At 42.5% G+C, this 576,716-nt stretch overlaps 3 protein-coding genes across 9 annotated transcripts in view; 2 read left to right on the forward strand and 1 right to left on the reverse strand.

The window, feature by feature from the left end:
- Positions 1–40,369, reverse strand: part of CCN6 (cellular communication network factor 6) — a 47,533-nt gene extending 7,164 nt beyond the window's left edge. The window contains exons 1-5 of one of the 3 annotated variants that reach the window (XR_013276720.1): positions 40,214–40,369; positions 30,222–30,510; positions 20,272–20,514; positions 7,828–7,891; positions 3,903–4,096 (exon numbers count right to left, since the gene is read on the reverse strand). Coding sequence is in view for 2 of the 3 variants with exons in the window: in XM_077487097.1 (XP_077343223.1) it covers positions 3,903–4,096; positions 20,272–20,514; positions 30,222–30,510; positions 40,214–40,258 (771 nt within the window). In the remaining variant the exon portion in view is untranslated. The remainder of the gene's footprint in view (positions 1–3,902; positions 4,097–7,827; positions 7,892–20,271; positions 20,515–30,221; positions 30,511–40,213) is intronic. The other 2 variants (XM_077487097.1, XM_077487098.1) reach the window with 2 other exon arrangements.
- Positions 40,370–191,758: 151,389 nt separating this feature from the next.
- FYN (FYN proto-oncogene, Src family tyrosine kinase) lies at positions 191,759–461,419 on the forward strand. 5 transcript variants are annotated; one of them, XM_077487102.1, is made up of 15 exons: positions 191,763–192,269; positions 261,138–261,254; positions 329,530–329,596; positions 339,867–339,917; positions 388,389–388,646; positions 393,419–393,515; positions 413,538–413,636; positions 416,295–416,398; positions 420,103–420,252; positions 428,136–428,300; positions 435,282–435,461; positions 446,475–446,551; positions 448,766–448,919; positions 457,899–458,030; positions 459,537–461,419. In XM_077487102.1, exons 5-15 carry the CDS (start codon positions 388,400–388,402, stop codon positions 459,743–459,745), a joined length of 1,614 nt encoding a protein of 537 aa, XP_077343228.1. In that variant the 5' UTR covers positions 191,763–192,269; positions 261,138–261,254; positions 329,530–329,596; positions 339,867–339,917; positions 388,389–388,399; the 3' UTR covers positions 459,746–461,419. The 5 variants fall into 5 exon arrangements, with proteins under 5 accessions (XP_077343229.1, XP_077343228.1, XP_077343226.1 ...); XM_077487100.1 differs by lacking the exon at positions 339,867–339,917 and adding an exon at positions 197,390–197,470 and having other exon boundaries at positions 191,764–192,269; XM_077487103.1 differs by lacking the exons at positions 339,867–339,917; positions 428,136–428,300 and adding an exon at positions 428,564–428,719 and having other exon boundaries at positions 191,759–192,269.
- A 21,436-nt stretch (positions 461,420–482,855) lies between these two features.
- On the forward strand, positions 482,856–516,191 carry TRAF3IP2 (TRAF3 interacting protein 2). The gene is made up of 9 exons (XM_077487104.1): positions 482,856–482,981; positions 489,361–489,640; positions 493,323–493,410; positions 495,801–495,958; positions 501,749–501,837; positions 506,798–506,866; positions 507,015–507,128; positions 510,216–510,290; positions 514,064–516,191. Exons 2-9 carry the CDS (start codon positions 489,367–489,369, stop codon positions 514,232–514,234), a joined length of 1,038 nt encoding a protein of 345 aa, XP_077343230.1. The 5' UTR covers positions 482,856–482,981; positions 489,361–489,366; the 3' UTR covers positions 514,235–516,191.
- The last annotated feature ends 60,525 nt before the right edge of the window (positions 516,192–576,716 follow it).

Consider the following 576,716-nt stretch of genomic DNA (forward strand, 5'->3'; position numbering starts at 1 on the left):
GAAAAAGTGGCATTTGGGAACCTGAAGGGGGCAGAGTCTACCAACTGAAAAGGCAGCAGTTGAAGTGCTAGCAATTTAGCCAAGCCAGCATTCAACCGCTGGGCATGTGGATGGCTGGGAGTGAACTTCTTTTGACGGTGCAGCAGCTAAGGCAGGGAAATTTGCCTGGTACATTTGGACGTCGGAGTACCGATAGCAGATTGCCTGCAAGTACCTGGCTGTGACACACCTAATTCTACATCTTCATTCTTCTCAGGGCAGGTTTCAGAGAGGACTGAAAATATAATGGTGTTGGAGATCCCAGCTGATGAGGAGCAAGGAGAGGTCCGCTTTGTTCTTTGGTCTGGGTCTTTAAGGTACGCTTGCCAACGAACTGCATGGTAGATCGACAGATGTCTGGTCAAGCATGTGGTGCCCAAGTGGCTGATGTTTTGGCCACATGAGATACGCTTGAGACATATGTTGCAAATAGCAGCGGTGCGATCTGATGCACTCGTCTCAAAAAGGGCCCTCACCAAAGAACGTTTGGAATAACGCGCAGAGGCAGCGTCCTGCATATGCGGAGCTCTGCGGTGTGATGCAGTCGGTGTACTGCCCTTAAGCTGGCCCCTGGAGGGCATCTTGCCTCATTGGAGATGTGCCTCCTCCTCCTCTCTCCTATCAGGCACCCACATGGAGTCAGTGACCTCATCATCCCCCCCCTCCTCATCACTGGAGCAAACCTGGCAGTATTCTGCAGCTGGGGGAACATGACTGCCAGATTGCTGTCCCACTCATCCCCTCTCTCTGGGCTCATGTTACTCCCTTCCTCTAGCTCGGTATCATCATCAGAGCCTTCAAAATGCTGGGCATCCTCATGGAGCATGTACTCAACACTGTGCTCAAACAGTTCGCGGGACTCATCAGGAGGACATGGTGGGGGTAGGGAAAGAGTGACTAATGCCATTGAGCCGAGGGAAGAGGCCGCGTTGGCAGCTGCTTTACCAGTACCCTGAGCCTGGGTGAGAGAGGAAGAGGGGGATGAGGACAGCTTGGTCATCCACTCTACCAAGTCTTCGACATATTGAGGCTCAACACATACAGCTGCCGAAAATAAGGGCAAGCGTGTCCCATGGCCACGTGCTGATGAGGATGCACTGTGTCCACGACCAGCACTGTTGCCTCTAGACACAGAGCCTGCTTGCCCTCTTTTATTGGCTTGTGACTGTCTGCCTGTCCTTGTTTGCCTTCCAGACATACTAATGGCCTGCAGGGAGATGTAGCTGCAAAAAGCTGGGACATATATACTGATATGCTGCAGCTAGCAGAATCAACTGTTTGTCTGTAGTATTATTAGTATTAGAACACCAGCAATTGGGGTAGCTTTATGTGCACACTGTGCAGATGACACAGTACACTGACTGTAATTACTGCAGATGCCTGAGATATAGGATCAGGAGAATACCAGCAATTGGGATAGCTTAAGGTGCACACTGTGCAGATGGCACAATACACCAACTGTAATTGCTACAGCTGCCTGCGGATGGGATCAGCAGAACACCAGAAATTGTGGTAGCTTTAGGTGCACACTGTGCAGATGACACAATAAAGCGACTGTAATTACTACAGCTGCCTATGGTATAGGATCAGCAGAACACCAGCCATTGGGGTAGCTTTATGTGCACACTATGCAGATGACACAATACACTGACTGTAATTACTGCAGCTGCCTGCGGTATAGGATCAGCAGAACACCAGCAATTGGGGTAGCTTTATGTGCACACTGTGCAGATGACACAATACACCCACTGTAATTACTGCAGATGCCTGCGGTATAGGATCAGCAGAATACTAGCAATTGGGGTAGCTTTAAGTGCACACTGTGCAGATGACACAGTACACCGACTGTAATTACTGCAGCTGCCTGCGGTATAGGATCAGCAGAACACCAGCAATTGGGGTAGCTTTAGGTGCACACTGTGCAGATGGCACAATACACGACTGTAATTGTTGAAGCTGCCTGCGGTATAGGATCAGCAGAACACCAGCAATTGGGGTAGCTTTAGGTGTACACTGTGCAGGTGGCACAGTACACTGACTGTAATTGCTGCAGCTGCCTGTGGTATAGGAGCAGAAGAACACCAGCAGCTGGGGTAGCTTTAGGTCTACACTGTGCAGGTGGCACAATACACCGACTGTAATTGCTGCAGCTGCCTGCCTGTGGTATAGGAGTAGCAGAACACCAGCAATTGGGGTAGCTTTAGGTGTACACTGTGCAGGTGGCACAGTACACTGACTGTAATTGCTGCAGCTGCCTGTGGTATAGGAGCAGCAGAACACCAGCAATTGGGGTAGCTTTAGGTGTACACTGTGAAGATGGCACAATACACCGACTGTATTTGTAACAGCTTCAAATAAAATGAAATCACACTGTCTCTTCGTCTATCTCTTTCCGTCGCCGCAACACACTGCGCAGGTGGCCTTATATAGTTTTTTGTAAATTTTTGTAAATTATATAGTGTGGGGCATGTACTAAACCCCCTGAGCCATAATTGCCCAAAGCCACCCTGGCTTTGGCCAATTACAGCTCGCTAGACAGACGCCGCTGTGATTGGCCAAGCATGCGGGTCATTGTATCAGCCAGCAATGCACTGTGATGCTGCAGTGAATTATGGGCTGTGATGCGCCACTCGAATTTGGTGTGAACGGCCCATAATATTCAGAATTCGAGAACGGACGAACAGCCGATGTTCGAGTCGAACATGGGTTCGCCTCGAACATGAAGCTCATCTCTATCTAACAATAACTTCTCTAATTTGCTCCTTTTTTGGTCTGTTAAATATACCAAGGAATGGTAGTGGTAAAAAAAAAAGCAATTGCGTGTTTAACCAATCTTGTTTTTTGTACAATTCATCTTTAAGGGGGTGTGGCAGAGGGTGCGTCCTATGCCTGCATACATTTGCTGATAGGTGTCCCTCAGTCCCACCTCAAAAAGTTGGGAGGTATGCATAATATAGGGCTAATTTAATCAGAATCCAAGCAAATTGAAAACATGTATTTTATGTTTTCAGAAGAGATTTGAGAAATTATAAGAAGCCAATCCAAGTAAAGGGTGAATGTAGAAATTCCATACAGACTGGGTCCTGGTGAGAAGTGAACCTAGCAGCCAAGTGGTGCATAACACGCTTTGAGTTCTGGAATATCTATTATGGTATAACCAGGGCTTTTTTTCAGCAGGAACTAGGGGGAACTCAGTTCCACCAGCTCTGGCTCAGGTCTTCTGCTCCCTGCTTACCACTACTACTACTTGGCAACACTGAAGTCCAGCTTCTGCATTAACAAGTGATAGCTTATCTCCCAGTAGCTCCCACAGCTCAGATCTCCTGTGCAGATCCCACTGAGTGCCAGACAGGGACATGGGAGATACAGAACGGGTGCCCAGGGTTCAGTGCAGTCATGGGCAGGAAAGGGTGCGTGGTAGGTTGCATCCTCTGTGGTCTCCATTTTTTCCCTGGTGACCAGTTGTTGATGCTCCTACTGCATAATCTCCCTTGCAAGTGACTGTAGTATAGTATAGTATGCTGGGAGGTATTACAGCCGGATATGTGTTTCAGCTTAATAATATTGCAACAACGATAAGATATATGACAGATGGTGGAGCTTTTAAGGAGGGGGTAGAAAATGAGGGCAGTGGAGGGAGGGAGTTGTATGCAGAGGGAAGAGCTACTATTTGATGCCATTTGGCAGGTATGTGAGTGTGGCGGGCATGGTTGAGTTCTTGCACCTATTCTCTGAGAAAAAAAGCCCTGGGTATAACTAACAAATCTCCACAAATGTATTCCAATGGTTTGAATTTAAAATACCTATTACATAGTTAAAAAATGTACATTGACGACCTAAAAAGGAAATTCATACATGCTTACCTTTATAGCACTAAGCAGAGTACTATTGCAGGGTCGTAGGTAGCACAGTCTTTTTTCTTTTGTCATTTCACATTTTCTGTTTTCATTGGTAACCCTGATCGAGATCCCCATGCCACATGTTTTGGAACATAGACTCCATTGAGTTGCTTGGACAAGGCATTTCTTTTTCCAAACAAGTGGTAAAATCTTGTACACTGAAACAAAGCATAGCATATTTAAAGTGATTTTTCAAAAAAACTGACATTTCAGGTTATGGGTGGACAGCAATGGGCTGAATCACCCACTTCTTATATACAGTGGGGATCGAAAGTTTGGGCACCCGAGATAAAAATGTGTATTAATGTGCATAACGAAGCCAAGGAAAGATGGAAAACTCTCCAAATGGCATCAAATTACAGATTAGACATTCTTATAATATGTTAAAAAAGTTAGATTTTATTTCCATCATTTACACTTTCAAAATTACAGAAAACAAAAAAATGGCGTCTGCAAAAGTTTGGGCACCCTTCAGAATTTATAGCATGCACTGCCCCCTTTGCAAAGCTGAGACCTGCCAGTGTCATGGATTGTTCTTAATCATCGTCTGGGAAGACCAGGTGATGTCAATATCAAAGGTTTTAAATGGCCAGACTCATCTGACCTTGCCCCAACAATCAGCACCATGGGTTCTTCTAAGCAGTTGTCTAGAAAACTGAAACTGAAAATAGTTGACACTCACAAAGCTGGAGAAGGCTATAAGAAGATAGTAAAGCGTTTTCAGATGTCAATATCCTCTGTTCGGAATGTAATTAAGAAATGGCAGTCATCAGGAACAGTGGAAGTTAAAGCAAGATCTGGAAGACCAAGAAAAATATCAGACAGAACAGCTCGCAGGATTGTGAGAAAAGCAATTCAAAACCCACTTTTGACTGCACGATCCCTCCAGAAAGATCTGGCAGACACTGGAGTTGTGGTACACTATTCCACTATAAAGAGATACTTTTACAAATATGGTCTTCATAGAAGAGTCATCAGAAGAAAACCTCTTCTATGTCCTCACCACAAAAATCAGCGTTTGAACTTTGCAAACGAACACATAGACAAGCCTGAGGCATTTTGGAAACAAGTTCTGTGGACCAATGAGGGTAAAATAGAACTTATTGGCCGGAATGAGCAAAGGTACGTTTGGAGAAGAAAGGGCACAGAATTTAATGAAAAGAACCTCTGTCCAACTGTTAAGCATGGGGGTGGATAAATCATGCTTTGGGGTTGTATTGCAGCCAGTGGCACAGGGAACATTTCACGAGTAGAAGGAAAAATGGATTCAATAAAATTTCAACAAATTTTGGATGCTAACTTGATGCCATCTATGAAAAAACTGGAATTAAAGAGAGGATGGCTTCTACAAATGGATAATGATCCTAAACACACCTCAAAATCCACGGGGGATTACATCAAGAGGCGTAAACTGAAGGTTTTGCCATGGCCTTCACAATCTCCTGACCTCAACATTATTGAAAATCTATGGATAGACCTTAAAAGAGCAGTGCTTGACAGACAGCCCAGAAATCTCAAAGAACTGGAACACTTTCTTAAGGAAGAATGGGCAAAGATACCTCAAACAAGAATTGAAAGACTCTTGGCTGGCTACAAAAAGCGTTTACAAACTGTGATACTTGCCAAAGGGGGCAGTACAACTCTGCAGGGTGCCCAAACTTTTGCAGACGCTATTTTTTTGTTTTCTGTCATTTTGAAAGTGTAAATGATGGAAATAAAATCTAACTTTTTTGACATATTATAAGAATGTCTAATCTGTAATTTGAAGCCATTTGGAGATTTTTCCATCTTTCCTTGGCTTCGTTATGCACATTAATACACATTTTTACCTGGGGTGCCCAAACTTTCGATCCCCACTGCAGCTCTTCACTCCAAGTGACAGCTTCCCCTGCATTCCTGGGTGTTTACCCACCCACCATAGGTTTTATTTCTCAAGATTTAGTAGGGTGACTTCATCTTCATGATTTCCTTGTAGTTCCTTGTTTAGAGCACATTGAAAGACTGGAACTCTTGGGCTGAGTCTCAAAGAGGTGCAACAAGCTGGCATGTAATTCAACCTAGTGGAATCTACCAAAAGCCCAAATACAGAACAAAGAGAAGAGCTTTGTATGCATCTATGTTCTTACTTGCAATATATAGACTTTTCAGTGTTTTAAAGCCAGAGGTTAAGGAAATTGCAGCCAGGCAACTAGCAGTGTCATAAGGACAACAATCATATTTTCTTATTACATGTTTTATTTTAAACAGTATATACAAAAAAATGTACCAAAATTTTTATTATTTTTATACATTTATATGGTGGAGAAATTGGAGGTCTCTTTCACGCATTTCTGATGCGTTGCATTGCATTAGTGCACGCACATTCTTGCTTGATATTTTATACCAGCATATACTGCATCTTCCACAAGGTATGCCATGATCATCGGCTAAAGTAGGAAGCTTTCCAATCATATGTGTACATTTATTTATATGAGAAATACAGCAGTTAAAGTGGGACTAAATTCCACAAGATGCCTCCACCTTCCAGCAACAGTTACATCCACTGTTACAAATAAAATATAAAGTGATCTTGCGTAGTTATAAAAATCACTCAAAACATTAAATATGATCCACTGAGGTATAGATAAAGTGCAACAATTAAAAGTACAATGTAATAATATCTCCACAAAGAGATGTAAACAATGAATGAGAGGAAAAATATATAAACAAATGCAAACAATGAATGAGAAAAAAAATATATATATATTTTTCCTCATTAATTGTTTAGAGCTAAACAATGAATATAGAGCTGACTATAGAGCTAGTAAAGCCACATCATGCATCTATAAGGGCCAAGAAACCTGAAACATCTGTATGCAAATTGGTAATATTGGTTCTGTAATATTTTGGCAATATCTGTTTTATACATCATCAGGTCTTGATGCACACATGGCTAAAATAGGGTAAAAAGAAATGATTTACATGACTCTGCCCACCTACCCATAAGCAGAGACTGATCTCTTTGTTTTTAGATTTTGCGCTGGAAGTAAGGATGTGTAAATACCTTCTGTTATAAGAAAACAGTGCTTTGAATTAATGCTGATTACCAACTAACCATGGTAATCTTCAATTTTATGTCACAGATCATTTGTTCCTGCCCATTGTTTTTTTATCAGGACTGCGATATTGTGAGGAATCCTGTTTATAACATGGTTTTGACACTCTGTATAGGTTATTTGCCAGGGTGGCCATAAACATTCTAATTCTGCTCCTGGTGTACCACCCTGATGCAGCAATCTAACTCGAATTAGACCATGGAAGGTTACAAAATTTGTTTTTCTTTTGTTTACAAACTTTTTATTGAAAAGAGTGTTTTACCCCAAATTAGTTTTTCTAGCATTTGGAAGCACGCATTATCGCACACACTGTTTTCCAATGTATTCAACTAATAAGTGAATAAGTACTTTTACAATGTGTGTACTACTCCATCCAGTTAGCCCAAGATACTATGCAGTAGATTCCAAAGTAATCAGCAACATAAAGATGTCTCTGCACTGGTGGCTATTGATGAGCCTGCCTATAGCCATCGTCAGTCACTGCTTGCTTCGTTTCCTATCACAGTATACAGTATATCCTCACTTTTATAACTTTATTTTTACAAAGAAAGATATAAGGATAGCTGTACAGAGATTAAGCTTGGATTAATGTTTCAAAGATCTCTGAAAAGTTATTACCTATAATACTTATGAAAGAATACCTTGCGATTCAAAAGTCCTCTTTGTTTAATTTGTTAATAAAAGCATCTACTCTCACCTTGTCTGCATTAGTACTCCGTAAAGCATTAAGGTAGCCTTTCAACATTGCCCATCCTTAACATTGTTCATTAATACGACCAAATCTATACGTATACCTGAAAGGTAGACATTGGTTTAATGCTGTCAGATGAGGAAGCAGGTTAGAAGCCCAGAACTTATCTGCAATACATAAGAGCATGTTAAAATGTTAGTTTGAATATTAAATTGTTTATCTCATGCTATCATACAAAGATTCAAAGCAAAGCTGATAAGTGCCAAGGAATGAGATAACTTTTACCTACGCAAGCTGTGTTATATTATCAATTTATATATTGTCAATATACACCTCGGGTTATTTGTTTTTAGTTTTGTTTTTGCTAGGGAGATTTTCCTCTACTTCCTGTCTTAAAGACACAGCAGAAGTAAGAGGACATTTTCACAAAGGGAGGGGAAATTTCTTACACAGTTGTCATCAAAATATATGTCCTCGTCAATTCCCTTTTCCTCTCTCTTTCTCTCTCTCTCATGACAACTCTAATGCCCTGTACACACGGTCGGACTTTCTGGCGGAAAATGTGCGATCGGATCGTGTTGTTGGAAAATCCGATCGTGTGTGGGCTCCATCTGACTTTTTCCGTCGGAATTTCCGACACACAAAGTTTGAGAGCAGAATCTAAAATCCGATCATTTAAATTCCGATCGTGTGTAGACAATTCCGATGGACAAAGTGCCACGCATGCTCAGAATAAATTATGAGACGAAAGCTATTGGCTACTGGCCTCTTTATCGTCCCGTCATACGTGTTCTACGTCACCTCGTTCTGAATGATCAGATTTTCAGACAACTTTGTGCGACCGTGTGTATGCAAGACAAGTTTGGGCCAAAATCTGTTGGAAAAAATCTGACGGATTTTGTCGTCGGAATGTCTGACTGTGTGTACAGGGCATAAAACTTTCATTTCCTCTCACTTTCTGTTCAATGACAATAGTCACCAGAAATAGAGGGGTGAATTTCTCCAATGGGGACACAGCCAGCAATAAAAACCTGGCAAATGGTTTAAGCCTTCCCACTCCCTCCCAAGTTTTGCCTTACATGTAACCCTAACCTAAATTAACCCTAAAATTTAAAGTGTTACTAAACCCAGGACCCTACATTCACTATATCTGGTCTCCCACAGTACACAGAACATGGGAATGCAATTATTTTAGTTAATATAAACTGCTAAATACTTTTTTCATCAGCAGCTAGAGCAGTTTTGTGACTTGTATCAGTGTCTGGTTAAAGCTTGTAGGAGGAGTTTTTATTTTCCCCTGGTTGTCCTACAAGGCTGCAGGACCTCTGACCCTCTGTCTGGACAGTGCTGATTGGCCCTGTACTGATCACTTGCACTCTCCAACGAAACAGAAAACTCTCTAGCAATACGCAACAAACTGAGCATGTGCAGCTTGTCCCCTAATGCTCTATTCTATCAGGAGAGGAACTGGAGTGAGTGCAAGAAGAGAAGGATCAGATTGACAGGATAACACACCCTTAATACACGATGCAGAGGATTAACGCCTTAGGTTCCACAGTGAGTATAACAAGCATGCTTTACTGCATATACAGACTGATTTTTACTGTTGTGGGTTTAGTAACACTTTAACCCAATCCTAAAAATCAACCCCTAACTTAAATTTAATCACAACCCCCTAAATGTAACTCACAACCCTTATCGAACAATTAACACTACATTATTTCCTAAAAGATGTACAGGCATGCCCCACTTTTAAGTACACAATGGGGTTTATTTACTAAAGCTGGAAAGTGTAAAATCATGCTCACTTCTGCACAGAAACCAATGAGCTTCCAGGTCTTATTATCAAAGCTTAATTGAACAAGCTGGGGTTAGACGCTCATTGGTTTCCATGCAGAAGTGAGCCTGATTTTGCACTTTCCAGCTTTAGTAAATAAACCCCATTGTGTACTTAAAAGTGGGGTATGCCTGTACAGATGTACTTATTAGTGAAATCACGGATATTTGACGGCAAACAAGTCTCAGTAGTACAAAACACTGGTTCAGCAGCAGCAGTTGACTGCTTGTACTCTCATCTCTCATATATGTGCCCTTTAGAATCCATTTCATTTACCTTTGGATATGTACTATTTTGTAATATTAAGTTGTAAAATATGCAATAAGTAGCCATTGCATTAGTTAGAAAAACTTAGATTACGTCTCTTACAGTTCATCTGTATAAAATACTAAACAAATCCAAATGAATGTTACAAATCCAAATTAATGTTAAAGATATTTGTTTACAATTGCAGAGCAGTCACTACTCTAATCAGTTTTTTTCCAAGGTCCAATTAGGACCGCAAGAGATCTTCATCTTTAAGCCGAACGATAGGCTCCTCCAAACTGTCTTTTATAGTTCTACACCAATAGCACATTGCATTTTTTAATTTCAAAATGGTAAAAAATGTATCCTCCTTACCAGAATTTGCCCCTAATAAATTGCCCCTGTTCCTTTGTAGCCCCTGTCAGGTTTGACTAAAGGAACTGGAAGAAATAGCCCTGAGCTTAGGAGAGATATCTCCAAGAAATCAATGTGGCATTTTACCTTGCAGCCAATGCCTGTGAGTGGCAATGAGGGCAGTGAAAGGGGCAATATAAGGGAATCAGAAAATGTCCCTTGTACTCTATTACTTCAAGCTCTGCTGTCACCAACATGTTTGGGAGATGGTTCACTCCATGTCTTGCTCATACTGGTAGACAAACAAAAATTTGGGGGGCACACCCCAAAAGATGCATTAGAGATGTTGCAGCCATAAGACCATAAAACAGAACAAAATATTACAGCGCACATATACAAAAAATACCATTTAACTCCTGTAAGGCTATTTAAAACACCTGAACATTTTCAAAAAACATGGGGATTTGATCACAACATATGGCTATATGGTGCTTAAGCCCACTTACTGTGACAAAGTACCCCATTATTAGTGGGTCCTACGCTATCCATAGAATGGAAGATCCTGCTTTGTCGCAGTAAGTGGGCTTAAGCACACATATGGTGTGACCAAATACCCGTATTTTTTTGAAAATGTCTAGGTGTTTTAAATAGCCTTGCAGGTGTTAAATGTCATTTTTTGCATGTATGCGCTGTAATAGTTTGTTCTATTTTATGGTCTTATGTCTGCAACATTTCTAATGCATCTTTTAGGGTGTGTTTGTATATTCTATGGATTCTGACCAAATCCTTTTTGGCTGGAGCACCCCACTCCCTCATCATTGCCTCTCAGTGTCCACCTGTGTTATAGGAGGAGTACTTTAGTTCTTCCCTATAGAGGAGTGTAGATCTCCCATGGTTCAGAGAAGCAGAATAGTCCATTATATGAATAGCGTAGGACCCACTGATAATGGGTACTTTGTCACAGTAAGTGGGCTTAACCTCCCTGGCGGTACCATTATTTCGGATTTTAGGTGCTAAAAGCGGTACCATTATTTTGCATGAAAATTTGGCGTTTTATATTGTAGTCCTGCAATTCTTAGGAATAACTCTCTTAAATCTGTCCAAACCAGAGTCTAGCAGACATCCCAGGTATGATAAAGTTTGAAAAATTAAATCATAAATTATAATATAATAAATAATTATAAATAATTGTACCAAATAATAATATAACAATAATAAAAATTATTCAATAATGTAATCTAATCAAAAACACTGAAATTTGCCGAGTTGCAGAATTGTCACTGTCATTACTTTTCAGTATTTGATGACGGATCTCCCCACAAATCGCTATCGCTCAATTCTGCGAGTCATTCTAATTTATTATCGCTGTTTTCTAGCTGGTCTAAAATCATTTTTGATGTAAAAGGACAGTTTTGGTTGCTATGGACAATCTCCAGTTTCCAGGCATAAAGAACAGTTTTTACAATATAAAACTGCATGCAGGACACTGGGCAGACCACTAGGGACAACGGGGATGTGAAATATTTACATACAGCAATGTAATCTGTAAGATTACATTATACTGTATGTATACTGTTTATTTCACTTTTTGAATTTGGCGCCGATCTCCGTGCCCGTGCGTCGCAACGCTCGCAGGGCACGGAGATCGCCGATGTGATAGATCGAGCGAGGCACGGCTCGCTCGTACAGCGAGGAGACATCGCTGGATTCGAAGGAGAAGGTAAGGAAACCTCCTCCTGGATCCAGCGACACTGTCCCGAGTCTGACTCGGGGATACCGCTTTTGGTATGAAAAATCCACCCCGAGTCAGACTCGGGAATACCGTCAGGGGGGTTAAGCACCATATAGCCATATGGTGCGAGTAAATCCCCATATTTTTTGAAAATGTTCAGGTGTTTTAAATAGCTTTGCAGGAGTTAAATGTAATTTTTAACATGTGTGCGCTGTAATATTTTGCTCATACTGGTAGGATACATTATCCTGGGGGCAGTCCTCACACTGGTCAGTTAGCATGGAAAAATAATGCTGGGAGGGTTACCCTGGGCTAAATAGACCATTGACTTAGACGCCTTTCATACTGGAGGCATTTTTCAGGTGCTTTAGTGCTAAAAATACTGCCTGTAAAGTGCCTGAAAAAGTCTCATCTGCAGTCCCAGTGTGAAAGCCCAAGTGCTTTCACACTGGGGCGCTGCGCTGGCAGGACGCTAAAAAAAGTCCTGCAAACAGCATCTTTGGGGAGCTTTAGGAGCGGTGTATACACCTCTCCTAAAGCGCCCTTGCCCATTGAAATCAATGGGCAGTGCTGCCGAAGCTATCTTCAGAATGTATTATTTTCTAAAAAAAAAAGGTTTTCACTAAGAGCCCTAACACCGAGAGCGCAGCCGCATTAGTGGCAAAGCACCACTATTTTTAACAGCCTTTTTTGGCCACTAGCGGGGGCGTGTTTAATCCCCGCTAGTGGCCGATGAAGGGGTTAATAGCACCCACAAAGCACCTCGGCAGCGGCTCTTTACGAGCTTTATTAACCCCTTCATCGGCCCCTAGCGGGGGTTAAACGCGCCCTACTAGCCCCTGAAAAACGCTACTAAAAATAGTGGCGCTTTACCACTAATGCGGCCACGCTCTTGGTATGAAAGGGCTCTTGGTGAACACCTTTTTTTTTTTAGAAAATAATACATTCTGAAGATAACACACAATTTACACTCCATTGGTGCATCAGATTTACTAACAATTCCTACCTATTATTCCCTGGACCTCACCATTAACACACAGTTTTCAGCCTTTTCTCATATCTCACTGTTAGATTTTTTTTTTATCTTTCCCCTTGCATGTCATTTATTAAAGCATGTAACTCTTTATAAAAGCCAGTGTTTGCCAGATATTTCCTAGTGTGGCTTATCTTTTCTCAAGTTTCCCCTGCCAGTTGGATATTTATTGCCAATACCTGCTTATGACATTTTTTTTTTTTTTTTTTTTTTACAAATGATCCAAATTTTTTTTATACAACTAAAATACTACCTTAGGTTAGTTTTTGTATCTGAATCAAATTAATTCATATGATTTCTCACTAGAATAATATACTGATATAATGAATTAATTTAGACGGAAATGTCCCCCTGGATCTGCCCCCTGTAGCACGTGACTAGCTGTGACTAGTTGTGAATGACTTAATCACATCTCTTTGATCAAGCCCATATTGGTTGGAACATTAGAGAAGGGTGGTCCTTAGGTAGGGATGCAGTGTGATTTGTCTGGCTTTAATAAAGTTGGATATGATCTGTCATCTTCAGTGTGCAACTTCCTGCTTCGTTGTGAACCTGAAAAGCCTTCTATCAGTTACAGAAGAAAAATGTTGCATCACTTTCTTTTTGTTATTGAAGGAAGCAGCACTTTTCTTTTTTACATGGAATAGCTTAAAAATGAATACTGTAATTGCTCTATATGATAGCATATCTCCATAAAGGGATTGCTTTAGATTTGCATCACCCGGTCTCTATATTGGTGGACAGGTAAGTATGTGAGTATTACATTAGTGGCAGGAAAAGCATTAATGAAGTAGCATTTGTGTGTGTGTGTGTGTGTGTGTGTGTGTGTGTGTGTGTGTGTGTATGTATATATATATATATATATATAAAGATACCGTGCTATCTTAATAATGTGAACAATGCATATGTAATGATGAGTATATAATAGTGAAATAAAGTGCTATAGTGCCTAAAGAAAATACACTAATAATACATCTTGTGAATCAAAACAACATGATTAGATGATAAAGTCCATTTCAAACATAATTAAAATTATATCATGATAATCCAAATATGAAATGGATAAATGAAGTGACTAATGGTGAAGTAAGGTGCTATAGTGATATAATACACTGACAGTGAATCTCATGAATCAGTGCAACATGATTAAACCATAAAGTCTATTTCAAATAATTGATTCTTGTTATGGTGATCCAAATGTGTTCACATGTCCACACACTGGTGCTCCCCCTATGTGAATCTGCTCACCTCAGAGCATGTGACCTCACAATTAAGTTCAGTCAAAACGCACATGTGAACCACCTCAGGGTCCTGTGAATACTGTGGGATCCTGGGCTGCCCAATAGCACTGTCTCCACATACATATAGGATATATAAAAAGGCTGGAAAGTGTGATACCGTTTACTATATAAAGTTGTCCTCTGGACCATAACCCCTCTATTTTATGAGATATTGCAGCTGGTTTCTCCTTCTCCTGCATTTGAGAATGGCTTCAACCTCATATTCCTCATCACCATTGATTAACACTGGTTCGGGTGGACCCGACCCTCTGTTAGGGAAGGGGTCCTGTATCTCAGGTTTCCAGGTGATACGTGGAATACTGGGTGGATTCTAAGTGATTCCAGCAAGGACAGTTCATGCAATACCTTGTTCAATCTTCGTTTTACCAGAAAAGAACCTATGAGCTTGGGCGCCAGCTTCTTTGATGGGCATGCCAGCCTGAAGTTTGCTGTGGATAGCCATACTCGATCTCCTGTTTGAAGATTCAGCTTCCCTCTCCTCTTTTTGTCGAATGCCTGCTTGTTATCCATCTGTGCCTTTAGCACTGATTCCTGTAGGATCTTGTTGTTGTAGCTGAGGAACTCCATTGTATTCTGTACTGCTGGGACTGAGGAAAATCAGATAGAAAAGATACATGGAAACCATAGTTTGCAAAAAATGGGAACGGCCCTGTGGCGGAATGTCTAGCATTAATGTATGCATACACCCAATCGTTTTGTACAAACAATGTAAAACACCGGATGTACTGCTCCAGGGTCTGATTTGCTCTCTCTGTCTGTTAGTTTGGGGGTGGTATGGGGGGTGGTATGCAGAGGATAAGGATAGCTCAATCTTCATTGACCTCACATAATGCTCTCCAAAACCATGAGGTGAACTGCACCCCTCGGTCAGATACAATGTTCACTGCACCCTCATGCAATCTCACAATCTCCTTAATAAAGACTCTGGCCATCTCCAAGGCAGATGGGGTATTCTTCAATGGTAGGAAGTGGGCCATCTTTGATAGTCTATCTACTGCCACAAAGATTGCCCTGCATTCCTCTGATGGTGGGAGCTCTACGATAAAGTCTATTGCAATAATTTTTCATGGTCTATCGGGGACATGTAATGGTTTCAGTAACCCCCAAACTCAGCTCCTTGCGGTCTTGCTTCGGATACAGATAGGGCAGGAAGAACCCCTCTAGGTCTGGCCACCAGAAGGTATGACGTACCAAGTTTATTATTTTTGTGATGCTGAAATGGCCTGCCAGTGGCTGATCGTGAAGAAACTTTAGCACTTGTACCCGGGCCTGGTCTGGTACGAAAATCGAACTCTGCCGCCATTGTAACCCATTTCAGGCTACCAAGGTTACCCCGGGGGGACTACTGATATTACTGAAGGCCTGTTTAATCTGTGACAGTAGATCAGGTTGTGATAGCAGAAAGTTACCGGTGGGTAAAATGGTATATGATACGGCTGGTTCCCCTTGGTTCATCGTACATCCTCGACAATGCGTCTGGTTTAACGTTCTTGGATCCGGGTCTATAAGTGATATAAAAGGTAAATCTTGTGAAGAACAGCGCCTCAGCTATCGGGCAAATCGTAGGTATTCTAGGTTTTTGTAATCTGTGTAGATCAGTATGGGGTGTGCTACGCCCTTGAGTAGGTATCTCCATTTTTCTAATGCCGCCTTAATGGCGAGTAATTCTCGGTCACCCACATAATAATTTCTCTGCTGGGGAGAGTCGGTGGGAGAAGAAGGCTATGGGGTGCATCAGGTCTTTTAATCCTTGGTGTTGTGACACCACTGGGCCTATTGCTGACTCTGAGGTGTCTACCTCCAAGATGTAGGGTAGTGCTGGGTTAGGGTGGCTTAAAATCGGGGCAGAAGTGAACAATTCGCAGGTGCGATTTGGTTAACTGGTTGATGGGGATTATAATAGCTGAAAACCCCTATATGAACTCCTGTAGAAGTTGGCGAATCCTATGAATCGCTGCACCCCATTCTTGTCAGTGGGTGCCGGCCAATCCAGGATGGCAGAAACTTTTTGGGGGTCCATTTTAATTCTGGCTAGAGAGATAATCAACCCCAAAAATGTAATGCTCTGGCACTCAAACTCACATTTCTCAATTTTGGCATAGAGTCTGTGTTAACGAAGTCGGAGAGGACACTCTTGAAAGGTCCTCAGTGGGCGTTCAGGGATAAGGAAAAGATTAGGATACCATCCAGATAAACAATGACAAAGATATCTAGAAAGTTCCGTAAAACATTGTTGATGAAGTATTGGAAGGTGGCTGGCAAATTGCATAGGCCAAAGGGCATTACCAAATATTCATAGTGGCCAAACCTGGTCTTCCACTCATCCCCTTCTCTGATGAGGACCAAGTTGTATGCTCCTCTGAGGTCCAGTTTGGTGTAGATGGTTGCTGTTCTCAGTTTTTGGAATAGCTCAGACATCAAGGGAAGAGGGTAGCGGTTCTTAACCGTGATCTTATTCAGTTCCCTGTAATCGACACATGGCCTTAAGGATTGGTCCTTCTTGGTCACAAAAAAAAATTCCAGCCCCTGTGGGGAATGTGGACAGGGGGGATAAATCCCTTCTTGAGATTCTCGTTGATGTACTCCCTTAATGCTCCTTGTTCCTTCTCAGACAGGGGGAAGATGCGCCCAAAGGGAATCTCAGCCTCAGAGAGTAACTCGATAGGGCAGTCATATGGTCAATTAGGAGGCAGTGTGTCTGCATCCTGTTTACTGAAAACATCCTGGTATTCCTCTTAAGCCTTGGGTACAGGCTGACTTGTGGCTTGTCTCTGGGTCTGAATCCATAGTAAGCTGGTTTCGGTCTCGGAGGCCCTCGGGAGGCAGTGTTCCTAGCAGTAATGGGACTGAAACTTGACCAGAGCTCCAATCAATCTGAGGGTTATGGGCTTGGAGCCAGGGAAGGCCCAGAATGATGGGGAATAGTGGAGACGAGATCACATCCAGGCTTAGGAGTTCTTTATGCTGAGCTGGTGTAGTCTGCATCCTGTTTACTGAAAACATCCTGGTATTCCTCATAAGCCTTGGGTACAGGCTGAATTGTGGCTTGTCTCTGGGTCTGAATCCATAATAAGCTGGTTTCAGTCTCGGAAGCCCTAGGGAGGCAGTGTTCCTAGCAGTAATGGGACTGAAACTTGACCAGAGCTCCAATCAATCTGAGGGTTATGGGCTTGGAGTCAGGGAAGGCCCAGAATGATGGGGAATAGTGGAGACGAGATCACATCCAGGCTTAGGAGTTCTTTATGCTGAGTTGGTGTAGTCACAGAGAGGGGCCAGGTCTCCTGGGTGACTGGATCCGTCGGCCAAGTATACTGAAAAACCCTGTGTCTTGGATCGTAGTGGGAAGCGCTGTTGAGTAGCTAAGGTCAGGTCGATGAAGCAGCTGCATGCCCCCGAATCAATAATGGCGTTGACCCATAGCCAGACAGGAAGTGAGAGGAAATCCCTGCAAATTAAGGTAATTTTCTGGCAGGTGTTCTAATCTCTCTCCACTCTATCCAAAACAACAAAAAAAATTTTGTCTTTAGTTATACTTTAACACCCACAGAATTTGTTTGATAATTTACTGTCTATAAATCTGTGTATCTTCTAAATGATGTCTAAATTCATAAACGACAAAATATATATGAAGTCATGATTATAGCAAGGAATTCCTACCCTTTACCCTGAATAAAAGACTTACTGTTAACATTAACCTATAAAACAGAAGATTGTTTGAAATATTAACTCTCAGCCCGCAGGAAATATGTTCTTATAACCAATCAGAATATATAATTTTAAGCTGGTTTTCACTTGCGGTCAGGGGCGGTTGAGGCACAGTTTTACCGTGACCCGGCCAACTACCTCAAAATAACGCAGCAACCAGATGAAGTTGTATAATGCTTTGCTTCACTACTGCAGCTGCAAAAATTCTATATCTGTGCTAGCTGTACCGCTGCCAAGTGAATGAGGCTGATCCGCAACCCCGAGCCAAATTCTAGGCTCACAGTCCAGTACTCCCAATAAAAAAAAACTGTTCAGGTATATAAAAAAAAAAAAAAAACAGGCATGTAGGAGGTGACAGTATTGCCTGATCCACATGATCGCTTGTCCAAAGCAGATTAAAATTAGCCCTTTAAATTTTGTACTAGAGTGCAGTTGCAAGCTGTTTAATTACTATGGGCGTCAAGAAATGTTTTTGTTAGCTCACTGTTCATACATAAATCCCTTTAGCGATTCATCATTGTTTTGCTGATGATAATTACAACAAAAATTCCGCCAATACTAGTGAAAGTATTGTTTAGCTGAAAATGGTATGTGCCTAAACAAAGCAATGCCATTATTATATGAATGACAATAATTTGGCACTGACACACAATGTGCTAAATTATTGGTTTTAAAAAACCTGCAGTGAGATTTCTGCACTTAATGTAAGTGATGCGACAAAACGGATTCGGAACAGCCTGTGAGTCATCTTCAAATATAACATGCATCTGTGAGCCATAGTATAGATGAAAACACACAGCTAAAGCTATTACCACTTACATTACACAGTGACAGCTACTGATTAAGGTCAATGATCTAGATATCATACACAAGATACATCTCATATAATTGGATTACAAATGCTAAAAGTGGATTTAGTCAATCTTTATCAGCATATTCATTCAGAAAAAAATTTTTTGCTCCCCATGCACAGAATATACAATGAATCCTGATAAGGTAAAGTGCTGACAATTAAAAGACAAAATGCCTTAAAATAATGATCCCTACATTTACTGGAACATGTATTACAATTACAAGGCTTTAAGGCTGGATTCACGCTGCCGCACAGAGCAGCTCACAGTGGGGGGTCCACTGCCTCCCCATTCACCATTTCAGGTCTGATTTTAGCCCGCATTTTTGCCTGAATTTGGACCTCAAACGGACCAGATGACGCACAGGACTCCTGTGCAAATCGCAACAGATCCACTCAGGAGATGTGTGAACTGGCTACATAGAGAGCCGGTCTTGCGAAACCCACATCCAATTCGCAATAGTGTGAGCCCTGCCTAAAGGAAGCCTGTATGAAGGAAAATACATAGGTTGCCACTATTGATCTCACGTTCTCAAAAAATGCTAGTTACCTGAATGTCATACTAATGTCAACACTGGCCATAGATGAATCAAAACTCAGCTAGTTCAGCAGGGGCCAAATTTTGTTCCATTTGTGGCAGTCCCTGTCTGTCAGAAATTGATTGTTAGAGCAACTTCTGTCTAACTTGAATCTTGGAAAACTTTTGTAGCTCAGCTGTTGCGGCTGCTGTCCATCTATAGCCAACCTACAGCGGAAGTAAACCCATCCATAAAACCATTTCATTTCCAGCACATACCGGAAATGTAACACTCCCATTGGTTGTGCTCTCAGCCAAACTATCAAACCATCCAATGGCTGGAGTCATAGCTGATTACATGTGCACTATCATGGCATTTGTAGTTTAAACAGACACAAAGATGGCAGCTTCCTTGGCTGAAAACGATAGGGGGGATACTTACACTTTAAGGCCTCAATACTTTCTGAGTCACAGACCCTAGAACTCTACAAAAATAAGGTGTTGACTTCACTTGAAAAACTCTTGTATTATACATTGGAAGCCACAGACAGTCAGACAACTATAATTTTCACAAGATATACCTACAAATATCCTTCAGTGTTTGTTTCCTTTGAACAACTCAAAGTTGACATTTCCACTATTAATCTCTGATGCTTTGCAAATGCCTTACATGCTGTGAAATTTATTACAGTATTACCAATGTCTACATACAAAAAGCGTCCACTGTAAAATCCGCAAAAACTTGACAAACTATTAATCACTTGGTAACCTAACATGTAACGTGTTGCTTACATGCTGCAAATATCTGGCTCAATATCACTAAACAAACTTACAATGACATCTGTCAGTGCTGCAAACTATGATAAAATATTATTGTGGACTAAAACGAAATTTATTTAAAATCAACAGGTTTGGTTGACCTGTATAAAGATGCCTTACAGCAAACAAAGAAAGCTAGGTAATGCTGTATACCTGGTATAAGTTTGTTTTCTGTCATAGCTGCGTTCTTCTCTAGAGCACAGTTCGATAAGTCAGCCTTTTTTTTTGTGACGTCTGTAGACTCTGTGCATTGACTTCCATCTTGTTTGGAATTAAGCAGTGGAGAGCATCCAATTGTATCACCTATACAAAGACAGGTGTAAAAGGGACTTGGCTGAAATGATTGTCCATTCTGATAAAGCACACCGTTGAGTTCACATCCAACAGCATACAAATCTGTAAGTTCAAGGACAGAAAATATCAGGTACATGTATACTGTGCGCTACTTAATAATAATTTCTTTGTTATAAGTTTGAATGTTCCATAGGCCATATTTTTCAGAAAAGGGGCATAATGTTAAGCCATGTAAATAGGTATGTATCTATATACCATTCTATTACTGGTCAGCAACATATTATGTTTGGCAGATGTTCACTTGCCATCTTTCTGTTACAATCGTTTTTTATTAAATGTTTTCTGAAGAAAAAGGAGGAACAAAACAGAGCAAACAATCCTTGCATAGCTCTGTACATACAACAAAGTAGATACACAAAAAGGAGAACATAGAGGGAACATGACAAATGAGATGAACCATCTATGAGGTACCATATATTTGCATACAAATAGGAAGATCAAACATGTAATGCAGTGGTCCTCAAACTCAGGCCCCAAGTACCCCCAACAGGCCATATTTTGGGCATTTCTCTTAGCTAAAATAAAAGCCCTTGTGCAAGATGTTGGGGGTACTTGGGGACTGAGGTTGTGAACCACTGATGTAATGGATAGCTACTGTACATAGTATAGACCAATAACACCATATTAAATAGAAGAAAGCCATTGTGAAAGACAGCTTATCAGATCTGCCTTCGACAGTGTCTTTCAACCTTATTTCAGTCAATGCACCCTTTAAAATGATGGACAATCTCGAGTCACCCCATTCTAAAATGTAAAAAATGAAACTAATAATAATAGTTTTACATAATGCAGCAACATCCACACAGGCAGGAAACTCAACATTTGAACTGAATTTGTTCTTCCAAAGCAAATACCCCTTTGCACACTGGTACTGACTAGTATTCCAATGTTTCTCTTCTCCCTCAGTTTCCTATCCTCACGCAGCTTATGAGAGGGGAAGTAGAGGGGCAAACAAGGATATTGTGCATCCAACGTCTTACTTATCAATCAATGACATAATTGGTTGTTTCTGGAAGGTTGTAATAGTGTAGCTAAAAAGAAAACTTGATCCAAGCGCTGGCTTGTATACCAATTGTGGGCTATTTTTAGGCATTTTGCAAGGCACCTCTGAAGAGACCTAAAGGCACACTGGTTGAAAAAGACTGGCTTATGGTATACATGAGATCCATGAGGTCCAAAGCATCAATAATACATAAACTCTATGAAGTGGTCTGAAAATTGGTATAGCATTTAACTTGTGTTATAAGATATCAGAAGCGCTTCCCAATGTCAGACATCATCTTAATCATTTATTGGAGACAAAAATCCCCACAGCTAATAGTGTATGTAACATATGTAAGGAATGGGAAAGGAAAAAGGGAGAAAACAGAAACAGGACTGGAGAGGAAAGAAAGGAAGAGAAAAATAAGGAAAGAGAAAGATAGACGGTGAGTCCGTCCGAGGATCTTTCAACGGAGTCAGCTCCATATATCTGGAACCTGCAAATAGGCAGCCAGGGGGACCAGATTTTTCAAAGAGGGATTGTTTATCTCGCAAGACACTCACAATTTTTTTGCTTAACATGATCCATGTGGGTGTATGTTTCATTAAAGCTATATCTAGAACTGGACTTTTCCATGCAATCACAAATGCGATTTTGACTGCTAGGAACATAAAGTATATTAAGGTCTGTGTGTGTCTCGGGACATTTTTGACTGGTTTGTTCAGCAGGGTGATGCTTGCACCTTTAATAATATTCGCCATTGTGACTGAAAATATAAAGGAATGTACCCTCATCCAAAATTGACAAACTTTGGGGCAAGATCACATATGTGCAGAGATGTACCTGTCTGGCCACAACCCCTGAAGCAGAATGCCTGGAGACATTTTCCAAAGACGCCACCTACCATCTTTTTACCCTGTATCTAACGGATATGATGCACCTTGTTATTGTCCTGTGTACTACTTGTAATCAATAAACATAAGTTTACCAAAAAAATTATAAGGCGTCCCCATGCCTTTTACACGCACATATCGTGTATGGCTGATTCTCCTCTTGATTATGTCATGCTAAACATGTTTTAACAAAAAAAGACACAGTTAAAGGGTAAGGAAACTTTCAATGTGCTGTTTCTCTTTTGCCCTCGCTCCACTGAGTTTTAGCTGTGGAGGTCTGTCTCAATGTTTACATCCTTTGAGATATCTTCTTCATCCTAATGTCTGCACATGTTTAAGAGGGGTACATAGACTTCTTTGAGAGACAAATTGACATTGACTTTAATCCATATCTTGGCTCCATACAATTTAATGGGGTTCAGCTGCTCATGTGTGGGGCTGGGCCAAAAGGATGTTAGTACTGTGTCAGGCCTCAAAAGTATAGACTAAGTAATTTAGCATAATTAGTAATTTTGCATGATGGTTTTACAGAAATTACCACAAGTACTAATTTATACAAAAGTCAGATGCTGAAAAAATGTTATTCACATAAAATTACTGTGTAAATGTGATACACTGTATATACAAATCGATTACCTTTGTATGCTTATAATGCTAAGATCATCGCAATACGGCCCTGCAAAGATCTCTGCGCCAATCTATTTGAAAGCCCTGCGCTTTAGGTGTGTGAGTGATGCATGTGATGTACACAATCTCCTTGGCCCAGTCTTAAGCCATATAATGTTGCTTGTCTGAAATCTGGTGAGACTTTAGAACCTAATCTGTTTGCAGACTGAGGCCCCACAAATACGAATGTTTAGATCTGCACTGCTACTTGGGTAAATGCAAGGACTATCTGAAATTTAGCTGCATTATTAACTCTAGTTTGGAAAAATCTTACAGTTGAACATTATCTCCTTAAAACTGTGCACCTTGTGAGTGTACACAACGCTCCCAGTGATTTTTCCATTCTCCATTGCATCCCTAAAAGTTTTCAAGTGGGATGGCGATCAAAACCTCTTTGGATGTTATCCACACTACCACTACCTTGTTCATGTTCAAATCCTGAGTCCTGATTTCATTAACAATTGTCTTGGTAATTCCTGTTTCCTCTGCAATCATTCTGATTCTGAGTTGTCAGTCAAAAAGGGAACAGAATGTAGATAGAGAGAGGTCTGTTCTCAACTGTGACCGACAGCTCACTATCAGAATGATTGCAGAGGAAATGGGAATTACAGTGCCTTGCAAAAGTATTCACCCCCTTGGCATTTTTCGTGTTTTGTTTGTTGCCTCACAACCTGGAATTAACATGAATTGTTTGAGGATTTGCATAATTTAATTTACAGAACATGCCCACAACTTTCAAGATGTTTTTTTTTTTTATTACTGTGAAGCAAACAAGAAATAGAACAAAATAACAGAAAAAGTCAATGTGCAGAACTATTCAGCCCCCTAAAGTCAATACTTTGGAGAGCCAACTTTTGCGGCTATCACAGCTCCAAGTCACTTTGGATAAGTCTCTATGAGCTTGGCACATCTTACCATTGGGTTTTTTGCCCATTGCTCCTTGCTCTTTCAAGTTGAATGGTTTGCGCTTGTGAACAGCAATTGTTAAGTTCCAACACATTTACATGTTTCCCCTTAAAGCACTCAAGTGTTGCTTTAGAAGTGTGTTTGGGGTCATTGTCCTGCTGGAAGGTGAACCTCCACCCTAGCCTCAAATCACACACAGAGTGTTACAGGTTTTGCTCAAAAATATCCCTGTATTTAGCACCATCCATCTTTCCCTCAACTCTCACCAGTTTCCCAGTCCTGATTGCTAAAAAACATGGTGTTCTTTGGGTGATGTGATGTGTTGGGTTTGCACCAGACATAGCTTTTTCTTTAATGGCCAAAAAGTTCAAATTTAGTCTCATCAGACCAGAGAAACTTATTGCAAACGTGCCATTTTGTTTTTTGCTGAATGTAATGTCTTTCTTCTGGCCACTCTGCCATAAAGCCCAACTCTAGAGCGTACGGCTTATTGTCGTGCTATGTACAGATACTCCAGTCTCTGCTGTGGAACTTTGCAGCTCTTCCAGGATTAAATTAAATCTCTGTGCTACCTCTCTGATTAATGCCCTCCTTGCGCAGTCCTTGCGTTTTGGTGTGCGGCCGTCTCTTGGCAGGTTTGCTGTTGTGCCATGTTCTTTCCATTTGGTTATGATAGATTTGATGGTGCTCCTAGGGATCATCAAAGATTTGGATATATTTTTATAACCTAACCCTGACTTTTACTTCTCAACAACATTGTCCCTTACTTGTTTGGAGAGTTCCTTGGCAGTGTTTGGTTAGTGGTGCCTCTTGCTTAGGTTTTGCAGCCTCTGGGGCCTTTCAAAAAGATTAAACATAGGTGGACATAATTTCACTAATTATGTGACTTCTGAAGGTAATTGGTTGCACCACAGCTTTTTATGGGCTTCATAACAAAGGGGGTGAATACATACGCACATGCCACTCATAATTTTTTTATTTCTGAAAAATAATTATATGTACCGTATTTGCCGGCGTATAAGACGACTTTTTACACCGGATCTACACAGCCAAAAACCGGGGGTCATCTTATACGCCGGGTGCAGAGGTACGTGTGCTCTGTACCTGGTGAAAAACCCGCCGGGTGATCGACATGTCGCCGGGTGATCAGTAACGCTGTGCCACTCAGCCGCCGGGTGCTCACTAACACTGTGGTCTGTGTGCCGCTCAGCTGCCGGGTGATGCGGTGGCTGCTGAATCCATACACGGTGTGCGCCGCTCTGCCGCTCTGCCGCCGGGTGCTCGAGATGTCCAGTGTGCGCCGCTCAGCCAATCCTGGTGGGCGATGCACTCTGTTGCTGAATGCAAAGCCTGTTAAGCCTGCTCAGATTGGAGTACAGCCTCTGCCAATCCGAGTCAGGCTGATGATGTCACAGCCAATCCGAGCAGGCTTTGCATCCATCAACAGATTAGTAAAATGCATTGCCTGCCGTGATTGGCTCAGAGGTGCACACTGTATCCACACTGTATAAGTCTATATCTTTACCACAGAAACAAAATACCGGTATACCGGAATACTTTACTGTACTGTACTTTTCACATTTAAAAGCCCTTCTTTAAAAGATTTACCAGGGAGGAAGTAATGGATGCTGTTTCTCAGTGACAACAAGCAGTGACAAAGCATCATATAGGTATACTGTAACGTACCTACCGTACCTACTAACAAAGCATCATACTCAGTGACAACTTGACAAGCAGTAACAAAGCATCATATATCATACCCTACTGTACCTACCAACAAAGCATCATATACGGTACTGTACATACTGTACCTACTAACAAAGCATCATACGGTATATACCGTACTGTACCTACCATACTAACAAAGCATCATATTACCGTATACTGTGTGTACCTGGCGCTACTGTACCGGAATTACAAAGCATATACTGTGTCAATCTGGCGCTACTGTACGGTACATTACACTGTGAGTACCTGGTGCTACTGTACATACGGTAACAAAGCATCATAAACTGTGTGTACCGGTAGCCAACATCCTGTACTGCACATCCAGCTCCAGATCTTCCCTTCATAAAAAAGATTTATGGTGCTTTGGAGGAGAGTAATTGTTGCCACCTACCAATTGTGGGATCTCTGGGACTTGTAGTTCACCAGTTTCCTTTTTGATTTCATAAAATTAATACCGTAGTACCTGACAGATTACAATACCTAACAGATTTCAGATTCCCTGTTGTGTGAAATGGCTGATAGACAGGGCCCCAGCGTGGCTCCAGCAAGGAGAAGGAAACATGAAGCCAGTTTCAAGCTCAAGGTTGTAAACTTTGCCAAGGAAAATAATAACTGCGCTGCTGCAAGACAATATGGAGTAACGGAAAAGATGGTCCGAGACTGGAAAGCCAAGGAAGATGCATTAAAGAGTATGCCAAGGGCTAAGTGTGCATTAAGAAGAGGCACCCCACATTGGCCAGAACTCGAGAAGCATGTAGCAGACATGGTGCATGAGCATCGTCACAATGGTTTTGTAGTGACACGAAACAGCATACGGATTTTTTCACTTCAGTGGGCCAAATCTAACCCAGATCACAGCAAAAGATTTAAGGCCACTATATCCTGGTGTTCTAGGTTCTTGGAAAAGCATGATCTGGTACTGAGGCAAAAGACCAAAATTGCACAAAAATTACCTGCAGGTCTTGACGGCAAAGTAAGTAATTTCCATCGATATGTAATAGAACAGCGCAAAAAACATGGCTATGCGTTAAGTCAGATCGGAAATATGGATGAAACTCCTATGAATTTCGACATGGTTGGAAATAAAACAGTCAATTCAAAAGGTGCCAAAACTGTTTTAATTAAAACAACAGGACATGAGAAGTCCAGTTTTACTGTGGTACTAGCATGTACAGCTGATGGTGCCAAACTAAGACCCATGATTATTTTCAAAAGAAAAACAATGCCAAAAATCAAGTTCCCCGTTGGAGTTTTTGTGCATGTGAATGAAAAAGGCTGGATGGATGAAGAAGGGGTAAAGCTATGGCTTGAACATGTATGGAGTAGACGACCAGGTGGACTTCGTCGAGAACGTAGCCTACTGGTGTGGGATATGTTCAGGGCTCATTTAACTCCCAGCACAAAGGAAAGGCTTAAAAGAATAAACACTGATGCAGCGGTTATTCCTGGAGGATTGACATCTTTGGTACAGCCACTGGATGTGTGCCTAAACAAGCCATTTAAAGATCGTATTCGCGAACAGTGGAATGAGTGGATGGTTAGCGACGAAAAGTCATTCACAAAAGGAGGAAACATGCGTGCTCCACAGTTGGATGTTTTGTGCACCTTTGTCATAAAAGCCTGGAATGATATTGATGCAGAAAAAGTCATCAAGTCTTTCAAGAAGTGTGGCATATCAAATTCATTGGATGGTATGGAGGATGATGACTTGTGGCAAGATGAAGAGGAAGCCGAAGCTGAAGCCACACCATCTGATGTGGAATTGGATCCATATGATGATTGTCCTACAAATGTACCACAAGATGTCATTGATGAACTTTTGATGTCAGAGGATGAACATGAAGAGGATTTTGAAGGATTTTAAGTACCAGAAAGTCAACCATTTACATTAAAATTAGCGTGTTTTAATCAAATCTGATGTTAATTCTGATGTTTTTTTTTTTTATGTTTCTAATGGTTCATTTAAATGGCCGTGTTTAAATCAAATCTGATGTTAAGTCTGTTGTTTTTTTTTTGATGTTTCTGATGGTTTATTAAAATGACCGTGTTTAAATCAAATCTGATGTTAAGTCTGATGTTTTTTTTTTAATGGTGTTGCCTCGGAAGGGGGTAGTCTTATACGGCGAGTATAGCCCAAATCGTAAGTTTTCACTGGAAAAATAGGGGGGCGTCTTATACGCCCAGTCGTCTTATACGCCGGCAAATACGGTATATATTTTTATAATTTTACTTCACCAACTTAGACTATTGTGTTCTGATCCATCACATATAATTCAGATTAAAAAAATATTGAACTAAAGGCTGTAATGCAGGCATGTCCAAAGTCTGGCCCGCGGCCCGGTTTTGAACGGCCCGCCTGGTTATTTGGACATACATATCTTTTGTGGCCCCCGACGATCTCCCAGCGCCGGGGCCACAAAAGATATATATGCTTCGGAAGGTACAGGGAGGACAGGACCAAGCGCCGTACACAGGAGAATTTCCTGTTTACGGGCGGCCTCTGTAATAGGAAGTCCTTCTCCTGCACTGCCATTGGACGACTGTTCTGTCCATCAAAGGAGGCGGGACTTTCTATTAAAGAAGCCGCCGTGTAAACAGGAGATTCTCCTTTGGCGCTCGTCAGTGCATTCCTGGCAATGGTGCTGTGTTCCTGGCAATGGTGCTGTGTTCCTGGCAATGGTGCTGTGTTCCTGGCAATGGTGCTGCATTCCTGGCAATGGTGCTGCGTTCCTGGCAATGGTGAGTCATTCCTGGCAATGGTGCTGCATTCCTGGCAATGGTGAGGCATTTGGGGAGGCATTCCTGGCAATGGTGAGGCATTTGGGGAGGCATTCCTGGCAATGGTGCTGCGTCCCAGGCAATGATGCTGCGTCCCTGGCAATGGTGCTGCGTCCCTGGCAATGGTGCTGCGTCCCTGGCAATGGTGCTGCGTTCCTGGCAATGGTGAGTCATTCCTGGCAATGGTGCTGCATTCCTGGCAATGGTGAGGCATTTGGGGAGGCATTCCTGGCAATGGTGAGGCATTTGGGGAGGCATTCCTGGCAATGGTGTTGCATCCCAGGCAATGGTGCTGCGTCCCTGGCAATGGTGCTGCGTCCCTGGCAATGGTGCTGCGTCCCTGGCAATGGTGCTGCGTCCCTGGCAATGGTGAGTCATTCCTGGCAATGGTGCTGCATTCCTGGCCATGGTCCTGCATTCCTGGCAATGGTGAGGCATTTGGGGAGGCATTCCTGGCAATGGTGAGGCATTTGGGGAGGCATTCCTGGCAATGGTGCTGCGTCTCAGGCAATGGTGCTGCGTCCCTGGCAATGGTGCTGCGTCCCTGGCAATGGTGCTGCGTCCCTGGCAATGGTGCTGCATTCCTGGCTATGGTGGGGGAATTCCTGGCTATGGTGGGGGCATTCCTGGCTATGGTGGGGGCATTCCTGGCTATGGTGGGGGCATTCCTTGCTATGGTGGGGGCATTCCTTGCTATGGTGGGGGCATTCCTTGCTATGGGGGGCATTCCTGGCTATGGGGGGGGGCATTCCTGGCTATGGTGGGGGCATTCCTGGCTATGGTGGGGGCATTCCTGGCTATGGTGGGGCATTCCTGGCTATGGTGGGGCATTCCTTGCTATGGTGGGGGCATTCTTGGCTATGGTGAGTGCATTCCTGGCTGTGGTGGGTGTGTTCCTGGCAAAGGTGGGTCTGCAGATGTGCACTGATTAGTCTGCATTGGTGGGCACTGACCATTATTTTGCTTCACAGTTCTTTATTTAAACATTTTTTTTTCCTGAAACTTCCCTCTTAAAGTGAAGGTGTGTGTTATACGCCAATTAATACAGTATGTACAAATACGCCCAAGCTAATTTCTTCCCACACACAGCCACAAAGGCAAGAGAATTCTTGTTGGGCAGTGTATTAGAGCTCGAACGAACACACTTAGACCGAATTTTAACGATTCAAAGAATGTCAGGCAAAATGGTCGGCCCTCGCGCATGTTCACTTCATCAAATCCGGCCCTCTTTGAAAAAAGTTTGGACACCCCTGCTGTAATGTAACAAGATAGGTAAAAGGCCAAGGGGGGGGGGGGGGGGGGGGGGGTGAATACTTTTGCAAGGCACTGTACCAAATCAATTGTTCATGAAATCGTGACTCAGGATTTGAACATGAGAAAGGACACCATTTTGGTAGTGTGGATAACGTCCAAAGAGCCATTACGTGGGCTCTGAACACCATCCCACTTGAAGACTTCCAGGAATGCTATGAAGAATGGAAAAAATCACTGGGAGCATTGTTACCCTCACAAGATGGATACTTTAAAGGAGACAATGTTCAATTGTAAAATGTTTCAATAAAATCATTTTTACATCATTCTCTTAACTTTTTGGACATACCTCATATTTCTTTGTGTATTTTTTTTATTGTTTCTACATTGTTTAACAACATAAAGCTGTAAATCAAATGCATGAGTAAAATTCATAGCATGGTGGTCACTGATCAATAATACTTTACATTTGCAATTCATCAAATGATAAAAGAAAAACATTAACAAATCCCCCAATTCAGCCAACAATAAGAAAGCAAACTTACATTTGCAAATCCCAACTTCAAACTTTGGGGCATCAGCTGAGAAGTCACAGTACAGACCTCTGTGGTGATCACACACCTCTGCTTCGTTGCAACTTTCCCCCAGTTGTTTAGCACAGATCTTACAGCATCCACAACCATCCTTCACTAGGCTTGTTCCCATGGGGCATACACGTTTATTGGAGCATTTGCATGGCCAGTGACAAAACTCCTTTCGTTGGACATTCTCTGAGTCTGCTGCCTTGTTTGTTGCCATCAATGAGTTTGCTTGCTCTTCTGCCCTGCAAAGAAACTATAGCAATATGCACTTTAGAAGTATATGGCATTACTTTACCACTCAGTCTATCTTCCCAGGTTCCAAGTCACATGACCCTTTTCACTGATGCTAACATATTTGTGTGACTGTTAAAACATAAAAATGAACCCCCTTTTACTGCTGAAGCCTTACTTTTTTTTAAATGTTTAGGTGATGGGAAGGATTAGAACTGTTTGGTTGACAATGATTTTATCAGACAGGAAGTTCGGAAACATCTGCACAGGAACATAGGCAGAAATAAAAAGCTGACAGGGGTCCTAGACCTCCTCTATTCTACTAAAAAAAATGTTTGTCTGTGTTTCTGTCAGAAAGTTACCCCCATTTCCTGTTTAGTCAAACATTGTCAACAGGAAGTAAGGGTAAATCTTTCTAACGCAGCCCTAGATAGTTCTCAATCTTTTTTTTTTGCTCAATCCAAAACGAAGTAAAAAAATTTTGGGCTATACATACACCTTAAGAAAAATGACAGGTATATTTTAATATTTTATATTTTTATTTTCAACCAAAAATATCAAGAAAAAATGAAGTCCATTAAATGATAAAATAATAAACCAGCTTTCTGATATGTAGTACCCCTTAACCCAAGGTAGTATTGGAGGAAGCTCAGTGGGCTAGCATTTCACCTCAGGGTGGAATCCTTGACTCCTTGTGGGGGTGAAAGAAACTGGGTGTCAGTAACTTTAAGAAATTATTTATTTATTTATTTATTAAATACCCAATAAAATAAGGGAGAGGGGTTAGGCCAGACTGCCATTCTGTATTCACCAAACTGTAAAGAATCTTTAATGAAGTACTGATACACCTAGAATGAACCCCCAGAACTTCCTGCAATGTCTAGAGCTTCTACCCGGCACTTCCACTTCCTGATGAAATTTCACCCCTGGCACTCCATCCTGGGCTGAAACCTTCTTGCACATTTTCCCCTGCACACCAGGAAACTTGAGGCCCCGGGCCTGAGCACTTCTCGCAGAGCACACCCTCCCCAGGCAGCAGGCCTGGAAGGAAAAAAAAGACACAGATTTCAAAAGTAACCAATGTCTGTGTGGAGAAGTGCTGCACTCTCTGCGCTGCCTTAACGCAATACTCATACGCACGTGCCTCTGTTAGCCTCTAGGGGCACTAGAAAGCAATCCTCTCCATCCCCACAACTGCCCACAGGGGGGGAGCAAAGGTAAATTCCACTGAGCGCCAAACTTGTCTTTACTAATAATTTCAATAGACATGATGCTTCAATCAGTATCAACAAGCAAACGATCACAAGCTATTTTTCTAGTTAATAAGCACGTCATTATAATGTTTCCATTGATACAACAAGACAGCTATTCATTCTGGGATATATTTTAAAGCTGTGTAAAGCTGTGCAACCATATATTGTGAACATACAGTAACTGGACACAGTTTTGACATCTACTACTATTTCAGTACAGCCAAATGGACATGAAGTCTGTATATATGTACTTTTAAATATAATTAAAAGAAATGCAAAAAAACACACACCCTGTAAGGCAAAGGCATAATGAGCAAGTATGCATAGCATACTAGCTTTTTATGAATAGCTTACCTGAGAACGAAGCCACCAAAGCGGCCCTCCGTCTTCCTCTTCGCCGCTGCCATGTATCCTGGAGCGACTTCCAGGTCTCCCTGCTCCGGCGCTGTGATTCGCCGGAGCTGCGATGACGTCACTCCCACGCATGTGCACGGGAGCCGACACGAGCGGCATATCGCCGCGATCTGCGGCCTGCCCAGTGCGCCTGCACGCCGCTGTCTTTTTGTAAATATCTCCTAAACCGTATAGGTTTAGGAGATATTTCTTGGACCTACAGGTAAGCCTTAATCTAGGCTTACCTGTAGGTCAAAGTGGTTTGTAAGGGTTTACAACCACTTTAAAGTGTCAGGTAATGACACTGTGACAAATTTTCAGTACCTAATAAAGCATACCTGATACGATTTCTGAAATTTGTCACTTCAAATTTGCTTTAACTTAGGAGATAAACCATCAAGTAATGTCCATGATACTTTTTTTATTTGCAGTAACATTCAAACTTGAATACTGCTTGGAAACTTGAAAAAGGGGGTATACCCTGCAAGCTTGTCCTGAAAATTTGAATGTTGTGCAAATAAAATTTCACAGACATTAATCAATTGTTTTTATAGAAAGTGCACCAATACGGTTACAATAACCTTTGCGAAATCATGTGATATAATGGCAACTATTTTCAAGTAATAAAAATATGTTGAACATAAGAGAAATGGGCATTTTATACTCTATGCTGATAAAATAACGACAATAAATTTGTGCTAATAGACAGCAAACATTGCTTAAAGAGCACCGAATTGAATTAGTGAATATACTAAATGATAAATCTTACTTAAGAGCAACTCCACTTTTGTTGAGAAAAAAACATTCCCCTCGGGGTGATCAATGTACATTGCAGGGAGTTTAACAAACTTTTTTGCAAATTCCTGCCTTTTGTTATCCTGAAGAAATATTTGTTTGTCTCTGTCCATGTGCAAAAAGAATGTGAATGGGAGTGATTTTATAATTATCAATCAGCTGCTGCACTTGCAGGATTCTAATGAGACAAGTGTCAGGGCCTGCATCCCGTTGGACGTGATTTCCCTTTGGGAGTATCATACCAAAAAAATTATATTTTTGTAGTAGAGGATGCCCAAAATCTGACTTGCAGACTTTTGGGAAAATCAGTGAACACATCTGTGTACAGAACGCCTTCAAGTTGCCATGTTGCATTGCATTTTACAGAAAATTACAGTGCTGCAGATTGAGAAGGAAAGGTCATTTTTAATAACATTTAATTACAGTATGGCTTGTATAGTAATTATACTGTATATGCTATATTCTTTTTTTTTTTTTTCATTTACTCTTTTTTTCCCCTGAAAGTGGAGTTACCCTTTAAATCTTGGATAGTTCTACACATTGGAATCTTTATAAATACAGACCCATGTCACATTTTTCACCATTACCCATATGACAGCATGTTTTCAATTTTATACACAACCAAAGATTTAAGGAATTAGCCCAACAGGAAATACTTTACTGTCAAAAGCATGTGTAGATTCGAGTACATGCGTTAAAGTGATCCTTTTATTTAGAAAGTAAAGTAGGTAGCTGGAATGCTCTCATGAGCAAAGGAGAGGAGTGCAGCTCAGCAAGCACAAGCTTAACCACTTCATGACCACATGCAGCAGCAACAGCATCTGCTTGTCTGACATTAATGGGTAAAAACCTTGTGAGCTGCCACACTAAGCCTAAATGAACCGAAAATAAACACAGGAGATATGACTATAATCAGCTGCCCACACTTCCCCAGATGGTGATAATGCAATCTATATACAGTAAGTGCCCGTTCACACTACCGCGACTTGTCAGGCGACTTAGCCGCCTGACAAGTCGCGCTCCGTTCTGTACTATGGAACCGTTCTAATAGGAGCGACTCAAGTCGCTCTGACTTAGAAAAAGGTTCCTGTAGTATTTTCGGGGCGACTTCAGGCGACTTGCATTGACTTCTATACAGAAGTCATTTTGCAAGTCGCCGCTGAAGTCGTGTGCAGGTCGCGTCTGTGAGTCGCGCTGCAAGTCGCGTCGCCCCTGTGTGAACGGGCACTAACACGCTGTGCAGCATTGATAAATATGGAAACAATACTATATAAATATATGAATACAGTAAACACTGTATATAACATAAATGTCTAAAGCATAACAACATATAAACACTATAAATAAAGTGATTGGGCTCTGTGATATTGCACTCAGTCTTCAATGAGGTTATTAAACTAAACAACAGCAGTCCATCTATATGAAAATAAAGTGCTCGTGCTCTGTGATTTTCAATTAATCCTTGATGAGTTTTTAAACTAAACAGCAAAAGTCCATATTAACATCAACCATGTGATAATTGTGTCTTCATGCATTGTGCACACACAACCCCCACGGGTGTACCCTCACCTTAGGGGCTTAAATGGGTTGTCATTTTTTGCATTAAAGTGAAAAACCTCCTGTGGTGCTGCAGCCCCCCCGAGCCCCCATTTTACTTACCTGACCCTGATCCTTCGCCAGCCGGGAACGAGCAGACCAGCTCTAGCTGGTGTCTCATGTCCTGATTGGATAGATTGATAGCAGTGGTGTCAATCAAATCCAATGATGCGGCACCGGGGGGCAGAGCCAAGTCCTGCATTCTGTGAATGGACACAGATGCCGGACTCAGGAGCACGCCCACACGGGTGTCCACAGTAGGAGAGAGCTTCTCCAACATGGATACTCAATGTGGGGAGGAGCCAGGAACGCTACTGAGGGACCCCAGAAAAGGATGTTCGGGGCCACTCTGTGCAAAACAAACTGCACAGTGGAGGTAAGTATGACATGTTTGTTATTTAAAAAAAAAAACAATGGAGCTTTACAATCCCTTTAAAAAATAAGCCTGTAATTGATAGCAAAAGCCTGCAGAGATCCTCCTTTGCCTCATTTATCCTATGCAGGTTTATGGGACACTTGTATGGAACACAGGCCACCTGCTACTTCCTATAATAACCCAGCTCAGAGGTTACTATTTTCTCCTGGTATTCCCAGAGGAAGTCACGAGACTGTGCCGAAACTGGTAAGAGGAGCTTGATCGGCTGAGGAGAGAGGTACCAGGAAATGTTGCAGAGCTGAAATAGGACAGGTGTCTGCAGGACCGGACCACAGGTGACTCTATAACCCCTCAGCACTATAGCACTTTAAAAGGTGTTTTTTATTTATTTGAAATGTGAGTTGTATATATGTGGAGTTCTGTTTGCAATTAAACATTTTTAAATGTTATCACGCTATTGCATGCCTCTGTCATTTCCCACATGTGATGTATATGAGGAGAGTCTCTGAACATACCAGGAGAAAATAGTGACCTCTAAGCTGGGTTATTATCGTAGCAGGTAGCCTGTGTTCCATACAAATGTTCCATAAACCTGCATAGGATAAAGGAAGCAAAGGAGGATCTCTGCAGACTATTGCTATCAATTACAGGCTTATTTTTTAAGCCCCTAAGGTGAGGGTACACCCAGTGGGGGTTGTGTGTGCATAACGCATGAAGACACAATTATCACATGGTTGATGTTAATATGGACTTTTGCTGTTTAGTTTAAACACTCATTAAGGATTAATTGAAACTCACGGAGCATGAGCACTGTATTTTCATATATAAAGACTGTTTTTGTTTAGTTTAATATCCTCCTTGAGGACTGCGTGCAATATCACAGAGCACAAGCACTTTTTTTATAGCGTTTATATGCTATGCTTTAGGCATTTATGTTATATATAGTGTTTACTGGATTCATATATTTATATAGTATTGTTTCCATGTTTATCAGCGCTGCACAGTGTGTTATATAGATTGTGTGACATTAAGCTTCTCGAAACATTGATAGAAGAGCAAACACTGGCAAGTCCTAATCTGCTTCTACTCAAAACAGCTTTTCAGCAACAGGCTCCAATTCCAGGGATATATAACACATAATAACAGCACTGTAACCTTTTCTGATATCAGGATTTCAATATTTGGATGGATTAGAATGCTGGTGGCATTACATGCCAAGTCTTTAAAAAAAATGACAGTGAAAGAGGTGGGGACAAACAATAACACTGCCAACGGTGCTTACAACAGTCACTTTTTATCATGATGGATGAAATCTTCTACTTATAAATAGCCTGATCCCCATGTAGATGTGGAGAAAATATAAAAAAAACAGCATGTAAAAAAAAAAAAGAATTCATATAAATATTATATCATAATATGAATATTAACTGCCTCCTGCCTAGCGTATAGTCAAAAGATGGCTGAGCAGGAGCTCCTATCCTGGGTGGATGTCATAAGATGTCCTCCCAGGATCCCACCTTGTGCATGTCCCATGGGCTGCGCTGTGGCGTGATCTGTCACTCGCTGTGTTCACCAGACACAGCGGATGACAGATCAGTGTACCAGGTCTCTGCGGTACTATATGATCACTGTTATCAATCACAACAGATCACATGACAATTGTAAACATTAAATGGCTTCAGTTTATAGCCATTCATTGTGTACTATTGTATTGATCTTTGTGATTGGTCACAGTGATCACGTGGTACAGATAAAGCCAATCACAGCCCATCTGTACCATGCGATTAGCTGTGGCACAGCTAATGACAACAATATACACTGGATGATTGGATGTAATTCATAAAAATGGTTGCTTATAACACTGATCACCTCCCCAGTGTAGTACAGTGATACTATGATAATACTGTATTGCTCTGGTCACAGTATGTAAAACAAAATAATGTAAAAAAAAAAAAAAAAAAAGAAAAATGAAATTGTTCTAAAAAAATAAAAGAAATGTTAAAAATTGGAAAAAAAACATTTTTTTTTTAACATACTGTCACCAGTCAGTGTCCTTGATCACCACCACACTAGTTATATGATGACGCAGTTCTGTACTGCACTGGTGACAGTATGTAAGAAGAAAAAAAATGTAAAAAAAAAAGATATTTTTAATTTATTAATTTTCCAAAAAATTGTGACAAGAAATTACAACTTCAAAAAATTTGCCATGCCTTGTAAATACCTCGGACTGTCTTCTTTCCAAAAATTGAATCATTTTGGGGTATTTGCTCTGTCTTGGCATTTTCAGGACTTTTTGTGGACTCTATAACTTTCCTACAGACTAAATAACACTGATTTAGGGTTATCTTTACCAAAGAAATGTAGCACTATACATTTTGGCCTAAATTTATGAAGAAATGTTATAATAAAAAAACAAAGAAAAACATTTAAACAGTTTTTTTTTTCAAACTTCTCGTTCTTTTTTTGTTTATTTAGCAAAAAAAGTAAAAAGCCATTGGTGATTAAATACCATCAAAAGAAAGCACTAGTTGTGTTAAAAGAAATCTAAAAAACGTCATATTAGCTACAGTGTTGCAAGACCGCACAATTTTAATTCAAAATGTGACAGCACTGAAAGCTGAAAATTGGCCTGGTCAGGAAGGGGTAAAAGTGTCTGGTATTGAAACGTTTAAACATGTACAGATGTCAGAATATAATATATTTTGTCATGGTTGTCCGTTAATGACTGTAAATTTGTGTGTCCTTTATTTTGCTAAATCCTGCTCAAGATTACCTTTGAAAGCAGTTAGGCCGCGTACACACGCGGGGACTGTTCGCCCAACTTTGTCCGTCAAACAGTTTCGGCAAACAGTCCGCTCAAAATTAGCATGGACGGACATGGCCACACACGACGGACGAACAGTTTGCTGAAACCGTGCGCGATGACGTGAACGGCACGTACGACGGGACGAAAAATACGACGTCCTATACACTGCATTATAACTTTCGGCGTGAAAATCCTTTCTGAGCATGCGCGCAACTTTGTTTGACGAACAAGCCTACACACGAGCGGACTGTTCGCTGAAACAAGGTTTCAGCGGACAGTTTTTCGGAAATTCCGAAAAACCTTGTCCGTCAAACTGTCCGCTGAAACTGTCCGCTGAAAGCCCACACACGAGCGGACTGTCCGCCCAAACACTGTTCAGCGGACAAAGTTGGGCGAACAGTCCGCCCGTGTGTACGCGGCCTTAGTTTCCCTATGAACATTTAGGGCAAATATTAAAATATGGTAGTATTTCTACATATTACTTACAAATTATAATAATAATTATTATTATTAATATACAGGATTTATAGAGCACCAATATATTGCGCAGCTATTCACAAAATAAAGGGAGGCAGGAGAGTTAAAGTAGAAGTTAACTTCCATGCATGACTTTTACCTATAAGTAAGCCTATAATAAGGCTAAATGTAAGCATCTCCTAAATGTGCACCGTTAAAGAGGAAGTAAACCCTGATGGGTTTACTTCCTCTTTCATTCCCTGCAAAGGCAAAGCATAATGGACTACTATGCATCGCATAGTAGCCCATTATGTGTCACTTACCTGACACAGGAGCCAGCGAAGTCACCGCTGTCCCCTGTAGTCCGCCGCATCCATCTTTTCGTTGGGGTCTCGCAGCTCCGCCGCTGTCATTCAGCGGAGCCGCGATGACGTCACTCCCACGCATGCGCACGGGAGCCGACACGTTGTTGGAAATGCCGCGCTCAGTGTGCCTGCGCGCCGCTGTCTACGGCGCATGTGCCGTAGACAGCGGTGGCTGTCTTCGGGCAAATATCTCCTAAACCGTATAGGTTTAAGAGATATTTCTTGGACCTACAGGTAAGCCTTAATCTAGGCTTACCTGTAGGTCAAAGTGGTTTGTAAGGGTTTACAACCACTTTAAGGAGATATTTACTGTACATGCAGCCAGTGCCATCGCTGGCGCATGCGCTCTGAAGGAATGGCCACCATGTCGTTTCTTCAGAGCCCCATGCAGTGACCGGCGGCTCCCACACGCATGTGGGATTGACATAATCACGACTCCGGCCAGTCACGGAACCTGAGTCCAAGCAAGACGGGTGAAGATATAAGCGGCCTCCAGATTTGACATCTCGGTGCAGGAGGGCTTCGTTTTAAGGTACGTTTCACATAATATGCTAGTATGTGATGCATCCTAGCACATTATGCCTTTACCTTGCAGGGTAAAAAAAAAAATGTCCATCGGTTTACAACCACTTTACATACAAATCAATGTAAGATGGATAGTAGGGCCCTGCTTGCGAGAGTTTACAATGGAAATGATTCCATATTGTTAAAGGTGTCATACAAAACAAACACAATAAAATACAATATTATAATTTATACACTTGTATAAACATATAATTTCAAAGGAAATAAGGGCTCATGTTGACAGGTGCATTTGGAACACATTTCAAACACAGATCAGCAAAATTCCATTGATCTTAATGGAGCTCTATACATGACAGTTCAGAGGCTGAGTTTGACCTGCTTTGTGTTGTATTGTGTTCCTTTGGATGCGGTATGTCCTAATGAAGTGTGTTTGCACTGTAGGCAAAGTAGGTTAAAAGCAGCCTTTACTTTCCAAATAATGCTTTCTAAATCGGGATGCAGTTGCATGCATTTGAATAGAAAATGCAGCATTTGATGACACACGTTGACTTGAGTACTAACAATATTTGGGTGTTTTCTGACATTTTCAGTACATCCCAAAAGGGACAGAAATGTGAAGTTACATAACATTAAATATTTTTGGAATCTGAGTGTTTAACTTGCTTAACTAACACTCCAATGACATCTCTAACCCCCCCACCTAAAACAAAGTCCAACACATGGGATGTCTCTTTAGCATATATGCTTGAGAAACCTGCTACTACTTGCTATGTTTTCATGGTATGTCACTGCCAATATTATAATTTGATGTTTAGAGACTTGCAAACAAAGTCTAGTTTAAAAGATGTTTCCCTAACCCCATAACTATTTTAGAAAACGTAGCTCACACTTTGGGTGTTGTATTCAATGGTTAAGTAGTGAATTAGTTTAGGTTGGTGTGGAAACTGCTGTTAGATTCTTAAGAACGAGCTCCCACCTCAAACTATGTGATCTGAGCAAGTCTACAAGCCTGAAATGCAGTCTTTAAGATCGTCGTTTCAGAGCAGCGGCTTACGTTTTCTCCTACTATAGGCCTCTCCATATATTTTTTGGCAGCATAAACTCTGTAAAGTTAAACACAAAGCTAAAGAAAAATAAATGAATGCACCACAACTTACCTGCTGATAGTAAGTAGTGAAGAGAGTCAAAAGGAGCCACTGCATGTTTATGATGCCTGAAATCTAACTGAGAGATAGAAAGTGAGCGAAGCTGGATATGAGAAAGCACACAAAGCTCCCTTCTGTCGTCTGTGTTAGTCTTACCTTTCTCTATGCACACATACACTCACATACACAACCATCTGCGTCATGTACCCACAGGCTCGGGAGGCTCCACACTCAGCTCTTTACCTTACTCTGTTTTTCTGCTTTGCTGTGCCATGTGTATCCAAAGGATAAGAATTAAATCAACAAATAAACAAGCAGGCTACGGCAATACCAGCTACCTTAGAAGACTCAGGAGATGTTTGTGGTCTTTCCTGTACTGCATTTGGTTTAACGTTAATTTGATTGTATAAACTGACTTCTCATTATTTGCAGAATAGCTTGGAATTTAGAACTTCTATTGTTAAAATTGATCAAAGTAAACTCTCATCTGTTAGAAAGTTGGGATTTTATTTTAAAAGATTAAATTAATTAAAATGATTAAACAAATAAAATCAAAACAATATTTTAAGTATTTCCCTTACAATGGAAGATTAGCCAATTTGCATACCAGCACCTGACACTCCTTCCTTCCCCTGTATCACAGTTTTCATGGAGCTGGGAAATTCACCTCCTAAATCATATTGTCTATCTAGGCCATATTTGCTTCTGTGATGGTACTGTAAAGGTCCCATAAAACCCACTGTTTCCTTTACAGAGGAAAGTAGAAGACTAATCAAAATTTGATATAGCAACTCATCAAGCCTCCATAGTCAACTTCCTATGCTTGATTTTTTGTTTTGTTTTTTCACTTTAGGGTAACTCTTCAGCTTAGCGTGAGGTGGGGCAAAAAGAACCAAGAAGCACTCTATGCACTTTAATGTACATGTAGCAATGACCCCCTCAGGAGCTTATGGAAATTTTGGGTTCTACCACCATTTCCAGTGATCACCTACCCTGTAATTGGACCCCAACATGGACATTGAATCAACATGTCAATAGCCAATAATTGGTTTTATTAAAATACACATTGTAGACCCTACCCTTATTAAGTGGGTCTGGCAACAATAGGTAACAGTTTTCTAGCAGCATAATTGTTCAACAATGCAATGAGATGACTAGGACTATGGTTTGTTCTCTTTACCACCATTGAATAGCCCTGCCCTAAATGCACTAGGTGAGTAGAGAGCGACACTGCAAACATCAATAAAACAATAAATGCACCCAACATCCTTGATATGTAGCAAAAGGGGTGAGGCTAACTGTTGGGGTCTAACTAACCACTGGTCAGTGGCTAAATATGTACAAAGTCTGCTGGTAGTGAAGCCCTTTAAATTTAACAGTGGAACGCTCATTCTTCAAGTGAAGGTACTTGTAATCCACAAAGGCCAGGTTATCTTCTCAAAGTTTTTCTAATTAACTACAGGGATGGGTTGGTCTCTTTTAAGAGAGCTCTACCATAGGCAGTAGTGTCTCCAAACAAATGTAAGCAAAGTTTAAAACACAAACATGGTTACCCAAAGGCCACTCATCACTTCACTATTCAACAAAGGCTGGATACACTCCCTGAAGGCTGCTCCAACAGGCTGGATGAAGGCAGATGCAACGTAGGCCATACTACCTGGTTAGTTCTAGGCAGGTGAAAGGTAGGCCCCACTGTTACTGTGGCACAATGGTTAATGACTGGCTTTACACAAGGTTAGCCTGCTTGGTCAAAGGCTATTGTGCATTGCAGAAATGGGGCTCACTGGTCATCAGTGCAGACAAAACTCAGAATTTAACAGCAAACATGCTTTGAAAGCCCTTGAAATTCAACATGCTTGCTCCCTGTTAACTCCCCCATTTTGCTCTTTTTCCTGTGGATATCCCTGGTGCCAAGCGAGTTTCTACTTGTTGCCCAACTGTGCCCAGCTTTGGGTCCCTGGTTGCTAATGTTCCCTTCATTGCCAGACTGAACCTTCCTCCTGGCTTTCGCATTCTGAGATTCCCTGCCACCATCACTTTGTCCTTCTCCACTTCCCATGTGTCTGGGGATAAAGCCAGAGGCCACAGATTATGGGGATAGCTATGACATCAGTGGCAGTGGTGGTGGTGAGGATAGGGATGACATTAGTGGCAGCAGGTTATGGGGCTAGTGATGACATCAGGGGTGGTGGTAGTAGGATAGGGATGACATCAGTGGCATTGATGGGGATAGGGATGACATCTGTGGCGGTGGTGGGTATCGGGATGACATAATTGGTGGTGGTGGGGATAGGGATGACATCAGTGGCGGTGGGGATAGGGATGACATCAGTGGCGGTGGTGGGGATAGGGGTGACATCAGTGGCAGTGGTGGTGATGAGGATAGGGATGACATCAGTAGTGATGGGATATGGATGACATCAGTGGCAGTGGTGAGGATAGGGATGACATTTGTGGCAGGGGTGGGGATAGGGATGACATAAGTGGCAGTGGTGGGCATAGAGATGACATCAGTGGTGGTGGAGATAGGGATGAGATCAGTGGCAGCGGTGGTGGGAATAGGGATGACATCAGTGCAGTGGTGGTGGTGGGATAGGGATGACATTAGTTACAGTGGTGGGGATAGGCGTGACATCTGTGGTGGCGGTGGTGGGATATTGATGACATCAGTGGCAGTGGTGGGGATAGGGATAACATCTGTGGCAGCACTGGTGGTGGGGATAGGAATGACATCAGTGGTAGTGGTGGTGGTGGGATAGGGATGTCATCAGTGGTGGCAGTTGGGAGAGAGATGACATAAGAGGTGGTGGTGGGGAAAGGAATGACATCAGTGGGGGCAGTGGTTGTGGGGATAGGGCTTACATCAGTGGTGGTGGTGGAAATAGGGATGACATCAGTGGCGGTAGTGGGGATAGGGATTTCAACGCTGGTGGTAGTGGAGGCTGGAGGATAGGGATGACATCAGTGGTGTTGGTGGGGATGGGGATGACATCAGTGATGGGGATAGGGGTGACATCAGGGGCAGTGGTGTGGGGATAGAGATGGCGTCAGTTTTCTGCAACTGATGTCATCCCTATCCCCTCACTGTTGTCATTCCTATCCCTCCATCACCAATGATGTCATCCCTATCCCCCATTACCACTGCCTGAAGGGAGTTGGGGGAGGATGGAATCAGTCAGAGACAGCGGTGGTGGTGGGGGGTGGGATCAGTGATACTGGCACTCACCTGCTCTCAGTGTCAGTCAGTTCCCCCTTCTCCTTGCTCAGTGTGTCTCTGCCTCTCAGCAACCCTCATGTGCCTCCAGTGATGGCTCTCCTGACATGGGGTCTCCTCGCAGAGTGGAGAGCTCCTCCCCCTTCACTCTACTGGCCATTAGCTGCAACATGCCATCAGACGGAACCCCCCCACCACAGTGATAGAACGGGCGGGCAGGGACCCACCCAGTGGTGGAAATCTAGGGCCAGTTTGCAAGTGTGACCCTTGTACCCTGTGGACAATTGCACTCCTGGAATCACAGGAACTCTTTTGTTCTTTCTTTCTTCAGTCTCCTATACTTCCTGGCCAGTTAACATGGCATCCCTAGGAGCAGCCACGAACCAGTAGGCTAGGCTTGCTTGGCTTATGGGAAAAGAGACTGCTATAAGTTACACTACAGTAAGCTATATTCCTCCCTTAACACTCATATAGAGGCAACCAAAAAGGGACATTGGGTTTGATACAATTGGTTTGTTTGTGTGATACACAAGATACAATTTCTGGTATACTGTATAATCAGTCCAGACATTTAAAAAGTCTCACACGTGGTATTGCCATACCCAGAAGAAGTAGCAGAATGTGTTTTGATGTTATTATTCTCTTGCTGTGTATGAGAAATATCGTATTACGTTGACAGCTCTGTGTTAAAAAATGTATTTTTAGTTTCATTACGTATTTTCCAATACATGGCATAAAAATGTCTTCAAAAGACTCATTATGCTGTTTTTGAAAAAAAGTTTGGATGTTTCCACTGTCTTTAAACGTTCATTTGGCATTTTGGAGTGTGTAGGAGAACAGCCTACAGTATATGAATAGAGCTGTAGTACAATCTCCTTTCAAGCTATGATTAACTATATACTGCAAGGGCCTGCCTGATTGGATACAGAGTGATTGGATAGGTACTGTAGGTGTGCCCTCCTATTATACAGTTTTGGTAAAGGAGATTATACAGCGATTGCACAATCAGATTGTATAGTATATGGCCACCTTTACAGACCTAAAATTAACTAGTTGTGCTTTTGGTGCCAATAACAGAAGAAAACACATATTTTTCCACATGAAAAAATTAGTGTGTTTATACAAGAATAATAAGGCTCCATTCACATCTGTGTGCTTCCGAATGCATGGCAAACGGCACAGAAAATGCGTGCTTTGCCATGCGTTTCATAAACGATGCATCATGCTTGTGTTGTTATTACATGTTAAAGGCACCCAAGTGCGCAAAAGCACCAAAAACTGTGGTAACGCACCATGCTCCGCTCTAAAAAAGTTCTGGAGCTTCTCTGGGATGATTGTTGCATTAGGGCAGCCCATTGAAATGAATGGGCAGCCCTATGCTTGACTTGTAAAAATGCTCCAAAACACCCAAAACAAACGCATGCAGGAATGTGAGTTTTCACTACGTGGAGTTGTGAACGGGGACTGACAACTGAGTGACTCTGCCCACTCCCTCCTATTGTATTGTAGTGTATTGTTTTGTATTACTCTGTTATTTTAAGTCTCCAATATTTGTAATCATTTTCATCAAAAGCACTACAAAAAGAAGCCAGAAACACTTTTTGTACAACTATGGATCTCAATGTTCAAGTGATTCTGACTGTGCATGATAAATCACTAATTAAGAACCATTTACTATGATAAAGGCTAAAATATTAATAAATTGCTTGGTGCTTTGCTTTTTATTTGAAATGTCAAGACGAAAATATAAAATGAACCACTTAGGGTCATTACAATGTGTAAAAAAATAAAAAAAAATAAAAAGAAGTAAAAAAAAAAGTAAAAACACAACCAAAATGAATATACTCCGGTTATTATTATAATAAACATTTTCTTGTTAGTTTAATAGTTTTCTGAAAGTGTGCCCCAGCTCTGGTTAAAGTGTCTTTGTTATTAAATGTGCACCATGATATGCTTGCAGTTCCTTTTAATGCTGGATGTCATTTTTGGAGATGGATAGATTGGAAGAGTAAATACAATGCACATGTCAGCAAACCCCTAGGATCTGGGGGGGGGGGGGGATCAGAAAATAATATGCAATATAATGAGCAAGGGTCTATTGAGCAACGGGATATAGAGGGGTTGAAATAATAGGGGGAGCTGCGCTCAAACTAGACAGAAGAGAAGTTGCCTAAGTCCAATACAAAACCGAGTGGTGGCAATAAATTATAACTCAGTAATGAGTAATAATAGAATATTAAACTCTAATACGGAATTACAGTAAATGGTATGTTCACAAATGCAAGAAGCCTGGCAAACAAAATGGATGAACTATAACTTCTGGTAATTGAGGAGCACTTTGACTTTGTGGGAATATTGGAAACCTGGTTGAACAGTTCACACGACTGGGTTGCAAATATCAAGGGGTACACCCTATTTCAGAGGAACAGAATTGTATGTATGTGAGGAGTGATCTGAAAGTAAGTTTGAGAGAGGATAACACTAACAAGAACAGTGATGATTTCAGAGTCAATATGACTGGAGCTTGGTAACAGTGCTAAAAATAATAAATGGGAGTATGTTATAGGCCCCCTAACACAGAGGCGTAACTAGAACCTTCAGGGCCCTAGAGCAAGAAACCATAAAGGGCCCCCGACCTCCAACCTGGGCACTTCCCTCCGAGCCCAGAGACAGCGAATCCCTTTAACATATTATGCAGTGGATCCCCTTCCGGCAGCCATGGACCCTGCCATGGTGGTGGAATGTTAGGGTCCAGTCACACGTGGGACTTTTGCAACCCTGATAGTTTCACTAGTGGTGCCAGTGTGGACTGTGAATAGTGTCAGTCCGTAAACCAGTGAACAGTGGCAGTATGCCAGTGAACATGTTCAGAGCAGTGGATGTGGTCAGTAGGGCAGCGGAGGAGGAGGGCGGTGGAGGGCAGTATGGGGGGTCAATGGAACTGGAGGGGGCAGTATCAGGGGACAGTGTGACGGGGCCAGTGAAGCACAGTATGGGTGGACATTGTGAGGGGAAGGAGGTAGTGAAGGACAGTATGGGGGTGCATTGTGATGGGAGGGGGGTAGCGGAGGGCAGTATGGGGGGGCAGTGTAACCGGAGGGGGGCAGTATCAGGGGACAGTGTGATGGGGGCCAGTGGAGGACAGTGATGGGAGGGGGATAGTGGAGGGCAGTATGGGGATGCAATGTGAGGGGAGGAGGGAAGTGGAGGACAATATGGGGGGCAGTGTGATGGGGGGTAGTGGAGAACAGTATGGGGGGCAATGTGACAGGAGAGGGTAGTGAAGGACAGTATGGGGGGCAGTGTGACAGGAGGAAGGTATTGGAAGACAGTATGGGGGGCAGTGTGATGGGTGGGGGTAGTGAAGGACAGTATGGGGCAGTGTGATGGGAGGGGGCAGTGGAGGACAGTATGGCGGTCAGTGTGATGGGAGGGTGTAGTGGAGGACAGTATCGGGTGAGCAGTGTGATGGGAGGGGGTAATGGAGGACAGTATGGGGGGCAGTGTGATGGGAGGGGGTAGTGGAGGACAGTATGGGGGGGAGCCGTGGGGTAGTGGAGGGCAATATGGGGGGGCAGTGTGACAGGAGGAGGCTAGTAGTGGACAGTATGGATGGGGAGCAGAGTATTATGGGAGGGGGTAGTGGAGGACAGTATGGGGTGAGTGTGATGGGAGGGGGTTAGTGGAGGACAGTAGGAGAGGCAGTGTGACGGGAGGGGGATAGTGGAGTGCAGTATGGGTGGCAGTGTGACGGGAGGGGGGTAATGGAGGACAGTATGGGGGCAGTGTGACAGGGTATTGGAGGATAGTATGGGGGGCAGTGTGACGGGACGGGGTAGTGGAGGATAGTATGGGAGGAAGTGTGATGGGAGGGGGTATTGGAGGACAGTATGGGGGGGAGCAATGTTATGGGAGGGGGTAGTGGAGGAGAGTATGGGGGGGCAGTTTGACAGAAGGGGGCTAGTGGAGGACAGTATGGATGGAGAGCAGAGTGAAGGAGCCAGAGCTAGAGTTGGGGAATGGGGCTGGGTGGAGGAGCTGACGGTCCGGGGTATGGATGACTGCTTGCCTCCAAGCGGGACCTGGAATCGTGGGCAGGACCTGGAATCGGATCTGGGGACAGAGCTGGTGGTCCGAGATACGGATGACTGCTTGCCTTTTGCAAAATTGTGGATAGAGCTTGCACCAGGCTGGTGGGGCGACGGTAGATGAACCAATCTCCTACAGTTTCTCCTGGCTCCTGCAGGGCTTTGAGCAGCTGCAGGAGCAGAATTGGTTCCTCAATATGTGGCCCCACCAGCCCTCCTATCCAGGTGTAGATACATGTGACAGGGGAACTGCACAAACCCCCTGCAGCATGGGGCCAGGTCGCAATAGCAACTCTTCCGCCCCCTATAGTTATGCCCCTGCCCTAACATTAAGGGTGGGGAAAATTCTCAGCTCCTTTCACAGGTTGGGAAGCCAAACAATATTACTATTATGGGTGGTTTTAACTATCCTGATGCTGATTGGGATAATGCACATTCAATAAAGGCTTGCCATTTCTTAAACCTATTGCAGGACAATTTAATGGAACCAAAGGTGGAAGCCCCAACAAGGAATAATGCTCTGTTGGAGCTATTCATTTCAAACAGCATGGAGCTCATTATGAATGCCCAGGTTAAGCTGGCTGCACGTGGATAAAAAAAAATTGAAAATTTGTACAAAAATCAAAACATTCTTTCGATCCAACAGTTAATAGCCAATCATAGTATCAGAAATTTTCCTGTGAATTTCAAAATATTTCCAATTGTTTTCAATAATAACCACCTCCCTTCTGCTGTTTAGACAAATGACAGCGGGCGGGATCCCCTCTCATTCTGGACCAACGTCATATGATGACGCTCAGTCTTACGGCGATTGCGCGCAGAGGTGCGCAGCATGGTGATCGCAGGTGCTCTATGTCCCTGGGGCACGGTGTGACCTTGATCTCGGTAAAGAGCCAACCACGCGGCTCTTTACCTATGTGATTGGCTGTGTCCAACGACAGCCGATCATATGTAAACGCAGAACTGCCGGTAATCGGCTTTCCTCACCTCACATTGACAGGGTGCGAGGAGAGGAGAGCCGATCAGCGTCATCTCCTGACAGGGGAGATCTGTACAGAAAATCAGGGCACTGATTATCAGTGCAGCCCCAACATTGCCCAGCAGTGATGCCACTCTGTGTCCATCAGTGACACAAATCTGTGCCCATTGGTGATGCCAATTTGTGCCCATCAGTAAGGCCAATTGTTTGTAGAATTTTGAAAAAAAAAATGAATTTAAGCCATTTTGGATTATGACGGTAACATAACAAAATGTGGAAAACATGAAGCACAGTAAATACTTTCCTGGATGGACTGTATATACATAAAGAGTAAAGCCGCGTACACACGGGCGGACTGTATGGCCTACTTTGTCCGTCAAAACACATTTCAGCGGACAGTCCGCTCGTGTGTGGGCTTCAGCAGACTTTTTCAGCGTGCAGTCTGGCGTACTAAGTATTTCGGAATTTTCGAAATACTGTCCGTCATACTTTGGTTTCAGCGGACAATCCGCTCGTCGGTAGGCTAGTTCGACGGACTAAGAATGGCGCATGCTCAGAAAGGATTTACACGGCGAAAGGTTGCATTGCTGTGTATTGGACTTCCTATTTCTAGTCCCGTCGTACGTGCTGTACACGTCATTGTGCAAGCTTTCGACGGACTGTTTGTGCATCCGTGTGTGGTCAAGTCCGTTCATTCGAAAGTAGGACGGACTGTCCGTCGGATTGTATGACGGACTAAGTAGGCCATACAGTCCGCCCGTGTGTACGCGGCTTAAGGCTACTTTCACACTGAGGCTCTTTACAGGTGCTACAGCGCCAGCATAGTGCCTGAAAAGAGCCTCTCCTGTCTCTCCAGTGTGAAAGCCTGAGGGCTTTCACACTGGAGTGCTGCGCTTGCAGGATGGTAGAAAAAAGTCCTGCAAGCCGCATCTTTGCAGTGCTGTAGGAGCTTTGTATACAGCGCCCCTGCCCATTGAAAACAATGGGGCAGCGCTGCCAAACCACCAGCAAACCGGCGCTTTACGGGTGGGTTTTAACCCATTTTCAGCCACTAGGGGCATTAAAATGCCCCGCTAGTGACCAAATAGTGCCAATAAAACAAAGGTAAAGCAGCGCTAAAAATAGCGCCGCTTTACCGCCGACGTCTGCCCGTCCCAGTCTGAAGGTAGCCTAAGAGTTGGCAAAAGGGAGCCCTGCATGTGTTGTATCTGCAAGTGGTTCACAGGCTTGAGTCATACAACATGAAAGGGAAGTACATACGGATGAAAATGTTTGGAACTTTGCCAAAATGGCATTAAACCTAAAACTGTTGGAGATGGCTGGCCTTTATCATAATCTATGCCCAAAGTATAGAAACAACATGATCTCACCCCTTTGGCCTTCCCAGAAATATATTTAAATCAAGTCAAAGACAAAAATATATTTCTAAATTTATTGGGCAAGACCAAACATATCTCTTTTCATTCTATAATGGTTCCAGATGTGATATATTGGAGCCTGAAATGATAAATAATCTCCCACAGCAATGTACTTAGATGGTCTTGTCCAAGGTACGATCTTAAAGCTGCCAGCGGTAATCTGTATACTTACTGCATTTCATTTCTGCTGCTTTCCTACTAGACAAGAACCTGCATCATTTCCACTTGATCATGCTGCCTTAAAGAATAAATTACTTTGGAAGGGAAAAAATGGTACAGATGACACTAAATGAACCTTGAGTAGAATTTGGGAGCTGATGCAGAGGAAAGCATGTGTGTTAAAAATCCCTGCAGAGCCTCTATTGCATCACATCGCCATCAATCTGTGTATCATTTTTCCTCTAGGCTTCCTTTCATTATGAAAGTATGCTTCACTGTGATTCTATCTCAGAATGGCTTCTCTGCTTGATTACTCATGAAAGGATGTCTAAAAGAATAAGAGCCCTAGATTCTTCTTTTATTCTGTCAGCCATGTGATCCCAAGAAGAAAAGTGTAATTCTTCTCCTTTTTCTTCAAGGCAACCACATAATCAAATCTTTCACAACCTGTTATGATTCAATGACTTACTATCCTCATGGGCATCTGAAGATGGGTCGCTAATGAAATATACTCGGGAAGAATTATTCCACAAGATGTATTACCCGAATCAAACACATACACTGTTAATTTCTTTCACACACAGTAGTTTGTTCAAGAAATGAAATGATACAATGAAAACAATTTACAAAAGTCAACGTAAAAAACAACTTCAGACAATAAGTAAAATTGGTAAAGGAACTGTTCACGCTGTCCAGGAAACATAACTGTACTAAAGTAAGAATGTCTCTTCATTTGCCCTCAGTTTGAGCATTATAAAATCCATACTATGCCACTTTTTAACTGTACTGTAATACCTTGGATTACGTGCATAATTCGTTCCAGAAGAATGCTTGTAATCCAAAGCACTTGTATATCAAAGCGAGTTTACCCATAGGAAATAACGGAAACTCAGCTAATCCGTTCCACATCCACTGCTTGTCTATGCAGCACCGCATGTGGACAGAGGTGCAGGGGAGCCACTCGGAAACACTCAGAGAAGCTTGGAGACACATGGGAATGGACTGTTTCTGGGTGTCTGAGTAGTCTCTGAGCATCTCCGAGCTTCACTGGTGCCCCCCGCACCTCTGGCACTGAACCCCCAGTGGCTTGAATCCTGCTAGTCTTGTGAAACAACGCAAACTCAGTCAAGATATTTTATAAAAAAAATAGCTTGCATTGCAAAACGCTTGTAAACCGCTTTAATCACAATCCGATGTTCCACTGTATATGGCATTTATAAAGGGCCCATGTACACCTATGTGTTGTGGTGACAAGGATATTAATGCAATGAACTCCAAGCCTTTTCTGGCACTTTTTGTTGACAAGTAAAAATCAGTATTCTATGCTAGAAAATTACTTAGAACCCCCAAATTATATATATATATTTAGTAGAGACCCTAGAGAATAAAGTGGCTTTTATTGCGATTTTTTTATGTCACATGGGGGGTTATTTACTAAAGGAAAATCCACTTTGCACTGCAAGTGCACTTGAAAGTGAAGTAGATCCGAGGGGCACATGCAAGGAAAATAAAAAACAGCCTTTTAGCTTGCATGTGATTGGATGATAAAATCAGCAGAGCTTCCACTCATTTCAGATCTACCCCTTATATTTAGAGCAACTTCACTTCCAAGTACACTTTCCATGCACTTTCAAGTGCACTTGCAGTGCAAAGTGGATTTGCCTTTCGTAAATAACTCCCATGGTATTTTCGCAGCAGTTTTTCAAACGCAGTTTTTTAAAAATACACTTTAATGCAAAAAAAATCACAATATATAACCCAATTCTTTAATAAAATGTAAAATATGATGTTACGATGAGTAAATAGATACCTAACATGCCACGCTTTAAAATTGTTACCACTCGTGGAGAGGCAAAAAACGACAATATTTAAAAATCTCCATAGGCGACGATTTAAAAACTTTTACAGGTTACCAGTTTAGAGTTACAGAGGAGGTCTAGGGCTAGAATTATTGCTCTTGCTATAACGTTCCCAGCGACACCTCACATGCGTGGTGCAAACAACATTTACACCTACTTATGTGTTAGCTTCTGCGCGTGAGTATGGAGGGATGGGGGCGCTTTACATTTTTTGTTTTTATTATTTTTATTTATTTTATTTTTACACTGTTTTTTTAATCACTTTTATTCCTATCACAAGGAATGTTAACATCCCTTGTGATAGAAATAAGGGATTACATGTCCTCTTTATAGATAATATCAATATCAAATCTATCCTCTACCTTTGACAGCATCACATCAGAAAAAAAACATTGATCTTATGATTTCAAAAAAAAATTTTTTACTTCCACCCTAGACCATTTTTGTAAATTCCAGCTTCCCTATGTACTAATATACTATTAATGTTCCTCTGTTTCAGAAAAGGAAAAGCTTTGTGTCTTTTAGAATAGGTACTACCTCAGCCTCCATTCTCCTGTATAAAACTCCTCCATTACCCATTACTCATTTTGTACTTTACCTTTTTCTTGCATACAGCATTCATTGGCAGGGTGTGCAGGAGCTCAATAATCATATAACAGCCTATGTGGAGCAGAGCTGTAGTATTGAAAACAGGAGAAGTGTGTCCCTGGAAGTCTGTAAAGCTCTCTATACACTATACATTCTTATTGTATGTAGCACCCTGGATTTAAGGGAGGGTTGCTGCCCACAAATTTACTTGCCAGGAGTAGATATCCTGGTTGATTGTTAGAGATCCATTGATTTCTTCTTAAGTTTGGCCTTTCTACCACTAGGTGGCGGGGTACTTGGTGGTACTAGATATGAGAAGGGAAACCCAAAGTAAAGTTATGGGTATGCGGGCTATATTAGCTAATGGGCAGGGGTTTTCTTGAATCCCTTGGCCTGCTGGGAGAGCCTACATAGTCGGGTGGAATCAGGTGATTTATGTTCTGTTCCACCTGGGCGGCTGTCTGGGTGGACGTGTGTTGTATTTCCCCAGGTTACTGGGCTGGGTTGAAATTGCGGCTTGCAATCCAACTAAAAGTGACTGTTCTGTCGCCCGGAGAACTTGTCGTGGTCAGAGGTAGAGGGGAAGCTGTCGCCAGTAAGGGACAATTTCACCTTTTTACAAGGGTCCACAGTGAGCAACTGAAGCAAATACCGGAGCAATATTCTCACCAACCGGGGATGCTTGCAGAACAGCCTTGTGTCCTGGCCCTAAGCCTCTCTCCCCCAAAAAAGTTTAAGAGAAATAAACTTTCTTTTGCATTTAAGAAGTGTCTGGCGCCCAATAACTTTGACTACTCTGCACCCACCATGCCTCACAACCCACTACATACAGAAGGATGTCGGCTGGGACCTTGCTACTTGTACAATCTCCTTTAGATCTTCCATTAATATGTAGCGCAAGGGCCTGCCTGATTGGATACACAGTGATTGGATAGATAATTGTGTCCTCCTATTATATAGTTTTGGCAAATCTAAAGAAGATCATACAGAGATTGTATGGCCATCTTTATACATATATAAAGTGCGCTAAAAAAAAATGCCATAGTCCACTCTAGAAAAAAGTTTTGGAGCTTCTTTGGGGTATTTGTGGCACGTAGGGCAGCCCATTCAAATGAATTGGCTGCCCTATGCATTATGAGAAGAAACTCTTCAAAACACCCAGGGAAAAAAAAAACATGTGGGAACTCCCTCCTAAATACTTGTATAAAGATGGCCACAAACTATGCAATCTGATTGTACAATTACTGTACAATTTCCTTTAGGTTTAACAAAACTATGGAATATGAGGACACACCTGAGCAATCAATAAAATTGTTATATAATCAGGCAGGCCCTTGCACTGCTTAACTGATGGTAGATCTAAAAGAGATTGTACAGCCAGATTGTATGGTGTATGGTTACCTTAAGGGAAGAATTAGGAAAGTGGGTGCAAATAAAACAAAAGATGGTATAGTATTGAGGCAGGTATAGTCCACAGTGGTAATGCACACCTGTTCTGTGATGCACTAAAACAATGCATGATAGGATATGATCTACAGGAAGTGATGGAAGCAGAAAGCATTTTTTAAACTTTCAAACATGTGACGGGAAATGAACAGAGCAAATTTTGCCTGGAAAGGTAAACTTAGCCTTTAAATTGTCAAAAAATGTAAGATCCTTTAGGACTAGAATATAGGGTCTTGCTTTAAAGGAAATGTCTACTGAGTGAAATAGAGTGCCTTGCGAAAGTATTCACCCCCCTTGGCTTTTTACATATTTTGTTACCTTACAGCCCTTAGTCCAGTGTTTTTTTAATCTGAATTATATGTGATGGATCAGAACACAATAGTCTAAGTTGGTGAAGTAAAATTTGAAAAATATATACATAAAACTATTTTTCAGAAATAAAAAACTGATAATTGTCATGTGCATATGTATTCACCCCCTTTGTTATAAAGCCCATAAAAAGCTCTGGTGCAACCAATTAGCTTCAGAAGTCACATAGTTTCATAGTTTGTAAGGTTGAATAAAGACACCAGTCCATCCAGTTCAACCTGAGTGAGTGTCTACAATTGTCCCTATCCCTGTACATTGCACATTCACATCGTCCCCTACCCTCAAGGAGCCCACATTCCAAGGTCCCCATTCATATACTAGGGCCAATTTTGGAACAGAAGCCAATTAACCTACCTGCATGTATTTGGAGTGTGGGAGGAAACCGGAGTACCCGGAGGAAACCCACGCAAGCACAGGGAGAACATGCAAACTCCAGGCAGGTAGTGTCGTGGTTGGGATTCAAACCAGTGACCCTTCTTACTGCTAGGTGAGAGTGCTAACCACTACACCACTGTGCTGCCAAAATTAGTGAATTGATGTCCACCTGTGTGCAATCTAAGTGTCACATGATCTGTCATTACATATACACACCTTTTTGAAAGGCCTCAAAGGCTGCAACACCTAAGCAAGAGGCACCACTAACCAGACACTGCCATGAAGACCAAGGAACTCTTCAAACAAGTAAGGGACAATGTTGTTGAGGTTAGGTTATAAAAAAATATCCAAATCTTTGAGGATCCCTAGGAGTACCATCAAATCTATCATAACCAGATGGAAAGAACATGGCACAACAGCAAACCTGCCAAGAGACGGCCTCACACCAAAATTCATGGACCGGGCAAGGAGGGCATTAATCAGAGAGGCAGCACAGAGCCCTAAGGTAACCCTGGAGGAGCTGCAGAGACTGGAGTATCTGTACATAGGGCGACAATAAGCAGTACGCTCCATATAGTTTTATGGCATAGTGGCCAGAAGAAAGCTGTAAATGTCAGCAAAAAACAAAATGGCACATTTTGACTTTGTGAAAATGCACGTGGGAGACTCCCAAAATGTATGGAGGAAGGTGCTCTGGTCTGGTGAGACTAAAATTTAACTTTTTGGCCATCAAAGAAAACACTATGTCTGGCGCAAATCCAACACATCACATCGCCCAAAGAACACCATCCTAACAGTGAAACATGGTGGTGGCAGCATCATGCTGTTTTTCAGCAGTCAGGACTGGGAAACTGGTCAGAGTTGAGCGAAACATGGATGGTGCTAAATACAGGGATATTCTTGAGCAAAACCTATACCACTCTGTGTGTGATTTGAGGCTAGGATGGAGGTTTACCTTCCAGCAGGACATTGACCCCAAACACACTACTTAAGCAACTACTTAAGCAACTATATAAGGGGAAACATGTAAATGTGTTGGAATGGCCTAGTCAAAGCCCAGACCTCAATCCAATAGAAAATCTGTGGTCAGACTTAAAGATTGCTGTTCACAAGCGCAAACCATTAAACTTGAAGGAGCTGGAGCAGTTTTGCAAGGAGGAGTGGGCAAAGATCCCAGTGGTAAGATGTGGTAAGCTCATAGAGACTTATCCAAAGCGACTTGGAGCTGTGATAGCTGCAAAAGGTGGCTCTACGAAGTATTGACTTTAAGGGGGTGAATAGTTATCTGTTTTCTGTTATTTTGTCCTATTTGTTGTTTGCTTCACAATAAAAAAAAAAATCTTCAAAGTTGTGGGCATGTTCCGTAAATGAAATGATGCAAATCCTCAAACAATCCATGTTAATTCCAGGTTGTGAGGCAACAAAACACAAAAAAAAAAATGCCAAGGGGTGAATACTTTTGCAAGGCACTGTATGTAGGCTGGCCTTTTTCTAAAATGCTGGTTGTCTGGCTATCTCTTGACTCCACGCTTTCAGTCAATGACCAGTAGTAAGCATGCAACAGTCGAAGTCAGAGTAAAGTCAGAACTCCTGACATACAAACCTGTTTTAAAAATATTTAAACCTGTGGATCAGTATAAATTTACTTTTTAAGAATCTTTAAACTTTATCTCTATTCAAAGGGAGAAGGAGTAGAGTGGGGATGTTGTTGCCTTATCATCAAATTGTGTGTCTCAATTTCAGCTTCAGCTATCCAGCTCTGTAAACAGGACTTTTTTCAACAAAGTAGCTGATAGAAAAAAAAAAAAAAACACGTGCCTAAAGCTCCACCTATTGGCTGAAAAGGAGAACACAAATACTAATGTGTAAAATATTTCATATGCACCTGAGCAAAAAAAAAATATTATTTGAAGTGTACTGTCTAATCCTGACTATAACAGATAAAGAAAATATATTTAATATACAGTATAACAGATAAAGAAAATAAATTTAATATACAGTAATACTTTACGTGTCCTATTACAGAAGAGGTTAGCAGTAACAGCCCACATATTTCTACAGTAGGGTCCTTTAACAAGGAAGTGTTAAGACTCTCGCGCTATGAGACAACACAAGGTTTAATGACAAGACATGATTTAATTTTACAATATTGATCAGACATATTATGTAAGAGATGTACGTATTATTAGCAAGCATAGACTGCAGCGTGAAATGAAACCTCATCTGGAGAGGAGGTAGAACCTAGAACAATCTAATTCCACACTCAGATAATTAGAGCTGCAATTACAGCATAATGGAAGACATTTAAAGCATCACAAAAAGACTGACAGCTTTCATTTCATTGATTGTGGCTGGTTTTATCCTCGTGCCTGTACATTCTCTATATATCCAAGTGGATCATTGTTCTCCTTCTCATCCAAAAATACATTTGCTTTTGTGTTTGATATTTTTACATGTGCAGATAGAAGTAAACGTCTGTGTTATTTAACCACTTGCAGTTTGAAGCGATTTTGATGTTTTTCATATACATGTTAAAATTAGCATTTTTTAGCTAGAAAATTAGTTAGAACCACCAAACATTACATATTTGAAAGCAGAGGCCCTGTAGAATAAAATAGTGGTTATTGCAATTTTGTATGTTGATGATATTTGTGCAGCCATTTATAAAAAAAAAAAAAATTTCAAGAACAAACTATACTTAAGTTAAATGAATGCAATATAATACCCAATATATGGCAAAATATAAAAGATGGTGTTGCATCAAGTACGGTAAATAGATACCAAACGTCAAGATTTAAAATTGTGCACTCTTGTGAAATGGAAACAAACTACGATACTAAAAATTGTCCATAGGCAATGCTTTAAAAGCCTTTACAGGTTATCAGTTTAGAGTTAACCACTTCAATACAGGGCACTTTCGCCCCCTTCCTTCCCAGCCCAATTTTCAGCTTTCATCGCTCTAGCGCTTTCAGTGACAATTGCACGGTCATGCTACACTGTACCCAAATTACATTTTTATCATTTTGTTCGCACAAATAGAGCTTTATTTTGGTGGTATATATTCACGACTCCATTTTTAATTTTTTGCGATATAAGCGCAAAAAAAGCGGAAATTTGGAAAAAAAACTATATTTTCTTTTTTCTATATTAAAAGAAATCCAATAAAATCAAATTTTGTCATAAATTTAAGCCAAAATGTATTCTGCTACATGTTTTTGGTAAAAAAAATTCCGTTAAGTGTATAATAATTGGTTTGTGTGATCACGGACATATGTACGCAAATGATCATGTACATATGTGTGCAGGTGATCACGTACATATGTGTGCAGATAATCATTGGGACATGTGATTTTAGTGGGACATATGTGGGGGACATGTTTTTATTATTAGGGACATGTGTATTTATTATTTGGGGACATGTATGTTTTGGGGACATGTGTGGGGACATTATGTTTATACTGTGTGGTGTGTTTACACTGTGTGGTGATTTGTGTTTACACTAGACTGGTGATTAGTGAGTAAAAAGCTGTAAAAAACAGCTCATACTCACTGATCATCAGCCGGCTGCAGCGACCTGCTCTCCTCTCCTCAGCGATGACTTCTGTGTGAGGAGAGGAGGAGCCGATTGCCTAGCAACCGGCTGTTTGTTTACATCACATGACGGCCGTGATTGGACACGGCCGTCATGTGATCAGGAGGGCCAATCACAGAGCCCTCCGGCCGATCTGAGATGCGCCGTGTCTGGGTGGCACGGGCGCATCAGGACCGCGCCGCTGCGCGGGCACGCGCGCTCGCGATCCCGCTCCTTCTGATGGACGTTCCTGAACGTCCTATCAGAAGTAGATGGCTCCCACCCGGCCGTATATGTGCATTGGCCGGGTGGGAAGTGGTTAAACATGAGCTCTGGCACTTAAATTATTGCTCTCCCTGCAACTTTCACGGTGATACCTCATATGTGTGATAAAATCAAAACAAATGCGTGTCAGACCTACGTGCTGGTCTGCATTTGTGCATGAGCACAGGGAGACAGGAGCGTGTTAAAAAAAATATATATTAACCACTTAAGGCCCGGAAGAATTTGCCCCCTTGATGACCAGGCCATTTTTTGCGATACGGTACTGTGTCGATTTAACTGACAATTCCTCGGTCATGCGGTGTTGTGCTCAAACTAAATTTTTGTAAATTTTTTCCCACAAATAGAGCTTTCTTTTGATGGTATTTGATCACCTCTGAGCTTTTAGTTTTTTGTGCTATAAACAAAATAAGAGCAACAATTTTAAAAAAACCTAATATTTTTTACTTTTTACTATAATAAATATCCCCCAAAATATATAAAAAAAACAATTTTTTTCCTCAGTTTAGGCCGATATGTATTCTTTTACATACTTTTGGTAAAAAAAAATCTCAATAAGAGTATATTGATCTGTTTGCGCAAAAGTTATAGCGTCTACAAAATAGGGGATAGTTTTATGGCATTTTTATTATTATTTATTTTTACTAGTAATGGCAGCGATTTGCAATTTTAATTGGGACTGCAACATTATGGCGGACGCGTTGGACAGTTTTGACACATTTTCGGGACCATTGGCATTTATACAGTGATCATTGCTATAAAAATGCATACTGTATAAATGTAACTGGCAGGGAAGGAGTTAACACTAGGGGGCAATCAACGGGTTAATTGTGTTCCCTTGTGTGTGTTCTAACTGCAGGAGGGAGGGGACTGTGTAGGGGAGATGACAGATTGCTGTTCACGATCTGTCTCTTCTCCCCTCAGAGAACCGGAAACTGTGTGTTAACACACACAGATCCTGGTTCTCGGTGTGCCCCGAATGATCGCGGAAGCCCGCCGGTGATTGAGACCGCTGGGCACTCGCATTGGCTCCGCAGGCGAGCAGGGGGTGCTGCAAATATGGAAGTGACGTAACATGATGGCGATTCACCCAGACGAGGCATGTTGCCGCAGTACAACTGCGGAGGCTGGTCGGCAAGCGGTTAATATAGGGGGTCAACAATGCCAAGAGTTGGTGAAAGCAGGGGTCTGTCATCCAGAGATAATTCTGAAAATCATCCGGATTATTCTCCTGGAGCTCCTGCAGCAAAGGAATATGACATAATTGGTCACCATTAAGAAAGCAACCAATTTTTGGTCCAAGAAATCCTCCTCCTGTTCCTGGATTGGACTTGGGTCAAAGCAATAACTCCAAGGCCAATAATAAATAACACGTTATCTCCTCTGATTCCGCAACATGTCTGGTTGACGAACGGCTGTTCAGAAACAAACTGAAAAGCACGGAATGAAAAGGGTGAACTGAAAAGCGCTAAATGAAAAGCTTGAAATGAAAAGCGCAAATTAACATTCACCAAACTTCTACGTACGTACACGTAACTACGTTCGTGTTTGTTGGCCGACATTTCCTTGCCGTTTGTATGCATGAAAAAATCCAGACAAACGCCTTCAGACAAAAGTCCGAGGTTTTGTCTGTGGAAAATCCGATCATGTGTATGAGGCTTTAGTCTGAAGAGCAGATCGTGTGTCAGGCCCAACTCAGCAAAAATATCTTAAGATATCAAGAAAATAACTATTACAAAATTTACGTCAAAATTACAGTCTTATTTACTTTCTCTTATTCACTTTTAATTAATGCCATTAGTTTGTTTTTCTTTTTCTAGTTAATGTTTTTCCTTATTTGGGGTCAGGGCTGATGACAAGAGATGTATAAAATGTAGCTACTAAACATGAAGCCTGTCACTACAGTTGACCTTAACTGGTGTCAAAGATACCCAGTTTGACAAGGCGTGATGTTTATCAGACTTATGAGCAAAATGCATAACAAATCATTATTATACATATGTAATTTGTGCTTAAATTTTACAATCCTTCTTTAAAATGCACTGGAGTAAATTAATATTGCAATACATAGATTCTATCATACTAATTTGTATTGCTTGGGTAATTAGTGATTACAACTTAGAAAGTAATTCTCAGTGCAAAATTACTTTGTGATGAACTAGAATGCTGAACAGACAGAAGAAAGATCCCCATCAACAGCTAAGTATGAATATGCATGTCTAAAATTAAGAGGAATAGTCAAGGTGCAAGCAAATAATAATTAATGGCAGAAAAATTGGCACAGACCATTAAGATCATTAGGTTGATCATAGGCAAAAGACAATTAAAATGATTGTAAATTTAAGTAAATGTTGTGTATATTCTTTTGTTTCCCCTGATAAGTCATGACAAAGTGTATATTTATAGTCAAATCGAATTGTGTCTGCCATCTCCTACTATCTACGTTCACCTTAAAGCTAATATCAAGTTGGATGGTCTCATTGCACATCTTTCACCACAACACAAAATGCTCGTGGAGCTTACCGCATTCTTTAGTCTAATGCCCCATACACACGGTTGGACATTCTGACAACAAAATCTGTCAGATTTTACTGACGCATTTTGTCCTAAACTGGTGTTGCATACACACGGTCGGACAAAGTTGTCGGAAAATCCGATCGTTCGGAAAGTGATGACGTTCGTTTGTTACAATGGGACTACATTGAGGCTACTAGCCAATTGCTTTGGTCTCGTAATTTGATCTGAGCATGTGTGGCACTTTGTCCGATCGGAAATTCTCTACAAACGATCGGAAAAAGTCAGATCGGATTTTCTTGTCGGAAAATTTGAGATCCTGCTCTCAAATTTTTTCCGTCAGAATTTCCGACGGAAAAAGTCTGATAGAGCCCACACACGATCGTATTTTCCAACAATATAATCTGATCGGACCTTTTCCGTTGAAATTTACAGGCAAAGTAGTTATAGTGTGCTTTACTAACAAGTTAGGACATTCATAACTGAATGCTGAATGCAAGCTTCTATGTACATGATAACAGGAACTGGTGATAAATAAAAGGTATTATATGTAACAACCTTGAATAGTAATATCCATAGGCCAGATGTTTGAACACCAAATATCCCCCTCATACATTTTTTTCCTCAATATTCAAAAATACACAAGACAATAATGTAAACAATCATATCACAAAACAGATAACATCACATAATACTTGGTCCATACAGGAGGACCTCTGACTCTGGCAGATAGTATTTGGGCATCCATGTCTGCCCCCCGGTATAGTTCAATGTAGTCTTTGCTTCATTCTTACAATTCCTTGGTGACTCATGTGCAAGTTATAAAAGGTGCTCTCTCAAGGTCCCTGGTACTAGTAGGCGTGGAGATTCACAGGCAATATAGCTAATATACTGTAACTATTAAATAAGGGCAGCCCACGTCTAATCTTGTAGTAAGGCTTAAAACAAAGCTCATTTTATTTTCTGAGTTTGGCCATTTGCTTTGTAGAATTTCCCATATTTGTATCTGTACTGGGCATACATGACAAACTTGCTCTAGTAATATCTTAAAGCAGAGTTCCACCCAAAAGTGGAAGCTTCGCTTATCTGACTCCCCCCCCCCTTTCGGTGCCACATTTGGCACCTTTGGGGGGGAGTGGGTACCTGTTTTTGACAGGTACCCATCCCCACTTCCGAGAGATCTCGCCACTGCAAGATCATTTAGAAGTTTGGCCCGCTCCTCCATCCCCCCGCCGCCAAGCCATTCAAAAAGTGCAGCGCATTTTGCGCATGCGCTGTAGAGAACTGGCTGTGAAGCCGCAAGACAATGGCAGCAGCAGCAGCACCCGAGAGCTGATGAAAACAATGGAAACATCTGCTGGGTTCCAGACATCGCTGGATTCCAGGACAGGTAAGTATCCTAATATTAAAAGTCAGCAGCTACAGTATATATAGCTGCCGACTTTTAATGTTTTGCTGGGGTGGCGAAACTCTGCTTTGAGTTCTTGGGAAACAGCTTCTATCACAGAAAAGGGTAAGCATCCCAATTTCTGACACATTGGTTTTACATCTGATTGCATTTCAATTACCAAGTGGTCTTTTGTCATACCACCTATGGAAAAAAGAAGGGAGGGTGAGTGTCCTTGAGAATGGGGCACTTGGTCACTTTTTCCTTTGGTATTGTTCACATTTTATATTGCAGCTTGTGTAGTCTGAGATAGCTGAAGTCTTATTTTTTGTAAAGTGCTGGGCGAATTTTTGGCACTATATAAATCCTGTATTATTATTATTATAATAATCTGGAACGAGTATCAACATAAGGATTACGGAACTGTGCGTTTTGGAACAAAGACTGAATTAGCGCAGATTTGCGTGTCTCTCAGTTATCATGCCACTACAAGTAAAAAAGGAAAACAATGACCACCCTGGAAGTCAACCACTATAAGACAACTTCCAAAGAATTGAAACAAAAAGTGACATTATTTTTTCCAACCAAGCACATATAGGATATGACTGGAAGGGCCATTATCGCAAGTGAAAAACGGGTTTGAAGTATTTTAGCACTGGCTATTTAAGTGATACACGCCTGCAGGAACATTCATTGAAAAGACAATAAAAATTATTTTTCTTTAACAGCTAACAGGATAAAGTAATGCATTCTCTCAAATATAAATTAGCCACAACGCGTATTGTTTTTAGTAAATAAGATTGATTCAAATCTGTTGCAATTTCCATTTGTGTCTGTATTGTAGACAGTATTCGTTATTTTGTTCAAGGCAGTGTGTTTGTGGATTAGGTGGTGCCTTACTTTAATAGAAAAGAAGGAACATTAGACTAAAGCCAATTAGAGCTGCAAGAGACAATGACAACAGTTTACTCATTTAGTTCTAGAGTAGCTCACACAGTTACATTCTATTCCACCAGAGGGAACAATCACTCCATCTACATATTGCACTCACTGGAGTTCTACTAAATAATAAATACATAATGTAACAAGCATCCTAAATATCCCATATAGTATCACCAAGCCTGCTGCCTTCTTTACACATTGTCTGCTATTATAAAATATATTTTAAAAACATTGTTAGAATGTATAGTACCAAGGAATATTTTGGATCCATAAATAGATATCTAAATTAGCAAAGAAAAAAAGTAGTACATACACTCGTAAAATATTATAATTATGATATAGATATGGGAATTCATGAGGATGCTACTATCATGGTACTGAGGGGAGTTCTGATGATATAAAGTTCCCAGTGTGCCACATCCCACAGAAACAGGGAAAAGAAAAAAAAAACCCTAGGAGTGTGACTTCAAGGGCAATACCAAAAAAATCAATGATATAAATAAAAAATATAATTTATTGAAAAAATATGTCATAAACAAAAATACTCAACATGGTCATGAATAATAGAAGAGAATAATATACAGTCACTGTAGATAAAATATCCTGTACCATGTAGGGTACAGGGTATTATATAGACAGTAGTTGTATATTATTCTCTTCTAGTATTCATATTTTTTCAATAAATTATATTTTTTATTTATATCATTGATTTCTTTGGTAGGGCCCTTAAAGTCCCACTCCTAGGTTTTCTTTTATTATTCCTGTTTGGATTTTTTTATATATATCACTGATTTTATTTATATCATTGTTTTCTTTGGTAGTGCCCTTATGTCCCACTCCTAATGCCACGTACACATGATCGGAATTCTCATCGTAAAAAGCTCTGATGGTTATCCAGACGGAATTCCGCTCAAGCTGTCTTGCCTACACACGGTCACACCAAATTCCAATAGTTTAGAATGCGGTGACATACAACAAGTACGACGGGACTAGAAAAAGGAAGTTCAATAGCCAGTAGCCAATAGCTTCCGTCTCGTAGTTGAATCTGAGCATGCGTGATTTTTGGTATGTCGGAATTGCATGCACACGATCGGAATTTCCGAAAGTTTTTCCGTCTGGAAAATTGAGAACATGCTATCAATTTTTGGCTGGTGGAAATTCGGACAGCTAAATTCCAATGGAGCATACACACGGTCGCATTTTCCGATGAAAAGCTCTCATCTGGCTTTTTCTGGCTGGAATTCCGATCGGCATAGGGGTTTCTTTTTCTTTTTCCTATCATGGTACTGTTAGACAAAGCTCACTTGTTTAACATCATAAAAATGAGTAATGTGATAAAAAAAGTCAATCCCAACAGATGTTAACAGATGTTAAAAAGCCTTGACCAACCCAACTATACTCAGGCACATTAGGCCCTCTGACAAAATGCTTACTTAGCCAGATTTCTGGGATAAGATTGTACTTTCAAAATATTTATTAAAAATATAGATATTGATGAAAATAATAATAACTAAATGCAAAAGGAAACATTGTTATTACAGACAATCATATCTAATAACTTCCATTGCTAAAAAGCTATTATTTGTGGAAAACACTTTACAAATCCAATTTGCTTGTTATGCTTTCAGATGTAGATAAGCATTTTAGGTTATTTTAAGTAAGCATTTTTCAGCAAACTAAAAACCTACCTTGAATATGAAATGATACAAATTATAGATTCTTTGTTATTTTAAAGACATAATTGCAACTCATTTTCAAAAGAAATGTACAAATATTTTTATTCGTGCATATTTGCATATAAGTAGAATGGTGATGAGCCAGAGTTCTAAAATCCCATGTGGATTTATTACAGCCACTCATAAGACTTGCCATTAATGTCCACGTTAAAGGAGAACTCCAGATTCAGCCAAAAATAAAATATACATATGAATGACTATGCTACAATTATGTAGCAGTACTTGGCAGTAACACATATTGTGCCTGTTGAACTCTGCTCCATTCCTGTATATACAAATGAGCTATTCCATTAAACCTGACCATTGCAATAATTATTTGTCTGGTATGAGTCATGGCTTATCTTAGGGGAGATAAAGGATGGTTGTTATGTAGGTTCTGACAGCAGAGAATATTTAATATTTAATATATTTTCTTATTGATCGTATACTTTCCATATCAACGCCATAGTGGCTCAACATGAAAGTCATATCTGTAGGGCACCAAGTGATATAGCATGGCATCTGTCTTTGCATGAGTTTTACGTACCTGCAATGACATGCGGGGGAGATAAGGGAGCCACATGGAAAAAAGGATGCATGCCTGAATCTTAATGATTTTTAGAGCTATAAGAGACTATTTACAAAAAAAAAAAAAAAAAACCTGATGTGTGAATGTGTCAGGAAACTGTCACAAATAATACCTGTAATTTGTTTGATATGATTTTTTTTTCTATGATCAGCAGCTCCATCTAGTGAACATAATGCAGTATTTCACTGATTGAGGTATTTCAAGAAAATGCTGCACTATGCCCACCAGATGGAGCTGACATTTAAACATCTAAGAAAATATGAAGATTATTTGCGACAGTTGTGCAAATGCTTAATATTTGCAGGGAAAATAGTTTATAAATAGACCTCTAAGTATTTTAATGTGGGGTGGCAGGTTTTTTTCGCAGTGGCTAAATTTTGTTAAAAGGGGCAGCCTAGTGATAAATACCTCCCCTTGAATTCTCAAAGTCTTTATTGGTAGCAGACATACACAACAATACTACCAAATAGCAAGGGGAAATATCAGTCTGACTGTAACTGAAAACCTTGGGAAATAGCTATCGTCTACCCATCTACCAGGTAATTAATTCATGGGAGATTTCTCCCCCTGTTACTCCTCCCTTCCTTCAAACACATACAATTGGGTGGTGTTTAGGAAACAGTCAGCTTAGGGCAATATCTTTAAGTAATAGGATCACGGCTTCACTGTTATCATCCCTTATATGTCTAATGTCACCTTCACATGGATCAGAATAGATAACAAAATGCTTGTTTTCATATTTCAGTGGCATTGTTGTTTTTCAAGAGAATATCCACTGTTAAATCACACATATTATGTGCACATTACTCCTCGTATTTTGCTATCTCATAGATTTATTTTTGTTTCTCTTTCTTTTCTATTCATATTTTTCTGTATTGTCATGTTATTATTATAAAATGTACTTCCTGTTGCTGCAAACACTTATTTTTCAAAAACATCCTTGAATATGTTTCTCTGTTAAGTAGAAAGTATTTGAATTGTGAACAAATCATTAATGTTTTCTTCAGGGTCGTAGCTACAGATCTTAAAGCCACATGCCAAAATTTTTATAGGGCACCCCCAGGAACCTCCCTACTGTCATTGATCTTAACATAAAGGAATTGATTACTAAGGCTCAGTTCATACTGATGCGATGCGGGAAACACCCAGGAATCACTGCGTTTCCTGCATCGCATTGCACTGCATAGCAATCGCACTGTGTTCATGCAATCTGCTGCGGGAATCAATTACAAGTTAACGACATCCCAAAAGCAGGTCACAGAACACATTGTTCAATTAAGCTTCGACAAGAAAAACTGGAAGCTCATTGGTTTCTATGAAGAGCTTCACCAGATCAACTCCAACGTGTTCTAAATCAAGGACATGCAGCAGGTGAACTGTCAACATTACTAGGGATTAGAGCTGTAGTTAAAAGTGAGGGGACATCAGTGCAGAGAATAAACTTTTAAAGAGGAAGTAAAGTCCCATGCATAGTTTGTACCTATAGGTAAGCCTATAATAAGGCCTACCTATAGGTAATGTAAATGTCTCCTAAATGTACACCGCCTAGGAGATATTTACTATATATGCAGCGGATGATGTCATTGGTGCATGCGCTCTGAAGGAATGGCCACAAATGCTGTCCCTTTGGAATCCTGTGCCATTAATGACGGTTCCCCCGCTCCCCCGCTCATGCATATGAGAGACATCATCACAGCTCTGGACAGCCACATAGCCGGAGTACACTGACCCAGAAGGAAGACGAGTGAAGATGGACGACATTGCATCAGTGGAGGGCTTCATTTTTAGGTAAGTTTCACATAATGTGCAACGTATGTAATGCAATGCGATGTAGTATGCTTTGCAGGTCCAGAAAAAAACAAAAAACAACCAACCATTTACAACCGCTTTAACATTCATTTACCCACTAACTACTCATTAATATTTTTCAGTATCTCAGATAGCTTTGCCCTCCCACCGCCAAAACAAGCACATGCTAAAAAAGTGGTATAGTAGTCAGCACAAAGATAAAATAAAATAATAATAATGGCCATCACACTTTTTTGGGGTTTTTATAAATTATATAAGGATATTGTGCACAGTTGGCATACTGCTGTACTTCTTGAAGGCGTATACAGACCAGTCCTCCTGGGCTGAATGTTAACTATTTAGTGGAGCTACTGTCTTCATTCCAATGTACCCACTCTTTCTTTTATGCTGTATAGCCCTATTGGGCTTGTGGTATTCAAACTGTATGGAATGGCGTTTCTTGGTACACCCAGTTTTCTCATTTGTCATGTCACATGGTCAGTTTCAACAGCAACCTCTGTAATCCTTAGTGACATACTGCAGATTTTCTGTTGTTTGCCTCAAAATTGCTCCTTACGAATCCCCCTTCACCATAGTAGTTGTGTGGGCTGCTATGGTTAATGTTATGCCACTGTTTTTTCTTATTTCAGTTTTATTTCTAGTTTACAAGTCTATGTTTCCATTCTCATCTCTTTAACTTTCCTGTTTGGTTTCCTGTTCACATTAAATGCTGATGGTGTTTTCTGTTTCATGCGATACATCCTGCCCATTAATTTATCTCTTGCTGTTTTCTCGTTCTGATTGCTGGAATGCAAAAGCAAAGGTTTTTTTTTTTGCATTTATATCATTATCCTATTTTTGCCATTTATTCAACTTCAGGTCTGTTTACATAAGGGATCGCTGCTAATGTTCCGTAATCCTGTCAATGTTGTTTAAGGAAAACTATAACAAAAGGACAATAAAAAAATAACTTTCCCATTACATTAAAGTATATCTGAATATAAGAGAAAAAAGCACTCACATTGCCTCATCCGAGAATAGTTGTGGAAATACAAAAAAGTGGGATCCCAGAAGGTGACCCACGGTCAGACTTTAAAGGCACAGTAAACAATAAAGATATAAAAAAATAGTAATATATATTGAAACATAGATGTAAATATATACATGGTATGAAAAGGGACCTAGAAAAAAGATTTAAAAATCATATACATAAAGATGTATGATATATGATGTGAGCCCTAGTGCATCAATGCATTTCGCTGTTAAGCTTCTTCAGGACACATTCGGGATTTGTTGGTTGCAAGAAAAGAGGAAAAAAGGTCTTACTATCTAAAATAAAAATAAATCTATTCAGAATTATAATGACAATAACACACATTTATAAAAAGAAAAAACACTGTTCTGTCCAGATGAGAGATCATGGCATGTGCACGCATATCAAGACTAAGACGCATATCAAGACTCTTTTTCCAAGTAAAAGGAGACGAGGAAAGTGCATAAATATCTCTATAATATGGTATCTATAGGAACGGTCTGAAGCTAAGCATATCATTCAGACCAGGGTATGATGTAGTCTGTAGATTATACACCCACTGGGTCTCCCTTTGTAAGACCCTTTGGTGAAAGTTGCCCCCCGAGGGTCCTCATAGATGCAATCGAGGGCAGCAGCCCAGAAAACGTTGGGGTCATATTTATGTTTAATCTCCACATGGTGACCAATGGCCATGTTTATCAGGCCATTGGTGGCATAGTAGATATGATGCTTTATACTTTTCCAAAGGGGTCTAATCGTTTTGCCGATGTAGAATACTCCACATCGGCAAAAGATGATGTAAATGACTCCTTTGGTCAGACAGGATATTTGATGCTGCAGAGTGTGGGTCTGCCCATTCGGAAGGATAATGGAAGGTCCCTCCAAAAGTAAATGGCAGAAGTCACAATTCCCACAAAGAAAAAGACCAGGTTGATCCCGCTGTCTGTTTTGCAACCTCTGGTATTGGCTTCGTATGAGGTGATCCCTAATTGACCCAGGGCGCCTGTATGTTATTTCAGGTCGTGATCCAAAATATTTCGAGAGTATGGGGTTTGGCTAACAGAGTATGCCAATGTTTCTAAATGATGGAACGTATAACATAATGTTGCTCAGAGTACGTTGTAATAAGTCTAACTGTGTTGGATTCTCTTTTTGGTTCCTGAGAACAAAATCGCATGCCTTGGTCTGCCCTGGGGCTTTTTTTAAAGCTTTCTTAAGGCAGGTTCTGCTGTGTCCCCTGGCCAGTAAGCTTTCATAAAGCATATCAGCTTCATATTTAAAACTAGTATCATTGGAACAGTTTCTCCTGAGAGGCAAATACTTGCCAAAGGGAATACTCTGAACTAGTGCATTAGGATGTGCACTAGAAGCGTGTAGAATCGTATTCCCAGCAGTGGGTTTACGATACATTGAGCTGTTAATAGTACCATCACTGTCAATGTTGATGGTGACGTAAAGGTATACGATTCTGTTCTCACTGGACTCCATGGTAAATTTTAAGTTATAATTGTTCCTACTCAACATTCTCATAAATAGTTGTAATGTTTCCTTGGATCCAACCCATAATATCAGAATGTTGTCTATATAACGATACCACTGTAAGAAGTTCGAAAGGAGGTCCAAGTGGTCCTCATTTGTAAATAGGTCTCATTCCCACCCCCCCCCCCCAGGTAAAGGTTTGCATATGAAGGGGCACAGCACGTGCCCATAACGACACCCTGTACCTGGAGGAAGTGGGACTCGTCAAAAGAAAAAACATTTTTGGTGAGAATGTGAGACAAAAGTTGTAGTACAAATTGGTTAAGGCCAGACTATTTGGAGCCTCTTTCTCCCAGAAATCCAGAAACAGTTTCTATGCCTTGATTATGTTAAATTTACAAATATAGGGCCTCAATGTCAATAGTGACAAGGAGGCAACCTACAGGTACATTTAGGCCATCAAGATTTTAAAGAAGATCTGCCGTGTCCTTGATATATGAGGACAGTGTGGTTACGTGAGGGTGAAGGTACTCGTCTACAAATTTACTGGTGCGTTCGGTCTTCGAGCCAACACCTGAGACAATGGGCGTGCCTTTGGATTGTTATTATTGAGAGTTTTATATGTCTTCGGGGAGCGCATAAAAAGGTAGGTGTTCTGGGATAGGGGACCTGCATGCCCTCAAAGATCTCTTTGGTAATCAAGCCATCGGCATAGGCAGAGTGAATATTGTCATTGTGTTCTTGATTAATTTTAGCAATGATGTCTTCTAAAATTGGTTTATACCAGTATCTGTTTTTCAATATATCCCAGCATGTTTCTATATTGCAATTTGTCCATTACTACCACATTTCCACCCTTATTCGAGGGCTTGATCACCGAATGAAAATTATTTCTGAGATTGTCGAGTGCAATTCTATGTGCACGACTCAGGTTATGACTGCCCGTTTCCTGGAAATTGAAAGTTCAATTTCTTTTGTAGTCTGGGTAAGAAAAGTCCAGATATTAGAGTTTGTATGTAAAGATGGAAATTTAGTAGATTTTTACTTAACTGCAGTGCCTAATGTTTTTAATTCATTCTGATATTGTGCAGTAGGGATGAGCTTCGTGTTCGAGTCGAACATACGTTCGACTCGAACATCGGCTGTTCGCCCGTTCGGCGAATTCCGAGCGTTATGGGCCGTTCGCGCCAAATTCGTGTGGCGCTCATGGCCCACAATGCACTGCGTCATCGCAGTGCATTGCTGGCTCATGATTGGCCAAGCATGCACTGTGACCCCGCATGCTTGGCCAATCACAGCGCCAGCAGCGAGGAGAGCCATGATTGGCCACAGGCAGGATGCCTGTGGCCGATCATAGCTCAGGCTGTGTAGTACACGCCCCACACTATATAAGGCCGCCAGCGCGGCGGCCTTGTGTAGTGTGTTGGCGTCTGAAGCAGTTAGTGGGTGTTCTGTGTACCTTCAACACAGTACACACCGATCGTTATCGGCCGATTTTCGATCTTGCTCTTCTGTAGTGGTTGTTGTCTGTGTGCCCTGACCGCAGTATACACCGCTATATTCACCTCACCTATATAGCTAGTGATCTATCTTTTATAATAGAGCTTGCAGTCAGTAGTGTTAGAAGCTTGTGCGTGCTGTCTGCGTGCTCTGTACCCAGTACACACCGCTATATCCACCTACATAGCTCTTCTCTATTTGAGCCCACTTGCCATCTGCAGGAGTTATTGGAAGTTGTGTGTGCCTCCAGCACAGCACAGTATACATCTGTATATACCCCTTTATCTCTGGTGTTCTATAAAAAAGGCATCTGCAGGAGTTAGTGGGTGTTTTGTGCCTCCAGCACAATATACACCTGTATCTACCCTTTATTGCTGTTCTCTAATAGAGCCATCTGCAGGGCTTAGTGGGTGTTGTGTGACTCCATTGCAGTATACCCCTTTATCTCTGGTGTTCTATAATAAAGGCATCTGCAGGAGTTAGTGGGTGTTGTGTGCCTCCAGCACAATATACACTACCCAACTGCTGTTTTACCCAACTCCCTTCAGGCCATTACCATGTCTGGAAGGCCAGCAAGGAGAGGCAGACAGGCGCGAGCCGATAAAAGAAGGCAAGCAGGCTCTGTGTCTAGAGACAACAGTGCTGGTCGTGGACGCGGTGCATTGTCATTAGCACGTGGCCATGGGACACGCTTGTCCTTCTTTTCGGCAGCTGGACATGTTGAACCGCAACATGCCAACAACTTGGTAGAGTGGATTACCAAGCCCTCTTCATCCTCCTCATCCTCTCTCACCCAGTCTCAGGGTACTAGCAAAGCAGCTGCCAACGCATCGTCTTCCCTCCTCTCAATGTCATCATCAGTGACTCCTTCCCTAGACCCACCACGTCCTCCTGAGGAGTCTCCTGAACTCTTTGAGCACAGTGTTGGGCACATGCTCCAGGAGGATGCCCAGTGTTTTGTAGGCTCTGATGATGACACTCAGCTAGAGGAAGGCAGTAGCGTGAATGCAGAGAGGGGATGCTCAAGAAGGACAGCAATCTGGCAGTCATGTTCCACAAGCTGCAGCATATTGCCAGGTTTGCTACAGCGATGAAGAGGGAGGGGATGATGAGGGCACTGACTCCACGTGGGTGCCTGGTAGGAGAGAGGAGGAGGAGGAGGAGGCACATGTCCAACGAGGCAGGATGCCCTCTGGGGGCCAGCTTAGGGGCAGCACACCGACTGAATCACACCGCAGAGCTCCGCCTGTGCAGGGCGCTGCCTCTGCGCATTATTCTAAAAGTTCTTTGGTGTGGGCCTTTTTTGAGACGAGTGCATCAGATCGCACTGCTGCTATTTGCAACATATGTCTCAAGCGTATTTCGCGTGGCCAAAACATCAGCCGCTTGGGCACCACATGCTTGACCAGACATATTTTAACCTGCCATGCAGCTCGTTGGCAAGTGTACCTCAAAGACCCACACCAAAGAACAAAGCAGACCTCTCCTTGCTCCTCATCAGCTGGCATCTCCAACCCCACTAGACCTTCAGTCCTCTCTGAAACCTGCTCTGAGAGCAATGAAGGTGTAGAAGTGTAGAAATAGGTGTGTCACAGCCAAGTGCTTCCGGGCACTCTGCTAGCAGTACACCCTCGTCCGATTATAGCAGGCAAATGTCCCTGCCCCAGCTGCTGGATCGGCGAAAGAAGTTCACTCCCAGCCATCCACATGCCCAGCGGTTGAATGCTAGCTTGGCTAAATTGCTAGCACTTCAACTGCTGCCTTTTCAGTTGGTAGACTCGGCCCCCTTCCGTGAGTTTGTACAATGTGCGGTTCCCCAGTGGCAGGTCCCCAAACGCCACTTTTTCTCACGGAAGGCGATTCCGGCTCTCTACCGGCATGTGGAAGGCAATGTCCTTGCCTCGCTGGACAGGGCGGTCAGCGGTAAGGTGCATATTACTGCTGACTCATGGTCCAGCAGGCATGGACAGGGACGTTACCTGTCTTTCACGGCCCATTGGGTCACTCTTCTGGCAGCTGGGAAGGATGCAGGACAAGGTGCAGTAGTGTTGGAGGTTGTTCCGCCACCACGCCTCCAAAATGCTACTATTGGTTGTGACACACCTCTCTCTTCCACCCCCTCCTCTTCTTCTTCATCCATGGCCTCTTCCAGTGCTCTGTCCTCAGAACCATCAGTGCTCCGTAGGCGTTCCAGGGGCTACGCAAGTACGCAGGCAAAACGATGCCATGCCGTGCTTGCGCTGGTTTGTTTGGGAGACAGGAGCCACACTGGGGCGGATGTTTTGTCAGCTCTGCAGGGGCAGGCCGAGAGGTGGTTGACGCCACGCCAGCTTAAGCCAGGAATGGTGGTTTGTGACAATGGCACCAACCTCCTCTCCGCCCTCGGACAGGGACAACTGACCCATGTGCCCTGTGTAGCTCACGTCCTTAACCTGGTGGTGCAGCGGTTCTTGGGCAGGTACCCCGGCTTACAGGATGTCCTGAAGCAGGCCAGGAAAGTCTGTGTGCATTTCCGCCGATCATTTAATGCCTGTGCTCGGCTGGCTGAGCTCCAAAAGGAGTTGAACCTGCCCAAGAACCGCCTTATATGTGACATGCCCACCAGGTGGAACTCAACGTTGGCCATGCTGCAGCGGCTGCACACACAGCAGAGGGCCATCAATGAGTACCTGTGCGACTACGGCACCAGGACAGGGTCAGGGGAGCTCGGTTTTTTCTCACCACGCCAGTGGGGCATGATCAGGGATGCATGCACTGTGCTGTCACCGTTTGAGGAGGCCACAAGGATGGTAAGCAGCGACAGTGCATGCATCAGTGACACTGTACCTCTTGTCCACCTCTTGGAGCATACGCTGCGTGGAATAATGGACAGGGCACTTGAGGCAGAACAGAGGCAGGAAGAGGAGGACTTCCTTGCCTCTCAAGGCCCCCTTTATCTAGACAGTGTTCCTGCTGTGCCACCCATCACACAGGAAGAGGATGAGGAGGAGGAAGAGGAGGAGGAGGAGGATGATTGTGTCAGCATGGAGGTGGAGGCTGGCACTCAGCATCAGCAGCAGCAGTCTTGTAGGGATTATTTACAGTCCCAAGAAACACGTGGACTTGTACGTGGCTGGGAGGAGGTAGCTGCGGATCATGTTGCCCTTAGTGACCCAGAGGACTCCGGACCGAATGCCTCAGCTAACCTACGCTGCATGGCCTCCCTGATCCTGCAAAGCCTGCGGAAGGATCCTCGTATTCTTCAGATCAAGGAGAGGGACCATTACTGGCTGGCCACTCTCCTTGATCCACGGTACAAGGGTAAGGTTGCCGACCTTATCTTGCCATCGCAGAGGGAGCAGAGGATGAGACATCTCCGGGAGGCCTTACACAAAGGTCTGTGCAACACGTTCCCAGAGACTGGGAGGTTACAAACTCCTGGTCCTGGACAACGTGTTTCTGAGGCATCGGTCAGAAGGAGCGGTGGAGAAGGTGGCCGTTTGACTGATGCTTTCAGACAATTTTTTAGTCCGCAGCCCCAAGGTATGATCGGTTCCAGCACCCATCGCCAGCGTCTGATTTACATGGTGCAGGAATACCTAGGGGCAAGGTCAGACTTGGACACCTTTCCCACCGAAAATCCTCTGGCTTACTGGGTCTTGAGGATGGATCACTGGCCAGAGCTTGCACAGTATGCAATTGAGCTACTGGCCTGTCCGCATCCAGCGTTCTTTCGGAATGCACCTTCAGTGCTGCTGGTGGCTTTGTTACCGATCACAGGGTGCGCCTGTCCACCGAATCAGTTGATCGACTGACCTTCATCAAGAAGAATCAGTCTTGGATCACCCACAGCTACCAAGCACCTGAAGCTGATGTAACAGAATAATTTTTTTTGAAATATCACATCCCTTCAAGACTGCCTATGCTGATGCTGATGCTGAGTGACTGTCCTGTTATGTTGATTGTCTATCCTCTTCCTCCTCCGCTGATATGTTGGAAGAACATTTCTGGTTCTGGGTGATGCCATCAGCCCAATTTTTCTGCCCCTGTTTAACAGGGGCGTTTAATTACAATTTTTGATGCAATGCTTTGCAGCAGGGCTAATTCCTGCAATAAAACTAGAGTATATGGCAGAGGTTGCAGTGTGGTGGCACCAGCACCAGTGCCTAAGGCCCAATTTTTCTGCCCCTGTTTAACAGGGGCGTTTAAGTACAATTTTTGATGCAATGCTTTGCAGCAGGGCTAATTCCTGCAATAAAACTAGAGTATATGGGAGAGGTTGCAGTGTGGTGGCACCAGCACCAGTGCCTAAGGCCCAATTTTTCTGCCCCTGTTTAACAGGGGCGTTTAATTAAAATTTTTGATGCAATGCTTTGCAGCAGGGCTAATTCCTGCAATCAAACAAGAGTATATGGCAGAGGTTGCAGTGTGGTGGCACCAGCACCAGTGCCTAAGGCCCAATTTTTCTGCCCCTGTTTAACAGGGGCGTTTAATTAAAATTTTTGATGCAATGCTTTGCAGCAGGGCTAATTCCTGCAATCAAACAAGAGTATATGGCAGAGGTTGCAGTGTGGTGGCACCAGCACCAGTGCCTAAGGCCCAATTTTTCTGCCCCTGTTTAACAGGGACATGTAATTACAATTCTTGATATAATATTTCACAGGAGGGCCCATTCCTGTGCCCACCCAGAGTAACGGTGAGGACTTATAGTGTTGTGGCACCAGCACCACAACCACCAAAGGTCAATTTTTCTACCACTGTTCAACAATGGCACGTAATTACAATTCTTGATATAATCGTTCACAGCAGGGCGCTCCAGCGCCCACCAAGAATCACTTTCAGGGCTTACAATGTTGTGGCAACACCTTGTTCCGCCAGTTCTGCAGAGCATATAGGGCAGGCCCCTACTTTCAAACATCCAACTTACAAACATCTCCTACTTGCAAACGGAAGGAGACAACAGCAAGTGAGATGAAAAAAGATGGACGACAAAACAAATTATACAGGGGTGATAACCCTTCCCTATGTTTTCCAAAAAGCTTAAAAATAGTTTTTTTGACTGGAGCTACACTTTAAAAATGTACCAGTTGAAAATTACAAACAGATTCAACTTAACACAACAAACCTACACAGTCCCTGTCTTGTTTGCACCGCCTGTATACTGCTGTTCTGAGTATATAGGGCCTGGGGGCCACACGCATTTCCTTTTTTTAATATGGGTACGGGGTTCCCCTTAATATGCGTACAAGACCCAAAGGGGCTGGTAATGGGCAGGGAGGGCTACCCATGCCATTTTTCTCAATGATTTTCAACCATATTGCAGGAACCAGATATAACATTAAAACCGCAAGCAGTTTTCAATGATGTTATTTCAGTTTAATGTCATTTTGTGCAGGGACTGTTCTAAACACGGGAAACACGTGGCACTTCACAGGCATACTACAGACACCCCCCAGGCACCATATTTAAAGGAATATTTCACTTTTTTTTCACTTTAATCGTCATTAAAATCAGTGCTCCCGCCAAAACGGCAATTTTCAAAAACATTTTAGGCATTGACCCATGTCCCCTGGGGCAGGAGCCAGATCCCCAAACCCTTTTTAGGACAGTATCTTGCATATTAGCCGTTAAAATTAGCCCTTTTAATTTAGAACGTTCGAGTCCCATAGACTTCAATGGGGTTCTAAAGTTCGTACGAATTTGGGGTCCGTTCGAAAGTTCTGGTGCAAACCGAACCGGGGGGTGTTCGGCTCATCCCTATTGTGCAGACTGTACCCGAAAGCAAATAGCTTCTTTGGATTCAGACTCTTCTTCCTGTACTGAGTTGCTCTTGCTTTCCTCCAAAAGAAGGACCAAATTTTTTTAGAGCTCTGAATTCAGCAACCGTAAAATCCTTCCAAATCTCCTGGTCGGAGGAAATAGTCTGTTTTTCTCGTCTATCATTATCAAACATAAATTTGTATGTTAACTTTCTAGCAAATAAAGATCTTTGATAATGTCGAATGTATTTGGTATAGAGTCGGGACAGAAACTTAACCCTAGTTGTAATAATTCATTTTCCACTTTACTAAGGGAATAAGATGATAGATTGATAGCCTCCAATTTTAGGCCATCTGGGGCACACTCCCCTGTGGTTAATATAGGTACACCCATAGAGGAAGGAGGCGGGAAGGAATCAGTATCAGATTCGATAATACACTCTTTATTTTTAGTGCTAGGGAAGAAGTGATCAATACGTAATTTTTTATGGTGTTTTTTAACTGCTCCAGCCATAGCTGTGCTGGTTGGTCATGATGAAGCAAGAGATTGTGCGCAGTCAGCAATACTAGATTGAATGTCTGCTTCAATAGTAATTCCCTGCACACACGGTCTGACATTCCGACCACAAAATCTGTCTGATTTTTTCCGACAGATTTTGGCCGAGACTTGTGTTTCAACACAAGTTCGGACAAAGTTGTCGGAAAATCCGATCATTCAGAACGAGGTGACGTTCATTGCGTACAACGGGACTACATAGAGGCCAGTAGCCAATAGCTTTGGTCTTGTAATTTAATCTGAGCCTGCGTGGCGTAATTCTCTACAAACGATTGGAAAAAGTCCGATCGGATTTTGTTGTCTGAAAATTTTAGATCCAGCTCTCAAACTTTTTCCGTCGGGATTTCCAACGGAAAAAGTCCAATGAAGCCCACACACGATCGGATTTTCCGACAACGTAATCTTATCGGACCTTTTCCGTCTGAATTTCTGGCCCTGTGTACAGGGTATAAGAGTTGAGGATAGAAGTGGTAGGTGTGTCCGATAAAGCACACAGTGTAGTAGTGCCCAAAAACATAGAAATCCCGCTATTCACCCGGGAAGGTGAGGTCCTGTCGTTGTTGTTCCGAATGATTATTACCTGATGGTTGAATAGATTCATCAGTACCTGTCTGGTAACCATCACCAGTTTGTTGTTGTTTCCTTGAGTTGCGACTTCTTTGGCGTTCCCGATCGGAGACCCGCAAATTCTGTGAAACATGAGAGTTAGTGGAAGAATCTGAATCATTGGCTCTATTTTTTAATTTGTTAGAAACATTCCTCTGAGAGCCTGCATATTTACAACCCCCTTATTGGCCATTGTTAAGTGGCAAGTTGTATGCATACTTACCTGCGAAGGCCAATTTATCCCTGGACATTTTGTCCTTTTTTTTAACAAAAGATCCTTAGTAAAGGTTTGGATGTGTTCTTTGAGACGTGCATCAAAAGCTCTGAAATCAGGATTATTTAATATAGGAACATTTTCATCATATATTCGTTTAATTTCACAGTCCACTAATTTATGTTCCTGCATATAATAATACCATTAATTCCATAATTTTTTTTAGAAAATTCCTGGAGATTGCGTTCAATGGGTCTTGAGGTCAGGACCAAGTGTCCATATATTGGGAAAGACCTGTACTCTAAGTCCCTTGAGGTTCAAATCCTCAGCAATATATTATTCAAAATACCTGATGTGCCAGAACAAGCTGGCTTTACGTTAAAACATTTGTATGAGCTTCTGATATACAATCTCCATTTCCACATCTTTACCTTTGGTCACATAACAAGTTTGCTTAATGTCTAGTATAAAACCTTCCCAGTGGTTTCCTGTGAAGTCCGCCATTACGTAATAACGTTGTGGTAAGTGGCAAACAAATGACATTTTTAGAAAAATGATTCTTATGTGCCTGTAAAGCACATAACAAATGAAGTGAAATCAGTCTGAGAGATTAAGACATATTTCACGTAGAGTGCATAGACAATGAAAATGGTGTTTGCCACCCAAAAATATGAATATAAGAGAAAAAAAGCGCTCACATTGCCTCATCTGTGAATAGGAAATACAAAAAAGTGGGGTCCCAGAAGGTGACCCACGGTCAGACTTTAAAGGCACAGTAAACAATAAATATATAAAAAAATAGTAATATATATTGAAACATAGATGTAAATATATACATGGTATGAAAAGGGACATAGAAAAAAGGTTTAAAAATCAAATACATAAAGATGCATGATATATTATGTGAGCCCTAGTGTGTCAACGCATTCGCTGTTAAGCTTCTTCAGGACACATTCGGGATTCATTGGTTGCAAGAAAAGAGGAAAAAAGGTCTTACTATCAAAAATAAAAATAAATCTATTCATAATTAGAGTGACAATAACACACATTTATAAAAAGAAAAAAACACTATTCTGTCCAGATGAGAGATCATGGCATGTGCACGCATATCAAGACTAAGGCCGCGTACACACGGGCGGACTGTCTGTCCAACTTAGTCCGCTGAAACGTGTTTCAGCGGACAGTCCGCTCGTGTGTGGGCTTCAGCGGACTTTTTCAGCGGACAGTCTGGCGGACTAAGTCTTTCGGAATTTCCGTAATATTGTCCGTCCAACTTTGGTTTCAGCGGACAGTCCGCTCGCGAGTAGGCAAGTTGGACGGACTAAGTATGGCGCATGCTCAGAAAGGATTTACACGGCCGAAGGTTGCATTGCAGTGTATTGGACGTCGTATTTCTAGTCCCGTCGTACGTGCTGTACACGTCATCGCGCAAGCTTTCAACGGACTGTCTGTTCATCGTGTGTGGTCAAGTCCGTTCATTCAAAAGTAGGACGGACTGTCTGTCGGATTGTCTGACGGACTTAGTTGGCCAGACAGTCCGCCCGTGTGTACGCGGCCTAAGACAAAAATACCTTGCAGGAGAGTCAGCCTTGTTCAGCAAGTGGTCAAAGAAGGAAAAGTTTCCAATAAAGAAATGGTTGGCTCACAACAAGAGCAAATTGCAACACGAGGATTCATAGGAGCCAGCTAAAATCAATATAAAACCATAGCTTAGATTATATATGGCTAATATATGTTTCTCACAAGAAAAATTGTATATGGAGGTATCTACCAAAAAATATATACCTACTGGCTCATAAAGACGAGTATCCTAATGTAGTAACCTCAGTCAGGGGATAAGATATTAGATGGAGAGCAAAAAGCAGCCATATAAGGGTTGTATAAATAGGAATAGAGATATTCCTTCAATCCAGAGTAACCAAAATGGAGGCTTGGCTACACCCAAGTGAAGTGTTCAATAACGATCCAAGCCATATTGTTGTCATTCATAGAGTCTACAACGTGAACATCCAGCTATTGCATATATTGAAAAACCTCTATTATCATTCCAAAAATAAAAACTGGTAAAGTGCGGGTATAGAAAAAAATACACTTACTCATATTGTGACAATATAAAGATGATCCCTTGGGAGAGAGAGAGATGCTCTTCCTTTTGTTGAGGAGAGAAATAGCTAGTCTCAATGTGAGAGCACCACCATGTCGTGATGTCAGGATGGAAACGCCAATGCCAGAAGCAGAAGCCGCAGCACACGAGTGGTGCACAGTCTGGCCCAGAGGGAAGGGAGTGGCGCATATAGGTTGGTTGTTTGTAAAAATTTGCTTATACAACATTGTAGCTTCAGTTGCTTTTATCTCTGGATTTGTGCAGTGCAGAGAACCCCCCCCAACACAAACTCTCAATACAGACACCCCCTCAGTACAGACCTCCCCCCACTCTACAAGACCCTCAGGACAGAACAAATCCCTCCAGTGCAGATCCCCAAGTACAGACACCTCTACCTCCTTCTTCCCAATACAGATCTTCCTAAATGTATTCACCTGATCAGATGCAGCAGCAGTTCATAATGGAGGTCTATGAAGTCTATGACAAGATCAGGGAGGATGCTTTTTGTTCTTGTGCTACATGCCACTGTGGTGCAGCACTGTGCATCACATAAAAAATATTGTATAATTTTAAGCAGCCATGGAATACCCAGAGAGGTGGCACCCCACATCCCTCTAAGTGTACCACTGGCCTTCACACTGATTGGTAATTAGGCTGCACACCATAAGATTTTCTGCTGATTTTCTTCTGATTATTTCCTTCAGATTTACCAAAACCATATAATATGAGGCCAAACCTTAGGAGTTTCAATTTGTATGCAACCAGGCAGGCCCTTGCACTACATGGTTTTGGTAAATCTGAAGGAAAAAAATCAGCAGAAAATCCGATAGTGTGTATGGGGCTTAAGGATTCCTACATTAACCCATTCAGCTTTGTTCTATGCCATGTGGGATGTGGGACTGATAGGTAAAAGTCTATTTAAAGCTGAACTGTTGGTAAAATTAAAAGTAACTGTTATGCCAGCTACTAGGGATGAGCCGAACACCCCCCGGTTCGGATCGCACCAGAACTTTCGAACAGACCCCAAATTCGAACGAACTTTAGAACCCCATTGAAGTCTATGGGACTCGAACGTTCGAAATGAAAAGTGCTAATTTTAACGGCTAATATGCAAGATACTGTCCTAAAAAGGGTTTGGGGACCTGGCTCCTGCCCCAGGGGACATGGGTCAATGCCTAAAATGTTTTTCAAAATGGCCGTTTTGGCGGGAGCACTGATTTTAATGACGATTAAAGTGAAAAAAAAAAGTGAAATATTCCTTTAAATATGGTGCCTGGGGGGTGTCTGTAGTATGCCTGTGAAGTGCCACGTGTTTCCCGTGTTTAGAACAGTCCCTGCACAAAATGACATTAAACGAAAATAACACCATTTAAAACTGCTTGCGGTTTTAATGTTATATCTGGTTCCTGCAATATGGTTGAAAATCATTGAGAAAAATGGCATGGGTAGCCCTCCCTGCCCATTACCAGCCCCTTTAGGTCTTGTACGCATATTAAGGGGAACCCCGTACCCATATTAAAAAAAGGAAATGCGTGTGGTCCCCAGGCCCTATATACTCAGAACAGCAGTATACAGGCGGTGCAAACAAGACAGGGACTGTGTAGGTTTGTTGTGTTAAGTTGAATCTGTTTGTAATTTTCAACTGGTACATTTTTAAAGTGTAGCTCCAGTCAAAAAAACTATTTTTAAGCTTTTTGGAAAACATAGGGAAGGGTTATCACCCCTGTATAATTTTTTTTGTCGTCCATCTTTTTTCATCTCACTTGCTGTTGTCTCCTTCCGTTTGCAAGTAGGAGATGTTTGTAAATTGGATGTTTGAAAGTAGAGGCCTGCCCTATATGCTCTGCAGAAATGGCGGAACAAGGTGTTGGTTTTGCCACAACATTGTAAGCCCTCAAAGTGACTCTTGGTGGGCACTGGAGCGCCCTGCTGTGAACGAGTATATCAAGAATTGTAATTACATGTCATTGTTGAACAGTGGTAGAAAAATTTACCTTTGGTGGTTGTGGTGCTGGTGCCACAACACTATAAGTCCTCACCGTTACTCTGGGTGGGCACAGGAAGGGGCCCTCCTGTGAAATATTATATCAAGAATTGTAATTACATGTCCCTGTTAAACAGGGGCAGAAAAATTTGCCCTTAGGCACTGCTGCTGGTGCCACCACACTGCAAGCTCTCCCATATACTCTAGTTTTATTGCAGGAATTAGCCCTGCTGCAAAGCATTGCATCAAAAATTGTACTTAAACGCCCCTTTTAAACAGGGGCAGAAAAATTGGGCCTTAGGCACTGGTGCTGGTGCCACCACACTGCAACCTCTGCCATATACTCTAGTTTTATTGCAGGAATTAGCCCTGCTGCAAAGCATTGCATCAAAAATTGTAATTAAACGCCCCTGTTAAACAGGGGCAGAAAAATTGGGCCTTAGGCACTGGTGCTGGTGCCACCACACTGCAACCTCTGCCATATACTCTAGTTTTATTGCAGGAATTAGCCCTGCTGCAAAGCATTGCATCAAAAATTGTAATTAAACGCCCCTGTTAAACAGGGGCAGAAAAATTGGGCCTTAGGCACTGGTGCTGGTGCCACCACACTGCAACCTCTGCCATATACTCTAGTTTTATTGCAGGAATTAGCCCTGCTGCAAAGCATTGCATCAAAAATTGTAATTAAACGCCCCTGTTAAACAGGGGCAGAAAAATTGGGCCTTAGGCACTGGTGCTGGTGCCACCACACTGCAACCTCTGCCATATACTCTTGTTTGATTGAAGGAATTAGCCCTGCTGCAAAGCATTGCATCAAAAATTGTACTTAAACGCCCCTGTTAAACAGGGGCAGAAAAATTGGGCTGATGGCATCAACCAGAACCAGAAATGTTCTTCCAACATATCAGCGGAGGAGGAAGAGGATAGACAATCAACATAACAGGACAGTCACTCAGCATCAGCATAGGCAGTCTTGAAGGGATGTGATATTTCAAAAAAAATTATTCTGTTACATCAGCTTCAGGTGCTTGGTAGCTGTGGGTGATCCAAGACTGATTCATCTTGATGAAGGTCAGTCGATTAACTGATTCAGTGGACAGGCGCACCCTGTGATCGGTAACAAAGCCACCAGCAGCACTGAAGGTGCGTTCCGAAAGAACGCTGGATGCAGGACAGGCCAGTAGCTCAAGTGCATACTGTGCAAGCTCTGGCCAGTGATCCATCCTCAAGACCCAGTAAGCCAGAGAATTTTCGGTGGGAAAGGTGTCCAAGTCTGACCTTGCCCCTAGGTATTCCTGCACCATGTAAATCAGACGCTGGCGATGGGTGCTGGAACCGATCATACCTTGGGGCTGCGGACTAAAAAATTGTCTGAAAGCATCAGTCAGACGGCCACCTTCTCCACCGCTCCTTCTGACCGATGCCTCAGCAACACGTTGTCCAGGACCAGGAGTTTGTAACCTCCCAGTCTCTGGGAACGCGTTGCACAGACCTTTCTGAAAGGCCTCCCGGAGATGTCTCATCCTCTGCTCCCTCTGCAATGGCAAGATAAGGTCGGCAACCTTACCCTTGTACCATGGATCAAGGAGAGTGGCCAGCCAGTAATGGTCCCTCTCCTTGATCCGAAGAATACGAGGATCCTTCCGCAGGCTTTGCAGGATCAGGGAGGCCATGCAGCATAGGTTAGCTGAGGCATTCGGTCCGGAGTCCTCTGGGTCACTAAGGACAACATGATCCGCAGCTACCTCCTCCCAGCCACGTACAAGTCCACGTGTTTCTTGGGACTGTAAATCATCCCTACAAGACTGCTGCTGCTGCTGCTGATGCTGAGTGCCAGCCTCCACCTCCATGCTGACACAATCATCCTCCTCCTCCTCTTCCTCCTCCTCATCCTCTTCCTGTGTGATGGGTGGCACAGCAGGAACACTGTCTGGATAAAGGGGGCCTTGAGAGGCAAGGAAGTCCTCCTCTTCCTGCCTCTGTTCTGCCTCAAGTGCCCTGTCCATTATTCCACGCAGCGTATGCTCCAAGAGGTGGACAAGAGGTACAGTGTCACTGATGCATGCACTGTCACTGCTCACCATCCTTGTGGCCTCCTCAAACGGTGACAGGACAGTGCATGCATCCCTGATCATGCCTCACTGGCGTGGTGGGAAAAAACCAAGCTCCCCTGACCCTGTCCTGGTGCCGTAGTCGCACAGGTACTCATTGATGGCCCTCTGCTGCATGTGCAGCCGCTGCAGCATGGCCAATGTTGAGTTCCATCTTGCGGGCATGTCACATATAAGGCGGTTCTTGGGCAGGTTCAACTCCTTTTGGAGCTCAGCCAGCCGAGCACAGGCATTAAATGATCGGCGGAAATGCACACAGACTTTCCTGGCCTGCTTCAGGACATCCTGTAAGCCGGGGTACCTGCCCAAGAACCGCTGCACCACCAGGTTAAGGACGTGAGCTACACAGGGCACATGGGTCAGTTGTCCCTGTCGGAGGGCGGAGAGGAGGTTGGTGCCATTGTCACAAACCACCATTCCTGGCTTAAGCTGGCGTGGCGTCAACCACCTCTCGGCCTGCCCCTGCAGAGCTGACAAAACATCCGCCCCAGTGTGGCTCCTGTCCCCCAAACAAACCAGCGCAAGCACGGCATGGCATCGTTTTGCCTGCGTACTTGCGTAGCCCCTGGAACGCCTACGAAGCACCGCTGGTTCTGAGGACAGAGCACTGGAAGAGGCCATGGAGGAAGAAGAAGAGGAGGGGGTGGAGGAGAGAGGTGTGTCACAACCAATAGTAGCATTTTGGAGGCGTGGTGGCGGAACAACCTCCAACACTACTGCACCTTGTCCTGCATCCTTCCCAGCTGCCAGAAGAGTGACCCAATGGGCCGTGAAAGACAGGTAACGTCCTTGTCCATGCCTGCTGGACCATGAGTTACCGCTGACCGCCCTGTCCAGCGAGGCAAGGACATTGCCTTCCACATGCCGGTAGAGAGCCGGAATCGCCTTCCGTGAGAAAAAGTGGCGTTTGGGGACCTGCCACTGAGGAACCGCACCTTGTACAAACTCACGGAAGGGGGCCGAGTCTACCAACTGAAAAGGCAGCAGTTGAAGTGCTAGCAATTTAGCCAAGCTAGCATTCAACCGCTGGGCATGTGGATGGCTGGGAGTGAACTTCTTTCGCCGGTCCAGCAGCTGGGGCAGGGACATTTGCCTGCTATAATCGGACGTGGGTGTACCGCTAGCAGAGTTCCCGGAAGCACTTGGCTATGACACACCTAATTCTACACCTTCATTCCTCTCAGAGCAGGTTTCAGAGAGGACTGAAGGTCTAGTGGGGTTGGAGATGCCAGCTGATGAGGAGCAAGGAGAGGTCCGCTTTGTTCTTTGGTGTGGGTCTTTGAGGTACGCTTGCCAACGAGCTGCATGGCAGGTCAACATATGTCTGGTCAAGCATGTGGTGCCCAAGCGGCTGATGTTTTGGCCACGTGAGATACGCTTGAGACATATGTTGCAAATAGCAGCGGTGCGATCTGATGCACTCGTCTCAAAAAAAGGCCCACACCAAAGAACTTTTAGAATAACGCGCAGAGGCAGCGCTCTGCACAGGCGGAGCTCTGCGGTGTGATTCAGTCGGTGTGCTGCCCCTAAGCTGGCCCCCGGAGGGCATCCTGCCTCGTTGGACATGTGCCTCCTCCTCCTCTCTCCTTCCAGGCACCCACGTGGAGTCAGTGCCCTCATCATCCCCTCCCTCTTTATCGCTGTAGCAAACCTGGCAGTATGCTGCAGCTTGTGGAAAATGACTGCCAGATTGCTGTCCTTCTTGAGCATCCCCTCTCTCTGCGCTCATGCTACTGCCTTCCTCTAGCTGAGTGTCATCATCAGAGCCCACAAAACACTGGGCATCCTCCTGGAGCATGTACCCAACACTGTGCTCAAAGAGTTCAGGAGACTCCTCAGGAGGACATGGTGGGTCTAGGGAGGGAGTCACTGATGATGACATTGAGAGGAGGGAAGACGATGCGTTGGCAGCTGCTTTTCTAGTACCCTGAGACTGGGTGAGAGAGGATGAGGAGGATGAAGAGGGCTTGGTCATCCACTCTACCAAGTCGTTGGCATGTTGCGGTTCAACATGTCCAGCTGCCGAAAAGAAGGAGAAGCGTGTCCCATGGCCACGTGCTGATGACAATGCACCGCGTCCACGACCAGCACTGTTGTCTCTAGACACAGAGCCTGCTTGCCCTCTTTTATCGGCTCGCGCCTGTCTGCCTCTCCTTGCTGGCCTTCCAGACATGGTAATGGCCTGAAGGGAGTTGGGTAAAAAAGCAGTTGGGTAGTGTATATTGTGCTAGAGGCACACAACACCCACTAACTCCTGCAGATGCCTTTATTATAGAACACCAGAGATAAAGGGGTATATACAGATGTATACTGTGCTGTGCTGGAGGCACACACAACTTCCAATAACTCCTGCAGATGGCAAGTGGGCTCAAATAGAGAACAGCTAAGTAGGTGGATATAGCGGTATGTACTGGGTACAGAGCACGCAGACAGCACGCACTATCTCCTAACACTACTGACTGCAAGCTCTATTATAAAAGATAGATCACTAGCTATATAGGTGAGGTGAATATAGCGGTGTATACTGCGGTCAGGGCACGCAGACAATAACCACTACACAACAGCAAGATCGAAAATCGGCCGAAAACGATCAGTGTGTACTGTGTTGAAGGTACACAGAACACCCACTGTTTCAGACGCCAACACACTACACAAGGCCGCCGCGCTGGCGGCCTTATATAGTGTGGGGCGTGCACTACACAGCCTGAGCTATGATTGGCCACAGGCATCCTGCCTGTGGCCAATCATGGCTCTCCTTGCTGCTGGCGCTGCGATTGGCCAAGCATGCGGGGTCACAGTGCATGCTTGGCCAATCATGAGCCAGCAATGCACTGCGCCATCGCAGTGCATTGTGGGCCGTGAGCGACACACGAATTTGGCGCGAACGGACCAAAATGTTTGGACTTCGCCGAACGGACGAACAGCCAATGTTCGAGTCGAACCTATGTTCGACTCGAACACGAAGCTCATCCCTACCAGCTACACACGGGCAGAATGTTGGGCGATGTCGGCCAGTTAAAAAAAAATGTCCGACATTCAGCCTGTGTGTATGTTGGTCTGTCTGACAGAAGCCGGCGATTCAGCCGGCCTCTGTCAGATGTGCATTCTGGAAAACCAGCATCCTACCGTCTCTCGATCAGCGCTCTTAGCCAATGGCAGATAGTGTGTACCTGGCTTTAGAGTGGGGCTCCAACACTGCCACCCCACTGTAAAAGCTACATGTGTGTTTTTGTCTAGAAAGAATACACCCTGAAGCCGGTCCTTTTGGACACTCCATCGGTCGCAGGCACTAGTGCACTAGGCACTGAAGTCCACCTAATGAAGCTCTCTGTAATGGTGTGGCAATGATTAGGGATGAGCCGAACACCCCCCGGTTCGGTTCGCACCAGAACTTTCGAACGGACCCCGCGTTCGTAAGGAACGTTAGAACCCCATTGAAGTCTATGGGACTCGAACGTTCGAAATGGAAAGTGCTAATTTTAACGGCTGATATGCAAGATACTGTCCTAAAAAGGGTTTGGGGACCTGACTCCTGCCTCAGGGGACATGGGTCAATGCAATAAAAAGTTTTAAAAGCGGCCGTTTTGGCGGGAACACTGATTTTAATGACGATTAAAGTGAAAAAAAAAATGAAATATTCCTTTAAATATGGTGCCTGGGGGGTGTCTGTAGTATGCCTGTGAAGTGCCACGTGTTTCCCGTGTTTAGAACAGTCCCTGCACAAAATGACATTAAACGGAAATAACACCATTTAAAACTGCTTGCGGTTTTAATGTTATATCTGGTTCCTGCAATATGGTTGAAAATCATTCAGAAAAATGGCATGGGTAGCCCTCCCTGCCCATTACCAGCCTATTTGGGTCTTGTACGCATATTAAGGGGAACCCCGTACCCATATTAAAAAAAGGAAATGTGTGTGGCCCCCAGGCCCTATATACTCAGAACAGCAGTATACAGGTGGTGCAAACAAGACAGGGACTGTGTAGGTTTGTTGTGTTAAGTTGAATCTGTTTGTAATTTTCAACTGGTACATTTTTAAAGTGTAGCTCCAGTCAAAAAAACTATTTTTAAGCTTTTTGGAAAACATAGGGAAGGGTTATCACCCCTGTATAATTTGTTTTGTCGTCCATCTTTTTTCATCTCACTTGCTGTTGTCTCCTTCCGTTTGCAAGTAGGAGATGTTTGTAAATTGGATGTTTGAAAGTAGGGGCCTGCCCTATACGCTCTGCAGAAATGGCGGAACAAGGTGTTGGTTTTGCCACAACATTGTAAGCCCTCAAAGTGACTCTTGGTGGGCGCTGGAGCGCCCTGCTGTGAACGATTATATCAAGAATTGTAATTACATGCCATTGTTGAACAGGGGCAGAAAAATTGGGCCTTAGGCACTGGTGCCATCACACTGCAACCTCTGCCATATACTGTAGTTTTATTGCAGGAATTAGCCCTGCTGCAAAGCATTGCATCAAAAATTGTACTTAAACGCCCCTGTTAAACAGGGGCAGAAAAATTGGGCCTTAGGCACTGGTGCCATCACACTGCAACCTCTGCCATATACTGTAGTTTTATTGCAGGAATTAGCCCTGCTGCAAAGCATTGCATCAAAAATTGTACTTAAACGCCCCTGTTAAACAGGGGCAGAAAAATTGGGCCTTAGGCACTGGTGCCATCACACTGCAACCTCTGCCATATACTCTAGTTTTATTGCAGGAATTAGCCCTGCTGCAAAGCATTGCATCAAAAATTGTACTTAAATGCCCCTGTTAAACAGGGGCAGAAAAATTGGGCCTTAGGCACTGGTGCCATCACACTGCAACCTCTGCCATATACTGTAGTTTTATTGCAGGAATTAGCCCTGCTGCAAAGCATTGCATCAAAAATTGTACTTAAACGCCCCTGTTAAACAGGGGCAGAAAAATTGGGCCTTAGGCACTGGTGCCATCACACTGCAACCTCTGCCATATACTGTAGTTTTATTGCAGGAATTAGCCCTGCTGCAAAGCATTGCATCAAAAATTGTACTTAAACGCCCCTGTTAAACAGGGGCAGAAAAATTGGGCCTTAGGCACTGGTGCCATCACACTGCAACCTCTGCCATATACTCTAGTTTTATTGCAGGAATTAGCCCTGCTGCAAAGCATTGCATCAAAAATTGTACTTAAACGCCCCTGTTAAACAGGGGCAGAAAAATTGGGCCTTAGGCACTGGTGCCATCACACTGCAACCTCTGCCATATACTGTAGTTTTATTGCAGGAATTAGCCCTGCTGCAAAGCATTGCATCAAAAATTGTACTTAAACGCCCCTGTTAAACAGGGGCAGAAAAATTGGGCCTTAGGCACTGGTGCCATCACACTGCAACCTCTGCCATATACTCTAGTTTTATTGCAGGAATTAGCCCTGCTGCAAAGCATTGCATCAAAAATTGTACTTAAACGCCCCTGTTAAACAGGGGCAGAAAAATTGGGCCTTAGGCACTGGTGCCATCACACTGCAACCTCTGCCATATACTCTAGTTTTATTGCAGGAATTAGCCCTGCTGCAAAGCATTGCATCAAAAATTGTACTTAAACGCCCCTGTTAAACAGGGGCAGAAAAATTGGGCCTTAGGCACTGGTGCCATCACACTGCAACCTCTGCCATATACTCTAGTTTTATTGCAGGAATTAGCCCTGCTGCAAAGCATTGCATCAAAAATTGTACTTAAACGCCCCTGTTAAACAGGGGCAGAAAAATTGGGCATTAGGCACTGGTGCCATCACACTGCAACCTCTGCCATATACTCTAGTTTTATTGCAGGAATTAGCCCTGCTGCAAAGCATTGCATCAAAAATTGTACTTAAACGCCCCTGTTAAACAGGGGCAGAAAAATTGGGCCTTAGGCACTGGTGCCATCACACTGCAACCTCTGCCATATACTCTAGTTTTATTGCAGGAATTAGCCCTGCTGCAAAGCATTGCATCAAAAATTGTACTTAAACGCCCCTGTTAAACAGGGGCAGAAAAATTGGGCCTTAGGCACTGGTGCCATCACACTGCAACCTCTGCCATATACTCTAGTTTTATTGCAGGAATTAGCCCTGCTGCAAAGCATTGCATCAAAAATTGTACTTAAACGCCCCTGTTAAACAGGGGCAGAAAAATTGGGCATTAGGCACTGGTGCCATCACACTGCAACCTCTGCCATATACTCTAGTTTTATTGCAGGAATTAGCCCTGCTGCAAAGCATTGCATCAAAAATTGTACTTAAACGCCCCTGCTAAACAGGGGCAGAAAAATTGGGCTGCTGGCATCACCCAGAACCAAAAATGTTCTTCCAACATATCAGCGGAGGAGGAAGAGGATAGACAATCAACATAACAGGACAGTCACTCAGCATCAGCATAGGCAGTCTTGAAGGGATGTGGTATTTCAAAAAAAATTATTCGGTTACATCAGCTTCAGGTGCTTGGTAGCTGTGGGTGATCCAAGACTGATTCATCTTGATGAAGGTCAGTCGATCAACTGATTCGGTGGACAGGCGCACCCTGTGATCGGTAACAAAGCCACCAGCAGCACTGAAGGTGCGTTCCGAAAGAACGCTGGATGCAGGACAGGCCAGTAGCTCAATTGCATACTGTGCAAGCTCTGGCCAGTGATCCATCCTCAAGACCCAGTAAGCCAGAGGATTTTCAGTGGGAAAGGTGTCCAAGTCTGACCTTGCCCCTAGGTATTCCTGCACCATGTAAATTAGACGCTGGCGATGGGTGCTGGAACCAATCATACCTTGGGGCTGCGGACTAAAAAATTGTCTGAAAGCATCAGTCAGACGGCCACCTTCTCCACCGCTCCTTCTGACTGATGCCTCAGCAACACGTTGTCCAGGACCAGGAGTTTGTGACCTCCCAGTCTCTGGGAACGCGTTGCACAGAGCTTTCTGCAAGGCCTCCCGGAGATGTCTCATCCTCTGCTCCCTCTGCGATGGCAAGATAAGGTCGGCAACCTTACCCTTGTACCGTGGATCAAGGAGAGTGGCCAGCCAGTAATGGTCCCTCTCCTTGATCCGAAGAATACGAGGATCCTTCCGCAGGCTTTGCAGGATCAGGGAGGCCATGCAGCGTAGGTTAGCTGAGGCATTCGGTCCGGAGTCCTCTTGGTCACTAAGGACAACATGATCCGCAGCTACCTCCTCCCAGCCACGTACAAGTCCACGTGTTTCTTGGGACTGTAAATCATCCCTATAAGACTGCTGCTGCTGCTGCTGATGCTGAGTGCCAGCCTCCACCTCCATGCTGACACAATCATCCTCCTCCTCCTCTTCCTCCTCCTCACCCTCTTCCTGTGTGATGGGTGGCACAGCAGGAACACTGTCTGGATAAAGGGGGCCTTGAGAGGCAAGGAAGTCCTCCTCTTCCTGCCTCTGTTCTGCCTCAAGTGCCCTGTCCATTATTCCGCGCAGCGTATGCTCCAAGAGGTGGACAAGAGGTACAGTGTCACTGATGCATGCACTGTCACTGCTCACCATCCTTGTGGCCTCCTCAAACGGTGACAGGACAGTGCATGCATCCCTGATCATGCCCCACTGGCGTGGTGAGAAAAACCCAAGCTCCCCTGACCCTGTCCTGGTGCCGTAGTCGCACAGGTACTCATTGATGGCCCTCTGCTGCGTGTGCAGCCGCTGCAGCATGGCCAATGTTGAGTTCCATCTGGTGGGCATGTCACATATAAGGCGGTTCTTGGGCAGGTTCAACTCCTTTTGGAGCTCAGCCAGCCGAGCACAGGCATTAAATGATCGGCGGAAATGCACACAGACTCTCCTGGCCTGTTTCAGGACATCCTGTAAGCCGGGGTACCTGCCCAAGAACCGCTGCACCACCAGGTTAAGGACGTGAGCTACACAGGGCACATGGGTCAGTTGTCCCTGTCGGAGGGCGGAGAGGAGGTTGATGCCATTGTCGCAAACCACCATTCCTGGCTTAAGCTGGCGTGGCGTCAACCACCTCTCGGCCTGCCCCTGCAGAGCTGACAAAACATCCGCCCCAGTGTGGCTCCTGTCCCCCAAACAAACCAGCGCAAGCACGGCATGGCATAGTTTTGCCTGCGTACTTGCGTAGCCCCTGCAACGCCTACGGAGCACCGCTGGTTCTGAGGACAGTGCACTGGAAGAGGCCATGGAGGAAGACGAAGAGGAGGGGGTGGAGGAGAGAGGTGTGTCACAACCAATAGTAGCATTTTGGAGGCGTGGTGGCGGAACAACCTCCAACACTACTGCACCTTGTCCTGCATCCTTCCCAGCAGCCAGAAGAGTGACCCAATGGGCCGTGAAAGACAGGTAACGTCCCTGTCCATGCCTGCTGGACCATGAGTCAGCGGTAATATGCACCTTACCGCTGACCGCCCTGTCCAGCGAGGCAAGGACATTGCCTTCCACATGTCGGTAGAGAGCTGGAATCGCCTTCCGTGAGAAAAAGTGGCGTTTGGGGACCTGCCACTGAGGAACCGCACATTGTACAAACTCATGGAAGGGGGCCGAGTCTACCAACTGAAAAGGCAGCAGTTGAAGTGCTAGCAATTTAGCCAAGCTAGCATTCAACCGCTGGGCATGTGGATGGCTGGGAGTAAATTTCTTCCGCCGGTCCAGCAGCTGGGGCAGGGACATTTGCCTGCTATAATCGGACGTGGATGTACCACTAGCAGAGTTCCCGGAAGCACTTGGCTGTGACACACCTAATTCTACACCTTCATTCCTCTCAGAGCAGGTTTCAGAGAGGACTGAAGGTCTAGTGGGGTTGGAGATGCCAGCTGATGAGGAGCAAGGAGAAGTCCGCTTTGTTCTTTGGTGTGGGTCTTTGAGGTATGCTTGCCAACGAGCTGCATGGCAGGTCAACATATGTCTGGTCAAGCATGTGGTGCCCAAGCGGCTGATGTTTTGGCCACGTGAGATACGCTTGAGACATATGTTGCAAATAGCAGCGGTGCGATCTGATGCACTCGTCTCAAAAAAGGCCCACACCAAAGAACTTTTAGAATAACGCGCAGAGGAAGCGCTCTGCGCAGGCGGAGCTCTGCGGTGTGATTCAGTCGGTGTGCTGCCCCTAAGCTGGCCCCCGGAGGGCATCCTGCCTCGTTGGACATGTGCCTCCTCCTCCTCCCTCCTTCCAGGCACCCACGTGGAGTCAGTGCCCTCATCATCCCCTCCCTCTTCATCGCTGTAGCAAACCTGGCAGTATGCTGCAGCTTGTGGAACATGACTGCCAGATTGCTGTGCTTCTTGAGCATCCTCTCTCTCTGCGCTCACGCTACTGCCTTCCTCTAGCTGAGTGTCATCATCAGAGCCCACCAAACACTGGGCATCCTCCTGGAGCATGTACCCAACACTGTGCTCAAAGAGTTCAGGAGACTCCTCAGGAGGACGTGGTGGGTCTAGGGAAGGAGTCACTGATGATGACATTGAGAGGAGGGACGACGATGTGTTGGCAGCTGCTTTTCTACTACCCTGAGACTGGGTGAGAGAGGATGAGGAGGATGAAGAGGGCTTGGTCATCCACTCTACCAAGTCGTTGGCATGTTGCGGTTCAACATGTCCAGCTGCAGAAAAGAAGGACTAGCATGTCCCATGGCCACGTGCTGATGACAATGCACCGCGTCCACGACCAGCACTGTTGTCTCTAGACACAGAGCCTGCTTGCCCTCTTTTATCGGCTCGCGCCTGTCTGCCTCTCCTTGCTGGCCTTCCAGACATGGTAATGGCCTGAAGGGAGTTGGGTAAAACAGTAGTTGGGTAGTTTATATTGTGCTGGAGGCACACAACACCCACTAACTCCTGCAGATGCCTTTTTTTATAGAACAGCAGAGTTAAAGGGGTATATACAGATGTATACTGTGCTGTGCTGGAAGCACACACAACTTCCAATAACTCCTGCAGATGACAATCGGGCCCAAATAGAGAACAGCTATGTAGGTGGATTATAGCGGTATGTACTGGGTACAGAGCACGCACACAGCACGCACTATCTCCTGAGTGACACTACTGACTGCAAGCTCTATTGTTAAAGATGGACCACTAGCTATATAGGTGAGGTGAATATCACGGTGTATACTGCGGTCAGGGCACGCAGACAATAACCAGAAAACAGCAGAGTTAAAGGGGTATATACAGATGTATACTGTGCTGTGCTGGAAGCACACACAACTTCCTATAAATCCTGCAGATGACAATCGGGCCCAAATAGAGAACAGCTATGTAGGTGGATTATAGCGGTATGTACTGGGTACAGAGCACGCACACAGCACGCACTATCTCCTGAGTGACACTACTGACTGCAAGCTCTATTGTTAAAGATGGACCACTAGCTATATAGGTGAGGTGAATATCACGGTGTATACTGCGGTCAGGGCACGCAGACAATAACCAGAAAACAGCAGAGTTAAATTGGTATATACAGATGTATACTGTGCTGTGCTGGAAGCACAGACAACTTCCAATAACTCCTGCAGATGACAATCGGGCTCAAATAGAGAACAGCTATGTAGGTGTATATAGTGGTATGTACTGGGTACAGAGCACGCAGACAGCACGCACTAACACTACTGACTGCAAGCTCTATTATTAAAGCTAGATCACTAGCTATATAGGTGAGGTGAATATAGTGGTGTATACTGCGGTCAGGGCACAGACAGTAACCACTACACAAGAGCAAGATAGTAAATCAGCCAAAAACGATTGGTGTGTAACTGTGTTGATGGTACACAGAACACCCACTGCTTCAGACGCCAACACACTGCACGAGGCTGCCTTAATGGCGGCCTTATATAGTGTGGGGCGTGCACTACACAGCCTGAGCTATGATTGGCCACAGGCAGGATGCCTGTGGCCAACCATGGCTCTCCTCGCTGCTGGCGCTGCGATTGGCCAAGCATCGTGAGACAGCAATGCATTGCGCCATCGCAGTGCATTGTGGGCCACACAAATTTTGCCGCGAACGGCCCAAACGTTCGGAATTCGGCGAACGCCCGAACGACCGATGTTCGAGTCGAACATGCGTTCGACTCGAACACGAAGCTCATCCCTAGCAATGATGCTACACTGCTCCTGAATTACAAGCAAAGTTGTCACTTTTGCACAGTATGTTGTCTGTCTACACTACAGGGGGATGAAAAAATGATTGCAGGGGCTATAAGCAGTGTCACTGCTGATTCACATGCCTGTAGAAGATCATTCAGCATCTGCCCACACCTAATCTCGCCCTGTTGTGAGCTGCATTGTCTGGGAGGGATGTGTATGAGGAACAATTAAAGAAGGAGAATCTGGCTCAGTCAGGAAAGGTAAAGAAATCATTTTGTTTATCTAGCAAGGCTTATGTATTACATAGTAAAGAGATTTAGTTCTTGTTTAGACTGTTATACAGGAGCTTTAGTTAAACTTGAAGGCAACTGAAGTTTAATAGTTTCGATTGTTTTACAGTTTCAACTGTTGGTAGTAGCTTGTACTAATCTGTTTAGTTGTTTTTGCAGAGGTTTTGGTTGAAACTGCCTGAAATCTACTAAAGTAAGTAAGTAAAGTAAGTAAGTAAGAAAGTCATTATTATGGCTAGCATAATAATGACTTTCCTGCACCCTACCTAAAACACTCAGACATTTGACCTATCCTTTGACTCTAACCTTGACCCTAACACTCACCTAGATCAAACCCTGATTTAATGTATTTTTAGTATCAATTTATTTATTTTTTACACACAGGCTTTCTTTTACAGTTTCTTCTCTGGCTAAGAAAAAAAAGATACAATGTATCTTTTCCTCCACTCAGAAGGAGAAACAAAGTATGGTGCGAGGATTTACTGTGTCACCACTGTGATAGCAAATCATAGGCTATCACAATGATTGTGTGATCGTGGGTTGGTTTACCCAGGTCTCCATTGCTGGTATGATACCAGGATCTATGGATTCCAGTTTGGTCTTCGCAGTGGGAGCGCACTATGCAGCATGCTTCCAACACAAATGCTGGTGCACATATACAGCATCTCACAAAAGTAAGTACACTCCTCGCATTTTTGTGAAAATGTATTATATCTTTTCATGTAACAACACTGAAAAAATGACATTGTTACAATGTAAAGTAGTGTGTACAGCTTGTATAACAGTGTAAATTTGCTGTCCCCTCAAAATAACTCAACACACAGCCATTAATGTATAAACTGCTGGCAACAAAAGTGAGTACACCCCTAAGTGAAAATGTCCAAATTGGGCCCAATTAGCGATGCCCTGTGACTCGTTAGTGTTTCAAGGTCTCAAGTGTGAATGCGAAGCAGGTGTGTTAAATTTGGTGTTATCGCTCTCACTCTCTCATACTGGTCACTGAAAGTTCAACATGGTACCTCATGGCAAAGAACTCTCTGAGGATCTGAAAAAAAGAATTGTTGCTCTACATAAAGATGGCCTGGGCCAAGGATATGCAATTAGCGGACCTCCAGCTGTTGCAAAACTACAAGTTCCATCATGCCTCTGCCTCTGGATGATATGCTTGTGGCTGTGAGAGACTTGCTATGCCTCATGGGACTTAGCTGGAGATCTGCTAATTGCATATCCCTTGCCTTGGCTATAATAAGATTGCCAAGACCCTGAAACTGACCTGCAGCACAGTGACCAAGAATATACAGTGGTTTAACAGGACAGGTTCTACTCAGAGCAGGACTCGCCATGGTCGACCAAAGAAGTTGAGTGCACGTGCTCAGCGTCATATACAGAGGTTGTCTTTGGGAAATAGACATATAAGTGCTGCCAGCATTTCTGCAGAGGTTGAAGGGATTGAGGGTCAGCCTGTCAGTGCTCAGACCATACGCTACACACTGCATCAAATTGGTCTGCATGGCTGTCCTCCCAGAAGGAAGCCTCTTCTAAAAATGATGCACAAGAAAGCCCACAAACAGTTTGCTGAAGACAAGCAGACTAAGGACATGGAATACTGGAACCATGTCCTGTGGTCTGATGAGGCCAAGATAAACTTATTTGGTTCAGATGGTGTCAAGTGTGTGTGACGGCAACCAGGTGAGGAGTACAAAGACAAGTGTGTCTTGCCTACAGTCAAGCATGGTGGTGGGAGTGTCATGGTCTGGGGCTGCATGAGTGCTGCAGGAACCAGGGAGCTACTGTTCATTGAGGGAACCATGAATACCAACATGTACTGTGACATACTGAAGCAGTGCATGATCCCCTCCCTTCAGAGACTGGGCCACAGGGCAGAATTCCAGCATGATATCGACCCTGAACACACCTCCAAGATGACCACTGCCTTTCTAAAGAAGATGAGGGTAAAGGTGATGGACTGGCCAAGCATGTCTCCAGACCTAAACCCTATTGAGCATCTGTGGGGCATACCCAAACGGAAGGTGGAGAAGTGCAAGGTCTCTAACATCCACCAGCTCTGTGATGCCATCATGGAGGAGTGGAAGAGGACTCCAGTGGCAACCTGTGAAGCTCTGGTGAACTCCATTCCCAAGAGGGTTAAGGCAGTGCTGGGAAATAATGGTGGCCACACAAAATATTGACACTTTGGGACATTTTCACTTGGGGTATACTAACTTTTGACAGCGGTTTAGACATTAATGGCTGTGTGTTGAGTTATTTTGAAGGCACAGTAAATTTACACTGTTATACAAGCCATGCAATTACTACTTTATGTTGTAGCAAAGTGTAATTTCTTTAGTGCTGTCACATGAACAGACATAATAAAATATTTACAAAAAATGTGAGGGGTGTACTCACTTTTGTGCGATAATGTATGTAGCACCTTGGAAGAAGGCTCACTTATGCAATGCTCCATATATGTTTTATGCCAAAAGGTTAAATAACAAAAAGAGAGTTATGCTGACAGGTTTAAAGCCCAACAATAGAGCTCACCTACACTGCAAAGGTTAAATGCTTGTTATGTCTAGTTTAAGAAATAGTTATCTTTTTCCCTGCTCCAGCAGGTTCCCTCCAGAGGTGTGATTGGTCTCTTCCTTATGCTGCAGTTGCATGCTCACAAAAGTGGTTATTTTGTGAATGTTTTTACTGTCCTGGCACTCCAGAGTCTCCAAAAAGAAAGAGGTAGTCAGAAAACATGCAACAAAAAATGTGATCTTCAAAAAACTCATCATGCCTCTAATTAAATACGTCGGAGGTCTACCTTGTAAAATGTGAGCATTTTGTGAGTGTTTTTTCCTGTCCTGGCATTTCAGGGCATCAAGAAATGTAATAGGTAGTCAGGAAATCAGATTCAATGTATGTATGCTTCTTCAAATGTATGCCTCCTGAAAGCCTTTGTAGGCATTGCATTTTAGGCCCCTCTATGCCTCTAAGCAGCAAAAAGTCTCACAAATGTGGTTTCCGCATACCCAATAGGAGTGAAAGAATGAGGTTTTGAGGTATAATTGTAAGTACACCTATCCCCTTAGTGAGAAATAACTTACTTTCTACATTTTCCAAAAATTTGTGGCACAAAAATTCCAAATTCAAAAAACTTACAATGTTGCTTGTAGAGGAAGAAGATTTGGACAGCTGCACATCCTATTTAAAGCTTATTTATTGACAAAATCATCAATAAAAACAGGCACAATAGGCATATTGGCAGGGGGAAAAAGGTTGACGCATTTCACGCGATAATACATGCTTTGTCAAAGCTTTGTTGGTTAGCGTGTGAAAAGCATCAACCTTTTTTTTCCACTGCCAATATACCTATTATGCCAGTTTTTAATGATGATCTTCTCAATAAATAAGCTTTGATTTGCATAGTATTGGTGTGCAGCCATCCAAATCTTCCTCTACATGTATATCTGCAGCAGTGACAGGGAGTGCACCCCATACACAAGCTTGATTTTAGACACCATTATTGCCGGTTCACCTGGAGCAGTTGCTTTTAATACTATGGGGGTTATTTACAAAAGGTAAATCCACTTTGCACTATAATTGCAAACTATGAGTGCAAAGTGCACTTGAAATTGTACTTGGAAGTGCAGTCACTGTAAATCTGAGGGGCAGACCTGAAATAAGGGGACGCTCTACTGATTTTTATCATCCAATCATGTGCAAGCTAAAATTCTGTTTTTTATTTCCCTTGCATGTCCCCCTCGGATCTACAGCGACTGTACTTACAAGTGCACTTTAAGTGTAATTTCAAGTGCACTTTTCACTTGTAGTGCAAAGTGTATTTGCCTTTCTTAAAGCGGGGTTCCACCCTAAAGTGGAACCTCCGCTGATCGGAACCCTCCCCCCCTCTGGTGTCACAATTGGCACCTTTCAGGGGGGAGGGGGGTGGAGATACCTGTCAAAGACAGGTATTTACACCCACTTCCGGGCATAGACTCCCGTGGGAGTCTACGCCATTTCCTGTCCTGCCGCGCTGTCTGCTGGGACACACACGGGTCTCAGAGACAGCGCGGAGAATTCCTATTGCGCTGCGCGACTCGCGCATGCGCAGTAGGGAACCGGGAAGTGAAGCCGATTCGCTTCACTTCCTGATTCCCTCACCTAGAATGGTGACGGCAGCAGCCGAGAGCCGAGCGAATCGATCGGCCTCGGCTGCCGGCATCGCTGGAACCCGGGACAGGTGAGTGTCCATTTATTAAAAGTCAGCAGCTGTAGTATTTATAGCTGCTGGCTTTTAATATTTTTTTTTTAGGTGGAATCCCTTTTTAAATAACCCCCAATGTTTCTTACCAAATATCTGGGGCTGTCTACTTTCCAAAAATTGGTAATTTTGGAAATTTTTGTACTGTCCTGCCCTTTTAGGGCCTCACAAAACTAAGATTTTTTTTTTCAAAACTGTTGGTCTTTATGTAGCAAAAAATAAAAAGCTCCAGTGGTGATTAAATACCACCAAAACAAATCTTTTGCTGCATACACACGATCGGATTTTCCGACAACAAAACTGTGGATTTTTGTTTGAGGGATGTTGGCTCAAACTTGTCTTGCATACACACTGTCACACAAATGTTGGTCAAAAATTCAGAATGTGAGAACGCGGTGACGTACAACAGGTACAACAAGCAGAGAAAAAGGAAGTTCAATAGCCAGTGCGGCTTCTTCTGCTTGATTCAGAGCATGCGTGAACTTTTGTGCGACGGACTTGCGTACACATGATCAGACTTTCTGACAACAAGTTTTGTTGGCGGAAAATTTGAGAACCTGCTATTAAACATTTGTTGGCAGAATTCGATAGAGCATACACACAGTCGGACTTTCCGACAACAAGCTCACATTGAACATTTCCGGTCTGAAAATCCAACCGTGTGTACACAGCATTAGTCTGTCTTAACAAAATTATATAAAATGATTTGGGGACAATCAGTCAAAGTGTCACAATGATGTCATTCTCCATAAGTGGTTTTTGCCTGGAGATGCTGCTAACAATGTCTACATTAGAGGTGAATTAGAAGCAATATTATAGTCTGCCAATTGCCCACACAAGAAAAAAAGGTTGTGAGGGATTAGTGGTCATGTGACCAAAAAAAAACATCAATAAAACAAAGCTATTTATGGGCGATTTTTATGATGGGGTGACAGATCGATGAATAGGGTTTACCATGAAGGAATTACTAATATGCTTATCGGTGTAAACTAGCCTAATACAGAGGAATACAGATGTCAGAGATTATTTTACGTTTCTGGTTACATGATCTTATGTGCTAACTGGGGAAGAAAAGCTTTGGTGATCTTACAAAGATGCAAGCAGAAGACCATCACAGGCTATTGAACTTCATTTTTCTTGGCTCGTCGTACGTGTTGTACGTCACCGCGTTCTTGACGTTCAGAATTTCTGACCAACTTTGTGTGACCGTGTGTATGCAAGACAAGTTTGAGCCAACATCCGTCGGAACAACCCCATGGATTTTGTTGTCGGAATGTCCGATCGCGTGTACGCGGTAATACTGTTCCATGTAGACGCAAGGAAAAATATCTGTAGGAGGAATTTACATAATCATTTTGGACAAAGGCTCCATTATGAAACAGTGTTGCTTATTTTCTTGGTTCTGGACAGTAAAAAAAAAGACGATGGCTCATTTTAATAAGACCAGTTGTTCAGTCACAAGAGTTGTGCAGATGTAGAGAATACTGGAGTCACTATTTGCTGGTCAATGCTCTACAAAAATTAAGCAATTTAAATAATGTAAAATATGTCCTCTATACTGGGGAATCTGACAAGGCTCTGTATTGGAGATCATAAGTGATATCACTGAAGGCTATTCTGAATTGTTCTTCTATATACTTAGGACCATCTGACCAACAGAGGTCATGTGGTCTGCCTGAAAGAATTTCCACTTTAAACTGTAAAAGGAAGCTCAGTCAATGCACAATCATTCCGTGGAAACCTCATCTCATAAAGATTCCTCTCTCTGCAGTTAAAAATGTGTGATGTCAAATGTATTCTTTCATACCCATTCATGTGTGTATATTAATAAGCAAAAATGCATTTTACTTTGTGGCACAGTTTACAATTTTTAATATAATAAGAGGTTTCCTTTAGCCGAGTCTAAAGTTGCCTTCTATTTTGGTACAGGAAGGCAACAAATTAAAATAAGAAAATATTGCAAGTGGCTAAACTCAGAAAAACAAGGCATGTAAAGCCATGGAAGTCAAGATGGAGCATTATTACAATCCACTGAAAACAAGCTCATGAAACTCAGAAGTCCAATCTCATCTGGAAAAATGATTGAATTTTGTTTTTTTCTAAGAGTAAAGTTGTTCAATTAACAGCAGAGCCAAGCGGGTGACCTGACATTTCCTTGCTGCAGTTAAACAATTCAACTGCATCACCTCATTGGCACAGCCTGTGATTGGACAGTCAAAGAACAGACTGATAAGGTTGTCCTTCCTCTCTTCAACATATTTGTTTTCAGCGTATGTGCATTCAACAGACCCTTATTGATTCAGAGTACTCAATCTCCCTTTCCTAGAAGTCACGTGATTGCACAGCGGCGGTGTAGAAAGAGATATTTAGCTTTTTCATTTAAAAAACAAAACAAACATACATTATAGTTAAGGCTAGCATAATCTGGAGGAGACACGTGTATTTTTGCTGCATATTGCTGCTGAATAGTGGCGGGAGGGAGGAGAGCCACTCTCATGCTGACAGGTAGGGAGGGAGGGGGAGAGGATCACCACTCCGGCTCGGGGCTAATAATAGAATCGTGAATGCCCGAGACCCGGGGCTTTTTGGGGACCCACTCGGGACTCTATCCCCCCTCAGCCTCCCCCCCCCTCCCGATGCCACTGCTGCCCTTGTAAAATGGTAATGTGTCTATTGGTATCCCACAGTCTTACTAAAACAAAAGATATCATGCCTCCAATATCTAAGGCTACTTCTTACTTTACCCAACATTTACATTAAAAAATGCTATAAGGATCCTTCATACTAGGGTATAAAGTTTTATACAAGGGTGTCCTTGTACCTGTGCAATTTCAGGGCAACACTCAGATGTATTTTAGACATGTTCTCACAACCTTTTGTAATGTGTGATTAAGTAATGAAAACAGTCTGTTTTCATTTACACAATGTGTCTCATTTAAAATGATAAAATATTTACAACTCAGCATCTGTCAACAACACATATGGCATCAAAAGTACAATATACAGTATAGTCACTCATTTTATTTGAAACCTGAAATAAAAAAATAAAAAAAGAGGCATATTGTATGCGGGATCTTTTGCAGTACCAGGAAAAACAGATGTTTCTCTTTTCCTTCTTCTAAACATTGCAGGTGTTTCCCTTACAGGAACCCATGTGGTCCATCATCTCTCCCGTAACTACGTTTCAGCCACAGGCCAATAGCTTTGGAACAGGATCAAATATGAATGCTTGCGGTCTACAGACAAATTCAGAATAAATACATTTGGGTTTCTAAAAAACTCAAATAATATTCTCCTGCCACTTAAGGGAATCATTTAATAAAATATAGATATAAATAAATTAAGCAGCACTAATGATGAAACAAAAAATAAAAATAATACAGACTTTATATATAAAATAAAGCATACAAAGTGAAACATGCAGCAAATCAGTGCTTATATAGTGAGCTATTAGTCATAAAGACCCAGAAAATTCATAAAACCAAAAGTTCATCAATAATTAAACAAAAAACAGTCCATTCAAGTACAAGTGAAATTCAGTGTTCATCCAAAAAGTGCAGTTTTGCAATGGAGATAAGATGGAATCCACCACCAGATAAAGACAATTGACAATATGCCTCTTACCAGAAAAGGTGGACCATAAATTATAAGGGTCAAACTCACATGAATCACAACATTAAGGACCGGCATCCAGAGTGTTGACAACTGCTGCTCAGCAGCGGGTTGCAGCATAGCAGTAGGAGAAAAAATAATCTGCCATAGTGAAGCACGTTTATATTCTCACAATTTATTAAAATATATCCAAATGTCCATGTACATAAAAAAATTCCAGCAGGCTGATTGCCCACATTAGCAGAAAAGCCGTTCGCTGTAGATATACAGTATAAAAAGGTTCGAAGGAACCAAAATAGGGGAGCTATAGGAAGTGTGTCACACCCTATTAAAATGTTTTGCTGGATCCTAATGCTTGTCATACATGTGGCAATTTGATTGCGTGGTTGAACTTTCTATTTCCATTTTTTGTTGGTGTCTTTGATCAATTACAAGGAAATAAGACTGAAATTGTCACGTACGTTTTATTAGCAAGCCCGGATTGCGGAAAGAGGCCTCCCTTTACAACTCCCACTACCGGTTTCCTGGTAATGTAACAGGGAACACAGGAGTAAGGAGGGGTACAGGTGCCTGGCAGGATCAACAGATGAGAAGAATGGATAGTTGAAGTTCAGTGGAACAGGTAATCACAGCGGATGGATCAGCAGGTAATTTATAGCAAATGTGACAGTTCAGTAAAGCAGGAAACTTAAAGCAGGTAACACAGTTCAATGAAGCAGGTAACTTGCAGCAGATGAAGGCAGTGCAGAGAAGCAGGCAACTTGTAGCAGATGAATCAGTTCAATAAGACAGGTGACTTGCAGCAGATGAACAATGCAATATAAGCAGGTTACTTGCAGCAGATGAACAGTGATGAACTGGCAGCAGATGAACAGTTCTATATAAGCTGGTAACTTGTAGCAGATGAACAGTTCAATATAAGCAGGTACTTGCAGCAGATGACAGTGCAATATAAGCAGGTACTTGCAGCAGGTGAACAGTTCAATATAAGCAGGTTACTTGCAGCAGATAACACAGTTCAATAAAAGCAGGTTCACCTTAGCAGATGGATGGTCAAAGCAAGCCGGGTCAGATATCAGACTGAAAGCGAAGTACAAGGGAACAGGCAGGAGAATCGTCACAACAAGCCGGGGTCGGGTGCAGGCGGATAACAGATGGGTCACAGGCAGGCCGGGTCAATCAGGAACGAATGCTACGGATCAGGTCTCACAGGTATAACGCTGTAGAGCAGACAGCAGAGACCATTAGCAAGAGGCTAGTTTTTTTTTTTGTAAAATCTTTTTTTATTGAATTTTTAATGGCATACAAAATCGCCCACGCAGGGGCCAAACATTTCCCACACAGGGGTAATCTTCCAAATGTGGCAACAGGCCACAGAAAGGCACATTACATAACACATATCCTGCCTCTGATGCAGCAACCGACCACAACAGGGCAAAACAACACAAATCTAACCTTATCTATCTATACCCCACTGTGGGGAGAGGATATTTTAGGATAATTCGTGCTAAGTATTAAAATGACTGGATAAGGTGTCATAAGTGCAGGTGGGTCAGCCTATAACCGTACTACATCTATAACGATAAACTATGGGTCATTCACTACATCCGTTGCCGTAGTGTTATCATCCAACCAGCAGCTCCACACCTTCTCAAATTTCCGTGGGCAACCCCTGCTCAAGTAGGTGGCCCTATAGAGGGGTATGCAAGAGGCTAGTTTAAATAGGCCGTTTGGCGCCAACACGGACGCGCGACTGCGCACGTGCACCTGAACGCACACGCGCGTGCACGATCGCACGCACCCGCGGTGACGCCCACGATCATAAACCAGAAGACCTGGGGGTCAGTCTCTTCATGCGATTTTCATGACAGAAATTGCCCCGCTCAAATATGGCAGAAAAATCCAGTCACTTTCAAAGAGTTTGCAGTAATCTTTTTTTTTCAATTTGATCCGTCAAAAAAATTATATTCAAGCTGCTATTGCCCAGTTCCAACTTCTTAAGTAACTGAATTCTAGTGCTCAATTAACTTTATGGGTGGTAGACTGCTCCATTTCTCAAAATCACTTCCGTTTGCATTTCCCAGTGGCTCAAAAATAGTTGAAATTGCCTGAAGATTGCCATTGCTGGAATTATATCATTTGCAATTGCCCTCTTGTCAGACAATTGGTGGTGGCCCTTGAATATGCCACCCATTATCCGGAAATAATTCTTCGAATGCCCCGTACACACGGTCGGAATTTCTGACAGAAAAAGTCAGACGGGAGTTTTTTATCGTATATTCCGACCGTGTGTATGCCCCATCAGACTTTTTACGTTGAAAATTCTGACGGACTTAGGAAGAGAACATGTTCTATATTTTTCCGATGGAACAAATTCCTATCGGGAACCCCGCTAGTGGGGTGCTTTTAACCCCTGCTAGCAGTCAAAAAAGGGTTAAAAGTGCCAGAAAAACACTGCTGCCAAAGCACTTTGCAGGCACTTCGGCAGCGCTAGCCATTGATTTCAATGGCAGGGCATTTTAGGAGTGGTCCATTCTTTTGGTGGTATTTAATCACCACTGGATTTTTTTATTTTTTGCGCTATAAATCAAAAAAGACTGAAAATTCGATAAAAAATAAATAATTATTTCTTTCTGTTAAAATTTATTGCAGAGCATTGGCAGAGTATTGCACAGTGTTGCAGAGTATTGGCAGAGTATTGCACAGTATGGGTAGAGTACTGTCACTGAGCAGCGCTGTGGGCACTACACATCCAGCCCACAGCACTGCTGCAATCTCTCCCCCTCTCCCCTCGCACTGTACCGATCGGCACACAGAGGGGAGGGAGGAACCGGCGCCATGCTATGACGCTGGTTTGTTTACAAGTGATCGCTGCGTCATTTGACGGAGTGATCACGTGGTAAACGGCTGATACCAGCGGCTGTTTACCACGATCCATGATGCACCGGGTCTTCCGGACCTGGCGGTCACGGATGTTTGCGGGAGCGTGCGAGAGCGTGCAAGAGCAATATTCTGGGAGGACATCCATGGACACCCTCCCAGAAAAACACAACTGTGCTGTAGCCGTCTTTCGGCTATAGCCCAGTCAGCCAGTGGTTAAAGAGGTGTCAAACCCAAAAGCCAACCATTTATGATATTGCAGCTTATTAACACGTATGCCCTGTACACACCAAAGGGTTTATCGACAACAAAATCCATGTTTTTTTTTTCCTGACGGATGTTGGCTCAAATTTGTCTTGCATATACACGGTCACACAAATCTTGTCGGAAATTGGGAACGTCAAGAACGTGGTGCCATACAACATGTATGACGAGCCCAAGAAAATTGAAGTTCAATAGCCAGTGCGGCTCTTTTGCTTGATTCCGAGCAATGCCTAGAACTTTGTGCTTCAGAATTGTGTACACACGATTGGAATTTGCGACAACGGATTTTGTTGTTGGAAAATTTGAGATCCAGATCTCAAATTTTATGTGTCGGAAATTCTGATGAAAAATGTCCGATGGAGCCTAAACACGGTCGGAATTTCTGACAACAAGCTCCCATCAAACATGTTCCGTCATGTACGGGGCACTAGATGTGGTAGCTGTACTAGTTTTCTTTTTTAGGCATTCTTTTTTTTTTCATCTGGTGATCTAGACAGTAAGTCTGTTGTCAACGGGACAAGCTGTTCTGAAGATGTAGCAGTTAGGGGGGTGTGACAAATCATTTACTACTGACAGGCATAGCTCCCAACTGTCCCTGATTTGAAGCAATGTCCCTAATTTCTCCTCATTTGTCCCTCATTTTGGTCTGATCTATATAGATGTTTTTAAAATGCACATTTTTATCTATCAAAAAGTGTTTTCCAGCACTAAACCTTTCATCTGATTTCTAAATTGCTGTATTTGTAAATTCCAAAAGCCAATATAAAGGAATAGAAGTGGTAAAAAGGCACTTGTGGGTTTAACCAATCTTGTTTTGTTTTTGTACAATTCTCCTTTAAGGGGGCGTGGCAAGGGGTGTGCCTGCATACTTTTGCTGATAGGTGTCCCTCATTCCCATCTCAAAAAGTTGGGAGGTATGGACAGGGGTTCTTAGAGTGATCAGCTTTTAAGTATTTATGTAAAATATTTATCCCAAAAGGAAGAAAACGGCTGCTGTAACTACTTTAAAAAGTTTGTAGTTTGGCTTCAATTTGCTTAGTGTAACTAAATCCACTAGTCATTTAACACTCCCCTTCCCCCCAGAATAAAAACGTTGCTGTTCAAAGCTGTCTCTGTTGCTCCTTCATCAAATCTGTAGGCACTCTAATACAGGAAACAATGGGGGGGAGGGGGTGCAAGGGAGCACACAGAGGGACCCAGGCAGCAGAAAGAAGAGAAACAGGGACAGGAGTGGTGGCATATATTGGTACCGATCCCCTGTATTTCCCCTGTGGCATGTATCCTCCATGTCGGCAAGAGGGAGAGGAGGAGAAGCCTACTTTTAGCTGCTGCAGGAGGAAAATACAGATCGGTTCTACTAAATTCCATCCCTGTCCAGGTTCCGGGGGTCGGCAAGGAAGGATTGCAGTTTACCTGTCACCTGCCCACATTTGACAGGTAGAGTGCTAGGTAGAGTGGTAGATGGGTTGCCAACCCCAGGATTAGAGTGTGCCCAGGCACACCCCTTGCACACACCTATGTCAACAGGTGGAGTGAACAAAGTCTAAAAAAGAAAACGAATGCAGCCACCACATCTAATGATTGGTAAGCCGTAATGTATTACATTTTCGTTTGTTGATTAATGCTGCTGTGACTGTTGCCAGCCACTACTTTTGATCCTGTCTGTATATTTAAAACAGTTTCCAAGCCTGTACTCTTCTAAAAGAAAATATCAGTTACATTTGCCAAAACCTACTCTAGTTTCCTTTTAAGTGCAGCAGGACAGTGTGCAGTGGTGTGGATTTTCCAACCAAGTGAACTTTCTACATAGATGAACAAATACAAGTAATGTTCTGCTTATTTGCCTAAAGCTGATCAGAAGATCATTTTTAATGTTCTTTGAGTCTTTAATAACAAAACTGGTTGGCTAAATGGAACTATGTACATTTTTTATCTGTATTTTGTCTCTCCCTGGTCTAGGCTATACAACCACATTTTGGGATTCCTGCTGATTATCAAAGCCCTTAAAGAGGAAGTAAACTCTGAACGCCGAAGAATTGATGCTTTTGAACTATGGTGTTGCAGAAGACTCTTGAAAGACCCTTGGATGGCAAAAAGATCAAACCTGAAGGAAATCAACCCTGAATATTCACTGGAAGGACAGATCCTAAAGTTGAAACTCAAATACTTTGGCCACCTAATGGGAAGAGAGGACTCATTGGAAAAGACCCTGATGCTGGGAAACATAGAAGAAAAAAGGAGAAAAGGATGACAGAAAAAGATGGATAGATAACATCATCGAAACAATGAACATGAAGCTAAGCAAGCTTCAGGAGGCAGTGGAGGACAGAAAAGCCTGGTCACAAAGAGTCGGACATGACTAAATGACTGAACAACAGCAACCATGAAATACCACACTGTACATGACAGCTGTGGTAAAAAGAAAAATAATATTGTTCAAAAGAAAAATATGTCATAAAAGGTAGCATAGTAAAGCTCATGTACAGTGAAAATCTCTATATAGTTACATAATTTGCATTTAAAAACCATGGTATATAATAAGAATGGAGGCCTACCATAAATCAGATGAGTGGAATTGTAGACAATAGTGGCTAATCTGTGGCAAAAAGACAATATAAGAACCAGAGTCCCATTTATTATCAAAACAGGATTTGGTGTCATGAATTTTGTGCATAATTTTTTCCATTAGCACACCAATTATTTTTTTTATTAGGAGAACACTAGAAGAAGTTTATCTCATGCTGACCCTGGAGCCACTATTGTGGATGATTTGGACCAACCTCAACACTCCATAGCAATTCGGGTCACCATAAGGTCATAGCTTATGCAGGAAACCTTCATTTTCTGGTCTCCAATCCTGAGGTGACCCTCCTTAATCCAATGCCCCTTTATCAACACTATAAGACTCTCTCCAATTACTGGATACATTATTCCTAGTTGGAAGTCCTCAACATCTCTTTAGCAGCTGACCGAGATGCCAGACTGAAACAGGCTTTTCCTTTCTCCTGGGCTGATCATGGTCTTAAATATCTCAGATTATAATTTACTCCCCACTTGGATCAATTGTTTGAGGAAACCTTCTGTCCCCTCTCAGCTAGAAAACACATAGACCTTTAGAAGTGGAGGATGTCGAGTTTCACCTGGTTCAGGAGCTGTAATGCCTTCAAGATGACTATGTTTTCCCCAAGTGATAATGCTACAACTTAAATTTATCTGGCGGGGGGGGGGGATAAATAACCTTGGGTCTGAATTATGCTCTTATCTAAATTGAAAGGCGACATGAGCTTGTTGGACATCCTGGTAAACTTCAAAGCCCTTCATTTGACCTAAGTGATAAGTTGATGCATACAAGTACATTCTAAACTGCAGGTCATGATTGAACAGGAATACTCTCCAGTCCCATTGTCTTGTCTTTCCTGGCTCTCCTCATCACACCCAACTATTGTAGCCACACCTAGGTGATTTTCTCTACATTTGATTTCCCAGCCATCTCACCAAGCCCACCCCCCCTGCTCACTGTATTAAGAGACCTAAATTTCACATCTTGTAATACCAATAAGCAACTCGATCGTCTATTGGACAAATTGCATCTTCTACATTTGGAACTGTTCTTTCGTTGTCCCCCTCTGGCACACATTCAGCATTTCTTAGATCTGCTCATGGATACATGGTCAGCTTATCAGATTTACCACTTTCTAAAATCCAATTTTGCCAAATATGAGGTCTCGCGTGACCTTACTCCGTTTAAAGACATGTCTTAAATCCCCCATCTCTTGTTACAAATGTATAAACTGTTGGTGGCTCCTTCAAAAGGTTTTGCCCCCCTTACATCTCCTTTTTCCATAGGAAGAAGAAATTTTGCAATATGTAGTATCCTTGATCATACTTTTCCTGTTCTACTGCTTATCAGGATTTAATGTGCCCTGCTGATGCATGTCACTACATGGGTTGTCCTGGCCCTCAAATGGATTCTAACAACAGATTTTAACCTAGAAGTGTTATAGCTGGGCCTATTATTTCTAAATTCAATTAACCCCCTGCTGGCCTGGGTTCCCTCTCCTCCTGGCACACTCTCTGTCCACCCCCCCACCCCCCCTCTTTTTTTCCTTTATCACCTCCTTTCCTGCTTTTACTTACTCGTTATAAAAAAAAAAATTGATAGGCATGGGGTTCTGGTTTCCTGGCAAGCAGCCAGCGTGGGAGTCTTCTCTGTCTCTATGGAGGATGCCTCAGCGCCCTTCCGGATGCCATTGTGTATGTGGACGTTTACCTCACTGTCCACAGCCTCTAACTTAAATCCTGTCTATGTCACTAGAAGAAAGAAATATTTGCACCTGTTGGGGTGAAGACAGAGCAGAAATTAGTTTTTCTGCTATAGAGGCAACGAAGAAAAATCCCCTGTCACCTCCACAGATCTGCCTCCTCAACCTTACAGGTCCTGTCTCCCTACCCCAGGACTTTCCGAGAAAAAAAAAGGCTTAAAGTTATGTCACAGGTAACAATTGTGTGGATTTCTGCCGAATGCTATATTATTTTAACAAAATATATTGATTTATGTGCTGCACCTGGTAGAGGGAAAATTGGGTGAAAAAAGACCTTCAACCTATGTTTCAACTTGGACTAGAATAGGGAATGGTTAAAATCGCATCACTATTTGTTAATTAATTTAGTTGTTGATTTATTTATTTTATTTGCTGTCTGTGTACCTTTGAAATGACTTCTCCTCACTTCCTGTCACAAGACATAACAGGCAATTTCTTTGAAGTGAGAGGAAAACTCCCTTACACAGTTTCACAAGAACATATTTCCACAATGAAAGATTGCTCCTTAAAGTAAGGGCCGGTTCACACAGCGGGCGATGCGAGGCGACACGACTCGCCTCGCCTCGCTCCCGCAAGTCGCCCCCGTTCTGTACAATGGAACCGTTCTGAGAGGAGCGACTCGAGTCGCTCCGACTCAGAAAAAAGGTTCCTGTACTACTTCTGGGCGACTTCGGGGGCGACTTGCATTGACTTCTATACAGAAGTCCTCTGCAAGTCGCCGCTGAGCTCGCCGCAGGTCGCGGCGAGGCAAGTCGGAGACGCCTCGCCGCGCCTGCAGTGTGAACCGGCCCTAATTGTAAAGGTTAATTTTTTTTATTTTAAATAACAAACATGTTATACTTAACTGCTCTGTACAAGGGTGTTGCGCAGAGTGGCCCCGATCCTCCTTTTCTGGGGTCCCAGCAGCGTTTCTGGCTCCTCCTCTTCATTTGGATGCCCCCACGGAAAGCCGCATTCCATGGGGGCACCCGTGCGGGCATGCCCCCCGACATCATTGACACAGACAGCAGGACTCAGCCCAGCCCCCGTGTCACTGGATTTGATTGACAGCAGTGGGAATCAATGGCTCCTGCACTATGAATCTATCCAATGAGGACCCGAGACAGTGGCTGGAGCTGCTGGGCTCGTGCTTGTCGCTGGAACAATCAGGTTCTGGTAAGAAAAAGGGGGGTTCTGGGGGGCAGCTGCAGCACAGAAGGTTTTTCACCTTAATGCCTAGTGCATTAAGGTGAAAAACCATGAGACTTTACAACGCCTGTTTCCCTGACAACCAAAACCCTTTGTTTTTTCAAACTGGCCTGTGCTCTCAATGACAAGGAGCAAACATCACTATTTTTAACAAAAGAAAACTCATGCATGCTCCTTGTTTTGCTCACATCACAGAAAATGTCTTCAAGACCTAGGCAGGTGCTAAGGACAATTTGGCTAAAGCCATGAAACTAAAGCCCTGTACACACGAGCGGACTTTTCAACATCCAAAGTCCGACGGACTGATTCCGTCAGACTATTCGATCGTGTGTGGGCTGCAACGGACTTTTGACTCGCCAAAGTGTGAAGGACTTTAGAATATGGAACATGCTTCAAATTTTTCCGAAGGAACTCCGCCGGACCCGGTCCCTTCAAAAAATTTGCTCGTGTGTATGCTATTCCGACGGACTAAAACCGACGCTAGGGCAGCTATTGGCTACTGGCTATGAACTTCCTTATTCGAATCCAGTCGTACGTCATCACGTTCGAATCCGTCGGAGTTTAGTGTGATTGTGTGTGGCCAAGTCCGCTCAGCCGAAAAGTCAGTCAGAACTCTGTCGGAACTCCGGCAGAACTCCGGCAGAACTCCTTCGGAAGTCTGTCGGACATAAGTCCTCTCGTGTGTACGGGGCTTTACAGTTACCCAGGATACCCCCTTCTTATTTTAAACAAGCTCAGTCTCTCTTCACTCATTTTGTCTGGGCTCACAAAAAACCCAGCCTCCCCCGTACCCAATTATCTTTACCTAAACATTGTGGCAGTTTGGCGCCGCCTGATATCTGGAAATATTACCAGGCAATTCACCTAGGTAGAGTCATTAACTGAAACTGCTATTTTAACTCCAAACTCTGGGTGCAAATGGAATAGGCCCAAACGAACATTCCCCTGAAGAGTGCACTATGGTGCTATGATGCCCTACCCCAGGAGCTAAAATCCCCTCCACTAGCCGGGACTACACTCCTACTTAATTCCCAGGCTTCTCACCAGGCTTCACTCACGACGAGGGACTCACCCTTACTCCCAAACTTAGGGAACCCCCAATTTCTCCCTGGCCTCCAGCTGACTACTTTTGAAGAGTATTGCTCTGATACAGACCCTCTACCCCAAGTCCTCTCCAAAACATACTCTCTACTGAATACTCCCTCCGAACAGCCACATCTACCCTGCATAGCTAAATGGGAGACAGATCTAGGCCGTACTTTTAAACAAAACATTATCAGATTTTCCCTCAAATCATCGCTATGTACTAAAATACAGGAGACAAATTTCAAGGTGCTGATCAGGTGGTACTTCACACCGATTAGACTACATAAATACTACCCTACCACCTTAGAGCGTTGCTGGCGATGTACAGATACACCTGTATAAAAATTGGAGGTTCAGTCAGTGCAAAATCAATAAAACTTTAAATGCACAAGCAGCTAAATAAATAATAGTGCAGCGCTGATCTTACAAAAAGCAGACTAACATAGTCTTCATAACATATAATATAGAAAGTCTCCTTTAATCTAGAAAAAAAGGAATGGATGAAAAAGAAGAGTTGACAGAAACAATCTCCTCTGTGGTGGTAAGGGTGCTCAAAAATATTCAAATAGCGCGACTTATTCCATGATTCCACCACCAGCTAGCCAAATCACTCACCTCAGTTGCTAGACCCCTGAACTAACAGATGGGTCAAGCAGGCATTCACCAGTGACAGTGGTCATAAATGAAGGCTTGCGTAGGTAGATGGATAAGATAGGATGTCCTGCCACTTTACACAACTGCACGTTGTTACACTTAGTTTCCAACCATAGTACCATGAAATACAATAAGAGATATATAGTGCACACTGTGTGGCTAAAATCACTTTCTTTATTCTAAATGACAGGTACTCACATAAATAGCACTATAACCCCAGTGCTGGGATGAATGGTATATAGTCTTTACAGACATAGGTAAATAAGGTGGTTGCAATGATGTTCCAGGGTCCTCCTGCAAACGTATATCGTCCTAAACGGTACTTCCTCAGCGATAATAGAGGCCCGTGCGTCAAATTCTATATATAATACACCACCTATAAGATAAACCTGTGTAATTAGCCTCCTCTGGCAAATGCCACCCAATCAGCTAGGATCGCCTGGAGGTTACACAATCCCTTCCTGTTTACATCCGTCCATCGCTAGAGCGACCGCGATGTCAACGACGGCATGACGCCCAGTGTAAAGAGTTTGTTCTCACAGCCACAAAGAAAGTGTATCGGATCAAGGATTTGATAACCTGTTCTACATCAGGGGGTGGTGTGCATTATAGAGTGCGAATGTGGCCTCCAATATGCGGGGAGAACATCTAGACCTCTACATATAAGGATTGGAGAACATGTGAGTAACATTAAAAAGGGCCTTGTTACACACAATGTCTCCAAACATTTTAAATTGTTTCATGGCAGTAATCCTGCCAAATTAAAGTTTTGGGGGTTGAGAAGTGACCCAACATTAGAGGGGGGGTAATTATATTATACTATATTATAATAGTCCTTCTGGGTGGGAGTACCCACGGAGCTAAATGTCAAATTTGATTTAAATTGTTTATTTCTGATTGATAGAATTTTTTTCTTGAATTTTTTCTTGGATTATTTTATTTTGAATCCTTATTTTAATTTCATTGGACTATATATATTTTTATACATGTATTTTATATATACCGTATATACTCGAGTATAGGCCGACCCGAATATAAGCCGAGGCCCCCAATTTACCCCCAAAAAACTGGAAAACTTATTGACTCGTGTATAAGCCGAGGGTGAGACATGGCTGTCCATCCCTGTGTGTCCGTCCATCCCTGTGTGTGTGTCCGTCCATCCATCCCTGTGTGTGTGTCCATCCATCCATCCATCCATCCATCCCTGTGTGTGTGTCCGTCCATCCATGCCTGTGTGTGTGTCCATCCATCCATCCATCCATCCATCCCTGTGTGTGTGTCCGTCCATCCATCCCTGTGTGTGTATCCATCCATCCATCCATCCCTGTGTGTGTGTGTGTGTGTGTGTGTATTCATCCATCCATCCCTGTGTGTGTGTGTGTGTGTATCCATCCATCCATCCATCCATCCATCCATGTGTGTGTGTGTGTGTGTGTGTGTGTGTGTGTATCCATCCATCCATCCATCCATCCCTGTGTGTGTGTGTGTGTGTGTGTGTGTGTGTGTGTGTGTGTGTGTGTGTGTGTGTGTGTGTGTGTCCGTGCAGCCTTGTGTGTGTGTCCAGCCTACCTGTGTCCCAAGCCTCCGTCCCGAGCCGCCGTCGTCCCGTGCCTCCTCTGTCCCGTGCCTCCTCTGTCCCGTGCCTCCTCTGTCCCGTGCCTCCTCCGTCCCGTGCCTCCTCCGTCCCGTGTCGTGCCGATGGATCGCCGCTCCAGGATCGCCGCTCTTCTCGGCGGCCATTCTACAATTCAAAAGCCGCGCCTCCGTCCTCCGCCTGTGATAGGCGAAACACTCAATTTCCCAGCAGCCTGTGTTCCGCCTATCACGGACATCCTCTCATACTCGTCCGTAGTATGAGAATGAACGGATGTCCGTGATAGGCGGAACACTGACTGCTGGGAAATTCAGTGTTCCGCCTATCACAGGCGGAGGCGGAGAAGGAGGCGCGGCTTTTGAATTTTAATGTCCGCCGTCTGTCTGCTCGATACGCTGATCGAGCAGTCAGACAGCGGTGACTCGAGTATAAGCCGAGGGGGCACTTTCAGCCTCAAAAAAGAGGCTGAAAATCTCGGCTTATACTCGAGTATATACGGTATATATATATATATATTTATATATGCATATGGACTATATTTGGGTTCACATTAGTTGTACATTGTAGATTGGGATTATATTAATGAGGATTTTGAATGGCGATGTTACTGTTTGATATTGTTAAAAGGTGGTCGCAATGATGCCAGGTATTAATTAGTGAGAAATTTTTCCCTTTTATTTTCTCTATATTGAGATTATTAAAAATCTGATTTGATATGTATATAGGAGTAACCCTGCCGAAAAGCCCCTCTAAAGCGACCGTAAAGTGCTGCTAAAACTAGAAGCGCTTTACCACCGACGCCCCCGCGCCTCATTGTTAAAGTGTCTTAAGGGTCATTAGGGAACAACTTTGATGGACTCCCATAAGCCTAAATAAGTTACAGTTTTTTACAGGGTACATTTGTAGCAGGAGAACTCCACAAAACTACTGAGGTCATTATAAAGAGGTTACATTGTGTTGCTAGATTGTGTATTTATTTGTTTATTTTACATTACACTGAATACAAACAGGAAACATCCTTTTTATGATTTGTAATGGGCACAGTGAGTCCCTGAGCTGCAAATTTTGATAAGGATATTGTGCCAATGGGCATTTCACGACGCATAAGAAATCAAGAATAACTGAACATGATAAGGAAGTGTAATGTGTAAATATGATTCAGCAGGAATAGAAAACAATTTACTGAGGAATGACGAATACCTCAAAGTAACCGCAGGACACCTGGCATCAATTGGTGAAGAAAGTTTTTGTCCAGTACAGAGCAATAGATCTCTCCAAAGAAATCTTTATCATGTGCAGCTCGCCGCAATTGAAATGTTGCTCTGCATTGGTTTAATGTAATAGGCAGTTCTTTTAACAATGCTCACAAACATCATTCCTCAGAGGAATAAAACTAGCAGACTTTGCCTGCATGTTTAGAAGCATATTCTTTTGTTCATGAACTATGCGCAATCTCCTGGAAAACAGTGCAATTTGTTTTGATATTTTATTGCCATAAAATAATGTGGCTTTCGGTTGCAATGCTTATCACTAAAGCAATAAAAGTAAGAGCTTGACATTTGTGTGTCTATTTTCACCCAGTGATCCTGCCAGTGTCTCTGGGTGAAAATGGACACACAAATGTCAAGCTCCTACCTAGTTTTACCTTCTTGGGGAATGAGGTTGTTAAATGCAATGTCTAGTACAAAACCTATGCAGAAGAACATTTCATTTAAGCCTACATGTAGCTAACTCTTTGAGAGTTAAAATGGTATTAAACCCTCAAAAATGTAATATATTGCACCTTACCAACCCTTATAAGAATTGTATTGGCTAAAGGTTTTTGTTTACCTTAACCACTTGCTGTCCGCCCTATAACAGAAACATGGCGGCAAAGTGGTTTCAAAATCCTGACCGGACGTCATATGATGTGATCAGGATTTTGAGCCGCTGCGCGTCCCCGAGGGCGCGCATCGCGGCGATCGTTGTTGCGGTGTGTCAATCTGACACCCCGTAACTACGATCTCGGTAAAGAGTCTCTGACGGAGACTCTTTACTATGTGATCAGCCGTGTCCAATCACAGCTGATCACAGTGTAAATAGGAAGAGCCGGTGATCGGCTTTTCCTCACTCGCGTCTGTCAGACGCGAGTAGAGGAGAGCCGATCGTCTGCTCCTCTGACGGGGGGGGGGTCTGTGCTGATCGATTATCAGCACAGCCCCCCCCCCCCCCCCGAGGATGCCCACACTGGACCACCAGGGACGCCACCAGACCACCAGGGATGCCCAGCACAAGGTATGCCACCCTAGACCACCAGGGATTCCAGTCAGTGCCCACAATGGATGCCAATCAGTGCCCACAATGGGCATCACTGATTGGCATGCATTATTGTTTGGCACTGATTGGCATCCATTAGTAAAGTATAATACAATACAATGCCGCCTATCAGTGCCCATCTGTGTTGCCTATCAGTGTCCATCCGTGCCACCTATCAGTGCTCATCCATGCCCATCTGTGCCGCCTATCCATGCCCATCTGTGCTGCCTATCCATGCCCATCTGTACCGCCTATCCATGCCCATCTGTACTGCCTATCCATGCCCATCCGTGCCAGCTATCAGTGCCAATTTGTGCCCCCTGTCAGTGCCCATCCGTGTCACCCATCAGTGCCACCTATCAGTGCCCATCAGTGCCGCCTATCAGTGCCACATATCAGTGTCCATCAATGCCACCTCATCAGTGCCACTTCACTGGTGCCACCTCATCAGTGCCCATCAGTGCCGCCTTATCAGTGCCCATCAGTGTAGCCCCATCAGTGCCCATCAGTGAAGGAGATAACTTACTGATTTACAAAGTTTTGAAGCTGAAACAAAAAAAAACATATTTTTTTTTAAAAAAATTCTGTATTTTTTTATTTGTTCAGCAAAAAAAAAAACGTAGAGGTGATCAAATACCACCAAAAGAAAGCTCTATTTGTGGGAAAATAAATGATAAAAATGTAATTTGGGTACAGTATAGCATGACCGCGCAATTGTCATTCAAAGTGTGACAGCGCTGAAAGCTCAAAATTGGTCTGGGCAGGAAGGTGTTTAAGTGCCCAGTATTGAAGTGGTTAATGCATGCTCTGCATTAGGATAAACAACCTCCTAGGTGCAGGCCCCCAAATACTTGAACCCGATGTTGATCAAGCGCTGTGCCTGAGAGCAACAGTGCTGCTCTCTCTCTCTATCTCCTCACTGGACACAGTGAGATCAGTCCCTTGGCTCCTGTTGCTGTCAATCACATCCAGTGATGAGGAAGCAGAGTTGAGCCACACACAGTTCGAGCCAGTACTGAGAAGGGAGGAGGAGTCGGGGAGCAGGCAGAGGATCTCAGAAGAGACTTTACTATCACTCTAAATATGGTGGCTGCATTTGTTTTCTTTTTTCAGTCTTTTTTCTTTATTTTTGACCCTGTGATCCAAACAGGAACACATTTCTTGACTTAATGTGTCATCACTATGGAGGAGCAATAGGGACACCTTGTAACAGCAACATTGTCAACCAGTGATGGATTTATAAGTGGGGAAAAGGGGAAGTTGCCTCAGACCCCCCTGCTAGAGGGGGTCCCAGACTACCTTTATAAAAAAAAATGTAATAATTATAACATTTGTTTTATTATTAAAAAAAATAACTACAGTAAGTGTGTGGTTGTCAGGATACAGAAAAGTTAAGCCTGACTTTAAGGCAAAGACAAAGATGAGGGCTCCTGGCAAATGTTTTACATTTCAACTTCTCATGTTATTTTATTATTTGAGATGTTTTTTCGACAGACAAGTGGGCGGGTCAAGGAAAAAGTTAAAAAAATATTGGAAACTGACAGGCAACAGCCCCAACCCATCAGGTGAGAGTAAAGTTTATCACCAGCATCGATTTATCATGTACAAATACATGAGAGAGAGAAGCGTACTTCTCCGCTTGACCCTGATTGGGTCAAGGGGCGAATCCAACACCCCATGAAATAGGGTAAATGAAGGTTATTTATTTAAGAACAGATGCGGCTTATCATTTATTTCAGTTCACTTTTTTGATTTGTCATATCATTTCTATGTTGAGGGGACCCAGAATCTGAAGTGCCCCAGGCCTGCCAAGGTTTAAATCTGGCACATTTGTGAACCTGGGGAGAGGGTAGTGGTAAACTTGCCATAAAGTTCTTCCTTTGTTCAGCCTGCAGGCTGAAAGCTAACAGATTCCTTCCTCTACTATACAGTGTGAATGAATGACTCCTACACTGTGACTTTTGTATTTTAACAACCAGCCTGCCTGGCTGTCAAAGTACCCCAACAGTGTCTGCTTCTATTTGAATGCAGGCACTGTTCAACTGGCAATTTTCCACCTGGCTCGTTCAATTTTTCATTTGGAGGATGTTGGTGAAAAAGCCAATAAATAAATGTCAGGCAGTTCTTGAGGAGTTTGCAGTGTATGGCCAGCTTAGGATGCACTAGCAAATTTAAATGGACCAACAAATTCTAAACTCCTAACACTTTTTAAGCAGTTACAAACAGTTTCTTTTTTTTTTCTTTTTGAGATAAAGGTTTTACATAATTAAAAAAAACTGACCATTGTAAGCACCCCTGTCAGTTTTAAATGGTTCATCTCAACCTTCTAACTGTGACCTTTCCTTGACAGCTTGGTCTGCTAAAGGAAGCTGAAAAATAACAAACTTAGGCCCCTTTCACACCAGTCACACGCGGTCTCAGTTTTGATCATCAGGGGATCTGTCCGCTAATCCTCTGCTGATCAAAGCAGACAGGTCCAAATCTGCCAGTTTCTGCAGTGTGCACAGACATAGCCCACTCTGCTTTATGGGCCCCTTTCTGTTTACACCCAACTGCCCTCCAATCTGATCCGCTTAGATGGAGATCCCCTTCCGTTTTTGGATCTGGATCAGATTGGATGTAAGTGAGTGTAAATGGACATAAGTCCTTAGGGTTGTGTAAATGGTTTTTGTTTGCGTTTCAACTGCTATTCTACCAAAACAGTATACAGTATAGAAGCCCCAAATCCAAAACATTGAATGAATGAATGAATGAAATTCTTGTATAGCGCACAATGCGAACTGAATCGCCTCTAATTGACTGGGATATAAAAAATGGCTTCTTTATAAAAAAAAAAAAAAAAATGGCTTCTTTATAAACTGGCGTGTACTTGGTTACTTGGGAGATTGTTGAAGGGAGATTAGATATATTCTACTACTGTTTATAGCACTGCAAAATAACATGTTGATTATAACCAAAAAAATATTATCTTGGAACTATAATTAGATACAGATCTAATAGAACACTATAATTAGGTAAAGTAAACATCTAAAAATAAGTTGGTTTGTCACTTAGAATTTTTATGTGTGCAATAAGTTGTCGCGACAATATTTTGTGTGGTCAGTGACTCATTTTTTCATAGATTGTTCAATCTAAAAACTCTACCTAAGGTTTTTTTTTTTTTTAGTTTTAGATAAATTGAGCTATAATTAATTTCTCATCTGAGTCTAGAACTTAATTCTGAACCCAAAGAGAGTGCAGGAGCTTTGCTTCTAAAGTGGTTGTAAAGCCTAAACATTTTTTACCTTAATGCATTCTTTGCATTAGGGTAAACAATGTTTACATGTCAGCATCCCCCCTCCCCCCTTTTACTTACCTGAGCCCTCATTCAAACGAGCACCGTGCATGTCCGCAGCTCTTCTCTCCCCTCATATCCGGGTCTAATTGGTTTGCTGGGGCACCAGGAGCCATTGGCTCCCAGTGCTGTCAATCAAAGCCAGTGACGAGGGAGCAAGGAGTGGGGCCGAGTCTCGCTGTCTGGATCAATGGACGCATCAGCGGGGCTCGGTGCGAGCATGCATAAGCGCCCCAACGAGCTGCAGCTTCCCATGGGGGCACTGGACAGAGGGGAGAGACCAGGAGCACTGATAGGGGACCCGAAAAGAGAAGGTTTCTACCTTTACAGTCACTTTAAGTAAAAGTAAATTCTCTGATTTTCCTTATTAAGTGCATTCTCCATTTATGGAAACAAGGAGGTTCAGCTCACAGCCAAACAAAAAGTAATGTATAGATTTACAAGTTATGCATTAGACCTTTGGACACCACAATTTTGCAGATTTTATATATATATTTATGGTCAAAGCCCTATGGCCGATACGGATATGAACAAGTAGCCTCTTACCATAAGATTAACCACATGAAATGGACCTGAAGTGTGCCCTGGTCTGATGGTCGGTATACCAAAATAAGGGGGCATACCCTAGATTAGAAATTAATATATGTGAAGAGAAATGAATTTGAGAAATGCCCTGAAAAGGGGAAGGGAGGGTGGGTGCCGCGCACCGGAAACCGACAAAGACCACAGGCGAGCGGGCTGGTTAAATACCCTCCGGGCTCCTCCCATAAATTCAGGCCACCACACTGGCCTTCTTACTTATGGTCAAAGCCCTATGGCCGATACGGATATGAACAAGTAGCCTCTTACCATAAGATTAACCACATGAAATGGACCTGAAGTGTGCCCTGGTCTGATGGTCGGTATACCAAAATAAGGGGGCAAAACATTCAGGTAGGGGTGCAGTTTTATTAGTTTCAGCTTAATTAGTTGAGCAAGTTTGGTGAACGCTTGTGCCATTTCCACCCGAGGATTGGGAATGTACCGGGCGAGGTAGGCAGGGTCCCAACTGCTTAGCCTTTCAATGACGTGACTTGGGACCCACGCCAACATGCTGCCAAGGGTGCTCAAATACTAAGAGTGTCCACGGTATGGACCGGGGTCGAGGTGTAGGCTGTGTAGAAGAACCCCATGTGTTTGGGAAACTGGCAGGTACACAACTGTTGGCACGACAGCAATAGGGAACAAGAGTCTACGCGTTCCGGTAGGAGTGACAGTAGGTAGTCGAGTACGGTTACTTGATACCAAGCCCTGCTTCTCTATAGAAATGGACGTCCATCCTGGAGTCAGATTGCTGGGTTTTAGACACTGCAAGGAGGAGGATGAAATTAAGTTGGTAGCGAGCCAAGTAACGACTATGCAGAACATGGCCTGCGGGATTGCTGAAGGCCTGGAATGAACATACAATGGACATTAAACTGGTGCCACCGGGCTAACTGCAGCAGTCTGCGCAGGAAGGACACAACCGAGAGCGGTCCAGACCTGGCTTCAATGACAAGATGAGCCTCGGCCCAGTTGTCGGTGGTGAAAGCCACAGCCTGTCCTGTCCTGACATGACCCCAGATACGAGAGGCTGTCATGACCGGGTATAGCCTGAAGAGGGAGGAAGTCCAGGTAAACCGGGGTTTAGGAGTCTCCCTGATGCCATGGTCCTGTAAACCAGTGGTGGCCAAAAATTTCCGCGAAGCCTGTGTAGGCTGTGGCATCTGTCACTACCAGGGGCGACAGGGGCATCGTAGACGGTTTAAACACCGATACATCAATCCATGCAGTAAGGAACCTTCCGACATTGACAGGTCTGCTATTGCCACGGCATCTAAATTAAGGATCTAAGAAGGGTCCTGTGTCCGTGAGAGGAGGACTAGGAGGCGTGACATCAAGAACGATCCTGGGGAATGGCCCGTATTGCAGATTTGAACATTCGTCAGGTAGTGTCTGTGTAGAACCTGGCTGCCAGTGCTACCAACAATAAATTGGCTAGGCCATGGAAAACCACAAAGGGCCAGGTAGATGGCCGCTTGGATGACTAGACTGGGGAATATGCGAGGATTTCATGTCCCTAAAGATGGCAGTTGTGATGGGCGAGCGTTTTCCGTTGGCTATGGGTGATGCCTCTGGATGCCTTGAAGTGGGGATCTTGCTGTATAAGCCATAAAGACAGGTGGCTCTCCGGGCCCTGTAAGGATGAGAAATGCTGAGCGCTGGCTAGGTATAGCCTGAGCGTGTTACAGGAAGAAGCCAGTTGCGTGTGTCAACACGATCCAGGTGCTGGATGGAAGTTGAACTCAACTATCCTAAGGGAGAGACCGACAGACAGGAAACGGTGAGTGGCTTGTAAGAAAAGCCACAGGAGACAAGTGGCCAGCTAAGTGCTGCTGAAAACGACGTGTAGCCAGTTTGTGTGCCACTGAGAATGTGTGCTTGCAAAAGAATGATTGCAAGACGTTATGCTAAGTCGCGAGCCTTGGCACGATTGCAAAAGTAGTGTTTAAACGTGTGCTTGCGACAATTGCGTGGGAGTTTGTCACTGGAAATGTGTTCATAGTGACTGTGAGAAATTTGTGTTATCGCATGTGCTTTGCGAAGACTGCAGGAGTTGTGCTTGAACATGTGTTTGGGTGCGTGCTTGCAACGATTGCAAGATGTTATGCCAAGATGCGTGCTTGCAACGATTGCAAGATGTTATGCTAGGATGCGTGCCTGCAACGATTGCAAGGAGTTACACCAGGATGCGTGCTTGCCATGATTGCAAGATGTTATGCCAGGATGCGTGTGTGCAATGATTGCAAGAAGTTATGCCAGGATGCGTGCCTGCAATGATTTCAAGGAGTTATGCCAGGATGCGTGCCTGCAACGATTGCAAGAAGTTATGGTAAGATACATGGGTAGCCAGGTCGGAAAAGACAGAAGTCCATCCAGTCCTAACCACAAATCAAACAAATAAATATCGCACAACCCGACACACCCAATTCTACACCCACAGCTGATCCAGAGGAAGGCAAAAAACCCCAGCAGAGCATGGCCCAATTTGCTACAGCAGGGAAAAAATTCCTTCCTGATCCCCCGAGAGGCAATCGGATTTTCCCTGGATCAACTTTACCTATAAAATAAGTACCCCGTTACAATGTACATTTAGGAAGGTATCCAGGTTTTTCCCAAAGCAATCCATTGAGCCAGCCGGAACTGCCTGCTAGCAATGATTGCAACAAGTTTGTGCCTGGACATCTGCTCGCAATGATTGCAAGAGGTCTTATGCTCGAATGCGTGCTAGCAATGATTTGCCAGAGGTCTATGCCTGAATGTGTGCTTGCAATGATTGCAAGAAGTCTATGTTTGGATGCGTGCCTGCAACGATTGCAAGAAGTCTACGCTTGGATGCATGCTTGCAATGACTGCAAGAAGTCTACGCATGGATGCGTGTTTGCAATGATTGCAAGAAGTCTATTCTTGTATGCGTGCTTGCAACGACTGCCAGACTTCCATGCTTGAATGCGTGCTCGCAACGATTGCACGAAGATTATACTTGATGCGTGCTTGCAATGATTTGCAAGAAGTCTATGCTTGGATTCGTGCTTGCAACGATTGCAAAAGTCTACGCTTGTATGCGAACTTGCAACGACTGTACGACGTCCATGCCTGAATGCGTGCTCGCAACGGTTGCAAGAAGTCTACACTTGAATGCGAGCTTGCAACGCTTGCGAGAAGTCCAGGCCTGTATGCGTACCCGCACCAACTGCAAGACGTCCATGCTTGACTGCGTACTAGCAACGATTGCAAGAGGTCTATGCTAGGATGCGTGCTTGCAACGATTGCTAGAAGTCTATGCCTGGATGCGTGTTTTGCAACGATCGCAAGAAGTCTACGGTTGTGTGCGTCCATGCTTGGATGCGTGTATGCAAAGATTGCAAGAAGTCTATGCTTGAATGCGTGCTTGCAACGATTGCCAGAAGTCTGTGCCTGGGGATGTGTTTGCATGTCAGATGCGACCGACTCGAAACGGGGCACTGTATACTACGGTCCATTTAATGAAAAGCTGTTATGACAGAGGCATAAGCCGGTCATGCCGTGACTGTGACTGATGATGAACCAGACTCTGGAGCATGCACTGAAATGAGGCTAAAGCACTGGGGCACACCGTAACGAATCGGTGCATGTATGCAACTGGATTCGAAACGGAGCGCGGTACGTGGCGGTGAAATTTATTTGATTGCCATGACAGAGGCATGAGTCGGTCGTGCCGCTGTTGCGACTATCCGTTAATCATGCATGCTGTAAAGCAAGTACTGGAATGTGGCTGAAATACCTGGGGCGCCGGGACGAATCGGTGCGTCGTAGATGCGACTGGATTCGTATCGGACGTCCTACGTGACAGTGAAATTGATTTCCCATGACAGAGTCATGAATCAGAGAACCGAAACCTGCAACCAACAATGAATCCTGACTCTGGAGCATGTACTGAAATGAGGCCGTAACCAACTGGGGCACACCGAAACGAATCGGTGCATCACAGATGCGACTAGATTCGAATCGGAGCGCGGTAAGTGACAGTGAAATGAGTGACAAAAGTATGCCATGACAGAGGCCCGAATCGGTCGTGCCACGATTGCGACTGACAACGAACGGGACTCCGGAGCATGTACAGAAATGAGGCCGAAAATACCTGGGGCACGCCGGGACGAATTGGCGCATCGTAGACGCGACTGGATTCGTATCGGAACGTGATATGTGACAGTGAAATGATCCCATGACAGAGACCCGATTGCTTAGCAACGAGCGGGCTCTGGAGCATGTACCGAAATGAGGCCAACACAACTGGGACACGTCGATCGAACCTGTGCGTTTTCCTGAGAAATGCGACTGGTTTCGACTCGAACGTACTAGGTGACAGTGAAATGATTCCCATGCCAGAGACCCGATCGATTAGCCACGAGTGAGCTCTGGAGCATGTACCGAAATGAGGCCAACGTAACTGGGACACGTCGATCGAACCTGTGCGTTTTCTTGAGAAATGTGACTGGTTTCGACTCGAACGTACTAGGTGACAGTGAAATGATTCCCATGACAGAGACCCGATCGATTAGCCACGAACGAGCTCTGGAGCATGTACCGAAATGAGGCCAACGTAACTGGGACACGTCGATCGAACCTGTGCGTTCGAGAACTGCGACTGGTTTCGATTCGAACGTACTAGGTGACAGTGAAATGAATTCCCATGACAGAGACCCGATCGATTAGCCACGAAACGAGCTCTGGAGCATGTACTGAAATGTGGCCAAGCAGTTAGGGGCATACCGGAATGAATCTGCGCATTTAGCGGATGCGACTGGATTCGAATCGGAGCGCCGTGCGTAACAAAAATGAGTGAAATGATGAAATGACCTACGTGAGCCAGCCATGGCAGAGGTAGGAGTCGTTGTGCCGTGAGACGCGACTGGCAACGATTTTGACTGTGGAACACGGTAACGAGACTATAACAAGTACTAAAACAGTGCAATTTTTCCTACCAGCAATATCTACCGAAATGACGCCCGTGAAATGAAGGGCGTTGCGAAATTGGAGCGTATTGAGTGATAACAACCGGTATCATAACGAACGATTCGATATTTCAGGTTCTAACGACACTAAAAATAGTACAGGAAGGTCAATCGAGACCCTTACCTGTGGCAGTCGAGCTGGCGACATTGTACAGAGCCGGCGACGTTGTACAAACGAACGGGAAAGAAAACCACGAGAGAGACGTTTTGTCCGAATGGAAACTAAACACGAGCCGTCGGCCTAGTGACGTAGTGCCGCGCACCGGAAACCGACAAAGACCACAGGCGAGCGGGCTGGTTAAATACCCTCCGGGCTCCTCCCATAAATTCAGGCCACCACACTGGCCTTCTTACATATATATATATATATATATATATATATATATATATATATATATAGATATATACATATATATATATATACTGTATACTTTATGAATTATATATATATATATATATATATATATATATATTTTTTTTTTTTTTTTTTTGAGGAGATGCAACCCAGTATCACGGTCTCTATTGGCAGGTTATGCCTGATTTCAGATTACGCCTGACACCTGTGGGCTGGCTTCATAATCCTCCCAGGAGGAGAGATCAGGGCTCTGACTTGGAGACAGCTCCGCCCGTCAGACAGGAAGTCTGGCCTAGGAGGTCGGGAGGGTCCCAGTAGGAGATGACTCCAGGAGAAAGAGACAGATGCCTCCTATGTCTCTTGATCATTGCAGAGAGTCCCACCTGTGGTAAATTATGTAAATTGATTGGATATGATTTGTAAATGCACGCACCCCTCTATAAAAGGCCTCACAGCTGACAATAAAACACCATGAACTAGTGATTGCACTAATGACTTGAGTCACTGCATGGACAAGTCTAAAGTCATCAGGAAAGAAGAAAATCAGTTTCAGCTCCTGAGGGGGGAAATCATCCAAGCTATCAGTTCAGACATTCTGCTGGAGGGTGCGATCAACACAGTGGCTACAAAGTAACCATTTGTAATGTCACGCCTGATACAAGCCTTAGTTTGTAAGTGCAACTTTTTATATTGTTTTTAATTGGTTTGGTAATAAAGCTAACTGCAGTATGAACCTGTGTGCTCTCTCTCTCTCTTTTGTCCTATACTCACAGCTGACAATGAATACTGTATCAGAGAAAAAGCCATAAGGTCAAAAGAAACTGCCTGCAGAGCTCAGAGACAGAATTATTGCAAGGTACAGATCTGGGGAAGGCTACAAAAAACTCTGCTACACTCAGGGCTGGACTGGGACAAAAATGTGGCCCTGGACTTTATCCAGACCGGCCCAGGGCACAGCACATCAGGGTACAAGCACATCAGGGTACATGGGGTACCTCACATATCGGGGCACAGCACATCGTGGGAACAGGACACAGAACATCAGGGTACAGAGCCCAGCACATCAAGGTACAGCACACATCGGGGTACATTGCACATCAGGGCACAGCACATCATGGGAACAGGACACAGCACATCAGGGTACAGAGCCCAGTACATCAGGGCACAGCACATGAGGGTACATGGGGCACATAGGGTACATGAGGCACATGATGGTACATGGGGCACATCAGGGCACATCGGGGCACATTCAGGGTACATGGGGCACATCAGGCTACATGGAGCACATGGCACATCAGGGTACATGGGGTACATGGGACACATCAGGGAACATGGGCACATTCAGGGCACATTGGGCACATTCAGGGCACATCAGAACACATCTGGGCACATCAGGCACATTCCGGGAATATCTGGGCACATCGGGCACATTCAGGACACATCAGGCACAGCATCAGGGCACATTCAGGGCACAGCGTTTACTTGTTGTTTTCTTCAAATGCAGAGTAGTGCAGGAAGCGCCTGTCTGTAGTAAGTTTTCTCTCATGTCACGCATCGCTGCTCACTCCCCAGCAGCCCCTTCTCTCTTCGCATATATCCCAGATGATGTTGCAAGCAAATGGGGATAGACGAGAAGAGAGGAGGGGCCGCCGGGGAGAGAGCAGCGCTGCGTGACATAAGAGAAAACTTACTACCAGGCACTTCCTGCGCTACTCTGCATGCATCTCGATCTACCCGTCAGGTGCCAGCTGTCGGCGATTGATGGGTAAATCGTAAGACACCGCAGAAGCAAAAGGCAGCGGCTGAATCCAGCCCACTGATCCATGCGGCCCACCGGGAAACTCCCGATAGTCCCAATGGCCAGTTCATCCCTGGCTACACTGAAGGTTCCCAAGAGCGCAGTGGTCTCCATAATTCTCAAATGGATGAAGTTTGGCACAACCAGGACTCTTCCAAGACCTGGTCAGCCAGCCAAACTGAGCAATAGGGGAGAAGGGACTTAGTATGAGAGGTGACCAAGAACCATATGGTCACTCTGACTGAGCTCCAGAGATCCTGTGTGGCAATGGGACAAAGTTTCAGAAGAACAACCAACACTGCAACTTTCCACCAATCTGGGCTCTATGGCAGAGTGGCTAAACATATAAAACCCCTCTTGGAGTTTGCAAAAAATCACCTGAAGGACTCTCAGACCGTGATGGACAAGATTCTCTGGTCTGATGAAACCAAAATTGAACTGCTTGGCCTCAATTCTAATGTCTGGAGGAAACCCAATACCATCCCAGCAGTGAAGTATGGTGGTGGCAGCATCATGCTGTGGGGGGGATTTTCAGCAGCAGGGACAGGGAGACTAGTCAGGGTTGAGAGAAAGCTGAATGGAGCAATGAACTGAGCTATCCTCAATGAAAACTTGTTCCACCGCACTCAGGACCTCAGACTGGACTGAAGGTTCACCTTCCAACATGGCAATGCTCCTAAGCCTACAGCCAAGACAGCACAGGCGTGGCTTATGGACAACTCTATTAATGTCCTAGAATGGCCCAGCCAAAGCTCTGACTTGTACCCTATTGGACATCTCTGAAGAGACTTGAAATGACAGTCCACCGACTGTCCCCATCCAACCTGATTGAGCTTGAGAGGATTTGCAAAGAAGAATGGCAGAAAATCTCCCAATCAAAGCTTGTCATGTCAAACCCAAAAAGACTTGAGGCTATAATTGTTGTCAAAGGTGCTTCAACAAATTACTGAGTAAAGGGCCTGAATACTAAAGTACATGTGAAATTTCTGTTTTTTCTTTTTAATAAATTCAAAGACATTTCTAAAATTATGTTTTCACTTTGTCATTATGCGTACTGAGTGTAGATTCGTGAGAGAAAAAAAAGAATTTAAACAACTGGCTACAACATACCAAAATAGAAAAAAGTGAAAGGGGGGGTGAAGATGAATGCATTGTGTGGGATTATATGTATCTATCTATCTATCTATCTATATATATATATATATATATATATATATATATATATATATATATATGGTGTTTTTGGTGTTATCGCTCTCACTCTCTTATACTGGTCACTGGAAGTTCAACATGGCACCTTATGGCAAAGAACTCTCTGAGGATCTGAAAAAAAGAATTGTTGCTTTACATAAAGATGGCCTAGGCTATAAGAAGATTGCCAAGACCCTGAAACTGAGCTGCAGCATGGTGGCCAAGACCATACAGCGGTTTAACAGGACAGGTTCCACTCAGAACAGGCCTCACCATGGTCGACCAAAGAAGTTGAGTGCACATGCTCAGCGTCATATCCAGAGGTTGTCTTTGGGAAATAGATGTATAAGTGCTGCCTGAATTGCTGCAGAGGTTAAAGGGGTTGGGGGTCAGCCTGTCAGTGCTCAGACCATATACCACACACTGCATCTAATTAGTCTGCATGGCTGTCATCCCAGAAGGAAGCCTCTTCTAAAGATGATGCACAAGAAAGCCTGCAAAGAGTTTGCTGAAGACAGACAGACTAAGGACATGGATTACTGGAACTATGACCTGTGGTCTGATGAGACCAAGAAAAACATATTTGGTTCAGATGGTGTCAAGCATGTATGATGGCAATCGGATAAGGAGTACAAAGACAAGTGTAGCAAAATGATACCCCAGCTCCACTGCCAATATGATGATCTATGAACTGTGGACCGGTGCTCTAGCCAGAACGTTCAGGCCCCAAAATGCAATATGTGAATCAGAAAAGCGCTGGCGACTAGCATGCTCTTGAATAATGAATAATGCTTGCAATGCTTTGATGAAGGCTTCTTAGCCGAAACGCATCAGCGTAGCCTGTACCCGTGTATCCATGTAACCTTTTATTCAAGAGCATCCGAGTCGCCAGCCATTTTCTGATTCAAATACAAAGACAAGTGTGTCTTGCCTACAGTCAAGCCTGGTGGTTGGATTGTCATGGTCTGGGGCTGCATGAGAGCTGCCAGCACTGGATACCTACAGTTCATTGAGGGAACCATGAATGTCAGCCTGTATTGTGACATACTAAAGCAGAGCATGATCCCCTCCCTCCAGACACTGGGCTGCAGGGCAGTATTCCAACATGATAACGACCCCAAACACACCTCCAAAATGACCACTGCCTTGCTAAAGAAGCTGAGGGTAAAGGTGATGGACTGGCCAACCATGTCTCCAGACCTAAACCCTACTGAGCATCTGTGGGGCATCCTCAAATGGAAGGCAGAGGAGCACAAGGTCTCTAAAATCCACCAGCTCCGTGATGTCGTCATGGAGGAGTGGAAGAGGACTCCTGTGGCAACCTGTGAAGCTCTCGTAAACTCCATGCCCAAGAGGGTTAAGGCAGTGCTAGAAAATAATGGTGGCCTCACAAAATATTGACACTTTAGGCCAGGGCCATCTTTATTATTTATTGGACCCTGGGTAAAAAATTTATTGGGGCCCCCCTATGCAATTTCGTTCTCCACCCCAACATCTCAAAAAAAATAAAAATAAACACATACATAGACTTATCTAAAAAATATTGAAAAATGGAACATAAAGAACTGGTCCCAAAGGTAACAAGGCCCACTCCCTCTTGGCCCGCAAACTGGCTGAACGTTTACACTTGGCCTCACCTCATCAAGTTAACCACTTGACCACTGGGCACTTAAACACCCTTAATAACCAGACCAATTTTCAGCTTTCGGTGCTCTCAAATTTTGAATGACAATTACTCAGTCATGCAACACTGGACCTATATGAAATTTTTGGCCTTTTTTTCACACAAATGGAGCTTTCTTTTGGTGGTATTTAATCACCGCTGTTTTTTTTTTATTTTTTGTGCTATAAAAGAAAAAATACAGAAAATTCTGTAAAAAAATGAATTTTTCTTTGTTTCTGTTATAAAATTTAGCAGATTAGTAATTTTTTCTTCATAAATTTTGGCCAAAATTTATACTACTACATATCTTTGGTAAAAATAAGTACAAACTGGTGGATATTATTTGGTGTTTGTGAACGTTATAGAGTCAATATCTGAAAATTGATCACACCTGAAGTACTGACGGCCTATTTCAATTCTTGAGACCCTAACATGCCAGAAAAGTACAAATACCCCACAAATGACCCCTTTTTGGAAAGAAGACATTCCAAGGTATTTAGTAAGAGGCATGATGAGTTTTTTGAAGTTGTCATTTTTTCCCACAATTCTTTGCAAAATCAAGATTTTTTTTTACTTTTTTTTTTCTTCACAAAATTGTCATATTATCAGTTTATTTCTCACACACAGCATATGCATACCGCAAATTACACCCCAAAACACATTCTGCTATTACTCCCGAGTACGACGATACCACATGTGTGAGACTTTTACACAGTGTGGCCACATACAGAGGCCCAACATGCAGGGAGCGCCATCAGGTGTTCTGGAGCACCCAGGACAATTCTGACATTTCTCTCCTACATGTAAAAATCAGCATTTATTTGCTAGAAAATTACATAGAATCCCAAAACATTATATATGTTTTTTTAGCAAACACCCTGGAGAATACAATGGTGGTCGTGGCAACTTTTTATCTTGCACGGTATTTGCGCAGCAATTTTTCAAATGCTTTTTTTTAAAAAAAAAAAACAGTTTTGTGCTTAAAAAAAACAAAAAAACACAGTAAAGTTAGCCCAATTTTTGCATAATGTGAAAGATGAAGTTACGCTGAGTAAATAGATACCTAACACGCTCGTGGAATGGTGCCAAACGTCGCTACTTAAAAATCCCCATAGGCGACGAATTAAATCTTTTTTACTGGTTATATGTTTTGAGTTACAGAGGAGGTCTAGGGCTAGAATTATTGCTCTCGCTCTAACGTTCACAGCAATACCTCACATGTGTGGTTTGAACACCGTTTTCATATGTGGGCGGGACTTACGTATGCGTTCGCTTCTGCATGCGAGCACATGGGGACAGGGGCGCTTTAAAAAAAAATATATTTTTTTATTGTTAATTTTACTTTATTTATTTTAGTTTGACATTTTTTTCCCCAAAAATAAATTTTTTGATCACTTTTATTCCTATTACAAGGAATGTAAACATCCCTTGTAATAGGAATATGGCATGACAGGTCCTCTTTACAGTGAGATATGGGGTCAATAAGACCCCGCATCTCACCTCTAAGCTGGGAAGCCTGAAAAAAAAAAAAAAAGATACTGGCTTTGATCGTATTGGCGAGTCGGTAGAAGCACCGGAGGGCGGCGGGAGGGGGGGATGTCTGTGGCTGGGTATTGCAGGGTATCACCGACTATGGCTGGCTATGGCTGGGTATCTCCGAGTATGGCTGGGTATCTCCGAGTATGGCTGGGTATCTCAGAGTATGGCGTTGCAGAGTATTGCGTTGCAGAGCATTGCAGGGTATTGGCGGGTGTTGCAGAGCATTGCAGAGTGTTGCAGGGTATTGGCGGGTGTTGCAGAGCATTGCAGAGTGTTGCAGGGTATTGGCAGGTGTTGCAGAGCATTGCAGAGTGTTGCAGGGTATTGGCGGGTGTTGCAGAGCATTGCAGAGTGTTGCAGGGTATTGGCAGGTGTTGCAGAGCATTGCAGAGTGTTGCAGGGTATTGGCGGGTGTTGCAGAGCATTGCAGAGTGTTTCAGGGTATTGGTGGGTGTTGCAGAGCATTGCAGAGTGTTGCAGGGTATTGGCGGGTGTTGCAGAGCATTGCAGAGTGTTGCAGGGTGTTGCAGAGTGTTGCAGGGTATTGCAGAGTGTTGCAGAGCATTGCAGAGTGTTGCAGGGTATTGGCGGTGTTGCAGAGCATTGCAGAGTGTTGCAGGGTATTGGCGGGTGTTGCAGAGCATTGCAGAGTGTTGCAGGGTATTGGCGGGTGTTGCAGAGCATTGCAGAGTGTTTCAGGGTATTGCAGTGTTGCAGGGTATCGCACGGTATTGCAGAGTATTGCAGAGTAATGGCAGGGAATTGAGGGGTTAAATTTCGGTGAGCAGCGATGTGGGCACTGCAGATGCAGCCCACAGCGCTGCTGACACTGATCTCTTCCCCCTTCGTGGTACCGATCGGTACAGAGAGGGGGAGTGAGGAACCGGCGTCATAACATGACGCTGGTTTGTTTACAAGTGATCACTCCGTCATTTGACGGAGCGATCACGTGGTAAACGGCCGCGATACCCCAGCTCCAGTCCTCAGACCTCATCTCTATTAATGCGCCTATTTCTGAGGAAGAACTCACCGCCACTATCAAATCGATGCCCACGCGCAAATCCCTGGGCCCAGATGGCCTCCCTTACGAGTATTACAAGACCTTCCCCTCTATTTTACTACCACCCACACCGCTATTGACACTATGCGTGAAACCCCTGGCGGCATCCATCCACAGAAATCCCGAGATCCAAGGTATATCGGTCAGAGGGAGGGAATTCAAACTAGCATTATTTGCGGATGATGTTATTCTCACTCTCACCCAGCCCAGGATATCATTGCCCAATCTACATGCTGAATTAGACAGGTACAAGGCCCTCTCTGGGTACAAAATGAATGCATCCAAGTCTGAGGTGCTCCCAATTAAAATACCTAACACAGAAAAACGACACCTACAGCAATGCTTCCCATACCGCTGGAAGACCACAGCCCTCAAATACCTAGGGGTCCAAATTACACCATCATGCTCATCCCTATACCAAGCTAATTTCCCCCCCTCTTTTCCGCCACATAAGGGACCTCCTACAGAAATGCAAAGCCCACCATAGCTCTCTTTTGGGTAGAATAGCAAAGGTGAAGATGGCTATCCTTCCCAAGCTCTTATATCTGTTCCAGACGTTGCCCATACCAGTCCCCTATGGACAAGTGCGGAAACTACAAGCAGATCTGATGTGCTTTGTCTGGAACAACAAGAAGCATAGGATACCTCGCTCGGTGATGGTGGCCTCTTGCGAGGATGGAGGATTGGCGTTCCCCAACCTGGTGAAGTACTACCATGCAACCCAACTGCCAGCAATTACCTTCTGGTTCCCCCAAAAAGCGTATAATAAATGGACGGAAATGGAGAAGATCTGGCTGGCACCCACACATCCAAACAGTCTGCTCTGGAGTGCAAAGGCGGAGGTAGACCCGGAAAGACTCCTAGGATCAATGTCCTTACTTAAATCACTCTGGTATAAACTCTCACGAACCTATGAACTCAGTTCGGAGAAATCCCCTCTAACCTCCTTTCTATATAAACCTGAACTGCCAGTTGGTCTTACAGGCCAAATGTCTCTTCCCTGGACTACACGGGACCTCTTTCATTTTGGTCACCTGATTGACCCTAGATCCCCCAACTTCAAACAAAACATGACTTACCTCGCCAGGTGTTCTATGGCTATCTGCAAATACGGCACTACGCCCAGTCCATAACTCGGTTCTGAGCGCCGCCCCCCCTTCGAGAGCATTGTATTGGAGGGTATGGCACGCCGAGGCCTGATATCTGATATCTACCGGCTGCTCAACTCCCATTCTATTACCACTCATGGCAAACATAGGTATATGCTCCCATGGGAGAGGGCGCTGGGAGAGGAAATTCCGGAGGCAACATGGCAGACGATCTGGTCCCAGGCAGCGAAAAGCTCCTATTGCACATTGTATAAGGAAAACGCATACAAAATCTTGTACTTCTGGTATTTGACGCCGGATGTACTCCATGCTATATACCACTCTAGTTCAGATAGGTGTTGGCGTTCCCGGGGTGACAGAGGTACCCTTCTCCACATATACTGGAACTTCCCTAAGATAGTACCATTTTGGACAGAAATACAGCTCCTGCTATCCCGCCTCTTGGGGACCCAGATTCCCCTGTCCCCAAAATTTTTCCTACTAGGAGTTTTGCCTCTATGGATTTCCAAACCCTCCAAAAAATTACTAAGACACATAATTACAGCCGTCCGGTGCCTGATAGCTCTCCAGTGGAAACGTCAAGGAAGACCTGTATGCCAGAATAAAAGAAAAAAAGATGTAGAAAATATGGAAAAAATGACAGCCAGACTATAAGACAGGTTGGAAATGCATAACATGGTTTGGGAGGAATGGCACCGTCATGAGGATAAGCCCTGAGCCAAGAGACGGGCCCCCGTCTCTGCCCCCCCCCCCCCTCTCCTCTCTTTCCTCTTCTTACTTTCCTACCTTTTCTCTCCTCTCTCTACTCTATATGTCTACACCTCTGCTCCTCTCGCTCCCCGGTTCTTTCCTACTCCAGAGACAGACAGGGGCAGAACATCCTTAAAACCTGATACACTTAACAGGATGCCGAACATGTGTAATTACTACTTAGACTGCTTAGAGATGACACTAAGTATGTACCTGTTAAATTTTTGCCCTAGCATTGTATGTATGTCACAATGCTCAGGCTGTGTTCAATTGCTTTGTGAAAACATTAATAAAACGTTATTTGAAAAAAAAAAAGAACTGGTCGACACTCACTGGTTGCTAGAGGTTTCTGTATATCCTTACTGCTCAATGATTGGTTGATAGAAGTTACTGCACATTCTTACCACTCACAATTGGTTGCTAGAGATTACTGCACATCATTACTGCTAACTGATTGGTTGCTATAGGTTACCAAAAAAAAGTATAAAGTAAACTGCACTCAATGCTAATCAGTCATCAATTAAATACAGCAGCACTCACAAATACACCCAATACTGCGGTGTACATTAAAGATTTTAATAGAAAAGTGTTGTGTCATTATAACCATTATTAGTGAAAAAGTTAATCAACTTAAATCTAAATGAAACATCCAGTGGTGCTTTAAATAACACTCTATTGCCGCGTACACACGAGCGGACTTTTCAACATCCAAAGTCCGACGGACTGAGTCCGTCAGACTATTCGATCGTGTGTGGGCTGCAACGGACTTTTGACTCGCCAAAGTCCGAAGGACTTTAGAATATGGAACATGCTTCAAATTTTCCCGACGGAACTCCGCCGGACCCGGTCCCTTCGAAAACTCCGCTCGTGTGTATGCTATTCCGACGGACTAAAACCGACGCTAGGGCAGCTATTGGCTACTAGCTATGAACTTCCGTATTCGAATCCAGTCGTACGTCATCACGTTCGAATCCATCGGAGTTTAGTGTGATTGTGTGTGGCCAAGTCCGCTCCGCCGAAAAGTCCGTCAGAACTCCGTCGGAACTCCGGCAGAACTCCGACGGAACTCCTTCGGAAGTCTGTCGGACATAAGTCCTCTCGTGTGTACGGGGCTTAAATCACCATAAAGTGCTCTGGATACCTCCACCATTCAGATGCACTTTCCAGATAATCAGACCTGCCAAAGCTAAGGTCAAACACGCTGAAAGTATTAATCGCCACAACCAATTTTAAATAGCTCCACTGCTTATTTGGGCTCCTGGTTTCATTTTAATGGGGACACTCTTGATCTATGCAGTCGTCCTTTCATTGCCAACCAGTACTCAGGAAAAAAGGCAAGAGAGGAAAATGCCCCATAGTGTAGTAGGCTCAAATCCGTTTTATTAAAAACGCTCAAAATATACTCACAAGCTTCTATAAGCAAACAGACATTCAAAAAACCACCGGCCGCTCCCATGATAAGTCGCACCCCATTGCCGGAAATGCAACTGTTCAAATCGCTGTGACTCAAGTCGCAGCGAATTTAAAAATGTCCCTGCACTACTTTTTTGTGAGTCGCAATTCAAGCCACAATGAAATCGGAGGTCAAAAATCACGCTGATCTGCAGAAATTGGAGGGAAATCACATTTTGCAAAAGCACCATGCGATTTGAAGTGTTTTGAAAAAGGTGCAGGCAAATTTTATGTGTGCAAAACTCAGGCTCAACAGCCCATTCAAACCTGCTTATGTGTCAACCTAGTCTTAGGATGTAGGGCAGTGTACAGAGGTCAGTAGCATGTAGGGCAATATACAGAGGATAGTAGAATGCATTGCAATGTACAGAGGTCAGTAATATGTAGGGCAGTTTACAGAGGTCAATAGTAGGTAGGGCAGTGCACAGAGGTCAGTATAGTATGTAGGGCAGTGTATAGAAGTCAGTAGTATGTGGGGCAGTGTACAAAGGTCAGTAGAATGTAGAGCATTGTACTGAGGTCAGTAGTATGTAGAGCAATGTACAGGGGTCAGTAGTATGTAGGGCAGTGTACAGGGGTTAGTAGTAAGTAGGGTATTGTACAGGGGTTAGTAGTATGTAGGGCAGTGTACAGAGGTCAGTAGGATGTAGGGCGGTGTACATGGGTTAATAGTAAGTAGGGCAGTGTACAGATGTTAGTAGTAAGTAGGGAAGTGTACAGAGGCCAGTAGGATGTTGGGCAGGGTACAGGGGTTAGTAGTAAGTAGGGCAGTGTACTGGGTTAGTAGGTTAGTAGTAAGTAGGGCAGTTTACAGGGATTAGTGGTAAGTAGAACAGTGTACAGGGGTTAGTAGTAAGTAGGGGAGTGTACAGAGGTCAGTAGGATGTTGGGCAGTGTACAGAGGTCAGTAGGATGTAGGGCAGTGTACAGGGGTAGTAGTAAGTAGGGCAGTGTACAGAAGTCAGTAGGATGTTGGGCAGTATACAGGGGTCATTAGTATGCAGAGTAGTGTACAAGGGTCAGTATTATGAAGGGTAGTGTACAGGGGGAAAGTAGTATGCAGGGTAGTGTACAGCGGTCAGTAGTATGTATAGCAGTGTAAAGAGGTCAGTAGGGCAGAGGCCAGGAGTTTAAAGGACAGAGAATAGGGGGTCAGTAGGGGCAGAGGACAAGGGGCAATAGGATAGTGTACAGAGGTCAGTGGAATGTAGAGCTGTGTACAGAGGTCATTAGAATGCAGAACAATATGCTGGGGATCAGTAGGGCAGAGGAGTAGGCATCACAGGGGTAGAGGATAGGGTGTCAAGTGGCCACAGTGCCGGGGTCAGCATGGCACAGTAAACGGGGTCAGAAGAGTGCAGGGGGGGTAAGGGCAAAATATAGGGTGGTCAGGAGGGCACAGTACAGTGGGTGGGAGGGTGCAGTATGGGGGTCGGAAGGGCACACACCGGGGGGGTCAGGAAGGCACAGTATGGGGCTTGAGAGGGCACACACCAGGGAAAGTCAGGAGGGCACAGTAGGGGGGATGGGAGGGCACACACCAGGGGGGTCTGGAAGGCACAGTAGGGGGGTGGGAGGGCAGAGTATGGGGGCTGGGAGGACACAGTATGGGGGGGGCAGGAGGGCACATACTAGGGGGGTCAGGAGGGCACAATATGGGGGTCAGGAGGGCATATACCAGGGGGGTTAGGAGGGCACAGTATGGGTGTCAGGAGGGCACATACCAGGGGGGTTGGGAAGACAAACACCAGGAGGCAGTGAAAACCTGGGGACAGTGATGCCATCTTCCTAATTTGTCAGCTATCAGGCAGCGCTTCTATGCTAAGCTGCAGTAATGCAGCAGACTCAGCATACAGGTGCCTGCAAACTAATCCACAATGAACTGCTAGATGATTTTACCTTCAGGCACACTCCCTGTGCACCCTTTGCTCAGCTGCTGTCACAACACCCGATTGCAGACATGCACGATCTCAGAGCTCAGACTCATCCCTCCCACTCAAGCAGCAGAAATCTGGCTCCACCTCTGCCTCTGGGATGGACTTTAGCCCTGTAGGAGAGCGGCAGGGAAACTGCTGATGAACAAGGTAGGGGGAAATACAGGGGGCGGAATGCAGCTGGGACAAGCGTATAGCGGGACAGGCAGCTTAGTATAATCCACGACAGTTGGTAAGTATGGGCAGCACAAGCTCAAAGGGCAGCTGCTTTGGGCCCCCAATAATGACTGGGCCCAGGGAAGCTGCCCCTTTTGCCCTGTGTTAAAGGTGACCCTGCTTTTGGCCCAATTTGGACATTTTCACTTAGGGGTGTACTCATTTTTCTTGCCAGCGGTTTAGACATATTTGGCTGTGTTGAGTTATTTTGAGGGGACAGCAAATTTGCACTGTTATACAAGTTGTACATTCACTATTTTACATAGTAGCAAAGTGTAATTTCTTCAGTGTTGTCACATGATAAGATCTAATAAAATATTTACAAAAATTTGAGGGGTGTACTCACTTTTGTGAGATACTGTATATATAATGGATAGCAGACATACCCCATAGGTTCTCTGAACATCATGTGACATCCCATCATCTCCAGTCACTTTAGACATTGTTGTGGTTTTCTCTTTTCTGTGTATCTTTTATGGTAATTTCATTAGTAACTTTCATTACCTGGGCAGGAAACGTACATTTAAAATGTAAAAAATTGTAGAAACTGTAATATGTGAAATAGAAAGTGAATCAGCATGATAGGTAGTTAGTATTATCTTGGGAAAACTCTGTGACTTGTTCAGAAATTGTCAGACATCTGAGAAAAAGTGGCCAACTGCTACACTTTCACATGTATAGAGCTATTTCAATTAAATTAAATGTGTAAAAAATGTACACAATATCATGATATATTGGTATCTATACAAAAGAAAGGTATAAAGTAATATATTATGGACCATTATATTAGTTAGTGCAAGGTTATGTTTCTGTTTCGTTTTTTTTCTATACATTCTCTATTTTTATCTTAATGGAAAAAAAGACACAAATCAAAAGGCAAGAACTTTTGTTTTACAGAAAATTCATGTTCGCAATAAGTATAGGCATATACAACATTACCGCCTAATTTTCAGAAAATAGTACATGACCAAGGGAAACATAATAATATTCTCACCTGGAACATCAGATATAACAGGCACCAATGGCACAACCACTCTGATTTAAATAAGAGGGTGAGGTATACCCAGATTCCTGTAAAGTAGGTCACCATTAAAAAAAAGACACCAAATATTATAAAGTTGCTATACAGTTATACCCCACTTTTAAGTACACAATGGGGTTTATTTACTAAAGCTGGAAAGTGCAAAATCAGGCTCACTTCTGCATAGAAACCAATGAGCTTCTAACCCCAGCTTGTTCAATTAAGTGTTGGTAATAAAACCTGGAAGCTCATTGGTTTTTATACAGAAGTGAGCCTGATTTTGCGCTTTCCAGCTTTAGTAAATAAACCCCATTGTGTACTTAAAGCGGGAGTCCGCCGTTTTTTTTTTTTTTTTTAAAAGCCAGCAGCTACAAATACTACAGCTGCTGACTTTTAAAATAATGGCACTTACCCGCCCAGCGCGCCCGCGATGTCGGCACCCGAAGCCGATCTCCCGATCGTCTCTCGGGTGCTGCCGCCGCAATCTTGGGTATGGGAATCAGGAAGTGGAGCCTTGCGGCTTCATTTCCCGGTTCCCTACTGCGCATGCGCGAGTCGCGCTGCGCAATAAGGATGGTCCCCGCTGTCTCTGGGATCTGTGTGTTTCCCAGCAGACAGCGGGGGACCTTCGGAAAGGGGCGTAGATTCTGCGGAAAGCTGCATACCTTCTGCAGATATCTATGCCGGAAGTGGGTGCAGATACCTGTACTGTACAGGTACCTGCACCCCCCTCCCCCCTGAAAGGTGGCAATTGTGGCGCCGGAGGGGGGGAGGGTTCCAATGAGTGGAAGGTCCACTTTAGGGTGGAGCTCCGCTTTAAAAGTGGGGTATGCCTGTATATGTGTTCAGTTTTTGAGATGATATTCTAGGTACAAGGCAAATAGCAAAAGGAAGAAGAAAAAGTGTTTTCTTAATTACATACAGTATATAAACAAGTAATCATACTCATTTTGGTGGTAAGTGTTGATTGCAGTATACATATTGTGAGCATAAAATATTCTAAATCAGACAGTAAGTAGTGATATAAGTGCCTGTGTTGGCGCTTCAATCATCCCGGCGCCATGATTGTTATGGTGTCAGGATGATTGAAGCGCATTATTTCTATTATTACATTGTAATATAAAATTAAATCATTCAACTCACCATAATGCTGAATCAGTGGTAGCCATGCACGCGTCATTAGCCACGTTGCCTGCCACCAGATGCCATCAGGTGTCCTAAGTGGAGTCTGTCCTTACATCAGGTGCCCCATCAGAGGTACCTTCCTCACATCTGTGTCCATCAGCGGAGCCCCTCCTTACATCTGGTGCCCCTCTGACATCCACAGACCGCCCCCCCACATCCTGTACAGACCTGCCCCCACATACTCCTCAGACCGACCCCCACATCTCCAGACTGGCCCCCGACATACCACTGGCCCCCAACATCCACAGACTGGCCCCCGACATACAACTGGCCCCCGACATCCACAGACTGGCCCCCAACATCCACAGACTGGCCCTCGACATACCACTGGCCCCCACATTCACAGACTGGCCCCCCACATTCACAGACTGGCTCCCACATTCACAGACTAGCCCCCACATTCACAGACTGGCCCCCGACATCCACATACCATGACTGTCACTGGCCCCCGACATCTGACTGGCTCCCGCCCCGACATCCACATTGACAGACTGGCCCCCGACATGCCGCCGTTGCCGCGCGCAGACATTTAACTGTGGCGCCGCCCACCGCCCTTTAAACTGACACAAACACACACTAGCAGCGGGGGTGGGCGGCGCCACAGGTGTAGACCAACTTCTGGTCTTCTTAAAAATGGCGGCCGGCGGAGACATTGTCTCCGCCGGCCGCCGACCTCTAGCGGCCGGCGGCCAAAAAACGTGAAATTCAATTTCCCGGGACAAAATTAATTTGGGACAAATGTCCTAATCGCGGGAATGTCCCGCGAAATTCGGGACAGTTGGCAACTATGATATGGATGTGGGCTGAACTTTAGCCCTTGGCCAATCAACCCTGGGGGTGTTCCTGTCTCAACCCACAGGATGTTTTAGGTTCTGAAATGACCAGAGTTGAATTGGCCGAGAACGGCGCTGATTGCTGGGTCATGGATAGGATTTCCGATACCAGTGCATCAGTCCAATCGCAACAGTACCAATCACTGCCTGCCTGCCGCAATCAGGCGCCATATAACGGTTTTGTGTGGTTCTCTAGGATTCCACACATGCTAAAAATACAGAGTTACATGTACACCTAACCCATCACGTGTGTGATCAAAAGGAATTATTTCCGTCTCTCTGTCAATAATATTTTAGCTTTTATGGGAGATAAAATAGGTTCCTTAGATCTGTTGATATTAATCAAAGTTTGCAGACTGGCCGGGGCCTTGTGAATGCACCCTGCAGATCTGTGCAGCCAAAATGACTAGCAGTTTTCTTTGAGGCCTCAGGAAGGTAGCAATCTATGTTTACTCTAATGGGACCTTTTATTGGCATCTAGGTGTCACATCGATCCTAGAAAACTGGCTCTGGCCTTTTCAAATGCTAATGAAAGAACATATGTGCATGACTGACATAGAATACTATATTTTTAATAACCCAGAATTAAACTACATCTACAATTACACTACTTCTACAGATCACATTATATCTCGCTAAGGCAAAACTATCCTACCCTTACATTTTCGTTACACCATGAGCTTATGAAGGTGAGAAACTGATGTAAGGTATGCTGATCTTTGTGGCTGGAAACTACTCATGCAGGAAATTGTGGTTCTGTTCAGCTTTGTCATCATGAAAGGTCCTTGCATACTGCAGACTGTGCTAACACCATATATCTTTTCACACATATACTTCACTGTAGGGCACATACTTCAGACCACAAATACAAGTTGTAATTGTTTATAGTAATTCAACAAATCTTGGCAAATAACATTAACAGTCATGTTTATTTGCCTTTGTATAGTTAGTCCCATAGTTGTACTAAAAGCGATTGATCTCCGGTGAACTCATGGCTTATCATGGCGTAGATATCATTTTCAGAGTTCTTGTAAAGCTGTCATTGTGGATCATTATTTATTGTATATTCCGAACAAAAGTTGAATATAGAAACCACTTTGTTTTTTCTTTTTTTATATCTAAAACACATAAATTCTTGCGATCAGTTTTCATTGCTTGAGCTATATGAAAAAAGGCTAAAGCCCCATACACACTATTAGATTTTCTGCAGATTTTTGTCTTCGGGTTTATCAAAACCATATAATATGAGGTCAAACCTTAGGAGTTTCAATTTGTATGCAATCAGGCAGGCCCTTGCACTACATGGTTTTGGTAAATCCGAAGACAAAAAATCAGCAGAGAATCTGATAGTGTGTATGGAGCTTTACAGATTCTCATATTTAGTGACTAAACATGGAATCTTCCTTCTATGAACAGTTAATGATCACTGGTGCATTACTGCAGTTTAGAGCCTAGGTGCTAAGAATAAAACAACAACAAATAACTAGACCTTTCAGCATATTTGTTGTTCAGTCTTCTATGTTGCAGGATAAGCGTAATTTCAAATTCTGAAGGCCAGCCATACACAGTTCAAATCTCAGCCAGGTAAAGCAGGAACTGTCCGAGATTCGAGCCATTAATGGTCAGGCTTAAAGCGGAGGTCCACCCTAAAGTGGACCTTCCGCTCATCGGAACCCTCCCCCCCCCCCCCGGTGCCACAATAGGCACCTTTCAGGGGGGAGGGGGGTGCAGTTACCTGGATGATCCAGGTAACTGCACCCACTTCCGGGATAGCTCTCTGCGGAAAGGGGCGTAACTTACGCCCCTTTCCGCAAGTGCCCGCCCCTTCCCGCAAGTGCCCCGCTGCCTGCTGGGAAACACACAGATCCCAGAGGCAGCGGGGACCGTCCTCATTGCGCAGCGCGGCTCGCGCATGCGCAGTAGGGAACCGGGAAATGAAGCCGAAAGGCTCCATTCCCTGATTCCCATACCCAAGATGGCGGCGGCAGCACTCGAGTGTCGATCTAGAGATCGGCTTCGGGTGCCGACATCGCGGGCGCGCTGGACAGGTAAGTGTCACTATTTTAAAAGTCAGCAGCTGCAGTATTTGTAGCTGCTGGCTTTTAAAAAAAAAAAAAACGCGGAGTCCCGGTGGACTCCCGCTTTAATGTACCAAGTTGATTGCTCAATCAACTTGGGTACAACTAGCCTGCCGGATTCGCTTCCAATTAATAATCACTGTCTTCTCCAAGCGGGGATGGCAGGAGAAACTTCCCTGTCAGCACTGTCTGTATTGATGGGGGAATCATAAAATTTTATTCCTGCAAGCCGTGGTTTATAGGTTGCCTTAGTCATATAGCTGGCTACTAGACATGTGCATTCATTTTCGTCCGAATGCATTTTCGTCCGAATTTCAGGTATTTTTGTTTTGTTTTGTTTGTTTCGGATGAATGCAATTTTTGAACGAAAAACGAAATAAATAAAAACGAATTTCGGCAGTAACTAAATAAATTTATATTTCGGACGAAAACGAAATTCCGAAACAAAATATTTCACTCTGCACATGTCTACTGGCTACGCTCTCTGGAAGGTGAATTGTGATTGGTTACTAGGATTTTGCACAATGTCTCTTTGAAGGCTAACTGAGTTCCAGAGGCAATTTTAAAACACAATGCCCTTGATTTACTACAGGTTCCAAGATCTCTTTTTTGTCTTATCTTTTTGAACCATTAGAGAGAATAAAGTGTTGTCTAAGCATCTCTACCTGCATGAGATTGATGCTTGTTATGTTTTTTCTTGGAAATTTTAACACCTAATTCAATAAGTGTTTTAAGCTTATCACCAGATATATCCCAGTAAAGAGAAGTACAGTGGTAAAAGTCCACTGAGGAAAAACCAACACATTGGGCAAACCAGAATTGTGCTGATACTTAAAAAGGAAAGAGTAAGAAAACAGGCTGATTCTTTTTAAAATGCACCAGCTAGGTTTACAAGGATTTCATGCACACAAAGGGCCCAAAAGCAAGGTGCAAATTTGGAGGTAACATAATAATATTCATTATATAATATCCAACCTACCTACTTTTACCTTTTCTAGAAACAACTCTATGTAAAACTCATGGATCCAGATAACCAATGGACACACGGGACAATTCCTAACTTCTCATGCTTCAATGCTGGCAGTGAAGCTAAATTTGATTCACTTCAACATTAGCCATTGGCATTATGTGCTATTGTCAATTAGTAAATTAATTGTAGACCCCATGAACTGAATTTACCTTATGCTGTAAACCCTGCTTCAATGTTATATCAGTCTCCTCCTCTAACCAAATTGGATAATTGTTAACATTTTTATTGGGGTAAAAATTTTGGACAACCTCTCTGTACATCCTTATTTCTGGCACAGGCCAGATGAACATGTACAGTGTCTGCAGCCTTTTGAGATACCCACATCACAAATCCCAGCAGGCTGTGGAGTACACTTTGTGGCACATGCATGACCTGGAAGAGACCATCAGCACCACCTGGTGACATCAGAATAATATGGCAACACAAAATGGAAGATCCCTAGAGAACACTGCTGAATTGCCAGGCATGCGAGTATGCATTTTTTGGCAGTACCAGCTTACTGAGGGGATGAGGAATGAGGGGAGAATTAGGCATGGGGGGAGAAAAGTTCTGTTTAAACTTTTTTGAGACTTCAGTTCTACATGAGTTTCATCTTTACAAGAGACTAATTTGCCTGGCCTTCCAATGGCTAAATTCTAAAAGAATATCGGTAATAAAATAATATTGGTAATACAACACATTAGCATTTTCCAAAAAACAAGTTTTGGATGAGTTCTTGCATTTAAAAAAAAAATATAACCACACAGGTTATGATTGCTATTAAACTTATACATATAAAAGAAGTCCCTACAGTGAAACTGCAATGTTCAACCACTGCTGGAGCACATGCGCACATCCATAGGAAGTTCATGCACAGAGTTTAAAGGATGTGGACAATGATTGGACAGAAAACATGAACAAAGTAAAGGGGGAAAACTGTATTTTTCAACAAAATGTAATGTGATCCTGTTTTACTCATGGTGATCAAAATGACAGTTTTTTTGTTGGGAGAGTTTAAGTCTACGTTAATATCAGTGTACATTGTATACAATACAAGTGTACATTGTATTAGAAATAATCTGGATACAAAATAACCACAATTGTCAGGCGAATAACAGGGTATTTTTAATTTCAATAAACTGTTGGTATGGTAATAGGGAGGAAATCCATGGGTCAGAAAGCATATTTTAGACCTAATTACAAAAATTAGGTTAAGCATGAGTCTCAGTATCAGACACAAAAGCATATTGACTGTTCTGGATAATCCCACTGAATATTGAGCTGGCTGGTGTAAATTTATCAACTATGGACAATTGTTACGCAAAATACTGCATGCAGTTAAATGGGTCATTATGCCTAATTAGTTTTCTATGTATCTGCGGGGTTAGATGTACATTTAAATGCTGCTGTTGTAGAAATATATTAGCTGCTATGAATCCAAATTGGTAAAATGCAATAACGATGCTTTAACTTGTGAATATACACTTCACTATTAAAATGAATACAGTCAATACAGGAAGATAAATGACTGAGTCATGGAAGCGTGACACCTAATGTCGCGTACACACGACCGGACATTCTGGCAGACTAGGTCCGGCGGTCTTCCCGACGGACTTTCGGCACAGTTTTCACAGATTATTCGAACCAACGGACTTGGCCACACACGAACGGACTAAGTCCGTTCGTAAGTCCGTTCATTTTGAACGTGATGATGTAAACGGGACTAAACAAGAAAGTTCAATAGCCAGTAGCCAATAGCTTCCCTTGCGTCGTATTTGGTCCATCGGACCAGCACACAGACGAACGGTTTTCCAGATTTTAGACTGTCGGAATTGAGTCTGTCGGATAGATATGAAACATGTTCTATTTCTAGGTCCATCTGATTTTTTTTCTGAAAAACAATCGGACTAGCCTACACACAATCGGATTGTCCAGCGGACTGATCCCTTCGGACCCAGTCTGCCGAAAAGTCCAGTTGTGTGTACGTGGCATTACTGGTACAAATTAGGCTTAAACTAGCCACACACAGAAGCTTTTTATTTTTTTCCAGAATTTTTAAATGTTTGGAAATATTTTTTATGTTACAAACATAGGCCATCCAACAAATTTGTGTTTCCCCTGAAAATATAACTGATGTAATGACATTTAGTAGCATACAATTCACAGTCAATGAGATTTCGTAGCACCTTCACAGCACAGAATCAATAACTATGTCAGGAACATTAAAAATCTAGACCTGGGGTAACATGGACTTCTATTTCAAAAAGAAACTGGTGTCTTAAGGCCTGTACACACGATTGGACTGTTTGGCAACAAATATGCAAATTAGCTGTTTTAAGGCAACATCCAACCGTGTGTACGCTCCATCGGACAAACTTTTTCAGTTTTCATCGGACTTTTGTTGGCTTTGCGAACGGACAAACTTTTTGACAACATAAGTCCGATGGAGCAAAGTCCAATCGTGTGTACACAAAGCCATCAGACTTTTGTACAAAGTACAAAGACGCATGCTCAGAATCAATGCAAAAGATCAGACAACAATCCAGAAGTTGATCTTAAGGCCCATACACACGATCAGACTTTTTGACAACAAACATGCAAATTAGCTGTTTTGGAGCAACATCCGACCGTGTGTACGCTCCATCGGACAAACTTTTTTGGTTTTCATCAGACTTTTGTTGGCTGTGCGAACGGACAAACTTTCTGGCAACAAAAGTCCAATGGAGCAAAGTCTGATTGTGTGTACAGGAAACCATAGAACTTTTGTACAAAGTACAAACGGGCATGCTCAGAACCAATGCAAAAGATCAGACAACAATACAGAAGTTGACCAAAGGTGGCGGTAAAGAGCCGAAAAACCACGTGATTTGGTGAAAGTTGGCTGAAAAAGTCCTGCTGTGTGTATGCAATATAAGTTCAGGGCCGACGCCCTTTGTACAAAAATCCAAGGGAAAGTTTGTACAAAGTCCTATCGTGTGTATGAGGCTAAAGGGTGGCGCCGGAGTAATTGAACGTCCTCTTTTGAAGTGTCGTCAGTACGTTGAAACGTCACTATGTTCGTGTTTGTTGCCTAAAAAGTCAGATCATGTGCATGCAATACAAATTTACGGCCACCGCCCTTTGTACAAAAGTCCATGGGAAAGTTTGTACAAAGTCCAATCGTGTGTATGAGGCTTTAGAAGGGGAAAATATGTGCGACAAAAACATTCCTGAGTTTTTACAGTATGTGGCTAATGAAGATCTAAGTCAATCTTAATTCTAAATGCATGACTTAAGCTATAGTCAGTGTTTCTAAGTTATGAACAGAATGTGCATTAAATGTGGAACTGTCAGTGTCTTTCCTATTTTCTTTAACCCAAAAAAGGAAATAAAAGAAAAAAAATGAAAAATGTTATCCTCTTACTTACTTAAAGTGGTTGTAAACCCTTACAAACCACTTTGACCTACAGGTAAGCCTAGATTAAGGCTTACCTGTAGGTCCAAGAAATATCTCCTAAACCTATACGGTTTAGGAGATATTTGCCCCGAAGACAGGCACCGCTGTCTACGGTGCATGCGCCGTAGACAGCGGCGCGCAGGCGCACTGAGCGCGGCATTTCCAACAATGGAGCTGCCGCGCGTGTTGGCTCCCGTGCGCATGCGCGGGAGTGACGTCATCGCGGCTCCGCCGAATGACAGCGGCGGAGCTGCGAGACCCCACCGAAAAGATGGATGCGCCGGACTACAGGGGACAGCGGTGACATCTCTGGCTCCTGTGTCAGGTAAGTGACACATAATGGGCTACTATGCGATGCATAGTAGTCCATTATGCTTTGCCTTTGCAGGGAATGAAAGAGGAAGTAAACCCATCAGGGTTTACTTCCTCTTTAATTTCCTCTTACTATTTGAGTATAAATTGGTTTTAAACAAAAATACTTGTGATCACAGGATTATAAAGTGTTTATAGGACGTGTACAAAAGAATATAGGTGAATGCCCTGTAATTTATTTTACAGCTGTTTAAGGATGTAGGCAAAATATTTAATGTTGTCAGTAGTAAATATTCAAAGGGTACATGTTGTCACAGTCATAAGATAGGACCTTGTTATCAGAAACAGCCTTATTCAAGCAATCAAAATTCATTATTTAATAGTAAGACCTTATCAGAGTATTCATGAAAATATAAGTGTCTTCCAGCCCAAAAAATCATTCTGCACAAATGGCTCTCTATAATATAGTTCAATATATTGTGCCCTTTGTTTTTATAAAAAGATCTACTTTTTGAATAAAACACCGTTCGGTTCTATCAATTTCATCACTTTTCCTAAGGTGACAATGCTATAAACAGGCTGCTCTAACCTGCTTAGCCTTGCTGGTGGCTCTAACAGCATGATTGACAACAGCACCTGCAAGCTTTTCATGTGACATGTTGCATCTTAGTCCCGTGTTAAGAGCAGGATAGTGGGCATGTGACTGCAAGAAAGAAAGTCTACAAATGGTATTTATTCACTATCTATATTGGTGGATTTACAGGGCTTAATTGTTTATTATCTACCCTACTAAAATAGCATGAGATAAGGCGAGCTTTTAGGACATTTTAATACTCAATAATTTTTTTTTTTCTATTGAACAAGCCTACTTGTTACTACATAATTTAGTATGTTCTTGGCAGTCAAATTTTGATCATCATACATAACTGCATGTTGCATTTTAGTGATGCTCTTTTGCACTATTCAGTTGAGTAAGCCTGAATCTTTCACATGAAATCAAGAATAGTTACTGGATTTCTTATCGGGAAACCAATTATGCAGAAGCTTCGAAATAAGGATAAAAGAGTCATTTAATATGCATCTGTCACATCTCACCATTTTGAAAATGTCAGGATGTATGGGTATTGCAATGCTAATTGTGCTACCATCCTGGCTTCCCACAATTAAATTCTAGATTGTGGAGAGAGCAGTATTAATTAACAGCCACAATACTAGTGGTTGTTATACAGTACATTTACTATTTAAAAGGAAGCCAGTTTATACTATGCAGTACAGGCATACCCCACTTTTAAGTACACAATGGGGTTTAGCTGGAAAGTGCAAAATCAGGTTCACTTCTGCATAGAAACCAATCAGCTTCCAGGTTTTATTACCAAAGCTTAATTGAACAAGCTGGGGTTAAAAGCTCATTGGTTTCTATGCAGAAGGGAGCCTTATTTTTCACTTTCCAGCTTTAGTAAATAAATCCCATTGTGTACCTACAAGTGGGGTATGCCTGTATTTAAATACTAATAAAGTGATAATGCTTCTACACTGTAGTATATGGTATGTTACAGTTTAACTCCACTTTTGTGTAGAAAAACTCTCTGAGTGATCAGTTTACATTGCAAGGATTTTACCAGAACCTTGTTGAACAGTGATCATCAACCCTGTCCTCAGGGCCCACTAACAGGCCAGGTTTGCAAGATAACTGAAATACATCACATGTGATATCATTTGCTGCTCAGTGATTGCAGTATTCTAGTCTGCATCTCCCCAAGGTAATACATAAAACCTGGCCTGTTAATGGGCCCTGAGGGTTGATGACCACTGTTGTAGAAGACCTTGTGGTGAAGAAAAAGCTGTTTGTTCCTGAAAGAGAGGGTCTATGTTCACTAAAGCCACCTGGCGCAGTATCAGTATTTTAATGAGGAAAGCTGCTGTGTCTGCAATTGTTTAAAAGTAGTTAATCCTTAAGGAATGTCTTACCAAAATGTAATTCCTTTTGCAGAGGATGCCAAAAAAATCAGTGCGCCAATCACACAAAAAGGATATTACATTTCTGGGAGTGTTTTATACACAAGCCGTGTACAAAAAGCCTCCAGATTGCCATATTGCAATGACATTTTTGAATATTTTTAGAAAATTATAGTGATTTCAGAGTAAAATGAAAGGTCATATTTAATCACCATAAATTACAAAATAGCTTGTGTAGCATTTTCTTTTAATTTGTAATTTTATTAATAAAAGTGGAGTTCTCCTTTAATTAAATCAACCTATGGCAGTTGGCCTTGCCATGTATAACCTCCTCCATTCAAAAACAAAGACTGTCTTAGAGCTATGAAATTCACTGACAGCCAGTATATTTACTGATTAGCATATTATGGGAGATGACGACAAAGAAGCAGAAGTTATGTGGCTTTGCTCCCACGTTCTCAGGAAGCAGGGGGGGGAGGTCTTTCAGTCTACAGCAGAGGTGATATTGTTAACCCAAATATCAATGTGAAATTTAGTTTTCCCCTGTTTTATGACACGCGAGATGTGCAGAACCCCTTCAGTTAATATCATTTGTAAAACTCTTATAACGTAAAAAAAATATATTTTTAAAACTTACCGTAATTTGGGTTCCATCCCACAAGTTGCAGGTCTAGTGTCTATTGTGTAACCTGTTATAATGGAAAATTTATGCTTCTGTGCTTAGAGCTATTGAAAGCAGTGTTTCAATATTTACTGCAGAGAAACAACAAACCACATGTTCAATTACTTATCTGAAAAAAAAAAAATAGTGAAAAATTTGGCCCTTGAGCTTTAAGGTTCTTACTCACTGGTTTATCATTTGTATGTCAATTTTGTTGAAAGCTGTTTTATTTTATGTAAAAATGAGTATGACAGCAGGGCATTGCCTAGGCAGATACGCCACCTTTTTGGCCATATTAGAATCGGATTAATATTCTGTGAATGCAGTAGACCAGGGATATGCAATTAGCGGACCTCCAACTGCAAAACTACAAATCCCATGAGGCATAGCAAAACTCTGACAGCCACAAGCATGACACCCAGAGGCAGAGGCATGATGGGACTTATAGTTTTGCAACAGCTAGAGGTCCGCTAATTGCATGTCCCTGCCATAGACTATTGTACTTGCCCATTGGCCGGGTGGAATGCGCTACCTGTTAGAATACTGTACTTGTCTCAGACTACCTTAGTTTGGCTCTGGTTTTCTGAACTTGTAACGCCTGTATATTCTGTACCACATTGATGGATTGTTGATTGTTTTGCTGTTATGCGCAATAAAATTCCAACTTCAAAAAAAGTTTTATTTACAAATGCCAACTTTCAATGCTATATATCTTTAACTATAACTTTAATCAATATCATTGCAAAAGCTAGTGGATAATGCTGGGATGATATGTTGCCTCATCACTGCCTGCTTTATCCCTTAAAATACAGACCCATTTTACCACAACTATTGCAGGGCGGTTGTAGCACAGATCCATTCACTTCAATGGGTCACGTTTTAAGGTAATTTCACCTGACAAAACTGGCATATCATTTAATTCTTTCTGTAGTCAAGATGTATAGAATCGTGACCGTGGCATGTGTATTATCGGCTCGAGCGGCTGCATGCCCTAGTTTAGGTGGGTGGTCAGGTGGCAGTGAACTTGTTAACTGGGGAATTTTTTTTTTTTGCGGTCAGTGTGCAAGGGTTTAATCCTAATTTAAATGTAATTGAACTTCTAAGACATGTGCCCCTTACAGCTGAGTATATTAAGTACATTAATTGCAATATTTTGATAGGTTGCTTAAATATAGATACATTGATCCTACTCTAAATTATCTGCCAAGATTCAGCATTGCCTGTGCAAAACAAACTACTGGCATACTGTACTAGACCCTATAGCAGGGATCCTCAAACTACAGCCCTCCAGCTGTTGCGAAACTACACATCCCATGAGGCATTGTAAAACTCTGACATTCACAGACATGACTAGGCATGATGGGATTTGTAGTTCCTGAACAACTGGAGGGCCATAGTTTGAAGACCCCTGCCCTATAGCAATCGCTTGGTCTATAGGTATTGTATTTACTCTTTTGATTTTAAGCCTTCATCAGAAATGTTGCTAAAGTCTATGATTTTTAGTCTTTATTTCACCTGTCTGCTGATCCTGTGTTGTGCTAGCTAGTGTGTTATTAATACCAGGTTGTCCCCCATTCCAAAGATAAAGATGGGGTACCCCTAAGGCGCTACTCCTCACTGAAACCCAATGCATATGGCTGTCAACATGGATGGTCCACTTCCGTCTCTGTCCTGTCTGTTCATACCCTTAACTTCATAACATCCCCTCCTATGCTTGCTCAGATCCTTGGCTTTTACCCCATACCCTGTCCAGGCAACTTGGACCACAAACCTCTGATTTCTGTTTAGCCCAGCAGGATATGCCAATAAAATTCTTGTGATACAGTTGATTCATACTAGAAGTCATAAAATCCCTTGAATAAGACAAGTTCTCCCTTGTTAACAAAGATAGCATGCTGTGGTTGTGTGTAAGCAATTCTCGTACATACACAGATGCAAATTATTCATCCACATTTAGCACATCACTAGCAATAGATGTTCTAATGCCACTGAACAAAAAACAGTCAGTTAAGAGCACTTCATATACATATATCTTTGATCACCTCATCTTGAGTACTGCATAATTAGAATAACATATTACATTTATTTGTACGCTTCTGTAGGTTGGTTCAATGCACTTTACATTGTTGATTGGATTCATTATCATGAAGGTAATATGTACCAGAATATAACTGCTATTATGCTGCATCCATTTTGTCTTCTTTATTCTCACACACCATTGCCATTGCTGAAGACAGCTTATACCTCTGGGGCTTCTTGAGCATTATGTCACATGTAGGAAAGATAACTACTAGAAACATCAGTAAGACAACCCTACTGTCAGTATTACTCACTATATTTTCATCAGCAACTTACATGCTACATATACATCTCTGACGTTAACAAACTGGGCTACGATAATCCAGCACCCCTACACGTTTAAATGTTTTCTGATTGTGTTAAATTTTGTTGCTATGTGGAATGTTTGGGCCTTCTGAAATAACAAATAGAGAGCCGGGCTGATGAAAAGAGACAATGGTTTGCTTCTCTCAAGAGAGAGAATGGATGTTTGATCTCCTTTCAATCTTAACAAAAAACTGAGGCTTGCTGGGAGTTGGAAGAGTTATATGGGCTTATCCTTACAGCTTTGTTTGCCAGTGACCCATCTCCTGAAGGCAGCAGCATAACCCGAGCTAAAGAATATCCCATTCTATGTCCTGTACAATGAGCAAATGTTTTTCATTCCCGCTTAAGCACTCATTGATGATTTCTCCTCCCTTCCTGTTCTGTATGTGTCATGGACGCACTGCTCATAGTCCTGCAACTGGTCCGAGGCATACAGGTTCACAGAAGAGCAGTCCGGCTAACAGGCATCCAGCAGTGAACAGACGCACCCCAATGCACATGCGCGTGTGGAGATCGCGCACATGCGCACAGTGACATTGCCTTGTTGCCCAGTGGCATTTAAAAGGGCTCCAGCTGCATTAGCTAGCTGCTGTTTGATCTGCAGCTTTACCCTGTGACCTAATCTTGAACCTGCATCTGATCCAATACTGACCCGGCTTCCTGACCTCACTGCTGTTTCCAGTCCTGACCCTTGCCTTTCTTAACCTCGCTCTGTTTACTTGTCTGTCTGATCCTCCTCCTTAAACGCAGCCTGATCTCTGACCATTCCTTGTCTGCCGTCTCTGCCTGACTGATCCGCTGTGTATTACCTGGCTTGTCTGACCTTGCTTCTGCCTGCTGTCTTGCATCTTTGTGCATCTGCATCCACTGCCCTTCAGCGCACCTGCATTCGCTGACCTGCATCCACAGTTCACCTGCATCTGCTGACCTGCATCCTCAGTGCACCTGCATCTGCTGACCTGCATCCTCAGTGCACCTGCATCTGCTGACCTGCATCCACAGAACCTAAGTCAGTTCTTGTCTCTGTCAGCTGCCATCATCTCCAGTCAAGAGAACTCTGCAGGCACTCATACCTCATTGTCCTCACTGTCTCAACTCTAGTAACTCTGGAGCCAGGGCTGTACGAGAGGTCTCCCTCTGCACGTCAGGCTCACCTCCAAGGTACATGTCAGTATGACACCCATCGAATAGACAGAAAGGAGGAAAAATTTGCCTTCCGGCTCTGCTGAATAGATAAAGAGTAAGGAGAAGTCTCCTAAAACTACACACAAACAGAAAATAAATAAACTTGACTAGTGTTGTATTCCTTTAAAAGGCAAAGGAATTTGCCTTTAAAGGACCACAAAAAATTTAGTCTGCAGGATGCATAAGGCTGATTTTACTTAACCAAGCTCTGCTGGGAGTCTGGTGGGCATTGAGCCATTAAAAAAACCTTGTTTGTAGATAGTACAGCCTTGAATCCAAGCGCCATCACCCTTGACATATTCTGCTAAACATCAGATAATGCAACTGTGTCAATTTTTCTATTGCCTGAATCTTTTAGTAATTTAACCTATAAAAAAGGAAAGTGTCTACTAAATCCTTCTGCACCAGTCTTCCACCATTGAGCTGCTCACATTTAAAGAACACCATAGCAATAGCTGTCTATTCCTACTTTAAAGAGGAACTGCAGTCTGCTCACATAATTTGTAATAAAAACATCTTTGCCATTCTGAAGCTTCCCTCCAACCACTTTGCATATTATTTTATATACAGTATACCATACAGTAGTATACTATACTTGCCAAATATGCTACAGAAATTCTCCTCCACTGAGTCTGTCTGCAAACCTTTTTATAACTGTGGGCAGAGCTGCTGCCTGTTCACTTCCTGGATTTACACAGACACACAGAGGCACACGTCCAGCTCTGCAGCTCTCATTGGCGCTCTTATGATTCATTCCCCTTCCCATCCTGGCAAACTCTAACAAGAGTGAGAGAGAGAGCTGTGCATAATGTCATAAGCCTAGGCTAATGACCAGACAAGAAACAGGAAGGGAGCTGTATAGGGTATTTAATGGTAAAAAAAAAAAAAAAATGACTATCCAAAGTTAAAACAACAAGGGCAGAAGATTTCATAGATGGAATGACTGAAGTTCCGCTTTAAGGCATATTCTAGAACCTAGCTTGGTCAAATGCTAGGGTGCAGACACACAGTAATGAAAGTGAAAAAATATTTTGTTCCGCTATAGACTTATAATCAATCATAGCCCCGCCACTTGTGAGTTTAGAAATGACCACAGGAATTTAATACCAATGCTACAAAATATAATTTTTTTTCTTGCATTGGTCGCTGTGACATATGCATTTTACATATTGGCTGTTGCTGTAAAAAACACAATCAGTCATGCCATTTTACATACTACAGTAGTTTTTTATTCCAGTTGTAATGTAGCATGGCAAAGATGTCATAAATGGATGTAATTATATAAGCAATGAAGTGACTATTTACATTGAAGTGTATTTAAAACCAATCACTAAAATCATATGTGCTTTAACGTGTAATGTGATTCCAAAAGTAATTTAAAATATTTTTAAATCATCAGCTTTAATTAAAATAGTACCTGGTGACCCTTCCATGAAGACCCTTGCTCAGGCACTTCCTGTTATAGTGTGACAATGCTCTATTTCAGTCTCTAATGCGTGGTCTTGCATTGTCACCTTGTCACATAGGATTCAATTGGAGACTGTTGCCCTGTACACGCGGTGGGACATTTCCGACCACAAAATCCGTTGGATTTTTTCAGACGGATTTTGGCCGAAACTTGTGTTGAATACACATGGTCGGGCAAAGTTGTCGGAAAATCCAATCGTTCAGAACGAGGTGACGTTCATTGCGTACGACAGGACTACGTAGAGGCTAGTAGCCAATAGCTTTGGTCTCCTAATTTAATCTGAGCATGCGTGGCACTTTGTCCATCAGAATTCTCTACAAACGATTGGAAAAAGTCTGATCGGATTTTGTTGTCGGAAAATGTTAGATCCAGATCTCAAACATTTTCTGTCAGGATTTCTGACGGAAAAAGTCCGATAGAGCCCACACACAATCGGATTTTCTGACAACATAATCAGTTTGGACCTTTTCCGTCGGAAAGACCAACCGTGTGTACAGGGCATCTGAGTGGCTGTATTAGAAAGCATCATACAGGTGTAGTGTGGTCCACTGTTTTCACCTTCAGAAAAATGCCTTGAGAAATGCTATGTAGTGCATGCATAAAGACAGAAAGAGGCTGGAGGAGATCAGCTACATTGATATTGCCACAAAGGATGATAAAAAGGGAAAACATGGATTTTCTTTTAAAAAAAATTAAAAATAATTCTGATGCATTGGGAGTTATTTACGAAAGGTAAATCCACTTTGCACTACAAGTGCAAACTGCAAGTGCAAAGTCCATTTGAAATTGCACTGAAAGTGCACTTGGAGGTGCAGTCATTGTAAATCTGAGGGGTAGATCTGAAATGGGGGGAAGCTCTGCTGATTTTATCATCCAATCATGTGCAAGTTAAAATGCTGTTTTTTATTTTCCTTGCATGCCCCCCTCAGATCTACAGCGACTGCACTTCCAAGTGCACTTTCAGTGCAATTTCAAGTGCACTTTGCACTTGTAAGTTGCACTTGCAGTGCAAAGTGGATTTGCTTTAGTAAATAACTAACTAAATTGTAGCTAACTAAATATCATTCAATTAGAGTTCACATCTACTTTAAAGGGGATGTATAGTCACAGCATACATTTTTATTTTATAACATCGTCATTGTAATAGCAATACAAATAATAGTTATATTTGACAATCCAATATAAGCTTACTTTGAAAATCTCCTTTCATGTTGTAAGTTCTGCCTGTCTGCTGACCATCTCCTTCCACAACTTCCTGGGTTCCCTGCATGCTTTGCAGCCACTCCTCTGCTGTTTACATAAAATTTCTAAGGACTACATATACCATAGTACCTTGCTGCCTGAAAGCTGTGGTTTCTATACTGAATCTGTATCCTGAAACTCCTCCTCTCATACCCTCTGTAATTCAGAAGGCAGGATCTAAGAAATGTGTGACACAGCAGTGGCTACTCATAGGGCATAGTAAATACGTATTACAGAATTCAAATAAGTAAATGTGTGGGGAACTTCACAAAGAGGGCAGGATCAAAGAAATGCGTGACACAGCAGTGCCCACTCATAGGGCATAGTAAATAGGTGTTACAGAATTCCAGTAAGTAAATGTGTGGGTATCTTCACAAAGAAGGCAGGATCTAAGAAATGCGTGACACGGCAGTGCCTACTCATAGGGCATAGTAAACACGTGTTATAGAACTCCAGTAAGTAAATGTGTGGGTATCTTCACAAAGAAGGCAGGATCTAAGAAATGTCTGACACAGCAGTACCCACCCATAGGGCATAGTAAATTTGTGTTATAGAATTCAAATAAGTAAATGTGTGGGTATCTTCACAAAGAAGGCAGGATCTAAGAAATGCCTGACACAGCAGTACCCACCCATAGGGCATAGTAAATACGTATTACAGAATTCAAATAAGTAAATGTGTGGGGATCTTCACAAAGAGGGCAGGATCAAAGAAATGCGTGACACAGCAGTGCCCACTCATAGGGCATAGTAAATAGGTGTTACAGAATTCCAGTAAGTAAATGTGTGGGTATCTTCACAAAGAAGGCAGGATCTAAGAAATGCGTGACACGGCAGTGCCTACTCATAGGGCATAGTAAACACGTGTTATAGAACTCCAGTAAGTAAATGTGTGGGTATCTTCACAAAGAAGGCAGGATCTAAGAAATGCCTGACACAGCAGTACCCACCCATAGGGCATAGTAAATACGTGTTATAGAATTCAAATAAGTAAATGTGTGGGTATCTTCACAAAGAAGGCAGGATCTAAGAAATGCCTGACACAGCAGTACCCACCCATAGGGCATAGTAAATACGTATTACAGAATTCAAATAAGTAAATGTGTGGGGATCTTCACAAAGAGGGCAGGATCAAAGAAATGCGTGACATAGCAGTGCCCACTCATAGGGCATAGTAAATAGGTGTTACAGAATTCCAGTAAGTAAATGTGTGGGTATCTTCACAAAGAAGGCAGGATCTAAGAAATGCGTGACACGGCAGTGCCTACTTATAGGGCATAGTAAACACGTGTTATAGAACTCCAGTAAGTAAATGTGTGGGTATCTTCACAAAGAAGGCAGGATCTAAGAAATGCCTGACACAGCAGTACCCACCCATAGGGCATAGTAAATACGTGTTATAGAATTCCAGTAAGTAAATGTGTGGGGATCTTCACAAAGAAGGCAGGATCTAAGAAATGTGTGACACAGCAGTGCCAACTCATAGGGCATAGTAAACACGTGTTATAGAATTCAAGTATATAAATATGTGGGGATCTTCACAAAGAAGGCAGGATCTAAGAAATGTTTGACACAGCAGTGCCTACTCATAGGGCATAGTAAATATGTGTTATAGAATTAAAGTAAGTAAATGTGTGGGGATCTTCACAAAGAAGGCAGGATCTAAGAAATGCGTGGCACAGCAGTGCCCACTCATAGAGCATAGTAAATATGTGTCACAGAATTCAAGTAAGTAAATGTATGGGGATCTTCACAAAGTGTAAGAGGAGTAGGCTAAATACAGGCTTTACATTTTGACCATGGTTACGCTCTAGCGACTGTTCTAGAACAGATTAAATCTATTTTTAGTGCAAGACAACAATCTGCTATGCTTGCGTGAGTAAGCTATACATGCCTTCCAATATGCAGCCCGAGTTTTATGAAAGATCTGAGCATTGGGATCTAAACTAACCAAAGTGTCCACTTGTATTCATCCTTCCTAACCACACATCATGTTGCTGATACAGAAATGCTGAATCACTAAAGTAGGGAAAATGTGGCTCTATTAAAAGCAATACAGATAAATAAAGATAAAGTATGCCTTCCTTGAATTTTTTTTTTTTTTTTAGATTTCATAATTATTGTTTGCTAATTTTAACTGGGAAAATCGGTACATCCGCATAAAACACCAGTAGAAACATGTGATTCTGGTCATGTCTGGTTACTTTGCTGTGGTCAAAGCAATTGGTCTCTCCATCAAATTCAGCTCACTAATTACATATGCTTTAACTAACACTTTTGCCTATGATGAGAGGGTTGAATGATGGCCTTAGAAATAAAAAGTGGGTGTCTCCCACTATTTGTGCCAAAGCTGTCATCATGTAAGAAAGAGCTAAGCAGAATTAAGAGCTTTCCTACATAGTTAAAAGCATGAAAAACATGCAGAGAAACAACATTACTGTGCAGGTAGTCGCAGTTCAGCACAATAATTGAAACTATTTTTAAGAAACTCTGTCGTTTAGCAGGTAATTGTATAGTTTGTTGAAATAGAACACCTTTTAGCAACTGAACTATGTAAACTGAAGCAAATAAGAAACATTGCTGTTGTTGATTGGAACCTATTAAGATTTACTTTCTAACTATCCCCAGGAAAGTGAAACAAGAAACCTGACTACTTAAAACGGTATTAAAACGCATTAAAAATAGTCATACTAGCACATTATGACAGACTTTCTTGAAAACGAAGCCCTCCAGCAGTACGCTGTCACGGCTGAAGGTGCTTCCGTCTTCACCTGGCCTTCCTTTCCAGGTTCGTAGGCCTCTGCAATATGAATGGCCGAGACGAAAATTACATCACTCCCGCAGATGCGTGACGTCACCGACTGCATCTAAAGTAAATTTCTCCTAAATGATGCAGGTTTTAGAGATATTTACTGTACCTATAGGTAAGCCTTTTTATAGGCTTACCTATAAGTAAAAATCATACAAGGGAGATTACTCCCACTTTCATAATTTACCTGGTTAGAAATCACCTGCGTTTTTCATATAGCAAGAAAGAACCATGGGACATCACATATCCATGTTACAGTACACATTTATTATGCTATTTGTAAAATGTATTACACAATATATGCACATGTGCCTTACTAGACAGTGTGCATGCAAAAACCAATAATAAAACAATTGTTTGTTATCAATAATTTACTCTGTAACACTAAGGCAGGCCATAGATGGTGCAAATTTATTTTCTGCAACCACATGTCAGTGCTGACAGGGGAATCCCTCCTGCGGAGACATTGTTTTGTATAGAAGACAGTGATTATTGCTAGCGGCTGTAGCAGCCGCTAGCGATAATCACAAGTAATATTCGGCAGCCTAGTTGTACCCAAGTTGATTGATAGATCATCTCGGCCACTTCCTGCTGATCCAGCTGAAATTTGAAGTGTCTATAGCCAGCATTAGGGGTGGATTTTTAAACATATTTGTGGTGCTATTCACCTTGTGAAATTACAGGTATATTCATTCTGTGAAACTGGGGACAAAACTGAATGTTACTGAGCTATTTTCTCCCTAGATTGACTGCTAGATTGACTGCTTCTCAAAATAGAATCAAAATAGAGTAAAATTAGGCAAACCCTGCATTATGGCTATTAAATCACAGGAAACCTATTTACTATGACTGTTAGCTTCATCTAAATGCCATAATTATTATTATTATTATACAGGATTTATATAGCGCCAACAGTTTACGCAGTGCTTTACAGTATAAAAGGGAGCCCTGCTCAGAAGAGCTAACAATCTAATAGGATGGGGCAGGTGGTACAAAAGTTTGTAACTGTGAGGAATGAGCTGATGGAAGTGGTAAAAGATTAGTTGGAGAGGTGATAGGCTTCCCTGAAGAGATGCACTTGCAGGGAAAGCCAGACAGGTTGAGGTAGCAAATTCCAGAGGATGGGAGAGGCTCTGGAGAAATCCTGGAGATGAGCATTGGAGGAGGAGACAAGAGAGCTTGAAAGTAGGAGGTCTTGAGAAGAGTGGAGAGGACAGTTTGGGTGATTTTTGGAGACAAGGTTGGTGATAAAGCCCGGGGCAGAGTTGTGAATGGCTTTGTATGTTGTGGTTAGTGTTTTGAATTTAATTCGCTGGGTGATTGGGAGCCAGTGTAGGGATTGGAGGAGAGGGTTGGCAGACACTGAGCGATTGGTAAGGTGGATAAGTCTGGCAGCAGCATTCATGATAGACTGAAGAGGGGATAGAGTCAGGGCTGGGCTCAGCCCTTCCTTCTCAAAGCTGACTGCTCAGCTGTCGGCTAATTGCCAGTTCCTTTCTCTCCACAGCAATTCACCTGTTGATGATATCCTGCTCGTCACTCCTGCCTACTTAAGCCGTCCAGCTCAGATGATCTCCGCCTTCTCCTTGGTCACATCTCTAGAGACGCTCTCCTGTGTTCCTATCAAAGACTTGCTTGGCTGATATTGCTTCTGGCTCCAGATCCTGCTTGCTGTTCTACTACACTCATCTCTGGCTCCCTGACGTTCTGGCTTGTCTGACTATCTGTTCCGGTTCCTGAACTATGGCAATGTTTTGACTACGTTTACTCTCTTTATCTTTTTATTATTATTATTATAATTATTATTAAACAAGTGTGATTTAATTGTACTTCTGTCTCAGTCTGATTCATGGTTTCTGACAGATAGCCTATGGAGAGGCAGGCCAATGAGAAGTGAGTTGCAATAGTCAAGGTGAAAGAAAACAAGGGAGTGAATGAGGAGCTTGGTGGTTTCATTAGGTAAAAAGGGCCGAATTTTAGAGATGTTACAGAGTTAAATTCTACAAACTTTTGACAACGATTGGACTTGAGGCTGAAATGACAGTCTAGGATTACATCTAGTACCCTGGCTTGAGGGGAGGGACTAATGGTTGCATTGTTGATCTTGATGGAAAAGTCACGGGGGGTCACAGACAGGAGGAACATTAATAGCTCAGTTTTACAGAGATTTCGTTTAAGGAAATGGTGTGACATCCATGCTGATATGTCAGTTAGTAAGTAATGCGAGAGGAGACTGAAGGAGTGAGGTGAGGAGTAGACAGATAGATTTGGGTGTCATTGGCATATAAGTGGTATTGGAAGCCGTGGGCGGTTATCAAGTGACCAAGGGAGGAGGTGTAGATAGAGAAGAGAAGGGGCCCAAGAACAGAGCCTTGGAGGACCACCACAAAAAGAGGCAATGGAGAGGAGACGGAGTTGTACGTAACACTGTGATAGATAAGCAGAGAACCAGGATAGAGCAAAATCTTGGAGGCCAAGGGAATGTAGTTTATTGAGAAGGAGCGGGTGGTCAACAGTATCAAAGGACGCAGAGAGGTCAAGTAGTAGGAGTATGGAGTGCTGGCTGTTGTTTTAGCAGTTAGTAAATTGTTAGTGAGTTTTAGTAAGGCAGTTTCCGTGAAGTGCTGAGAGTGAAAGCCAGACTGTAAAGGGTCAAGAAAATTATTTTCACTGAGGTAGGAGCTAAGACGTTTGTAGACTAAGCATTATAGAAGTTTAGAGGTGAATGGGACTAATGAGATGGATCTTAAGTTGTTCAGGTTGGTGGGGTCCAGTGAGGGCTTTTTAACCACTTCCCGACCAGCGCACGACGATGTATGTCGACAGAATGGCACGGGCAGGCATATTGGCGTACAGGTACGTCCAATATTCAATGCCGCCCTGCCATCGGGAGCGCGCCGCCGGCGGCGCGCTCCCGCGCTGGTCGGGACCCCCGTGAGTCCGGTCGCGGGACCCGCGGACTCGATCGCCGCGGGCTTTCCCGCGATCGTCTCACGGAGCGGCTGAATGGAGGAAATGCTGTGTAAACAACATTTCTCCATTCTGCCTAGCAACTAGTGACGCTGATCTCTGCTCCATGTGATTGGAGCAGACATCAGTGTTCACTAAATGAAAGCCCAACCCCCCCACAGTTAGTAACACACCCCTAGGAACACTTAACCCCTACACTGCCACCCACTGGTTAACCCTTTCACTGCCAGTGTCATTTACACAGGAATCACTGCATTTATAAAGCAGTGATTACTGTATAAATGACAATGGTCCCAAAAATGTGTCAAAAATGTCCGATGGGTCCCCCACAATGTCGCAGTCACAATAAAAATCGCTGATCGCCGCCATTACTAGGAAAAAAAAAATAATAAAAAATTATTAATAAAAATGCTATAAAACTATCCCTATTTTGTAAACGCTATAACTTTTGCGCAAACCAATCAATAATCGCTTATTGCAATTTTTTTTACCAAAAATATGTAGAAGAATACGTATCGGCCTAAACTGAGAGAAAAAAAAATGTTTTTTTTATATATTTTTGGGGGATATTTATTATAACAAAAAGTAAAAAATAATGCGTTTTTTTCAAAATTGTCGCTCTATTTTTGTTTATAGCGCAAAAAATAAAAACTGCAGGTGTGATCAAATACCACCAAAAGAAAGCTCTATTTGTGGGAAAAAAAGGACGTCAATTTTGTTTGGGAGCCACGTCGCACGACCGCGCAATTGTCAGTTAAAGTGACGCAGTGCCGAATCGCAAAAAGTGGTCTGGTCTTTGACCAGCAAAATGGTCCGGTCTGCAAGTGGTTATGTATGGGAGTGATCTGCACATGTTTTAGAGGGGAGGGGAAGGTGCCACTAGAGAGGGAGAGATTGAAGATGTGAGTGAGGGAGCATAGGATAGAGGAAGAGGGTGACCGTAGTAGTTGTGAGGGAACAGGATCCAAGGGACAATTGGCTAGGTGGGCATCTGAGAAAGGTTTTATAACCTCTTCAGTAGTAACCAATTCAAAAGAGAAGAGTATTGAATGTGCTGTTAGGCAAGGTATGTTGGGTGGGGAAGATGTACGTACAGTGGAGGTGTCCTCACGAATAGCATCAATCTTGTCTTTGAAGTGATTGGCAATCTGTTGGGTAGTGAGTGAGTTAGTAGGTATAGCGGGTGGGGAACGAAGCAGAGAGCTAAAGGTTGGGAAGAACCGACGGGGACTGGATGACAAGGTATTATTAAGAGAGACAAAGTAGGCTTGTTTGGCAGCATGGAGGCCGGAATTGCCTTGCAGGCATTTGGTTTTACACCACAGTCATTGAAAAGAGCACAGCAATGTCTCTTGAGATTTCTAGTGTTGTCAGTTTGCCAGGGTTGTAACGGCCGGGGCCTGATTCTGCGTGTGGTCAGAGGAGCAAGTGCATCTAATGATGATGAGAGTGAACTGTTGTAGACAGAGGTGGCCAGATCAGGGCAGGGGAGAGATTATGTCATATAAGTGGTCAGTAGAAGAATAGAGAAGAGAAGGGTTAAAGTGGTGAAGGTTCCTACAAATAATTGTTTGCTCCTTGAGGGGATGGGTGATTGGAGGCAAGGATACAGTGAAACTGATGAGGTTGTGATCAGACAGAGGAAAGGGGGTGTTGGTGAGGTTGCCAGGATTTCAGAGATAGGAGAGTGCAAGGTCAAGGGTATTACCATTGGAGTGAGTGGAAGTATGTGTTCATTGGGTTAGGTCAAAAGATGAGGTTAGGTTGAGAAGTTAAGCTGTAGTTGGGCTGTTAACATTGACAGGAATGTTGAAGGCACCAAGAATGATAGCGGGTATTTCACAGGAGAGAAAGTAGGGTAGCCAGGCAGCAAAAGTCATCAAGAAAGTGCAATACCGGTCCAGGAAGCCGATGAATTGCTGCAATCCTCAGAGAAATGGGAGAAAACAGACAAATACATTGCATCTCGAAAGAGAGGGATAGAGAGGGATAGAGAGGGAGGGATAGGAAGGACTTGAAATGTGCTTTGTGGGGATATAAGGAATCCAACTCCACCCTCTTTCTGTCCGTTGGGTCTGGGGGAGTGAGTCCAATGGAGGCCACAATGGGAGAGGTCAGCAGGAGTCAAAATTCTGAAACCAGGTTTCCATTATGGTGAGTATGTTAAAGCCATGAGAGATGAAGAGGTCATGTACAGATGTTAGCTTGTTACAGATGGAGCAGGCATTTTAAAGGGTGCATGAGATTGGTGGGATGCTTTGAGGAAATAGTGTGATATTTTCCTGATTCGCACAATCAACCTGCAGAGAAGATAGCCTAATAACATAAAATGTTGTCCCCATTCACATAGAATTTCACAGGGCAAACATCTCTATATACTTTTTAACTGCTTCCCGATCAACTGCCTCAGTTATACTGTGGAAGGTTGGCTCCTCTGTGCGAGCCATTGTAGTTATACGTCAGCTCATAGGGACAGGATAGCAGGCGCGCGAGTGCCGTCTGAGGGTCCCGGTGCTCCTGACCAACGGTTGCGATGACCGCTGGCCACGAGCGATCGTGACCAGGAGAGACAGAACAGGGACGAGTGTGTGTTCTGACAGGAGTGACAGATCATGTGTTACTATTAGCTAGGAATCACGATCTGTCACTTCATCCAGTCAGTCCCCTCCCCCTTCAGTTAGAATCACCTCCCAGGGAACATAGTTAACCCCTCGAGCGCCCCCTAGTGTTTACCCCTTCACTGCCAGTGACATTTTTACAGTAATCAATGCAATTTTATAGCATTGATCGCTGTATTAATGCCAATGGTCCCAAAAATGTGTCAAAATTGTCCAATGTGTCTGTCATAATGTCGCAGTCATGATAAAAATCGCAGATCGCTGCCATTGCTAGTAAAAAAAAAAAAAATTCAAATGCAATAAATCTATCCCCTGCTATAACTTTTGCGCAAACCAATCAATATATGTTTATTGCGATTTTTTACCAAAAATATGTAGAAGAATACATATCAGCCTAAACTGAGGAAAAACATTTTTTTAAAATATATTTTTGGGGGATATTTATTATAGCAAAAAATAATGCGTTTTTTTCAAAATTGAGTAAAAGAAAGTAAAAGAAAGATCTATTTGTGGGAAAGAAAGGATGTCAATTTTGTTTGGGTACAATGTCGCACAACCGCACAATTGTCAGTGGCTCTGGTCAGGAGGGGGTAAATTTTTCTGAGGTTGAAGTGGGTAAAATAAATTTTACTATAAGGTGAAATGGGACATCCAAAATACCACATTCTTAACTAAGCAATAAGGCAATGTGCAGTTCATGTATGCCTTTGTGGGCCCTTGTATTACACATTTGCCTGATTATGATTGTATGGTGGCATGCTAAGCATTGCAAGGTGTACCTTATTGAAGACAGATGAAACCCAAAAATTCGCACTGTAGCACTAAGGATGTTGAGGCCAAGTAGTGCATCAATATGGGAAACTCCTCAGCATTTTGTGTTACACGGAAATGATCCACCACTGCACCCCCCTTTCGATTTGGGGATTCTTGCTACTGAATAAAACAATACAGAAAAAAAGAGAGGGTGCAAACTGGTGTAAGGATTTTTGACACCCTAGGCGAAACCTGATTTTGCCGCCCCATTGGCTCCACCCCCTTTGCCCTGTCAGAAGGTGCCGCTATACAGGAAGAATCGGCTCTGCTTCCTCTAGTGCTGGCTCCAGTGCTGCACCTCTGATTACACTACTGGTCAGACTGAGTTAGTTACATGCTGCAGCCTGCAGACACAGAGGGAAACCAGCATCCAGGCGCTCCTAGGCAGCAGTGCACCCTAGGCGGCTGCCTAGTTTGCCTAGTGGTAGCACCGGCCCTGGGTGCAAAGGCCTAATGTGGTACCCGGTATAAAAGTTTATTGGAATAAAAAAATATACTCACAAAATGCCCACAGGCCAAAAGAGTTGTGTATATAAAGCCAACGTGAGAAGAAGTCAGGTGGTGGATATAGTACTATGCTCTGAAGAAAGGGCCCTATCCCTCAAAACGTGTCAGCCTGGTTGTTGTAGGAGATGAACAGGTCTTGATGACACATCTCCATATCCTGAACTCTTCTAACTTGGGTTTTTATATACAACACTTTTGGCCTGTGGGCATTTTGTGAGTACAGTTAGTCCCCTACATACGAACATTCAACTTGCAAACTTTGATAGATGCAAACGCCAAGGCCTGTAAAACTGGGTACACACACTCAGTTTTTTTCTGTTCAACCCAATGGGCTGAACAAAAAAAACCTGACAGATCACCGTACCGACATTGGCAATGTTGGTGCGGCAATCAGCCATGTTGTACTTTTTGCCAGAACACACTAATCATCACTCGTAGCCTTTGTCTGAAAGCTGATCTTTGCTGGACTTACAAACAAGTTGAACTTTCGAACGGGCTCTCGTAATGGAACTCGCTCGTAAGTAGGGGTCTTACTCTATGTTTTTGGCTTGTTTTTATTCCAATAGACTTTTTTAGGTAACGAATCCTTTGTGCCCGCTTTTTTTTTTTCTGTATTCTGCTATACAATATGTAAATGAACATAGTCTTTATTAAAATGACCTTTCAATGTGATCCTATATAGCACTGAAAAATATTCTGGAGATTACAAATTAACTGGTCAATGCTGGAAGTTTATTCCTCCATTAGTTGGCTAAGGTGAACAGGGCATGATCAAGTCACAAAATACATTTTTCTTTAAGTTTCTAGCACACATTTTTCTCTCTCCTATGTGTTAGCTGAACTCAAGCACACAGCTTGCTTTCAGTATTCATATAATTAGTGAGAGCTGCACACCAGCACACACAGCCCATTCCCCATAATTCAAGTCACTATGGATATCTGCACTCCAGTACACACAGCCTACTCCCCAGTGTCCATGTCAGCAATACAATTTACACTCCAGTACTTACAGCTCTATCCCCAGTATCCACTTCAACAATGATAATTTCCAAGTATTTTCACGACTTTCTTTTTTTTAAGAAAGACACATTTTTTATACAGCTGAATCCCTGTCCTATTAATTACTCCGAAGGTCAGGGTGCGCATTCTCTAGTGTTCCTCCTTTTTGTCACACAATACAAAAAATACCAGAAAGATTATACAATATTGTTGTCCTGTATAGGTAGAAATAACCTCAGCAGAGGACCTTAGGGAGCCAAGCTTCATTCACAAACCTACTGGAAAATGTCTCACAATCATTTTCTATTATTATAACAAAAAATTCTATAGAACAGAGGATTTTAACCTTTAATGATTACAGGCCCCCAAGGGATTGCCTAATATGTCTCCATATCTTTTTTGCAAGACTGTCTAATCATTATGATCACTGACTATATTCTCAAACATAAAATGATATAAAATAGCAGAGCATGTCCCCAAAAAGTCTATAAAATTTGGCAGCATGACTGAGCATTGTGAGAGATCCCCATCTGGCAGACTCTCTTATCCGGAGTTGTCCCATAATCTGTTGCTGAAACCCACCGCTTCCTAGCTCAGGTAGAGTTCTTCTACCATCAGGGTGACAATACGTTGGTTGTCTCTATGCAGAAGCATTGGTTCTTTGACAACATTAAGCCACAGAAAGATTTGCTGGCGTGCTGAGCATGTAAAGGGCATGTGTAGGTGTAAAATGCCAAATCACTAGTACACAAGCTAGCTACAAGTAAAGCGATTTTTGCTGTTTTTGTACAATCACAAACAGGAATGGAGGTACAGCTACTGACATTCTTACTCTCATGACATCTGACACATTAAGATGATTTCTCCTTCCTGATTTCAGCTTCAACAATGTAGAAATTCCTGCTAAGTATTTGTGAAAGAAACCAAAACATTCATTGCCTTCATTACCAAGCTAGGGTAAGTTGAAAACTGCCTATTCCAAAACTGCTTGGTATCTAGCCCAACCTTGTTAAATCAGCTTACTTTCTTGGATCTCAGATTAAATATAATGGTGATAGTAAATCATCCTTTGATTTGATTATAAATTAGATTCAAATCTTACAATGTGTGTTTTTCTATTATTCAGAGATACATTTCCAAAACTCAGTCGATTGGTTTCCATACCCACCAAGGGGTATAAATAGTCCCAGTAAGAAAGAAACTGTCACCCTACCCTTGCAGGGCAAAATGACAATATCTTCCCAACCGCCTCACCTTACTAGCACTCATTCGCCACACCTTCCTTCTCTGCAGCTGGTGACAATACGCAGCACTTCCAGGTAAGGAAGATTATGTGAGCTCCTCCAATGTGAGAGTGCTTGGGTCTAGCAGCTAATCATTAGGCCAAGGGCTGTCACTTTATTAACAGTGTTACATCATCGCTACCCCAGATTGTCAGCACAAGTAATTTCAGAGAAGCAAGGAACCTCTAGGGAGTAATTGTAAGCTGAGTAAGGAGGAGATAGGGGGCTTGGTACAGGCCCTGTTGCTTTACCCTACCTGGGCAAGGTGATTGTGTCTCTTTAGGGCCTTTAGCTCTACCAATCAACTTCTGTTCAACTGCCCTGTCAGATTTTCCCCGCTGAATCAGAGTGGGCTGCTAAAGCCAGCAGTGTTGGCCTCCCTGCTGTTGGAATATAATAGCTCAGCGGGGATGATTCCTGCTTCCACATTGATAATGCAGATGGGGGAACCAAGTCCGTAATCAGAAAACCAAGATTTGGAGTAGCTGTGCATAGCAACCAATCAGCTTTTTTTTTTTTTTCAAGCTTAAGGCCCCTTTCACACGGGATGGTCAGTAATGATCCGCCCCGTGATGATCCACTTGCTCAGCGGGGATCGCTCCGTTGTCCCCGCTGAGCCGGCGGATAACAGGGCGGTCCCGGCACACTGTGCAGGGACCGCCCTGTCAGCTCTCCGCTCTCCTCTATAGGGGGATCGGATGAACATGGACCGTCTGTCCGTGTTCATCCTATCTGCTCTGCAGACAGATAGAAAAATAGGATTTTCCTCCGTCTGCAGAATCGGACAATAGCGGAGGCGGACGATATCGGGTGTCTGCGGATGTTCATCCGCAGACACCCGCTATCCCATAGGGCGGCATGTATGTCCGTATTTCATCCGCAAACGGATGGATGAAATACGGACATAATGTCCGCATGTGTGAAAGGGGCCTAAGGCCTCATGCACACTGGACTAATTTGTAAACCTATTACAGGACAATTTTATGGTCCAGTTTATTGAGGCCCCAACTAGGAATGATGCTCTGTTGGACCTGGTAATCTCAAACCATGCAGAACGTATTACTAATATTCAGATAAAGGAACATCTGGGTAGCAGTGACCATAACATGATTTCATTTGATGTTAGCTGTAAGCAAAAATCACATACGGGAAAGATAAAAACACTTAATTTCAAGAGAGCAAATTTTCCAAGGATGAGGGCTGCTCTCCAGGACTTAGACTGGGAGAGAATATTGGCACCAATGGGCACAGAACAGAAATGGGAATTCTTCAAAAAGACTGTGATCTCACGGCAAAGTATATTCCCATGGGCAATAAGTTTAAAAGGTTAAAAATAAAACCGATGTGGCTCATGGCCAAAGTTAAAAAAGCTATAAACTATAAAAAAAAAGCTTTTAAAAAATATAAAAATGAAGGAACGCTAGTGTCATTTAAATGTTACAAGGAATATAACAGCATATGTAAAAAGGAAATCAAGGATGCAAAAATTCAAAATGAAAGACAGATTGCAAAAGATAGTAGGACAAACCCCAAGAAATTCTTCAAATATATTAATAGTAAAAAGGTTAAGTCTGAGCATGTAGGCCCTTTGCAGAATAATCTGGAGTTGGTGACTGGGGACAAAGAGAAGGCTAATTTATTAAACACTTTCTTCAGCTCTGTGTATACAAAAGAGCATGGGGGAGCTCATATCCATAATGGGGGTGGTACTGACGCAGCCCCAAATCCACATTGGCTCAAAAGTGATATGGTCCAGAAATATTTGGACAGAATAAAGGTGAATAAAGCACCTGGACCTGATGGCATCCACCCACGGATCCTAAAAGAATTGAGCTCTGTAATTTCAAAGCCATTGTATCTAATTTTTAGGGACTCATTAATGACAGGAATAGTACCAATAGTACAAAATATTTTGAGCAACAGACAGCATGGATTCATGAAAGACAGAAGTTGTCAGACAAACCTGATTTCTTTTTATGAGGTGGTAAGTAAAACCTTGGACAGAGGGGTGCCGGTGGATGTGATATATTTGGATTTTGCAAAAGCGTTTGATACAGTTCTGCACACATGGCTCATGTGTAAGGTAAAGTCTACAGGTTTGGAAATATCAGTTTGTAAAGGGATAGAAAACTGGCTAAAAGACAGAATTCAGAGAGTAGTGGTTAATGATTCTTACTCTGAATGGTCTGAGGTTATCAGTGGTGTACCCCAAGGTTCAGTGTTGGGACCCTTACTTTTTAATATCTTTATAAATGATATTGGGTCTGGGATCAAAAGAAACATTTCCGTGTTTGCAGATGACACCAAGCTATGCAGTGGAATAACGTCCTTACACAATGTCTCCAATTTACAAGCCGACCTCACTGCTCTGTCTACTTGGACGACTATGTGGCAGATGAGGTTTAATGTTGAGAAATGTAAAGTTATGCACTTGGGGGCTAAGAATATGCATGCATCATACATACTAGGGGGAGTACAACTGGGGGGATTCATAGTGGAGAAGGATCTGGGGGTTTTGGTAGATCATAAGCTCAATAATACCATGCAATGCCAAGCTGCGGTTTCCAAAGCGAGCAAAGTCCTTTCCTGTATTAAGAGAGGTATGTACTCCAGAGAGAGAGATATCATTTTGCCCCTGTTCAAATCATTAGTAAGACCTCACCTGGAATATGCAGTTCAGTTTTGGGCACCAGTTCTCAAAAAGGATATCGGTGAACTGGAGAAAGTGCAGAGAAGGGCAACCAAACTGATAAGAGGCATGGAGGAACTCAGCTATGAGGAAAGATTAGAGGAATTGAATTTATTCACTCTTGATAAGAGGAGATTAAGGGGGGATATGATCAACATGTACAAATATATAAGGGGTCCATATAGGGAACTCAGTGTCGAGTTATTCACTTTACAGTCAACAAAGAGGACAAGGGGGCACTCTTTACGTCTAGAGGAAAAGAGATTTCATCTCCAAATACGGAAAGGTTTCTTCACCGTAAGAGCTGTGAAAATGTGGAATAGACTCCCTGCAGAGGTGGTTATGGCCAGCTCAGTGGATTGCTTTAAGAAAGGCCTGGATTATTTCCTAAGTGTACATAATATAACTGGGTACTAACATTTATAGGTAAAGTTGATCCGGGGAAAATCCGATTGCCTCTCGGGGGATCAGGAAGGAATTTTTTCCCCTGCTTTAGCAAATTGGATCATGCTCTGCTGGGGTTTTTTGCCTTCCTCTGGATCAACTGTGGGTATATGGGCTGGTATGATATTTATTATATATATATTTTATTTATTTATTTATTTATTTATTTTTTGTGGTTGAACTGGATGGACTTGTGTCTTTTTTCAACCTGACTAACTATGTAACTATGTAATTCTCTACACATGATCGGACAAAGTCCGATCGGATCATGTTGTGGGAAAATTTTATAGCCCAGCTGGAAAACTTGGTCCGTCGGATACTCCGACGGAAACAGTCCGATGGAGCCCACACACTGTCGGATTATCCGACAATCGGACATTGTCCATCGGGATGTCCGACCGTATGTACAAGGGCTAAGAAGTAGTAGATCTGAAATGAGTGGAAGCTCTGCTGATTTTATCATCCAATCATGTGCAAGCTAAAATGCTGTTTTTTATTTTCCTTGCATGTCCCCCTCGGTTCTACAGCGACTTTACTTCCAAGTGAAAATAATTTTCCTCATTTTAGGCTGATATGTATTCTTCTACATATTTTTGGTAAAAAAAAATTAGCAATAAGCGTATATTGATTGGTTTGCGCAAAAGTTATCGCGTCTACAAAATAGAGAATAGATTTATGTCATTTTTATTATTATTTTTTTTACTAGTAATGGTGGTGATCAGTGATTTTTATTGGGACTGCGATATTGTGGTGGACACATCGGACACTTTTGACAAATTTTTGGGACCAGTGACAATTATACAGCGATCAGTGCTATAAAAATGCACTGATTACTGTATAAATGTCACTGGCAGGGAAGTGGTTAAAACTAGGGGGCGGTCAAAGGGTTTACTGTGTTCCTTGACTGTGTGTTCTAACTGTGGGGGGGATGGGACTGACAAGGGGAGATGACAGATCGGTGTTCATACTTTGTATGAACACATGATCTGTCTCCTCTCCCCTGAGTAAACACACAGATCCGGTTCTCGCTCTGTCACAAGCAATTGCGGGTGCCCGCCGGTCGTCGTGCCCGCCCGTACTCGCATTGGCTCCAGTGGCGAGCCGCAGGCGCACGTGAATGCCTCCGGTGGCGTGTGCGGGCCCCCTAGTAGTCAAAAGGCAAAGAGTCGTAAAGGTAATGTCGTTTCGCCCAGGGGAGCCAACCCGCCGCAGTTTTACTGATCAGGAAAGGGTCAGGCTGGTCAGGAAGGGGTTAATGTAAGTCTCCTCCAAGTCGGATCCTCATCTCTATTAATGTGATTTGTATCCCACATTACAGGAAGATTACCCAGGCATTCCCTGTGGTGTAGCCCCTCCCTCGCTTCAAAGTCACATCAAAGTCACCAGCAAATCTCCAGGAAGTCGCAGTAGTGTGAACCGAGCCTGTGTACTATGGACATAGGGTTAGGAGTGGGAAATTGTATGTAACATTTATAATGCAAAAACATCAATAAAAAAATATTTAAATAAATAAAATACAATGATCATTACTTTACAAAATGTAATGAAGAAAATTAGCAAAAGTGGTAATTGATTAGTAATATATAAAAAAATTATTTGTATAAAATGTACCGTATATACCGTGTCACAATTTTTATTCAATGGTAAATACTTTGCAAATTTCTCTAACCTACTCACTAAGGGAAATAAGATCTGTATCTCTTTCCTTTAACATTTAACATATGTGACTCCATATGACAGTACTAAGAGTATTCTCAGGAATTTAATAATGCAGTTTTATGTGTAGTTTTACATTGCACATATAAATAATGTACACCTGCAAACATTTTCCAAGGATGCCCTTGCTGCATAAATCTCTACCAAAACTAGTAAGGTATATCAATCTCTTTTCAGTCACAACACCCTTTAAAAGTATGTGAGATCTCGTGGTACCCCAGGTGAACTAGTCCTTGCTTTTCTTTTTTTTCGGAATAAATTGGACCTTCATTCAGTGTTAAATATTAAAGAACAACTAAAGGCAAAACCTTAGTTTTGCATAGAGTGGAGAGGGATTAGAACACCTGTCAGTTTTTATTGCTGTCTGTGCCCCCCGCCAAAGAGATTCACCCTCTCTATTTGTGCTGTTTACTGTTATCATCAAACGCAAAAAAAGAAAATCCCACATTTTGGGCGGACAGTAATAGAGGGGAAATCTTCCAATGGGGGCAATAGTTCTGTTGACCAAGATGACCAGGGAATCCCTCAGTTTGGAGATATTTCATCTCAATTCCATTTTTGGTTATGGGACAGGAAGTGAAAGAAATCTCCCCAGAAGGACACAGATGATAAAAACCTGACAGGGGTTTTTAACCTTCCCTATATACTCTTACCCTTATCGTAGGAAAACTGTTAAAACATTTGTTTTAACATTAGCTGTATATTTCACACCACTACCATGATTCATCATCTGACGTGCATGAGGATACCATATATTTGTGCAATATTTGTTGTTTCTATCTGTAGTAATACGTTTAGGTTTAGGTACGTTTAGCCTGACACTAAATATAAAAACTTTTGTACCTAAAATACATTCATAATAACATTAACTAGATCAATCTCTGATCCAACTATTTGACCTTTGGGGTTTTTTTTCATAGATTTTTTTTGGTTTACATAGACTTCTTCTCTAGCGATTGGCTATTATAATGATCATGTGATCAGGAGGTGATCTTACTGGCTCCTAATTGTTACTCTGAGACAAAGAGCTTTTGCTGAAAATTTTATTTCCTTGCTGGGGGGAGTGATTGAACATGCACCCAGCACAAATACATAACAAGTATACAGTATATCGTACAACAGAAGAAAGTATACTTCTGTGACGCCACATAAATATGCTATGTCATCACCAGGAGTGCCGTAGTTTGAAAGCACCCTTGTTGAGCCAAAATGGCACCCTGGCTGAGAAAAGCTAAGTTATGAAACGGTTTCAGGTCCATAAGGCTTGGCACACACTGCCATGACTTGGGATGCGACTTGTGAGACCCCAAATCGCATTACATGTGAAATCTCATTTTAGGTAATGAGAACCTTATCTCAGTCTGAGTGGACTGATTCTCTTTCCCGGCGACATGCTTCATTCCGCCCCTGTCATCCCTGCTCTGCGGGCTGCCGGAATACATCGCTCTGCACAGTGAGTATACTCAGGGCCGGATTAACATAGGGGCTATTGGAGCTGCAGCTCCAGGCCCCTTTCTCAAGATAGGCCCATTTGCCCAAAAAAAAAAAAAAAAAATCAAAAAAAAAGATCGACTTCGAGGATTGTAGCTCGGCAATCAGGAGTCACAGAGACCCCACATTTGGGGGGTAGGTAGCTAAAGACCGACTCCAGCACTGGTTTAAATATGGGGCTGCTATCATCTATGGTTCCGGAGATACAGGGCTCCTTGCACAGCCTGTCAGAAGCTACATACAGAGCGGCCAGTTTAAATACATGCTGGAACACTCTGCAGCAGACTGAGAGGATGAACTCTCAGTGCTTATAATAATTATTTTTATATTACTTATGATAATTAACCCCTTGCCACCCAGGCCCATTCTGAGACTTCTCTCCTACATTTAAAAATCATCATTTTTTTTATGCTAGAAAATTACTCAGAACCCTCAAGCATTATATATTGTTTTAGCAGACACCCTATGGAATAAAATGGTGGTCTTTGCAACTTTTTATGTTACACGATATTAACCAGTGCCTACCCAGGGACTGACTAGTATCTCTCCCCAGCCTGTCCCCACACACCCTCTCACCTGCTGACTTGTGAATGGGGCGATCACTCCCGCAGTGTTATTGTGTTCTGCCAGTGAATACAATGATTAGTGTTGCTAACTATAGCTGGCAGCACCAATTGTTTTGGGGAAAACCAGAAAGGCTGGTTGTACTCAAGTCGGTTAATAGGTTGACTTATGCATAATGCCCACTGCCATACCCCTCACACTCCTCTCATGTACATAGTGCCTTCTGCCATACCCTCCACACTCCTCTCCTGTACATAGTGCCCACTGTTAGACCCTCCACATTCCTCTCCCTCGCCTGCACATGCTTCCCACTTTTATACCATCCATACTCCTCCCCTATGCCTCTTACCCACAAAAACTGTTCTTTAAAATTATACTGAATATCCTCAATGTTACCAGCTCTAGAATAGGCACACATTTGTTAGTTCAACTAAAGCAAATCTCACAGTTCTCATATTTGTTCTGCCCCATTATTAGTAATTTAATTTTGTAATTACTATTGTGATGTATAGAGGAACACGGGGATGTTAGCTACTCTAAATATAGCACTTGTAAAAAAAAAGCGTCCCTGAAAATATTTTTGAAATGTTGACTATGCACTAGGCACTGCCCAAGGGCCACTGGGTCAGTAGGGAGCCCCATTAGAGGCTCCTGTGATATTAAAGCGGTAGTAAACTTTTCTAACATTACTACTTTTTAGAGGCCCTGGGGTAGGTTATGCCATAATGTACAAGTATGCACAGCATATTAGCACATTAGGGTACACTTAAATTGTCAGACTGAGCCCTCCAGTGCTGTGCTGTGATCAATCCGGCGGGGCCCAGGCACTTCCATCTTCACCCGGTCTTCCTTCTGGGTTCTGTGCCTTGGTCACTTGCCTTGGCCAGGCTGCGTTGATGTCATTCCCACACGTCCTCATGTGCATCTTCTTTCTCTCATCCCCCCTTTCTATCTCATCCTCCCTCCCTTACCCCTCACATGTCTTTCATCCCCTTTCTCTCTCTCTCATCCTCCCTCTCTCTCTTTTATTTAATTTGTTATAACAAAAAATAGTTTGCATTTTTATTTATTGTTTCTAAAAGGCCCCACCAAAATCCTCAGCACCAGGCCCATGATGTTCTTAATCTGGCCCTGAGTATACTGTCTTCCTCAGAGACACTGTGTGCTGTCCTGAGCCGGGCTCCCCCTCCCACCACCTCTGATAACTTTTCAGGGAGTCTCAGCTGCTGTAGTACTTCTTAGGGGGGAGGGCTGTTGGGTGTTGTAGTGCAGGACAGTGATTGGCTGCTGCTGCAGAACTTCTTGGAGGGGGGAGGGCTCCACCCTCAGCAATAAGCCCCCATCCTGCTTCTCCACCCTCAGCAATAACCCACCTCCCCGCTTCTCCACCCTCAGCAATAACCCCCCATCCTGCTTCTCTACCCTCAGCAATAACCCACCTCCCCGCTTCTCCACCCTCAGCAATAACCCACCTCTCCGCTTCTCCACCCTCAGCAATAACCCACCTCTCCGCTTCTCCACCCTCAGCAATAACCCACCTCCCCGCTTCTCCACCCTCAGCAATAACCCACCTCTCCGCTTCTCCACCCTCAGCAATAACCCACCTCCCCACTTCTCCACCCTCAGCAATAACCCACCTCTCCGCTTCTCCACCCTCAGCAATAACCCACCTCTCCGCTTCTCCACCCTCAGCAATAACCCCCCATCCTGCTTCTCTACCCTCAGCAATAACCCACCTCCCCGCTTCTCCACCCTCAGCAATAACCCACCTCTCCGCTTCTCCACCCTCAGCAATAACCCACCTCTCCGCTTCTCCACCCTCAGCAATAACCCACCTCCCCGCTTCTCCACCCTCAGCAATAACCCACCTCTCCGCTTCTCCACCCTCAGCAATAACCCACCTCTCCGCTTCTCCACCCTCAGCAATAACCCACCTCCCCGCTTCTCCACCCTCAGCAATAACCCACCTCTCCGCTTCTCCACCCTCAGCAATAACCCACCTCCCCACTTCTCCACCCTCAGCAATAACCCACCTCCCCACTTCTCCAGCCTCAGCAATAACCCACCTCCCCACTTCTCCACCCTCAACAATAACTCCCCTCCCTGCCTCTCCACTGTAAAAAATAACCCCCTCCCTGCCTCTCCACCCTAAACAATAACCCCTCCCCGCTTCTCCACCCTCAGCAATAACCCACCTCTCCACTTCTCCACCCTCAGCAATAACCCACCTCTCCGCTTCTCCACCCTCAGCAATAACCAACCTCTCCGCTTCTCCACCCTCAGCAATAACTCCCCTCCCCGCCTCTCCACCCTAAAAAATAACCCCCTCCCTGTCTCTCCACCCTAAACAATAACCCCCTCCCCACTGCTCCACCCTAAACAATAACCCACCTCTCTGCTTCTTCACCCTAAACAATAACCCACCTCTCTGCCTCTTCACCCCAAACAATAGCCCCCTTCCTGCCCCTCCACCACCAACAATAAACCAAATCCCTGCCTCTCCACCACCAACAATAACCCCAATCCCTGCCCTTTCACCCCCAACAATAAGCCCAATCCCTGCATCTCCATCACCAACAATAACTCCTCTCCCTGCCTCTCCACCCCCAATTACCTGCCTCCCTGCCTCTCCACCCTCAACAATACCCCTCATTTCTGTAGAAACAGCAGCACGGTGATGGTTAATGAGTGGCAATGTAGTATGGAGGGGGGGGCTGTGTAATGATGGGGGTATTATGGGGGAGGGATCCTATCTAATAATGGGGGGTAATATGGGGAAGGGGGCCTCTGTAGTGATGGGCGTAGTATGTGGGAGGGAGTCCTTTGTAATAATGTGGGAGGGGGGTCCTGTAATTATGGGGGTAGTATGGGGAATGGGGGTCCTATGTAGTGATTTGGGTAGTATGGGGGAAGGAGTCCTGTGTAATGATGGAGGGGCCCAAGAAAATGTTTGCCCAGGGTCCAATCAATATTAAAGACGGCCCTGGTACTACTTCAAGGCAACTTCTATCCGACTTGTGCCCATACACTTTAATGGAAGTTGCCTCCAAGTTGGAGGATCATCTTAATTGATGTGATTTGCATCTGGAATTACAGCAAGATTACACAGGCATTCCCTGATGTTGCTTCAAAGTCGTGCCGAAGTCGATTGGCAAAGTAGCACTGTCGCGTAACTTTCAGGTCGTGGCAGTGTGAACCGATACTAACTATAATGAACTGAATATTTTCTAAGCAGGTAAATAAACACAACCATTTCTTGTTCAATATTTTTATTAAAGAATTCACTGTATTATATTCACACAACAAATGTACAGGTCAATAAAAAAAAAGGGTGATATTTTGAATGTAGAAAATTATGAAATGATGTACATTTTGGATGACATACACTCAACTCAGCAACCCTACTAAGACCCGTTCTACATAAGATTCCGATAATTGATCTTTTAGGGTTTAGTAGGCCATGATGCACGTCACATAACATAAGCAACTCAGACGAAAGAAAGTAGGCAAGGATAGGAAAGTGCCTTATGAGATAGCAAACATGAATATTTCAAAATAATTACATTTTTTTTATACCTTCCATCCAACCAAAACTTTTCTTTCTGCTGAGGTTTTATTTATAGTCTGTGTCCCCATTAGGGAGACTTCGCTACATTTCCTATGGGGACAGAAAGTGGTGTAAAACCTCTCCACTATTCCAAAACAATGTTTTAGTAACATGGGAAAGGGTTAGAACCTCCACCAGGTCATTATATCAATGTCTGTGTCTTCTTATACCAGTGATAACAGCTCCGTGTTTCTAGAGGAGGAAGTGAAGTGAAAATCTCTCCAAAAGGGTCATGACTAACAATAAAAACTCAAAAAAAAAATTCTTCCCAAGTATATCGAAAACTAAAAAAAAAGGTACTTTCCGAATCTGGGTGCTGCTTTACATCATGTCAGATATTTATGCATTGATGCTTGCTGTTGATATGGCGTTTTCAGAAAAATAATGAAAAAAACGTGGGAAAAATGATTTGCTTAACCACAAGGCCAGGAGTTGCTCACATATTAGGTAAAATCCCCAAAAGTGTTATATTTTCAAAAAATATCGACTATGGAAAATAAAATGCTGGTAATTCCAATTGATACCAACACATGATCAAATTTATCAAGTTTATCAAGTTCAGACTCTGCTGAGTGAATGAATACCAAACATGTCAAGGCTTAAAATTTCACACATTTGTAAAACAACACCAAACTTCAGTACATAGGCAACACTTTGAAGGCCCTTACAGGTCATCAGTTTAGAGTTAACCGTGAATGATGGCCTTAGAATTATTACCTTCACTCATGCCCCCAACACATGCACATGTTTGTATGTACATTTATGTAGGGCTGTGTAGTCTTAATTTATTTACACTTTTTTTTCACTTCCTGGATCAGTTTATTTTTTAGTCATTTCGAACATAATTATGTGCCAGTAAAATTATCCAGTACCTTCCCCTATTATTGTAAAAACAGTGGCTGAGTGCTGGACTATTCTGAATACTTGTTTATCCTAAAGGGAAATTATTAAGATACAGGTACATTCAACGAAGACAATACAAGATCACAATAACGAACGGAACAAGACACAATAAAATTACCAACAGTACCAAATACATCTAAATTAAAACTATACTATAATAAACCACCCATACTAATAAAATACAACATTGAATAAATAGCAGGCCCAGCCTATTAATCAGTTGCCTATATGTTCAAAATTTCCAGTGATATGTGTTTAGGCCATCCTGTGCACAATGTAGGAAGGCATGGAACTGGCCTGTTGGGGTCTGGGATGTACTTACATGGCTTTTTATTCCCCGATCAAGAAGTGCACATTCATCACTTTAGAGAATGTCACCCTCCTAGGGACAACATGTCCCATAATTCCACCGCCACTGCACGTGTGCCCATCAGTCCTCCCTGCCTGCCTATGTCAGCACAGGCAGTGTCATAGTGGTGGCTAGGAGTCCCTCTCTCCTGGCAGTGTGCACATAAGGATTGCTCCAGGGGACAGTGGAAATCAATGGAGCCACCCAAAACTGGCAACAATCTGGGCCTGGCTCAATTATTAAGAGAGGCAGGATTTTTGAAGAAGAAGAAGCAGCACACAAGGTAAATACCAAGGTGAGCTGCTGTAATCGATTTGAAAATGTTAGCTTTTAATAACACTTTAGGTTAGCAATATGGTTGCTACTATTTCTAGGGAAAAAAAATGTTTTCCTATTAATAACGTTAGCCATTTTTATGAGTTTGTCAGTAAAATACCATACCACACTCACACCCTTCATAACTAGGCAATTTTTTTGCTATTCAGCAATGCACTACTTTAACTGGTATTTGCACAGTCATGCTATGCTGTACACAAATTTAATTGATGTCATTTTTTTTTTACACAAATAGAGCTTTCTTTTGGTGGTATTTGATCACCACTGGAATTTTATTTTTAATATATAAACAAAAAAAGAATGAAAATTTAGAAAAAAAACTATATTTTTTAACTTTCTGCTAAAAAAAAATCCAATTAAAAAAAAAAAATATTACTTCAAATTTCTCCATTAATTTAGGCCAAAATATATTCTGATACATGTATTTGGTCAAGATACACTGTGCACAATTATTAGTCAAGTTGTATTTTTGAGGATTAATTTCATTATGAAACAACGACAGTGCTCTCCCCAACATTTTAATAAACCTCAAACCTAAATATTTAAGAAATTAAAATTAAAGTTCTGGCATTCTTAGAAGAATATCTATGCATGCACATTTATTGGGCAACTATTAGTGTGCAGAATTATTATGCAACAATGAAAAACAAAAATGTTCCCATCTCACTTGTTTATTTTCATCTGTTAAAGTGTGAATAATAAATAAACAACTCCCAATTTACAAATACACATTTCTGACGTTTGAAAATATAAAAATAAAAATCAGCGACCAATATGGGCACCCTTTTTTTCAATAACAGTCTTAAACCTTCCATTCAAGTAGTCTGTCAGTTTCTTGATCTGTTGACGATCAATTTTTTGTGCAACAGCAACCACAGCTTCCCAGACAGAGGGGTTTATTTACTAAAGGCAAATCCACTTTGCACTACAAGTGCACTTGGAAGTGCAGTTGCTGTAGATCTGAGGGGGACATGCAAGGAAAATAAAAAAAACAGCATTTTTGCTTGTACTTGATTGGATAATAGAAATCAGCAAAGCTTCCCTGCATTTCAGATCTTCCCCTGAGATCTACGGCGACTGCACTTTCAAGTGCAATTCCAAGTGCACTTGCAGTGCACATGTAGTGCACAGTGGATTTGCCTTTAGTAAATCAACCCCATTGTTCAGAGAGGTGTACTGTTTTCCTTCACGGTAAATCTCCCATTTAAGAAGGACCCACAAGTTCTCAATAGGGTTTATGTCAGGTGAGGAAGGGGGCATGTCATTATTCTTTCATCTTTAAGCCCTTTACTGGCTAGACACGCAGTGGAGTACTTTGATGCATGTGATGGAGCATTGTCCTGCATAAATAAAAGATGCATAATCTTAAAAGATGCAGACTTTTTCCTGTACCACTGCTTGTAGAAAGTATCTTATAAAAACTGGTACTAGGTTTGGGAACTGATTTTGAGTCCATCTTCAACCCGAAAAAGGTCCAACTAGCTCATTTTTATTAATACCAGCCTGAGTTGAAGTGCCCGATCGCCACAGGCCCATCAATCTGGTCCATCAAGAGTCACTCTCATTTCATCAGTCCATAAAACCTTTGAAAGATCTGTCTTCAGATATTTCTTGGCTCAGTCTTGATGTTTCAATGTATGTGTCTTGTTCAATGGTGATTGGGTTTTAGCCTTCCTTACCTTGGCCATGTCTCTAGGCACTGAACACCTTGTACTTCTGGGCACTCCAGAAAGGTTGCAGTTCTGGAATATGACAGCACTAGAGGATAATGTGTTCCTGTTACCTTCACGTTTGATTATTCTCAAATCTTTGGCAGTTAATTTGCATCTTTTTTTCTCAACATGTTTCTTATGACCCTTTTGCAACAAAACGTTTGATGGTTCTGTGATCACTCCCCAATATCTTAGCAATTTCAAGAGTGCTGCATACCTCTGAAAGACTTTTGACTTTTCAGTCAGTTAACCAATTGCCGACCGCCTCACGCTGATATACATCAGCAGAAGGGCTCATACAGGCAAACTAACGTACCTGTACGTTGCCCTTTAAGAGGCGGCCAGCGGGCGCGCGTGCCACTGGCAAGCTCCGCAAGTCGGGTCGCGGGTCCCGCGGACTCGTTCTCCGCGGGGATACCTGCGATCGCCTAACGTAGAGAAAGAACGGGGAGATGCTAATGTAAAGAAGCATCTCCCCGTTCTGCCTAGTGACAGTGTCATTGATCTCTGCTCCCTGTGATCGGGAGCAGAGATCAGTGATGTGTCACACGTAGCCACGCCCCCCCCCACACAGTTAGAAACACTCCCCAGGACACACTTAACCCTACACTGCCCCCTAGTGGTTAACCCCTTCACTGCCAGTGTCATTTACACAGGAATCAGTGCATTTGTATAGCACTGATTGCTGTATAAATGACAATGATCCCAAAAATGTGTCAAAATTGTCCGATGTGTCCGCCAGTCACGATAAAATCGCTGCTCGCCATTACTAGTAAAAAAAAAAATTATTAATATAAATGCCATAAAACTATCCCCTATTTTGTTAACGCTATAACTTTTGCACAAACCAATCAATAAACACTTATCATTTTTTTTTTTTTTTTACCAAAAAAATGTAGAAGAATACGCATGGGCTTCCGCAGAATTTTTTTCAGGGGGGGGCATCATTTTAGGGTCACCCGTGCACCGCCCCTTTTCGACAATGTCATTATCATATTATCATGGTCAGAGACTACAGACGTAGTACAGTCCTTAGGATAAGTAATGGATAATAGCCAACAGGCCCTCTTACCAGACCCAGCGAAACTACAGCAGTGATCCCTCCGGCTGGACGATCGCTCACTCTGGGTTCCTCGGGGCCGACTCTGGTCAGTAGTGTAGAAAGTCTGTACCCTGGTAGTGGCTCAGTGTTTCTCTCTCTGGTAGTGCTGGGCAGCGTGGCTCTCTCTGGTGGCGCTGGGCAGTGTGGCTCTCTCTCTGGTAGTGCTGGGCAGTGTGGCTCTCTCTCTGGCTTCCGCCCAGCACACTCATTCTTTGTCCTGTAGCGCTCTCTGCCTCAGCTTTTTCCAGGCTGCAGTCTCTCAATCTCTCTCTTGATTGAGCTGTAGCCTCCTCCCTGTGGAAAATGGGGCCACCAATCTTTGGGTCTACATGTCCCATGATGCTCTCCTCTCCTAGTCTCCCCACTGGCGAGTGGCAACCGGGTGCGTGCTGCCCGCACCCCGATAGTGGCGCAACTGTACTGAATTTAAGATCCGATCCCTGATTCCAGGGGGGGCACTTGACCCCCCTTGCCCCTACCTGCGGACGCCCATGAGAATACGTATTGGCCTAAACTGAGGGAAAAAAATGTTTTTATGTGTAGCGCCGGTACTCCTGAAGAGTTTCTGCTATGTCTGTAAATTTAGTTTTTTCCCAAGACTATAGTTGAGTCTTGGGGCTAATTGCTCTAAATTGTGGTTTTGGCATCAGTTTGGCTGGGCTGTATTAATGTTCTGCCTGATCATGGGTGCAGTTAACACCTTTGACAGGCATTAGAACGCAGTCTGTATGGACGCATTGGGTACCAATCTCTCTCTCTGAGCCCATCAGCGGGTGCGTTGTCTCGCTGTGTATTCCGGGAGAGGGTACTTAAGGTGCTGAAGTCACGTGGTTCTGGGTTCCAGTCCAGAAGTTATGTTCTGACTGCATGGTCCTGGTCCTCCTGACCAGCCCCCAGAGGCCCTCATGGCGTGGGTGATGATCCATCCGTTTCCGAGTCTCGGAACTGGCTAGTCCGAGGCACAGTAACTGGAAGGAGGATTATAAAGTGGTCCGGTGCCATCTTGGGTTTTGGAGAGGCCCAGCAACTCGTCATGCAACCAGGGGAGGATTCTTCGGAAGAGGGCCATGCACGAGGCTGGCTGCTCAGTAAGAGCCTGGATGTTGAGCTGTATGGACACTAATGGAATACACATTTCTTCGCCGGAACGGCTGCAAAATACTGGTACCGCAAGAAAATTCCTATTCCTATCCTTCTGTTACAACTAAGTTCCTATGAGAGACTTTTTGTGTTCATCTAAAAGTTTGCAACCAAGTCGGTGGCAGAGACTTTGCTAAGTTTGATTCATGTGTCGGCTGCTAAGTCCCTAAAACCAGGACTTATCCGACAGTGGAAATATCCAGCTGCAAGTGGCTATTCCCTGGATTACCTAGAGAGAGAAATTCATTAACCTCCCTGGCAGTATGATTCAGTCCGGTTTTAGGTGCTGAAAGCGGTACAATTATTTTGCATGGAAATCTGGCATTTTATTTTGTAGTCCTGTAATTGTTAGGAATAACTCTCTTAAATCTCTTCAAACCAGAGTCCAGCAGACATCCCAGGTATGATAAAGTTTATAATATAATAAATAATAATAAAAATTATTCAATAATGTAATCAAATCCTAAAACACTGAAAAAGGACACGTTTTGGTTTCTATGGACAATCTCCAAATTTCAGGCAGAAAAAACAGTATTTATAATAAAAAACTACATGCAGGGCATTGCACAGACCACTAGGGACAAAGGGGGTGTGATTACAGTACTGTGTGTGTTTTGTGTCTTTTTACTTTTTTGAATTTGCCACCGTTCTCCGCTCCCGTGCGCCGTAACGTTGCAGGGAACTGAGCTTGGCGGCATTCGGCACTGTGAATCGAGCGGGGGACAGCTCGATCACACAGCGCGGAGGACATCGCTGAATCCAGGGGACAAGGTAAGTAACTCTCCCTGTGTCCTCCCCTTCATCCAGCGAAGCGATCCCGAGTCTGGCTCGGGGTTACCGCTCCTGTTAGTGGAATCCCAACCCGAGCCAGACTCGGGGTTACCGCTAGGGGGGTTGTCAGCAGTTTTAAAGTGCCTGAGCTTCCATACCTATACCCTCTATTCCCAATTGAGAGACTGTGTTACTGTTCAACATTTTAAGTAAATAAAAATTCCAAAAGGAATTCAAGTGTTGGTCTCTGCAATTATTGGGCCATCAACCTCGGGAACCCCTAGACAAGAACGACAAGCTACAATGCGGAGGAGATAAACGGTAAGCCCAAAAAAAACAGCCGCTCCATCAGGGGTCAGTGCTACATATATATTTTTGGGGGATATTTATTATAGCAAAATGTAAAAAATAATGCGTTTTTTTTTCAAAATTGGCGCTCTTTTTTAGTTTATAGCGCAAAAAAAAAACGCTGGGGTGATCAAATACCAACAAAAGAAAACTCTATTTGTCAGAAAAAAAGGACATGAATTTTGTTTGGGAGCCACAAAGCACAACCGCGCAATTGTCACTTAAAGCGATGCAGTGCCGAATCGCAAAAAGTGCTCTGGTCAGGAAGGGGGTAAGTTCATCTGGGGCTGAAGTGGTTAAATTTATTTTTTGGTCCATTTTTCCTGAGGAAAAGAAACTGCCTAATAATTATGTACACCTTGATGTGATGATTTTCTCAAAATACTCACTTGCCTAATAATTGTGCACACAGTGTATACTGATGGTTTGTGTGAAATTTATAGTGTCCACAACCAATAATATATATGGAATTGTTATTTATTTATTTTTTATACTAGTAATAATGGTGATCTGTGACTTATAGTAGGACTATGCGGCAGACAATCTGACACTATGGCCCATTTTACACATGCGGACCATTCGCTTCATCAGTTTCAGTCAGTTTTAAAGAAAACACTAATGAAGTTTACATCAGTTTTTTTAATCAGTTTGTCATCTGTTTTTTACATCCGCCAGCTAGAGTCCTAGGGATTTTAAAGGCAGAAGTTTTTTTTTAAATCTTAATGCATTCTGTGTATTAAGATAAAAAGCCTTCTGTGTGCAGCAGCCCCCTTAATACTTACCTGAGCCTATCTCTATCCAGCGATGTTGCATTAGTGTCTCGTCTGCCCGAAATTTTTGGGCACCTTACACAGCTTTAGGCCTGAGCCCCCCCGAGCCTGACAACCAACATTCCCCAGGGCCTGCCCATGGGCCATCTCACTGAATCCGCACTCAGCCCCTCTCACGTGACAAGCTGCCTGCTGTTGCTAGGAAGATTTACCTCAGCTGCTGAGCACTGGATTAGTGACAAATCTTATGGCGGGAAATATTCTGGTGATCGAGTATATCCTTTCCCTTGTGTATCCACTCCTATCACTAGGCGGGGTCAGCATTTACCTCAGGTCTGTCATCTGCATACACCTCTGGTTTATCTTTAGCTTTTCTTTAGTATCATTTGACCTGCTCCTCCCACCCTACACTTTGCTCTATTTTTCCATGGTGGTGGTCAGTCTTTATGAGGTAATGTCACCCACATTGTGTGTGGACAGTGATTGGTAAGGTTTTTTTTGATTACTGTAAGATATCGAAACTTGAGTTTTGATGGCTAAACACGTTGGCCTGTTAACCACTTTATGTTGGCTGTAAGCATATATGCAGCCTCTCGCCGGGTGGGCTTTAACGCCGAGTGGCCACATATGTGGTGCTGTGTAAACAAATTACTGTGCTGAGAGCGAGCTCCCAACACGGTTGCCGCTGGGTACTGGAAAGCTCCTGATGCATATTTGCGATCAAAGAGGTTGTAAACCCTCGTGAAGAAAAAAAAAAAACCTGCAACACAAAGGCATAATGAGCTAGTATACTAGCTCATGATGAAATACTTACCTTAGAGCGAAGCCCTGCATGACCGACATTTCCCCGGTGTTTCATCCGGGTTCACGGGCTCCTGTGCTGTGATTGGCTGGAGCCGTGATGATGTCACTCCCGTGAATGTGCGTGGGAGCCACTGGTCACAGCACAGGCCCTGAAGAAATGGCACGGTGGCTGTTCCTTCAGAGTGCATGTGCCAATGACAGTAAATACAGTAAATATTTCCTAAATGGTGCAAGTTTAGGAGATACAGATTACAGTACCTATAGGTAAGCCTTATTATAGGCTTACTTATAGGTAAAAACAAGGGAAGTTTACTTCTTCTTTAAGAGCTTTCTGATCATGTGACCGTGTGATAACCAATGATAGAGGTCACATGATCGGAATGCCCGCCACCGTCTACCAGCATTTAGAACTCCTAAAAGGCCATGGGCAGTGGTGGGAACGGATAACAGTTTTTTATTTGATAATAAGGCTACATACACCTGGCTGTATAAAATACTGATGTGTTAGTTCCGATGTATGATGATACTTAAGAAAAATAATAGGCTGCACACCACAATTGTGATCCAAAATCCTTTATTGGGACATCCAAGAGTGACACCACAAGAACAGAGTGCCTAGTAGGTAGCCGCGTTTCACACTATTATAAGTGCTTAATTATCTATGAGTGACACCACAAGAACAGAGTGCCCAGTAGGTAGCCGCGTTTCACACTATTATAAGTGCTTAATCATCCAAGAGTGACACCACAAGAACAGAATGCCCAGTAGGTAGCTGCCTTTCACACTATTATAAGTGGTTAATCATCCAAGAGTGACAGCACAAGAACAGAGTGCTCAGTAGGTAGACGCGTTTCACACGATTATAAGTGCTTAATCATCCATGAGTGACACCACAAGAATGGAGTGCCCAGTAGATAGGCGCGTTTTACACTATTATAAGTGCTTAATCATCCAAGAGTGACACCACAAGAACAGAGTTCCCAGTAGGTAGCCGCGTTTCACACTATTATAAGTGCTTAATCATCCAAGAGTGACACCACAAGAACAGAGTGCCCAGTAGATAGACGTGTTTTACACTATTATAAGTGCTTAATCATCCAAGAGTTACACCACAAGAACAGAGTTCCCAGTAGGTAGCCGCGTTTCACACTATTATAAGTGCTCAATCAGCTAAGAGTGAGACCACAAGAACAGAGTGCCCAGTAGGTAGCCGCATTTCACACTATTATAAGTGCTCAATCAGCTAAGAGTGAGACCACAAGAACAGAGTGCCCAGTAGGTAGACGCGTTTCACACTATTATTAGTGCTTAAGCAATTAAGCAATTATAATAGTGTGAAACGCATCTACTTACTGGACACTCTGTTGTTGTGGCGTCACTCTTGGATGTCCCAATGAAGTATTTTGGATCACAATCATAGTGTGCAGCCTATTATTTTTCTTACATATTGGAGGCGACCCGAGGCGGGCACCCACAAGTTCCATAGTCTCATTCCACCTGGAGCAGCAAGCCTTCTCTATTTTATACAATGATACTTGCTTTTAGATCAGTATTAAATGAGTAAAATTGTCCTTTTTTTTTTCTGAATACCAGAACGCATGGTACGTGTATACGTACATCCTCAGATGCAGTTTTTGGAGCGCTGCATAGAAAAAAATGGCCTGGTCGTGAAAGGGTGGCACATTTTCCAGAAGGTAAGTGCTTAATTATATTTGTAAGCACAATCTGTAAATAAAAACATGGCTGCTTCCAATACTATGGAATAAAGGCTGAACTCATGCATCCTAGCAGTGGTCCTTCTACATCAATCCACAATATTTATGTGATCCATCTCTCCAGAAGAACCATGAGCCCAGCTGGTCAGGACCTCCATCTGGATGGTAAGTGTGATGGTCTTCAGTGAGTAGCAGAGGAGGAGTAATATAAAGCAAGGGATAAGGAGGACCCTCCCTGTCAGTGGGCTGAACAAGCAAGCCAGCCTGGGGTTGGCTGAATCCTCATCACAAGGAGAGATTTTTGGAAGCAATCAAAAAAAAAAAAAAAAAACTAGAGAGAGATCCAGGGACTCGGCACCCTTTGTCATCTGGTCTCTGTAGTGCTCCGATTACTGGGAAAACACTGGGAGCGATCGTGTAATCCAGGGATTTCCTGCCATCGTCAGGCCACACTGATTGCTGGGCAGGGAAGAGGATCAGGAGGCTGGGAGTCTGTGTGCAGCTCCTGCAGCCCCCTCTCTCGGTCATAGGAGGAGGAGGAGGGAGCCGAGCTGTTTGCTGTCACACAACTGCACGACAAACCGGGGCTCTCCATGCACTGATTTTGTTCTGTCACATCGCAGCACCGGGTGTGACCCCAACTGGGGGGTGGGGGGGGCTTGTGTTGGGGGGGCACTCAGTGCCATACTACTAGATCAGCAAGGACAAGGGGGCAAGCCTGGAGTACGATCACAGCAAGGATGATGTGAATGCAGAGCTGAGCCCAGGCCATCCACTGCAGGTACATAGACTCCATCAGATCTCACCATACATCTATCTATCTATCTATCTATCTATCTATCTATCTATCTATCTATCTATCTATCTATCTATCTATCTATCTATCTGTCATCCACCCAGCACCCAGTGATCAGTACATAAGTGCCTGTCCATATAGCTTTCCATGTCTGTCTGCAATGATATATACTACAGCCATAATACTCCTGTACCTGTGTATGTGCCTAGTCCAGCAGGAGGTGCTGATCGGTGGGTGGGTTATTGTCTCATTGTTCCCCCGATTTAGATGAATGTATTCTCGTGTGTACCCCATCATGTGTTCTGTATTTGTTCCAGCTCCTTTGTGTACATATACAATAGGCTTCTGCTCCATGTCGGTGATCAGAGCTACACAGGCATGTTCACGGCTAGGGACACACATCACATACAACCCATGGTGCTATATATATATAATTATTATTATCGGTACGTATAGAACTCAATTTACACTGTACTTTACACATATATATTGTACATGCGCATATATATATATATATATATATATATATATATATATATATATATATATATATATATGTGTGTGTGTGTGTATATACATATATATTTATTTTATATATATATATATATATATATATATATATATATATATATATGTATGTGTATTTATTTATATATGTGTGTGAGTGTGTGTGCATGTACAATATATATGTGTAAAGTACAGCGTAAATTGATGGAGTTATATGTATGTGTATATATATATATATATATATATATATATATATATATACACACACACACATATATATATGTGTATTTTTTTTAACATTTATATACATATATATATATATATATATATATATATATATATATATATATATACATATATATATATATATATATATATATATATATATATATGTGCATCTACAATATATATGCACAATATATATATGTGTAAAAATACAGTTGGCGCTATATAAATCGCGAATAATAATAATAATTTATATATATCTATATATATATATATATATATGTATATATGTGTATGTGTTCTGATTAAAATGATGCGTTGTATTAATCACACGAGAAGACACCAGCGTGTACACGTTCACTGAGCGATCAGATCTCCCGTGTTGTATATCGTGGCTCCTATTATGACTTTGGCACTGGTAGCACAATGACAATTTTGGGGGAAGGCACCACGTTGCAGTATTTTCCAACCATGTGCACCGAGAGTAAATCCGCACCATTCAGAAGACCGGTATTCATGCCCGTTCGGCCACAGACTACCGACGCGCAACACGCACAGGCCTATAACGCTATTTTATAGCTAATTCAAAATCTAGAAAAGGCATAGCTGATGGATAATTCTGGGCACTGGACAAAACCCTCTTTCATTTGCCAGGCCTGTAAAAGCCACAAAATCCCCCACCCCCCTCCCCCAGCCCCCCCTAGTGCGGTCAGGATATTAAACAAGGATTTGTTGTTTTGGGTCATTCTTTATTATTTATGGCTTCTTTGCTGTCACTGTCCATCTGCAGTTTGGATGCTGTTTTTTTTTTTTTTTGTTTCGTGCAAATCGCTTCCGTCCTTTTATACATTTTATAGAATTTATGCCCATCCGGGTGGGTGAAAAAATTATTTGCCGATTAAACATGTAGCATGTCTTTTTTAAGTAGACATTTAGAGGACTTTTGGTGGTAAAATTATTCCTGTTCTTCTTGATTTCTGTAGAAGGCTCGTGTTAAAATGTAATTTCTCTCAGTTGGGTAGTAGATATTGCTTTTTGAGTTCCTGGCTAATAAAGATTGTGGTATTGTATGTGGGAAAAGGATTAGGAGACAAATACTAAAACAGCCCATTGAGACCTTGTGTTTTCCTGCTTGTTTTCAGCTCATCAACTCCCACATCCTTCCTCCCCTCTGATAAGCAATGTTTCCAGTCTTACTTTTTTCCTACAAGCTCCTTTGGTCCTTTCCACACCCATATCACAAATATTATTTACGTTAAGCTTTTAATGTGTCTATAATATCATTACTTATTCTTTGTATAACAAAGGAATGCTATAATTCTATTTTCAGGCCTGCGGAACTCCTGCTAAAGCCAAATAATTTAGGCTCAATGGGCAAAATACCCTTTAACATTGGTAATCAGTAGGAAGAATGCCTCCCTAAAGCTAGGTACATACTATCAGTTTATTTTTTGTTCAACCCTGGGGGCTGAACAAAAAAAAAAACTGAGAAGCTTGCTTGTACTAAGGCAGGCCAGAGACGGTGCAAATTTCTTTCCAATTCCCCCACAGACAGGGGAATTCCTCCTGCCGAGCAATTGTCTTCTCCTGGCAGGGAGGCGGGAGCGGGCAGGGGAAGCCGTCTCCACCAGGGGGAAGACGATAATCACAAGCGAATCCGGCAGGCTGGTTGTACCCAAGTTGATTGATCAATCAATTTGGTACATTCAGCCTGGCCATTAATGGTTCAAAACTCGGCTGGTTCAGAAGGAGATTCAAACAGTGTATGGCTGGCCTAACTATTTTATGTTAGTACAGTAATCTCCCTGCTGAGCTATTGTGTTCTGACAGGGGACTGGACCCCTCCACTAGAACACATGCCATTGGCTGTGAGCACTGATCGGATGCCGATTGGCAGGTCTTTTTTAGGCATGCCCCTTCAACAGAATCAGGACGTTCGGCCAGCTGCTGTTGAAGCTACTGTCGTACACCCGGGCCGAATGTTGGCTGGTTTCTGTTGAACCAGCTGACACGGGGCTGATATTCGGCCCGTGTGTACTGGCTTTTACAGTGGGAGTCCATTTGCCATTTACAGACATCTAAAGAAGGCCTCTGGTGTCATGCCTCAGGTTCTGCCAAGTGGTGTTGGCTCCAGAACTATGCAGGCACCATCAAATGGGGGGGTCAATCCCCACTACTCATGGAACACTGTTTCAGAAAGATGTTTTCTAGAATTTAAAACACAAGCTGCTTCCAGGGTATAGATTTTTAAGCAATGAAGTCTGTAGTTGACATGAGGACATAAAGCCTTAAAGTGGTTGTAAACCCTTACAGATACCCATTGAAGTGATTGACCTCAGGTCAGAGAAAGAAGGGGGCGTAGAGCCGAAGTTACACTCTGCAGAGCTCAGTGAGGAAAGCTGATTGGAGGGAAGAGACACACCCCCATCACACAGTAACAAAGTTAAGGCTGTCAATCAGCTGGAGGTCCCTCTCCTGTCACCTATTTTCTCTTGGTGTCTGAAAAACTTGTCTGAAGTGATTCATACTGATAGCAGAGAAATGAAGCAACAGACAAAACTGACATTTAGTGCTCTTCGCTGAGACAAGTACACACTATAGAGGGGTATGCTTTGTTCTTATTTCATGTCTGAGGTTTACAACCACTTTAAGCTGGCCATAGATGGATCAAAATTCAGCCAGTTCATCAGGGACCGGCCAAATTTCAATCCATGTGTGGCCATTCCCACTCTCCAGAAGTTGATGACTTCTGTCAAACAAGCTTGTTGGAGAATTTTTTTCTTACAGGTGATCAGTGTATTCTGAGAGTCCCCACCATCGCAATACAATGTTTGAGCAGGGAGGATTCCTCTATCCACTTCACATGTGTGGATAGAGGAATCTCCTTTTTTTTTCATTTAGCCTGCTGGCTGAACTAAAAAAAAGATCCATCTATGGCCAGCTTTAGAACAGCCTTTCTCAACCTTTTTTACCCTGGAGTACCCCCAATTTACCTTCGGGGGCCTCAGGGTACCCTTTCAAAAATGATTATATCCACATTTTAGAGTAAAGCAGAGTGATCAGTAAGCTTTGAATGTAAAGTAGAAGTATGGCCAAAGCTATTTTGGCTATGCTTCTACTACGAATCACAGGAGTGAATTTTGTTTTGCACTCCTGTGACCCATTTTCAGCCGATAGAGGGCTAAAGCCCACTGTCAGCTGACATTATTCAGCGGGTCCAGGCTCAGATAAGATCGTCGAGCGCCACCCTGAAGCCTGAACCCGCACGTGGCTCAGCCTCTCAGCGATCCACTGAGAGCCTGTGGCGCCCCTCCCGCCCCCTCTACAGCCCAGCGCTTCAGTGAGTGAGAGCGGAAGGGGAAAACTAAGCGATTAGCGTTGTTTGATTGCTCAGTTCTTAGTGCAGAGGTGGCGGGGGACAGCTGCAGCATCTGATCGATGCTGCAGCCACCTAGGTGAGTATAATCCTGTATATTGTGTGCCAGTTGAGAACTGCCCCCTTACATATGTAGTTGTAGGCAGGGCTTTTTTTCTCAGAGAATAGGTGCAGGAACTCAACCATGCCCGCCACACACACATACCTGACAAATAGCATCAAATAGTAGCTCTTCCCTCTGCATATAACCCCCTCCCTCCATTGCCCTCATCTTCTCCCCCCTCCTTAAAAGCTCCACCATCTGTCATATGTCTTACCTTTCTTGCAATATTAAGCTGAAACACCTATCTGGCTGTAGTACTTCCCAGCATACTACACTATACTACAGTCACTTGCAAGGGAGATTATGCAGTAGGAGCATCAACAACTGGTCACCAGGGAAAAAATTGAGACCACAGAGGGTGCAGCCTACCATGCACCCTCCCCTGCCCATGACTGCACTGAACCCTGGGCACCTGTTCTGTATCTCCCTTGTCCCTGTTCAGCACTCAGTGGGATCTGTGTAGATCTGACCTGTGGGAGCTACAGAGAGATAAGCTATCACTTGTAAATGCAGAAACTGGACTTCAGTGTTACCAAGTGATAGTGGTAAGCAGGGAGCAGAAGACCTGAGCCAGAGGTGGTGGAACTGAGTTCCCCCTAGTTCCTGCTGAAAAAAAGCCTTGGTTGTAGGTTGGCGATCAGTCTGACATTGTTCATTGCTGGAGGAACCCCTAGCTACCTATTGAGGAATCCTGAGGTTCACAAAACCTTGCTTGAGAAAGCCATGGAGCCACGATAGACTCCCATTTCATACAGCAATGTTTCCATAAAAAAATAAAATAATATATACATTTTTATTAGGACTTTTGGCTGTCTTTGTACTAACCTCCTCTAATTCCCTTTACAAAAGTAAAGCTCATCATAGATGGAGCCATTTTCTTTTCTGTATCCATAGGTTGTAGAAAAGTAAATCGCTTGATTCCCCCATCAGCGCAGTCAGTGCAGGCCGGGGAGCTATTCCCACTGGGAGAACACAGTGAGTATTATTACTAGTGGCTATAACAGCCACAAACAAAAATCACATGTAAAATCCAGCTGGCTGGTTGTAACCAAGTTGGTAGATCGATCACCTTGGGTACATTCAGCCTGCTCCTACATGGTTCAAATCTCGGCCGGTTCCTGCTGAATCGGCCAAGATTCGAACCGTCTATGGCCGGCTTAAGGCAATCAGGCTTTAATGCATTTTACAGTTATTTTTATCTCGCATATGGGACTTGTTGATTTAAGTAGCAATCAAAGAGATGGCCTAGTCAGTGAGCTGCTTTATGTTGCTGTTTTCATCAGATATTATGGTAGAAATGAAGTTATAGAGAATTAAAAAATGGCCATAGCAGCATACCTTAAAGTTTCCTTGGGTTCATCTAGGGTTGTGGTAGAGGTGAGTGAGTGATTTGTATTTGAAATGCCACACTGTAATAATTAAGTCCATTTACAAGTTTATTCAAGTAATGGATTTTTTGCAAAGCCAACGCTTTGAGGAGTGCAATTCAGCTCCCTTCATCAGGGATTGAAACATTATAAATTGATTCAATATTCAATCTACATATAGTTGGATGTTATTGTTTGAACAGCAATCCGTCAGGAGCCAATTCATGTAGCCTAGAATTTAAAAACTGTCTAAACATTATTTACCCGGTGAGACACACAGCTAACACACAAGGTTAAGTATCCTTGAGTAATGGTTATTTTCAGTTAAGTCCAATGAAATTTGAAGCTTACAGTCACATGCCTGAAACTAGAGGGCCTTAGGCTGGTGTTAAAGTTACGTGAGTTGAGCCTAATGTGTGTTAGCTTACTATTTAGCTGTTTTTCCTACACTTAGGCCCTGTTCGCAACCTAGCGATTTGGAATCGCTAAATTTTCGGCAAAACATGCCATGCACATTTGGGGGTAATTCGTTCTTAATGACACCCCAAATGCAGTGCGACAAAAACACGTGGCAAAATGCACTTTGGTTTTTGTGCAACAAACACGCATAGGGCAGCCCATTCAAGTGAATGCACTGCCCCATGCGCGTCATGCAAAAGGCATGTAAATCACCACAAAAAAATCACAAGCAGGAAAGAGTGTTCCTTCTATATAAAGTGTGAATGGGGCTTTATACTTTAACCACTTCAGCCCCAGAAGGCTTTACCCCCTTCCCTGACCAGAGCATTTTGTGCTGTATGGCACTGCGTTTCTTTAACTGACAATTACGCGGCCGTGTGATGTACCCAAATAAAATTGCTGTCCTTTTTTTTCCCACAAATAGAGCTTTCTTTTGGTGGTATTTGATCACTTCTGCAGTTTTTATATTTTGAAAAAAAAACTATATTTTTTACTTTCCGCTATAATACATATCCAATAAAAAAAATAGAAAAAATATAATTTCTTCATCAATTTAGGCTAATATGTATTCTGCTACATGTTTTTGGTAAAAAAAAAAAAAAATCCCAATAAGCGTATAATGATTGGTTTGCGCAAAAATTATCGCGCCTACAAACTATGGGATACATTTATGGCCTTTTTATTTTTTTAATATTTTTTGCTAGTAATGGAGGTGATCACCAATTTTTAGCAGGAATGCGACATTGTGGCGCACAAATCTGACACTTTTTGGAGACCAGTGACACCAATACAGTGATCAGTGCTAAAAAATGCACTGTCACTGTATAAATCACATTGGCAGGGAAGAGGTTAACATCAGGGGTGAGCAAAGGGTTAAATGTGTGCCTAGGGGGTGCTTGTTAACTGTGTGGGGGATGGTTTGACTGGAGGAAGAGAGAGATCCACGGAGAACACAAGATCTCCCTCTTTCTCACTGACAGAACAGCGATCTGCCTTGTTCACATAGGCAGGCCACCGTTCTGCCTCTCTACAGATGATCGTCGGGTTCCCAGTGGACATTGCGTCCACCAGACCTGCTGATTGACTCCCACTGTGTCCAGTCACAGTTAGAGTGGGTCAAAGCAGCGCGTCCCATACCCGAAAGAAGCAAACAATGAACAGGTACATTGTTTCACGCAGCTGGGCCACCCTGCCGCAGTATATGTGCGGTGGGCGGTCCGGAAGAAGTTAAAGTGGTTGTAAACCCTCACATATACCCAGTAAAGTGACTGGCTTCTGTTGATACACAGGGATTAAACACATTCTCCTACATGAGTTGTACCTATTTTTTCTGCGGTCTTCTCTACAGCTTTTCAAAGTGCAGAATTTAAACAGCTTGTCTGAGCTTTAGAGGGTAGGGGACAGAGAGCTGATGTTACACTCTGCAGAGCTCAGTGAGAAGAACTCTGACAGCTGATTAAAGGGAATGGGCACACCCCCTTCACACAGCACACAGGAACAGAGCTGAGGCTGTCAATCAGCGGGAGGTCCCTCCTCTGTCACCATTTTTCTTTTGGTGTCAGAAAAACTTGCCAGTTGTTGGTTCATGCTGATAGCAAAGGAACGAAACAGCAGAAAGAAATGAAATGAGAAAAAATAAAACTTGCAGTACAGTTGACATTCGTAGAACTGTTAGTAAAGCATCCACAGCATATTTTTACAAAAAGCTGTAAGTATAGCCATAGCAGACCATGCGGCCGCTATAGGGCCCACAATTACAGGGGGCTTAGCTGCTCTGTGATTTATGCAGGGTACAATAGCAAATCATTTTAGATAATTAATGTATATATTATATAGTATGCAAACCTCTACACCAGGGATATGCAGTTAGCGGACCTCCAGCTGTTGCAGAACTACAAGCCCCATGAGAAATAGCAAGACTCTGACAGCCACAAGCATGACACCCAGAGGCAGAGGCATGATGGGACTTGTAGTTTTTCAACAGCTAGAGGTCAGCTAATCCCTGCTCTACAGTATATGACTGCTATAAAAGCAAATGGTACTCTATACATTTAGAATTGGCTTTGAAATGGAAGTTAAAGAAGAAAGGCGCCTCCTAATGATTTTACTATGGGGACCCATAGCACATAATTTCACATCACCAACAGTTAGGCGGGACTGGTCCATGGATCTGTCATGTCTTCAACTCAGTCAAAAACAATTAAACAGGTTGATAGAGAAGGCATAGGGTTCAATTAGATAATGACATTTTCTCCTTTTATTTCTTGTCTAATGTTGGCATTTGTGTGAGTTTGCAGTTGTAGGTTACACATGCTGCTGCACTTAATTATTATTGCATTTGCACTCACAATTTTCTTTTAAGCCTGGTTAGTGCGGGAATCTTGCCCACTGTGCCTTTGTTTTCGGACAGGGGGGATTGCCCACCTGCCAGAACACACTGATTAGCACTCGCAGCCATTGGCTCCAAGAGCTGATCAGATGCAGATTTTCCAGCATGTCTCTTCAACAAAAGCCAGTTGTTAAATCGGCTTCTGTCGCAAAGACAGCTGTACATACTGACCAAATGTCAGCTGGTTCAACAGGAGCCGATATTCGGCCCGTGTTTACCCAGCCTTAGTTCCCCAATGGCAAACACCTCTCGCAGTGCCAGGACAAGGTTGTCCAGTGCCCAGGGTGAAGATGTCAACTGCGCCCTCCTAGTTTGATACATAGGAGTCAGTGTTTTATCAAGACAAGAAAATATTTAAAAGGTTTTAAAACAAAATAGAACTTGATATACAAAGGGGGTGCAAGTTTCTATATCAGTGTGAAGTATAAATGGGTATGTGTGGTGGTGCAGAGATAATTTAAAACAGGCCTATCTGCTTAGGTAATGTGGCACACGCCCACCCGTGCCAGGTGCCAACCTTCGTTCCCCCAGAATATCTGAGACAGAAATCTGACATTGCTAGACCAGTTGCCCATAGCTTCTAGATTTACTTTTTCATGCAGCTTAGAAAATAAAGCTGTAGAGCTGCGTAGCTCAGCTGTCACTTGTTTAGTGCCTGGGTACCCGTGACCTAAACCCCATTTATCACTGTAATTTGTACATGTTCTGTGAGTTATTGTTCTACTGTATTTTACATTGTTTTATATTATTTATTATTCCATTATATCCCTGGGTCCTCTGTTTTTTTTTTTTTCTTTTTTCTGGGTATTTGAGATGTACGCTCTGAAGTGTTTTTACTTTATTCTTAAAATTAAAAAAAACATTTAAATAAAAGCTAGGTTCTGATTGGTTGCTAAGGGCATCTTCATCTGTTTTGTTCTAAACACTCTTTTGCTAATTATCACATTTTGCTATTTTAATACATTAACTTCACTTAGGTTCTATGCACATGGCACATCTAGCCCCTGTGTGTATAAGCCCGGGAGGCACAGGTACAGTGTCCAGCCTGGTAAAGTCTATTGCAGGCTGAAATATGATTAGAGCCCTGTGCATTTAGACATTCCATGTGCAAAGAGCCTAACTTTTGCTGCTTATCCTTCTGATGCTGCAATCAGGACCCCCTTCTGGACTTCTGTTCAGGACAAGCAGAATAAATTTAGATGAAAAAAAATGGTTTAATTAAAAAAAAAAAAAGACTTTAATTAGGGCTGCAACTAACGATTATTTCCATAATCGATTAGTTGGCCGATTATTGTTTCGATTAATCGATTAATCGGTTAATAGCCTTAAAAAAATAAAAAGTGGGTCAAATTGGTGTTCATTTTCAACCACAGTGACGGGAAAATTTGGAAATAATAGAAAACTTCTTAGTCAAAGGAATTTTCAGACAGTGTATATGGTTTTCATTCAGAAATTACATTCATTTTAAAAACAGAATTTTAAAAACAAGTGAAAATTTCAAGCAAAATTCTTTCATTCAGCGAATGTACTACGATTTTTCATCTGAATATTTTCATCTGAAAATTGATCCAGGTGGCCAGCATAAGGCTCGGTACACACCTATGCAGTTTGCTTTTGATCTGTTTCTGCAGTGCTTTCTACGTATCAGAGAGACACAGGGGCTGGGGTTTAGTGGGCGTGTCTACGATGCCGCAGCACCGCCTCCCGTGGCTAATTTTATATACATTCATTGGACAGTTGAACATTGTACACATTACCATTTAGTTAATATATGCGTGCTGGGGAGGCGGGAATGGGCGTCTAATTTATGCGGCGCGTGAGTGAGAACGTTGCTCATTCTCGTTAGATGAAATATACAAAAAGGGCACTGTGCATGCGCGGTGCCGTTAAGCACAATGGGAAATGTAGTTCAGCGGTTGCCGTGACGTCGCTTTAGGCTGGGTTCACACCGCTGCGGGGGGAGAACCGGATGTGATTCGCACAGCAAATCACATCCGATCTCCGTAGCACTGCGAGTTCAGCCATACAGATAGTATGGCTGAACTCGCAGCGGTCCCGCAGCAAACTCGCACGGGACCCTTTTTTGGGTCCGCAACGGAATCGGATCGCATGGTGGTTCACACCATGCGATCCGATTCCTGTGCGAGTCGGCAGATCGCACTGCGATATGCCGACAGATCTGGGGGTGTCATTAACATAACATTGACACCCCCAGCCGTCCGCATAGGGCAGTGTGAACTGCCGGCGGGAGGTATGCGATGCGGGAAAACGCCGCGGATTCGCGGCGTTCCCGCATCGCAGCAATGTGAACCTAGCCTTAATGCACACGAATCGCAAACCCAGAAGTAATGGAAAGAATTGCTGTAGTGTAGCAGGGAGGACCATTATTACATACACATTTAACAGGTTAACAGGTAAGAAATTATTTTTGGAGGAAATCATACAATTATTATAAATCAGTATGTAATAGAGAGTGGTGGTAATAGGTTAACATCTTTTTATCTTTACAACCCCTTTAATTTAAGCTTACTCTCCAATATAACATGTATGTTGCATTACTAATAGGGAGCCTATTTTTAATGCTTCATTTTCACAAGTATCAAAAGTCACTTTACAAGGTGGGCACTGTTATGATCTGCAGTGATTTTCGCTGAGCCGTTTTCCACATTCACCTTCTGGGTGTATATAGTAATTATTTCAATCAAGGTCACAGTCCATTACATCATAAATGGCATCTCATTACCATGCATTAAATCCAGAGGACGGATCATACATGTCAGCTGTGACACAGAAAGAAAGGAAATAGGCTATTTTGCCAAGTAATGCTGCAGTGAAGCAAATGATTACATATACTGTAGAAAGAAAAAAAAAAAATTATAGCCTGAGCTGATCATAAACAGGCAACTTTACAGATTGATTAGTGTGTATATATATATATATATATATATATATATATATATATATATATATCAAATATTGGTTTACAAAGCATACATGTACAGGATGATCCACACAAATCACATGCAAGCTCAAGCCTGATGTATTTGACCAAATGATCTGGCCAGAGATCAGTGAAATGAATTGGATGAAGACAGATTTGCCAAGGGTTTGCCATATTCTAACAGAAAAACAGTTTTTTTATTTTCTCTAAAATATGTGCTCACTCCTGCTATACAGGCATACCCCACTTTTAAGTACGCAATGGGGTTTATTTAATAAAGCTGGGAAGTGTAAAATCAGGCTCACTTCTGTATAGAAACCAATGAGCTTCCAGTTTTTTTTTACCAAAGCTTAATAGAACAAGTTTAGGTTAGAAGCTCATTGGTTTATATGCAGAAGTGAGCCTGATTTTGCACTTTCCAGCTTTAGTAAATAAACCCCATTGTTTACTTAAAAGTGGGGTATGCCTGTATCCTCCTAAGCTCTATACTAGGATTGTAACCAATCCTGACTAAATCTGAGGCTCTGATGAAGAGGGTACTCCCTCGTAACGCGTAAGCCATTTGCGAAACCATCTGGTTCCTCCTAATACCCAGTCCAGGTTGCAGATGTCTAGAAGACACTGTTCAGAATTCTTGCAGCAATGTTAAGCCTTCTTTTTAACGTTTGTTTGTGAGCATGACTCTTGTTTTTATTTGAATAAAATGTATCTTTGGTAATGCACAAGGTTGGTGCGCCCTCCCTGTTTTTCTATATGTAACAATCCTGACTAAAGCCTTGTACACCCAGGTAGGTGTTGTTTCCTTCAATCCAGAAGGCTATGCGATGTTAGTACAGCGATCTCCCCGCTGAGATATAGTATTCTGGCGGCACTACCTCCCTGTTAGAACACACCGGTCAGCGCTTGCAGCCAATTGGCTGTGAACGCTGATCGGATGCCAGTTGGCTGTCGGTATTCCAGCATGCGTATTTGACAAACGTGGGGGTTCTGTAGGACAGGCTGCTGTACACACAGGATGAATGACGGCTGGTTTCTGTAGAACCCTCTGATACTGGATGATATTCGGTCCATGTGTTCCAGCCTTAACCCTAAGCTTTATTATCAGATCACAGAGAGGAATAGATTTGTAAGGATTCACTCATTTCTAGTATGCTATATCAGACTGCTATAGAGAATTTAACATTGGGCTCCCAGTGGTGATCCTTCCTTTTAAAAACTCTGACCGGCAATCGCTGATACTGTGGCTTCAGTGCTTTCTAAATCATCTGTCTGGTACAAACATGATCAGGAGTTCTGAATTGCTTTGTATATTTGTTCCAGGTCAATGAATCAAAGAATACTGATGCCAAAGACAGTCAGGCAGCTAACATTCAAAAGAAGATCAGCAATGGAAGCCTACATACTTATCTCAGGATTGGTTTCCTTTGAATATATAATGTCAGTGTCCACTTTTATCCCACCATCCCAGGCTAGGTAATCCTCACTCCCATACTTTCTGATGGAAAAAAGCTTTTTAGGTATGGGGCACAAGTGACCATCCTTAAGTTCCCTTTCACACTGGGGTGGGAGGTGCGTCGGCGGTAAAGCACCGCTATTTTTAGTGGTGCTTTACCGTCGGATTTGCGGCGCTATTCGGCCGATATCGGGGTGGTTTTCAACCCCCCCCACCGCTAGCGGCCAAAAAAGGGTTAAAAACCACTGCAGAGGTGCTTTGCCAGCAGTATAGCTGCCCTGCACCATTAATTTCAATGGGCAGGAGCGGTGTATATACCTCCTTCACCTCTCCAAAGATGCTGCTAGGAGAACTTTATTTACTGTCCTGCTAGCGCACCGCTCCAGTGTGCAAGTCCTCGGGGCTTTCACATTGGAGAGACAGCAGCGGCTGTTTCAGGTCGGTTTGCAGGCGCTATAAAGCAATAACGCCTGCAAAACGACCCAGTGCGAAAGAAGACAGTGCCAGTCTTTTTTTTATTTCTTTATTTTAACAAAAGGACAAGAATGACATCTTCCATGAATAATATCTAGAACTGATATACTAAGAACAAAACATAAGGTCAAATGGCGTACAACTAGGAATTAGGTCCAATCTGAAATAACATGAAAAATATATATCAATCAAACATTTGGATTGCTGTCTCATCTTGGTCATGAAAAAGCACGTAACCCCAGATCCAAGATCATGCGCAGTCATAACCCACGGAAGTAATCCCCATGTAGTAAAGAAATATCAAGCCATTCCTTCTTTTTTTTCTTTCCCCTCCCCCCCAAAGAGAAAAAAAAATAAAGAAAAATATTGAATATTGAATAAATAATAAAATAAACCCCCCCCCCCCCCCCATCTGCAAAGGATGGTGGGGGGGAAACACATTCCACTCCAGAACCGGTCAAAATAGAGGGCCCAATACCTAATTCCTTCAACTAGTAGGGCTTCTTTCCTCTGAGTTAATAAAAGTGTTCCATAAAGACCATGTTTTCATATATTTGAGATGTCCAAACAAGATCTTCAAATCCGATTCAATTCCTCCACCTTCCTAAGCCACAATTTCACTGAAGGGGTTTGTGCCTGTTTCCAGGTACGAGGAATGCAAGACTTAGATGCATTCAAGAGATGGCACAAAATAGGACAGCGCCCGTCTTAAACACTCTCTTGTAAGAAAAGGCATCCATCCAGGTAAGTCCTGACACCAGAGTTTACTCAAGATGTACACCTGTTGTAGGGAAGGGTTGAGCGAGCACAGATGGGTAAGCACTTAGCAGACCTTGCTGAGGATGAGCTATCAGCAGACACTGTCACTTTGTACTGAATAGTGAAAATTAAAGTAATTTTCAACTATTGTTTTAAAATAACAAACATATCATAATGTTCTGCTCTGTAAAAAGATTGTGCACAGAGCAGCCCCAATCCTCCTCTTCTGGGGACCTCGCTGATGTCCCCACCCCCATTCTCTCCTCACAGCCTGTGATTGACAACAGCAGGAGCCAATGGCTCTTACTGCTTCCTCCAGGTCCAGTAAGGAGAGAGAGAGAGTGAAGAGAGAGTCACTGCTCTCGAACACAGTGCTGGATCACAATCAGGCTCAAGTAAGTATTTACCACTGCTGATGTGCATAGGTTTTTTTGCCTTAATGCAGAGAATGCATTAGGGTAAAAAAAAAATTCTCCTGCAAACTATTTTAAAACAGATGCCAGATGGGCAATTATGCTGTTAGTGACAAGTCACCAATGTCAGGATAGCTAAAGAGACTGCCTGTCCCTATGAAATGATATCCTCTGTAGCCAGATGCAGCAAGGAGTCACTCTTTTCCTGGCTTAAACACTGCTGAACCTTGATCGCTAGCAATGGGAGCAATATTTCACTGCCTCAGCTACAGAGGGTGCCATTCCATAGGGACAGACAGGCAGCCTCCTAGTGAACCTACAGCTGTCAGTTTTAACAAAGTGCCAGTGGCAAGATGGCTAGTGGTAGAGTTGCCTGTCTGACATTAACCCTTAGACTCCTTTCACATGGATGTTCCGATTGGGTCCACCTCTCAGTTTTTCAGGCAGACCTGATTGGAACCTCCATGCTTCTCTGTGGAGAGGCGGACATTCACTGACACCCACTGCCATCCGATCTGGTCCGCTAAAAACAGGTGGATGGGAATCTGTTCCCCATCTGTCTGGCGGATTGGATCAGATTACAGTCGGATGGAAACGGACAGGCGGTCCATTTTCATCCGACCGCCCCATAGAAAACAGCGTACTGTGCTCGCAAGTAGATACAATGGCTCATATTTGGTGGACATGCTCAAAGGTATGCAGACTATGGGTCAGGGTCTATACTCTTCGTCGTAACATGATTTACATCAAACTTAAAAGAGACCCCTATGATACCCTTTCTTTGTAAACCAATCCCGATTGCTTCGTCCGAAGTGCCAACTGGCTCTTTATCTTTTCACTGCAACTATGTTGACCATTGCGAGAGCCTGGAAGACCCCTGTGCTTAGTTTTGAAGATGTTAAAGTGGAAGTAAACCCATCGTGCTGGGAATGCTAACTGCCCATTGGCTGTGCTCTCAACCAAACTGTCAAACCATCCAATGGCTGGTGTCATAACAGATCACATGTGCAGCACCGTGGCAGTTGAAGATTAAACAGAGGCAAAGATGGCAGCTTCCTTGGCTGAAAACGATAGGGGAGTTTACTTCCACTTTAAGCACTGCATGAACCATATGATCAACGAGAAATTGACAGCCCTTGCTTCTGATTCTCACAATAAGATTCTCAAGGTATGGCAACCGTGTATAACATATACCCAACCTTCCTGGTTTGATAATAGACCTCTTTTAATTTAAAGGTCTCCTGCTGCACACCCCGCTGGACTCTACCCCTCCCTTTCTTGACACTTTTTCCTTTTCTCTTCTCTTTAACTCTTATTCTTCAGTTTCCGCCCTACCACTATTCTTAACATACATAATCATTATTGTTACTCAGCCGCCGGGTGTAGGTTTGGCGAAGATGGTTACAGTGATTATACCTCACCATTTGTTTACAGTATATTTATGTACATGGGCAGCCTCTCTTTTTCATTTGAACTGTTCAAATATTCGAGGTGTCTAAGCTTTAGATCGCAATGCACCATAATCTGGAGCACCGAGTGCCCTTCAAGGACTCCAGTTAATATTACATTGTATTGGCGACATTTCTGTTATTCCTATTGAGTCCCTTGTTTAGGATCCTTTCTTCTGTGCTATGTTTAATATAACTATCTAATTGTCAAATTAATCTGTTGAATTTATCTTTTATACAAATAAAATACTTTGTAAAAAAAAACAGCATTAGCGGAGCAGACACGGACCTATCATCCGGCTGCTCAGTGGGGATCAGTAGAGCGATCCCCTACTGAGTGGCAATGCTGCACGATTAATCGTTAAGAATCGAAATCGCAATCTTTTTCTTTTTCCCGATCTTCAAAACTGCATGTCACGATTCTTACTAACAAGTGCAGAGAGTTCTCACAGCTGGAAAAAAAAATACAGACAGCCTGCCAAGTTTTATCACAACACCAAATAAGTAGAAACAAAGTATATTTTCGTTCTTTCATCAAAGGAAAGAACTCCGGCTTGTAAATGAGGCAGGTTTGACCATTTAAAGCGCACTTCCACCCTAAAGTGGAAGTTCTGCTCATCGGAACCCTCAAGTGCCACAATTGGCACCTTTCAGGGGGGAGGGGGTGCAGATACCTGTATAATCCAGGTATCTGCACCCACTTCCAGGAATAGCTAGCCGCAGATGCTCCGCTCCCCACCCCGTTATGTTCTGGGAAACACACAGTTCCTAGGACACAGCAGGGACCAGTGCTGCCGACATCGCTGGACCCTGGAACAGTTGCAGTATTTGTAGATGCTGACTTTTAATATTTTTTTTAAAGGTGGCCCTCCTCTTTAAAGACCAAACCTTTTCTGACATTTGTTGCTTACAAGTAAAAATCATTATTTTCTGCTAGAAAATTACTTGATATATTTTTTTTTTTAGCAGAGACCTGGAGAATATATTGGTGGTTGTTGCAATATTTTCTATCACATCGTATTCACGCAGCGGTCTTTTAAATGCATTTTTTTAAAAAAATACATTTTAATGCATTAAAAAAAAATCAGTAAAGTTAGCCCCTTTTTTTGTATAATGTGAAAGATGATGTTACCCCGCGAGAATCGTGAGAGAATCGTGATCTTTGTTCTAAGCAAAAAAATTGTGATTCTCATTTTAACCAAAATCGTGCAGCTCTACTGGGTGGGCAAATCCACTGCTGGAGACCGCCCTGTGTGAAAGAGGCCTAATGGATATCAATATGTTTATAGATTTATGTAATAGACTCAGTAGTAGTTGTGCTGCTAGTAGTAGTGCAGCACAGCTTTTCAGGTCAGTTTGTTTTGCTATTGTATATATATATATATATATATATGAGAAAATAAGAGCATGGTTCATGCAGAAATGTGTTTGTGGATTGCAGTTTTTCAGCTAATAAATGCAGACCTGCCCACATCCTCACCTCTGTCACATTTGTATGTATGTGCATGTCACAGATCTGCACCATCTACCGCAAATCTACCGCAATTGCAGACTACAGGTCCCATATCAAATGCAGAAGAACAAACAAATTCATGCAAAACTATAATAATTTAATTTAAATACTGACTGCTATATTTTGTTACAACACAGTGAATACAAATCAATATTATTATTATTTAACAAAAAAATAAAATAAAAGCCTCATGCATGTGTCCTGCTTCTTAATATAGGGGGTCAACAATGCCAAGAGTTGGTGAAAGCAGGGGTCCGTCATCCGGAGATTACTCCGAAAAACATCTGGATTATTCTCCTGGAGCTCCCGCAGTAAAGGCATATGACATAATTGGTCACGATTAATAAATCAACCAATTTTTGGTCCAAGAAGTCCTCCTCCTCTTGTTCCTGGACTGGACTTGGGTCAAAGCAATAACTCCAAGGCCAATGATAAATAACACGAAAAGCGCAAACTGAAAAGCGCAAAATGGAAAATGAAAGTCGCAAATCAACACTCACCAAACTTCTACTAACACGAAATTAGCAAAAGGAGACCAAAGGGTGGTGCTAAAGTGCTGAAAAACAACGTAGTACTACGTTCGTATTTGTTAGCCAACTATTCCTTGCCGTTTGTAAGCAAGACAAGTTTGGGCCAACGCCCTTCGGACAAAAGTCCACTGTTTTGTTGGCCAACATTCCGATCGTGTGGCTTTAGGCTTAATGTACACGGGATGTTTTTACAACCTCTCCTGCACGATTTAACTTGACAGATAGTAACCCACGTTTAAAACGTCTGCGTTTTGCCGCGTTTACATGCCGCGTTTAGGGGCGTTTTGCCATATTTGCGTTTAGAAGTGTTTGAAAAAAATAATATATATATATATATATATATACATATAATTTTTTTTTTTAAACAGCCAAAAATGAAAAACGCCTGTAAACGAAATACGGCTAAACGTGAGTTACCGTATTTAGCCACGTTTAGAAGCGTTTGGTGCTTGAAATGCCAAAAAGGGCCTCTAAACTCAAATGTCTAGAAACGACTGTAAACGACCCTGTGTACATGTACTGATAAGATAACATAGAGGAGAGTTCAGGAGCAATTGAAAAAGATGCCCAACTGCTCCTAAATGTCTGTTTACCAGCAGCAGTGTGCATGAGGCCTAAGACCCCTTTTACACTGAGGAGTTTTACAGGCGCTACATCGCAAAAAATGCATAGCGCCTCTCCTGTCTCTCCAGTGTGAAAGCCGGAGGACGGCAGGACGCTAAGGCCCCTTTTACACTGGGGTGATCGTGTCGTTGGCGGTAAAGCCGTCGTTTTAGCTGAGGTTTTCGCCTGCTAGCGGGGCGCGTTTAACCCCCTGCTAGCGGCCAAAAAGGGGTTACATCGACCCACTAAGTGACGCTGATGCGGAGCTTTGCCGGCGGTTCGGCAGCGGAGCCCATTGATTTACACCGCTCCTTCACCACTCCAAAGATGCTGCTTGCAGGAGTTTTTTTTTTAACGTCCTGCCAACGTATCGCCTCACTGTGAAAGCACTCCGGCTTTCACACTGAGACTGCAGTGGAGGTGTTTTTCAGGCGCTTTGCAAGCACTATTTTTAGCCCAAAAGCACCTGAAAAATGTCTCAGTGTGAAAGGGGTCTAAGCCCTTGTACACACGGTCGGACATTCCGATGGAAAATGTCTGATCGGACCGTGTTGTCGGATAATCTGACCGTGTGTGGGCTCCATTGGACTTTTTCCGTCGGAATGTCTGACCAACAATGTTTGAGAGCTAGATATAATATTTTCCGACAACATGATCCGATCGGAATTTGTCCGATCTTTTGTAGAGAATTCCGATCGGACAAAGTGCCATTAATGCTCAGATCAAATTACGAGACCAAAGCTATTGGCTACTACCCCGAACGTAATCCCGTCATAACGAACTAACGTCATCACGTTCCGAACGATCAGGTTTTTTGACAACTTTGTCCGACCGTGTGTATGCAACACCAGTTTCGGAAAAAATCTGATGAATTTTGTGGTCAGAATGTCCGACCGTGTGTACGGGGGCTAATAAAAGACCTGCGAGCAGGATCTTCGGAGCGGTGAAGGAGTGATGTATATTATATGGTTTTGGTAAATTTGAAGACACAAATCTGCAGAAAATCGAATAGTGTGTATTGGGCTTTAGTGGGGTCAGATCGGTGTTCGTTTTCGATCTTAGTAATAAGAAAATTCAAAGGAGCAGGATTGAAGATTTTTCTCAAATGAACTACTAACAGTGTATGTGACTTTTATTTGGGAAATGACATTCATTCCAAAAAAGTGTTAAAAGCAAACTGAATTTTGAAGTACTTTCAAACAACATTTGTCTTGTCTCTGAAGGCATTATCGTATGTACTGATGACATTTCTCAAACATTCATAGGATAATTTAGTGTATGGCCAGCTTTAGACAAAATTCCTAGGCTTTTAAACCCATTACCACTACTGGAGGGATTCTAGAGCTCCATTTTAAACGGGAAATGACAGAATTTCAGCTTTATAGTGTATTTTTATCTATTCCAGCAAGACAGTTAACATCGTTTAAAATAAAAGGTTTGCTTTAAAGATTTTCATCAGCATCTTCAGGAAGTACAAATTAATGGGAATCCTAAATTCTTCAAAAAGCAAATGGGCTGAAATTGTATTTAGATAGTAAGCCTGGTCCCATCTGAAACAATTAGGAAAGTATGTCTAATGCACTGCTAAGACTCAATTTCTTCAATCAACCAGAAAGTAAATCCATACAACATTCTTTAGTAAAAATATTTCATCTCAGAGGAAGTCAGCAGCTTCCCTCCAAATTGTAATGGGAAATGTGAACTAGTTGTACTATTTTGTTATAATGAGCTGAAAATTAGGTCACATTAAGCTCCATATAATAACTATTATTTGTCTTAAAGAAGAAGTAAACCCTGTGGGGAAAAAAAGTTTTCCCTGCAAAGTAAAGGCATAATGTGCTAGTATGCATCGCATACTAGCACATTATGTGACACTTACCTGCAAACGAAGCCCGCGCTGTCCCCGCTGCAGGCCGCATCCATGTTTACCCCTCTTCCTTTTGTGGCGAGTCATGGCACCCGCTCCTGAAGAAACTGGACGGGCGGCCGTTCATTCAGAGCAAATGCGCCAATGACATCATCGGCGCAGTATACATTAAATATCTCCTAATGGCAAGTTTAGGAGATATTTACAGTACCTATAGGTAAGCCTTTATTGTAGGCTTAACTATAGGTACAAGTACTGCAGGGAGGTTCACAACCTTTTTAAAAAACATTATTTTTAGCAATGGTAAACAATGAATCCTAAAAATGTCACATGGTTGGAAATAATGATTTCTATCGCACATAACGCAAGCATTTTAGCTTAGTGAATTAAGCCTATAGTTTGACTTCATTAGCAGTGACTGGTTGCTGCTCACTGATGCTTGTAGTCATTATGATTCATAGACCATTTCAGGTTTATGATGCATTATAAAATACTGCAGAGAAGATGCCTTATTAAGAAAATTTCTTAAGGCCAGTTCACACGTGAATCACAAAGGAATGTGATCTGTGTTCCTGTCCGATTCAGTTCGGTGCAATATTGCACTGGATTGCACCAAAATGAGTGCATGCATCGTATTTCAAAAATGCATTGCACTAGATCGCTCTGCGAAAAATGTCCTCTGGTGTAGATCCATCGTCAATCACGATGAACGCCGGCTGCTGACCCGAAAACAAAAAAGGAGTGGCCGAACATGACAAAGATTTCTGTCAGCCCTGCCACTTCCTGCCGATAAATAAACTAAGGGGCAGGGTTCTGGCTAAGAAAAAAAGAAAGAAAAACACTTGAAACTGGTGCTTAGCAGCGGTTAACAGCGTTAAAGATCTTCTAAGCCCTTGTACACACGGTCGGAGAATCCGTCGGAATGTGTCCTATCGGACCGTGTTGTCGGATAATCCGACTGTGTGTGGTATGCATCGGACTGATTCCGTCTGAATATCCGTCTGACCCAATTTTCCAACTTGTTGGAAATATTTTCCGACAAACTGGTCCGATCGGACATACTCCGATCATGTGTAGAGAATTCCGATCGGACAAAGTGCCACGCATGCTCAGATCAAATTCCTACACCAAAGCTATTGGCTACTAGCCTGAACGTAGTCCCGTCGTAACGAAATAACGTCATCACGTTCTGAATGATCGGATTTTCCGACAACTTGGTCCGACCAGGTGTATGCAACAGTTTCGGACACAATCCGTCGGACAAAATCCGTCGGACAAAATCCAACGGATTTGGTTGGCAGAATGTCCGACCGTGTGTACAGGGTCAGCTGTCAGCTTTTTTTTTCTGCTGGCAAATCGCTGCCAAAGGTGTTTTTTTTTTCCTGCTCCTAGAAGCTGAAACTTGAAAAACGCTTCTAGCCTACAATAGTGTGCATGGACATCACTGCACTTATAGTTAATGTTTACTTCCTCCAGGCCCGTAACGGTAGGTCTGTACCTCCTGTATAGATCTGGGGCTGGGATGTAAACATGGCAGGAGCCTATGCACTGCCCCAGGAATGCACTGATCATTGTTCTGCAGGCTTCAACACAAAAATGCAAAAAAACGAATTAATATAAGTGCATTTATTACATTTTTGCAAAGGGTGGATTATACCTTTAACCAGCAAATGTTGACACCGTTTCTATTTTTACTTTTTTTTTTTTTTTTTTTTTTAGATTTTACTGACTAGATTTATATATATATATATATATATATATATATATATATTCTTGCAGGCCCAGTTACTAAGTATGATTCATTTCCTGTATTTATATGTCATTGACATAATGGTTTTCAGAGTACTTTGAACCATTTGCAATCGTTTTGCCTGCTCCTAAAAGAGTATACAGCTAATGTCCCTTCCATGTATACACAAGTTAGTACAGTATTATTGGGCAAAAGGTACACAAGGCTGTTCTTGTATCATGGGAGAAATCCAGAAATGTGTAGATGCTTTGATCAGGGGTCTCCAAATTTTCTAAACAAAGGAGCAGGTTACTGTTCTTCAGACTTTAGGGGGCTGGAGTAGAGTTGCCACATCATCCTTTTAATCCAGGACACATATGAATTACACAGGTTCTGAGGCTGATTTAAGGCAGATAAGGCACCAAGTGAGTTTAATTACCACTTTAATCAGCCACAGAACCTGTGTAATTAATGTGTGTCCTGGATTAAAGGGATGATGTGGCAACCCTAGGCTGGAGTGGGCCAGTAGAAGTAGTAAATGCCCATGTGTCAATGGGAGTAAGCAATGCCTCAGGAATGGTCAGTAGGAGAGGAAAAGTTCCCCATCATTGGTGTCAGTGGAAGGAACAGTGCCCCATCGTTGGTGTCCATGGGAGGAAGAATGTCCCATCATTGGTTTCAGTGGAAAAACTAGTGCCCCATCATTGGTGTCCATAGGAGGAACATTGCCCCATCGTTGCTGTTAGTAGAAGGAATAGTGGCCCGTCTTTGGTGTCAGTAGGAGGAATAGTGTGCCATTGTTGGTGTCCATGGGAGAAACAGTGCCCCGTTGTTGGTGTCAGTAGAATAAATAGTGCCCCATCATTGGTGTGAGTGAAAGGAATAGTGCCTTGTTGTTAGTGTCAGTGGGAGGAATAGTGCTCCATCATTGGTGTCAGTGGAAGGAATTATGTTCCACTGTTGAATGAATGAATGAAATACTTGTATAGCGCACAATGCGAACTGAATCGCCTCTAATTCCACTGCATAATGGGAAGGAATGGTGTCAGTAGGAGACAGTGGCTCAGGCAAACAAAGGATTGCATCTGGCTCATGGCTGCAATTTGGAGATTTCTGCGTTAGATGACTGTGACATATGATGACCAGAGTACCTTGTGGGACACAGTATTTGGCATTTAGGTCATCTTGACGCATGTGTTTCCTGTGGAGGTACGCTTTAAGTAACGTGCAATTAATGGCATATGTAAAGCAACCAGCATTGGGAAATTCCTCTAATACTGCCTTCTTTTGTGTGCCATCCATAATAACTGGTATAGGTTCTGATTTTATTTAAATTCTGCACAGAAATCTGTGCCTGAAAAAAGAAAAATGCAATATTACAAGTGGACTACTCAGTAACTTTAGGTTGTAAACCTCAAACATGAAATATGAACAAAGCATATCCCTCTATAGTGTGGGCTTCTCTCAATAAAGAGCACTAAGTGTAATTTCTGTCTGCTGCTTCGTTCCTCTGCTATCTACATCCTCTGCTATCTGCATGAATCACTTCTGATGGGTTTTCTTATCACCATGAGAAAAAAGGTGACCAGGATCTCCAGCTGATTGTCAGTCTCAGCTCTCTCCCTGTGTGCTGTGTGGAGGAGGTGTGTCCCTTCCCTCCAATCAGCTCTCAGAGCTCTCCTCACTGAGCTCCCCAGAGTGTAACTTCAGCTTCCCTTTTTTTGTGACAGCTTGGACAAACTTTAAAAATTATGGACTTTGTATGAATGTAGAAAAAAGAAGACTGCAGATAAAAAAGTATAACTTATGTGAGAGGATTTGTTTCATCTCTGTGTATCACCTAAGGACAGTTACTTCACTGGTTATATGGAAGGGTTTACAATCACTTTAAGGCATGGGCTGTAGATGTTTGTGAACGCTACCAGAAACTGCACAGACACCAGGATTTAAATGATTGTGTGAACTCTACAGATCTCAACATTTTTCTCTTTAAAACAGTGGTAAATTTAAATTGTAAGCTTTAAGGGCCCTACTTACACTCTTGTAAAAGTTTGTATTGTAACTGGACCATGTCCTGTTACTTTGTAAAGCACTGTGCAAACTGTTGGTGCTATGCAAATCCTGTATAATTCTTAACGTAGTTGTAAACCCTTACATTTACCCAGTGAGGGGACTATCCTCAGGTGATATGCATCTATCTGCAGTCTTCACTTCTCTAAATCCATTCAAAGTGCTGAATTTGAAAGCTTGTCTGAGAGTTTAAAAAAAAGGGGGCAGCGAGCTGAAGTTACACTCTACAAAGCTCAGTCAGTAGAGCTCTGAGAGCTCATTGGAGGGAAGAGATACACCCCCCTCCACACAGCACACATAAACAAAGTGGTGGCTGTCAATCAGCTTGAGGTCCCTCCCCTGACACCTTTTTTCTCTTGGTGTGAGGAAAAATTGTCAGATGTGATTCATGTTGATAGCAGAGCAAAAAAACTGAAGACAGAAATGACATTTTGTGCTCTGGATTGAGTCAAATACACACTATAGAGGGATATGCTTTGTACATATTTCATGTCTGAGGTTTACAACCACTTACAAAAAGTGATGAGCAATATGTTATACAGTATTTTGCACTGACTTTAGCATAATTGATAGAAATCTCCCACAGCATTGACGCTTTATCACCAATTACAAACAACTTTCCTGTTCCGGCCTAAAGGCAAGTCGGATCCAATTTAAAGAGAAAAGTTTGATGTGTGGTCCCATATACAGTACAGTGTTTACTATAACGTCCCATACAAACAAGACTTTGCTCTGTGACCTAATTATTTGAATTTAATTGCAGGCCACACTTTTTTTTTTATTGATGTGGAAAATATTTTTCTGATTTAAAGAGTATCCTTCCTTTTGCGCACTTTCCTTGGCATAAAAGAAGTAGAGATCACATGATTTTACTTGAAAGCGTTCCTTTAATTGCATATTACTAGAAGCAGTGCCAAGCAATCTGTCTGAAAACATACTCAAGTACTCCATATTCTCTGTCTATTTGCCAGCAAAATCCAGAAATGTTTATCAGAAGGTTTTCTGCCTTGTGATTTCATTCTTAAAACATATCAGCTTAGAGAAACAAAAAGTCTTTTTTTTTTTTCTTAGAGGTTGTGGGTCTTCATTTTTATCAAACTATTAGATAAGCATCTGAACGACTGCAACATACAGGCAGGGGCGGACTGACCATTCGGGCGCTGCCCGAGGGCCCCAGGCCACTAGGGGGCTCCATCAGGGTTGCCAGCCTCAGTAAAACCAGGGACAATATGTAAAAATCAGTGTTTTTTTTTTTTAGATCTGACTCTGAAATGTCCCTTACCGACATCCTTTTGGTCTAAAAATCCTGAGATTATAGCTGCCCCACCTCTCCAGTACCTTCTCAGCCAATAGAAACATGTCTGTGTATACTGTGTGTACATGTATGTGTATACTGTGTGATTGTATTCTGTGTGTGTATACTGTGTGGCCCCATAATCTCTGATTGCCTGGGGGCCCCATAATCTGCTATTGACCGGGGGCCCTATGAGTTGTCAGTCCGCCCCTGCATACAGGGATATACAATGTAATACTGAAATACAATCAACGCTGTCAATGAATGCTGTCCATTTCCATCCAAGTCATCTAATCTGATCCATCATATGAATGGGGAATGGGGAATCCCTATTTGTCTGTTTTTAGTGAATTGGATCGGATATCGGCGGCTGTCAATGGCTCTATAGAGAGCAATGGATGGTCCGATCAGGTCAGCTTGAAAAACTGACTTGATCGGTCCATACATGTTAAAGGGGTCTTCCCCATTCTATCGAAAATTAATATGATCAAAGATTTGGCTTTATAAATATCTTAATAATTACACGGCTCCAAAGTTGTAGATCATATATCTTTTTAAAGGTGAAGGCTACTGAAATTGACATAGGATGAGAGTCACTCAACCATACCTTCTAAGAATAGCATAAGTAACTAACATGTTCTGTGAATGAAGAATGAGTATGTAGGCCTAGTTCTCCTACACAGGATGTGGAATGCAGAGATTTCATCTACTATCCTTGTAAACTACAGCAGAGAGGATGCTAGTACTCAAAATAGATCCAAGTGAGTGCTAATAATTACATCAAGCCATGTACAAGGTAATGCTTTAGCCTTTACATCAATGATAGCTAAATGATTGAATTCACAAAGCTGCAGATCCTTTTAACCACTTGAGTACAAACCTGTAATAACCTTTCATTAGCTCACCATCTTGTCAGTTTTCAGTGATATGATAATTTGACTGACATTTACACTGTCATTAAATTAACATATATATATATAAGTCAGCGCTTAATGGTGTGCAAAAAAGCTGTGTGTAAATAGGCATGGATATATAATACACTCTAAACCTATCAATTATAAAGTGCATTTTGCCTGTGTTCCGAGCTGTCTACTCACAGGCACCATGCACAAGCACTGGTAGTAAGCAGACGCCATTTTAGAACACCACTCCAGAAATCTAAGTTCACCTACCCACTGTTTACCATCATATGGTCGTATTGAGGGAGGTGGTTAAGGGGAAATTCCATGACAGAAATGCAGAAGCTACCATTGCTATTTGTTCTGATAATGGTAGTTGCCTTGTTGCCGCCCTTCTCATTTACTGAGCAGGAACAGGCATGCAGAATAAAGTCAGTGGAGTCAAATCCTGATCTCCTTACTTATTGTAGATCAGTGTCTCGGATAGTATTTTAAAGTCATAAGATCAGCATGACAACAAAGGCAAAGAACAAGGGTCAGCAACGGAAGCCTACATGTTCTTACAATATGATTATTTTCTTAACAAGCCGAGGAGTATGTATGTACACGGAATGCAATAAAACATGAACAAAAATGTTATCTGCCAGCTCCTAATGTTTAGGTGTATTAACTTTCTGACTGACCTATCTGGCATCTGTTCTTCCTGCAGACTGTACCTACTTGGTCATGCCATGGCAATATTATGGATTGTTTTACTTGCTATATTTTATAATTAGCCCTCCAGGACTTCTTCAGAGTCTCCCCCATCATGTGGAACTCCCTAGCCTAATCTCTCCTGCTATTACTTACTCTGTTTGGCTTTTAGGCAATCCCTAAAAATGAATCTCTTTAGGGAAGCCTATCCCACCTCCGCCTAAAAACTGAGCTTTTACTTTCCCCATCAGATCATCCCTTGCAACTATTACCTTTTGTATCACCTGACCATCCTGCCTAACTTTCATGGTTTTAAACTGGTTTGTAATTGTACTGTCTCATTTTATTTTGTAAATTACTACATAAATTATTGGCTCTACATACGCCTGTTTTGTAATAATAATAATAATAATAACCCATTTAAAGTGTGGCCAGCATCAAACATATAGGGTTTGATGATTTACTAAAATTGGAGAGTGCAAAATCGGGTGCAGCGCTGCATGGTAGCCAATCAGCTTGTTCAAGTAAACATTAAGGGTCCTTTCACACGGGCGATCCATCTGGGGGACTCTGCTTTGCTCAGTGAGGGATCGATCTGTTGATCCCTGCTGAGCAAGTGGATGACAGGTCCGTCTCCGCTCACTGCAGAGACGGACCTGTCAGAGCCCCGCTCTCCTCTATAGGGAGATCAGATGAAAATGAACCGCCTGTCCCTTTTCATCCGATCCTATACTCCACACCGATGGAAAATAGGGTCACTATCTGCCTGGATTTGGCGGACAAAATCAGATCGGATAGCGGAAGGTGCCAGCGGACATGTCATCCGCTGCCCTGTAGGAGTGAATGGAGTGTCTGAACAGGTCCACCTGAAAATCTGACAGGTGGACCTGATCGAAAAGCCCATGTGAAAGGGGCCTTACAAAAAAAAGAAAACCTGGAAGCTGATTGGTTTCATTGCAGAATTGCATAGAAAATTTTGCGCTTCGCAGTTTTAATAAATCAACCCCATAGTTTCATGTTAGCCTTTTGCTGCCCTGTAAAGCAGTGGTTGTCAGCTTATGAACTAAAGGGGGCCTCAAATGCAGCCCCTGGCATCGCTTAAGGGCTGCACATTAGGGTTGATTTAATAAGGGCATATAGACTGTGCACTTTGCAAAGTACAATTGCACTCTGTAAGAGCAGTTACTCCAGAGCTTAGTAAATGAGCAGAAGCTCTGCTGACTTTTATCATCCAATCATGTGTGAGCAAAAATGCTTTTTTTTTTTATCTTGCATGTGATTGGGTATTTTTTGCAAAGTGAAGCGTTACCTCATTTACTAAGCTCTGGAGCAACTGCACTTGGCAAAGTTCAGTCTGTTTGCCTTTAGTAAATCAACCCCAGAATCTTCAATATATGTAATGCTTGGCAAGACTGTCACAAACTGCAGACCTAATGAGGGAATTGAATGTCAGAGAGTGTGGACATGCTATGTTTTTAGCTGAGAATATGCAATAGAAGACAATATGAAACTGTAAACATGTTACATGAGGTTAGTAGAGATCAGTGCTATTACCCTAACCTGAGGTCCGAGGGCCGCACATCAAATACCAAAGGGCTGCATGCAGCTGTTAGGCTGCAGGTTGGGCACCAGGGCTGTAAAGCATATATGTGGCGGCAAAGAGGGTGGGCTTTAACGCACATACACAGCATATATGCATCTGTGGGTGGTATAGGCTTAGCTCCCAATCATGTGACTACTGTGACAGCCAATCACAGTGGTCACATGATTATGCAGACCTTCCTGTCCCCCAGGCATAATATCCCAGTTAAAGGCATACTGGGGTGGGTGGAAAAGGGTTTAGGATATGCATTGTTTGCAATGTGTAATAAGATCACTCTCCCCCTCTAGTTAGAGAACATTTTGCACTCATTGAGAATATGCATGTTCTCTGAATGGCACCTGTGTAGAGCAAGCAAACTCCGGTCTTCACAATGCATCACAGCAGCCGCTTGGCATAAGACCAGTAAACTAGTGGAGATCACTGTAGTAGCAGTGCCTACTACAGTGATTTCCAGCTTCTACAAGGATCCCACAGGTATGGCACATACATACTTACATTGGTCCAAGCTGGACCAATGCATGTAAAAATGGCCTTATCTGGTTTTAATACTTACATGTATTTATTATCTCTTGTAGAGAACACAGTCCTCTCAATGCAATGATTTAATCTGCCCCCCCCCCAATAAAACACCATTTTGTTCAGACATCATCCATAGTCCATATCTACTTCTTGGACCGAGATGCTGACTCAAAGATCTCGTAGTCACGTAAAACTTTGTGCCTGTGAAGTTTTTTGTTGTGTTCACAAATGTCTATCTACGGAATTAGAATGATCACTAATGAAGAGGAAGACTGAGGAAATGCTTCCTCCTGATTGCAGCAGACTGATGACATTATTTTATCTTAGACAATGTCACTTGACAGGCACTCAAGAACAGCTTTTTAATGATAAAATGTACAGCTTTATGAAAACACAATATTAATGCTATATATTGTAACATGTCAAGATGTTTTTTACTTTATGGAAAAATCCTTTTTAAAATAATTTCCCTCGCAATTTTTTCGTAGTATCCATAGCAACCCAACAGAATCCAGAATTGTAATGGTCTGGCTTCAATATACTGAATTCTTAAGGGTTGTTAGAGGTAAGTACACTTTGTACTTTACTCCCTGCACAGTTTATTGAGTAGGACCATGTGTGTGAGAACACATGTAAGTTGGTTTGGGCTTCAACTATGAAATGAGACAGACGCCTCCTAAAAATGATGTCAGTTTTTAAACATCTGAAATTCTTATGTTAGTTACATGTGAAATATCTGGCAATGATAGTCATTTCTGGTATCAAATGACACATCTCATGGATGTCGTTTTTCTTCATATTGTACAAATTACTGTAAACAGACACTACAGATTATTGTGGACCCATGGCTTTAGTTTTTTTGTTTTAAGAATGACTTTTAGTGAGAAAAGCAAAATGGATCGTTAATGCAGTCTAAGAGGTCCATTTAAGCTGTATTGCCTTATCTAGATATAAATCACATTTATAAAGTACAGCAGTGTGCCATTAAAATGAACTAGGTCATGTTACTTGTCCTCTCTGCTCCAACCACAGAGTTCTCTGCGTAACGGCTAGTTTACTCTTGCTTCAAAACATGGCTTCGGACACGCTTTGTTAAAGCTTTCTGAATGCCAGTCAAAGCTCCTGTCACTAAATAAATTGGTTAACTTACAGTCCTGTTTACAACTTGCTTTTGCTTTGTGCTTCAATGAGGCTTCGATGAAGCTTCGGTGGGGCTTCGATTAGATTTTGGTTTGGGGTTCAGTGAGGCTTCATGGGGCTTTGATGAGGCTTTCGTGGGGCTTCGATGAGGCTTTTCGTGGGGCTTCAGTGAGGCTTTGGTGGGCTTTGATGAGGCTTTGGTGGGGCTTCAGTGAGGCTTTGGTGGGACTTCAGTGAGGCTTCGGTGGGGCTTCGATGAGGCTTCAGTGGGGCTTCGATGAGACTTTGGTGGGGCTTCGATGAGGCTTTTCGTGGGGCTTCAGTGAGGCTTTGGTTGGGCTTCGATGAGGCTTTGGTTGGGCTTCGATGAGGCTTCGGTGGGGCTTCGATGAGGCTTCGGTGGGGCTTCAATGAGACTTTGGTGGGGCTTCGTTGAGGCTTCATGGGTTTTGATGAGGCTTTGGTGGGGCTTCAGTGAGGCTTCGTGAGGCTTCCTACTAAACACTTCCTACTAAACAGGAATTTCTTTCTAGATGATCGCCAATAGACTTCAGACTGATCCTCAAACTTGATCACACATCAGCTAGATTTTTTCCTTAGAATTTAATTGATTAGATATTTGATAGCAAATGATGATTGCCTGAAAAAATAAATATAATGTATACTGTAGTTCTTGTTATTTTATTGACCATTGATAGCGATTGTTTGGAAAATCTTTTCAGTCTTCTATGGAAAATATGCTATTATAAGGAAGCTCTTTGTAATGTGTTCCTGTTTCATTCGGGGGGGGGGGGAGTGGAAAATAAGAACATCAATGTAGTAAAGGATATGAGCACCTTCATATTAATAAACCAGGACTGCTCTGCCATAGCTATATCTCTATGCGTTCTATGTCTAGGTTTAAGAGTTGGTTAAAGCTCTAGGCAAATATAATAGACATAAATGAATGTAGCTATGTAGCTCTGTAATCATTACTGCAACATCAAGACCTCTTGCACACGACCATAAAATCAAGCATATGAGAATAAAGTGTAAAATACGTCTTTTGCTGGGTGCCCGTCATTTTGGGCTACAATACAGAATATGCAGTTTTGCACATAACCACCAGCAACTAGCAAGTACTTGCACACGTGTATAGGTGTATTCTTCAAATTGTAATACATTAGGCCTAATTGTATTTTAAATGCAAGCTGTATAAGAACCTGAATTTGACCTGGTGTCTATTGCAGTTCTTGTTCAGTAGGGCTGGAGTGTGAGAGGAAGAACGGCAGAAGGAGCCAATCAATGCTGACAGTAGGAGAAAGCAGAGTGACAGGGAGATGAGCTCATCACTGTGCTGCTTCTGCTTTCACTATCCAGGACAGTCTGGGCTCTCAGGAAGTGGGCTGAATGAAGCTGGGGATCAGACAGCAGCTCTTTATTTTTATTTTGCCCTCTCGTGGCCTTGTTATTTTTAGCTGGAGGTCTGCTTTAAAAGTTAAAGTGGGCCTAAAAGTCACATCAGCATCCAGCTCTGCATGCTGATATAAAATCATCTAATATTCATTAGTTAAACAAATATGTTTTTCTTTTACTTACAACAATTTTTTCCACTTCTTGGTTTAGTGAGGCACTGGTGATGCAGCTGCATCCTGGGAAGTTCATGTCACATATTCCAAGAGACAGATCTAATGTTGTAGTGTAAATTCTAAAGCAAATGAAATGAGTCTGGGCTCGTATTAATTTAGCTTTTCAAGACTATTCTCCATATATGTAAAGTCAGAAGGTTTTTTATCTTAATGCATTCTATGCATTAAGATAAAAAGCCTTCTGTGTGTAGCAGCCCCCCTCAGCCCCCCTAACACTTACCCGAGGTCCCTCTCTGTCCAGCGATGTCCACGATTGTCTCAGCCGTCTGAGATTCTCTTCCTGATTGGCTGAGACGTAGCAGCGGCACCATTGGTTCCTGCTGCTGTCAATAAAAGTCAAGCAGAAGAGAGGGGTGGTGAGGCCAGGTCAGGGCTCTGTGTCTGAATGGACACAGGGAGCTGTTACTCAGCTTGGGTGCCCCATAGCAAGCTGCTTGCTGTAGGGGCACTAAACAGGAGGGAGGGGCCAGGAGCACCGAAGAGGGACCCGGGAAGAGGAGGATCCAGACTGCTCTGTGCAAATTCACTGCACACAGCAGGTAAGTAAAATATGTTTATTATTTTATAGGGAAAAAAACAAGACTTTTCAAGCACTTTAAAGCTATGTTATAGTAACGCTTTCTCTAGCAAAGGTAAGTATTTGGTAATTCTATTATTCTGTAATTATCCATTTTAGGAAAACTGTCAATAGCCTTTCATTACCAGCTGGGTTCTAGCCCACTTCAATATGACCTCTATTATAGGTATTGCCCCAATATTTTTGTAGCATTCTCTGAGTCAGGGGTCTCCAAACTTTCTAAACAAAGGGCCAGTTTACTGTCCATCAGACTTTAGGGGGACCAGACTGTTGCCTATGGGATTAGAAAATGCCCAGGTGTCAGTGAGAGAAATAGTGCCCCATTCTTGGTATCAGTGGGAGGATTAGTGCTCCATCGATGATGTCAGTGGAAGGAATAGTGCCTCATCATCGGTGTCAGTAAGAAAAATAGTGCCCCATTCATGGCGTCAGTGGGAAGAGTGGTGCTTTATCATTGATGTCAGTGGGAGGAATAGTACCCTATTCTTTGTGTCCGCGGGAGGAATAGTTAACCATCATTGGTACCAGTGGGAGGAATGGTGCCCCATCAATGGTGTCTGTGGGAGGAATAGAGCCCTGTCATTGGTGTCAGATGGAGTAATAGTGTCTCATTATTGCTGTCAGTGGGGGGAATAGTACCCTATTCTTGGTGTCAGTGTAAGGTATGGTGGACCATTATTGGTGTTGGTGGGAGGAATAGTGCCACATCAATGGTGCCAGTGGGAGAAATAGAGCCCTGTCATTGGTGTCAGATGGAGGAATAGTGTCTCATTATTGGTTTCAGTGGGTGGAATAGGGCCCTAAGAGCTGGATAAAGGCAAGCAAAGGGCCACATCTGGCTCCCAGGCCACAGTTTGGAGACCACTGCTCTAAAGGACAGTTATAGGATAAATGTATTGCTCCTACTATTCAGTCATTTTTTTTTGCTTGAATGTCTGCCCAAACTGATGTCCCACTGATGAGTGAATTTCCTCCCTTCACAGCTAAATTCTTTGACACATACATCCTTTATTCTTTGTAAAAATAAACTATCCTAAGCTTTCCTAGGCTGAGTATTTTTTTCATGTGTAGTCTAGTATTCAACTATGACCAGCTGAGAATACAGATCTTTCATCTTCACGTGAGTGCTTCTTTCTCCTTTTTTGTGCAGGCCTCTAAAAGTTATTACTGATTTCTTTTCAATATCTTACACTTGTAATAGTCTAAAAAGATAAACGTGATCCATAAGTTCAGTATCAACCTTTCCGTTCAACTATTTATCTAATGCACACTACTGAAGTCGCTCCGACTTCAGAAAAGGTTCCTGTACTACTTCAATCCGACTTGTAGGCGACTGGTACCCATTGATTTTAATGGAGGTCGCCTCCAAGTCGGATCTCCGTCTATACAGAGGCGACTCTCAGAGAATTATCAGCTCTCAAAAGGAGTTCCCCCCTGAGAGCTCATTCTCTGATTGGCCTCATTAAAGTAGTGTTGTAAGTCGTGTCCAAGTCTGTCCAAGTCACGTCCAAGTCGTGTCCAAGTCACGTCCAAGTCACGTCCAAGTTGCCTCCGAAAGTCGTGTTGCCCCTGTGTGAACCTAAGGCAGTCCTGCTAAAGTAAGCCTGTCACAAGAAAAATACAAATACATGGCTGATCTTATTTTGAAAGTTCTTCAGCCCAGGCATGCAGATCAGAAAAGTCAAGTTCAAGTCAAAGCCCCCGTTCTTACTTGTTTCAGTTTACTAACTGAGAAAGTACTGGAGCCAGCGGTCTAACATGACAGCCAAGGAACTAGTATTCTTATTAGGCCACTTTCACACTTGCGCGACTTGTCCTGTGACTTGGGACTGCAACGTCGCATGACAAGTCGTACCCCATGATTTTCAATGAGTACCGTTCATATTTGTGTGACTTCAAGTCGCAGCGACTTCAAAGTAGTCCCTGCACTACTTTGGTCTGACTTTGATGCCATAGACCTCAAGATTACACAGGCATTGCTTCAAGTTGCGTCAAAGTCATGTCATAGTCGCGTGACTTTCAGGTCGTACAAGTGTAAAAGGGGCCTAAGTAGATGTCAAAGATAACAACCTCCACATTCTCAGTACAGGTTTCCTTAAGGCTCTGTTCACAACTGAGCATTCCGAGCTGCAGGCAGAATCGCCGCAAAACTGGACACGATTTGTAATCACGGGAAATCGCGGGGAGCTTGTGTGATTCCATTACCATGGCACCCCAATCGAGGTGCAATTTTGCCACGATAAATCTTGCTGCAATCTCGGCAAATCGCATGCCGTGTGATGTTGTCACTCAAAAGAAGCTCCTGCTCCTTTTTGAGCGATAAGCGTTCCGATTTACCCTGATCACATTGCGATTTATCGCGGCAAAATTGCACTGCCATTGGTGTGCCATTAAGAAGTAATGACATCGCAAAACATCCCGCAATTTGTTGCAATTTCAAATCATGATCAGAATCGTGACGATTCCGCCCACGATTCTTGATTTGAATGTCTATTTGAGGTCAGTAACACTAAGGCAGGGTGACAGTGGGAGTTATTTACTAAAACTGCATTATGAAAAATCTGGTGCAGTTCTGAATAGAAACCAATCAGCTTCCAGGTTTTATTGCCAAAGCAAATTGAACAAGCTGAAGTTAGAAGCTGGCTACTATGCACAGCTGCATCAGATTCTGAGTGCATCAGTTTTAGTAGATCTCCCCTACTGTCTCTGAAAAGGGTGTACTCCCACCTCTGCCCCCCCCCCCCCCCCAACCATATACTTTCATCCCTTCACTGCTCCTTACTACTCTGCAGATGATGAAAATACTCAGGTATGGAGGAGCATGTGACCTGCTCTCATTTGATGGTCCCTGCCCTGTCGCATGACTGGGGGAGTGACATCATTTCTCCCCCGTGTCGCCAACACAGTCAATCTTAGCGTTAGCTACAGAGGAGCAAGGAGCTGCAATGGAGAGCACTTAGGATGAGTATAAAGGCTTGGGGGATGCCTAGTCTAGAGACACTGACATCTTGCCCATGCAGCGTCTCTTTAAAATATTGAAGGAATAGGGTCTTCATGGCACCCAGGCTACAAGCATTTTTCAGAAGGAATGGCCAACAATGGCAGCCTCTATTTTACCATCATAAGAGGTTAAAGGAGAAGTCCAGCCTTAGCTCATTCGGCTGGGCTTCTCCTATTGGTCACAGAAGTGCAATTCGTTTTGCACTCCTGTGACCCGTTTTCAGCAGAGAGCGTTCTGATGTCCTCTTTCTGCTGATGTCACCAAGATCAGTCCAGGCACTGTGTCATACCGACTTCAGAAGTCTGGATCCGCCAGGTGCCTGCCCACTCCCCACCCCTCCACAGCTCAGCGCTCCAATGAGCATGGAGGAGCAAAGAGGAGAGCTGCTGACTGACAGGCAGCAGCTCTCCGCTCGGGGAGGTGAGAGAACCGAGAAATCGGCGGTGTTCGTGTCTTGGTTCTCAGTGAAGAGACGGTGGAGGACATCCACCTAAGTAAGTATGAATATGGGATAAAAAAAAATCCCATATTCCTCTTTTAAGTTTTTGGTCAAATTGGGCAATGCTCACCAGGATAGCAGTGGACAAAATTATGATAAATTTTCTAGTTTGGAATTTTGGGGGCAGTCATTATTGCTTTCTGGTACCCATGTTCTCTTGCAGCTTTTTTTCCCCCAGTGATAAATGCCTACTGTTAAATGGCACAATTCCAGTGATGTCTATAGTACATATAGCTCTGTTAATAATCCAGGTCATTCCATGAGTGCCAAAACCTGGGGTAGTCTGTGTTTAAGGTCAGAAGTCAGAAATCTGTAACCTACTGCAATGCATGCCTTTATCGTTCAAAGTGCCACTTCTGATCTGGAAGTCGGAATTTCAATACTAGGCAAAGATCGTTCCGAGGGCTTCAGGGGTATCTTGGAACATTAATGTATATGTAAACTCAATTGCTAAAATCTCAAATCAATTTTAACATGCTAAAATCATTTCAAAAGTTATTTAAAACCTTTTAACTTCAGCCCTTCGTTAAAATACTCCTTGACCATGGAGGTCATTGTGGAAGCACTTCTTGTTCTAGGGCAGTGATGGCGAACCTTTGCACCCCAGATGTTTTGGAATTACATTTCCCATGATGCTCCACTACACTGCAGAGTGCATGAGCATCATGGGAAATGTAGTTCCAAAACATCTGGGGTGCCAAGGTTCACCATCACTGTTCTAGGGTGACAACGTTTTGTCACCCTCTTTCAATTGTTTTCCTGTGGTGCCACCTTGTTGTCACATTCTCCTGTTGAAGACTGCAAGTGGCCATCCTGATGCAATTTGCAGGGGCTTGGCTTGCCAGCTGGTTTGTGTTTCAATGGATGCCCACAGCCCTGACCAGGAGCATAGCCGCATGGCTGTCACCTTTAGAAACAGCCAGCTAAGGAAGACACCAGCACACGAGAGGGGGTAGTCAGGGAAAAAATTGAACTTTTCAAGGAAGCAGAATATACACAAAATGGACTTCCTTAAATGAAAGTAAAGAAAATCTAAAGAAATTGAAGGAGCTGGGCAGAAAAATTTCAGCCGAACACTGACTGCAGCCAACAACCTACAGTCACTGTTTGGGTATTCTGACAGTGACAGGTTCTGGATATTGGATTACAATATCGGACGGTGGGGGGGGGGGGGGGGGGGGAGACTCTGGATTTCTCTCATTCAGTCCCCTGATATTTCTTTGTATGTATGGCCAGCTTTAAAAAATTGCATCTGCTATAATTCTCTCAGTACAGGTTCTCTTTAAATTCACTTAGTTTAGATGTTCTTGATTGCTTTGCATGAATCGACCATAGAGAAATTGCTAGGAGTCATTGAATGACGATATTCACAAAGGTAAATCATTTTTATGGCTAATATACACTTCCATAGAAAAATGTAATAAGATCTGCATTTAAGTGAGTTGCAAGGGATGAAATAAAAAGTGATTTATAACAACTGAGAAGAAAAGAAAAGCATTATATGGTATTTCCAGGCCTGGACCAGGACTAAACACATTATGATTAATAAACTATACAGCATCAAAGAGAGATTGATGTAGAGCTTCCCATTAAAGAAACAGCACCAGTCCTCAAATACCATTGACATAACCATACCTCCCAACTTTTTTGAGATAGGAACGAGGGACACCTATCAGCAAAAATATGTAGGTATAATACACCCCCCTGCCACGCCCCCTTAAAGGAGAATTCTACAAAAAAAAATGATTAGTTAAACTCACAAGTGTTTTTTTGTTTTTTTAAACACTACTTTTCCTTCATACTGGCTTTTGAAATGAACACATGCAGCAATTTAGAATTTGGATGTAATGTTTAGCACTGGGAAACACTTTTTGAAAGATAAAAAGTACATTTTTATATACAACTATATAGATCAAAATAAGGGACAAATGAAGAAGAAAGAGGGATAGAGGGACTTTTCTCAAAATCAGGGACTGTTAGGAGCTATGCATAAGTACTCTAAGGCTGGATTCACACCTATGCAGTTTTAGTGCTTTTTGCAATTTGTCGATTTGCACTACAGTCCATTTAACATGGTTTCCTATGGAACACGATCTGTAGAACAAATCTACAAAATGCAAAAAGCACAAAAAATGCATAGGTGTGAATCCAGCCTAAGGAATGCCAGAATTCCCGATTACCAGTGACGCCTGGGATAGCCCATAGCAGCCAGTCAGTATTGTAAAATTCCCAGCAATGATGAAAAAATAAATGCAAGCATCTGATTGGTTACTGCAGATAACACACTTCCTTCAATCAAGGTTTAAGCAGTTTAAAGTTGAATTCCAAGTATGACTTTTATTGCATAGTTACATCGGTCCAGCTAGGATAGCATATATACATAAGCCATGCCACGTGGGACCACTGTGGAGGTGGAGAATCGCTGTAGTAGTCGTTTATACTACAGGATCACCACTGTCTTCCATGTCCAGTGATGACTGATTTCCCTTTTGCATAGTAACCACTGAAGACAGATTCTTGGAAAGCCTTCTATTTTTCACAGTGAATGTAATGATAATTGAACAAAGTGAAGAGACAGGGCAATGACATCACTGTATTTACCTTGTCCAATCAAAGATAACTTTGCATTAATTGAGAAAAATGCAAGGTATTCTGTAAAAGTGCCTAGTAAGTGACCCTCTGTGATTACTATGCAGTAGGAAAGCTGTTTGGCTCAGGACCTGGAAGAAAATGGTGATCACTGTAGTAGTGGTGACTACTACAGTAATTCTCTGCCTCCACAACATTCCAATGGGTACAGACACTGCATACTTACATGAGTCCAAGCTGTATCTAAGTATTAAAATCCATACCTGGAGTCCAGCTTTAGGGCTGGTTCAGACAAGAACCGGTTTGGGAAAGGCACGTTCCATGCACATTTCCCACACTGGGCGTGAACGTGCTGCCCTAGCAAGATACATTCAGGTGGCATTAATTGTTAGTGGCACTCCAAACACAGCACGTTTGTGGCCACCTAACTGCATGGTACCGCAGTACCATGCAGTTTGGTGCAACGCAATTTGCAAAAGAAGTGCACTATTTTTTCTGTGATCCTAGGCGTTTGCCAACCCATCTGAAGGAATGGGCTGTGAAAACTGGAACGCAAAGGGTTTGTATGAGTGTGTTCCACGGTGAACCGTCTCTTAAAGTGATTTTAAAGATTCCAATTTTTTTTTTAAATAACAAACATGTTATACTTACCTGCTGCAGTGGTTTTGTACAGAGCAGCTCTGATTCTTTCCTTTTTGGGTCCCCACCGCTGAATGCCCCCAATAGCAAACCACATGCTAAGCTCCTGAGCCATGCTCCTGTGAATAGACATTGCCTATTCACACACAGAACATGGCTTGCCACCCCCCCCCCCTTTTTTCCTCATTGGTTCACTGGCTGTGAGTGACAGCAGAAGGGTCCAATGGCTCCCGCTGCTGTGTGAGCCAATGGGGAGAGAGAGACCCGGGAGAGCTGCTGCTCTCATGCACATCATTGGATGGAGATGGGGCTAAGGTATGTATAAGGGCTGCACCCAGAAGGTTTTTTTACCTTGATGCCTAGAATACATTAAAGCGGAACTTCAGTCATTTTTTCATCTTTCCATCTATTAAATCTTCTGCCCTTGTTGTTTTAACTTTGGATAGTAAAACTTTTTTTTTCAGCCAGTAAATACCTTATACAGCCCACTTCTTATACAGCCCACTTCCTGTTTCTTGTCTGGTAAAAAGCTTAAGCTTATGACATCATGCACAGCTCTCTCTCTCACTCTCCTGAGAATTTGCCAGGAAGGGAGGGTGGATGAGGGCCAATGAGAGATGCAGAGCTGGAGGTGTGCCTCTGTGTAAATCCAGGAAGTGAACAGGCAGCAGCTTCAGCTGCCCACAGTTAAAATGGTTGCAGCCGGATTGAGTGGAGGGAGATTTCTGCAGCATATTTGGAAAGTACAGAATCACATATATATAAAATTATATGCAAAATGTTTGGAGGGAAGTTTCAGAATTGCAAATATGTCTTTATTACAAATTATGTGAGCAGACTGCAGTTCTTCTTTAAAGTGGAAGTAAACCCTAAAATTTCACTTTTCATTAATATTGCCATCCATTCATCCAAAACTCATTTTCGTTCATCATTTTTTTCCTACCTGCTTCCTTCCTGTACAATCAGTATATGTCTCACTGCTTACGTCACCGCGCATGCGCAGTAATGCCCGAAAAATCCGGCAGCCCGAGCGCGGCCGGAATTATTCTTGTGTCTGTCGGGGCTGCGTCATTTCCTGTTGTAGACGTCAGCCCCGACATCCCGCGAGGACTGCTCATGTTTATTTTATGAGAGGATCTGCATTATCACGTGACTCCTCTGTCACGTGCGACAGTAGTTGGCAGCACACCTCCGTTGGCTATGAGAAACCTTTACTCGTTTCCATAGAAACCGGAAACGAATACGAGGCTTGAATATTGTGCACGTATTGCGCATGCGCGGGATTACAGCGCAGCGCGAAGTGTGGGCGGAAATACAAATTGAAAAGAACTAGGATAAACCACATCCGAGATGGCGCTGAGTTAGACACTGACAAACGAAATGCAAACATCACGGATTATACAGTAAGGACACATTTTTTCATAATGGCACCTAGCTATATAGTTTTATGTTGTCTCGCTAATTACAAAAATGGTCTTATCTAAAAACAGAGGGTAGGGTTTACTACCACTTTAAGATAAAAAGCCTTCTGCCTTTAGAACCACTTTTACCAGTCCATATATGCACACGCTTGCAATTTATGCTTGTGGGTCTAGATGGAGCCAGCATAAAAACACTTAAAATGAATATTTCTTGCATAACCAAGCTCCTTTTTGAAAGCTCAGGCATGTTTTTTTTAATTGCAGTGGCACTCTAGTGAGTAATGTGTTTTAAGGTGGAAATAGAAATCGGCAATTGCATTCTGAGTGTTGTCATATTTCTCCTGACAGCATCAATAACATAAAATGTTTTTTTACAGAGCCATAGTTGTAGCTTACTTAGCAGTCAAGCCTTGACAAATGATATGCGCAGCTGTCTCCTGCTGCCCTGGAAGCATTTTTCTTCCCATGGTTTTAGTAAACAAAAGTCCCATTTTTTACATTTAATGTTGAAATGAACCTGTATTGATTTGCTGACGGGGACTCAGCACACGTTAATGAATGTGCTCCTGATTTCAGCCTACAGACCGTCTATAATGGTTCTGTGCTAGGTGTAGATTGCAGAAGAGCACTCGGAAATACTTTGTTGACTATGCCAACAATGCACGTTTTCTTTTACTGACTCAACACTTTATTAGATAATCATTAAATATTAATACAACTGTACAGACCTGAAGATATTGAATGGACAGAACCGTTTTTTTTTCTTTTCGTAAACTAAAACAAGTGCAGGCTGGTGTCCGTTGTGTATAGGTGGTGCTTTGCGTTAGTATAACGCAAGACACTGTATACATTTTTTAACTTGGATTGCTGCCACCCCCTTGGAGCCAACCTTTTTGTCAGCATTGTTGGGTCTGGTCCTCTGACATTAAGACCCCTTTCACACTGGAGCGTTTTGCAGGCGCTATAGAGTAAAAAATAGCGCCTGCAAAACGCCATAAAACAGCTGCTCCATTCACTCCAGTGTGAAAGCCCGAGGGGTTCCACACTGGATCGGTGCGCTGGCAGGGCGTAAGAGAAAAAGTCCTGCCAGCAGCTTCTTTGGAGCAGTGAAGGAGTGGTGAACTCACCGCTCCTCCACTGCTGCTCCCCATTGAAATCAATGGGGCAGCACTGCAATGCCGCCGGCAAAATGCCACTCCGGCGGCGTTTTGTGGGCGGATTTAACCCCTTTATCGTCGCTAAATCGATGGTAAAGCTGCACTGAAAAAAAAATGCCTGTGGTGGCTCATTGTGAAGGGGGTCTAAAAGTCCTCTTTTGCTCTGGCGGTGGGCAAATTCTACATTCTTCAGAGAGGTGCCATGTAACAATTTGCTCCTTCTCTCTGTAACAGTCTCCTGTGAGTCCAGGGTGGGGTGGAATGTTAATGGCCTGCTTTCACAGAAAACGGGTTGATTGACATTAAGCTGTTCTTGAAGAAGGGTAGGGCTGCATTGCTGGATCGGTGATTATATGGGTGATAGCACGAGTTTAGGTGACTATAGCAGCTGGAGCTGCTTTTTTTTGTTAGCCATTGCCGGGGATCTTTTTAAAATTTAAAACATGTTCTATTTCTAAAGTCCGCCAGATTTTTGGCAAGTAAAGGTCTGATGGAGCCCACACACGATCGAATTGTCGATTTGGCTTGACGGATTCGTCTGACCTTTGCTGTCAAAAAGTCTGGTCGTGTGTACGCGGCATTAGATTTAGATATCCTATAATATGTCCCTGCTTTTTGCATGCAGCTGTGTGCTTTAATAGCTATATGCGTTTTATATGTACCGCTTTTCATCTCCATGGGAGATGAGCTCACCAAACATCTCTCCCAAAAGCACTAAATTGCACAAAACAATGCCATTGATAATTTTAAGGAGCTCTTTAGAATCCATAGCCTGATTCGCACTTAGCGTTTGGTAATGGCAACCCCAACATGGCAAAAAAAGGAAGATGCTAAGGTTATAAGAAAATTGACCTCTCAACTTTTTGCCAAAGAACATGCTCACTCTGTCATTGGACAGCAAAACTGCATCAGCATAATACAGGCTGGTTATTGACGGCGAGGATGCAGCTCAGTGTCAGAACTCAGGCAATGACATAAGGAAGGAGAAGGAAGTTCAGATCTGACTCTTTCTTTTTCCACGGAAGAACCATTTATTGCAGCATTGCAAAATATAATATTTCTAGTGCCAGCATTGTGGAAAATGTAATGATGGCTGCAACCCATAGAAACTAAACAGTTCAGGGTTAGCAGCTCAGTGAAAAGTAGTACATTGTTCCTTTTACCTAATTAAAGTAGAAACTAAACTCTCCTAAACTTTACACAGAAGCTGCCATCTTAGCTTTGAGAGCTAACATAAGTATACTAGTTACTGTAATAGTTATTATTATTATTATTAACAATTTATATAACGCCAACAGTTTACGCAGTGCTTTACAATGTAGAGGGGGGGACAGCACAATTACCGTACAGTTCAATGCAGAAGGGACAGGAGGGCCCTGCTCGTAGAGCTTGCATTCTAAAGGGAGGGGGTGGTGGTAAAAAAGGTAATAGATGCTGGGAATGATTTGATGGGGTTGTTAGGTGGGTGTGGGATAGGCTTCCCTGAATAAGTGAGATTTCAGGGACCTCCTAAAGGTGGACAGGTTAGGGGCTGATCGGATATACCGGGGCAGGGAATTCTAGAGGATGGGAGAGGCTCTGGAGAAGTCCTGAAGACGAGCATGAGAGGAGGTAACAAGGGAGCTTTAGAGCAGGAGGTCCTGGGAGGAGCGGAGGGGACGATTTGGGTGATATCTGCAGATGAGGTTGGTGATGTAGCTGGGGGTAATGTTGTGGATGGCCTTGTATGTTGTGGTTAGCATTTTGAATTTATTGAATCAAATTTATTATTGAGGGCTGGTGCATGTGTTCCTGTGCAATTCCTGTCCGATTTGAGTGCAGTCTAGTTTAATTTCATTCAAAGGAATTGGCTAAAATAGCACTGCATGCACTACTATTGGAAACGCATGGCAACTGGATCACATAATACTTCTGTACCATGCATTTCTGTGCAGACAAAAGCACTGCGTTTGAAACCTTAATTTGGGGTGTTTTTAACATTGACATCCGCTGGAGATCGCAACTACAGTGAGTTTTGAGCGCAATGCGGGGAAATGTGCGCAATACGTGGGTTCCCCTCACTGCATTCTGGTGTAAACGGGGCCTCAAGGCATGCGATGTAACTGCTGAGGGAAACAATTAAAGTATAACTAAAGGCAAAACATTTTTTGAGAAAAAGAGAATCCCAAATTTTGAGTTGACACCAGAACAGGAATAGAAGGGAAAATCTGGGACATGGGATATAGATGGCAAAATACCTGACATACTGTAGTTTCTAACTCTCCCTTAAAGTTTTGCCTTCAGTTCTGCTTTAAATCAGTGGGTTTAATTCTGCTTTGACCGCTTCAGTACCGGTCACTTTCACCCCCTTCCTGCCCAGGCCAATTTGCAGCTTTTAGCGCTTTCGCATTTTTGAATGACAATGGCGTGGTCATGAAACACTGTATTCAAACAGCATTTTTACCATCTTTTTGAAACAGATAGAGCTTTCTTTTGGTGGTATTTAATCACCACTGTGTTTTTTATTTTTTTCTAAATGACTGAAAAAAGACAAACGTTTCTGTTATAAAATGTTGTAAATAAGTAAGTTTTCCCCTTCACTGATGTGCACTGATAAGGCTGCACTGACGGGTACTGATGAGGCTGCACTGATGGGCACTGAGGAAGTGGCACTGATGGGTAATGATGAGGAGGCACTATTATGCAGCACTGATGGGAATTGATAGGCAGCACATATATGCAGTACTGATTGGCACTGATGGGCGGTACTGGGCACTGATAAGTGGCACTGATAGGCATGGACGTGCAGCCTTTATGGGCACTGATGAGTGGCAATGATGGGAACTGGTAGGCAGCACTGATAAGCAATGATGGGCACTAATAGACGACAGCAATGGGAACTGATAGGTGACACTGATGGGTACTGATAGACAGCGTGAAAAGAGGAATGCCGATAACCGGCACTTCCTAGTTATGCTGTGATTGGACACAGCTGATCACATAGTAAAGAGCCCTACGTCAGGGGTAGGCAACCTGGGGCCCTTCAGCTGTTGCAGAACTACAAGTCCCATCATGCCTCTGGGAGTAATTGTAACTGCCAGCCTTGCAATGCCTCATGGGAAATGTAGTTCCACAACAGCTGGAGGGCCCCAGGTTGCCTTCCCCTGACCAATGTCATAGGCTCTTTATCATGATAGGAGATGCAGTGTGTCGCACCACAAGAGGCTTGTTCTGAAGGATGTCATATGATGTCCAGTCAGAACGGGAGTGCCACCGTCCAGCTGCTATTTTGCTATAGGCCGGGCAGGATGCGGTTAAATAAAGGCTACGTTGATCAAAAACAGCATGAGCAGACAAGCCTTTGGCTTTTGAGCCCAGCCATGGGTACATAATTTGCTAAATTAACGTGCGACCTGACTGTATAAGTCATTAAGCAAATGTTCACTTCTCAGCTCATTACATTAGTTTCACGTTAGTAGTTTTGTGTTCCTGGGTAGTATTCCGTTTGCTTCCATGACTACTCATTTCTGAGTGGCGGTGTGTGTACCAACACATTTTATCATGCACTGATAACATCATTTCATGTTTCCCAGCATGACCATCACAGCATGTGACCTTTAAGAAGAGCATTTTCCAGAGTGTCATGAATCAGTGTACTAGACCTGACCTCCGGACCAGCCTGGAGAGCCCTGTGCCAAAGCACTGGAGCATGACAATGATTGTTTGTGACAGTGTGCAGTGACCTCTTCACTTGCTCTGCTCTACATTTGTAAACTCATATTTGAAAGTCAATGCACTTCTCAGATTTACTTACAGGAGTTCTATTGTTTTACCTTCATAGGGCAGTCCAGCAGCAGTGGATGTATATAGGGGAAAGAGCAAAGAACCAACCATACCTTGTGTAAACGAAAAAAAGACCAAAAATTTTAAAAGAAAAAAAGCTATTTTTTTTATTTTCTGCTATAAAACATATCCAATAAAAAATAAAAACTAGTTTCTCCATAAATTTAAGCCAAACAGTCTTTGGTCAAAAAAGAAATCCCAAGAAGTGTAAATTTAATAGTTTGCTTGAAAGTTATATAGTGCCAACAAATTATGATATACATTTTGGATTTTTTTTTTTTACTTTTTAAGGAAGTGATCAGTGACTTATAATGGGGCTATTATAGTGTGGCAGGGAATCTGACACTAACTGCGCCCAGAGCGCACCCGCTTTTGTGACAATAGCGGATGTCTTCCTACTTCTCCTCCCGGCCAATCAGGAAGCAGGTCCTGAGACCCGATTGGCCAGGGAGTCTTAGGACCCACTTCCTGTTTGGCCAAGAGGAGAAGCAACGACCCCGTAGTGAGGCGCGAGATCCCTGTTATCTGCCTCCTAAGGTAAGGAGTCCTCTGTCCAATACATCCCTGGGGTTAATCGCTGCCTTCACTTCCATCTCCCGAGGGGAAAGGGGGGGTCATCTTCTTCCTGTCCGTCTACTGTGCGTTGACAGCCAATAAGCAGGTCCCAGCCATAAATCACTGGCCCTAATAATGAATGAATACTAGTCTTTCTGTTTACCTGTCTAGGGTATATGTTTGACAGCATATCCACCAGTATCACTGCCTATCTATCTATCTGTCTATATGTCTATAGTCGCCCATACATGGGGCAATTTGCAGCCAGCTCCTGATCAACAGGGCAGAATTTGAGCCATGGATGACCTTTTTAGCACCCTGTGCCCAACATCCTTCAGTCTGAAAATTGAAAGAGCTGGTTGGATAATTGGTGGCAGAATAGTAGCTGCCTCCAATCAGATGCAGCCACTGGTACTGGCTGTCAGAATACTAGAGCCAGCAATGCAAATTCTTCCATCCACAAGGTGAGGAAATCTATGGATTTCTCTGATTCATGCCCCAACAGAAATATTACAGTGTATGGCCACTTTCTCTGCCTGTCTATCTATCTTTCTGGCCAAAAAGGTGCGACGGAATCATTTCATCTGATATTCCGATCGTGTGTGGACTTCATCTGAGTTTTTTTTATTTTTTTCAAAAATTCTGACGGACCTAGAAATAGAACATGTTTTAAATCTTTCCGACGAAATCAGTTTCTATCGGGAAAACCGTTCATCTGTATGCTATTCCGACGGACCATAAACGATGCAAGGGCAGCTATTGGCTACTGGCTATTGAGCTTCCTTTTTCTAGTCCCGTCATACGTCATCGCATTCTAAATGAGCGGACTTTGGTGTGATCGTGTGTGAACGGAAAGAACGTCAGAGTTTATTCTGACAGAAAAAACGGTCGTGTGCATGCGGCATTACAGTTTAGTGAACTGAACCTGTTCTGTTTATGTACACATCTCTCCTTCTCTATTACAACCATATTTCATAAATGTGATTGCTATCATTTACTGATAATTGATTTTGTTTAGAAATAACAACAGACTGCATAAGTAGATAAATACACTTGGGGCCTGATTTACTAGAGCATTAAGGGAAGTGATGTAACGCGAATTGACATGTAATGAGATGAACCCCACGACTGATTTACTGAATTGTGAAGGGAGGTGACACAAGGTGAAGTCAACTTGGAACAATTTGGCTAATGGACAGATTGAATTATTTAATTTGAAATTATTATTTTGTAGACTTGCCCATGTAGAATGTATATTTGTCTTTGTATTTAAAGTGGTTGTAAACCCTTCCATATACCCATTGAAGTGACTGGCCTCAGGTGATACACAGAGATGAAACAAATCCTCCTACATACGTTGTACCTGCTTATCTGCAGTCTTCTCTTCATCCATTCACAGTGCTGAATTTATAAGCTTGTCTGAGCTGTTAGAAAAAAGAAGGCGGAGACCTGAAGAGGTAATAGACACCACCCCCTCCTCCACACATCACAGAGCTGAGGCTGTCAATCTGCTGGATGTCAGGGAAACTTGTGAGAAGTAATTTATAATGATAGCGGATAGAGGAACAAAGCAGCAGGCAGAAATTACATGTAGTGCCCTTGAGACAAATACACACTGGAGGGTAGAGCTGCATGATTCTGGCCAAAATGAGAATCACATTTTTTTTTGCTAGGAATAAAAAGATCACGATTCTCGCAACGTAAAATCTTTCACATTATACAAAAACAATTGGGCTAACTTTACTGGTTAGTTTTTTTTTCTTAAATTCATTAATGAGCAATTTTTCCCAAAAAATTGCATTTGAACGACTGCTGTGCAAATACAGTGTGACATAAAATATTGCAACAAGCACCATTTTATTCTCTAGGGTCTCTACTTAAAAAAAAAAAAAAAAAAAAAAAAAAAATATATATATATATATATATATATATATATATAATGCTTGGGGTTTCTAAGTAATTTTCTATCAAAAAAGTTTTTATTTTAACTTGAAACCAACAAATGTCAGAAAAAGGTTTAGTGTTTAAGTGGTTAAACTTCCCTCATTTACACACCAAAGTGTATTCCTTTGATCTAAAGAAACAAATTGTTACAATGTTTATACTTAAGTTCCACTGCTAAAGAATGTTGTGATTCTTGGCACTGTCCGTTTTTTTTTTTTTTTCCCTTTCTTTTGATGGCTGTCTGCTTTAGCAGAGCAGAGAGAATTCTCTGCATAGAAAGAATCGGGAAATACTTTGTCAAGATCGCAACAGGGAAAAAAATCACAATAACGATTCTTAACGATTAATCTTGCAGCTCTTTGTTCATATTTAATGTCCGAGGTTTACAACCACTTTAACTTTACTTAAATTGCATGAACCTCTGGAAGTCAGAGATGAGGGGTCTGTCAATTGCGGCCCGGTCTTGTGCTGATAGTTAACTGGGTGTTAGATTATGGCCCCTTTCAAACGAACAGACCATTCAGGCGGACCTGAATGGACGCTCCATATAGGTCTATGGAGCGACGGATGTCAGCGGTTACCATGTCCGCTGACATCCGATCTGATCTACTAAAATCAGATACGTTGGCATCCATCCTGGCGGATCGGATAAGATCTGATGAAAATGGACATGCTGTCAGTTTTTGTCCGATCCCTCTATAGGAATCGGCGGCGCTCTGACAGGCCCCTCCCCGCTCAGTGAGCAGACGGACCTGTCATTCACCGACTCAGCGGAGAGCAATAGAGAGATCTCCTGCTGAGCTGCCGGACTCCGCTAAGCGGATCCGCCTCGTGGGAATGAGGCCTAAGCCCTCGTTCACATAGACTGCAGCCTTAAAGTCCTGCAACTTCATTTGAAATCGCACAATTTCAAAGCCACATGTCTATTCAAGACACACCCAAAATCGCTAAAAGTAGTGCATGTATCGTCGCAGAGATTTGAGCAGTGCGATTGCTAGCAATAGGATGTGACTTGTCATGCGATTTGACCTGTCAAAACATTCTGCTTTAGAATGTTAGCCCAATTGCTCAGCTGTATCACTGTACTCTATGTACCACTGAATCACTGACCTGGAACAAGTATGCCACCAGTGAAGTCAGGGCTCCTGACCTACCTGCTTATTACAAGTCAGAAGCTTTGTAGCGGGATAAAGATGGCAGCTCTATAGCCTGTACCTTTTTATTAAAATTCAGCACTTGCAGCTTCTTTATTTTTATCCTAAATGGGTTCTGGGGATGGAGGACAGCAAATCAGTGTTTCACTTAGATGATGTAATGAACTAAAATGACTCTAAGATATAAAATGAATGCATAAAGGGACATCATTTTGCTTATAGATAAGTAAACAAACCCTTTTCCTTAGGGAGGATGTCTAAGAAGAGTGTGAAGGTGACCCATCTGATAGAATTCAGCCATGTGAAAAATAAAGAAAAGCAGTCATGTCACTTAACCAATTTTATTGACCGTTCATCACTAACTAGAACAACATTCTTCATAGCCTACCATTAGATTTCCCTTGTCTTAGCGGTTTTGTGATGCTCCATTTCCAATGTACAGTCTCGAAGACACACAGATCAACATTATCCAGGAGTTATGTGGATTTTCCTTGCATTTTTTCCCTTATGTTTGCATGTCCTTTCTAGGAATATGTCCTTGAAATATCCCGGATGAACTTGATTCATGTGTTAATCGTGACGTGGTTCCACAGAGTTATTATTCCAGCATTCTCTTTGTGACATCATACAACATTACACAGTTAGTGAAATATTTAATAAGATCACATGACCTTACACGCAGTAATAAATGTAGCTCCTATATAATGGCAATCTGAATAATTGCGTGCATCCATATTATATGAGAGCAGTACTGTCAATGAGCAGAGTCCTAAAAAGAATGATAAATACCTGGAGACAGTAGTGCCCTTGACATTTACCGAGCTGGAGAGACCATCATTCAGTGCATTACCTTTATAAAGCTTAGAAAAGTTTGTTTTCACAAGTCAAGACGACTCTAGTTCTGAAAATGAAGTGGAAGTATGGGCAAAATCAAGAATGACATTCACTATATTACCAAAAGTATTGGGACACCTGCACATGAACTTTAATGGCATCCCAGTCTTATGCCCTGTACACACGATCAGATTTTCTGACAACAAAATCCATGTGATTTTTTTCCGACGGATGTTGGCTCAAACTTGTCTTGCATACACACGGTCACACAAAGTTGGTCGCAAATTCCGAATGTCAAGAACACAGTGACGTACAATACGTACAATGAGCCGAGAAAAATGAAGTTCAATAGCCAGTGCTGCTCTTCTGCTTGATTCTGAGCATGCGTTGCACTTTGTGCGTGGGAATTGTATACACACGATCGGAGTTTCCGACAAAGGGTTTTGTCGTCTGAAACTTTGAGAACCTAGATCTCCAATTTTGTGTGATGGAAATTCCTATGAAAAATGTGTGATGGAGCCTACACATAGTAGGAATTTCCAACAACAAGGTCCTATCACACATTTTCCATCAGAAAATCATATAACGTGTATGGGGCATTAATCTGTAGAGTTCAATATTGAGTTGGCCCACCCTTTGCAGCTATCAACTCTTCTGGGTAGGCTGTCTACAAGGTTTAGGAGTGTGTCTATGAGAATGTTTGACCATTCTTCCAGAAGCACAGTTGTGAGGTCAGGGACTGATGTGGACGAGAAAGCCTGGCTCTGCTCTAATTCATCCTGAAGATGTTCTATCGGATAAGGTCAGCACTCTATGCAGGCCTTCCAAGTTCCTCCTCCCTAAACTCGCTCATCCATATCTTTATGGCCCTTCGAGGGCCTGGGAGTTATACCCTCTGGGCCAGGCATACCAATTAATATACACTTATTGGATTTTTTTTATCAAAAATATGTAGCAGAATACATATTGGCCTAAATTTATGAAGACACTTGATTTTATAGTTTCTTTCAATTTTATCAAAGAATTTTTGCCATAAAATAGTACAAAACAAATAAAGATTGTAATACGAAAATTCCAGACCCCATGGCCAAAACCATGACATAAAAAAGGGGAGAAATGTATATATACAAGTTTGGTCTTGTGACATAACATAAGGCAATATTGACAAACAGGAGATTTAAAAAAAAAAAGTTTGACTACTTTCTCAAAGGTTTTGAAAGCTTTATTGATTGCACAAAACGTATGTTTTCAATTCTATAAACAGACAATGTTAGATTGTAGTATTTACGCTGACTGTTATTACTCTAAGAGCCGGTTCACACAGGGAGGACTCAGATCCGACTTCAAGTCGCCCCAAGTCACCTCAGGTTGCACAACATGTAGAAATCAATGTAAGTGAATGAGAGCTGTCTTAATGCACACTACTGAAGTCGCTCCGACTTCAGAAAAGGTTCCTGTACTACTTCAATCCAACTTGTGGGCGACTGGTACCCATTGATTTCAATGGGGGTCGCCTCCAAGTCGGATCTCCGTCTATACGGAGGCGACTCTCAGAGAATTATCAGCTCTCAAAAGGAGTTCCCCCCTGAGAGCTCATTCTCTGATTGGCCACGGCAAGTCGCCTGGCCTGGGGCGACTTAAAGTAGTGTTGTAAGTCGTGTCCAAGTCGTGTCCAAGTCACGTCCAAGTCAGGTCCAAGTCGCGTCCAATTCGCGTCCAAGTTGCCTCCAAAAGTCATGTTGAAAGTCGTGTTGCCCCTGTGTGAACCGAGCCTGTGATATAGCATGGCTGTTTGTCTACCTGTAACTGTCATCTTTTATGCGTCTGTCAATAAAAAGTTAATAAAAAAAAAAAAGTTTGAACATAACCATGTAGCATCACATCATATCTTAGGAGCTTACCACTAGGATCAGATAAATAAAGGGTGGTGGTAGACCACGGCATAACGCCGAATAAATGATGTAATACAAAAGTCACATGCAGGAGAGACAAGCGTTTGTCCTCAAAAAATACCAATTCCCTCAAAAATAGTGATGGAAGAAATTTGATTTTTTTTTTTTTATTATTGGATATGTTTTATAGCAGGAAGTAAATATTGTTTTTATTTTCTTTTTACATTTTCAGTTTTTTTTCGTTTATAGCGCAAAACAAAAAAAAACAATGGTAATCAAATACCACCAATCAAAAGCTCTATTAGTGTTAAAAAAATTATATAAATTTCAAGTGGGTGCAGTGTTGCACGACCGCACAATTGTCAGTTAAAATAACTTAGTGGCAAAAAGCATAAAATGGCCTGGTCATGAAGGGGGGGGGGGTAACTCTTCCAGAGGTCAAGTGGTTGAACAAGCTTGCCCTATGGCACTTTTAGAGCAAATTTATTTATGCTTTAAGAAAACAATTCAGGTCTCTCCAACGCAGACACAAAATGCAATAAAAAACAATGTAAGGATTGTCCTGTCTACTTTCCTTGTGGGAAACTTTCCCTTCCTGTGCTAGTGACAGCGGTAACAAGAACTGGAAGCAAGGCGCTATCTCCTCAATGGGGACACAGACAGCAATAAAAAAAATCAAACCCTTTCCTACCCTATGCAAAGTGAAAGAAATATGTTGGAGCTGCTCCTTAACCCGTTGCCACCACGCTATAGCCGAATGACAGCTACAGCATGGGCTTACTTTGCCAGGAGGGTGTCCATTGACATCCTCTTGTAATCAGGGGTGCATGGTCAGTCCTAAGGACTCGGCTGATCACAGATTGGGGTAAAGGACCAATCACAGCTGCCCTTTACCATGTGATCAGCTGTCTCCAATGACAGCTGTTCACGGATGTCAACACAAGCCAGTTAGTGTTTTTTTTCTCCTCACACTGTGAGCGTGAGGAGAAAAGATGAAAGTTGATAACCAGCTTGTGTTAAAGGGACATAGGCACTGATAATCAGAGCGCTGATTATCAGTGTCCAGATAATCAGTGCAGTCCCAACAGTGCCCATTAGTGCTGCCAATCAGTGCTCACCAGTGCTGCCAATCAGTGCTCATCAGTGTCACCTATCAGTGCTGCCAATCAGTGACCACCCGTGCTGCCAATCAGTGCTCATCAGTGCTGCTCATTAGTGTCACCTATCAGTGTTACCTATCAGTGTCCTGATTATCAGTGCAGCAGTGCCCAGCAGTGCTGCCAATCAGTGCTCATCAGTGCTGCTCATCAGTGTCACCTATCAGTGCTGCCAATCATTGCCCACCCGTGCTGCCAATCAGTGCTCATCAGTGTCACCTATCAGTGCTGCCAATCAGTGACCACCAGTGCTGCCAATCAGTGCTCATCAGTGCTGCTCATTAGTGTCACCTATCAGTGTTACCTATCAGTGTCCTGATTATCAGTGCAGCAGTGCCCAGCAGTGCTGCCAATCAGTGCTCATCAGTGCTGCTCATCAGTGTCACCTATCAGTGCTGCCAATCATTGCCCACCAGTGCTGCCAATCAGTACTCATCAGTGCTAGTCATCAGTGCCTCCTTCATCAGCACACATCATTGAAGGAGAAAAATGAACTGTTCCAAAATTGTATAATATAATATTTATAATATATAATATAATATAATATTTATAATATAATATAATATTTATAACATTTTATATATAGTCAAACTTTTTGGTCTTTTTTCACTTGTTTAGCAAAAAAAGAAAAAAGCCAGCGGTGATAAAAAAAACGATAAAAAAAAATTGTATGGGTAGAGTGTTGCATGACCGCGCAATTGTCATTCAAAGTGTGACAGCGCTGAAAGCTGAAAAATTGCCTGGGCAGAAAGGGGGTAAAAGTGTCCAGTAGGCAAGTGGTTGATTACGGTCATTTGTAATTAGGCTTTACTTTTTTTCATTTATGCAGAAGTACTTTTTAGGGCATATGGAAGCTTTTCTTCTGGAAGACACTCTTTGTATGTAGCAAAGTTTTTTCAATGAGACATGCAAGGGCTCATGAGGAAATGTTAATGTGACATAACAAATCCCTGCCTTTCCCATTGTCCTTTACACAGATTCCAATGTGTATGAGGAATCATGGGACGAGCACAGGAAACTTAACACGTCATTATAGGGAGGAGGGTGATTTCCAACAGGAAAAAGGCATGCAATGTGTGTTATGAGGGGAAAAAAATAGCTAAACATATAGCAAGAACACATCTACCAAATTAAATCCATATTAGAATGGGTGAGGCACAATGTTTTTTTTATGATAAATTAATCAAAACTAATGGCCATAAAAAGACAAAAAGAATCTGAAGAATTAGCAGATGATATCCTTTGTGCTTTAATTTGCAATCAATACTGACAGATAAAACAATCAAATGCAAAACTAAAACAGAACATTGCAGGCCCGAGTAGAAAATACTATTTATTTTAGCTGAGTAGCTGGGAATTCATAGTATATCCGCACCCACCTGCGATCCCTGCCAAGGCTGGACACTGACTTTTCCTGCCTAGGCAGAAGAGCAGAAGCTTGAGTGGGTACCTGTCAGAAATAGGTACCTGCTTCCAACAAAAGATAAATACTCCAAAAATGGTAGAGGAGGAAAAGTGGAAATTCCCATTTTTGGTGAAATTTCGCTCTGCTTTAAAGTTTATTAAAACCCGAGAACAAAAATGTGATTTATTGCAGCTTACCTGTTTTCTCAGCTTATGTTGTGTGAATTGCAGGGACAGATAGAGCCACCTGGACCCCACAAGTAGCGTTGAGGGTTATTTCTACAAAAGCTGGATTGATTAGGGGACAGTTTAGCTGTGTACAAGACCCTTCTTGGTAAAGCACTAAAATCACTAAGAGGTGGCGGCGAGAGATTAAAGAAACAGCCTTCTCCAATCTCTCGCCATCACCTCTTATGCCATGTACACATGACCAGACTTTTCGACGGACTAGGTCCGACAGTCTTCCCAACGGACTTCTGGCGGACTTTCTGAATGAACGGACTTGGACACACACAATCACCAAAGTCCGACAGATTAGAACGTGATGACATACGACTGGACTAGAATAAGGAAGTTCATAGCCAGTAGCCAACAGCTGCCCTAGCGTTGTTTTTTGTCCGTTGGACTAGCATACACACGAATGGATTTCTCGGTCCGGCTGAGTTCCGGCGAGAAAATTTAAAACATGTTCTATTTCTAAAGTCTGCTGGATTTTTCGCAAGCAAAGGTCCGATGGAGCCCACACATGATCGAATCGTTCCGATGGACCTTTGCAGCCAAAATGTCCGGTCGAGTGTACGCTGCATTAGCGAGCTTAAAAAATTGTTCTTTGTTTCATGTCTGACCTTGATAGTTGTGGCTATCCCTTTTGGAACAATTTGACGGGAGGCAATACCGGACTTGCTGAGACGGATCTCCAGATATATTCCAATCTTCCAAAGCTGTTATGATCTCCGTAATAGGGGTCATCTCCATCTGGTGAATGCTTGGTGTTGGTGGAGGATTCCTACGGTCACCCAATTATTGGAATAATCAGGAAAATATTTGAGCTTTTTTGGACTTGAATTACATTATTTTTGTTCATTTGGACACTATTGATTTGTGACTTTTACCAAGTTGATGACATTATGGGGTTGATTTACTAAAGGCAAATAGACTGTGCAATTTGCAAAGTGCAGTTGCACTCTGCAAGAGCAGTTGCTCCAGAGCTTATTAAATGAGCAGAAGCTTTGATGACTTCCCTTATCCAATCATGTGCAAGCAAGAATGCTGTTTTTTTTTAATTTTCCTCGGATATGATTGGGTACTCTTTGCAAATTGAAGCGTTACCTCATTTACTAAGCTCTGGAGCAACTGTGCAAAGTGCACAGTCCTTTTGTCTTTAGTAAATCAACCCCTATGTGTTTGATCACAGTTATTATGCACACTTATGATTGATTGTTTTATTAAAGAGGAAGTAAACCCTGGTGGGTGTTACTTCCTCTTTTTTTCCCTGCAAAGGTAAAGCATAATGGGCTACTATGCATTGCATAATAGCCCATTATGTGGCACTTACCTGCAGGAGAAGCCTGCGATGTCCCCGTCTTCCTTGCTAATAGCGAGCGTCCATTCTTCACCCCTCTTCCTTCCGGGGCCGCGAACTCTGGCTCTGTGATTGGCTGGAGTCGCGTGACGTCCCCCTGCGCTTGTGCACGAGAGCCGCCTATAACGGCATGACCCGAGCTAGAAACGGCACAGTGTGCCCCTTCTAACTCTGGCGCATGCGCAGAAGAAACCGCTGTATGGCGATTTGCAAATATCTACTAGACCGTGCAGGTCTGGGAGATATTTCAAGCACCAACAGGTAAGCCTTAATCTAGGCTTACCTGTAGGTTAAAGTAGTTGTAAAGGGTTTACAACCACTTTAATTTTCCATGGGAGTGAATCGGGTGGTTATACAGTTTCATTTGCACTCTATATTGCGGTATATAGGGAGCGTGGTTCACCACATACACACTTTCACGTTTATTTTTTTTATAACATTGGAACGGGCAGCTCTATTTAAAATTTAAAATTTATAAATCAAGAATTAAATCTTCCAACTGCACAGGCAGGGAATAATAACACTTGTTCCTCTACCAAACAGCTAAATATTACCTGTTTTCAGCAGAAGAACCTGATCTCTATTTTACACTAGAACACCCACTAACACCTAAAAATAACTGATGAATCAGCACCCAATGGGGAACTAAAGTCTAAATTAAGCAAATCGCAAGCATCGCATGTCTCTTCTTCAAAAAATAAACATACCTATCTGTTTGCAGTCTTCTTTGAAAGTTACACTGAGCTGTGCATGTGCAGCTCAGTTTACATTCCTGTTACAGTGCCTGTGTGCCGCGATGACTGAACTACTGTGCATGCGTGGGTGTTACCTAATCCTGCACTGGCCAATTAATACGGCTGAAGATTGATATGTAGAAGAAGCAAGGGAGAAGATGCCTGTGCAGCCAAGGGACCTTGCAGGTGCCAGACTGTTAGAGCAGAGGCTTTGCAGTCCTTAGTTCTGCTTTAACAGTAATTTGCAAGAAAATCTGTTTGCACATAATTTTTTTGCATGAAAATAAAACATTAGCTTTTGATGACATCAGAGGGCTAAAATTTTAGTGAATCAAGTGCAACTGGAAAACAATTAGCATACAAAGCAGGCCAAAGCAAGACGTACAAACTTTTCACCTTTTAGTGAATATGGCTGTACATACAGTGCATTCGGAAAGTATTCACAGCGCTTCACTATGATGTTTTGTATAATCAACACGAGACCTTTTAATACAATTTTTCTACAATAATTATTTTTTTTTATATGTGAATGTTTTTATATGTATATATTTTTTATTGCCCATAAAATCCCACCTTTTGAGGTTATTTCATATATTATCAAGGGATAGTGGCAATCTACATGTGTGGTCTTTTGAATTACTCAAATCACAGCGCTTCACTTTTTCCACATTTTATGTTACAGCCTTATTCCAATATGGATTCATTATTTTTCTCAAAATTCTACAAACAATATCCATAATGACAACGTGAAAGAAGTTTGCTTGAAATCTTTGCAAATTTGTAAAAAGGGTCATTATCCTGTTGGAAGATGAGCTGTCACCCTTGTCTGAGTGCTCTGTGGTCTGGAACAGGTTTTCATCAAGGATGTCTCTGTACATTGTTGCATTCATCTTTCCTTCAATCCTTACTAGTCTCCAAGTTCATGCCGCTTAAAAACATCCCCACAACATGATGCTGTCACCACCATGCTTCACTGTTGGGATGGTATTGGCCAGGTGATGAGCGGTGCCTGGTTTCCTCCAGATATGACGCTTGCCATTCAGGCCAAAGAGTTCAATCTTTGTTTCATCAGACCAGAGAATTTAGTCTTTCGTGGTCTGAGAATCCTTAAGGCTGGGTTCACACCATAGCGATGCGGGAACGCCGCGAATCCGCGGCGTTTTCCCGCATCGCATGCCTCCCGCCGGCAGTTCACACTGCCCTATGCGGACTGCTGGGAGTGTCAATGATATGTTAATGACACCCCCAGATCCGTCCGCATATCGCAGTGCGATCTGCACACTCGCACAGGAATTCTGCTGCGGACCAAAAAAAGGGTCCCGTGCGAGTTTGCTGCGGGAGCGATGCGAATTCAGCCATACTATCTGTATGGCTGAACTCGCATCGCTACGGAGATCGGATGTGATTTGCACTGCAGTGCGATGCAAATCACATCCGGATCTCTCACCCGCAGCGGTGTGAACCGGACCTTAAGTGCCTTTTGGAAAACTCCAGGCAGGCTGTCATGCTCCTTTTACTGGGGAGTGGCTTCCGTCTGACCACCCTACTACACAGGCCTGATTGGTGGAGGGCTGCAGAGACAGTTGTTCTTCTGGAAGGTTCTCCTCTCTTCACGGAGAAACGCTGGAGCTCTGTCAGAGTGATCATCGGGTTCTTTGTCACCTCCTTGATTAAGGCCCCTCTCCCCCAATTGCTCAGTTTGGCCGGGTGGCCCACTGGTTCCAAACTTCTTCCATTTATGGATGATGGAGGCCACTGTGCTTATTGAGACCTTCAATGCTGCAGAATTTTTTCTGTATCCTTCCCCAGATTTGTGCCTTGATACAATCATGTCTCGGAGGTCTTCAGACAATTCCTTGGACTTCATGGCTTGGTTTGTGCTCTGGCATGCACTGTTAACTGTGGGACCTTATATAGACAGGTGTGTGTCTTTCTAAATCATGTCTAGTCAACTGAATTTTGCATAGGTAGACTCCAATCAAGTTGTACAAACATCTTAAGGATGATCAGTAAAAACAGGATGCACCTGAGTTCATTTTTCAGTGTCATGGCAAAAGCTGTGAATACTTATAAACATGGGATTTTTTCATTTTTTACTTTTAATAAATCTGCAAAGATTTCAAACAAACTTCTTTTACGTTGTCATTATGGGGTATTGTTTGTAGAATATTAAGGGAAAATAATGAATTGAATCCATTTTGGAATAAAGCTGTAACATAAGAAAATGTGGAAAAAGTGAAGCGCTGTGAATACTTTCCAGATGCACTGAATCTCTAGAGGAGATCTTCTTTCTTCCTGTTTTGGCAACAGTTTTTGGTATTTTCTGTCAGATGTATATAAAAAAAAAAACTGATGTAGACTCCAAATCAACTGTATCCATAAGAGTCCAAGATCTACTGTTATGCCACGTACACACGACTGGACTTTCCTGCAGAATAGGTCAGACGGAATCATTCCGTCGGATAGTCCGATCCTGTGGAGGATAGTCCGATCGTTTTTCTTTAAAAAATTCAGACGGACCTAGAAATAGAACATGTTTCAAATCCTATCGGGAAAACTGTTCGTCTGTATGCTGGTCTGACGGACCAAATATGACCAAATATGACGCAAGGGCTGCTATTGGCTACTGGCTATTGAACTTCCTTTACTTGTCCCGTCATACGTTATCACGTTCAAAACGAACAGACTTTTGAACAGACTTTAGTCCATTAGTGTGTGGGCAAGTCCGTTCATTTTGGAAGTCTGTCGTAACTCTGTCGAAAGTCCGTTGGGAAGACAGTCAGACCTTTTCTGCTGGAAAGTCTGGTCGTGTGTATGTGGCATTACATATACCCAGTGAAGTGCCTAGCCTCCATTGATACAAAGACAAAAAACAAATCCTTCTGCATACGGTACGTTGTATCTGTTTAATTGCAGTCTTCTCTTTTCTATATCTGCTCAAAGTGCAGAATTTATAATGCTTATCTGAGCTGTCAGGAAAAAAAAGTAGGAGTAGTGAAGAACTGAAGTTATACTCTGCATTGCTCAGTGAGGAGAGCTCTGACAGTTGATTGAAGGGAAGAGACACCCCCTCATTGACACAGAACACAGGAACAGAGCAAAGGCTGTCAGTCAGCTGGAGGTCCCTCCCCTGTCACCATTTTTCTCTTGGTGTCAGGAAAACTTGTCAGAAGTGATTTATGCTGGTAGCAAAGGAACGAAGCAGCAGATGGAAATTACACTTATTGCTCCTAATTCAGACATGTACACATATTTCATATCTGAGGATTACAACCACTTTAAGGCTAGGTTGGCATGGCAGCAGTCTCTGAAAATCAGTCACTTTTTAGAGGGAGGTAGAGCCTTTGGTAGAGTGGGTTTTAGGCTTTCAGGAGGAGTGCGAGGTGATTCTTTGAAAAAAGTTTTCAAGCGAGGATTTTGCATGGAACTAACGCAGCACAGCCGTAAGCCAAGCGAACGAGTCCACAGGTGGAGCCGCCTGTCAAACTTGACAAACCAAGTTAAATTTACCGCAGCCACAAACCAACAGCAGCAAGCACATGACCCCCTCCGGCTGCCTTGTTGGCAATCGGGGTGGTAAAAACATGTGTGAGCGAGGCCTTACAGCCAGGGCCATAAAAAAAAAAAATCCTTATGATTATTATTTTCATGTTCATAGTGCAGCACGTGCCCCTCCATACAAACGTCTGAAAATACGTTAAACTGTTTTGGTCAGAATATGTGCGTTTTGATGAATGCAAAAAGTCATAAAATATATTTTTACTGATACAAATGGACACAATGGAGTAGACAAGCTGCTGTAGAAATCGCCAGCATAAATCCCTCACATGCTTAGAGGCCCGGGTGGCCGAGAGCTTAGCGGCAATCTCTGCGTTCTTTTGTGCAGCATTTGTCAATTCCTCTGTTTGTCGATTAAAGGGACTGCAGCAAAATCTTTGTAACAAATAGCACAGTGTCCTCTGAGGAAATGTCAGGCAAATCTGCAGATTAGGCACATTCAGCCAGCCTCGGCCTGCTGCAGACTGCTAATTCGTTGTTTTATTTCCTCCTGACACATGGCATTGGCACCCCCTAGTAGACTGCGATGGCGTTCAACATGAAGCCAGGTTTCCCTTAAATACAGAGGGAATTCTATTGTAGGAAATAGCGAGTGTCTGATGAAAGGAACAGGAAGTGAAGACATGTCCTGCATCGTTTATTATCGGTACATAGGAGCAGGCTACTCGGCTCTGATTTGAATGACGGATTACAATACACAAATCTTTTCTGGCATGAAGCATTACAAGGTGAGGCGATGTGTTTTTTTTTCCTATTGAAACAGTGTCCAATGAACACAGGCTGAACCGGTCGGGGGGAAAAGTTAATGAAATGTGGTGATTTGATGGGTTTTTATCATTTTCTCGCTACATGGAAGAATGCTGGGTGGATGCCACTGTGATGTATGAAGTGAGGATGACAAAGCAAATGTCATTTGTTCACATATAAATAAAGCTATTTATTTTCCTGCCGCAGAAATGGAGACGGTGATAGCTACTGGCGGCCGTGATAATGGGATGTGATTTTGATTGTGCTTTATGGACTAATGAGATCTGAAATTACCTTGCATAGGTCACTGAGGTGCTAATGAATTATGTTCCCTCGGTTCCTATAATCTAAGTGCTATTCTACTGACTATTTTCTAAGTTAAAAGGAAAGATCATTTTCATCGCTTTTTCCGCTAGCTTACCCTATACCACAAGAGGATCTGGATTGCTTTATAGGAACAACAGCGTTTGTCTTTGTACACTAATACGTTTTAATGCCTTTTTGCCATTCCTGCATCCTAACAGTGGATCTGATTTATTACATGTTCCTATGGAACTGCAGCATGAGATCCTTTTATTAGATATCTTGTGTTCTGTGTTTGGTTCATGACAATGCAAACCGTAACAGACTTCACAGTAGGTATTCCTACTATTCCGATTATGATTTTTAAGCAAAATGACTTTTATTCCTTTTTTGTATTAGCATATGCAAAGGCATTATTAATGTTGTACCAGTATAGAACAATAACAAAAACACAATTAAAAGAGAATTCTATTCCCAACTCAGGCCCCTTCAGGTTATTTGACCGTATCCAACTGAAGAGGGGTTGGTCTTCATATGTGAGATGTGTTTTCTCAATTTTCTCAGACTCAAATGGACTTGTGTGCATTAGCTGGGGTTACACATATGAATTATCTGGGTTATTTGTACGCATTGGCTGCGGTTACTTATGTGCATTAGTTGGGGGTTACACGTGCATTAGCTGGGGTAACACATATGCATTAACTGGGTAATTTGTGCACGTTGGGTGGGGTTACTCATGTACATTGACTGTAGTTACTTATATGCAATGGCTAGTGTACTCATGTGCATTGGTGGCAGTACTCTTGGCCTAGGCTGGGCTTACTTATGTGCATTAGCTTACTTTAGATGGGGTTTTTCTTGCATTATCTGGGGTTACTCATGTGCATTATCTGGGGTAACTTATGTGCATTGGCTGTACTTACTCATATGAATTGGCTAGGCTACTCATGTGCATTGGTGGCAGTACTCATGGGCATTGGCTGGGGTTACTTATGTGCATTATCTGGGGTAACTTATGTGCATTGGCTGTACTTACTCATATGAATTGGCTAGGCTACTCATGTGCATTGGTGGCAGTACTCATGGGCATTGGCTGGGGTTACTTATGTGCATTATCTGGGGTAACTTATGTGCATTGGCTGTACTTACTCATATGAATTGGCTAGGCTACTCATGTGCATTGGTGGCAGTACTCATGGGCATTGGCTGGGGTTACTTATGTGCATTAGTTGGGGTTACTCTTACATTAGATAAGGTTCCTCTTGCATTAGTTGGGTTTATTCATGTTCATTACCTGGGGTAACTCAGGTGCATTGACTGTAATTACTCTTATGCATTGGATAGGGTACTCGTGTGCATTGGTAGGAATACTCCTGTGAATTGGCCCAGGGTATGTATATGCTTTGTTTAGGCTCCTTTCACACTAGTGTGACTCCAAAGTCTCAAGATTTCCAGCGTGACTTTGATGCAACTTTGAGTGAAACTTTTTTTTTTTTTTTTTAAATCTTTTTTTATTGAGTTTTCATAGGAATACAAATTGCCCACGCAGGGGCCAAACATTGCCCACGCAGGGGCCATCCTCCAAATGCAGCAACCGGCCACATAAGGACACATTCTCATAACATACAATCTGTTCCCGATGCAGCAACAGGCCGCAGCAGGGCAACTTAAAACAACCACAACCTTAACTAGCTATACCCCAATGTGGGGAGAGGGTATTACAGGAGGTATTCACGCTACATGTTATATATACAGGACAGAATATCATAGTAACATTTGGGTCAACCTATCGTCCCACTATGACCTTAATGAGGAATTATGGAGTAAACACTACATCAGTTGCCGTAGTGTCATCATCCAACCAGCAGGTCCACACCTTCTCAAATTTTTTCTGGCAACCCCTGCTCGAGTAGGTGGCCTTATAGAGGGGTAAACTAGCATTCACCAGGTTTTTCCAGAATTTGATAGAAGGGGGAGACGATTGCTTCCAGGTCATGGTGATGGCCTTTCGTGCATAATACAATAACAAGGATATAAGTGTTTTCCTAGCTCTGAGGATCGACATCTGCTCCACCAGCCCCAGCAGGCAATATTTAGGGTCATAAGGGATACTAATCTTAGGGGTCTTGTCTATCACCATGAGAACCTCCTTCCAGTAACCTTCAATCGCTGGACAAGTCCAGAAAATGTGAATGAAGTCTCCCGGCTGATAGGAGCATCGCCAGCACGCCGAGGAAAGCATTGGCGACATTTGATGCAATCTGTGGGGCGTATAATGGGCCCCTGTGAACAATTTTGTATTGGACCAGTTTGTCCCTGGCTGATACCAAAGGGGAGCATGGGAAGTCCCAAACCTCCCTCCAGTCGTCGTCATCTAACTCCGGTATGTCCCCCACCCATTTCCTGCGGAGGGAGGACAGCTCGGGGACGGCAGCAACCAGCAGGGACCCATAAATCTGAGACATGGGTTTCTCCAGGTCTTTTACCCGAAGGATGGATTCAAGCTCAGAGTATTCTAACACAACCGGCTGACCCAAAAATTGACATCGATATGCATGAGCTATTTGGAGATATCGGAAATGGGCCCACGCTGGCACATTAAATTTAGTGCGTAGTATATGAAAGGGAGTAAGTTCCCCGTTAGTGATGACATGTTCAAGAGTCAGTATTTTATATTTGGCCCAGGCCTGCGGGTCCGGGACGGTATTGAACTGCGGAAGGTTAGGATTCAGCCACAAGGGGGTGTGGGGAGACCAGGAGTTCGGCAGTGATGCCCTCAGCACCTCCCCCACCTTCCACGCCCTGATAGTGGTGCGCATAGAAGGGGTGAGGCAGTGAGGAGTTTTTAGCCCCCTGAATATCAACCCCCTCAGGGCCTCCAGAGACCCCACTATAGCTGCCTCCAGGACCGTTGCAGCATTGGTCAGGTCCGGCCGCAACCACCAGTGGGCGGTTACGAGCTGAGTAGCTAAGAAATATTTGTGGCAATCAGGAAGAGCCAACCCCCTATTACCCACAGGCCTGGTGAGAGTGGTGTATCGGAATCTAGGGGACTTGGGGCCCCAAATGAAGGAGAGGAAAAGTTGCTTCAGGGAGTTAAAGAAGGTTTTAGTCAGCCATTGCGGAGAGTTCCTAAAAATATACGTAAGTTTGGGGAGAATCTTCATTTTAAGAAGGTTAATGCGACCTATAAGGGAGAGGGGAAGATTGCCCCACGCCTTCAATTTGGACTTGATCCCTACCAGTACAGGTTCAAGTTTGAGCCGAACAAAGTCCCTGCTCTCTCTTGAGATAATAATACCCAAATAGGTAAACCTATCCACCCACTGAAGCGTGGTAGAGGATGGAGAGGTCCTGGCCCCCTCGTCCACCGGGAAGAGTTGAGACTTATGCCAATTCACCTTCAACCCGGTGAAGACAGAGAAGGCATCCATAATCTCGAGTGCGCCCCGCAAAGAGTCACCAGGATCGTTCAAAAAAAGCAGCAGATCATCTGCATAGAGAGCCACTCTCTCCTCCAGCCAGCCCACCCGAAGACCACGGACCTCAGCCGAACTCCTGAGAGCCTCAGCAATAGGTTCAACTTTGAGTGAAACTTTGATCCTACTTTAAACTCTCTGGATCCAGGTCACATCAAAAGTCACATCAAAGTAGTGCAGGCACCTTTTCAAAGTTGCTGTGACTTTAAATCGCACCGATTTGAATGGGTGCCATTGAAAAAAATGGATCCTGATTTATCATGCGACTTTGATGTCCAAAGTTGCATGACAAGTCGCACTTCCTTAAAGTTACTCATGTGCAGTGACTGAGAGCAACCGTGTGCATTGCTTGAAGTTGCTCATGTGCCTTGGATGGGTACACATTTGTGCCTTTAGGCTACTAATTTGCAATGGCTTTGGTTTACTCATTTGCATCGGCTTGGGATTTCAGGTTCGTTGACTGGGGCTATTCATGTAAACTGGCTGAAGTTAATCATATATGTTGGCGTGGGTCACCAATGTTCGTTGAGTGGGGGTACCTATGTGAATTGGATGTATTCACTCCAGTACGTTCTATGGGGGTACTCATGTTAATTTACTGGGGCTACTTATATGCATTGGCTAGGGTACTCTCAGGCTATGCATGTGCTTTGTTTCAAGTTACTCATGTGCTTTGCATGAGGGTACATATGTGCATTGTTTGAAGTTACTCATGTGCATTGGTTGATGTGCTCAAGTACCTTGAGGTTACTCACTTGCATTGGCTTGGGTACTCATGTTCATTGACGGGGGGTTCTATGTGAATTGGCTGAAGTTACTCATGTTGGCTGGTGGGCAAAATTTCCTATTATGAGTGCTTTGTTTAATGTATGTTTTTCTTGTGTTTTACTTTTATATTAATTCCATCAGAAAATACGTATTACCTTAAAAATCAAAAATGTATGATATATATATATATATATATATATATATATATATATATATATATATATATACACACACACACACACACACACACACACACACACACACACACACACACACACACACACAAAGAGCATAAACTTTATTTCCTTTAAAGTACCGTATATGGTATCTAATGTGTGAACAATTAAAATAATTCAGTGTATGTAAGACAATTCAAAAGGATACAGTTGTGAGTTTGTTTTATATATATATATATATATATATATATACACAAAGAGCATAAACTTTGTTTCCTTTAAAGTATATGGTATATATTGTGTGAACAATTAAAATAATTCAGTGTATGTAAGACAATTCAAAAGGATACAGTTGTGAGTTTGTTTTATATATATATATATATATATATATATATATATATATATATATATATATATATATATATATATATATATATATATATATATATATATATACACAAAGAGCATAAACTTTGTTTCCTTTAAAGTATATGGTATATATTGTGTGAAAAATAATAATAAAATAATTCAGCGTATGTAAGACAATTCAAAAGGATACAGTTGTGAGTTTGTTGTTTTTTCTTTTTTTTTTTTTTTTGCAGTAAAGTAGTAAAGTACTCCTATCGTAAATGCCTTGCTGTGGCTGAATGCATACCTAGACATTCAGAGCTGCATCTAGGTACATTGAGTCTAGCTACAGAAAATTAGAAATTTCTGTGGCCTGGTAAATGTGGTTAAATAAATAAGTAATTGCAGCTGAACCCAAGAACATCCAAACACAGGAAAAAGTGATCTGGGAAACATAAGGCCTCGTACTCACATGTGTTTAAGGAAATACTATAATTCCTGTGGGAGACTCAGTGGGATTTATACAAACAGCTGTGGGTGGGAAACCCAATACAAAGTAAGGAGATAGTGACAGCGCCTGCAGCCATTCATGTGTAATCGAACATGCAGCGATTACTTGTGGATGATCGACCCTGAAGGCAGACAGTTTGTGTCCTGGGCCTATCATCCACTGTTGATCACTGCATGTTTGATTGCATCCAACTAGCCAACGAATAGCCATGGAGGCTTGTCAGCCTTTTATAGCATCGTGTGGGTCTTCCCACTGAGTTACCGACAGAAATTCATAGTCTGTGCATAAACGCACATGTGAATGGGGCTTAAAATTTTTTGTTTAATGCAGGTGGCCTGTGTGCATGTGGACGTGGTCTTAAAGCTAAATTTCAGCATCTCTATCTTGTCCAATCAGAGAATGCTTTTTATTCATTGAAAAAAATGCAAGACTTTCTGTGAATGGTAGCCAAGCCACCCCCTGTGGTTACTAGGCGGCAGGGAAGCCAGGTGGCACAGGACCTGGAAGACTGCAGCAGTGCCTACTATGGTGCAATCCCAGAGGTGTGGCATATGCATACTTACATTAGTCCAAGCGGGGCCAATGTAAAATGCAATAAAATCCATACCTAGAATTCATCTTTAATAAACAGGGGCTGTGTGGAAAATAGTAACAGGCAGAAATCCCGCTTAGCTAGTTTGGCTATTCTATTTCCTGCCATCATATAATGTAATTTATTTTGGAGCATGGATATTGCTGAAAGCTTATTCATTAATAATTTACTATAAATGCTTTGTGTATAATTGGCTGTCATAGGTGAGTTTCATTTAAGACACTATTATATTAGCCTTATATTAGCTGTATGTGTCACTTTACTAGGGTCATATGTAATCCGCTTACAGGTCCACTGTTCTCTAGAGAAAGTACATACTTATAGGTAAACACTAAAGTAGTACACTAAAACAAAATACAGGCATACCCCACTTTTAAGTACGCAATGGGGTTTATTTACTAAAGCTGAAAAAGTGCAAAATCAGGCTCACTTCTGTATAGAAACAAATTTTCCAGGTTTTATTACCAAAGCGTAATTAAACAAGTTTAGGTTAGAAGCTCATTTGTTTCTGTGCAGAAGGGAGCCTGATTTTGCACTTTCCAGCGATAGTAAATAAACCCCATTGCGTACTTAAAAGTGGGTTATGCCTGTACCGTATTTATCGGTGTATAACACGCACGTTCATTTTAAAAGGGACGTTTCAGGAAAAAAAAAAAATTTTAAATAAGGAACTTTGAAGCAAAATAAGGGTCAGTGCCCATCTGTAGCCTCACCATTGCCCACAGTACAGCCTGATCAATGCCCATCTGCAGCCTCACAAGTTTCATCAATGCAGCCTCACAAGTGCCATCAATGCAGCAGCCTCATTGTTGCCATCAATACAGCAGCCTCAACATTGCCATCAATGCAGCCTCAACATTGCCATCAATGCAGCCTGATCGATGCCCATCTGCAGCCTAGAGGGGACAGGGAGGGGGACAGGATGAGCGCCGACAGATTACATACAGTGAGAATCTGTTATGATAGACAGCACAGTGGTTCAATGGCGGCCCAGGAAAATGGACTTCCTATTACAGAGGCCGCCAAGTAAACAGGAGATTCTCACTGTATGTAATCTGACGGCGCTCGTCCAGCCCCCCTCCCTGTCCCTTCCGAGGCAGCTAAAATTGAAGTATTGCCGTATAACATGCACATGCTATTTGCACCCGATTTTCCTGGTGAAAAAGTGAGTGATATAATAAATACAGTACATTATAAAAAGGGCATTATTTATATTTCTAGTCTCAAAACATGAGGACAGATGGTTTATCAAATCATTGCACATATTTAACTGTGACTGAGATTCATTCCCAATGTACAGCTTTTTATTTTTTATTATGCAATTATTTTGCAGTTTAACATCCGTTTATTATCAGTTTGCTCTTTAAAATGTAGTAAAAAAATGTATGTTATTCTTCATTCATGAAAGGTTCGTAAGAGGTGGGAATATCATGTCATCAGTGTGGGATGCTGACATCTGAATTCGCAAACGTGAGGGCCTAACGGGGAACTTTCGCCCATTGAATCCTTCATTACCCCATATAAGGTAATTTGTCACTTTACTTTTCTATGTTGACGCTTTTATATTAGATTTTAAGAATGCGTTTAGAAATATAAGCGCTGATTATTAGAATCTTTAGGCATAAGTAGTAGGTAAATATCAGAGGCCCATAAAATATTATGGTTTCAGGTCATCACTATTTAATTTTTTTTTTATATTGTAGATTTTTTAAACAATTTTCAGTAGCATGTAACACAGAGCACAGGGGTCGGTAGTATGTAGCACACAGGGCACAGGTTTCTGTTTTTTTTAATTCTTTAAGTTATAACACATTGCATAGGTCAGTAGTACATAACACAGTTCAGAGGTTAGTAGTACATAACACAGTGCAGAGGTTAGTAGTACATAACACAGTGCAGAGGTTAGTAGTACATAACACAGTGCAGAGGTTAGTAGTACATAACACAGTGCAGAGGTCAGTAGTACATTATTATTATTATTCACGATTTATATAGCGCCAACAGTTTTCACATCGCTTGACAATGTATAGGGGGGACAACACAATTACAGTACAATACAAAAGGTACAGGAGGGCCCTGCTCGTAGAGCTTACATTCTAAAGGGATGGGGTGGTGGTACAAAAGGTAATAGCTGCAGAGAATGATTTGATGGGGGTGGCTCGGGGACAGTTAGGTGGGTGTGGGATAGGCTTCCCTGAATAAATGAGTTTTCAGGGAACTCCTAAAGGTGGACAGGGTAGGGGCTGATCGGACAGACTTGGGCAGGGAGTTCCAGAGGATGGGAGAGGCTCTGGAGAAGTCTTGAAGGCGAGCGTGAGAGGAGGTAACAAGGGAGCTAGAAAGCAGGAGGTCCTGAGAGGAGCGGAGGGGACGATTTGGGCGATATCTGCAGATGAGGGTGGTGATGTAGATGGGGGCGATGTTGTGGATGGCTTTGTATGTTATGGTTAGCATTTTGAATTTTACACGGTGGGGTAGGGGCAGCCAGTGAAGGGATTGGCAGAGAGGGGCAGCAGTCACGGAATGATTAGTGAGGTGTATAAGTCTAGCAGCAGCATTCATAATAGACTGAAGGGGGGATAGCCTGCTTAAGGGTAGGCCATTAAGGAGAGAGTTGCAGTAGTCAAGGCGGGAAATAATCAAGGAGTGAACGAGTTGCTTTGTGGTGTCATTAGTCAGGAAGGGTCGAATTCTGGAGATGTTGCGGAGGTGAAGGCGGCAGGATTTATATGGGGGCTGAAGGGGAGGTCAGAGTCAAGGATTACACCCAGGACCCTGGCATGTGTGGAGGGACCAATGGTTGGGTTGTTGATATTAATGGTGAAGTCACGGGGGGGGGGGGGGGATCGTGAAGGAGTACATAACACATTGCAGAGGTCAGTACTACATAACTCACAGTGCGGAGGAGAGGAGTCAGGAGAACACATATACCTCCCCCCGTAAGCTAAAATACGAATTTTCCAGTACAAACATCTACACCCCTAAGCTAAACTCCCCCACAGCACAAATGCCCGCCTTTCCTGTAAAATTCACTCACCAGACCTCAGAAGCATCAGCACCTGGCAGGACTTCTTTTCTCATATGTGTCATATGACATGTCAGAACCGAGGAGGAGCCTAGGACTTCACTCAGTCCTGTAATGTTTATTGGAGCTTTGATATGAGGTCTGAGAGGCGGCGATCATTTCTGATGGCGGGGCAGCACTGTCTATCACGGACAAGGAGGAGGTGGGGCTTTGTTACAGTGGATGACCACTGAACAGTTAAGACTGCATGACACAGCGGGAGACACCAGCAGTTGTTTTTATCAAAGGTACAGGTGGGCAAAATGAGGCTGCAAATGGACACAGTGAGGCTGCAGATGGGCACAGGGAGACAGCAGATGGGCACAGTGAGGCTGCAGATGGGCACAATGAGGCTGCAGATGAGCACTGATGATACAGGTGGGCACAGTGAGGTGGCAAATGGGCACAGTAAGGCTGCAAATGGTCACAGTGAGGCTGCAGATGGGCATAATGAGGCTGCAGATGGGAAGAGTGAGGCTGCAGATGGGCACTGATGATACAGGTGGGCACAGTGAGGCTGCAGATGGGCAATGGGCACAGATAGGCTGTAAATGGACACAGTGAGGATGCAGATGAGCATTTTTTGTCCAGTAGCTGCTGCATTTTCCACCCTAGGCTTATACTCGAGTAAATACATTTTCCCAGTTTTTTGTGGTAAAATTAGGTGCCTCGGGTTATATTCGGGTCGGCTTTTACTTGAGTATATACAGTATATATTTTGCTGGCACACAATTGAATGATGGAAATCAACATTGTTTTTCCTTATTCACCCATGCAAAGTGAATAGCCTATTTGCCTTTAGTAAATCAATCCCCGTATCATCATAACTTACAGAATGCAGTATTTAGATCACTCTAGGCAACTAACAATTCAACATTCAGATGCATACAGATAGCACAGCGTACTAATTTAGTGCTTCAGTTTTTCACCCAGCATTGCAGTACTGTAACAGGCAGCCTCTTTTTGTCAATAACCTGGTGGCAATCCGACAGATCCTGCTTGTAATGCTCAATCACACCCACTGCTGGCTGTCTGTCATACACAAAAGGCCTAATAGGAAAATTGCCAGTACCAAGAAGTCTCTGACAAACTAAGCCACCAATCAGACTCAAATCATTTTCAAAAGTGTTAATAATTGGTGTCATTGGAAGTGGAGAAATATCACAACAGACTTCAGTCAGAATTTTCTCTATCAACCTGTAAGGAGTTCCCTGGATTGTAACTGTAGTGGGTTACACAAACTCTGATGAAAGTAAATGGACATTCTGGGTTGACCAATGTTGCAGTATTTGCTGAATAGCAATAATAACTCACTGATTGATGTCCCTTGTTGCCTGGAAATAATTTTTCTTGTGGACTGAAACGTTCCTTTTTCTTGCTTTAAATGCTATTTAAAGGCAAACAACTCTGGAAGCTGTACTCTAAAATGACAGGCAGAGGGCAAAGGACTAATCACTAATATTGTTATTATTATTATACATGATTTATATGGAGCGCAAGCTGTTTGTGCAGCGCCTTACAACATAAGGCCAGACAATACAGTTCTAATAAAATTCAATACAGGAGGAATAAGAGGGCCCTGTTTGTTAGAGCTTACAATCTAGGAGGGAGGACCAAGTGATGCAAAAGTTAATAACTGGTGGGGATGAGCTGATGGAGAAAAGTACAGTTGTAAGGTAAAGGCAGGATCGGCTTGTCTGGAGAGGAGGGTTTTCAGGGATGGTCTAAAAGCAAACAGAGTAGAAGATAATCGGACAGATTGGGGTAGGGAGTCCCATAGGGTGGGAGAGGCTCAGGAAAAGTCCTAGGGCGAGAATGGGAGGTGACAAGGGATTGTCCACAGCTGATCTTCTCCCCATTAGGCTACATGTACACTCACCTACCTTGGCCATGGGAAAACACAAAACACAGCAAAACCTTAAACTGCGTTTTTGCTGGATTTTGCCACGTTTTGTGGTTTCCTGCAGCCTACGGGCAAAACGTTCCTATCGTGAATGTAAATTCTTCTACGTTCAGAAGAGGGAGGTTTAACCTCACCTAAACACAGCAGTTCCTAAACTCCGCTAAAAGCCTATATATACATTAACACATAAGCTTTTATGGGGTTGAGTTTAGGAGCTTTGGCAAAAAAATGCCAAAAGCTCCTAAACTCAAGTTTAGGAGCTGCCAGTTTACATGAAGCCTTACTGACTAATCCAGGCCATACATGGGTGGAATTCAGAGCGATTTATCAATCAGAAATCAAAAATGTGTGCTTTTTGTACTCCGATGATGCCACCATTGATTTCAAAATTCAAACAACCAAGCCTTCAGTTTCACCTCATGTTGAAAATTCAGATCCAGGAATCTTTAGGTCTTTCAGATCACAGCTCATGCACATATCTTTGTTGATTATATTTCTCACATGATTCTTCCATCATTGATTAGAAATTTGTTTTACGAAAAAAAATTGTAATTCGACACATAAATGGCCAGCATTATGTCTACTTCTGCACTGTGGGGTTGATTTACTAAAACTGTAAAGTGCAAATCTGGTGCAGCTGTGCATGGTAACCAATCAGCTTCTAATTTCAGCCTGTTCAATTAAACTTTGACAAAAAAAAAATGGAAACTGATTGGTTACTATACAGAGCCGCACTGAATTTTACACTCTCCAGTTTCAGTAAATCAATTCCACAGTGGAGGAGATTTACAAAAACCAGAGTACCTACAATCTGGTGCAGCTGTGTATGGTAGACAATCAGCTTCCAATTTTTGCTTGTTCGTTTAAGCTTTGACAGTAAAACCTGAAAGCTGATTGGTTGCTATGCAGAGCGGCACCAGATTTTGCATACCCTAGTTTTAGTAAATCTACTCCAGTGTGTCTATGTGGAAGCAGTCATCTTGGTGAGGACAGGGATTTTGATTCCTCATTATATTGCCTCCAGCAAGGAGAGCAAATGAGCAACACAGGATATCCCAAATCTACTGAGACAACAGTTGCAGGCAGTAGTTCCATAGATCTCAAACTGCTGATATACAGCTATGGCGCTGTAGGAACAGGAGTAAGTAGGCCAGCGATGGTGAACCTTGGCACCCCAGATGTTTTGGAATTACATTTTCCATGATGCTCAGCTACACTGCAGAGTGCATGAGCATCATGGGAAATGTAGTTCCAAAACATCTGGGGTGCCAAGATTCGCCATCGCTGACCTAGGCACACTTACATATCAGGATGTGCTATTTTTTGGAGGAATTCCAGACAAATGGTACGTTTTTCAGGGTACTGCTTAGGCACAAGTGACATATGTAAATGTTTATTTTATTTATATATATATATATATATATATATATATATACACACAGTGTATATATATATATGTATATATATATATATATATATATATATATATAAGAGGGCCAGTATGGTGGCCCGTAATTATGGGAGGAGCCCGGAGGGTATATAATCAGACCACCCACAACGGTCTGTGTCGGTTCCAGTGCAAGGTACTGCACATCAAGGGGCTGGCTCTTCTCAGCTCCCTCACGGTCGTCTATCTGGGTGTCTAATCGTAGGTGCACTTCGGCTTCTTCATTCGTGGTCTTCGTCGGCGGTTCCCGCTCATGGTCGCAGATAAGTAGTATCCGAATCTTTTCATATCATGTGCAAACTTGCGGCTTATCATGCTTACTATCCTGCACCCCTTTTGCAAAACCTACCTCTGAGTTGTTGACACTCATGTCCCGACATTGTTCGGCACAGCCGAGTCGCTATCAGTTGTTCCTCGTTATCACTCGCCATAGGCTTCACTGGTTATAAAATTCACTGTTCTCATCCTTTTTTGAGATAAACAGGTATTGTTTGTATGGGTTTCTGTGGCTGATTGAGGTGTAATTAAACCCACCTGATGTCTTACCTGCACTTGACTAGCCTGGGGGGATGGGTGGTTGATAGGTGTTTGGTTTCACAGTAAGGAAGGGCATACACTCTACAACCAATTCGTATCAGATACTCCTTACTGCCAATTTATATCAGATTCATCTCATACATTTTTGAGCTGATTCGTGTCAAATGCATAGCAGAGGCTGACTCTGCCAACTCACTGCATGTCCACGTAGTTGTACCTTCGAGATCGGTCGTATATCTTCATCGATTGTCCCACGCTCGGACCGCTACACACTCGCTGTCGCAGGTAGGACTTTGTTGTTACCGCTCTTCTAAACTCCAATAGTTACGTTATCATGTTCGTTTTGCAAAGTCGCACTTACGCCACCGTAAGTCTATGTCATCTTTCATGTATTTCATCCTTTCTACCCAACGCGGGTTTACTCGAGCCGATCACTTCACGGTCGATGCGGTGAAATCCGACATTCAAGCCCCTTACTCACCTCGCATCTGCGGCCGATTCGAAATCTAGTCGCAACTTCGCTTCTATGTTTCGGATCCTCGGCAATCACAAGCCCCTTCAACCGTCATCACCATTTAGTTGATTCGAACCCAGCCATATCATCGGCAATACGGTCAGATCTGTTATACGAGCCCCGTAGTCACCTCATATCTACGGCCGATTTGAAATCTAGTCGCAACTTCGCTTCTATGTTTCGGATCCTTGGCAGTCACAAGCCCCTTCAACCGCCATCACCATTTAGTCGATTCAAACCCAGCCATATCATCTGCAACACGGGCAGATCTGTCATACGAGCCCCGTAGTCACCTCGCATCTACGGCCGTTTCGAATCTAGTCGCAACTTCGCTTCTATGTTTCGGATCATTGACAATCACCAGCCCCTTCAACCACCATCACAATTCAATCAATCCGAACCCAGCCATATCCTCAGCGATACGGTCGGATCCCATATACGAGCCTCTCAGTCGCATCTACGGAGGATTCGAGTTTAGTCGCAGCGTCGGCGCAACGATTCCAGTCCTTGCCAAACGCAACTCTAACAACCAAGCCGAATCCTGTTGCATCACCGACTCAAATGAGTCAAATCTTTCGCAGACTATTCCATAGCTATAGCCCAGTTCAAACTAGTCACATCGACTGTACGAATTCAGCAGTACTTACATTTGACCTTCTCAGTCTATCCATACATGATCGTACACAATTCTCTCCACCAATTTGCTCAGTATTGCGCACGGTCATTCCTACATAATCACATTTCCTCTATAACCTTTCTTTCACCTTTCAACAAAGCTGCGTTCTTGCAATCGCTGCAAGTCTTTTCTGCATTTGGCTCAAAACTGCCAATCGTTTCCAGTAGCAACACTGCTGTTCACCTCATACCTACACACTTATAAATCCGCAAAACATTGCTTTCACCTTTCAAATCTCATCTCTAGTAGAAAAACGGCTGCTCTCCTCATTCCTACACACTTATAATTAAATTTATAGATTCAAATAAAGCTGCTTTCTTGCAAATCGCTGCAAGCATCTCTGCAATAGCTTAATACGGCCACTCATCGTCTCCAGTAGCAACACAGCTGTTCACCTCATTCATTCATTCATTCATTCATTCTCACCTCATAATTCAATTTATAATTCAAATAAGGCCGCTTCCTTGCAATCGCTGCAAGCATTTCAGCGAATGGCTCAAACTGCCACTCATCATCTCCAGTAGCAACACGGCTGCTCATCGTTTTCTCTGTCGCTTTCCCCTTTTAGGCCAGTTAGAACACCAGTTAGTCCACCCTGCACCAGGTTTGGACAGTATCTCCCAAAAAAAAAAAAAAAAAAAAAAAAAAAATACATTGTCGAGGGCTTGCATCTTCACCAGGGGGCCAGCTTTGCCCCAAACAGCTCTTTGCAATCCCCATCGTCAAAACGAAATTCTCATGTCACCTTACTACAGGCTCCCGGTCAACTCAGTTCTCGACCACCAACCAGTCGACTTCACAACTAGGGCATAAAGTCAGGTGTGTAGTTCAATGGGATTCCCCCTTTCTCTTAAACACTCTTTCACTACATATTTTTACTTCACATACAGAATTTGACCTGCTCCTGAGGCGTTAGCAACTGTCACATACTTCTGTGCACTTCACTCTGTTTTCGAAGCACAAGCCTTCAATACGCAGACAAGGTCGCCTAATCTCCATACTTGCTGGCAGTGCAAGCATTAGTAGACCGAACCCACGTCAATTAACTACAGATCGCAACATTCCTACTTAGTATACCAGACTTCAGCTACCCACCCCAGTCCGCCCTGGGGCGCTCTGGTTCATTAGTCTGTGCCGAGCACAGACTGACACCCGAGCTATCGGTTACCTAGCCAGTCACCTCCTGGCTCACCTCGGTTGTTACACATTCTTTTGAGTTTTCTAAAGTCACACTCAACAGCGCTCGAGCGCAAACCAACTGTCACTATGGCTGTCGTTCCTTGTCCTATTCTTCTTGTTTCCTTCCGCCTTTCATCTTATCTACCCAACGCAACTATCCGCTCCTACCTTTGCAACTTACCTAAAACATACCCCCCCTTGCTTTTAGTTGACGCCATGTCGCAGGCAGACAGTGAGGACTTTGCCTCAGCCCTGCCATCACCCTTTACGGGCTCAGCAAGCGGCGGTTTAGTCTCACAAGAGCTTGGACCAATAAAAAACAAATAAACAAAACAAACAAACAAAAAAAAAAATATAAACTCATAACAGAACGGTGTCGCAGGAGTAAATCCTACCCTGCTGCAGCCAGGAAACCAAGCCTTTAGGCTACTGTTTCCACCACCAGTGGCAGCCCTTCCAGGCACCACTTCAGTCTATCTTCTTTGCGACTACTCAGCTGCACTCCTGGGTAATCACACTGTCAGCAGCAGTCCCTGAAGTCCAAGCAGAGTGACAGCCCTGGAGGTACGCCCAGCCATGCCCCTACCAGCTCCAGTCACCACCGTCATTCCCGTACCTTCACTTACAGATGCACCATTGTCTTCCCTGCACACCTTGTCCTAGCAGGGCATCTAGGAGGACATCTTGGATGACAACGACGTTAACTTAGCATCCCTCCTCATAGCAGTACACAACTTGGCTTAGAACAAATCATATTCGCAGGGAGATGTCTCCGTCATCCTGAAGACCAGAGACCCTTTACTTAATCGCAAGCTCACTGTCACAGAGTTTGTGCGGGCCTTGGGGACAGTCAGAGACATGCTAGGCAGAGCAACCCCAACAGGAGGGTAGAATTGGACCCGTATCTGCACGCAGCAGGTCACAAGTACGCAGGGTGCCCATCCTTTGACTATCACTGCTCATTTTCAGCCAAGGCAGCAGCCAGACTCAAGGGGATCTTTTACCTCCCATCTTTTAGTGTTTCTCTTCCAGGCAAAGACCCTGACTAAATCCTTAAATTAAGATGTGCCAGCTATAGCAGATCTGCCCATGAGAGTCGAATTTCTCACAAATTGGAATGGCATGCCAATGTGTATTCCTTCAGCATCTCTCTCTTCATCTCAGGTAGTCATGGTCACCGCAGCCTCCACAGGTCCTCGCCTCAATTTTGGTCAAATTGGGTTTATAGGGCCATGGCCGTCAGAAATCCTCTTGATTCCTGGGTTCAGTTAGTCCTCCTCTTTGTTCGACCTCTACCCCATTGTCGCAGCAGCTCAAGTCTGGTGCAACAACTGGGCAGGACAAACAGTGGCGTTCGCCACAGACAACCAAGCCAATAAACCAATAAAGGAGGTCCTAGTAGCTGGCCATCGTGGCCTTCCTGTGCAGGCTGGTGCCACTATCCCCACAGCACCAATCTAACGTCCTATGCGTCCACATCCCAGACAAATGCAATAATCTGGCCGACGCACTACCCGTTAACTTTGCTTTGTTATTTTTTGCAGGAACCTGGAACCGACCCGACCATGTCTCTTATCCCACACTGGTCGTAGCTAACCTCGGATTCAAACAACACTTTCACGACGCTACCTGCCTTATTAATCTTTCACTATCTCACAACACCCTGAAGGCCTACCGGGCAGCCTAGAGGTTCTATGTCAGGTTACTAGCCTCAAACCCCAGAGCAATACCAAGAGTTCTCTATCACATCCCGGTCTTCATATTATGCCACCGCACACAGTTGGCATTTTCACACAATACCTTAGATCCCACTCAGCTGACATCCAGTATTTCATCCCCTTATGAGATCCTAACAAACCGTCTTGTTCGCCGCCCATACGATCAAGACCATGTTGTGTGGTATTCACAGGCAATGACCCCAAATCAGTATCAAACGGCTACCCGTCACCAGCGCCATATTCCGAGACATGTCTTTCATCCTGTCACATTCCCCTTTTGGCTAAATTCAGCCTGGTCCTTCAAGCAGCCATCTACCTGGCTTTCTACAGCTTCTTACGCCCCAGTGAATACTGTCACCATCCCAGTTGTAAAGTGTTACATAGACACCACCTCACACGCCATCAGACTTCATCTTGCTCCTCAGCGTGTCCAAAACACAATAGTCCGGTCCAGGGGTTGACCTAAAACCTTTCCAAACTCTCAAAGCCTGGTGCCCCGTGTCCATCCTAGATCAATTTTTGGCCCATATGTTTGATCCCTCGCAGGACAGCCCATTACTACCGTTCTCGATTAGTACCCCAGGCAGCAACCAGTTCATTAGTCACGTCAGGTTCCTTTTGAGCACATTAGGCCAGGACCTTGGTCATTTTCTTGGACATTCTTTCGCATTGGAGCAGCATCAGCAGCCTCACGAAACGGGGTCCCAGTCCACGCGATCAAAGATGGGCAGGCGGGAATCCACCTGCTTTACTCGATACATCTCCAATCCACAAGTGGAAATGTCCTGAGCCTTCAGAAACTTTGCCCCGTAGTGTCTTGCTGTACATAAATTAATAATTACCTCCCTACACCAAATCTTTTGCGGCCTTCTCTTGGCATATCGCCCAGCAGAGCAGGGCTCACTGCCCAGCTCACCAGGGCTTACCTTACAGCAGACCAAGGGCACAATTCAGGTCTATTTTATGTTGTTAGTCTTGTGACGTGTTTATGTGTTCTTTCATATCTCTTACAGCGGAGGGCTCCAACCATAAATAAGAGGGCCAGTATGGTGGCCCGTAATTATGGGAGGAGCCCGGAGGGTATATAATCAGACCACCCACAACGGTCTGTGTCGGTTCCAGTGCAAGGTACCCACCCACCCATTTCCCTTCTTAGAGTACTTCACTTAAAACACGTTTCTCTACAGAAACATCCATTTACTTTCTTAAGGTATGCGGCCTTCTCTTGGCATATCGCCCAGCAGAGCAGGGCTCACTGCCCAGCTCACCAGGGCTTACCTTACAGCAGACCAAGGGCACAATTCAGGTCTATTTTATGTTGTTAGTCTTGTGACGTGTTTATGTGTTCTTTCATATCTCTTACAGCGGAGGGCTCCAACCATAAATATATATATATATATATATATATATATATATTGTACATTAACATCAGTCCCAGCTTCAAATCTAAGTTCCCACTCACATTTATACATACTAGGGCTACTGCATGTCTTTGGAGTGGGAGGAAACCGGAGTACCCCCGGAGGAAACCCACGCCAGCACAGCGAGAACATGCAAACACCAAGCAGGTAGTATCATGGTTGGGATTCAAATTGGTGTTCTCTATAATCTAGCAAGTCTTCACTTTAAACAGCAAAAGTTACATACTTAGATAACATAGTTAGTCAGGTTGAAAAAAGACACAAGTCCATCCAGTTCAACCACAAAAAAAGAATAATAATAATATCATAGAATCCCACATACCCAATTCTATACCCACAGTTGATCCAGAGGAAGGCAAAAAATCCCAGCAGAGCATGATCCAATTTGCTAAAGCAGGGGAAAAAAATCCTTCCTGATCCCCCAAGAGGCAATCGGATTTTCCCCGGATCAAAAGTGTTCCATAGCGAAAGATTTCGGTGTTTCCTATTTTCCTTGTTCCATTAATTGCCTCTTGTTTTCCATTAGTATACCAAAGTAGTCTAGTCTGCCAGATGTAGACAGTCCTTGATTTGCTTTTGGAAAACGAGTGCAGTTCTTTTATGGATCGATGCTTGCTGGTCTTGCTAGAAGTGCTGCATTTTAGTTTGCATTTATATTCCATTGCCTTGAAACCAGCTCTTTTATAATGCAGCAGTGTAAGGGTCTGTTTACACTGGTGCATTACATTACGCTGCAGGCATTATGCCATACGATAAGGTGCACTGCGTGAAGGCAGCCTGTCTTTTTGAATGGGATGCCTAATGCACCAAAACACATCAAAAACATGATGTGCATACAGCATTTTTGGCAGCGCAGTGCGTCGCTAGACATGCTAATGAGCCTCTGCTTGTTGCACTGTGCAGCAATGCAAGTTCATTGAGAAGATGCCTTGGGGTGCCATTCCAGTGAATGAATTGCACCCCGCGACATGTGTTAGCATGCTTTGCAGTATCAAGTCTTTTAATGCATGTTACTGTTACTCAAGTACGATAGTATAAACAGGGCCTAAAGGCAATTTTGAAATTCAATTTAAGTTAAGATCTGATTTAAGTTCACATTTCTAATACAAATTACCTCTAAAAGACACTAACGTTTGTACGTATTTTTTTTTTTTTAGCTTGATTTGACACAAAGAATAAAGCTTGTCGTAAAGGATTAATTAAACTTTTTTTAACATTAAACTCACAATTTTTCTGTCATTAGCACAGGTAAAGGACATCCCTAATAAGATCAGTAAGTAAGGAGAAATCTAGGGCATGCTGATGTTTATGCAAATGAAATGTGTAAAGAGAGTGCCTATCACAGTGAACTAGATACCGGCTGAGTTTTTTCCTATGCTATTCCTAACCCTTTAATCACCCTTTTTGATAAGGCTGAGTAAAAAGCAGGAGTCAATCAATGTACTTGGAAGAAAGGAGGGAGGTCACGGTGCCTTGCTTAGGTTTAAAGCTGAGCCCCAGAGAAAGGAAAAATCCGTCCTTGCAGTGGGGCTGCCTCCACACTGCAAAGGTTACATTGTCATGCAGATCTAGGGGCCCAGGGGCAGGCGTCATTTGTGCTCTTAGACCGGTCTCTGCAGCCCTTTCTCCCCTACACTCCAATGGTTTTAGCTCCTCTGACATCAAGTCCAACGCAAAGCTGATAGCCCAGCACTAGATGATGCCAAGGGACAATCTTCTGCTGTAGGGGCAAAGAGGAGAGCGCTGTCTGTTGTTCAAGGATAAAACTGGGTAAATAAAACTGCAAAATTTTGCAATGGCCTAGACCAGTGGTCTCCAAACTGCGGCCCGGGGGCCAAATGTGGCCCTTTGCTTGCCTGTATCAGGCTCTTGGAGCACTATTCCTCCCATTGATACAAGACACAATTCTGCCAATTGACATCAACAATGGGGCACCATTTCTCCCACTGACATTAACAATGGGACACTTTTCCTCCCAATGATACCAACCATAGGACCCTATTCCTCCCACTGATACCAAATGGGGTGATGTTTACCCCCACTGATGCCAGGAAAATGTCCACTCCTGCTGACCACAGCCCAGCTCCCCTAAAGTCTGAAGGAGCAGGTGTACTCTCCCCAACCATGCTTCAAGAAAATGTTCTTCCATAGTCTTACCTTTTTGGACTTTAGCTATTCACATACCCACAGAAAGGGGTGCTTTCAGTTGTAAAGGAGTACATGCCCTTGCAGTATTAATCAGATGATAGTGCAGTTCAATTTGATATATACAGTATGGTGCACTATTGCTCTCTTTTACTTCTAACACAAATCCAGATAAGGAGATGATTATTTCACATTTTGAGATAGTGGATAGTCATACCTTTAAAAGTAGGTAATTGTGCATCCAGAAGCAATGGTGTATAGCAGTGGTCTCCAAACTGTGGCCCAGGGGCCAGACACGGCCCTTTTGCTCTTTTTTATCTGGCCCTTGGGGCAATAATTCCCCCAACTGACACCAATGAAGGGGCACAATTCCTCCCACTTATACCAGTGATGGGCCACAATTTCTCCCAATGACACCAACAGGGTGGATTTTATTTAAGTGAAGTTGATTTAAATCACTAGTAAAAAGGCTTGATTTAAATCAACTCGATTTAAATCATAATTTTTAAAGAACAACTGTCATCTCTGTTCTGAAGCAGCTCCTCCTCTGATCTGCTGTTGACTCACTGACAGTCCCATTCACTTTAATGGGATTACTGGTGATGCGGCGGTGACACAACAAGGTGAGGGACGTGACGCCAGCAGGTGAGTGGATGCCCGCTAACAGACAGATCTGAAATGACAAGTATTCTTTAACCACTTAACGACCAGCACACGCTGATGTACGTCCTATTTTTGAAGAGAGATATCTCGGTAACAGCAGCAGCTTCTGCCAAACCGAGATATCCATCTCTTCAGGCGCCGGTCGTCTGTACGATAACGGTGGTCTCCGCAGCAGGTTCGCCACGAGATCACCGCTATTGGTGGCGAGAGAGGTGCCACCCCCTCTCCGCGACCTCCGCTGCTTACCAGAGCCGTCGGAGGCGATCGGGTCCTCTTCCTAGCTGGGTATAGAGACGAGTGAGCCTGAGATTGCCCCCACTCGTCTCTATACCATAGGAGGGCGGAAGCGACGTCCATACCACTTAAAGGTATTTTTTTTAATGTCATTTTTTCAAATTACTTTTTTTTTCTTTTTTTTCATTATGAGATCTGGGGACTTTTTGACCCCAGATCTCAGATTTAAGGGGACCTGTCATGCTTTTTTCTAATAAAAGTGATCATTTTTTTTTTAAACAGTGTAAAAATAAATAAAATCAATTAAAATAAATAAGAAAAAAAAGGTTTTTAAAAACACCCCATCACGACAAGCTCGCACGCAGAAGCGAGCGCACACGTGAGTAGCGCCTGCATATGAAAACGGCGGTCAGACCACACATGTGAGGCATCACCGTGATCGGTAATTCTAGCCCTAGACCTCCTCTGTAACGCAAAAAATGCAACCTGTAGGATTTTTTAAATGTCGCTTATGGAGATTTTTGAGGCTAAACGTTTGACGCCATTCCACGAGCGGGCGCAATTTTGAAGCCTGACATGTTGGGTATCAATTTATTTGGCGTAACATTATCTTTCACAATATAAAAAAAAATGGGCTAATTTTACTGTTGTCTTATTTTTTTATTCAAAAAAGTGCATTTTTTCCAAAAAAAGTGTGCTTGTAAGACCGCTGCGCAAATACGGTGTGAAAAAAAGTATTGCAATGACCGCCATTTTATTCTCTAGTGTGTTAGAAAAAATATATAAAATGTTTGGGGGTTCTAAGTAATTTTCTAGCAAAAAAAAATGTTTTAAACATGTAAACACAGAGTCTGAAAAAGAGGCCTGGTCTTTAAAGCGGACCTCCACCCTAAAGTGGAAGATCCGCTGATCTGATCCCTCCCCCCCTCCGGTGCCACAATTGACACCTTTCAGGGGGGAGGGGGGTGCAGATACCTGGATAATCCAGGTATCTGCACCCACTTCCGGGACAAGCTAGCCGCAGCTAGCCGCTGATGCTCCAATCCCCCCCGTTGTGTTCTGGGAAACACACAGTTCCCAGGACACAGCGGGGACCAGTGGAGACGCACAGCGCTACTCGCGCATGCTTCACTTCCCGATTCCCTGACAGAGGATGGTGGCGGGGGCAGCGGAGAGACGAGCGACTGCTCGTCTTCTGCCGCCGACATCGCTGGACCCTGGGACAGGTAAGTGTCCATTTATTAAAAGTTAGCAGCTGCAATATTTGTAGCTGCTGGCTTTTAATATTTTTCTTTAAAGGTGCAGCTCCTCTTTAAGTGGATAAATGTTATTAATGTATCTTAAATAGAAAACTATCTTTAGATAGATTTTTATTCCAAAAGCATTTTACTAAAATAAATTTGATAAAAATCAAAAAAATCTGATTTTAATAGAAAAATACTTTTTTTTTTATTTAAATAACATCTACATTGGGTCACAATTTCTCCCATTGACACCAATGATGAGGCACATTTACTCCCTCTGAAAAAAAACAATGGGGTATTATGTTTTCCCCACTGATTTCGGGACCTTTTCTATTCTAAATGTCCACAGTCCGGCCCCCTAAAACCTAAACTGGCCCTTTATTTAGAATGTTTGGAGACCCCTGGTATAGAGCACAGAAAATGTGCCCCAGCATAGTGAAGGAATGCACTCTTGTGGAATTTTAAGCACCCGGCTCTCTTGGCAAGTAGCAGTGAGACACATTACCTAATGTACAAGGACAATTTTAAAAAATAACGTATTTTCACTTGCACATAACTGCATGATTAAAGTCAGTACAGGGTTCCCTCATTCAATAAGGCAGGTGAAAGATTTCTTTGCAAAGAGAAAATTCACTTAGCTTAGGAAATGAGATGAAGCTGTGCTGACGTCAATCATCCAGTTAGGTGCAAGGAAATGTTTTTTTTTTATATATATTATTCTCCATGCACATAATTGGGTATACTTTGCAAAGTGATTTTTCATTTTATTTGACCTAATTCACTAAGAAAATTCACTTTGCACAGCTGCCTTACTTGCACAGATCTGTATGTCTCTCAATGGCTTCCCTTCAGGATGAAGAAAGGAAGTGAATCCTTTCTTTTTAAATGATCAAGATTGTACGTGATTCCAGTAAATAAATTCTTTGTAGAGCCGGGTTGAAAAATCACTACCCTAGGATGGGGAGGGTTTCTAGAGCAGGACATTAGTGTTGAGCAAAGCTGGATGACTTTTTACGCTCAGGTGGTGCTAGCAAAAAATGACACCCAGCACACGTATATTGCATTCTTTTTATATAGTTTTATGTTAAATTTTTTACATTTTAATTGTGCTAAACTTTAAGAGTTATACTGAAATTTATTTTTTTTTAAATGTGCAAATGTACGTCAACACTGGCATATGGTAAACACATTATAAATTGGTTTGGCAGTATGCCACACACATACCACACATGAGTAATTGTGAAAGTATCAACGCATGCAGAACATTAGGTGGGTGGTGGAGGGCTGCTTATATTTGCTGTAGAATATTGCAGGGCATACAGGGCAAAGCAACAGGTTCACTTTACTGCCTTGAACCCCAGCTCCACGTGCCTCTGGGTATGGGGAAGCATGTGGCTCACTCCTCTCCTCTCTTCTCTCCTCTCCCCCTTGGTGATTGGCTGCTTAGACACCCAGTGGGGTTGATTTACTAAAACTGAAGAGTGCAAAATCCTGGTACAACTATGCATAGAAACCAATCAGTTTCTTACTTCAGCTTGGTCAATTAAGCTTTGACAAAAATAAAACCTGGATGCTAATTGGTTTCTATGCAGATTTGCAACCTCCAGTTTTAGTAAATCAACCTCTGTGTTAAATGGGGGTGGAGAGAGGGTATTTAGCCCTGTGTAAGCTCCAAGTCGTAAATTGAGCTGAAGTCAAACACGGCAGAGATTAGTGAGGAGAGCTCTGAATGCTTATTGGAGGGAAGAGACACACCCTCCTTCACACAGAACCAGGGCTGAGGCTGTCAATCAGCTGGAGGTACCTCCCCTGTCATCTTTTTTCACTTGGTGTGAGGAAACCTTGTCAGAAGTGATAGCAGATATATAGCAGAGGAATGAAGCAGTAGTACACACTATATAAAGGGATATGCTTTGTTCATATTTCATGTCTGAGGTTTACAACCACTTTAAGAAAATATCAAAAGACAATGGCGCTCAGTAAACCAATATAAACCTCATAATAAAATTAAATCAAACTAATAAATAAAATAAATATAATGGATATCAATATGTAATCATCATATCAATAGTAAATATTATAATACATTATTATATTCTTTTGACACAGCAGTCCTGTATTGTCAGCTTGATTTATACTCCTGTGTTCGGATATGCATATTGTTACAATGTTTAATGAGGTTAGGTATTTAAGAGCTGTCTCTCCGTCCTTCCCCTATTGTTACACTTGAGAAAGAAGCGCGCATGTACCCCACGGACTTCGCGCATGCTCTGAAGCGCGTTGTGTTCCCTGCATTGCTGACATCACACGCTGTTTCCTCGAGCCGCTCTGCAGTTTTCCAGGCGCTTGACATAGCCGGGTTCTCCCCCAGCGTCTTGCGGTCATTACTACGGTGTTTTTCTGCACTCTTGGACACGTTTATGACAGCAGTAGCAACTTCTGCTCACGTACAGCTCCCTGCTCTTTATATGTAAGTGATACATATCTGTTTTATCCTTGATTAAAGCACCTTTTACTGAGTGGCGCTCTTCTATTTATTTTACAACCACTTTAAGGACCTTTTCACACTGGCAGAGTTCGCCAGCGCATCCGCCTGCTCAGGATCTCTCTGCTGATCCCCGCTAAGCAGGCAGATGACAGGTCCGTGTCCGCTCCACTGATGCAGAGCAAAACACGGACACTGTCCTCCATGGGCTTTCGGATGGAAACTAACCTTGTGTCCATTTCCATCTGACTGTCATCCGATCCACTCCACCAGACGGACGGGGAACGGATCCCCATCTGTCTGTTTTTAGCGGATCGGATCGGGTGTCAGCAGACCCTTGTTCGTTGGCACTTGTTGCTCCATAGAGAGCAATGGTTGGTCCTATCGGGTCCGCCTGAAAAACTGGTATGTAGGAGCAATGCTAAAGATTGCAACGTACCACAACCTACCTACCTACCACAACGTACCACCACCACATGTGACACTCTTCATTCATGGTAAGCACCGTCCCTGGTGCTGGTAAATAAGAATAAATCACGAAACTTCAGCGTCAGTGAGCAGGACTGTGCACATTAAGGCTTGCTATTGCTAGAAGAGTAGGAGGACATTTATATGGCATGCATAATTGACACCCTAAGAATATGGAATTTGTCTGCCAATCAGCTTTGAAAGAATTTATGAGGATTTTGAAATGGAAGCCGTTTCTTCCACAACAGACGTTTTTTTATGACAGGCACAAAAATTCTGAGTATGCAGCTCATTTTAATTCTATAGTTTTTCCATAGCAACCTTCAGGCGTGCTTTAAGTCATGCTGCCTACTAAAATGTTCCTTCCTGTAAAAGGAAGCAGGTTGCTTCCAAGTATTTATGCCTTCACACAGCAGACGCTGCAACATGACCCATTCTAGAAGGTGCAAAAATCTCAGCTCCTACATTTCTCTCTGCTATCTTAAAGAGACCCGGTCACACAGGTATAAGCACAGACATCAAGAATTTGAAATCCCTACATACAGCTTTTTCCTTGCCATACATGATTTTGTATTCTTTTGGAATATACCAGTGAACTTTCTAGAAAATAGAAAATATTACTACTTCAGGAAAGTCGAACCCCTAGCAAAACTCCCTTGAACGTCATAGCCCTTTCCTCGTCTCTAATTACTGTGCTGACCCAGCTCCTTTATCCTTCATCACTTCCCTTTTTAGCCTGTTCTGTAGCTGCTGGAGTAAAGATTACGGAAATTACTACAGAGAGTACCGTAATTTATAGTGATACTAAACAGAGAAGTGTTAATTGCCACAATTCTTTACATAAATATGTTTTATTTTATTCTATTTATTTTTTTTAACCTCAAAGTACCTTATTCTTGCAGCACTGTTGCATGGTCACGTGATATTTCCCTATTCTTTGGAATACGCAGGGAAATATCCTTTGAAAGGGCTTATATTACTTTGCTGATGTATGCTCTCTACAGTGTGTGTGCTTGGCCATCCCTGATGGGTGCTGTGCCAGTCACATGACTAAAAAACACAGTTTCAGAAGAGCAATTCATACTACGGTACATTATAAATATCAAATAACCGTTTTAAAGCTTCTAATAAATCTTTATTGAACATCAAATATGTATTTTTTTGTGCATTAATATTGTGTATAGTGAAAGATGATTGACACTAGCTTTCGGTTTGTTTAGATCGCATCTGCCCCCAGTGCTCTTTTTTACTTTACAGGTATTAGCAATTACATTAGATATACTTAATACTGATTTATATAATGACTAAGCTTTGTTTACAAGTTTCTTATGCCGGCCATACATGGTTCGAATTTCGAAAGAATTTTCTTTCGAAAATCGTATCTAAGAATTTTCGTATGAATTTCGCACCATTAGTGGGCTGTAGCAACAGACGATTTTCGTGTAGAAATCAAATTTGAGAAATCAGACATGTTGGAAATTTTTTGAAAAACTAACGATTTTCTAATCAATGATGGGAGAATCATGCGAGAAATGTAATAAGAAAAGAAAATTTACGGAGAGAAAATAAGATTCCCGGCCACGAAAATTATTTTCTGTAGCAACATGAGGTGAAATTGAAGGCTTGGTCGGCCGAATTTCGAAAATCAATGGTGGCACCATCGGATCACAAAAAAAATGAATTTTCTGATTTTGAAAAGAAAATTAGTTCGAAATTCGACCATGTATGGCCTGCATAAGTGAATGAAATCAATCAGCATACTATATCCCCCATGGAGGAGGCGGGAGGGAGGAGAGTCTCATTTAGCAATTTGTATATGCCCACATGTATAACTCTACAGTTATGTTGGCTGCACAGATATATAAAAGGAGGAAAAAGAGCTTAGAAAGGAATTGAAATTGCAGCTTGCTCAGTAGAGGACACCAGCTAGCCTACACAATCTCAAACTGCAATGGGGACACAGACAAAATGGGAGGGACAGCTGAAAGCAGGATCAACCAGGTGTATTTCACTCTACATAAATGAATGCTGTAGAAGCTTTGCTAGTATGCACACTCTGTTATATAGCATGTAGTAAGAGTTTTTTTTTATAGTCTGGGTTTAATGGCACTTTAAGTGAGAGCTCTGAGTCTGCTGAGGCTGCTGACATCATATCCAAGATGGTAGCACCCAGCAGCTGTCTCAGGGTTTACAAAAAGGAGGCTTTTACAGTTTATTAAAGTGCATAAAACGTGTTAAATGTACATAGAGTGCAATCATATCTTAAGATTTTTTGTTGAAATCAATGGTTTGACAACAGAGTCTCTTTAATTTACAACACTTTGGCTATAAAAGCCGTGAAGAGCTATATTACCCAGAAAATAGGCACATTGGAGGGTTTTAAAAACACACACTATGCTTTTGTATATTTTTACATTAGGGTAACAAGATCGCAACAAGAAAGACAAGTGGACAAAAATGAGTTGCTATGATACCTTTTGAATTCCTGCTGCACTGCCTGCATGTTAAGAAAATATAATCCAAATGCAATTTAATGTATTTCTGATACTTTGCCATTTGTTTTTGAAGAATCTTGTTTTTATATTCCATTTCTTTATGTTATGTCCTCTCAAATGTTTGCATTGTTTTTTTAAAACACATGCATTCCAGTGCATTTTGCAAGCATTTTAACTTAAAAGTGATTGTAAAGTCACGTTTAAAAAAATAAATACCTCCCCTGTGCAGTTGGTTTTGCACAGAGCAGCCCAGATCCTCTTCTTCTCGGTCCCTCTTTGCTGCTCCTGGCCCCTCCCTCCTATTGTGTGCCCCCTGAGCCAGCAGCTTTCTATGTGGGCACCTGAGCCGAGCCAGAGCTCCTTGTATCCATTCAGATACGGAGCCCTAACCTGGCCCCACCTTCTTTCTCCCTTGATTAGCTGACTGACTTTGATTGACAGCCGCGGGAGCCAATAGCACTGCTGCTGTGTATCAGCCAATCAGAAGGAGTGTCTTGGATGGCAGAGGGACTCATGGACATCGCTGGAGAGAGATGGGCCGCAGGTATGTAATTAAGGGGTGCTGGGAAGGCTGCTACACACAGAAGGGTTTTTATATTAATGCTCAGAATGCATTAAGATAAAAAACCTTCTGCCTTTACAACTCCTTTAATATTGTGACTGTTAAAATGCTTAATTAAAAAGCAGAAAACATTTTACAGGGTTATTTGACAACAATAATGTACTCTTTACTTTGTCTTCCACTGCCTCCACCCACTAAAGCTGGTCATACATTATACAATTTTCTCGTTCAATTTTCCTTTAGATTTACCAAAACCATATAATATGAGGGCAAACGTAAACACTTTCAATTTGTATGCAATCAGGCAGGCCCTTACACTACATAGTTGAATATAAATCTAAAGAAAATTAAACAAGAAAATTGTATAATGTATTTCAAGTTTAACTCATTCACTGCCCATTAGGTGGCCAATCGCCTCAAAAATAAGATTGATTGAATTTGTGATGAAATCTTCACTGTACAGATATTCCCCCCCAGTTAACAACCCATGTCCACAGATACAATCAACATTTCCCTTATTCAACCCTGCTAGTATAGACAAGATTGCTAAACATATTTCTAATGCCCACCTAACCAATTGTCAGCTGGACCTTATTCTCTCTTAAATACTGTGGTCACCCTCTGATTTTATCCTACACTCTCTAACCCACAACTTCAATCTCTCTCTCTCTTTTGGCATCTTCCCCAACTCTATAAAACAGGGGTGCCCAACCAGTGGCCCTCTGATGTGGCCCACGACCTCCTTCTGTGGGATGGCGGATTGACAAACCCAAATCCTGGGTTGCAGACCCGCCATCGCAGACCATCTGTGTTTTTAACGAAGCCGGCAAAGCAAGCAGCTGTGGAGCAGAGCTATATAAGCTGATGCTTCCTGTATAGCGCCGTTTCCTGCCACAGGCGAAGTGATACCAAATGCACTCCGCCTGGAACAGCAACAGCAGGCGATACCTGAATGGAAGACTCTTATTAAAGGTAATTTTTTACTAAGATTCTAGTGTATGTATGGGCATAACTGCGCAGTGGTTACTGGGCTGCTTTCAAACTGAACCTTAAGGTTACCTGCATTGAGCCATAGACTTCTGTTACTACCTGCGGGTTTGGTGTGTTTTCAGAAAGTGTATTACACCTGCAGGATATAATGGATATCTATGGAAAAATGTAGCTAACCTGAAGGAAAGACACAGGTGCACTGTGTGAAAGGCCCCTTTCACACAATAGGTCCGACCCAATCGGACCCTCCATTCACCTCTATGAAGCGGCAGATGTAAACAGATGATTTGTGTCCATTTACACCCGCCTACCTCCAATCTGATTCACTAAAAAAAAAAACCCTTATGTCTGGGCGGATCGGATCAGAGGACCCATAGAGTAGAGTGATGGTGTCCGTGTCCGCTCTGCATGGACCTGTCATCTGCCTGCTCTGCTCATTGTGGCCCGCGACCGGTTACCAAGTTGCTTAAGTGGCCCTCGCTCTTCAAAAGGTTGGGCACCCCTGCTATAAAACATGCATTAGTCACCGCCACACTTAAAAAGAGGGAGTCCACCCAAAAAAATATATATTAAAAGCCAGCAGCTACAAATACTACCTTGCAGAGCATAAGGTTTCATAGAAGGGATTGAGTCAAGTTAAAAGTAGCCTGGAAAATTTGTGAAAATGTGCCTACAATTGCAACAGCTGGCTTACAAATTGTTCATATGCTATACTTTATACAGTATTTACCTGTCTAACAAAGTGAAGAAATAGTTCCTTAACATATGAACTAATAAATGCAAAAAATTATGCCGCGTACACATGACCAGACTTTTCGAGGGACTAGGACCCGACGGTCTTCAGATGAACTTTCCGAATGAACGGACTTGGCCACACACAATCACACCAAAGTCCGACGGATTAGAACGTGATGACATACGACCAGACTAGAATAAAGAAGTTCATAGCCAGTAGCCAATAGCTGCCCTAGTGTCTGTTTTTGTCCGTCGGACTAGCATATACACAAACGGATTTCTCGGTCCGGCGGAGTTCCGGTGGAAAAATTTAAAACATGTTCTATTTCTAAAGTCCACTGGATTTTTTGGCAAGCAAAGGTCTGATGGAGCCCACACATGATTGAATTGTCTGACGGACTCGTTCCGTCGGACCTTTGCTGTCAAAAAGTCCGGTCGTGTGTACGCGTCATTACTATACATAGCAATTGACATCTTTTAGAAATAGTATTCAATTTAGCTACCTTTTGAGCAAATCTTACTTACTGGTGGTCTACTCTTGCTGTTATGAACTTTGGATATATATTCAAGTTATTTAAGCCTTGAGGCAATTTCCCGTACTTAAGGATCATTTGTAAGACACTGCTGCTATTCTTATGTTGTCTTAAGCAAGTGCAAGCCTAATATCGTTTTTTATTCCAGCTTGTCACCTTATTGGGAAAATAATGATTGTCTTGTTTCCTGAAATGATGAGATGTGTCTTGGTGTATGACCCTGACATTGTGTTCTCCACCCCTCTATGATAAGCAACATGGCATGTGATCAGGGACAGCTTTCACTTTTGTGAGTCCTTAGGTTACCACATTCATTCTCTTTGACGTTTTATACATTCAAAATTATTAATATTAAAGTATAACTAAAAGCAAACCTTTTTTTTTTTTTTGTTTTGTTTTATATAGTTTTGGATAGAGTGGAGATGGATTAGAACACCATAAAGCCGTTAGGGAGATTTACCCTCTCTACTGGTCCTGGTGACCATTAAGCCTCATGCACACTGGACATTTTTAACATGGCTGTTAAGCTGGGTACACACTAAGAACCCTTTCACACTGGGGCGGGAGGGGGGCGTTAGTGGTAAACCCCCACTAGAGGTCGAGGAAAGGGTTAATAGCGTCTGAAAAGTGCAGCTGACGAAGTGATTTGCAGGCGCTTTGGCGGCAGTGCCCATTCATTTCAATGGGCAGGGGCAGTGGGGGAGTGGTATATACAACACTCCCACACCGCCCAAAAAATGCTGCTTGCAGGACTTTATTTCCTGTCCTGCAAGCGCACCGCCCCAGTGTGAAAGCACTCAGGCTTTCATACTGGGGCTGCAGAAGAGGCAGTTTACAGACGCTTTTCAGGTGCTATTTTTAGGGCAAAAACGCCTGTAAGATGCCTCATTGTGAAAGGGGTCTAACAGCTGGGTTGCACGAAAAAAACCTGTCAGCTTCGGTCGGAGACACTGTACTAACCATGAAAGGTTAGTCCAGTGATCTCCCCTGGCTGAGCTGTTGCGTTCTGACAGGGGGACAGCCCCCCCCCCCCCCGCCAGAACACTTTGTTCAGCGCCCTCTGCCATTGGCTAAGAGTGCTGAGTGGGAGTCGGTCAGCTGCTGGTTTTCCAGCAAGCACGTGCAACAGAAGCCGGCCTGCTTCTGTTGGACAGACTGACATACATGCGGGCAGAATGTCAGCCTGTTTTTTTTTTTGAACCGGCAAATGTCTCCCTACATTCTGTACATGTGTTTTTTCTCCTTATTCTAAATTCCCCTGCTTGTTTGCCTATATGTCCATGCACACGTTTAGAGAAGTTTGGAGACATGGGCATTTAGAGGCAGAAAAAAACCCTACTGCCATACCATGTTAACGCTAGGCACACGCAGAACTTGAGCATTTATTCATTTTAGTGGTCAGAATAAATTATTTTTGTGGCCAGTGACGTGGACATAACGTCCAAGGGCTTGACATGCCTAAACACCTTACACGTGTTTACAGTCGTCAAGCGTTTTTATGCCAAAACGCTACTCCTAGGAGGAAAGGCATCTAGGACATTTGGCAAAACATACAGTGTGCATGAGGCCTTCTCCCTGAATGTTAAAATGAAAGAAAAATCCAAATATTGATCACCAGAACAAGAACAAAGGGAGAAATCTTACAATGGGGACACTAGTTCTGGTGACAACCAGGGATTACTCACTTTGGAGGGATTTCCTCTCACCTCCTGTTTTTGCTAGGCTGCAGGAAGTAGAGGTAAATCTCCCCAGTGGGATGGGCAAGAAACCTGACAGAGTTTATAATTCTTTACTTTTTCCTTCAGTTATACTTTAAAGTGGAACTTTAGTCAGAAAATTGAGTCCTGCTAGATCACTTCAGGCTGGCCCCATTTGCAGGTATAGCAGGTAAAACATTAAAAATACATGTCTATACTGTTTAAAAACCCAGTTACCCCGCTCTGCACATGCTCAGTTGCTCTCCTTTTTTAGACACTGCCAAGTTTGCAGAGGCCCTTCTGATGACAGCCTTAATGTGGAATTAAACCCTACTATCCTTTACAGCAAAGGAAGCTGCATCTGTTTGATCTGCAACTGCCATGGTGCTGCTCATGTGTTCAGTTGTGACACCACACCAGCCATTTGATGGTTTGGTTGAGGACTCAAGCAAATGTGACAGTTAGCAATCCTGGCATTCCAGGAATGTAACTGTTTTTTGAAACTGTTAAATCTTTGGGTTTAGTTCCGCTTTATGATTTACTTTCATTCAGGGGCTTTGGGCTTCAGCAAAATGACAGTCTCCAGCAAGAAGAAACAGGAACAATGCTGGAGGCAATTTGCAGCATACACTAATGTTGGTAGCATAATTATTATTGTTGAATGTATGTTCCTTCCTGAAGAACATTATTTTTTATCAAGTTGTTATGGGTAAAGTTCTGCTTTAAATAAATATAGATTTTATCCCTTCTTGTTTGTACCTTTGTATGGCGGTGTAAGATTGTTTTGTGATAGGATAATGGAAATTGGAAAGCCTGCTACACGTGTCATTTTGCACCCTATGCTTGAGCTTCCATAGTTTTAACTACACGTTCCAAAATGTTATATGACTAATGTCTTTTTTTTTTTTTTTTATGTTTTTTTTTTCTGTCTTGCACTGTTTAAGGAATGAAACAGTAACTACTTTAGGCCTACACTGTAACAATTGCAATGTTCTTTTATATAAGACTAGCAGCAGTCAAGTATTGGCAACATCTAATAACACTAACCTAACAATGGGATATTGAATTTTAGATATGATTCTATCATTACAACATTTATTTCAATCAATCAAGATATTCAGCAGGTCTGCTGACAAAGTCCCTATTACACTAACCCTTATCTCTTTAGTCCTCTTTGCCATAAGGTCACCACACTATAGCTGGTGTAAAGGACTAGCGTTAAAATGTAGACTTTTAAGGACACCGCCACTCTGTTTGTTCTTTTTAGGGGCTTTGATTGCCCATTTTTATTAAAAAGCCAGATCAGCAAACAAACATAAGTTTGCCTTGCAGGGGTTTTCAGCATTCTTTTCCCATCAACAAAACGACATTCGGCCTAGTTGGCTCTCACTTGCAGCATTGCTGCTCTGGCCTTACACTCCAGGCCCTTGTCTGTCCCGTACAGACTGCTTCTCTGACCACCTTGGTGCACACAGCTAGCAGCCTCTTGCTGCACTGGCTCCCCCGTGGAGCCCTCCTGACTCTTGGTACTCAGACTTCCTACCTACCGGGTGGAGCCCAGAACCATGGTCAGGTTACTACTAAAAGCCCAGCACACACCTGACCAATTAGTATGCTGGACCCAGGAATGGGGATTTCATCCCACTCGGATCTCTCAGAAATCTCCAGGCTCCACATCCCAAAGTGGATCTTTCTAAGAAAGGAGGAAACTGAAAGGCCAGTTTCCTATTTTTGTTACAAGCTCCCTGGAGCCCCTCAACCCGTCCGGTTGAGAATTCTGGGTCACAACTTCTCTCTAGACCAGGGTTTCTGAACCAGGGTTCCGTGGAACCCTTGGGTTCCTCTAGAGGTTGCTAGGGGTTTCCTGAGCAATGATCAATTTCTGCCTCTCACGTAAGTTCTCAAGGACACCATTGATCTTTTTAGTTATCTGTAAGGGGGGTAATTCTTCCCAATAAACGTAAGAAGCATTCTTCTCATTGACCATCACACTAATGTATGATGAGTTGTAGATTTTTAGCAGAGGTTCCCCAAGACCTCTGTGGGTTCCTCTGTGTTGAAAAGGTTGAGAAAGGCTGTTCTAGACCCTGGCAGGGCAACGCTTTGCCACACCAGCCATACATAGATTGAATTGCTGGACCGGCTGAATTTCGATCCTTGTATGAGTAGAGAAGTTGTACAGAAGTCAATCTCCGCATCGACTTCCGTACAATCGCCCTGTCGGATTTTCCCAGCTCAGTCACTGCTGCAGGCTATAGCCTGCAACACTAATCGGTGTATTCTGATGGCGGGGAAGTGTCCCCACTGTCAGAAAGCAATAGCTCAGCGGGGAGGCATCCCCTATCCACTTCCAGTGCATGGATGGAAAAATCTAGTCGTTTTTTTCCCGAGGGTTAAGTGACAATACTGACTCCTCTATGAATTGGGCTTTGCTTATTTAAAACCCTATCTTTTTATATGTAGATACATGTATTACATTAACTTTAATATCTGTAACAAGGCAGGTAGGCCATGGTTTTTAAGTGGCACAAATGAAACATATCATTACTACTGTCTTACACTCCTAGATATGGATATAACATCAATCAGTTTCCTTTAGTAATTCATGAAATAAGCCTTTTGGATGTATAATCTAACACTTCCCGAAGTACACAGATAAACACCCTTTAGCCGCCTTTTATATCTCATGTCAGAGCTGCCATACCATCTGTCACACATAGATACCTACATCTGGGTTGAAGAAAACATCAATTGTTCCCTAATAGGATGAAGAATGCTTAGATTCACAAATTCAGCTGTGTTTAAAATCAACATCGAATTATCTTATTCAAAGATCATTCATACCCTTGTAAAGAATGTTATGTTTGCATTAGATTTGTGACCAGTCTTTCATAATGTAGGTGTTTGTGTGTAATCAGCTGAAGGTTTATTTAGGCTTGGTTTTGTGCTGAATAAAAGGTGATGTTCATAACAAAACACCCAGATGATAGAGAATTTAGGTCGCCCATCAACATAGGAAGATGGTTGCCCAATTGGTTTCATTCAGACTGGTTGACAAACTTATGCCTACTGAACCTCCTGCCTGAAGAGGCGATCAATAAAGCTGGCAAATCACCAGCAGAATTGTGTTTGAATTTTTTGTTTTTGGAACCTTCGTTTGATTTCACAGTGGGGTCAAATCGATATTTGTTTTTGGAAAATAAAGTGGAAAAGAAAAAGAAAAGAAAAAAATCGATATTTGTTTTTGAGTGCAAAGTTCAATGGAGCAGGATGGAAAATTTTTCTCGAATAAACAAATTTCTTACTGGGAATATGGTATTGACTAGGAAGGAGTACAGAGATTGCCAATAGGAGCCACAAGACTGCAGCTTAAAAAATATGCATCCATAACTTCTTTCCCTATAGCCTCGTCATTGGCACTGTTTAAATATATATATATATATATATATATATATATATATATATATATATATATATATATATATATATATACCGTATATTTATTTATTTATTTATTTTTTTAAATGTGCCTTTAATTAAAATGTTATACTAATTCAGCACCTAAAAAGTTTTTTTGTTTTTTTTTAAGCTGTATGTGATAATTCCGTTCCAAAGAAATACTGCAGCAGATGTTGCTGCACTATATAGGATTTGTTATAGTTGTACTGAGCTGGATGGCTTTAAAGAGGAACCCCAGTCTGCTTGCATAATTTGTAATAAAAAACATCTTTGCCATTCTGAAGCTTCCCTCCAACCACTTTGCATATTATTTTATATATACTGTGATTATGTACTTGCCAAATATGCTGCATAAATCTCCCTCCACGGAGTCTGGCTGCAACCATTTTAACTGTGGGCAGCTGAAGCTGCTGACTGTTCACTTCCTGGATTTACACAGACAAACAGAGGCACGCCTCCAGCTCTGCAGCTCTCATTGGCCCTCATATGACTCATCCCACCTCCCTTCCTGGCTACCTCTCACAAAAGAGAGAGAGAGGGAGCTGTGCATGATGTCATAAGCCTAGGCCTTTTACCAGACAAGAAGCAGGAAGTGGGCTGTATAAGGTATTAACTGGCAGAAAAAATATATATTTTACTATCCAAAGTTAAAACAACAAGGGCAGGAGATTTAATAGATGGAAAGTTGAAAAAATTTGTGAAGTTCCGCTTTAAGTGTATCTAAACCCAAAACCAAAATTGGAATATATAGCAGTTTACTAGTCCTTCATATGTTGGCTGCATTTGTTTTCCTTCTTCATGCTTCTTTTGCTTTATCTTCACCTGATAATGCAAATAATACAATTCACATCCCTAGATGGGTACGTCAGTCCACCAATGTATCTGTGGAGGAGCCATGGATATTACCTTAGACTGTATTACAGATATGTACTGCAAACATGTTCCTATCACTTCATCTCCATTAGAACACATTTGTCTGTACAAACGGATAAAGAGAACCAGTCAGGTGCTTCAAAAAACTTTGAAGTACATAGGGCCTAGTCTAGAACCCCTTGTCATAACCTTTAAGGACACCTACGTTTGAGAAGGAAAATGTGAATTCTCCACTGCTCCAAAACAGAATGAGCCAGAATCTTCAGAACATGTGCCAAATACAAGGCCAGCTTTCCAGGCCATTTCATGTGGCCCTTTAACCTCTTTCATCACCGCCCCCACCTTGTCTCAGCAGTTTGCAGCCGAGAGGAGGACAGAACTCCTCCACCAAATACTGTGCTTCTCCATTGAGAAGCTTGTCTCTACCCCCCCCCCCCCCCCCCCGCCCCATCTCAGCAGTCAGCAGCAGTGAGGAGGACGGAACTCCTCCTTTAGATCCTGCGCTTCTCTGTGCAGCCGCAGCACTCCCTCATCTCCATCTCTGCTGATTTCAGCAGACTCCAGCAGCTGACTCCAGTCCTCCTCTGGTCCTCCTCCAGACCCTGCACCTCCTGCTTCCCAGCTCCCTCCTAGCCTCTGCCCAGCAGCAGCAGATGGCAGAACCATGTCTGATCAGCCTCCAGTAATGTTTCTTGTGGATGATACCAGCGTTGTGCAACCTTCCTTTTCAGACTTGCATCATCTGCTACAGTGTGAATGAGCTGTGTGCTGGTCTGCACCTGCCCTTCACAACTTTGTCTTAAGTTATTATTAAAACCAGTAATAATCTTATTAAAGCGGAGTTCCACCCAGAAATGGAACTTCCTCTTTAGGTGTAGGTGACCCCCTGACAGGCCACATTTGGTATGTCATTTTTTTTTGGGGGGGAGCGGATACCCACTTTTTAAAGACATCCAACTCCCACTTCCTCCCGGGGCTCCGTAGCATCGGAAGGAAGATCACCTCTCTCCCCTCCCTCTCGGCAATCTTCTGGGACACGTCACAGAAGATTGCCCGGCCATTCACAGCATGCAGTACGGCTTGCGCATAGGCAGTGCATGCTGGGCTGTGAAGCCACAGCCGGGGCGCCCACAGTAAAAATGCCGGTGCCTGGAAGAGGAGCGGGGCTTCGTTCGGCCCGCAACGCTGGACCATGGGACAGTTAAGTGTCCGATTATTAAAAGTCAGCAGCTACACTTTTTGTAGCTGCTGACTTTTAATTCATTTTTTCCGGCGGAATTCCTCTTTAATATGATGAAGAGTAGATACATTCATATAGTCTTACACATACAACCAGCCCTTAGAGGGCAACCATGATGTTGATGCAGCCCATGATGAAATTGAGTTTGACACCCCTACTGAAGAGCCCTTTCACACAGCGTTAGAAATAGCGCCTGCAATCCACCCTCAAACTGCTGCACCATTCATTTCACTGTGAAAGCCCCGAGGGCTTTCACACTGGAGCGGTGCGCTGGCAGGACGTCAGGAAAAGTCCTGCCAGCAGCTTCTTTGGAGCGGTGAAGGAGCGGTGTGTTTCCGCTATTGCAGCGTATTGCGGGCAGTTTTAACCCTTTCTCGCCCGCTAGTGGGGGGTAAAAGTTCCCCGCTAGCGGCCGAAATGCGCCGCAAATCCGACGGTAAAACACTACAAAAAAATAGCTGCGTTTTACCGGTGTAAAGGGGCCGTAGAAGCTGACTTGATTTGCATAAATACCTTTACAGTCCTCCTCTTTGGCTGTGGTTGGGCAAGAAGACAGAATGAGCTCCACCGTAGTGCACAGACCATTAGACGATGTGTTCTTCAATGTTTAGTAACAATATGAGTGGTCCTCTTTAATGCAAAAGAAGCAGAATAAAAATTATATAAAGTTAGACATAAGTTATTTTCCCATGTCAGTTCTCCTGTAACTGACGAATGTATTATTAATGTGACTTTTACATTTGCCAAGCAGAATGCACCAGACATTTTAATATTCAAGGAGCCTTTTTTTTTCAAATCTTTGTTTGGTATAGTACAAGTGAGCCTTTTATCCATCAGAAACAAACAGCTCATAGAAAGCAAACGTACAAAGAAAAAGGCATGTGTTAAAACTGCAAAGCAGCCTTGTACAATCTGTACTTTTACTTAACTCTAAGAGATTTAGTTTAGGAATAAAATGAATGGTAACCACTTCTGTATATTGTTAATAAATACCACCCTTAGGGCTCGCACAAAAGCTGTTAACTGCACGACATGTACTCAACAAAAGCATAAGAATACAATAAGGTTGGTCAGAGGCAGCATAATAAGGGAACAAATAGTGAATGGTGGTGTTGCAGTAGGAGTTGCAGCGATAGAACCTGCTGTGGCATCAGATGCTCCAGCACACCCCTTTCTCCCCAGATTGTCTTAGTATCCCTGCACACTATGGCTATTGTTCATAATGGTGCTATGAAGACTTCACAACCTAATTAGGAGAAATCCTTCAATATAAAAAATAGCCAGGAACCACTTTCTGACTGCCCTATAGCTTAATTACTGCTACAGGGCGGCTGCTCTGTGCAGGATCACACATGTATACGTGATCCTGCACTTCCAGGAATCGGTTGTGAGAGTGCGCTGCCGGCGGCTCGCTCCCGCTGTGAATCTACACAGAGGGTCCCGCAGACATGATGTCCGCCGGTACCCGCTGATTGTTCTTTATACAGGCAGAACGACGATCTGCCTATGTAAACAAGGCAGATTGATGTTCTGTCAGTATAGAAGGCAAAGATTCTGTGTCCCTGTAAAGTAGGAACACCGATCTATGCCTTAGGCCCCTTTCACACTGAGGCGTTTTTCAGGTGCTACAGTGCTAAAAATAGCACCTGTATAGTGCCTGAAAAAAACTGTCCCTTTCACTCCAGTGTGAAAGCCCTCCGGCACTAGCAGGACGGTGAAAAAAGTCCTGCTAGCAGCATCTTTGGAGCGGTGAAGGAGCAGTGTATACACCGCCGGCAAAGCGCCGCTGCAGCGGTGCTTTGCGGGCGATTTTAACCCTTAAAACCACCCTGCTAGTGGCCGAATACCGCCGCTAAACCACCGATGCACACACCTCCCCAGTATGAAAGGGGCCTTCCACTAGAAAAAGCACCCCCCCCCCCACTATACTGAAACACCAGCTAGGAACACAGTTAACCATGTGATCGCCCCAGTGCTAACCCCTTCCCAGCCAGTGTCAGTACAGTGACATTGCAAAGCATTTTTAGCACTGGTTTCCCAAAAAAGTGTCAGTTAGTTGTCCAATTTGTTGGCCGCAATATTGCAGTCCTGCTATAAGTCGCTGATCACCACCATTACTAGTAAAAAAAAAAAAATACAAATTCAATAAATATTTTTCATAGTTTGTAGATGCTATAACTTTGCGTAAACCAATCAATATATGCTTGTTGGGATTTTTTGGGGGGATTTTTTTTTTTACTAAAAATATGTAGCGCAGAATACATATTGGCCTAAATTGATGAAGATCTTTTTTTATTGGCTATGTTTAGATCAGAAAGTTCAAAATTGTCAGTCTTTATTTGGTTTATAGCACAAAAAAACAAACAAACTGCAAAGGTGATCAAATACTACCAAAAGAAAGTTCCATTTGTGGAAAAAAAAGAGCATAAAGTTTATTTAGGTCAGTTTAATTGTCAGTTAAAGTAAAAGTACCATAATGCAAAAAATGACCTGATCGTGAAGGGGGCTAAATCTTCCGGAGCTGAAATGGTTTATTATGTTGCATAACTTGCCTTGAAGGGGTCTTTAGCTTCTTCCGTGAGCAAGAAACCAACAGCTAATTTATAGATTTGTCATCAGTTTGTAGATTTATTAATAAAAAAATAACGTCTCCGTTCATATTTGCAGCACTACACAGGCATTCACAAATCGCAGGCGCTCATGCAGAATGCAAGGGTGAACATATTGTGCCCGCAGTGCCATTAATAGCACCCTAAACATGCCAAGCAAGAAAGCTAATTTTTACATGCGCAAAACACATGTTTAAAATACATGTGAAGGGGTCATGAGTTTCTGTTGGGCGCGTTTGTCATATGTAGGGCGGCCCATTGAAATGAATTGTCTGCCTAGACGTGATGTGCCAAAACAAAAGCGCAAGAAGCAATGCTTGATGTCACACTACGCAAGTGTGAATGCAGGCTAGTGTCTGACATCAAGCGTGATGCTAATTTATTGTGCATTATATATTCGAGCATTGGAACACAGACACTCTGCTGTTTATGTCAGTGTATAAAAGTATAAACTAAAAAAAAATACATTTTTAAGCTTACATATCTGCATTTGTTGGTGCATTTATATTTGCCTGGAGTTTAAAGCGATTGTAAAGTTTAGTTTTTTTTTTTTCCTATAAGGGCTTTGCCTTACAGGGTTTGTTTTTTGTTTTTTTTTACATTTTTTTTCTATGGGTATACAACCACTCTAACAACACATTGTAAACATAGGAACAATGTAATAAGCGAAAAAGGAATCAGGAATGTATCAAGGGAAATGCAGTGGATGAGGGAAGAAAGAGGAGAAGGGTATGGAAAGGAATGGGAAATTGAAATGATTTCCAGTTGGAGGTCCTAGAACTCATCTCCATGTTTGGTGGACTTGCCCACAGGCGATGTCCTTCTGGATCGAAATCTTTCAAATCATCTTTCAGTTGTTTGGTGTTAGTATACACCCCAACCCTCAGGTCGCTTTATTAAATGTACACACTCCGTAGTTGACCAAGGCCTGATTTTAATTTCTGCTTCAAATCACCATGTCCTCAAAGCAAACAATTGCCAGACAGTGGATAGTGCCTATGCTATGTCTCCTTGCAACTAAATATAGGGTTACCCAGGCAATGATACACGCAAAGGTTGAGGCAACCCTACAAGATAGGTTCCACATATACATGAAAATTGAAAATCTGACGACCCTGGGCTTATCGCTTTATATGTCCTAATACGGCTTTATACGTCCTAATTTTGACATACCTCTTTGGAGCCTTGACATCTTAGCAGCATATCATGTGACATCTCCCTCAATAGAAACCGTAGCCCTGTTTGCCCTTGGAATTTCCCCCACTCCTCTCTCATCCCACCCTTCTTTTTTTTTCCTTTCTTTTATTTGGCTGCTTTTTACTTCTATTCTGAGCTCCTTTCTAGGGTAGTTCTTTCTTCTCTACACCTTCTTATCTCCAAGTTCTCCTACAGTTATTTGAGCATAATGTTACTACTTGCTTTATAACACAAGTAATGTTCTTTGTATCACTGGTATTGAATACCACATAGTCATTCTTTATCCTGATAATGTACTCTCGACATACCCTCCATATGTTGTGGCTGGAAGTGTATTGACCTTGTTATTCTTACCTTACTTAATGCTGTATTTCAAAACCCTCAATAAACATTTTTGAACAAGAAATGATTTCCAGGGATTACGGTGTTCCATTTTGAGGAAAAACAAATGGGGATTTAAAAAAACACTGAAATGATTACAAATAGAACTGAACTTTCATTTGAGAAACTGTAAAAAAGAAAAAAAAGGAAAAGCCATTGAGGTTAATACATTTTTAAAAAATAGATTGGCTTAATGTAGCAGACAGAGCTTGAAAACTATATAAATCACTATAAAAACCAACGTGTCCATTAAGTCTTGTTAGGATAATTTATATACTCGGCCGCTAGGGTCCAACATATTGTCGATGAGTATCTGAGTCCATTCCAATATGCGAGGAGGGGCAGTAGATTTCTGGTGGTGAGATATGGGCACGTGGGCAGCCAATAGACAGTGCCACAGGATACTTTATTTGATTTTCAAAATGGGTTCAGAGATCATCAAAAGGAGAGCTACCTTTGAGGGGGGGGGGGGGGGTCTAGCTTTGACATCTGAAATTATAGTTTTTAAAAATTGCTTGCCAAAATGGATATATTAGACAGCATCCCCACCCGTTATAGACATAGGTGCTATCTGCTTCCATGATTTTTCATATTTTTAAAGGGTATTGTGATTAAAAAAAGGTTAAGAAACACTGGGCTGAACTACCACCAGACTTGCTGTTGTTTGAAATCTTTTTAGTAGCTTGCTATGAGGGCCCCCAAGCTGAGCCACAGCTCTGTGTCAATTCAGACATGGAGCTGCAGCTCGGCCCCACCCACTTTCGCTCCTCAATGGCTGACTGACTTTAATTGACAGCAGCGGGAGCCAATGGCGCCACGCTGCTGTCTCAGCCAAGGAAGAGGGGAGTCCCAGGCAGCTGAGACACTCCTACAACATCGCTGGAAATAAATGAGGCTCAGGTAAGCATTAGAGGGGCTAAGGGGAGCTGCTGCACACAGAAGGATTTTTATCTTAATGCATAGGAAGCATTAAGATAAAAAACCTTCTGTCTTTACAACCACTTTACGATTTGACAAAAAAAAACATGGAAGCTGATTGGTTTCTATGCAGAACTGCACCATATTTTGCAGTGCACCCTCCAGTTTTAGTAAATCAACCCCACTGTGACATGTAGCATTTAATAAAACAGAATAAGAGGGTGGGTGGGAGCCGCAGTTCGGTCCGCTTCAGGTAGGCTGACACAGTGAGGTGGAAGAGAGGCTTTATAGCAGTGATAGAAGCCCACTGCAGAAAAACTGCCAAAATCTGCCAATCAGGCTGCTGTTGTTGGGGGAGATGGCGAGTTCCAAAGAGTTAAGGGAATCACGCACATTTGGTTTACATGTGAAGGTGCCATCTTCACATTATTAATGACTGCTGGTACAATGCGCAGATTTCATTAAGTGTAGAATTCGTTGTATTTTTTTTTTTTTTATATATACAATATCAACACTGTTTGGAAGAGGTTTCTGAAAGTCTAAAAAACAACATAGCCATCTTCCTGTAAGACATTTCCCATGAGCAGGACATAATAACTTCCTTTGTGGTGGAATGTAGATTGTCAGGGGCGACCACATTTTTTTAGAACTGCATTCACCAGTATAATAATGACACATCTCTCTCTAATAGTTTGTTTACACAGGACTCCATCTACTGCACCCTGCATGGAGAGGCATACAGTGTACACAGCAGGTGTTTATTCAGATATCTGTAGAGAAAAGATGGCAGGCACAGGCCTTTTCAGACATTCTGTATCAGTGGGCGACAGAGCAGTGTATAAGTGCAGGCACAGGCCTTTATATCGGGGCCTAACTGTGTCATTCATATTGCCTGACGCAGTTCTTAAAAACAACTGTGCTAGGGAAAATGTCCAGAATGTACTTCTGTTCTTAGTTTGTATATCAAAGATAGGAGGATCATTTATAAGAGAAACCTTTTGTAATTTGCAAAAAAGGACAAGAGCTTAATATTTGTCTGTGTGGTACAAGAAAACCATAAGAAATTCAAAGTAACCTGTATAAATGAAGTGTAGCATCTTTTCTGGTCTGTTTATTTATTGATGAGGAGAGGGTAGGGACTTTATGTTTCTTGAGTTATTCTTGTAATGCCTAAAAACATAATTTTACTGACTATGGATGAAAGTAGAATTTTTTTCATTTACCAGACCCTAAAGTGGGTAAGCTCAGCTTTGGAAATTCAAGTATTTACATATTATTAGGCTTCATGCAGCTGCAAGAGGGCCGTACAGCGTACATTCAGGTGTAGTTCTCTGCCTGGGTGTCAGTGCAGTGAACAGTCCACCAACAGTACTCTTACAAAATCAATGACTAACCAGAATATTCAGTAGCTGTTTGCACATATACGTACATCCGAGCAGTACGTGCGTACAGGAACATACTGTATGCACGGTTCTAAACACGGCACATCACTATGTTCATCAACAAATAACCATTAATTTCTTACTAGGCCACATGCCCTCCACATGGGGGGATACTCGTGCCCCTGGCAAAGCACTTTGTCCGCATATTGATGAAGACAAGGGCCTCTTCTCCACAACCCTGGCCCAGTGGTTGTGAGGTACTGTGGGCCTACACATATCCTGCCCACGTAATGCAACTAGGAAATGCAGGCAGTTGGAATGTGAATAATGCTGCGTACACACGATCGGAATTCCGGCCAGAAAAAGGCCGATGAGAGATTTTCATCGGAAAATGCGACCATGTGTATGTTCCATCGGAATTTAGCTGTCCGAATTTCCGCCAGCCAAAAATTGATAGCAATTTTCCCGACGGAAACACTTTCTATCGGTAATTCCAATCGTGTGTATGCAATTCCGACACGCCAAAATTCACGCATGCTCAGATTCAACTACGAGACAGAAGCTATTGGCTACTGGCTATTGAACTTCCTTTTTTTAGTCCCGTCGTACGTGTTGTATGTCACCGCGTTATAAATGATCGGAATTTGATGTGACCGTGTGTAGGCAAGACAGCTTGAGCCGAATTCCTTCGGAATTCCGTCGGGAAAACCATCAGAGCTTTTTCCGACGAGAATTCTGATCGTGTGTACACGGCATAACAGGTTACTGGACAGGGATAGTTTTGGTAGTAATAAAACATCTTATTTTTTTTCTGTTTAAAACATTGTTACCATCAGCACCAGTTAAACGTAAACATGATGCCTTTTTATAAGTTAAAGTGGAGTTCCAGGCTTTTTATGTTTATTAAAAGTCAGCAGCTACAAAAAAGTGTAGTTGCTGCCTTTTAATAAACTGACACTTACCTGTTCCACGGTCCAGCGATGCGGCCGAACGGAGCGTCGCTCCTCTCCCCCTCCTCTCTGCCGACGCCTCCTTTGCCACTCTGGGCACCTGGCCGTGACAGCTTTCAGCTTCAGGCCGGGCACACACAGTGCATGCGCAAGTCGCACTGCACTCCCGGAGTGGACAGGCGATCTCCTGGGACCTGTCACGTGTCCCAGGAGATCGCCTAAAGGGAGGGGCCGCCTAAGGCGAAAGGAGGAGTTGCCTTGGCAGTCCCTGGGTGGAAGGAGGAAGTGGGACAGGAAGTCCCCCTCCTAACGGAGCCCCCACTCCCCCCCGAAAAAATTACATCACAAACGTGGCATGTAAGGGGATGAGGAGTGCTTAAAACGGAAGTTCCATTCTTAGGTGGAACTCCACTTTAAATTATTTTAGACAGTCTGGGCAACTCATACAACGCTCTTTAGAATGTTGGTGCTTTCCTCAAATCCATGTACCTTTTGGAAACATTTGCTGTGGGGAGACACATCGGGGATTCTCCATTCCCTGTCAGGTCTGCTGCCTTTGTGATTGACAGGCAGTGGGACATTCCATAGCCAATAGAAAGTTTGCTATTAGCTATGGAATCTGTGCATTGTCAGCTGTCAATCACAAGGGGAGAATGGACTTAAATGGGAGCTAATCCCTCAGCTTCTCCATGAGGTTCTACTTACTGCCAGCATCACTGGTTGCTATGTGCCTGTTGGCTGTGACAGCATCCTGGACAGCCAATGACAGGTGGGGATGGGAAAGAGTAGTTGTGGAAAACCTGCTGCTCTGCTATACAACATACAGAGACAGGCACTCTGCCTGTCCCTGTATGCCAATTTAAAGTTGATCTATTTACTTACAGTTTCAACATCCACGAACTGGAGGTAATTCTTTTTGAATATCATCCATTCATAGTGACACTTTATTAAAGTGTTGCTTTTAAGAACTACCTGAAAAGTAAAGCCACTGAAACTGTCATCAGGGCTTTTGAATCTGGTACAGGACATTTTAAAGGACCATACTGCCAGAAAAGAAGCACAAATGTTTTATTGAATCCCCCACAGATTGTCAGGTTATGAAATATCTGATCAGGAATGACAGATTAAAAGAAAAATTAAATTCACATGATAAACATACAAGAAAGAAATGTTCCAAAATACTCCAGTCCACTGCATTTGGTTTTCGTCTGGTGTTCTAATTACAGATTGCATCAGGACTAATAAAATGAGGAATGGATGCTGATTTCTCTTGGGACATTTACTGTCATAAAAACTTCATATATTCTCGGGCTTCTCTATAGTGAACTACAATGAAACATAACACAAAATAATTCTTCATCTGCTCTCTTATGTCTAGAAATGACTACTGACAACTTATATAGTGCCATCATCACCTGTGCCTCTGTAAAATATAATAGATGCAACCAGGGCTTTTTTTCTCAGAGAATAGGTGCAAGTACTTCCTCCTTCTTTTTCGAGTCACCCCTTGTCTCCGCCCTCCTACCCACCTCCGAGCACCGTGCCTTGGTTCCTCCCTCCTACCCACCTCTAAGCACCGTGCCTTGGTTCCTCCCTCTACTCATCTCCTAGTACCGCCCGTTTTAGAGAATACAGAACCAAGCATCATTTTGTGGTGCTAAGTGTATGCTTGTTTGTGTTTGTATGAGATTTGTTAATGACAAAAAAAGCAGTAAAATAGATCCCTTGCAGCCAGCAACAATAGCCCCAATAGCAATAATAGATTCCCCCAGCAACAATAGACCCCCACAACAAATACACCACAGCAACAATAGATTCCCCAGCAACAATAGAACCCCGCGACTGATACCGCACAGCAACACTAGATCTACCCCAGCGACTATAGACCCCTGCCAGCAACAATAGATCTCTCATAAGCCAGAATCAATAGACCCTCCAAGAGACCTCAGCACCCCTTGCCATTATATTCATTCAGTGCTGAAGGTACCGGAACTGTATTCCTGCTGGATGTAACGGGGTATGTAATACTGTAAATATAATATATGAAATGGTTCAGTAACATTTGTATGGTAGAAAATTAAAGTAACAAACAATACCAGAGTGACTCTTCCAGCACAAGCTAACGTTATAGAGGCACAAGGTGTAGAACAGCATATGGAAGGGTGGTGGAATGACGTATGTCAGATTTTGACTCATGAGGCCCTGCTAGATGATTTATTGAAGAGGATAAAACTGAAATGATATGCTTGTCTAAAGAGGTGAGATGTAATGGGGGATCTAAAGGTTGCCAAGTTTGCGGAGCACCAAGCAGCATTGTTAGGGAATTTCCTATGAAGCAGAGCGCCTTGGGAAAATCCAGGATGTTAGAATTTGGAAGTTTGGAAGGTTAGAGAGGAGGATAAAATAAGGTAAGGGCATAGTGTAGTTTGCGTTTGCAATGGTACCTTGAATTTAGTAAATTGTGTTCTCCTTAGTCCTATTTGCAAGGTTATTCACAGAAATATCTTCAGCAGTCATCCCATCGTTTGGCTTTGAGGGGACCTCCAGAAGAAGTATTGGTATGAAGAGTGGCAAACAAAAATGCAGTGTATTAGAAGCCTGTTTTTAGGCAAGGATAGGTGCTGCTGTGTAGGCCAACTACTGGGAATAATAGTGGTGGTCCAAGAGCCAAGCAGAATTTCCAATAACAGTCCAGGCAGTCAACTATTCATAGAAGTTGGGCTTGCTTTTGCTGTCTTCTCCAGTAGAGTACCTCTGGTTTCTGCCTTTTATGCTCCATTTATCTAGATCTTTTTTGGACTTAATGCATGACCCAAAGGGGCATCCAGAGAGAAGATCCACCTCTTCACCACCAGTTTAGAGTTCTTTTCCCTTTTTTTTTCATTTCCGTCTGGGCTGATCAGAATATTATCCCATGGGTTGCAGCGCTGCCTACACAAGACATATTGGGGTCTTCATATGTTCTCCTGGTGAAGTAAACCAGTTGGAAAATGCGTCAAAGCTGCTATACCTGTTTCCTGTTTTACTTGCCCCTGGATTGTTATATTACTATGATTCTAGTTTTATGATATATGTGTTTATGATTGTCTGGGCCGGATAGGACTAGTGCTCTATCAGGAAAGTTACTGTGCTGCTCATATGCTTGCTTTTTTAATGTTATGTCTTACAACCCTTTTAACCATATATTATAATACAATTATGTGTTTTTAGACCTTTGTGTTTGTTTCCTTTCTTCTTTGGGGTTATGGTTGGCAATGTAAAGTCCATATATCCGTATCCGTATTCTTTTGTTGCGCTGCACTTTATTCTCTGAGAGTTTGTGAGGCATTCTGGAATTGCCAGAAGTTACAGAAGCAAATTGAGCATGCTCTGTTTTTGTAAATGGGCGCTTTGCATACTGGACGTTCATGAATATTTATATCTTCCTACATAATGGAAGATTCATGTAGACATATGAGAGGATAAATAAGGGAGCATGTATAGTAGCAAAAACAATGATCTTAAGAGGTTTATTTTGATGTTCGTGTTCGGTTTTGTGTATGTTGTCGTGTACAGATGATGGATTGCCTTTAAAGTACCACAGCCTTTATTTCTTACAGTCTGTGAGCATTTATAGCGGGAGATGTTTTCTTCAATGACAGCCTGATCAAAACAAGTAGAGAGACTCGTCGTGCTGTAAGCAGTGGAGGTTTCCTTGGTTGCACTGTAACATTTAAAGGAACTTCAAGTCTGCACCTACATTATAATAATTGCTATTATGGAAAGCTGTATTTATTTATTTTTTGTTTATTACAGGTATTTGTATAGTCTACCACAACAAAAGCATGTATACTCTCCAATGTAAATGTCATTTTATCATATATTTTTGTATGACAGGCTGAATATATATGTATAGGCAGCTGAAATCTCCAAATTACTAATTCTGAAACAAGATCAAATGTTTTTTCAGTGCTTCCTGCACCATCTGTGTTGTAAATGAGAACCTTGCTTCATTATTTGGACATTCTTTTTAAATGAAATCCATCTTCTATATTAAATCACTGACTTGATAATTAAAGGTAATTTCCAGGATATAACAACCCCACCCTGGTGATGTGGAGTCCACCAATCACAGCTTTTTGGCTTTTAGAAAGTGGGAATGTAGTGCCAGATTTCACATGCAGTGCCACCTGCTGGAGGACATGAGATCACAGCCAAAGTGCTTATTTTGTTTGTTCGGACAAACCCCAGGCTGCAGAGCAATATAATCCACAGAAGAATGAGCGTTTAGATCAATTGAGATGGATTGTTAACATGTCAAGGGGAATTTTAGGTTATGCCATGTGTTTTTTAACCAAGAATGCTGGAACAACTACTTTGTAAAGTACCGGTAGCTGTTGTTGAACAAATGAACCAGTAAGAAGATACTAGATAAATTGCACAGGCAAGCAGCAGATTGGCTGGGTGTACAAAAGCAATCCCAGGATAATGAAAAAATAAATACAGTGGACTATGCTTTTTATGCCTATTTTTTGTGTACTATTAAATGTAATGTATAATAGTTGGTTTATTTTTATTCTTTTAAAAGTAGAGGTGCACCGAATGGAAATTTTGGTGCCCGAAACCCAAAATGCAGGATGCACTTGGCCAAAAACCAAAAGAGAAAATGACAGTTTTAAAAACATATATATATTTTTATATATAATTGCATTATATTTGACTTTTTAAATTAATATCATGAATTTAAATGAATATGAATTTTATTGTCAGCCATTGGTAACACCTTTGGTGCAAGAAAAGAGCAAAAAAAAGGCATCCCTTTAAACTCTATGTATGCCTTCACACTGGTACGTTGTGCTTCTGTTATGATGTTAAAAATCTTGCTTGCTGCATTTTTGGTCAATTTAAAAAAATGCAACTCCCTGTTGAAATGTATTGAAAACGCAGCAAGGACACATCAATAACGCACCTGTGTTACGTTTTTGATGTGAGTTTTTGAGTCACGTGACCTATGAAAAACACACCATAATTGGCTTGAAATTGCTTGCGTTTTTGGTGCCATTATCGATACCTTTTTCTTTATCGGCAAAATGCCGAACACCATTTTCGACTGATATTTCGGTGCATCTCTATTTAAAATTTCTGCTCCTTCAATGGAAATTTGGGAATAAGCCAACCCACAAAAACAACGTGGTTGATTTACTAAAGACAAATAGACTGTGCACTTCGCAAAGTGCAGTTGCACGCTGCAAGTGCTGTTGCTCCAGAGCTTAGTAAATGAGGCAAAGCTTCACTTTGCAAAGAATACCCAATCACATGCAAAGGAAATAAAAATAAAAAAAACAGCATTTTTGCTTGCACATGATTGGATGATGGAGGTCGGCAGAGCTTCTGCTCATTTACTAAGCTCTGGAGCAACTGCACTTTGCAAAGTTCATAGTCCATTTGCTTTTAGTAAATCAACCCCAATGAATTTCTTAGTTTAACACAGAGGCTAAATGACCACAGTGAAATACAGAGCTCCATCTAGTGGCTAATCTACAAATGTATATATTTAATACAATTACAACATAGGGACATACCTTTCAATAATGACTCAAAATATGTATTGAATTAAAATACAGTATATTCTGTATACGCGTGGCAAGAACTACACTCTATGGAGTTGATTTACTACAGCAAAGCGGACAAGTGCAGTTGCTCCAGAGCTTAGTAAATGAGCAGAAGCTCTGCTGACTTCCATCATCCAATCACGTGAAAGCAAAAATATTTATTTTTTTATTTTTCTTTCATGTGATTGGGTATTCTTGGCAAAGTGAAGCCTTACCTCATTTACTAAGCTCTGGAGCAACCACACGTGCAGAGTGAAATTGCACTTTGCAAAGTGCACAGTCGATTTGCCTTTAGTAAATCAATCCCTATGGCCAAAGCTATGTGGACAACATACAAAGACATTTTCAACAATTGTGTGCCAGCAATGGTTTGGGCAATGGCCTTTTCCGTTCTAGCGTGGCTGTGCCTGTTTGTACAAATCTAGTTTCCCGCACTGCTTCTGTGTGAACCCAGGCTGAAGTCACTATGAGAAGCCTGAGTTCCCACAGGAGCGGTGGAGGAAATTGCATGTGGTTTGGTCAGGAATGGCACTGCAATTCTGTTCAAATCACTTGCGATTCTTTGCAGTGTGCTTTAAGCCCATTCATTTTGTATGGGCTTAAATCGCACCGCAAAAGTATCGGTTTTAGGTATCGGAGCATTTGCATGAGTACTTCTCAAGTTTTTGTGCAAATGCATAATATTAATATCGATGTCTGTGCAACCCTAATGGAAAGCTAGGGGTGGCCGACTCCATCATAGGGGCTGATTTACTAAAGGCAAATAGATTGTGCACTTTTGCAAGTGCAGTTGCACTCTGCAAGAGCAGTTGCTCCAGAGCTTAGTAAATGAGAGTGAGCTCCACTGATCTCTATCATCCAATCTTGTGCAAGCTAAAATTATGTTTTTTTTTTTAATTTCCTTGCATGTTCTTGGGTATTCATTGGTTCTTGAGCAACTGCCCTTGCAGAGTGCAAGTGCACTTGCAAACGTGCACAGTCTATTTGCCTTTAGTAAATCAACCCCATAGTGCCCATGGTTTTGCAGTGGAATGTCACGCTTATATAGGTGTTTTTGCCAGGCGTCCACAAACTGGCCACATAGTATATGACTTCCAGCTTAGAATTTAGATTTTCTGTGATATTTCTCATGGTAGATTGTACTCCATTAGGGCCAGGAATTACAATTACAAGTTTTCTATACACTACAATTCTTACTTAAACACATAAGCAGTGATTTGCACTACTTGTTGTGGACACTTTGGAGTAATGAGGTCATCTGTAGTTATTTCCAGCAATTTTGCCTTTGTACAAAGCATGCTTCATTTGTGAAGACATTTGTAATGCTTTGCTTTAGGGCTAATAAACTGAACGTTGCATATTATAGGAATTCAAGCATTTACATAGTGTATCCAAGTGTACAGCATGCTCCTCCTTGTCCAGATGTGACTGCAGAATTCTTATTTCTTTTATTCCCATCTGAAATGTTCAGAAAGGCCTGATGCGGCAAATGGTTTCTTCACCCACAGCAGGGAGCGGCAATACCACCTACGAGTACATTTAACCCTTTCCCTTAAAAATTGAAAAAAAAAAAATACTAACATATTGTCAGTATGTTCCTGACAGTCTATAAAAAAATTCAAATATGTGTTTGTTTATATTCTTTGTTGTTGCAGATTGTCATTTTGTAATGTCTTTTGTTATATTTAAATTTTTAGGTATGAAAATATTACGTTAGCATGTAAAACAATATAGTAGCTAAGTAGCTAAGTGATCAAGATTTTTTCTTACGTAAATCAAAAATAAATAAACTTGTCACTTTAAAATGTACCTTTTCTAGCTTTTCTATGGAACTATTTTCCACAGACACTGTAATTTTTAAACAGCTCAGCCATGATAATGTATAGAAAAGTTGTTTTTTAGACCATAGTTCTTAAAGCGTAAAAAGAATAAACTCACATTTCCACCAAAAATGAAAATGAGAACTAAAGCCGGCCATAGATGAAGCGGTTTTCCTTCCTGCACCCACTGACTGTGTTGATGGGGGAATCCCTCCTGTGCAGCTATTGTGTTCTCCCGGGGAGGGGAAGCCGTCCTTGTTGAGACAATACACAGTGATTATTGCCAGCAATTATAACTGCTGGCAATAATCACATGAAAAATCCAACAGGCTGGTTGTATCCAAGTTGATCGATCGATCAGCTTGGGTACAATCAGCCTGCCCATACATGGTTCGAATTTCAGCTGGGCCCTGCTGAACCAGTCAAGATTCTATGTCTATGGCCAACTTACCTCCAAACATCCTGGCCACCCCTCTGGACTCCACTGCACAATAATTCCCCTGTGCTTCCCATGTAGTGGCCTGTACACTGCAACATACAGCCCCAGAGTGAATATCCATCATAAAGCTTTCATTGGCATGCGCTCATTGGTTAGGGCAACCAGGGTCATGGCAATTGATCGCACCGACCAATGAAAAGCACTTCTTTCTTCTGAGAAGTTGTCTGAGATGCGCTTCTCATTGGTCAGCACGGACATGTAGCTGCATTGACCAATCAGCGCTTGCCCTTGTGGGCATTAGGATGGATACTCACTCCAGGACTGTATATTGCAGTGCGAGGTGTACCGACCACAACACCGGCATCATTGCCGCTATGTGCAGAGGCGTGGCCAGGATATTTGTAGTTAGTTCACCTTTTTTGTGAAAAGGTGAACTTAAACTTTAAAAAAAGAAGCAGTTACAATTTACACTGTGTGAACATATGAATATTCTATCTATAGCAACCAACATCTTAACTTAATTGGTTCTGTAGTCTTTCTTTACCTTAATGCATTAATTGCATGAAGGTTTAAAACATCCAATTATATTTCTTAGTCTCCCCTGTCCCTAAACACTAAACTGCCTCCTGACACAGCTACGGCGCTGTCTCTGCTGCAGCACCAATACCCCCCTCACTTCCTGGTCTCACAGGAGACACTGAGGTCAGTTAGTCAAACTCCTTAGAGCAGGGACGGGGGGGGGGACGGACATGGCTTACTGGAGCTATGTGTTTATGGACACACAAAACTCACGTCAGGCGCGCACATGCATGAGTACCTTCATAGCACCCGGCTTGCTAAGGAGGCACCCAGATCAGGAAAGTGACAGACTACCAGAAGAGCAGAAGATGGTTCTCTGTGTAGTATCGATGCACAGAGCAGGTAAGTTTGACCTCTCTTTTATTAAAAGAAAATAGAGTTTAATATTTTACTTTAAGGTTGCAATACTCCTCCTGGCCCCTACCATTCAGCATTTAGTACCAGAACGGTCGAATGTCATGCCTAAGTGCTGTCACTTGGCGCACAGGAATTTGTTTGATTAACACTATGGAGTCTATTTATATACGTTCTCCCACAAGATTCACACAATTTCCACCCAAAATTCGCACAATATCTAATTGGATTCTGTTGGATACTTTGTGAAAGTTGTGTAAGACTTCTGTGAAAGCGTTTAATAATAGACCACTATGTAACTCGATTTTAAGAAATTTGATGGGTCCATAGGACTATGGGGGCATTGGGCAGTGAGTAGTGCTGAAAAGATAAGAATAGGCATTTTATAATGCATATCCAAAATATTTTTATTTTATCTCCTGCCTCGGCTTGCAATGACTATGTTTTAAATATGGGGAGCTGCTAACACCGACCTTTGATACCCCCAAAATATGTTAATATCCCAGTGTTCTGGGGTATTTAATAAAAATGTGTGTTGCTCTATCCTATATGATGATAGTTGATGAAGACAACAGTGATAAAATGCTTACACCACAAAATAAAATGCCTAATACATAGCAAAATGAGCAATAATCCAAACAAATATTACTGTAAAATATATATATATGTATGCTCTTTGCTCACTCCAAATCCAGTTCCCACAGTGCTAGTGAATGTCCACAAAAAAAGCGAAAACGCAAAACAAAATAAATCACATTAACCACTTCAATACCAGGCACTTAAACACCTTCCTGCCCAGACCAATTTTGAGCTTTCAGCGCTGTCGCACTTTGAATGACAATTGCGCGGTCATGCTACACTGTACCCAAATGGAATTTTTATCATTTTTTTCTCACAAATAGAGCTTTCTTTTGGTGGTATTTGATCACCTCTGCGGTTTTTATTTTTTGCTAAACAAATCAAAAAATACCAAAAATTTCGAAAAAAAAATGTTTTTTTTTTTGGTTTCAGTTTCAAAACTTTGCAAATAAGTAAGTTTTCTCCTTCACTGATGGGCACTGATGGGGTTACACTGATGGGCAATGATAAGGCGGCACTGATGGGCACCAATGAGGTGGCACCAATGAAGTGGCACTGATGAGGTGGCATTGATGGACACCGATATGTGGCACTGATAGGCGGCACTGATGGGTGGCACTGATGGGTGACACGGATGGGCACTGATAGGTGGCACAAATTGGCACTGATAGCTGGCACAGATTGGCATGGATGGGCATGGATAGGTGGCACAGGTGGGCATGGGTTAGTCGGCACAGGTGGGCATGGGTAGGCGGCACAGGTGGGCATGGGTAGGCGGCACAGGTGGGCATGGATGGGCACTGATAGGTGGCATGGATGGGCACTGATAGGTGGCACAGATGGGAACTGATAGGCGGCATTGTATTATAATATATTGTACTAATGGATGCCAATCAGTGCCAAACAATAATGCATGCCAATCTGTGATGCCTATTGTGGGCACTGATTGGCATCCATTATGGACACTGATTGGCATCCATTGTGGCACTGACTGGAATCCCTGGTGGTCTAGGGTGGCATACCTTGTCCTGGGAATCCCTGGTGTCCCTGGTGGTCCAGTGTGGGCATCCTCGGGGGGCTGTGCTGATAATCGATCAGCACAGACCCCCCCCCCCGTCAGAGGAGCAGCCGATCGACTCTCCTCTACTCGCGTCTGACAGACGCGAGTGAGGAAAAGCCGATCAGCGGCTTTTCCTATTTACACTGTGATCAGCCGTGATTGGACACGGCTGATCACGTGGTAAAGAGTCTCCGTCGGAGACTCTTTACCGAGATCGTAGTTGCTGGGTGTCAGACTGACACCCCGCAACAACGATCGCCGCGATGCGCGCCCCCGGGGGCGCGCAGCGGCTCATATGACGTCCGATCAGGATTATGCAACCACTTTGCCACCGTCAATTTGTTATAGGGCGGGCGGCAAGTGGTTAAAGTGATTTTTGTGTACTGTGCCTTTAAATAAATTGTTCCTCATGCAAAAATATTCTCCTGTGTTTCTTTTCCTTGTACAGTGTGATATATGTATATCTTTCGCCCTCCAAATTCCACCTTGTGCTCCTCATGCCCCCACCACTACAATGCACTCATCAGATTTTTTTTACCTTTTATAGGTCAAACCAAGTATGTAGGCAGCGCTCCTTTAAATTAGCTTTCCAAGCATCCAGAACTGTCAGGCACTCTCCTCCGTCTAATTACCTCAGAGTATTTAAATGTCCCAGATTAAAAAACAATAAAAATACTACAGTGTATTACCTTTTTCTTATTGGTTAAAACTCATACCTCCAAAGTGTACACTTCAATAAAACATAAAAAGTAAAAATGCAGCGCTTAGCCTATAAATATGAATGTGACTTAATAGAAAAAATATATATGTATAAATAGTGTGAAAAACCTAAATAATGTGAAAAATCATTAGTAAAGCATACTATCAAAACCCAAATGTCCAATAAAGTCAAAAGACATTTATCTGTAACTCAAATGTCCAATGGAGTGAAAACCAAACTAAAAAGCCAAATAATCATAAAAAATAATGTGACACAATATAAAGTCCCATGTGAAATATGAAACAAAAAGTGATTAATCTTGTTTGTTCAAAACAACAATAATGATGCTTGACCACGTGGACCCTTCACCTCTGTAAACCAGTAGTGAATGGAGGCTTACCAGATCACCAGTGACCCCCTGTTAAGGGAGGTCAGTCTGCGCAGATACGATCACATAGACGTTTCGATACAGGAAGCCGACCCAATCCTTCGATACAGGAAGCCGGAAAACGACCCAATCCTTCGGATATCACGTAATCTCCAAATCCGCTCGGATCCTCTCATAGGCCTCAAAACGTCATATCACCAGGAAAAACAAAACAAAAATGCGCCCGATCGTGTAATATGGTTTGAGCAGATTTTTATTCAACCGAATAATTCGAGCGCTTAAAAAATGACTCCACCGAGTCGCAGAAAGTAAACATAACTCACGCTCATACCCTTGTGCATTAATATTTGTTCTTTACTCACGTTGATGAGTTTTTTATATATATTTTTTTTGCTAGCAATCTGTTCATTTTTAAACGTTATGTTTACTTTCTGCGACTCGGTGGAGTCATTTTTTAAGCGCTCGAATTATTCGGTTGAATAAAAATCTGCTCAAACCATATTACACGATCGGGCGCATTTTTGTTTTGTTTTTCCTGGTGATATGACGTTTTGAGGCCTATGAGAGGATCCGAGCGGATTTGGAGATTACGTGATATCCGAAGGATTGGGTCGTTTTCCGGCTTCCTGTATCGAAGGATTGGGTCGGCTTCCGGCTTCCTGTATCGAAACGTCTATGTGATCGTATCTGCGCAGACTGACCTCCCTTAACAGGGGGTCACTGGTGATCTGGTAAGCCTCCATTCACTACTGGTTTACAGAGGTGAAGGGTCCACGTGGTCAAGCATCATTATTGTTGTTTTGAACAAACAAGATTAATCACTTTTTGTTTCATATTTCACATGGGACTTTATATTGTGTCACATTATTTTTTATGATTATTTGGCTTTTTAGTTTGGTTTTCACTCCATTGGACATTTGAGTCACAGATAAAAGTCTTTTGACTTTATTGGACATTTGGGTTTTGATAGTATGCTTCACTAATGATTTTTCACATTATTTAGGTTTTTCACACTATTTATACATATATATTTTTTCTATTAAGTCACATTCATATTTATAGGCTAAGCGCTGCATTTTTACTTTTTCTGTTTTTGTGTGCCCAGTATCCGGGTTATAGTGTTCAGCTGCTGATTTTATTTTATTTCACTAAGCGCGGATTTTTTATTATCAATAAAACATAGACAGCATCCATTAATAAACCTTGCCAGGATGGAATTCATTGGTTACCTCCTTTCGGCATACGTCCCATACACAGGAAGTGATGCATGTGGAATTGACATCACAAAGTATAATCCCGCCCAACATGTTTCGTATGGCCTGACATCATCAAGAACGGACCTTTGATTTTCCTTAACAATCCAGTACAGAGTTGCTTTCAATGACTATTATTGTGAAGGCTTACTAATACAAGATTTATATTTGCCTCTAATGAGCAGGGCCCCCTGATTCTTTCTCTGTTTAATTGTATTATAACTGTACTGTCTGCCCTCATGTTGTAAAGTGCTGCACAAACTGTTGGCGCTATCTAAATCCCATATTATAATAGTAATAATTTGCCACTTATTTCGTTTTACTTTTGTATCTAAGCCTAAAACTTCAGTTTGTATCCAAGGGTCAAAGGTCCCCTGAAGTACACACTTTACTTTCTGAAGCAACTGCGACACTTCATGTAACCTCTAACATCCTGTCACAAGCTCAAGAGCCAGCTCTACAAGGAATAAGTAGAGCTAAGTAAGAGGTCAAATAAATACATCTTCCCTAAGTCTGCCTGTTTATTCATAAGAGTGATTATTCAGAGTTTTTTTATGAAGTTTCAGCCTTTCTCAAACAATTTACTCCAGAAGAGCCAATGAAATAGTTTTCAGATCTCAGGGAACTTTCTAAAATTAAATAAAGTGGGATTAAACCCTTCTATTCTTCAAAGTCAAGGAAGCCAGCTTGACCCTTTTTGATCTGCATAATGGTGCACATGTGATCAGCTATGACACCAGCCATTTAATGGTTTGACAGTTTGGTTAGCGGTAACTTTCAACTATCATTCAACCATTTCTTGAATTTAATTGTTTTGAGAAACAGTAAAAATGGTGGTTTTAGTTTTGCTTTAAACAAGGATTCAGGGGTAGAATGCCCTTTATATTTGTGGTCAGGGAAGAATGCCTTGTGGTGGTCAAAATTGCATTCCTACAGACAGCCAGAAAGATCTTTGGTGTCATACAGCTAGCTTTGTTCAACCTAGAACAATGCAGGCATCATTAGAAGCGAAGGCCAAACAAACACTGCTCATATAATTCCTAGCAACTCCATAGGAACCCTAGGGTTCCATTGAAACCCAGTTTAAAATGGCTGGTCTATTTCATATCTTGATTTTATTTAAATTTCATATTTTGAGTTATTTATGATAGCTTTATATCCTCAAATATATGCCCTATAACATGCTCAAGGTTCTCACAGTGCTTGTACCCAAACACCACAAGTTTGATCTTGATCAACGCTTTGGTTGTTGGGCAAAGACATTCAATTTTATGCATTCTCACACTTTGGATAAAAAATTGTCCCCAATCAAGCGAACACCCAAAAGTGCTACTGCGGTTTTTAACACTTTGCTAGTTTTGGTTACTGAAAACAAGATGTACTTTTCCATTATGTGCCCTTATTGCATTATTAACGATGCAAGATTCTGTGCTGGTTATAGAAATAATTTTTATTTATATATAGATAATATCCTTTGAGTATAAACTAGTTCTTACAATAAATCATTTTAAATTCTTTGATGATTCTATAGACCAGGGGTCTTCAAACTTTCTAAGCAAAGTGCCAGTTTACTGTCCTTCAGACTCTAGGGGGGCGAACTGTGGACATTGGGAGTAGAAATTGCCCTGGCATCAGTTGGAATAAACAGTGCACCTTTGGTAATAGGGGGAGGAATAACTCCCAGTATTTGGTGTCAGTAGGAGGGATAGCCTCCCATCGTTGATGTCAGTGGGAAGAATAGTGCCCCATCATTGGTATCAGTAAAAGGAATAGATCCCCATTGTTGGTGTCAGTTTAAGGAATAGTGCGACATCCTTTTCAGTGGGAGAAAAAATACCCCAACGTTGATGTCAGTAGCAGGAATTATGCCTCATTGTTGGCATCGGTGTGAGGAAAAATGTCTTGTATCAGTGGGAGGAAAAGTGCGCCATGGGCCGAATAAAGGTGAGCAAAGGGCCACATCTGGCCCCCGGGCTGCAGTTTGGAGACCACTGCTATAGAAAAATATAGAGTGGCTAGTTGCTTATAAGAATTATCTTAAAAATGTTACTGTTTATGAAATATGAAATTTGACATTCACCAAACATTGACTGTAGGTGTATATTTCTTACAGTGATTCATTTGCCTGCATGTTTAGTGAATGAGACATTCACAGTTTTATAAATATCAGTGTAGCCTATATGAAGATCCCTTTGCTTCGTATTTGAAAATGAATAGTACGTTGTTGAATGATCTACTATAATATTTTGTGATCGTTGCATAGCATAGTATTTTTAAATATATAATGAAAAAAGTCAGTACCTCTTTATGACTGAAAAGTTGATACTATTCCCTCAAGGTTGACTGGATTTTATGCTTTCTGCACTACATATAATTTCCATGCTATACACGCTTGAGACTGAAGAGGTATAACAGTTGTGTCTCACTTCAAAGATCTATGATTCACGCTGTTTTTTTTTTTTTCTTTTGGGTTTTTTCATATCGCACATGATGTGAACAGGGAATTATGTGACTCATCATGCAACAGCATGACGTGAGAGTAGTATTCATAAAAACAGAACTCAGGGTTCACTTACTAAAGGCAAGTAGGCTGTTCGCTTTTGCAAGGGAAATTTCTCCAGAGCTCAGTGCATGGGGTGAAGCCTTGCTGGCTTCTATCTTCTAATCATGTGCAAGCAGAAATGCAGTTTTTCTTTTCTTTCATGTGATGGGATATTCTTTGCAAAATTAAACTTCACATATACTAGGCTCTACATTGCTCTACATTGCAAATTCTGTTGCAATGTACAATTTCTCTTGCAAAATGAAGAACCTATTTAGTAAAGCAACTCTAAAGAGTTGACCATATGCTATATTTTGAATCCAATGGAAGTGTCATTCCCTGGAGTTTTTCTAGTATTTGTCTAAATATCAGATATGTGTATACTGAATTCCTGATAACATCATTTGACAGAGATATTTTGGAAATAGGTATCAATTATCATTGTGGTAAGTCCTCATGAGGTCCTCATGTGGTGTCTTGAGATTCCAGTCCCTGATTATTTAAAATATTTTTTAAAATTTGTAAAAATTTGCAAAACTAAACACTTTTAATAAGTACACTTTTATGAAAGAAAAAAAAGCTCATTGTTTCAATGGATCATCCTCCAAGAAAAGGGAATAATCTTCACATAATACCCAGAGATGGTAAATGGCCAAGCAACAACTTCCTCTGTACTTGTCATAACAGCATATCTCAAAAACCCCATAATCTTCTCTTCCAGAAACAAAGTTGGCCGCCAGCTGATCACGCATGCATGGTAGCGTGTGTGTGTGGCTCCACCCTATGCGTTTTGTCATATGTGGTGTCATTAGGAGCTGTTCACTTGGCAGGGAAGTTTTCTCTTAGTGTGAATAAGATGAAAAAGAGTATAACCCACTTGCATTTTGTAAATTAACCCCATTTTTTCTAAACAAAACTTACTTTATTTAAAGCAAACAAAAAGTACTTGGCCTAAAACTATTAATGGAGAAGTCCAGCCTGAGCTCATTCGGCTGGGCTTCTCCTATTGGTCACAGGAGTGCAATTAGTTTTGCACTTGTGTGACCCATTTTCAGCAGAGAACGGTCTGAAGTAGACATGTGCATTCGTTTTCGTCCGAATGCATTTTCGTCCGAATTTGAGCTATTTTCGTTTTCGTTTTGACAAACGATAACGAAAGCACAGAATCCGAAAAACGAAAGATCCGACATAAATAAATGCTTTATTTTCGTTTTCATTGTTACAACAGTTCGATATAGAATAGGAGATTCGACGTGACTCTGACAATAATCTGTGTCTATAGAACCTGTGGTTGAATGTGCCTAACCTTACCTCTATTAGTCCAAGATTATATAGAGAAAATATTCAACAGAGAAAAAAGATTTGACAGAGAGAAAAGATTCTGCAAGTTACTATCCTAAAAAGTGTTTGGAGACCTGGATCCTGCCCCAGGGGACATGTATCAATGCAAAAAAAAGTTTTAAAAACTGCAGTTTTTTCGGGAGCAGTGATTTTAATAATGATTAAAGTGAAACAATAAAAGTGTAATATTCCTTTAAATTTCGTAGGGGGGGGGGGGGGGGGTCTATAGTATGCCCGTGAAGGGGCACATGTTTCTGGTGCTTAGAACTGTCCCTGCACAAAGTGTCATTTGTGAAGGAAAAAAAGTCCTTTAAAATCACTCGCAGCTATTATGAATTGTCGGCTCCGTAATACAGAAAACACTCATTGAAAGTCATTGATAAAAAAAATAAAATAAAAAAAAAGCGTGGGGGTCCCCCAAATTCAATTACCAGGCCCTTCAGGTCTGGTATGGATATTAAGGGGAACCCCGCGTCAAATTTAAAAAAAAATTGACGTGGGGGTCCCCCTAAAAATCCATACCAGACCCTTTATCCGAGCACGCAACCTGGCAGGCCGCAGGAAAAGAGGGGGTGGACGAGAGAGCGGCCCCCCCTCCCTCCTGAACCGTACCAGGCCACATACCCTCAACATTGGGAGGATGCTTTGGGGGTCTGTGACCCCTCAAAGCACCTTGTCCCCATGTTGATGAGGACAAGGGCCTCATCCTCACAACCCTGGCCAGTGGTTGTGAGGGTCTGCGGGCAGGGGGCTTATCAGAATCTGGAAGCCCCCTTTAACAAGGGGACCCCCAGATCCCGGCCCCCCCTGTTTGAAATGGTAAGGGGGTACTTTTGTACCCCTACCATTTCACAAACAAAGTGTAAAAAATAGTTGTGAGGATGAGGCCCTTGTCCTCATCAACATGGGGACAAGGTGCTTTGAGGCGTCACAGACCCCCAAAGCATCCTCCCAATGTTGAGGGCATGTGGCCTGGTAAGGTTCAGGAGGGAGGGGGGGCCGCTCTCTCGTCCCCCCCTCTTTTCCTGCGGCCTGCCAGGTTGCGTGCTCGGATAAAGGGTCTGGTATGGATTTTTAGAGGGACCCCCACGTCAATTTTTTTTTAAATTTGACGCAGGGTTCCCCTTAATATCCATACCAGACCTGAAGGGTCTGGTATGGATATTTAGGGGGAACCCCACGTCAATTTTTTTTTTAATTTGACGCAGGGTTCCCCTTAATATCCATACCAGACCTGAAGGGCCTGGTAATTGAATTTGGGGGACCCCCACGCTTTCTTTTTTATTATTATTTATTTATTTATTTATTTTATCAATGACTTTCAATGAGTGTTCTCTGTATTACGGAGCCGACAATTCATAATAGCTGCGAGAGATTTTAAAGGACTTTTTTTCCTGCATAAATGACACTTTGTGCAGGGACAGTTCTAAGCACCAGAAACATGCGCCCCTTCACAGGCATACTATAGACCCCCCCCCCCCCTACGAAATTTAAAGGAATATTACACTTTTATTGTTTCACTTTATTCATTATTAAAATCACTGCTCCTGCAAAAATGGCAGTTTTTAAAACTTTTTTTTTTGCATTGATACATGTCCCCTGGGGCAGGACCCGGGTCCCCAAACACTTTTTAGGACAGTAACTTGCAAATTAGCATTTAAAATGAGCACTTTAGATTGTGAACGTTGGAGTCCCATAGACTTTAATAGGGTTCTAAAGTTCACACGAAGTATGGTATATACTAGCTCCGTCGAATCTTCTTTATACATTCGACAGACACCATAAGCCTTCAAAGACAGATTTGACCGTAATTCATGTGGATTTTCGGACGAATGCAATTTTTGAATGAAAAACGAAATAAATAAAAACGAATTTCGGGAGTAACTAAATAAATAAATTTTTCGGACGAAAACGAAATTCCGAAATGAAATATTTTACTCTGCACATGTCTAGTCTGAAGTCCGCTCTCTGCTGACATCACACAGATCAGTCCAGGCACTGTGTCATCCCGACTCTGGGAGTCTGGATCCTCCAGGTGCCTGGACTGATGGCAGTCTCAGCCTCTCAGCGAGCCACTGAGAGGCTGAGATGGCCGCTCCCCGCCCCTCCACAGCTCAGCGCTCCAGTGAACATGGAGGAGCAGAGCAGAAGAGCTGCTTATTAGCAGGCAGCATATATCCGCTCGGGGAACTGAGAGAACCAAGCCATCAATGATGTTCGATGGTTCGGTTCTCAGTGCAGAAGTGGCAGAGGACAGATGTGGCATTGGACCGATGCTGCATCCACCTAGGTAAATATGATTATGGGGGAAAAAAACTCTCATACTTCTCTTTTAAGAAACATAGAACACAACTATCCATAGCGAAGACAAGATGCTAAGTAAACTAGTGTATGGTGGCCAGGTACATGACCACATTGTACAATGTATACACTTGGCCCTGACCAAGTGACTAGGGCTTAATATTTGAAAACTCTGGAGGAATGACCAATAATGGATAGATGCTTATGTCTGTAAATATGCATATTGAATTAATATACAACTCTAACAATGTTAATTCATAATATTCCATTTTATCAAGTGAAAAAACTTTGATGACGCATTTTCTGAGAGGCATCTCATACCTTCCCTGTGTCTCCTTTGCGCCTCCGCTGTAGAGACTATTTTTATGACAGACAATTTTTATAATAAGAACTGTACATTAATGTTACAGTTTCTCTCTGGGTCTCTACATTTCATGTCAGCATCTCGCTGCATGAAGAACTCCATGAAACATCTATAGCTTTGATGTTGAAAGAACACAGTTCAGTAAGTGTAGAAGATTTTGTTTTTTAAGGACAACATAATATACACTAGTAACCTAGCAGGAGCTCTTTGAGGAGAGAGTCGCTGTAGTCAGAATGCTGTTCCTATCATTAACAGCTGGAAATGCAGCACCCAGGTCACAGAGGCTTTGAAACAGGTGTACTGTAATAAAAATGAACATAAATGGGAACATGAATATGTCATGAGTATCTTGCCAAGCAAGGCAATATTTTCTCAGTATGAAAAATAATTGACGGAACAGAAAAGGGATATATACTGTATAAATGAGCAAAAGTGTGGCCGTTAAATATGATGACTACAGAAGTGCATATCAGCATTGGAAAATGCAAACTTGTTCATGGTTGCAGTGTCATTGAGTGACAAACACGTGCATATTTGCACTGTTGGCAAATGCAGAAAAGTGAATTATTTCAGTATTGACAAGTGTAGAACGGCACTTTGTTGTGGTTTTGGCAAGTGCAAAAATCACACAGTTGCAGCATCAGTAAGTGAAAACATGCGGATTGCAGTTTTAGCGCATGCCAGTGCATTATTGGCAAGTGCAAATGTACACGTGGTGTTGGTGATTGCAAAGTAAATGTCCTTGTGGTGTTGGCGAGTGCAAAGTATATGTTGTTGTGGTGTTAAGTGCATTTTTCCTGTTTTGGCAAAAGTGTATGTAGCTGCATTGCAAGCTAGTGCAAAAAGCGTAGAGGTGCTTTGTTGAAAAATGCATAAGTGCATGTCATTGTGCTGTTTGCCATTGCAACAGTGTGCATCATTGCGTATTGGTGACTGAAAAATGCTTGTTTGTGCCATGTTGGTAAGTGCAAAAGCATGGCCGGTCACTGCAAAAGTGCACGTTATTGCAGTGTTGGTGAGTTCAAACATAGACATCAGATAGTGTAGTGAGCGAATTGTGTACTGGTGTGGTTTAAATGAATACAAAAATGCATCAGTACGGTATAGACAAGTGCAAAATTACATGTTGGGTGAATACAAAAGTGTAAGTTGGAGGGTGCCAAACTGCACATAGTTGTGGTCTTGGCAAGTTTAGAATTGCCTGTCATTGCAGTACTGGTGGTGAGTGGGAAAGAGTTGAGCTCAGTTTTTTCTAGGCCATTGTTTCTAATTTTTGGAGACTCTTTAATAACTGGTGTAGTACCATTGGATTGGCATAAGGTCAACGTGGTGCCTATATTTAAAAAATAATCAAAGTCTTTATCTAGTTACTACAGACAGGTTAGTTTAACATCTATAGTCGGTACTGGAGATAATGGAGAGTTTAATAAAAATCACTTACAAGAGTTTTTGCTGGAAAATAATATTATAAGCATTAGTCAGCATGGATTCACAAAAGGCCAAAGTTGTCTTACAAATATAATTTCTGTTTATGAGGTGAGCAAAAAAAGACAAATGAATGGCTATACTTGCATTTTGCAAAAGCGTTCCCCACACATAGCTAATGTGTAAGTTAGAGTCTACATGCTTGGAAAATTCAGCTTGTAAATGGATAGAAAGCTGGCTAAAAGACCGTATTCACAAAGCGGTAATCAATGATTCATACTTTGAATTGTCTGAGGTTATTAGTGGTGTACCCCAAGGTTCAGTGCTGGGACCCTTACTCTTTCATATATTTATAAATGATATAGAGTCTAAGATTAAAGGTACCATTTTGATGCCTGCAGATGACCCCAAGCTATGCAGTGGAATAACATCCTTACATAATATCCCCAACCTACAATATGATCTCAGTGCAACTGGGCAACTATGTGGCAAATGAGGTTTGTTGATAAATGTAAAGCTTTGCACTTAGGGGCTGAAAACATGCATGCATCATACATTCTAATAAGAGAACAGCTAAATTAGTCTGTGGTTGAGAAGGATCTGGGTGTTCTAGTAGAGCAGGTAGTATAGCATAGACTTAAATAATAGCATGCAATACCAAGCTGCAGTTTCTAAAGCTAGCAAACTAATTTTGTTTATATTAAAAGAGGTATAGACCCCAGAGAGACATAATTTTACCCCTGTACAAATCATTAGTAATACCTCATCTAGAATATTCCATTTTGGGCACCAGTTCAAAAAAGAGATATCAGTGAACTGGAGAAAGTACAGAGAAGGGTAACCAAGCTGATAAGAGGCATGGAGGAGCTCAGCTATGAGTAAAGATTAGCTGAACTGAATGTATTCTCTTTTGAGAAAAGAAGATTAAGGGGGATATGATCAACATGTATAAATAAATAAGTAGTTCATGTAGTGAACTTGGTGTTGAGTTATTTATTTACAGGGGACAAGGAGTGCACTCTTTATGTCTGGAGAAAATTAGATTTAACCTACACTTACGGAAAGCTTCTTCAAAGGAAGACTTGTTAAAATGTGGAATAGACTCCATGAAATATGAGTTCTGGCCAACTCAGTAGATTGTACGAAAACAGAGCTGGAGGAATTCCTAATATTTATAGGTAATAACACCAGGAGCAGCTGATGCAGGGAATATCCAATTGCCTCCTAGGGGATTTAGAAAGATTTCTTTCCCTGCTGGAGCAAGTTGGATCATGCTTTATTGTTTTCATTTGCTTCCTCTGGATCAACTTTGGTTATAGGATTGTGTATATGGTTTCTATTATGGTTTCTATTACTTCGTTTTTTTTTCTATTGGTTGGACTAGGCCTTGTATCTTTTTAAAAGCTAACTATGTAACTATAAGAAAGTAGTTTAAAAATTATGACATAATTGGCTTAAAGTCAAGACCTTAAGTTTAAGGGCTAAATTAAGTGTTATGCTTGGTTTAGTTCAAAGGCTAAGTTCAAATGAAAATAGCCTATACTGTACAGTCAAGGAGCCCCAGTAGATGTTAAAAAAAACCTTGCCGCTTTGTAAGATATTCATTAATTTTATTACCATACCTGAGGGCTATTCAGGCTCCCTCAGACGCCTGGTCCAAAATCTCACAGTTAGCAACCCCCCCAACCATTCGATTTCACTCACATACAGCTGGGAGTGAGCATCCAATGGATTACATTTATTTCTTTCAGGTGCTTTTATAGTGTCATCATTTTACACAGTGCTTTACATATATATTATGTATTCACATCAGTCCCTGCCCTCAAGGAGCTTACAATCTAAATTCCCTTACTCACATTGATACATACACATAGTCCACTGGATGGACTTGTGCCTTTTTTCAACCAGACTAACTATGTAACATACTAGAGCCAATTTAGACAGAAACCAATTAACCTACCAACATGTCTTTGGAGTGTGGGAGGAAACCCACGCAGGCCCAGGAAAACATGCAAACTCCATGCAGGTAGTGCCGTTGTTGGGATTCAAACTGGCAACCTTAGTGCAACCTTAGTGCTGCTAGGTGGGAGTGCTGACAACATAAACACTGTGCTGTTTTAACAAGTTTCATGACTCCACATGGGTCTACAGGTATAACAATAACATTTATGAACATTTTACAAAGTTGAATCATTTGTTAATACCTACCCAGGCCTCCTGACTGCATAGGCTATTTTTCAGGAAAAGGTGAAGTTAGCCTTTATGTCAAAGTGATTGTAAAGTCAATTTTTTTTTTTTTTTTTATAAAAATGTCATACTTACCTGTCCTGTGCAGTGGATTTGCACAGAGCAGCCCAGATTCTCCTCTTCTATTGCCCCTCTTTGGCTCTCTTGGCCCCTCCCTCCTGTTGAATGTCCCCACAGCAAGCAGCTTGCTATTGGGGGCACCCAAGCTGGGTCACAGCTCCCTGTGTCCATTCAGACACGGAGCCCTGTTTCGGCCCGCCCCCTCTCTCTCCTGATTGTCTAACTGACTTTGATTGCCAGCAGCGGGAGCCAATGGCGCCGCTGCTGTGTCTCTGGCAATCAGAAGGAGGGCCAAGGCACTTGTGAACATCGCTGAAGAGAGATGGGGCTCAGGTAAGTATTAGAGGGCGCTGGGGCGGCTGAGGTACCAGAGGTACAGGTATGGCTGGTGGGCGGCTAGGCCCCTTCAAAGTACCTGTACATTGCAGTAAATTTCCTGATTTTGAGGTGACCACCTGCTGATCTGTGCTGTGACACGGATACGAATTTGTCAGCAGGTTACAGAGGATGATTTTGGCTGTATACCTGCTGATTGGCTGTGGCCAATCACAGCACAGAGATCTGTGTGTTTGTAAACACAACACACATATTCTGGCTGGATTCCTCTGTGCTTTCAGTTACCGTTCAGAACGGAAAGCAATGAGGGACTCCAGCCAGATCTGTAAAAGCAGCACACACACAGTTGCATACTCTGTTTAGTCACACAGTTAACCCCTTGATTGCCCTCCTGATCACTTTTGTCATCCACACTGTCGTTAGTACAGTGTACAGTATTATTACTGATCACTGTATTAGTGTCACTAGCGACGTCAGTGTCAGTTAGTGTCCATCCCAACCAGTGTCAGTTAGCTCTAGATTGTCCACCACATTATCACAGTCACAATAAGTTACTGATCACCGCAATTACTAGCATATTGTCTGTACAGATTAGTATATTGATTCCAAACAGAACTATAGTAGTGTCCCTAATAGTATAATGTCCCAAAAAATCCAGCTTGGTTTTTACCAAACACATGTAGCAGACTACATTTTGCTCATAATTTATGAAGTAATTTATTTTATTGGATATGTTTTATCACAGAAAGTAGAAAAAATTGTATTTTTAAAAAAAATGTTCTGCATTATTTCATTTATATAATAATAATAAAAAAAAAAAAAAAACGAACGGTGACCAAATACCATGAAAGTAAAGCTCTATTTGTGTAAAAAAATTATACAAATGTAATATGAGTACAGTGTTACATAAGTACGATTTCTGTGTGTTCTGGCACAAAAAAAACCCCAAATATTAGTTTTATTGTAAGCACCCATACCCCCAATTATCTCTAACTTGTATGCTTTCCCTACCACTTTACCCTTTTCTTTCCCTGAAGCTTTAACACAAAGCAGAACTAAACCCCCCTATTATTTACAGACAAGGAAGATGTCATCTTAGCCTCTGTGGGTAACTGGCAAGTGGGTAACCGGGATCGGCTTCTGTCAGATGGACCCACTGAAATACCTTCTTCGATTAGCAACTTGCAGCCAATTGGTTTCAGTGGTAATCAGTATATTTTGACAGTGGAGAGTCCCTGCTGTCAGAATATAATGTTCCAGTAGGGAGGATTCCTGTATTCACAGCGCTTGTGATCACTTGTGTGAATGCAAGAATCTGTTCTTTTTTTTTTCATTCAGCATGCTGGTTGAATGAAAAAAAAAAAACAATTTGAGTGCACCCAACTTTTGGCAGGCCATAGACGAGCCAAACACGTGGTTGCAGGAAAGAATATTGAAAGATTCCTCCATCAACACAGATAGTGCTGACAGGGGAATTTCTCCTGCCGAGCAATTGCCTGGGTGGGTAAAACCGTCCCTAACAGTAAATATTGCTAGTGACTATAGCAAATATGCAAGTCCAGGAGGCTGGTTGTACCCAAGTTGATTGACCGATCAACTTGGTTCATTCAGCCTGACCACGCATGGTTTGAATCTTGGCCTGTTACTGCCAAACCGGCTGAGGTTCAAACTGTCTATGGCTGTCCTTAGCGTGCAGGAATAAGATATCATTTTGACCTTACTCTTTGCTCCTGTTGGCACCCTCTATCTGTACAACGACTCCCACAAAACCTCCTCTGAAAGCCACTCTTGGCCAGATTCACACGCTGCCTCCTCCATGTACAGTGCAGAGTTAATCGTCCTGCATTGTACGTGATGACACCAGAGGACTACCCAAAGCCAGGAGCGCAAGAGAGAGCAGATGAGAGTGTGCCAGAGTGAGTCTGCCAAAGTAGGGTATAGGGTAATGCAGCTTCTTCAGTTCACCCACCTTGACTAAAAGTGGTTGTCCACTCTTGATAAAAACAAATACTGTAGCTGCTGACTTTTAATAAAAGCATACTCACTAGTCCAGAGATCCAGCGCTGCCCTTACCCGAGCTGATTCTTCAACTGGCTTCAGGTCCAGGCTCCGGCATCCTAACTGTGCGCATCCGGCTATGCTGCTTTTCGCTTCACATTGTGAATGGTCCCACAGTCTTCTGGGACCTGTGACATGTCCCAGAGGACTGTGGAGAGCCAGGGGAGGGGGAGAATTTCCGCTCAGATCACCTAGGTGATCTGAGCAGAAGTGGGAGTGGGTACTCGTCAAAACTAGTTACCTGCTCCCCCCCCAAAATGGTATGCGGTATGGAGGACTTAAAGTGGAACTTACCCTTTTGGGTGGTGTTCCGCTTTAATGAGCATTTAACCCTTGCAGTAAATGGGGGAAGGCATTGGATTTTGTCTAACTCACAGTTAGGCTTTATGTAGCATTTAACCCTTGCAGCGCTTTGAGAGCACTGCAACGGTAATTTTTTTTACAAATATCCTGGAGTTCAGCTTTAATACCATACATAAGGAGAAGGACAGCTGCACCTTAGGTCATACCCTGTTTACACAATTTGCTCAGACAATGCAAAGTCATTCAGTCACTACCCACTAATGATATCTCATCAAAGCATGGGTCATAATAAAATATAAGCCCTCTATAATATATTTCTATTCTGCATTTATCATTACAAAGCATGTGTACATGATACAAAGCAACACTAAACAGGCATGAAGTAGGAGGAGTAAACTGTAAAAATATCAGGGCAAAGATATCAGGCCAAATATCTTTGGCCTGATATTTTCCTTGTGTAGGCATATTTATTTATTTTTTTTTCTTTTTACAAATGATTAATTTTTAGCTAGATGGCACAGAGGTATGATTCGGTTTTCTATTATTTCTGTTCTACAATGTGAGATTGACTATAATTCATTGAGGGAGACTAAGGCTGGTGCAAGAATTTATTATGACCCATGTTATAGCTGCTACTGCCTACTTATTCAAAATTCATTTTGAATTTAATTATATTGTTGCTGCTTCTTTGTTTGCAATCAGAACAGACAACTTGCATTTCCCAGTGGTATTCATGTCTCTTTACGAATGCATTTTAGTAAAACAAAATTTCCAGTGGTTTGCATGCCTTGTCTTAGTAAAGGGGTAATCAATTTAATGAAATATCCCCGTGGGAAATGTTTAGTCGACAAAGCTAGTAGGCTTGTCCAACCTAGACTGAACTACACAGCTGTTCAGCCAGGCCCCTTAGCCCAAAAAGAAGCCACTGACAGTTTGGAGATATGGGAAACAATGCATCTAGCATCAATCAAAAGTCATTTGTAGCCCACTTAAGCCTGACACAATGGGAATTATACTGGATGGACCTGCAGGTCTGATTATACTGCTGGTCGTCTCTTCATTACCAGATTTGTTCCCACATTTGTAGGGAGGCCTCAAAAATAAAATCAGTTTTGTATATTGTAAGCTTCTATAATAAATGTATAAGCACTGTGTACTAAAGATGTGGGACTTAGGAATTGTTGGAGGTTTAGAAAATATAAAACTACTTACTGCTTCATACCTGCCAATTTGACTTTATCCAGTTCAACAATTTTCCTTTGTTAAATTGTGTATGAACATGTCTAAATGATGAAAGGGCCATACCACATTGTTCCGTTATTGAAATTAGACAGTCACTTATTTCCATCCAATATATATTTGCTTAGTCATCTGATAATGCAAGATAACTTTTATATCTGAAGTATAAGTAATGGCACATTTGCATCTTTTTATATGTTTTAGGCCTAGTGGTTGCACAAATGTCCCTTTTCCTGTATAAACAATACCTACAAGTTCACATATTTGATCCTATACTTGTGTTTATGATTCATTTTAACCTGTGGCCGCTCACATAGCGGGCATGAGTGTCAGCAGAACTTTTTGGGGGAGGGGGGGGTCATCATTTTAAGGTCACCCATGCTCCACTCCCTTTCGACATTGTCATGAAGGGGAGGGGTTTAGCAACAACTCGCAAGTATTTATTTTAAAAGGGGAAATGGCAGACTTCAATCCAGGAATGTGCTATGTACAGGGTGCAGATTCCAGGCATGTGCTATATACAGGGTGCAGATTTCAGGTGTTTGCTATGTACAGGGTGCAGATTTCAGGTGTTTGCTATGTACAGGGTGCAGATTTCAGGTGTTTGCTATGTACAGGGTGCAAATTCCAAGCGTGTGCTATATACAGGGTGCAGATTCCAGGTGTTTGCTATGTATAAGTTGCAGAATCCCGGTGTGTGCTATGTACAGGCAGTGCTGGGACTAGGTCTTCTAGAGCCCAGGGCGAACATGCCAAACTGCGCCCCTCACCCCCTTAAAATGTATAAGCATTATGTGGCAACAAAAATCTTCCTCAACAAAAAAACTGAGCACTAATCCTTTTCACTCCCCCTAAACATAATTTCCCCTCCTCCGAGTACAAATCATTGCCCCTGCTGAAATCCCCCCCCCCAGCACAAATCTGTGCCCCCATCCCCCTAATCCCCCCAGCTCAAATCCCCCCCCCCCAAAAAAAAAACACCTAGCACAAATTCTCTACCCCTGAAATTTGCCAGTTTCCCCTTCCAGTACACATTTCCTCCTCCTCACACGCCCCCCCCCCTCACTGGAAACCCCCCTCACTGGAAACCCCCCCTCTCCCAGCATAAATCTTTCCCAAATTCTCCCTCTAAGCACAAATCTTCTTCTCTCATTCCCCCTCCCAACACAAAATCTCCTAAATTACCACTCTTTGCATACCCCCCACAAATGTCCCCTCCTAGAATACTTACCCTCTGCCACCCTCCACATTCCCCCTTCCAACACAAATCTCCCATCCCCCATCTCCTTGTGGTGCCCCCTTCACCTCACATGATGCCACAGTTCCCAGGGCAGCCACCTCTCCTGCCCACCCCTTGTCCCGGCCTTGTGTACAGGGCACAGAATCCAGGCATGTGCTATGTACAGGTTGCAGAATCCAGAGGTGTGCTGTGTACAGGATGCAGAATCCAAGCGTGTGCTATGTACAGGGTGCAGAACCAGGCGTGTGCTATGTACAGGGTGCATAATCCAGGCATGGGCTATGCACATGGTGCAGAATTCAGACGTGTGCTATTTACAGAGTGCAGAATCAGATGTGTGCTATGTACAGGGTGCAGAATCTAGGCATGTGCTATGTACAGGGTGCAGAACCAGGCGTGTGCTATGAACAGGGTGCAGAATCCAGATGTGTGCTATATACAGGGTGCAGAAACCAGGTGTGTGCTATGTACAGGGTGCAGAATCCAGGTGTGTGCTATGTACAGGGTGCAGAATCCAGGCATGTGCTATGTACAGGGTGCAGAATTCAGGCGTGTGCTATGTACAGGGTGCAGAATCCAGGCGTATGTTATGTACAGGGTGCAGAATCCAGGTGTGTGCTTTGTACAGGGTGCAGAATGCAGGCGTGTGCTATGCCAGTATGCATACCCAATCCCCCACCAGAGCTCTCTTCCCCCCACAGAAGAGAAACGTCTATAAATCATAGTGGCAGGCCTCCTGGCATGGGCTTCTGTTGATACACGCTGCAGGCTTGAGAGGCTGTGTGGATAACCTGCCCTGCCCCCTCCTCTGTTGTATATGGAGAGCTGGGAGAGCAGGAAGGGTTTTGTGTGTGCTGACTCCCAATGCTAGAGGCCAGTGCTGGAAGCGGCAGAAGCTCCGGATGATGAAAGGCCTGCTGGCTGCCGCCCACAATGCAATATTCCTTCCTGTGCTGGGTGCTGGTACATGAAGAGCATTCCAGGGCCCAGCACGAGTTGACAGTCTGCACGCTAAGCCCAGGTGAAAAATGTGTGCCTGGGCACAACCCGTACGTATGCCTATGGTGGACACCTTGCCGATCCCTGATTCCGGGGGGGAGTCAATTGCCCATACCTGCTGATGCAGGTGAGTGAGCTTTAACGGCCACATGCTGCACATATGCCTCCATGGGCAACAGAGGTTTCTGTGCCAAGAGCACACTCACTGAGCATTCCCAGCACGGTGACTGAGCTGTCAAAGACAGTGCCTGGTCTCTAGTAATGATCAGGAGCTGCTTAGTCCAACCTTCCTGTCCTCGGAGAGTAGGAGCCCAAACAAAGGGAAATCAGCGCTGCGTGGGTGGGTTGGGTTAAAGTAGAGCTGAAGGGAAAATAGTTTTTTTCGTTTTTGGGTATCACCTCCTTTATTTTATCCAAAATGAAAAAATGTTTTGCCTATAGTTCTAATTAACGGTACAAATTCACTGTGATTAATAAATAGAACCTGCGTGTTAAAACTTTAGGATAATTGGACTCTGATTGTATTCTTTGATTTTGTACCAATGGCTCCTGCTATTGTTCTTAAATCAGCGATATTTTACATTGCAGTGCATAAAATGTGAACATTCACCTCATTCTTCTCCCTAGTGATGTTTTGACGATATTAATTAATTGATTGATTAATTCATGAAATACTTTATACTAAATTATGGCTCAAGCTGCTTTTTTTGCAGTTAATCTGCAGTGGGAAAATGAGTTTCTCTAGCTAGTAAAGAAAAAATGTAATAAAAAAACTTAGCATATATTTGTTAAATCTTTATTATTATGATCATGGAGCAATGTTTAAACCATCCATTTAGTAAACCAAATCATTAATTTTTCAGGGTCTTTGCGGCTGCGGCAATTGAAGAAATGCGGTAAAGTCAAGTTACCATAGTTTAGGAAATATTGGTAAGTGTCACTAATATTTCACTGATGATTTGATATGTTGATCTTTTTTTTATGATGGTCTGAATTTCTTTGACAGTACAACTGACCCGATCAACACTTGAAGTAAGAGTAGGCCTTTAAAAACACATCATTACTGCTTGTATACAATGTAATCCTGTAGTTTGCTGAAAAATGTGTACATCTCATTAATGCATATGTTTGGCTAAAAGTGTCCCTTGTGCTTGTGCCGACTGTCCTCTGTCTTTTTCTCCCAACACGACCATACCCCATGAATGGGGGCATATCTTTAATTTATCCACCCGTCATTCATTTATAGGTAGCTTTTTATTCATGTAAGCTATTTTATAGCTTCTATGAATGGAGGGTGGGGATGGGAAGGGTGGGTATAGTCTATTGTTGATAAGTGCCCTTATCTCTCTTATCCCCTGCAGAAGATTATGGCTGGGGGGTATAAAAGGGAGACAGAGGACATAGGATTTCAACTATGCACTGCACTAGTACAGGAGACACTTTGGATTAAATTAAACTACTGTCCCTTGTGCTGATTTTTTTTTTTTTTTATTTAAATTTAGGATTTAAGGATTGTTCTACTTTCCAGATAGGAGGATGAGATGTTTACTGTTTCATGCATTAAATAGCAATTTATAAGAGTTTGGAAAAATCACCTTGGCTCTTAAGACTCCCATAGACATTGAAGCTTATTGAACCCATTACACATAGGAAATTTTAGCTATTAATCTCTTTATTACAACTCGCTATGGTAAAAAAATATATATATTACAGGGAGAAAAATACTGATGCAATAGGGACACAACAGCCAACAGAAAACAAAAAGTTGCCTGTTGATCTTTTAGCTATATATCTTATTTTTATATCACCCTTCAAAATACAAAGATACACATATCATTTACTTATTAAATACATTTGTAGTGCTAAAAATTGCATTCATACTGTTTACACTTATAATGCTAATGAGCAAATCCTTATACATTCTATCTGCCACAAAATGAGCATCACTTTTTAATAGGGGGAGGAGAATTATGTCAAGAATAATTTCATGGGTAATAATTTCTTTTGATCATTTCATGGATGCTAAAGTATGTAGCATATGACAAGCCGTTAGGGACTTTTTAAATACTGCAAACGAGAATTAATGTTAACCAACTGGAAAACCTGTCAGTTATCTCTGTTCTGGGTGTGTCTAGGCCCATTGCTATGGGTATGCAATATTAGTGGAACTTCACCCAAAAGGAGAAGCACACAAGACTTTCTGCTAGTCTGTCCTGTGTTGTGATAACAGGACATGCAATGAAATATGTATGCATGCTCTTTTTGGGTTTTAGACCATTGACTTAATGGAGTTGATGTACTAAAGGCAAATAGGCTATTCACTTTGCAAAGGGAAGTTATATTTGCAAGAGGATTTGGCCCAGAGCTGTAGCCAACTAACCCCAACGGTTCAGCTTATATACTGTATAGATCAGCCTTTCTCAACCTTTTCAACATAGAGGAACCCTTGAAATAGTTCTCTAGACTCGGGGAACCCCTGCTAAAAAAAAGTAGAAATCTACAACTCATGATATAATTGTGTGATGGTCAGTTGGAAGAATGGTCCTTACACTTGTGGTCATTGGGAAGAATTACCTCCTTACAGATAACTAAACAGATCAATGGTGTGAGTGGGAACTTATCTGAGAGGCAGAAATTGCCCAATGCTGAAGAAACCCATAGCAACCTTTGGAGGAACCCTAGGGTTTTTTACGGAACCCTGGTTGAGAATCACTGGTATAGATGGTTCCTATGTTGTGTTTCAATTCTAAAACAGGCCAAAGTTGGTGGTCAGATTAGGCAGGTTCTGACCTGTCAGTGGCACTCTGCCATTAACCAAATCTTCCCAGGAGAATCTTATTGGTAATGTTTGGATAGTTGACTAGTGTCAGTAGTCTCTGCCATGAATCAGATCTTCACGGGAGAACCATGTTGGTCATATTTTGGATAGTTGAGTAGTATCAGTAGTTCTCTGCTATGAATCAGATCTACGTGAAAAAATCTAATCAGCCATGTTTTGAATTCTTGAATGATGTCAATGACCATCTGCCTTGAATCATTCTTCATGAGAGAGTTGGGCATGAAAACTCCAGAAAACTTTACTCTGATACGCATTTTGAGTACAGTTCCTGAAGTACTGACTAGAGGATTTATTTTGTCTGTGAAGATGGCACTCTCAATAAATAAATAAATAAATAAATAAATACAATTCTATTCTATTTATAATGCCATCAGACACAACTACAGCATCCAAGCTTGGCAATATAACATGTTATTTATTTCTAATAAAGCAGATTCTTTTTTTAGATATATGCAACCCAATTACTCTTACACAAAAAACCCACATACACAGTTGAAGTCATGCGGCAAAAGCCCACTGCTAGCACCCACACACAATTCTCATAGTAATATATTTTCCACCATGTCCTCCATGGTTTTGGCAGAACATTTTTTTAGTCATTATATAAATGTATGTTATCCTAACAAAATGTTTTTGCATTTTATGATGAGCCATTTTTGACTTACAAGCTATTTATGATTTAATGATGTTTTCGTCAGTTGTAGTCTTATTATGTGTGATCACCATTGTCAGTACAGAGGGAGTAGATAGATAGATAGACAGACTATTAACTTGCTATGTGAAATTTTACAATTAGGTAATCATATTTGTAAATACTCGTTAAGAGTGTGAGTGATGTTTTAAAAAGAAAACACCAAGTGTTCCATCGAGTTAGTCCCATTTTTATATTTAAAGGATAAGTTCACTTTTTGCAACATGTTACATGTTACACCCATATTCAGGGTGTAACATGTAACATGTTACAATTGCACTGGATGCTGCATCCCGCCCCTCCCCATCCCCCATTTTGACAGCGAGCATAGGATCACCTCCCCTGTTCGCTGTCACACTCTAAAATGAATGCTCCGCCCACCTGGCTGGGTCATTCATTTACAGTGTTCTATGAATAGTAAAACTATAAGTCCAGACAGCCTTTGAGGCTGTTGGCTTGTAGTTCTCAATGAACTACCAGGGTGCTGTTGATCACTCTAGGTAGTTCAGTGAACTTCCTATCAGAGTGTAAATACCTACCTGTATCGGAGGTAAGGGCAGACAGCTACACAGACAGTCTGCAGGACAGTAGCATTATACCCATGATCTGCTCATCGTGGATGTAATGCTTTACAGGTCCCTAACAAAAAAAAAAACAATAAATGCATATTTTTTTTACATGAAAATATGCCAGGTGCTCCTGGCCCCTCCCTCCTGTTGAGTGCCCCCACAGCAAGCTGCTGTGTCCATTCAGACAATGGATGAATAGACACGTGCCACGGCCCGGCCCTGCTCCCTCTCTCTCCTCACTGGTTTGCTGACTTTGATTAGCTGCAGTGGGATCCAATGGCACTTCGCTGCAGTCTCAGCCAATGAGGAGGGAGAGCCCCAGACAGTCAAGTCTCTCGTGCAACATTGCTGGATCAAGATGAGGCTCAGGTAAGTATTAGTGGTGCACCGAAATTTATCGGCTGAAAACTGTGTTTTTAGACATCGGCCGCAAGAAAAAATGCTGATAATGGAGCGCTGAAAAGGGGGTGGGGTCCACCCATTGCGGGGTGTCATCCTGGCATGTCCCAGTCCTCCTTCTCTACTCCCTCCTCCTCACGCACCTGTCCCCTGCCAGTTTTAAGAACCGAGCAATCAAACACTGCCAATCACTTGGTTTTTTACAGTTCCTTGAGCAGAGAGCTGGTGGTGGTTAGTTGCTAACTCTCTGCTCTGTCCCCGTGTTCACTTGAGCACTGGGCTGTGGAGGGGGGCAGGAACAGCCAGCTCAGGCTCTCAGCAGCTCGCCTGGACCGGCTGAAAATGGGTCACAGGAGTGCAGAACAAACTGCATACCTGTGATCCACAGGAGAAGTACAGCCAAATGAGCTTTGGCTGTGCTTCTCCTTTAATTTCTGTAGGCCAGAGTAGGCTACAGGTGCACTACAGCAGAGAGAGGTGCCTGGCTCCATTTCGATGAAAACACTTGCCAGACTGGAGCAGTGTAGTGTGGGAATTCTTTATCAGAGAGAGGGATAGGCATAGAGCCCTTTTCTGAAATCTTATTTAGTAGTAATTACTCTTAATGTAGCTAGACCTTTTATTGCTGGGAGTGGTCTGTGGCAATTTGGTTAGAATGAGTTTAGTTAGAAAGCGTTATTCTTTTTTTTGTTTTGTTTTACTCTTCACTCTTCAATAGTAAAAATAGTAAAAATAAGAGCACTATATGTCAGCCTTTCCCTGTATGTTCCGCGGGGTTCCACCCTAAAGTGGAACTTCCGCTCATCGGAACCCTCCCCCCCTCCGGTGTCACAGTTGGCACCTTTCGGGGGGGGTGCAGATACCTAAGACAGGTATTTGCACCCACTTCCGGGCATAGACTCCCATAGTAGTCTATGCCTCTTCCTGTCCCGGTGCGCTGTCTGCTGGGACACACACGGGTCCCAGAGACAGCGCAGACCATTCCTATTGCGCTGCGTGACTCGCGCATGCACAGTAGGGAACCGGGAAGTGAAGCCGCAATGCTTCACTTCCTGATTCCCTCACCTAGAATGGCGGCGGCAGCAGCCGAGAGCAGAGCGATCGATCGCCTTGGCTGCTGACATTGCTGGATCCTGGGACAGGTGAGTGTCCATTTATTAAAAGTCAGCAGCTGTAGTATTTGTAGCTGCTGGCTTTTAATATTTTTTTTTACAGTGAAATCCCTCTTTAACTGAAAGGATAGAGGAAGACATTTTTGGGACAAAGTAGGATTTAAAGCACGCTGACATTTACTGTAAATACAGGCACCTATATGTATGCTCTTTAACCCCCAGTATGTCACCAAGGGCTACGGAAAGCCCAGAGTGCTCTGTTATAGAGACAGTAACAAACTTCTCTGGTTACTAGCTCCTGCTTTCTGTGCTTTACAATTAAGGAATCTGTTACAATAGAAAAAGAACATACCATTACCAACTTTTTTTGCAAGTACATGAAACATTATCTTCATCCGTTAGTTTAACTGGAAAGTGAGTCAATTACAGTGGAAATAAAAAGTCTACACACCCCTGTTAAAAGGTCAGGTTTCTATGATGTAAAAAAAAATTAGACAAAGATAAATCATTTCAGAACTTTTTTCACCTTTAATGTGACCTATAAACTGTACAACTCAATTGAAAAACAAACTGAAATCTTTTAAGGGGGTGGGGGTACCAATAAAAAAAAAAAAATAATGTGGTTGCATAAGTGTGCACACCCTCTTATAACTGCGGATGTAGCTGTGTTCAGAATTAAGCAATCATTCAAACTCATATCAGATAGGAGTCAGTACACACCTGCCATAATTTAAAGTGCTTTTGATCAACCCCAAATATAGTTTTGTTGTTCTAGTAGGTCTTTCCTGACATTTTTTAAGTCACATCCTACAGCAAAAGCGATGGTCCAGAGAAGGCATCAGAGGGATCTCATTATTAAAAAGTATCAGTACAGAGAAGGGTACAAAAGAATTTCTAAGGCTTTAGATATACCATGGGACACAATGAAGACAGTCATCATCAAGTGGAGAAAATATGGCACAACAGTGACATTACAAAGAATGGGACATCCCTCCAAAATTGATGAAAAGATAAGAAAATAAAACTGGTCAGGGAGGCTGCCAAGAGGCCTACAGCAACATTAAAGGAGTGGCAGGAATATCTGGCAAGTACTGGCTGTGTGGTACATGTGACAGATATGTTTGGCACAAAAACAACACATCACATCGACAAAAGAGCACCATACACACAGTAGAACATGGTGGTGGCAGCATCATGATTTTGGGCTGGTTTTCTTGGAACAGGATCCTTAGTCAAGGTAGAAGGAATTATGAACCGTTCCAAATACCAATCAATATTGGCACAAAACCTTCAGGCTTCTGCTAGAAAGCTGAACAAGAAGAGGAACTTCATCTTTCAGCATGGCAATGACCCAAATCATACATCCAAATCAACAAAGGAATGGCTTAACCAGAAGAAGATTGAAGTTTTGCAAAGGTGCAGCCAGAGCCCAGACCTGAATCTTTCAGCATGGCAATGACCCAAATCATACATCCAAATCAACAAAGGAATGGCTTAACCAGAAGAAGATAGAAGTTTTGCAAAGGTCCAGCCAGAGCCCAGACCTGAATCCCATTGAAAATCTGTGGGGTGATCTGAAGAGGGCTGTGCACAGGAAATGCCCTTGCAATCTGACAGATTTGGAGTGTTTCGGCAAAGAAGAATGGGCAAATATTGCCAAGTCAAGATGTGCCATGCTGATAGACTCCTACCCAAAAATACCGAGTGCTGTAATAAAATCAAAAGGGGCTTCAACAAAGTATTCTATTAAGGGTGTACACACTTATGCAACCATATTATTTTATTTTTTTATTTTTACTTCCCTCCACCTAAAAGATTTCAGTTTGTTGTTCAACAGAGTTGTACAGTTTGTAGGTCACATTAAACGTAGAAAAAGTTCTGAAATGATTTATCTTTGTCTCATTTTTTTACATCACAGAAACCTGACATTTTAACAGGGGTGTGTAGACTTTTTATATCCACTGTACCTGGATTTTTATTGACTTGCTTCAAGGTTGTAAGGTTGCACCTTACAAAAAGAGCTGACAAAATCAGCTTCCATCTTGTATTGATCTAACATCAGTAAAGGTAGCTGTATTTGGATTGGATACTATGGCTTAGTGCACTTTCCATTTTCCTCCTTAGAATGTTAAAGAGGGATTTCACTGTAAAAAAAAAAAAATATTAAAAGACAGCAGCTACAAATACTGCAGCTGCTGAATTTTAATAAATGGACACTTACCTGTCCCAGGATCCAGCTTTGTCGGCAGCCGAGACCGATCGATCGCTCGGCTCTCGGCTGCTGCCGCCGCCATTCTAGGTGAGGGAATCAGGAAGTGAAGCGTTGCGGCTTCACTTCCTGGTTCCGTACTGCACATGCGCGAGTCGCACAGCGCACTAGGAATGGTCCGCGCTGTCTCTGGAACCCGTGTGTGTCCCAGCAGACAGCGTGCCGGAACAGGAAGAGGCATAGACTCCCGTGGGAGTCTATGCCCAGAAGTGGGTGCAAATACCTGTCTTAGACAGGTATCTGCATCCCCCCTCCCCCCTGAAAGGTGCCAACTGTGACACCGGAGGAGGGGGGGAGGGTTCCGCTGAGCGGAAGTTCCACTTTAGGGTGGAACCCCGGTTTAATTTGGTAACCCTGAAATTGTTACTTCCACTTTACTTTAAATATTAACGTTAGTAACACAATTACAGTGCCCATGTGTTCCTGTAGATTTGTGAACACGTGTGAGTGCATGCATGCAGGAGTGTACATGTATGCGGTAGAACTTGTTTTCTAGGTAGAATTCATATATATCAATATATATTTCTGTCAAAAACCTAATAAGCAGTGGGACCACTCTTTATCTTTAGCTTCAGTCACTCTAGGAATCCTGCCATGCAAGTGCTGAACTGTGTAATGAGGGCATTCTTCTTTTACAGAAACCTTCACTACTTCACACTCTGTTTTCCGAAATTGTATCATAATGGCTCAAAATAATGGTTCAAAAATGTATTAATCTGGTGACTGGGGAGATTTGACTTCAAGATGACGTTCATTAAATTATGGAGGCATTCTCATCCTCGAAAATGTGAAAGTTAGAGGGAACAGAGTTTGAACTATGCAGCACTTATTAGAGCTTATGATTTCCATGATATGGTTGTACACATATCATTATGGACCACCACCATACGTATCAGTTGCACACAAAGAATTTGAGTTTAAAGCATCATTTATTTTTCTCCAATTATGAGCATCTCTGGATGAAGGCAATAGAGTCAAAGATGACTTATCAGATTGTCCTACTTTTTTTTATTGCTCAGGACATCAGCTCTTTGGCTATGTGTGGCGGCCTTGGATAAAAGCAGTTGCTGAAATATATCCCTACAATAAATTACAGTTCAACATACATTTTTTGTTGAGTGGCAGAAAGGCTTATTCAAATTTGTGGCAAATTTTGGGGCTGTACTCTGTTGTTATTTAGCAACTACACTAGTACCACATCCTAACTATGTACATCAAAAACCTTTGTTTTTTTAAATGTTATTTAGCAACTTTCATGTTCAAGTGTCTTTCTGTCCTTGTCGGTAAAATGTCTCCTTGTGTCCCCTGTTCCTCATTGCCATAACAATATATTAATGTTGGCGTATATTTATGTTTGACATAACCTATCATAACTTTTGAGACTATATTCAGTGTCAGGCCGCGTACACACGGGCGGACTGTTCGCCCAACTTTGTCCGCTGAACAGTGTTTCAGCGGACAGTCCGCTCGTGTGTGGGCTTCAGCGGACAGTTTCAGCGGACAGTCTGACGAACAAAGTTTTTCGGAATTTCCGTAAAACTGTCCGCTCAAACCAAGTTTCAGCTCGTGTGTAGGCTTGTTCGTCAAACTAAGTTCCGCGCATACTCAGAAAGGATTTACACGCCGAAGGTTGCATTGCAGTGTATAGGACGTCGTTTTCTAGTCCCGTCGTACGTGCCGTTCACATCATCGCGCACGGTTTCAGCGGACTGTTCGTTCATCGTGTGTGGTCAAGTCCGTTCATGCTAATTTTGAGCGGACTGTTTGTCAAACTGTTTGACGAACAAGGTTGGGCGAACAGTCCGCGCGTGTGTACGCGGCCTCAGATTTAATAATTTTGCAGTTTTGTTTGCTGCACCTACAATCCTACAATTAAGGCAGTAGGCATGTTGGTTGTTTGGAACTCTTTTGCCTAATCAAATTCTTTTTGACATAATTTATTATTGACATACACAACTGTTGGTTATGTCGAAATTATTCTTTTCCACGTGTTTTCCTTTGGTCACCCCCTGAATGTACCGAAGAGGGTACATTTCAGGATGTACATGTACTGCTTGTAGACCTGAAAGTGTATCTAAACCCAGTGATTAAATTGTGGTATATTGTAGCTGTGTTGATGTGGGAAGATAATTACAGGTGATAGAGAACCTTATTTTTTCTTTTATTAACAACATTGCATTTTTGCAAGAACCATACAATTTTTCTTAAAAGGTTCTTAGGCTGAAAACTGAACCTGGAGTGCAGTCCCACGTCTAAGGAAGGGTAACCTGTAATATATTATATTTTTGTTCTTGTTTAGTTATCCTTTAAAGCTGATTTCCAGGTATGGCTATTTTTGTAGAGTTACATTGGTCCAGCTTGGACCAACATAACTATGCATGTGCTATGCCTGGCTGATCCCCATGGAGCCTGGAAATCACTTTAGTAGGCACAGAAAATTACACCTACGAATGCAACCTGCCTGCGATTCGATGTGAGAACCCCAGTAGGGGTTCCTGCGATTAACTGTGAAATCCCGCCAGGGTTCTTGCACTTAATTGCAGGCAGAGTGCATTTCCAGGTATGAATGAACCCTTGAAGAAAAGCTGTAGAGTGAAAAATATCAGGGCTAGCATTGTTGACCTGGTTGCCTCTGTCTTCAGTACTTCCTGAGTCACTGAACGAGCAAGCAGGTTATAAAATCAGAGTGAAGTCAGATGTCCTTTAATACATACTTGTTCTAAATCAGCAGCTCAGAAAATAGCCATGAGATCAGATTATCTTTTTCATAAGGAGAGCTAAGCAATGGCAACCTTTATATTTTCTTAATATGGGTTTACTTTAACTCTTTTGCTGCTGCTGACCTAACAATTACTTTGGCAGCAGCGCCAGCATGTAAACAAACTCCCAGCAGCTATGGATGCCAGGAGCCTGTTTACTCTGTGTTGGCTTCAGTAGAGTGATGGCATTATTGGTCTAATAGATTCCTATTGTCTCCTTAAAAGGAAACTCATCTGCACTATGATATCACATAGATGGTTATCTGCCACCCTGTGATAGCAATAAAGTTACATTTAAGTGAAATTCCAGCTTTAACCTTACTAGTCTTGAACATTTCCCCTCCTAACATTTATGCTGACTTACCGGTGTAAATAGGCTATATATATTTACCTGTTTTCCTCCTGCTCTTTTCCGGTCATGTGATCTGGCATCCCTTTGTTAGCCTGCAGCTGCAGGGGAGAGAAGGGATTGCCGACAGCGAATGGGACATGGGAGCCTGTGGGGGTCACCACTTCCTAACATTCCCAGCTGTTGTCACTCGCTCTCTCCTTTCTCTTGCAGCTGCTGCTGACTTACACAGGGGATTACATGACTGGAGCGGGCTTAGAATAGGTAAGTATACATTATTTTTTTTAACTGGTTGGTTAGCATAGGTCTTAAGATGGGAGAGAGGACATTTTAAGACTAGTTAGGTTGAGACTGAATGCCACTTTAAAAACAAAAGTTAAAAAAATTTAAAGTATGATAAAATAAATTGAAATAACCCCTTGCCCCAATGTACACAAACTCCACATTAGGTGCACACGTGTATGAAAACAACATTTGGCCCACACATTAGGTATTTCTGCACACATTGGTGTAAGAGTGATAATTCTATGGCCACCATTCACTGTTATCTCTAAACTGATGAGCTGTAAATGCTTTTAAAGCATCACCTATAGGCAATTTTTAGTACCATCGTTTTTTGCAATTTCACGGGGGTGTGCAATTTTGAGGTTTGACATATTTGGTATCTGTAAACTCAACACAACCAATTCTTTTAGTGTTACTATTTAAAGCTGGGTATTTTATTGTGTTTGTGCGCACTAAAAAAAAAAATGTGACTGTATTTTTTTATGGAAAATATAAATTTGATAAGCAGCGGTACAGCTGCCACCATTTTACAGGGTCTCTGTTTTCAGAAAATATATAATTTTTATTTTTATTTTTTTTAAGTAAACTTCATGTGCATTTTAACATGTGTGACAAAATTGACTCTGGTAGCAAAAGGGTTAGGTTGCTAGTGTCATGTGTTAGCAGTAGTCAAAAAATAATAAACCTTAAGACCAGCCAAGTTGAAAATGTCTTCATAGTGTGATTGTCTGATTTAACATGAAGGGGATTACAGTAAGTGGCATCCTGCAGCAAAAGTAATCAGCTGAACATGCTGATCAAGGCACATAGCAAGACAGGATAATAGTTCTCATGCATGGAATGATAAGAAGTTCTACACTCGTAATATATTTTTTTTCTTATCAAATGGTTTCAGCAGAAGAAATAGAACATAGTCTGCTATTACTTGTTGTTGTATTAATGGGAGCGCATAAATATATACTCTATATATATATATATATATATATATATATATATATATATATTTTTGTAATTTCTTATAAAAAATGATATTACCTATACAGTAATCGTTGGCTAACAGCTGGTCACTGTAGAAAGTCTAAATGTTATCCTCATGTTGGCCTTCCTTACAACTGCCTTTGTCCTGGCCGCTAGTCATATGTAAGATGCTGTATTTTAGTTGCAGGTGGGATAGAATGCCTTCTTAACTACTGAGATATAAGCCATAGGTTCTTTATCCCCTTGATTTATAGACAAGCTTTAGTCATGTCATCACAAGATATATGTGTGATCAATATATATGAACTCAACTGCATTGTTGCTCCACAGGTTCTTTAAATTAACTGACAAAACCATTTATCTCTAGGTGTGCATACAGAAAAATACAAGTGGTCTTGATCTAATGCCTTGGATCTGGATTAGCTAACACAAATGCACAAAACATGGTCAAGATAGTATTTGAAAGGATAAGTATAATATTAACATAAAGAAATAAGGATAGCTAAAAAGCATTGTCTCATTTAGGTTTATAGTCTATCCAATGCTAAGAACTCCCTACATTTTCTGTTTTCTACATTCTGTCTTAAATGTCGTACGCATGGGCTGGATATCGGGCGGCATTGGCTGGTTTAATAGATTTGGCCTGCCTGTATGGCAGCCGGTCCGACAGAAGGGGCATGACTGAAAAAAGGTCTGCTGATCGGCACCCGATCAGTGCTCTCAGCCAATGGCTGAGTGCGCTGACCAGTGTGTTCTGGTGGGGGAGGGGGTGCCGTCTCCCTGTCAAAACACAATAGTTCAGCAGGGGAGATCACTGTACTAATCTCAGATTGTTAGTACAGTGGCTAGTAGAGCAAAAAATAAAACGACTAGTGTGTACTAGGCTTTACAGTGTTCCACCTGCAGTTACGGACTGTAATGTGTATTTTTGGGTGTCCGGACCTGATTCTGCTTATATTTGCCCACATCTGAGTCCATTCAGGCATCGTTCGACTGAATGGAAAAAAGTTTGTGTCCAAGTCTACTTTTATTGACCTCACCCAATGGGAACAGAAAAGGGTGGGTACATGTCTGCTTACATCTGGCCACTCATAGGAATTACATAAGTCTACTTTTTCTTCTTTCACAACATAAAGGAAAAAAATAAAACAATGGACAATGGACATGGATGTCGCATATTTGACATCCATTTCTGTTTTGGTCCGACTCAGCATGGCATTAATGCAGGATCCCCTTCTGAAGTGGAAACAGAGGGCACTCATGTGAAAGGGGCCTAAAGAATAAACTGCCTATACATTTTATGTATTCATAGTTTGTAGATGATCTAACCATTGAAATATCTTTTCAGCGCCTCATATTAAATTACATATGTTTCAAGCACTAAATATTAATATTGTCTATGACAGGGGTGTCCAAACTTTTTTCAAAGAGGGCCAGATTCGATGAAGTGAACATGTGTGAGGGCCGACCATTTTGCCTGACATTCTTTGAACCATTAAAATTCGGTCATTCGAGCACTCATACCTGGCCCAACAAAAATTCTCGTGCCTTTGTTGCGCTCGTTTGCCCGACACACAGACGAATGCTCTGTTCTTTAGGGGTACCGTTAAGTCTTAATGGTACCCCACACATTGGAAACATGGGGTGCTTTTGGTGCAGCGCAATAAAAAAAAAAAAAAAAAGCTCTGGGACTTCTTTCCCTGCATTTTTGTGGGTATGGAAGCCCATTGAAATGCATGGGCTGCCCTACACACAGCATGCAGCCATGCAGATGTGAACCAAGGGCTTATTGGAGGGGCAGTAAAACTACATGGTTAAGCTGTTTTTACCACCCCCAACTTCTCCCCCTCTAGCTGCAGAGGGAGCAGCTGGGGGTGTACACATGCTGTGGCTGCAGCTGGAGGTATGCTCAGGGTGAATGGGCCTGCACTGCAACTACCCCGCAACTGTGTAGACTGCACAGTTGCGGTATAGTGATGCTACATTTACGGGCTTAAAACAGGTGGTGAGGAGGCAACATAATGCCTCTTTACCACCTTTCAAATGCCTCTGAAAAGCGATCTGTATATGGATTGCTTTTCAGAGGAGCAGCAATCCTGGCTGCTATCACACACACAAGCACCACAAAAGCAGTTCTGATGGTACAAGAATGGGGGGGGAGGTCTGGATTAAAAGTAACACACATGCATACACATACACACAGACATACACACATACAGACACATGCATACACATACAGACACATGCATATACTTACATACATACAGACACATGCACACACATACATACATACATACATACATACAGGCACATACATACATACATACATACACGCACATACAGACATACATACACACACACACACACACATACATGCACACAGATACATACAGACACACATGCTGCACACACATACAGACACACATACATGCACACACATACAGACAGACATACACGCACATACATACAGACACACATGCACATACGCATACATACAGACATACATGGACACACACACACATGCAATCATACATGCACAGACACAGACACACATGCACATACAGACACACATACACACACACACACATACATACAGACAGACATGCACACACACACACATATAGACACACATGCACACACATACATACAGACATGCACACACATGCACAGACACACATACATACAGACACACATACATACAGACACACATGCACACACACACATACATACAGACACACATGCACACACACACATACACACATGCACACATACATACATACAGACACACATGCACACACATGCATACAGACAGACATGCACACACATACATACATACAGACATGCACACACACACATACAGACAGACATGCACACACACACACACACACATACAGACACACATGCACACACACACATACAGACACACATGCACACATACACATACAGACACACATGCACATACATACAGACACACATGCACATACATACAGACAGACATGCACACATATACATACAGACACACATGCACATACATACAGACAGACATGCACACATATACATACAGACACACATGCACACATACAGACACACATGCACACACATACATACATACAGACACACATGCACACACACACACACATACACATAAATAAAGCCTTTTTAAAACGAATCTAGCTTGTAGTACAGTACCTTTCCATTCCATTTCCTTATTCAGCCGGGTACTGCACTGTAGGGGGAAGCAGAGAGCACAGCACACTCCTCTGCACTTTACTTTCACTTTTGAAGCCGACGGAGCTTCTCACAGTGATGGGGATCGGCTCATTTGACAGCCCTGATCCCGCAGCACACCAGGCGGGCCGTTCAAAACCGGACCGCGGGCCGCGATTGGCCCGCGGGCCGGACTTTGGACATGCCTGGTCTATGATCTTAGCAGAACTGGGTGTTGGGTTGTTTTGGTACGAATACTTTTTTGGTATAACTACAGTATATAACAGTTTTAAGGGTTAAATATAGTGTTTGGCAGAGGGTTAAGTATAGCATAGGTGGGTTATTGTTAGGGTTGGTGAAAAGATAGGGGTTACGTGTTAGGCTTTAATTAGATGTTACAGCTATAGTTTAGATTAGTCTAGAAGTTTAAAGGATCAGTTTAAAGCTTAAATTAGTTATGCAGGCCATTTAAATATGGTTGTGGGATTCCAATAGGTATCAGCGTAAAGCCGGATATACACAGGCCAAATGTCGGGAGACATTTGCCAGTTCAAAAAAACGGCCGACGTTCAGCCCATGTGTATATCAGTCTGTCCGACAGAGGCCGGACTGTGCATGCTGAAAAGCCAGCAGCCAACCGACTCCCAAGAGCCCTGATCAGAGTGTTCTGGCCATAGAAATTAATAAATGGACAAGCGCTAAGAGTGGCTAGCGCTTAGACGGGTTTAAACGCGTTTTTGCCACATTTGCATCTTTTTGCCAAAACGATCCTCTCCTGAACGCGATTCTTCTGTGTTCAGGAGAGGGATGTTTAACTGCCCCTAAACTCTGCTGCTCCTACACTCTGATAAAAGCTTAGTATGTATCTACACATAGGCTTTTATTGAGTTGCGTTTAGGAGCTTTGGCAAAACCTCATGTTTTGGAGCAGCAGTGTACATGAAGCCTTAAAAGGATGAAGTATACAAATGAAAATTCGGATTTGTTTTTGCAACTGAAAGTTTCAAGCTCAGAACTACAGTTCAGGACTCTTGTCCCAAGAGTCAATCTAAAGCAGTATAGGTGAATGGGAACATCTGTATTATCTGTTACCTTGCCATAATTGTATTAAAATTATTATTGTCTAGAAGGATTGGAAGAGCTGACCTATAATAGTGCAGAAAAATGTTAGCGTTACAAATACCCATATTTATTGGCGTATAACACACACATTAATTTTTAAGAGGGAAGTTTCAGGAAAGAAAATTTAAATTTTAAATAAGGAACTTTGAAGCAAAGTAAGGGTCAATGCCCATCTGCAGCCTCACCATTGCCATCAGTGCAGCCTGATCAATGCCCATCTGCAGCCTAGAGGGGACAGGGAGGGGGGCGGGACAAGCGCTGACAGATTACATAAAGTGAAAATCTCCTATGATAGACGGAACACTGGTCCAATGCCGACCCAGGAGACGGGACTTCTATTACAGAGGCCGCCAAGTAAACAGATTCCAACTGTATGTAATCTGGCGTCGCTCGCCCCGCCTCCCTCCCTGTCCCCTCCAAGGCAGCTAAAATTGAAGTATTGGCGTATAACATGCACACGCTATTTGCATCCAATTTTCAGGGTGAAAAGGTGCGTGTTATATGCAAATAAATACAGTAATTATTTGCTGCAGAAAAAATGACAACCATTCCACAGAACAACAACAACAAACATTCTTTATTCAATCTTAGTGAACAAGGCCGTTGCAGCTGAAACGCGTCTACCCCTGCTGTACTTTTATCTTTATGGAGATATAATAAATTTGGACTGATTTAAAGAGCATGTATGGAGTTGCGAATTGTCCTTTATCCATTCATCACTTTGGCAGCTGAGCAACTGCACATCCTGTGTTTCATTAATTTGGGGTAGTAGCACCATTCGTTGTTGTTTATGAACAAATATTCTTTGCCTTTTTTATACTAGCAAGGTAATAAACTACCGTCAATTAAAAATGTGCTCATTTTTAAAACCTACCTTCAGCCAGTACAAACGTATCTCCATATAAAGCCACACTGAGCCATGTGAGCCAAACTTATATTCCTTACTTAATATTCATAGGTTGTCTTCTAATAATCCCCTTCAAATATGTTGTTAAGGGGACAGAAGGGAAGAGGACACTACAGTTGGGAAGGGGGGCAGGATACTGGTATGTGGAAGAAGAAGACACTATTGTATGAAGGGGGCAGAGGGCACTACTGTTTGGGTCATGTGAAGGGGGGCAGGATACTGGTATGTGGAGAAAGAAGACACTAATGTATGAGGGGGGGCAGGGGACACTATTGTGTGAGGAATGATGTGATGGGGGGGGGGGGGGGGGGAGAGACAGGACACTTCTCTGGGTGGGGGTGGGTGGCGCAGGATGTGCTGTGTATTTAATGATAGTTATGTTTTTGTTTTAAGGGTCCCCCCCCCCCCCCTTACCCTTATGCAAATGGATGCTAACCAGTTGGTCAACAATGCCCTTCACAGTTTTAGAAGAAAGCAGTCTGCAAAGGACAGAAAAATATGGGTGAAAAGTTATAAAACCTAATCTAAAGCACTTTCTGTAAATCTATCAGGCTTATATACAATACCTGATACTGTTTACAGAGGGACGAAATGTATCCTGTATGACAGATGTGCAGCTTTGTGGTTGATGGCAAAAGAAGAGAACTCCCCCTGCCACTATCCACTGAACCACTAACCAATGATACTGGAGTCACTGGACCATCCTGCAGCCACCCGGCCACAGCAAGAAAATCAGCTGCTTTAGGATGACTTCCTATCACTAATTTGTGCTGTTTCTGTTTACCGAAAGTCAAAATTAGAGAATGTCCCTAACTACTGCTCATGGGAGTGACAACTAATTTAATATAGCCAAGATCTCAGAGTTCAGCCCCAAATTACACATACATCGCTATTACATCACGGTTACATCATGGAAGTTTGATCCACCTATGGCCATTCCCGGTTGAACCGGATTGTTGAAAAACTGTAATTAGATCAGCAGCTGCAGTGCTGATCAGTGTATTTTCACAGTCACCACTGTCAGAACATAATAGCATAGTGGGGAGAGTTCTTCTATCCACCTCTTGCTTGTGTAGATGCAGAAACCATTCATATTTTGATAGAAAAAAAACCTTCCTATCTATAGGCATCCTATAGCTCCAAGCTGATCCTTATTCTCAAAATGCTAGTTCTTTCTGACCACCACTGTTCTGATACAGAACCTGACTCTAAAGCTGGCTATACACATATTGAAATGTAGCCGTTCAGCAGGAACCAGATTCATTTTTGTACATGTGTAGCCCTGTCTGTTCAATAGAAGCTGGTCTAACGACTGGCTTCTGTCTAATGGTCCTGCTGGAGAATCGGCATTGGATCGCCTGCTGCAGCCAATGGCTGCAACTCGGATTTGTGTATTCTGAAAGGGGAGGAGCCACCGCTGTCAGAATACAATAGCGCAGCATGGTAGATCCCTGCATTCACATTACTTGTGCGGATATACAGATCTGTGAGTTTTTTTTTGTTCTTGAACGAAGAAAAAACTCTGCATGTACACCCAGTTTTAGGACAGCTGCTAGTGTTACAGACTTGTAAGGATGTCTGCTGTGAGAGTTACGCACCATAGACTCTAAAAGGCTAACACTTCTCTGGGTCATACAATATGGATAGACGACTTGGGGACAATACTTGCTATTCTTTGTTTGTACAGGGAGAAGGATGTTAACCGCTGCCAAATCCTGTTTGAGACCTAATTAACTGACTTTGATGTTGAATAAATTAATCCGTCAATTTGTGAGTTGTATGGACACCATTTGTGCTGAACTTTCATGATTAATTACATGAGACATAATCCTCTACATCTGACTGGTTGGTCATATCGTCCCTTTGGAACATACTTCTTTTTAGGGTTATTGTCTATGAAAATTCTAATTGGTAGAAGCTAGAGACCTCCAAGAATTTTTTAATTCTACACAGATTTTGTGACAACTATTTGAACATTCACTTTGATGACAACTCCCCAACTTTGATGATTACACTTTGTTTTGTATTGGAAAAAAAATGCATTGCCCCATTAGTACCATAGTGAGTGACTTTACCCAATAATTTCAGCCTTTGAAGCGCAACATTGTCCTCAGTAGTCGCATTCGGAAAAATAATGAGTTATTTAAGCTCTCTACATATGCTGTTTGTCGCTGTGCTTATATATCGATCGATTTTCCACGCAGAATATGGCTAAACTGATCGATACTTGTACACAGGTACTTTACAGTGTTTAGCACGGAGCATTGCTCATTTCTCTGTGATGAGACCAGTAATTTACAAAACAAAGACGTAGGCATGACACGTGACATCCAAATGCATTTGTATAAATTGGTGATGTTTATGTCTATAGCAATCTTAGGCATGGTGCATGATTAATAGGGCACCTTCTGGGACATATTTGCATTTTGTATGATGCCTTTCTTGTTTATTCAGCGAGGATCAAAAATTGTTGTGTGCTGTTCAGGGTTTTTCTGTGACAGTAGCTATATAGAATGAAACAGCTGTTCACAGCTTACCAATTTAAACCACAACTCCAGCTAAAGTTCTTTTTTTTTTTCATTTTGGTTATAGTAGGGAAGAGTTAGAACGTTAGATGCTGTCAGGAAGTCATGGAAAATTTCTCCAACTGAGACAAAAAGAAAAAATAAAGATTTTAGTATGGCAAGGAAGGGTTAAAACTTCTGACAGTGTGTAATTGCTATCCATGCATTCCTATTCTGGTGAAAACATGCCTCCTGTTTTCTTGTATGGTTGTTGGGAGGGACGGGAAGTAAGGGAAAATCTCTCCAGTGGCGGTCACAGATGGAAATACAAATTTGAACAAAATTTTAACTCTTCTCCACCATCCAAAAAAAGACTAAAACTTGGTTGGAGTTATTTTAAAAAATTAAGTTTCACACCAAAATGTTTCAATATTTTTTAAAGGCATAAATCTAAATACAACCTATTAGCAACTTTTTGTTTTCATTTTGTCAAGCACATATTAACATGCAAATGACCTGTTTTTCAAAGCTAAACAACCAGAGTAATTTGGTATCTGTGCCTGCCCTGTTATAAAAATTTTTGGAGTCATGAACAGTGGTGTATTTTGATTTTGTGCTGCCCTAGGCAAGACTAAAATTGGGCACCCCTCCTCTAAATTTGTCTCACCCCTTCCTTCTCAAGTGGCTATTCGGGGTCTCTGGTGGGCTGTGCGGGGGTCTCTGGTGGGCTGTGCTAGGATCTCTGGTGGCCTATGCAGGAGTCTCTGGTGGCCTGTGCAGGGGTCTCTGGTGGGCTGTGCACGGGTCTCTGGTGGGCTGTGCTAGGGTCTCTGGTGGCCTATGCAGGGGTCTCTGGTGGCCTGTGCAGGGGTCTCTGGTGGGCTGTGCACGGGTCTCTGGTGGGCTGTGCTGGTGTCTCTGGTGGCCTGTGCGGGTGTCTCTGGTGGCCTGTGCTGGGGTTTCTGGTGGGCTGTGCTGGGGTCTCTGGTGGACTGTGCCGGGGTCTCCGGTGGGCTGTGCGGGGGTCTCTGGTGGGCTGTGCTGGGGTCTCTGGTGGCCTGTGCGGGGGTCTCTTGTGGGCTGTACCGGGGTCTCTGGTGGGCTGTGTGGGGGTCTGTGGTGGGCTGTGCCAGGGTCTCTGGTGGGCTGTACTGGGGTCTCTGGTGGCTTGTGTGGGGGTCTGTGGTGGGCTGTGCTAGGGTCTCTGGTGGGCTGTGCGGGGGTCTCTGGTGGGCTGTGCCAGGGTCTCTGGTGGCCTGTACAAGGGTCTCTGTTGGGCTGTGCTGGGGTCTCTTGTGGGCTGTGCGGGGGTTTCTGGTGGGCTGTGCTGGGGTCTCTGGTGGTCTGTGCGGGGGTCTCTGGTGGGCTGTGCTGGGGTCTCTGGTGGTCTGTGCGGGGGTCTCTGGTGGGCTGTGCCGGGGTCTCTGGTGGGCTGTGCTGGGGTTTCTGGTGGGCTGTGGAGTTGATAAAATTTGAACTTGGTGAGGATTACCAATGAAGTCTGGCAGAACAAAAAAAAAAATGTGTGAGTCGTGTATTGCATGAGACGCAGTGCAGCCTATAGAGGAGAAAGCCCTGCCTGAGTCTGTGGATGATGACAGGGGATGACGGAGAATTCCCTTCCGCCACTGTGCGCAGAGGCTTAGTGTTCCTTCTGCCTGGGGGTGATGCTGTGGGCGGGGGGCTTATCGGAATCCGGAGCCCTCTTTAATAAGGGGGCCCCGGATCCCGGCCCCCCACCCTATATGAATGAGTATGGGGTACATCGTACCCCTACCCATTCATCTGGTGGAAAAAGTGTCAATAAAAAACACACTACACAGGTTTATAAAGTAGTTTATTAGGCAGCTCCGGGGGTCTTCTTTAAAAACCTGCGCTGTTTTTTTTATTAACATTTTTTCCCCCAGGTAAATGGGTAGGGGTACATCGTACCCCATACTCATTCACATAGGGTAGGGGGCCGGCATCTGGGGACCCCTTATTAAAGGAGGCTCCCGGATTATAATAAGCCCCCCACCCATAGACCCCAACAACCAGCAGCCAGGGTTGTCGGGAAGAGGCCATTGTCCTCATCAACATGGGGACAAGTTGCTTTGGGGTGCGGGCCCCCCTTCCCCAAAGCACCCCCCATGTTGAGGGCACGCGGCCTGATACAGCTCGTGAGGGGGGGGGGGGGCGCTCGCTCGTCCCCACCCCCTTTGCTGACCGGCCGGGCTACGTGCTCGGATAAGGATCTGCTATGGACTTTGGGGGGACCCGAGGGTTGTGAGGACCCGAGGCTTGCGAGGTGTCAATCTCGCCGATGGAGGTGGCGGCATTCACTTCCCTCGCTAGTCCCATCTATAGAATATTTAAAAAAAAAGTCAGTTACTTTGCTGAGTAACTAACTACATTTCCAATGTAGTAACCAAGTCACTAACGCAATTACTTTTTGGGAGAAGTAATTTGTAACTTAACTAATTACTTTTTTAAAGTAAGATGACCAACACTGGCTACAGCTCCCTTTTGAAAGTCTGACTTTCTGTCTGTCACTCCTGAAGGTCTTCACAGGGGACGGCCCACTTCTCGTTCCACCATTGCTAGGTGGATTTGGCAATTCAATGTAGTGCTTCATGGTCTGTTCTGCATCAGTCATCTGTTTTTCAGATTTGCTGCCACCTGGTCTTCTATTTACACTTTTTTAAACTTTACCAGGTGGAGGTTTAGGTTTCATCTGTTTCCGGCTTTGGTTCTTCAGGCACCTCTGTAGGCTCTGTTGAGCCACCTATGTTAACCTGTGTATTTTTTTGGTTTGGTCAGTCTCTCCTTTGATTTGTTGCCCACTGTTCAGTTGGACTTGTTTTGGACATCCCTATGTATGTACCTGAATCGTCTTCCTGTGTCCTGTTCATTTTCTATGATTAAGAAAAGAAGATTTTTAACTTACTTTTTTACATTATGGGACACAGGCCCCTCTCCTCCGATTCACTCCGACTATTACTCCTACTATTACTTGGTAACAAAACTGTGGCATGCTTGGAATGGGAGGGGTTTGTTGTGTCCAATATCTTGAAGGCCATAGCATAACCCTATGTACTTGAATACTTAACCTGTGTCCCATAATATACTCCCAAGAAAAGGATTTTGCAGTCAGAAATCTTATTTCTGCAGTCTATTTTGGTGAACAGTTAAAATAGCTCCCCAACAAAAAAGCATAAGACATTCAGGAGGAAGGGGGATAGAAGAAGAGACGTTTTCTGCCTGTTTAAATAAAGCCCCTGTCAAATAAACTGAAGAACCTATAGTGACATGCCTTTCTCAAGGTAATAAAACTAAATTAGAAACCCTAGGTTATTTATTATGTGAGGTTTTTGAGCTCAGAATAGCTGCTGGTTTCCAGAGAGCCTGTCAATGCAATACATGATTTAACTACATTGACAGAGTAGTTTGGTGATGAGCGTGAAGGGGTTAATTATAGCCCAGTACCAGGAACAGTAATTGCAGATTGTAAACTCTCATGAAGAGTCCCGCTATGCCATTTATGCCAGTCTGCACGTCTGTGAACCATGGTAGCATAATATATTAATAAACATGGTCCTGTTTAGTGCCTGGAGCATCCACAGGCACGGTACAGCTAACAAAGACATATACCATTGGTAGTAGTTTTCTTTTGTGAGGTGCAAATTATAGTTCACGAATATAAAATGTGCATTTCTTTGCTAGCAAAGTGTAAAGTAGGAGATCTCTCCTTGGTTATGCGGGGGGTGTATATGCACGACTGGTTGGTTGTAAAATTCTGATGTGTGGTGGTAGTAAACATCTCACTGTAGCAATGGAACAAAGACTACCAGCCATTATGTTAATTACATTGTACCCAAAATTTATATAAACAAAGCAGGGGGGGATTGGAAATTGTGAGGACAAAAATTTGACCCAGATTGAGAACAAATAAAGAAAACTTGATGCCCAAAGGCACGGTTAGAAACCCTTATGCCGCTTACACACGAGCGGACTTTTCAACATCAAAGGTCCGACAAAACAATTCCGGCAGACTATTCGATCGTGTGTGGGCTGCAGCGGACTTTTGATTTGCAAAAGTCTGACAGACTTTAGAAATGGAACATGTTTCAAATTTTTCCGACAGAACTCTGCCGGACCCAGAAATCCGCTCGTGTGTGTGCTAGTCTGACGGACTAAAACCGACGCTAGGGCAGCTATTGGCTACTGGCTATGAACTTCCTTATTCTAGTCCAGTCATACGTCATCACGTTCGAATCCGTCGGACTTTGGTGTGATTGTGTGTGGCCAAGTCTGTTCATTCGGAAAGTTCGTCAGAACTCTGTCAGAACTCCGTCAGAACCAGGGGCGGGCTGGGCCAGGGGGCAGGGTGGCAATTTCCCCCTAGGCTGCCCTAACAATATATACATAATGGCCGGCGGCCACTGCTCACAATTTTTTTTTTTTTTCGGGTCAGGGCATTGGCTGCAAGCTGAGGCAGAGGGAGGGGCGTGGAAACGCAAGAGGCACTCACTCACTTATGTAGTGGAGGCCGCTCTGTTTCCGCACCTCCCGTCGGTCGCGCTCTCACTAATCCTCTGACAGTGGAGTGAGAGCCAACCTGACCTGTCAGTTCGTGTGGGGGATTCCCCCCCCCCCCCTCCTCTCCTCCTCCTCTCCTCCGAACACTGCAGCCTGTGTGAGCGTCTGCCCACTCTGTTCCCTCCCCTGCTTCCTCATTGGTAGAGGGAGGGAGCCCATCACAGCCTCCAGCAGCTGCAAAGCATCGTGGGACATGTAGTCCTGGTGGCCTAATAGCAATTCCTGGGCGCAAAAAATTCCCTAGCCTGACCACAGGAAGAGAACAAACGAGAGGCTGCGGGGGAGCAGACTGTCACCTCATGAGGCTGATCCTGAGGACAGAGCAGAGATAATGTAAGTTTTTTTTGGTGAATGTGTTTTTTTTTTTTTCTTAAAAAGAAAAGTCTTACACTATGAAGATTTCTCACTTCTTTCCCATTGTTTCAAGCTGGGAGCTGATATTAACCCCTTCATGCCTAAACCTTTTTTGACACTTGTTTACAAGTAACAAATCTTTTGTTAGAAAATTACTTAGAACCCCCAAGCATTATATATATATATAATTTTTTTTTTTTTTTTTAGCAGAGACCCTAGAGAATAAAATGGCAATTGTTGCAATATTTTATGTCACACTGTATTTATGTAGCTGTTTTTCAAATACAATTTTTTTTGGAAGAAATACACTTTCATTAATTTACCACTTCAATACCGGGCATTTTCATCCCTTCCTGCCCAGGTCAGTTTTCATTGTGCGGTCATGCAACATTGTACCCAAATAAATTTTTTCCCACAAATAGAGCTTTCTTTTGGTGGTATTTGATCACCTCTGTGGTTTTTATTTGCACTTTAAACAAAAAAAGAGTGCCAACTTTAACCACTTCAGCCCTGGACCATTTTACTGGCCAAAGACCAGACCACTTTTTGCGATTCGGCACTGCGTCGCTTTAACTGACAATTGCACGGTCGTACGACGTGACTCCCAAACAAAATTGACGCCCTTTTTTTCCTACAAATAGAGCTTTCTTTTGGTGGTATTTGATCACCCCTGCGGTTTTTATTTTTTGCGCTATAATCAAAAATAGAGCGACAATTTTGAAAAAAACGCATTATTTTTTACTTTTTGTTATAATAAATATCCCCCAAAAAATATATATAAAAAAAATTTCCCTCAGTTTAGGCCAATACGTATTCTTCTACATATTTTTGGTAAAAAAATCGCAATAAGCGATTATTGATTGGTTTGCGGAAAAGTTATAGCGTTTACAAAATAGGGGATACTTTTATGGAATTTTTAGTATTTTTTTTTACTAGTAATGGCGGCGATCAGTGATTTTTATTGTGACTGCGACATTACGGCGGACACATCGGACATTTTTGACACATTTTTGGGACCATTGTCATTTATACAGCAATCACTGCTATACAAATGCAGTGATTCCTGTGTAAATGACACTGGCAGTGAAGGGGTTAACCAGGGGGTGGCAGTGTAGGGGTTAAGTGTTCCTAGGGGTGTGTTACTAACTGTGGGGGGCTGGGCTTTCATTTAGTGAACACTGATCTCTGCTCCAATCACATGGAGCAGAGATCAGCGTCATTTGTTGCTAGGCAGAACGGGGAGATGCTGTTTACAACGGCATCTCTCCGTTCAGCTGCCCCGTGAGACGATCATGGGTATGCCCGCGGCGATCGAGTCCACGGGACCCGCGACTGGACTCACAGGGGTCCCAACCAGATTGGACGTACCTGTACGCCAATATGCCTGCCTGTGCCATTGTGCCCACATACATCGGCGTGCGCTGGTTGGGAACTGGTTAAAAAAAACACAATATTTTTTACTTTTTGCTATTATATGCCAACTTAAGCCTTAACAGTTTTGGCTGATGTGTAATTTTCTACATATTTTTGGTAAAAAAAATTGCGATAAGCAGTAATAAGTTATAGCGTCTACAAAATAGGTTATTGATTTATGGAATTTTTATTATTTTTTTGTTTTTACTAGTAATGCTGCAATTTTTATTGTGACTGTGACATTGCGGTGGACAGATCGGACACTTTTGACACTATTTTGGGACCAGTGACTTTTATACAGCGATCAGTGCTATAAAAATGCACTGATTACTGTATAAATATCACTGGCAGGGAAGGGGTTTACACTAGGGGGCAATCAAGGGGTTAAATGTGTTACCTAGGGAGTGATTCTAACTGTGGGGGAGATGGGACTGACTAGGGAGGAGACCAATCCTATATACTAGAAACATACGCTCTGTCTCCTCTCCCCTGACAGGATGTGGATCTGTGTATTTACACACACAGATCCACATTCCTGCTCTGTCATGAGCGATTGCGGGTGCCCGGCAGACATCACAGCAACCGGGTACGTGCATCGGCTCCTCGGTGACGTGTACCTCAGTATACCGCCAGGAAGCCAAGGATGTCCTATGATAAAGAGCACACTGGTGACATCTATCATAGAACCTGGTCCAGGAGGCACGACTTCGTATGACAGAAGCCGCACTGGGTAAGCGGGAGATCTCCGCTCTGTGTTATCCAGCAGCTTTTCTCTCTCTAATCCCCATACACTGAACAGACTGCATTGATGGGCTATGGTGAGGCTGCATTGATGGGCACTGACAAGGCTGAGCTGATGGGCACTGGTGAGGCTGCATTGATGAGCACTGATGAGGCTGCATTGATACACTTGTAAGGCTGCATTGATGGGCATTGGTGAGGCTGCATTGATGGGCACTGTTGATGGTGAGCAGATTCGTGGATTAATGGGCCACTTGACTAGACTTGCCCCCCAGGCCTAAGGCTGCCAGCCCTCCCCTGGTCAGAACTCCGTCGAAAGTCTGCCGGACTTAAGTCCTGTCGTGTGTACGCGGCATAAGGGTCTATTATAGACAGACCAAAAAATTAAGTATAAAGAGTATACATTTATTTTCATATAACTATAATATACATAAAAGCAATATCTGATACCCAATTTGTATAATTGTATGAGTTGACCACTGTCCTGGTGCAGAGATCAGAGAAAGATTTTTTGTATATCTTGCAATTACTATAACATTCATACTAATCATTGTATACTACTATTGTACTATTTGCACATTTTCACTGTTATAGAAAATCTGTACCCATCTGAACCAAATTAACTTCTGAAGAAGGACATTTAGTCTGTAACATGTAAGGTGTTTTGATCATCACTAGTCCATCCTGCACCATGACAGTGGTCAGCTCATACAATTGTACAAATTGGATATTAGATACTGCTTTTATGTATTGATTTATATGTGTATTATTGTTATATGAAAATGAATTCATACCTTTTATACTTCATTTTTGGTCTGTCTATAATAGAACCTTAGGGTTTTCTAACCGTGCCTTTGGGCACCAGGTTTTCTTTATACATTTATATAATGGTTCCTCAGAACCACAAAAAAAAAATGTTTGCTGTTGGTCTGTTAAATATACCATTGTAAGCATTTTGATGAACATTACAAACAAACAGCAACTGCCCAAACCTATAACTGTAAGGAGTACATGGTAGGGCAACACCATGTCAAACAAAAGCAAAAGAAAATTCCCAGCTCAACTTACCAGCCAGCCTGCAACAAACCGAATTGTCCTATCTAACAGTTCACATCAAAGACAGGGGTTTAGCTTGCACACATTTGCAAATACATCTTATCTTCAGAGGCCACTACAAGACACCGCAGTATTATCTGCAGTCCTAACTCTATAAATATTAAGAGCCTCCATAGTAGGATCACATATATAGTGATGGATAGATTGAGGGCAGGTTTGCCTGGAGGGAGCCAACTCCTCCTTAAAGGCACAGGGGCGCAAGAGACACCAAGCAAATAGCACAATGGCAGCAAAGGTTGCACTTTCATTCAACTTGAGGGCAATAGAGTTCAATGTTAACCCTTAAAAGTTGCATGAAAGTCATACCTGAATGTTAAACAATGCAACAGTGGTACAACAGTTTTCTATAATCACTGGTCAAAGCTAAAATCGTATCGGAGTTACACCCATCCAAAGTTGCACTCCAAAGTCGGCTCAACTTTGGAGTCATACAAGTGTGAATGCAGCCTTATGCAAATGTTAAAAATATATTAAAATTGCGAAACTTGACACAACAGATAAAATAATAGAGCTACAGTTAGATATCTTGCCAGTATTTACACATAAAAGCTACCCCAGATGTCCATAGGAAAATATGGTAAAAGGGCTTCTCCAATGCGTTTTGTGGGACAGAGCCTTCTTCCTCAGTCAGAGCCGGCATTAGTATATAAGTTTGCAAACAAACAAAACAGGTTGAGCAACAAGCAGGATCATATACAGGCAGTCCCCGGGTTACAAACAAGATAGGGTCTGTAGGTTTGTTCTTAAGTTGAATATGTTTGTAAGTCGGAACAGGTAAATTTTTTTAAATGTAGCTCCAACCAAAGAAATTATTTTTAAGCTTTTTGGATAGCATAGGGAAGGGTTGACACCCCTATAAGGTTTGTTTTGCTGTCTGTGCCCCTATTTAGAAGATTTCACCTCACTTTCTGTCCCAATGACACTTGGATTTTGAAAATTTTAGGTTGTTGTAGAAACAAAGATTGGTGATAAAGTATCAGTGGGGGTACCTTTTTCCCATTATAACTCTTATGCCGCGTACACACGATCGGAATTCTCGTCGGAAAAAGCTCTGATGGTTTTCCTGATGGAATTCCGGCGGAATTCGGCTCAAGCTGTCTTGGCTTACGCACGGTCACACCAAATTCCGATCGTTTATAATGCGGTAACGTACAACACGTACAACGCAACTAGAAAAAGGAAGTTCAATAGCCAGTAGCCAATAGCTTCTGTCTCATAGTTGAATCTGAGCATGCGTGATTTTTGGCGTGTCGGAATTGCATACACACGATCGGAATTACCGTTAGAAAGTTTTTCCGTCTGGAAAATTGAGAACATGCTCTCAATTTTTGGTTGGCTGGAATTCGGACAGCTAAATTCTGATGGAGCGCATACACGGTCGCATTTTCTGATGAAAAGCTCTCATCAGTCTTTCTGGCCGGAATTCCGATCGTGTGTATGTGGCATTACAGGAGTGAATTTCCCTTCCTAGTGGTAGATTTTCTCTCACTTCCTGTTGTCTCCCTCCGTTTGTAAGTAGGAGTCGTTTGTAAGTTGGATGTTTGTAACTAGGGGACTGCTTGTAAGCAAAAGTGAGTGAAAACCTCTGATTACATCTTTTCGGAAACATCAGGCATTACCTGCAATAGATGCTTACACTGAATGCAGATAATACATAGCTAACACATAGTATGTAGGACTGTGACCACTGAGGGTAAGAAAGACTCAACCAGGCTAGAGACTGGATGCCAAAAGAGTTGCAAACTCTCTAGATGAGGAAAAACGTAGGAAAAATAATAACAAAATACAGGATCTTACTCAAGCGCAAAGAAGGACCAAAAAAAGGGTGTTAACTAATAATATATACTTTCTTGATACTATCCCCACCAAGATAGTATATATTAGAAAATAGCCCCTTATTTTTGCATCCATCACATCTGAGGTCGGATAAGCAGCACTATATTACATTTTTGGGTTTAGATACATTTTAATTATTCGTACCTCTGGGGTGGTAAATAATTATTTCATTATTCGTACCTCTGGGGTGCTAAAAACAATACATTTTGTTTGGTAGATATAAATCTATACAGGCATACCCTACTTTTAAGTGTACAATGGGGTTTATTTACTAAAGCTGGAAAGTGCAAAATCAGGCTCACTTCTGCATAGAAACCAATGAGCTTCCAGGTTTTATTACCAAAGCTTAATTGAACAAGCTGGGGTTAGAAGCTCATTGGTTTCTATACAGAAGTGAGCCTGATTTTCCACTTTCCAGCTTTAGTAAATAAATCCCATTGTGTACTTAAAAGTGGGGTATGCCTGTATAACAAATAACTTCCATTTCAGAAAGGCACAAGTGAAACTGATTCTTTTTTTTTTTTTTTTTTTTTTACTTTTTATAGCCTACAGTGCGTGATATATAAAACAGTATGCAATATATAGCCATTTTGATTTTTAATATGGCCAGCGCTTTATAGTTGACTGAATCACTGACTGATGATAGCAGCTTTGGAGCCAATGCGCCATATTTCATGTTAGGAACACATTTCATTCTTAATACAATTCCATTTTATTTTGCATTGTTATTAACTTGCTTGAAGGTTGGAGATTAGAACATGACCTCCTTCTTACCCATTTAAGTGATGTGCAGTGCCAGACTGTGTTTGATGTTTATGACATGCGCCTTTCTCTTGGCTTCTCTCAAAGAGCATTTCACTGTGTCCTAAGAGATGTATTCTGTAGAAGTATTTCACAGAATAGCTAATAAGGCCCATATTTGTTAAAACAGCAGCAAACATTATGCTTGGGCCTAGCTAATTTCTGGACGAGAGTGGATATACCACCGAGTCGGAAAAGTCATGCATTGTTTTGAAAAAGATGAGGCCATAATATTCTCAGAATCAACTGACAAGGGAACTCCTTGAAAATAATAATAAAAAAAGAAAAGGCGGCAGAGTGGCTCTTTGTTGTGTTTCCGGAGGGTAAATCTACTCTTCTTTCATTTCTTCCATTAAAGAGGGGGGGTACTCGATTGTGCCTGCTCAAACAGCAGCTTTGTGCTAATGTGTTTCCGCGCAGATTTGCCAGCCAACCCCCTGACCTTTCGGCAGCAGGCCAGTTCTGCCACAACAACTGTTCCTTAAATAATCTCAGCAAGTGAAGTCAGCTTTTGCCTCCATTACTGTCCGGATGTGACAGCGTCTTTCCTGTGCTATGTGCTAATGCATATAATAAAATCATTTTTACAGTCGTGACAAAGCAGTTGTCTGTTAGGATTCATGTCGTCTTGATCACTTCAGCATTGCTGTCACAAGGAAGATTTACACTGTGCAGTTACCATTCTAAAGTACGATCAAAAATGACAGTATGAGCCTGCTGGCAGAGGAAACGTATCTTACTAGTACACACTATACTTATACTGTATTCAGTAGATGGCTTCTACAAATGTCCGAGTGCTGCTTTGAAGGGCTAGTTTTTCCTGCAGTAATCAATAAGTATGCATCTTAGTGACATTTCATTAATCGATTGTGACACTGCCTGGAGCAAAATTATCCTCTTAAGAATGCAAGCAATATTGGTGCTCAGTTGAGATGTATAGTTATTAAGGTGATACGTTATAAATGTATTTTGAATTGCTTTAGCTAAACACATTTAATTGTTTAACCACTTTCAGACCGGACCATTTTGCTGGCTTTGCGATTCGGCACTGCGTCGCTTTAACTGACAATTGCGCGGTCGTGCGACGTGGCTCCCTAACAAAATTGACGTCCTTTTTTTCCCATAAATAGAGCTTTCTTTTGGTGGTATTTGATCACCTCTGTGGTTTTTATTTTTTACGCTATAAACAAAAATAGCAACAATTTTGAAAAATACGCATTATTTTTTACTTTTTGCTATAATAAATATCCCCCAAAAATATATAAAAAAACTTTTTTTTTCCCTCAGTTTAGGGCGATATGTATTCTTCTACATATTTTTGGTAAAAAAATCGCAATAAGCGATCATTGGTTGGTTTGCGCAAAATGTATAGAGTTTACAAAATAGTGGATAGTTTTATGGTATTTTTATTAATACACTTTTTTTTTTACTAATAATGGCAACGATCAGCGATTTTTATTGTGACTGCGAAATTATGGCACATTTTTAACACATTTTTTGGACCATTGTCATTTATACAGCAATCAGTGCTATACAAATGCACTGATTCCTGTGTAAAGGACACTGGCAGTGAAGGGGTTAACCAGGGGGTGGCAGTGTAGGGGTTAAGTGTGTCCTAGGGGTGAGTTACTAACTGTGGGGGGCTGGGCTGTGTGTTTGTGAACACTGATTTCTGCTCAAAACACAGGGAGCAAAGATCAGTGTCACTTATTGCTAGGCAGAACGGGGAGATGCTGTTTACTTCCGCATCTCCCCGTTCAGCTTCCCTGTGAGACGATCGCGGGTATCCCCGCGGCGATAGAGTCCACGGAACCCGCGACCGGACTCACGGGGGGTCCCGAATGGCAGGTGTGCACTCCGCCGGCGGCGCGCATGTGATGGAATGGCAGCATTCTTAAAAGGACTTACCTGTACGCCAATATGCCTGTCCGTGCCATTCTGCTGATGTACATCCTCGTGCGCCAGTCGGGAAGTGGTGAAAGTGGTTGTAAACCTCAGTCGTGAAATTTGAACAAAGCGTCTCCCTCTATAGTGTGTACTTGTCTCAGTTAAGAACACTAAAAGCCCATACACACGATCAGAAAATCGTACATAAACAAACTCTTTTGAATCAATCAATAATCTGATCGTTAGTACACAGCTTTTGTCTGAAATTCTCCGAAGGGACAAACACGAATGTTTTTCTCATATGATACCAGATCGTATGATTTTTGTTTAAGCAGTACAGTTTTCGTACTTCAGTAACCTCTTCATTTTCAATCTAGAGATTAGCATGCAAAAAAAAAACTGAGTATCTTTCATCCGATAATCTCATCGTGTGTGCTAGGCTTGGGGAGGATAAAAATCGTTTTTTGTTTTGTTTTTTATCTGATTTTTTTCATTTAAATCAGATTTTTGTGTTTTAAATCAATTTTTTAGATTTTTATTAAATTTATTTTAATAAAATGCTTTTGGAGTAAAAATCTATCTAAGGATATATTGCAATCAGGCAGGCCCTTCCACTACATAGTTGAAGTTAAATCAAAAGGAAATCTAACAACAAACGTTGTATAGTGTATATCCAGCTTTACTCAAACCAAAATAAAAATAAAAATATTAAATAAAAAAATACAGTAAGTGGCGCACCGAAATGAAAATTCTGAACCAAAACCGAAAATTCAGGATGCACTTGTATTACCGGTATATTTGACTCTTAATAGTTTTTAAAGCACTTTTGCTTTTAAAAAGCACAAGAAAAATGCATCCCTTTAAATTCTATGTATGTCTTCAAACTGGTCTGTTGCGCTTCCCTTGCAGTGTATCGCACCTCCCCATTGACATGAATTGAAAACGCGGCAAAAGCACATCAAAAACGCACCTGTGTTGCATTTTTGATGTGTTTTTTGAGTCACGTGACCTCTCAAAATCATGTGCGTTTTTCAGTGACCATTATTTGCACTTTTTTTATATCTGCAAAAGGCAGATAAACCTATTTTCAGCCGATAATTTTCGGCGAGTGATATATCGGTGCATCTCAACAAATTATTGTACTTGATGAGTAGAATTGTTTAAGACTAGGCGAGTTCGATTTTTGAGTCCTACTTTCTGTTCATCTTAGCAAAAACTGTTTTATATGGCATCTGTTAGTACCCCTTCAGTCACAGTATACCATTATAGATCATGTTCCTGGAACCCAACCAATAAAATAGAGCTGTCCGGCATCCCAAGAGACAATGTAGCAGCATTGTAATACACCGAAGGTTTCACTGGTCATCACAGATTTAACACATTTATTTTTTCACAGCAAATGAAAATTTGCCATCTGGCAGCATCTGTCATAGGGCAGTCGTCCTGAAACGTTACGCACACAATCTCTAATAAAAAATAGGATATTCCAGCGATTGGATGTCATTTTCTGCTTCTATTCTTCTGTGGCTGCAACAAAAAAAATATTTCCAGTTAAGAAATAAATTCAGTTTTTCAACTTTACACCATTATCAAGATGATATTACATACTTGTAGTTGACAGCATCATAGGTATCTATATTCTTCCCCTAGATACTGCTTTTAGGAGTTGCGGTTTTGGCATAAGCCCATGCACAGTTGATGGCGCATTCCCAGCATCTTGGTTCTGCAAAGCACCTTTCATGATTGCATCATCATCTTTCTCCGGCAAGGAGCTTGATCTTGCGATTCCCCTGTTTGTTCCTAAAAAAAAAACAATGTGACCAGCAGTGGACATGGCAGTGTGGGAAGGAAAAGTCTGAAAGCAACAACAGATGGTGCTGGCTTCAGTGATAGGGGGCAAAAAAAACAGCCTAGGACCATACTAATAGTATGGATCATAATAATTGTGTATACATTGACAGTGGTGGCTATCCACCCACCACCCCCACCTTTCGGTCGATCAGTCTGGGCCTTGAGCCCACCCTTTTTTTTAAGCCAATTAGAGCCTCAGGCTGTAATCATGTGCTTCCAAAAAAAAAACCCCATTAAAATTCATGTGTCCGGCGCCCTGCATGTAGATTAGGGCTGGGCGCATGGATGGGCCACCACTGTATATAGTAAGTAAATGCTTATCTTTGGTATAAATATTTACTATATTTTCTAAGCAAATGCTTTTCTTTGTGATGAAGGTTCTTTTTCTTTATGGGGTCGAACTGCTGAGTTTACTTGCGCTTTAATGCCCTGTATTATTATATCTAATGTCATGCCATACCAAAAATAGTGATATGTACCCTCAAGCTTTTATTTATTGTAACTGCCACTTGTATTAGGCTCCGTTCAAACCTGAGCATACTGGAATCACGGGCAGAATATTGTGATTCTGCCCCGCGATTCCAGAATTGCGGCAAAACATGGAGCACATTATTTCTTAATGGCACCCCAAACGTGGTGCTATTTTGTCAAACAAAAATCGCACCAAATGTTCCTGGCTCCGTATCAAAATTTGGTACATGAGCTTCTTTGGAGCATTTTTGTAGTAGAAGGCCCATTCAAATTACTAGTAATGCTCTATAACCGCACCACAAAAAAAGAAAAAAAAATGTGGGGCAGCAGTCTTCACTATGCTCAGGTATGAATGGAGACTTAACGTGTTACTAAACCCACAACAGTAAAATCAGTCTGTATATGCAGTAAAGCATGTATGTTATACTCACTGTGGAACCTAGGGGGTTTATCCTTTGCATTGTGTAAAAAGGCTGTTTTATTCTGTCTTCTCTGATCCTCCCCTCCTTCCACTGTCCCCTAATAATTTACTGATGACACATAGTCTATGGAGTCAGACAGCACATGCTTGGGAGGATGCATGTGATCAGCACAGAGCCAATCAGCACTGTCTAGACTGATGGTTAGGGGACTTGCAGTCTCATAGGACAATCAAAAAACTCCTACTACAAGCTTCAACCAGTGCTTGGCTAGACACTGTTAGAAGTCACAAGACTGCTCTAACTGCTGATGAGAAAGGGTATTTAGCAGTTTATATATACTAGGATAATTTCATTTCAATGTTCTGTGTACTGTGGGAAACCAGATATAGTGAATGCAGGGCCCTGGGTGTAGTAACACTTTAGATATGCAGGTTCTTCACCTATTTATTGCTCACTAGTTAGCACATACTGAGCAAATCAGCATGAATGTAGCAAAGGTACTTGCTTATGCTTCTATTTGTCATCTATTATAATTGTTTTGAATAGTGTTCTACTTAAAGGTATTGAAATAATTCAAAATCAATGCACTTTCTCTGCAAATTTTCAAAAAGCTGCAATTGATTTGTGACAAATGTTTACAGAATTTTGCACAGTAATTTGGTTATATAATTTGTCAGGTTTTATGCAGATCCACAGTGTACCCAGATTGCGGTGCTCCATTTGGTGCAAACCAAGCTCAGCTGCTGTACACGTTTTTTTTGTTTTTTGTCCAGCTTATTCATGCTGTAGTCATGGAAAGGTCATAGTCTGCATGTGTAACTAATAAGAAGCATCTGCTCTCAGAGCTGATTTCCTAATAACTGAAATTTATTGCAATTGAGTATTCTGCTCTGAATATTTTAAACAAAAATTGGTCAATTAAAAAAAAAAAAAATCACAAGCTAGAAGGAGTTGATCGTATCCCTGATAAACAGACAGCACCATAAGGTATAATACTCAACCAGTATAGGAACCATAAAAATTATTTAGTACACATGATGTTAAATAAATGGGTAGCTATATCTATCGCACATCATGCACCTGTCTTGCAGTTCATCAGCAAAGAGAGTTAAGTGCAGTCTGGCTTTATTTTGATTTATTAAGGCACCATTTTCATTTGGCAAACACTTCTGGAAAGAAATACATTTATATTTTAGGCACCTCCATTAGATTACTGTTAAAGCCACTGGCATTTGGCATTTATTATTTACTGTTTCAGAACGGCAGAGGTCTTGAATGAAATTTAGTTTGTAAAGCATTATGCATTGTAAATAATTTCCATGCTTCTCTTTAAAAAAAAAAAAAAAATGTTTTTACAATTTTTTTCATCTTGTTGCATCTTAATGCGCCTGATCTCCTGCAGCCTCTTTCTAACCACATCTGTCTGCAGATCATTTCTCAAGGAGGCTTTCCTATAATAAAAACACAACATGCATCAACATGGACGGTTATAGTCTGTGACAACACAGGAGAACAATTGGGAGACAGGGACAGAGCATTATCATCCTATAACAGGAACTACCTGTAAAAGTACCTTAAAGGAGAAGTTCAGCCTATTCTCGTTTGGCTGGACTTCTCCTATGGGTCACAGGAGTGCAATTCGTTTTGCACTCTTGTGACCCGTTTTCAGCAGAGAGCAGACTGAAGTCCGCTTTCTGCTGACGTCACGGATATCAGTCCAGGCACAGCATCATTACGACAATAAAGTCTGGATCTACCAGGTGCCGGGGCTGACATCCATCTCAGCCTCACAGTGAGCCGATGAGAGCCTGAGCCGGCTGCTCCCTGCCCCTTCACAGCTCAGCCCTGCAGTGAGTATGGAGGAGCAGAGAGGAGAGCTGCTGTCTGACAGGCAGCAGCTCTCTGCTCGGGGAGCTGTGAGAACCGATCCATCGGCAATGTTTGATCGCTCGGTTCTCAGTGTAGAAGCGCCGGGGGCATCGGACCGATGCTGCATCCACCCATAATAGAGGGAAACCCCCCAAACCCATACTTCTCTTTTAATGGCATTATTATTTTAATTAAGTTGATTTAAAAGTATTGAGAATGACTTTTGAAATGACATCAGCAGGTAAAGTTTATATTAGATTTTAGTGATTGTGATTACCATTACTTTAAGGAGAGCCCAGATGGCAATAAAAGGTCTGCTCGGATACTTAATACCTCTTTACAGAAATAACATGCTTGCAATTCCTGTGCTATATAGAGACCATTATGCACATAAAACAACCCAAAACAATGTAATATATAATTATTTCTTTGATAATTTCTTTTAACCATTCCTTTGAAGTCATGCATTGCCTCTTGCGCGCTGCAGCCTAAAAATGTTTTTTTTTTTACAGGTATTTATTTAGTTATTTTTGAGAATGTAAGCATCTGCACCGCCCAAAAATCTTAAATCAAATCAAAACAGTCAAAACTGCATATGATCAACCAATCAAATACAAATAACTAAAGTGCCATAGTCTTTATCTGCATCATTCAAAAAGTACATCAATAAAGAAGTAATTTAAAGTGCTATTAAACCCTCAATTTACTATATCTGGTCTCCCACAGTGCACAGAACATTAAAATGCAATTATTTTAGTAAATATAAACCGCTAAATACTTTTTCTCATCAGCAGTATATAGCAGTCTAGTAACTTCTATCAGTGTCTGGTTAAAGCTTCTAGGATGAGTTTTCATTCTCCTCTGATTGTCCTATGAGGCTGCAGGACCCCTGACCCTCTGTCTGGACAGTGCTGATTTGCACGGTGCTGATCACATGCACCTTTACAAGAAAACAAAAACTATCAATATACTCCAAACTGAGCATATGCAGCATTAAGATCAGGCAAGGTACATGACATCCAAAAAGCCAAGAGTACATATATTTATAAAAAAAGCCAAAAGTACTTATACAGGTAAGATACATATAAATAAAGCTCACATGTAAAGCTGCTACCAACATAGATCAAGCGTGATGTTAGCACCAAGGTCTCCACCCTAGACACTAGGCATTTTCTTATTGATCTAAATGTAGCCCATTGCTTTCAATGTGCTTGTACACACAGGGGCGTAAACATGTCCTGTGTATAGATGAGTAAAAAAAAAAGAAAAAATCTAAAATGGGAATTTGAAGAGGTTGGAATTGCATTCTGAGAGATAAAAGACAAAAGACCCAACTAAAATATTTTGTCTACTTTGACCAGTGTTCATTTTAAAATAACTAGTGTTTCTTGGAACAAAAAAAAAACAGATTTATTTTGTGATTTATTCCATTTACTGTATAATGAAAAAATTCTGTAAGTTTAATTTACAATAAAGCAATTTTTTTAACCATTAGTTGTATTTTATTTAATGCAACACAATTTTTTTTTTTTTAAGTTGAAATTTGAAAAATTGTAATAGAAAAAAAATAGAAAACTTAAAAAGCTAAAGGGATGAAAGGTAGAAGTTAACAAGTGCTGATTTCGTTGGATAGATACTACGATGAAGTCTTTCAGGGTGTAATTTTACATGATTTTACTAGTGGCACTATTTATTTTTACACAAAATGAAATTGCTGGGAATGTTTCCAAAAATGCAGCCAGCAGGAATTTTTTTTACACTTGTCACACTATGAGTGATAGAAGATAGATAACACAGTGCCATTAAAAACGACAGTGGGGATCTCCTTCCGCTTTAGATACTATTAAAAATTAACCTGTTCTTTGTTGATGCAGGGAAATGCAACAGGTTCGCTTTAAAGCTGGTCCCAGCAAATGTCACATACTTACCTTACATTTGTTCCCCTATTTTTTTTTTACCTGCCAGGAGTAGAGATTTGAAGCCCTGTGGTTTAGGTTTAAGTTGCAACATGGAGCCTTACACAGGGCTGAGGAGCCTCTGTCTGCCCTCATGCGGCACTGCTGGCTGCCTAAGTCAGGGGTCTTCAAACTACGGCCCTCCAGTTATTCAGGAACTACAATTCCCATCATGCCTAGTCATGTCTGTGAATGTAAGGGCGCGTACACACGCGGGGACTGTTCGCTCAACTTTGTTCATCAAACAGTTTCAGCGGACAGTCCGCTCAAAATTAGCATGGACGGACTTGGCCACACACGACGAACGAACAGTCCGCTGAAACCGTGCGCGATGACGTGAACGGCACGTACGACGGGACTAGAAAACGACGTCCTATACACTGCAATGCAAACTTCGGCGTGTAAATCCTTTCTGAGCATGCGCGGAACTTAGTTTGACGAACAAGCCTACACACGAGGGGACTGTTCGCTGAAACAAAGTTTCAGCGGACAGTTTTTCGGAATTTCCGAAAAACTTTGTTCAGCAGACTGTCCGCTGAAACTGTCCGCTGAAAGCCCACACACGAGCGGACTGTCCGCCGAAACACTGTTCAGCGGACAAAGTTGAGCGAACAGTCCCCGCGTGTGTACGCGGCCTCAGAGTTTTACAATGTAGTTCCGCAACAGCTGGAGGGCCGTAGTTTGAGGATCCCTGGCCTAAGTAGTCAATCACCAAAGCACCATGACCTGGGTGAGAAGAAATATTTTTCTCCACTCCTGACAGGATAATGGAGGTTGGAGAAGTAATGTAAAAGTAGTAGAAGCTGTTGGTGGCACAGCCATTAGACCCCGTACACACTATACAACTTTTGTTGTCTAATTTACTTTATATTTACCAAAACCATGTAGTGCAAGGGTCTACCTGATTGCATACAAATTGAAACTCTTAAGGTTTGACCTCATATTATATGGTTTTGGTAAATCTGAAGGAAAAAATCTACAGAAAATTGTATAGTGTGGACCTGTCGCTTTGCCCTGCTCTGCATGGGCAAAGCACAGTTCACTATAAGGTCCATTATAGTGTATCTAAAGTACAGAGGTTTAAATTAGTCCTAATTGTTAAAATATAAATTTGGTCCATAAGAATAACATACAGGGATGTTCATTTATTTTATTATGTTTATTAAGTGCTTGTCACAAACAGTATGGGCAAATTCAGTAATGCTACCAATTCCAAATGACTTGAGCAAACTTTGGCAATACACATTGGGGTTGATTTACTAAGGACGTAGAATTAAAGTGGTTGTATAGGTTCGTTTTTAGTTTTTTTTTGTTTTTCTTTAACCACTTAAGCCCCGGACCAATATGCAGCCAAAGGACAGGGCCCCTTTTTGCGATTCAGCACTGTGTCGCTTTAACTGACAATTGCGCGGTTGTGCGACGTGGCTCCCAAACAAAATTGGCGTCCTTTTTTTCCCACAAATAGAGCTTTCTTTTGGTGGTATTTGATCACCTCTGCGTTTTTTATTTTTTGCGCTATAAACAAAAATAGAGTGTCAATTTTGAAAAAAATTTACCTTTTTTACTTTTTGCTATAATAAATACCAAAAAATATATAAAAAAAATTGTTTTCCTCAGTTTAGGCCGATACATATTTTTCTACATATTTTTGGTAAAAAAAAACGCAATTAGCGATTATTGATTGGTTTGCGCAAAAGTTATAGCGTTTACAAAATAGGGCATAGTTTTATAGCATTTTTATTAATATTTTTTTTTTACTTGTAATGGCGGCGATTGGCGATTTTCATTGTGACTGCGACATTATGGTGGACACATCGGACATTTTTGACACATTTTTGGGACCATTGTCATTTATACAGCAATCAGTGCTATTTAAATGTGACAGCCACACTAGGAAGCATGGGGAAAGGTTTGTTTACACAGACCTCTCCTTGTTCTTCAGCTCTGTGACCCGATAGCGGGACACCAGCAGCGATTGGGTCCGCGGGTCCCGCGGCTACGGTCACGGAGCTCAGGACCGGGCTGGGCACTTAAAGAGCCACGTACAGGTACGTGATTGGGCCCAGCCGTGCCATTCTGCCAACGTAAATGTGCAGGAGGCGGTTAAATAACAAACATGTTATACTTACCTCCACTGTGCAGTTCATTTTGCACAGAGTGGCCCTGATCCTGCTGTTCTGGGGTCCCACGGCAGCTGTCTCGGCTCCTCCCCACAATATATAACCTCCTCGGGAAGCTCTCTCCCGAGGGGGTTACCTTGCAGGCACGCTCCCATCTCATACACTCTGCGTCCATAGACACAGAGCGTATGTCTCGGTCCCGCCCCCCGGTGGCTGCGTCATTTAGACCGGGCCGAGAAGAGCCGAGAAGCCAGTACGTTCTCGATGCGGGACTTTCGAGGGCTCAGGTAAGTAAACTGGGGGGGCTGAGGGGCCTGTAACCATCAGAGGTTTTTTCACCTTAATGCATAGGATGCATTAAGGTGAAAAAAACTGGTTTACAATCCCTTTAATGCACCATTACAGGGTGTCCATAGTGGGTGCTTGTAAGGTACTTTGAGTACATAGGGTGTACTCCATTACTGTATGTGTTTTTTATATTTGTCTCTTTTTAAGATTGTTAACAGATTTTTAAATAAACTTATATGGTTTTAACTATGATTGGTGCTGTTAATGTCCATGTTTGTAGTCACTTGCAGTTTCCAGATTTACTAAAGGCAAGTAGACTGTGCAGATTGCAAGTACAGTTGCACTCTGCAAGTGCAGCTGCGCTCATTTTCCTTAGTAAATGTAATGTGGTAAAGTTTCACTTTGTAAAAAATACCCAATCAGGTGCAAGGAAGTCTATAAAAGGCATTTTTGCAAATATTAATAAAAGGATGGCACACACATAAACACAACATAAATTTGTGAATAACATAAATACAGAATATAGAGTGACTATTAAAAAAAACAAATATTTTAATAAAGTCCAGTATTTATTGAAATATTGAAATATTTATTTATGGATTTTTTTTATATATTCATTGTTGCCTAATCACTTTATATTTTGTATTCACTAATTTATTTTGTATCTATTATGCATTTTTAGTAATATTTGCATACAGTTAGAAGATGTTTTCACTTTTAAAGGGGCAGCCAGATTTATAAACATTTCTTAGGGCCCCACATGCTGGTATTGTTTTTATGGTTCAAAAAGCATTTTTGTTTGCACATATGATTGGATGATGGAAATCAACCAAGCTTTACCACATTTACTAAGGTTCTGGGGAAAATGAGTGCAACTGCACTTTCAAAGTGCGCAGTCTATTGGCCATTAGTTATTCCACCCTATAGTGTAGTGCCAGGATTATGATTGGGTTGATTTATCCTGTAATATGGGGCCAGATAATTAGGTTCCCCAATAGAGATTGCTACAACTGGGAACATGATTTCAGTTGGCACATTAATCCATCATATCTGACACAATAAGTGAAATATTGAAAAATATAAATATATGTTCCTTCATATTTATACTTTTTTTTTTGTCAATTGTCACAACCCAAAAAGGAAAAAATCTTTTAAAGCGAAGTTCCGCCTGCAATTTTTTTTTTTAAAGTCAGCAGCTACAAATACTGCAGCTGCTGACTTTTAAAATAAGGGCACTTACCTGTCCAAGGCGCCCGCGATGTCCTCACCCGAAGCTGATCCGTACCTTGGCTCCAGGTGGAGGCGATGGCACCTTCAGTAAGGGAATCATGAAGTGAAGCCTTGCGGCTTCACAGCCTGTTTCCTGCTGCTCATGCGCGAGTCATGCTGAGCATTCTGAATGGTCCCTGCTGTCTTCTGGGACCTGTGTGTCTCACAGAAGACAGCGGGGGGGGGGGGGGGCAGAGGAGGGACCGAACATGGCGTAGTTTGCAGTGGATTCTGATTTGATCTATGCCCGGAAGTGGGAGCAAATACCTGAATTGGACAGGTATCTGCTCCCCCCTCCCCCCTGAAAGGGGCCAAATGTGACACCGGAGGGAATCGGTTAAGCGGAAGTTCCATTTCTGGGTGGAACTCCACTTTAATGACTTTACCAACCCATCTCAGACATTCATATCCACTGCTGTGTTTACATTATTCCCATCCTGTAGAAGGACCACTGTACCTTGCTGATACATGTGCAGAAAGTGGTCATTTATAACTACAGTATCAAACATGTCCAATAAAAATCCAGTGGATCTCTCTGTATACAAAGCTTTACACCAAAGATGTGACCAATTCACTTAATGCTCCTTAATGTTCCTTTATTACAATCCTTCTGGTTATTTATACACTGTATATACAACAAAACTTGCTTCTTTTATGTATGTTTTCTAGATCTAGGACATGTACAGCCCTATTCCTTTTTCCCTCCAGGTAATTTATTACATGAGATACACGTTCAGATTTATGGGGCTGAGCTGCAGCTGAGGGAATTGTGACATGTCTTTGTAATAGAGATGTTCTAAGACCAGAGCAAATACACATAAATCCTGAGCTTTCAGCTTTGTGGTTTGATTGTTTCGTTTTTTTTTTAATATTATTATGTTTTCAAATATTTGTATTACCTACAGTTACACATTTGGCATCTTTAACCCTTTGCCACCAGCTCATGCTGGCCCTTTAAGAGAGCTGTACTTGGGGATCTTTTTTGGGGGAAGAGCTGCACTGGGGGAAATCTGTGCAGATCCCCACTAGTACAGATCTACCCCAGTACAACTCTGCCCACTAAAGCTTTCTTTAACCTCCCTGGCGGTACGATTATTTCGGATTTTAGGTGCTAAAAGCGGTACCATTATTTTGCATGAAAATTTGGCGTTTTATATTGTAGTCCTGTAATTCTTAGGAATAACTCTCTTAAATCTGTCCAAACCAGAGTCTAGCAGACATCCCGGGTATGATAAAGTTTTAAAAATGAAATCATAAATTATAATATAATAAATAACTATAAATAATTGTACCAAATAATAATATAACAATAATAAAAATTATTCAATAATGTAATCAAATCAAAAACACAGAAATTTGCTCAGTTGCAGAATTGTCGCTGTCATTACTTTTCAGTATTTGATGACGGATCTCCCCACAAATCGCTATCCCTCAATTCTGCGAGTGATTCCAATTTATTATCGCTGTTTTCTAGCTGGTCTGAAACCATTTTGATGTAAAGTGACAGTTTGGTTGCTATGGACAATCTCCAGTTTCCAGGCAGAAAGAACAGTTTTTATTATATAAAACTGCATGCAGAGCACTGGACAGACCACTAGGGACAAAGGGGATGTGAAATAATTACATACAGCAATGTAATCTGTAAGATTACATTATACTGTATGTATACTGTGTGTTTCACTTTTTGAATTTGGCGCCGATCTCCGTCCCCGTGCGTCGCAACGCTCGCAGGGCACAGAGATCGGGTCCGTGATAGATCGAGCGAGACACGGCTCGCTCGTACAGTGGGGAGACAACGCTGGATCCGAGGGAGAAGGTAAGTAAACCTCCTCCTGGATCCAGCGATGCGGTCCCGAGTCTGGCTCGGGGTTACCGCTCTTGGTATAAAAATTCCACCCCGAGCCAGACTCGGGAATACCGCCAGGGGGGTTAATACAGCTCTCCCCCTGGTCCAGACCACCCCAGTACAGATCTCTCCAGTACAGATCTCCCCCAAAACAGATCTTCTCCAGTATAGGTCTGCCCAGAAAAGCTCACCCCAGTACAGCTTTCCTCAGTTCACGCTGACAGGGAGAGTGATCGGCGGCTCTATCTGTCAGAGGGGGGTCTGTGCTGATAATCAGCACATTTATTATCAGCACAGCCCCCATCAGCTGCCAATCAGTGCCCATCACCTGCCAGTCTGCCCCCTCTATAAACACCTATCAGTGCCCACAACAGTGCCAATCAGTGCCCAAAAAAGTGCCAATCGGTGCCCCATCAGTGATGCCTGTCAGTGCCCCATCAAAGTGCCAATCAGTGCCACTCAGTAATGCCTGTCAGTAGCTCCTCATCGGTGCTGCCTAGGCCAGTGCCACCTATCAGTCCCGCCTATCAGTGCCATCAGTGCTGCCTATCAGTGCCGCCAATCAGTGCCCAATCAGTTGCGTTTTGCGTTGTCACTCTTTGTCACTTTTTTTTCATTTATAGCGCAAAAATTAAGCTCAATTTGTGGGAAGACAATTATAAAAATTTAGTTTGGGTACATTGTTGCATGACCGCGTAATTCAAAATGCGACAGCGCTGAAAGCTAAAAATTGTCCTGAGCAGGAAGGGGGGGGGGGGGGGGGGAGTTCCTGGTATTGAAGTGGTTAAGTAAATGTAAACCCAATCATTTAAATCGCATGTACACTTTAGTATGTCAAAGTCATTTCAAAAGCCATTTTCAATTATTTTAAATATGCAGCTTTAATTTAAAGAATACTTTTTGATCCTGTCATAAATTTCCTTGTCCAAGCATTTCCTGATACAAGGTAACAATGCTCTGTTCCTGTATCCAAACTGGTCCCCTGCATTGTCACCTTGTCACACAATCTCACAGTAAAGTCAACAAGCGTATGTACCAACACACTTTTCATAAGTATGGACCACTGTTGTCACCTTCAGGAAATCCATCCTAAGAAAAGTCCTGCAGCAGTTTCTGGGTTGTGTGCTTGTAGACTAGCCTTTCTCAACCTTTTCAACACAGAGGAACCCTTGAAATAGTTCTTTGTTCTCAGGGAACCCAATGCTGAAGGAACCCCTAGTAACCTCCGGAAGAACCCCACGGTTCCACGGAACCATGGCTGAGAATCACTGTTGTAGACAGAAAGTGGCTTCAATGAGGCTACAGGAAATAAGCAATGCTATTACACAAGAAATAATACAAAAAGTCTAGTTTAATTTATAAAAAGGTTATTGTTTATGATACACAGTGCTTTAGCCAAGTAAATGCCATCTATTTAGGGTTTACCTATCTCTCTAAAATCTGATTCATTCTATCCTTATTTCATCAAAGTCACAGTCATTTAAAATAGGAAGAAAAGTGTGAAACATAAGCCTTCAGTCACTTGTTATTGATGCTGTCATTTTAAACAATATAATTTTTTTTTTAAATCGACAAGCTCAGTAAGTGTTATCCATTCAGCTATTGTGCAATAGCTGGTCCTGTGGTGCTGATGTTGCAGACAAAGATGGTGCATTGACATCACCATCCACAAAAACAAGTCACATTTAGCTCCTTAACCTCCCTGGCGGTGCGATTATTTCGGATTTTAGGTGCTAAAAGCGGTACCATTATTTTGCATGAAAATAACTCTCTTAAATCTGTCCAAACCAGAGTCTAGCAGACATCCCGGGTATGATAAAGTTTGAAAAATGAAATCATAAATTATAATATAATAAATAACTATAAATAATTGTACCAAATAATAATATAACAATAATACAAATTATTCAATAATGTAATCAAATCAAAAACACTGAAATTTGCTCAGTTGCAGAATTGTCACTGTCATTACTTTTCAGTATTTGATGACGGATCTCCCCACAAATCGCTATCGCTCAATTCTGCGAGTGATTCTAATTTATTATCGCTGTTTTCTAGCTGGTCTAAAACCATTTTTGATGTAAAAGGACAGTTTGGTTGCTATGGACAATCTCCAGTTTCCAGGCATAAAGAACAGTTTTTATTATATAAAACTGCATGCAGGACACTGGACACACCACTAGGGACAAAGGGGATGGGAAATATTTACATACAGCAATGTAATCTGTAAGATTACATTATACTGTATGTATACTGTCTGTTTCACTTTTTGAATTTGGCGCCGATCTCCGTCCCAGTGCGTCGCAACGCTCGCAGGGCACGGAGATCGGCTCCATGATAGATCGAGCGAGGCACGGCTCGCTCGTACAGCGGGGAGACAACACTGGATCCGAGGGAGAAGTAAGTAAGCCTCCTCCTGGATCCAGCGATGCAGTCCCGAGTCTGGCTCGGGGTTACCGCTAATGGTACAAAAATTCCACCCCGAGCCAGACTCGGGAAGACCGTCGGGGGGGTTAAAGCGGCATCCACCCAAAAATGAAACTTCCGCTTTGAGGGAAGGTGACCCACTGACATGCCACATTTGTCATGTCATTTTTTGGGGGGGGGGGGAGCAGAGGGTTCCAGCTCCCAGTTCCTCCTGGGACACCGCAGCACCGGAAGGAAGTTCACCTCTCCCCCCCTCCCTCTCGGCAATCATCTGGGACATGTCACAGGTCCCAGATGATTGCCCGGCCAGTCACATTGCGCAGCGTGGCTCGGGCATGCGCAGTGCATGCCCGGCTGTGAAGCCACAGCCGAGTGCCCACAGTGACAATGTCGGTGCCGCAGAGAGGAGGGGGAGATAAGCAGGGCTTCGTTCCCCAGCATCGCTGGACCCTGGGACAAAATGCTGACCGGCCCCTGTAGAAATAGATTGTCAGAATGACACGGCTGGGCAAAGTAACGTACCCGTACTATACTTTGAATTCATCCACCATGTGTGCACGCCTGCCACGAGCTCCGTGACCGTGCCTGCGGGACGCGCAGACTCGATGTCCGCGGGGATACCCGCGATCGTGTCACAGAGCTATAGAACGGGGAGATTCCGATGTAAACACAACATCTCCCTGTTCTGCCTAGTGACACTGATCGTCTGCTCCCTGTCATCGAGAGCAGCGATCAGTGTCGTGTCACTGCTATCCCATCCCCCAGACAATTAGAAACACGCCCCAGGACACACTTAACCCCCGCCCCCTAGTGGTTAACCCCCTCACTGCCAGTGGGATTTTTACAGTATTCAATGCAATTTTATAGCAAAAAAAAAAAAATAGTAATAAAAATGCCATAAATCTAGCCCCTATATTGTAGACGCTATAACTTTTGCCCAAACCAATCAATAAACGCTTATTGCAATTTTTTTTACCAGAAATATGTTGAAGAATACGTATCGGCCTAAACTGAGGGAAAAAAAAGTTTTTTTATAGATTTTTTGGGGATATTTATTATAGCAAAAAGTAAAAAAGAATGTGTTTTTTCAAAATTGTCGCTATTTTTTTGTTTATAGCGCAAAAAAAAAACGCAGAGGTGATCAAATACCACCAAAAGAAATCTCTATTTGTGGGAGAAAAAGGACATCAATTTTGTTTGGGTACAACGCACGACTGCGCAATTGTCATTTAAAGCGACACAGTGTAGAATCGCAAAAAGTGCTCTGGTCAGCAAGGGGGTAAATCCTTCCGGGGCTGAAGTGGTTAAAAGTCAGCAGCTGCAGTGTTTGTAGAAGAACTCTGCTTTAACCATCTCATTATATGGGATCTCCCGGAAATTATCTTCCTGCAGTAAATAGTTCATGTAGCTTAGCACAGTGATACTAATCAGTACAAGTTAGCTTCTTTTTATGTTTGATTGAATATCCACTGTGCACAGTTTGTATTTAAAACGTCCATAACTGACACATCTTGGGAAAAATAAGCTCCTCTCTGTGATTAGAAAACACAGTTTATGATGTCTTGTTTTAGATATCAGGTATGCGTGAACATACCGCCCCCCCCCCCCCCCTCGGCCCTCCCGGCCCTTCCGGCCCCCCATGGGGACATTGAATTCTGACAGCAAGGATTCTCCGCTGTCAGAATACACTGATCAATGATGTGGCCAATTGGCTGCTTTTGAAACAGAAAGGCTACACACAGATCAAAATTTTGATCAGCGTGTGCCCAGCTTAAGTTAGTAGCCCTAAACATCAGATTAACTCTCACTCACTTTCACTGTAAATCCCCTAAAAACTAGATTACATTTTAAAGCAGAATTAGACCCTCTCAATCAACATTAACTATTTGGAATCCATATGCTGCTAGCCTTAGTAAAAACTATACGGTTGATAGGAAGGTATATTATATTTACTTTTTTTAACCTCTTTTTTTTTTTTTTTTACATTTCTTCAGTTGCTTCCTGGTTTCTGGCCTAGGCCAAAATGATGTCACATATCCCATCAGTTTTCATAGACATTTTTTTGCTTTCATCTTAAGGAGGAGAAGAGGGGCTTTCTCAGCTGAGCACACCCCCCTGACTGCATACATGAGCTACGGGCACTTGGGTTCCAGGACGTAAATGCTACGTGAATCATCTACCCTTACTCAAAATGGCCACGGGCAGAAATGCTAGGGAGACAGATCACCTGTCCAATCTGGACGGGTGATCTGTCTATCAAAGTTCCCCGGACAAGGGGGAGGGGCTGTATGCGACGTCGCGCGACAGGGAACACACAGCTATTGAAATTAAATCTGTGATGTTCATCGGCTCTCCTGCGCTATACACCCCCCATGATGGGGCTGCACCAGGGGCGGGGACGGTGCTCTATTGTTGCTGGAGGGGGGGGGGGGTTTGCAGGTGGTCCATTGTTGCTAGGGGGGGAGAAGGGGGTCTATTGGTGGCTGCAGGGGATCTTTTTTTCTGCTTTTCTTGTTATTAACAAATTCCATACAAATTACTTACACCAAATTATTACCACAAATGTTACTTGGTTCTGTATTTTCTAAAAGGGGCAGTATTGGGAAGTGGATAGGGGGTGGAACCAAGTAACGGTGCTCGGAGGTGGGAACGCTCAGAGACAAGGGCTAACTCCGAAAAGCGGAGTTCCTGCACCTATTCTCTGAGAAAAAAAAGCCCTGCTCTGATTATTGTATGATTTAATGACTAATGTGTTCTCTCTCTTGATTGGTTATGATATTGGTTTGACATTGGTAATCTCTCTATAGCATTATATGTATATATGTACCTATAAATACAGGCATACCCCACTTTTAAGTATGCAATGGTGGCCAATCGGCTTTGTTAGCGCAGCAGGTAGCGCGTCAATCTCATAATCTAAAGGTCGTGAGTTCGTTCCTCACACGGGCACTACTCTCTAACCAATAAAAAAAAAAAAAGTGTGCAATGGTGTTTATTTACTGAAGCTGGAAAGTGCAAAATCAGGCTCACTTCTGCATAGAAACCAACTTTTACCGCCAACTGGATAGGAGCCGGTTTCAAGAGATTCGAACATTGGCTAAGATAAATGCTGAGCTTGTTTGGCTCAACATATTGTGTGAGAAGACATTCTCTACTATGAACTTTAACAAGAACCGAGTGAGGACAAGTCTAAGTGACTCTCACCTGCGTGACATTTTGCGCATCAAAACCACTGCCTTTGACCCAGGCCTAGCCTATGTGCTGCAGTCCAGGTCTCAGTTTCACACTTCACATTAGTGCAGGCAAGTTTTTTTTTCAATTGAGATGAATATATTGTAAAATCTCAGATAATGTCTGTTGGTCTAAATCCTTTATGAGTATATTTGGACACAAGATGTATACTTGGCGTTATGTTCCTGTTCATATTTTTTGAACATAAAAGTTGACAGACACCTTTATTATAATATGTAATGTACTTTACAATGTTCCCGACATATATTTCAGCTTCCTGGATTTTTTTTTTTTATCTGGCCTTCAGATATGAAAGGCAGAGTGATCTAACACCTGATTAGATTTGTCATCCATGTGACAAAATGAAAAGTAGAAAAGTATGCCGCTTTCAATAAAGTTTGCATAAAATATTTAATTTGCATTTAATTTTAAGGCCGCGTACACACGGGCGGATTGTCTGTCCAACTTAGTCCGCTGAACCGTGTTTCAGCGGACAATCCGCTCGTGTGTGGGCTTCAGCGGACTTTTTCAGCAGACTGTCTGACGAACAAAGTCTTACAGAATTTCCGAAATTTTGTCCGTTCAAACTTGGTTTTGTCCATCCAAACTTGGTTTCAGCGGACAGTCCGCTCGTGTGTAGGCAAGTTGGACGGACTAAGTATGGAGCATGCTCAGAAAGGATTTACACGGCCGAAGGTTGCATTGCAGTGTATAGGACGTCGTTTTTCTAGTCCCGTCGTACGTGCTGTACACGTCATCGCGCACGCTTTCAGCGGACTGTCTGCTCATCGTGTCTGGTCAAGTCCGTTCATGCAAATTTTGAACGGACTGTCTGTCGGATTGTCTGACAAACTTAGTTGGCCAGACAATCCGCCCGTGTGTACGTGGCCTAATGGTTCACAGAAAGTCAGGCAATATGGTCGGCCCTCACGCATGATCACTTGATGAAATCTGGCCCTCTTTGAAAAATTTTTGGACACCCCTGACATAAGGTCTGCTAACATAATATTCACTACTCATTGTTTGATTAAAAGATGATGCCAAAACATTGACCAGGGATCACTGTCCTTTCTTTCTTTCTATAAGAAACCTTTGGTTGTTCGCTTGTAAAAATCTTTATTGTCAGTGCTTATGGGTTAGGTCTATTGCACATATACAGACTATGCAGGGCTGGCCCATGGTCCAAGGTGGCATTTTAAGAAGGACGGCAGTGACAAGTTGTACTTGTACGGTACTTGTACAGTCACCTGTGCCTGTCTCCCAAGATCTGCCTGTGGGACTGTTCTGTCACTGCTGTGAAAGGCTGCATCCAATGACTGTGCAGCCCCTGCTGCCTGTGAGACAGTTTCACACTGACCAGATTGTTCTGCTTGCTCAGTGTGTGACACTGTCATGTAAGGTAACTGAATGCAGAGAGAGACCAGCTGTCAAAATGAAGCATTGATGTGGGGGACCCAGCAGCTATCAAACACCAGCCAATGGGATGGGATCTGGGCAGACCACTATGTGTATGTGGCCCTGCCCGCTTAGTTAAGCAGCCCAATCATTGGCTGGTGTTTGATAGCTGTTGGCTTGCGCCCACCTCCGACATTACCGCTGAATTTTGACAGCTGGTCTCTTTCTGCATGAAGATACATTACATGACAGTGTCACACACAATTTCTCCCCTGTCAGTGCCAATCAGTGCCACCTGTCAGTGCCAATCAATGCCACCTGTCAGTACCAATCAGTGTTTCCAGTCCGTGCCAATCAAGGCCAATCAGTGCCACCTGCCAGTGCCAATCAGTGCCACCTGTCAGTGCCAGTGTTTCCAATCAGTGCCACCTGTCAGTGCCAATTGGTGCTTTCAATCAGTGCTGTCTGTCAGTGCCAATCACTGCCACCTGTCAGTGCCAGTCAGTGCTAATCAGTCTTTCCAATCAATGCCACCTATCAGTGCCAATCAGTGCTTCCAATCAGTGCCACCTGTCAGTGCCAATCAGTGCAGCCTAATTTCAGTGCCAACCAATGCCACCTATTAGTGCCAATCAGTGTTTCCAATCAGTGCCACTTACTAGTGCTAATAAGTGCCAGTGCTTCCAATCAGTGCCATCAGTGCCACCTATCAGTTCCCATCAGTGCTAACTATCAGTGCTGCCTATCAGTGCATTAGTGCCCATCAGTGCTGCCAATTAGTGCCACTAAAGGCTGCCAATCATTGCTGCCTATTAGTGTCAATCAGTGCAGCCTACCAGTGCCATTAGTGCTGCCAATCAGTGGCACCTATCAGTTCCAATCAGGGCCTATCAGTGCTTTCTATTAGGGCCAATCAGTGCCACTTATCAGTGCCAATCATTGCTGCCTGTCAGTGCTGCCAATCAATGGCAATCAGTGCAATGAGTGCAGGGAAGGGGCGGTGAACTTTGGCACATTGTCCATGGGGGTCGGCCATATTACAATAATACCGGTCACTGATATGCAACTTCACATATAATACACATCAGACTGAAAATAAGACATACTGTATAAAATTAAACTTAGCAGGGATGGTGGAAACCCTCCTATAGATTTTGGCTATAAAAAGTCTTCATCAGTTATGGCCACTATGTATTCTGCTACATATTTTTGGTTGAAAAAAATCGCAACAAGCGTATATTGATTGGTATATGTAAAAGTTATAGCGTCTGCAAAATAGAGAATAGATATATGCTATTTTTAATCTTATTTTCTGATAAATGTAATTTTAGTTATCATAATATAAAATAATGAATGTGGGGCATTTTGGTGTGCGTGATTTATTTTTTGGGGGGGGGGGCAGCATTTCATTCTTGGGTCCAGGCAGCACAATGTCTTGGGCCGGCCCTGAGACAATGTATGATTCAAAGCTGGAATGCTGTACGTGTATTTAATACTTTTTTAACAAAATGTTGTAAAAGTTAATTGAAAAGGAAAAATCTCAGCTTCTATAAAGTAATGGGACTGCTATTATAACCAGTATTTTAGCATTGCCTATGTTCGTCATCAGGGGAATTTCCACTGACTTCCTTTCCTAGAGATAAAAAAAAAAAAAGGAAGTAAGAAATTTCTTGTTTCAGACCTACTGGTCTCACAATGGATATTCAAATTTACCAACATTCATATGCCCCACAAGGCGTGTGGGTACATACAGAATGGTACAAAAACATCCTCAGGAAACAACTTCTCCTAATCATCTAAGAACAGTTTGGTGACGAGCTATGGCTTTTCCAGCATGATGGAGCACCTTGCCATAAGGTAAAAGTGATAACTAAGTGGCTTGGGGAAGAAAACATTGAGATTTTGGATCCATGGCCAGGAAAATCCCCCCCCCCCAACACACACACAAATTCTGACAAACTCCAAGCATTGATTGTGCAAGAAAGGGCTGCCATCAGTCAGGATGTAGCCCAGAAGTGGATTGACAGTATGCCAGGGTGATTTGCAGAGGTCTTGAAAAAGAAGGGTCAGCAATTGACTCTGCATGAACTTAATGTAATTGTAAATGCTTGTAATTATATTTCAGTATGCCTTACTAACATCTGGCAAAAAGATCAAAAAACACTGAAGCCGCAGACTTTGTGAAAATTAATATTTGTGTCATTCTCAAAATTTTGGCCATGCCTGTAGACATTTAAGCCGTCCATATTTTCAATTCTTTATGTAGCACAGTTTAGGATCTAAACTTGAGATACAAGCATTTCAAGACTCTCTTTGGTTCAGTCTACATTATAAAATGTTTTACAGCTCCTAGAAATAACTACAATGCCAGTGTTTGTTATATATATGTACCAGAATATGGCTTTATTTTACATGCTAGTTAGACCTCCCAGAAATAACAAACGGGATCTCTTGGGGAAAATTCTAGGAGAAATTTAAATAGGCCCCTAACCGAGGCTATTAAACAAGGAGACAGAGAAGCAGCACTAACTGATGTCTTCTTGATTTACTGTTGTGGTCGCTTCTTTGGAAGATGACCCAGTCGTAAGGTCACTGGTATAATCCTGATTCCTCTCTGTCTGGGAATGTCTATGTTCAAGACATTGAATTGTTATAAACAGATGATCTGATGAAATCTCTTTACATCAGGACAATGGCTTTCATTATATCTAAATAACACACACTCTTCTTCAACTGAAGCAGAATTTTTTCATTAAGAGAACTTACCATTTTAAAGATGGTTTTAAAAAAAAGGTGAGAAACAAGGTCATGTGCAGGTTTAGAATTTAGAATTAGTTGTGGAATATAAAAAAGTTTTGTTGTTATATATTTTGTAAATTATTGTATGATTTAGAGACCAGTTGATGTAGTTTTACCCAATTAGTGCTTCATACATCAATAAAACTGCTGAAGAATAAGAACGTTGATTTAGGGGTGCATGCACCGTGCCAATAAGGTTAGCAAAGCTGTGGTTTACACACTGATCCCTCCCCTCCTTTATCCTATCCTATCTATCCAGAATTTAGGCTTACTTCTCTCCTGTTATAGGGGTATGTACCAACGTAGCTCAGGCTGGGGAAACCTTCAATGCTTACACATCCCCATTACCTCAATCATTGGATCTTCCTTCGATCAGTATTGAGCTTTTACCACAATTTATGTAGCACTTTTTATACCTGTGGTCTATATAGGATGGAAGGATCTTACTAGTTACAGGAACCAAGTTGAATTATAAGCCTTTACTGTAAAAACTGTAAATGTACAGTATTGGGTCCTAGGTAGGTTTATATAATTGTCTCCTGAGTCAACCATCTTTGTTTCAGAATACTCCTTCCCAGGCACTTCAAAATCTCACAGGTCATGCATTTCTTTTCCTAAAGTTTATTTTATGTTCTTCACAATCTCAATAAGAAAAAAAATATCAAAAGGAAAGCAATTACTATCAATTACTACAACTACTTACACTACAAGTGTAAATCTGTATTTCTTGCTAGAAGATCAGCCATAGCCCCTGTAAACCCCTTCAAAGCTGCAACATATATATATATATATATATATATATATATATATATATATATATATATATATATATATACGTATTGCGGTCTTTGTATATGCAAGACATTAGCTTTGGCATTTTATCTTCCTGTGTCTGTCGTGCATTTCTGAAGTGTATCTACAGGCTAAGGACAAGGCAGCATTTGATGGTATCCTACTAAAAAAAAATAACACGATCTGTACAGAACATTCTCTTTCCTCATCCCACATTCATTACAGTGCATGTGCGCAGCGTGGCAGCGTGCCTCCTGTAGACACATCTCCCTTTTTTTGGCTGCTTTTGCATTTGGCAGATATGGAAATATTAGGACCGAGGCAGTGGGTGGATGTGAGTAAAACACAACAGCTTACTAATGATTCTTTTTCTCCATGTTGTGTGAAAGAACATTCAGCTGTGTAACTAAAAGTTATCTGTGGAAAATCAGTGGAAACACAAATGGTACAGTGCATACGCATAAGTGTTTATAAATGTAGATTATATCTTTCATTTTTATTTTGAGGAGATGTGTCATTACGGTGTTTATAAGGGAACACATTTTACATTTGGGGAAATAATGCATTTAAAAGTGGAAATATTTTAAACGAAGGATTCATTGCTAACACTGTAATTTCCTCTTGTTTGTACTGTTCAGCCATTTATCATGTTTCTAAATTAGTGTTTAATCTATAGTGACTAGAAGGACAAAGAAATATTGTTGCGCTATATACATTTTTCATGGTTCCTGATTCAATACAAACTTGCTGTGCAGGATTTACTCTTCAAGTCTACTCTCAGCCTGGGTTCACACTGATGTGGTGTACCGCAACGCATGTCATTTGTACAGGAATCGCACCAGATATTATGTATGGCTCAATTGGCACTGAATCCCCACCAAAAAGGTGCTGCACTAGAACCGGATCGATTGGGTGTTCAGACCCATGCAATCCGATTCCATCCGATTCCACAGTTCACGGAATTCTTTGAACCAATTTGGGGGTACGATTAACTTTATATTGACACCTGCAGTGGTTCTCAGAGCGCAGTGTGAACTGCCTGCGATTCTGATGTGGTGCGGGAACCCACACAGGAATCACTGTGGTTCCTGCACCACATCAGTGTGAACCCAGCCTTAAGTTGATAATGTTAACAGGTGTGGTCCAGAAAGACTGAACACATCTCTGCTGTTTAAAGCCGGCCATAGTTGGTAGATTTTCTTTCCTGCAACCACTTACTGTGTTGATGAGGGATGCCCCCTGTGGAGCTATTGTGTTCACACAGTGATTATCTAGCAGCTACAATCAACTTGGGTACAATCAGTCTGCCCATACATGGTTCAAATCTCAGCCAGTCCCTGCTGAACGTCTATGGCTGGCTTAATCAAATCGTACCCAAGGTACGTAATACGAGGTCATGGATTTTGAGGGGGGATATCTGAATGATGCCTGCAGCTACAGGCATCATCCAGGTATCGTTTTTTTCAGCTGGAAATTCTGTGCTTCGTAAGAATGATCGTAGCAGCAGTTCAGCCGCTTGATCCTTCTTACAGTCGGTGGGAGGGGACATCCCCCTCCTGCGGTTCTGCAGGCTCTCCCATCCGATCAGTGACCAGGAGAAGGAATCCGCCAGCGCCGGAAGAGAGTCATAGAGAAAACCAAGGGACAGATGGTGACTTGGCAGGAAAGGCTGGGATTGTGATGTTTTTTGGATCTCAGCCTTTCCTGCCTAGAAGAGAGATGTGGGGTCTTATAGACCCCACATCTCTCCATAAAGGGGACCTGCCACACACTATTCCTATTACATGGGATGTTTGCATTTCTTGTAATAGGAATAAAAGTGATCAAAAAAAAAATTAAAAGGGAAAGTGTAAAAATAATTTTTTTTTTAATAAAATAAACAATAATAAATATAATAATAATTAAAGCGCCCCAGTCCCCGCAAGCTCACATGCAGATGAAAACATATATGAACGTCGTGTCTGCATATGTAAACGATGTTCAAATCACACATGTGAGATATCACCGCGAACATTAGAACAAGAGCAATAATTCTAGGTCAAGACCTTCTCTGTAACTATAAACATGTAACCTGTAAAACATTTTAAAGCAAAGTTTGGCGCCATTCCATGAATGTTTTAAAGCGTGACATGTTAGGTATCTATTTACTCAGAGTAACATAATCGTTCACATTATATAAAAAAATTGTGCTAGCTTTACTGTTTTTTCTTTTTTTATTCATGAAACTGTTTAAAAAAAAACGCATCTGAAAATTGCTGTGCAAACACTGTGGGACATAAAGAGTTGCAACTACCGCCATTTTATTCCTAAGGCTGCTTTCACACTGGGGCGGGAGCAGCGTCGGCGGTAAAGCGCCGCTATTTTTAGCGGCGCTTTACTGTCGTTTTAGCGGCGGTGTGCGGGCGCTAGCGGGGTGGTTTTAACCCCCGCTAGCGGCCGAAAAGGGGTTAAACCCGCCCGCAAAGCGCCGCTGCAGCGGCGCTTTGCCGGCGGTATTGCCGCGGTGTCCCATTGATTTCAATGGGTACGAGCGGTATAGGAGCGGTGAATACACCGCACCTTCACCGCTGCAAAGATGCGGCTAGCAGGACTTTTTTCACCGTCCTGCCAGCGCATCGCTCCAGTGTGAAAGCCCTCCGGCTTTCACACTGGAGTTAAAGGGGCCGGTTTTTTTCAGGCGTTACACAGGCGCTATTTTTAGCGCTGTAACGCCTGAATACCGCCCCAGTGTGAAAGCAGCCTTAGGGTCTCTGCTAAAAAAACATATATAATGTTTGGGGGTTCTGAGTAAATTTTTTAGAAAAAAAATTATGATTTTTACATGTAGGAGCGAAGTGTCAGAGTTGGCCAGGGTGGGTAGTGGTTAATTTTAGGAATTTTGGATCCCTTGATTAGGAATGTCTTGGTCTCTTTTTTAGACAGCAAAGAGGGTGGTTATAACCAATTATGTGTGTCTAAAGATTGCTAGTTCTCTTCTGTATGACAATTTGCCCATGGGTGCTAAGACTAGTCCACAAAGACTGGTTATTGCCAAAGCTGCTTAATTGCCAGTCTTAAGCTGACCTTATGCAGGTCAGTAAACAGTATTATGGAGAGAGAATATATTCTACTTGTAATCTGAACTACTGTTTAATGTGCATTTTGGCGTAACTTTTACAGAACATTTAAACCAAATTTTATTTGGTATAACAAAGCTTTCGACTTCTCAATAAAATAAATGGATTTGTGAGACCAAAGCATTGTGCAAAATAATAGAAAACTAGGTTGACAAGTGATCTGTGTTTGGAATTGAAACTGCTGATAACATCCAAGTGATCTGTCAAGAATCAAGTGATGTGGATCCATGCCCAGAAGAACACATCACTACTTGGTTCCCATTAGTGTGATTTCAGATGCAACTCCAGTCACACAGATTTTCACGACTGCCCATTCACATCAATGCAGTGCAGAGTGTTTTTGGAAAAGGTACAGGTGCTAATTTGGTCTAGTTGCAACACTATTTTGACCCCATAGACGTAAATGAAAATGCACCAAAAGCACATGTAAAACTCATGTAAAACGTGTTTTTAGTATGTTTTTGGCAGCGTCTTGTGTGTAAAATCCAGTCTTCATGAAAGAAAATGCTTAAGCATGAAAAATGCACCAAGTTTCCCAGTTTCTTTTTACATGTGCAAACCCATTAACAATTATACAAAGAGTGCAGCAGAGTATTGCATGGAAACATTATTTCTTAGGACATTGCTTTGGAAAGTAGAGCTATGGTGTTGCCTGAGAGTTAAGGACCATACACTAAGGCTGAATATTGAGCAGTATCGGCCAGTTCAATAGAAACCAGCCGACATACGACCCATCTGTACAACATCCGGTCTGACAGAATCCAACTGAAGGGTCTGCCGAAGGAACATGACCGGAAATGGTCTGCTGATTGGCATCCAATGGCTGAGAGCGATAGAGTGTGTTCTGATCACTGTAATAACATTGGATTGTTACTACAGGATCTCCTCCAAAACACTTCTGGGTTTTTTTTTGTTCAGCCCGCTGGGTTGAATGAATAAGAACTGATAGTGTTTAGTCTCTACCCATCGCAGTATAGAAAAAGACTAGTTGGTAAATACAAGGATTATTCATAGTTGCATATCATTTTGAAAACCTGTAATTAAGACATTCTGACTATAAACATGTTGAAGTTCATTGACTCCCATTTACAGAAAACTGTCTAAACAGTGATTTTGGATCCTTATGTCTAATTCTTGTGTTTCTCTTGGATTTCAGGGATATAGATAATGGGCTGTGTGCAATGCAAGGACAAAGAAGCAACCAAACTGACAGATGAAAGAGATAACAGTTTAACACAAAGCTTAGGATATCGCTATGGGACAGACCCCACCCCACAGCACTACCCCAGCTTCACTGTGACCACCATTCCTAACTACAACAACTTCCATGGGACTGCAGGGCAGGGACTTACAGTCTTTGGAGGTGTGAATTCTTCATCACACACAGGAACGTTGCGCACAAGAGGTGGAACAGGTAAGACCAATAAGATGTCTAACATGTCATTCATATACACCTGTCAATAATGTGATGTACATATTACTTGCACATCCAACTTGGAAAGGTCTCACAGGCCCAGATCTAAAGTATCAAGATTCCATTGGGGCCGAAGCTGCTATTTTCTATTGCTTTATTATGGGGACTTGCATCAGTGTAATTACATTTCCATTATTTGAAAATGACACCTAGTTATTTCCCACATAGTGTGTAGCTACAAATATCTGTAGTCATTTTGGAGTATAGTACAGCTAACCTGTTGGAACCAGGCAATCAATAAAAGGAGCAGCACGCCAATAACATCTTGCTCCAAGTGTAAAGAAGAAAGAATTGCTGCTACTCCCGACCAGCATTAAACAATGACTAATCATGGTGGGTAGGGTGAAATCCATCAGGGTGTGTGGTTTGGTGGAGACATGTATGCTAAGACCTTATCGTTTACTCACCTTGGCTGGTCGGAAGTAGCGGTTATCCTTTCCTCTCTACATTTCCTAGCCCTCTTGATTGGTATTACATACATGCTCTGGGACGCAGGAGTATGCTTTCACCTCTACTTTGAGCAGTGCACAAAGCAATATAACATCTTGCTCCAAGTGTATCTGATCCACTGACAGCATACAGAAATACTCCCATCAGAAGCCACACCCTAATGCATTTCATCCAAACAGGGCTTAAAAATGATGGCCAATCTTTTTTGACCATACTTCTCCTATGAATCACAGAAATGCAGTTTGTTCTGAACTCCTATGATCCCTTTTCAGCCGACAGCGGGCTAAAGTCAGCTGTCAGTTGACATCATAGAGCCTGTGCAAGCTCTAAAAAGATCCCGGGATCCACCCAGAAGCCTGGTTTGGCTGAGAGCCTAAGCCAGACCCTTAGAACAGACAGTCCTGGCTTTCTTCTCAGAGCAGAGGAGAACGCAGCAATGAACAGTGTTTTTTTTTGTTTTTTTAAAAGCAGGGCCCATTCTTTCACCCAGACAGTCAGCAGTGTTTAATTGCACAGTTGTCAGTCCAGAGCCGGTGGGGGACAGATGCAGAATCGAATTGATGCAGCATCCACCTAGGGGTGTATAATTGTTTTTTTTTCCCTACAACTAAGCCGTGGTCAGGTGAAATGCGTTAGCAGCGTGGCTTCTGGCGGGAGTGTTTCTGTGTGCTGTCAGTGGAACAATAAAAATGACAGCAAGATACCATTGGAGTGCTGTCCTCTTTATTTGATTGCAGTGTGCAGTGGAGAGCAATTGGACTCTTAAGACTGAGCACCCGACTGACTACATGGGATGGAGGAGGATACAGGTTGCTTTTTAAAGTAATGATATGGGTTGGGATTTTCATTGTTGGAAGCAGGGTTGCTCTATAATAAAGCAAGGTCATAATCCTGTATGTGGAAATAGCCTGTTATAAACGGCAGAGCAAACAGTATCATTGTACCTTAGTGGTATAATGTGCACACTTCAAGAAGGATAGCTAGTGAAGTGACCTACCTCTTTCCTGCCAATTTGGTGTTTCTTCAGCAGCAAAAAGGTGGGTAGGGTTCAGTTCAGTTTAAGCTACGACAATGTGATGGTCTCTTTGTGCTATTACTGAAGAGGATACGGCTGGTTTGTAACGCATGCCTGTAGATAAATTCCATGTAAAAATGTCCACATGTGCACAGATGTTTCAAAGCAGTTATTGGAAGAGAAAAAGCATTTTTCTAGTGCTAGACAATTCAGTAAACAAATGACTTCTGCTTTAATCTAGATAACATACAATTTATGAGATACTTGTGGTTTCTGAAAAAAAAACATAAAAATGCTCAACGTAAACTTGATTCCAGTCATATGTTATTGTCACACTAACTTGCGAAAAATTGTTTTCCATATATCAATCCACACCATCCTTTAGGTAGGCTTGTGATGGATAACTCTTTATGGAGGATTCTCTTCTATATCATTTTGCGTATAATCTTTTATGAAATTCAGTTTGGAACCTCTCCATGCAGGAAAAGATAAATGTCCTTATTTCTAGAGCCCTATCATTTTGCCAGGATCCCTGATGCCGGTTCAAAAGTGGAACTACGGCTCTTCCGTTCAGATGTGATGTATATATGAGTCTTTTTTTTTTTTTTTTTGTAATAGATGGACTTAGTGTGCTGGAGCAATCAGTCATATACAGTAAAAGAGCCCAATTCTTACCCCCTCCGTTCCAGCATGTTACACCCCCTGCCCTTCAAGGACATGTTTCAGTTTTCAGTGCTGTGTTGGTTTTGACTGATTATTTCTTGGTCGTGCAATACTGTACCCAAAATAATTTTATCATTTTTTGTGAGACAGATTGAACTTTATTAATTATTTACTATATAATAGCATAAAGACATTTTTATAACTTTCTGTTAAAGTGTTACTAAACCCACAACAGTAAAAGCAGTCTGTATATGCAGTAAAGGATGCTTGTTATATTCACTATAGATCCTAAGGGGTTAGTCCTATGCATTGTGTAAAAAGGATGTTTGATCCTGTCTTCTCTGATCCTCCCCTTCTAAAATCCATCTCCTGATAAAACACAGCCTGGGGGCACACTGCACATGCTCAGTTTGGTGTGTATTGCTAGAGAGATTTTTTTCTTCGGAGGGGGGGGGGGGGGGCATGTGATCAGTACAGAGCCAATCAACACTGTCCAACCAGAGGATTAGGGGTCATGCAGCCTACAAGCTTTAACCAGACACTCATAAAAATCACAAGCCTGCTTTACACTGCTGATGAGAAAAGGTATTTAGCAGTCTATATTTACTAAAATAATTGCATTTCCATGTTCTGTGTACTGTGGGAGACCATATATAGTGAATGCAGGGTCCTGGGTTTAGTAACACTTTAAACATTAAATAAATTGTCTTCATCAATAGACTTCCAGATTCCAGAGCTACAACTCTCACTGAGCTTCTCCAAACCAGAATCGATTGAACACGAAAAGAACAGTTACAGGAGATGGTCCTGAGAACTAGCATATATACTGTCCAATTATTGCAACGTTTTTACTGTTGTGGTATATATGTGAACAAAATTCTGCCTCACCTTTACCTCCTCCAGCCCACATTCTGGATAAAACAAAAAGGGCATCCATAAAAACATTATTCTCATCATGATCTGCTACCAGGCTGCTGCATGCTTGATGAACCAAAGAGTCACTGGACTTGTCTGAAGAATGGAGCTGCTCTTTATTATATGCATGATGTTCCAGATTTTTTGAGCCTGTTTCAGAATTGTTTATAGAGGGATTAAAATGGTAAAGTGTATAAGTTATCAGCAGCCTTTGTGAGAGGAAGGGGAGTACAGTCTGATGATCACAGCCAGTGTTTACCACTTGTGATTATTGTCATTGGTACAAAGGAACTACAAGGCACTGAGCTACTCTGGTTGGCTTTTTAGATTTTGCCTGTGATCTGCGCTGACACATGACAGCACGATCACAGGCATTATGAGCGCTATGCAACCCAGGATGTTTAAAACGTGCTCTCAGAGTAACAGGTGCCCTGACTGTCCGTTTGATTACAATAGCCTGGTTGTGTGGGGGTTAAGTGATAAGATTTTTTCCTAATCTCTGGTTTGAATTTAGTAGAGAGCATGGACTCTTTTCCTCTTCTTCTTCCTTCTTTCTGTACTCTTCTCCTCTCTTAGCTTTTTCCACCTTTTCGCTCTAGGTTGCTTATTTTCTCTTTTTTAGGCGCTACGTATTATGCATTCATTCTGGAAACCAGGCATTACCCTAGTTGGAATGGCATAATACTTAAACATCTTTTTATGTTGCATCCAACCCAATAAGGAGATTTTTGATCACAAAACTTCATTTGGAGATGTTAAGTGTATTATGAGGACATTTTTGTTTGCAGACACCCTATGACCTCTAGAACACCTCGGAAAGATATTTTTGGACTTCCATTTAGCTGCCTGGTGCGATGGAACATCGTGTTCGAAAATCTGCATAATTTTATTGCTCATTTCTCCTTTTCATTGTTATAGGTTTTTGGTTTTGCTTTGGTATGTCTACCTAATACTGTAACTATCTAAATGTTGACCTAATATGTTGGATTGCATGTAACCTTTGTAAAAGAATTTAGTAGAGAGAATTTTGATAGGTCGATGTTCAATACTGTAATTAAAGTTTATGTAAACCCAATAATAAAAAGTAAAATCTGTTTTTTATTTTTTAGTTCAATCTTATTTTATCGAATTTATCATTTTTGAAGAACATGGGGCAGAAGTGTTTCCTGTGGAACCAGTTATTTTCCAAGTGCAGATAAATAAAACCAAAATCTCATTCTTTCCTGAGGTCAACACATCCATTTTCTTTTCACCCACATTTTATACATGAGGCCTTCTAAAATATTTGCATACCTTTATGCTGCCAAAGCATGACATTAACCAGGACATTCAGAATAAGCCAAAATTGAAATAGTTTCGGTATGATACAGTTGTCTTCAATTCATGTTAAGAAAATTTACATGCTAAAAAAAAAAAATCTAATATTCTCTAAAGTACTGCGATCAAACATTCCAATTTCTCAACACTAAATAGTCCCCATCTATAAAAAATTGAATTCATTTCATTACATGACTTCTCAAAATCTGGCAAAGGACCTCCATAAACTGAAGCATATGGATTCAATCAGATTGGCTTGTTTTGTGGCTGTACTGTGTGATTTGTGCCAGAGCTGTTTAACATGTGAGTTAATGTACCCCCACTTAATACGTGATTTGCTCTGTCCCCTTAGGAGTAACGCTTTTTGTGGCGCTTTATGACTACGAAGCAAGGACGGAAGATGACCTAAGTTTTCAGAAGGGGGAAAAGTTCCAGATACTTAATAGCTCGTAAGTTATGGGCTAGGCCCAGTAACTTTTCATTCAATACTTTAAGTTCATTTTATTAATGCTTCAAATCAATGATAGCCCTAACATGCATAAATCAGTAGATAGGGATCACTGGTACACTTTCTTAGTTTAAATATTTGATAAACATTTTATATATTTTCTATTTTTTACTGTGAATAAAATATGGGTTTGAGATTTGTAAAATCATAACATTCTGTTTTTATGTCGATTTTACACGGCGTCCCAATTTCTTTGGAGTTGGGGTTTTATGTACAGATGGTAGCACACACCAACTGTTTATAAGATGTATGATATTTAACCAGTAAAATGCGTAAGCATTGTGCTCTTTTGTAACTCTTCTTTGAAGACAGGCTCCAGAAATTAAAGTAAAAAAATAATATTAAGGGATAGGTTGCTCTTTATTTTTTACTTAACTGTTAGTGGGCCACTGTTTTGATCAGAGTACCTTTGTTCTTGGACCTCCGAGTGTCAGTGTCCCATTACTCTAAGATGCAGGACTTCTCATTCTCACACACTCCAAAGTCATTTGAGCAATGTGTGGCATGCATGAGAAATCAGAATAGTATGATCTTTATGGCATCTTGTACATAGCATGTTTGCAGCTGTATTTATAATATATGTAAATGTGCCATTTTCCACATGCAAACACTCTTTGATCGTTACTTAAAGTGGAAGTAAACTCCCCTATCGTTTTCAGCCAAGGAAGCTGCCATCTTTGCCTCCGTTTAATCTTCAACTACCACGGTGCTGCACATGTGATTCGTTATGACACCAGCCATTGGATGACAGTTTGGTTGAGAGCATAGCCAATGTGCAGTTAGCATTCCCGGCATGCCGGGAATGTAACTGTTTTTTGAAACTGTTTATATCGATGGGTTTACTTCCACTTTAAAGGGACTAGTAGCTTACTGGAAACAACAACAACCAGTCAGGTATCAGCAATTTGTTTAGCAGTTAGCTTGTATTATATGTTACTGCACTTTGCTATATTCTGATGTGCTTACACTGCTGATGTTAATATGTATTGCCGCCAGCGGATGGATCTGCAGCTGTTGTATCATGTACTGAACCAAGAAATAGAACTCTGCTATCATCAGTGGCTGCTTTATCAAGTGTTAACTATTTTTTCCTGTCTTAAAGGGCAGAGGAAGACATATTGTTATTAGTATACACTGTTTAGGAAGCTGTGAAATGACAATAGTCAGCAGCTGGAAATTGAGGAGATTTGTTTCTTGCACCTTTACTGAGTCAAAATAAAATTTACACTGGTGAATTAAATAAAGCATTCACAAAATGTTTCTGATGGTTTCCCTTAAATACTAATTCAGGCCTACATCTGCATCAGTTTCAAGAACATTATTGACACATACAACAAACTTCAGGGTGTTCTTACTAACAAAACCTTAAAGCGGAGTTCCACCCAGCAATGGAACTTCCACTGAAATGATTCCTCCCCCCTTCCTGTGCCACATTTGCCACCTTTTAGGGGGAGGGGGGAGCAGATACCTGTCAAATTCAGGTATCTACTCCCACTTATATGCATAGATCACTGCACTATGCAGTGTCCAGCCCCTCCTCCTTATCTCTGGGAGACACACAGGTAACAGAATACAGCAGGGACCATTCAGATCGCGCAGCTCGACTCGTGAATGCTCAGTAGGAAACAGGCTGTGAAGCTGCGAGGCTTCACTTCCTGTTTCCTTTAGTAAGGATGCCGGCATCTGCACCCGGAGCTGTGGGACTGGTTGGCTTCGGATGAGGACATCATGGGCTCCCTGGACAAGTAAATTTACTTATATTAAAAGTCAGCAGCTGCAGTATTTGTAGCTGCTGACGTTTAAAAAAAAAATCCCAGGCGGAACTCTGCTTTAAGAACCTGACACTATGACAGAGCCAGATTCTTAAAGTGAAACTTTACTCTTAACAGCTTGATAAAAAATAATGTTCTTTAGCAAGGAACATACATTTCACATTCATAATTATTCTACCAAAATGAGTGTGTGCTGTAAATTGCCTCCAGCATTGTTCCTGTTTCTTCTTGCTGGAGGCTGCCATTTTGCTGAAGCCCAGAGTTCCTGAACAGCAGTAAATCATAAAGCAAAACTAAACCCATGGATTTAACGGTTTCAAAAAACAGTTAGATTCCTGGAATGCAGGGATCGCTAACTGTCACATTTGCTTGTGTCCTCAACCAAACCATCAAATGTGTCATAACTGATCACATGTGCAGCACCATGGCAGTTGCAGATCAAACAGAAGCAGTTTCCTTGGCTGTAAAGGATAGGAGGGTTTAATTCCGCTATAGGGCTGTCAGCAGATTGGCAGTGCCTAAAAATAGAGAGCAAGTGAGCATGTGCAGAGCAGGGTGAGATAGTGCATTACTGTATTTTAACCAGGATAGGCATTTATTTTTTATGTTTTACATAGCTATACCTGCAAATGGGGCCAGCCTGGAGTCATCTAGCAGGACTTAAAGTGGTTGTTAAGCCACTACACTATAAACTGTCTGCCACCCTACTCACCCCTAGCCAACTGCATTCATCTCCAGACACATTTATTTTTCTCTTTTAGGACCGGTTCTTACCTATTCATTTTAAGGGGCAGTTCACACCATGTCCGCACATAAAACACACAGAAATGTACTGTGCGTTCCTGCAGCGGGTGTCAATAGAAAGTTTTCCCACCAGCGAGTTGACTTGATTCACCCGTCCTCACACTCCATGTATGGGGATGGGGGAATACTTTCTGTGAGCTATTGTGTTCTGACAGTAGGGGGACTTCCAGAATACTGATCAGTACTGTAGGCTATAGCTGGCAGCACTAATGCCATGTACACACGATCGGACTTTCTGGCAGACTAGGTTCCGATGGTCTTCCCGACTGACTTTCGGCGGACTTCCGGCTGACTTTCCGAACAAACGGACTTGGCCACACACAATCACACCAAAGTCTGATGGATTCGATTTTCGTCCATTGGACTAGCATACAGATGAACGGATTTTTCGACTGGACTCGTGTCTGTCGGAAAGATTTGAAACATGTTCTAAATCAAAAGTCCGTCTGATTTTTAAACAGCAAAGGTCCGATGGAGCCCACACACAATCGAATTGTCCGGCGGATTCGTTCCGTCGAAAAGTCCGGTTGCGTGTACATGGCATTAGGCTCCGTTCACACCTGAGTGATCCAGATTGCGGGTGGAATCACCACAATTCTGCCTGCAATTTCAAATCAGGGAAAATTGTGGGACGCTCATGCAATGTCATTACTTCTTAATCGTACCCAAATCACGCCGCAATTTTCCCTTGACAAAATGCGCTGCAATTGTGGCAAATCGCAATGCTTGTCACTCAAAAAGGAGCAGGAGCTTCTTTTGAGTGACAGGGTTGTATTTCGCAATTTGCCGCAATTGCAGCACAAGTTATCGTGCGACAATCGCAGCAAAATCGCTTTGCGATTTGGGTGCCCTTAGAAAGTAATGGCATTGCACAAGCGTCCCATGATTTGGAATCATGGGTAGAATTGCGGTGATTCCGCCTGCGATCCATATGGCTCAGGTGTGAACGGAGCCTAACTGATCGGGAAAAAACAGACAGGCTGGTTGTACAGAAGTCCATCTACCACTCGACTTCTGTACAACCAGCCTGTCCATACATGGATCCAAAATTCAGTCGCTCCCTACTGAACTAGCCAGAAAGGCGATCTCCTGCAGTAGCAAATATGCATCTCTCTGTCATGTCTGAGGTCTACTGCTCTCCTGTTTCTCAGCATAGATGTCCACTCTGCTCTGCCATTATATATGCATGCTATGTAAATGCTGCAGATAGGGTTCTAGAGGAACACATACTCTGCAGTGTCCTGAGGCACTGATTGACCACAATAAGCAGTGGAAGTTCTTCTACACTGAAAAAAGGCTTTAACACCTGGTCTGACTTGGTGTTAAATCCAGGGGATTTAACACCAAGTTTACACTGGTTTTAAGACTGTTCTGAGCTAGCATGGGTTATTAAACAGGTATTTTCCTATACTAACACTGTAGTTATCACAGAATCAACACCGTCAGGGGAAGAAAGGTGATATTTGGTTCCTACCTTAGTTAACACGGTTTATTAAACACCTCTTAGGGAATTACCACCCTGATTCACTGTGATAAGGCTTAACACAACTTCACATCAGTTTAACATATGTTATTAAACGTACACCTTAGTGTGCAGAATTATTATGCAACTAAATGAAAAACAAGAATTTTTCCATCTCACTTGTTTGTTTTCATATGGTAGCCTCCCTGCCGGTATGATTATGTCAGATTTTTGCGTCTCAAAGTGGTACAATTACTTTGCATAGAAATTTGGCGTTTTATATTGTAGGCCTGTAATTCTTAGCGATAAACACACTTAAAGCTGCCCATATAAGAGTCTAGTAGATATCCCAGGTATGATGAAGTTTGAAACACAAAATCATAAATAATAATATAATAATAATAAAATTAATTTCCCAACGATTCACTATCACTCAATTCTGCAAGTGTTCTGATTTACTATCACTGTTTTCTAGCTGGTCTAAAACCACTTGTGATGTAAAGGGACACTTTTTGGTTGCTATGGACAATCTCCAGTTTCCAGGCAGAAAGAACAGTATATATCATATAAAACTGCATTCAGGGCATTGGACAAAGCACTAGGGACAAAGGGGATGTGAAATAATTTCATACAGTAATGTAATCTGTAAGATTACAGTGTACTGTATGTATTATGATTTTCCAATTTTTAACATTTTTCCGCTGGGCGTCGCGACGCTCGCAGGGAACGGAGCCCGGCACAGAGAGGCTTTGGGCGGATGACAGAGCCCACTGACACAGCGGGGGGACATCACAGGATCCTGGAGACAAGGTAAGTATACCGCACCAGGATCCTGCAATACAATCCAGAGTGTAGCTCAGGGTTACCGCTAATGGTACTGAAATTTAACCCCGAGCCACACTCGGGAAAACCGCCAGGGAGGTTAAAGTGGGAATAATAAACAAACAACTCAAAATTTACAAATAAACATTTCTGACATTTCAAAAAGAAAAATCAGTGACCAATATAGCCCCCCTTCTTTTCAATAACAGTCATACGCCTTCAATTCATTGGGTTAATCAGTTTCTTGATCTGTTGACGATTAACTTTTTGTACAGCAGCAACCACAGCCTCCCAGAGATTGTTCGGTGAGGTGTATTGTTTTCCTTCACCATAAATCTCCCATTCAAGAAGGACCCACAAGTTCTCAATAGCGTTGAGGTCAGGTGAGGAAGGGGGCCATGTCATCATTCTTTTATCTTTAAGGCCTTTACTGGCTAGCCGCGCAGTGGAGTACTTTGATGCATGTGATGGAGCAATGTCCTGCATTAATATCATGGTCTTTTGAAAGATGCAGACTTTTTCCTGTACCACTGCTTGGAGAAAGTGTCTTCTAATAAGCATTCACATTTATACAGCTTGGAGTTGGACAATATGCGTAAAAATTATGATTTGGTCAAAATACTCGCCTATACTTGCCTATTATTGTGTACACAGTGCCAATCCACTTTGCACTACAAGTGTACTTGAAAGTGCACTGGAAGTGCAGTCACTGTAGATCCGAGGGGGGCATGCAAGGAAAATAAAAAACAGCATTTTAGCTTGCACGATAGGATGATAAAATCAGCAGAGCTTCTCCTCATTTCAGATCTTCCCCCTTAAGATCTACAGCGACTGCACTTCCATGTGCACTCGACTTTGCTTTGCCTTTAGTAAATAAACCCCATTGCTCCCTCAGTTATGGGAGATACATACTGTACTTACATTGGTCCAAATTAAAAATGCAATGAAGATCACATTAAGAGTTTAGCTTTAAACAGGCGGAAACTTTTTTGCCGCAGTTTCTCAGTTTTTTTAAACCATTATATTACTGCCATTATCTCAGTTTAAAAAAATGGACATTTAACTGTACATACAGAATTATTGACCCTTTAGTATGATAACAGATACAAAGTGAAACATAACATTAAAACAAATTCAGTCATTTTATTCAATCTCTATTATACATATCTTCCAAATACAAAGTTTCAGTTCTATATATGGTGACATCGTCAATTTTGGTATGCACTCTTAGCGGTACTTAGAAAAGACAACTGTTATTCAAAGTGCAATTTAAATGATAGTACTGTCTGGTGAACTAGATATATTATTTTGAAACAAAGTCACGTATTAGTATATATTTTACTTATCCACACTTTCCAGCAAAGGTTATGCTTGAGTGTTTTACTCTACATTTACAATGAATGTGTTGCCAGAATACAGATGACAACTTGTAATTTTTCTGCTGCTGATAAATCTGACCCTTCATTTACTTTATATGTTCTATTTAGTCAGCTGTCAAAATACTGACATGTTACCCTGCTTTCTGTTTAATACACTACAAGGGGCTTATATGCAAATGAACTGTAATTAGCAATAAATGAATGGTAGGAGATTACTGCCATCTAGTGACGGCATATGCAGTTTTTTTTTTTGTTTTTTTTTAATGCGCTTTAAACTGATTCTTTTAATGCTGTAGAAATAGTCTTTATTGCAGCCAATGATCATTAATTATTTCTCTTAACCCTGGGAATTATGTAATATTTTTTAAAAGCTTGCTTCTTTACAATTGCACTATTATTATTGTATTTTAATGTATTTTTTGTAGTAATAATTTCTTGTTATTGCACTGAAACAATAGTGACTAAACCTCGAAAATCAAGTAAAAACAAAAATGTTTTGTTTTTTGCTTTTACTGATGTCTGCATTTTTAAAGCCCCAACAAGATTTATTTTTAAAATTGTAAATCAATTCTTTTTGCTTTCCTTATCTAAGGCATGCACTTATGCTGCTCTTTTGTGTTCTCTTCCTCCGATGGTCGTCACCCCACTTCTAGATTGAATGACATCTAGTTTCATACAATCCCTCTTCCTGTAACTGACACCCCCCCTGGACTGGTGTCGATATGCATCTTGGGCTCACGATTTTAGAGTGAATTCTGCAATATTGTGTAGCAGTATTAAATGCAACTAATCACGAAAGAGAATTTAGCTATCATACTTAATAAAAAGAAATAAATAAACAACCCATAAAAATGAAAAGTCAAAGCCCTGGCTTGTTCACAAGGCTGAAAGAAGGTCGTAAAGTGTAAATCCAGGCATTTTCTGCCCAAGAGTTACAGGTGCAGTGTAAAGCCCACTGACAGCAGCCAAGATCAATGACTAGTTGAAATATGCAGTGTCTGTATGCGTCAGAGCAGTACTTAAAGGAGTTAAAGGGAGAAGGTTTTTCATGTTAATGCATTCTATGCATTAAGATAAAAAAACCTTCTGTGTGTAGCAGCCCAGAACCCCGTTAATCACCTACCTGAGCCCCTTCTCTCTCCAGAGATGTCCACGATCCCCTTGGCCATCCGGGACACTCCTCCTAATTGGCTGAGACAGAGCAGCGGCACCATGGGCTCCCACTGCTGTCAGTGAAAGTCAGTCAACCAATTAGGGGGGGAAGGGGTGGGCCAGGAGGGAAGTGGCTATGAGCAGCGAAGCGGGACCCAAGAAGAGGAGGATCTGGACTGCTCTGTGCAAAACTGCACAGAGAAGGTAAGTATAACATGTATGTTTAAAAAAATAAATAAATGAGCCTTTACAATCACTTTCAAGCACAGTAACGTGTGCGCTACCCCGAATGAAGACCACCTGTATTTGGGACAGCGCATACTTCCCTGTGCCCAAGTATAAATTACAAAGTAAACATTGCACATTAAATATATAACAGGACTATGGTCATACCTCACATAGTGCAAATACATTAAACTTAGCAGGTATTTCCAAGTTTTAAAGTAAATGTAAAGTAAAATGAATGAAAAAAGGTGTCTATCAGTGTAACAAATCACGTTTTTACTTAAAGTGGTTTTAAACCTCAGACATAGAATATGAACAAAGCATATCCCTCTATAGTCTGTGCTTTTCTAAATCCAGACCACTAAGTGTAATTTCTTTCCTCTGCTATAAGCATGAATCACTTCTGACAGGTTTTCCTGACACAAAGAGATAAAAAGGTGACAGGGGAGGGCAAAGACTGTGAATGACAGCCTCAACTCTGTTCCTGTGTGAAGGGGGGTGTGTCCTTTCCTTCCAATCAGCTCTCAGAGCTCTCCTCACTGATGTAACTTCAGCTCTCCACCCCCTGCTTTTTAGAACTGAGAGAACCTGTGTAAATTCTGCACTTTGAACGGCGGTAGGGGAAAGGCGGCTGTAGATAAAAAGGTACAACTTATGTAAGAGGATTTTTTTTCATCTCTGTGAATCACCTGAGACCCATCACTTCACTGGGTATATGTGAGGGTTTACAACCACTTTCAATTTTTTTGTGTCTCAAGCCTAAACTAACGATCATATAATCTCTGTCAACTATGCAGAATGGGAAGCATTCAATATACAGTGCATTCGGGAAAGTATTCACAGCGCTTCACTTTTTCCACATTTTATGTTACAGCTATGGAGCATGCTTTGCTGGGTTTTTTGCCGTCCTCTGAACCAACTATGGGTGAAAGATTGTGAATATGGGATTATATTTATTCATTTTTTGGTTGAACTAGATGGATTTCTGTCTTTTTTTCAACCTGACTAACTATGTGTAACAGCCTTATTCCAAAATGGATTAAATTCATTATTTTCCTCAAAATTCTACAATCAATTCCCCATAAAGACCACGTGAAGAAAGTTTGTTTGAACTCTTTGCTAAATTATTAAAAATAAAAAAAAAACAAAAAATCTAATGTACATTAGTACAGCCTTTGCCATGACATTAAAATTGAGCTCAGGTGCATCCTGATCCACTGATCAGCCACCTGTGGTAAATGTAGTTGATTGGACATGATTTATGCCCCATACACACAATGAGATTATCGTCCGTTTTTTATTGCATGCTAATCTCAGATCGATTCTGATGAGTTTGCTAAAGTCACAAATTCCCGCACGACAGAAAAAAAATTTGGAAGTGATGTCATTGCATTTGTATTGCATTTTCGAATTATGGCTGTACTGATTAAACGGAAATTGTACGATCTGGCATCGTGCATGTCTGATAGAATAGTATCGGATGAACTGTCCTGATTGGCTCTCGAAAGCTCTGTACAAACGATCCTATTATTGTACGATCGATTCGAAAGCGGTATTTTCCGTCCAATTTTCTGATTGTGTGTACGGGGCATTAGAAAGGCACACACCTGTCTATATAAGGTCTCACAGTTAACCATTTTAAGACCGGGCCTTTTTTTCAAACTTGTTTACAAGTTAAAATCATTTATTTATTTTTTTGTTAGAAAATTACTTAGAACCCCCAAACATTATATATTTTTTTCTAACACCCTAGAGAGCAAAATGGTAGTCGTTGCAATAATTTTTGTCACACCGAATTACGAGCGCACTTTTTTTGAAAAAAATTCACCTTTTAATAAAAAAGCCACCGCCGAGCAGGGGAAGCGCCGGTGGTGGGGTAAGTGTGACTGACCAACTGACCCATAATACATAACACATATTACATAATGAATGTAATCCATAAAGCAGAAGTAAACGCATCCATAAAACAGTTTCATTTATGGCACGTCTTGGAAATGTAATACTCCCATTGGTTGTGCTCTCAACCAAACTGTCAAATCATCCAATGGCTGATGTCATAACTGATCAGATGTGAAGCATCATGGTAGTTGTAGATTAAACAGAGGCAAAGATGGCAGCTTCCTTGCCTGAAAACAATAGGGGGTTTACTTACACTTTAAGCCTTTAAATTACAATTGTTCCTCTTTAACCACTTCCCGACCAGCGCACGACGATGTACGTCGACAGAATGGCACGGGCAGGCATATTGGCGTACATGTACGTCCAATATTCGTTGCCGCCGTGCCATCGGGAGCGCGCCGCCGCCGGCGCGCTCCCGCGCTGGTCGGGACCCCCGTGAGTCCGGTCGCGGGACCCGCGGACTCGATCGCCGCGGGCATCCCCGCGATCGTCTCACGGAGCGGCCGAATGGAGGAAATGCTGTATAAACAACATTTTTCCATTCTGCCTAGCAACTAGTGACGCTGATCTCTGCTCCATGTGATTGGAGCAGAGATCAGTGTACACTAAATGAAAGCCCAACCCCCCCACAGTTAGTAACACACCCCTAGGAACACTTAACCCCTACACTGCCACCCACTGGTTAACCCTTTCACTGCCAGTGTCATTTACACAGGAATCACTGCATTTATATAGCAGTGATTACTGTATAAATGACAATGGTCCCAAAAATGTGTCAAAAATGTCCGATGGGTCCCCCACAATGTCGCAGTCACAATAAAAATCGCAGATCGCCGCCATTACTAGTAAAAAAAAAAATAATAAAAAATTATTAATAAAAATGCTATAAAACTATCCCTATTTTGTAAACGCTATAACTTTTGCACAAACCAATCAATAATCGCTTATTGCGATTTTTTTTACCAAAAATATGTAGAAGAATACGTATCGGCCTAAACTGAGGGAAAAAAATGTTTTTTTATATATTTTTGGGGGATATTTATTATTACAAAAAGTTAAAAATAATGCGTTTTTTTCAAAATTATCGCTCTATTTTTGTTTATAGCGCAAAAAATAAAAACCGCAGGGGTGATCAAATACCACCAAAAGAAAGCTCTATTTGTAGGAAAAAAAGGATGTTAATTTTGTTTGGGAGCCACGTCGCACGACCGCGCAATTGTCAGTTAAAGCGACGCAGTGCCGAATCGCAAAAAGTGGTCTGGTCTTTGACCAGCAAATTGGTCCGGTCTGAAAGTGGTTAAGGTTGCTAGCAGAAATCTACAGTATATCCTTAATTATAGGGATTATTCCCTCCAATGTGCATATTTGTTGGTTTTACGTGTATCATCAACTTGACACGTTTCCCCCTCTGAATTTGATAATTCATTTTACAAAAATAGCCTGTAATATATTGTTTTTAGAATCTTGCATTGTGAACATTATCTGCGCAATTAATTAAGTTGTATCTTCAAGATAGTTGCTTTCAATTTGTTTAATTGCTCATTTTGTTTCTGAGAAGACACAGAGTAGTAATTGCTCAAATAAATGATTTTTTTCAGCGGTTTTCTGTATAATAAGGTTTTACTTGTGTCCTCATTTAAGGGAACCAATTTATCTAGGTAATTCACATGGAACTGAGTGCTCCCCTCATTTTAGCACCACTATCCCCCAAAAAATTCTCTGTCATATGTGATGACTGCAGTACCAGACCCCATCACCCTATTGATTTTTATTGGTTCCCAGTCAAAAGAGTATTTGAAGCCGACCCCACACTCCTATTTATTTTCATTGGTTCCCAGTCAAAAGAGTATGAGTACTGCCAGCACTGGGGAGCTACAGTTCATTGCGGGAACCATGAATAGCAACATGTACTGTGACATACTAAAGTTGAACTTGATCCCCTCCCTTCAGAGACTGGGCCACAGGGCAGTATTCCAACATGATTACGACCCCAAACACACCTCCAAGATGACCACTGTCTTGCTAAAGAAGCTGAGAGTAAAGGTGATGGACTGGCCAAGCATGTCTCCAGACCTAAACTCTATTGAGCATTAGGGATGAGCCAGATGTTCGAATTGAACGTAAGTTCAACTCGAACATTGTGTGTCCGCCGAACAGCGAACATTATGTGGTATGTGGTCAAATTCGAAAGCCACGGAACACCGTTAAAGTCTATGGGACATTAACAAGAAAAAACAAAAGTGCTCATTCTAAAGGCTTATATGCAATTTATTGCCATAAAAAGTGTTTGGGGACCCGGGTCCTACCCCAGGGGACATGTATCAATGCAAAAAAAAAAGTTTTAAAAGCTGCCTGTTCGGGAGCAGTGATTTTAATAGTGCTTAAAGTGAAACAGAAAAATTAAATTTCTAAGGGAAAAAAAGTCATTTAAAACTGATCGCGGCTGTAATGAATTGTCGGGTCTCGGCATTATAAATAAAACTCATTGAAAAAAATGGCCAAATTTTTTTTTTTAATTGCGTGGGGTCACCTCAAAATCCATACCAGGCCCTTCAGGTCTGGTATGGATATTAAGGGGAACCCTGCGCCAAATTTAAAAATGAAAATGGCATAGGGGTCCCCCCCAAAATCCATACCAGACCCTTAACCAGCACCCCTCCCTCCTGGACCGTACCAGGCCACATGCCCTCAACATGAGGGGGGATGCTTTGGAGTCACCACCAAAGCACCTTGTCCCCATGTTGATGTAATTTTTACTATAGTTGCCACTTTTTTTTGTGAAATGGTAGGAATACAATGTACCCCTTACCAATTCACATAGGGGAGGAGGTCAGGATCTGGGGGTCCCCTTATTAAAGGGGGCTTCCAGATTCTTAAAAGCCCCCCACCCACAGACCCCCACATCCACCGGACAAGGGTTGTGGGGATGAGTCCCTTTTCCCCATCAACAGGGGGACTAGGTGTTTTGGGGGGGACCCCAAAACATCTTCCCCATGTTGAGGGCATGTGGCCTAGTATGATTCAGGTATGTGGCCTGGTATGATTCCCCCCTTTTCCTGCAGCTTGCGTGCTCGGATAAGGGCCTGGTATGGATTTTGGGGGGGACCCCCACATAATTAAAAAAAATTGGTTTGGGGTTCCCCTTAATATTCATACCAGACCCAAAGGGCCTGGTAATGGGCTGGGGGGCAGGGGAACCCATGCCATTTTTTCCTTTAGAAAGTCATTTTACTGTGGTACTGTTCTAAACATGGGAAAACTGCGCCACTTTACAGGCATACTATAGACACCCCCCAGGCACGATATTTAAAGGAATATTTAAAGGAATATTTCATTATTATTTTTTTCACTTCAAGCATTACTGTATTAAGCACTGCTCCTGGAAAAACTGCAGTTTTTAAAACTTTTTTTTTGCATTGATACATGTCCCCCTGAGGCAGGTCTCCAAACACTGTTTATGACAATAACTTACATATAAGCCTTTAAAATTAGCACTTTAGATTTTTCTTGTTCGTGTCCCATAGACTTTACTACGCGTGTTTGTCCGAATTTTTTGCCTGTTCACAAGTTCTGGTGCAAACCAGGGGGGTTATTCAGCTCATTATTGAGCATCTGTGGGACATCCTCCAATGGAAGGGGGAGGAGCGCAAGGTCTCTAATATCCACCAGCTCCGTGATGTCGTCATGGAGGAGTGGAAGAGGACTCCAGTGGCAACCTGTGAAGCTCCGGTGAACTCCATGCCATGGAGGGTTAAGGCAATGATGGAAAATAAGTAGTAAACGGGGGGTAGTGGTGTGCTGTACTGTGACAGGGGGTCCAACCTTAAGGGGTGGTGGACTGTATGGGCACTTGAATAGTCTTATATACTACGAGGTTATTAAGAAGCTAATTTGGCGTCACATAAGACTGCTTGTAGCCTATGTGGAACGTATATATAGGTCAGTGTACACTTTTATGGGGGGATAGTACAAAACCTTCAAAAACACTGTAACATTCCTTACAAAATCACAGGTATATTGAAATATAAGAAGAAAATGCAAAAATAGACAAAGTGTTTAAAACCAGTGATTCCAAATGCGATTTGTTATAGCTGCCAGAAAATCGCATAAAGTGCCAGTGCTAGAAAGATAAATTGTAAGTGCAAAATTCCTCTACACCATGATAAAAATGCTGAAGTAATGCAGATAAAGTAGAAAATGTAAATAAACAGAATATCCGTTATACTGTGCAGAAAGTGGCGATTACATCCAAAAAATCGCATAAAGTGCCAGTGCTAAAGAATAAAATATAAGTGCAGAATCCCTCTAAAACTAAATACAATGTTGAAACAATGCAAATAAAACGACGAAAAAAGGATTTAAATTAACAAAAAATGTCTGGTACACTGTGCAAAATGTGGCGATTATATCAGAGAAAATCGCATAAGGTGCCAGTGCTTAAAAGTAACATGTGCACAATATTGGTGAACACAATGCAATTGATGGTGATGCTGGTGGTGGTGGGTATACCCCTCGTGATCCTGTGTGATCTGGTTATGGGTTTCCCCTTACCTTACAGCTGTAATGTAACAGCATGTAACATGTATATCCTCGGGGTCCCTGGTGCTCTTTGCCTTTAAGGTCCCGCTGTGGTGTCCCCAGGTCCTGGCGTTAGTATCCTGCCTATTGCGCTGTATGGTCCCTTTAAATGGTAACTCAGCAGCATTCAGTGTGGGGGTCCCTCAGCGACTGGTGTATATATAGGGTTAAAGAGATGTGGAGGAAGGATGCCCCATAGTGTAGTAGTTTTAACCATAAACGTTTTATTTAAAAAGGTAAATAAAATACTCACAAGCAAAAAGATATAAAAAGCGCTGTATAAACGAGCAACGAGCTCAGTGTGCGTCACTTCCGGTAGCTCTCGTCCCGACGCGCGTTCGTCACGGGTCACGTGACTTCATCAGGGGATCAATTTTTTGCCTGTTCACAAGTTCTGGTGCGAACCAGGGGTGTTGTTCAGCTTATTATTGAGCATCTGTGGGACATCCTCCAATGGAAGGTGGAGGAGCGCAAGGTCTCTAATATCCACCAGCTCCGTGATGTCGTCATGGAGGAGTGGAAGAGGACTCCAGTGGCAACCTGTGAAGCTCTGGTGAACTCCATGCCATGGAGGGTTAAGGCAATGATGGAAAATAATGGTGGCCACACAAAATACTAATACTTTGGGCCCAATTTGGACATTTTCACATAGGGGTGTACTCACTTTTGTTGCCAGGGGTTTAGACATTAATGGCTGTGTGTTGAGCTATTTTTGAGGGAACAGCAAATCTACACTGTTATACAAGCTGTTCACACACACACTACTTTACATTGTAGCAAAGTGTCATTTCTTCAATGTTGACACATGAAAAGATATAATAAAATATTTACAAAAATGTGAGGGGTGTACTCACTTATGTGACACATTGTATATGGAATTTGATTTACTTGTTAAAGGATTTGTATTTCTCTCTAATCAGAACTAGGATTTACGCAGCTCTACCACACAGCACAGGGTAGGAAATCTGATTTATTTTTGCTAGAATTAGGTAACACAGGTCTTGTTACCCCTACCGATGACTGGACAGTGAATGGAGGAACAGCACAATGATCAGCAATGCTCTCCCCTCCTATTAACACGCATTTTGTTAGCATATGAGCACTACAGCACAAATGATTGGCTCCTATATTGTTTCTGTCTCTTCCATTCTAGAGCCCCATACACACTATCAGATTTTCTGCTGATTTTTGTCTTCAGATTTACCAAAACCATGTAGTGCAAGGGCCTGCCTGATTGCATACAAATTGAAATTACAGCTTTGACCTCATATTATATGGTTTTGGTAAATCTGAAGGAAAAAGTCAGCAGAAAATCTGATAGTGTGTATGGGGCTTTAGCTCTGCTGTACAGAGGATTGTAAGAGATAGATACCAAGTTAAATTTAGATACACTGCTTGCATTGAAAATACATTTAATGATCTATTAATGAATATAGAGCTGCATTCATTTGTGACTTTATTTCTGCCTGGAATTAAACTTTAACAAGCTTTCCGGTGTGATGAATATCTGTAGTGACTGCATGTGCCAGGATTTCTTTTTTATGCTGTTAGGCTGGTGGTTACAAATACGGTATATTTATTACAGTTTAGGCATCATGCGGTGATGTGGGTGAAAAGCACAGTTGCACTGCCCCACTTCTGGCAACCTATAACAGCCTTTTTCAACTAGGGTGCCTTTGGGTTTCTTCAAGGGTGCCTTGGCAATATGACTAAAAATTGCCCCAAGATTTTATACAGGCTGGTGGGTGGATGAAACCTTTTAGTTACACAAAGCCACAGGTTTTCATTGTACACCATTCCAACCTTCTAGAGCTACCTACCTCCTAATTACAAATGACTTCAGTTGATAATAAGGATGTCAGCTGCCTGCAAATCATCATTGTTTGACCCTCCCTTGCTTTGAGGTTTCAAAACTGAGAGAGAAACATTGGAAAACATTGGAATACTAATCAGTACCAGTTTGCAAAAGTGTATTTGCTTGGAAGAATAAATCACCTCTAATGTTGGGTGTCCTACGTGTATTGCATTATGTAAAAACTATCAGAATAGCTTTTACATTTTATAATGGGGCGCTTCAAGACTGTCCATAATTTTGGAGAATGCCTCGAGATTGTCCATAATTTTAAAAGGTGCCTTGAAAAAACTTTGAGAAACACTGGCCTATTAAACTCTATGGGAAACTGGTGTTTTGCTGTGGCTGGACATTGCACCGAGTGCTTCTATTGTTTAGGACAGTATGCTCTCCAGGATGAACAAGCAGTCTGCAGGCATTCTTACCTAAACATAAGTACAATTTGATGCACCTTCCAGCTTGTGCTTTGTGCCCACGCCAAAATGCTGGGATGTAATGTACTGGACCTAAACACTAAAGCCCCATACACACAATCATTTTTTCCAACGGAAAATGTTGGATGTCAGGCTGTTGGTGGAAAGTCCGACCGTGTGTATGCTCCATCGGACAATTGTTGTCGGACTTTCCGCCAACAAATGTTGGCTAGCATGTTCTCAAATTTTTCTGCCAACAAATGTGTGTTGTTGGACTTTCCAATTGTGTGTACCAAAGTCCAAAGTACAAACACGGATGCTTGGAATCAAGGACGAGCTGGAAGAGGTCGGTCTTGTAAGCTAGCGTTCGTAATGGAGATATCACGTACATCTTGTGCGTCACTACGTTCGTAATTGTTGCCCAACATTTGTGTGGCCGTGTGTATGCAAGACAAGTTGGAGCCAACACCCTTCGAACAAAATTCCATGGTTTTGTTGTCATAAAGTCTGATCGTGTGTAGGCAGCATAAGTGTGAATGAGGCCATAAAATGTGTGGCACATTCATTTCTATAGAGAGGTCATCTATGATTATGGGGTTGATTTTCTAAAGGCAAATAGTCTGTGCTCTGCAAGTGCAGTTGCTCTAGATCTGAGGGGAACATGCAAGGAAAAAAAAAAAGATAACAGCATTTTTGCTTGCACATGATTTCATAATAGAAATCAGCAGAGCTTTCCCTAATTTCAGAGCTTCCCCTCAGATCTAGCACAACTACCGTATTTATCGTCGTATAACACACACTTTTCCCCCCTAAAATCAGGGGGAAATTGGGGGTGCGTGTTATACGCTGATCCCCCACTATTTCTAACCCTTTCTGCCACTCTCTGCAGCTTCAGGGTTTTTCGGCCGCACTCGGCTGTTCTCAGCTATTTTCCGCCGTTCTCGGCTATTTTTAGATGCACTCAGAACGGCCGAGTGTGGCCGAAAATAGTCGAGAACGGGTGAAAATAGCCAAAAACGGCCGAAAATAGCCAAAAAACGCAGAGAACTACCGAGCGCCGCCGAGATACACAGGACATCCGCTCTGTATCTCGGCTGCACCATTTTTAAATGGCAAAGCCACAGAAAAGACTGCAAATAACTAACAAGGCTAAATGCAAGGCTGCAAGTGACTGACAAGGCTGCAATGGAAGGCTGCAAATTACACTGATAAGGCTGCATTTTTTTCCTTGAACTTCCCTCCTAAAAGTTTTCTTATTTTAAATTCCCTCCTAAACTTGGGGTGCGTGTTATACACTGGCGCATGTTATACGCCGATAAATACGGTAAATTTGCCCTTAGTAAATCATCCTCTATGTGTATTCCAGTCACTCAGCACCATGTATAGGAAGTGTATAGAAAATCTCAAAATGCAGTTGTTGCTCAAGCACCAGCAGATTTAAGAGTCTGTCTTGAAAAATAATACTTGCTCATTTCAAGATCTGCAATCCAAGCAGCTGCTTTCATTATTTCATGATTTAGGGTGACATCTTTTCATAAGGGAACACAATGCTCTGTGATTTTACTTCCTTCAAGAGACTACTGATTGCTGCTCCAGACCAGTGGCTGCAGGTCTTTCAAATGACATCTTCCTGGACACACATGAAAAGTCTTTGCAGCTGGAATATTCTTCCAGTATTAAATACAATACCTGGCTTAGGTTCATTAAGAATGTACCTTGTCCAAAGGTAATTCTCTGCAGTGAAAGCAAACTGACGAATTTCGGGCTTTATTTAACAATGTCAAAATCATTTTATTTTGCTCTACTTTACTGTATTCTGCAGCTAAAAGATAAAAACTTGATCAGACTGACTTGCATTAATTTTGACTTCTCCTTAAGAAGTCAGCTAGAAATGTTATTTTCTCCCTATGCAGGATGGCACGTTACAAACCCAATCCATATTCCTATTACACATAGCAGCATTTCCCAATGAAATATTCTTAGATTCTGATACTGATGAATGTTGGTAAATCTTTTTTAGATTGGTTTATATTTTGGTGAATAGTGATTGTTCGTTGAATCTTGGATGTTTCCAAGATTTAGTCCTTCATAAAAAAAAAATACTATAAATAGTTATTGCAATAATAAAAGCTTGAAATAAGACGTGGATTCAAACATATTTCTATCCCTAACTATCTTGTACAGACCATCACATTTTTGGATAGGAATTTTTCCCCACCGAAAAATAGAGAACATGCTCTCAATCTATTGCTGGCTGGAATTCCGCCAGCAAAAGACCAATAGAGCATACACACCCGTCGCATTTTCTGGCAAAAAGCTCTCATCAGAGTTTTGCTGGCGGAATTTCAGATCGTGTGTATACGGCATTAGCGTTAACAAGCATTTAACCCATACAATGTGAGGTAGGGGGCACTTCATAGGTAAATGTGTGTAATTCTGAGAGTTGGGCTTTAAATTGGGTTCACCTAAATCTGGAATACACATATACACATTCCCACCTGAGAACAATTTGAGTCATTTTAACCTTATATTGTTGTATCTTTGTATACCATATTTGGGTACAGAGTATATGGGATATATGGGATATAATTTCTTAGTGTTTATGGCTCCCGTAGCCTCTGCCAGAATGGGCTCTCTAGAAGCTGACAGATAGTGGACTTAAAGTGTTACTAAACTCAGGACTCTGCATTCACTATATCTGGTCCCCCACAGTACACAGAACATGGAAATGCAATTGTTTTATTAAATATAAATAGCTAAATATCTTTTCTCATCAGCAGTATATAGCAGTCTTGTAACTTCTATCCATGTCTGGTTAAAGCTTGTAGGAGGAGCTTTCATTCTGCTCTTCGACTGTCCAATGAGACTGCAGGTCCCCTGACCCTCTGTCTGGACAGTGCTGATTGGCCCTGTGCTGATCACATGCACCCTCCCCCCCCCCCCCAAAAAAAACTCTCTAGCAATACACAGCAAACTGAGCATGTGCAGCTTGTCCCCAAGGCTCTGTTCTATCAGCAGATAGACTGGGGACTGTGGAAGAAAGGGAGGATCAGAGTAGACAGGATCAAACAGCCTTTTTACACAATGCAGAGGTCTTAGGTTCCACGGTGAGTATAACATGCATGCTTTACTGCATATACAGACTGATTTTACTGTTGTGGGTTTAGTAACACTTTAAGTCAATGTTACAAGTAGCCCATAGGCTGCTTTGGAAAAAGCGAATAAAAACTGCAGGTTTCCTATGTGTGATCAGGGGAATGTTAGATAAGGTCATCACAGAGATCGATAATCTATGTGGTTCAGTGTTCAAATGAACAGAAAAAAAGAATGTCATTTAGGCCTGGTTCACACTTATGCATTTTGTAGTGTGTTTTCAGTTTTGCAGAAACATACTACAATCCATTTAACATGGATTCCTATGGGTCACATTCACATCTGTGCATTTTATGGAAAGGGCCAGGGACTTTTTTTTCTGGTTTTTGGTTTCAAAGACTTCAATGGATCAAAAACGTGTATTGAAAAAATGCAAAATGCACTTGGAATATGCAAACTGCAACCTGCTTAGGTGTTAATGTGTTTCATTCTGGTTTTGTTTCTTTCTACAGTGAAGGTGATTGGTGGGAAGCTCGGTCTTTGACAACTGGTGGAACAGGTTATATCCCAAGTAACTATGTGGCGCCAGTGGATTCCATTCAAGCTGAAGAGTATGTTTCTTAATAAACAGCAACTTTGCTTTTAAAAACAATCCTTTTAACCTTGCTTAGCACAGTCTGGTAATTCAATGATATGCACAATAACAAACATTAGAAGACTTGTATTAGAACTGTTCATAATCTGTTGCCCAAAAAAATCTTACTTTTGTCTATAAAACACATACGCAAACATTTCTCATGCTGCATCCCCTTTTGTCAGGTGCAGACTTTTTTGTATTTTGAAATCTGTCGAATTTTTGTTTGCCATCTGTGTACCCTTGGGGAGATTTCCCTTCACTTCCTGTCCCATAGCCAATCAGAATGTGAGAGCAAATGCCTCCAAAGTGAGGGAATCCCCGGTAGTCACCAGAAAAGGTGTCCCCATTGGAAGATTTCCCCTCTATTTCTGTTCTGGGGATAATCAAAAATGTAGGTTTTTCTTCACTGATAATGATCACCAGGCAAATAGAGAGGGTGAATCTCCCTAACGGGGGCGCAGACAGCAATAAAAACTGGTAACTGTTATAATCACTCTCAACAAAACGAAAAAAAAGTTTTTCCATTAGTCAGTACTTTATACCATGGTTGTTTAAAGCGGAGTTCCACCCAAAAATGGAACTTCCGCTTATCCGGTTCCTCCCCCCTCCCTCCTGAAAGGTGTCACATTTAGCACCTTTCAAGGGGGAGGGGGAGCAGATACCTGTCTAATCCAGGTATTTGCTCCCACTTCCAGTGACAGATCGTGATCTACGCCATGTCCGTCCCCTCCTACGTCCCCCCTGCTGTCTTCTGGGAGACACACAGGTCCCAGAAGACAGCAGGGACCATTCAGAACGTGCAGCACGACTTGTGCATGCACAGTAGGGACCCACTTCCTGATTCCCTTACTGAAGATGAGCCGAGGGACAGGTCGGCTTTGGGTGAGGACATCGCGGGTGCCCTGGCCAGGTATATGCCTTTTATTTTAAAAGTCAGCAGCTGCAGTATTTGTAGCTGCAGACTTTGAATTTGTTTTTGGCAGAACTCCGCTTTAATAACGCTCAAAACCGATGCACTATTTTGACATGGATTGCAGTAATAGATATTCTTGCACACCAGCCAGCAAGATAAAAGGATTTTAAGTTTTGTTCCATGGCAGGTAGAAATTTAGACAAAGGGGACAATCTTTTAGATGGCAAGCATGGACGGTACATGGTCCTTAATAATTAAAGTGAATATACAGCATTTATTTTAGTTTAGTGGAGAGTAGGGAATGATTACATCACCTGTCTAGTTTACATTACTGTCTGTGTCTCCAATAGGGAGATTCATCTTCTCTTTTTGTCTCAGTGGCCACTGTCATTTAGATGAAAAGTGCTGGGAAATCCAATTTTTTTACAGTTGTCACCAGAACAAGAGGTGGGGAGAAATCTTCCAATGGGGACACCTGTTCCAGTGACAACTGTCTAAAAGGGAATTTCCCCTCACTTCAAAGAAATGTTCTATTGCATCTGTAGTAAAGGAAGTGAAGGTAAATCTCTCCAATGAGACACAGACAGCAAAAGAATAAATTGACAGGGATTTAAACTTTGTCCAAAACTAAAAAAAAAAAAATGCTTATGCATTCATTTTATATCAATTTTAAAGATGCTGTTTATTACGTTTTAGACATAACGGTTTCCGCATCTTTTGAAATTAAACCAAAACTTTTTAAACTGAACTAAACGTATAGCAATGGTGAAAACAGCATAGCAAAGCAAATTACTTAGTATCCTGTTTGGGTAATTATAAGGTCTCCTGACACAACCATAGCAGCCTAATTGGTGAGTGAAGAGCATGTCTATGGGATGCTTTGGATTAGTTTGCCTTACTAATATTACAGGCATACCCCACTTTTAAGTACACAATGGGGTTTATTTACTAAAGCCGGAAAGTGCAAAATCAGACTCACTTCTGCATAAAAACCAATGAGCGTCTAACCCCCAGCTTGTTCAATTAAGCTTTGGTAATATGATTTTGCACTTTCTAGCTTTAGTAAATAAACCCCATTGTGTACTCAAAAGTGGTTTATGCCCGTACTAAGAAATAAACCATTACAATCTATAAAACGCCATAACATTTATTATCTTAAAGCGGCTCTTTCAACTTATGCCTAGCATTATAAAATAGCATTATAATAAATGGATATTATCAACATTTTAAATTATTTAGGTACCTTATTTTCTTTTAATTTGCCAGCACTTCCAGCCCCAGCTACCTAGGCGATCCAGTGGACTTTTGGGATCACAGTGTCATTTATCCCAGGAGTCGACTAATTGGCTGATCTTGCAATATTTACAGATACATTGTGCGCTGGCCACTGTCACTAGATTGCGAAAGTTGGGGAGGTGCATGCTGGGTAAACTAGCTGCACTACATCCCAGAACTCATTGGTGCCAGCTTCAGATGCCCATAACTATGTTGGCTGCTGCTAGCACTGTAACAGAGGCCAGTAACCAGGACATTTAGCAAGTAAGGATTATAGTTACAACATTGACCATATCTAAATTAAAGACAGCAATTTGTAAGGATCACGGGAATGTGTTTATTGAATTTTTGAGTAGGAGACTGTAGCTCCTCTTTAAATTTCTTAATTTTTTTTCTATATGGTAATTGTAGGGGGTGACCTTCAACCATTTTAATCTTTTTTAGATGGTACTTCGGTAAACTGGGCAGAAAAGATGCGGAGAGACAATTGTTATCCTTTGGAAATCCAAGGGGTACTTATTTAATACGTGAAAGTGAAACCACCAAAGGTAAGATGAAGATATATTTTCTAAGATAGTGGTACTAGATGTAATGTTTGTGAAACCTGTCCCCTAGATTAACTTGCAATGTAATATGTCATTGCCTAGACTTCTTTACAGAATCACAGGTCTAAAAAGAAAAGTGCTCCTTATAGAATGTTATGAAGTAATTAATGCACATGTGCTGTTACATGAATATGCTGAAAATATGGCTTGTAAGTGGCAGCAGAGGAATAATTTGGCAAACACTGCATGAAACCTGACTGGTTGCAGCTATTCAAATTGTTAAGTGACTCTTGGTCTTCTGAATAAAATTCATATACCGGGACAGTTTCATGTACTAAGAATGCATTCTCATTTCATAATCTTTGGGTGGCTACAGGGAGATCAGTCAGAATGTACACTGCCCATTAAAGAGAAACTGCAGTCACATAATTTGTAATAAAAATATCTTTGCCATTCTGAAGCTTCCCTCCAACCACTTTGCATACTATTTAATATGTACTGTGATTCTGTACTTGCCAGATATGCAGCAGAAATCTCCCACCACTAAGTCTGGCTGCAATCATTTTAACTGTGGGCAGCTGAAGCTACTGCCCGTTCACTTCCTGGATTTACACAGAGGCACACCTCCAGCTTTGCATCCCCCCTCCCTTCCTCGCAAACTCTCACAAGAGTGAGCTGTGCATGATGTCATAAGCCTAGGCTTTTTTCCAGACAAGAAACAGGAAGTGGGCTGTATAAGATGTTCACTGGCAGAAAAAAAATGTTTTACTATCCAAAGTTAAAACAACAAGAGCAGAAGATTTAATAGATGGGAAGTCGAGAAAATTGACTAAAGTTCCGCTTTAAGTAAACTGGCAGTGTCCACTTACAGAGCTAAAGTGCTGGAACCAGCCACACAAACAGCCAAAAGCCTTATTTCCTTTTCTCCAGTTTTAAAAAAAAATATTTCTTAATGATCCAAAAGATTGTATGTGTATAGGTGCATGTGAGCTTAAGCATTGCAAGTAATGCTCAAATAGTATGCAGTACTTACACTGATGGGAAGTCTATGACAACCCTTACTTCCAAAAGGCTATCTACTTAATATTCTACAGCAATTGTTTAAAGCGGGATTTCACTGTGGAAAAAAAAAATTAAAAGCCAGCATCTACAAATACTGCAGCTGCTGACTTTTAATAAATGGACACTCACCTGTCCCGGGGTCCAGCGATGCCGGCAGCTGAGGCCGATCGATCGCTCGGCTCTCGGCTGCTGCCGCCACCATTCTAGGTGAGGGAATCAGGAAGTGAAGCACTGCGGCTTCACTTCCCGGTTCCCTACTGCGCATGCGCGAGTCACGCAGCGCAATAGGAATTGTCCGCGCTGTCTCTGGGACCCGTGTGTGTCCCAGCAGACAGCGCGCAGGGACAGGAAGAGGCATAGACTCCCGTGAGAGTCTATGCCCGGAAGTGGGTGTGAATACCTGTCTTTGACAGGTATCTGCACCCCCCCTCCACCCTGAAAGGTGCCAATTGTGACACCGGAGGGGGGGAGAGTTCCGATCAGTGGAAGTTCCACTTTAGGGTGGAACCCCGCTTTAATTTGGTAACCCTGAAATTGTTACTTCCACTTTACTTTAAATATTACCTTTAGTAACACAATTACAGTGCCCATGTGTCCCTGTAGATTTGTGAAAGGCAATTATACCCTCATACTACTGCTAGGGTGTAAAAAAAACGTGCACAGCACTCAGGAAAGGTAAAAATAATATAAATGCTTTAATTGGGAAAAAAAACCTGTACTGGTTGACAGAATGACGCATGAGCCAGTGGGCCATGATCATTTATCTGAGACAAAATCCCTAAGGATTTAATACATATTTATCAAATAGGTAAAATTATAGTCATTCTAGCCAAGGTCCTATGTGGAAGATAAGCTGATGAACAGTAAAAATGAGTTGTAATAAAGTGTTACATGCGCTGTTGACGTGCCATTTATTTTGAATGGTATACCAACACACTACAGGGTAGTGCATTGCTGTGAATTGCGTTAAAAAAAAAGTTATGTCCAATTTTCATGATGGGGTGTGTTAGTAGCCATTCATTTCAATTAGCTGCCTTTAGACATACAGAGAGGGGTAAAGATGAAAGAATGACATGCTGTGGTATGAATGAACGCTGCTCCAGGTGATCACACCCAAGTTGCTGAGTTGTACAAGACTTTACCAGGTGCTAGCTCGGCTCGCCAGCCGAACTTCAGAAGACAAGGGATACATAGATTAGCTGCTCCCTGTCCTAGACTTTATTGATGCCTCACATTCAACGCATCACATCGTGGCTAATAGCAGGACAAGGCAAGATCGATGCGTTTCGCACTCTGACAGCGCTTAGTCTTAACCTGAACAGATTAAGACTAAGCGCTGTCAGAGTGTGAAACGTGTCAATTTTGATTTCTGAAAGACATGTTGTGGCTGTAGACCTGTATTTCAATATGAAAGTGGTTATACGTGTACAGGGATGGATGGGCAGTCCCGGGATGCAGACTAATTATGTTCCGGCCCACTACTCTTTCCCTGTAAGAATATAAACACTTGGATGTGCGGTTTCAGAACCGGCGTCCAATAGCCTACCACTGATTTGTGAGGCTGAGTACTGAGCTAAAAACTGAATTGTCAACCTTAGCAACCTGTCAGTGAGCATTGTGACAATATGGTCTATGATTTTTATGTAAATGATTTATTTTATGATTTTATTAGGAAGGCTTATATTTGTGAAGACTATTGTAGTAAGAAGTATTGGAAGGCTAACAACAGGTATAAACAAGGCCAAGGATAAATCCAAGAGAAAAGGCAAACTTAACTTACCACCAGCCCGCAGACAACCAAATAACCTGTCTACCTTGACCGAGGCTCTGTGGCTTATTTATGCATTTGCAAATGTGTGCAGACTAAACCCCTGCTTTTAACGCATACTGTTAGACAGGTTATTTGGTTGTCTGCAGGCTGGTGGTAAGTTAAGCTTGGTTTTTCCCTTGGATTTATCCTTGGTCTTGTTTATACCTTATATTTGTAAAGCATTGGTTTACTTATTTACCATATTTATCGGCGTATAAATTTTAAATAAGGAAGTTTGAAGCCAAATAAGGGTCAGTGCCCATCTGCAGCCTCACCATTGCCATCCATGCAGCCTGATCAATGCTCATCTGCAGCCTCACTAGTGCCATCAATGCAGCCTCATCAGTCCACATCAATGCAGCCTCACAAGTGCCATCAATGCAGCAGCCTCACCATTGCCTTAAATGCAGCAGCCTCACCATTGTCATCATTGCAGCCTGATCGATGCCCATCTGCAGCCTAGAGGGGACAGGGAGGGGGGCAGGATGAGGGCCAACAGATTACATACAGTGAGAATCTCCTATGATAGACAGAACAGTGGTCCGATGGCAGCACAGGAGACAAGACTTCCTATTATTTATGTAATCTGACGGCACCTGTCCCACCCCCCTCACTGTCCCCTCCGAGGCAGCTAGAATTGAAGTATTGGCGTATAACACGCACACGCTATTTGCACCCGATTTTCAGGGTGAAAAAGTGCATGTTATACAGCAATAAATACAGGAATCGATATGTTAGCATACAGTGTACTTCTATTTTCATGTTATGATTTGTTTTATGACCCAATATATAATGCCATTTTATGCCCATATTTTTCTGTCTTAACTTGTTTCAGGTGCCTATTCATTGTCTATTCGTGACTGGGATGACATGAAGGGAGATCATGTCAAGCACTATAAGATCCGGAAACTTGACAATGGCGGTTATTACATCACAACTAGAGCTCAGTTTGAAACTCTCCAGCAGCTGGTTCACCATTATTCAGGTATTAATTCATCTAGAGCTAGCTATGGGAAGAAGCTGGGGGAAGCATTTTGCCGTCATGTTACAGTCAGATCTTTACAGTGATTAGCCTGGATTTGTTGTTCTCAGCTTTCATTGTAAAGCATGAAAAGTTTCTGCCTGCTGGTGACTCATTCCCTCTGCTAGTCACATAATCCCTTCCAGCCGAGTAGAAAAATCACTAACATTTCACCAGCCTAGGTCTGTACTATTGGGTCACATCAGGATTCTACAGCCTCTAATCCTGTTTTCCATACATTAAATAAATTGTGTGGAACATACTGTAGATCAGATATTGCGGTCTAATTCTTATTACTTCTCCAGGATACAACATGAATCATGTATTTAGCATGTTACTCTCTGTGGTTACAGAGGTAGACACTTGATTATTTGAACAGATATTTTAATAATTATTTGATAATAAATGATATTGACCAGTTAATATATTTCCTTTACTTTGTTTTATAACAATGAAAGGAGGATATTTTATTAAGTCTATAAAAGTGTACATATCTAGAGTATCGGTTTGAAGTAGTCTCAAACTATATTTGCAGATAACTGGTCTGTGTATAATGATCAGGCTCCCTTGCATGATCAATATCCAGCATGGGGCATGCCAGATATAAAATCAAAGTTTTAAATAGCCATACCTGTACAAAGAATAGGCATAAACATTTAGGTCATTGGCCACCATGAGTACATGGCACTGTCTCTAGCTTCCTCCTTCGTCCTTTGGGCAGGTCAACAGTCTAGTCATTCTTCCCTTTCCTGTGAACACAGCCTGTTGTATATATGTCATTGCACTATTGGGGTTCACGGTACTGCTGGACTGAAAGACACTCACATGTCATTATATGAATAGTCTGGGAAGAATGGCTGTCCCTGCGCTGCTGCAGAAGGAACATAGGGAAGCTGCCATGATGTCACCGGATTGGCTAGAATGCTGTGGAAAAAGGGTGTGTATATATATATTTGTATTTATTTTAAAATATTGGGGCATAGGAAGGGGACTTCAGGATGTTGAGGTACATGAGTTTGGGGGTGGGCAGGGTTTGAGTAAAAACTATAGTTCCACAATAACCTGTTGATCCTGCCGGTAAATTCCACCTAACACATCTTCTTGTGATGGAGTGGAAATGATAGTGCACTGCTTCTGAATTCAGAGCAGAGTTGCCACTATCATGTAGACCAGTCATTCTCAACCAGGGTTCCTCCAGAGGTTACTAGGGGTTCCGTCAGCATTGGGCAATTTCTACCTCTTAGATAAATTCCCGCTCACACCATTGATTTTTTAGCTACCTATAAGGAGGTAATTCTTCCCAATGACCACAAGTGTAAGGACCATTCTTCCCACTGACCATCACACTAATGTATCATGAGTTGTAGATTTCTAATTTTTAGAAGGGGTTCCCTGAGACCGGAGAACTATTTCAAGGGTTCCTCTGTGTTGAAAAGGTTGAGAAAGGCTGATATAGACTGTGCCTGCTTGCACTATAATGGGGTGAAAATATGCTGCATGGTATGGCTATCAGCATTGGCACTGCTGATTCACAAGCCCTGAGCGTGGCAATCAGCAACTGGCCACACTGGCTGAATACTGGTAAGCTGCAATATATTACTTTTTTTTTCTTGGGTTTAGATACACTTTAAGGTGCAGAGTCAGCTGGTTGGTATAGGCAGTATCTCCATTTTTCTGCTTTGTGCGGAATCATCTTCCTAAATGTCTCCATTGTGATTTCTTTGTGTTTCTGAAATGCTCTGTTCTTCTGCTCGGCATCTGTTGCTTTACTAGTGCTTATGCTTGTATTACTTTTAGCACAACTTTCAATATGAAATGTATGCAAGTTCATTACAGGATTCAATGTGGGGGATTTACTAAAATTGGAGAATGCAAAATCTGGTGCAGCTCTGCACAGAAACCAATCAGCTTCCAGGTTTTATTGTCACAGCTTAATTGAACAAGGTGAAGTTAGAAGCTGATTGGCTACCATGCACAGCTGCACCAGAATATGAGTGCTCCAGTTTTAGTAAATCTCCCCCAAATTGTCTGGTACCACTGCTTGTTTGACCTATGGTATTAAAACAAGAAGGCGTTTATAGGGTAGGCGTAAAGTGAAGGAAAAAAAAGCTAAAATGATTGTGCTTGCTACAGCTAGGCTATACAAAATTTGTATGAAATAACCCAGCATGTAGTGCAGTTATTGGTATTACAATGAAACATTTAACCAACAGCTCAGGGTCCTGTCTTAATCATCATACAAAAACTGAAGATGTAGATAGTTTATATTCAATTAACTAGAACACTATTGACTTTTCCAATAAAGCATTGCCATTAGTATGAATAAAGCTGGGCTGCTGTTAAATTTACCCATGCAGTAGGCTTTCCCCCAACACTGCATGGTTTAAATGCTCATTTGGCTAGGGGGGAAAGGATTGTAGTGCTTACCTTATTCATCGCTCCTGCAGGCTTCCTTCTCTCCTTGTGACTGGTCCTTGGAAACTGGCTTACGTTGCTGCCTGTCCGGTCACAGCTCTCCGGTCTTATCATGTACAATACAAGACCATCGGTCCTGTATTGTGCACCAGGGCCTGTCCACATCCAAGTGTCGAGGAAAACAGAGGGGAGCACCAACTGCCAGAGAGGCGAGGAACATTGTACTTATCCCTCCCAAATAAACAAACATTTAATCGTCCCTGCTAAACCTACTAAGTTTCAGGTAGTGTATGGCCAGCTTTAGCTTGTATTGTTTGCATAAATAGCATTAGCACTGATGAACAGTAATCACCAAAGGAAACACTAACTGCAGCATCTTTTGGCTTCTACAGCAGTGGTCTCCAAACTGCGGCCCTTTTCATTGTCTTTATCTGGCCCTTGAGGCATAATTCCTGCCACTGACACCAACAATGAGGCTAAATTCCTGCCACTGACACCAACAATGAGGCTAAATTCCTGCCACTGACACCAACAATGGAGCACTATTCCTTCCACTGATACCAATGAAGGGGCATATTTCCTTTCACTGGCAACAAAAAATAGGACACTATTCCTCCCACTGACACCAACTATTTTTCCCCCTAATACCAAAGATTGGCATTGTTTACTCCAACTGGGCACAGTCTGGCCCTCTTAGGTCTGAAGGACAGTAAACTGGCCCTTTGTTTAGAAAGTTTTGAGGCCCCTGTTTTAAAGCATCACTTTTAGGCCAGTCTTGATTTCACAGTTCATACAAAGAGATATAGTAGCACAAGTACACGCAATAAACCTGTCAGGGCAGAAATATGTAAGCTAACATTTCTGATCTTTTTAAAGGTATAGGCTTTGGGGCTGCCATTCTCATTCCAGCTTAAAGTGGTTGTAAACCCTTACAGACCACTTTTTGCTACAGGTAAGCCTATATTAAGGCTTACCTGTAGCTACCCAGGATAAATATGCCAACATCATCGGCACATGCACACTGTGCCATTACCGGCGGCTCCCGTGTGCATGCAAGGGTGTGACGTCATCACGCCTCCGGCCAATCACAACTCTGGAGCCGTGATACCCAGAAGTAACCCCCGGGAGTGATGTCAGCCGCTGGACTGGTACATGGGCACCACAGCGAGGGCTTCAATCTCAGGTGAGTATTACATAATGAGCTAGTATGCTATGCATACTAGCTCATTATGCCTTTGTCTTGCAGGTATTATTAAAAAAAAAAAAAAAAAGTGGGTTTACAACCACTTTAACGCTGTATTAAACCGAAAACAAAAAAATTTACCTATTGAAGCTTACTTGTCATTAGATGTGATGGTTGTACTTGTTTTCTTTTTTGGGGGCTTTTTTCCCTCTGCTTTCACCTGGTGATCTGGCAAGTAACACACCTCCTGTATTAGCCCTTGTACACACGGTCGGACATTCCGACAACAAAATCTGTCGGATTTTGTCCGAAATTTGTGTTGCATACACACGGTTGAACAAAGTTGTCGGAAAATCCGATCGTTCGTAACATGATGACGTTATTTCGTTAGGACGGGACTACGTTCAGGCTAGTAGCCAATACCTTTGGTCTAGGAATTTGATCTGAGCATGCATGGCACTTTGTCCGATTGGAAATTCTCTACACACAATCGGACAAAGTCCGATCGGATCATGTTGTCGGAAAGTTTTATAGCCCAGCTATAAAACTTTGTCCGTCGGATATTCCAATGGAAACAGTCTGATGGAGCCCACACACAGTCGGATTATCCGACAACGCGGTCCGATCGGACATTTTCTGTCGGAATGTCCGACCATGTGTACAAGGGCTTAGAGTGCCTGCACTCTGGATGAAGGAGCACAGGGGCACCTTTGAACAGCAGCATTGTTAATCTGGGAGGAGGGGAATGTTAGATGGACTAGGAGATTTTTCGATACACTAAACAAATTGAAGCCAAACTCCAGCTAACACTTTAAAAACAATTACAGCAAACCATTTTTTTCCTTTTGGATCATTGTAAGCCTCTTTGTCAGTGGTAAATGGTTTGTCTCAACCCTGTAAATGCTACATCTGCACAACAGCTTGTTCTGTTAACAAAAAAAAAAAAAGAATTACTGCCCATATCACCAGGTGACAATAATGGAAAGCATAAAAAAAGATGAAAACGAATACAGCCATCACATCTAAGAATTGGTAAGCTGCTTTATATTAAATGTTTGCTTTTGCGTTTAGTACCGCTTTAAATGCCTGTTAAGTCACAGACCTGGAACACATATACAGGATGGGAGTTCAGACTTCATGGACAGCATACTTGTTCCAGGAGAGTAGCTCACTACTGTAAGAGGCAAACATAGATGACAGCCCAGATGCTTGAAAGATAAATAAGTGTAATTATATTGCACTTAAATTATGTAATTAAGTTATTATAAACCGATATTGCTTATTCTAACAGAGAGAATAGGCAAACTATACTGCATGTAGTATTTCATAACGGAGATAAAGGTTTCAGATACACACACTAGGGTTTTTACTTTTTTCTTGTCTCTCAGAATGCCTTGAAAGGAATGTTCCATATGGGAAAAATATCCACTGTGTTTATATGCACTGTCTCAGTTTACTCCTAAAGCAGCTTTACATGCAAGAAAGTCGATTTTTCCTTGCTTTCAGAATCAGTCTGGAGGAACAGGGCCCACAGGAGAGTATGACCTCAAAAGCAAGGAACGCCAGATTTCCACGCTGAGTATTACAGCTCCCTGCCAAAAGATGGAATGGTGCCACATAATTACTGCTCACCCTGTGGCAGATATAAAAACTGAAGGGAATGTCTGTAATACCCATAACAACTTTGCACATTCTAATTACTATTTGTATAGTATGTAAAATAAAAGTGTACATCTGACTGGCTGCCATGAGCAGTAAGATTTCCTCTACTTTTTATTACTTTACCCCTAGTTAGTATTGACACTCATGCCTTAAAACATAAGGACTGTAAAGTCATTCTAAAGACTCAACAATTTTTACCTTAATGCATTCTCTGCATTAAGATAAAAAATTTCCCAATAATTGTATCACCCCCTCACCCTTCTTTTAAGCCTTATCTCGATCCAGCGCTGTGACCATCTGCAGTGGCTCTCTCCTCTCTCTCTTTCCTCACAGTGGCAACAGCAGGAGCTATTGTCTCCTGCTGCTATCAATCAAATCTTGTGAATGGGACAGGGCTTAGCCGCATTGTGTGAGTCAATAGTTGCACACAGCCCAGCTCGAGATCAAGCTCACAGTTGTGCCCCCATAGGAAGGAGCCTAAAGCAACTGCAGGGGACCCCAGTAGAGGAGGTTTGTGTTCTCCGTATGCAATACCATTGCACAGAGCAGGTGAGTATAACATGTTTGTTACTTTCCAAATAAAAAAAACTTTAGCCCTTACAAACGCTTTAAAAACAATCTACAAATAATGTTTTGTATCAGAATTGTCTGTGTTGCCTGTAGCAGCTGATCAACTTCTTCCTTTGTAAGTTGCAATACTAAAAGTAAAGGAAGATTCTTATTGGTTAATATAAGAAATACAGTGAGGATGCGCTACTTAACGAGTACAGACTGTTTACTTAATAAAGTAAATGTTCATTAAAATAGAATAATGTCCCTTTTGTAAACCGGTCATACCAGTGCTAGCAAAAGTCTTACTTTTTTAATTTGCCTTGCATATGATTGGCTATTAAAAATGAACAGGTTCACATGATTTACTATTTACTATACTTAGCAAACTGAGCGTTCACTTTAGTGAACAGCTTCTATTCTTTTGATAAAATCATCCCAGTTTGTCTTTCAGATTCTTAATACATGACAAGTAGTGATGAGCTAAAGTTCGGGCTGCTGGCAGTCTGGCCCGTACCCGTGAAAAGCTGTCACATGATAGCAGGCCGCCAGCCCAGTCAGCTGCAGCCTGGGAATGCCATGACATTGACCTAATATGGGCATTTATGCTCAAAGACATTTTCCAAATATGGGCATTATTTTTATTATTATACACAATTTATATAGTGTTAAACAGTTTGCGCAGCGTGTTACAATATAAAGGGACTACGGTGACAATATAGTACAGACAGACACTCCTGATTAGCTTAGACACAGCAGTGGGCGCCAATGGCAATCAAAGTCAGTGAGCCAATGAGAACGATGGGGGAGGGGGCACAGCTCCATGTCTGAATGGACACACAAAGCAGTGGCTCATAAGAGCTATCAGTCTAAAAGGGTGGGGCAAGTGGCGCAAAAGGTTATAACTTTGGGGGATGAGCTGATAGAAGTGATAAAAGCTCAGTTAATTTGAGGTGTGATAGGTTTCCCTGAAGAGAAGAGTTTTCAGGGATCACCTAAAGGCAACCAGAGTAGGAGATAGCTGGGCAGACTGAGGTTATGAGTTCCAGAGGATGGGAGAGACTCTGAAGAAGTCCTGGAGATGAGCATGGGAGGAGGATACATGGGAGCTTGAGAGCAGGTCTTGAGAGGAGTGGAGAGGATAGTTTGGGTGATATTTGGAGACAAGATTGATGATGTAGTTTGGGGCAGAGTTTTGGATGGCTTTGTATGTTGTTGCTAGTATTTTGAATTTAATTTGCAGGGATTGGCAGAGAGGGCTGGCAGACACCGAGCAGCTGGTAAGGTAAATGAGTCTGGCAGCAGCATTCATGATAGACTGAAAATGAGATAACCTTTGGAGGTGTAGGCCTATGGAAAGGGAGTTGCAATAGTCAAGGTGAGAGATAACAAGGAAGGGAATGAGTAGCTTGGTGGTTTCATTAGTTAAAAAAGGGGAGAATTTTAGAGAAGGTATGGAGGTGAAGCCTACAAGCTTTTGACAATGATTGGATTTGAGGCTGAAAGCACAGGTCAGAGTCTAGGATTACACCTAGTAATTGACCGAATATGGTCATTTATGGTCGACAACATTGTCCAAATATGGCCATCTGGCCATATCTGGATAATGACATTAGCCAGCATTTGTTACATGCAACTACAGGGTTGGGAATTCACCAGCCACAGCTGATTAGGCTATCATAGGCCTGCTATCGGGTGACAGCTTCTTGCAGGTTCAGGCAGAACTGGCGTTAGCCTGAACTTTAGCTCAACATTAATAGTAAAGCATATTTTTATAGCAGTGAATATGGTTTTCAAATGACAGTAATTGACTCACTACCAGTGAATGTTTGGTGAAAGTCATATTTACAGCTTTAAAATACTGTATGCCTATAAGTATGTGTCATTTTATGTGATTTTATAATAGACAATTTACATCCTTGCTTTCAGTGTTTCCTCCAGAAATGTAATGTGTGCTGCTTTTACTAAGTATACTGTGCTCCATTCCTGTGTGTCATTTCTCTTCTCTTTTGCCCTATTCTTATTATGTGCCTTTCAGAGAGAGCTGCTGGCCTCTGCTGCCGCTTGGTAGTACCATGCCATAAAGGAATGCCAAGGCTTACTGACCTGTCTGTCAAAACCAAAGATGTCTGGGAAATCCCAAGAGAGTCTCTCCAGTTGATCAAGAGACTGGGAAATGGGCAGTTTGGGGAAGTATGGATGGGTACGCAGAGAACATCATTTATTGTTCTGTTTGGCTGCTCTGGTGTGGAGCAGCAAATGGAAAGATGGAATGTGACTTAGGGAGAAATAATGAAAGTGCAATGACGTTATTGCATTTCTACAGAACACATGCTAGTGAACACAATGCAGGTTTTCTTAAAATATATCGCTTTTCTAGAGTTATAATTATGAAAGGTACAAAACACCTTCCATCTTTCTTATTGCATGTATTACATGTATTTCCATTAATTTCCTTTCCTGTAGACAATGCTGATGGTTTATGTTATAATTTAACAATGGTTGCACGGACTTATGTACCACAAACTATTGGATTGGCTAAAGATGCTTGGGAAGTGTCACGGAGCACAATAAACCTGAAGCAGAAGCTCGGTCAGGGCTGTTTCGCTGAAGTGTGGTATGGTAAGGTGGATCATTTGTTGTAGTATGGAAAAATTAGACGTCTTTTTATTCAAAAAAGAAAAGTATAGATGGATATGTAAACTTTTATTTGAAAAAGACCCCAAATGTCCTGTTTCAAGGGATCTTTGTAAAGGGAACCACAGTATGGCTCATCTACTAACTGGTTTGTTTCTTGTAGAGCAAGTGGTATATTACACTGCTTAATTGTTATCTTGAAGACTGAAAACTGGTCCCATGTATTGTTTTATAATATTAATGCCCTGTACATACGGTCGGAAATTCTGACGGAAAAGGTCCGATCTGATTATATTGTCGGAAAATCCGGTCGTGTGTGGGCTCTATCGGACTTTTTCCATCGGAAATTCCAATGGAAAAAATGTGATAGTTTGTAGAGAATTCTGACGGACAAAGTGCCACGCATGCTCAGATCAAATTACGAGACCAAAGCTATTGGCTACTGGCCTCTACGTAGTCCCGTCGTACATTTTGTGCGTCACCTCGTTCCGAACGATCGGATTGTCCAACAACTTTGTCTGACCGTGTGTATGCAACACCAGTTTCGGACAAAATCCTTTGGGAAAAATCAGACGGATTTTGTGGTCGGAATGTCCGACCGTGTGTACAGGGCATAAAAGTAGAAGAGCATATAACTTTGCTAGTTAAAGTGGTTCTAAAGGCAAATTTTTTTTTTTTACCTTGATGCATTTTCTGTATTAAGGTAAAAAATCTTTCAATAATATCAACTCCCCCCAGCACCTCTCCGTAAACACTTACCTGAATCTTCTCTCGATCCATTGATGTGCCGTCTGCAGTAGCTCTTCTCCCTCTACCTGGTCTCAAAGGCTTTGCTGATAGCTTCGGGAGTCATTGGCTCCTGCTGCTGTTAATCAAATCCTTTTAGGAGGGAGCTGGGAGTTGGGGTCGAGCCACGCAGTGTGTGTCTATTGAAGCACACAGCCTGCCAGAAATGCCCTTATAGCAAGCTGATTGCTATGGGGACTCTCAGAGAAGAGAAGGAGCAGAGAGCACCAGTGGGGACTTCAGAAGAGGAAGTTCGGGGCCACGAAAATAAATTATACTTAAAAACCACTTTAATTTGACTCTTTGCCTTTTATTTAAAAGAGCATCAAAATTAATAGTAGGGTTTGTATAACAAATGCCACAAAAAGATCAAGTGCCAATTGGAAATGAATTTCTAGGAGTAAGTATTAGGTATTAGCGACAGCATTGCTGCCCCTAGTGCTGGAGACAACCCCTGGGGGGGGGGTGGTAATTGTAAGACAACAACCAAATGTCTATATAGTGCTTGGTGCAAGGCTGTATGTGTCATGGGTATTCTAACACCTCTGTTCAAGCCACAGTCTCAAAAAGTCAAATGTCACCAGAGTCACCGAAAAAGGAACAGTTTATTGAACTTCTAAATCACATAGAAAATCCATAAGAATGAAGTGATTGAATAAAAATAGTTGCTATAAGAGAATTGGCTCATACCAGACCCACCAATGATCAGATTGAAAAACAACCAGTGGCTAAGACAGCCTACTTGCCCACATGTTGAGATGTCACTGCCCGGACGCACATGGGGAATTTCTGGGGGCTGTTGCAGCTGCCACTCTCGGCACTGATGGTAAGGGTGAATAGAGGAACCTGCAGTGTTCACTCCATGGAGACACTGTTTCCGGAGGAGGCGGCTGGTAATGATGTCACATCATGAACGAAAGGCCAGATGGAAGCCTCTTGGGATGGTGGAGCCGTGGGACGCAAGCTTAGTGGTGAAGGTCCTGTCACTATGACAATGGGTTTCATGGCGCCTGTGCCTTATCAAGTCATGTGACAGGAGCGACCAATGGGAAATATTTGAGAGAAGTCGGAAATTGAGGCAGGGGGCTGCAATTGTGGAACTAGCCTTGGTCTTTCCCCTAACATCTCCATAAGAATCATTAAACCCTATGATACTGACTGAATAGTCACCTAGGGCAATAGTTTGCATTTTAAAAAAAAATGTTATAACTACATGCATATTTGACATTTGACTTTTTAAGAATGTTGCTTAAACAGAGGTGTCAGAACACCCATGACACATACAGCATTTCTCCAAGCGCTATATAGAGATATTTGGTTGTTGGGTTAGTATAACAGTTTGGATTTCAAATGGATACCAGCATGCCACTTTGAATTGTTTTGCATTGTACGTTTCAGTCCTTCTCTAGTAAAAATCAATACTTATGCAGCCCAGATTCGAATGGATGTACCGTTTTAGGCTGCTTTCACACTGGAGCGGGCATCGGCGGTAAAGAAGCGCTATTTTTAGCGGGGCTTTACCAGCGATTTTCGGCCACTAGCGGGGTTGCAATCGAAATAGGGTTAAAAGCGCAGCTGCAGCGGCACCTTGCGGGCTCTTCAGGAGCGCTGCCCATTGATTTCACCACCCCTGCAACACCCCAAAGATGCTGCTTGCAGGACTTTTTTTTTCCCATCCTGCAAGGGCACCGCTCCATCCAGTATGAAAGGACTTGGGCTTTCACACTGGAGAGGCAGGGGAGGCTTTTTTTAGGCACTTTACAGTTGCTATTTTTAGCCCTTTAGTGCCTGAAGAACTCCTCAGTGTGAAAGTAGCCTTAGGATCTCTAATTACTCAGACACAATTCCTACTGAGCTAATTTTTGTTCCGAGAGTAGTTGTTATTTCCCCTTATAATGGAAAAATCTGGTCCCAAATTGTATTTCCACTTTTGTAACCATATTGGGATAACACCTACTTTGTATTTGTTAAATGCACGATTCACATAGCATAATTAAAATAAATATCCAAAAACCCTCCAGCTAAGAACAATCCTACTTAGTACTCTTTGTTTATGAGGAGCCCACTAGGTGTGTTTGCCATAACTAAGACTGGCCATTAGACATGTGTACTGCCGTAAAATAATTTTTTTTCGTTTCATGTTTTTTTTTTTTCCCGTTTTTCAGGTCATTCGTTATGATTGCAATTCATAAATTCTAAAAAAAAAATCTGAAACTAGAACAAAATCCGAAGAAAATCGTAAATTCGAAAAAAAAAACTGATACTCGGAAATTTGAAACAAATTGGAAATTTGGAAATTGTAAAAAATCAGAAATTAGAAAAAAAAATCGAAGAAAATCGGGAAATTCGAAAAAAAACGGGAAATTCGGTAATTTGAAGAAAATCAGAAATTCGAAAACCCGAAAATCTAAAATAATAACTAACTAATAACTTAACTATTACTATCCATTAAATTATAGGTATTGAAATTTCCTTTCAAATTTGGCTATTAGTGAACGTAATAAATACAAATTTATCTGAAGTTACGAACTATCTGAAATAACAAATGCCGCATCTAAACAAATGGAACGGAACAAATTAATAATAAATAATAATAAAACATTTTTATTATTACTATTATTGTAATTTATTATTATTAAATCGTTACGTTCCATTTTTTATTTTGGATAATTCGTAACTTTGGATAAATTTGTGTTCACTAACAGCCAAATTTGAAAGGAAATTCCAATACCTACAATTTAATAGCTAGTAATAGTTAAGTTATTATTAATTATTTCAGATTTAAACATTTTCGAGTTTTCGAATTTCCAAATTTTTTTTTTGAATCTCCGAATTTCAATTTTTTTGGGGAATTTACGAATTTCTGTTTTTTTTTTTTCGAATATCTGCATTTATGAATTTTTCGCAAAAGTTCTTTAAACAAGTTTTTGTAAATTGTATTATTTCCAAATTATTGTTGAAATTCGTTAAAAACTAATTTGGAACAAACACTACTGGCCATAGACAAGTCGAAAAACCAAACGTACTGTCAATCGAAAAGCAAAAATGGCTCGTACAATTGTGCCATCATTTGTCAAATTTTTTTAAAAACAATACAGCATGTTGGATCAGGCACAAGAATTGCGCGTCGTAACTGACACATTAATGAGCACAGACTTGGGACCAACTCATTCTAACATTGTTCAAAAAATCTTGCAATCAGCCATGAGATACCTACCCTGAAAAACATCTAATGCCCCATACACACAGTCGGACATTCCGACCACCAAATCCGTCTGATTTTTTCCGACAGGTTTTGGCCGAAACTTGTCTTGCATACACGTGGTCGCACAAAGTTGTTGAAAAGTCTGATTGTTGGGAACGAGGTGACGTACAAAACGTACGACGGGACTACGAAGAGGCCAGTAGCCAATAGCTTTTGTCTCTAAATTTTTTCTGAGCATGCGTGGCACTTTGTGTGTCAGAATTCTCTACACACAAATCGGAAAAAGTCCGATCTGATTTTGTTGTTGGAAAATTTTAAAGCCAGCAGCTCAAACTGTTTCCGTCGGAAATTCCGACAGAAAAAGTCCGATAGAGCCCACACACAATCGGATTTTCCGACAACATAACCCGGACATAATCGGGTTAAACATAAACATAATCTGACTTTTTACATCAGAATTTCCAACCGTGTGTATGGGGCATAAGGCCTCTTTCACATTCTGCCTAAAAACTTGTTTTTAGGCAAATGGGTTTTTTTGGGTTTTTTTTTTTTTTTAACCGATCGAAATACAGCCCATTGTACACACAAGCGCGTAAACATGTGATGCACATAGATACTGTAAGTAAAAAAAAAATATACAGAAATCAAAGTTGCTGGTCAGCAATTTGCGCACGTATGCGTACAAATTTGCGCGTTGAAAGTTAAATTGAAGAGGTAAAAATTCTGAGAGCTAGAATTTATTTTACTCACAAATACGCGCAAAATAAACACAAAACATTTTGGCAAGGGGTACTAATGTTCAAACATCAAGTACGATTTTTTATTTTTTATTTAGGTATGCTGTGTAAATAGGAACACATAAACATATAGTGGAGTTTTCTCAAAACTGATGGCAAAAGTGGAAATACGCTTTGAATTCCATGTGTTTTTTTTTTTCCTTTTCCTTTTATTAAATACATTAGTGTTTTACATCTGCCTTTAAACCATATAAACATTATACATGTTATCAGATATTTGAATATAAAGTATAAGTTGGCTTCCACCAGCAAACCATGTACAGTATAAGTGAACAAAAAAAGAGAGAGAGAGAAGAGTGACGTTACCTAAGTGTAGCAATTGATACAGCATTCAATGAAATGAAAAACAATAAATATGCTCATCTATGGATGTGATGTAAGGTGCTTGGAATGAGAAATCAACCAAGGGAAGACCAGGAAGAACCAGCAGTAGAAGCAGACTATATGTGTGGCTCACATGGATAATAACCACTGTGGACAGCAAGGAAGTGTTACATCACATCCACCCTGAGGGACTTGCTTACCATTGACCACCAGGAAGACTGCCATCTGCTGGAGACTTATGGATATGCTTTTAGTACATTTTAAATGCGAATGCATATTTATTGTTTTTCATCCCATATGTTTTTTTAAATAAATACTACACTTAGGTAGTGGCGCTCTTCACTCTCTTTGTTTTTTTCTCTTATACATACCTTTGTAGTAAACCTGTTTTAAAAACGTATTTACTGAATTATCCCTCAGGTGTTGTAGCAGGTACCGCATGGTGACTGTTCTTACATTTACCACACTCCTCTTTAACCCCAGAACTCAAAGAAAAAATGTACTTCCACATAAACTCCCCTCTGCCTCTCACAATTCATTTCTTAGTGCCTGAGTGGCTGATTGCCTGAGCAAGCACTGTGCTTAATCCTGTGCAACTTCTAGAAAGCCTGTATTTGCATGAGTTATTCCAGACCCTACAACAATGCAAACTGCGGCAAAGGTAAGAGTGGGCACCTGCTATATAAAGCCTGGCGATTAGTAAATAAGTGCAGGTTTACCTTAAAATGTTACATATATCTAAAAAGCTACACTATATCATGCTAGCTGGGGTTTCTTTCCCTAAAGCCCCATACACACAGATTTTCTGCAGATTTTTCCTTCAGATTTACCAAAACCATATAATAGGAGGTCAAACCTTAGGAGTTTCAATTTGTATGCAATCAGGCAGGTCCTTGCACTACATGGTTTTGGTAAATCTGAAGCCAAAAATCTGCAGAAAATCGAATAGTGTGTATGGGGCTTAATTTAAATCTTAAAAGCTCAGCTGTAAAAGGCACTCCCCCAGAGTGAAGTTAGACTCTGCAAGACAAATAAAGGGGGATTTACTAAAACTGAAGATTGCAAACTCTGCATAGAATCCAATCAGCTTCCAGGATTTATTGCTAAAGCCTAATTAATTGAAGTTGAAGTTAGAAGCTGATTGGCTATTATGCACAGCTGCGCCAGATTCTGAGTGCTCCAGTTTTAGTAAATCTTCTTTCGTAGATTTCTTAATTTATCTAACTTGGTGAAAGGAATACCTAGCTAGATAATATTTGTTCCATGTCTGGAATTGCATTTTTACAATATACACATTCTGTAATGGCACAATGACTGTATTGAATCCATACACAGCCAAACACCTCTGGTGGCGCTGAGCTCTTTCTTGTATGCTTGTGCCTCCATAAGTATGTCATCAGCTAATGTGTATCTATATTGGTCTTCCTACTTGTAGGTACATGGAATGGAAACACCAAGGTGGCCATAAAGACATTGAAGCCGGGGACCATGTCTCCAGAGTCTTTCCTGGAAGAAGCTCAGATTATGAAAAAGCTGAAACATGATAAACTGGTGCAGCTGTATGCAGTGGTCTCAGAAGAACCTATCTACATTGTCACTGAGTACATGAGCAAAGGTCAGACGTAACACTTAGTAGTAAATCTCAACTCTCATGCTATATTATAAATAGTGTATAATTATTATACATATGTAATGAAGGTCACACGGTTTAACGGAATTTATTCCATTGCCTGCAAAGGTTAACTAAGCAGAAGCAGAAAGATATTGTGCAACAATGGTCCAGTGCATGATTAAAGGGTAACTCCACTTTCGTGGGAAAAATAATTAGCGAATGATAATTAATAAAAAATAATGTAGTGTGACACAAGTCATATTGTAATTGAATGTTATTAAAAATGACCTTTCATTTTTTAATCTGCAGCTCTGTCATTTTCTGTAAAATGCAATGCAATATGGCTGCCTGACATTCTGTAAACCAGGTACTTGCAGTCAGGTGAGGCGAAGGCATGAACTTAAAAAAAAAAAAAGGATTGAGCTTCGAGGGTCATAGCTCGGGGACCTGGTAAGTAGCTGCCCCACCATTGGTCAAAATGTGGGGCTCCTACAACCTATGGTTCCAGAAATACGAGGCTCCTCGCACAGCCTGTCAGAAGCTACATACAGACCGACCAGTTTAAATACAAGCTGGCACACTCTGTTTGCAGCAGACTGAGAGAATTAGTTCAACTTGCCTCTCACTTCTTGTCAGTGGCACTGAGCTCGATGGACAGCTTGGAGCCTTAGAGCAATGGTAAAGTACTAGTGGCCCCAGCTGTCCAATAAAAATGCTGCAGTGTAGGCCCGCCTCTCACTGCAGTGTCATAGAAGGGGGCATGTGTCTAAAAGACAAATGCTCTCTTCCAGCCCAGCCCTCTTAACTAGAAGGAAAAAAACGTGTCTATGGGTATAAGATTTACCCATAATCCAATGTTTTTCTCACACAGAGGGAGAATGAGAATCTGCTGCTGCTGAAAAGGTACTGCTATGTTCAAGCTAAATCATATATTTAAATGCTATAACATAATAATTGATTATTTACCTATTTACTGTGAAATTACTGGTTGGAAGTTATAACTTCAGTAATTTGTCCATTAAGAAACCTGCTTGAGTACAGTTTTTGAAAATATAGTAAATTACCTTAAAAACAATATAAAAAAATATATATATATATAAAATGATTTGCATATGACTTACTTACTCATGGTAATTGACCCCTTGCCATCCAGGCCAATTCTGACACTTCTCTCCTACATGTAAAAATCATAATTTTTTTTGCTTGAAAAATTGCTCAGAACCACCAAACATTTTATATATATATATATATATATATATATATAAATTTGTATCTCACACGGTATTTGCGCAGTAATTTTTCAAATGCATTTTTTTTTTTTTGGAAAGAAACAGTTTCATGAATAAAAAATAATTAAAACAGTAAAGTTAGCCCAATATTTTTGGATAATGTGAAAGATGATGTTTTGCCGAGTAAATAGATACCTAACATGTCACGCTTTAAAATTGCGCACACTCGTGGTATAGCGCCAAACTTCAGTACTTAAAAATCTCCATAGTCGGCGCTGTAAATTTTTTTTACAGGTTGCATGTTTAGAGTTACAGAGGAGGTGTAGTGCTAGAATTTTTGCTCTCGCTGTAACGATCATGGAGTATGTAACCTGTGTGTATCTGGCTCTGATACTAGCAAGTGTCTCACCAGCCACTGACCTCACCGCACATACCTGTTGTACACAGATGGTGTACAGAACAGCAGGAATGTAATATCCTGCTTGTGTGATTGGCTTACCGATTTTCCCAAAAGTCTGCACTAAGATACAAGTCAAATTTTGGGCATCCCCTGCAACAAAAATGTCATTTTTGGTGAGATAAACCCAATAAGAAATCAAGTCTAATGGGATGCAGACTTTGCAATTTTGCTCAATAGAGCCCTGCAGGTGCAGCTGCTGACAGATAATTATAACATCACTCCCATACAGATTCCCTTAGCACATGGACACAGTTCTTTCTTCAGAAGGTAGGCATCTGTAACAACGTTTATTAAAATCCTTGCAAAGTTCATAGATCATCAATAGGGGAATGTTTTTTTTTCCTCAACAAAAGTGGAGTTACTCTTTAAACAATTATACTAAGCAGGTGCTAATGATCAACAAGATAAAATGTACTGTAGGTTAAAATGCAATTAAATAAACCAAACAGAATTGACTGCTTCTGTTTTAAAGGCAAAGGCTAGACACACCGAATGTTGATTTCATTTAATATTCTTTGTTTTACAATTACACATATAATGTACGATAAAGGCTTTTTAGAACACTTGGCAGAAACAGCACAGAAGTCACTGCCTTCTTTGTGGCTCCCTTTGTCTGAATGAAACCTGGGACCAGAGCCATAGGATAAAGGATGAGGAACTAGGATGATTCATTGCTTATGAGTCAGCCACTTCTGAATGTAAATCACACCTACAGAGTCTGTAAACAGATAGAGATATATATGTGAAAAAGGTCCTAAAGCGCCACCTGCTGGCTTATAAAGAGTTTTCAAAATATGAATAGTTTAATATATATTAATATTTAAATCTATTTATAGTTTAATTATTTTATTAGTATTTATTCATTGTTTTATTTTTTAGTATGTAATTTATTTTTGCTATTTTATTTAGACATGCAAGCTACCTAACTTATTGTACTGGAAGTTACTGTGAAGTGATTTAAAAGCTTACTTAGTGTAAATGTAGTCTATGGCTAAAGTCCTCTTAGTAAAGCATAGAGAAACTGTGAAATTTTCTTGATCATTATGAAAATGATTAGATTTAAAGAGAAGCTCTAGTCAAACAGGTAATACACATTTGAAATACAAACCTGAAAAAAAAAATCTGTAGCTCTGTTCAGCCATACTCATGATTTACACACTCTTGCCTTACTGAATTGCACAACAGCTGCCTCACTAGCCCAGAGGCCAAAATACACATATGATCTTTGGTTTACTGGCCAGTCTTTAAGCAAAATCAGGGGAAAGAAGTATTAAATAATAATATCCATGGTTTGCTGTAATCAGGGCTGGTCCAAGGATTTTTAACACCCTAGGCGAAACCTAATTTTGCCACCCCCTGGCTCCACCCCTTTTTCCTTGCCCATGTAAACCCCACCTTTTTTAATGAAGCGCATCAAATGTAGCCTCACCAGCGCCCATCAAATGCAGCCTCACCAGCACCCATCAAATGCAGCCTCACCAGCGCCCATCAAATGTAGCCTCACCAGCACCCTTCAAATTCAGCCTCACCAGCACCCTTCAAATGCAGCCTCACCAGCGCCCATCAAATGCAGCCTCACTAGCGCCCATCAAATGCAGCCTCACCAGCACCCATCAAATGTGGCCTCACCAGCGCTCATCAAAGGCTGCCTCACCAGCGCCCATCAAATGCAGCCTCACCAGCGCCCATCAATGAATGTTTTCTTGCTTCCATTCATTCGGGAGTCGGGACACAGACACAGTCCTCCGCCTCTGACACTATGTGCGAATAGAGCAGTTGCTGCCTGCTGATGCTGAGACTTAGTTGCTTTCTGCAGAGAGAAGAGAGTAGGAACACCAGTGGAAGGGCGCCCTAGGTAGCAGGGCGCTCTAGGCGGCTGCCTAGTTTGCCTAGTGATAGAACCGGCCCTGGCTGTAATGTGTCCCTGCAATCATGAATACACCATATAGTTATGTGGTTTTAAATCTTCACAGACAATTGTTAATCGCACTATATACTTGCACCACTCTTTGTTAATTCTGCTATTAGACTTTTATAGGGCTAACCATTTCTAATAAAACGATGCAGACTATAGAAAGTCAAGGTATGCGTGGTCTCACCAGAAGTTCCTGGATTATTCAATTAAACTGGAATTTGTAGCTGACCCAACTTTCTGGAACAGTTTAGACATGGTGCCCAGAGGCTATACTTTGCTTTTCTTATAAGTATAGCACTTGTTATAAGTATAGTACATGACTTAAAAGGGTTATTTTCTTCACATATATCTCCAGTATACAATTTATCATTGTAATGTTATTCAGTAGATTCTAATCAAACCCTTAAAACATCATTTCCTGAAAGAAAAAGAATATACTGTGATGTTTGCTGCAATACTGAAATTATATACTGGGGGTTATTTACTAAAGGCAAATCCACTTTCCAAGTTCCTAAACTTAGTAAAATTTTCATTAGCCATGGCTAACATTTCTTTCATATGCATGATACAATTAAGTTCTGTAACCCATTCCCATATGGTAGGTATTGTGTGGGACTTCCAATGTCTGGGAATCAAGGCCCTACCTGCCATAAGCAAGAATCTAAAAATATCCTTTTTGATTGGTCCTGGGACCATGGAAATGAGAGCAACTTCCGATGTCTCCGGCCATGCCTTACCTCTGATGAGACGGCTTAGCTGGAATATGTGTCATGGTTATGCATTAGAGTTGTTCTCCTTACCTGTCTGCATGTGTTCATTTCTAGAGACCAGCCGAGCTTCACCTGACTGCTTTTATTTCCTTCCTCTGGAATGGCTCCACCCTAGCCCCTATCAGACTACACTATATTAACCTTTGCACTGCTAGCCTATCCTGCTGATCAACCTTTGTGTATTAGCTTCCTGTTTCCTGTCGTGTGCTCTGCTTCTGATTTCCGTTACCGACCTTGGCGTGTTCTGACCATCCCTGCTTGCCTGTGACCCTGACCTATTGGCGTGTACCCGACTATTCTGTTCTGCTTGTGGCCCCGACCTTGGCTTTGTCCCTCACCATCCCTATCCTCCTGTTACCTACTGTGGGTGTGAGTTGGGGGACCCTGGGGGTCGCGACCTGGAGCCAGTTGCAGCCAAGACCATCTTCACCACTCGAAGCTCTGGTGAACACCAGCTGGCTCTTAGACTCCGCGCCCCGGGGAATCTTACGCTCTTACCCCAGTGGGATCTGTCCCCCGTCTGCAGCCGTCAGCCGTAGGGTCCACAGCCTTGCGGTGCATCCCCAACCCTACGGTGTGCACCTGTCACCTGGGCTCTAGGTGACCTGACAGTTTGATCAGCCATGGACCCGGCTGACGTGCCGCTCCCTGCACTCGATCCATTGCAGGGCATAGTGCGGAGACTCGAGACCCAGGAATCTAATCAGACTCAGGTGATGCGATTCCTCCAGGATCTGGCTTCTCGCTTCGAGCAGCTACAGGCTTCCTTGGGAACCCCGAACCCGCAGCCTCAAGTACAGTCTGCGACTGCACCTATCGCACCAGTCGCATCCACGCATTCATTAGTACTGCCTGCTCCGTCCCGTTTCTCTGGGGACTCCAAGGCCTGCAGGGGCTTCCTCAGCCAATGCACCATTCATTTTGAGCTCCAGCCTCAAAACTTTCTATCCGATCGGGCAAAGGTAGCCTATATCATTTCCCTCCTCTCCGGTGAAGCTTTAGCCTGGGCTGCCCCCCTGTGGGAGAAAAATGATCCAGTGGTTTCCAGCCTGTCCGACTTCTTGAAGCTCTTTCGTAACATCTTTGAGGAGCCAGCTCGGGTTTCTTCTGCGGCTAGTGCCCTTTTACGCCTTCGCCAAGAATCTGGTTCAGTGGGCCAATATGCACTTCAGTTCCGTATCCTTACAGCGGAATTGAGCTGGAACAATGAGGCCCTGGTCGCAACCTTTTTACATGGCCTCTCAGACCGAGTGAAGGACGAATTAGCAGGAAGAGCTATCCCCGCCGGTCTAGACGAAGTCATTTCCTTATGTAATCAAATTGACATTCGCTTCCAGGAGAGGTCCTTAGAAAAAAGACGCCAGCACCTCCCAGGTTCTAGTCAGCCTGAGCTTTTTCCCCGTCGCCCTGTGGAGCATCCTCCGTCTGCTGAGGAGCCCATGCAGCTGGGCCGGACCAGACTAACCCCCGAAGAACGTGCTAGACGCAGAACTCTGGGCTTGTGTCTTTATTGTGGGGGAAAGGGTCATTTTCGTGACTCCTGCTCGCTCCGTCCGGGAAACGCTCGGGTCTAATACATTTGGAAGGTGGAGTATTGGACCCAGAAACATCACCTTCTCGTCTCCTTCTTCCGGTGTTCCTCCATGTAGGCACTTCTCCCCAATCAGTCCTAGCATATCTGGACTCCGGGGCTGCCGGCAATTTTATGGACTGGAGAACTGCCTCTTCTATGAAGCTTACCCTTTCTCCCCTCGCTACTCCACTAGTAGTCTCGGCAATTGATGGCACTGTGCTCCCAGGGGGTCCTATACGTTTCCAGACGCTACCTATTAGGATGTCGGTAGGGATACTCCACCAGGAGTGGATCTCCTTCCTCATCCTACCCAAGGCCTCTACCCCCATTGTATTGGGTCTTCCTTGGCTGCAGCTCCACTCGCCACATGTGGACTGGGTATCTGGGCAGATCCTGGCCTGGGGTCCTTCGTGTTTCTCGTCTTGTCTTTCCAAGGTGACCCCCAAGAGGAAACTTCCCATTGCTACCACATCTGTCTCGTCCGATCTTCCTGCGGCTTATAGCGATTTCCGGGATGTGTTCTGTAAGAAGTCTGCTGAGGTACTTCCTCCTCACAGATCTTTTGACTGTGCTATTGACCTTGTCCCTGGAGCAACCCTGCCCAGGGGTCGTACCTACCCTTTATCCATTCCAGAGACCCAAGCCATGTCTGAGTATGTCGCTGAGAATTTGGAGAGAGGTTTCATCCGGAAATCCTCATCGCCTGCAGGAGCAGGGTTCTTTTTCGTTGCCAAAAAGGATGGCACCCTCAGGCCCTGCATTGACTATAGAGGTTTAAACGCTGTGACTATTAAAAACCGTTACCCCTTACCTCTAATATCTGAGCTATTTGACAGGTTGAAGGGGGCTTCCATTTTCACTAAATTGGATCTCAGAGGTGCATACAATCTCATTCGAATACGAGAAGGTGACGAATGGAAGACCGCATTTAACACTAGGGACGGGCATTACGAGTACTTTGTTATGCCTTTTGGTTTGTGTAATGCTCCAGCTGTGTTCCAGAACTTTGTCAACGAAATATTCAGGGATCTACTGTACCAGTTTGTTGTCATCTATCTGGATGACATTCTCATCTTTTCCCAAAATCTGCCTGCTCACAGAAACCATGTACGCACCGTACTTCAGCGCCTTAGAGAGAACAATCTCTATGCCAAGATGGAGAAATGTTCCTTTGAATGTTCCGAGGTCCTGTTTCTGGGATGTTTTGTTTCTAGTGAGGGTCTTCGCATGGATCCCGGAAAGGTCTCTGCCATTACCAACTGGCCCCTTCCTGCTAGCCTCAAGGCCACACAGCGCTTCCTTGGCTTCACAAATTATTATAGGCAGTTCATAAGGAATTACTCTTCCATTGCTGCGCCTATTATCGCTTTGACCAAGAAGGGTGCTAATGCCAAAGACTGGTCTTCCGAGGCTGTCTCTGCGTTTCACGATCTGAAACAGGCCTTTGTCTCTGGACCCCTCTTGAGGAGACCAAATCCTGAAGACCCATTTTTTATTGAAGTAGACGCTTCTTCGATGGGGGTGGGAGCTGTGCTTCTTCAGGACTTTGAGAAGAAACGTCAACCATGTGCGTTCTTCTCCAAAAAAAATTCTCAGGCAGAGAGAAATTATGCCATTGGTGATCGGGAACTTCTCGCAATTAAATTGGCGTTGGAGGAGTGGCGTCATCTCTTGGAAGGTTCCCCTCACTCCATAACGATCTTTACTGATCATAAGAATCTACAGTACCTACAGAATGCTAAACGTCTGAACCCCAGACAGGCCAGGTGGAGTCTCTTCTTTTCTCGTTTTAAATTCACGATTACGTACAAACCTGGTTCCTGCAACGGTCGAGCTGATGTGCTCTCTAGGTAATTTGACACCTTGGACGAGGAGTCCAACCCTGATCCTGAGCCGATCATTCCTACCTCTTGCATTGTTGCCCATTCTACCACCCTGGAATCAAAGATTCCTCCTGGTAAGACCTTTGTTCCCACGGAGCTAAGAACCAAGATCCTTCGTTGGGGACATGATTCCAAGATGGCAGGTCATGCTGGGTTCCTCCGATCCTTCCTGCTTATCAGTCGTCACTACTGGTGGCCTAATCTCCGCTCGGATGTTAAAGACTATGTTAAGGCTTGTCACGTCTGTGCTCAGTCTAAATCTTCCACTCAATCCCCTGCTGGTCTTCTCATGCCCTTGCCCATTCCTAAGGAGCCCTGGTCTCATATCGCCATGGATTTTATCACTGATCTTCCACTATCGGAGAATAATACGGCCATTTGGGTAGTAATCGATCGGTTCTCCAAGATGGCTCATTTTGTTCCTCTTCCTGGTCTCCCTTCTGCCCCTGCCTTGGTTCCCATTTTTGTACGAGAGATTTTCCGCCTTCATGGTGTTCCTTCGCATGTCGTCTCGGACAGGGGTGTGCAATTTACTTCTCGTTTTTGGGGAGCCTTTTGCAAATCCCTCGACATTACCTTGGATTTTACCTCTTCTTATCATCCCCAATCCAATGGCCAGACTGAGAGAGTTAATCAGGAGTTAGAGGTCTTTCTCCGTACCTTGGTCTCTGCCCATCATGATGATTGGGCATCACTATTACCGTGGGCTGAGTTCTCCCACAATAATCATGTTAACGTCAGTTCTCAGAAAACACCCTTCCTCACTGTTTATGGAAGACATCCTCAGCTTCCCCTTCCTATGATTTGTTCTTCTGACATTCCAGCTTTGGCTACTGTTCAGGAATCATTCAATTCCATGTGGGCTGACGTTCATGATTCCCTCCAGAAAGCTGCCAACAAATTCAAGAGTTTTGCTGACCGTCGCAGGCGTAAGCCACCCTCTTTTCAGCCAGGAGACAAAGTCTGGCTCTCCACCAGGAACATCAAACTCCGGGTTCCTTCCCTCAAATTTGCCCCAAGATTCATTGGTCCATACACCATAATTTCTAAACTGAATCCGGTTTGTTTCAAGCTCCAGATTCCCAAAAGCCTCAAAATCTCTAACTCCTTCCATGTTGCCCTTCTAAAGCCGTTAGTCCTCAATAAGTTCTCTCGTCCTTCCCCTACCATAGCACCGGTCTCTGAGGATGATCAGGAGTACGAGGTTAGCCAAATTTTGGATTCCCGACTCTGTAGAGGCATTCTCCAGTACCTCGTGCACTGGAAAGGTTTTGGTCTTGAGGAGAGGTCGTGGATTTCGGCTTCCGAGGTCTTTGCACCTCGTCTGTTGAGGAAGTTTCATTTGAAATTCCCCTCTAAACCTGGTCCCAGGCGGGGGAGGGGGAGGCCTCGTAAGAGGGGGGGTACTGTCATGGTTATGCATTAGAGTTGTTCTCCTTACCTGTCTGCATGTGTTCATTTCTAGAGACCAGCCGAGCTTCACCTGACTGCTTTTATTTCCTTCCTCTGGAATGGCTCCACCCTAGCCCCTATCAGACTACACTATATTAACCTTTGCACTGCTAGCCTATCCTGCTGATCAACCTTTGTGTATTAGCTTCCTGTTTCCTGTCGTGTGCTCTGCTTCTGATTTCCGTTACCGACCTTGGCGTGTTCTGACCATCCCTGCTTGCCTGTGACCCTGACCTATTGGCGTGTACCCGACTATTCTGTTCTGCTTGTGGCCCCGACCTTGGCTTTGTCCCTCACCATCCCTATCCTCCTGTTACCTACTGTGGGTGTGAGCTGGGGGACCCTGGGGGTCGCGACCTGGAGCCAGTTGCAGCCAAGACCATCTTCACCACTCGAAGCTCTGGTGAACACCAGCTGGCTCTTAGACTCCGCGCCCCGGGGAATCTTACGCTCTTACCCCAGTGGGATCTGTCCCCCGTCTGCAGCCGTCAGCCGTAGGGTCCACAGCCTTGCGGTGCATCCCCAACCCTACGGTGTGCACCTGTCACCTGGGCTCTAGGTGACCTGACAATCTGGCAATCCTACCTTCTTAGTACAGCCTGATTAGGTTTTATTCAGAAAGTGTCTCATATTCTATTATTGCACACATACTACGCTGTTGGCTGTGGGCCTTGCAGGTGGTAAAGAACAAGAGTTGTGGACAAAATAATGGCCAGGCTTATCCTATGATCCTGGGTTCACTTCCATGTATTTGTTTTGCAGTGAAGTACATAGCTCTAACAAAGTGTGCTCATAAGGTGTTGGGGTGTCACATAAATATGGTATTATGTTCACAGCAGGGGCCTCCACGCACGCTGTTGTTGACACCCCAAGTTCACCTTACAGTCTAGTGTTCACATGTATAGTACTGACATGCAGACCTCCCTTGCGTTGGGCAGTATGGCATGCAGACTGGATCAAAGGCAACATTGCCACTCCTCTGTCACTGGCTATAACAACAAAAGTATTAATGAAAAGAGTCGAGTGCAGGGGCGGACTGACCATTCGGCCACTCGGGCACTGCCCGAGGGCTCCAGGCCACTAGGGGGCCCCATCAGGGTTGCCAGCCTCAGTAAAACCAGGGACAGTATATAAAAATCTGTGTTTTTTTACATCTGTCTCTGAAATGTCCCTTACCGACATTCTTTTGGTCTAAAAATCCAGAGATTATAGCTGCACCACCGCTCCAGTACCTTCTCAGCCAATAGAAACATGTCTGTGTATACTGTGTGTACATGTATGTGTATAATATGTGATTGTATACTGTGTGGCCCCATAATCTCTGATTGCCTGGGGGCCCCATAATCTCCTATTGCCCGGGGGGCCACATGAGTTGTCAATCCGCCCCTGGCCGAGTGTGTCTATATTGTTTCCGTTAAAGTATACTGTATAACACTTGATGCCTTGTATGTTGCAGTAATTCTGAAATCAATAAAAAAAACTCCATACTAGAACATGTTCAAAACTAAGAACGTGAGTGTGACTGCATTAAACATTCATGTTTGCTTTTCTCCAAGCACAGCTTAGAAAATATTGCTGTTGATGCCTGCAGCTGTTATTTTTACCCTGCTTTTGGCAGAATGATGTGCTATTGTTTTTCAGGTTCTGCCTTCTTTTATTAATGATGAAATGGTAAAAGTGAGCACAGTGAGGACACAAAATGACAATATTGTGTTAAATATTGCTATATTTTAGGGAGCTTGCTGGAATTCCTGAAAGATGGAGAAGGACGAGCTTTGAAGTTGCCAAATTTAGTGGATATGGCAGCCCAGGTACAGTGCAAATACAGAATAATTCTGCAGTGAAGCACCTATCACTTGTAAGGAAATCAGCTTCTATCTGTTTGTTATGAAGGAAGGTACAACAGAGAACATTAGGAATGCCATCTGGCTTCCCATGTGAATGAGGTCTATAGGTCATATGCTTGTCCCGGACCTACTAAGAAAGTCCCCACCCATTGTTCTGGAGTCTGAATAGCTGAGATACTAAATATGTTTCTTTGTTAACCTCTGAGTACTGAGAAAGACAAGATCATTAATATGAATGAGAAAACCAGTAAATATACTAAAGTGGTTGTAAACCCTTACATATACCTAGTGAAGTGACTGGCCTCAGGTGATACACAGAGATTAAACAAACCCTCCTACATAAGCTGTATCTGTTTATCTTTTTCTTCTTCCAATCATCCCAAATTTATAAAGTTTGTATCAGTGTTCAGAAAAAAGGTAGTTGAAGTTACACTCTGCGGAGCTCAGTGAGGAGAGCTCTGAGAGATGATTGGAGGGAAGGAACACACCCCTTTCACACAGGAACAGAGCTAAGACTGTCAATCAGTTGGAGGTCTCTTCCCTGTCACCACTTTTCTTTTAGTATGAGGAAAACTTGTCAGAAGTGATTTAGGTTCACACTTGTGCAATGCGAGAACCCTGCGAATCAACTGCAGGTTCCCGCATCGCACCCGACATGCACAACAGTTCACACTGCTATATGCGAACTGCTGGGGAGTGTTAACGACACCTCCATTTCAGCTCGCATATCGCACTGCGAACTAACAGTTCAGACATGAATAGGATCGCATATGTGTGAACACACATGCGATCCGATTCTGGTCCGAACAGAAAAAAAGGTCCTGTGCGTGTTTGGACCAAATGCGGTGCGATATCAGCCATACTATCTGTATGGCTGATATTGCACCGCACAGACATTGCATGTAATGTAATGTCTGGCATCGCACAAGTGTGAACCGGGCCTTAGGCTGATAACAGAGGAACAAGGCAGCAGACAGAAATGACACCTAGTGCTCTTAACTGCTTCATCAGATTTTACCCCCTTCCTGGCCAGAGCCCTCTTTCAGATTCGGCATTGTGTCGCTTTACCTGACAATTGCACGGTCATGCAACATTGCGACCAAACAAAATTGACGTTCTTTTTTCCCCGCAAATAGAGCTTTCTTTTGGTGGTATTTGATCCCCTCTGCGGTTTTTATTTTTTGAACTATAAAGAAAAAAAGAGCGACAATTTTGAAAAAAACTCATTATTTTTTACTTTTTGCTATAATAAATACCCCCCAAAAATATATATAAAAAAAAATGTTCCTCGGTTTAGGCCGATATGTATTCTTCTACATACTTTTGGTTAAAAAAATCGCAATAAGCGTATATATTGACTGTTTGCACAAAAGTTATAGCGTCTACAAAATAGGGGATAGTTTTATGGAATTTTTATTTAAAAAAATTAGTAATGGCGGCGATCTGAAATTTTTATCGTGACTGTGACATTATGGAGGACACATCGGACACTTTTGACACATTTTTGGGACCAATGGCATTAATACAGGGATCAATTCTATAAAATTGCATTGATTACTGTAAAAATGTCACTAGCAGTGAATGGGGTTAAACACTAGGGGGCAGGGGAGGGGTTAAGTGTGTCCTGGGGAGTGATTCTAACTGTGGGGGGATGGGCTTCAAGTCACATGACAGCGATCACCACTCTCGATGACAGGGAGCAGTGATCTCTGTCATGACCCAGAACAGGGAAATGCCTTGTTTACATAGGCACTTCCCCATTCTGAGGCTCCGTGACACAATCACCAGGAGGTCCCGTGGACACGGTCACGTTGAAAGCCGCCTGCTATCCCCGCCTTTTAAAGGGGGCGTACAGGTACGCCCATTTACCCACCGATGCCATTGTGCCGACGTATATTGGCGTGCAGCGGTCAGCAAGTGATTAATTAAGTACACACTATAGAGAGATATACTTTGTTCATATTTCATACCTAAAGGTTTATAACCAATGTAATCATAAAATTGGTTACAAATATATAGGAATGACTGAGTCAGTAGACACTAGATAAAGCAGTTGAGTTGCTTACCAATCAGTTCAATTTGTTTTTGTTTTGTTTTTTTTCATCCACTCAAAATCTTCATGTGTAGAGTAATGAAACCTGATTTTAATTTTTTTCTACTATACTTGTGGTTTCCTAGGTTGCTGCTGGCATGGCCTATATTGAACGTATGAATTATATACACAGAGATCTGAGGTCTGCAAATATTTTGGTTGGAAATGGCTTAATCTGCAAAATTGCAGACTTTGGTCTTGCCAGATTAATTGAAGACAATGAATACACGGCAAGGCAAGGTAAGATGACTATCTTTAATTTATTTAATATATAACTAATTAGAACCCATAGGAAGTAATTCATAATAATGTAAAAGAACAGCTGGAAGTCTGTCCCTTGCCAACCAGGCAATGGTGCCCTTCACTGAAAAATAATGTTTTATATCTATTTACAATGTTATAGCATTTCAGGCCTGGGTAGGTGTTATAATGATTGAGCCCCTATTGGGCTTCTGTGTTGATTTCATATATTTCTATAAGGATGCATTTGATGTTCTAGGAGAACTATCCTACTAATTAACAAGTGGGCATTTACTTAATTGTACAAGACAGCGGTAGAGATGGCATTGTGCATTCCCTTAGTCAATTACAGTGTATAAATTACCTTTAGTATAGTTTAAAAGAAAAGTTAGGAAATACAAAAAAATAAACAACCATCCACACCTAGATGGCTGCAGTACCGATCCCAGCTGCAGCTGTCCCCTGCTGGCTCTATACCGAGAACTGAGCGATCAAAACCGCTGATTGCTCAGTTCCACGTGTTCTGTCTGCAGAAAGGTCAGTCACTGACTCTCTGCTCTGCCACCCCATTGCTCACCTTGGAGCCTTGGGCTATGGAGGGGCAAGAGCAGCTGGCTCAGGCTGTCAGCAGCTCACTGAGAGGCTGAGACAATTGTTGGTTCAGGCATCTGAGTGGACCCCGGCTGTAAAGTTGGGATGTTTCCAGAGTCTGAAGCGGCTGAGCGATGTCAACCAACAGCAGGTTGCTTTCAGCTGACAGGAGTGCAGAACAAAGTGCATCTTATCTATAGGATAAGTGGGGTCAAAAAAGTTTGGGCCATACTTCTCCTTTAAAGGGGTTGTAAAGGTTTGTTTTTTATTTTCTAAATAGGCTCCTTTAAGCTAGTGCATTGTTCGTTCACTTACCTTTTCCTTCGATTTCCCTTCTACATGTTTTTTTTTCTTTGTCTGAATTTCTCACTTCCTGTTCCTCCTCAGTAAGCTGTTCTGGCTAACTAAACACCGCTCGGATAATGGTGTGAAGTTTACTGAGGAGAAACAGGAAGTGAGAAATTCAGACAAAGAAAAAACACATTTAGAAGGGAAATCGAAGGAAAAGATAAGTGAACCAACAATGCACTAGCTTAAAGGAACCTATTTAGAAAATAAAAAAACAAAGCTTTACAACCCCTTTAAAGGCTAGATGCACTATTAACAAACATAGATGCCTTTGAATAAAGAATTTATGGTAAATAGCTACTGTAATTATTATGCTGTACGTTGCATGTAGAAGAAGCTCATTTACAACCAGCTAAGCTGTAGTGGGCTCTCCTTGCTTACCTACTACAGATCCTGAAGGTGTTACTTGTTCCCACCACTTTACACTATCTAGTCAATAAATCATTCCAAACGTTCAGTACTAATTAAATAAAAGTGTGCTCTCGAAGAAGACAAAAACGTCATTAAAATAACTATACTACCAACACCTAGACCTGAAGCAGGTTTGATGATAAAGATGGAAAAAAATTATAATAATCAACCGTATACAGGTATGCACAGAGAGGAAAAGGTTAATCAGCCAGTTCAAATATCCAATAATGAAATGCCTAGAAGGCTTTGAAGTATACAAGGGATTTGAGAGATGTCAAGAGCAATCAGGAGATTTGAAAGGATGAAGATGTGATGAAATGCATGAAGAAGTGTGTCTCATTCTCATACAGTTGTCCTCCTGCTGTGTTCTGCCTCTTTGTCAGGCTCAGCGCCTTTGATTACTTGTCAGACTGTAATGCTGTGAGCTGTCCTGCACATTGTGGGAATCTTGTCCAGTTTTTGTCTGGCCTTGTACATTACATAGGAATCCAAAACCAAGGAACATAGGAAAACCTTCCATCAGAAAAACTACGAGCATAAAACATTGCACTTGGAAAAACGTAACCCTTATCAGAATAAATGCAAAATAATTTTTCTAAGTACAATAATACTGTTGAAATACTATGTGACTCCAGATATACCGTGTCCCCCGAAAATAAGACCTAGCGTGATTGACGATGATGACTGCAATATAAGCCCTACCCTCCAAATAAGCCCTAGTTAAAGTCCTTGTAGGTCTTATTTTCAGGGAAACAGGGTAGGGATTATTTGGGGGGGTAGAGCTTATTCTGCAGCCATCACCGTCAATCACGTTAGCTCTTATTTTCGGGGAAACATAGTAATTTTTTACTCTAGTTGCCCTTTTTCCTCATAAAAAGTGCTGTTGACAGTTATAAAACATACATGGCTTATATAAAGTCTAGGTTGTGTTTTCAACTGAGCAGATATTACTGTACAGTTATTTTTGTGGCTAAGATACAATAGGTTACAGTAGATTCAGACTAGCAGGGCAATGAAGAAAAGTCAACCTGTGTTGTTTTTTTCTCAATTCATCTCAGCGCCTAACCTCAGTATGTGGTCATTGCTTCGTCTTGTACTGTCTGAGGCCGCGTACACACGCGCGGACTGTTCGCCCAACTTTGTCCGTCCAACAGTTTCGGCAAACAGTCCGCTCAAACTTAGCATGGACGGACATGGCCACACACGACGGACGAACAGTTTGCTGAAACCGTGCGCGATGACGTTTCGGCACGCACGACGGATCGAAAATTTCGACGTCCAATACACTGCAATGCAACCTTCCGACGTGGAAATCCTTTCTGAGCATGCGCGAGACTTAGTTGGCCGAACAAGCCTACACACGAGCGAACAGTCCGCTGAAACCTTGTTTCAGCGGACAGTTTTTCGGAATTTCCGTAAGACCTTGTTCGGCCAACTGTCCGCTGAAACTGTCCGCTGAAGCCCCACACACGAGCGGACTGTCCGCCCAAACACTGTTCAGCGGACAAGGTTGGGCGAACAGTCCGCCCGTGTGTACGCGGCCTGACACTTCAGTCCCCACATCTTGCCAATGACAGATGGTGTTTGCTTCTAGGCCAAGCATTGTAATCTTATCATTTTGTACTATAGCAAACAATTTGATGTCCGCCTTTAAAAATAATGATTATTTAAGACAAATTAATATTTTATGGCCCTGAGCAAAGAGGCAATTAGATGAATTAACATTCTAGCTTACAGATTGGTGTATTAAAGTGTATGTAAAGCCAAAGCTTTTTTTTTTTAGCTCTGGATAAAGCAGGGAAGGGTTAAAACCCATACCAAATTATTTTTTGTTGTCTGTGTTCCATTAGAGAGTTTTCTTGTACTTTGGATCCCAGAGGAACATCAGAACGTTAGAGGAAGTCTCTCAAAGTGAGCAAAATTCCCCTCTCAGACAATTGTCCCCAGGACAGGTCTCCCCATTAGAAGAATTCTCCTTACCCCTTGTTTCTTGTTCTGGGGACAACCTCACTTTCTTTCTCTGTTAACATGGTCACCAAAAGAGAGCATGAAGCTCACTAATAGGCACACAGCAATATAAACTGGATAGAGGGTCTAACCCAGGGTCCCCCAAACTTTTTAAACAAGGGGCCAGTTTGACCAATTGAATTTTGATCTGTGTGCACCCAGCTTTAGATGCAGTCTCACTACCTGTATCATGTCATCTTGAGAAAAAAGACCCTCTATGCAAAAAAACCTCTAAGAACAATGTAGGTCAGGCACAAGTGCGTCTGTGTTTGTGTGGGTTTCCTCTTGTTCTTTGGTTTCCTCTCACACTGCTGGTAGTTATATTGTCCTTAGTATATACAGTATCTCACAAAAGTGAGTACACCCCTCACATTTTTGTAAATATTTTATTATATCTTTTCATATGACAACACTGAAGAAATTACACTTTGCTACAATGTATAGTGAGTGTACAGCTTGTATAACAGTGTAAATTTGCTGTCCCCTCAAAATAACTGAACACACAGCCAATAATGTTTAAACTGCTGGCAACAAAAGTGAGTACACCCCTAAATGAAAATGTCCAAACTGGGCCCAATTAGCTATTTTCCCACCCAATGTCATGTGACTCATTAATGTTACAAGGTCTCAGGTGTGAATTGGGTGCAGGTGTGTTACATTTTGTGGTATCGCTCTCACTCTCTCACACTGGTCACTGGAAGTTCAAAATGGCACCTCATGGTAAAGAACGCTCTGAGGATCTGAAAAAACAAATTGTTGCTCTACATAAAAATGACCTAGGCTATAAAAAGATTGCCTACACCCTGAAACTGAGCTGCAGCCAGTGGTGTCACTAGGAATGGTGTCACCTGGTGCAGTAAAACATGGTGTCACCCCCCCTCCTGTGTAGGCTGCCCAGCACCCTGCAGGCAGAGCATGGTCATGGGGTACACCCCAAATCGGCCCTTGTAAATTATAGTATAAGGTGGTATAGTGGCAGGTTAGGTTAGTATAGGATATTATAGTGGCAAAAAGTGAAAAAGCCCTGATGGTTTTCCCGACGGAATTCCGCTCAAGCTGTCTTGCCTACACACGGTCACACCAAATTCCGATAGTTTAGAACGCGGTGACGTACAACACGTACGACAGGACTAGAAAAAATAAGTTCAGTAGCCAATAGCTTCCGTCTCGTAGTTGAATCTGAGGATGCGTGATTTTTGGCATGTCGGAATTGCATACACACGATCGGAATTTTGAGAGCATGCTATCAATTTTTGATTGGCTGAAATTCGGACAGCTAAATTCCGATGAAGCATACACACGACACGGTTGCATTTTCCGATGAAAAGTTCTCATCTGTCTTTTTCTGTCCGGAATTCTGATTGTGTGTACGCTGCATAAGGTGGTATAGTGGCAGGCTAGGGTAGTATATAGCTGTATAGTGACAGAGTAGGGTGGCATAGAGTCAGGTTACGGTGGGATGGGTGGTATAGTGGCAGGTTAGGGTGTTATAGGGCAGGTTGAGGTGGTATAGGGCAGTTTGGGATGATATAGGACAGGCTGGGGTGGTATAGGCCAGTTTGGGGTGGTATATTGGCAGTTTGGGTGGTATAGGGCAGTTTGGGATGGTATTAGCACAGTGGCCAAGACCATACAGCGTTTTAACAGGACAGGTTCCACTCAGAACAGACCTCACCATGGTCAACCAAAGAAGTAGCTCAGCATCATATCCAGAGGTTGTCTTTGAGAAATAGACATATGAGTGCTGCCAGCATTGCTGCAGAGATTGAAGGGGTAAGGGTCAACCTATCAGTGCTCAGACTATATGCCGCACACTGCATAAAATTGGTCTGCATGACTGTCGTCCCAGAAGGAAGCCTTTTCCAAAGATGATGCACAAAAAAGCCCGCAAACAGTTTGCTGAAGACAAGCCAGCTAAGGGCATGGATTACTGGAACCATATCCTGTGGTCTGATAAGACCAAGATAAACGTATTTGGTTCAGTTGGTTTCAAGCACGTGTGGCGGCAACCAGGTGAGGAGTAAGACAAGTGTGTCTTACCTACAGTCAAGCATGGTGGTGGGAGTGTAATGGTCTGGGTCTAAGTGCTGCCGGAACTGGGGAGCTAAAGTTCATTGGGGAAACCATGAATGCCAACATGTACTGTGATGTACTGAAGCATAGCATGATCTCCTCCCTTCAGAGATTGGGCTGCAGGGTAGTATTCCAACATGATAATGACCTCCAGCACACCTGCATGACAACCACTGCCTTGCTAAAGAAGCTGAGGGTAAAGGTGATAGACTGGCCAAGCATGTCTACAGACCTAAACCCTATAGAGCATCTGTGCAGCATCAAATGGAAGGTGGAGGAACGCAAGGTCTCTAACATCCACCAGCTCTGTGATATCGTCATGGAGGAGTGGAAGAGGACTCCAGTGGCAACCTGTGAAGCTCAGGTGAACTCCATGCCCTACTGGAAACTAATGGTGCCACTACAAAATATTGACACTTGGGTCTGATTTGGACATTTTCACTTAGGGGGTATACTCACTTTTGTTGCCAGCGGTTTAGACATTAATGGCTGTATGTTGAGTTATTTTGAGGGGACATCAAGTTTACACTATTATACAAGATGTACAATCACTGCTTTAGCAAAGTGTCATTTCTTCAGTGCTACAAAAAACATATTTGGAGGGCACACCCTAATGAGTTTAAATTCAAGATGGTGCTGCTATAAGACCAACAAACAGTACAGAACAGCCCACACATTCAAGAATGACATTTCCAGCAGGCTAGTTAAAAACACCTAACCATATTCAAAAAAATATGGGTATTTGGTCGTACTATATGGTTATATAGTGCTAAGCCCACTTACTGCGTCAAAGTTCCCCGAATTAGTGGGTCCTACCATAGTAATAGAATGAAAGATCCTGCGTCTCAACCATGGGAGCCAAACTCCTCTGTGTGGGAGACCTGAAGGGATTTCTCCTATGCACTGGTGGCCACTAAATAAGAGGTAATGAAGAGGGGGAGGGGTGCTTCAGTCCCAAAAAAAACCTGGTCAGGGTCTATTACAATATGCAACATTTTAATATATTCAGTGCTGTCACAGTAAAAGATGTAATAAAATATTTACAAAAATGTGAAGGGTCTATTCACTTTTGTGAGATACTGTAAGATTTGTAAGATCCTTGAGTACAGTGACTGGTGTGAATGTAAAATTTGCTAGGCACTGTTTAAATTGTTATGGCTACAAAAATACCTGTAATAATGGGGATGATTTTCTAAAACTAGAGAGTGCAAAATCTGGTGTAGCTGTGCATGATAGCCAATCAGCTTCAGACTTCAGGTTGTTCAATTATGTTTTGACCGAATAAAACTGGAAGCATATTGATTTCTATGCACAGCTGCGAGAGGTTTTGCACTCTCCAATTTTAGTAAATTAACTCCAATGTGTCTTGTTCACACCACAATGCAGCAATAATAGGTGGTGTTTTTTTGGAAAAATGCACATGAGCAGATAAAACAACATTCCAGCTCTCTTACCGCTTAAGGAAAATAGGTAGAATAGCACAGCCCTCACCATTTCCACTTTACTGCTCGGGAGGAGCAGGCAGGCATACACATCGTACACAGTGATGTTCTTCCTCCTGATGTGGGACTTACAGGTGAGGCGCCCTACGATTGGTGCTTGGCTCGGGGGCAGGGGGTGAGCACCATCAATTAACACAAACAAGAAGATTGTAGTGCTGGAAGAAGAAGAGGTGGATGGGGCAGTAGGTAAGTAGTTGAGGATGACATCATGGCTCCCCGTAGCTGTGGGGCTGGCAGTTGCAGTGTTGAATGTGCTGTCCTTTATTACTTGGTCTCAGCCATATTCTGTTAATATTATACAGCACCCTTGTTGATGTAGCCCCCTCCTACTCCTCCTTCTCTCCCTACTCCTCCTCCTCTTGATCTACCCACTGCTCCCAGTGCCACCTGGTCCAGATTCCTTCTGCCCCTACCTCAGGCCCAGCCTTTTTTCTCTCTTGAGCTCTTCTATGATAGCTGGGATTGTTCATATTCCAGGTGGTAGAAGGTAGCTGGCTGTAATGACTGGGGCTCGGCACTGCTTTCGTCCAGTTGTCAGAGGAGAGGAAGAGAGCCGATCCATCCCATCCTCCTACTCACCAAGCACTCTGTGCAGGTTAGGGAGAGCCCCAGGATCTACATCAACCAGGGGAGAAGGGAGATCTGTTGCTACTAAACCTCACCTGCTGCATCCATGCCTGCCACCATTTTCTGCCATGAGGCCCCCTACATGCCCCACCATTGGTTGACACCAACACAACAGCCCACTCCCTGTACAACACCAGGAAGGAGCTGGGTGTGTTTAGTGTGCTGCCATCAGTTGGCTACAGGAAAGGAAAATGACAGCAAGTATTTGATACAATTATCAATTTTTCTGGCATGCACATGGCAGCACCCATTTGGAAGACCCAGATGTGGACTGACCTGGTGCCACTAGGAGACCACATGATAGAAAATGGTGGCATGCATGGACTTAGTGGCTGAGGTGTGGGGGAGCTCCAAATTAAGTGTGGGCAAGGTGACAGTCTGCTGGGAGGTGTGTGCTCAGAGGAGGAGGTGGGAAAGAGAGAGAGAGAGCATAGAGTCAGTGTGCTGGGGTGGTACATTTTTTTAAGTTGAACTGGGGCTGTGAAACAGGAGTGCTGGAGGTATCCAGCCACAGGGAATCAGTTGCTTTAAGGCCGCTGGGAGGCTGCAAGTTTGGGGAGCCTTTAGGCCATTGAGCTCCTGGAGCCACTAAGAGCCAACCCCAATGAAATATGCTTCATGTTAATATTGATAAAGTTGTTGTTAATATTTATTTTTGTAACTTAATTCTACATAAAATATTTAACTTGTCATTAATTTGATAATTTCCGAGAGGGTGTTTAGGGGCAGAATAAGGGGCGGAGTTGGGTGGGGCAATTGGTGGTGAGTAACTCTTAAGACCTGGCTAGTGACTCAGGACTTGAAATTTTGAGCCCTGGAATAGCACATACATCCCTGTTAAAAAAAAAAAAAAAAAACAGTGAAGCTCAGTTATACATCAAATCCCACCAATATCTGCCAGCTAGGGGGGCTACTTGATCGTTCTTCCCCAGTGACAGCAATATTTGTGAAATCCCTCCACCCTGCCACCACCTCCAGTGAGGAAGGATTCATTTATTTTTAAAAACTAAGTTGAAGTTGAATTATGATTTGCTGTACCTTTTTATCAATGCAGAGGTTTCCTCAGTGAAGTAGTTATATTCCTGGGTTCAATTGGGTGATATACATTTCCATGGTTTCAATATCGTTACTCCCAATTTAAAACCCATCATGTCACAGCTCCATATATTTAACATAGAGCTTTGGTCTGAGGGCTTATTTGTCACTAGCATGTCAGGTCCATTGGGTCTTTCTGTTTTATTTGGAATAGAATATGAATCCAACTTTTGGTTGTTGGACAACTTTTTTGTTCAACTTTGGTTTTATAAAGGAATCCCATTGATTTAACATATTAAATAACTTCTCCTAAATATATTTATCTCTGTACCAAACAAAGCAGAATGTACAACGTGCTATTGATGTTACTTTACTTTTTCAACAGGTGCAAAGTTCCCGATAAAATGGACAGCTCCAGAGGCAGCCTTATACGGAAGGTTCACTATTAAATCAGATGTGTGGTCTTTTGGCATTCTGCTGACAGAACTTGTAACAAAAGGAAGAGTCCCTTATCCAGGTGAGTGTGCCCTATTTAAAGGACAACAATAGCTGCCAAAATGACCTTTAGGTCTGTACATGAGGCGTTTTAGTCCTTAAACATAGGAAAATTAAAGTAGATATAAACCCAACAACTGAAATCCCATATTAGCTTCAACATGTTAATGTAATTTCAAAAGTAATTAAAATCTGTTGCTTTCATTAAAAAAAATACCTAATAACCTTGAACGTTGGGTTCACAGTGCTGTTTATGTCTCCCAGTTGCGCTCTGAGGTTGTCACCCTATCGCACAAGCTTCCGATGGAAATTACAAGTGTCTGTTTCAACACACATTATACAGGCACAGTCCACTGTAAACGCCAGGAGAAGTCCCATAAATACACTGTAGTGCATATAGACAGAAAGTGGCTAAAAAGAGGCAGCAGGGTATAAGCAACACTAATATGCAGTAAAGGATCAAAAATATGGCGAAAATTATTTATTTTGGCAGTCAATTTTGATGCTTCAGAAAATGAAATGCCATTTAGTTAGGATTTAGCAGAACATCTGCTTTAACCACTTCACGTCCTTAGGCTGTTTAAAACATCCTGAACTTGAAGTGATTAAAATAAGCGTTTACAGTAATGAGAAGGATCCATTTCCTGATATCATCTGTGGCTAATGAACCCAGAAGCAACAACAATTTTGGCACTTCTGGTTTCAGAGCTGTTATTTTGTGATTATTGCAGCCTGGAAAGCAGCTAATTAAACACAATCTGTGCTTGATTATCTGCAGCGGAGGGCATGCGAGACATTGGTGTCTAATAGACCCCTGATGTTTCCATAAAATCTACCTGTCACCTACACATGCTATCACATAAGGGGACTTGTGATAGCAATAAACTTAAATTAAAAAAATGTAAAATAAGGGGTAAACAAAAAGTAAATTTTAATAAAATAAATAAAAATATAAAAAACAGTAACAATTTAAAAAAAGAATAACTCCTCTACCCCGCATATACACTATATTACCAAAAGTATTGGGACGCCTGCCTTTACACGCCCATAAACTTTAATGGCATCCCAGTCTTAGTCCGTAGGGTTCAATATTGAGTTGGTTCACCCTTTGCAGCTTTAACAGCTTCAACTCTTCTGGGAATGCTGTCCACAAGGTTTAGGAGTGTGTCTATGGGAATGTTTGATCATTCTTTCAGAAGGGCATTTGTAAGGTCAGGCACTGATGTGGATGTGAAGACCTGGCTTGCAGTCTCCACTCTAATTCATCCCAAAGGTGTTCTATCAGGTTGAGGCCAGTTAAGTTCCTACACCCCAAACTCCTTCATTTATCTGTTTAGTCATCTCTTGAAAGTTTGGACCCCTGCTCTAGAAAATGAAGTATTCTGTTGTTAGTTTTTTTAGTTCTACTTTAATCATTTATAAAAAAATTATTTTTAGAATGTATAACAGAAAGAAATGGCACATGCATTGAGTAACTGGTTGAGGAACTGCTGTAAAGGGTTTTAATAGCTGCTTATTTGGTTTTCAGGTATGAATAATCGCGAGGTGTTGGAACAAGTAGAGCGTGGCTATAGGATGCCATGTCCTCAAGACTGTCCAAATTCCCTGCATGAGCTTATGCTTAACTGCTGGAAAAAAGACCCAGAGGAACGCCCCACTTTTGAGTACCTTCAAGGTTTCCTGGAAGACTACTTCACTGCCACTGAACCCCAGTATCAGCCCGGAGACAACCTGTAAAGTTATGCCTGCACCAAGCCATTGCAAGGTTCAAGCCCTAGAATTTGCTTCCAGTAAAATGACTGCCTTCTTCAAGGAGCTGTATCTTCCAGTGTGGGATTGCACACAAGTGTGAAGCTCTGGACTTCAAGGAAACTCATTCATGGCCACTTATTATAATAATCTGAATGTCCACTTTGAAAAACAATAAAACAAGGGACAAAAGAAATCAAATTCTCAAGCATAGACTTGGATGATGGATTGTATTGATGTTATGTAAACTGCAAAACCTCTGTTTGCTGTAAATATTAACTCTGTGCCAATTCCCAATATTTAGAGTTTTTCATTTTTTTAAAAGCAGGAACCATGCAATTTTAACCAATGTTCATTTCATTCTACAAGTATTTACAAAAGTGCCCTCCTTAAAATGTAGATGCTGTTTTTTTTTTTCCTCTTTGTTTCGCTTTTTGGTACATGTTCTTATAAGTCACTATTTTCCAAATCAGTCCTCATGTGGAGCTAAGAGTTCATGGTTTCCCCATCTCTTAACAGAAGAACACGTGGCATAATTAGGACATCTCTGGTAAAGTACCACTAATTAACACAATAGTGCACCACTCCAGGAGTCTGGAAAAAGTACTAGTTAGAGGTCCTTGAGTGAGGAAAAACCACTATAATGAAGACTTTACATGATACATCTTGACCAGAAAACAGTTATTCCAGTTTACATCTGGATTTGAGCATAATCCCACACATTTAGAAATTCTGTTAAAAAAAGTTAACATATTCTTTTTCTTGCTCAACTTTTTGATTGCACTTTTATTGACTGACAGACGATCTTAGTTACAACATATATGTTAATTAAGCTGACATTTAGATGACATGCTCTTAGGATTCACACCGAAGGATCACCTGCCATATATTAATAAATGTCCAAACTCCCTTAAAGGTGGATACATATATACAAAACAGAAGCACTTGTCATTGTTTTTTTTTTTCTCTCTTAAAATGACTTATACATGTAAAATTTACAAAATAAGATGTATGAATCAGTTTCTGCATACATTGGACTGAAAAGTTGAATGTGACTTCTGGAAGACTCATCAACATCACAATTGCTACCTACTAGATTTTATGTTGTTTCTTTTTGATAAACATGTAACCTATCTATACTTTTCATGTGGAATACACAGCCTGTGTAAACTAGGTCACCCCCGGAGTACGTAAGCATATACTTCATCTTTTTCTATGTATTTACCAATGTAAAATGCGTCTTTTGAATGCTGATACTGAAACATATTTCTACTTGTCTTTAGGAGTTCTCCAATGGAATTACTATGCACTATACATTTCATGGGGAATGCACAAAACCAGTGTTTCTTTCTACCATTTTTAGATTAATTCTGTTAACAAATGTCCTTTCCAATTGGTTTTTACATCATGTTATCAAGTTAAAGTCTTAACTAATTTCCTGTTATCATTTCTTTGCATTTTTTTCATGGAAAACTGTTTAACTTTATTAATTTAGTAATTAAATCTGAACATTTTACATCATTTTTTTTTTTTTTTTTGTTATTTGTTTTGGTTTCCTTGTGCAAAACTTTGGTTGTTAAGAATTCTGGAGAATAATGTATAATATTACTAAAGTAGAATCATCAAATGAGGTAGGGAAATAATTAAAGAAATCTCACTTTGTTGGCTTGTTTTTTTCATATGCAAATTAATAAATGGTTATTTTACAGAACAAATAGTGGAATTACCTTGAGCACTCTGAGCTCCACCTTGGTTATTCATTGGGAAGAGTGAATTACTTTTTTACTTAAAAAAAAAAAAAAAAAAAACACATAGAGCACATACTTTGCTACTTTATGTGGATACCAATGCCTATACCAATGCCTACTTGACACTTGTTCCACATTTAAGGCTTTTTGCTTCTTCTGCAAAAAGTTGAAATATTTTTGAGAAGTATGCTATTCTATAGCACTACAAGACTGGAGGATTTATGAAGTTTAAGCAGTGGAATACCCTTTGCAGAAAGAGTAAGGGTTGCAACGGAAGACAACTGAGGACTACATTCACACTGGCAGTTGCTTTTTGTGGGACATAGAAGCTTCACCCTCTGTAGCCCCCTTAAGGGTACTTCTCTTAGTGACCCTAATTAGGTTCAGGCCCAGCTTGCTCTTTCACCTTTTGCTTATCTCACCCCCCCCCCCCCATATACTTCCCTGACTCTGCCACTCTCCCCTCCCCATATATTTTCCTGACTCCGTCACCCCCCCCCCCCCCCACAATCAATATGCTAATATGATCCCTTATTTTAATTTATTATAGACCCAATCATCACTGGCTTTCTGTGCTTTGCTATGCAATGCAGATAGATCATGGCTGGTGGGAGGGGTCGTCAAAGTGCTGCTAAAGCTTAATTAAATCATATCAGCTAAATGCCTTAGTGCTCCTCTCAAGGCTCCTCAGTCCTGATACAGGCAGCGGGATGGAGTTTCGCAAGCATCAACATAATACGATGGGTGGATGGCCGTCTGATAGAGCGGGCATTCTTAGGCAGACTGCATTTGCATGCAGACTGCCCTAGTCAGTGGTGAAGGGCTCTCCAGATAAGGAGAAGCAAAGACCAGAAAGCCACAGAACCTCCCGCTGACATCAGGGCAGGTCCTCAATAACCTGCTCCCTTCATCTCTGTGCAAAAAAAAACAACAAATCACACGTGCAAGTGCTCATGATAAATATGTGAAAAATAAATAAAAATTGGCAAGTGCAAGCACACAAGACAGGCCTTTTAGCTGGTACAAATTACCCTTGGACTGGTCACAAGGCCTGCCCAAAGCCATGTGTAAGAAAATCAAATAGTCATAGGTCCTAGTGCCAGTGAAAACACCATCGTGTTGTGAAACCCAAAGTGCTTTTTTGGGCAACCCTGGGTTGCCACCCCCAGAGGCACATTATCATTGGGAGCTCCTTGGTAAACCATGCCAGATTTAAGTTGTTAAAGGCAGAACAATTTTATCTTATAGCATTCTATACATTAAGATAAAAAGCCTTCTGTGTGTAGCAGCTGCCCCAGCAACTCCTAATACTTACCTGAGCCCCATCTCTGTGCAGCGATGTCCACGAGACCCTCGGTCGTCCCAGACCCTCCGTCGTCCCAGACCCTCCTTCCTGATTGGCTGGGACACAGCATTGGCTCCTGCTGCTGTCAATCAAAGTCAGTTAAAGCGGGACTGCACTGCGGAAAAAAATATTAAAAGCCAGCAGCTACAAATACTGCAGCTGCTAACTTTTAATAAATGGGCACTCACCTGCCCCGGGGTCCAGCGATGGCGGCAGCCGATGCCGATCGGTCGCTCCACCATTCTAGCTGAGGGAATCAGGAAGTGAAGCAAAGCGGCTCCCTACTGCGCATGCGCGAGTCGTGCAGCGCAATAGGAATTGTCCGCGCTGTCTCTGGGACCCGTGTGTGTCCCAGCAGACAGCGTGCAGGGACAGGAAGAGGCATAGACTCCCGTGTGAGTCTATGCCCGGAAGTGGATGTAAATACCTGTCTTTGACAGGTATCTGCACCCCCCTCCCCCCTGAAAGGTGCCAATTGTGACATCAGAGGGGGGGAGGGTTCCGATCAGCGGAAGTTCCACTTTAGGGTGGAACCCCGCTTTAACCAATCAGGAGAGATAAGGGGCGGGGCCGAAATGGCAGCTCCATGTGTCTGAATGGACATACGGAGCTGCAGCTTAGCTCGGGTGCTCCCATAGCAAGCTGCTTGCTGTGGGGGAACTCGGCAGGAGGGAGGGGCCAGGAGCAGCAAAGAGGGAACAAGAAGAGGAGGATCTGGGCTGCTCTGGGCAAAACCACTTCACAGGGCAGGTAACTATGACATGATTGTTATTAAAAAAAATGACTTTACAATCACTTTAACTCCGGAGGAAAAGGAACCCTCCCACCATACTACATTGGGAAAGTACTAACCAGAACCCCCCATATCCTGCTTACTACACAAAAGGCTGAAAAGTGAGACTGCAGAGGAATGGCCAAGATAATGCTGGACATCCTTTACCCAGGAAGTGAGATGGGCTCTCTCTAACTTGCTGCAGCTCACAGTGAGCAATGAAAATTAAGTGAACATTTTAAAGTGGAACTTCAGTCATTCTTTCATCTTTTTTTTAATTAAATCTTCTGACCTTGTTGTTTTAACTTTGGATAGTAAAACATTTTTTTTTCTGCCAGTAAATATCTTATACAGGCCACTTCCTGTTTCTTGTCAGGTAAAAATTCTAGGCTTATAACATCATGCACGCTTTCATGAGAGTTTGCTGGGAAGGGAAGGGGGATGAGTCATAAGAGGGCCAATGAGAGCTGCAGAGCTGGAGATGTGCCTCTGTGTGTCTGTGTAAATCCAGGAAGTGAACAAGCAGCAGTTTTAGTTGCCCACAGTTAACATGGCTGCAGCCAGACTCAGTAGAGGGAGATTTCTGCAGCATATTTGGCAAGTGCAGAATCACAGTATATATAAAATAATATGCAAAGTGGTTGGAGGGAATCTTCGGAATGGAAACAATGTTTTTATTACGAATTATGTGAGCAGACTGCAGTTCCTCTTTAAAGCAGAGTTCCGGCAAAAAAATGTATTTTAAAAGTCAGCATCCACAAATACTGCAGCTGCTGACTTTTAAAATAAGGATACTTACCTGTCCAGTGCGCCTGCGATGTCAGCACCCGAAGCTGATCTGTCGCTCAGCTCTTGGGTGCTGCCACCGCCATCTTCGGTAAGGGAATCAGGAAGTGAAGCCTTGCACGTGTTTCCCAGCAGGCAGCGGGGGGGACAGGAAGTGGTGTAGATACCTGCACATTCTGCCCGTAGATCTATGCCCGGAAGTGGGTGCAAATACCTGTATTATACAGGTATCTGCACCCCCCTTCCCCCTGAAAGGTGTCAAATGTGACACCGGAGGGAGAGGGTTTCGAAAAGCGGAGGTTCCTTTTTTGTGTGAACCTCCGCTTTAAGTACAGGTGGGGAGCCTGTACAACTGTGTAAGACTAGAGTTCAGCTTCAGCATTATAGGACAATGTAGTAATGAAAATGTGATCTCTAGTGATGTTATCCCTGTAAGCGTTGATGTGAACAGAATTTGTGTGTAATTGCTGGGTGGGCATTTTGAAGAAATATGCATATGATTTAGAAGAAGTGCTTTCCAAAATTAAGAGGAGAAGCATTTAGGCAAAACTGTGTGGGTGACTATAGAAGGGAATCCTTTTGATTAAGAATATAGAGTTACCCTTTAAGCTTCTTTGTTTGTTTCTCGGTCCATGATAGAGTTACTCTTTAAGTCTCTGTCTGCTTGTCTGTTTCCCAGCATGAATGCAGGATTGAAAGGTTTCTTTAACTGATGTCATATGCAAATTAAACAAATCTACAATTAATAAAATTGTAAAGAAATTTAAAAAATACAGTGCATTTACTCAGTGACACCTGTGGATAATCTGTAGGTGTCATTATACACAAGATATAAAATAGAAACTAGTTTAAAATTCACATGGTTAAAAAAAATATATATTAATTTGTCTGTTGTCCCACTTTACTTTCCAATCTGAAATTCCAATTACTCTTGACAACACACAGTTTTCATAATTTTGTTGTTTAACCACCTCAATACAGGGCACTTACTGCCCAGACCAATTTTCAGCTTTCAGTGCTCTCACATTTTGAATGAAAATTACTCAGTCATGCAACACTGTACCCATATGAAATTTTTCCTTTTTTTTCACACAAATAGAACTTTTTTTTGGTGGTATTTAATCACCAGTGAGTTTTTAATTTTTTGTGCTATAAATAAAAAAAGACTATATTTTGTGAAAAAAACGTCCTTTTCTTTGTTTCTGTCATAAAATTTTCCAAATTAGTAATTTTTCTTCATAAATTTTGTCCAAAATTTATACTGCTACATAGGTTCCAAGGTATTAAGTAAGTAGCATGGTGAGTTTTTTTAAGTTGTAATTTTTTTCCCACAATTCTTTGCAAAATGAAGATTTTTTTTTTTTTTTTTTTTTTACAAAATTGTCATATTATCAGGTTATTTGTCACACACAGCATATGCATACCACAAATTACACGCCAAAATACATTCTGCTACTCTTCCCGAGTATGTCGATACCACATGTGTGAGACTTTCACACAGCCTGGCCACATACAAAGGCCCAACATTGAACTAGCACTTTCAGGCGTTGTACGAGCATAAATGACACATCTCATTTCTCAACCACCTATTACACTTTTGAAGGCCCTGGAGCACCAGGACAATGAAATTGCCCACAAAACGACCCCAATTTGGAAAGCAAACACCCCAGTGTATAATCTATGAGGCATAATGAGTCTTTTGAATGGTTCCTTTTTTTCCAGAATGTTTTGGAAAATGTGGGAAAAAAATTAAACCGCATTTTTTTTACACAAAGTTGTCAATTTATAAGATATTTCTAACACATAGCATGTATATAGCAAAAAATACACCCCAAAATACATTCTGCTACTCTTCCCAAGTATGGCGATACCACATGTATGAGACTTTTACACAGCTTGGCCACATACAGAGGCCCAACATTGAAGTAGTACCTTCAGGCGTTCTAGAAGCATAAATTATACATCTCATTTCATTCCTACCTATCACACTTTTGAATGTCCTTGAGCACCAGGACAGTGGAATTACCCACAAAATGAACCCATTTTGGAAAGCAGGCACCCCAACGTTCGGGTAACTTTATGAGCTGCAGACAGGTACTCAGGTACTCTGATGGGCTGGTAATAGGTACTCGGGTACTCTGATGGCCTGGTAACAGGTACTTGGATACTCTAATGGCCTGGTGACAGGTACTTGGGTACTCACATGAACTGTGACAGGTACTTGGGTACTCAGATGGACTGTGACAGGTACTCGGGTACTCAGATAAACTGTGACAGGTACTCGGATACTCAGATGAACTGTGATAGGTACTCAGATGGACTGTGACAGGTACTCAGATGGACTGTGACAGGTATTCGGGTACTCGGATGGACTGTGAAAGGTACTCAGAAAAACTGTGACAGGGACTCAAATGGACTGTGTGTGACAGGTACTCAGATGAACTGTGACAGAGGTACTTTAATTAGTGGCGACCGGTCCTCTTTATTGGGGGGGGGGGCGAGGGCAATCAGTGTGTGTTGGTGTACACTGTAAGCGGTAACGAGATGTTACCACAATCTCCTCACATACGATCGGTGTGTGAGGAGGAGAACCCGGTAACATCTCATTACCGCTCTATGATTTACATTTAGTGATCGGCTGTCTGTGGATGTGGCGGGCCAGTTTGTGGATGTTGGGGACAAGTGGTATGTCGGGGGCCAGTCTGGAGATGTGGGGGCCGGTCTGTGGATTATGTGGGGGCAGGTCTGTGCAGGATGTGGGGGGCAGTCTGTGGATGTGGTGGGGGGGCAGTCTGTGGATGTCAGAGGGGCACCAGATGTAAGGAGGGGCTCCGCTGATGGACACAGATGTGAGGAAGGTACCTCTGATGGGGCACCTGATGTAAGGACAGACTCCGCTTGGGACACCTGATGGCATCTGGTGGCAAGCAACGTGGCTAGTGACGCGCTCATGGCTCCCACTAATTCTGCATTATGGTGAGTTGAATGATTTCATTTTATATTACAATGTAATAATAGAAATAATGCGCTTCAATCATCCTGACACCATAACAATCATGGCGCCGGGATGATTGAAGCGCCAACACCAGGTATTTGGAGTATCTTTATCTGCTGATTGTCAAACTCTGGAAAACACATATTGCTATTGTGGTGTAGGATCAGGGGGCTGCTGTCCCTCCTTTCCCTCTCCCCCCTTCCCTCCCTCTCCCCCCCTCCTTTCCCTCTCCCCCCCTCATTTCCCTCTCCTCCCGTCTCCCCCCCTCCTTTTCCTCTCTCCCCCCCTCCTTTCCCTCTCTCCATCCCCCTCCTTTCCCTCTCCATCCCACATTCATCTCAGACTCTAACCACACCCATTTGAGCCACGCCCATGTAAGCCACACCCACTATTTACCGTAAACCACGCCCATTTTCGCCACGCTGCGCGTCGCGTTTTTGCTATGACACACCTATAAACGCATGCCCCGCCCCCTAATTATACCACGACTCCGCCTACTGCCAAAAAAGTCTCCTGAATTTTTTTTTACAATGTTGGCAACTATGGTCTGACCTGCCTACTTAAAGCTGTCCAGCTCACTTCACCTTGGCCTTCGGCTTGGTCACATCACAAGAAACCATCTCCTGCGGTTCTGTTTAAAGACTGGCTTGCTGACATCCTTTCTGGCTCCTTTTCCTGCTTGCTGTTGCTCTACTTGGATCCCTGACTTCTGGCCTGGCTGATTAACAGATCTGGTTATTGAACTCTGGCCTGGCTGACTACTCTATCCAGTTACTGGACTCTGGCTATGCTTTGACTACGCTTTTTCTATTTACCTTTTTATTTTTATTTAATAAATGAGTGTGATTTAATTGTACTTCTGTCTGATTCATGGTTTCTGGCAGAAACCTGCTTCTGGAACAGTAATCAAGCAACTAATCAGCACAGCTAAAGTCTGCACCATCCAGTGGCTAGCAGGGAGGCCCATGAAGGGATGCCAGGGATGTGTTCGTTCACTTGGACTCATCACTTGTCATCACTTACACCTATATTCTCTGCTCTTTGTGCATCTAAATTGGTGGCCACAAAAAGAGATATTGAAAGAGCATAATGAAAGACACATGCGCAAAGGAAATAAATGCAGATGGGATGTCTGGAAAGAGTCATAGGTATTTATGGGAACAAAATGTACACAGAAGTTTAAAGAAGCAGGATGAAACAATTAAAAACTAAAACTTGAAGCATTTACATCATTTTTGTTTTTTGACTGTTTTTTTCTACTTTAACCACTTAATTACTAGACTGTATATACCTCTTCATTAGCAGGACATTTTTAAGCTTTCAGCGCTGCAATAGTTTGACTGGCAATTACTCCTTCATACACAACTGTACCCAATTAAATTTTATATCGTATGAAACAGATATAGCTTTAATTGTTGTTATTTAATAAGCACTGTTGTTTTTCTTTTAGTTATATGAAGGGGAAAAAAATGAAATTAAAAGAAAAGCCCTAAAATATATATTCAAGCAATAAAATGTCCACAAAATTGTTCAGTTGTAAACTGGGTTCACACTGTTGCAATGCAGTAATACGTACATTGATTCGCATTTTGCTGTGCATTGCCGGGCGTTGTAGTATTGCGCTCAGTTTGAAAATTTCAGTGGTCAAGAGTTAGTGCCTGGTTTGATGGTGGTCAGTGGTGATTGCCTCCTTAAATGTTAGTGGTCATTTGGGTGTGCCCCTTAAAATATTAGTGGTCACAGGTGAGAGCCCCGATTATACTTAGGATCAGTATTTTTTTATTCCACCATAATATTTGTGGTAAGGGCACCCACTTTATAGGCCATATGACCCCTCTATACCTCCTTACTAGTCAGTGGTGGTCAGCGTCCCCCCCCCCTCTCATTGGTGGTCAGTGGGGGAGCAGTTTTACAGAAGAACTGTTTAGAGAGGAAAAAGGAGGAGGACTGGTGCAATCAGTGACCTGAGGAAGAATGAATGGGTTCTCAAATGTAAACATTGGTACTTTTCACAATCATGACTGCTGTGATTGGCTATCACAGTGACCACAAGATACAGAGACACTTGAATCTACTCTGTACACTGTGCCTATGATCTGAGCTGTCCAATGACAACTAAGATCACAATCATTGATGGGCACACTAGCCACTAGAGGGTGTTTTCTGGAGAGATGTTTATAAACAAGACTTAAAGCCGATCTCCAGGTTTACTGTAAATTTGACTAGTTTGTTTGGACCAAGCTGGATTAAACAAATTATTTTCTACACTAACTGATGTGAATGCTGGGTGCACTGTATAAACTGTATGTAGCCTCAGCTTCCCGTCTCACACCTGGAAGCAGAGTTGGGCTGAGTGCTGCTCAGCCAATCATAGGCAACTTTGCATTCTCTGAATGTGTACAAAGCTTTCTCTGATTGGCTGGGGTGGAGAGACAAACAAATGATGTCATGATCTTCAACTCAGCCAATCTAAAAAAAATACAAATCTGCTGAGTGGCACTGTTTTGTTCAAGGTGTGAGACAGGAAGTTCTTGTCTCGCTGCTGAAATACATTGCTGTATGCTGTATATAGCCAAGGCTACATTCAGTTTGTACAGCATACCCAGCAGGTGCACTTGTTAGTGTACAACTAGGTAAAGGGACAGTAAACCCGGGGATCAGCTTTAAGAAATACACATCCACTAAGAAATACACTTCTACCTCCTCACAATTTTTTACATTACGGTGGTAAAGAGATGGTTAAGGCTAAGCTCCAAGCAAATAAGAAAAAAACACAAATTAATCCAGGACTGTAATCAGTATTATACAGTAAAATTAAATGTATATCTTAATCATTCAGTACGGGATACAGGATCTTAGTCTTAACCATGAGTATATGCAGCTCCCTCCAAGTGACTTGACACTGGCAAAAAAAAAAAAAAGCTGCAAAAACATCCCCTATATAACCTCTCCCATTCCCAAACAAGCCTGTTTTTTGCTAGTAATAGACATCTTCTCTCTACTGAGAGAAGCTTACCTCACTTATGTTGAGGTTTGGACAATGCAGCTCTCTCTCAGCAGCTTTCCAGATTGGTTGACTTCTTGGCTGAGCTTTGGGGGGCAGTACCCGGACCCTAACTGGAGGAAGTTGCGGGCTGGTCTTAAAAGTCACTGTCACGTACCTAGTGGTGAGCCCGGAATGCAGAAGGAGACCTCTCTTGCGTCCCCGACTCGCGCCCCCTGATAGTGGTGACAGGAGGCACGGGAGTCAAAGGTAGCACAAGTGCCTGGCAGGATCAACAGCCGGAGGATGGATCAGGCTAACTTCAGGAACTGTAGCTGGACAAGCAGGCCCCAGTGGCAGCAGACAGGAACCAGTAGACAGCAGGAGACCAACAGGAACAGGTGGATCACTCAGGGGCAGGCACGCAGAAGAGTCGGGCAAGCCGGTTCAAACCAGACAGTCAGTACAGATACAGCAGGCAGAGGCAGGAACATGGAGCAGGCCGGGCCGGTAACGGATGAGCACGGATGGACCAGAGGATGAGACAGGTGCAGAGTCGTAGACAAGCCGGAGGTCAGAGGCAGGCAGAAGGCACGGAAGGTCACAGGTCAGGCCGGGTCAATACACAAACAGATCAGATTCAGGTAAAAGTCTGAGGAACGCTGTAGATCAAGCAGCAAGATCTGAACGGAGAACTGGATTTAAATAGCCCGCCTGGCGCTGGTAACCGTTCGCGCGCACGCGTGCACCAGCACGCACACACCCAGGCACCCGCAGGCGCGCACAGACAGGTGACGGACCACTGTCCCCAGCCAGCCTTTCCTGACAGTCACTTTAGGAACCTGTTCCTGTCTGGGTGCTCATCTTGGCACGTGCTAAGTTAGTAACAGGGTCTATCCAGATCCAGGGCCATGGCCTGACTGTGGTGGAGTCCTGTCCCTGAAGACACCTTTGGGATATGCCCTTAATGAAAAGCAACACCAGGATCGGGGCTGGTCCCTATCATCCTACCCAAAGTCAGTGTGTTGGTGCTCTGATGCAGCATCACCATTGCGAACAGCAGGCTGTGCCACTTTTAATTGATGCGTCACAGCCATGGTGCAGAATCGCTGTATTTTTATACTTGGCTCAATTTTTCAGCATTTTCTGGTGCAAGTCTGTCATATGAGCTGCAACTATGCTTGTGAAGCCTCAATTTCTGTATCTCCACTGCACATGCATGCACCATTCCTTTTGTAGTGATCTTGTTCTACACAAACACTCCCAGACACTGAAAGTATGGCATATTGATCCTTGGAAGCTTCCCTGGGTTCAGCTGACTGTGCCTGACAAAGAAGACCTCACATTTCCTTCTCAGCAACAGTGAAGGTCGTGAGTACCCATTTGGGGGATGTTTTGCACCCCACATGATAGCTCATAGGTTCACATACAAGGGTCATGTGACTAGCTCAGATTCAGCTAGCAGCTCCAGGAAGTGTGGTAGTCTCTCTCCAAAAGCCCCAGTACCCTCTGTTCTGACATCTGTCTCCAGTCTGATTCCCTGCCTACATCTGGGAACTCTGCTGGCCCCTCAATTACACAGCCGTCTACCTATCTAGAGTGAATTTTATAGCACCATTTCTGTGTAGTGCTACCCCCATAAGGACCGCTGGATATTGCTTGTCCTCTTGTGCTGCCTTGACCCTGGGAACTTCCCAGCCCTTCTGATACTCTAGGTTCTGACATGATGCATACACCTTTTAATGAACCAAAGACACAATATAAACTGAATTCAGCAGACATCTGTATTGACCAAGATAAACAGTGAGTGAAAAAATGTGTAAGTCGGCCAAAACCTGGGACAGCACCCAAGACTGTTTGAGTTGGACACCCGGTAGACATGTTCAAAATAACAAAAGCAAACAGTAATGCATAATAACACTTGAATATGCAAAAAAAGTATACACTGAATATTTGAATGGCCCAGAGAGCTCAAAGGTGGAGGGGGAGACTATGATTATAAAGGCTGGCTTGCAGGGAACTCCACTCCTATGAAGGGTAAGCAGTATTTGACCCTGCTCACACCCAGTAGATGATAGTACAAGGGTAGTCCGAGTGTCAGGCCTGAACACAGTCTTCACCGGCATGTTGGAGCTCAAAGATGCTGAAAGGAAAATCATCAGGTAGAGAAGCTTCAAGCAGTCAGCAAGCAAATAATGGGTATAGCAGAAGTGGCAAGTTCCTCTGTAATCCATGTTATGATGTCTGCATGCAGTGTCCATGTGCAGTATGTTACTGACACACAGGAAGCAATTCAGGGTCTGTACCCCAGCCATTGTAAGGATGGATGCAGCATAGATGTGAAATCAGCGATTCAGGGTGGCACCCACAGCACAGTCCGCCAATCGTCGTCAGGAGTGACTGAGGATCCTCCGATGTTGCACAGTGATGTAGACCTACTGGTAGGCCATGGTCCTAGCAGCTGGAAGGCAGCTCTGATGCTCACTGATGGGGAGAAGAGAGAGGGTCCACTGAAAACATCTCTTTAAAAAGCCTCTCCTATAATCCCCTTCTTAATTAGAATTTTACTGGGAGATGTAGTCTAAGAGAGGCCCAGGAGTCCAGTCCCACTGTTCTTTGTTTCTTAGCTCGGAGATGTGATGCAAGCAGTTTGAGTTCAGCACTAGGGGGAAACTGGAACAGTCTGCAGCAATGAAGATAATGTCCACTGCATTGATATTTTGACAGCCTGTACCTTGCTACATATGATTTTACAGGAATGATCTTAGTTCTCTTGGGGGTTGTAAATCCCAGGGTTCATAAAAGAACCCCTCAGACTCTCCTCCTGACTTTTATATTGCAGTTGATGTGCTGCTTGAGGAGAAGGTGAACAAGGAAGAGCCCTCTCCTCTTCTGAGGAGTAGATTAGGATGAGATGCCTTCAGCAGAAACCTATTTAAACTTAAAGAGCTTTTCCTCCCCAAAACAACAGATGCATTGTGTATGAAAATGAATCACTACCCCAACTGTATGTTTATGGGTAACTTACCTCCTTTAGCTGTATACTGCAGGTTTCTGTGTCTGCAATGTCATTCCTTCTCCTGGCCAAATTTTCTGACTTCCTAATTCTTTCCTTTTCCAGTCCTGATACTACATGTCCCATGATCCTTTGAGACTCTGTAGCTTCAGGGCATGCTCTGGGAGTCACTTGTACCAGTTCTGGGAGTTGATGTAGATGGGTCCTAGGGTTACTGTGGGTGTTTCTGGGTCTTCATGTGGTTGGGCAAAGGTGTAAATGTGCCATACCTCCTCCTGTGTCATTCTTGTCTTGCCAAAGAATAATGGCTTACTGCAAGAATACAGAGGAAGGGCTATGTGAGTGTTACTATGAAGCAGTTTCCTTTGTATGTAAATGAATCCCTTCACAGAGACCTGGGCTCTGGAAGGATGGGATCTGAGGGGTGGGACTCTCCCTGTTCACACGGGTCGGTATATTTAACTGGGCAGGTTTTAATTCTAATCCATTCCATCCTACCCAGCAGCAGCATAGCTAGCCTTCAGAACAGGCTGTGTATGAAGGGGTTTCCTTCTTGAATAATGCTGTGATCTGTGAGGGCGGACTTGAGGGTTTTGGACTCTTCCTGTAGGTGTCACTGGGCGGAGTTGAATGCTAATTAGGATGTATTTAATCCCACCCTCCATCAGAGCTGTGAAGGAAGTTATTTGCAGAATCTTAAAGACTACAAAGGGGAGTGTTATAGACTCTTGCTGCTGCAGAAAGTGGCTGGGGAAGGGACAGAGTCTATTAGCTGGATATACAGAGTGTCAAATGATACAAAGCCACAACTAAACCCGAAAATCAGGGCTCTGTAGACAACTGAGCAACATGGTACAGAGGTATAATCTAGGCTGGGATTAATCATTCCATTCAGTTCTAGTGAAAAGAAAGACAGAATTTCATACTTTCGAAAGAACGGACTTGACCACACACACCACTTTTTGAGCGGACTAATACGGCGTACTAAGTCCGCCATACTATCCGCCCTACTTTTGAAATGAACGGACTCGCCCACACACGCGGAGGAAAGTCCGCTCATTTCGAGCGCGTCTCCAGGTAGGCAGGGCCCGCGAAGGAGACGTCGCTGACCCCGGTATGGACTTAAAGGGGAACCCCAACGCTGAAAAAAATCGGCGTGGGGGTCCCCCCCCCCCAAGTCCACAACAGACCCTTGTCCGAGCACGCTACCCGGCCGGCCAGGAAAGGGGGGCGAGCGAGCGCCCCCCCTCCTAAACCGTACCAGGCCGCGTGCCCTCAACATGGGGGGGTGCCTTGGGGAAGGGGGGGCCGCACGGCCCCCCCCACCCCAAAGCACCTTGTCCCCATGTTGATGAGGACAAGGGCCTCTTCCCGACAACCCTGGCCGTTGGTTGTCGGGGTCTGCGGGCGGGGGGCTTATCGGAATCCGGGAGCCCCCTTTAATAAGGGGGCCCCCGGATACCGGCCCCCCACCCTATGTGAATGAGTATGGGGTACAATGTACATTCACCTGTAAAATAAAAGTACCAAAAAAAACACAACACACGAGATAAAATACTTTATTGCACAGCTCCGGGGGTCTTCCGTCTTCGGGGGTCTTCTCGCCGGACTCCTCCGCTATCTTCTTGTAGCTCTTTTGCTAGCGGAGGAGTCCGGCTTTCTTCCTTGCCGCCGGCCTCTTCTCCCGACTTCGGGGGTCTTGTCCCCCTCTTCGGTTCTTCTGCCGGGCCACCGCGCCTTCTTATAGCTCTTTTACAGGCGGTGGCCCGGTCTTCTGTCGCCGCCGCCGCCTTCCGTTCTTCTTCTTCTTCTTCTTCTCCAGGAGATGTTGCCTCGACGATCTCTCCGGCCGGAATGCCAGGGACGCACTGCGCGGCCACTTATATAGGGACAATGGGGCGGTGTCACATGGCTTTATGTCACATGGGTTGGTCACATGGGTTGATGTCACATGGGGACTATGACATCGTAAGGGGCGGGGTCACCATGTGACACCAACCCATGTGACATAAAGCCATGTGACACCGCCCCATTGTCCCTATATAAGTGGCCGCGCAGTGCGTCCCTGGCATTCCGGCCGGAGAGATCGTCGAGGCAACATCTCCTGGAGAAGAAGAAGAAGAAGAAGAAGAACGGAAGGCGGCGGCGGCGGCGACAGAAGACCGGGCCACCGCCTGTAAAAGAGCTATAAGAAGGCGCGGTGGCCCGGCAGAAGAACCGAAGAGGGGGACAAGACCCCCGAAGTCGGGAGAAGAGGCCGGCGGCGAGGAAGAAAGCCGGACTCCTCCGCTAGCAAAAGAGCTACAAGAAGATAGCGGAGGAGTCCGGCGAGAAGACCCCCGAAGACGGAAGACCCCCGGAGCTGTGCAATAAAGTATTTTATCTCGTGTGTTGTGTTTTTTTTGGTACTTTTATTTTACAGGTGAATGGGTAGGGGTACATTGTACCTCATACTCATTCACATAGGGTGGGGGGCCGGTATCCGGGGGCCCCCTTATTAAAGGGGGCTCCCGGATTCCGATAAGCCCCCCGCCCGCAGACCCCGACAACCAACGGCCAGGGTTGTCGGGAAGAGGCCCTTGTCCTCATCAACATGGGGACAAGGTGCTTTGGGGTGGGGGGGCCACGGGGCCCCCCCTTCCCCAAGGCACCCCCCCATGTTGAGGGCACGCGGCCTGGTACGGCTCAGGAGGGGGGGCGCTCGCTCGCCCCCCTTTCCTGGCCGGTCGGGTAGCGTGCTTGGACAAGGGTCTGTTGTGGACTTGGAGGGTTCCCCTTTAAGTCCATACCAGGCGGCGGGGCCAGGGACGTCTCCTTCGCGGGCCCCGCCTACCTGGATACCTGCTCGAAATGAGTGGACTTTTCTCCGGGCGGGAAAAGGCCGCTCATTTCAAAAGTACGGCGGACTGGCATACACACGGGCGGATTGTCCGCAGAAATGCGAGTACGACGGACAGTATTTCGAACATTCCGAAATACTTAGTCCGCCGTACTGCACGCTGAAAAAGTCCGCTGAAGCCCACACACGAGCGGACTGTCCGCTGAAATGTGTTTCGGCGGACTAAGTAGGCCATACAGTCCGCCCGTGTGTACACGGCATAAGGTCTCCAACATGGGCTCTTGAAATTGCCCTAATTTGCTAAGACTTTTTCCAGTGTTTCCAGTCTTCAGGGCCTTCTTTACTGACTGTTGCTTCTTTCCTTTGTGCAAATCCTTTACTGCATAATTACTGACTTCCAAAAGAACAAAAAAAAACACTCTGAATAATTCACATTGGTAAACCAGAATGATGTTGTCTTATGAGTCAAAGAACCAGAGATGCACACAGCTTCCTTCTCCAGCTTCTATGAATCGGACAGTCACCCAGTCTTTGGAAGCTATTACCAATGTGCTAACCAGGCCAGAAATGACACAGCATCCCTCCCCATTGACCCGACACATGGCAATAAATGAACTTCTACTTTCAGCCAGTCCTTACTTAACAATGCTGTGTTCCCCAGCCAAACAGCATTCTACACTGCTCTGACCAATTTCTTTTCTTATGTTACACTGACCTTCTCCTCCAGAACAGTTCTGTGTCCCCGGTCACAGAATGCTACTCTAACTCCTCCGCTTGAGTGCTAGTTCCACTACTTGATGCTCTTTACATCCAAGTCCTGTGTTCCCCGGTCACAGCAGCTTCCTGTACTCTGTAGAGATGAAGATCCTTAACTTTAGCTCCTTCCCCGCGGTTCCTCCATCCCTCCTCTGATTCCGCTGCGTCCCCCATGTGGGGATGCCCGGGACAGCACCTCACGAATCCATTTTGTCTTTCTGCTCCACAGAACTCCTCCCTTGGAAGCATTTAACCCCAGCTTATATGGGAGGCCTGACCCCTGCCAATATGGATAGATAATTGGTCAGGGCTCCCCACATGAACTGCCTGCCACTCAGGTCTCAGGTCCCACCTGTCTTCCAGAACAATCCATCTGAAAGCAGAGAAGACATCTCTGAGCCAAAGTACAGGTGGCCACACCCACCCACACTACATTAGACACTCCCTGTCCCAAATCACAACAACCAAACCTGAAATAAAACACAGGCCTAGCTAAATTTACCTGCACTTGGGCCCTGCAGCTAGAAAAATACTACTCTAGCGCCTACCATTAGGTAGAGGGTGCTACAAGTACATAGAATTGAAAAAAAAAGGTGCACTTAGACTTTAAAAACTTTAATTGTAACCCTACGCTACTACATTAACGGCTTGTTGGATGCACTTCACCAGATATCCAGGATGAGCCTCCTCTGTCCATATACAAAGGGTCCTTTGGCTCAAATGCTGGTTGGTGGAACTCCCATGCAAGAAGCGCCTCAAGTGCATGCCCTTCAAAAAATAACATCTATTCAGTGTGTCCTTAAAGAAGTACATTATAAAAATTTACTGTAACTCAGCAATGTGGTTATCCCTTCAGCACTGGACCTTTCAGCTGCAAGGTCACCCGACTAGAATGCAGTCAGACAATGCCATAGCAGTGGATTACATCAATCATCAGAGAGGCACCAGAAGTTGTATCTGCAAATGAAAGTGGACCTGATTCTCACTTGGACATATGTGCACATTTTGCCTGCTGTCCATGTCCCAGGCATGGAAAATTATTAGGCAGACTTTCTTAATCGTCATATCTGGATCCAGGGGAATAGGCTCTCCACCTGGAGGTATTTCAAGACCTTTATTAAAAGTGGAGCACTGAACATGGATCTTTCGATGTCCAGAATTAACAACAAACTGGATGGGTTTGTTGCCATGTCCTTGGGCCTTCACAGTGGATGATCTGCATGGGAACAATTCAACCTGATCTATGTCTTTCCTTCTCTACAGCTTCTCCCTCATCTGTTTCACAGGATGAGATGAAGGGCATTCCAGTGATTAATGTTGCACCGAACAGAACCAGGAGAAAGTGGTATTCTGAAATATTTAGACGACTGAAACCTGGTGTTCTGTCTCCTGTGATTGGATAGATGTCATATTGCTTATATTTCTAATGGTTTATGTCATACAGCCTGAAGTTTCTCCTCTATACATATTAAACAAATTCCAGTAACCCATATCTGCCACTGGGTGGCACTTTATGACCACAAATGCATTGCGTGTGATTTAAATAAAACACATTTATACACTGTACCCAAATGACATTTTTTAAGTTTTTTTCCCCACAAATAGAGCTTTCTTTTGGTGGTACTTGATCACCTCTGTGGTTTTTATTTTTTGTTTAAATAGGTAATTTTTGTCTGTCATTGATGTACGCTGATGAGACGGTACTGATGGGCCCCGATAGGTGGCAGTGTTGGGCACAGATGGGTGTCAGTGATGGGCACTGATGGGTGGCAGTGATGGGCACCGAGCGGTTACACTGATAGGCAGCACTGCTAGGTGGCATTGATTGGCACCACTGATGGGCATTGATAGGTGGCACTTGTGGGCATTGATAGATCGCACTTGTGGGCACTGTCAATGACAGGTGGCATAGATGAGGTATAATTGCCTCTTCCTCTTCGGAACCGATGGCCCTTGCAGATGAGCCGGTGATCGGAGGAAAAAAAACGATCACCGAACTTTTGTTTTGATCATGTGATCAGCTGTCATTGGCTGACAGCTTATCACATGGTAAGGACCAGCCCCTTACTTGGATTGGTGATCACCCGAGTCTCAGTGAGATGCACACTGTAGGGCGTACGCAGAGAGCATGCATATGACGGCCTCCCGGAAATTCAGGTCCGCGCTGTGGCCATCATCCGGCTATAGCACGGACGTCAAGAAGATAAAGCAGTTGTATACTCAGAATAAAATAAATAAATATAAGGCAAAGGCATAATGAGCTAATATGCACCACATACTAGCTCATTATGAAATACTTACCTTAGAACGAAGCGCACCATATCCCGGACACTGCCAAGGGAGCTGACATTTTGCCTCAGTGGTTCTTCCGGGTTTGGGGCGGAACCACGATGATGTCACTCCTGCACGTGGGAGCCCTGCGTTCCGGCAAGTTCCGATACGCCGGACCTTCACTGCGCATGCGCAGCTGACGTTAGCAGCTGCATGCAAGGTGCATATCTCTTAAACCGTACAGGTTTAGGAGATATTCATTTTACATACAGGTAAGCCCTTATTATAGGATTACCTGTAGGTAAAATGTGCTAAAGGGGTATATAACCACTTTAAGTCCTTCTCCTCTCGCATATTTGGCATGTCATTTTTCGGGGGGCTGGGGAGTGACTACCTAGTTTTGACGGATACCTTCTTCTGCTTGGATCTCCTCCCCCCTCCCTCCCGGCAGTCTTCTGAGACACATCACAGGCCCAAGAAGACTGCGGGACCAGTCACAAAACACAGCAGCTGGCTGCCCACAGTTAGGATGTCTGCGCTTGGAACCCAAAGGCTAGTGAAGAATGCTGGATGGCGCTGCATCCCTGCACAGGTAAGTGTCCTTTTATTAAAAGTCAGCAGTTACAATATTTGTTATTCATTCTTAATGGCATTAACTGTTTGTTATTATTTTTTTGTGAACAAAAGCTTTAATGGCACCCCAAATGCATAGCTCCCAACTGTCCCTGATTTGGAGGGACTGTCCCTGATTTGGAACAATGTCCCTCTGTCCCTCTTTCCTCCTCATTTGTCCCTCAATTTGATCTGATATTTATAGTTGTATATAAAATGCAACATTTGTCTTTCAAAGTGTTTCACAGTGCTAAACCTTCCATCCAACTTCTAAATGACTGCATTTGTAAATTTCCAAAGGCAGTATAATGGAATATTAACATTAAAAAAAGCATTTGTGGGTAATTTTTTGTGCAATTTTCCTTTAAGAGGGAGCCTATGCCTATGCCTATATACTTTTTATAATAGGTGTCCCTCATTCCTATCTCAAAAAGTTGGGAGGTATGCAAATGCAGTTAGGAAACATGCATTTTCCCACACACCAAAATGCACAGTGCAAAAAGCACAAAGCCTGAAAAGGCACAGGTGCTTCTTTTGGCACATTTGTTGTCCATAGAGCAGCCTATTCAAGTGCAGCTCTATGCTATAACGCAAGAAACATGCTGAAAAAAAGGGCAAATAAAAGCATATTACAACAACACGCAGGTGTGAATGCTGCCTAAGGCCGCGTACACACGGGCGGATTGTCTGCCCAACTAAGTTCGTCAGACAATCCGACAGACAGTCCGTCCAAATTTTGAATGAACGGACTTGACCACACACGATGAACAGACAGTCCGTTGAAAGCTTGCGCGATGACGCGTACAGCACGTACGACGGGACTAGAAAAACGACGTCCAATACACTGCAATGCAACCTTCGGCCGTGTAAATCCTTTCTGAGCATGCGCCATACTTAGTCCGTCCAACTTGCCTACACACGAGCGGACTGTCCGCTGAAACCAAGTTTCGACGGACAAAACCAAGTTTCAGCGGAAAAAATTACGGAAATTCCGAAAGACAAAGTCCGTCAGACTGTCCGCTGAAAAAGTCCGCTGAAGCCCACACACGAGCGGATTGTCTGCTGAAACACGGTTCAGCGGACTAAGTTGGGCAGACAATCCACCCGTGTGTACGCGGCCTTACTGTTGACTTGGGGAGTGCACCTCAAAATGGCCAAGTGTACAGACCCAGGAATTAAAGCTTGGAGGTCTTACCAATGGATTCTCTACTAGTAACCAACTGTCAAATTGTTTACCTGTTTGGCTGCATTTACACCTGAACGTTCTGTGAGTGGACACATTTTGGCACTTGTTTCTGACACGCACGGAACATGTGTGTCACTCTTGCGGTGTCATTCAATGACAATGGCAACCTTAGTAGACACGCATTTTTCGCGCATCAAAACACTTGACAAACACAACAAAATGCATGGTTAAAAAAGCAAGGTGTGGCTATCAACATTGTCAGCATGTAGCTTGTCAGTCAGCACCTGGCCACACATAATCCTGTCCATAGCTTTCTGGATTAACAGCCCTGCCTATGTCACTGAAGCCCTACTACCCTACCATACTAGATGAAGCTTGTAAATTACATAGTAACTGGATTTGGGACCCTTTGGATTGTCACAAAGAAGCTTAAGATTAATTTTTAATGTAGAACTATAACACCACAGAAACTGAATCTCCTCCGTTTCTTCATGTCCTCAGCTAGACAGTTCATGCCATCATTTTGAAAGACAACCACTGCTCCTGCCTTGTCACGATGGTCCTCGATTATGAATGATACCATGAGAATGGAGGAGATGCTGGCCCTTGACAATGACACCTTTGATAAATACAAGGTACTGTGGTCCATCTGGCTCCGCTTCTCTGCCTCTGATACTCTTGCCAACATGCTGCCGACCCCGATACCATCATCCTAACATACAACCTGATAGTGAGATGGGCAGGGCATGTCACCCCCCCCCCCCCCCCCCCCTTGCTGCCCTCTGGTAACTCTTTCGTATGACTGTCCCCACAGCAGCCCTTATGCTCTATGCTCTTCTTCGACTATCTTTTCTTTACTCTCCCCTTGTTTCCTCTTTTTTCCTCTCCCTCTCTTTTTCAATTCTCGCCCCCCCCCCCCCCCCTTTTTTTTTTTCTTCTTTTTTTGTTTTTAATTCCTCAAATTTTTTGTATATAATTTTATTATGAACAACAGGGCTCTCCTAGCCGGAATTACTCTGTGTTCCAAGTGACAGTCATCGATGTTAATAATATACTGTATGACGATAGGAGTTAAGCCATTGGGCTGATTCACCACACATGTTCACTTGCGAATGTCACCAGATTGTAACTTTAGACATTGTTCCTTGTATTGTCTGTTAAATTACCAATAAATATATTTTCAACCCTAAAGTAGAACTAAAGGCAAAACTTTTTTTTACATTTTGGATAGAGTAAGAGAGGGTTGCCATCTCTATCCAATTGGGGAGATTTCCTTTGCTTCCTGTCCCATAGCCAAAACAGGAAGTGAGAGAAAATCCTCCCAAAGTGAGGAAATCCCAGATGTCACCAGAACTAGTGTCCCCATGGGAAAATTTCCCTCTATTTCTGTTCTGGGGCAACCCAAAATTTGAGAGTCTTTTTCACTCCTTGCGAGAACAGTAAACAGGACAAATAGAGAGGGTGAAGCTCCCTAATTGTGACACAGACAGGAATAAAAACCTTACAGGTGTTCTAATCCTTCTCTACACCATTCAAGGTAAAAAAAAAAAAAACTGAGTGTTGCCTTTAGCAATATTGTACGTATCTTCACTTTCTGTATGGCTCTGTTTTCTTTTTTTTTTTGCCATCCGCACTAACTGTTTAAAATGTTATGTTTCTGGAAGCTACTATCACATTCTGTGTACATGACCTATTTCTGTGCTTTCAATAACCAGGAAAGTTTACCCATTCACTATTTACTTGCTCGTCTGGCTTTTCAGCCTGTAATTCTAGCTACGTTTTACGTCATAGGGAGGAGAGAATTTGCATAAAATGTGCGTGATATTGAAAACCAGTTCCTCTTCCTGGTTCTACACTCATCTCTAAGTCCTGAGATTTCAACACTTTTTTAAATTCAGAGATTGTTCTTACTCAGGTTAGTACCTTTTTTAAACTCAAATATTTTCCATGTAAATAGTCGATTTGCGTTTGAAAGTTCATGTCCAGAGTGAAAGTATCACATCCTCTTTGTAGATAGATGGGAAATACGAGGTTTGCGGCTTATAATTCAGGCAGCAATTCTTCACCCTGTCAGACGTCATATTTACTAACTATCCCTCAGCAAGGGAATACATCAGGTCAGAACTTTTTTCTAATTGTGTACAAGCTGTGAGTGCAGATGTTACAAAAAATAATGTAACCAACAGCAATGAGCACATTTTGATCGAATTTGTTTACATCAGTGAAAAATCATTATTGTTTTTATAAGGCCCCAATTTACAATGACATACATACGTTTATAGGACATTTCTTACTGCATATAAATGCATGCAGTAGGTGGGGTGAGTTCCTGCACCCAGTAAGCCCAGAGTAAAACAGAAACATTGTGTACAACTGCAAAGTGGGAAGCAGAGTCTACATATGTAAAGTTCCAATATGGCTGCCCCCAGGGACAGATGATATTACAAACATTACATGCAAGAGGTTTTTAAATTTCATCAAAACATTAACCATTTAAGGTCTGCCCTATAACAGTTTTACTGCTACAGGGTGGCACCTCTGCACCAGATCACATATATATACATGATCAGGCTCCTCTGGGTAGGGGGCGCGCATGCGCGCCACCTGGCGGCTTGCTCCCACTTTGACAACACACAGTGGGAGCCGAGTGTGGGTACCAAAGACTCGATGTCCGCCGTCACCTGCCAATCATCAGCCAGAGAGACAGAACTGCAATCTGCCTATGTAAAAAAGGCAGATGGCCATTTTGACAGAAGGGAGGGCATGGATCCTGCGTTCCTTCAAAGCAAGTACAACGATCTATGTCTTACCCTAGGAAAAGCACCTCCCACAGTTTATAAAAACACTGGTTATGTACACTGTTAAAGGGGTTGTAAACCCTCGTTTTTTTGTTTTGTTTTTTTAACCACTTGCTTACTGGGCACTTAAACCCCCCTCATGCCCAGACCAATTTTCAGCTTTCAGCGCTGATGCACTTTGAATGACAATTGCGTGGGCATACAACACTGTACCCAAATGAAATTTTTATCATTTTTTTCCCACAAATAGAGCTTTCTTTTGGTGGTATTTAATTACAGCTGGGAGTTTTATTTTTTGCTAAACAAACAAAAAAAGATGCAAAAAAATATAAAAATAAATCATGTTTAATAGTTTGTTATAAAATATTGCAAACAGGTCATTTTTCTCCTTCATTGAAGTGCGCTGATGAGGCGGCACTGATAGGCTGCACTGGTGGGCACTGATAGGCTGCATTGGTGGGCACTGATAGGCTGCACTGGTGGGCACTGATAGGCATAGTTAAGGCGGCACTAATAGGCACAGATAAGGCGGCACCGATGGGCACAGATAAGGCGGCACTGATGGGCAAAGATGGGCACAGATAAGAGGGCACTGATAGATACCACTGATAGATGGGACTGATGGGCACTGATAGGTGGCACTGATAGGTGGCTCTGATAGGTGGCACTGCTGGGCACTGATGGGCGGCACTGATGGGCACTGGTAGATGACACTGATGGGCACGGATATGTGGCACTGGGGTGCAGCACCTTAGTTGAGGCAGATTGTGGGCACTGCTGGGTGGCACTGTGGGCACTGCTGGGTGGCACTGCTGGGTGGCACTGTGGGCACTGCTGGGTGGCACTGTGGGCACTGCTGGGTGGCACTGTGGGCACTGCTGGGTGGCACTATGGGCACTACTGGGTGGCACTGACGGGGGGCACTTATTTTTTAATGATGTGGCTGACAGCGCGAGGAGGAATATTATTATTATTATTATTCAGGATTTATATAGCGCCAACAGTTTGCGCAGCACTTTACAATATGAGGGCAGACAGTACACTTACAATACAAATCAATACAGGAGGGATCAGAGGGCCCTGCATAGCCCATTACCGGCTCCGTTGTATCACATGATCAGCTGTCATTGGCTGACAGCTGATCACGTGATAAGGGGTCGGGATCGACCCCTTGCTCGGATCGGTGATCAGGCGAGTCTCATAGACTCGCCGATCACAGGGCGCGCAGGCCGCATGTGCACGGGACGACGTCAATAGACGTGGTCCCGGCAAAGGAGATCCGCGCTGTAGCCGTCATTCGGCTATAGCGCGGGTCTCAAGTGGTTAATAACCAGACCAATTTTCAGCTTTTGGTGCTCTCACATTTTGAATGACAATTACTCAGTCATACAACACTGTACCCATATGAAATTTTTGTCCTTTTTTTTCACACAAATAGAGCTTTCTTTTGGTGGTATTTAATCACCGCTGGGTTTTTTATTTTTTGTACTATAAAAGAAAAAAGACCGAAAATTCTGTAAAAAAAATGAATTTTTCTTCGTTTCTGTTATAAAATTTAGCAGATTAGTAATTTTTCTTCATAAATTTTGGCCAAAATTTATACTACTACATATCTTTGGTAAAAATAAGTACAAATTGGTGGATATTATTTGGTCTTTGTGAAAGTTATAGAGTCCACAAGCTATGGTGCCAATATCTGAAAATTGATCACACCTGAAGTACTGATGGCCTATTTCAATTCTTGAGACCCTAACATGCCAGAAAAGTACAAATACCCCCCAAATTACCCCTTTTTTGAAAGAAGACATTCCAAGGTATTTAGTAAGAGGCATGATGAGTTTTTTGAAGTTGTCATTTTTTTCCCACAATTCTTTGCAAAATCAAGATTTTTTTTCCTTTTTTCTTTCTTTCACAAAATTGTCATATTATCAGGTTATTTCTCACACACAGCATATGCATACCACAAATGACACCCCAAAACACATTTTGCTATTACTCCCGAGTACGACGATACCACATGTGTGAGATTTTTACACAGCGTGGCCACATACAGAGGCCCAACATGCACGGAGCGCCATCAGGCGTTCTGGAGCACCCAGGACAATTCTGACATTTCTCTCCTACATGTAAAAATTATCATTTATTTGCTAGAAAATTACATAGAACCCCAAAACATTATATATTTTTTTTTAGCAAAGACCCTAGAGAATACAATGGTGGTTGTTGCAAATTTTTATCTGGCACAGTATTTGCGCAGCGATTTTTCGAACACGTTTTTTGGGGGAAAAAAACAGTTTTGTGCTTTAAAAAAAAAAAAAACAGTAAAGTCAGCCCAATTTTTGCATATTGTGAAAGATGAAGTTATGCTGAGTAAATAGATACCTAACATGTCACTCTTCAAAATTGCACATGCCCGTGGAATGGCGACAAACGTCGCTACTTAAAAATCTCCATAGGTGACGCTTTACATTTTTTTACTGGTTACATGTTTTGAGTTACAGAGGAGGTCTAGGGCTAGAATTATTGCTCTCGCTCTAACGTTCACGGCGATACCTCACATGTGTGGTTTGAACACCGTTTTCATCTGTGGGCGGGACTTACGTATGTGTTCGCTTCTGCATGCGATCACATGGGGACAGGGGCGCTTTACTTTTTTTTTTTTTTTTTATTGTTCATTTTACTTTATTTAGTTTAGTTTGACATTTTTTCCCCAAAAATAAATTTTTGATCACTTTTATTCCTATTACAAGGAATGTAAACATCCCTTGTAATAGGAATATGGGATGACAGGTCCTCTTTACAGTGAGATATGGGGTCAATAAGAACCCACATCTCACCTCTAAGCTGGGATGCCTGAAATAAAAATGTTAAATTTTAAAAAATAAAATAAAAAGATTCTGGCTTTGATCGTATTGGCGAGTTGGTAGAAGCACCGGAGGGCAGCAAGGGGGGCTGTCTATGGCTGGGTATTGCAGGGTATCACCGAGTATGGCTGGGTATCTCTGAGTATGGCTGGGTATTGCAGGGTATCTCCAAGTATGGCTGGGTATGGCAATTTATGGAAGGGTATTGCAGAGTATTGGCAGGGTATTGCAGAGTATTGGCGGGTATTGCAGAGTATTGGCGGGTATTGGCTGGTATTGCAGAGTATTGGCGGGTATTGCAGAGTATTGGTGGGTATTGCAGAGTATTGGCAGGGTATTGCAGAGTATTGGCTGGTATTGCAGAGTATTGGCGGTTATTGGCTGGTATTGCAGAGTATTGGCGGGTATTGCAGAGTATTGGCTAGTATTGCAGAGTATTGGCTAGTATTGCAGAATATTGGTGCGGTATTGCAAGTATTGGCAGGGTATTGGAGAGTATTGGCAGGGTATTGGAGAGTATTGGCAGGGTATTGGAGAGTATTGGCTGGTATTGGAGAGTATTGGCTGGTATTGCAGAGTATGAGCTGGTATTGCAGAGTATTGTCAGGGTATTGAGGGGTTAATTGTCGGTGAGCAGCGATGTGGGCACTGCAGATGCAACCCACAGCGCTGCTGACATCGATCTCTTCTCCCTCCGCTGTACCGATCATAACATGACGCAGGTTTGTTTACAGGTGATCACGCCGTCATTTGACGGAGCGATCACGTGGTAAACGGCCGCGATGAGCGGTCGTTTACCATGATCCGTGATGCGCCAGGTCCTGTGGACCCGGTGGTCACGGATGCTTTCGTGTGTGCGCCTCAGGGGGCGCACGAGAGCAGAATTCTGGGAGGCCGTTAATTAACGGCCTCTCAGAGTTAAACAACCGCCCTGAAGCCGTTAATCGGCTATGGGCCGGTTGTTAAGTGGTTAAATGCATGCACTCATTTACTGTAAGTAGGTTACTGAAAACAGGAATAGTAAATTAGCTGAGTAAATATGGTTGGTCCACAACCACAACATACTTAGAGAAAACTCAAGAGACCAACCCACCTTGATCCTGCTGAACTGAGAATTTGCCACTCAGTTGCATTCAACTCCAAAAGGTGTAACGTACACACAGATAACACCATAGCTTAACTGTTTCTGTTAGCATGCCAAGCCAATTCCAGCAGGAATGTGTGATTCATGCGATTGATTAGAATATCGCAAATCCATAAAGGAAGGTCACAACAATAGGTCCACTATTAAAATAAAAACAATTGCAGCCTCTCTGATATGTTTGAAAAAGTGAAAGGTGCACATGGACAGGGTACCATTAAACTAGATTACAGTGTTAAAATGGAACATAACTGTACCTGAGCCCCACAAACTGAAATGCTATATAATTAATTTCTAGTATTCAAAGCAAACTTACCCATCTATCCATGCCTCCATGCTTTATTTTATTGAGAAATATCTTTAAAAGCTATCTCCTAGCATTTCCAGACATGAGAATATAGAGCAGCCTTTTTTCAACCAGGGTGTCCAGGCACCCTGGGGTGCCTTGAGGTTTTTTCAGGGGGGCCTTGGCAAAGTGCCCTAAAAATTGCCCCAAACTTGTATACAAGTCAGCAGATGGATAAAGCCTGCCTTTTAAAGTTACCTAAAGCCACAGGTTTTCATTGTGCACCATTAAGACCTTCTAGCTGCCAGCATCCTAACAACCAATGACCCTCCCCTGCCCCTCTCTGTCAGTACTGGGGTCACATTAGCTGAGTGATGAAGAAAAACTTAGGGAGAAGAGAAACATTGAAATACTAGTCAGTGCCAGTGTGCAAAATTGTATTGGATTTGAAAGAATAAATCACCTCCAACCTTCGGTGTCCTACGTGTGTGGATGTCGATGTATTATGTAAAATTATTATAATCGTTTTTTACATTTTAGAAAGGGGTGCCTTAAAACTGTGCGTAATTTTAGAGGGTGCCTTGAGATTGTCTATAATTTTAAAGAGTGCCCTAATTAAAAAAAATGTTGAGAAACACTGATCTAATGGCATGTAGCATTTACTTCCTGGAATCCATCTGCCTATAGCTCAGCCGTGCAGGCAGGAGGGTATGCTTAGCTGAGAAAGCTCCTCCTCCCCTCCTTGAGATGAAAGAAAAAACTGTTCCTGAAGACATGATTTTGGCCTAGGCCAGCAACCACCCCCTCCACAGCCCAGCTCTCCAATGTGCGAGGAGGGAGAAGAGCAGAGAGCTGTGACTGACAGTCAGCAGCTCTCTGCTCGGGGAGCAATGAAATCTGAAAATCGATCACTCGGTCTCATTGCAGAGGAGCTGGGAGAGAGATGCAGCATTGGACCCATGCTGCATCCACCTAGGTAAGTATGCATGTGCAAAAAAAATTATTTCTTTACTTCTCTTTTAAAACAAGTAAATATAATATAGATTCCTATCTAGTTACTAATGCTAACAGCATAAGGATTAAAAAATATTTAATGTTGGTTGAGAGAGTATAGATCTGCTTTTAAACTACAATACATTTCAACCTGGCCCTGGGTCTTGGTTATACAGTACTTAATGCTAATGTCTTCCTATTTTTTTGCACAGAGAGTTATGATGCACAGGAGTATACCAGAGGAGGATGATGAGTCTATGCATCATGTTATGGGTCCACAACACCCCAGACACAATTCCGAGCTCAGCTTCAGAGGGGCGGAAGGAGGGTCAAGTCCATCACCCAGTGATATTCCCCAGCCCCAGCTTCCATACCTTAAAAGGGATGACACTGGATATGCAAACAGAGTTGCAGAAATATTTGACAGGGAATCCATAGATGGACCACAAACACTTAGGTCATTTCTTACTCCTGAAGAGCAAATGCATCAAGGTAAGTCTTAATGTTGTGGTGAGGAAAACTAAAGTATATTCCCCCTCCAATGCCTTCTATGTTTCATTCACCATGGTCCATCAAAGACAGCTAATATTAATGGAACTTATTTATGCTTCTAGTATTTTTCTTCATCACTAAGCAGAATTATTAATTAGGCTGTTTCACTTACATTATGTTACATCAAAAACCTTTATCAAGGTTTTGCTACCAAAACTGACCCAGTGCAAGCTTAAGCTAGAGGATCTACAGTTGTGACCTAGGGGTTTTCCTCTCTTTTTCATGTGACTTCCTTCTGTATAAGGATCTCTAGAAACTAGTGAGATTCGCCAGAGCAATGAGAGAGCTACTGTCCTCTGTGACAGTTTGCTCACTTCTTAGGGCCACAGACAGTAAAAGTGGCAGCAATGCCTTCTGGGAAGCTTATTGCTAAAGATTGCTACTTCGTTATGTACTTAATTAAATCTACTTGCCCAGATGTTTATGAAGGAGGATGTAAACAGAGGTTTTAAGTGAAGGATGTGTAGAGTTTATAGAAGAGGCCATAGAGGTTTCTTAGTGGTTAACATGCATTGAGCAGGTGACAGATCTTCTTTATGGAGACATGGGGGGTCTATTAGACCCCTAATGTCTAATCTGCCCTTCACTGCAGCAAATCAAATACAAATCATGCTTGACCCTTAGCTGATATTCCAGCTACAATAGACAAGGAATGACAACTCTGAACCCAGTAGTGACATAATACACATTATTTCCGTGTTCATTGGTCTCAGGGGGGGTCATGGAATAGATGTTCCCAAATATCCTTCTGCTCTCCAAGTTAACGTTGATTACTGTGGTCCTGGCCTCTTCAGAGGAACAGGAGAGCCCAAGAACCACCATGTGCAAGAAGAGAAGTGGGAGGAGGGTGGGGGTTCAAGTTCAGAGCCCTGTTAAAGTAATCTACAACAAGCTCATGGTTGCAGCAAGGTAATGTTCAGCCACCATGCTGCCCCTTTTTTTCCCCTTATCTTGCATCATCATCATGCAGTGTTTGAATGAATAAAAGACTTCCACTCACTCACAGCAGAGAGCTTTGTAATCTACAAGAAGATTCTATGTGGATTCAAGGATGGGGGAATCCCTACTGCTATAGCCAGCAGTTCTGATTATGCAGAAATTTTCCAATAGGCTGTTTGTACAGAAGTTGATCAGTAGATTGACATCTGTACAACCAGCCTGCCCATACACAGATTGAAATTTGTCTGGTCATTGTTGAACTGGCTGAAGTTTGATCAATGTATGGCCGGCTTCATTGTTCAATTTGCCCCTTGGCAGAACTCTTTCTTGAAGCACAATGTTAGGAGCAATAGCTGAATAACACAAGGTGGTCAATGGGCCTCTTAAAGTGGTTTTGTACAGAAAATTGCAAGTTCATCTTATTCAAATGGCTTTGGAACATAGATGCAGTTATGACCATTGAAATAAAATAATATGCAGTATTTAGCTTTTATTTTTAATGTTTATGCCGACTTCTGGGCTCTCCTCCCGTGGGAGTAGGCGTGTTTATCGGCTTCGCAATGGTCCCTGGGAACTTTTTTAGCTATTTCCCAGGAATCCATGGGGGACACAGTCAAGCCGAAATTGCCATTTTGAAAGTGGGCAGGCAGCTCTATCAGCCATTACCACTACAGCACAGGAGGCAAAAGGAAGGAAAACAAAGAGGACACTCAATGAGCATGTGCGAGATGGAGCAGTGGATGCTGGGAGCTCAGTGTCATCGCATCCAGGAAGTAAATGCCTGTGGGCTTCAAACGCCCACAGTGAAAATGGAAACCGCCGGACTGCTTTTTTAAAAGTTTTCCTTAGCAATGAAATCGTCACGCCGGGGGTTAAAAAGACGCCGATCGTGGCTGCAAAGACCCGGTAGGAATCGCCCAACAGTGACACAGGTAAAAAAAAAAAAAACGGCAGTGGAATCCCGCTTTAACATAATGGCACTTTGGTGAAATCCTGACAGATGAAGTCCACTATGGCGCTTGGAGTTGCTCCCACACCACACTCAAAATAGCATACATTGAAGTTAGGCCAAACTCCTGAGTGGGATTAGATGCAAGGAATCCCACCAAACTTTGGGCCTACCTGCCTGCACCTCCTTGGTCTCTCTAGACTAGAGCAACCTTTTCAACCAGGGAGTCCAGGCATCCTGGGGTGCCTTAAGGTTTCTTCGGGGGTGCCTTGGAAAAATGCCTAGAAATTGCCCAAAAATTGTATACAAACCAGCATGTGGATAAAGCCTACCTTTTAGTTACCCAAAGCCACAGGTTTTTATTGTGCACCATTACAACCTTCTAGCTGCCAGCATCCTAACGACTAATGGCGTCATCAGCTGATAAGGGGGATGTCAGACGCCTGCATAGCATCCTTGTTTGATCCTCCCCTGCCCCTCTCCATCAGTGTTGGGGTCACGTTAGCTGAGTGATGGAGAAAAGCTGAGAGAGAAGGGAAACATTGGAATAATAGTGAGTACGTTTGCAAAAGTGTATTTGCTATAGAAGAATAAATCACCTCTACTTTTATAATAATTTTCACATTTTAGAATTGGGTGCCTAGAGGCTGTCCATAATTTTTAAAGGGTGCCTCGAGATTGTCCATAATTTTTAAAGGGTGTCTTGACTGAAAAAGGTTGAGAAACACTGCTCCAGAGCAACCCTGGAGCACTAGCCCAGCGACTCTAACAGCACACGTTATCACTTTTTTATTATTACAGCAACCAGACACAGTAGCACAGCAAGCTCCTGGGCTTACAGTAGCACTTCTGGGTCAAAACCAACACTCTCCATGAATCCCTGCCACTCTCCAAGTCCAAGTTTGGGTCCAGTGGCAGCTGGTGGTATATTTTTTTGGGGAGGGGACAATCCAGCTTCCTCCGGGCAGCAAACGATAACTTCATCCTGCGTCTCCACGCCTTCACGGGGTGCGGCTTCCCCTGCATCTCCTCCTTCCTCCTCCTCTGCAGCTTCCTGAGCCAAGATTGGCTAGAGGAGAATCAGGAAGAGAAGAGCAAATATTAATTCGCTATTGTCACAGAACTGGGTGGGCTCAGGGCACAGTGCTCTGTGCCCCGAGCCCACCCTTTTTTTAAGCCAATTAGAGTCTCCGGTTCTAATCATGTCCAAGCACGTCTTCTAAAAAAACAAACAAAAAAAAAACCCATTGGAATCCATGTGTCCAGCGCTCTGTATGTAAATTAGAGGCTGAGCACATGGATTAGGGGGGCGGCGCTGCTGGTGGGGTCCCAGTCCTTTTGCTAGGAGCAGGTTCAGTCCCTGACTGCAGCGGTAGCCAATAAATAGCCTCCTTGGCTTACCTTTCTCCATGTGCTACTCATCAAAGCAGGAAAGGAAGCAATGAGCAGTGCAACCACCTGACTGAAATGTTCTGCCAGTTGGCTTGAAGGAGCTGCCAACTGGCGCTACAATTGTCTGATTGGGCAGTGACAACTGAAAAATCCAGACTCTCCCAGTGAAATTGCAGTCTTCTTGATTGAATCTAATATATCAAAGTGAAAATGGGAAGAAATGTATCCATTTGTAACTAGCAGCTCTCCTTGTTATAATCTAATGAACAGCTTTCTATTCTCACTGTTGTTTGGTAAAAACACAAACACAAATATGTAATTTTTTTCACATTACTGTTTCAGATCCACGACTGCAACAGTGTGGACCATGTATCCGCTTTCCCATGCAACACCCTCTTGTGTGCCAACCACAGCTGCAACCAAACTGGTGGTATGTACAACATACAGTAGCTAGTAACCATTTGTACTGTAAGGGCGGTTCACACTGCGGGCGATGCGAGGCGACACGACTTGCCTCGCCGCGATCTGACAAGTCGCCCCCGTTCTGTACAATGGAACCGTTCTGAGAGGAGCGACTCGAGTCGCTCCGACTCAGAAAAAAGGTTCCTGTACTACTTTTGGGCGACCTTGGGGCGACTTGCATTGACTCCTGTACAGAAGTCATTTGCAAGTCGCCGCTGAGGTCGTGGCAGGTCGCGGCGAGGCAAGTCGGTGTCGCCTCGCATCGCCCGCAGTGTGAACCGGCCCTTATTTGTACTGTTTATTATTTACAACTTAACAAATTATTACGCAACTGCTTACTCCCCCCACCCTCTCACTCAGGCAGCTTCTCCTTCTTCCCATTCAGGTCATGTGATATGTCACATGACAAGGGAAGGAAAAAAAGAGGGGTAGTCTGAGGTGTGTTCTCAGTCTCATTGCTGGTTCTCTTTTGCCCACAGCAGGCTGCTATTGGAGGGAGGAGAGGGTCTGACAGAAGTGGCACTGCAGTCATTCTTATCAATGAGGAGCAGGAGAAGCAGCCAAATCTACCAGTGCACCTCCCCAAACACCTTTTTACTGTACCCCGTCTGCCCCCCCAAACACCTTTTTTCCATACCCCTTCTGCCTCCCCCCCCCCCCCCCCCCATCACAGACTTTAGTGATTTTTACAGCATCATTGGGTTTTTCCTTCAGGTTTACCAAAACCATGTAGTAGAAGGGCCTGCCTGATTGCATACAAATTGAAACTCCTAAGGTCTGACCTCATATTATATGGTTTTGGTAAATCTGAAGGAAAAACTCAGCAGAAAAACTGATAGTGTGTATGGGGCTTTACATATACCCAGCAAAATAACTGGCCTCAGGTTATACACAGAGGTGAAACAAATCCTCCTACATACGTTGTTCCTGTTTATCTGCAGTTTTCTTTTCTCTACAGCCATTCAAATTCAAGAATGTATACAGCTTTTCTAATGCCCCGTACACACGAGCGGACTTTTCAACATCCAAAGTCCGAAGGACCGAGTCCGTCAGACTATCCGATCGTGTGTGGGCTGCAACGGACTTTTGATTCGCCAAAGTCTGACGGACTTTAGAAATGAAGCATGCTTCAAATTTTCCCGAAGGAACTCCGCCGGACCCGGTCCCCTTCGAAAACTCCGCTCGTGTGTATGCTACTCCGACGGACTAAAACCGACGCTAGGGCAGCTATTGGCTACTGGCTATGAACTTCCTTATTCGAGTCGGGTCGTACGTCATCACGTTCGAATCCGTCGGAGTTTAGTGTGATCGTGTGTGGCCAAGTCCGTTCGGCCGAAAAGTCTGTCAGAACTCCGTCGGAACTCCGGCGGAACTCCTTTGGAAGTCTGTCGGACATAAGTCCTCTCGTGTGTACGGGGCATAAGAGTTCAGAAAAAAAGGTGGCAGAGAACTGAAAGTAAACTCTGCGAGAAGAGCTCTGAAAGCTGATTGGAAGGAAGAGACACAGCCTTCATTCACACAGCTCACAGAAACAGAGCTGAGGATGTCAATCAGCTGGAGGTCCCTCCCTTGTCACCTTTTTTCTCTTGGTGTCAGGAAAACTTGTCAGAAGTGACTCATGCTGATAGCAGAGGAACGAAACAACAGACAGAAATTACACTTAGTGCTTTTAATTGAGACAAGCGCACATTATAGAGGCATATGCTTTGCTCATATTTCATGTCTGAGGTTTACAATCACATTAAGAATGTTTGTAAAGGCATTTCTAATGCCTTTACAAACGACTGGACTTTTTGACAGCAAAGGTCCGACGGAACGAGTCCGTCGGACAATTTGATCGTGTGTGGGCTCCATCGGACCTTTGCTTGCCAAAAATCCAGCGGACTTTAGAAATAGAACATGTTTTAAATTTTTCCACCGGAACTTCGCCGGACCGAGAAATCCGTTCGTGTGTATGCTAGTCCGATGGACAAAAACCGACGTTAGGGCAGCTATTGGCTACTGGCTATGAACTTTCTTATTCTAGTCCAGTCGTACGTCATCATGTTCGAATCCGTCGGACTTTGGTGTGATTGTGTGTGGCCAAGACCATTCATTCGGAAAGTCTGTCGGAACTCTGCCGAAAGTCCGTTGAAAAGACCGTCGGACCTAGTCCCTCGAAAAATCCGGTCGTGTGTACGCAGCATATGGGTATAATTATATACAAAACAGAATTAGCAGTGATATTGCTACTTGCTTTTCTGTCCCTACAAATGCTGCAGAAACGCCTCTTGCAGCAACTCCTGATTTACTGTACTAAATGTGATATATATTTGAATTAAACATTTTGATATAGTGAATTTTTAACATTTTTTTTAGTGGTCAAAATCAAGAATTTGCATTCCCAACTCCATGCAACATTCAGGGTATTGATAGGCGTGCCTACTGCCAAAGACCTCAAGTAGGCATGCCACCTTTTGGTCCCCCTCCAGAACTGGGAACAGGATTTAAAACAAGTAACTTACCATCAGATCAACGTAAGTGCTTTATTATTATACTTTCTGCTTTAGTTAGTGTATGTGGCAAATATTTTTACCTAATCCTATTTATAATGTATGTTTGAAAAATATATATACTATATATATATAACTCGCGCTGATGGTGTGACAAAAAAGGTTAAATAAGTGAAAAAGTTGCAGCTGTTATACACAAAGCGCTAATCACTTGGAAACCATAAAACATATAAATACAGCGCTCACAAACATACTTAATAAAAGTGAAAAAATATATATGATGAACCAACACAAAGTCCAAAAACAAGTAACTCAATGTGCTCCAATCCAAAGTGAACAAAAGAAAGATGCTTGATAAACTTCAGCTTCACAATACCCCCTTATGTGTCCCCACTCACCAGATCGACGTGACCCCCAGGTATGGGACGGTATAAAACCGTCGTTGGCAGCGTGCGTTCCAAACAACCGTAACTGACGTCAGTATTCCCGAAAACCTCGTAAACGTTTCACCCTCCCACAGGGCATCATCAGGTCCTTGAGAGGGTGAAGCGTTGATGATATCCTGCTTGTCAGTCCTGCCTACTTAAGCCGTCCAGTGCAGAGGAGCTCTGCCTTTGCCTTAGTCAACATCACAGAGACGCCCTCCTGCATTCCTGTAGCTTGGCTGACATCCCTTCTGGCTGCAGATCCTGCTTACTGTTTAACTACGCTCATCTCCGGCTCCCTAGCGTTTGGCTTGTCTGACTATCCATTGCGGTTCCTGAACTCTGGCTATGTTTTCACTACGTTTTCAATTTACTTTTATTATTAAACAAGTGTGATTTAACTGTACTTCTGTCTCGGTCTGATTTCATGGTTTCCGACAGATACTGAGTAATGGAAGTGGAAAAGCTCAGTGGATTCAGTGGCGATTGGGTCTGAGAGTCTAATAAGAGACTGGGAGCTCAGAGAGTGAAGCCCTACATTGAGAGACTATAGCGTACGAGGAGAACTATTCTGTGTTACCAATAGTTAAGTACAATTACCGCTAGTGACTGTTACAAGATTTTGGTGCTATAGGAGACAGCAGTCCTACCTATACAGATGTGGTATCCAGCTGGAGGCCTTCCACTGTATAGGTGTCTACCTATAGAAGTCTGCCAATTATCATTGCATCTATATAAGGTTGTCCTGGCCCTAACCCTTTCTCCTACAGTTCTTGTTCATGAGACAATAAATCTCTTTGCATTCAAAAAGTGTCTGACGACCATCACTTCAGCTTGTATTACACCCACCATGCCTTGTAACCCACTCTACCAAGAAGGATGTCAACTCTCCCTGACTCTTGAGGTCACTATTAGGCCTCTAGAGGTCCGGGACCTCACTTTCATAGGTCTCTCCCTGGTTACCTGTAGCTGGTTGCCAATGATTCCCACTTTGATGCAGAGGGTTTCCCACTTAGGTGTGGAGGGTTCCCGCTCGGTTGCTGAGGATTTCCCACTATGTTGCTAGGGGTTCCCGCTTGGTTGCTGAGGATTTCCCACTCCCACTTGTTCCACCCTTACTCCTGCTTTCTTGTTACTCAAAGTCCAGTCCAGGGTATTTGGGTTTTCGTATTTTATTTGGAACTTGGGATGCTCCAACTGGAACTATTCACAATAGATAAGGTCAACTCTCACTCAACCTCACCGGATTATCTGTGGAAGCAGGCACACTGCTTTAACCGTATAGCCACAGGTATGGAAGGGTTAAGTCTTCTTGCTTTAACTAGCAGCAAACTTGATGTACTAAATGATCTTTGGGACGCTCTCTAGCATCCCCTTCACTGACACCTGTCCACTGACTCTTCTAGCTGAAGGGGGCGGCCCTCACTTGACATGTCCCAAAGACACAGATCTGTACTCACAGTAGGCAGAATCAGATCCTTCCTGGTGTCCCCTTTCCAGTCAGCTCTGCAGGACCTCTGGGTTCAGCTTCTCTCTCTAGGCCCCGTGGATCGACCACCCAGTGCTGCACAACCGCCTCCGTTGCGGAGAGGGCAGCTGCCCCTCTCCCTCCTGAGCTCTGTTCTCCGGCTCAACTGAACTCTAAGTACAGTACATGCATATACAGTATGCCACTATGCAATGCAGCACTTTCCTTCTGCCAATTGCCAGGACTGTAACAAAGCCTATACACTCACTTGTCAGGTCCCCTCCCACTGTCCAATATGCCTCCCTATTGGACCAGTAATGGACAGCCAGAACAAGCTGAGCTGAGCTGCACCTGAGTACAATGAGCAGACCTGACCAATAGATCCTGCTCCCTGGTAGGCGCACAGTTTTACCTGACCATCTCTCTGGTAAGCAGAAAGACCAAAAACTATACTCTCTTCTAGCGCCTACCTAGTATGGTGCTAGAATAAGAAAAGCAGATGCTTTTGCACCAACAGTGCCCTGGAAAAGATATGGGAAAGAATTTGCTGTTGTGAAGCTGCTTTATCCAGGCAGGGAAAATATTTTCTGTCTAGATCAGTAGTTTATTTTCTTTAGCTTAAAGGGGTATTAAACCCAAAAGCAAACATTTTTCCATGTGACTGCTACCTTGCTTTACTTTTTTTAGTCTTTCTTTCTCTTATTTTCACCAGCCAGTAATTGTGTTGCTTTGTAACAGAACAAGCTGTCCTGCAGATGTAGCAGTTAGAGGGTTGAGACAAACCATTTACTACTAACAGGGGTGCTTACAATGGTCCACTTTTATTAATTCATGGAAAACCTTCTTTTCAAAAGAAACAAAACCGTTCCAGTAACTGCTTATTAAGTATTAGTTGGAGTTTGGCATCTATTTGTTATAGTATATAAATCTGCTAACACATCTAACACTCCCCTCCCCCCAGACTGACAATGCTTTTGTGCAAAGGTGCCCCCTGTGCTCCTTCATCCGGAATAGGGCCAGTCTAACGCAGGAGGTGTGTTATTGGCCAGATTACCAGGTAAAACAAAGGGAAAAAAATAAAAATAAACTAGTGCAGCCACATATAATGATTGGTAAGCTGCAATATATTACATTTTTGGTTTTTGGTTTTGGGTTTAATACTGCTCTAACCACTTGCTTATTGGGCACTTAAACCCTCTTCCTGCCAAGGCCAATTTTCAGCTTTCAGCCTTGTCACACTTTGAATGACAATTGCGCGGCAACACTGTACCCATATGACATTTTTAGCATTTTTTTCACACAAATAGAGCTTTCTTTTGCTGGAATTTAATAACTGCTGGGTTTTTCTTTTTTGCTAAGCAAACAAAAAAATTCAGAAAATTTAGGGGAAACAAAAAACTGTTTTCATAGTTTGTTATCAAATTTTGCAAACAGGTAATTTTTCTCCTTCATTGATGTGCGGTGATGAGGCTGCACTGATCGGCACTGATAGGCTGCACTAATGGACACCGATAGGCAGCACTGATGGGCACTGATGAGACGGCACTGGTGGGCACTGAGGCGGCACTGATAGGTGACACTGAAGGGCACTGATAGGCACTGGTAGGTGACAATGATAAGTGGCACAGATGAGGCACTGATGGGCACTGACTGGCAGCACTAATGGGCACTGATAGGTGGCACTGGTAGGTGGCACTGGTAGGCACTGCTTACCAGTGCTGATATGCACTGGTAGGTGGCACTGGTGGACACTGGTATGTGGCACTGGTGGGCACTGCTTAGCAGCAGTGGTATGGAGTGTGCGGGACCAATGTCCCATTTACTCCAAATGGTAATCGGCTTTTTTTTCTCCTCATGCTGTTAGCGTAAGGGAAAAAAAAGCCAATTAGCAGCTCTGTTTACATCGTGTGATCAGCTGTTATTGGCTGACAGCTGATCATGTATTAAAGGGCCGAGGTCAGCCCTTTACTCTGATCTGTGATCAGCCAAGTCTCATTGACTCGCTGATCACACAGTGAGCCACGTACGTCCCGCAGGGGGCGTGCAGGCAGCTCATGCGTGGGAGGATGTACAAGGATGCCCCTCCCCCCCCGGCAATTTAGGTCCACGCTGTAACCGTCTTTCAGCTACAGCGCAGGCCAGAAGAGGTTAAACAAACCATTGCATTGCTGTAATCTGCCATCAACCTAACATTAGTGTTCTATTGGTCCAGTGGTTTGTTCTTAAAGTGTATTTTTACTTTTGCAGTTAAATCTGAGAAAACCCCCCTGTATGTTTATTATGTGTTCCCATTTACACAGCATGCCTATTTTTTTTTTTTAAATACTTATTACCTTTTTGAAGTTTCTCTGTTGAAGGTGTCATGGCTAAATGCAAGGTTCTTTGAATAAAGTCAAGTGAGCCTATCCTAAGTATGTCCTCAGTAACATATAATGGAAGAAGCCTAGCCTCTACACCTTTAACCTTTTATTAGGACAGACTGTTCAAGTTTAGTTATAATTAATAATGAAGATCTGCCTGCACAGTACAGATAGGTTTAATTATGGTGAACACGGCTGCCCAGCTTCCTCATAAACAAAGACAAGCATTTTTCCATTCTGCCTAGCAACTAGTGACGCTGATCTCTGCTCCATGTGATTGGAGCAGAGATCAGTGTACACTAAATGAAAGCCCAACCCCCCCACAGTTAGTAACACACCCCTAGGAACACTTAACCCCTACACTGCCACCCACTGGTTAACCCTTTCACTGCCAGTGTCATTTACACAGGAATCACTGCATTTATATAGCAGTGATTACTGTATAAATGACAATGGTCCCAAAAATGTGTCAAAAATGTCCGATGGGTCCCCCACAATGTCGCAGTCACAATAAAAATCGCAGATCGCCGCCATTACTAGTAAAAAAAAAAATAATAAAAAATAATCAATAAAAATGCTATAAAACTATCCCTATTTTGTAAACGCTATAACTTTTGCGCAAACCAATCAATAATCGCTTATTGCGATTTTTTTTACCAAAAATATGTAGAAGAATACGTATCGGCCTAAACTGAGGGAAAAAAATGTTTTTTTTATATATTTTTGGGGGATATTTATTATTACAAAAAGTAAAAAATAATGCGTTTTTTTCAAAATTATCGCTCTATTTTTGTTTATAGCGCAAAAAATAAAAACCGCAGGGGTGATCAAATACCACCAAAAGAAAGCTCTATTTGTGGGAAAAAAAGGACGTTAATTTTGTTTGGGAGCCACGTCGCACGACCGCGCAATTGTCAGTTAAAGCGACGCAGTGCCGAATCGCAAAAAGTGGTCTGGTCTTTGACCAGCAAATTGGTCCGGTCTGAAAGTGGTTAAAGTATTTATAAACCCTTACAGACCAATTTTTGCTACAGGTAAGCCTACAATAAGGCTTACCTGTAGCTACCCAGGATATCTCCTAAACCTGCACAGTTTAGGAGATATCCCCTGTATTTGCATGTGCCAACGTCATTGGCACATGCGCACTGAAGCAATGGCAGTACATGCCGTTACTTCAGTTAGACTGTGCCATTACTGGCGGCTCCCGTGCCATGCATGCTAGCTCATTATGCCTTTGTCTTGCAGGTTTTAGTGTTTTGGGGTTTTTTTCAAAGTGGATTTACAACCACTTTAACTTATGATATGTGAATGGGGAGTGACATATAACAAATATAGGGTAGGTGTTATTCCGAATTTGGATGCAAAAGTGGAAATACAGTTTAACTGCAAGTATGCTGCTCACTAAGTAATTGTGTACATACTGTACATACAAATTAGTTTCTACTTTTCCTACCATGATAGTGATCCTTGCTGATTCTGTGCTTCCATGTCTGGTTTTATGTTTTGGTTTCCTCTGTACTGATTGCATTGTTGTTGACTTACTATATGACCTATCTTGCAGGGCGAGTTTTCATAACATATTCTTTGGATTCTGCAGCCCTAGTTATACAGCTGGCAAATCTTCTTTGTGCTAATGGATTCAAGGCAACAGTAAGAACCACTTGACACTCACTTTATTGTCAAACAACATCTATGATATACGTATCTGTGAAAAGTTTTAAAGTTTTAACAGTGTGAAACAATGTAAGCAATTAATTATGTTACACAATTAGTCAAAGCAAAACACAAGTGCAACAAATAGGGCAGATCATACTACTTATTAACCTCCCTGGCAGTATGATTATTTCAGATTTTAGGTGCTGAAAGCGGTACCATTATTTTGCATGGAAATTTGGCGTTTTATAGTCTAGGCCTGTAATTCTTAGATATAATTTACTTAAATCTGTCCAACCAAGAGTCTAATAGACATCCCAGGTACTTTTTGAATTTGGCGCCGAACACCGTCCCCGTGCTTCGCAACACTCGCAGGGAACGGAGCCCGGCACTGTGCCAGATCGAGCGGCGGACGTCTCACAGATCACAGCGGGGGGACATTGCTGGATCCAGGGGACAAGGTAAATAAACCCCTCCATGGATCCAGCGATGCGGTCCCGAGTCTGGCTCGGGAATACCGCTTTTGGTATTTAAATCTTACCCCGAGCCAGACTCGGGAATACCGCCAGGGAGGTTAAATAAAATAATAAAAATGTTCAATGTCCTTTTATAGTCACCAACCTGCACCATGCAGTAGAAATGGAGGTATGAATGCTCAGGTCCTAAATAGCTTAGATGCAACAAATCAGATTCTAAGGAGGTGTTGCCAGCTTGTTTACCCTTACCTATAGCAAACTATTGCTTGTAAAATGGGGATTCTTAGTTACCATGCATTGCAATACATATTCAAGCTGACCAGCTGCATCAAAGTGATCCCTCTCTGGCCAGTGCCTAATCAGTCTTGCATATTTGTCCAAATCTTATTTGCTAAAATAGCTACTCGTGAGACTGTGGACATACAGTGGTAATATGGTACACACAGCTGGAGGTGAAAACAGCTCTGGACCAAAATCAGGCATGCACATCCACAAAGGGAAAAAATACAAAATTTAAGAGGATGGAGTGGACAGCCCCAGTAGAAAAAACATGGTTGCCAGCCAATTTGTCTGCAGCCCTATAGTTTACATTAAGGTGACTGAGCAGTCCTATGTTGTTGTATGACAAAAGCACCAAAAACCACAGCACAAAAATGCAAAAGGTGTGAATGAAGCCTAAATATGCGTACACACGATCGGATTTTCCGGGGGGAATTGTGTGATGACAGGCTGTTGGCGGAAAATCCGACCGTTTGTATGCTCCATCGGACAATTGTTGGATTTTCCATGGACAAATGTTTGATGACAGGCTTTAAGATTTTCAGCGGACAAATGTCTGTTGTCGGATTTTCCGAGCGCGTGTACACAAGTCCATCAGACAGAAGTCCAAAGTACAAACACACATGCTCGGAAGCAAGGACAAGCCAGTCGGTCTTGTAAACTAGGGTTCGTAATGGAGAATTGACATTCGTGACACGGCAAATTATGACATCTCGAAATGCAGCGCACATTCTGTTATTTTTTAATGTTTAATGGGATAATAATGAAGCTGCTTGCTGGTGATACTGATGGAGTTCTGCCAAACATATTTTAAAAGATACAACTATATGTTGATTTTCCTTGTCAATTTTACATTTATAAGAAGAGAGACAGATCTGGCGTATACCTTTTGAAAAAATTTTAACAATAAAGAAATATGTGTACTTCTATTATTTTAACCCCTTATGCTAATTTAATAAATATGTAGGTGTAACCAAGTGTAAGGTGTAAGGTGTAACCAAGTGCACCTGTCAAAACGACTTTCTAGTGAATAAATAATAGAAAATAAATAAATGAATCGAATAATATCCTTGCAAGATTATACCAATCTTAACCACTTCAGCTCCGGACCAATAAACACCTTAAGGACCAGAGGTCTTTTTGCAATTTCGCACTGCGCTGCTTTAACTGGTAATTGCGCGGTCATGCAATATTGCACCCAAACGAAATTTGCGTCCTTTTCTTCCCACAAATAGAGCTTTCTTTTGATGGTATTTGATTGCCTCTGCGATTTTTTTTTTTTTGCGATATAAATGGAAAAAGAGCGAAAATTTTGAAAAAAAAAGATATTTTCTTCTTTTTGTTATAAAAAAAATCGAATAAACTAAATTTTAGTCATACATTGAGGGCAAAATTTATTTAGCCACATGTCTTTAGTAAAAAAAATGTCAATAAGCGTATATTTTTTGGTTTGCGCAAAAGTTATAGCGTCTACAAACTAGAGTACATTTTCTGGAATTTACACAGCTTTTAATTTATGACTGCCGATCTCATTTCTTGAGGTGCTAAAATGGCAGGGCAGTACAAATCCCCCCCAAATGACCCCATTTTGGAAAGTAGACACCCCAAGGAAATTGCTGATGGGTATGTTGAGCCCATTGAATATTTATTTTTTTTGTCCTAAGGGATTGAATAATGACAAAAAAAAAAAAAAAAAATTTTTTTTACAAAAAGTTGTCACTAAATGATATATTGCTCACACATGCCATGGTTATATGTGGAATTGCACCCCAAAATATATTTCGCTACTTCTCCCGAGTATGGCGATACCACGTGTGTGGGACTTTTTGGGAGTCTAGTCGCGCAGGGCACCCCGAAAACCAATCACCACCTTCAGGATTTCTAAGGGTGCAAATTTTTGATTTAACTCCTCACTACCTATCACAGTTTCGAAGGCCATAAAATGCCAAAATAGCACAAAACCCCCCAAAATGACCCCATTTTGGAAAGTAGACACCCCAAGCTATTTACTGAGAGGCATGTTGAGTCCATGGAATATTTTATATTTTGCCACAAGTTGCGGGAATATTACAAACTTTTTTTTTTTTGCACCAAGTTGTCACTAAATGATATATTGCTCACACATGCTATGGGCATATGTGAAATGACACCCCAAAATACATTCTGCTGCTTCTCCCGAGTACGGGGATACCACATGTGTGGGACTTTTTGGGAGTCTAGTCGCGCACGGCACCCCGAAAACCAATCACCACCTTCAGGATTTCTAAGGGTGCAAATTTTTGATTTAACTCCTCACTACCTATCACAGTTTCGAAGGCCATAAAATGCCAAAATAGCACAAAACCCCCCCAAATGACCCCATTTTGGAAAGTAGACACCCCAAGCTATTTACTGAGAGGCATGTTGAGTCCATGGAATATTTTATATTTTGCCAAAAGTTGCGGGAATATTACAAACTTTTTTTTTTTTTGCACAAAGTTGTCACTAAATGATATATTGCTCACACATGCTATGTGCAGAAGTCAAATTACACCCCAAAATAAATTCTGCTGCTTCTCCCGAGTACGGGGATACCACATGTGGGGGACTTTTTGGGAGCCTAGCCACGTACGGGACCCCGAAAACCAAGCACTGCCTTCCGGATTTGAATATAAAATGCTATAAAAAACAAACTAACCAGAGTCACCCGTAACACTTATACGGTGATCAGTGGTGAAAGGGTTAACTAGGGGCAATCAGGGGGTTCAAATTTTTATTAGGTAGTATATGGGGGTCCCTGGCGCTATATAAAAACCTGACGGGGAACCTAAATAACTAACTGGCTAACCAGCGTCACCAGTGACACTTATACTGTGATCGCTGGTGAAAGGGGGTGAAAGGGTTAACTAGCAGCAATCAGGGGGTTAAAACCATTATTGGGTAGTATATCGGGGTACCTAGCGCTATAAAAACCTGGCGGTGAACCTAAAAAAATAACTAGCTACCTAGCGACACTAGCGACACTGATGCAGCGTTCAGAAAAATTATCGCTTAGTGACACTGGCAAAAGGGGGTGAAAGGGTTAACTAGCGGAAATCAGGGGGTTAAAACCATTATTGGGTAGTATATCGGGGTACCTAGCGCTATAAAAACCTGGCGGTGAACCTAAAAAAATAACTAGCTACCTAGCGACTGTAGCGACACTAATGCAGCGATCAGAAAAACGATCGCTTAGTGACACTGGCAAAAGGGGGTGAAAGGGTTAACTAGCGGGGGGGGGTTTGTGTGCCTGTGTGTACCTACATGTCAGTGTAGTGTTGGTGCACACTTACTTTTACTGTTCTCCTCGTAGTCCGGTCAAAAAGACCGCCCCGAGGAGAATGACATCACTTCCTCCTTCCTGTGTAAACAATACACAGGGGAGGAAGCTTCTCATTGGCCAGGAGCGATCCAGAGGGGGTGGCCGAAAACCAACGGCCATCCCCTCATCACGGAGCGCTCCTGGACCGAATCGGACCGCCGTAACCAGCGGGAGGGGGTCCGATCGGACCCCCCACCCGCTGGAAGGCAATCACGTTGATGTACGTGATTATGCCTGCCTGTGCCATTGTGCTGACGTACAATGGCAATACGGCGGTCCTCAAGTGGGTAAAAGGAAAAAAACAGAATAATGATGGCCGTGCAAAATTATACCACTGAGAGAATATATGAATCAGACATTATCCATACATAAATAGTGAAAAAAAAAAAAAGTGTATATATATCAATGTATACAAGCCCAGTATACAATCATTACTCAAAAGTGCTACTAAACTATAAGTTAGTGACAATACAAACCAATATATCAAAGGTGCAAAACTATAAACATATAAAAGTCTCTCATAAATAATTAGCAAGTCCTCAAATGCACAGGTGCAAGGAAGCACTAAAAGTTTCCACAGCCAAGTTGCCAACCTAATGTTGATTAGCATTGAAGTATAATCCTTCTTATATCCAATGCAATTTTAGTCCGGGCAGGTCACAAATGGATTGGCTGGACATGATTACCTGTTTGTGGTCACATTTCGTGCCTTCGGTGTTTATATTGTGACATCACTGTAAACCACCACAAAACATTGCTTATATCTAATACAGTTACTGGCACAATCATGTTAAATAAATATTACAATAAAACCACAAACTAGCATTACAAACTTTTTACACTCTCTTGTTTTTTTTTTTAGATTGACATTTTTGAAGGATCACTCCGGGGAATGGACATCATTAGGTGGATGGAACGTTATCTTAGCGATGTAAGTAATTTAAAAAAAAATAATTATCTGGCAGCTACATGTGCCATAATTCTTCAATGCCAAAAATATGTTCAACTGGTGTATGTAGCTTGACTTAGAGCCTTAAATTTGACAGAAAACATCTGTTTTATGTTTCTGGCCTGGATAGATAGGTGTCATGATAATCATTGCGATAAGCCCACAGTACAAGAAAGACGTAGACGAGGATTTTGGTCATGGGAGAGATGACCATGGTCTACATACACGGTACATTCACAGAATGGTAAGTACAACCTACATGTTCTTCTGTTACTTATGATGTAACCATTTTGTAACCATTTTGCTAAAAAAATAAAATAAAGAAAAAATAAAACAATTCACCTTGAGCCAGATACATTTTAATAATGTTGGTGAATTTCAATGCACAATCATACCTGCTGCTATTTATAATAAAACTCACACATGGATTCAGTTCACATCCTGCAGTCACTTCCTACTTCCTCGGTGCGGTGTAGGAGGGTCACCCTGCCTTAGACACACGATCAGTCCAAGTGCTACAGTTAGAGGAAAAGTGCTTGTAACAGCACTGATCCATGACCAGAAAATTACATTTCTGGGGGAGATGTATACCAACAGTGTACAAAATACCCCCACACAAAGAAGCCAGCGCAGTACGGGGCGGACTCTATCCGATGGGGGGACAGTTTCTGGCAGAACACCGGCACCTGAGGAGGACCAGCTGTACAGCCTTATTTATCCTCTTGCAGTTCCGCCATCAGTGCTTCTGGCTTCTCCCCCCTTTCTCCCTCTGGTTGCACTGCAGGGGGATTGATATATGTGCCCCTACCTACCTGCTGTCCAGGCTTCCGCTGCCCCCCCCCCCCCCACACAGCACTGCAGGCTTTCCACCTCTCCTTTTCGACTGGCAGCTGCTGCAGGCAAATGGGGGGATCGGTTTCAGGATGAAGAGCTGGGGCCAGTAAATATGTCCTATTCACTGACTCTTTCTTTCCTAAACATAGTGAGCAATTGGTACTAATCTCTTCTGTGTCCATTCATCATTGAAGCATAGTATAGTGTTTCTCAACTCCAGTCTTCAAGGTGCCCCAACAGGTCATGTTTTCAGGATTTCCCTCAGATGAAACAGCTGTGGTAATTACTATGGCGGTGAAACTGATCAAATAACCTGCGCAAAATAATGGAAAGCCTGAAAACATGACCTGTTGGGTCACCTTGAGGACTGGAGTCGAGAAACACTGGCATCGTACATTGTGTTTACTATGCTTGAGTTTGTGAAGGAACAGGAAGCCACAGCACAGAGCACTTCCTATTTATTCACTGTCCAGTGCAGCGGAGGCTGCAGAGAAAAGAATTGAGCAATTTATATTCTCATTTCCTTTCTCTGTCTCAAAAGTGATACATCAGGGGTCTGGTTAGACCTAGCAAATAAAAAAATGAAATTCTAAAAAAAAAATTTGTCTGGAGAGCATTCAGTATTTGGATCACTCTTCAGAGAACATTTGACAGGTGGGTTTTAAGGTTTTAACCCCACACTAGCACACCGCAATCCCCTTTCTCTCTGTATAATATGTACCCTCTTTATTGTTAGACTGTGATCTAATTAAGGTAAATATTAAATAATCAACAAAGAAAATCTGGTGTGCATTTTTCCTTAGGAGAACTGCTTACATGCAAAGCAAGACCATAGTTCCCCTGCTCAGGGTGCCTTGGGCTATGTAGGCAGTGCCGAGCTTTCAGCCTCTAAAAGGAACCTAATGCATTGGAAACTAGGATAAATTAACTTTGCACATGCACATATCATCTCATGCCAGCTTGTTAAGGTCCCAAAACCAAAAGAACGGGTGAAGGTATCAGCAGCAACAGTGGAGATCGTGGGCATTGCATCACTTTAGGAGGGGACTTTGGTGGGTAACTGTGCCTTAATGTGCATACTGTGTATGCTTCAACATTATGGCAAGTGTCCATTCGGTATGATATAGACCTTAGTTTCACTTTAATTATTTTACTGCCACCACTGACAGCTTAAAGTGGTTGTAAACCCTTACAAACCACTTTGACCTACAGGTAAGCCTAGATTAAGGCTTACCTGTAGGTCCAAGAAATATCTCCTAAACCTATATGGTTTAGGAGATATTTCCAAAAAGACAGCCATCGCTATTTACGGCGCATGCGCCGTAGACAGCGGCGCGCGGGCGCACTAGGCAGGCCGCAGATCGCGGTGATATGCTGCGAGTGTCGGCTCCCGTGCGCATGCGTGGGAGTGACGTCATCACTGTTCTGGCAAATCACAGTGCCGCAGCGAGACCCGGAAGTCACTCCGGGATCCATGGCAGCGGCAGACATGAAGACGGAGGACCGCTTCGGGGGCTTCGTTCTCAGGTAAATAATGATCTAGTATGCTATGCTCATACTAGCTCATTATGCCTTTGCCTTGCATGTTCCCCCCCCCCCATGGGTTTACAACCACTTTAACAGTATTGGGATGTAAACAACCTTGCAACTACCATAATACTTCGGCATTTACAGAGCCAGCTATGGGCTTTCATATAGAAGTTTTAGGTACCTTTAAAGCTGCCCAGTCACTTCTGTAGCTTAAAAACTGTGTGCCCCGACCAACCCCTTTTCAATGTATGTCCCGGGCACATCTGTTCCCTCTGTGAACCCAGGACATTCAACACTGATTTCTGGATGAAGAGCGAAGGAAAACCAAGAAACCTCTGTTTCTCTATGTGATCAATGAACCCAGAAGCCCTCAGCTCTAAGCACTTCTAGGTTCAGAGCTGTCAGGAACTAGCTCATGCAACTACGAAAACAACTGATCGAGTATAGCTTCAACAGGGTTTTCAAGTGTGATCTATAGAAAATTTATGGGCATCATATTTTATAATGTGCAAAAAATTTGAGGATTTTATTGCATTTGTGTGCACTAAAATACATTTGAATCTATTTTTCACCAAAAACATTGATTTGATAAACAGTTGTTCAAATATCAAGCAACAAAAAAAAGTTGTAACAAGGATGTTTTTTTTTCTATGGGTCCTCTGCTTTCATAAAATATATTATGTTTAGTGGTTATAAGTGCGTTTCATGTAAAAAAAAGAAAAAAGAAAAAAAAGTTGCGTTTTAACATGTACGTGAAAAATGGGAAAACAGCTCTGGCCACAAAAGAATTGATGTCTGTCTGGATAAAAGTAGTTTATTACAGTATATGCTGTGTGTGCCATGGAGCTTTGATAGCTGGGTATGAGCGAGCTTAGTTTGTGGTTGTAATTTAATTTTGTTGCATGTGTTTGGTAATAAATTTATATAAAATGTACACCAAATCAGAATTTTACTTATTTTATTCCAGATGCAGATGGAATTCATTAAACAAGGAAGCATGAACTTTAGGTTCATCCCTGTTCTTTTTCCAAATGCAACAAAGGTAAGTTGTACATGGCAGGCAACAAATGGCATAGATCAATATATTTGTTCATTCCAAAGTGTTCTGGAAATGTTAATGTTTTGCACAATTAAAGAATTGTGTGTGCATAACTAGTTTTTAGTGCCTGTGTCAACAATACCTTACAAGCAAGTCAGGATCTTCTTTTATGAACCCAATTTTGTCCATTCATACTAACGGTACCCAGATATATAACTGCACATTTGTTCCATAAAACAATGGTTATACACACATACATGATAGTTCCCTCAAGCATGATTTATTCTGTAGATAGCTATCCCTAGGAAAAACCCATCACAGTAAACTGTTTTCCAGAGATTCTGTTAGCTGAAGGGTTTCTGGAGAAGTTTAGTGCGGTCCATAAGATTGTTTTCTAAAACAACCATTATCAACTGGATTGGGTGACAGTCATCTTATGTCTACAGGTACCATAAAGGCTTGATTGACTAAGGGATCTAACATTTAAAGAATAAGTTCACCTTTGTTTGCTTTTTTTCTAAATCCCAGCTCCCCTATGTACCATTATAGTATTCATGTACTTTTTTTGCAAAAAATATCAACAATTTCCATTAATTATACATACACTTACTTTACTTGTCCTCATCCGTGTTTCCAGATGTATCCATTTGTAATGTCTTACTTTCTGATCAGACTTTAGATTATGACACAGGAAGGAGTTGACCAGCTGATCTCATTAGCACACACCCTGCATCATCCCATTCCCAGCTGCACATTTTCTAAATGAAATGCAATCAGTGATCACTCTTCTCACTTGGAGCATTTTCACTCATCACACATAGGGTAGCCCATCTACCTGAATGGGTTGCCCTACACACAACAATCGCCCCAAAGAAGCTTCAGGGGTTGAACTATAGGTATTTCCTCCTATTATATAAATTTGGTAAAGCTAAAGGAGATTGTACAATCAGATTGTATAAGGTATGGCCACCTTTATACACCTAAAATTACTAGTTGCGCTTTCAGTGCCATTAATTGTTAAGGACCCAGCAAACACAGAAGCCAACACACATTCTGTCATGTGAAAAAACAAGGGACAAATGCAGCAAATGCACAGTAAAAAACACGAAACCCACAAAACGCCAAAATGTCCCATTAAACCACATGTAGCGCAGCACATTGAAATCAACAGGCTGCCCTATGCGTGTCACAGGAAAAACGAGCCACAAAATGTGCAATACCACTATGCTATATGGGAATGGGGAAGAAAAGTGAATTTGGTGCGTTAACACAAGAACAATGAGGCTCCATTCACATCTGCGCGTTTCCTTGCATTTCAGAAATGCGCTGCACCAAAAATCACAGTAAAAAATGCACCAAGCTCCGCTCAAAAAAAAGTTCTGAAGCTTCTTTGGGGCAATTGCTGTGTGTACGGCAGTCCATTCAGGTGGATGGGCTGCCCTATGTGTGATGAGTGAAAATGCTCCAAAATGCCTCCCCACCTCGCTAAAAAAAAGTTGCATGTGGGAATGCGAGTTCCCGCTATGCAGAGATGTGAACGGGGCTTGACAGATGAGTGTTTCTGTCCATTCCCTTCTATGTACTTGTATAAAGATGGCCATACACTATGCAATCAGATTGTATATTGTGTATTTAGTGAGAAGGGTGATCACTGATTGATTGCATTTCATTTAAAAAACGTGCACCTTGGAATGGGAGTTTGGATGATGCAGGGTGTGTGCTAATGAGGTCAGCTGGTCAACTCCTTCCTGTGTCATAACCTATACTCTGATCAGGAAGTAAGACATTGCAAATGGAAACATCTGGAAACATGGATGAGGACAAGTAAAGTAAGTGTATGTAGAATTAATGGAAATCGTTGATATTTTTGTAAAAAAAAAAGTACATGAATGCTATATTGGTACATAGGGGGGCTGGAATTTTGAAAAAAAAATTGAACAAAGGTGAACTTATCATTTAATTCCCACCCAATATCTCTGTGCCAGCATACAGTGGGCCTAGCTTAATATATGAACATGATATAGTAGCCGTTACAGTTAGCCTTTGGTTTCAATACCATCTGAGTCAATGACCCACAAGTTATTGTTAAGAAATTAGGAAGAGGCAAGAGTCAAAAATCTTTATCTGCATTCCTGCTCTTAATGGTCAACACAAGCAGCCAATGAGCATTTTCAGAAGGTAAAGTCAGCAATGACAGCCTCAAGGTTTCTCATAATTGGTTTTCTTTAATAACTATAGAAAACAAAAAGAGAATAAAAGTGGAGTTGTTGATAATAGCAGCCAATTTAGATTTTAAAATAATTTAAAAAATGCCACACATGGTAAGTGCCCCAGATTCATGTACCTGTTTACAACAGCACCAACATTTGTCACAAGGAGACTCGTCAGAATTATAAAGAGTGTTTTAGACAAGCCTTATGAATTCTTCTGACTGAGAATTTGCTTAGGTTACTTTCACTGTCCATCACCCTGACATTGCTGAACCAGGTCCAAACTGGGACACTCAAAAGGGAATCACGTGGTTCTCTTACCACCACCTAATGTAGATCTTAATGGGCAGTTCTTTTTATGCACCACCTTATATACCTTAGCCAAAGAGAGAAAGTCAAGCCCAGACTGGCTAGAAACAGGGCAGGCTCAAAGCACTTGAAAGAGGATGGACGATATTGGCAGCACTGAGATGCAAAAAATCATAAAAACAGCATTTTATTTAAAAAAATGTGCCAAATTGTTTATGCTACACATCATGTGTATGTGAGAAACCTAGATGACACGTACACACTGTACACAATCTTTCCAACTAGTGCCTCACGCTGTACAAAAAAATAATATATAAATAGACTAAATTTAAGGTTGCCTTAAGCCTGCCATACATGGTTCAACGTTTGTCTGGTTTAGCAGGGACGGGCCAAGATTGAATCCATGTGTGGGCAGGATTATTTAACCCGAGTCAATCCATCGATTGACTTGGGTACAACCAACCTGTCAGATTTTTACATACGATTACTGCCAGTGGCTAAAGTCACTAGCAGAAATCATTGTGTTCTGCCAGCCACCCCGCACCCACCCTGTTGGCAAAATACAATAGCGCTGCAGGAGGCATTACCCCATCAACGCTGACTGTGTTGATGGGGGAATAAAGTGATTATCTTTCCTTCCACCTTTTCTTTCCTTCCACCTGAATCATCTATAGCAGTGGTTCTCAACTCCTGTCCTCAGGACCCACTAACAGGCCAGATTTTATGTATTACCTTGAGGAGATGCAGACTTGAATACTGCAATAGCTGAGCAGCAAATGATATCACCTGTAATGTATTTCAGTTATCTTTCAAATCTGGCCTGTTAGTGGGTCCTAAGGACAGGAGTTGAGAACCACTGATCTATGGGCTGCCTTAGCTATATTATAAGTGTGCTAATTCTTAATAAATGATATAATTCCACTTCAGAAGTTAGTCATCTCCTGTACTGATTCTCAACTATGCTAAGAATACAACTTTCCGTGTGTCTCTGAGCCAATGCTGCTGCTCTGTGTGTGGGCTAACTTCATTTTTTCTGTCTGATTGAAGTGGGAAGTTTGGAAATTTGTATGCTTCCCATTAGTGAGGATGTATAAGATCATCAGCCAACCCTTTTTCTTAGCCTTCAAATGACTCATTATAGGGCCATGTGTAGCCATGCCTGGGCAGTGCCTTCTCAATCAGCTTTGTTCGATGCAGGCTGATTCTTAAGAACACTGATTGTGTTTAATGTCTGCATTCTTGTGCTTGCCTTTTCAGGATCATGTACCTAACTGGCTTAGAAACACCCACATTTTCCGTTGGCCAGAAGATACAGGGAGGCTGTTTCTTCGCTTGCTTCGGGAGGAAGAATATATTAGTGCCCCTGTTGGAGAATTGCCAGTGCTGCAAGTGAGAAACTATTTGCTAGGAAGCAGATCCAGGACTTAAATGTTTTATATGACAATCATTCTATGAAGTTCTAATGAAAACCACAGGGTTTGGGAGTCCCTATATACACAATAGTACACTGGCAGTTAGTGTTCAAGAAAATTACACTAACACTACAAATACATTGGACTTAAATATAAAATACAGTTATGTCTATTATTTACATTCCTTTAAAGGGACCTTAAAGACACAGCCTATTCCTGAATGTTCTATTGCTGAATGTTTCTAATTTTTGTCCTAAAATTTACTTTACCCAGTTGACCTTTTAAAAAATGCAGAACAGGGTATTTCTAGCACCATTCTCTTACTTAAAGAGGAAGTAAAGTCTTTCTCTTTAATTGTACCTACAGGTAAGCCTATAGTAAGGCTTACCTGCAGGTACTGTAAATATCTCCTAAACTTGCACCATTTAGGACATATTTACTATATACGCTGTCGTCATCGGCGCATGTGCATCGTTTCTTCAGGACCCATACCGTGACCGGCGGCACCCGCCTGCATGCATGGGAGTGGCGTCATCGTGGCTCTGGCCAATCACAGCGCTGGAGCCCGCAAACCCGGAAGTAACTCGGGGAAACATGTCGGCCATGGGAGCAGAGGGTGGGCGGCACTGCAGGGCATCGTTTTGAGGTAAGTATTTGTTTTGGATTTTTTTTTTAGAGGTTTACAACCTCTTTAGGCTGGCCATACACCAGTAGAATTTAATTAGAAAGTTTTCCTTTTTGGAATGTTCATTCAATTTACTAATGTTTAGCTGGGGATTTTGTTTTTTGACCATAGTGTAAAAAAAAAATTGAAGGAGCAGAATATAAATTTCCTTTTGACTAAAGAAATTCAAAAAGTGAATGTAGTTTTTGTTTGAGAAATTCCATTTATTGCTAAATCAAATGTTAAGAACAATTTTTTTAAGTAATTTTGAATGACATTTGTCAGGTCTCTGATGACATTATTGAATGTACTGATAAGATTTTTTAATGCAAACATTCATACAAAAATCTACTAGTGTATGGCCAGCTTAAGTCCACTGGAGTACAGGCACACACATTGGAACATAAGAGGGAGATTGTCTGATGCAAAATCATTTAAAAGAAAAACTGTGAGTCGTCCCAGAAACAGTGCATGACGCCTGCTGAATCTGGCCACATAGAACATTATAATATGTTACTGAAAGGAAAACTGTACAGTAGACATCTTTTCCTTAATAGCATCACCAACTCACTAATTGATTTTAGCGCCCAGTTGCTCTTTAATTAAATATTGCTTGGACTAAGGGCTCATGCAGACAGGACATTTAAAAATAACGCCAGTGCAGCTGCCAGGAAAAAGCAGCTGTAAAAACGTGCTTTTAGCCGCGTTTTTGACTAACGTTTATGGGCGTTTATGCATGTTTTTTGGCGTTAGCCTTTTTACAGTAAGAACATTCCCTATAATGTAAGCAGCTATAAGCTTGTTACAGCGTTTAGCAGTGTTTAGTGTTTCTGAGTGATTGTATGACTTCCCTACAGGAGCTCCTGTTTCCTCTCAACCCAAACAATGCTTGTAGGTTAAATAAGTTGTCACCAAAGGGGCTGTATATTGTGTGATAGGTGCTAGGTTTTTTTGGTGGCTTGGACTGTCATGAATTGTTCTATTTGCTCATATGTAATATGTTAGTACTAATATATATATATATATATATATATATATATATATATATAGTATAATTATGGGATTTGTATTTTATGTAATTAATATTTTCCCATCATTAATGCCTGTTGTATTTCTTTTGACAGTGTTAAATATGTATATTAAAGTTTAGAAAATCGAAAAATGTAGAATTTCATTATATTTTGGCAAAATATATTGTAAAATGTTATGAGCACAGTTTTTTAAAAGAAAAAAATGCAATATAATGCCCCCTTTACCAAGTTAACAATGCTTGTTATGAATTTGCAGTTCTATAAACTATGTTATTGCGCTTCTTCTACAGCTTCTTTTCTTTCTCTATGGATTTTATTTGTTGCTAGGAGTGTGCAGAGCTGACTGCTACTAAAACAGTGCATTACTAAATTTAAAACCCATTGATTCCACCAAAGTTTTTTGCTGTAATGTAGTCAGGCTCCATATACAGGAATGAATTTTCCTTGTTAAGTGCTGCAGCAAGGGTTAGGGTAGGCAGCACTAGGAGAGTTAGACTACGGCTTTCACACGCAAACAGTAGCCAAGCTCTCGGGCATGCCCCCTTAATGCTGTTCTAATCAACAGTGCTACTCCTGGAGCCAGAGTGATGGTGACTAGAACGTCATGCAAAAGTAGTGGTGTCAGACCACAGGTGAGCCAGACCATTGATTATGTGCGTGAGCTGTGAACCAACTGCCCTACTGCAGCCAAAATGTTTGTTTTAGGCTTTATTACAGTGGGGAGTTTTCAGAAATCCACTCAGCTTTTGCTGCTGTTTGTGTTTCCATTGGGGGAGATATTCCATTTCATTTGCTGTTGATTTCTACAGAACAGGAAGTAGGAGAAAATCTCCCCATCTGTGAAACAAATGGCAATAAAAGCCTTTATTAATGAGTAAGAAAGGGCCAGAACCTCTAACAGATTTTATTTTTGCCTAGTTCCTTCGCAGAGAGATTTACTACCACTTACGTTTTAGATGTTAGAAAAGGAAATGAGGAGAAATGCTCTAAATGGGGACGGATAGTAAAAAAAAGTCTAATGCCGCGTACACACGATTGGAATTTCGGCCAGCAAAAGACCGATGAGAGCTTTTCATCATGGAAATTCGACCGTGTATATGCTCCATCGGAATTTAGCTGGCTGAATACCCACCAGCAAAAATTTGAGAGCATGTTCTCAATTTTTCCAACGGAAAAACTTTCTATCGGAAATTCCGATTGTGTGTATGCAATTCCGACGCTCAAAAAACTCACGCATGCTCAGATTCAACTAGGAGATGGAAGCTATTGGCTACTGGGTATTGAACTTCCTTATTCTAGTCCCATCATACGTGTTGTACGAATTCTTGACAGTCGGAATTTGGTGTGATCATGTGTATGCAAGACAGCCTGAGCAAAATCCCATCAGAATTCCGTCGAGAAAACCATCAGAGCTTTTTCCGTCCAAAATTCTGATCGTGTGTACGCGGCATAACTCTTCTCTAATTCTCAAATATTTGTTAGACAAAGGAGGGGCTGATTTTCTACATTTATAAACCTGCTCACTGGGTTATAATCTTTGGTGATATCACACACATTACCTCACCATATAACTGCATCTCCTGTGGTTTTGATGAATCATTTTAAGTACTTTAAGATGCTAAAAATATCATTCATATATGATATACATCTGTCAGCATAATCTTGACTTTAGTAAACTGGCTTGCATATAAGAAAATGTAGGAAGATTTAAAAAATTACCAAAAAAAGTTACAGTAAATAGGTTTGAAGCTGTAAGGAGGTAAGGCTACATGGTGGAAGAATAGAAAGATGGATAGCCACACTCCAAAAATTCCCCTTTATTTTAAAATTAAATATCAAGGCATCACAGGTCAATACAGACTATCTGATGTGTTTCTCACCAGATATGAGAAGGGACTATCTGAATAAAACTGCTATAAAGGTGTACGACATCCCGAAAAAATGGAAATAGAGAAACCCCCTATAGATGGGACTTTGTAGGTACTACCATATCAAAATTTGCAGAAAAATATAAAATTTATTGTACATAGAAATAATATATGAAAACAAACAAATAATGAAGGATGCATGTTGATGTACAAACAATAGTGAGTAGATACAGTGCAATATCCTAAACCCTGGCTTGGGTTTGGGATATTGCACTGTATCTACTCACTATTGTTTACATCAACATGCACCCTTGATTATCTGTTTGTTTTCGTGTATTATTTCTATGTATAATAAATGTTATATTTGTCTACAAATTTTGATATGGTAGTACCTACAAAGTCCCATCTATAGGGGTTTTCTCTATTTCTATTCTCACTAGATATGGTGCTTAGGCATGGTAAGGCTACATGTTTATACTGTATGTGTCAGTTTCCCTCCACTTTTAAATGCTTTCCTAGTGTTTTTGTCTCAAGGAACAAACAACTTCCCTTCTTGGCCCCTGTGCCATAACAGAGGCCTTAAGGTCTTCAACCCTTGAAGCTGGGAGACGGGATTCAAGAGGGCACCTTTGTCACTTTCTCTAGATTAAACGCACCCCCTTGAAACATGTTATCAGTAGTGGCAAATCTCCTCAGCAAGCATAGGGACACAGCTGTACAGGGTAACAATGGCTGGAGAGAATTTGTCGAAGGGCATACATTATACAATTTTCTTAGATTTACTTTTAACTATGTAGTACAAGCACCTGCCTGATTGCATACAAAATGAAAGTGTTTAGATTTGACCTCATATTATATGGTTTTGGTAAATCTAAAATGAAACCTAAAGAAAATTGTACTAGAAAATTGTATAATGTATGGCCAGCCTTAGCTTTATTAGTTAATATTGTTTAACATTGTCTTTAGACTTGTGCATTTAAATTTTTGGGTATGATAGAACTATAATGCCCCATTCACGCTTGGCGATTTGGTATCGTGGGTGAATCCCATGACAGTGAGCAGGTGTTCCTCTCCCCGCACCCGCTGTCCCTGTTGCTGTGTGGGGCTCCGCCGAGGGCTTGTAGTTCCCTATTGAACTGCGAGGCCACTGATAAGCGATCCCGCAGTTCATTGACATTTCCTCCAGCTTTGCAACTGTCTGCCCCTATGAATGTAAGGGCAGGGAAGCTGGAGGCAGTGTATACAGGAGCCTGACATTGCACCCACTATCTACTGATCGCAGGTGCAGTGTTCTGCAGGCTCATCAGAAAAAAATAATAAATGCACATTTTTCCTGCAAAGGTGAAGGTGAACTTCAAATATACAGATGGGAAAGAAAACAGTCTATATGCATGATATATACAATATCTCACAAAAATGAGTACACCCCTCACATTTTATATAATATTTTATTATATCTTTCATGTGACAACACTAAAGAAATTACACTTTGCTACAATGTAAAGTAGTGAGTGTACAGCTTGTCTAACAGTTTAAATTTGTTGTCCTCTCAAAATAACTCAAAACACAGCCATTAATGTCTAAACCACTGGCAACAAAAGTCAGTACACCCCTAAGTGAAAATGTCCAAATTGGGCCCAAAGTGTCAATATTTTGTGTGGCCACCATTATTTTTCAGCACTGCCTTAACCCTCTTAGACATGGAGTTCACCAGAGCTTCACAGGTTGCCACTGGAGTCCTCTTCCACTCCTCCATGACAACATCACAGAGCTGGTGGATGTTAGAGACCTTGCGCTCCTCCACCCTCCATTTGAGGATGCCCCACAGATGCTCAATAGGGTTTAGGTCTGGAGACATGCTTGGCCGGTCCATCACTTTTACCCTCAGCTTCTTTAGCAAGGCAGTGGTCGTCTTGGAGGTGGATTTGGGGTCATTATAATGTTGGAATACTGCCTTGTGGCCCAGTCTCCGGAGGGAAGGGATCATGCTCTGCTTCAGAATGTCAGAGTACATGTTGGCATTTATGGTTCTCTCAAAGAACTGTAGCTCTCCAGTGCCGGCAGCACTCATGCAGCCCCAGACCATGACACTCCCACCACCATGCTTGACTGTAGGCAAGGCACCCTTGTCTTTGTACTCCTCACCTGATTGCTGCCACACACGCTTGACACAATCTGAACCAAATAAGTTTATCTTGGTCTCATCAGACCACAGGACATGGTTCCAGTAATCCATGTCCTTAGTCTGCTTATCTTCAGCAAACTGTTTTTCTGGGACGACAGCCATGCAGACCAATTTGATGCAATGTGCGGCGTATGGTCTGAGCACTGACAGGCTGACCTCCCACCCATTCAATCTCTACAGCAATGCTGCCAGCACTCATACGTCTATTTCCCAAAGACAACCTCTGGATATGACGCCGAGCACGTGCACTCAACTTCTTTGGTCAACCATAGCAAGGCCTGGTCTGAGTGGAACCTGTCCTGTTAAAACATTATATGGTCTTGTTCACCGTGCTGCAGCTCAGTTTCAGGGTCTTGGCAAGTTCTTATAGCCTATGCCTTCTTTATGTAGAGCAACAATTCCTTTATTCGGCTCCTCAGAGAGCTCTTTGCCATGACGTGCTATGTTGAACTTCCAGGGACCAGTATGACAGAGTGAGAGCGATAGCAGCAAATTTAACACACCTACTCCTCATTCACATCTGAGACCTTGTAACACTCACAAGTCACATGACACCGGGGAGGGAAAATGGCTAATTGGGCCCAATTTGGACATTTTCATTTAGGGGCGTACTCACTTTTGTTGCCAGCGGTTTAGACATTAATGGCTGTGTGTTGGGTATTTTTGGGGGACAGCAAATTTACACTGTTAGACAAGCTGTACACTCACTACTTTACATTGTAGCATTTCTTCAGTGTTGTCATATGAAAAGATATAATAAAATATTTACAAAAATGTGAGGGGTGTACTCACTTTTGTGAGATACTGTATATATACAGTAAACAGGGCTCAAAAAGTCCTGATCTACTAGCCAGGCCTCAAGGGTTACTCACCACCAGTTGCCCTAGCCAACCCCGCCCTTGCTCCGCCCCTAAACACAGCATCATAAATTATCTCATGAAATGACACTTACATTTTTTATACAGAATAAAGTTATAAAAGTAAATATTACCAACAACTTTATCAGTGCCGAACAAAGCAGCCTCACCTGTGTCCATCAATGCAGCCTGCCTGTGTCCATCAATGCAGCCTGCCCGTGTCCATCAATGCAGCCTGTGCCCACCAATGCACCCTGTGCCCAACAATGCAGCCTGTGTCCACCAATGCAGGTTGTGTCCACCATGCAGCCTGTGCCCACCAATGCAGCCTGTGTCTAACAATGCAGCCTGTGCCCACCAATGCAGCTTGTGTCCACCATGCAGCCTGTGCCCACCAATGCAGCCTGTATCTATCATGCAGCCTGTGCCTAACAATGCAGCCTGTGACCACATGCAGCCTGTGCCCTCCATGCAGCCTGCCTGTGCAGGGGAACAGAGGGGAGGAAAAGGATTGCTGCAAAGATGATCAGAGTGCGGGGAACACAGCGATCACAGCTTTAATTTCAATTGCTGTGTTCCCGCTCGCCGTCACATACAGCCCCTTCTCCTGACCAGGGAACTTTGATAGACATATCTCCTGCCCTGGAATCAGACGGTGATCTGTCTATCAAAGTCCTGGGACCAGGAGGAGGGGCTGTATGTAACAGCGAACGTCAGGGAACACAGCAACCGAAATAAAAGCTGTTATCACTGTGTTCTCCATGCTCTGATCATCCGGTTCTCCTCTCTCTTCCACTCTGCAATCCCTGGAAGAAGGATTCCCATTTAACCCAGGCTGCTGGCAGTACTCGCCTCCCCGCTCCCAGGCAGCCCTTCCTCGCCAGCCCTCAGATTCCACAGACTCCACATTTTTGACGGCTGCAGTATGTATATATATATGTACTGTATATGTATATATACAGTGCTCAGCATAAATGAGTAAACCCCTTTTGAAAAGTAAGATTTTAATCAATATCTCAATGAACACAAGAACAATTTCCAATTTCCCAAATTTTTACAAAACTGAGTTTTATAGAACATTTGTTTAGCTCATTACATGAAAGTAAGGTTAATAATATAACTTAAGCAAGCCATACATGGTCAAATGTTGAATTAATTTTCTTTTCAAAATCATAAAGTTTTTTTTTTTTGTGATCCGATGATGCCACCATTGATTTTCGAAATTCGGCCCGACCAAGCCTTCAACTTCATCTCATGTTGCTACAGAAAATAATTTTCGTGGCTGAGAATCTTCTTTTCTCTCCGTAAATTTTCTTTTCTTGCATATGCACATTTTTTTTTCTTATTACATTTCTCGCACGATTCTCGCATCATTGATATGAAATCGTTTTTCAAAAAATTTCCAACATGTCCAATTCCTCAAATTTGATTGCCGCACGAAAATCGGCTGTTGCTGCAGCCTACTAATGGTGCGAAATTCATACGAAAATTCTTAGATACGATTTTCGAAAGAAAATTCTTTCGAAATTCAAGTCGTGTATGGCCGGCATTAGATTACAAAATCTTAAATTTTACTCAAATTCGTTTATGCAAAGATAAATACACAACACAACAAAAACTACTACATCTACTATTTTGTATGTCCTTTATGATTTGTAAGGACAGCAACAAGTCTTCTAGGCATGGAATGAACAAGTTGGTGACATATTGCAACATTTATCTTTTTCCATTCTTCAAGAACGACCTCTTTTAGAGCCTGGATGCTGGATGGAGAGTGATGCTCAACTTGTCTCTTCAGAATTCCCCATAGGTGTTTGATTGAGTTCAGATCAGGAGACATACTTGGCCACTGAAACACTTTCACCCTGTTCTTCTTTAGAAATGCAACAGTGGCCTTAGGCCCCTATCACACTTGTGCAACTTGTCCTGAGACTTGGGACAGCAGAGTCGTATGACAAGTCATGACTTCAAAGTAGTACCTGTACAACGTTTGTCCGCCTTTGATGCAAGTTGAGATCCATAGACCTCAAGTTTACACAGGCATTCCCTAAAATCACATCAAAATTGCGGTAAAATTTCAGCAAAATCGCACGACTTTCAAGCCACGGCAGTGTGAAAGGGGCCTTAAGCCACGTACACACGGGCGGACTGTATGGCCAACTTAGTCCGTCAGACAATCCAACGGACAGTCCGTCCTACTTTCGAATGAACGGACTTGACCACACACGATGAACAAACAGTCCGTCGAAAGCTTGCGCGATGACGTGTACAGCACGTACGACGGGACTAGAAATAGGACGTCCAATACACAGCAATGCAACCTTCCATCGTGTAAATCCTTTCTGAGCATGCGCCATACTTAGTCCGTCCAACTAGCCTACTCACGAGCGGATTGTCCGCTGAAACCAAAGTCTGACGGACAATATTACGGAAATTCCGAAATACTTAGTCCGCCAGACTGCACGCTGAAAAAGTCCGCTGAAACCCACACACGAGCGGACTGTCCGCTGAAATGTGTTTCGGCGGACTAAGTTGGGCAGACAGTCCGCCCGTGTGTACGCGGCTTTAGATGTGTGTTTTAGATCATTGTCATGTAGTAAAAGTGCATGATGACCAAGGGCATGGAGTGATGGTAGCATCTTCTTTTTTAATATAGATATCTGTGAATTCAGGATACCATCAATGAAATGCAGCTCCCCGACACCAGTAGCACTCATGCAGCCCCACAGAAGGACACTGCCACCACCATATTTCACTGTAGGCACCATCCATTTTTCTTCTCACCTTTGCTAAACCATACAGTTTTGAAGACATCGGATTCAAAAACATTTATCTTGGTTTCATCACTCCAGAGTACAGAGTCCCAATAGTCTTCTTCTTTTTCAGCATGGGCCCTGGCAAATACTAGGTGGGCTTTTTTGTGCATGGGCTTTAGGAGAGGCTTCCATTGTGGATGACATTGCATGCCATTCCTCTGCAGTGTATGCCATATTGTGTCACGGGAAACAATCACCCCAGTTTGGCTTTCTATTTCTTTAGCTAACGGCAGTGAATTTGCATGGTGATTTTCTTCAACCCTTCTCATCAGAAGATGCTCCTGTCAAAAGTGAATACACCTCTAAGTGAAAATGTCCAAATTGGGCCCAATTAGCCATTTTCCCTTCCCGGTGTCATGTGACTCGTTAGTGTTACAAGGTCTGAATGGGGAGCAGGTGTGTTAAATTTGGTGTTATAGCTCTCACTCTCTAAAACTTGTCACTGAAAGATTAACATGGCACCTCATTGCAAAGAACTCTCAGAGGATCTGAAAAAAAAGAATTGTTGCTCTTCATAAAGATGGCCTAGGCTATAAGAAGATTGCCAAGACCCTGAAACTGAGCTGCAGCATGGTGGCCAAGACCATACAGTGGTTTAATAGGACAGGTTCCACCAAAGAAGTTGAGTGCACATGCTCACCTTCATATCCAGAGGTTGTCTTTCAGAAATAGACGTATGAGTGCCGCCAGCATTGAAGGGGTGGGGGGTCAGCCTGTCAGTACTCAGACCATATGCCGCACACTGCATCAAATTGGTCTGCACGGCTGTCGTCCCAGAAGGAAGCCGCTTCTAAAGATGATGCACAAGAAAGCCTGCAAAAATAATTTGCTGAAGACAAGTAGGCTAAGGACATGGATTACTGGAACCATGTTCTGGGGTCTGATGAGATCAAGATAAACGTATTTGATTCAGATGGTGTCAAGCGTATGTGGTGGCAACCAGGTGAGGAATAAAAAGACAAGTGTGTCTTACTTACAGTCAAGCATGTTGATGGGAGTTTCATGGTCTGGATGAGTGCTGCCAGCACTGGGGAGCTACAGGTCATTGATCGAACCATGAATGCCAACATGTACTGTGACATACTGAAGCAGAGCATGATACCCTCCCTTTGGAGACTGGGCCGCAAGGCAGTATTCCAACATGATAACAACCCCAAACACATCTCCAAGACGACCACTGCCTTGCCAAAGAAGCTGAGAGTAAAGGTGATGGACTGGTCAAGCATGTCTCCAGACCAAAACCCTATTGAGCATCTGTGGGGCATCCCCAAATGGAAGGTGGAGGAGCGCAAGGTCTCTAACATCCACCAGCTCCGTGATGTCATCATGGAGGAATGGAAGAGGACTCCAGTGGCAACCTGTGAAGCTCTGGTGAACTCCACACCCAAGAGGGTTAAGGCAGTGCTGGAAAATAATGGTGGCCGCACAAAATATTGACACTTTGGGCCCAATTTGGACATTTTAACTTAGGGGTGTACTTAATTTTGTTGCCAGTAGTTTAGACATTAATGGCTGTGTGTTGAGTTATTTTGAGGGGACAACAAATTTACACTGTTATATAAGTTGTACACTCACTACTTTACATTGTAGCAAAATGTAATTTCTTCAGTGTTGTCATATGAAAAGATATAATAAAATATTTACAAAAATGTGAGGGGTTTACTCACTTTTGTGAAATACCGTATATATACAGTGCCTTGCGAAAGTATTCGGCCCCCTTGAACTTTTCAACCTTTTGCGACATTTCAGGCTTCAAACATAAAGATATAAAATTTTTATTTTTTTGGGAAGAATCACCAACAAGTGGGACACAATTGTGAAGTGGAACAAAATCTATTGGATTTTTGAAACTTTTTTAACTAATAAAAAAATGAAAAGTGGGGCGTGCAAAATTATTCGGCCCCCTTGCGTTAATACTTTGTAGAGCCACCTTTTGCTGCGATTACAGCTGCAAGTCGCTTGGGGTATGTCTCTATCAGTTTTGCACATCGAGAGACAGAAATTCTTGCCCATTCTTCCTTGCAAAACAGCTCGAGCTCAGTGAGGTTGGATGGAGATGGTTTGTGAACAGCAGTTTTCAGCTCTTTCCACAGATTCTCGATTGGATTCAGGTCTGGACTTTGACTTGGCCATTCTAACACCTGGATACGTTTATTTGTGAACCATTCCTTTGTAGATTTTGCTGTATGTTTGGGATCATTGTCTTGTTGGAAGATAAATCTCCGTCCCAGTTTCAGGTCTTTTGCAGACTCCAACAGGTTTTCATCAAGAATGGTCCTGTATTTGGCTGCATCCATCTTCCCCTCAATTTTCCCTGTCCCTGCTGAAGAAAAGCAGGCCTAAACCATGATGCTGCCACCACCATGTTTGACAGTGGGGATGGTGTGTTGAGGGTGATGAGCTGTGTTGCTTTTACGCCAAACATATCGTTTTGCATTGTGGACAAAAAGTTCGATTTTGGTTTCATCTGACCAGAGCACCTTGTTCCACATGTTTGGTGTGTCTCCCAGGTGGCTTGTGGCAAACTTTAGATGAGACTTTTTATGGATATCTTTGAGAAATGGCTTTCTTCTTGCCACTCTTCCATAAAGGCCAGATTTGTGCAGTGTACGACTGATTGTTGTCCTATGGACAGACTCTCCCACCTCAGCTGTAGTTCTCTGCAGTTCATCCAGAGTGATCATGGGCCTCTTGGCTGCATCTCTGATCAGTCTTCTCCTTGTCTGAGCTGAAAGTTTAGAGGGACGGCCAGGTCTTGGTAGATTTGCAGTGGTCTGATACTCCTTCCATTTCAAAATGATCGCTTGCACAGTGCTCCTTGGGGTGTTTAAAGCTTGGGAAATCTTTTTGTATCCAAATCCGGCTTTAAACTTCTCCACAACAGTATTACGGACCTGCCTGGTGTGTTCCTTGGTCTTCATGATGCTTTCAACAGAACCCTGAGCAGAGCAGGTGCATTTATACAGAGACTTGATTACACACAGGTAGATTCTATTTATCACCATCAGTCATTTGGGACAACATTGGATCATTCAGCGATCCTCGCTGAACTTCTGGAATGAGTTTGCTGCACTAAAAGTAAAGGGCCGAATAATTTTGCACGCACCACTTTTCAGTTTTTTATTTGCTAAAAAAGTTTAAATTATCCAATAGATTTCGATTCCACTTCACAATTGTGTCCCACTTGTTGGTGATTCTTCACAAAAAATTAAAATTTTATATCTTTATGTTTGAAGCCTGAAATGTGGCAAAAGGTTGAAAAGTTCAAGGGGGCCGAATACTTTCGCAAGGCACTGAGTCTTCTTTAGCGCGGGCAAACGGGGCATCTGCCCTGAACCCAAAGCAGCTGCCGTTTGAGCCTGCGCTACTCGCAAATTGGAGCCCCAATGACAGCATTGCAGAGTGCACAGAGGATACAGGAGGCTGTATTCCTGAGCAAGCCAGCAGAGAGGGGGTGGGGCTGAGAGCTCTACTGATGCTCTGACCCCGCCCCATGCAGACTGTTTGCTCGGAAGGAAGCAGCTGTAGTGAGAACTGGCAGTGGAAGCCCTGCCCCCAGACCTCTGAATGTATGTAGTGAGCTTAGCTGGCCAGGTATGTATTTACACCCATAGAATGCCTGACTGCTATCCTGAAAACCTGAGCTATGTAATTCAATTGTAAACCTGTGCATTACTGAAAGTTCTGGCCATCTCCTGTAGCATGTCCGTATTCTCAGATTGTCTCCTGTATCATGTCTGCAGTCTCTGACCATCACCTATATCATGTCCACAGTCTCTGATTGTCTCCTGTAGCATGTCCGCAGTCTTTGATTGTCTCCTGTAGCATGGCCGCAGTCTCTGATTGTCTCCTGCATCATGTCTGCAGTTTCTGATTGTCTCCTGTATCATGTCTGCAGTCTCTGATTATCTCCTGTAGTATGTCTGCAGTCTCTGATTATCTCCTGTAGTATTTCCGCAGTCTCTCATTGTCTCCTGTAGCATGTCCGCAGTCTCTCATTGTACCCTGTACGATGTCTGCAGTCTCAGATTGCTTCCTGTAGAATGTCCGCAGCCTCCGATTGTCTCCTGTAGCATGGCCGCAGTCTCAGATTGTCTCCTGTAGCATGTCCGCAGTCTCTGATTGTCTCCTGTATCATGTCTGCAGTCTCTGATTGTCTCTTGCATCATGTCTGCAGTTTCTGATTGTCTCCTGTATCATGTCTGCAGTCTCTGATTATCTCCTGTAGTATGTCCGCAGTCTCTCATTGTCTCCTGTAGCATGTCCGCAGTCTCTCATTGTACCCTGTACTATGTCTGCAGTCTCAGATTGCTTCCTGTAGAATGTCCGCAGTCTCTGATTGTTTCCTGTAGCATGTCCGCAGTCTCTGATTGTCTCCTGTAGTATGTCCGCAGTCTCTGATTTGTCTCTTGTAGTATGTCCGCAGTCGCAGATCGTCTGATGTAGTATGACCGCAGTCTCATATTATCTCCCGTAGTATGTCCGCAGTCTCAGATTGTCTCCTGTATCATGGCCGCAGTCTCAGATTGTCTCCTTTATCATGGCCGCAGTCTCTGATTGTCTCCTGTATCATGTCTGTAGTCTCAGATTGTCTCCTGTATCATGTCCGCAGTCTCAGATTGTCTCCTGTATCATGTCTACAGTCTCAGATTGTCTCCTGTAGTATGTTTGCAGTCTCTTTGCAGTAACATTTAGCAACCAACTGACATTCAGAAATTGTGTGTTGTAACCTCTAGTAACCAGTCAGTGAGTGGTAAGGAAAGGCTGTAACCTCTGGCAATCAGTTGCAATTACTGCGTGATCTGCTGCAGTAAACTGATTCTGAGTCTACCTGCTATTTTTTTGTATGTCTCAGAATTGAGTGGGGGGGGGGCGAGTCCCAAGAAAATGTGTGCCCAGGGCCCAATCAATATTAAAGATGGCCCTGTGTGGGGCGTGTCCGGGTGTGAGTAGCAGCAGAAGTGTCTGAGAGGAGCTCCGGGTATCCTGTACTCAATCCTTTGCCATCTAAGCATCTGTCAGCATAAAAACACCTCAGCCAACCTGCCATCTGCTCCTCTCTGTCCCCTCCAGAGCCCTGGGGTGATATTGTGTGGAAATTCTGCCGTGGGAGGCCACGCACCGCTCGGGCCTGCAGCAGCCGCCATCTTGTGGATCCGTGGGAGGCTGGAACGAGCTGATCCCAGCCTGGGGTAAGAGACTGCCATCCTTCCAGGGGATTGTACCCCATCCTCCCTCCTGCCTGCCCCTCCACCTGCCTGATGTGGTCTGCTAGCCTCCTGGGCTGCTGGGAACGCTCGCGGCGGCCTACTGCGGCCTAGTGAAGCCTACCGACACCGCTGTTTCCTGAGCAGCTGCCCTGCGGAAGTGCGTCGCGGCCGGCCCGGCCCAAAAACGAGAGCAGGGATCTATCGGCCTCTACCTGCCTCTTCATCCACCCTTCTCCCTACAGTGCCTGAGTGTGCTGATCAGTAGAGGCTGCTGTGTGGGATGGTCTAGGTGCACAGGGGCCTGGTGTCTCCACCATCATTCTGCCTGGTCCCCGTCCTGCCCAGCTATCCATCCTTCTGAACTTGCCTCTGCTCGGGTGATTGCTGTGGGGGGGGGCTGCGAGTGATTACTATCTGCCCGCCTGGACTGTGCCCTTCCTCCCTTGCGGGGTACCCTGATCATAGCGGTCTCCCTTGCTCCTCTGTTGGGGTCCCCCCTTTAGTGACTCATCAGATGTCACCCCCTTCCAGGAAGGGGAAGAAGAACTCCAGGGCCACTGGGACTGACTCATCACCCCGACAACGACAACTCTCTTCAGACCCCAGCCAGCCAGACCTCATACTGGTAGGGAGACTCCGGGACTTGCTATCTGAATTGGAGATGGGTCCCGGGGAGGCTCCAGCGGCTGAGGGGGCGGCCCCACTGTCGCAAGATAGCACGACCACGATCCTCGCTGCGATCGAGCAGAGTAGAACCTCACTGCTTATGTGCATCGACCACCTTGCTGAGGAGTGCAACTTTATCAGGAATTACCTCGACAAAATAACAGGGAGAATGACTGAAACTGAGACCAGAGTATCCGCCACCGAGGATCTTACCGCTTCGCATGCCTCCTCCATATCTGAACTGTAGCGCACGGTACAGTCCCTTGTCGCAAAATCAGATGACGCCAAAAACTGACTCAGACGCAATAATGTCAGGGTCCTGGGGCTTCCTGAGAAAGAAGAAGGGGACCACCTGGCTGAGTTTGCGGAGGAGTTCTTTAAAAATCTTTTGGGTCTTACAAATGTCCCTCCTACCTACGTGGTTGAAAGGGCCCATTGGGTGCCCTCCGGCCACGCCATCCCGGAGAATCACCCCAGGCCTTTCCTGGTCCGCTTCCTTCATTATCGCGACAGGGACAAGATTCTCTCTGAAGCCCGCAAACATCCTACTCTCAACTATGGTAACGCCTCCGTTCATCTTTTCCCCGACTTCTCGGATGATTTGCAGCGGAAGAGAAAAACCTTCAAAGATGTTCGTAGACGACTCAGGGACAAGAACATAAAATATAGCATGCTTTACCCTAGCCGCCTGCGTGTCCAACATGCTGGAGCAATCCGGTTCTTTGACAACCCAGCGGATGCGGACGACTGGCTGACCACCTTGCATTGATGGCCTATCCTCATAAAGATATCTGATGCGCGGATTTCCCCTAACCTTGCCTGTTTCATCGGTGAAAACTTCCTGTAAATACCGGAGCCACCTCAAAAGTACCTCGACAAGTGATCCACATTGAACCCCCACGATTGGGTTCATTCACAAGAAGTTAGGAACCAAATGCTCTCCATCCACCTAGAGGAAATATCACCGGACCCTCTTGCCGTGAGAGGATACAAGTCCCCTCAATCCCACCTTAGGGAAACTCGGTATATCAAGGGGGATTGTTACTAACGTACACCTGCTTGCCCTCCAGAGAACTTCCATAGTTCTCATGCACACCAGTGAACTGTTGCCGAGTAAACAAATCTAAGGTTGAGTCCGTAGTTCTGCGGAGGACTGTAGTGTGGCCTAGTTTTTAGGTTACCACTCCAAAATGTTATGTTTATTTTTGGGTATAGACCGGTTCCTGGTCCACCCCCAGTGTTTTTGGGGGGTACCGGGTACCGGTAGGAAAAGCACCCAGTGCTTGGGAAGTTGTATTGTTTTTTATGGTTGGTATATGTTATGTGCGGTTGGCTCTTGCTCTAAAAACACTTATCGGGCGGGATTCCGGTGGGACTTAATCATCCTAACGTTAGCAATTCTCCCCTGGAATCATGGCGTTACGTGATCAGGGAACAATGTCAGTGATATCCTGGAATGTCAGAGGCCTCAACTCTAAGTTTAAAAGGGCACTGATGTTCCAGTGTGTCAAGACGCACAACCCACAAATACTGATCCTACAGGAGACCCACCTGATGGGGAGCAAACTGATGGCTTTGAAAAAGCACTGGATTCAGAAAACTTTTCATGCCACGTATTCCTCATATGCCAGGGGGGTCTCAATACTGATAAACAAGTCCTATCTGTGTACAGTTGAGGCTGTCCACACAGAACCCCATGGCAGATTTGTAATTGTGGTATTCACGGCCTGGCAACAAAGGTATATTATAGTAGGAGTTTATATCCCACCACCTTTCAAGCCGGAAGTGTTGTACACTATTTTGGAGAGGATTACCCCATACTGTCCAGCTAAATTGCTAATCCTAGGGGACTTCCACAACACCCTCTCCCCTGATCTTGATAGGCCCACGCCATCACAGTCCTCTAGGGGGGACCTGCTGAGGTGGACACACTCGGCAGGGGTTATGGAGGTGTGGAGGTGGCTACACCCACACACTAAGGCTTACTCATGCTTCTCTACATCATATAAAACCTCCTCTAGAATTGATTATGCGTTTGCAAATCAACTTATGTTAACTGACATAGTGGAGGCAACATACCTGCCTAGTGGGCTGTCCGATCATTCCCCCCTCAAGATCACTATGCGGACAAAAGAAAGGCGCAGTGGCTCCATGTGGTGCCTCGGGGTCCACTGGATCTCCCATGAAGAGATAGTGGGGCGGATCCCACAAACATTGTGAGAATATTGGAAACATAACGCGGGGTCATCCTCTCCTCCCACAGTCTGGGACGCCTTCAAGGCATTCACCAGAGGACACTATATGTCAGAAATTAAGGCAGTAAAGGTAAATCAACAGGCCAATACAACACGGTTGGAGGGGGAGATCGAGGAGGCATCCACCGTCTATGGGTCTGACCCCTCGGTTTCCAATTTTGAGTGGCTACAGTCCACCAAAAGGAATCTCCAACTCCATCTCACTGAGGTCACACGTTTGGAGTTATTTCACACTAAACAAAGATTCTTTGAGCAGGGTGATAAAAATTGTAGGCTACTAGCAATGATGTCTCATCACGACACCCCTATGACTCTGATCCCCGAATCGGTTTCTCCTACTGGGGAATCTATTACATCCAGGGAGGGTATCCTAAGGGAGCTTCAGACCTTCTATCAGACACTATACAGTACCACGCTCCCTCCGGATGTAAATCCTGGCGAGATGGCGCCTCTCCTGGACCCCCTGGCCTTGGGGTGGCTCTCAGATGAGGAGAGGTCCCATCTGGTCAGGCCTATCACTGCAGAGGAAGTACATGCTATTATTAACTCATTGGCAACTGGGAGGGCCCCAGGCCCGGACGGTCTGCCTATTGAGTTCTGCCGGTCCCACGCGGATCTTCTGGCCCCCCTGTTGGCAGACCTGTATACCCAGTGTCTGGAGGGGGGAGCACTCTCACCCTCCATGGCAGATGCACATATTATTCTAATCCTTAAGCCCAATAAAAACCCCAAACAGTGTGCCTCATACAGACCCATTGCACCAGTGGCGTAACTAGAACCTTCAGGGCCCGATGCAAGAAACCATGAAGGGCCCCCCTGAACCCTAGCCAGGGCCCTTACCTCTGAGTTCGGTGGTGGAACTGCAGGGTGTGGTCACAGGTATGACCTTTGTGAGCCCTGTAGTTCCACCACTGGCATCAGTAGTTTTTTTTTTGTTTTTTTTAATTTTTAGGTGCCCCATTGGGAAACTGTCCCTAGGCAGGATGGGGTCCCCATCCCCAGAAGAGATGAGGTCCTTTTCTCCAGGGCAGATGAAGTTACTGCCCCCAGGTGAGAAGGGGTCCCTGTCCCCAGGGGAGATGGGGGTCCCTGTCCCCACGTGAGAAGGGGCCCCTGACCCAGGGGGAGATGGAGGGGGTAAGTAATGGTGTGTGGGGGATGTGGTCCTCTCACTCACCATGACCAAGCTGCAGGCCGCGCACTCATCCATGTTGGCCTGGGCTCCATCCAGTGTGCTGGACGGGTGAACAGCATATCTCCCAGAAAGACCTTTCATCGTCTGTGTATGACGGGGGAGGAGGGGGGCTGGCAGACAAGCCTGCAGTGTCCTCTGGGGAGCCGGCTCTCATAGGGCTGCACTGCATCTGTGTGCTTAACCACTTCAGGATTTCTAAGGGTGCAAATTTTTGATTTCACTCCTCACTACCTATCACAGTTTCGAAGGCCATAAAATGCCAAAATAACACAAAACCCCCCCAAATTACCCCATTTTGGAAAGTAGACACCCCAAGGAAATTGCTGAGGGGCATGTTGAGCCCATTGAATATTTTTTTTTTGTCCCAAGTGATTGAATAATGAAACAAAAAAAAAAGTTTACAAAAGTTGTCACTAAATGATATATTGCTCACACATGCCATAGTTATATGTGGAATTGCACCCCAAAATATATTCTGCTGCTTCTCTTGAGTACGGGGATACCACATATGTGGGACTTTTTGGGAGTCTAGCCGCGTACGGCACCCCGAAAACAAATCACTGCCTTCAGGATTTCTAAGGGTGCAAATTTTTGATTTCACTCCTCACTACCTATCACAGTTTCGAAGGCCATAAAATGCCAAAATAGCACAAAACCCCCCCCAAATGACCCCATTTTGGAAAGTAGACACCCCAAGATATTTACTGACAGGCATGTTGAGTCCATGAAATATTTTATATTTTGCCACAAGTTGCAGGAATATTAAAAAATTTTTTAGTTGTCACTAAATGATATATTGCTCACACATGCTATGGGCATAAGTGAAATTACACCCCAAAATAAATTCTGCTGCTTCTCCCAAGTACAGGGATACCACATGTGGGGGACTTTTTGGGAGTCTAGCCACGTACGGAACCCCGAAAACCAAGCACCGCCTTCAGGATTTAAATATAAAAGGCTACAAAAAAAACTGTTAGCGATGGCAGGGATCAGGCCTGACTCTGCGAACGCTGCAGTTATGTGTTTAGTGTTTTGTAAGTGAGTGATCGATCGATACTGCACTTGGGCAGGCTGGGCGGAGGGGAAAAACGCAGGTGCCAGCAGGTATCTGGGCTGATCCCGCTAACAATGTGTTTTTTTGGAACCCTAAACTGCTGGGGACGCTAGTATAGATCTGATCAGATCAGATATTGATCTGTTCAGATTCCATACCACTACGGGAGGTGTATGCTTTGCGCGTGGGTGTTAGCGGTACTGGCACTAACCTAGCGCTGCCTGGGGCGACGCAGACCCTGACCCTAAAACCTAATTGATATCACCCGCCGGGTGAACAGGGGGTTAAACCTTTATTAGGTAATAAATGGTGGGTGCCCTGATGCTATAAAAAGCAAACTAACCAGAGTCACTCGTAACACTTATACGGTGATCACTGGTGAAAGGGTTAACTAGGGGGCAATCAGGGGGTTAAAATCTTTATTAGGTAGTATATGGGGGTCCCTGGCGCTATATAAAAACCTGACGGGGAACCTAAATAACTAACTGGCTAACCAGTGTCACCAGTGGCACTTATACGGTGATCGCTGGTGAACGGGTTAACTAGGGGCAATCGGGGAGTTAAAACCATTATTGGGTAGTATATGGGGGTACCTAGCACTATAAAAACCTGGCGGTGAAACCTAAAAAATAACTAGCTACCTAGCGGCACTAGTGACACTAATGCATCGATCAGAAAAATGATCCCTTAGTGACACTGGCAAAAGGTGGTGAAAGGGTTAACTAGGGGCAATCAGGGGGTTAAAACCATTATTGGGTAGTATATCGGGGTACCTAGCGCTATAAAAACCTGGCGGTGAACCTAAAAAAATAACTAGCTACTTAGCGGCACCAGTGACACTAATGCAGCGATCAGAACAACGATCGCTTAGTGACACTGGCAAAAGGGGGTGAAAGAGTTAACTAGGGGCAATCAGGGGGTTAAAACCATTATTGGGTAGTATATCGGGGTACCTAGCGCTATAAAAACCTGGCGGTGAACCTAAAAAAATAACTAGCTACTTAGCGGCACCAGTGACACTAATGCAGCGATCAGAAAAATGATCGCTTAGTGACACTGGCAAAAGGGGGTGAAAGGGTTAACTCTAGGGGCAATCAGGGGGTTAAACCTTTATTGGGGGGTGGTAGGGGGATACCCTGGACCTAACACTAACTACCCTGACAGTTTTTACTTTTACAACTGACACTGAATGCAGTGATCAGAAAATAAATGATCACTGCAATCAGTGACACTGTGACTGGGAGGGGGGGGGGGGCGCGATCGGGGGGGTGATGGGGGGGGGGGGGTTTGTGTGCCTATGTGTGCCTTCATGTCAGTGTAGTGTTGGTGCACACTTACTTTCTCTCTTCTCCTCTCAGTCCGGTCAAAAAGACCGCCCTGAGGAGAATGACATCACTTCCTGCCTGTGTTTACTATACACAGCGGGGGAAGCTTCTCATTCGCCAGGAGCGATCGAGAGGGGATGGCCAGAAACCAACGGCCATCCCCTCATCCCGGATCGCTCCTGCAGCGAAACGGACCGCAGCATCCAGCGGGAGGGGGTCCGATCGGACCCCCCACCCGCTGAAAGGCAAGCACGTACATGTAGAGGGGTACTCTGAGGAGCCAGCCGAGGACACAGGTCATGCACAACTAAAGAGCAGCCAGTGCGATAGTCGAGCATGGAGCTCTGCTAGTCACCCTCCACCTCCAGCCACCCGTGTGCATGGTGCACTGGTACCCCTAGCTGCCTATGCTGCTGCCGGCCATATGTAGAAGGGGCTGCATGGGCCCCCTGCAGCACAGGGCCCAGTTGCGGTCGCCACTGCTGCACCCCCTATAGTTACGCCCCTGCATTGCACTTCTCAACACTGACTTCAAAATTTTATCTAAATTAATTACCGTTAGACTCAACCTACTTCTACCCTCCATTATAGACACAGACCAGACTCGGTTCATGGCCCAGAAATCGACGGATATCAACCTCCGCAGACTATTCACCAATCTGCATGCCATACATGACAATGTGGGCACTAGAACAGTTGCCTCCTTTGATATCGAAAAGGCATTCGATTCAATCGAGTGGCCATATCTCTGGGAAACTCTGCGGAGGATGGGATTTCCGTTGGCTTTTATTGGGTGGCTGCAAACCTTATACAAATCCCCAAAGGCGGCCATCAGACTGGCGGGTGATGTCTCTGCTCCCTTCCCGCTGTCCAGGGGTACCAGGCAGGGCTGTCCCCTCTCTCCAGCACTATTCGCAATAGCTATGGAACCGGTGGCGGAGGCACTGCGGGTCTCGCCCCACATAAAAGGATTAAAAATAGCGTGGCTGGAGGAGAGGGTAGCACTGTACGCAGATGACCTCCTACTCTTTCTGAACGACGCGGACTCCTCCCTTAGAGGAGCGCTGCAAGTACTGACTGAGTTCTCCAAAATAACAGGATTACGGGTGAACTGGACGAAATCCCAGTTATTAGCTATTGACCCTGAGGCAAAAAGACTAGCCCCGCCAGATCTCCAACTGCAATGGGTAGAAGAAATGGTGTACCTGGGGTGAGGGTCTCGAGAGATGCATCCAGCTTTATCCCCCTTAACCTAGATCCAGTGGTCCAAGGAGTCAAGGCCAAGTTAAAAGCCTGGGAAAACCTTCCTCTACCCTTATTATGCCGCATTAACCTAATTAAAATGAAAATCATACCTAAATTTACCTACCTATTCCGTAATTCCCCACAATGGATACCTTCCTCATTCTTTACGAAACTGAACCGCATGTTCTCCTCCTTCCTCTGGGGCTCCAGCCCCCATAGATTTTAACTGTCCACGCTGATGCGTCCGGTGATGCGGGGGGGTTTGGCGTTTCCAGACTGCCAGAAATACTTTCTGGCAGCTCAGCTGGTCACGGTAGTTTGGTGGCTGTTGCCGGACGCGTCCAACCCTGCGGCGGTTCTGGAGGCTGCAGTGGTCCGTTCTGTGGAGGCCTTAACACATTTACCCCTGCGGGGTCCCAAAGCTCCCTACGATTTGACACCCTCCATGCACACGACTCTAAGGGCCTGGAGGGCAGGACTGGGACTTGAGGGGTTTCCACTGAATGCAATCTCCCCACACGCCCCCCTATGGAACAACCCTACCTTACCCCATCTCTACTCACTACCAGACCCCAAAATATGGGCCAAATGTGGTATTAAACTCATATCTGACCTCACAACCGGCATAACTATACACCCCTTCAATCACCTGGTATCCCACAATAATGTACCCCCCTCGCATGTATTCCGATATATGCAGCTGTCTCATGCATTTACAGCCCAAATATTACCCAACAACACGCAAATAGTGCAATCCGATCTGGAAAAGGTCACAAGGTATGAATGCACCAGGAAGCCGGCTTCGGTTCTCTATGCGCACCTCACTAGGATCTCCTCTCCAGATCTGTCAAAGCTCCGTCAAAGATGGACACAGGACATCCTGGATCTACACTCCGAGGACTGGGAGGACATGTGGGACTTCCCCTTCAAAATCCTGGTCTCACTTCGAGACCGTCTCATACAATACAAAATACTACACCGGGCATATATTACCTCGTATAGATTGCATAAAATCAGAACCTCCCTGTCCTCGGAATATTGGAGATGTACTGGGGATCCGGGCGACTTCATACACATCTTCTGGTCCTGCCCGGCAATTAAAAACTACTGGTCACAGGTTCTATCTGTAATACAAGAAGTAGTGGGAATAGACATAGCCCAAACCCCGCGGATATGCCTTCTAGGCTTAGTAGAAGAATTAGCCCCCAAGGATAGCGGACAGAACTCTGATAGGACCAGGGCTCGAGTCCTGCGGGAACGCGTGGGAACGGCGTCCCTGCACTTTTTTCACAGCAGGAACGCCGTTCCCTTTGTAGGACCAGAGCCGCCCGAGGCTCTAGCACAGCCTGCTAGCTGTGTTGTCTTCATAGAGCTGACATCGGAAGAGCAGCACAGTGATACACGGAGGGCAGGGGCTGGCTCAGTTAACTGATTGGTTGATAGAATGCAGAGCAGTTCTATTAACCAATCAGTTAACTGGGGCAGGTCCCGCCCTCTGTCCATCCCTTTGCTGCACTTCCGATGTCATCGGCTGTGCTGTGTCCTGTGTAAGGTAAGACAGGGAAGAGGGCACTGTTAAGAAGGAGGGAGGGGGAAAGTATCAGAAACTGAAAGGGATGAGGAGGGGTGATATAAAAGGGAGGCAGGGCAGGAATGTGAAGGGGGGTTCTACAAAGGGGGTGAGGACAGGAATGTAAAGGAGGTGCCATAAAGGGGCTGAGGACAGGTTTAAATTTTAAAACTGGCTACTTGGTCATCTTCCGTACTATGTCGCATTCACAGTCTGGTCATCTCCTGTAGTCGCATTCGCAGTCTGGTCATCTCCTGTAGTCGCATTCGCAGTCTGGTCATCTCCTGTAATCGCATTCACAGTCTGATCATCTCCTGTAGTCGCATTCGCAGTCTGATCATCTGTAGTCGCATTCGCAGTCTGATCATCTCCTGTAGTCGCATTCGCAGTCTGATCATCTCCTGTAGTCGCATTCGCAGTCTGATCATCTGTAGTCACATTCGCAGTCTGATCATCTCCTGTAGTCGCATTCGCAGTCTGATCATCTCCTGTAGTCGCATTCGCAGTCTGATCATCTGTAGTCGCATTCGCAGTCTGGTCATCTCCTGTAGTCGTATTTACGGTCTGGTCATCTCCTGTAGTCGTATTCGCGGTCTGGTCATCTCCTGTAATCGCATTCGCAGCCTGATCATCTACTGTAGTCACATTCGCAGTCTGGTCATCTCCTGTACTATGTCGCATTCGTAGCCTGGTCATCTCCTGTAGTCGCATTCACAGTCTGATCATCTCCTGTAGTCGCATTCACAGTCTGATCATCTCCTGTAGTCGAATTCGCAGTCTGATCATCTCCTGTAGTCGCATTCGCAGTCTGGTCATCTCCTGTAGTCGTATTCGCGGTCTGGTCATCTCCTGTAGTCGTATTCGCGGTCTGGTCATCTCCTGTAGTCGTATTCGCGGTCTGGTCATCTGTAGTCGCATTCGCAGCCTGATCATCTACTGTAGTCACATTCGCAGTCTGGTCATCTCCTGTACTATGTCGCATTCGCAGTCTGGTCATCTCCTGTACTATGTCACATTCGTAGTCTGGTCATCTCCTGTAGTCGCATTCACAGTCTGATCATCTCCTGTAGTCGCATTCGCAGTCTGATCATCTCCTGTAGTCGCATTCGCAGTCTGATCATCTCCTGTAGTCGCATTCGCAGTCTAGTCATCTCTTGTAGCATGTCGCATTTGCAGTCACTGTATTTTATGTGAAATATATATATGCATATGAGTGTATCTTTTTTTTTTTTTGGTGGGGAGTGGATCTTGGGTGGGAGTTCCCACACTTTTTTCCCCAGGACTTGACCCCTGGATAGGACTCCTAATTTTCTATGCCAGGAAAATGATCACTCTCTGCTGGAAAAAGCAGGCCCCGCCGTCAATATTGTTGAGGAAAACACATGTCAATAAAGTACTACCACACTATAAGGAAACCTACCATAATAGAGGATGCCCCAAAAAATACACGAGAGTGTGGGCCAGGTGGCTGTCTGAGGCCTCCACAGCGTCCACAAACTGATCATGTACATAATGCCACTCTACGGGTGGATGCGATTTTGCTGCAGTAGGTGATTAGTATCGATTTATTTCTTTATTTACTTTTTTATATATTGTAGCCTCTAATATGGGTTTATTTCATTTCTTTTATAGTCCCTTGGGGCTCGACTGAAGAATTTGGTCCTTAGTTATCTCAATTGAGCGGGAGCCAACCCAGCACTAAGTTAGTTGTTTGTTTGTTCTTGTGGACGTGCTACAGCTGTAGATCAATAATGATGGAAGCAGCCCACTGCAGGGGCATGGGCCTAGTCCCAATGCTGTGGCATGTTTACTGTTAATTGTCTGTTTGTATGTCTTAAACTTAATAAAAATATTTTCCAAAAAAAAAAGATGGCCCTGTGTATATATATATATATATATATATATATATATATATATATATATATATATATTTATTACCATGCATAATATATTTGAACAGCTAAGCCAGCCTTTCAGCCTTTTTCAACCAGGGTGCCATGGTAACCGTAAGGTACCTTTGCAAAATTTCTAAAATTGTGTACAGGCATGTGGGTGAATCAAGTCTGCCTTTTTGTTACAGAAAGCCACAGGTTTTCATTGGGCAACATCCTAAGAACCAATGAGGGTTGCCAATCGCCAGTAAATTCACTGACAGTTTGTAAAAATCTGTGATTTTTGTTACAACTGCCAGTAAATATCAGGAGCTGATCATTTCATGCTGTGTTGACTTTTTAAGTGTAAATCAAGCAAATTAATTTGTTATAGGTAATTTCAGTGTCCATATCATGTTTATACTGTTTAAATATTCATTGTATTAGTTTTCAATAGGAGTTCTGTAATTTCTCAGGTTGCCAGGAAAAAATGTGCTTCGTCAGTAAATTTTCCATGTTTTGTCAGTAAAAAGTGCTGCGGGAGGTTGGCAACCCTGGAACCAATTACATCATTGGTTGATAGGGGAGATGTCAGATGCCAGTACAGCATCCTTGTTTCCGTCTTCCCAGCCCCCTCAGCGCTGGGTTACTTTATCTGAGTGAGGGAGAAGAGAAGCACTGGAATACTAGTCAGTACCAGTGTGAAGTGGTGTAATGACTTTGTAGGAATAAATCACCTCTAATGTTGGATGTCTATGTGTGCTTGTTGATGCAATATGTAAAACTATTAGGTTACTTTTTACATTTTAGAATGAGGTTGCTCAAGACTGTGCATAATTTTAAAGAGTGCCTTCACTAAAAAAAGGTTAAGAAACATTGATCTAAGCCTGCAAATGTGTATAATTCCCTTTCAGTAGTTTAGATAAATAAGAAATTTGTACATCAGTAGAGGGCACTAGTGGCCAATTCTTCAATGTGGAGGTTTTATATTACTTGCCATGGAAAATTCTTCATTTGCCTTACAGTTTGTGCACAAGTATGTGATCACATTTGCATGTTTTTATTCAGCAGAAGTCACCTTTTAACCAGTTCCTGACCAGCGCACGCCGATGTACGTCGGCAGAATGGCGTACAGGTATGTCCAATCTTTAATGCCGCCCTGCCATCGGCACCCCCGTGAGTCCAGTCGTGGGTCTCGCGGACTCGATCTCCATGGGCATACCCACGATCGTCTCACGGGGCGGCTGAACGGAGAGATGCCGTTGTAAACAGCATCTCCCCATTCTGCCTAGCAACAAGTGACGCTGATCTCTGCTCCATGTGATTGGAGCAGAGATCAGTGTTCACTAAATGAAAGCCCAGCCCCCAATAGTTAGTAACACACCCCTAGGAACACTTAACCCCAACACTGCCACCCACTGGTTAACCCCTTCACTACCAGTGTAATTTACACAGGAATCACTGCATTTGTATAGCAGTGATTGCTGTATAAATGACAAGGGTCCCAAAAATGTGTCAAAAATCTCCGATGTGTCCGCCATAATGTCGCAGTCACAATAAAAATCGCTGATCGCTGCCATTACTAGATAAAAAATATATAATATAAAATATTATAATATAAAAAATTATTAATAAAAATGCCATAAAACTATCACCTATTTTGTAAACGCTATAACTTTTGCGCAAACCAATCAATAAATCGCTTATTGCGATTTTTTTTACCAAAAATATGTAGAAGAATACGTATCGACCTAAACTGAGGGAAAAAAATGTTTTTTTAAATATTTTTGGGGGATATTTATTATAACAAAAAGTAATGCGTTTTTTTCAAAATTGTCGCTCTATTTTTGTTTATAGCGCAAAAAATAAAAACTGCAGGGGTGATCAAATACCACCAAAAGAAAGCTCTATTTGTTGGAAAAAAAGGACGTCAATTTTGTTTGGGAGCCACGTCGCATGACTGCGCAATTGTCAGTTAAAGCGATGCAGTGCCGAATCGCAAAAAGTGGTCTGGTCTTTGGCCAGTAAAATGGTCCGGGGTTGAAGTGGTTAACCATCCCATTTCATTCCATTTAGGTGTCCTGTCGGATAGTGTCCGCTGTGTACTGCGCATGCGCAGTACACAGGTCAAGCAGATTCCGAAAATAGCCGAAGATGAACGGTGCCTGCGCCGTGAGTCCAGGTTCTAGTGCCGTTCACCTTCAGAGATTTTCCGAATCTCCTTCTGCTCCTTACTGCGCAAGCGATGTGCCTGCGCAGTTCAGAGCGGACACTTTTCAATGGCCGGACTGTATATGTCACAACACCAGCTTTAGACAGTTGTCACCAAAAGAAGTGTACCCATTGGAATATATCCCTCTATTTCTGTTCCAGTGACAACTCAACCTTTGGATTTCCCATCACTTTCTGTCCAGACAACAGTGGTCACCAGGACAAATAGAGAAGACAAACCTACCCAGAAGAGAAACAGATAGCAATTAAAGCCTGGCAGGGGTTTTAATCCTTTCACACACTGTCCAAACTGAAGGCTTCATGCAGACTAGCGTTTTTTTAAGCTCCTAGAAGCTGTTATTAGAATTTCTTTCTTGCTCCTAAAAGCTAGTGTTTTTTGAGCTCTAGCGTCTAGGAGCTCAAAAAAATAAAAAATAGTTTTTGTAGAGCTTCTTGGAGCATTTTTCCAGCTTCTGAACGCTCCCAGATGCTACTAATAGCATTTTTTTCCCTTTAACTGCAAAGATGCTAATAAAACACTTATGTTCCTAAACGCTCTTCAATGCTCCCACAAAAAGCTTTTACCAGCGTTTTTTATGTAGCAGATGACATTTTGGACAAAGTGTCATTCATGTGTAAATTTAGTTTTTGCCTCAAAACAGTAATGGGGTTCTGAGGATTAATTATATAGGTTAATGTTGACATCAGTTTGGCTGGGCTGTGTTAGAGTTCTGCTTGGTCATGTGTACAGTGAGGTGCACATGACAGGCCAGAACCAGGCCTGGTTGGACGTTTTGGGTATCAGCTACCTCCGAGCCAATCAGTGGGTGTACCGGGCCCTGCTGAGGTGTCTGCGGAGTGGTACTTAAGATGTTGAGGTCACGTGTTATGGGTGGTTCGTTTGTGAGGCCCTAACGGTCTGTTCCTGATTTCTGGACAGGGGTAGCCCCGCGAGGGGGCCCGATCACGGGATCGTTCGATGCTCCGCAACATGCTTCGGTTGGTTAACCCCACTAGACATGCCTGGTCTGGGGTAGGGATCTGTCTGTTCCCGAGTCTCGGAACTGAGGAAGGATTCAAGGTGTCCGGGTGTGCTCTCGGCTTGGAGGGGCACCACAGCTCATGAAAGTGACTGGAGGAGGACTCTTCGGAGGAAAGCCAACAAGCTGGCATCATGAGAAGTGCCTGGCTGCTGAGTTGGGAAGGACATTGACGAATCCACGCTTTTTCCAGTGCTATCAAGGAGACAGAGAACATTCCAAGTACTGAGGAACAGGTTCCTGTTCACTTTCAGTTACAACTTGTTCAAGGCCAGAGATTTTACAAGTTTTGAATCAAAGTGCTGACTGCCATAATCTCTGGCTAGAGATTTGTTCAGCCTTGAAGCGCCCAGCTGCGAGTGGCTACTCTCTGGGTGGTACTAGAGACTTTATTATGTCTGTAGTTCAAGGTGCCTGTGTTCTTCACCCTTGCCCTCTGTTCCCATACGGGACTGTGTTGTTGGATGTTACCCCTGCAAATAAAAACCTTTCAAAAGGACTTTATTGGTGTCAGCGTCCAAAGTTGTTGGGTATCAACCCTGGGAACCCCTAGACGTGGAAGAACAAGCCAAGCAGAGGTAACCGGTAAGCCCAAAAAGTTAAGGCCGCCCTGCAAAGGGTTATGGCCACTGCATTTATCCAGCATTTTTCCCAGTTTTTTCTAGCTTAAAAAAATGCTAGTGTGCATGAAGCCTTAACCACTTATGGACACCGCCTCAGTTTTACGTCGGCTATTTGAAGGAGGATATCGTTGTTATGGCAGCAGCTAACTGCCATAAACTCAGTATCCTCCTTTTCAGCAGGCAGTCCGCTACAAGATAAAAGTGGTCTAGACAGCGGATTTGCCACAAGACCACTTTTATCGGTGGCAGGAGAGGGCCCCCCCTCCTCCCACTGCGATCCGGTGCCCTCCGCCACTTACTGGAGCCATCTGCAGTGGCAGAAGCGATCGCATCTTGTCACTTGTTGTCACTTGCATCTTGTCACATAGAGACGAGTGAGGGGAAGATGGCCCCTACCCATCTCCATGACACTGCAGGGCGGAAGCAACGGCAAAACGTCACTTCCGCCCACAGCTCTTAAAGGGACATTTTTTTTTTAAAATGACAATTTTTTTTTATTATTGCATTTTAGTGTAAATATGAGATCTGAGGTCTTTTTGACCCCAGATCTCATATTTAAGAGGTCCTGCTTTTTTCTATTACAAGGGATGTTTACATTCCTTGTAATAAGAATAAAATTGACAATTTTTTTTTTTCTAAAACTGTGTAAAAATAAAAAATAAAAGGTAAAATAAATAATAAAAAAAAAATATTAAACACGTCCCGTCCCGTCGAGCTTGTGTGCAGAAGCGAAAGCATACATGAGTGAAAACGGTGTTCAAACCACACATGTGAGGTATCGCCACGATCGGTAGAGCGGGAGCAATAATTCTAGCCCTAGACCTCTTCTGTAACTCAAAACATGCAACCTGTAGAATTTTTTAAACATTGCCTATGGAGATTTTTAAGGGTAAACGTTTGTCGCCATTCCATGAGCGGGTGCAATTTTGAAGCGTGACATGTTGGATATCAATTTACTCGGCGCAACATTATCTTTCACAGTATAAAAATTTTTTTCAAACTTTACTGTTAGCTTCTATATTAAATTGTAGATCGCGCAAACAACCCAAGCATTTCAAAATAAAAAATAAATAAATGTGAATAAATTGTGCTCAATATTATGTTTAGGCAAAATACCACATGCAAACCTGTACAATACCATCTGCGTCATATTGAACTCCAATTCCCCAACCTTTATAAAACAAATACTCATAAACAAACAAGCAAAATATATATATATATATATATATATACAACCCCCCCCCCCCTCCAAGTCCATATATATTCTCAATTCCAAAAAATATGCTTGTAAACTGGGGTGCAATTCCCCTATCACAGTTCCTTCAGGAATAAACTGTCAAATCTTCCTATGTTCACGTGCATGGCTCCTCACCACAAATCACCCTTTGTGCCACCACCACCCTACGAAATGGCAACTGTATGGAATCTCGCTTCTGGTTCATTCAATGGATAACCACTCCTTATACCCGCTTATTCTCCCGTCAGCAATCCACCGATTATGCAGATTCATAAAAAAACATATGGAACCAACATAGTGTAAAACCGTTCCAACTTTTATTATAAAAAATAAAAAAAACAGATTGCACTCACATGATTCTATGTCAGCTAGCTGACACTAAGCTTATCCAGCCATGAATGAAAAATACGCTCTGGGCCAGTCAGTAATGTTTTGCAGACGACCTCTCTCTCCCTCTCCCTGGTCCACCCACTGCCGACACCTGCGCTACAAACGGTTCCCGCAGCCTTGATCATGTGAGTGCAATCAGTTTTTTTAATTTTTTTATAATAAAAGTTGGAACGGTTTTACACTATGTTGGTTCCATATGTTTTTTATAAATCTGCATAATCGGTGGATTGCTGACCGGAGAATAAGCGGGTATAAGGAGTGGTTATCCATTGAATGAACCAAAAGCGAGATTCCATACATTTCTGGTGAGTTGACATTTCATAAGGTGGTGGTGGCACAAAGGGTGATTTGTGGTGAGGAGCCACGCACGTGAACATAGGAAGATTTGACAGTTTATTCCTGAAGGAACTGTGATAGGGGAATTGCACCCCAGTTTACAAGCATATTTTTGGGAATTGAGAATATATATGGACTTGGGGGGGGGGGGGGTTAGTATTGGTTTGTTTATGAACATATATATATTTTTTTTGCTTGTTTGTTTATGAGTATTTGTTTTATAAAGGTTGTGGAATTGGAGTTCAATATAATGCAGATGGTATTGTAAAGGTTTACATGTGGTATTTTGCCTAAACATAATATTGAGCACAATTTATTCACATTTATTTATTTTTTATTTTGAAATGCTCGGGTTGTTTGGGCAACCTACAATTTAATATAGAAACTAATTTTTTGCTCACTATATAAGGTGGGCTTATTGGATTGCAGCACACAATTAGCATATTATTTGAGTGCCGGTATTTTATTTTTGATTAACTTAACTGTTGTCTTATTTTTTCATTTTAAAAAAGTGTATTTTTTCCAAAAAAAGTGCGCTTGTAAAACCGCCATTTTATTCTCTAGGGTGTTAGAAAAAAATGTATAATGTGTGGGGGTTCTAAGTAATTTTCTAGCAAAAAAAACAGTTTTTAACTTGTAAACAACAAATCTCAGAAAGAGGCTCGGTCCTTAAGTGGTTAAACAAAAAAAAAAGTTTTGGTTTGAGAAATATTTTAATGAGAAACTGTAGTCATTCTTTAGGTTTTGAATAGGGTAGGGAAGGTTTAGATCCTTTGTTAGGTTTTATTGCTGCTTGTGATGTGACCCCCTTGTGGGGGTACTCCCCTCACTCTGTGACCTTGAGAAAACATTGTCAGTAGGCAGAAAATCAGTCAAAATACCTCCAACAGACACATACACTTTAATAAAATAAAACAAATAGGGGTTTGATCCCTTCACCCCTATATAGAACCGCATTTAAAAAGTATGTGCTACATTTATTTTTTGACAACGTTGAATCATCAACCATGTAAATAACATAAAAAAACTATGCTTTACAGAAGAAATCCAATAACTAAAATGTCTGTAAGCCCAAGAACTCATTCAGACAGTCACTGACACCCATTCTGCATGCTGAGCCGCTGATTTTTGCATCTGCATCCACCTTGGAGCTGCATGCAGCAGTCTATAGAAGTGGATGCAGATGTAGTGGCTACACGAACACTGCTGAATGTCATATTTTGACATATACAGGAGCAGGTGCATGGATCCCAAATCAACACAATGTGCATTCGGATACGCGCATGTCATATTTTGACATGCGGCTGTGTTCATGCAGTCACCGCATCTGCATCCACTTGACTGCCTGCATACAGCTCCAAAGTACACACAGAAGCAGAAAACACAGAAAAGTCAAAAACAGCACTGGATTATTTCTTTATCATTTTTTTGTGCGTGACACAGAATTCCTTACAAAGCACTTCAGATATGTAAATCAGTTAGAGAACCAGCACACGAGCAAGATGGATACATCCCTACATTTGACCTTCAAAGTCCCATAGAAAGGACACCTTGGAGACAAAATGATTGCCCTTCACTTTACTCCTGACTAAGGAAAGATTTTTGGGGCAAAGCCAGAACTGCTATTATTTTGCTTATAGGAATGTATGTCCCAGCTGTGTATCACATTAACATTACTTGTGGGAGGGAAAATTTACAGCCGTTCTGACACTTAATCATTACAGACAAAATTTATTATAAGCAGAAAAAACGAGTGAGGCCGTGTGTCTGGCTTACATTCACAGTAGATGTTTTAATTTGCCATGTAGAGTATAATATACAGGTAGAAAGACTTAAGACAGAGGTTTATCATTGCAGGGACACCAAACTGTTTAAAAAAAATTATATTCAGGTGTTTATTCTTAACGCAAAAAATACCTTCTATTGCCCTCAGCTGCCTCTAAATCTCGAAATTCTGCTGCTGTGATCTGACCTCCTGTTCTCCATTGTTTCACTCTATGTAGGAATGTAGCCCCCCTCTCTTGTTCTTACTGGGATGTACTGCAGACTATGGGACATTAGTTCCGGTCATGTTCACTGCTCTTTGCATGCTTTAATAGTCCATAGTGCAAAGTTTATAATCCCTAGTCCATCTCGGGAGCAAACAAGAAAGGGTAGGCAGGTAGTGGTTAACTCTGCCCCAGTCGGGAAGTTGGTAGTTATTTGTGCTTCCTGGGTTTTTCTTGATGGGTTTTTCTGGATCTGACCTCCCTCCCCCCTTGTCTTGCGTGCTATAAAAGGAACAGAGGCCGGGACCCTGCACGGCCTAGAGGGTTCTACTGGTTCAGGTCCGGCAGGTTTGGTTTGGTCTGGTCGGACCCATTCCCTGCCATTACCGGAGTCTGTAATCTGACGGAGTTGGAGTTCCCCCTGCCTATGAGGATTGGTGGGGTTTGCAGTCCCCCTTGAAAACACTGAATATGGACTCTGCCAAAGATGGACTTTGTCCTCTGCAGGTTTGCTGGGCCAGCCACAAGTCTGAGTTAGGGACTAGGGATGTTAGGGAAAGACTGCTCTTTATGTTAAACTGTTGTGTTAACTTATTCTTTAGTAAAGCTTTTGAAACTTTGCCTTTGCCTGGTCTGAAGTTACTCAAGGGGTGTAATGCAAGTAACTGGTACATAATCATTTGTGTAAAATATTTTATGATTTTTAAAGTGAATATGCACTTTGGCAAATTTAAGTTGTTGTAAACTCCATTCATGAAATTTTTACCTAAGTACATCTATATGTAGTGTTTACTTATCTCTCTCCAATGCTCTAAGTGCCATGTCTTTCTGCTGCTCCATTCCTCTGTTATCAGCAAAGTCACTTCTAACAAGTTCTCCAACATATGACATAAAAGCAGTTGTGTCGTGGAGGAAACTTAGCCCTTGTACACACGGTCAGAAATTCCGACAGGAAATGTCCGATCTGACCATGTTGTCTGATAATCCGACCGTGTGTGGGCTCCATCAGACTTTTTCTGTGGGAATGTCTGACCAACAAAGTTTGACCCCTTGTACACACGGTCGGAAATTCCGACGGAAAATTTCCGATCGGACCGTGTTGTCGGATAATCCCACCATGTGTGGGCTCCATCTGACTTTTTCCGTTGGAATGTCCGACCAACAAAGTTTGAGAGCTGGATATAAAATTTTCCGACAACATGATCCGATGCACGTTAATTGCGATCGTGTGTAGCCTAGTCTGACGAACAAAGTGCCATGCATGAGACGGAAGCGCTCGGTCAGGTAAAACTACCTTTTGTAATCGATATAGCACATTCGTCATGCTGCAATGTTAAAAATTGTTTAATGCAGCGCAGTATTTGTAGTAAAGTTGTTGTTTTCTGTGACAATGGGTGTTATTTACTAAAGGAAACTCCACTTTGCACTCCAAGTGCAGTTTTTGGTGCACTTTTGCAGTGCACTTGTAGTGCATAGTGGATTTGCCTTTAGTAAATAACACCCACAGTGCTTTTTAAATTAACCAAACACGCCATTTTCATGACCCCACGTATTTCTGCCATGGTGCTGAAAATTAGCAATATTTTTGTCAGTAATGCACTACATACATTAACAACAAAAACAAGGTGTGTGTGTAGAGACCCACAACATAATAATATTATCTGAAGAAGAGACTGTCACCTCATCTCGCACAGAAATTGGGTTTGCACTGTTGTAGAAAAATGCCCAAAAAAACACAAAAAAACCTAGAAGACACCTAAAACAAAGCCAAGCAGTAAATGAAAACAAAGATTATTGGAGTTTGAAAGAAAAATGTATTACAAAAATGCCTCTCAGACATTGTCTGGCATATCAATGGCCCCCCTACCCACAAAGTACTCCACATATCTTATTCTGATCTTGCCAGCGTTTTGGGGGGGGGGGCAAGCCAGGATGGCCAGCTTCAAGGGCCGTCAGGTTGGTATTTTCAGGTAAGTCTGCATCAGGCCCAACTGAGGCCACATAGTTTGCTGAGTGTTTCTTTAAAAAATTGCGCAGAATGCAGCACGAAAGCACAATATAATTGAATTTATATTCCGCCACGTGGATTGGAGTCAAAAATAGGTGGAACCGGCTGGCCATTATCCTGAAAGTGTTCTCCACTTCTCTTCTGGCTCTGGCCAGCCGGAAATTAAAGATCCTCTGGTGCGGGTTGAGGGTCCTCATTGGGAAAGGCAGCATCAGATGCTTTGCCAGAGCAAATGCTTCATCCGCAACGAAAATGAAGGGGGGTCCTTCCACATTCTCCTCTGGAGGTGGCAAGCCTAGACTGCCACTCTGGAGACGGAAGTAGAACTCCGTCTGCATGAACACTCCACCATCCGACATCCGGCCATTTTTCCCCACGTCCACATACAGGAAGTCATACGTCTCTGACACCACTGCCAATATCACAATACTATTATACCCCTTATAATTATAACAGTAGGACCCCGAGTTAGGGGTTGGGACAATGCGGACGTGTTTCCCATCAATCGCACCTCCACAATTGGGAAAGTCCCAACAGGTGGCAAAGGGGGAGGCCACAGTCTGCCATTCCTGTGGCGTTGAAGGAAACTGTGGAGTCAAACAAGAAAAAAAATAGTAATTTTGCACATCAACATTGCAAGCAGATTAGACACAAACATTTTTGCCAAAGATCAGTATAATATTTTTGGAAATGAGTATTTAAAGCCAAAAGTATAAGGTCCCCTTATCAGATTCCTCACCCCCCCCCCCCCATTCAATGACCCATTGCAAAAAATTGGTGTTTTGGAAAGGTAACCCTCTACACTTGAGAGCTGAATGCATAAATAATATGTGATATTTTGGCCAGCCCCTCCTTACATACACTATTGGCAGCCCACTGGACAGGTAAGAAGTGTCATAAGACAAAAAAAAATTAACAAATGGAAGCACATTTTTACATTCTGCTATTACCTATCAAGATAATAATAGGAGAAAAAAAAACGTTAAACAGTAGCATTTGAAAGTATTGAGGCAGGCCCTTGCACTACATGTTTTGGTGAATTCATCCATAAATCTGACCACAAAAGAGGTAGGTATAGTGTGTATTGGGTTTGGCAAAGTCAGCAGATAGAGGATTGCTATCAGCTGACCTAGCAGTTGGGGGGAGGGGGGTTCCTAATGAGTTTGGACCACCCAAAAAAAACCTCTGGCACTCTGCATGAATTTAAGCACACACATAACATTTGTACACATTTTAGGGGGTGGTTAGGGGAAAGCAATACTATGGAGCTGACAAAATACATTGCTAAGTGACTAGGATATAGGTTTATGGGCCCAGAAGAGCATGCTAGAGAAGTTATTGAAGGCAAATATGCATGAAGGACAAAAAGGGAACTTTAAAAGCTTCCAGCATGCATGAGGACAAAGGGGCACCGCATATCAATTACAGCATATTGCAATCATGGTAATTAGGGAATGAGGAAAGAAATACAATACATTAGCAAACATTAAATACATAGAATGTGATGTTAAAGGAGAAAACTTACCTTAATATAGTCCTACTGCAGGACCTGTATGATGGCAGAACAGGTCTCTGGAATAATGATTCCCAGAGCCTGGGGGGAGGTGCCTGTTGAGAACTTCAGGTCCTGAAGACTTCTCCCTATCGCCAAGTACCGCAACATGGCCATGAACCTCTGCTTCGGAGTGATGGCTTGCCGCATGCAGGTATCCTGCCTGCTGATATAAGGGGACAGCAAAGCCAGCAGACGGTGAAAAACGGGGTCCGTCATCCGGAGTAATTCCTGAAATCATCAGGATTATTCTCCCGGATCTCACAAAGCAAAGGCATGTGCGAGAATTGGTCACGCTGGAGTAACAATTCTTGCTCCATGAACTCCTCCTCGCCCTGTTCATAGCCCAACACCAAGCCCCTGCACAGCACGAACTCTACGACTAGTACGTACACGAAACATGGCTTCAAAACGGTCGGCTGGTCAGAACGGACAACAAAAAGCACCGATAAACAGCAAGGCCTGAAAGAACGAACTGAAAACCAGAAACGAGCTGACAATAAGCACTGAAAATCAAAGTGTACTATACCAAGATATAGTCCGTAATGACCAACAAATGCGAACTGACTACACGTACTGATAAGCAGATACGTACCCACAAACACAAACTGAAGTGCAGTAACGATCTGAAGCACAAATCTGAAAAGCGCGAATCCTCTCTAACCAAACTTCTACTAACACACAATAAACACAAGATCAGCAGAAGGAGCCCAAAGGGTGCTGCACGTGGTGCTGAACTTCCTTTTTCTAGTCCCATCGTACATCACCGTGTTCTTCTCAACCGGAAATTCCGACAACTTTGTCCGACCGCGTGTATGCAACACCAGTTCAGGACTAAATCCAGCGGAAATTATCCGACGGATTTGGTGATCGGAATGTCCGACCGTGTGTACAAGGGCTTAGAGAAAGATAAGCAGAGAGCTTATCCATTTAGACTGCAGCTCTGCACATTTCTTTGTTCCTCTGCCTAGGTGGAGGGGGGAGGGGTGTGTGCCTTTCCTCCAATCAGCTCTCACACAGTGTAAGCCCAGATGCCACACCCACCGCTGAAAGAGGAAGAAAGATTTATAACACAATCTGCACTTTCCAAAGAGTGTAGAAAGGGTAAGACAGATATACAAGTAAAATGTATGTAGGAGAATTTGTTTAATCTCTGTGTATCATCTGAGGCTATTCACTTCACCGGGTATGTGCGAGGGTTTACAACCACTTTAAATACTGTGACGGTCTGTTAAGATAACGTTAAATTCAACTGAGCTCAGTTCCCTGATATTTTCTAATGCTTCTGCCATATTAAAAGTGACAAAACACTATTTGATAAGCTTTAAATTCATATCAGTTAATCAGTACTTAAGTGATGCATTTTTAGGTCACCTAGAGCTTTCATTATTATTGTAGTTATTATGCAAGAACATGGAGCGCTCCAGCAGGACAGCTTGATGCACACTGACATGTCAGGTGGGAATCACATGAAAAGCATGATCTGCATCAAAATCCAAGTGCACAAAACAATCTCTGTTTTCTGAAGGCCTGCATGGGATTTTACCTGTCACAAGAGACCCTTCCGTGTTGCCTAGAGGATTCAGACAGAAAATATGCATGTGACTGCTTGGTCTGCTTAATCCCTTTGCACTCTTTGTTTCGAAGATCTAACCCATTTTCCCTTTTTTGGACACAAAATGTTTACTATATAAACAGCCCTTTTCTACTCCTGCCATGTTTGGTACTTTTCTTATCTGTCATTCCTGCTAAGTCTAACATTTAATTCACCAAGGAGTTGCAGTGCTAAAAGTGATTTAAGAATGTTTAAGAATACACATTTTATAACTAAAGCAAAGCCCATGCAATACCCCCCTCCACAGCCGCACATATTCATATTTTCTTAAAGCAATCCTGAACGTTATGTTTCTAAAATAATCTATGCACATCTACTTCTTAATGGCCTTTTAATTTATTTTTCAATAATTTTTTTCCTCACCTTCCCCCCCCCCCCCCCTCTCATTTCCGTTTGTATGGTACAATCAGTGTACATTAGTTGAGGTTATGTGCACTGCTCTATGCACACTTAGGACCACTGACATAGTCCATAGTTTATAATTCCTAGTCCATCAGGGGAGCGAACAAGAAAGGGTAGCTACATACAGTGGGATCAGGGGGGGCGGACTGGTAATAAAAACCAGCCCTGGAAAAAATGTATACCAGCCCCATAGCATTATTATACCAGCCCAACATCATAACCTCATTATTTTCTTGTTCATGAAAGGCAAAACCATGCATTTTAAAGCACATTTGAAGAGTGTATTATATATAGATAGATATGAAAGCACATAGGGCTTTATATATATATATATATATATATATATATATATAAAAATGCAAAACCTTTATATCAGTGTCCCTTTACATTATTGTATTCACGCCCCCCTTACATCAGTCACCCCCTCCTTAGACTGGCCTAGCGCCGCTGTCACTGACCTCCTCTCAGGTGCACCGTGCAGGGCTCAGTTAGACGGCTCCGGCTTGGTGGCACTGGTTTTATCCTATGGTCTCCTCTCAACAGTCCACACACATCTGGCTTCTCCCATGACCCCCATCCTGGTGACACGCCCACTCTTGACTTCTCTCCAAACTCCCTCAGAGACTGCAGACATGATATATAAGACAAGAGATGGTCAGAGGTTGCGGACATGATACAAGTGATGGTTAGCGGCTGCGGACATAATACAAGAGATGGTTAGAGACTGCGGACATGATACAAGAGATGGTAAGAGACTGCGGACATGATGCAGGTGATGGTTAGAGACTGAGGACACCATACTAGACGGTCAGAGACTGTAGACATGATACAAGAGATCAATGCAGTCTCATCAGTGCCCATCAAAAGCAGCCTACCTCTATGCCCTATCAATGCAGCCTCACTGTACCCATCAATGCAGCCTCACTGTGTTCATCAATGCAGTCTCACTGTGCCCATAATCGCCGCCTCACTGTGCCCATAATCGCAGCCTCTCTGTACCCATATTTGCAGCCTTACTGAGCCCATCAATGCCACCTCACTGTGCCCATAATCGCAGCCTCATTGTGCCCATCAATGCTGCCTCATTGTGCCCATAATCACAGCCTCACTGTGCCCATAATCGCTGCCTCACTGTGCCCATCACTGGGCCCCCCTTCCCCAAAGCACATCCCCATGTTGAGGGCACGTGGCCTGGTACGGCTCAGGGGGGGGGGGGCGCTCGCTCGCCCCCACCCTCTTTCCTGACCTGCTGAGCTGCGTGCTCGGATAAGGGTCTGGTATGGACTTTGGGGGGACCCCCACACCGTTTTTTCAGCGTAAGGGTTCCCCTTAAAACCATACCAGGTGACGGGGCTCGCGAGGTGTCAATCTCGCTGATGGAGGCGGCGACATTGAATTCCTTGAAAACAAGCCTGGTTGCCAGTACTTTTGATTGGAATTTGACGATCACATTGAGCAAAGATATTGGACAATAGTTTGCCCAATCATCCACAAGAGGTTTTAGGACCATGCATAAAGATGCTAGTGGGGGTACAGGTCGAAATTGTTGATCAAGACCCAAATCATTAAAGGCGTCCTGTAGTAGTGGAGTGAGCATGTCAGAGTACTTCTGGTGGTATGTCCCAGTGAACCCATCAGGACCAGGTTGTTTATTGGCTTTGAAAGATTTAATGGCTGCTAGCCAATGAGCTGCTCCAGGGCCTCACAAAACACTTCTCGTAGTGACGGTAACTTAAGGGAGGTGAGCAGAGTTTCAGCCTGTGCCAGTTGGAATGTTGCATCATTGGAGTAAAGAGGAAAGTCAGCTCGCAAATTTTACTTATACACGATAGTCCAAGGATTACATTTATGATTCTGGACTGTGTCCACCCCAGCCGGAGGGGAGGGGACTGGAACAAGGGTCTCTAATTCTAACTGGAACAAGGATATATACTTTAAAGCTACCCGTCCCCCTGGGTTGAATGATGCCATGTGCTTCAGGCCCTTTTTGGAGGGCTTCAGCTCAGGGGGAATGGAAAAATGAGTTTACCATCTTATGTTTTGAATTATGATCTTTAATCGCAGAATCTGTGGCCCTTTTTTCATAATCTCTGTTTTTGATGATAGTCATTGTGTTTATTCATATGATTGTGTGGTATCTTTGCTACTTTTTTATGTATATATATATATTGGTATATTTACTTAATGTTTTTGTGTTCTACCCTAGATATGGTCATGCCCAGCCCTTTTATGTGTGATCTGCAGCCTGGAGTCCTCCACTTGTCCCTCTTTTGAATATGGTTACAACACAAATTAGCCATTGTGGCTTATATATTTTACTTCATTAGGTTCCATTGAAATTTACTGTACAATTGTTTGGGTTGTTTTTTTCTACTTTTTCCAACAATTTGCGTGTGTGCACCCAGCGTGGCCACAAGATCCCCTTTCTTTTTTGATTACGGGTCATGTATGAGGGATTGGCTCTGCTCCTTTGTGGATTGCCCTTTTTCCTCTGGTATCCGGGGTATATCTTTGTATCTGGGATTACTGGCCATGCTGCTGGGACGTTGTGCGCGGCGCATGTTGTCACTGCGTGTGCGCTGATGGATTCACCGGATGTTTCTGTGCGGTTCGGTCGGCGCATACGTGTGGCGGCATTCGTGTGTGCGTGCGAGGCGTGCAGGCGTCCCCTGTATGGTTTTCTGCTGCACCCAGCTGATCGGCATGATTGCGGCTCAGCTGGGTGCTTATGTTCTATTTAAGGCTTGGGTTGGTTTGAGTGGACAGGGTGAGGGGAAGGTTGTATTGTGTCAAGCTGCTGGAACTATCCTATGGATCCTCCTTGTTAGGTAAATCCCTTTATTCTGGATGGGACCTTTTGGTCTGCCTTTAATTTTGCTTACTGCTCCTTGTATTCAGTTCTCTTATGTCTGTTTCTGGGGGCTCTATTGATATTGTCTTATAGGATTTTTTCTCTGCTGAAGAGAGTTTTTGATCCATGGATTTCCGGCTTCCTTTTCCCCTTTTTTTGCGCTGCCCACCTGTAAACCAGTACAGTCTGGGATTTAGGTGGGTTAGGTCTTTGAGTATTTTTATATACATGTATCCCACTGTTTATTTCATCCCTCCTTTTTCTTTACTTGCAGATTCCAATTGTTCTGGGACCTCAGGGCACACACCTACCATCTAGTGGTCTGGATCCCGGGCCCCAGGTGGATTGAGGGATATGCTTTTGAGGAGACTAACAAGTAGGGCCCTCTGATCCCTCCTGTATTGAACGTGTACTGTCTGCCCTCATATTGTAAAGCGCTGCGCAAACTGTTGGCGCTATATAAATCCTGTATAATAATAATAATTTCTATTCCCCTTTGCCTCCCCCTGCTGGTGTTTTCCAATTACTTCTGATTTATATAATTGGCTGATGTGACCTGGGGATGAGTCCATGCTGCAGGAATCCCATATTTTTATGTTTTTAATATTTCTCGGATGCTTTGATACACTCTAAGTGATTGTGAAGTAAGTATAGCCATGTTTGTCATTTGAATTATCATGAAACAATGGTATATGTGTATAAAGAATTTTTTGGCTAATTACTATACAATAATCATATAGATATATAGATAATAATCTTATAGACAGTTCTTCCCTGCAAATAAACCCTGATGAAGGAGAATATGTTGTATCTCCAAAACGTCGTTGGGTTCAGGCAACTTTGTCCGGTTCACTTATCTTGTCTGTATTATGATGCATCCGTGTTTTTGTATATAATCATTTTTCTATGTATTTTTATATTGTGTATAATAATATTTAATTATATATAGTATATTTCCTTTTGGTTATCTGTGTGTTGGTAGTGCCAATAAAGTCCCACTTGTAGGGGGGTTCTTATTGTCATTTTGATTTTGGGATGTGGCACACCCAGTTCTCAACAATCCATATCGGAACCTTGTTTCATGGGTGACAAAACAGGGTAAATTGTTACAGAAACAAGACAAAGAAAAACAGACAGACATCCACACACAGGCATACCTTCCCTAAAACAACATGGCAGTGTTAATATAAGCATCAACCTCAGACATTTCATGGAAAGAAATTAATTAAAAAAGGAGTCAGTTGATGCAACCATGAGCCCCAAATCTTGTCAAATTTTTGAGGAAAGGCACAACCAGCATATTTGGATGACCTTATCACAGACAGGTGGGTAGGGATTTTTCCACTCCAAAATAATTGTTTTTCTCAACACAGCAAATAATATTTTTTTTGTCAAACATTATATATATATATATATATATATATATATATATATATAGGCATTACAAATTTAGAAAAAAAGCTACCATTTACATCATGTTCCAAATCTAGAACAAGAAAAAGTACAGCTCAGCTGTGTATCATAAGGTAGAATAGCCCCCTAATATACATAAAGTGGGGTTAAAGCGGGCCTGTACCGGGGGAAAAAAATATTTAAAGCCAGCAGCTATAAATACTACAGCTGCTGCTTTTAATAAATGGACACTCACCTGTCCCGGGGTCCAGCGATGCCGGCAGCCGAGGCCGATCGATCGCTCGGCTCTCGGGTGCTGCCGCCACCATTCTAGGTGAGGGAATCAGGAAGTGAAGCGAATCGGCTTCACGTCCCGGTTCCCTACTGCGCATGCACGAGTCGTGCAGCGCAATAGGAATTGTCCACGCTGTCTCTGGGACCCGTGTGTGTCCCAGCAGACAGTGCGGCAGGACAGGAAGAGGCATAGACTCCCACGGGAGTCTACGCCCGGAAGTGGGTGTAAATACCTGTCTTTGACAGGTATCTGCACCCCCTCCCCCCTGAAAGGTGCCAATTGTGACACCGGAGGGGGGAGGGTTCCGATCAGCGGAAGTTCCACTTTAGGGTGGAACCCCGCTTTAAAGATCCCTTAATGAGGGCTTGACAACTGAACCATATTTATAAGTATCAACTTATAACTCTAAAGTTGTTGTCGAGGGAACTATATGGGAGCTTATCTGGTGAGAAAAGGTTTGTAAAGTATTTATAGTCAGGTCGTTGAAAGGGGTGAGATCTAGGAGCCTGCTCCCCAAGCTAGCCCCCACAGCTAATAATATTTACTTTCATTTGATGACATGACTATTAATCTGTTCCTGCATGCCAGAGTGCTAGGTGTAATCCTGGACTCTGAGCTCTCATGTTGGCCCACATACAATTGCTGTCCAAAATGCTGACACCTCAACCTCCGCAACATCTCCAAAATACACCTTCTTAGCTAATGACACCACCAAGCTTCTAATTCACTCCATAGTTATCTCTTGCCTTGACCACTGCAACTCCCTTCTCATTGGATTACCTTTAAATAGGATATCCCCCCTTCAGTCAGAAATACAATTCAAAACACAAAGAACTTACAAACCCATCCACAACTCTGCCCCCAACTACATCACTATCCTGGTCTGAAAATACCAACCAAATTGTTCCCTTCATTCCTCCCAAGACCTTCTGCTCTCTAGATCCCTCCCCACCTCCTCCCATGCTCACCTGCAGGATATCTCCAGAGCCTCTCTCGTCCTCTGGAACTCCCTATCCCAATCTGTCTGACTATCTTCTACTCTCTCCCATGGGACTTTAACAGAGTGGTACTCATTCACAAGCACAGCACGGTTATATAAAAAGTACAAATTTTATTAAGATTAACAAAAAAGAAAAGATACACATGACATTCACATTTCCACATAAATATGGAACAGAAAAAATACAATTATTTACCAAAATTAATGTAAATTCTGAATACCAGCATAATATTAGTAGATCATTGTTGAATTACTGAAGCTGTAATCTCTATGTAACAATGATCTAGCACACCTAGAATATCCTGCATACCCGGGTAGCAGGCGTATTTTTTGGGGATGGAGCAATAGAGATACTTAGCAGATCATTCACCTCGGAAAGAATTTGTGACCAGAAACCTGCAATTACCAGGCAGGACCAAAAGATGTGGCTATAGTCCCTGGGGGCATGGTCACAACACCAGCACTTCGGGGAGAGACAAGACCTCATCTTATGCACCCGAGCGGGAGTAAGATATGCCCTATGGAGGACAATCTTGTATTGAATAAGGCGGTCTCTCAAGGAAACCAGTATTTTAAAAAGTCCCACACATCCTCCCAATCCTCGGAGTCCATCTCTGGCACATCCCAGCCCCATTGCTGATGGAGCCTGGACAGTTCAGGAGAGGAGACCCGGAGATGTGCATATAGCACTGAGGTGAGTTTTTCGGTACACTCAAAATCGCAAAGTCCGCTCGAGGTTGGATTGCACCATCTGCCCTTCACCTGGAGGGAACTGAGCTCTGAAAGCATGTGACAACTCTAGATATCTGAATTTGTGCGAGAGCGGGGCGTTGTGATAAGACATTAAGTGATCAAAGGAGAATATCGTTAGATCTGCGGCGATGTCTGAGAGAGCTTTGACATGGTACTTGGCCTATATCACAGGGTCTGAGATCTTGAGAAAGTGCTGGTTGGGATTGTTCCAGAGCAGGGCGTTCTTTTTAACACGTCAGACCTTCCCTCCAGGCCCTAAGGGTGGTACGTATGGAAGGGGTTAGGTCATGAGCCTTTGGACCCTGCAAAGGAGATTTGAAAACGCCTCCACAGATCACCAGCATCACCGCAGCCTCAGTGGCCCAAGCCGAGTTGGATCTATTAGGAACAAGCCACCAAAATGCCGTGACCAATTGTCCCGCAATGAAGTATTTGTGACAGTCAGGGAATGCTAAGCCCCCCTGCAAACAAGGGCGCATTAGGGTGGTAAGCTTAAAGCAGGGGGGACGTGGACCCCTAAGAAAGGAGGAGAAAATTTTGTTTAGTTGGGTAAAGAATGACTTGGGGATCCATTGAGGGGAATTACGAAAAGTATGTAAACTTGGGAAGGATTTTCATCTTGATGAGGTTAACACGACTCAGTAGGGACAGAGGGAGGTTCTCCCATGCTTTCAGCTTGGCTTTGACTGAGTTGATTACTGGGAACAAGTTCATTGGAATGAAGCCGGTCACGTTCTCTGAGATACACACCCCCAAGTAGGTAAACTCGTCCACTCATTGTAGCTGAAGAGAAGCCAAGGCCTCTTTTTTAGCATCAGCGTTGATAGCTAGCAGCTGTGACTTACCCAGCGGATCTGTGTGAACCGCTTCTGTGACACAAGGGAGAGATCTATGCACTAATATGGAAACCCCCCTCGCGTTTGTCGAGTAAGAGGCATGAAAAGCCCTTTGTACCTAGGGCCTGTTCAGAGCCCTTAGCTTACTGTCCACCAGGTGTGTCACCTGCAGAACCAGAACAGCTGGATTACATTGTTTAATATATTGAAAAAGAAGGGCCCTCTTAAATTTAGAGTTGAGGCCACGCACGTTCCAGGACATCACAGAAAAGGTATCCTGATCATGTGATGTTCATATCGGCCATCATAATTAAAGGAGATTGATAGTAGTTGAGCAAGTGACACCTGGTGAGCAGCAATGGAGCAAGAGCCATTGTACGTCAGACACAACATAAACATATATAAAAACAATTCAACCAAATGAAACTTCCCCAAACATCTGGTGCCTACCCGACCAGATGCCAACGCCCCCCAGAATATCCCTTTATATTTTTCAGGGGCCTTCTCACTATTCTTCTCTCAGGGGGTCTGCAGTGGGGGCCCTCCATATGTTCCCTGTCGCCTGGCTGTCCACCCACCCTCAGCTACCAGGGAGAACCTCTGCTGTGCTGGTCCACAGCATTAGGATCCAGATAATATTGCTCTACATAGCCATCAATATATGGTCTAGATTCTGCAGATTTTACCTTTGATTTCACCGCTGTGTGAGTATATTGTGCTTAGGACATTGGATGCTGTTTACTTTTTGAAAACTGATGCACTTTGTAAACCATTTGTTTATTTTATTATATACAGTATGAGATGGTTCCTTCACAGATGGACATTTAAACCAACTTTGGCTGTCTCCTGATGAAGTGGGTGTTGTCCCGCAAAATGCATAGATATTACAGCTTCAGTAATTCAACAATGATCTACTAATTATGCTGGCATTCAGAATGTACATTGGTGAATAATTGTATTTTAGTCTGTTCCATATTTATATGGATAAGTAGATATCATGTGTATCTTTTCTTTTTGTTAACCTTAATAAAAGTTGTACTTTTTATATAACGCTACTTGTGAATGAGCACCACTCTGTTAAAATCCCCTGAAAACCCTTCTCTTCAGCGAAGCCTATCCTACCTTCACTTAAAGAGGGATTCCACCTAAAAAAAAAATATTAAAAGCCAGCAGCTATAAATACTACAGCTGCTGACTTTTAATAAATGGACACTCACCTGTCCCGGGTTCCAGCGATGCCGGCAGCTGAGGCCGATCGATCGCTCGGCTCTCGGCTGCTGCCGTCACCATTCTAGGTGAGGGAATCAGGAAGTGAAGCGAATCGGCTTCACTTCCCGGTTCCCTACTGCGCATGCGCGAGTCGCGCAGCGCAATAGAAATTCTCTGCGCTGTCACTGGGACCCGTGTGTGTCCCAGCAGACAGCGCGGCAGGACAGGATATGACATAGACTCCCACGGGAGTCTATGCCCGGAAGTGGGTGTAAATACCTGTCTTTGACAGGTATCTCCACCCCCCTCCCCCCTGTAAGGTGCCAATTGTGACACCGGAGGGGGGGAGGGTTCCGATTAGTTTTAGGGTGGAACCCCGCTTTAATGACTGTATTTTTATTTTCTCCATCAGCTCATCCTCCACAGTTATTACCTTTGTATCACCTGAGCTTCCCTTTTAGAATGTAAGCTTTAATGAACAAGGTCCTCTGATTCCTCTTGTATTGAACTGTATTGTAACTGTACCATCTGCCCTCATGTTATAAAAATCTGCTCAAACTGTTGCCACTATTAAAATCCTGTATAATAATTGTAACAATAATAATATTAATAGAAACAGATCTGTAGAAACATACTCTTGTTCTGTGACCAAGAGATAAAGTCAAACAATAACCAAGTAAAAGGGCTTTAAGGAGTATGAGCACCAGGAAACCTAATTTATCGGTAGGAAACAAATACAGGTGGTAAAATAAATGAAAGATCTTGGGGCAAGACAAGAATATGTGAAACCAGTTGATGCCATTGGCTTTACATGCAGAGCACACTGCTTGGGGTAAGACAACAATCTTTATCATAGGAGATTGTAAATGTTTGAGGCTCAGCTGATTGTAAGAGATTATAGATGTTAGGTACTGGTGTAGATTAGTATCACAAAGCAATTTTTCAATGGGACAAAATGTTAAGTTCAATTGTTTTGCTATTGCATGTCGCTTATTGCAAATCCTCACCTGCATATGTTCTTTAACCATTTGCCAACTGCCCACAGCAATTTTACTGGGGGCAGCTTGGCACAGGCAGGCCGTGATACATGTACATCAAGCTTGCTCCATTTTAGGCATGGGTTTGAGGATCCCGGTACCCATGGCCCAGTTATCATTTGATCGCTATGTAATTACATGATCACAATGTCAACAAAGCTGTTATGACTATCACATAGCTATCACATGGTATCTGGGCCAATCGCAGCACCCTGTACAATGTGATTAGTTGTAGCCAATCACATATCACTAATAATCACAACTATCATGAATATAACTTTTCTGTTACAATGGTCATCATCAGCAAAGTATAAAAATAAAAAAAAACCCTGATAGTATAGTGTTACTATGGTGACACTGAGCTACTCTAATGAAAGTGCATGTACAAAATAAAATGTAAACAAAGAAAAAAGTTAGAAAAAAATTGAATAAAAATTATTATTATTTATAATTTTTTTAACATACTGTCACCAGTCAGAGTCTCTGATCACTGCCACACCAGCTATATGATGATGCTGTACTGCACTGGTGATAGTATGTAAAAAAAAAAGTGAAAAAAAAAAAACAAACATTCATAACATTTCTTGATATCTTCCAAAAAAATTACAAAAAAATAAAACTTCAAAAAACTTGGCATGCCTTTTATTAAACGCCTCAGACTGTCTACTTTCCAAAAAGGGGTAATTAATATGGGGGTTATTTATACTGTCCTGGCACTTTAAAGGCCTCAAGAAATGAGATAGGCCATCAGTACATCAATTTTTAAATATGTATACACGATATACCATCGTTTGTAGATGCTATAACTTTTACACAAACTAATTGACACTTATTGGGTTTTTTTTTTTTTTGTTTTTTTTTAACCAAAGACAAGTAGTAGAATAAATTTTAGGCCTAAATGTATAAATGTATTTCTTTCAAATTTCTTGAATATGTTTTATACAAGACAGTAGAATTTTTTTTTCTTCAGAATTTGTGGTCTTCTTTTGTTTATATCGCAAAAAATAGAAAACCCAGTGGTGATCAAATATCAACAAAAGAAAGCTCTATTTGTGTGAAAAAATTATAACATTTCCATTTGCATACAGTATTGCATGACTGCGCAATTAGCAGTTGAAGAAGCGCAGTGCTAAAGAACAAAAATTGACCTTGTCATCGAGAGTGTAAAACCTTCCAGAGCTCAAATGGTTAAATACTGGAGTAAAGTTACAAAATGTGAGTGATCAAACACTGTAGCTTCCCATCTCACAGTGTCAAGTTGTACCATATTTCCATTACCCTAATACATATACACCTTTATTGTTTCGTTCTCTGGCAGCTACCTTTATAGTGTTGCAATCACTCTCCCCTTTCAACTACTGCTGAAATAAAATCTTACCCACAGAGTGCTTTGTTTTCAATCAGTCAGATTTGATAACCATGCAGTAACGCAATGAAATAGTAATGACCAAATATTGCCACCTCTATGTGCATACAAAATTACAAACAATACTGGAACCACGATTTTCAAATCATTAACAATATTTAAAAACATTTTTTAATCTACTATATTGAGCAAAAAAAATAGATATTTAATATTTTAACGCTCAATCCTTTTTTCTTCCAGTATACATATTACATTAGCATAATGGCTTCAATTTTACATTTCTGAGCTTAAATTTGTTGAATTTTCTTTCTGTTTTAAATGTAGAACACAATTTGGCATTTTAGCTGTCTTTGTCTTCTGCTATTGCAAATGGCAGCAAAGCAGTAAAAATCATTAGCATATTTTGATAAATCTAGGAAATACATATTATGTAGGAGCAGAGTACAGTGCTGTGATAAATGTATGAAGAGGAGGAGGAGGTAGAGTAAAAGCTCCACAGCCTTCGTATGTAATGAATTGCCATGGCAACAGACAGAAATTAGACCGATTGATGCCGTAAGCCCTTAGTGCTGATCAGATGTTCATTGGATAGAGCAAGCGAGGCTGTACTTTATCTTACTAAATAAACACCCTGTAAGGGTCATGTCACAGTACACCATAGGAAAAAGGTTTATAGATCTATTCCTTCTAGGCAAGTTTACCTAGAAACATATGGAAGGAACTTTTATTCTGTACTAAGTTTCAAAAAGACAACACCACCTCACTTACTCATCTTATTTAGAAGATGAATAAACCGATCTAATGAAATTGATTAAGAAGGTGAATTTGAATGTCCCATAATCTATTCTGCAGAGCATAACACATTTGCTGGGATTCATACATTTTGCAAATTTTGCAGTTATACAAAGATCAAATAATCAGCAAATACACATTCAAAAGGACTAAAAACTAAAGTATCCTATTTCCATTGAGTCTTTGATCAACTTTCTTTTCTGGATTGAAGACATTTTAAAGTGTACACAAATCAAAGCAAAGTGTTTATTTTACCTTTTCCTAAGTGTTTGCTTTCATGAACACACTTTCTAGCAGATTAAAACTATTTTATATCTGAATAAAATGCAGCCAAATACAGTATTTGTGTCTCCATTGCTGCCATAAGGCAACAAATGTGTGAAAAGCACATGAACTTTACATTTATTAGACCAAACTTTTCTAACTTTATAGTGCTGTTTATGTACTGGTTCTATTGTTTCTAGCTTTCTGATGGCTTCATATGTAGCAATTCTATCTAAATGTTATTTCAATATTCCATTAAACAATGAAAAAAAAAAGATTAACTATATTATTCAACTATTTTTAAAAGCCTGCTAGACAGTTAAGCTGAAGAAACCTAACTGAAGTCCACGGATAGTATAATAACTTTCTTCTCAGATCAGATTCTTGACTGGGTTCCTGTTTTCAATCGATTAAATCCATTTAAAGCTATAAAATCTAAAGTTTGCAAATCAATCAACTTCTTTAAAGGATGCTTGTACATTGTATAAGGCTGGAGTCACACTTTAGCAAGACAATAGGGGTGCATTTTTGCACAATGCCCCACATATAGAGCTCTGCCATGTGTTGTAATGCGTTAAGGTGCACAGTTTAGTGCTTGTTACCGCAACACGTGAGGTCAACACACAAAGGCTCCTTGTTTTGCTTACCCTTTAAATATTTGGTTATTCTTTGTATTCCACCCCCATCAAAGTATTATTTATTTCAGGTACTTATATAGCGCCGTCAAATTACGCAGCGCTTTATATATACATTGTACATTCAAATCAGTCCCTACCGTCAAGAAGCTTACACTCTAGGTCCCTAACTCACCTTCATACATACACATATTAGGGGAAATTTAGACAGGATCTAATTAACCTACCAGCATGTCTTTGGAGTGTGGGAGGAAACCGGAGTACCCGAAGGAAACCCATGCAGGCACGGGGAGAACATACAAACTCTGGGCAGGTATTGTCGTGGTTGAGATTCGAACCAGCAACCCTTCTTACAGCTAGGTGAAATGCACAGAAGTGGTAGAAATAAATCTTTTTATATGCAGTAGATGATTTTTCGGCTCCTACCAAATCGAGGGGGGTAAATGGGCAAGAATTTGGGTATTTGTCTGAACACTTAAAACAGTCAAAGTTTGCTCCAAACCTAGGTTTAGCTGAAACTGTCAGCTTATTGGTGAGTACACCCACCACAAAGCCAGTGAGTATACTCACCCAAAACTCTGTTGGAGAGCCAGTGGTACCGAGAGCATTTACTAAAAATCCATCATTACACAACTATAATGGAAGCCATTGATACAAAGAAGGAGTGTTAACAGTATTTACAGTAATATTATTTATTATTATTTTTAGTACTAATCTTTTTTGTCAGTTAACTGTTTATTAAGAATCAGTACAAAGCAAAGTATAGCAGAATGTAACAAGTAAAAACAAATAAAAGAAAAGAGATATTGCTTATAGGCATATCATAGTGCACATTAAAAAGTAACAATATTTTTAATTATCATCCAATTGTGTAGTATACCATCTCAAGGACATGCATCCAGTCAGAGGATAATGGTGAAAAGAGAAGAAGAGGTATGAAAGGGGGGGGGGCAATGCATGCATACTACCCTCAAAGTCAAAAGGCAGTAGTTAACAAAGGAAAATATATCAGGGCACGGTCAGAGAACAACAGAATACTGGGCTAAGCAGGACATCAGACAGTTATGCCTTCAGTATCTAACTAATTTGCTCAGATTTTATCAACGTTCTTGGGACAATTACAACCAGCCAGATTGAGCATGTATACAGGTAAGACATTATTCATCAACAGCTTCCACTCACCATTGGTGTGCGGTGAGGGTGACTTCCATTTTTTCAATATTTCTTGTCGGGCATAAAAGGCAGCATAACAAAACGAATTTGACATAGGGAGACTCCTCAAGATTATCAGTCATATCCAAAAGAAATATAAAAGGGTCCGCAAAGGACAGCCACCCCTTCCACTGCATGGACAGTGGACACCACCCCACCTCCAATAATCCTCCCCCTCCAATAATCCTGTAATCTGGGACAAGTCTATAAGATATGAGAAAAAAAACCCACATTAATGGAACATTTATGACAGAGAGCTGTGGCTTAGGGACAAATGCAAGACAGCCTCTGCGAGATACAATACACTCTATTCAATAGCTTAACTTGAATAAATCTATCCCTAGCCGAGATCATATACTTCATAAAACGATCCAAAAATTTGTCCCAATCCTCCTCGATTAGAATGGGTAGATCCGCCTGCCCCTTCAGATAAAGTTTTTAAGTCGATCTAGCTGACCAATCAGGAAGGAGAGAGACTTGTCTGTACTAATCTTTAAAGTTGTATTTATTCATTTTTACATATTATAAACGCTTGGGGGTTTATGAACAATCTGAAACTTCACAAAGGTCAATGAGCTGTAGTGTTTTGGGACTCCCGATTTAAAGGATAAAACTTTACTAAAAGTACTGAGTATCCTTTAATGGTAGGTTTCCCTCATTCCCGTTTCTAAGACAGTGTTTTTTTATTAAACTTTTTCAAAACAATAAAAATAAAACAAACATTCCCTTCTCTCTCCAAGCTCCCTCCTGAACCCCAGTTCTAATATAAAACAGAAGGAATAGTTTAACAGAAATTTTCATTTGCCTTTGCATTTTCTCCAATCAGTAGAAAATAGGTAGTATATATTACGATACGGCCATGGGTATGAAAATAAGCACAGTCAGCAAGAAAACAGTTATATAGCATCATACAGCAACCAGTAGAAAAATGAAAAGCAATAAATGATATATAGAACATCTAGCTAGAACACATACCTTGCAGTGGCTATAAAAAGAAAAGGTGGGGGGGGGGATGAGGAAACGCCCACCACCTTAAAGCTCTGTACACACAGGCCGAATATTGAGTGGTATTCCCTAATTCAATAGAAACTGGCCAACATTTGGCCCGTATGTATGGCAGCCAGTTTGACAGAAGCCGTCCGCATGTCTGGGTTCTGTCGAAGGGGCATGATCAAAAAAGGCATCCAATCAGGACTCCTAGCCAATTGCTGAGTGCGCTGACTGGTGTGTTCTGCCGGAGGACAGTCCCCCTGTCAGAACACAATAACTCAGCGGGGAGATCGCCCTACTCAGATTGGATAGTTAGTACAGTGGCTCCTCCCGAGCGCTTCCGTTTTTTTCATTCAGCCCTCTGGGTTGTATGAATAAAAACTGCTAGTGTGTACCAGGCTTAAAAAAGTAGTCTATGAGCGATCAGTGACATAGGGGCAACCCCAGTTCATCAAGTCAGTTGCCCTAAAGTTTTTAAAATTAAGTGGACATCCTCTCCATGTATACATTGTAAACAAATCTACAATACCTCCAGCTATACATTTTCAATATTAACTGTAGCTATTTGTTTTGTGATCTAGTAGAATAGGAACAATCTCTGCTATATGTTTACAAGCTAGGAAAAATAATCTATGTATAGGTAACTGTACCTCAAATGGAATCTCCACATCTATTAGCTCCAATAAACACAATTTAGGATCTAATGGAAAATAGAAAAGTATTATTAGTGGTCAATTTATCTTTCCAATAATGAAAATGGACTGTCACATCTTGTAAAATCCAAGTTAAGTCTATGATCATGTTGATGAAGTCTTTATGGTATGTGATAATTTGATATAAACAATTGGGTGAACTTGTTGCCTAGGAAAAAAGACTTACATCATTGATATAATGTGTGCCATAACTGAAGATATTGGAAAAATCTGTTTTGTGGAAGCTTAAATTTCTTCCTGAGATCCTGAAAAAACTCAAGGGTGCAGTTTGCATATACATGATAGAGATGGGTAATGCCATGGGTTGTCTACAGTTCAAAATTCTCACATTTCTTGAGTTCAAGAACATTTTGATTCTCCTATATGGCAGTAAAAACATTTCAACTTTATAATTTAGTAGAGATTTAGGGTCGTCCATATTTTAGACATAAGAGAAAATCTGATGCTCACTTCTATCTTACAAAAGGTCCACTTCCAAGGCCCATGCCACTGATGCATGGGGAGGTTCACGTTAGCAAAATAGCTTGACTATATCTATTGGCTGTGGAATAGCTTACTAAATATTGTAGTTGGGTAGGGCAAAACTGCCCTGGTCAATAGAAAGCTGTAGTGTTCCAAACTGGATTTTAGATGGGCTGTTCAACCAAACAGTATCCCCAAAAGGGAGTTGATCTTTTATAACCATTTACCTGCAAATCAAGTGGGAGAATTATGTAGAAACTACAAGGGTTGTTGTCCAGATCCTTTTGATTAAATTAAAACACCAGGAGCATAAAGAGGGAACTGGCACATCTGGTCTTGAATTTCAATGTTGTAAGTATAGGAGTAAGATTAGGTTCTAAATATTGCTTGGAGTCCATAGTAATATATACTCCCAGGTATTTACATTTGTCCACTAGCATAATAAATTGGGCACAATCGGGCAGAGGTTGCACTAGAGAATCAAGAGGAAGTAGACTAGACTTGTCCCAGCTTATAGTAAGACCAGAGAAAACCCCAAAAGTACTCAAGAGTGACATGGGAGATTAGCGAATTTTGGATATGTCCTAGGAATATTAGGGCATCATTCACATATAAAAACCACTGTGTCACCGCAAGTAATAAGTTGCAGATGGCTGTACACCTGTAAATCTTCAGTGAAAGTATATTAGTCAAAGTAGCACCACACAAGTGATAGATGGTTTACGCGTTTCACACTAAGTGCTTTGTCAAAACCTGACAAAGAACTGTGTTAGTGTGAAACATGTGAACCATTCTTCCCTCCCCTGCTATAGCATGTCTGCTGCTTTTATGCTGCTTTGAACAATAACGTTTTACTTAAGATTTAAAAGTGCTGGGTATCAGGAATGTATTACTTGCAGTGAAACAGTGGCTTGTCTTATTCCTCAACTGTCTTTGTCATTTGTGTTGGTGTGTGTGGAAGCATAAATTGGCAGCACTCTCAAGTCTGTCAGGTATGGGCATAAAAATTAGGATATCCGGCAAAAGCTTAGAGAAACACAACCACTCACATGACTGCCTAGGTAATGACCACTTTCTCATTTTCAAAGAGGAACTTCACCATACCTGGCTAAACCTAAATGTTATATAACAATTGTCTTTGAGAATAAAAAAAAGATTACTTACTAGTCAATTACTTGCTGCTAAAGTTCTCTTTGCATCACTCTCCTACTGCCCCACTATATTGAAACTCCTTTTTCTTGCACGTGCAAACACGCTGCAGATCATTGCCAGATATCTGGAACCTAACAGAGACCAGCAGCATGTCGGTGAATGTGCAAAATCCCTGTGCATGTGAGAATATATTGCAGGTCTGGCAGGCCTCATGATACTTCGTCCCTGAGTGACACACTGTAATGTGGACACCCCAGGAGGCAACAGGGTTCGATTGTTACATTATCCTCTTCTAGTTGAGGAATAAGGAAACAGCAACTTATACCAAACCAAAAAAAGGCATTTACACCGCCTAACTTTAAGAAGAATTCAAGGCGATATTTTATAAATACCTGTAGCACCAAATGTCCTTTCCCCTACTCCCTAAATCCAGGGAGGTCCTAAGGGGTGGAACTATGAACTAAAGGTTCATTAGTCTCTCCAAACCCCTCATAATGGCCAGTGTATTGGTGATTGTTAGGGCCAAAAGGTTAGGTAATGGAGTGCCCAAGCTTGAGTGGATCCCACAATACCAGGAGTGCCCAAACTGTATCATAAAAATAGGTGACACTGTACCTTTAGGCAGTGGGCAGAAAGTTATAGCCATCAGCTTCTCGTCACCAAATGATCTATGATTTTACCTCCTCCTGCTCTCTCTGTCTGGACATCAGCTTGGACTCTGTAACAAAGGGTTAAATTACTTCTTACATTTATTTACTTGTTGACAGGTTTCTATGCTTACCCTTTAAGATTTGTGGGTGTAGTGCAATAATATAAACAACTCACAAATAGTATAGTAATAAAATAAATTTACTTAGCTTCAGGTAAAAGGTGGAGCACAGATGATAAATTGGATAAATACCACTTCAATTCAATCCAGGGAGCCCTTTACATAGTTACATAGTACATGAGCTTGAAAAAAGACAAGTCCAACCTATGTGTGTGATTATATGTCAGTATTACATTGTATATCCCTGTATGTTGTGATTGTTCAGGTGCTTATCTAATAGTTTTTTGAAACTATCGATGCTCCCTGCGGATACCACCGCCTGTGGAAGGAAATTCCACATCCTTGTCGCTCTTACAGTAAAGAACCCTCTACGTAGTTTAAGGTTAAACATATTTTCTTATAATTTTAATGATTGGCCACGTGTCTTGTTAAACTCCGCAAAAAAGTTTTCTCTCTATTGTGGGGTCACCAGTACGGCATTTGTAAATTGAAATCATATCCCCTCTCAAGCGTCTCTTTAGAGTGAATAAATTCAGTGCTCACAACCTTTCCTCATAACTAATATCCATCTAATATCCAGACCCTTTATTAGCTTTGTTGCCTTTCTGTCCACTGTTAACCATGGAGGTGCTTCCTGTGATGTGTCAAGAGGATAAACAATGCAGTTTTGGTTACTGAAGCCCCCCCGATTCCCTTGTGAAGACCGAAGAGAAAAATAAATTCAATACCTTTGCCACCTCCCCATCCTTTGTAACCAGATGTCCTTCCTCATTCTTTATGGGGCCAATATGATCTGTCCTCCCTTTTTTACTGTTTAAATACTTGAAGAATTTCTTGGGATTTGTTTTGCCTTCCTCTATGTGTCTTTTGTGTTCTAAGCCACCCTAACTGCACCCTTACATTTCTTGTTGCATTCTTTACAAAGTCTGAATGCTGACGGTGATCCCTCAACCTTGTATTTTTTTAAGGCTTTCTCTTTTGCTTTTATGTGCATTTTTACATTGGAGTTAAGCCATCCAGGACGTTTGTTCGCTCTTTAACCACTTTCAGACCGGACCAATTTGCTGGTCAAAGACCAGACCACTTTTTGCGATTCGGCACTGCGTCGCTTTAACTGACAATTGCGTGGTCGTGCGACGTGGCTCCCAAACAAATTTGACGTCCTTTTTTTCCCACAAATAGAGCTTTCTTTTGGTGGTATTTGATCACCCCTGCGGTTTTTATTTTTTGTGCTATAAACAAAAATAGAGCGACAATTTTGAAAAAAACGCATTATTTTTTACTTTTTGTTATAATAAATATCCCCCAAAAATATATAAAAAAACATTTTTTTCCCTCAGTTTAGGCCGATACGTATTCTTCTATATATTTTTGGTAAAAAAAATCGCAATAAGCGATTATTGATTGGTTTGCCCAAAAGTTATAGCGTTTACAAAATAGGGATAGTTTTATAGCATTTTTATTAATAATTTTTTATTCTTTTTTTTTTACTAGTAATGGCGGCGATCAGCGATTTTTATTGTGACTGCGACATTGTGGGGGACCCATCGGACATTTTTGACACATTTTTGGGACCATTGTAATTTATACAGTAATCACTGCTATATAAATGCAGTGATTCCTGTGTAAATGACACTGGCAGTGAAAGGGTTAACCAGTGGGTGGCAGTGTAGGGGTTAAGTGTTCCTAGGGGAGTGTTACTAACTGTGGGGGGGTTGGGCTTTCATTTAGTGTACACTGATCTCTGCTCCAATCACATGGAGCAGAGATCAGCGTCACTAGTTGCTAGGCAGAATAGACAAATGTTGTTTACACAGCATTTGCTCTATTCGGCCGCTCCGTGAGACGATCGCGGGGATGCCCGCGGCGATCGAGTCCGCGGGTCCCGCGACCGGACTCACGGGGGTCCCGACCAGCGCGGGAGCGCGCCGCCGGCGGCGCGCTCCCGATGGCAGGGCGGCATCGAATATTGGACGTACCTGTACGCCAATATGCCTGCCCGTGCCATTCTGTCGACGTACATCGTCGTGCGCTGGTCGGGAAGTGGTTAAATTTATTACCCAATGGGATGCATTGGTTAATGTTCTTATTTAATATGCCCTTAAAGCAAACCCATCTCTCCTCCGTGTTCTTTGTTCCTAAGATTTTATCCCAATTTATGCCTTCTAGCAAGGTTCGTAGTTTAGGGAAGTTGGCTCTTTTGAAATTCAGCGTCTTTGTATTTCCCTTATTTTTCCTATTTGTGTGATTTATACTGAAGCCAATTGACCTGTGATCGCTGTTTCCTAAATTGCCCCATATTTCCACACCTGTGGTCAGGTCTGTATTATTGCTAATCAGTAGATCCAGTAACGCTTTATTTCTAGTTGGTGCATCTATGATCTGAGCCATGAAATTGTCCTGCAAGACATTTAGGAACTGGCGAGCCTTAGCCCTTGTACACACGGTCGGACATTGCGACAACCAAATCCGTCGGATTTTGTCCGAAACTGGTGTTGCATACACACGGTCAGACAAAGTTGTCGGAAAATCCGATCGTTCAGAGCGTGATGACGTTATTTCGTTACGACAGGCTAGTAGCCAATAGCTTTGGTCTCGTAATTTGATCTGAGCATGCGTGGCACTTTGTCCGATCGGAATTCTCCACAAACGATCATGTTGTCGGAAAATTTAATAGCCCAGCTCTAAAACTTTGTCGGTCGGATATTCTGACGGAAACAGTCCGATGGAGCCCACACATGGTCGGATATTCCGACAACATGGTCCGATTGGACATTTTCCGTCGGAATGTCCGACCGTGTGTACAAGGGCTTAGACGAATGCATGGTTCCCTCCTCCCAGTCTATGTCTGGATAATTAAAATCCCCCATTATGATAACACTTCCCATCCTTGCTGCTAATCAAAAATTGTGATAGGAGATCCGTCTCCCCCTCCCCCCCCAGGTTATCTTCATCCCTTTGGAGCTCTACCCACAAGGATTCCACCTCCTCCATAGCTCCCTTAGTTATGACATCTCTCACGTTCACTTGCACATTATTCTTGATATATAGGCATACCCCTCCCCTTTTTGACCCTCTCTATCCCTGCGATAACGGGTATATCCTTGAATGGCTGCCAGCCAATCATGAGAGATGTTGAACCAGGACTCAAATTCCCACAAAATCCAAATCCTCCTTGCACAACAATATCTTTAGTTCACCCATCTTGTCTGATAAGCTTCTAGCATTGGTGAACATGCCACGTAGTTTAGAATGGTCGCCTACTATCCTCTTATTGGGCGTTCTGAGATTGCAACTAGGACTTGTTACTATACTTACCTTGGGTTTATGTGCTTTAGTCAACCTACCACTAATTCCCCCAATACTATCCTCTGGAATATATTCCCCTCTGACTATCTCTACCTCTGGGCCCTCCCCGCTGTTGCCTATTTTAAAAACCACTCTAACTTTTTGGCCATCTTTACTCCCAGCTGATCTGCCCCCTCCTCATTTAGGTGCAGTCTATACCTTCTATAGTACTGCTGACCGACTGAGAAGTCGGCCCGGTCCTCCAGGAACCCAAACCCCTCCTTACTAGACCAGCTCCTCAGCCACTTCCCTAATCTCCCTCTGCCTTTCTGGTGTGGCTTGAGGTACCGGTAGAATACTACCTCGGAGGTCCTTTTCCTTAATTTAGCTCCCAAGGCCCTAAAATCGTTCTTTAGGACACTCCATCTGCCTCTGACAACATACAGTTTGGCGCTTCAGGTCTTTGTTTCAGATTTCCCTCTCTGCCCTAAGAATTGAGTCCCTTACCACCAGAATCTTCTGGAAACAGCAGAAAGTCCTGGAGTCGACACAAGGTTCTAGGCGCATTCACCAAGATGTCCTAGATGAGGCTCTGACGTGGGCTTCTTCGTTCATATTTATATATATACATACACACACATACATATAAAACACACACACACATACACAAATCCATACAAATCTTATGGAGGGGGCTTCCAGGTTAAAATTTGTTTTAACCAGTTATAATGGTCTTGAGGTAAGGAATGTGACCATATATGATAAAGATCAATAATATCAAAGTATACAGAAGTAGCCATACAGTATACATAAACAGAAGTGAGAGATCACAGTATACAGAAATATCCATTGTGACAAACAGCCCCTGTCAATTGAGGATGGAGTGTATCTGCCACATAGGATATTGCTAGATTTTGATAGAATGAAGCCTACCAACTGCTTTTTGAACCTCTGTTAACTCTGACTCAAGTTTTCCACTTTGGTGGATGTTAGTAACTAGTGGTGACCACACCGCTGCTATACATACAATACACCAGTGGCTTTGCGGGATAATTTTACAGAGTTATCCTTTGGACCCAAATTAGTTGGTATGTTTTTACAAGATGGATAAGTCAAGCTTTCCATAGCTCTATTCAGCTAAAGCTAATTTTCAAGCAACATCCAAAATGCAACCAGCCAATATGTTAACCTGTAGACCATACAATGGTATGCCCTCAGGTACAGCAGGGGCTGTTTGTCCACATCCAGAACTTTGTAACATTAAAACGGCAGCAATCTGCGGAATGGAAGATAAATAGGTTGGTCTTCCAGTTCAATTAAAACTAAAGCTGTAGACCTGGGTCCCCAGGCCACAATTTCTGCCTTACTTCAACTCTTCCCCTCTAAGCTACACTTGGGGCTACCCACATTTTGGTCCCCAATTGGGCAGAATACATTTTCCAATGTACCCCCAGACATTTGGGTATTATGGTTATGTGTCCTATTAGTTGTCCTTTTCTTCAAACATCCCATAAAAGGTACTATAGTAACACAAAATTCTCCTTGTCCATATTTCACTCCCATATGCCACTCACACCATTCAGTCAAAAGAGAGTCTGAAATGAACTGCAAAATGCCAATGGGTACTTAAATGCTAGATTCAGAGCCAGGGCTGTCTTTAAGGCAGGGCAAAAAGGGAAGCTGCCCTGGGCCCTGTCGTTGTTGGGGGCCCAAATCAGCTGCCCAATACTTGCCAACTATCCCAATTTAAATTCCCTTGTCCTTTGAAGTTTTAGTCATGTGCTGTGTCCCAATATCTCAGTGTGAAGTGCTGGTACTAATGCAGCCCAGCCCTGCCTTATTGTTGTGTACAGATGACTCACCTGCAGACCCTGTGTTTACATGTAAATAAATGGCATTCATATGTAAATAGCTGTGGCAGACGGTATTAAGGTATTAAGCAGAAATCATTTGCTGTAACCTCTAGCAACTAATCAGTGAGCCGTAATGTGTGCTGTAACCCCTAGCAACCAGTCAGTAAACAGTAATGATATGCTGTAACCGCTGGCAACCAATTATAATTGCTGCCTGATCTGATACAGTAAAATGATTTTAAGTCTAGCTGGTATTTGTTGCTTTGTTGTATGTCTCAGAGCAGGTGTAGAATGAAAAATTGCATGGGGGGGGGGGCAAGAAATGTTTTGCCCAGGGTCCAATCAATATTAAAGAGGGCCCTGGTCAGAGCTCGGATTACATTTCCTTCTCCCACATCTTGGGGCACTGTACCTG

Source organism: Lithobates pipiens, unplaced genomic scaffold, assembly GCF_037356315.1.
Source record: "Lithobates pipiens isolate NorthernLeopardFrog02 unplaced genomic scaffold, aLitPip1_a1.2 Scaffold_18, whole genome shotgun sequence".
NCBI lineage: Eukaryota > Metazoa > Chordata > Amphibia > Anura > Ranidae > Lithobates > Lithobates pipiens.

Excerpts from the sequence above, each read along its gene's own strand:
- FYN (XM_077487102.1), top strand. The coding sequence starts at position 388,400 with ATGGGCTGTGTGCAATGCAAGGACAAAGAAGCAACCAAACTGACAGAT. Across the intron at positions 435,462-446,474 it reads CACTGAGTACATGAGCAAAG|GGAGCTTGCTGGAATTCCTG; the intron begins GTCAGACGTAAC and ends GCTATATTTTAG. Across the intron at positions 448,920-457,898 it reads TGAATACACGGCAAGGCAAG|GTGCAAAGTTCCCGATAAAA; the intron begins GTAAGATGACTA and ends CTTTTTCAACAG.
- TRAF3IP2 (XM_077487104.1), top strand. The coding sequence starts at position 489,367 with ATGATGCACAGGAGTATACCAGAGGAGGATGATGAGTCTATGCATCAT. Across the intron at positions 493,411-495,800 it reads CAGCTGCAACCAAACTGGTG|TGGTCAAAATCAAGAATTTG; the intron begins GTATGTACAACA and ends CATTTTTTTTAG. Across the intron at positions 507,129-510,215 it reads CACGGTACATTCACAGAATG|ATGCAGATGGAATTCATTAA; the intron begins GTAAGTACAACC and ends ATTTTATTCCAG.